The sequence below is a fragment of the Pteronotus mesoamericanus genome, unplaced genomic scaffold (assembly GCF_021234165.1).
Source record: "Pteronotus mesoamericanus isolate MK-2021 breed Mesoamerican mustached bat unplaced genomic scaffold, CSHL_Meso_final contig_263, whole genome shotgun sequence".
Taxonomy (NCBI): domain Eukaryota; kingdom Metazoa; phylum Chordata; class Mammalia; order Chiroptera; family Mormoopidae; genus Pteronotus; species Pteronotus mesoamericanus.
Window position 1 is genome coordinate 5,668,418 of NW_026555112.1, and position 576,716 is coordinate 6,245,133.

The window sequence follows — 576,716 nt, forward strand, 5'->3', positions numbered from 1 at the left end:
AAATTTCAGGGAAAAAAAATTTCTCATTTTAATTTTTTAATTCAATTACTTTTTATTTATATTTACAAACAAAACCAATTATTGTATTCCAGGGTATTATTTTGATACAGATATAGTTATTGCTTTCTAGAGTTACACTTTTAATGCTTAAGCATAAATAAAAGAATTAAAAACATTTATATAGATACGGAATTAGTACTACCCATGTATAATGTGAATCCTTATTTTTCCGTTAAAAACTTGGGCAAAAAAGTTCACATTATACATGGCAAAATATGGTACCTTGGGGGAATAAGGAAGTTAGGGAGAATAGAACAGGAACAAATACCCCCAGCAGGAGGCAGTATTGACTTAAACCCTTACAAAGGGAAGGAATTTGGTCCTGCAGAGTTGGTGACAAGTGACAGGTGACAAGCTTTTCTAGGGAGCGTTATCCAGGAAGGAACTGGCAAGTAATACGGTTACTGCAAAACAGCAGTGAGAAATAAGAGTAATTATAGATTGCAAATAGCCTTGCAAGCCGGGCTAAGGAATTTTGTTTGAGGTAAATGCTCAGCTAAAGCATGTCTGAGCGTTTCTTCTAGAAGGTGAAGGAAAAGCATACCTATCATCTACCTACCTACCTACCTACCTACCTGTGTTGGGAACCAGCTCTGTGCCAGGCCCTTGCCAAGTGCTTTATACACGGCTCTCCCATTAAATCCTCCAATCAGCCTATGAGACAGGTATCAGGATCCCTAGATAGTGAAGGTGCCCCCACCCCTTAAATTTCGTAGCTCCACGCACACTGACTGGCATGCCTGTTGCCTTCTCAGGCAGGTGTTATGGACTTGAGCTGTCAGATTGACCATTAAGGCAGATCCCAATATACCTCAGATTTGTAACTCGTAGAGGATCCCACAGGCAGACTACAGAGAACACGACTGGAACCGTGCTAGCCGCAGCGAGAATTAACCACCCCTGCACGCCCCCGCCCCGCCCCGCCCCGCCCCTACCAACACACACTTGCACCAGTGTAAACTGAAGTGACGCCCGGCAGCTCCAGGCTGCCGGCGCACGCCCCGCCCAATCGCACCGGATTGGCTGCCGAGGCTAGCCAGCTGGAGGGGGCGGGGCCGTGGGCTGGGTCCCGCGCCTCGCCCTGACTGTCCAAGTCAAGCGCGACCACCCGGAGCTCGGAAGCTGCAGGCCGCGCCCAGGCTGAGCCACTCGCCTGCCTCCCAAGCCTCCGCGCCGCCACGCCGCCACGCTGCCACGCCGCCGGCGCTAGTGCTCCTTTTGAGAATGTTGCGGTGGGGCAGCCAGGCGCTCCGGCGTTTCTCCACCGGCCGGGTGAGTCCCTCTCTGGCCAGCGCCCCGGCTCTCACTCCGGGCTACCAGACCCCGGGGCTGGAGCGCCGGGAGGTGAGGCTGAGGGGTGGGCAGCGACGGATGTTTAGACAGCTGAAAGCCAAGAAAATGTTTTTAAAACTGGGAAACTGCAGAAAAGGGTCTGGGGAGAGTCCTGGATCGGGCTTGGCAAGCGTGCCATTGTCTTCTATGGGGAAGGGGCCAAGGATGCGTCCTTTGAACATCTAAAATCTGGCTGGGATTGGCTGGTGGGAGCCGTCACTTGGCAAAGGGGCAGAGTGGGTTTCCTTTCTTTTTTCGTTTCAATCGTGAGACCCCTAGCTACAAACTGGAGCTAACGTATAGGACCGAGGCCATCTCCTGGAGGAGGGTACATCGAGTCAGCCGGGCCCGCGTCTGCTCCGGAGAGGTGTGAGCACTCCCCACTGGCTTGCAGGGCCTATTCAGATAGTGCCACTTAGAGCTGGCAGCTGCAAACTCACTATTCCTGAGCCGCTGGCGGCACGACTTCTAGGATTATTAGGCGCTGCCCGAAGCAGCCACCCTGGAATATTCTTAAACTGTAGCTCAAGACCCGAGACTTGGCCCAGCGTGGGACCTTGAAATTGCATCAGCTCCTCCAGAAATGGAACGAGAGCGGACACGTTGTATGTTGAGCTGCCTTCAGCATTTTGGGGGCCTCAGGAGAAATGCCTCTCTGTATTTAAGCAGAGTACAAGCAGTTTAGGAAAGAAAAAACCATCCACCCCATTTACAGTATCTCTTTATGGGAAGTGCATGTTGGCTATGTTAAGGAAGAATTTGCTTTATATTGGTCTTCTCTGCCAAAACCATAATTGCATATGTACACATTTAAGTGAAAAAAGAAAAAACAAAAACAAAAACTTGGAGGCTGGGGGACGTCTTTAGTTGCACCAAGAACTGATCCAAAGTGGCATAAATGGAAAAGCTTTCATCCTCCACACAACCCCAAATAATGAAAATTCACTTTACCCCATGTAGTCAGTCCGTTATTTGGCAAGCAATCATCTTGTTAAAAATAAGGAAAAAGAGATCTGCTCTGGCAGAGTTTGTGCTTGCTCTCCTAAGCAGTACACTGGACTCCTTCTTGGCTTTTGTCTGCCACACGGCACAGGGTGATCTGGGCTGGATGTACAGAGAACAAGGGACTCATGCCAGCCTGTTCTGTTGGCCTCTTCTGTCACCACCTTTCACTGAACTGTCTTTTTTAATACAGCAAATGAGAGTCTTGAGAAATGAAAAGATTACAATAGTGGGGTTTGCATAAGATTTGACTAGTAAAAGTGGACATCCCAAGGGGCAAATAGCATAAACAAAAACACATATGTAGGGAAGCACCAGGCAGGCGGAAGGGTCAGGGGCCTGAGTCTGACTATACCCAGGAACCCCCTTGGAAAAACGGTGACACATGGCTGGGAAGACATGGAATAAGTAAAAAATTTGGTGTTTTTTGCTCCATAGAAAATGAAAATCCATCCTTTGGGCTGTGTTCTATGAGAATTGCTCAAAATCAAACATGGTTGGTGGGAATGTTAAATGTTACAGCCATTTTGGAAAATTGGCAACTTTTAAATAACATTAAACATAAACCTATTTTATGACCCAGCAATTGCACTTCTAAGTATTCACCCATGAAACTTTTTTTCACACAAAAACCTGTTTATGAATGTTTAAGAGGCTTTGTTCGTAGTCACCCAAAACTGGAAACAACTTAAATGTCCTGTAGTTGGTGACAAGATAAATAAACTGTGGTATTTCCATCCATACAATGGAATCCTACCAGGAAAAAAAAGGATGGACTACTGATATATACAACATAGACGAAACTCAAATATGTATGCTAAGTGTAAGAAGACAGACTCAAAAGGCCGCAAGTTGTATATGATTCCATTTCTCTGACATTTTGGAATGAGTAAAACTTAGTGATAGGTGAAAGGGCAATGGTTATCAGGGCCTGGAGATGGGGGGAAGGATTTGATTACAAAGAGACATAAAGGGCTTTGGGGTAGGGGATGATGCACCAGTTTTTTATCCTGATTATGGTGACAGTTGCATGACAATGTGTGTGTCTAAACTGACAGAATTGGAACTAAAAAGGGCATATGCTATATGTAAATTATACTGTCATCTTGGAAAAAAAAAACACACAGTGCTTTTTTTTTGGTATCAAAGATGAATGAAACAAACAAATAAAAACCTCTCTGCAAAATCCAAGGGGAAAATTACTTTTTAACATTTCCTGATAGAATTGATTTTTCCATTCTCTGTTTCAAAGGAATGGACTTAGTAGTTAATGATTTCAGCTCAGCGATATGGCTGGATCTTTTTAACTAGTGCAACTAAAATGAAATAAAACCCTCTGTCAGTTGCTGTTGTTCACTGTCTTGCCTGCTCACTGCTTCTTAATTTCTCCCCGTGGTGGGGGGTTATTATAATGCTCATAGTTAATTGGCAGTCCATTATGTTGCTTCCTATGCCATAGTCTGGAACACCAAGTTTGGCTGGTGGCTATGGGTTCATAGCCTGGTTCCAGGGCTAGAAGTTACCCTATGAATCAGTTCAAGAGGTTGGACCCTTCTCTGCCTTTTAGACTGTAGTTCTAGGAACCACTTCCTTAATTTATTTCCTTATTGCCTGACCACTGCTTTGGTTTCTGTGTTTTCTTTGGAACATCTAAATTCAACCTTGAACCGTAGTAAATGATAAATTATGTACTGAGCACTTTGTCTAATATTGAGGAAATAATAATAATAGCATTGATATAGCACTTAATGTACACTAGGCATCAATTATAAATACTTTACATATATACTCATTTAATCTCTATTACATATCAGTGAGCTACGTACTATTATTATGCCCATCTTACAGTTAAAGAAACTGAGACACAGAGACATTAAATAACTTTTTCAAAGTCTCATAGCCAAAAAGTATAAAACAAGAAATAAATAGTCCCTGCTTTCGAGGAGTTCACAGATTAGTGGGACAAGTGGTGAAACTAGTGTTTAGGTAAAGAATGAGAGCACCATACACCAATAAGTCACTACAAGTCGTTAATAAAATATGAAAAGACGCTCAACCAAACTAGTAATCAGGGGAATGCGAATTAAAACAAGATATAATTTTTCACTCATCAGGTTGGCAGAAATCAGAGCCTACAGGAATAAGAAAACAGTTCCACAGATACGCTAGAAGCCAATTAAATGCTATCCGTTAAAATTTAAGTTTTAAAATGAGGTGCAATTTCACTTGTAGATATCTAACTGAGAGAACTCTCCCCCATGGGCACAGGAAACATGAAGTTTCCCAACACCTCCCCAAATCCCGCCCTTCTCTTGGCCAACTCCAAAATGAGTCATGTAAGATTCAGTTAAGGAGTTTTCTTTGGGCGTCTTCTCTGTTTTGGACCCGCACTGAGCTATGTCCCAGCTCTCTGATACCAATATGTCTTTACTTGTGTGTCTTCCCTACTAACTGGTGAACTCCTGGGGACAGGGATCACATCTTGTTTTGTACCTTTAGTGCAAGGGTCCCAAAGAAAAATGCCAACAGAGCACAAACAGGTAAGGCAAATGAAGGATTTGAGCTGGATAGAGTGAAAGGCCATGCCCTGAGTAAAGGGGACTGCCGCTGCTCGGCTCCAGCGGACTGTTCCCATGTAGAATGTAGCCCAGGGCTGACAAACCTCCTTTTAGAGAGAAATCAGATATTCAGTCTGCCAATGTGAATCCTCCTAAGTCTTTTACATATGCTGTGTGGGGCACAAACAAAAACAAAAGAACACACTCATATTGAATGCAACCTCTACCATGTACCATGCGCAGAACATGGTAATGCTCAAAACATGCTTGTTGAACAAATCTTATGCAGTGTCGGGAATGGCATGGGGTCCCACGTGCTGGGTGTTCTATTAAGTGTTAGGCATCTCTCGGTCTCAGAAAACCTTACTCTGTGTGTGTGTGTGTGTGTGTGTGTGTGTGTGTGTGTGTGTGAAGATCCTTCATGTAAAACTTTTGGTTTTCACAATTCCTGATGCAAATAGCTTTGGTCTTATTTTTTACACTCTGCTCAAATGGTTCTATTAAGGTAGCATCTACTTCACAAAAGGGCTTTGGATTGGGGCAGACTCTTAACATGGTGCCTTGAAGTTTTCTACAGAACACTGTGGTTTTTTTCTTTTTTAATTCTGGGAGCATAATCAGAGTCTATATTAACTTGTATCTCGAAGAATTCCACCAGGGTATGGATAACCTGGGTATATCTAATATTTGCTTATTTAAAAGCAAAAGCTCTGCTCCCTGAAAAAGTCTCTTCTAATGCAACATGTTATCCCCTGAGAACCCCAAGATACTAGCCCTTAACACCCAGGTTTAGAAATGCCCTGGGTCAGTTTATGCCCCGTCTTCTTTCTCACCAGCGCAGCAGGCAGCCATGGGGGGAGCCTCTAGGGAATGACGCTGTGGCCGTGTCAGGACCAGCATGGTCCCCTTAGGGAATCTGATCGGACTGCTGCACACAATTGACCTGCAAAGCTGTTGCCACATTCTTCTTTTTTTTAAGAAAATGGGAGAACCCTTCAGCATGAGAAAGCCGTAGAAGCACATTTGCAGAAGAGAGCTAGTCTGGATTTGAACCCTGCCTCTGCCCTTTACTAACCCTGTCCTTGGGCAGGTTACTTAACTTCCCCAAGCAACTATGCTTTCTTATTTGTAAAATCAGTCACTGTGAGGATTAAAGACATATGAGAAGCATTTGAGAATTTTTGTTTGAATGAATGAGTGCCAGGCTCATGGTGCATTCACAGCAGGAGGGATCCATTACCATTTTTATTCACCTAGGTATTACTTGTGGTATAATTATAGTTGTTAACATTTATTGAACATTTGCCCTTGACACACACTGCACTGATGCATTAAATACTTTATCCCACTAAATCATTGCAACTACCTGATGAGGAAGATACTACTATTCTTCAGGTTGTATTCTTCAGGTATTCTTCAGGATGAGGCCCAGCTCAAGATGGGGCAGCTGATGTTACGGAAAAATAGTGGGTACCGGGGTAATAACTTAGAGCTAGAATCTCAAGACTACCACTTAGTAGCTGTTTGACTCTGGGCTGTATATTAACTTCTCTGTGTTTTAATTTCTTTGATCTGTAAAAGAAATTTACAGAAATTTATTATGGCTTAATAATGCCTGTCTCTATGAATCATTGGACAATCAAAAGGAAGTGATACATATGAAATACCTGGCATAGCTTAGGGTCTCATTAAACTATTTGCTAATATTTCTACCCCTTCTTTCTAATCCAAACTGCCCAGGGAAGAATCTTTTTTTTTTTTTTTGTAGTCAGCGGACAGACACCCTCCATAAAGCAGAGATTCTCAGACTCTGTGCCTATGAGACAATAGCGAGCTTTTTCAAATGCAGCTTCCTGGGCCTGAACATCTGACTCAGTAGATCTGAGGTGGGGCCCAGGAATCCACATTTTTTAAAAATTACTTTTTTTATCCTAACCTGAGGATATGCTTATTGATTTTGGAGAGAGGGAGAGGGATGGAGAAAGAGAAAGAGAGAAATATTGATGTGAGAAAGAAATATTAATTGGTTGCCTTCTGTTAGTGCCCCGACTGGGGACCAAATCCACAACCTAGGCATGTGCTCTGTCCAGGAATCAAACCTGCAACCTTTTGGTTTGCAGGATGATGCCCAACCAATTGAGCCACACTGGCCAGGGCAGGAATCCACATTTTTAACATACCCTTCCAGAGGATTCTCCAACGTTGGCAATCTTTAGATAATACTTGGAAAAATAAGACTACGGTAAAATATCCCAGTCTAGGTTTTTTGGAATCATACTCAGCCATCATAAACATACTTAAAATCATAAAATCTGAACATTTCTCAGTGTTAGAAACTCACCTTTGTAACTTCAGCTTTAGCACTAAACACAGAATGTGTTTCAATGAATGTAGTATTTCCAAAGAAACTGACAGTTTCCTTGAACACTGACTCTCTGGAGGAGTATCGAATGTGAATTTGAACTCCAAATAATTGGATGACAGCTGACATTCGAGTCAGCTCAGTCCCCTGGCTCCTGTGTTTAACAGTAGTATTTTAGCTGTCTCAAAATATCTGGCATTGGTAATGGTATGAGGTAAAGCCAAATTTTGTAAGATAGCCCACATGTAAATTCTATTTCAAGCCATAGCATTAATTATAGGATTTGAAAATGGAATGTTTACAGAACATTTGGATTTTTTGACAAGACAAAATGAAATTGTCGCACGTTTCCTGTAGGCAAATTGTACTGTTGTTACAGAGTTAATTTATTTGCTTGTGAGTATCTGTTATACACGTTGAAGCTCTAGACTCTTTAGGGATAAAAACTTCCACTGGCCCTGGGAACGGATTTTTAAACTAAAATCTTAATTGTATAATTATCAGGCCAATTACAGGGAGGGTGTGAGCCACTTGTTTTTAAATTCATGCCTAAAAAGGGATGCTATCCATGCCCTCACTGAAGTGGCAAATACGAAAAAGTTGTTTCCTCATAATCAGATGTTTACAGTAAGGGTTTGCTAATTTAGAATCCCGTTATTGAGGAGGGAAAAATTCTGAATCTGAACCCTGTGGAATCACATTCAAACCCAGAGAAGTAAGAGGTGAAGAGAGCTCTGGGGAGCTGGCGTTGGTCTGTTGCCAAACGGGGAAGAGCCGGGAAGTCCTGACTCTCTGGTTAGTACCTTCTCTCCGCGCTCAATCCTGCTTCTCGCCCGCTCACCTGATGGTTTTGCACCGCCCTTAAGCTCTGTGATAAGGCCCCACTTGGGGAGAATTTACAGAAGGCACAATTGCTTAAAGGCAGTCCTTATAAACTTTAACCCCTTTAGTACTACTCTGATCTCTATGGTGTTTATATTTCTCGATAACCACTATAATTTTAGAAGGTTAACACTGCATCAGTGTTAATCTTCTAAAGAGGAGATGGAAGAAATGGGTGGTGAGAGCTCGTTTTCATTATTTTATATGTAAGTACATACGTGAGCTTTGGAGTCAGACAGACCTGGATTCAAATCCCAGCTGCCCTCCTTTCTGCCAGCATGACCTTGGGGATACACTTGACATTGCTAAGACTTGGTGTCTTCATTGATAAAATGGTACAAAATGGGGGGATAATAACAGGATCGTTGTGTGAATAACAGGAGAGTTGTGTGGATCAAGTTAAATGAAATGATGTACAGACCTCGATTCCTTATCTGAAACGTGTGGGGCCAAATGTGTTTTAGGGTTCAGAATTATTCACATTTAGTTAATATGGTACATAGGTAGTTCATTACATACACTTCACAGCAGGATCTGGGACAGTATCTGTAACCAAGTATGTTAAATTTTCTGCAGCAAAACATATGAATATTCATATAGCCTTATAACTATTATGAAGACTACACATAGCATTATGTCAGCCCAAGTCACATTTAAAGCCAAATTAGTTTGTGCAGACTTACAAGAAGCCTGTAAGAACAATGAAGAATGTTTCATTAGATCAATCCATGTTTTGAGGCCAAATGAGTTGGATCCACTTACAAAGGATTTTGGAACTCTGGGTTTTATGGGGAAAAAATATCAAATGGTGTCTAGTATATAGCAAAACCTTTAAAACATTACTAACGCTTTTACTTAGACAGTACTTGCTGTTAGACACTGCTCTAAGCCTATTGCATATTAAGTCATCTACTTCAAAACTGTGTGAGGTTGGTGACATTATCATTCCCATTTTGCAGATAAGAAGAAGAGGTAAACAGAAGTTAGTTACTTGCTTAAGGCCGCACATCTAATACGGGGTGGTTGGTGGCATTAGGTTTTGACCTCAGGTAGTCTAGCTCTAGGGTCTTATTTTGACCCCTATGTTATATTACATATTAGCTCTTGGCCTCTTTTGGAAGTAAGAGATGAGTACAGTCCTTATTTGTATATTGCAGGGCCATAAAAGCATTGTCATATTGAAGTGGATCTTGCTCAGAGTTGAACTGCTTTTAAGTATGAAACTCATTTGTTAATATCCTGCCTTATTGCACCAAGGAGTTGAAGTGCCTTGTAAAAATACATGCAATCTCTATGTTTATAATGCCTAATCAAAGGATTTAAAGCAAAGAAAAAAAATGAGGAATGTTTAAGAGTGAAACCATTTTCACTACTGTCTATATATAAGGTAGTCTGGGTTCAGCGTATGTCAGTAAAAAATTTATTTTAGATCTCTGAGCCTTTTGTCATCCTCAAGTCATCTTGAATGATTGAAAAAGGATGTTTATTATCTGTATGTCTTCTATCCATGCTAACAACTGTCATCATTAAATTGTCTCACAGGTTAATTTCAAGAACAAGCTGAAGTTGGCCCTTATTGGTCAGAGCCTCTTTGGTCAAGAAGTCTACAGCCACCTCTGCAAAGAGGGCCATCGAGTCGTGGGGGTGTTCACAGTTCCAGACAAAGATGGAAAAGCCGACCCCCTGGGTGAGTGTATCTTGGAACAACTGGATCAGAGACTCTGAACTGGCCTTTCAACGATTCAGCCTGGGGCCCAGCTCAGACAGACCCTTATTCCTCGTTAGCATTTCCATCCTTCCGCTTAATTGCCTCAGGCCCAGAAGACCCAGGTTGCACACCTCCCTTCTGGGTTCTGCTACATCCACCGGACCCGTCGAAGGCCTTGTCAGGCTACAGGTGGATGTACCATGCCAATAGTACCTGGTGGATGACATGGTATTGGCAGTCGAAAATCCTCCCGTCTCTGTGGGCGCCAAGAAGCAGGGGCAGATCCCTGTTGCGTTAAGAGTTCCTCCACTTCTCTCCATGGTAATCATCAGGTCCATCAGAGGAATTTCCAGGCAGGTGTTTTTCCTGAGTTACACTTTGGACTTTTCAAAGTAATATCTAATGCAGAGGTGCCAGTGGAAATAAAGGGAAGGCCAAACCCAATTATAGGTATTGGTGTGGGGTCGTAGCAGAATGCATTCATCTCAGAACAAATTGTAGCTGGGGCCGCTTAGTGATTGGGGTAGGAAAAGAAGGCAGCCAGCCTTAGAGCAAACCTGCAATGTGATTCTGATTTGCATGCTATACACTTATGTCAAGAAAGAGTGCAAGACAGAGAGAAAAACAGTCTACAAGTGATACAGGTCGGGAATAGGATTCGTGGCTAGAAATCTTGGCTTATGACTCAGATCTTCATGAATCACTGGTATGATGCAACACATTGGTTGGAAAACAATGTAGCAATAACCCTAAAATTGTACTTTTTTCCGGGGGAGGGGAGCAGCTCTGGAATTTATCCTAATTCTTGTTACTGCTTTTAAAAATATTATATTTTAATGTTATTTTTCAAGAGTCAAGCTAAGAAAAAGTTGGGCCAAGAGCCTATATGCACATGGAGTCAATGAATATTGGTGACTGGATGAAAAGAAGAAAAGGGAACCAAAAAATATAAGTATAAAGCCTAACATGCCTGCAGATGGAAAATAAATATAGTCAATATTTTAAGGCATGGAGTTAGTAAAAATGATATTTTATTATGGAAAAATGTGCTTGTGCTACCTGCACTTTGGAGGGCCATTCCACGTCACACAAAGGTAGGATGGAGTCATTCCGTTTCAAAGGGACGTTTTCCTCAGGAGGGAGCCTCCGATCTGCTCTCGCTTGGCCGAACCCTCACAGGGAGCACGTGTTCTTCAGTCTTGGTCTCTCTCCTCCCCTAGTTTGTCTGACTGGTGGACGTGGGAGAAGAAACTAGACGGGCTCAGCTCAGCTCCTTTCTCCCTCTGTCCTTTGGATGGATCTGCCTGTTTGTCCGGGAGTGTGCGTCCTGGTTTACAGTTTGCCCTGTGATTAAAGGAATGCCCCTCAAGAAATAGGAATGAGAAGAAACTTGAGATTTTCCAGCTGTGCCAGAGGCTGAGTAAGCCTAATTTGGGTGGTGCTGTATTGGCCTGGCTTCAAATCTAAAAAACAAGGAAATGTTCTTTAAATGGCTGAATCAGTAATAGAGTTACAAATTTTGATCAATTAAAAAAAGCTTTGGTTAAAATCTCAAAATGTTATCTAGCCACAAACATAAGAATTCAAATATTTTACCTTCAATATATAGACAAAAATCATATTAGAAAAATGAATGGTTCATGCTAAAATTGTAGCAGATCAAATCCTGGTCAGAATCTAAATCGTCCTTCACCATGTTTTATTTGTAAATGTTTCACAGAGCTATAAAATTACAATGTGTAAATCCATAGCAGTATAAAATTATGGCTAAAATTATTTTTTATTGAAAACAATCTTCTCTTTCATGATCAGCTTTGGCTGCAGAGAAAAATGGGACCCCTGTGTTCAAGTTCCCCAGATGGAGAGTCAAGGGTCAGACCATAAAGGAGGTGGCAGAGGCCTACCGGTCCGTGGATGCCGAGCTAAACGTGCTTCCTTTCTGCACACAATTCATCCCCATGGATGTAATTGACAGCCCAAAGCACGGCTCCATCATCTATCACCCATCCATCCTCCCCAGGCACAGAGGGGCCTCTGCTATCAACTGGTGAGTTTGTTGTTGTTGTTGTTTTTAATAACAGAGAAGATGGGTCTGATTCTCTTGCCCATAATCTTTCTGTTTTTTACCCACGTGATCAAGAAACTAGGAGTGCTTGAGCACTTGTGAGGTCCTGCATGGTTGCTACTATTGCTTGAACTCCCCTAAGAGTTAGAGGTGCTTAGTAAGAGAAGATAACATCTCCCAAGAATAGTCCATAACTAGGTTATAAGAATTGACTGTAACTAGGTATTGAGCAAACAAAGGTTCTTTGGTCAGACAACCCTGGTTTATGCTGGATTTCTTTAATACAGGACTTGTTAGAGCTTATAATATGTGCTTTAATGCTAGCATCACAATCTCGGGGCGGGGCGAGGGGGGAATCTGAGTACACAGTGTTCCCAAACTTGTTTTGACCATAGAACTTTTTTTTTTCTTTTGCATAGAACATCTCAAATACATTTCAGGAAATGCTGAATTACCAGAAATTATCTTCTTTGTTGTCTGTCATCCCTGATTCAACTGTAAGCTTCTGTATTTCTCTGTATCAAGAACAATGCCTGGTATACTTTAGGTACCCAAAATTATAGGTACACTATGTTGTGGGTTGAGGTCGACCTTTCTACCTTCTTTACCTTCTTTCCTTTACCTGCACATCTTCCAGATATTTCTCAGTGTCAGGCTATTGAATAGGCAGAAAATCTACACCTAGTTTAAGTGTGAGGGACATTTCATTGTATTTAAAATCTGATTACATACATTGATTTAATTTTCTCCTTAAATAGTACAGTAGTGCCTATCTTTGTACTTAAACTTGTATTTTTATCATTTTACATTGCTTCTACATGCAGAATCATTGGGTCAAAGTGTAATGGATATTTTCAAGGATCGTGATAAAATAATGCCAATTTCTGAAAAGCGTGATGATTGGTTCATTGATTTAGGTCTGATTGATTAATTGCTCGGAGAAGTAAAAATGATTTAGATCGTGAGCATGGCTGATCTACCACTTCATGCTCTGTCTATATTAACCTGATGTGCTTTTATATGTATTTGTCCATATATCCAGCTTATTGTTCATATTATAAACTCCCACAGGGCCAGCATTTTCTCTTAGGTTAAGCTTTATAGAGCCCAAAATACAAATAGTTGAATTAATCAACCATCTTTTACTACAATTTATGCAGTAAATTGCATAAAAAAAGTATTAGAGCTACTTCTAATTCTAAATGATGCTCATACCTGAATTACATACCTTAAATTAATAATCAGTTCTCCTCTTCACATTGCAGTGAGTATCCTCAGTTTTATCTTCCAATATCTTATTCTGCCTAATAGGGGGTAAAGTACAATGTAAGAATTGGACGAAGGTGGGTAAAATTACTTGAAAGCCGCCATCAGTGAGTGGTAGTAATGATGGACTCTAATGCCTTTTTGAATAGACTATAAGTCATTAGTATGTGTTAACAAGACTGTAGATACATGGATGCATAAAATAGCACCGTTAAGTACAGCTTTTACAAGTGCTGACATCTCCTAGCTCTGCTATTAATTTCTCACAGCAGCTTCATTCACCATCAACTCTCCATTGTAACTACCTTGTACTTTATCGCTAATTCATCATTTTTACGATATAGTTAACCAACATTTTAAGGTACAATTCCTTCTCTCTTTATAGGACTCTAATTATGGGAGATAAGAAAGCCGGATTTTCTGTGTTCTGGGCTGATGACGGCTTAGACACAGGACCCATCCTTCTTCAGAGGTCGTGTGATGTCAAACCCAATGACACAGTGGATACACTTTATAATCGATTTCTTTTCCCTGAAGGAATCAAGGCCATGGTCAGTATATTTATGCCATCAAGATGGGTTTAGTAAACCTTTAAAGTTTTGAAGATATTTTTCTTCTATTGAAAATTTGCTCATCTGAATTTTTACTAAAAACACAAATCTGACAAAATTAGATTTTATATTTACCAATAGGATGGTATACTTAGGGTAGAAATGTGAACTTTAAAATGTCTAGTCTATGAAGCCGATTTGATCTTCTGAGAGCAATGATCATATGGGTAAACTAGCAATCAAATGGCTTCAGTTCCTTTACCAAGCACTTGAATCTCCAAATAATGACTAATTGTAAAGAAGTGTAGAGAATCTTAAGGAACTTTGCTGTGTATCAATAACTTGGACTTCCTTCAAAAGTATTTGAAATCAGTCTGTGTAACAAGGTGAAATTTGGCATTGCTCTGTTTGTTCAGATGTGCTCTGGGTAGAAAGCCGAGAGCATGTACACCACAAAGTAAAACTCTATTAGCCTGCAAAAGTATCAAAAGATAATTATACTGTCATTTAATGTTTTCCAGAGTTTGATATGGTAGAAGTGGAAGCACAGAGATGGACAGTAGCAGCAGCAAAGCAGCAGCCTTTGTTTTCAGAGGGAGGAGAGCATGTTCTTTTTGTATCATTCAATGATTTAATGACACCAAAGTTCTCATTCTACCACTTCTTTATTGTGTGACAATAGGCAGGTCACTTAGCCTCTTTGGCCTTGGTTTCCTTATCTACAATATGTAGACAATACCACCTGTTTGACAGTTGTTGTGAAAAGTAAGTCGCATTTGGGTAAAGCACCTGGCACATAGGAAGTGCTCAAAAATGATAGTTGCAATCAAAATAGTATTAAGTGTGTTCAGGGGCATTTGCTCGAACCTGGTTCCTGCACCTAAGCCCGGATGATGTTATAGTGAGAAGTGTGGGTAGGATGGATGAGCTGTGAGCTTGTCCTTGCTCCCAGGAGGCCCCCTCCACCTGCTCGTGGGAAGGCTGGTCAGCAGCTGTGAGTGCTTAGGGAGGAATCTGAGAAGTGGAGCTCACCTGGGCCTCCCAGGGAAGGAGCGAGGCCCTCAACTCAAGGTGAACATAAATATGGCACCGAAGAGACTGCAGCACACATCCTAAAGGCAATCAAACTCACGGGTAGATACTAACTTTTTAAAATTTCAGGTGTCCTAAGCTAGAAAGCAAGTTGAATTACTTGCGTATAACAAGGTATCACTGACTAGACTCATCATGATGGGCAAAAGTAACCCATAATGACTTATTTTACAATTATAGCCTTGAAATTTCCATTGACTTACCAAGGGGAGGTTGAAATTTGTTTAAACAAGCAAGTACGTCCAGACTTGATATCGGCAACAGATAGCCTTGGTTGCAGATCTTTCTTCTGACCCTACAAGCCATCTCTGTGATCTTAAGCTAGTTGTTTAACTTTCCTAATCCTCAATTTCCTCATCTGTGAGACAGAAATAACGATGTCCACCTTGCAGGACTCATGTGATGTACCAAGGGGTATTTCGCATGAAGTAGCTACCGCAGTGCCTGGCACATAGATGGGTCCGAAGAAGTGGTGGTTATTATCGTAGCCTGACTCTCCAGAGAGATTTGTGTGTGGTAATTCCGTAGAGCAAAAAGTTCAGTGAAATGGATCATGCCATTGTTGCCCATTGGGCTGTAACACAGGTAGTAACATTTCTGGCTCTAGGTGGAAGCTGTTCAGCTCATAGCTGATGGAAAAGCTCCTCGGATTCCCCAGCCAAATGAAGGGGCAACATACGAAGGTATCCAGAAGAAGGAAAATGCTGAGGTATTTACACAAACTCAATAACACAGTTCAAAATCCATGGCCCTCAACCTTGAAGTGGTTCCCAATGTACCATATTTTGGCCCAAAGGCAGATCTCCAAGCCAGCCAGCCCCACCCTACCCACTCCCACTGATGGAGAGAAATGTTTCCGTTCCTTTCCACACTGTCAGCATTAGGAGGTTCAGCCTACGCTTTTTGCTTTCCTAGATTTCTTGGGATCAGTCTGCTGAAGTTTTACATAACTGGATCCGAGGTCATGATAAAGTCCCTGGAGCTTGGACAGAGATAGATGGACAGGTGTGTTCTAAGGATCTTTTTTTTTTCATGCTACCATCATATGAGGTATCACACTTACGTCTAAGGTTTCTCTGGTCTTCCCTTGGTCGTGAGGAGGGTCTGTGATGCTAGGTATGTGTGACCTGCTGAAGTAGGGGAAACACCCCCTTCTTCACTCAGCCTATCGAGAGCATTTGGTGGGGCTGGATGTTCATCCTCTCTGTTCCAACAATGCCCTGCCTACCTCTGACATCACATATTATATATTGTGTCTCTTTATGTATCTACCCCTCCTCCCGCACTAGACCACAAAGCTGTTGGGGTAAGGGCTTCAAGTTGTTGCCCTGATAATCTCAGCACTTGCGCAGAGTTCTCAGTGCATAGGAGAAGTCAGTAAGAATATGTGGGATCCATGAGGGCCAAGGGAGGAAGCTTAGTGCAGTGGTGAAGAGTGTGGGATCTGAAGCCAGAACATTTCAGTTAAAATTCTGGCTCTGCCTCTATTTGCTGCATAGCCTGGGCAGGTTGCTTAACCATTGGGTGCCTTATTATAAAATGGAACTAATAATAGTGCCTCCTGGAAAGGTTGTGGGTTATATGAACATTTAATGAGTGAATACGCATTAATCCATGTAAGTGCTTGGTCCCTGCCATAAGTATTCAGTAAATGTTAACTATTATAGATACCCAAGAAATGATAGCTGATAATTACAAAATTATAATAACAAATCAGTTAGTGTTTAGTTCTCTTGGTTACAGTCTAGATCCAGGCCTGTCTCCATGAACTGACCCACAAGGCACCCTAAACTTCCCATCAATACTCCCACGGCATCGGAATAGTCTGTTTCGTACTCTGCACCTGCCCTCCCTGACCATCCCCCGCCCCAACACCTCCATTCCCCTCAGAAACCCTCCCTTTAGCCTGCAACATCTGTGAGGGCTTCTTATTCACCTTTGTATCAATGCGAATAGATTGTAAATGTATACTCATGTTGTCTGGGCATGGGGCGTTTTTGGAACTCTTCAATCATATAGTTGCAGACTATCTCTTGCTTTGTGTCATTTCTACAGATGCTTGATACAGTCTCTCACATAGGGGTGTCCTGATTTTATCATAGATGATAATTCCAGCTTTTTTGCAGAGCGTGCAGCTTGCACACACCCCGTTCAGAGGCGTAACTTCCTCAGTTCACACTCTGGGTTTGATCTCTTTGTTAGATGGTCACATTCTTTGGCTCATCCCTACTGAATAGCTCCGTGCCTCCTGGCCAACCGCTGGAAATTAAAGGTGCCAAGAAGCCTGGTCTCGTTACCAAAAACGGACTTGTTCTTTTTGGTAACGATGGAAAAGCAGTGAGTATTCAATATGGTTGCCTATAAAATACGTTTTTCTGGTTTCCTTCATAATGCAAGCTATTAAGGGACTATCTTTCACAAGGTAATCTGGCTTTGTGGTGGGGTGCGGGAGGCTCAAGATACCTGTGCCACATTTTACTCTGGGGATGAACTGGCTGCAAGTGCGTGGATGAGAACAAGGCTCCCTGGGATGGGCCGCAAGGACCTGCACAGTCTGCTTTGCGATATGGTAGAAAGAGCTTGGGATTTAATCAGGAAACAGGATGTGAATCCCTGCTCTGCCACGTACTGGTCTTGGGCAGGATGCTTCTCCCCTCTGGGTCTCTGTTTCCTCATTTAAAAAGCAGAGAGAGAATAATCCCACCTATCTGCCTTCCCACTGCCAGAGTCTGGGAGGATCCAAAGAGATGGTGAGGTCCTTATTAAATGCTCCTTGCCTTTGCCTCACAGGCAGGAGCCCACCCATGCCTCCTGTGCTTGGGCTCTGGTGGGCTCTGGCCTCGGTGGAGGCTTGGGCAGCTTCCCTGTGGAGAAAGCAAAAGGGAATTTGCCACATTACAGATACTCTGCTAGCTTGCAGGATAGATCAGTTACTACGCTTGTCAACTCCAGAGTCCAGCTAACTGTGGGTCTGTAACCCCAGCTCTGTTACTTATTAGCTGTGTGGCATTGGGCCAATGACTTAACCTCATTAACCTCACTTCCCCATTAGTAAAACGGGGATAATAGTGGCACCTGCCTCCATCAGGATTTATGAGATTAAATTAGATGCTTCAGCACATACATACTTAGCGCTGTGCATGCTACAGTAAATGTTCACAGGATGGCAGCAGCGGTAGTTACAGTAGGTTTTAGTCCAAATACCTACATCAAATGTCAATTCTTCAGGGGCTTATTATCCATTTTGAGATGTATCTACACCTAGACTTAACTGTCTGCCTCCTTTCTGCTGCCATTATTAAATAGCTGTTTCAATCCTTTTTTACATAATAGTAACTGCGCTTCATCTGTACATTTGCACTTGCAATCATGTACTCCCTACATACCATACACATAATATGTAACTTCTCCTCTCACCAACCTCACTTTTGAATTGTTCGAATCCTCAGTTCTCCTTGCTTTTTTGGTATCTTGTAGCTGATAGTGAGAAATCTACAGTTTGAAGATGGAAAAATGATTCCTGCCTCTCAGTACTTTTCAGCAGGTGAGACATCAGTGGTAGAACTCACAGCCGAAGAGGTGAAGGTGGCAGAGACCATCAAGGTGAGCATGTGATGGCCTTACTGTTTCTCTTACCTTGAAAAGCTGAAGCATTTTTGTACCTGGCACCATCAGTGCTCAAAGTAGGGAAGATGGGATTTTATTTCCTTTATTTTTTTTGTATTAACTACAATAAGAAATCACCCCCTAAATTTATATGCAGATTCAGTTTTTTGCTCACATATATAATCCAAGGCAGTTTTAGGTTGGCATGGAGATTAGGAGTAAAGCTGGACCATGAGGATCGGGGATGGAGTCATTCAGGGACTCAGGCTCTGCTGTCTTCAAGGTCACCCTGGGGGTCATCTCCATTCCAGACGGCCAAAAAGGGCAAAAGAGCACAGAGAATTGTGTGCGGGAAGTTTTTCGAGAGCCAAGGCTGGACTGCAGGTCACTTCCACTCATATTCATTGGTTAGATGACAGTCTTTTTTTAAAAAAAAAATTTTTTTTAAAGATTTTACTTATTTATTTTTAGAGCGAGGTGAAGGGAAGGAAAAAGAAAGGGAAAGAAACAATAATATGAGAGAGAAACATCAATCAGTTGCCTCTCATATGCACCCTAACCCAGGACTGAACCCACAACCCTGGCATGTGCCCTGACTAGGAATTGAACTGGCAACCTTTCACTTTCCAGGACAATGACTAACCAACTGAGCCACACAGGTCAGGGCTAGATAACAGTCTATGGCTGCATCTAACTTGAAGTGACGCTAAGAAATATATCCAAAAAGAAGAAGAAATAGGTTTGGTGAGGAGCTAGCCAGTCTCTGCCAGTGTTCTGCATGGTACATTCCTCCTAAAAGTTCCCCTTTTTGTGCAGGTCATCTGGGCTGGAATTTTAAGCAATGTTCCTGTTATTGAAGACTCAACAGACTTCTTTAAATCTGGAGCAAGTTCAATGGATGTTGTCAGGTAAAACTACCACCTTATTCACTCACATTCCTCCACTAGGGTCTCTGATGGTGACTTTGAAAATTAAATCTAAATCCTTAAGTGAAATAAGCAAGGGGGTGAAAGACAAGTACCATATGATCTCACCTATAAGTGGAACCTAATCAACAAAACAAATAAGCAAGGAAAACATAACCAGCAACAATGAAAGAAAAAACAAAGCAAGAGTAATGAGAGGGAAGGAGGAAGGAGGGTAATGGGAAAAAGAAGGGGAAGTGTCAAATCAAGGAACATATATAAAGGACCCACGGACAAAGCCAAAGTGGGGAAGGATTGAGGGTGGGAGGTGGGTGTAGGTGGGGCAGGGGAAAGTTGTGGTGGGAAAATAGAGACAAATGTATTTGAACAATAAAAAAAAATATTTTTAAATAAATATAAATCCTTTATACTGGATGTTATTACTCTATCCTACCTGTCTACTGTATTTCTCTTCATCTTTTTTGGTTTGTTTGTTTCCATGGTCAAACACATATATTTGTTCCCTCCTCTTTGTTACTTACTAAGAGTTGTTTTCATATCTCCTATATAGTCAGAAAAACAACCCTTCTAATGGTTTCCCTTAACAATTTGTCTCCATATTTCTTAGCTGATTTTCCTCCATTGGAATGGGGATGTTCCAGGTGAAAATATCAATCAGAAATTTCCTACATAGTCTGATCCAGAAGGATATCTGACCTTGATTACACTTCCCACCAAAATCTTTTTTTTCCTCGTCCCCAAAGGGCCCAGGAAGATATATCTAGAGTGAGGATTGTCAGGCTACTTGTGAGAATGAGGATCGATCCTATAGTCAGAACTTCTCTACAGAGGTTTACAGCAAGCTGAAAGGGCTAGAATCCTAGAAAGTCCCTCTATGGCGTGAAGAGTAAACCAGGATCCTAATCATGGAGAGTGTTGCTCAGGTGATGTTTTCTTTGACACTTTGGTCATTCACTAAGTAAACAAGGTAAAGAATGTTACTCCTCTCTGTCGTGGCTGGTGTGGCTCAGTGGACTGAGTGCCGGCCTTTGAACCAAAGGGTCACTGGCTTGACTTTGTCCAAGGGCACATGCCTGGGTTGCAGGCCAGATTCCCAGTAGGGGGCGTGAGAGAGGCAACCACACATTGATGTTTCTTTCCCTCTCCTTCTCCCTCCCTTCCCCTCTCTCTAAAAATAAAGTATTTTTTAAATGTTTTAAAAAAAGAATGTTACTCCTCTTGACATAACCCTTCATGTTCACAAAGTGAGTGTTCTTGACAAATATTCTATCTATTCACTCATTTATTTAACAAAATCTACTGAACATTTATTACATATCAAAAACAGTATTTTGCACTGGGGATACAGTCATCAGCAACAAGGTCCCTTCACTCATGGAGCTTTTATTTCAGGAATCAAAAACGATCATCTCAGGAACAAATGTCATTATCAAAAGTCAAGTGTTTTGGTTCCTCTAGAAAAAGAAGTAAAATAGATTTTAAAATATTTAACAAGTTTTGGTTCCTCAAATTACAGATTTCTCAGCTATGACTCATGGCTGCCCAGAAACTTGTAACTTGCTCAACTAAAGATTTCAGTATTGTACTTTGAATACTATATTTTTTTGCTAGCAAGATACTCCTGCAGGCATTATGCATTTCCTGTTTGAGCCTCTGGCTTACCATACTCATCTGATATTATTTTCAACCAGCCAGGTACCTAATCTCCTTCAGAGACTAGATGACTGAACCTGTGTGGTGGTCTTGCTGCACTGCATCGAGTACACTGATGCTTAATTTGAAAAATTAGCAGTAAAAAAAAATATCAAAGGATTGGGAAAGACTTCAAAAATTATATGGACCCCTGGTTCTAATTAGAGTCTATACTGGCCATGTAATATAAACAAATGTTTGTTTGTCTTAGATATAATATAGAGAAAATAGTCTATGATATGATTTGTATTTCTCATCATCTTTACAGTTAGGAAACTCCCCCCCCCTTTTTTTTTAATTCCTTGATTATATTTGAACTGATTTTATTAGGCCGTATTATCTTGCTTCCATTGCAAATAATTAAAATGTTTTTGCCTTGATATATTTTCTTTTTAGGCACGTATAAAGTTAAAAACAAGAAAAAAACGCCACTGTCCTTCAAGACAGCTTTTTAATCTTTTCTTACAGTCTTAGCAATTTCTCTGGTTATCATAGAAGATCTCATAAGATGTAAATAAGCAGGTGACATAAGTCTTAATTCAAAGCAACTTGACAAATATAATAATACAGGCCCCCTAAACCCTTTAAAAAATGTAAGTAACATGGGCTGGTTCTCATTTTAAGGCTGGTTGAAGAGATCAGACAGAAATGTGGTGGGCTGCAGTTACAGAATGAAGACGTCTATATGGCCACCAAGTTTGAAGACTTCATCCAAAAAGTTGTAAGGAAACTGAGAGGAGAAGATCAGGAGGCAGAGCTAGTAGTGGATTATGTAAGTCTGTGGTGTTAAAAATCTAAATCTTTTAAATCAGAGGTTCCCACGCAGCAGGGGGTGAACGGCAGGTGAGTGAGAGAGCAGAGCTTCACCTGTTTACAGCCCCTCCCCATCCCTCGCACTAGGGCCTGAGCTCCACCGGCTGTCAGATCAGCGGTGGCTCTAGATTCTCATAGGAGTATGACCCCCACAGTGAACTGTGCATGTGAGGGATCTGGGTTGCGCGCTCCTTATGAGAATCTAGTGCCTGATGATCTGAGGTGGAGCTGAGGCGGTGATGTAATAATAATAGAAATAAAGTGCACAATAAATGTAATGCACTTGAATCATCCTGAAATCATCCCTGCCCTCTTTCCTTTCTTCTGGTCTGTGGGAAGATTGTTTTCCATAAAACCAGTCCCTGGTGCCAAAAATGTTGGGGTCCACTGATTTAAATCCCTATACTATAAATGAATATTATATCTTTTATCCACTTGTTTTTACATTTATAACTTTTTAAAAATAACAGTTATATTGAGGTGTAATTCAGATAGCATAAAATTCACCTTTTCACAACGTAGAATTCAGTGGGGTTTTTTTTGGTATATTCAGAGTTATGCAACCACCACCACTATCTGACTATGAAAATTTTTTATCACCCCCAAACGAAACCCTGTATCTACTGGCAATTATTCTCTGCTCTCTTCCTCTGGCCTCTGGCCCCTGGAAACCACTAATTTACTTCCTGTCCCTATGTTTGCCTATAATATTTCACATAAATGGAATTATATAATATGTGGCTTTTTGCCTCTAGCTTTCACTTCACGTAATGTGTTCAAGGTTCATCCATGTTGTGCAGTATACTAACACTTCATTCCTTTGACCAAATAATATCCCACTGCATGAATATATTATACTTTGCTTATCCATTCCCCAGTTCATGTACATTTGAGTTGTTTCCGCTTTGGGCTGTTATAAATAATATGCTTATGAAAATTCATGTATAAATTTTTGTGTGAATCTATTCCCCCAATTCTCTCAGATATATATTTAGAAGTGGAATTAATGAGTCATATGGTAACTCTATGTTTGACTTTTTGAGGAACTACCAAAATCTTTTCCAAGTAGCTACATCATTTTACAATCCCACTAGCAGTGCAGGAAGATTCAGTTCTCTATGTCCTAATCAATATTTGCTACTGTTTGTCTTTTCTATTATAGCTGTCATTATGGGAGTGAACTGGTATTTCATTGTGGTTTTGACTTCTATTTCCCTAGTGACTAGTGATAAGCATCATTTCATGTGCTTATTATAAGGCCATTTATATATCTTCTTTGAAGAAATGTCTATTCAAATCTTTTGCCCATTTTTAAATTGAGATATTTGTCTTTTTAACTTTTGAGTTGTAAGAGGCCTTTGTATATTTTGGATACTAGACCCTACCAGATATATGACTTGTAAATAATTTTTTCCTTTTTGTGGGCATTGTTTTTATTTTTTTGATAGTGTCCTTTGACACACACAAGTTTTAAAACTTAATTAAGGCCAATTTATCTGCTTCTATATGTCTTGTCATGCCTTTTTTGCCTCTCTAATATGCCTTTACTGATTTCTTTTGCATTAAGTGGATATTGTCTAGTATACCAGTTTAACCCCTTATTGTTACTTTTACTGTATTTTTTAGTTATTTTCTGAGTGGTTGCCTTGAGGATTACAATGAACATTTTTGCTTAAAACATTTTAACTTAGATTAATACTGACTTAATGCCAATAGTGTAGAAAAGCTTTGCTGTAATATAGCTCTGCTCCCTACCCCTTCATCTCTGGTATTATTGTCATACAAAGTACATCTTTATATATTATAAGCTCATCAACATGGTTTTATAATTATTGCTTTATGCAGTTGTCTTTTACAGTTATAGGCCTTTTGTATGTACCTTCATCAGTGTTCTTTATTTCTTCATGTAGATTTAAGTTACTGTCTGGTGTCCTATCATTTCAGCCTGAAGGACACCTTTTAGTACTTTTTGAAGGGCAAAGACTGTACTAACAATAAATTCTCTCACTTTTTGTTCATTTGGGAATGACTTAATTTCTTTGTTTTTGGAGGGTATTTTTGCTGTAAATTACAATTTTGGCTGACAGTCTTTTTCTTTTAGCTCTTTGAATGTGTCATTTGATCGCTTTCTGACCTGCACGGTTTCTGAGACTAAGTCATCTGTTAATTTTACTGAGGATTTCTTTTATATGATAAGTTGCTTTTCTCTTTCTGTTTTCAAGATTCTTTCTTGTCATTTGGCCACTTTATTATGATGCATCAAGGAGAGATCTTTGTTTATACTACTTGGAATTGTTGAGTTTCTTAGATTTGTTTTCCCTCAAATTTGGGACATTTTTAGCCATTATTTCTTCAAATATTCTTTCTGCCCCTTTTACCCTCTCCTCTCCTTCTGGGATTCCCATTATGTATGTGTTGGTACATTTTACGGTGTCCCACGGGCCTCTGAGGCTCTGTTCATTTTTTTTTTTTTTAATTCTTTTTCCTTTCTGTTGGTCAGACTGGAAATCTCTATTGACCTATTGCCTAGGTTTATTTTATTTTAAAAAATTTTTATTGATTTGAGAAAGAGAGAGAGAGACATCAATTTGTAGTTCCACTTATGTAGGCATTCATTGGTTGCTGCTTTATGTGCCCTGACCAGGGATTGAACCTGCAACCTTGGTGTACTGGGACAACATTCTAATCAGCTGGGCTGCCCAGCCAGGGCCTATTATCTAGTTTTCTAATTCTTTGTTCAGCTTGCTTGCCTCTACTGTTGAGCCCCTCTAGTGAATTTTCAAACGTCAGTTATTGCAATGTTCAACTCCAGAATTTCTATTTGGTTCTTTAAAAGAAATCTTAGCTCTTTATTTATAGTCTCTATTTGGTAAGACATTGTTCTCTAACCTTCCTTTAATACTTTTAAGCATAGTTTTCTTTAGTACTTTGAACATATTTATAAGAGCTTATTTAAAATTTTCCCTAATATATTCAATGTTTCATTTTTTTCAAGGATGGTTTTCATTGACTGCTTCTCCTCCCAGCCCCACCCCCATGTATGGGCCTTTCTTTCCTGTTTCTGCACATCTTACAATTTTTGTTGAAAACCAACCATTTTAAATAACAGAGTGGCAACTCTGGAAATCACTTCTCTCCTCCCCGAACCATGACATACATACCTTCACAGAGATCGTAATCATTGCCGGTGGTTGTTACTTTTTCATTGTTTAGTAACTTTCTTGGGCTAATTCTGTAAAGACTGTATTCTTTTGTTTGTCACCACCAAAGTCTCTCCTCAGTTAACTTCATAATCAGCTGATTGAACACAGATTTCCTTGTATTTCCTTAACCGATCAGTCTTCCAGTCTCAGCTGAGGGACTCTGTATATAGCAGCATAGCTTTAAAGCTCCAGCAGGCAGTTGGCAGCTCTGCGTCAGTCTGTACATACACCCTGCTTGCACAGAGCATCAGATCAGCGATATGTAAAAGATTAGGGCTTTCTCAGGTCTTTCCTGGGCACGTGCACGAGTCCTACACATATATTGGCCTTCTGGATTCCAGGAATGTGACAGAGCATCTTAACGCTTCCTATGGATCTCTCTTGCCTGTTTTTCCTTTTAAGTTCTTTAACCAGCCATTTGCTAGCTCCATTTGGTATTATGCCTCAGGCAGCTGCCATGTTAAACAATTGCCACTGATTATTTTGGACAAATGCCCTGGACACAGGGCTGTTTGGACACAGCAAGCTCTGAGTCAAGTCAAATAAAGACAGGCCCTGAGAATGAAGCTTTTTAGGGAGCTTCCAGGTTAAATAGTAATAACTCTCTAGGGATGAGGCTTTTGGAGAGCTGAGACCCGTTGCCCCCTCCAGTGGCTAAGAGGCTGCTGGTTTCCACAGCTACCATAGCTGCAAGGATATTGGTTTTCAAGTTACTGCAGAGCTGTCAAGAAAGGGATGGGACTAGGGAAACCTAATATGCCCCACAGATCGCTGTTTTTAGAAAAATTCAGCTGTTTTTCTTGAGCAAATTGAGTCTTACAAGTCTTTGATTTCTTTCCAGAGTTCTGAAAAAAAAAATTTGATCACATTTTCTTATGTTATTGCTTTTATGAAGGAGCGGATTTTCAGAGGTCTTTAATCTACTATTCCAAAAGTACTTCTCATCATTTTTTAAAAAATAAAAGTTAGGTAAATTTGGAAAACAGTTTAGCATCATCTAGTTAAGCACATGTATTTTGGACTCAGACTAACCTAGGCTTAAATTGAAGTAACATTGCTTACTAGCTGTGTGACTGTTGGCAAATTACTTCTCTAAACTTCAGTTTCCTCAGATGTGAAATGGGACAATAATAATATCCGCCTCATGGGATTGTTGAGAGAATAAAATTACATGATACGTGTAAAACACTTAGCATAGTCCCAGAATGATCAGTTTAGAAAATTGGACTATATGCAAGGACTAAACACATCAATTCAGATAAAGTTCCCTTCATTATATCCTACATAAACAAATGGAAATGTTTCATGGAACCTGAGTACTTGGTATGAAATGAGGCAAGATACCCTCTTGTTATTTTTTGTTTCTTCTTTCTCTATATGAAATGATTTTAAATCATTAAATTTCCTGTTTAATACCTTGCACTGATGTGGAATTTATACCAAAAATGCTCTTTTATATATAGTATTATTCCTCATAATAACTGTATAAAGCAGGTATCATTATCTCCATTTTACTATTGAAAAAACTAAGGTTCACAGAGGTTAATGGATTAGCCTAAATTCACTTGTTACCTAATAGTAAAGAGTATAATTTAGGCACACATATGTAAGAGAGAGAAAGTGAAAATGTGGAGGAACATAAGGAAAGAAAACTCAAAATGGCAGCCATGTGAAAGGAAACATTGAAAAAGGCAATTTCATGGCTTTAAATGAAAGCAATGGCTGAACTCTACAGATGTTGCCACTAGATGGTGGTGTTTCCATTATCTGGAGTTCTTGTTCCTTCAGCTGGGTCAGGAAGAAAAAGAGGTCTTGATAAAGCCATCAGCACAGATGCCAGCCTCCTGCCTCAGGAGTCAGTCTGTGCATCATGAGGCCCAGATCTTACATCTGCTTCTGGACAGTAGGAATTCAAATCCCTTTGACTTAACTTCTCTCTCTGCATTAGAGAATAAGCTGTACTGCTATTCAGTATCAAATGGATAAGCACATAAATCCATTGAATCTATTAACATAATTCTCTCTCTCAGGTTTCAAGGGAGGTCAATGAAATGACAGTAAAAATGCCGTATCAGTGCTTCATAAATGGACAGTTCACAGATGCTGATGATGGAAAGACTTACGACACTATCAACCCGACAGACGGCTCTGTGAGTAGTTACTCAGTGAGCGTAGTGGCCAGAGGTCATGGGTTTTGCTTTATAACACAGCAGTAAAACAGACAGCTTCAGGAACTACTTTATTCTATCACTCTTCCTCCAAGCACTTAATATAAATGTACTCCATGCATTCCTTTCAACCCCTCAATTCCGATACTGGCTGTCAACTATAGCAACCTATTTTAGAGAATGCATATTTATGATGAATTTAGACAGATACATATGCACATCAGAGGCACACCTTCACATAAAGCTATGTGTAGGGGGAAATTTCAGACTTTGCAAGATCATGGAAAGAAACTCAGCTTCCCTGAGACCCTAGAAGAAATAGTTCCAGTTTTCCTAAATGTGTCTTTCCATAATGTAGTGTGAGAGGAGAAGTACCAAATTTCAGGCTCATAATTTTCATGTTAAAATTACTTCTTTTTGTTTATTCTATTACTGGAGGTATCAGTTTTCCATCATAAAATTCTCTGGATTTTATAATACAACATTAATTCTAAGGAACATATTCATATATCTTGCTATAAAATAAGCTTTAACCTATTTCTACTCATCTTGAAACAGACAATATGCAAAGTAGCCTATGCTTCTTTGGTGGATGTTGATAAAGCAGTAGCAGCAGCCAAAGATGCCTTTGAAAATGGTGAATGGGGAAAAATGAATGCAAGAGAAAGAGGAAGATTGATGTACAGGTATGTTTTCTTAAAAACTCAAGTTTGCGACCTTTGATATTGACTAACATTGCCAAGATTTAAAATATTTCTCCAAAACATTCTAATATGTACCTATTATAGAACATGCCTTCTGTTACTTACATCATAGAAAATTTCATATATGTGAGTTCCTGACTTGTATTATTGTTTGTATCGGTCAAGGCCCCAGTAGGAAATGATGTTTAAAAAAATATTTATTTATTTTTTTATTTTTAGAGAGAGGCGAAGGGAGGGAGCGAAAAAGGGAGGGAAATATCAATGTGTGAGAGATACATCAATCAGTTGCCTCTTGCACACACACCCTACCCCACCCCTGCCTACTGGGGACCTGGCCTGCAACCCAGGCATGTGCCCTGACTGGGATTGAACCAGTGACCTTTCAGTTTACAGGCTGGCACTTAATCCACTGAGCCACACCAGCCAGAGCAGAAATGGAGTTTAATAAAGGACTATTTACCAAGATGTGGGCAAGGTCAAGGGATAATGAGGTACTCACAATTAGCAACAAGGGGCAGCTACCATTACTCAAAGATCCAAAGGGACAGAAGATGGGGCTGCTATAGAGTCTGGCGAGATCTAAAGCTATAAGAGAAGGCCACACTGTGGTGGTTTTTGGTTGGGGGACTCAGCAGCTGCTGAACCACAGCCCGTCTGTGAGGCAGCCAGGGGTTTCAAATCCCCAACTACCTTTGCTTCTAGTTCCTGAGTCTTCTGATGGGTGCACCAGTTGGACTGTCATTGGCCAAACCCAGTGAAAGGGCCAGGAAGCCAAGGGATGTAGTCTATGAAGGTCATTCTCCAAGGTGACAAAGCAGGGTAGAAAATGAAAAACAGCAACAAATGGAGACTATCCAGCACCCTGTTGTTTTCAAAGACAGATTTTAAATCCCTTTATATGGAGGAAGCAGAAGCAAGGAAGGAAAATACTAAGGCCTGGAAAAGGCATTATAAAATTGATAACTGAGTATGTCAAGAATAATTCAGTTCTACTATGAATTAAGTTTTCTGCTTACCTAAGCCAAATAGCTGACCTTGGTCAAAAGACCTCCTAGAGCAGGATCTGGAAGAAGCACTGGGGTAGGGGGATTTCATGCCTGACTTTGGAATGGTCCAAAGGGGGCAGCTCAGAGGACCACTAAAGGAAAATATATAGCAAAGGTGGGGGGAGAAAAGGTGAATTTTGACTATTTCATAGTGATTAGATAGTCCTATCCTTATCTTCCCACAGAAACTAAATAACCAAACAGAAATCTGTGTGGTGTCTATAATTTATTCCATCTATTTCTATCATGTCCTCTTCAGTTAGTTCTGAAATATTTCTGCACCAACCAGACATCCTCACGTGTTCGCAGCTTCTCCGGGGCTCTGGTTGCACTCTAACATCTTCCTGTATATTCGTGAACTATCCACATGCCCGCTGTTTTCTAACATTGATCTCCTTGGACTACCACAGCTCAATCACTCTTCTACTTCTTATCCATTTACGAGGTGAATTAATTGTACAGGCTTCCAACACCCTCTACTTCTCTTGTAACTCTTGAAACAAATTATTTACAATATTATTCGTTTAATATCCGTCTTCCCATATTCTCCATGAGGACAGAGACCCAGGCCATTTGTGTTCACCTCTGAATTCTCAGCCCTGAGGACGGTGCCTTAAACAACAGAGGGACTCAATTAATATTTGTTGAGTGGATTTTTTTCACTGACCATACAGACTTGCAGACCTACTGGAACAGAACCAAGAAGAGCTGGCAACCATTGAAGCCCTCGATTCAGGCGCTGTCTACACCTTGGCTCTGAAGACTCACATTGGAATGTCTGTGCAAACATTCAGATATTTTGCTGGCTGGTGCGACAAAATTCAGGTAGGTGCAAATGTTGTTTGACTCCACGTAGATCAGTCCAAAAAGAAAAGGGACGAACATTTATTAGTTTTTAAAGCCCCTGTATCAGAGCCACCCCTTGTGTAGTAGGGTTTCTCATTTAATCCTTGTAATAGTCATCTGAGGTGGGTACATACCTATTATCCCTTATTACAGGTAAGGAAATGGAGGCTTGAGGACAGCAAATGACTTGCAATGGTAACATAGTAAGTAAACCCCAGAGCTAGGATTTGAACTCACGATTTTTCTGAACTAAAGTCCAGTGATGTTCTTTGTACTTTACTGTAATTTCTCCCGAGAGCATCTAATCTGTTGGACATATAGTGAGAAGCCTGGTATCATGGAGGGATTGCAAACTCGAATGCCTGCAGAGGTCAGAGAGCAGACATAGATGGGCTAAGTAGGCTGGGTATAAGAAAAAAATTTTAAGACATGGGTACAATAAATATTTCATTTTCCTTTTATTATAAAAAATAAATAGCACATGTATGATGACAAATGGCAACCATTCTTGCTCTTGACTTTGAGGCTACAAAAGGGAAAGGTAGGGCTTACATCAAACAGCAGAATGCATGCCCCTCATAGACTCACAATAGCCACTGCAGCACTAGCCATCACGGTCACATTCCCAGCATGACTAAAAAGGAAATGGGGAAGGGGAGAAATGTAAAAGGAATTTGAAAAGCATTCCCACCCCACCCTTTCAGTGCCTCAGGAGGCTGCCCAGACCCTACTGGAGGTTACAGATAGTATCGTATAAGGTATATGCATTATATTATGTTTCTAATCCCAAGCACACCTTGCACTTGAAACTAGGGTTTCAGTTAAGAGATTGTACACTTGCTTGTTTGAGTAGCAACAACAATATTTTATGTGGCAAAACAAATATATAGCTTCACTAAGGATTATTATCTTGATTCTGTTGTGATTAAGTTCGGCTACAAATAATAGAGAAGCCAACTAAGAAGTTTGCTTTTATCTCACTTTCCAGGAGTCCAAAGGCAAGCAATCAGGTCTAGTATGTGAGATGAAGTTTCCCTCCCTTTCTCCGCCAGGCTATACTTAGCACCATGTGATCGCTACTCTTGAGGCTGTCTCATGGCCTCATGACAATTACTGCAGTGCCAGCCATTTCAGCAACATTCTGAGCAGGGAGAAGGAAGAAGTGGGAGTTGGGGGAAGGGTAAAAGAGCACTTATTTGAGCTGAGTCTGCCTATTTTAAAGAACATTCCCCTCCCAATGCTTTGTGCTTACATCTTCCATTGACCATCCCTATCTACTGTGAAAACTGTGAAACAGTTTTGTATCTGGGCATATTGCCATCCCCATCATTAAAGCAGAGCTTCTGTTACTAAGGACAGAGGAGAGAATGAATATTGGGCAGGCAATTAACATTTTCTGCCATGCTAAGAAATTGGAATGGAGGTAATAAATAAATTAAAATTATGTCTATTCTCCAGTGACTCAGTTCTTTCAATAAAGAAATAGTTCCTTTCTTGGTTAGGATATATTTCTTATACATTGAACACTACCTTTTTATATCAGGTAGAAAAAAACAAGAGTCAGACACAATTCTTTGAGATTAAAGAAAAAAACTTTTTTAAAACCACCTATAATATCCTCACATCTCTGACCTATTTTGAACAGATTAAATTTATTCATTTCAAAGATCAATCAGTTGCCTCTAGTATATACCCCCTTGTCTCTCGTTGGCACTCCAACTGAAACCCGACCCCACAGCCCAGATATGGGCCCTGACTGGGAATCAAACTGGCATCCTTTCGCTTTGTGGAATGATGCCCAGCCAACTGAGCCACATCGGTCAAGGCCAACCTTTGTGTTTTTTAGGGTTCTACAATCCCCATCAACCAGGCCCGTCCAAATCGCAATCTGACCTTCACCAAGAAGGAACCACTTGGGTAAGACGAGGAAAGCATCGCTGAGCGACTTGTGTTAGTTTGAGACAGCTAAGGACGTCATCTTTCTTCTTCACAGTGTCTGTGCCATTATCATCCCCTGGAATTACCCACTGATGATGCTGGCGTGGAAGAGCGCAGCCTGTTTGGCAGCAGGCAATACCTTAGTGCTCAAGCCAGCACAAGTAAGACGCAACGGGCTGGGTGCCAACTCTCCTCCTCTCCTATTTACTTAAAATCAGAGACATATATTCTTTGCACTATTTTGCAGCTTTGCTCTAAGTCTGAAATTGTGTAAAAAATAAAATTAACTCTAGTGCAGCCATAGAGGGAAAGCTGGATATTTGATCTAAAGGACAGAAGAGAGTCTGAAGAAGGTCATTGCTGTCTGCTTCTACTCAGGTCACGCCCTTGACTGCTTTGAAGTTTGCAGAGCTCTCTGTTAAAGCAGGGTTCCCCAAGGGGGTAATCAACATCATCCCAGGCTCAGGTATGGACCTGCCTCACTGTGGTTAATGAATGGTACAGGGGTCGCTGAGGGGCTGCTTTCCGACTCGATATAGTCCTGAATTATAACTGCACATTAAAACTAAATACAGTTTACCAAACAGTTAACTTAAGGATATACTCACCAGACGCTAAAATCTTAAAGTGGAAATGTAATGGCGCATGAGTTGGGCAGGAGGGACAGAAATTGTACAGCACTGTAAATCCACCCTAAGGTGGCCCATTTCAATTTTTAAGAACTGCTTTGGAAGATTTAAAAAAAACGAGGCTTACCCATCTTTTGGGGAGGATGACAATTGCGTAAAGGACATTATTTAGAATTTTGTCAGTTTGTAATTAATACAGAAAATGTGAGACTGAGATATAGATGAGAGCTTAGCAATCTCCTTCCATGAATTCAGAGCCACCCCAGCCATCAAAACTGGACTCATGTTTGAAATCATGTTTGATTCCCTAATTCTGCAGGTGGTGTGGCAGGACAACGCCTTTCTGAACATCCCGATATCCGCAAACTTGGCTTCACTGGTTCCACCCCTATTGGCAAACAGATTATGAAGAGGTACTCACTTGAATATGTCAATTTGCTGAAGATCCTGTTAAACCAGATTTTTGTTTTAGCTTTTGCTTCTTTGAATAGGGGCTTTTGGAGGGAGAAAAATCAGATCAGATTTGGAAGAGAAATCTGCTTATCACTGCAGGGTATTGGAATGTTTGAATATAATAAAACACTTTCCGAAGTGTAAAGCCCACAGCCAATAAAACTAGAGCCATATTGAAATTCTACACCCTGCTGGTTGTTTTAACAACCCAGCACAAAACATTTTCTATACTAGATCTGTGACCCAATTTGTTTTTGGAGCATAAGGAAGAACCCAAAAAGACATATAAATGACAAATATGAATTATTAATAAAATGAATTTCTAAAAAGCAGTAACATTAATTTTTTTTAATTGCAGATAATTTAAATGTCCACAAGAAGGCAGTGGTTAAAGTATACCAACATAATAGAATACTGTGCAGTCATGTCCATGGAGCAATTTAATAACATTGAAAAGTGTTGTTAAAATGGTAAATGGAAAAAAAAAATAGGGTATAAAATTGTATATATTGGGTGATTCCCAACTATGTTAAATAAGGCAAATGCTGTAGTTGGACACAGACCAGAAATAACTATATCAAAATATGTTATCATCCAAAAAATGATAAAAACAATGATCACTGAGCCATGGAATTATGATTTTTTTTCCTTTGTGCCTTTCTTTAAATTTTAAAAATGTTTTAAATAATACTGTTGCAAGAAAGGGGAATTAACAATATACTTACAAAAACCTGTATTTTTTCCCAATTTTCCAGTAATCTGGTTTGAGGCTAAATTCCTTGCCAGGCCTTCATGTAACCAAAATTCTTATACCTAAAAATCTGAATTTACCTATGAGGATCTCTAATCATTTGCCATAGAATTTAAAACAAAACTTTTTATTATGGAAAATTTCTAATATATACAAAGCACACAGAATAGCATAACAAATTCCCATGTGCTCACCATGCAGCTACAACAATTATCACCATTCTACCATTCGTGCTTTGTTTTTGTATAATTTTCTGAATATTTCTGAGGCTCAGTTAGGTTTTCCATACCAAGTGGTAATTTATGGTGGGGAGAGACAGACAGACAGACAGAGAGGGAGAGACTAAATGCTCATTTCCCATTTATTTCTTCCTAGTTGTGCTGTGAGCAACTTGAAGAAAGTTTCCCTTGAACTTGGTGGCAAATCCCCACTTATAATATTCAATGACTGTGAACTTGACAAAGCCGTGCGAATGGTAAGAGTGGGTCAAATCCAACTAAATCGGTGCCTACTTCTAAAGCACATTTCAATAAAACAAAACAAAACAAAACAAAACAAAACACATTTCACCTCCTTGCTCATTAGAAATCTTAAAGTGAGATTTGGTCTTATCTAGTCATACATAGAAATTAACCCTCTTTATGCTTAGGTTTGAGAATACTCAGGACACTTAATTTTTTAAAAATAATGTCTTTATAGTTTGTCTCATTAAAGTGTTTTTAAATCTTGGGAGTCAGGGAGTCTTTCAAAACATTCATGATGTATACAAACTGATGTAGGGATCTCAAAAGCAAAATCTAAATTCATAGAATAATCTAGGTTTTCTTCCAACACAAAATGTGTCTTTAATGGTATGCCCTTATTTTTACATACTTGTTTTCAAGTGCTCATGGGCCAAAATGGGGAAGGGAGAAACAAAACCCCTAAAAGCACGCTAGATCAAAACGGAGTAGTTCTGGCAGCTCTCATCACTGGCCAGGTCAGGGGATTGTGTTTTCCTGTGACCTCTCTGTGCTGTCTGCTGCCTTCCAATGGCATCGAGTTCTCAGTACGTGCACTTTTATGACAAACCCAACTTCCCAAGTAGTGTTAACAATCTTTTCTCCTCTGCTGCCCAAGGGCATGGGAGCCGTATTTTTCAACAAAGGAGAGAACTGTATTGCAGCAGGGCGGTTGTTTGTGGAAGAATCCATCCACGATGAATTTGTCACAAGAGTGGTAAGGTACCTTTAAATTGGCTCCATGAGTCGAGCAGAAATTGCTTCAACTGAAAAGTACTTCTGAGACTTAGTAAATTTTCAGGTGTGATAATAGTACTGTGGTTGTATTTTTTTTTTTTTTTAAACAACACAGTCCTTATCTTTTAGAGCTACTTTTTGACATATTTATAGGTTCAATTATATAATGTCTAGACTTTGCTTCCCTCCTGCTCCCCAGGAGGGGAGGAACTGAGTGGTGGAATAAATTGGCCATGAATTGGTAATTGTTGAAGTTGGGTGATGGGTACATGGAGTTTTATTATATTATTTGTCTACTTTTATATGTGTTTATAATTTTTCATAGTAAAAAGTTATAGGTCTGTGTAAAAAAAAAAACAAAACCTTAAGAGCTGTTATTACCTCTACCTTGCTCTGCATTTATAGTATGTTAGGCCCTGACACAGGAGGTTTTTATAAACCCCTAAATTGAAATTGGCTATAGACTGCTAGGTCTTTACAAATCCTCAGCTCATAGCTAACAGGACAGGTATCATTTCTTCCACTAAGAGAGGTGAGACAGACAGACAGACAGACACCTACTATAGATTGGTCAGGATTCTTTAAGTATGTGACTAAAAGCCATTTATGGAACTATTAAGATGAATTCTATGACTAAAATAAACTCTAAACTATGCTACATTATATCTTTACAATGGTAATAGTAATTATTGTTTATATTTGAAAAACCAGCACCCAGCATTTTTTTTTCCAGAGCCAATCCCGCCATCCCCAAGAGGCAAACGTTCTTCCTTTATGAGAGTAGAAAACACGAAAGTCAGATGGAGAGGCAGATGGTGGGCAGCGACTGCCTCCTACATATCCCTGTAATTCCATTTTGTGCTTCAGTAAAACAGTTACAGCACCACGTGTCGTGGGTTCTCACAACTATAACTTGTTGAAATTTCAAATGCCGAGACCAAAAATGTCAGGGATTTACTGTATCGGTTTTGTACTCATGCGATTTATATTCATTCTTTGTTCAATAGGTACTTTTCTGAGGGGTTATTGCCAGGCCTAAATTCAAATTCATCGGCCCGTGAGGTCACAGTTACTCCCATTCTTTCTTCTTGCTAGAATTGGACTTAACATTAGAAAATGCAGAAATAGATTAAAAGAACAGAGGTGCACAAGAAGTGATTACAAAGACATGTCTGTGACGAATGTTGTTCAATAAAGATGGTTTTTCATCAGAACATTTTAGCAATTTCTCTGGCATGGTTGCGCCATGAGACTTTCACAAGGGCAATCTGCCACATTTGGGGAGAGAAAAAAAAGACAGCAGTGCGGCCATTTTGGAAATTCTTTGGTCTTGAGGAGGAAAAGTATGCTGTATTAACAAAAATCGCAGAACATCAGATTTACTATTTTAATGGATTGCCATTCAGGGTAATTTTAAAAGAGCATATGCAGCTTCTGTTCTGTTAGGATCAGTGGTTAAGAGTGGAAGCTTTCAATTCAGGAAAACTACAGTCTTTGGTGGTTGTGTGTCCTTGGGCAAGTCGCCTCTCTAAGCCTCAGTTTCTTCACCTGTAAGATGGAAATAATAAAACCCCTCTCGAGTGCTGCTGTGAAGACTGAATGACCCCATGTCTTTTAACCGCTTAGTATATACACCCACCATGTGATAGAAGCCCAGCCAAGGGTGCCCGTTGTTCTTATTAACAGTCAATTGTGTTTTGTGAACGGGATGACACACAGGTGGAAGAAATTAAAAAGATGAAAATCGGTGATCCGCTTGAGAGATCTACTGATCACGGGCCCCAGAATCATAAGGCCCATTTGGAAAAGCTTCTGCAGTACTGTGAAGCCGGAGTGAAAGAGGGGGCCACCCTGGTGTACGGGGGAAGGCAAGTCCCAAGGCCAGGTACGATCACCGCCGGGGGTGCTGGCTTGGCCAAAAAGTCCTATGGTTTTTTCCATAAAATACAAGACACATTTATCATTTTCGCCAATAACTTTATTGATTTGTATATTTTGAGTATGTCGGCTACTCCTGCTATTGGCTTCCAGGGGTAGAGACCAGGATGCTGCTAAACATTGTCCAGTGCATAAGACAGCCCCACAGCACAAAACTATTTGGCCAAAAGGTCAACAGTACCAAGAAACTTTGCAAACCACTTTTGATATGTTCTATCAGTCACAAAACCTTCTCCATACACTGCACAAATCTTTTTTTTTTTTTTGCATTTCAGTTGCGTATTTACCTTTCTTGAAATAATAAAGCATAATACAGCAAAAATGTGTATTTTATTCTATCTTCAATGTTAAAATGGCTCCACAAAAATTCACCAGTTTTGATACATTTTTTAAAAATGTATGCTGGTATGACAGCTGTCACAATACAGTCTAATAAAGTCATTTCAAATGAAGTTAAAGACAACTAAGCACTACTAGAACCATTGTACAGAAAAAATATAATGGACTTTTTGACCAGCCTGGTATAAGGGGTACAAGGCTTCTTAAATTGGACTAGATGGTAACAAGTTTTATAGCAACACCAACTTGCCTCAAAAGTAGAATTGATTTCTAGATCCTACTTGGCCACTTGATTTCTAGATCCTACTTGGCCACTTATAAGCTGTGGCACCTTGGACAACACAATTTTTCTGAACCTCCCATATAAAAAGGGATGAAATGTGCATACCTTGCTTTACTAGGCTGTGAAAATCCAGTAACAGAATAGATATGACAGGCCCTTAGCTGTGCAGTAAACAAGTATAATGGATAACTGTGTTACTCAGGAGCTGCTGATCTTTCTTTCTGGCCCTGTGAGATTTAATCTTAGCCAGCATAGCAGGGAAGGATTCGTTCCTCTTATCTAAAGCAGTACCTGGTACTGAAATAGTGAACGGCTCATTGTAATGATACCAAAAAGGAGAAAAAGACAAGCAACTGCAACAACTCATTTTTGACTCATATGGGTAGATTGGGCACCAACATCCTACTTTGAAAATTGGTAATTAGGAGGGAAAAAAATCAGCATTTATTCTGTGTTTCTGTATGAACTGAATTTCTGGATAACTTAGTAGCTGATAAAGGAGACTTTTTGGGGGGCAGTGGTAGGGCAGAGGAATCCCTGCTAATGGACAGGATGGGAAAGGAAAGGAGGTTGTGGGTTCAGTCGACGGTCATGGCACATACAAGAAGCAGCTAATGAATACATAAATGAGGGGAACAACAAGTCGTTTCTCTCTCTCTAAAAATTAAATAAATAAATGAGTAAATAACACTTAAGAGATCTAACAACCAAATGTAATGTGTAGAACTGATTTAAATCCTGAATCAAACAGATGAACTGTAATAAGCTCTTTCTAGATAATCAGAAATTAAAGTATAGTTAAGAACAAGGAGCCCTGGCTGGTGTGGCGCAGTGGATTGAGCACTGGGCTGCAAGCCTAGGCGTTGCTAGTTCGATTCCCAGTCAGGGCTTGTGCCAGGGTTGCAGGTTGGGTCCCCATTTGGGGGTGTGCAAGAGGCAACCATACATTGATGTTTCTCTCCCTCATTTTTTCCCTCCTTTCCCCTCTGCCTAAAAATAAATAAATAAAACCTTTAAAAAAATAAGGAATTATTCATTTGTTAGGTATGGTAATGTATTGTGGCATGTATGAAAATGTCCTTATTTTTTTACAGATTTGTACTGAAATACTTTTGGAGGTCAAAGTGGTAATCTCTGGAATTTTCTTTAAAATATTTCAGCATGGAAAAATGAATCAAATATAGCAAAACATGAATAAATATTTTACTGTTCATGATACTATGGTCTCTACTTTTACATATATTTGAAACTTTTGTAATAAAGACATTTAAAAAATTAAGGACTTAGGAATGCTAATGCCAAATAGGAAAATGAAAGTCTTCTTGGTTTTACTGACCCAGAAAAAAGAAAGTAAAATGTAATTAAATGAGAACTGTATTGAAAATTACCCTATCATTGATGTTTTTTTCTTCTGTGTTCAAATAGGCTTTTTTATGGAACCAACTGTCTTCACAGATGTGGAGGACCACATGTATCTTGCCAAAGAAGAATCCTTTGGACCTATTATGGTTATTTCTAAATTCCCAAATGGGTATGTTCTTCAGGCACAATTTAACAAGTTTTGACTAGATAAGTTTTTTCCCTTCTGCCACTGAGCTGTATAAAGAATGTAAAGTCAATGAACATGTCATTCTCTACCATAAGAATAGTTGACTTAATCAGAAGGGAGGGTTAATTAATGTAGATTGAAACATATTTTTGCTTCTTAGCTTAAATTAATGCTAACGTGAGATTTTAGGTGAGTACATTTTAGTTTTTGTACAAAAATATCTAGAGTCAATATTTGAAATGTCTCTAGAACAAGGTAAATGAGAATAGCAGAACTAGTTTTCACATTTATATTTCACATTTATATAGGAAGGCAGCCTCTGCAAAATCTGATTTTCTATAAGAAGGAGTGCTTGCTGCCTTCCTAGCGGATTAAGCCCTCCAAAGCATAATGCTCAACTTTTTACAATCACCATATAATCAACTATAAATGATATCCCAGTTTGTTACAGCACAGGAAACTTTCCAAAGTGTTCAGCATATCAAAGATGACCATGTGGTAACCGAGCTCATATAAGAATATTTGCCCTGGCTGCTGTGGCTCAGTGGATTGAGCACCAGCCTGTGAACCAAAGGTTCATTGGTTCGAGTCCCAGTGCAGGGCACATGCCTGGGTTGCAGGCCAGGTCCCCGGTAGGGAGAGTGCAAGATGCAACCACACATTGATGTTTCTTTCCTTCTTTCTCCCTCCCTTCCCCTCTCTAAAAAATGAATAAATCAATAACATCTTTTTTTAAAAAAAAAAGAATATTTAATACAATAGACTCATGGTATACTAGACAAAATTCTTCTGAATTCTAGCTTTAGTTTCCCTCAACCAATGATAAGGTAGGGAAAAACAGAATACAGAGTTCAGAAGAACTCCTTGGCCTTTCATAGACCTATGCTAAGAGACTTTGGGGGACCTGAAGCTATAGTGAGTAAACGTTGAGAAACTGCTTTAAGGATGCCCTTAATCTAAATTCTATCATAGGACAGATAGGCTCTGCGTTAAACTTGCAGGTATCAGGAGCCGTGTTTTGGAAATATACACCTAGATAAGTCATTCCTGTCCTCAAGGCGCTTACTGTCTAATCGAGGAGACACACAAGGATATGGGCAATTCATCACAGGAGGTCAAAGGCAGGATCGTACAGTGGCTAGCCTCTGTACTCTGACCCCGCACCTGACTACGTCTGTGGGCTTGGGCCAGTTACTTAGTCACTCTGTCCCTCTGTTTCTTTATTTGTAAAATTGAGTTATTAATAGTATCTACTTCTTTTGGATCGTTCTAAGGATTAAATGTTTACTAGTGGTGTGTTGCCATTGTTATACTTATTATTCTAGAAGTGGGCAAGAGACCCTGTGAAACTGTGTCATCTCAATAGTCCTCACAAGCAATAGCATAACGCCTTGGTCCAGCCTATAAATATTTGGGTCCCTACCCATGCGCAATGCATGAAGAAGTGTGAGAATTTTAGCAGAGCCTCAGTTCACTCCAAATGAGGTTCCAAACCTCTGGTGCAAAGTTAAAATTGTGTGTAGTCAAAATTACTTTTGAAAATACCTTCGGAAGGCTCCATATTAAAGCATGTACTGTCTTTTAAAAAATTCTGCACACCTAATTTTTCTTCCAGGTTTAGGAATGATTCTGTTTCTTTGCCAGAGCACCAAATGAAATACTTGGGTTGCATCTATTGACCGTACTATAGACAATCCATGCATTCCTCAGCATTAGGATGACACTCAGAAAAGTGAGATACACTATGACAAACACAGAGGAACTGGACACACACTCAGTCACGAGGGATTATGTTACTCTCCTTTTACTGAATTAGCATATTGACTGAATTTCCTCTCATTTGCTGATGCAACACCAGGTGTAAAGAGGAACCAGATGTTATCTCCGCCCACAGGGAGCTTCCAGTCTAGTTAGAAGGTGAACCATAAGTACACGAAGAGTTAATCCAAATCCTAAATTGGAAGTACAGTGCTTCCTGATTATAACTAACTTTTATTGAGCAATTACTGTATACCAGACACTCTTAGCTCATTTAAACCTCACAACAGTGAGGCAGGTGCTATTATTATTATTTCCATTTTCATAGGAATAAATGAAAGCATAGGAAGATGAAGTCACTTGCCCAGGGCCATCCAGGCAGCCTGGCTGCAGAGCCTTCCCGCTGAGCTGCTCCCATCCACGCCACAGCTGCGGGGCTGGCAGGAGCTGAGAGGGCTTCGGGGCGAGGCACAAATGAGCCTTGAACTCTTGTGTGTAAAATATGAGCACATAGCTAGAAGCAGGACTCAGGGGAGTAGGGAGAGAATGAGAAAGTCATAAAGGAGAACCGATAAAGAAGATTGAAAAGATGACTTCGGATCAGATTTTAAATGGTGGTGTATAATATATATGAAAAATATGATGTGGACTTGTAATATTTCATGGGAAGTTTCTTTTGGTATAAGTCTGGACAATTTCATTTATAAAAATGTAAGCAGGTTGGCAGTAATGTTTTCCTGTTTCCAACACGGAGGGGAAAAATATTAGAACATAAAATGGGAGTGTTGTGCTTTACATTTAATGACGTTTTATATCTTCCTAAAAACATCTTGTAGGGACATCGATGGAGTGTTGCAGCGAGCAAATAATACAGAGTATGGTTTGGCCTCGGGGGTTTTTACAAGAGACATAAATAAAGCTATGTACGTAAGTGAAAAACTGGAAGCGGGAACCGTGTTTATTAACACATACAACAAGACGGACGTGGCAGCCCCTTTCGGGGGAGTTAAACAGTCTGGCTTTGGAAAGGACTTAGGTACGCTTTACCGATCTACCGTGTCCCCTTCGTTTCCCCGCCACGGAGAAGCCTGCCCTCTGTTTCATGCAACAACGCTCACACACTCTGCCGAAGGGCATGCATTTCCCACAGAGCTGTTGGATCTGGGCTTACAGGGCACTACGTTTTTTAAAATGTTAAACTTTTTTTGACTATACAGAAAAGTACACACAATGGGGGAGAAAGTGTTTCTATTTAAACGAAGAAGATAGATGTTGAAAGGTAAAAGAATTTCTGAAGATATCTTTTAGCTAAAATAGGTTTGGTTTTCTCACCTGACATTCAGCATGAACTTGGTTTAGCATTCGGGGGAGTACGTGGGACCAAGACAGGAAAAATGGGTACAGGGCAAGAGCCAGTTGGCTCCGAGAGTAAGTCTCGTCTCTGAGCTGCTTGGCAGTCTTTCAGAGTCAACACCGCAACCGACAGGGTTTTCTGGGGATCTGGGAACTCAGGTTTGAGTCTGTAGAAAGCTCCAAATGTAATGTGTTGTGGGCAGTGACGCCACCATATTCCAAGCAGCGGCTTACTTTGAACACTAAATTAGGCCCTGTTCTAACTACTCTACCTGTTTGAGCACAAGCAATCTCACAGTAGCCCAGGGGGACAGGTACCATTTATTATCCTTCTTTAATGGCTGAGGAAAAGGGGGGCTCAGAGAGGTTGGCTAACGCTCCAAGTCACACAACCAGCCACTGGCCCAGAGAATTCAGAGCCGAGCAATCTGGCTGTGGAGCCTATGTGCTCAACTCCTCACAGTCAAGTCTAGCACGTCATTTCAAAATCTGAAGTATTTGTGATTTACTGAAATTGTAGTCCACTAATATAAGTTTGGTTCATTTGGGGTGTTTTTACATTTTCTCTTCCCTGATGGCCTTGGGCAATGTATTTTTTGCAATCAGAGTAGCTCTCATTTTAAATTCCATTGAGTTGAAGGTAAAGTCATTATTTTTTTTCATGTCTTTAATCTGGCTCTCATTCCTGCCTCTGAAACGCAGTGGGAGATTTTCTTAGAGAAATTACTGTTATAAAGTGAGGCAGCTGTGTTCCACTTGTCTTTTGATAGAATATAATGGACCAGCTTCAGGTTTCTGTTTTATTGTAAAATAGAATTTGCCTAATAGTTTCTTCCTCTCACAGTATTAAACTCCCTTAGCCCAGTGGCTTCTGGTTGCACATTGGATTAGAATCACCTGGGAGCTTTAAAAAATAAAAATACAAAGATACTGACTTAATTGCTCTGGGGTGTGACCTGGATCAGGGTTTTAATAGCTCCCCAAGGTGATTCTAATTTAAGGTTACAACCCTTGGTGTAGCTCAACTGTCAGAATCAAGTACTCATTAGCTTTGCCTGTGGCATTCATGCCCTTTAACTGCTATAGAAATGGATGCTTGTACTAGCTCAGAACAGAAACAAAAAGCAGGACCTATTTTTCTTTTTTGCCTGGATATGGCTTTCTCTATTTCTAAGATACTGTGTACATCAGGAAAACTGCATTTTCCTTATCTTTAAAATATAATTAGTACTGAAGACTGTAGGCAATTGTAATACAATGGTAAGTATGTGTGCATCTGAACATATGTAGACATAGAGAAGGTCCAGGGAAAATGTGGTTATGGAAGATAAAAATGATTCCCCTGTATAGAGCACTTACCATGAATGGAGCTTGCAGGACTGGAAGCTGCTCTGGGTGAGTCAGGGAGTAAGTGGGGAGTGAAGGTGAAGCACCCCGAAGTAGCTGTATACTGCGCACACTTTGTAAACACTGTGCACTTAGGCCACGCTAAACTTATAAAGCAACACAAGGTTAAAGGAAGTACAAGAAAAATTAATTAAATCAAGAGACGCGGTATATGCTAAGTGAAATCGGTCGGCCATTGAAAAACAGATACCATGTGATTTCACTTATATGTGGAATCTAAAGAACGGTATAAACGACCAAACAAAACAGAAACAGGCTCACAGGTACAGAGAACAGACTGACGGTTACCGGGGACGGGGTTGAGAAGTACAGCGTGGTAGTTACAAACTAGTTCCAGGGATGTAAAGTGCAGCACCGGGAATATAGTCAATAATATTGAAAGAACTGTGTATGGTGCCAGGTAGGTACTGGAAATATCAGGGGAAACATTTGTAAAGTGAATGAATGTTTAACCACTATGCTGTACACCTGAAACTAATACAAAAAAATATTGAGTATAAACTGTAAGTGAAAAAAAATTTAACTTTAAAAAAACTTTCAAAAAAAGAGAAAGACACAGTAGACACAAGATGCATAATCGGGGTGCCTATGCCAGACATAATCGGATCTGAAGCTGCGGCTTCACAAGATCACCAGGTGAACCACATGGGCTTTAAAGTTGGAGAGGCACTGGTCTGAGCCACATTCTATTTGCTTAGTGACCTCAACATGCATTCCCGTGTCCCAAAGTTTAATGCCATCACACCCACCGATGAACATCGCCCATTAACAGTCTTTCTCTTCTCTAGGTGAGGAAGCGCTAAATGAATACCTCAAAACCAAGACAGTGACGCTGGAATATTAGAGCAATGCCATGCCCAGGAAACCCTTGGCAGACAGCGCGACGCCTCAACTCTCGACACACATAGGAAACCTGGGTGTGCTGAGGAAGGATGTCTCAGCCACGAGCCAAACATTACACACGAGGACCATGAAGACAGCCCACATGTCTAAGTGTTTACACATGCGCCTGAGCCGTACACCTTCTAAACCTTAAAATAACTCCCGCTTGATGGTTTTTGACTATGCTATAGATCACACATATTTCTACAACGCCAAACTGCTTTTTCCCCACCAAAACTAACATAGTCATGGCTGTTCATCTTGAAAACATCAATATATCATGCAGCTGTAATCACAAACTACATTTTTTAAAAACTTGTACCAGCTTTAACCTCTAAGCATACATTTCGGTTATTTAAAAGATTTTCTAGAATTTTGCCTTCAAGGAATGGTATATGCTGTAAGGAATGTGAAAGAAGTTCCTTTTTTTCATATTTGGAAAGAAAATATATCTTTGTGACTTTGATGTTCTATTTTTTAACCCACTGTGAGGGGTGACCAACCCACAAACAGTTCTTGAGCACCTACTAGGTACGAGATACTATATTATGTCCTGAGGAGTATGCAAAATGTAATGGCATGATCTCCAACCCCAAATAGTTTAAATTCTAGTCAGAGCAATTAACTTCTATTATTCCTCTTTTTAAAGTAAAATTTCTGCAATCTCATTGGCCTTGAAGAAGCTCAGGAATAGTTGTTACTTTGAAGACTCAGCAGCTTACAATCAGGGGACTGTAGGAAATCAATACTCAATAAGCAACAACAAAATCAGAGGTAGAAAACATTCAAAAGGAAGAACACCAGCTGATCATGGCACAGTCAGATAGAGTGAACTTTGTCTGAAAGCATTTTTTATTTTATCATTAGCTCATTTACCATCAGAACTTGGCATAGCTGCAGTTCTCAGTGGGAATGAACGTTCTCTGGGTTCATATTTGAATAAAATAACAAAGGCCTTTTTATAAAGGGACCACTTTTAAATGCGGTGTTTGAACAGATTTCATGTGATTTAAAATATCACTTTACCAAATATTTTAATGATAGATGAAATGGCAAATAAAGACATGTCCATTCTCCTAGACTAATTTTACTTTCTAATATTAATCTCAGTAGGGATGTTTTTAATCTTTGGCCATGAACCTCTTCGAGAATCTGATAAATATGGAACCCCCTCAGTTCTACTTCTACTCCCCAAATTCACTGCGCACACATAATTCTGTAAATAGCTTCATGGGATTCACAGACCTCCTAAAGCTCATATTTGGGCCTCAGATTAAAAACTCCTTTTCCCACAATAAGTTCTCAAGTTCTTACCAGCTGGAGTTAAGTCTGACTGTTGATCAGAATCAAAGGCTTCATGGAATTCATAAAATTACCAGTGAATTTGAGTTGGAACCTAATGATCCACGGCCTACTTGGTGACTTAATTAACACACTGAGTAATTCAATTATCTCTGTTCCTTCAGATCACAGATTGTTTTGCTCAAGGATAAAGCCAGAAGTGCTTGTCACTGAACTGGGGAGGTGTAGACACTTCAGGCAGGTTTGCATTCCTTCTAATTCCATCTCCCTTCACCTTTGCTAAAGCAGCCCCCTTTTGTTCAAACACCCTTCCTGACCTTTCTACCCCCAACTTGGTCCAAGTGTCTCTCCTCTGTCAGGAATCTAGTACTTACCACTTGGTAGTAAAATTATTTGCCTTCCTAACCAGACACAGGCACCCCATCCTCACTCCAGGATGGGCATTCTGTCAGTAGTAACAACAGCTATCATTTATTGATGGCCTCCTGTGTGCTAGGCCAATGGTTTTAAATATTATTTAATCTTCATGACATCTGAAAAAAATGAATAAATTGAGGTGCTCTTCTTACTACCTACACCACCACCAAGCCATCATTATATCTTATCTAACTTATTGCTGATCTCCCAACTAGACTTCCTGATTCCTCCATGTGGTTCTGCTCAAAGCTTAAAGTCAGATGGTGCCATGCTTTTGCTTTAAACCTTCCTATGGCCTCGATTCTACTTAGGATGAAGGCCAGTGTACTTACCATGATCAATGAAGTCCTATTGATCTTGCTCCTGGCTACCTCTGACCTCATCTCCTATCCACTTCCCTCTCATTTTCTCTAGCCACTCACGTTGCCTCGATGGTCCTCAAACACACCAGGCACACTCCTACCTCAGGGCCTTTGCACTTACTGCTCCCATTTCCCAGTGGTGTGCTGGTAAATATTTAACAAATGGCTCTCTGGGGGGGGGAGGGGAATTCATAGTATTTGCTGATTTCTGTGTACAAATGCTCTCTTCAGGGCTGATTTCAACCTATCAATTTGGCCTCACTGAACACAAAGTTGGGAAGAGGTGGGCGCAATCAGAACAAGTGCCAGCTGGCGCCAGCATGCCACCGCCTCTTCCTGAAACTCCCCACACGCCTCCTCCTGGCTGGCTGCCTTTGTCTGCGCAAATAGCATGTTAGTAGAGATACATTCTCTGACTACTCTTTCTAGCAGCTATGTACCCACATTCATGCCTCATCTGCCTGTCGTTCTTTATTCTCCTCATCCTGCATTGTTTTCATAGCACTACCACAGCCTGGCATAAATGTATTTATCATCGATCTCTCCCCATTAGAATGTGAGCTTCATGAACAGGTGCTTCTTTTGTTCAGTGCTCTACCCCCACTGCCTAACACGTAGGCAGAGCTCAGTAAATATTTGCTTTCAGATGAAAGAGGTTATTTTACCTGCCTGAATCACATAGCTATTAAGTGGCAGAAAAGGCATTGAAGCACTGAAGCTGGTGGTCTGAGCCAGGCTGACATAGCTTTCACTGCCAAATGACTACATCAGGGCCTGGGTAGTGAACGGTAGGCACACGCACTAAGTGTGTGTCGAACTGAAACACTAAGCAGAATGGACATTATCTGCAAATGCTTTTGTGAAGGTAGGTAGACAGGATGTGGAACCAAGTTTGATTCCCTCACACCACTCCTCCAAGAAAATAGTAACTGTTAAGGGAAAGCTGGACTGGAAGGTTATCAGGCATGCAACGTGGTGGGTAGGGTGGATTATTATTACTACTTTGCAAATAATACCCAAGTGAATTCTTAAATGATTAAACAATACCTAATAATGTAAAAGTACATAAAACAGGAAGGTAAGACTCAACCATAAATTCTCTGCATAGAATTTAGAACCATAAATGTTATTTGAGAATGTTCCAGGCTTTTTCTATGCCTATACTTTTTTACATAGTATATTAGGTGTACATGACTTTATGACCTGCTTTTTCAATTAACAATCTATAATATCTATCAATAAGCATTCCTCTGCACATGTTCAGTGGGTTTAATTCAACTTGCTCTCTCTTGTTGGGTATTTAGGTTTGCTTTTTTGCTACTTTAAACATTGCAATAAATCTTACATGGAAACTTATGAACAAAGCCATACTTATGTAATTGGGTAAATTCCTAGAAGTGGAATTCCTGAGCCAAAGGATGTAGGAATCTGTCATCTTGCAGATTTTCCTCCAAGTTTTGGCCATCCCTCTATATTAGTCTTTGCGTGTGCCTCTGCATTCTTCTTACAGCATCATAATACCTCACATTTACTGAACACCGTTCTTAGCACATGATATGCATTAACTCAATTTCTTATCAAGACCCCACAAAGGAGCCCTGGCTAGCGTGGCTCAGTGGGCTGAGCACTAGCCTAGGCTGCCCATTTGATTCCTGGTCAGGGCACATGCCTGGGTTGCCGGCCAGTCCCCAGTTGAGGATGTGCAACAGGCAACCAATCAATGTTTCTCTCCCTCTCTTTCCATCTCTTTAAAAATAAATAAAATCTTTAAAAAAATGAAGACTCCACAAGAGATACTGTCATTCCCATTAACAGATGGAGAAACTGAAAGAAGTGGCTGGGCTGGGATCTGATCCAGAGAGCTTCCGAGCCTGAGCTCATAGCACAGTGACTAGCAGGCCCATGACGGGAAGGTGTGTGACTGAACCCAGAACTTGGCTCCAACACTCACTCACTTATTGTGAAGCCTTAGGAATCTGCTTAGCATCTCCATGTCAATTTTCGCATCTGTGAAATGGGTATAAGTAGAGTATCTCATAAGGGGGTGGTTTTTTGTTAACAAGGAAATTTGTTGTAATGAAACAAGTTCAGCAACAGTTTGATCTAATTATGCAATGCAGTGATGCAATGATGTTCTTGCTTTGCTCTGGATCCTTGTGTGCTCACTGTACCTTCAAGAGCTGGCTCTAGGGGTGGCCACTAGATGGGAATCCCAGGAATCATATGCAGAAATAAGATATCCAGCCCTTTCTCCAGAAAGAAGGAACCATCTCTTCATGTGCCTTCTTTTCGGGAATGAGAAATACTTTCCCTTGCCAAAGTCTACTAAGACTTTGCTCGAGCCTTGTTGGGAAGGTTCATATCCCATGCCCATTCCCAAGCCAGTCATTGCCAAGGGCTTTTCCGTAAATGGATAGGGGGGAGTCAACCACAAAGATATGTTCAACTTTTGGGAAGAGTCTACCAATCATATTACCCTTTTTTTTAAGACTGTAAACCACTGATGTTTAAAATGAGTTATTTTATTGACATAAAGAGAAAAAATAGTTTAATGACCATTTATTGTACATTCCAACCAAATGAAAGGCACTACATATACCAGGCACTGAGGAAAATACAGAAGAAAGTTAAGACAACTCTTTTCTTATCTTTCCTACTGTAGTAGTGGATACAGGCACAAGAATACCAACTACAAACAACTTTGCAAGGCATTTTTGTGTGTGGACGTACATATTTGATGTAGAATTAAAGTGTGAAAACAGATTGTAGATTCATTCAGAATGAAATTTTTGCTTCAAAGACTACTACACCTAATTTTCTGATTTATAATGCTCCCAGAGCCACAGTTGCTATAATAACCCACAACTCTAAAGAGAACATTTCATCAGCCTTAGCAGGAACAGAACCATTCTCCAAATGGCTGCCATCCTCTCTCACCTAAGCGTCAGGCAGAGGAAGCACAGGGTCACTTGGGAATGGGCATGGGGCAACCAAAGCACAACAGCGATTTCCTTTCCGATAGACTGTAAGGCAAACTGCTTATAAACAAAACAGCTTTTAAATTAAGGTGTAAAATACATAAAGTGCACCAATGTCGTACATTGTACAACTCAATAAATTTTTATATACATATGAATGGTGGTAACTCAAATGTAAAACATTTAAAATAGTGCTGACACACAGAAAGGGCTCACTAGGTAGTTTCATCCGCCAATTTGATAGGTAAAAATATACTATATTTGGCCGTGTATAATGTGCTCCCACATTTTTGGACCAAATTTTCACGAAAGAAATCTTTTAATTTTTTAATTCAATTTTTAATTTATTTATATTTAGAAACAAAACTGATGAACGTATTCTAGGGTATTATTTTGCATACGGATATCATTATTGCTTTCTGGAGTTACACTTTTTAAAGCATTAGCAAAAATAAACGAATTAAAAACATTTATATAGATACAGGATTAATATTACCTATGTATAATGCGCATCCTTATTTTTCCCTCAAAAATTTAGGCAAAAAAGTGTGCATTATACATGGCAAGAATGGTACAATCTTGGTTTCATTCACTTGTCTTTGATAAATGGGGCTGAACAATTTTTTTGTTACTAGTTCGTGTTCTATGCTATTTTCACTATTGAGATATTGACTTTTCTTATGAATTTAAAGAGCCTTGTATATACTAATGGCACTCACTATTTGTCTTATACTGCAAATATTTTTCCCAGTTGGTCCTTTGCTCTTTAAATTTGTCACTCACTGGTTTCTAATATTTATGTGGATGAATTTTTTGCTGTTTCCTTTGTGATTTCAGGCTTTAATGATCTGCTTTTTTAAAAAGCTTATTAAATAATCACCATTTTAGTATGGAAACCTTATAATTTGACTTCTTTATATTTAAATCTTTAATCCATCTCTAATTTATCTTAGCCCATGGTATGAGGCTGGAATCTAACCTTGCTTAAAAATACCCAGTCCTGACTTTGTACATTAAATAACTATTCTATATTACACTTGCTTAAATGACATCCTTATCATATATTAAATGTTTTCCTTTTTTTCTCCAGTGTCATAAAAATGTCCAGAGGACCTGAACTTAACTGGCTTCCTCAACTGTGTAAGATGCCTCATTCTATCATATAACCAAAGCAGGAGAAAAATATTTAAATTCTACATACTAGTATGTATGTCTAGACTGACTAGCCTCTATCACTGATCAGTCTATTTCTACTTGGATATGCACTTCCTGTAAAGTTACACCTGCATAGCCTCCAGCTGGAGCAGCCTACCATGACTTAAAATGTCCCACACCTGTTAATTATTTATTCAGTGCCTACTGTGTACCATGCACCATGCTAAGTAGTGAATCAGACAAATGCAACTCTTCCCCTGATACAGCATAAATTACCTGGTAGAAAACAATCTTTAAATATTTACACCAATAATTCATCACAACTGTGTGTGGTGCTATGGAGTAAAGCACAATACCCTTTCCAGCTGAGAAGTCCTGTTTCCAGACCTGTTCATTTCTTCCTACGTCTAGTGAGGCATAGCCTGGGAGATCTGGTTCCAATTTCCAATGGGAAACACCAGAATGAACCTTGAGAATTATGTTAGAGTATTCAAGGCTAAGGTGAAGAATAGGAAAAATAGTTCAAGAGACCTAGAACATTAGGGGACAAAATCCCATCAGCACCCTGCTTGGAGACAGTCCCTTAAATTCTCAGACCCACGTCCTGAGTCAAGCCAGCCCTATGGCAGATGAGGTCTGAACCAGTTTAATAAGGTAGAGAATGAGGCAGAAAGTCGACTCCAGTGTAGGGCCATTTTTGCCTTTGAATAGGAAAACCTTCTTGTGTTCTGTGCCCTATTTTTCCTGTGGTGTCCCTATTTTCCACATTTGATAGCTTTCAAACTGTGGGCAACTATGTAAAATAGTTCTAATAGCTGAGAAAAAATTTTTGCATTATGTAAAAAATGAAAACAAAAACCATAAATTTCTCCAATCAGTAAATTCTATATCCATTGAGTGGCTGCAGAGTTACCAACAGTGATTAAACCCACAGAGAACCAGTTTCATAGCTCATACTAGAAGAGAATATATTTTTTAAATGAAAGGACATACGCCTGAAGGCAGCTGAATCTAAGTAATTCTTTTTATTGTAAGAGATCTATCTCAAAAATTTCGCTCTCACTAAACCCACTTTGATGCTAACAAACAAATCTGAACTTATAATAACAAAAAAAACCCCCGACCTCGGTTGTTTTACCTGAGATGATAATTTAAAACAAAAATGAACAGGTGATTTGCAGGTGAGCATCGTCCCATAAACCGAAAGGCTGAGGGTTCGATTCCTGGGCAGGGTGTATACACAGGTTGTGCGTTTGATCAGCAGTCGGGGCACATACAGGAGGCAACTGATTGATGTTTCTCTCACATTGCATTCCTCTCTCTCCCCGCCACCCTCTCTAAAAAGCAATGAAAAAACGTCCTCGGGTGAGGATGAAAAAAATAAACACACTGGTTATGTCTGAAGTCTATGCTGAAGGGAAAAAAAGCCAACAAATTCACTCATCACCAAAAATAAAGTTAAGCTTTCTAAACTAAATCTCTTTAGCCATGAGATCAGAGGTAATCTGCTCTTAGAAGATCCCCAAATGTACCTATTCCCACTCTTTAATAAAAGTCAGCTGCTGTTTTTCCGAGAACCAAAACACATCCAACGTGACACAAAAGCACCATACACCTGAAATGCAAAATAACCGGCAAGCTGCATTCTTTTTCACAGAATTAGAAGGCATAGATCACCTGTTTCTGAGATCATTTATTTCACTATTTCTTTCTTTTACTGGCAGGACTGTCCAAAACTTCTATCTTGCCTTTTCCGTCTTCTGAGTGGGGGAGCTTGATGTTATCTATGGTGACTTCAGAACCGGAGCTGTCATCCTCATCCTCAGATTCCGAGCTGTCCTCCGAACTGGCCTGTGAATTCTCTTTTGAACTGTCCTCTTCTTCTGAATCAGACTGATTCATCTCAAACAAAGCCACATCCTGCAAAAGACGCCATGTGGGAAATTTATTTCAGGGCAGTTCCCTAAGAAGTCACAATAAAACATTGGGCACAACCAACATTTAGCACAATATTGAAGCACGAAGAACGTGTTTTTGATACCAATATAGCACTTTTATGCTTCTAGTTGCCAGAGTCCACCACAATAATTTACTTTTACTCTAAGTCTAAAAAGACCCCCATAACCCAATTGTATATGTCCCGAATACACTCTTTCATTGAACAACTATTAACATGAGCCAGGCACCACACTATGAACTAGAGACTCAACAACAATAACAGAATCCTTGCCTTGGTGGAACTCGTGTTTTTAAGCTGGGGTTGGTGGCCAAACCCAGTGTGCTTACTTGTCTTGGTTTAGGTCATGAGCTAAGAATGGTGTTTACATTTTTAAGTGGGTAGGGGGAAAAAATCAAAACAACACTATTTCACGAAACATGAACACTACATGAAATTCAAATTTCAGTATCCAGAAGGCAAGTTAATAAAACTTGTCTATTCATTAAGTATCGCCTACGGCCACTTTCACGCTACAACGGCAGACGTGAGCAGTCAGGGTAAGACAGTACGGCCCACGAAGCGTGCAGTATTCACACCCGGCTCTGGACAGAAATGTCTGCTGACCTCTGCTCCAGGTGGGAAAGAAACACAATACCAAACAAGTACATACACAGCATGGCGTAGGGTAGAGAAAATAAAGAAAAATAAAGCAGGATAAGGTAATAATAAGGTCAACGGGGAAGGCCTCTTAAGGAGGTGACAACTGATAAGAGACAAAGTGAGTCAAGTTGCAGAAATCGGGGAAGAGTATCCTACAAAACGGGAAAAGGCCTGGCGTCAGGGGACAAAACTGGAGGGCAGACAATGAGGTCGGCTAGCGCTGGAGGCGGGTCACACAGGTCCTGGAGGGACTTGGACTTTATTAGAAATGGGACGGGAAGCCTCCTGGCTCCCCAACTGTGGCTCACACACAGTGTGAAGAACAGACTCTAGGGAAGAGAGGGAGAAAGTAAGGAGGCCTGTTAGGAATGACTGCAACAGTCCCACGAGGAGACTGGAAGTGTTAGGATGGGGTGGCAGGAATGGAGTGCATGCAAAGTGGCTGGATTTGGGAGATATCCTGGAGGCAGAGCTGACCAGATTTGCTGACGAATTAGATATTATTATGAACAATGCTGTCAGCTCTGTCCAAACACTGTTATAAAGAGAATTCCAGCGTATAAATAAGACATGAGCCTAAACTGAGACCCTTTCCACACGTGGCTTATGTAATGTATTCTGGCAGATAACGTATTCTGTTAAACATATCATTAATTTTTGTATTCTCAATGAACCAGGCTATATTACCTCTTTGGGCCTTGGATGGGGGACAGGGGGACCCAGCCAGGACATTTACTGAATTAATGCTTCAAGATAACAAATGTAATATTTGACCGGAAAGCCCCCCTATGATTCTGCACTTTTAATCCCTAAACGTCACCCAGGGAAGCTTACTGACCTATAAGATCCTTAATCATAAAATGACCAAGTACCTAAGCAGTACTGGAAACATGAGCTGACTCTCAAGAAAGGAAAATAACTGTGGAATTAAAATGAAAAGTTGTCTCTCTTTTTAGGTGATGAGGCACACTGGTCATTTTACTACATGAAATGAAAACAGTTACCATTTGTATAACTTTTCCAAGCGTCTCATCAATGTTTTCAATATTGAAATGACCAGGTGGTGCAGCTGCCATTTCCTTTTTTAGCTTGTCATTCGCCTGAGCCATCTGTGGGAGAAAGGTCTGTACCTGGTCCAATACTAAGGAGAGAAAATACAGTTTATCAATACTTACGTGTTTGGCCAAAGTTCAAATTTTATTTTTATTATATATTTTTTACCATTTTATTTATTGATTTGAGAGAGAGAAAGAAACATTTGTTGTTCCACTTATTTATACATTCACTGGCTGCTTCTCTAAGTGCTCTGACCCTAATCAGAGGTCAAACCCACAACCTTCTGGTGTTTGGGATGATGCTCCAGCCAACAGAGCTCCCCAGCCTGGGCCTCAGTTTCCTTTTATGCTCCATCACTCTTAGTCACTCCCGTCCCTCACCCCAGGTATGCCTACCTGCTCCGTAACCTTGGCCACCATGAGTTGGGTCAGTGGCACACAGAGTGACACCGTGATCTAGTCAGACCAGTAAGAGGTCACTCTGAGACATGGTCTGAACAGTTGAGAAGGAACATCTTTCCAAGTGACTAAGCGAGCGGCTGAATCCAGGCCTGGAACTACTGATAAGCTGGCCAACTTGCCCAAGGTGGGGAAGAGCCTGCTCTAGGTGACGCCAACACTTAGGAGACAAGGACTAAGAGACGCAGAGCAGCAGACCCCCAATGAAAACAAGCACAGGGGTGCAGATGCGTCTGAAATGACTGGAGGTTTCCCCCAACAAAATGACTCCTAACTAATACATTTAATTTAACCACTCGAAACCTGTCCACTCATCTGTAACACAAGGGCGATAACTAGCACGCATGGTGCTATGCACAGGCGGGTCAACAAATACGGGATAACAATTTCTTTCTCTTTCAAAAGAGATTCAGCACATAACTAGCTCTCAAAACATTAAGTCGCTAATACAACTACACAACAGCTGACTAAAATGTCCAGAGTATGGAAGAAGAGAAAATGATGATAAAGGTCAAGAAATGGCCTTTAACTGTAAAATAGGGCTGCTGGAAGAATTAAATGAGGTCACATACGTACCAAGAACCACACCATGTCTGGCACATACTAAATAGTGAATAAACATGCTCTTTCATGTCCCTTCAGATACACAGAGTAATAAAATAAAGATATTATGTGCCTGCAGATTTACATCTATTACCTCAGATCAGGTATGAGGCCATATTTTGTTCTGCTTTGGTTTTTAACTAATGGATCACGTGGAGCAAAACAAGGACCTACATGTGCGGTATAAACCATGATTCTGAGAGGCCAAATATTTATTTCTATGCTACTCTAGACCAGTACACGCTGAACCCGTGAAACTAATCCATCTGTAGTTCTTCAGAACAGAAAAAAACAAAATCCAACATACAACACATAAAATTCAAAATGTCCAACATCCAATAAAAATTACCAAGCATGCAAATACATAGGAACATACGTGTAAAGAGTAGAAAAAAATCAATAGAAAGAGATCTGGAAATGACACGTGACAGGCTAAGCAGTAAGAATGGTAAAACAGCTATTAGAGACACTCTACATAGTCAAGCAAGCATAGAAAAGCATGAACACAATACGGAAAGACGTGAAAGATATAAATAAAAGATTCAAATTGAACTTCTAGAGATTTGACCTATACTATTTGACAAACAAACTGGAAGGGATTCAACAGCAGATTAGAGAGGAGAGATTAGCGAACCCAGAGGCACCGGCAATAGAAACTACCCAAAATGAAACAAACAAAAATAAGACTAAAACCAAAATGAAAGAAAACCAAGTAGCAGTGAAATGTGGGACAATTTCAAAAAGCAAAATTATGTATAATTGGAGTCTCTGCAGAAATGTGAGAGGGGACAAAAAATGTCTGAAGGAAAAAAATAACCAAAAATTTCCCAAATTTGATAAAAACTATGAATCCACAGATCCAAGAAGTTCATGAAACCCCAAGCTCAAGAATCACAAAGAAAGCTACAAGACATACCACAATATTCTTTGGTGTATTATATGGTGAAAACCAGTGGTAGGAAATATTTTGTACATGACAAAAATAATAATAGCCTTCCCAACGAAAGTAATACAAGTCAGAAGACAGCAGAGCAACATCTTTAAAATACTGAAAAATTAAAAAATTTTAAAACCTGTGAACCTAGAATCCTATATGCATTGAAAATATCTTTCAAAACTGAAAACAAATTAAGTACTTTCTGACGTACAACAGCCAGTGAATTTATCCCCAGCAGGCTTGCACTGTAAGAAATGTTGTTTATCGGTAAGATAAACAGCTTGGTTGTCAAAATGAGCTAACATTGGAACAGACACTTCACCAAAAACATTTAAATGGGGGGAAAAAAAAAACACATGAAAGGTTCTTCAATATCACTAGTCATTAGGGAAAAATAATTAAAATCACAATGTGATACCACTGCATACACACTAGAATAGCTGAAGACGGACCACACAGTGTGTTGGCTGAGGATGAGGGACAACTAAGACAACCAAACTCTCACACGGGGCTGGATGGAATGCAAAACGGTATACCCAACTCTGGAAAACAAACCAACTTTGGAAGTTTGGCAACTTCCTCTGTATAAAAAAACGCTTTCCAAAATGACCTAACAATTCCAGTCTTAGGTATGGGCCCAGCCTCCATCTGCCACCAGCAAAATGAAAACCTAGGTCCACACAAAAGCTTGTATTTGAGTGGAGAGCCACTATGATTTTAGCTGTTCTAGATTTAGTATATACTGCAGTTAAGTTCCTCTGGCAGGATACTCATTATTCCTTAGTTTATAGACATGGTAACTTCATGCATTATTTGCAATGTTTTCATTGAATTAATGACCAGAATTTGCCCTGTTATTTCATGCTATGAGTAACATTTACCGTTTAAGTAATTGTGTCCAATTTAATGGAATGTGGTGGTGTTTTCTCTGATGGTTCTGAGTGATGGTTTTTCTACATTTTAGTTGTAATTTTGATGTAGTTGTGCAAAGAAGCGAGCCATGTCTACCTACGCAGCCATCTTGACCAGAAGTTGATAGACTTTTCTCATATATGTGTATTAAATTTGGGTTCATTGACCTCTAGAAAAATTTCCTACAATTTGGGGCCATACCCTCTAAAATAATTTCCCACAGAGATTAACAATAATTAATTTTGATTTCCAAAAACTCATCCCACAAGGAGTTTTTCTGGGGAAAGTTACTGCCTTTAAGCAGGAGAATATGTAAGGAACCCTATCCCTGTGCACAGACTTCACAATGTAAATCCCAAGTAAGACTCTCCGCTGGACTGTGGTTTAATATCTGACCATGAAGGCAGAGACAGTCCCATCAAATAAATGCTTAATTAGGCAGAATTTAACATTTAGAGAGGGTTCTTGAGAGAGAGGAAGAGAGAGAGGGAAGGGTACTCACAGGGACTCCTCTCTATCCGAACTGTTTGAAGAGTGGAATTCTTTCTGGAATTAGGCTTGGAGTTGATGAGCAATCTGTCCCATATACCTGGAAAAAAACACACACAACCCTTACTTTACTACGGCATAAAGAAATAGGAGCCCATCAGCAAGCTTTCTATGACCACTCTCAAGTCTTGACCATCCCACATTTCCCAATACACTTTTAAAAACAGGAGCACCCCAAGTTCCATTACAACATTTTAGTTCTTTACGTACATCTATCTCCCCTTTCTTAAACCTGTCTCATGCATCTCTGTGTCACCAATGCTGAGAAATAAGTGCACACTAAACTGCACCTTTCTGGGTCAGAAATCCATCGGTGACAAAAGCAGGTCTGCAATGACAGAATGCAGGAAGCAGTGCAGAGTACAACAATGATTAAATGAAGCGAGAAATGATTACCAGCTATTTTATACTGGGCAAATTACCTAACCTCTTTGAGCATTCGTCTTTTCATTTGTAAAACATGTCTGCCTGGTTAGTTCCCTTTCATTTAAAATGCCCAACCTAAACAAGACACCCCTTGGAGAAATTCTGTCCCCCAACTCCATCTATTCAGTCTCGTCACTCACTTACTTCTTAAATCAACCCAACTCAAGGTTTTGCATGGCGTTTCTAGTACCTGCAAAATCTCTTCATTCTGATACAAAAATACTGTTTGTCCACAAAGCAGAGCTCCACCAACACTGGTGGCTTTCGACTTTAGGCCTAGCTATTTAACTAGTGTAAAGAGTTGGACTTTGGAGGCAGGCTGGATTCAAACCCCCGTTTTGTTCCTTTCCAACCACATGATCTCTGGCAAATTACTTGTCTGTATGATACACCAGGACTCTGTTGCCTCGTCTACAAAATGGAGATAGCAGAACCTTCTGCACAGGGCTGTTGTGAGGATTAAATTCTCTCATAAAAATTCATGGATCCTACTACTTCCATTTTCCAAATGTGAAAACTGGAGCGTTTAAAACGTAAGCAACTCCCCTAAAGTCCCAGAGCTAATTACTCATAAGGGCTAGGATTTGAACTCTTGATTTTTCATTCCCTACGATGGTGTGAAGAAATCCCGTGTGGACTCCCTGGACCCACGTCTCCCTCTCCAAGAGGGCACTAGGGGCTGGTTCTTTGGGCATGGAGGGGTGGAAGTGGGGAAAGCGTGGTAATCCCCAACAATTACCTGGGAGGGGACCAGCCAACCGCCAGGATCCAGACGCCGACCACAAGGCCCTCCCCTTTGGGGAGGGGTTTTGCTGCAATGCTTGGCAGAGTGGGCGCTCAACACCACGCGGAAAGTAAAAACCTACGTCCTCCCCCTGCCATCTACGCGGCGGCGGGTACGCCGAAGCCCTGCGATCATCCGAGAGGCTCCCCTCGGGGTGTTGGGCCTGGGCAGAAGACCTACGGTCTACCCGGCTGCTCCAGCTGCGTGCCCACGCCGCACGTGCGCGCCCCACGCCGCTTCCACCCGCCCGTCACCTCCGCGGCCGCCGCTCCCTGCCGTCAGCAGCTCCTTGGACACCGAGACCTCGGAGCCATCCTTGGGGGACGAGGAAGAACTCGGGCTGGACGGGGTTTCGCCATGGACCTCCATGCCGCTAGCTAGGTTTCAGAGCCGGCCAACCAGTCCCGGATGCAGGAAAGAGGCTCGGGCAGGGGCGGGGCCAGAGCCGCGATTGGAGGAAACTGGGACGTGGGCGGGGAAAGGGGCGGGGCTAGGGCCCTAGCAGCAAGGGAGACACCTTGCTAAACCTTGAGGCCTTTGCTAATGTATGAAAAGCAAGGAAAAGCAAAGAAAAGTGAGCTCACTTTTTTTTTCTTTCTTTTTCTTTCTCTTTTTAGTTAAATAAATTCGGGTGTGAAGAGTGCACCACAGGGCTGCCCTCTTCTTCGTTCTTAAAAAATTATTTGTAATTGTGGTAAAAAAACAAATTTTACTATCTTAACCATGACATGTGCTGGTCACAAGTTCAGTATGTTCACAATGCTATGTAACAGACCTCTAGAATATTTTCATCTTGAAAAACTGAGAGGGGAGAAAGGTATAAGGGGGACAAATGATAATGGAAAAATACAATAAAAATAAATGTAAAAAAGAAAGAAAGAGGAAAACTGAAACTATTTATTGAGAGATGCCCTCATTGCCCTTTGCCTTCAGCCCTGGCAGCCATTAAACTTCTACTTCTATGAGTTTAACTACTTCAGATACTTCATATAAGCACAGTTGCTTTTTGTGACTGATGTGGTTCACTTAGTACAATGCCCTCAAAATTTATCCATGTTGCAGCACGTGACAGGATTTCCTTCATTTTAATGGAATAATATTCCATTCTATGTACATACCTTATCTTCTTTATCCACTCATCCCCTGATGTACATTTGGGTTGCTTCCTCCTCTGGGCTTTGTAAATAATGCTGCAATAACAGGAGTGTGCATATGTATCTTCGAGGTCCTGCTTTCACTTATTTTTGATTTATACCCATACTGTGAATATATATATTCACCGAATATATAGTAATATATAGTATATAGTAATCTATTTATATATAGTAATATGTAGTGATTATATATTTAGTATATATGGTAATTCTATTTTTAATTTTTAAGACCCTCTATACTGGTTTCCATCGCGGTTGCATTATCTTATATTCCCACCAGCAGTGCATAAGGGTTTCAATTTCTCCACACCCTCTCCAACGCTTGTTATTTTCTGGGGTTTTTATTATAGTGGTCATCCTAGTGGGTAGTAAGGTGATATCACATTGTAATGTTGATTTGCATTTTTCCAATGATTAGTGATGCTGAGTGTCTTTTCATGTGTTTATTGGTCATTTGTATATCTACTTTGGAGAAATGTGTATTTGAACTGGATGCCCATTTTTAAATCAAGTTGTTTTGTTGGTGTTGAGCTGTAGGAGTTAGTAATTTATACATTCCATATATTAACCCCTTATTAGGTACATGAGGGGGGACCCACCAAAAAACCAGAATCTATCAAAAATTGTGTACTTATTCTTACATGTTTAAACTTCAGTCACCTTCAAAGTATCCTCCATTTGATGCAATACACCTACTGAGACGTTTTTTCCACTGCTCGAAACAGTTTTTGAACTCGTTGATTTTGATGCATTTTAGTGCTTCTGCTGTTTTTAGTTCACCTGTTTTACATCTTCCACATCAGCAAAATGTTTCCCCTTGAGGAATTTCTTTCATTCAGAGAAACAGAAAAAGTTGCTCTGGGTAAAATCAGGTGCGTAGGGAGGGTGGGGCACAGGGGTCATGCCATTTTTTGGTCAAAAACTGCTGACCACTCAGTGCAGTGTGGGCAGGTGCAGTCATAAATCACCCATCATGAAATGGGCAAACCGTTGAAAGAGTCTTCCAAAAAAAATTCACTATAGCCGAATACAGCCTCTCACAACAACACTAGAGGGTACACTGCTACACATGGGTTCCTAGAACACTCACCCGCCCTCAGGAAGATAATTCTGGTTTTTGTTGGGTCCCTTTTTGTATGATAAGTGAACATCATTTCCCATTTCATAGGTTGCCTTTTTACTCTGTTAATTGTTTCTGTTCCTCTTCATCCTTTTATCCTTCTCTACCACTCCCAGTATGCTCAGGTTCCTCCGGTGTGGGATTCCAAGCAGAAACAGAAATCTTGGTCCAACATTTTACTGCTTGTTTCTGATAGAATGGGTGATCCGAAGTCAGCCAGACCTGGGTTAAATCCAGTCCCAGATCACTCACTTAGTAGCTGTGCCTTCGAGCAAATCACTCTCTGAGCCTCATTTTTCTCCTCTGTGAAATCAGAATAATCATACTTCACAGGATTGTCCTGAGGGTTTGAAGGCTATCTTGAGGAAATGATTAAAATATATATGAGGAAAATGGTAACTGCATTATTGTTATCTTAACATATTTGGTATTATTCCATATTATTACTAAGTTATCAAACTTTGAGTACAAAGAATTGTGGTAGAAATGACTGTAGGCACTGAGGAGGAAAACACTGATTAAAACATTTTAAAACCTACTTTTACTTTTTCTAGTTAAAACCTACTACATCTGGAGATCCTCCAGGGAAGAGACAAAACTTTTTTTTCTTTATATTGCCAGTAGCTTACTTGGAATTGGGCACATAGTAAATGATTAATTCGCGTTTAACTAATGAATGAACAGAGAGAAGTTGAGCAAATGAATAATTGTTAATTGTTTCAATAATCAATTGATCGCCTCAGTAAACCTGGATTCTAACCCCTAGAGATGTCCTCAATGTTTTTGTGTGTGAGTTGTCGACTAAGATCAGAAGCATCCCACAAGTACAAAGATGTACAAAATTAATGGAATGTTTCTGGTTTGTCACAATAACTTGGAAATTAAGACATTTATATCTGGCCAAAAAAGAGTGAAAGATTCACAGGCAGAGTTTAGTCTCCCTCCTAGCAAATGATGGATGTTGTTAGCCCAAAAAACAGCTCTATAAGATACAAAGATAAATGTAAAACATAGTTTTTCTCACTTTTAACATCTTTACACCATAATTGACTGTTTACATTGTATTATGGGGTTTATAACAAATGTACAAGTAAAATACATATTAAGAATAGCGCAGAAGATAGAGATGGTAAATGAAAATATCTGTTGTAAGGGTCTTATATTTTACATAAATTGCTTTAGTGGGGCTTGAGAGTATACAGAGATCATTTGAAGATTTATACCGTAAGTACTAGAGCAACTCCTAAAAAAATTTATAAGATGAATAAGTGCTCAGCCAATAGTGGAGATCAAATGGAGCCATAAAATATATTTAATTAATCCAAAAGAAAACAGAATAAAAGGTAAAGAGGAACAAAGAACAGGGAATACTTAGAAAACAAATAATAAGATAGTAGACTTAAGCTATACCCACATCACTAATTAGATTAGATATAAGTGGGTCTAAGATTTGAAAGGCCCAAAGCAAAGATTGGTAGAATGAATAAAACAAGCCTCACTGTGGTGCTTATTCCAGGATGGCTAGAGTGGATATTAGTATATGCATCAATATATTAGTATAATCATAAATGTAATTCATCAATTTAACAGAATTAAAAAGAAAAATCATATAATCATGCCCACAGATATCAAAGATATTTGACAAAATTCAACATTCAATAAGATAAAAATTGACACCTATAGTGCATAATAAAATGCATATACCTCTGCCTTAAAACAACATTTAATTTAAATTGGAAATTCTATAGGCTTTCCTCATAGAGACTCTAGAAGAAAGACAAGAATATTCATAGTCTTCACTATAACTACAATATTGACTTTGCAGTGTTGGCCAAAACAATTAGATAAGAGGAAAGAATTAGAAACATAAAAATTGGAAAGCATGAAGTAAAACTATTTCTATGTACAAATGTTATGATGGTATATCTAGGGAGGCAACAAGAAAATTGCTACAAACACCAAGAAAATTTGGTAAATTAGCAGGAAATAAAATAAATGCACAGAAAATAATAGACACAAATAGCACCCAGTTAAAAAATATAATGGAAGAGAAAACCTATTTATAAGGGGTAAAATACAAAGTAAAATAAGTAAGCAGAAGCACCCAGTTAAAAAATATAATGGAAGAGAAAACCTATCTATAAGGGGTATAATACAAAGTAAAATAAGTAAGCAGAAGCATTACGAGGAATGTGTAAAATATATGTGAAGAAAACCGTAACATTTTTTTTTTGTCCTCACTCAAGGACATGCTTTTGATTTTAGAGAGAGAAGAGGGGAAGGGAAAACATCAATGTGATAGAGAAACATCAATCAGTTGTCTCTCATATGCACCCCTGCTGGACTCAGCCTGTAACCTGGGCATGTGCCCTGACTGGGAATTGAACCCACAACCTCTCAGTTTGTGCATAATACTCCAATCAACTGAGCCACATGGGGCAGTGCCCATAATACATTCCTGAAAGATAAAAAGTAGATTTGAATGAATGGAAAAACATGTGTATCCATGGTCTTGGATAGAAAGACTAAATATGAAAAATATGTCACCCTGGCTGGTCCTGGGGCACACAGGAGGCAACCAGTCAATGTTCTCTCTTGCATCAATGTTTCTCCCTTTCTCTCTCTCTAAAAGCAATGAAAATAATGTCTTCAGTGAGGATTTTTTAAAAAATAATAAAAAAAAATATGTCAATCTCCCAAAGTTTCACAATCTTAATAAAAATATTGTCAGGTATTTTTTCCCTTTGAGTGACAATTGATTATACAGTTTATATAAAAAGACAAACAAGAGTACAAAGTATAAACAAAAACCTAGAGATACCTTTTTTTAAAATGTAAAGAGTTTATTCAGGTAAACTGGGAAACGTAGCCCTTGGTATGGTCAAAGAATATGTTCCAAAATGGAGAGGACAGGGCAGGGTTTCCAAAGGCAAAAGCTGCAAGGAGCTGATGATCAAAGAGATGGGATGCTAGGGGGAGAAAAGACCATAAACATACATCATTTATTTTCTGACTGGTGAGGGCAACTGGACTTTCAATGGTTGACTGGCTCAGTGATCAAGCAATTGGAGTTGTGAGTAGAAACAATGGGTAATATATGATTTATTATGTGTCCTAGCTTCAGCACCAGGCCTGCACCACAAGAAGCCTGTCTTTGATCACACAGTCATAGTACAGGGAGTATTATTTAACAACGATGCAAAAAGTACAATTTATCAAACAGCACAATCAGTACAGGGAGAGAGGGAGGGCTACGGGCTGTGCAGGCAGTTCTGGAGCTCAAAAGAGCAAAGCTATGTTCTGTAATCAGCTTCAGAGCTCAAGCTGCAAAAATCCAAATATTGGGTCAAAAATTATGATACTAAAGTTCTCATAAGTCCCTACGAGGAATACTTCGGGAAAAAAAGAGCAATAGTACCCTGACTGGGTGGCTTAGTTGGCTGGAGCATCATCCCATACACCAAATTGTTATGGGTTTGATGCCTGGTTGGAGTGCTTACAGGAGGCAACAAAATGATGTTTCTCTCTCTCTCCCCCTTCCTCTCTCTCACAAATCAAAAAATATTTTAAAAAAATATATCAACTGTTAAAAAGAAAAAAGAGCAATAGTCGGGAAAGGTGAGCAACCCCTTATAAACAAGGGAAGAAACAAACTCTTTCATGTCTCTTCTTATAAGGGCACTAATCCCTGCATAAGGGCACTACCATCATGACCTGATTACTTCTCAAAGGCCCCATCTGCACATACCATCACACTGGGAATTAAGGTTTCAATATATACATTTTGGGGGAACACAAACATGAAGTCCACAACAGGGTGTTCTGGGTCTTAGTTTTTAGACCTCATTGCTCCTCCCTTCATGCTGTGTGGGAAGAAAAAATAATTTTCCTTTTACCCTTCTAAATTCTTCTCGCTGGTTTAATAATCAAAATATCACAAACAGACTAAAAGGAGAAAAATGACCAAATGCATTACATATGTACAGATGAGGGTTCCATAAGAATGTGAGACCTAAGCACAAATCAGGCTGTATTCCGTCACACAATCATAGCAAACTGGAGTATTATTTAACAATAATTCCTAAAGCTTATATACCATCCTGAGCTAAGGAGGAGAGGGTGTCGTGGTTTGGAACTTCAAAGGACAGGAAGACAATTCACATGGAGATGGAAACACTAATGTTTATAAATAAATGTTTGCTGGGCCATCGTTAACAAGGGAACACAGAGAGGACTTGGATCAAGAGGGTCTTGCTAGGTTCCTGCCTATCGCGCACTAGTTCATATTAAACTACAGTTCTCAATGATAGTATCTTCTTTTCTGGGGCAGGTCTTCTATCTAAATTCTTTTAGTCAGTTGAGGGAGAGTCAAAGGTTCTTCCTGAGTCTTTTTTTTTCTTGGAAATAACCACTTAAAATAATCAGTATCCCAAAAAGGCATATTTTGGGGTAGCAAATTTGTACTTCCTTTTAATACTCACACTCTGGTAACTCATCTAGTGCAGATTTCAAATAGTATTTGCTTACTGATACAAAAGAAATTTGTATTTGTAACTTGGAAATGGGAAAAACTTTCTCAATTATCATTCAAAATCCAGAAGGGAAAATGTTGATGAGTTTGACTATATAAAAATTCAAAAATGACTTTTACAGTTATTTTTATCAACAAAAGCAACATTAAAAGGTAGTGACAATCTTGAAAACAAGGCGTCTGATTTACATTAGTGGAAAGAGTTGATACTCATAACAAAAAATTTCTAGAAACAGAGAAGAAATTGACCAATAAGTCCATGGAAAAATGGGTTAGAGACATGATCAGACAGTTCACAGAAACAGAAATAGAAATGATGCATAAACATATATAGAGGGGGTGGCAAAAGTAGGTTTACAGTTCTTTGTATGGAAAATAATGCAAGAATTTATGAATAATAATACAAGAATAAAATCTGTTTCTTGGACTCACAACTATAAACCTACTTTTGCCGACCCATGTATATAAAAGATACTCTGACTTGCTCACATTTTTAAAAACATGCAAAAGAAAATGACACTGAGAAACTATTTCTTATCTACCAGATTGTCAGTAATAAAAAATTACAACAAACCCATTGGCAAAGTTGCGGGGAGCAAGGCACTGTCATACATTAAAGGTGGGAATGGAAAACGGGACAGTTGCTTTGGAAAGGATTTGGCATTTTCTAGAAAAATTACATATGCATTTACCTTTTTTACTCAGGAATTCCTTACAACACTGGGAAAAAAATTATGAAATAACATACTCATTGTGGCACTATTTGTAGTGGTAAAAAATGGAAATAACCTAGATGTCCATCAATAAGGATCTGGTTGATTAAGCACACAAGGGATGAGGAAAAGGAATGAGGAAAACCTACGTATCCTGCTACGCAGTAATCTTCTGGACATATTGATAAGTAAATAAGCAAATTGCAAAACAGTGTTTATAGTCTGCTGCCATTTGTGTAACAGTGAGGGAAATAGCTATATATGTGTATAAACATATAATACACATGCATGCATACACATCTGCTTATGCTTTCAAAAAGAAAGAATGGAGGATAAGCCAAAAAGGAATAGTTACCTAGAAGGGAAAGAAAAGAACAAGGAAAGATATTAGACTTCTCTGAATATACTTCGTTTCAGAGTTTTGATTTTGGAATCAAGTAAATACCTTACATACTTAAAAACAAAATTAAATACAAAAGCTAAGATAATTTCTCCTGCCCCCCACCAAAAAAAAAAAACAAAACTGAAAAGGGACTGAAATGAGTGAATTGAACTATGTATCACGTTTATAGCATAACAACGCAGAGAAGAATGATTTTAGATGACTTTAAAACACAATATTTGGATGGTGCATCCTTAGCAAGATATAGCCTACGGACAGCAACCACAAGCACACAACCAAAGGAGAAATCTTAAAATATATTCAATCATCTTAATTTGTAGTAGGACTAGTGGTATGGTTATTTTGAAACTGCTACCTGAATATTCTTATATCAAGCAAATAAGTAATTATATCAATATCACTTGTAGTTCAGATTTTTTTTTTTTTTGTTCGAGAGAAAAGAAATACAAGTAAAACTCACCTGTCATCTTACATTTGAATTGGTAATATCTATATAAATTCATGATTTCCTTTTCTTTTTTGGAAAAACGACTTAGTCCCTCACTTGGCCCACTGGAAGATCTAGAAACAATAATATCCCACGGTGCCAAGCATTTCTAAACCCAGATCGTGCCCTCTAAATACCTTTCCCCAAGAAAAGGAACAAAACCTCTAATGCAAGTGGCTGATTTCTAGTCTGGGTCAGGAAATGTGAACCTGTGGTGCCAGAAAGTAGGGAAGCCCTCCAAGACTGTTGAGGTCCTGTCAGAAGGAATCAGGAACTAACTCCAAGAGATTCGGACGGGTCAAAGCTGACAAAGCCTGGCTCTGCCAATCATTCTGACATCACGAGAGGTGTGACCAACCAGATTTTCTGTGTCAGTACATAGACCGTGAACAGTGCTCTCTAGTGTTTTCTTGTTTAAAAAAGGGAAGAGAAGACACCATTTCCTCAATCAAGCTCCTAATTACCATTTACAGGAAACAGGAGGGATAAGTGAAACTATTCAAGGAAACAATCAGCAAAATCTAGACTGTAGGAAATCCTACAGGATAAATACCTGTTTTATTCAATAGGAAAAGAAGATGAACTGTTTTAAATTTTAAGATAGTTAAATACATATACATATAAGACACCTGGTGGGCTTGCATATATGTTATAGTTGTTATAATGGACAAGTTCCAATGAAAAGAGAACTAAAGTAGTAGCTGATTGTTGATGGGGTATGTCAAAAAGAAACAACAGAGAGAATATGTTCAATAATATTACAACAACTATACTGGGTTGATCACTTCATAAGTTATATAATGCCTAATCACTATGCTGTACACCTGAAACTAATATAATACTGTATGTCACATATAATTGAAAAATAGCAGAATATTTTTAAAAAGAAAAGAAACAACAGGCCAAAAATGGAGACACTGTTGCTAAGCCCCACAAAGACCTAATTAACCTAACTGCAATTAACCTAAGTGCAATTTCAGTCTCTTCCGGGAGTGGAATTTTAAACCCATCAGTGTGGAATTTCCTTAATCAATGCTCGTGAAGTAACTATTTAGCTTGTTAAGATACCCTGCCTTCTCTTAAGGGAAGGTGTCCTTGCCTGAAATAATCTACTCTTTTAACTTCTTAGTCCCACTCTCCTTCTGCCTATAAAAACTTCCCCTTCTGTACAGCTTCTTGGAGTATTCCCTCTAGTTGCTAGATGGGATGCTGCCTGATTCATGAATCATTTAATAAAGCCAATTAGACCTTCAAATTTACTGGGTTGAATTTTGTTCTTTCACAGTTACTGCAATGAAACTTTTCCAAGAATGTGGAAACGAGATTGCCATCTAAAAGGTAAAATGCTAAACTAACCCACTTGAGTCCCGGGCGGGTCTTTGGACTAGCTGAGACGAGGATAGTGAAACGCTGCGCATAGGTGGAAGCCAATGAGGGCCCACCCCTGCAGCTGGGCGGTGGGGGAGGTGGGAACGGTCAGCGCTGCAGCTGGGGATAGTGATGGGGGGCTCAAATGTCGAAAAGATTTTAGTTTCAGGTAATAGCTAATAAGCCTAGTAATCAGTGTATGTAAAAGCTTTGTTTCAGGAATTGAAAGTTTGACCCGCCCTGACTCCAAGGAGACCATAAGCGGTTCCACCCTTGTGCCTCAGGACATCTCAAACAACCAAGATGGTATCTGAGCCATTATACTCCAGGGCGAGGTGCCTACCTGCCCAGGGCACAGATAAAGACTGCTGGAGCTTTTTTCTGATGAACTTTTTGCCTGAATTCCAAACCCCTTCCCTACACTTTTCTTCTCCTTACAAAAAGCGTTGATTTAAAATGGAATTTAAGACAGTCTGTTAGGGTACAAACCCCCCATCTTCTCAGATTGCCCGCCATTGGAATAAAATGCCCATAGAGATTCAATCCCTGTCTCTGCTTATTGGGTCTGGTAGGTGATAGGCAGCATGAATATCGGTTTTTCTGGTTTCAGTAGGGGAAGTAGATGTGGGGGTGGGGAAGGCTGGTTAATACCATCAAGAAGCCAAGCTGCCATGGTTGCGAGAGGGTGCGAGGAAAATTAAAGAGGCACCCACGATGTCAGCTACGGTCAATGATATTTGGACTTTGTTATTTGGAGGTTTTTCTAAAATGTAATTTTTATTCTTTTAGGCTCATTTTTTCCCCCATCTTCTGCATGCAAACCAAACTGATTATGCTGGTAACTTCATATTGCTATTACCTGGCTCACGTGCCCTTAGGAACAATTATCTACTTAATTTAATTACCCAATTTTGCGAATCAAAACTATTTTATCTGTAGAGACACATGCTTAATGCTGAAAAGTATGGTATAATCACATTGCAAATAATATATTTTGCTTTGCCTCTTAATTAACCTTTTTAAATTCTATGGATAAAGTCAAATGTTTGTGTCCAAAAAAATGCTTTTCTTTTTCCTAGCAATGTAAAATTTTCACAGGAGGATTGGGGGAGTGGATTTTATTTCTATTAGACCTGTATGCTGAAGAGTAGCCATCTTAAACTGGGGTTACTTTGATTTTTCTGCCTCATCTGCTGGAATTTTAAAATTATTTTTTTAATTTTTATTTAAAAATTTTAGTTGACATTATTGTACATTAGTTTCAGTTTACAGCATGGTGATTATGTTACCAGACAGGGACCTGGCCCTGAGCAGGTCTGCCTAGGGCCAGCGGTAGCACGTGGGTTCTTGACTTCATGGAGGAAGGAGTTCACAGCGTGAGTCCAGGTGACTATGAGGACCCACTTATTAAAGCTGGGGACAGTGAAACAAGGGAGGGCTCAGCATAGAGGATGCAACAGGAGAGCCCAGGCTGGGCTGCCGTAGCTCACTGGGAAGTCGGAGAAAAGGGGGCTTTAGGGACAGGCTCAGGGGATTAGCCTGGGACAACCTGCCAGCTGCCCATTGCCTTACGTTTCGGAGATGGGTACATGTGAAGAGAGGAGCGGGGAGGTGGAGCAGGAGAAGGGACGAAAGGGAATGGCACACTTGTTTTTTGATGAGAGCCATTTTGCTCAGTGTGAGGTGATATCTCATTGTGGTTTTAATTTGCATTTCTTTGATGATTAATGATGTTGAGCGTCTTTTTATATGTTGTTTGGCCATCCATTTGTCCTCTTTGGAGAAATGTCTATTCAGGTCCTCTGCCCATTTTTTCAAATTAAATGTGTGTGTGTGTGTGTGTGTGTGTGTGTGTGTGTGTGTGTGTGTGTTGGGATGTATGACTCTGTTATAAATTTTGGAAATTAACCCCTTAATCAATGTATCTTTGGAGAAAATCTTTTTCCATTCAGTAAGCTGTCTTTTTGTTTTGTTAATGATTTCCTTTACTATGCAGAAAATTTTTAGTTTGATGTGGCCCCATTTATTTATTTATTTTTCTGTGGTTTCCCTTGCCAAAGGAGATATATCAGGAAAAAAAAAATATTTCTAAGAGCTATGCCAGAGAGATTACTGCCTGTGTTTTCTTCTGGAAGTTTTATGGCTTTAGATCTTTGTCTTTAATCCAGTTTGAGTTTATTCTTCCATGTGGTGTAAGAAGGTGATCTAGTTTCATTTTTTTGCATGTATCTGTCCCACTTCCCCAGAATCATTTATAGGAAATGCTGTCTTTACCCCATTGTATATTCCTGTCTCCTTTGTTATAGATTGATTGATCATTTAGGTGTGGGTTTATTTCTGCGCTTTCTAGCCTCTTCCATTGATCTATGTGTCTGTTTTTATGCCAGTACCATGCTGTTTTGATTGCTGTAGCCTTGTAGTATAGTTTAATATCAAGTAGTATGATATCTCCAACCTTGCTCTTCTTTCTCAAGAAATCCTGTAATTATTCAGAGTTTTTTTTCCTATGGTTCCATATACATTTTTGAGTTATTTGTTTTAGTTCTGTGAAAAAATGCCATTAGTATTTTGCTAAGGATTGCAATGAATCTATAGATTGCTTTGGTAGTATGAACATTTTAACGATGTCAATTCTTCCTTTCTGTGAGCACAATACATGCTCCCATTTATTTGTATCTCCTCCAATATCTTTTGTCAATGTCTTATAATTTCCAAGCACAGGTCTTTTACCTACTTGGTTAAACTTATTCCTAGGTATATTTTGATGCAATTGTAAAATGGGATTGTTTTCTTAATTTCTCTTTCTTATAGTTTGTTATTGGTGTATAAAATTTTACCCAACTTAAAAATATTAATTTTGTATGCTGCTACTTTACTGAATTCATTTATCAGTTTTAATTGTTGTGGGGTTTTTTTTGTGGAATCTATATTATGGGTCTCTGTATATAGTATCATGTCATCTGCAAATAATGATAGTTTTAGTTTTTCCTTTCTGACTTGGATGTGTTTTATTTCTTTCTCCTTTCTGAATGCTGTGGCTAAGACTTCCAATACTATGTTAAACAAAAGTGGTGAAAGTGGACATCCTTGTCTTGTTCCTGATCTTAAGGAAAATGCTTTTGCCTTTTCCCGTTGAGTATGATGTTAGCTATGGGTTTGTTATATATGACCTTTATTATGTTTAGGTGTGGTCTCTTTATTCCCACTTTGCTAAGAGTTTTTATCATAAACAGATGCTGGATTTTGTCAAGTGCTTTTTTCTGCATCAATTGATATGATCATATCTTTCATTTTGTTTACATGGTATGTCATGTTACTTGATTTATGAATATTGTACCAACTTTGCATTTTAGGAATAAATCCCACTTGAACATGGTGTATAATCTCTTTAATGTATTGATGAATTCGGCCTGCTAATATTTTGAATAGAATTTTTGCATCTATGTTTATCAAGGAAACTGATCTGTGATTTTCTTTTTCCTTTTTTTTTTTTTTTGTAATGTTTTTGGTCTGGTTTTGGAATCAGGGTAATTATGACTTCATAAAATGAGCTGGGAGCCTTACCTCCTTTTGAAACTTTTGGAATAGTTTGATAAGAACAGGTGTTAATTCTTCTTTGAGTGTTTGATAAAGTTCATGTGCGAAACCATCCAGTTTAGAAGTTTTGATGTTGGAAGTTTTTTTGATTACTGTTTTGATTTCCTTGGTAGTAATTGATATGTTCAGAATTTCTGTTTCTTTTTGATGTTGTCTTGGTAGATTGTATGATTCTAGGAATTTATCCATTTCTTTTAGACTTTCCAATTTGTTGGCATATACTTGTTCATAATATTTTTTGATAATCCTTTATTGTCCTGTGTCAGTTGTCACTTTTACTCTTCCACTTCTGATTTTGTGTATTTGGATCCTCTATTATTCTTGATGAGTCTGGTTAAAGGTTTACTAATTTTGTTTATCTTTTTAACGAATCAGCTCTTTGTTTCACTGGTCTTTTGTTATTTAGAATCTTTTGTTTATTTCTGCTCTAATTCTTTTTTTAAAAAGATTTTATTTATTTATTTATTTTTAGAGATGTAAGGGAGGGAGAAAAAGAAACATCAATGTGTGGTTGCCTCTCGAGTGCCCCCTATTGGGGCCGTGGCCCGCAACCCAGGCCCTGACTGGGAGTCAAACCGGCAACCCTTTGATTTGCAGGCCGGCGCTCAATCCGCGGACCCACACCAGCCAGGGTCATTTCTGCTCTAATTCTTATTATTTTCTTTCTTCTACTTACTTGGCTTTGTTTGTTGTTCTTTTCTAGTTCCTTTAGGTGGAAGTTTAGATTGTTTATTTGAGATTTTGCTTGTTTCTTGAGGTGTACCTAATAGTTGTGAATTTCCCTCTTAGGACTATTTTGCTGTGTCCCATAGATTTTAATTCAATGTGTTTTCATTTTCTTTTGTCTGAAGGAAGGTATCTTTTTGTTTTATCCTTGATCTCATTGTTAACCCATTAATTGTTTAGTATCATGTTATTTAGCCTCTACGTGTTTGTGTGTTTTTCAGGGGTTTTTTCTGTTAAATGATTTTTAGTTTCATATCATTGTGGTTAGAGAAGATGCTTGATATGATTTCAAAATCTTCAATTAATTGAGTCTTGTTTTGTAGCCTAACGTATGTTCTACCCTGGAAAATACTCCATATGCACTTGAAAAAAAATGTATATTCTGCTGCGTTAGGGTGAAATGCTCTGAAAATATCAATTAAATCCATCTGGTCTAATGTGTCATTTGAAGTTGCTGTTTCCTTTTTGGTTTTCTGTCTTGAAGACCTATTTACTGATTTGAATGAGGTGTTAAGTCCCCTACTATGACTGTATTACTCTCAGTCTCTCCCTTTATGTCCGTCAATACCTGTTTTAGATGTTAGGTACTCCTATGTTGGGTACATAGATGTTTACAAGGGTTATTTCCTCTTGTTGGGTTAATCCCTTTATCTTTATGAAATGTCTTGTGTCTCTTATGATAGCCTTTGTTTTTAAGGTATATATCATCTGATATTAAGTATTGCTACTTCAGCTTCACTTTATCCCTTTACTTTCAGTCTGTGTGTGTCTCAAGTGGGTCTCTTGTACGCAGCACATGTATAGGTCTCGTTTTCTTATCCATTTAGCTACCCTATGTTTTTTGATTGGAGGATTTAACCTGTTTACATTTAAAGTAATTATTGATAGGTACACAGTGTTGCCATTTTATTATTCATGTTTATGTTCCTTTGGGCTTGCTGCTGTTGGAGCTAATTGGGTGGTGCTCTGTTGCAGTTTGAAGCCAGCCACCACGTGTGTTGGCTCTAGGGCCTCTTGGATGGGCCTCCAGTGCTGGTCTAAGTCAGCAGCAGCCTGTGACCAGCCCAGGGCTAGCTGGTAGGTACTGCGAAGCATTCCGTGGTTGGTAGCTCACTGTGCTGGACCTGGAGTCACGTGAAGGAGGCCATGCTGTACACCAAGGCCAGCTTCCGCAAGCATCGGTCCTGGGTCAGGTCAGCAAAATGCACAGGGCCTCCCTAGGCTTGCTGCTGCCTGCCAACGGCCCTTATTGCCCAGTCACTGAAAAAGCTTCAGGCTGTATGCCAGCTGCATGAGACAGGTCTCAGGGAGTCACCAGGGCGGGCAAATGGCGTTCACCAAGTTACTGCAAATTCAGATTTGGCATGAGGGCTGACCTGGGTCTATTTAGCAAAATGTACAGGGCATGCTGAGGCCAGCTGCTGCCCGCCTGGGGCATGCAGATATTTGAGAGATTTTTATGAATGTCTGCAGCTTAGGCTAAACCCGACTACCTGCCACCAAAATAGCCTCTGGCAGTGCAGGATTTGGATATGGTGGAATCTCAGGGAGTCAAAATGTAGCAGCTGGGAATTGTAACCCACTCCACCATTCTTTTGATGTTATTTCTGTAAGTGCTGAGTCTGACTAATATGTAGCTTGTAGATAAACAGCACTTTTATATAAGAACCCTAGGAATTACCGTCAAAAGATACAGACTCTGACCTTCAGGCATCCCAGCTCTGAAAGATTTGCTAACCTTTAACCATAGAGTCCAGATGACTAAACCCAGATGACACACAACGGGCCATCGCTTGCCTTATCGGAATGGACTGTGCTCGTCTGCATGTAGAGAACTTTTCAACCCCCTCCCTTGACCTCTTTGTTCTGTTTCCCCTCTCCCTCCTTACAAACACCTCTGCCTGCACTGAGATGTGGAGTTTGGTTTTTAGACAGGAGCCCCCATCTTTCAGGTGGCTGACATCTAAATAAACCACTTCCCTTTGAAATCAGCACCTGTTTCTCAAGTATGGGCTTTTGAAGTGGTAGGCAGCTGGATCTGCCTTCCTTTTTCAATCAGGGTGGAGCAGGTGGAGTCCACCAGGCGAATGCAGATCCAGATTGGGCCGTGCAGGGGAAGGGCTCAACCCTGGGACAGTGGCGGCTATCCCTCCAGCCCTTGCCCTGAAGCCACACCACTCAGTCTCTCCCTGTGTGTCATGCAGCTCCACCCGAGCCACTGCCCCTCTGCCAGAGCCCAGGTTAAGTGCCTGCGAGTGAGTCTGTGTACTGGTCCTTTAAGAGGATGCCTGGGTTTCCAGCTGCCTTTCCTCTTACCTGAGTGGATGGAATCCCCACTGATTTTCATAGCCAGATGTTGTGGGGGTTCCTCTTCCTGGCAGTGAGGCTTTAGACTAGCGAGCTCTGTGTGGAGGTGGGACCCCTGGCTCCTCAGGGGGGATCTCTGCAGCTGAACTATCCCTCCCAATATTCAAGTGCCACCCAAGGGTGTGGGGCTGGCCTGATTCAAGTCTCCACCCCTCCTACCGGCCTCCTCATACCTTCTTCTTTATATCCTTAGTTGTAGGACTTCTGGTCAGCTAGTCTTCAGATGTTTCTTCAAGTTGATTGTTCTATAGGGTAGCGTAATTTTGAAGAGGTCATGGGAGGAGGTACCCACAGCATTTACCTGCTCTGCTATCTCAACCCAGATCCTGCAATGTTGCTGTAGCATATTCCTGGACACACTGCCTTCAAATTATTTGTTTAAGGGTTGAATTTCATATATGGTGCAAGGCACCATTTCTTCCTCAAAATTCTATCCCTAGCATGGCATAGATGAGATCCGTGTTAAATTCCGCTAAATATCAATGAATGTAAGTAACACCAGAGTATTTTAATAAAGAGTGAAAATGGACATGAAGATGGAGTGGAGAGCAATTTTTAATATAATTTATTGGTTCTTGATCAAAAATTTTTTTCATTTTAATCAATTTTAGTTATTTTTATACCTTACCATTTGTTCTCCTGGGTAATTTCTCCAGGATCTTGGAAACATATGGTAGATCTTGCTCTACTAAGAGCAGGGTCTTGCTCCAGAAAACAGTGTCCAGGGCTAGGTTGCCAGCATCTCCTTAAAAGATTTAGATTTATAAGTAATTAGGCCAATAACTAAGCATTCTAAAGATACAGTTTTCTTTTTTTTCTCTCCCAAGGACATGTTCATTGACTTCAGAGAGAAGGGAAGGGGCAGAAAGAGAGAATGAGAGAGAGAGAGAGAGAGAGAGAGAGAGAGAGAAGCACATTGATCAGCTGCCTCCCACATGCTCCCCTACCAGGGATCCAACCCGCAACCTTTTGGTGTATGGGATGATGCTCCAACCAAATGAGCCACCTGGCCAGGGCCTAAGGATACTGTTTTATACAACGATAGGTATACAATATGATAGAAACATTCAGAAGAAGGACTATATACAAGAGTTAAATCATGGGAGAGGATTGGAAGAAAACACTTTTTTCTTTTTACATTAGTAAATTGGGTACAGTTTCTACTGTCCCTCTTTCTCATCCTACCCATTTTATCCATTTCATATTAAGAACATCTTGCAAGTTTACACATTCTGATTACAACCTGCTCCAGGGCCCCCAAATTGCTATCCAGGACAGAGAGGTCTCTTATTTTTAAATTGAATGCTTTCATTTTCACAAAAGCTGCCTTCCTTTGAAGCTACCAAAATAGACCACCTACACACTGGCTATAAATTCCTGACTTATTTAGCCAAGAATACAGAAGGTATCGGCAGATCGGTGGCTCCATGGAATAGAAGCAGATCCAGCACATCCTTGTGTGGCTTTTCCCTCGCCAGGGATGAGAGGACTGCCGAAGTAGCTTCCCATGTCCCTGTTCTCCCAACTCAACTTTTTGTCACATTTTATTTTGACAAAATTTTGGATTTATAGACAAGTTGTAACAGTTGCATACTCCTGAATACCTTTTATCCATTTTCAAAAATGAATACATTTTGCTCCATTTTTTTTTTTTTGCTTTATCACAATTTTTTCTCTCTCTCCCCAAACACCACCACACATACAATCTTTTTTTAAAAAAAATTCAAGAGCAAATTGGGGACTTCATGTCTTTTTACCCCTAAATAGTTCAATAAATCATAAGTATGAGGCTATTTTCTTATGTAAAATGAACAGAATCAGAAAATATAACATGAATATAGTACTATTTATGTAATCCACTGTTTGTATTCAAATTTTGATTGTCTTAATAATGTCCTTTATAAATTTTATTCTTTTTACTAGTCCAGGATCCAACACAAGATCATGCACTCATTCAGCCTTCTCTAATTAATTTGCAAATACTACAAATCAAGGCTTTTTTTGTTTGTTTGTTTGTTTATTTGTTCATTTTTCTCCTCCAGAGAGTCAGTTTAGCTGTACACCACTGGAAATTTAACATCTGTTATTCTCGATATATTTTTCCAGCATACTTAGGTTACCTAGCAAGAGAACTAAGTTTTTAATCAGTTGACTTTAAAATTGGGAGAGCATCCTGGATTATCTGGGTGGGTCCACTGTAATCAGAAGCACCCTTATAAAGTGGAAGGGTGAAGCAGAAGAAGAGGGTCAAAGAGGTGGGAGGATGCATGGAAGGCCAGAGATGCTGCACAGCTGTCTTTGAAGTTAGTGGAAGGAGGCCATAAGCCAAGGTATGTGGTTGACCTCTACAAACTGGAAAAGGATTCTCCCCTAATGTTCCCAGGAAAAAAATGAACCTTATTGCCACCTTAATCTCAGTTCAGTGAGATTTGAATTGGACTTGTACAGAATTTTAAGATAACAAACATTTTGTTTTAAGCCACCAGGTTTGCAGAAACTGGAGGACAGTTTTCTTCCAGACAGAAAGGCAGTCAGAGGCCATTGTCTTTTTTCTGAGCCCTCCCCAAAAAGAGCTATAGAGCTAGTGCCGTATCTGAGACTCCATCAACTTGGCTAACAGTTTGCCCCATCCTAGAGATTCCCTGAGACTCTTATCCACACAACTTATGGGCCCACCCTAACTGTTTATTGTGACTTTTTTTATAAGAATAGCTGATCTTGGCTCATGCTTCACATCTTCCTAAATCTTATCAAACAAGCAACAGCTGGCCTCAGTGAGCCCTAGCCCCCAAACCTCTTGCTAAATGGCCCCAGATCTGGCACTAACAGCAGATAGCCTAGATTCACAGCTTGGCTTCCCCTGGAAATCTCCAAGCCCAGCACAACTAACAGCCATCCCAGATTGCTTTATAGCTCATGCAGGGTGACTCTGGGCAGAACACAGGTGGGGGTTGACCTTGGATTGCACCTCCTGGGAAACCCCAGTGCCTGCACACCTAGTGGACAGCCACAGAACATGTTGGAATACCACCACTCTGCTCCTGCACAGCTGATCCTATGCAGAGGGCAGAGGTTGGTGGTCAGGGGTCACAGCCAGTCCTTGCAGCTGACTGGCCTAGGTAAATCCCTCTCATTGACCTGCCAACACCAAGTCAAGGCTCAACTACAAGAGGAGGGTGTACTCAGCCCACATGGAGGGTGCACCTTGAGTACTCAGCGTGGGTGTTAAGGGAGGCTGTGCCACTGGGCCCTATAGGACACCTACTTCATTAGGCCACATTACCAACACAGGAAGTGATAGCAGCTCTACCTAATACATAGAAACAAAAACAGGGAGGCTGCCAAAATGAGGAGACAAAGAAACATGGCCCAAATGAAAGAACAGAACAAAATTCCAGAAAAAGAACTAAACAAAATGGAGATAAGCAATCTATCAGATGCAGAGTTTAAAACACTGGTTATAAGGATGTTCAAGGAACTTAGTAAGGACCTGAACAGCATAAAAAAGATCCAGTCAGGAACAAAGGATATACTAATTGAAATAAAGAACAATTTACAGGAAACAGCAGTAGAGTGGATGCAGCCGAGAATCAAATCAATGATTTGGAACATAAGGAAGCAAAAAACAACCAATCAGAACAACAATAAGAAAAAAGAATCTGAAAAAAACGAGGACAGTGTAAGCAGCCTCTTGGAAAACTTCAAGGTGTCCAACTTTTGCATCATAGGGGTGCTAGAAGAGAAGAGAAAGAAGAAGAAATTGGAAATCTACTTAAAAATATGATGAATGGAAACTCCCCTAATTTGGTGAAGGAAATAGACATACAAGTCCAGGAAGGACGGAGAGTCCAAAATAAGATGGATGCAGAGAGACTCACACCAAGACACGTCATAATTAAAACACCAAAGTTTCCAAATAAAGAGAGAATCTTAAAAGTACTAAGAGAAAAGCAGCTAGTTACCCACCTGGGAGTTCCCATAGGCTGTCAGCTGATTTCTCCAAAGAAACTTTGCAGGCTAGAAGGGACTGGTAAGAAACATTCAAAGCCATGAAAAGCTGGGACCTACAGCCAAGTTTTCTCTACACTGCAAAGATACCATATAGGGGGAAAGATCCAAAGTAAAGTGAAAGCTAAATCACGAGCAAAACAAGAGCAAGGAGAAAAACGAAAGTTAGCCAAAAATGCTGAAATGAAATCTAGAGAAGGAAAAATTGGATGTTTACTGAAATTTTGGGGGAACTTAGATGATTTGACTTGTAGAAAAGATTTGCATATCCTTTTCTCAAATCATGGTGAAATACAATGGATAGATTTTGTCAGAGCAGCAAGAGGAAATAATTCTATTTAAAGACACATCTAAGGAAGCATTGGATAAAGCCAAAAATGCAAAACAAACAAACAAAAAAAACTCCAAACAAAAATGTAAACTTACAGTTAAGGAATAAAGTGACGTGGGAAGTACTAGAGAGAGATGTGGAATGAGGAGCATTGGAAATAAATCATAGAAGAGCAGAAAGAGTCCCTAAACAGCTCTGGATGGTGTGGCTGAGTGGACTGAGTACTGGCCTGCAAACCAAAATGTCACTGGTTTGATTCCCAGTCAGGGCACATGCCTGAGTTGTGAGTCAGGTCCCCAAGGGGGACATGTGAGAGGCAACTACACATTAATGTTTCTCTCCCTTTCTTCCTTCCTTCTCCTCTCTCCAAAACAAATAGAAATCAATAGGTCACAGGATTGAAGTAAAAAGAAAGGGAAATAAAGCTATCCAGGCTGGGTTAGCTGAAGGAAAAATATAGTTTTAGGGCAAGAAAGCTAAATTTGGTAACGATGATGAATGTGATTTTTTTAAAAAAAGATATCATTTAGAATCAAAGGGCAGATAAAGAGCTTCCCAGACAAGAAAAAAACTAAAGGAGGTCATCTTTACCAAACCATTATTATAAGAGATGTTAAAGGGATTTATCTAAGAAAAAGAAGATAAAAAATATGAATAAAATGACAATAAATACATATCTATCAACAACTGAATCTAAAAAACAAACTAAGCAAACAAGAACAGAGATAGAATTATGGATACAGAGAGTACTTTGATGGTTGCCAAACGGGAGGGGGTTGTAGAGTAATGGGTGAAAAGGTGAGGGGATTAGGAAGTACCAATAGGTAGTTAGAGAATAGCTATGGGGATGTAGAGTACAGAATAGGGAATGGAGTAGCCAAAGAACTTATATGCATGACCCATGGACATGAACAATGGTGGGGGGATTGCCTGAGGGAGTTAGGGGTGCTAGGTAGAAGGGGGCAAAAAGGGAAAAATTGGAACACTGTAATAGCATAATCAATAAAATATAATTAAAAAAAAAATGCCAGCAGCAGCACCACTAAAAGTAAAGGAAGGTCAATTAAAATGTATCTGTTCAGCCCTGGATGGTGTGGCTCAGTGGATTGAGCACTGGCCTGTGAATGAAAGAGTTGCCAGTTCAATTCCCAGTCAGGGCACATGCCTGGGTTGCAGGCCAGGGACCCAGTAGAGTGTGCGTGAGAGGCAACCACACATTGATGTTTCTCTCTCTCTTTTTCTCCTTCCCTTCCCTTCTCTCTAAAAATAAATAAATCTTTAAAAAAATATATCTGTTCATTCATTTCAGTGGTAAAATTATCGATACCCCACACAGGGCTAATAACATTGTGCTGGACTGAGATATAAAGATCCTGCTGACAACCTCTTAGGGATATGGACTGATAAGCACATCTTTAAGGTACAGCATTTTTTACAAAATTATTAAAGTATAGTTTGTATACAACATAATAGTGTCATGCATGCAACCTAGTGATTCGACATTTATATGCTTTATGATGTGATCATCACACTAAGTCTAGTAACCATTTGTCACCGTGCAAAGTTATTACAATATTATTGACTATGCTCCCTGAGCTGTACACTACAGTTCTGTGCCTTATTTATTTTATAACTGGAAGTTTGTACCTCATGCACCTTTTTCACCCTCTCTTCCCTCTCTCAATGTGGTGTTTTTAAGCTCTGTGATCATGCCCTTTACTGGCTGTCGTGGGAGCAAAGAAGGAATACCTGGGAAGGTTTATGGGACAATGGAGTGTCCTTTGGAGCAAGTCCAAAGTCCAGAGGCAGGAACTCGTGGTCGTGGTTGAGAATCGACAAAGACCTGATGGGTAATCAAGGATGGCAGACCTCTGTTTCTCAAAGATACAGTCTAAAGACTCTAGGAACAGGGAACCCTTGAACTGCATCTGTGGAGGAAAACTCTCAATAGGGACCAATCAATGTACAAACATACTGAAATTCTTTCAATTCCTCAAAATCCTCCCCTCCTCCTTAGGACAAGTAGTTCCCTCTATCTGAAATGCTCTCTCATTCCTTTTCTACATCCTCTCCTAAAATTTCTCTTAGCTTGGCTACTGATTCTTCTTTAGATTTCAGCCTAGCATCACTTCCTCTTAGAAGTTGTCTCTGAGCCCGGCCTCTCTCCCCTCTCCCCAAACTTTAGGAGCTGCTTCTACTTTGGACAACTCCAGCCCTCAGACTGTGCCCACCATATCTCTAGATATTGTTGTAATTGTTTACTGAGTTGTCTGTCTTTCCTGATAGACAATGCAGTGGTAAACTCAGCAGGGTTACCATCTCCATGTTACAGCCGTGGGCTCTGAGGCATACTGTAGAGTAACGCCTCGACTCCTCACCTATCAAAGGGGAATAACAACATTCCTTAACCTAGCACGTTGTTGAGAGCACAGCCAGGTGCTTAGAATGGTGAACTCTCACTAAGTGACCTCCTGGCTTTCTTCTCTAGCGCTTCCCATTTCAGCGAATGGTAACGCCATTCTTCCAATTGCTTGAGCCAAAGCTGTGGAGGCATCCTTCACGCCTCTTGTTCTCTCACACCTTTCCTCCAATCCATTAGCACATCCCGCCCATCAGCTCTACTCTCAAACAAAAACACTCAGAGTCCAGCCACTGCCTCTGTGACCACTCTGGTCTGGGCCACTTTCCTTCTCACCTGGATTATTGTGAAAGCTTCCCCAGGGGTCTTCCAGCTTCTAGCCTTGCCCTTTGAAGCCTAAGTCAGAGTGGGCCGTTCCTCTGCTCGGTTCCTCTCGGTGGTTTCCATCTCACTCAGAGTGAAAGCCAGAGGCCTTCCAGCGGCCTACAAGCCTCACGACCTGCCTCCAGCTGCTTCTCTGACTGCTCTGCAGCCACTACCCTTTTGAGCATTTCACTCCAGCTGCACAGCAAATCTTTGCTGTCTCCTGAACACAACATACGCTCTTCTGCCTCAGGACCTTTGTGATTGCTGTGTCCCCCCCCCCCCCCCCATAACATAGCTGCTCCCTCACTCCTGTCAATGAAAGAAATTTTTATAAAATGTCTTATTTGAGCCAAACAGAGGATACACCTGGAAGCAGGATTGCAACAGACTGGGGTAAACATTTGAGGAAGTAACAGTTTGCAGTTTCTTTTGTGTTTTTGAGATGAAGGAGGGGATTTAAGGAAGAGTACTTAAAGGTAGGTGGAAGGTAGGACAGGATTACAGGATAGTTAAGATTATATGCTCTCTTGGGGGTGGTTATTTCAAAGGTATGTTAATTTAGATGCACAGAAACAATGGACAGAGCATGCTTAAGGAAAAGATAAACCATTTACTAGAAAGTTATATGCCTGGGGTGTGATTACTCACCAAGACCTGCCCCATTAGGAATTTATGATTAGATCATCCTGTGAGGTTACTTTTCACTGAATCCCTTTTTTCATCCACACTTTCTTCTTCTCAAACCAGTGAGATCTCCCTGGATCACTCTACATAAAACAATTTACGGACCCCTGCCCCACCATGCCCCCAAACTCTCCAACTCTCTTTTATTTTCATAAGTAGTTATCACCATATGGGATATACATCTATTTATATATTTATACTGTTAACCTAAAAACAAAAGGCTCAAGTGAGAGACAACAGCATTTATTTGAAATCCAAAGAATAACTACTCCAGAAACACCAATTCAGGCAGAAACTCAAATTGGGGTCCAGTTAGGAGGTAGAGGCAAGGGGTATTTATGAGAAAGGGAAGGGGAAAAATTAATTACCTGAATAGAAGGGAGGAATTTCTATAGGTTCAGAAAAACTAACATAGTGATGAGTATTTCAAAGAACGTCTTTAATTTTTCAGTTCTAGTTACAATAAACAGTTGTTTGGAATACAATGCTGCTTTAGACCAACTCCAAAGGTTTATTTGCTCAGTTTGAAAATTCCCAAGTTTTGAGGAGTAAGACCTGTAAAGGAGTTTCTCTGGGATGGCAGTGATGCCATTTTAAAGTGGCTGCATTTACATGCTAAATGTAAATTTATTTCGTGCTAAAAAACTGGGAGTCACTTTTCTCTCCCTCATATGTAGTCAAAGATCAAGTCCTCACAGTTTACCCTGATCCATTTCTTCAATCCACCTTCTTCTCCCAATCTCTATTGCCTACAAACTGGTCTTCTAACATCCTCTGTTGCTTCCTTCTTACTCATTCCCCACACTGCAGCCAGAAATGTCTTTTACAATACAAATACAACTCTGATCATGTCCAGATGGCCCCTGTCTAAATTTTGTCTTTTTATTTTTAAAGATTTTATTTATTTATTTTTAGAGAGAGGGGAATGGAGGTAGAAAGAGAAGGAGAGAAACATCAATGTGTGGTTGCCTCTCATGTACCCCCTCCTGGGGACCTGGGTCCGCAACCCAGGTGTGTGCCCTGACTGGGAACTGAACCCGCGACCCTTGGGTTCACAGGCCAGCACTCAATACACTGAGCCACACCAGCCAGGGCTGGCTTCTCTTTGTCTTTAGGATTAAGCCCAAATTCCTGAGCATGGCCCTCCAGGCTCCTGCCCACCTTCCTGCAGAACTCTTATCTCACTCCAGTCACTGGGCCCCTCCTCTCCCACACCCCACTGCCACAGGCCGAACAGGTGGAAAACCCCTTCCTACCAAAGGGCCTTCAAACCTGCAATTTCAGCCTCTCCGAGTATATTCCCCACCCCTCCTTTTTGTACGTGGCCTACTCCTTCTCAAGGCTCAGGTTTAACAGTCGCTTTTTTTCCCCAAGGCTCAGATTAAATGTCACTTCTTTCTTACCCTGTAGAACAGACAGTCCCTTTGTTACACACTCTCATAACTCCAAGGCTTTCATCCAGCCATCATCACAACAATGATTAATACACATCCTCAGTTCTGTCACTTGCTTCGCATTTTAAATTGCCAGTGGTCGGGCGGCAGATGAAGTAATGGTCAATGCCTGCACACGGAGTACCTGATTTTTCAGAAGGGTATATCTTTTTATCTGCTTGAGCTATTTTCAGGGTCGAAATCTAATTTCAATTTGGATTCCAATTTGAAGCTTAAAATACCTAAAAAATACATACTATATTGTCACATATGGAATGAAGAGCACTGCCTAAGTAGAAGGTTGCCCACCACGTGCCAGAGAATGAAACTTAAGGCAGTTGACACTATCAGCTCTCTCAGAAAAAATGGTAGAATGTTCAAAACGTGGAGGGGGCGGGGCTCTCCTATATATACTTAATGCAGAAATCTTGAAACATTGCAAGAACCAGTGAAGGAACACTTATCTGATTGGAACTTTTCTTCTGGCAAAATTTCAAGAGCAGCTAATTACTTTCGAGTGACATGTAATTAAAAACCATTAAGAACAGAATCACTGGAAATACCGGCAAAACATTGTTTTTCCATATTCCTTGCAATTACACTTTCATTCCTCACTGTGTTTCGGGGGTGAGAACCTCATGGACCATGTTAAAACGCATGATTGGAGGTGGCCAAGATGTACAGAAGCACTTTTTTTCCCTGATTCTGAACGTCAAAAAGCAGTTTGATTGAAAAGCAGAAGAAAAAAACTGGATAACCGGTATGCTCTGGTGTCCTTTTAGCCCCTAAAAAGCGGCTACTAAATCACTGGTGTGAGACTGAGTTGGTGGAAGCTTTCATCTGAGGAAAACAGTGTCTTCAGCTGTGTAATCTTTAAAATGACAGTCTCTCCCTTAGAGTAAGTACTCGAGGACTGACACCTTCGTTTTTCTCAGTGGAATATCCCGTGAGGGCAATGCCCATTATTTAAATCACAAACGAAGGTGCTCAATAAATAGCTGTTTAATAAAATGAGTGAGTTCTTGGTTTTGCATTGCAAACTTTGGCTCATTTTTACCTAGATTTAAAAACAAGTGTGATCCAACTTGAAAAGTCTGGCATCCGAGCCACCTTCACAGAGCCCAAGCACTTTGCTTGTACACCTCTCCCCCACTGGGAGGGTGTTAGGGGCTGCCCTGCATATTGTCCTCTTAGTGGTCCATCCCTTCTTTCCCCTGCCTGCTCTGCTCTGCGGAAAGGCATCCACAGAGTTACAAGTACCTTGGTTTTAATCCCAGTCTGAGAGAAAGAAAAAAAGAACCCAGCTAACCCTTGGACTGAGAACAAAAAACATGAGTTATAGATTTGGGGGTCCGGACTAAGGAGCACTCGGTGATGTTGCTATGCGTGGGTCGGTGGGGATGGAACGGACTGCCAAAGGGAAGCCACAGCCCTTCCTTACTGAAAAGTCCCCCTTCCTCGTCTCCATCCGGTCCCCAGTCGGCGTCTTTCAGGGAGGGACCTCGGGTGTCCGCGCTCCAGGTCGCCGCCCCTGCGGCCACATCACCGGGACCTGGTTTACCACCGCCCCCCGCCCCTGACTCCAACCCCAACCCCAACCCCAACCCCGCCCCAGCCCCAGCCCCGTGCGGTGGCGCGCCTGCGCCTGCGCTGGACCGCCGCGCGGGGGCGGGGCGGGCGGCCGGGAGCGAGCGGGTCGCGGGAGCCGGCTCCCGGGCTGTCAGCGCGGGACTGAGGGGGCGCGAGGAGACGCGCGACCAGGAAGGAGGCGGGGGCCCGGGACAGCCTCAGACAACACCGCGGGGGGACTAGGTGAATGCCTCATCCATTCCCCGACCCAGGTGCCTCGGTCGGGTTTCAGGAGGCGGGGTCCGCTCTCCGGCGCGGCCGCCGCCGGGTTCCGTGGCAGGTGGTAATGGAGGGGAAGTCTCGGCTTTGGCCGCGGCTCCGGGTTCGGGCGCATCCCAGGTACCGGCGGGAGGTGGAGCGGGACCCCAGCACGGGACCCTGGGGCCGGGGCGCGGGAGGGCCGGGGGAGCGGGAGAGGCCGCGCGGCGGGGTCCGCCGGAGCCGCAGAGTCCCCTCCCGGCCCGCGGGCAACGCCAGCGCCGGAGTCCGGCCCGCCGCGCCTGCCCAACCTCGGGCGGGGGGCGGGGGGGCAGACTGGCTGTGGGCACCGGCAGCGCACCCGGGCTACGGTGGTGGGTCGTCCCGGGCCAGGACAGTGGGGCAGACTGCGGGTGGTGGCTCAGTGATGGGTGGGAGGTGACCACGGGTGGAGGGGCTTCGAGGCAGGCTCGTGCATACCCCAAGTCCACTGCTTCAGGGTTTGGTATTTGCTCTGAGTCACCGTGTTCTTTTTATCTTTGTATATGTGGAGCATATCTCAGTAAAAAACCCCCCAAAACTCCGTATTACATACGGATTTGTAATCTGCTAATTACATATCCGTATACGGATACGGAGATTACATATCCGTATGTGTTAGCTATAGTACATGTATATTACACATATATGCAATCTCTTTCTGTAATCGAACAGTGCTGAGATATATTTCACATACTATAACATTCATCCTTTTAACGTGTAGCTTTTAGCATAGTCACAAAGTTCTGCCGTTATCACCACTATCGAGAATATTGTCATTACCCCAAAATGAAACCCTGTTTCCAGTAGCCGTCACTCCTAATTCCCCCCTGCCCCGCCCTTCGGCAACCACTAATTCTCTGTGTCTGTGTATTTCCCAATTCTGGAAATTTCATAGAAATGGAATCATATGTGGCTTTTGGGGATGGACTTCTTTAGCATAGCATAATGTTTTCAGGGTTCATCCATGTTGGATCATGAATCAGTACTTTAATCTTTTTTTATGGCTGGATAATACTTCATTTTATTAGTGTACCACTGTATCACATGTTTTAAATCCAGTCACCAGTAGATAGACATTAAGGATGTTTCCACACTTTGGCCATTGTGAACATTTGTGGATGTTTTTATGTGGGCATATACTTTCATTTCTCTTGTGTATACATATGTATTTAACTTTTGAGGAACTGCCCACTTTTTCAAAGTAGCAGTATTTTTTTACATTCCCACCAATCAGCGTATGAGGGTTCCAGTTTCTACACATCCTCACGGACTCTTGTTATTTATTGTCTATTGGCTAACTTTCATTATAGCCATTCTAGTGGGTGTGAGGTGGTATTGATTTGCATTTCCCTGATGACTAATCATTTTGAGCATATTTTCCTGTGTTTATTGGCCATTATGTATCTTCTTTGGAGAAATGTCTGTTCAGATCTTTTGCCCTTTTTTAAATTGAGTTATTTGTTTTTTTTATTCTTGAATTATAATGTTCGTTTATAGAAAAAAAGTTTGTTAGGGGGCAGGCACTGACTGATAAAGACAACATTAAGCAACATGATGCTTCTACTGAGGAAAGTTAAATAAGTGCCACTTAAGTCTTTCAGAATAAATACTCTGTCATCTTATTGCCCCTTTCTGTTTTCTGATGTTTTGAGAAAAGCTACAAATGTGTGTTCATGACCAGAGTCAAGAGAGACCACACATAGTTGGCATTTTCATATTGTCTATGCTTGGTTTGAAAAACATCCCAGTTACCATTTTAATTACAGATAGCATATTTTGGTGGCTAGCTAAACACACTAATACAAATTAACAATCACCAATTAATCAAAATTTCACATGCTTCTCGGGCAAAGTGGAAGATAGGTTTTCCTAAGTTTGTGTAGTCTTTATTATAATTATATTTATATGTGGTGGCAAATAAATATTTTTGATGGCACTGAAATTAAGAGCCACTTACAGTTGAATGAATGCTGCTATGCTTATTCTTGGTCAATTTCTGGGTGCACACAAATTCAGTAGCTTCAGGTCCATCATAGCAAAAACCAATGAAAAAGCATAAAAATTGGAATGGCCAGGAATTCAAGCCCATTTTTCTATTACTCTAATATGACTGTTCAAAAGTGAACTACCAAATTTCAGATATTTTATAGAAAATAAAAGATTTCCAAGTGGAAATAATGGATAAGTAACTTATTTAAAAGCATGTGTGAAGGAGCATTTGAGACCTTGCTCCTTACCATGGTCCTCTGTGCTCAAACAAACCCTTTTTTAAAAATTTAAATTATATTTTATTGTTTATGCTATCACAGTTGTCCCCATTTTCCCCCCTCTGCCCTCTTGCACCCTGTCTCCTCCAACTGCCTCAGGCAATCCCCACATTGTTTGTCCACGGGTCATGTACATATGTTCTTTGGCTCCTGTATTCTCTGTGCTGTACTCTACACCCCCAGGACTATTCTGTAAGAACCAATTTGTACTTCTTAATTGGTTTTTGCCGAACCCCCTGACCACCCTCCCATCTGGCAACCATCAAAAAATTTCCTGTATCTGTGATTCTGTCTGTGTTCTGCGTGTTTATTTTGTTTTTTAGATTTAATTGTTGGTAGATATGTATTTATTGCTATTTTACTCATATTTTTGATCTTCTTAAAGGAGACCCTTCGACATTTCATATAATGGTTTGGTGATGAACTCCTTTAGCTTTTTCTTGTGTGGGAAGCTCTTTATCTGCCCTTTGATTCTAAATGATACCTTTGCTGGGTAGAGCAATCTTGGCTCTAGGTCCCAGCTTTTCATGATTTTGAATTTTCTTGCCAGTCCCTTCTTGCCTGCAAAGTTTCGTTTGAGAAATCAGCTGACAGTGTTATGGGAACGCCGCTGTAGGTAACTAGCTGCTTTTCTCTTGCTGCGTTTAAGAGTCTCTTTATCTCCAAACTTTGGCATTTTAATTATCATGCATCTTGGCATGGGCCTCTTTGCATCCATCTTGTTTGGGACTCTCTACTGTTGATTCCCTGTAAATTGTACTTTATTTCCATTAGTGTGTCTTTTGTTTCTGACTGGATCTTTTTATGCTATTGAGGTCCTCACTAAATTCATTGAGCATCCTTATACGCAGTGTTTTGAACTTTGCATCCAAGAGATAGCTTATCTTCGTTTTGTGTAGTTCTTCCTCTGGAGTTTTTGTTTTGTTCTTTCATTAGGGCCATGTTTCCTTGTCTCCTCATTTTGGCAGCCTCCCTGTGTTTGTTTCTATGTGTTAAGTAGAGCTGCTATATCTTTCAGGCTTGCTAGAGTGGCCTAAGGTAGTAGGTGTCCTGTAAGGTTCAGTGGCATAGCCTCCCCTAACACCCAAGCTGGTTTTTAAGGCATCCCAACCATGTGGGCTATGTACCTCTTCCTGTTGAAGTCGAGCCTTCATTGTTGTTGGCATGTCAATGGGAGGGATTTACCCAGGCCGATCAGGTGCAAGGACTGGCTGTGATCAGTGACCACCACCTCCAGCGACTGTGGAGGGTCAGCTGTGCGGGATCGCACTCCACAGAGCAGGACTTACTTCAGCAGGGCCCTGGTGCCTGCGGAGTCCACCTCTTGAGTGTGTCGCTTGTGGAGGTGCTGGGGTGGTAGTGATCCAGTGTGGTCTGAAGCTCTCCACTGGGTGCAGAGGCTCTGGGGCCTTCCAGATGGTGCTGGGCCAGGTCAGCCACTGCCTGTGTTTTGTCCAGGGCCACCTGGCATGAGCTACAAAGCCATTTGCAAATAGCTGCTATTTGTGCTGGGCCTAGAGGTACCCATGCGAAGCCAAGCTATGAACCGAGGCCAGCTGGTGCTAGTGCTAAACCTGGGACAACTTAGCAAGAAGTATGGGGCTTGCTGAAGCCAGATTCTGCCTGTTTGAGAGAATTTAGGAAAATCTGAAGCATGGGCCAAGACAAGCCATTCCTATGGAAAAGTCACTGGAAACTGCTTGGGTGGGTCTGAAAGTTGGGTGGGGCAGAGCCCCAGGGAATCACCAGGGTGGGACAAACAGTGTGAGCCAGGTTGATGGAGTCTCAGATATAGTACCTACCTACCTGCCTGCCTGCTCTGTGGCTTTGTCGGGGAAGGGTTCAGAAAAGGAGCAATGGCCTTTGCTAACCCTTGTGTCTGGGAGATAGCTGTACCCCCGCTCTCACCCTGATGCCGGACAATTCGGTTCCTTCCTGTATGTCTCTGGTACCTTTCAAGCTGCTACCCCCACACTGGAGCTCAGAGGGAATGAATTCAAGGAAGTTTGTGCACTGGCTCTTTCACAGGAACTGAAACCAGAAAAATTGATGTTCATGCTGCCTGTCACTACCAGAACCAATACATAGAGACAAGGATTGAATCTTCATGGGCACTTTATTCAATATGCTGGCAATCTGAAGATGGCAGGTTCAGCACCCTTAAAAACCATTTTAACTTGTCATCTCAAGACAACCTTTTTATAAGGAGAAGAAAGAGTGTGTAAGGGGTTTGGATGAAAGGTTAATCAGATAAGAGTTGCAGTTCAGGGGCAGTTTTCCTAGTACTTCTTTATTTGTTGATCAACAGTTCTTTATCTGTGTCATGGACTTCCCTCCCTATGTCATGAAACATAATGGTTGAGTTGCTTGTTGACCTCATGGAATCATGTAGGTCATGCATTCCAGTTCCTGGAATAACAGATTTCCACATGCATTCATCACTTTTAGCCTATCAACTATGAGTGAAGCTAAAATCTTTAACTTTTGAGTTCCCCTGTCAGAACTGCCTGGGACTCCAGAAGTTTCTGTCTTACATAGCCTCAATCCCCACTGCTTTTTATGGCAGAATTTATGGGACTTCCTTTCCTGGCACTGGAACCCAGGTTGGGGGGACCTGGTGTGGGACTGGGACCCCTTGCTCCCAAGATATCCCTCTCAATTTTTTTAAATATATATTTTATTGATTATGCTATTACGGTTGTCCCATTTTTTTCTCCCCTTTATGCCCCTCCACCCTGCACCCAGCATTCCCCACCCCTGAGTTCATGTCCATGGGTCAAACATACAAGTTTTCTGGCTTCTCCATTTCCTATACTATTCTTAACCTCTCCCTGTCTATTTTGCACCTACTATTAACGCTGCTTATTCCCTGTACCTTTCCTCCTATTCTTTCCCCTCCCCCTCCCTTCTGATCTCCATTTCTGTGATTCTCTTCCTGTTCTAGTTGTTTGCTTAGTTTGTTTTCCTTTTTTTTTTTTTTTTAGGCTCAGTTGTTGACAATTGTGAGTTTGTTGCCATTTTACTGTGCATAGTTTTTGATCTTCTTATTCTTAGATAAGTCCCTTTAACATTTCATATAACAAGGGCTTGGTGATGATAAACTCTTTTAACTTGACCTTATCTGGGAAGCACTTTATCAGCTCTTCCATTCTAAGTGATAGATTTGCTGGATAGAGTAATCTTGAATGTAGGTCCTTGCCTTTCACGACTTTGAATACTTCTTGCCTGCCCATTCTTGCCTGCAAGGCTTCTTTTGATAAATCACCTGACAGTCTTATGGGAACTCCTCTGTAGGTAACTGTCTCCTTTTCTCTTGCTGCTTTTAAGGTTCTCTCCTTATCTTTAATCTTGGGTAATGTAATTATGATGTGCCTTGGTGTGTGCTTCCTTGGGTCCCACTTCTTTGGGACTTTCTGAACTTCCTGGATCTCCTGGAAGTCTATTTCCTTGGCCAGATTGGGGAAGTTCTCCTTCATTATTTTTTCAAATAAGTTTTCAATTTCTTGCTCTTCCTCTTCTCCTTCTGGCACCCCTGATTCAAATGTTGGAACGTTTAAAGTTGTCCCAGAGTTCCCTAAGCCTCTCCTCATTTTTTTGAATTCTTGTTTCTTCATTCTGTTCTGGTTGAATGTTTCTCTCTTCCTTCTGCTCCAAATCGTTGATTTGAGTCCCGGTTTCCTTCCCTTCACTGTTGGTTCCTGTATATTTTTTCTTTATTCCACTTTGCATAGCCTTCACTTTTTGCTCCATTTTGCAACCATACTCAACCAATTCGGTGAGCATCCAGATTTCCAGTATTTTGAACTGTGCATCTGACAGGTTGGCTATCTGTTTATCGCTTAGCTCTATATTTGGAGCTGTTATCTATTCTTTCATTTGGGCCATATTCTTTGTCTAGGTGCACCTGTTAAGTTGGAAGGGGTGGAGCCTTAGGTATTCACCAGGGCAGGGTGACCCAAGTCTCTGTATTGTGACCTCACTCCCAATTTTTATGTGCCACATGTGGGTGTGGGACCAGCCTATTCCATGTCTCTGTTCCTCCTACCAGTGTTGATGTGCTTTCTTCTTTAATTCTGTAGTTGTAGGACTTCCATTCAGCTTCATTTCTGGCCATTCTGAAGTATGGTTACTCTGTAGTTTAGCTGTAATTTTAATGTGGTTGTGTGAGGAGGCAGGCCATGTTTACCTGTGCTGCCATCTTGACTGGAAGTCCTCAATAATTCTCAGATAAACTCTTAATTATGAAAAAAAGTGTGTGCAGGGCAGTTCAGTCCTGTGCTTCAACCACCAAATTATAACACAGTGGAAACATTTAACCCAGTTATGCCTCATTGACTCCATCAGTAGAATGAGGCTAATAATTTAAATGTATAACTTGAGCGTGTGGTTTCTTTTGTTTTGTTTTAGTTAATGGAATGATTATCAAACATTGAAACTATAACCTAGCTAACCTAATATTTTTCCTGACTTACGCAAGGGATGTATAAATATCTTGTAGCTACAAGTGTTTTCTCCAGTTGGCCTTCCCTGCCTCCTGGAGGGGGCGGTGGGAATAGCTTTGGGGACATGATCCCCCTGGAAAATGCTGGGCAGAGTGGACCTACCTCCTTTATGGGAGACTTCTAGGCACTCTTTATCATTTCTCTGAAATTACTTTAGTTAGATTTCAATAAGTTTAAAATAAAATATCTATCATCTACTATCTATCTAGTAGGGTTCAAAGGCTAGAACTATCAGATAGTCTATTTAATGTAAATAGATAGAATCAGATTACTTTTTCCTTGATCCGGCTGCAGGGAGGAATTGAGAGTTTTGACTTGGGGGTGGCTAGGAGAGGTAAGTAGTATGGGGTCATGGAACATTTTGGTGGTTTGGGCAAAACTTGCTTTATTTTTAGAACTGTAGGTGTTGAGAATGGAGGTCTATGGAGAGCATAAAGAGTCTGGAAGGTGAGAAAAGAAAAGCATGAATGAGAAGGCGTTTGGAAGGGACGATTGCAGGGTATAAGACACATTCAACTTACTCAGACATCTTTGCCCAAGAAAAAAATTTTAAATAGGAAAAGTGGAAGAAACCTTCTTGTCCTTCCTTTTCTTTCTCTTCTCATTTCATTTGCTCCACCTAGCTCCTCCCCGCTTCCTGGTGAAGGTTTTCAGTGTGCTAATTACACCCTTTCTCTCTCCAGATTCTCGTCAAATTGAGACAAATTGCAGAAGCCAGATGAGAATTAAAATATTAAAATACAGTTTCATTGCCATTTCTGATAAAGCTGGATTGGAGAATTTAGCTTAATACTCTCTTCTTTCTTAATTTGCCTACCCACTCAAAACTGCAACACCTGAAAAACTGCAGGTCTGTCTTCCTGCTGGGAGGGAAAGTCCTCTCTCAGGGAGTTGATCTCGTAGGAGTTGGAATAGAAAGGAAAACTTTCTCAGCCTGAAGGCGTGCAAATCCAAGAAAGCCAGTGAAAGCTCTGGGGTGGGGCTTATCTGGAATTGACCTTTATCCCTATTTTAGCCACTACGTAAATCGTAAATCATTTTCCTGTAGAAGGAACCACTGCTGCAGTGGAGAGAAAGACAAAGTGTCACTTCGGTCCTGGGTGCTGTTGTCATTGCAAAGAGGAAAAGAAGCGGCTGTGATCTCATTGGTTGTGTCGTGGGTAGTAGTGTTTTGTAGGCTAGAATAAGAACTTAATCACCATTTATAAAAAGAAAACTAAGAACATGTTTTCCTTGGAAATAGCTAAACAGTTTTAAAGTGGATGATCATTTCATTGTGTGGTTAAAGATAGATTATTCAAGTCCATGTTCTTGCTTCACTCCTCCAATGTATGTTATATCTAATGTGTAATAGGCACTAGGCCAGGCCCTTGGAATTCATCAGTGGACAAACTTGCTCCCATGGAGTTTGCATTCTAGAAGGTCAAGCGCAAGTATAAGAAAGCATCGTAAATGTTAAAAAGCATGGAGTACTTTGGGACCACGGAGGAGGGGGAAGTAATTAATCTAAGAGGGTCAGAGCTGAGATCGTAAAGTAGAATATGAAGTAGCCAGGTAAAAGAGAAGAGTAAGGATGAGCCAGAGCGTTTCAGCAAATAAAAGAACAGGTGGAAAGGCTAAGAAGTGTGAGTGTCGTCTACTAAAGTAGCATTTTTCAAACTGCAGGCACTTGGACATCTACCAGTAGATTGTGAAATCAGTTTAGTGGGTCTCACACAGATACTTGTTAGAAGGTGCTATGTAGGTATAAAATCCTTACATCGGAGGAAACAGAAGTCTAGTGTGACCACAGCGGAAGATCTTGAGTAGGTGGGGATGATTCCATGATTATATAGGATTTAGTTAAATTTATTAAAGACTTTGGATTTATATTAGAAGAGATGAGAAGGCATTGAAAAGTTTTAATCAGGGCCTGATAGATCTATATTTTCTACATATTCCTTTGAATGCCTAGTCTTTCAAATATAAACTTCAAATTTCTTGGTCCAGTGTTAACACGTATTCCAAAATTGGTTTTAATCTCTTTTTCTAAAGAATCATTCCACTCTTTTTTATACTGGACCCTTCCATTTTGTAAAGATTCCTTGTTTGCCTGAGTGTCTTTGAACCAACAGAAAGATCTGTGAAATTTCCCCTCACAGACCTTTTCTCTGTGTTGTTCACCTTGAATCTCTGGCATTTAGCAAAGTCCTTGGTACCCAGTAGAGACTAAGCAAATCTTTGTTGATGGAGTGTAAATATCCTTAACAGGAGAATTGTTGCATAGCAGCGAAACGACCTTGATGTTGTTTTAGAAAAAAGAAAAAGGTTTTATTAGAAATTCTTTTCTTTTAGTTGAAATCATGTGATAGAACCACATTCAATTACTTAAAAGGTAATTTAACAAAAAGCACTCTTTTGTTAAGACAGTAGCAGAGATAAGAAAAAGAACATCAAACTTTGTGATTTTGGGATTTTGCCCCCTTAGGAGTACAGAGCACTAAGCGATCGGTCATGGCAGGAGGCAGTTCCGCTGTCTCTTCTATTTTGTTTGAACAGAAAGGCATTTTCTGAGCAATCACCACAATTAGTTTATAAAGATGGCCGGGGACAGAGGGAATAAATCAGATTAAAATGTATCACTTATGTGAGATTAATGGAGAGGCAACAGAAAATAGATTTTGATCTAAAAAGAAGTAAAAATAGAACATCTGTACACCCCAGAGAACTTACAAATAAGAATTTAATGATGTCAATTTGTTGCCAGAGGATAATTATTATACTGTCACAGTACTGTGACTTCACAGAATTAGATCGGGAAACCCATCTGTGAAGGAAAAATTTTTTCAGGGTATGGTTTTGATAAGTGGCAAGAGAAGTTATGAAAAATTCATGAAAGGTAGAGTGATTTCAATTTCTGAAACAAATTTCTTTTTAATGTATTTTTGAGATGTGGAAACTTTGCTAATTAGTTTTGTAAATTAGGTTTTATGTATCTTAAACATGAATGCTAGAATCAAAATTTGCTAATATAGGATGGCTTTTAAAACTCATTAAATTTTATATTTATATGTTCTACAGAGTCCTATTTTAAGCTGTGCTTCATAGAACTTAAACTGAAACTAACTTTTATAAATTCACCCTAAGGAAATAATTCTAGACATGGGAAAGTATTATGCACGAAGATTTTCATTTTCATTGCAATGTAATTTAGTCAAGAAAATGTCCTGCTATAGGGAAATGATTTATTAAAATGTGGCTGGCAATCCACTTGAAGAAATTTAACCATTAAAATACTTTTTTGGCCCTGGCTGGTGTGGCTCAGTGGACTGAGCACCGGACTGTGAATCATGGGGTTGTCGGTTCAATTCCCAGTTGGGGCACATGCCTGGTTTTTGGGCCAGGTCCCTGGTGGGGGTGCGTGAGAGGCAACCACACATTGATGTTTCTCTCCCTCTCTTCCTCCTTCCCTCTCTGTCTGAAAATAGTAAATTTAAACATTTTTTAAAAATGCTTTTTTACACCAGTGTTTTCTATAAAATAAAGTGCTCAGTATAAACAAAAGTTCAAATAATATAAAAATATGCAGGACTTAAACAGTGAAAATTGTATTTCAAGTCCTTTTTTACCCTACCAAGATAGGCCAGCCCAGTTCCCCAGAGGTCAGTGCTCTGAGCACTTTGGTAAAAGTCTTTCCAGACTTTTTTCTAACTCAGTGGTTTTCAAATTGTGCTCCAACAAGGGGTTTCCGGGTCTCCTCAAGGCAAGTAAGATGGGAGCTGAGTGGAAACAGGATGCCTCGGCCTGAACTGCTTTCACCTGTTTTATATATTGGGCTTCACATAAAATTCAATTTAAACAAATAATGTCTCTGCATTAAAAAGAAATGTTTGAAAACAATGAGCCTAATTTAGAAAATGAATCCCTAAGTCCCCTACTCAAGAATTCCAGATCTTTCCCAGATTTGGTGATTGGCCACAAGGATTCGCTCAGACTGTCTTCATTTTCCCAGCAGTTTTCTGCCTGGTTGCCATATACATTGTTAGAATATACTTCCCCTTCTTTTTTTCTCCCTCTCTCCAAATCTGACTCTCTCTTTAAGGCTGAGCTCGTTGTTTTGTTCATTCCTTCTTTTAACATGTACTTAGTGAACACCTACACTTTGAATAATATTAAGTGGGGAATATGTAGAATTTTATATAAAAAATTCATGGACTAATAAAGAGTGACCTTCAGTCCTGGCTGGTGTGGCTCAGTGGATTGAGTGCCGGCCTGCGAACCAAAGGGTCGCTGGTTCAATTCCCAGTCAATGTGCATGCGTGGGTTGCAGGCCAGGTCTCCAGTGTGGGGCATGTGAGAGGCAACCACACATTGATGTTTCTCTCCCTTATTTTCTCCCTCCTTTTCCCTCGCTCTAAAAATAAGTAAATAAAATATATATATATTTTTAAAAAGAGTGACCTTCATGTGTAAGTACAGTGATAAAAAGTTAAGAGCATTCGGGATATGGATACTAAAGATATAAGTAGTCTCTCCCTTCTATACTATCTTCAGTGGTGCTTCCTCATATAAAAAGGGCATTTATAATACAGTTACATTTCTGGGTCTTTGGTAGTTATTTGTTCATTTATTAATCAATAGAAGATAATGCAGAGAGTTTACCTGTGAATTGGGGATGAGACCCAGAAAGGAGTTGTTTTCATTCTTGAACAATCAACTATGTCAAAAACAAAACAAAACAAAACAAAACAACAACTTGAATCCAATTTACTGGATGCCAGTGTTGGGCATGAGCTGGGAGGGAGAACCGGAAGGACCTTGGCTCTGTATTCCCGGTTCCCCATGGTCACTTACACAAGTGTCACTACAGAGAATGTCTGTAGTGTCTTCCTTATCATTAGTTGTTCAGTCAGAAAGTCGTGAATTCAAGCTCTGTATCTTTATCTTACTAACTTTATGGCTTGGACATATTACTTAACCTCTCTGAGCCTCAGTTTCCTAAACTGTAATGTATGAACATGTCTATCTCCTAGGGTTTTAAAAAAAGATAATATGAGATAAGTCTGTATAGATGGAGTCTATTCTTTTCGCTTTAAGTGGTATCAGCGTTCTGTAGAATAGGTGGTGGTTCTCCTCTCCTTTGGGTTTAAATTTTTATATATTTTGGAGGATTTATCGATTAGACTCTAGTCCTTTGAGGAAGTAGTGTTTTGTTTTTGGGTTGTTTTTTTGGCTGAGAGTGGCTGTTTAGATAAGCTATTCAATGTTCCTGGTAAGGTAAGTATAAACAATATAGGAAAGTAATAGGGCGAAAGAAACATATAGTGGGGAAATAAATCTCATTCATCATCATCCAGGGTGTTATCCTGACACTCAAAGCACACCGTTGCACCTATGATAAGAAAGCAGTATTAGTAGGTAGCCCCTGAGTCCGAAGGCTGGCCTACTATTTTTCTTCATTATATCTGCCACTTTCTTGTATCTTTTAGATAACAAAAAATGAATAAAGAATTTTAATAGTAACTTCCTAGTTCTCTTTAAGTAGAAAAAACAAAACCCTTGAACTCTAACATTTCTAAATTGTAGGGTTCCAAAGTAACCCCAGGCAAATTCATGATGAATTCTACTTTTCTAATGCATAACTATCTCATTGGGTAGGCTTAGTTCTTCAGTTCACAGTAAACCTTACAGAATGGTTTAAGGTAGTCTGTTTTATTTGCTGATTGTAAAGATTTATTTACATATCTTTTTAAAATGAAAAGATGCATCAGATATGACATTTAAATTTAAAAACAGTATCAGAACAACTTCCTATTCCAGCTTTCATTTTTTTTTTCCCAAACATTGTGGTTTCCTCAAGACCTGTGTTGTTCAGTATGTATAGGCACCGTTCAGTGTGTGTATATATACTTTATTGCATGCTGGCAGTTTAATTATAAGTAGGATGGGTAAGTTGTATAAAATGTAAATATTAAACTTCAATTGATTTTTTTAAATGACAAAAGTGCTTTACTCATTAACAAGAAACATTTTAAAGATTAGTAAAGAATGCATTTTCTGATTTTCAGAAAGATACAAATATAGAAAACTTCACAAATTTGCATGTCATTCTTGCATAGGGGCCATGCTAATCTCTGTATTGTTACAATTTTAGTTTATGTGCTGCTAAAGTGAGCACTCAGTGGATTTTTTAGAGAAAATTGGAACAAAAGAGTTTATCTGAAAATTATAAGCCATGGATGGGTTCAATACGGGAATGTATAATTTTTTTTAATTAAAATATAAAATCCTTACTGGACCAACATGTTTTTGACAGAGAGAGAGAGAGAGAGAGAGAGAGAGAGAGAGAGAGATCAATGTGAGAGAGAAACATCGTTTGGTTGTCTAACCAGGGATCAAACCTGCAACCTGGCTATGTGCCCTGATGGGGGATTGAACCTGCGACCTTTTGGTGTTTGGGATGATGCTCCAACCAACTGAGCCACCTGGCCAGAGCACAATATGTAATACTTTTGTGATTATGTGGTATAGTATATTCCTTAGTAAGGGAAGAAGAAATGGGAAGATAGATTTTGAACCTTTTATGAGAATGTGTAATAATAATTATGATGATGATAATTAGCTAACATTTACTGAAGGTGCAGTCCACTGTTCTAAGCCCTTTGCATGTATTATGTCATTTAATCCACACAATAACTCTATGAAGGAGATATTTTTTTCTTGAGGAAACTGAGATATAGAGACATAGGTCCCACCTCTAGTGAAAATCAGAATTTAAGCCAAAGTAGTTTCACTTGAGAGCCCAGGCTCTTAACTGCTATCAATATCATTAGTGTGTTGACACTTCTTGACATTGAATTTTTTGGAAGCAAATCATCTCTCTTAACTGAAGTGTGAAGATTTGCTGGATGAGTCACTTGAAATTCCCCCATAAAATCACTCAATGCAAGTCATGTTATTTGTTCATCTAATGAAAGCATAGCAAGTATCTTGGTAAGCTATATAGAGTTTCAAACATAGCATAAAGCATTTTCCAGAGATTCCACATGAATAGTACAACTTTGAAAAGGTAGTTAATATTCTGTTTTTGAAAAGGTATTTCACTGAAATACGTATTTTCACTCAGGTATGGGATTTTAACTGTGCGTAGATTTTATAATATGAATTTAGACTCAGGCTACTCCTTACAATAGTCCTGTCTCAGTCCCCAGGGACATAGCTTACTAGGCAATCTAAGCATGTGCTCGAGCGTTAGAAAGGGAGCACCAAAAGAGAGAAAAACATCTAAATAACTTAATGTTTTGTAATTTTTAAGAACACAATGAAGTCATCTTTTTGGGAAAAATACCATTTGTGTCTCAAATTTTGTTTGGAGTTGTTATGGTTTTGAGTTCTGTGTGGTTGATTGTGGAGGAGAGAGACACCGTTGCTGAGATGGTGACCTGGCCCCGCCTCAGAGCCTGGTGGGGAAGAGACAGTTATTGATACACAATCAGCTAACAAATACGATATAAATAAGATCATGGCTCTGAAAAACAAATACAGCGATACATAGTTGTCTGAAAGTGTTTAGGATGTGCTGATTGAAGGAAGGCTGTTGCCTTTGAGTTCTATTGTTCTCACTGCGGAGTGCGTGGAGAGGGAAAAGTAGAAAAGAGAAGAAATTCTAGGGCTCCTGGGAGCTTTAGAAATAGTAAACTGTAAGTAGCCATTAAAAATTACTTTTTAGAATAATACTGATAAGGAAAAACATTTGCCATTGTTTTGAAATGCAAAAAGCAGGATGCAGAACAGGATATAATGTGGACCTATTTTTGTTTTAAATGTGTGTGTGTGTGTGTGTGTGTGTGTGTGTGTGTGTGTAAAATACAGTAATGCCATCAGATACACAAATACGTGATCAGTGATTATCTCTGGATAGTGGGTTTCCAGAATAATTTCATTTATCTTTGTTTTGTTTTTGTTTTTGCCTTGAACACACATTGCTTCTATGGAAAAAAGAACAAAAACAGTAAAAGGGAAACTCTGTGCCAGTTGACATTAGAAGCAGTTTCAAATGAGTTGTGAAAGAAGGGCAGTCAGGATACTTTTACAAGCAAAGACCATTATGTGGCAACTAAGTTGGTTTTGCGGTGACTTGGAAGGTAGTTTCAGCTTGAACTTCAAGCTGGACTTAGAGCCCTTCAGAAAATGGCTCCTTTTTATTTTTCTTTTTTTAAAAACTGGCATTTGAATAAAACAGTGTACAGCCCCGATCAAAGGGTAGAAGAGAGACTTGATTGCAGGGAGTAAAGGTGGTGAGTTAGGTCATTGTTTCGGTTTGATGCCAAGATACTTGGGTAATATTAACACTGTGTACTTGCGGTTTATCTAGCCTGCCTGGCAGTGTCTTGTAGCGCGTTTGTGCACTTGAGCTAACTGCGCAGTCCTGTGTTTTGGGGAACACTCTTGAGGGAAAGCGCCGTCTGGCTTCATCTCCCTGGGTGAAGATGTCCCGGCGATGACGCCAGTGTAGGAGCTGTCCTGTTTCATCACCTAATGGAAGGTACTGTCATCTAGTGTGGCCTGCTCCTCGGGGTAGCCTGGTGCTTTAGCTCTAGGTTGGGGGAAAGGAAAGGGCCCTGGAGAAACAGGAGTGTTCTGAGTGAATGTTTGAAATGGGATAGCTGAAAATGATGAGACACTTTTAATCTTAAAATGTAGAAAAATGATAGCCTTCCAGGTGGCAAGTTCTTTCTCACTTTTCTTAAAAAGTTTTGTTTTTCTGTTAAACTTTGATGCATCAGCTTCCTTTCTTCCTTTCCTTTTTCTTAAAAAGAAGACTTACAACTTTGGCTCATTGGCATCCTTTCTGTACTTAAAATTCTGGAAGCTTTTATTTTCAGTTTAATTATACAAAGAATCAATTGCATATTTTAAGCAGGTCCCAGAAGTGGATTTGCATTTTTAAAACTGAATTCTTTTTAGCAGTATAAGAATGTGTTAAGGGTGAAAGTATGCAAGTATACTTTTGGATAAATTCTGAATAATAATTTCTACTCATTTGAAATGCTGATGAACTGTACTTACCTGGTTTCTCAATTTAAGTATTTCAGATTTGTAAGTACCAGAGAAAAACAGTAAGGAGATGTTTTATTTATGGTTTATTCTTACGTACACTTTTACACAAGTGTGCTGCATCAGTTTATAAAAACACACTGACAAGAAATACTGGTTTCAAAAAAAAATTAGAAAACTGATACCAAAGAAAATAAAACTAGAAGTGTAATGTTAAGGTGAATAAATTGATCATAGATTTGAGTTTCAGGTGTAGCTCTAAATTTCCTTAATGCTAAAGTTGAAAAAAAAAAGGATGTCTCAATTTTTATTAAAGAAAAGTAAAAATACCAGTTTTCAGTAGCATGGCTTTCTGTAATTGTAATTTCTAAATAAAGATTCATGAGGAGGTGATGTATTCTCAGTGGTAGTTTGCAGGAAATTAATGATTGTCAATTACAGGAACAAGTTAATAAGTGTTGGGAAGTTTTTTTTGAATAAGATACAGTTAAGCAATGTTTAATATAGAGTAGGGGAAGTCTACTTTTTTGTTTAAAAAACAGCTTTTCAGCTTCAAAACAAAGTTCTCTGATTCAGCTTGTTTGCTATCCATTCACTGGGTTGTTTCAAACAGTAGCACTAACTGATTTTTCTGGCAATTGTTTGCATCCTGTATTATAAAAATAAAACAAAAACAGAAATAACAAATCTATGTATTGCTATAAATTTAATGGGAATACCTAGTTAAATGAATTTTTGTTCATGTGTTTCAGTTGATTGGTTTGATAGGGGCTAGATAGAATCTAACTGATGCACTTGGTAGAATAAACTGTACTTTGTTTATACAATGCATTTGGTTCCAGGACACACACCATATTTACTCTGTCAACATTTTCTCAGTAAGTAGAAATGGTTTAACTATGGATTGTAGTTTATTTGATTCAATGGCTTCTTTTTGATGTTATCTTTCTTCCAAATAGAGCATTCTTTAAAAAAGTCCTTATTAATTTTTTTTTTTTTTTTTTTTTTTAGTTAAGTTGAGGATTGTGATTCAGAAAACCAATCAGTTATCCTGGGTATGGTTTCTTTTTTCTTTTTTAATTTTTAGTTTGAGAATATGTATATTAAAGCTGGGGACAGTGAATCAAGAAAGGGCCTGGAGTAGAAGCAGCGACCGGAGACCGGAGACCGGAGACCGGAGACCGGAGACCGGACAGAGACCTAGGAGGTGGGGCTGCTTTGACTCTCTAGACGTTAAAGGGAAGGAGTGAGCCTTGGGAGGGGGCGCTGCCGTCAGCTCCCTGGGAAGTCAGAGAAAAGAGGGCCTTGGGGACAGGCTCAGGGGGTAAGCCTGAGACTCGCTGCCGCTGCCCAGGGCTCCCCTGGTCGCAAATCTTGTGGGGTCCCTTAGAGTTTAGGAGACGCAGGCCTGTTGGGGAAGGAGAGGGGGAAGGGAGAGGCACGGATGTGCTCTCGGGAGGGAGAGCATGCCTGGGTCTGTTTTTTTTGAAGAATTATTTGAGCTGTTTTGAGTATTCACTATACTGAAGGGTTTATTCAACCCACTGATTGATGTCTCTGGGCCCGAACAAATTTTTTACAAATGTTTAGCTGTTTTTCAGTCATAGAGAAACTTTAGGATTGCTGAATTTTATCACATTAGTCTTTGTGTCAGGGGGCAATCTTAGAAATGAATGATTGTCTTATGGAATCAGCTGGCTCTTGGATGTCAGTAGCTGAATCATGTCCATAACTTCTCAAGCTCTTATGTTTGGTAGAAAACATCAAGACCATCAGTTTTACAGCAACCACCAGTGACTGAAATGACAGCTAATTGCCCTTTCACTTTTCTACCATTTTTCTTAACTTGACCAGAAAATTTTACATCACTATCTATTAGCTAAGTGAAACCTATGTGAGTGCATAAATTCAGTGTAAGCACACAGTTTCCCGGATAAGACAAACAAGTCAAGTTGTTTTTGTTTTGTTTTGTTGTGTTTTGTTTTGTTTTTAGAGGCTAACTCTGTGTTTCAGCCAAAAAGAAAAAGGGGGTTGGCGGGGGAGGGACTTTCATCCACTTCAGAGGTGGGCCTTTGAATTAGGGAGGATAGTAATTGTGAGGTAGCGTTTGTTGTATTTCAGTTTCTAAGCACTTTTAAAGGAGCTGAGCAATGATAAAAATTATAGGATAAGGTATGTAAATGACTATAGCTCAGCTGTTTGGAGCCATATGAGACTTAGACCTTACAAAGTTTGTGGGACAGTTATTGAGGGGCTTACCTCTTACCTTCATTCTTTTGAATTGCTACCATGGGATAGTTCCTTTTCCTTGGATAGCTGGAGGAAATGGGCGGAAGAGAGCCATACACTTTCTTTTTTTCAATCATACATTCTTAACGATACCATGAATTGCATCTCTGCCCAACAGCAACAGTACATTTAGAATTCAGGAGATTTCTTTTACATCGCCATAGTGATTTTTAACTTTTGAGGGTCAAGTGATATATTAAATATCACAGAAAACAAAATGTCATCTGTGTTATGTGGGAATTGGCAGTGGGAGACCAAATGGATATCTTTCTATAAAAACAAATTCTCTCTTTTTAAAATTGTAGGTCATAGGAAAATTGCAACTATGCTTTGAGCATTTTATTTTGGCTTTTCTTTTCTCTCTGTGTGCTTAACCCTACGTGAATTTGGATAGATTTCTTTGAGATAGTGTACTTTTATTGTGACCTTTTGAATGAGGTGAAAGTTCTTGGCTATTGGGAACCATTTGGCAATGTGTAGAAGTAGGAAGGCTGAGGAAAGGACATTTGTAGCTGAGAGGATAATTTAGCTCGTTTAGGTAATCTAGTAGAATGCACTGGGACAGTGTGAAATAATTAGTAACCAAAAATGAGCAATGCAGGGAGCTCGGTGGATGAGAATGATGAAATCAAAGGGCTAACAATGAGAAATGATTTTAGTGATAGCTGTAGGGCTAGTTCCAAGGGAGAACTGAGTCCTTCAATACGATCCAGAAGTGGCACCAGGCGGTCCTCATGGGCTCTCATGACTTCCGGGAGGCGAAGGGTTGGGCGAGGAGGTCCTGACAGGACAGCAGAAAGCGGTGTCACGGTGAACAGGAGAAAACCAAAGGGGTGACTGTTTAACAGCTGTTGGGCATATGCACTGAGCAGTGATTTGGTAGTAAATTCTTCAGAAAAAGGGAACTTTGGATAAAAAATGGAAAAGCTGAGGAGTTCAGATGATGAAACTGGTATCTAAAAAACTTTAAAAAATAGTCTTTGCTTGAATGGAACTAGTGAATCATTGATAGAAATTGGAGAGAAATGTACGTTTACACAGGTTTGGAACTTTAAAATGAAACTTTGAAAAAGAGTGAGTAGCCATAAACTCAACCTGCTATTTGGGTGCTGCAAAAAGCAAATTAAATAGACACGATCCTTCTTTATGAACCCATTATACAATTAAACAGTTAAGTACTTACTGGGTATTACTTAAAAGAATGTACCAATTTTCTTTTATATAAAACAAGGAAATAATTTGCATAGTATCAGTTAAGGCCTAGTTTTGTTTGGCATGATCTCTCTGAAAGCTAATTTAACTGAGTACATAATACATCCTACTTGGGAACTATCTACATTTTAGTAACAAAAAAAATAGAAGACATGTTAAAAAAAAATGAAAGGAGTAGGATGCACACTTGCAGAATGACCAAAGAATACGTAAAAATCATAGTTAGACTTTTAGGTTATTTTGTGTGTGTATGTATGTGTGTGATAGTTCTGTGGTTTTACGTTTATTTACACAAATGTAAAATATCCATGTGATCAAAGTTTTGAGATTTTTTTCCCACTAAATATGATAATTACTGGTAATAGATTACATAAAGACCTTTTTATTGTTATGGGAAGATAACAAAGTATTAAACTCCTGTGTTTAGTCATCCAGCATGATTTAGGCCTGCTCACTCACAGCTCTGCCAGATTTTTCAAGTGCTGTTATTTAACCTCCAGCCTGGCGGGCAGATGTTCTCCAAGATAAGGTACTGCTTCAGTAAATCAGCACACATAACGTACCCTCTTTCTCTTAACTTTTAAAAATAAGGAATTTTAGTAGTAATGTTTTTTGTGTTTGTAACTAAGTTGAATTCATCAATGTAGTATTAGTTTATTTGCATTTAAATCAGTGGTTCCACAACACAATTCTGGAGACCAGTGCTGGCCCATGACAAAGCTTTCATAGGAACTTGGAGTTTTTCATAAATTTAAATGTGTTCAGTGGAAAACCTATCTTTTAGTCTGAGATTTTTTTGTCCTTTCTACATTTTGTGTGTGTGTGTGTGTGTGTGTGTGTGTGTGTGTTAAAACGTAAAGTGAAGTTTTAGTGATAGATTTTTAAAAGTCTTTTTAGACTATGTGTGTATACATTTAATTTTTTTCTGGTATATATATATTCAGACATAATTGACATATATCACTGTATGAGTTTTAGGTGGTCCATGATATGCACCTGTAGAAGAAAATATCTACTACCAAAGTGCAGTGTTTAAAAAATAAAATAACTTAGGACAGAAACATCACTCAGACTAGCTTAATCAATGAAGGAGCTTTTTTGGCCCACGTAATTGGGGCGATCAGGGGTGGAATGGGCTCTAAGTAAACGAAACAGAGGTTCTAATTACGTTGCCAGGACCCTCTCATCATGGCCCAGCTGTGCTCCTCTTTGTGCGGCTCCTCTAATGCGGATGGGCTTTCCTCCCAGTGGCAGCGAGGGTGGTGGTGGTAGAGGGAACCTTTTTGGCGACTGCTTCAGAATTATGCTATTCCAAAGGGAGAAGACGAAACTCCCAGAGGCCTTCCACTCTTCGCTCTGTGAGGGATTCATTCTTTGTCAAGGCTTTCTTTCACAGCCTTTATCTCAACTTACCTCATTTATTTGCTCACCTGATTGTATTTCTCTGCATAAGAAGCCGGAGCTGGTTTCGTTGACTGTGTTACCTGGTGAGCACTCAGCAGGTAGTAAGCCAACAAATACCTGAATTCCAGGGAAGGACTCAGGTCCTCCTCAAGCCACCTGTCCTTACGCGGTCCGGCGGGTAGGAAGCTGTGACTGACAGACCTACCAGCGCCTCATGGACAGGGGAGAGGTGGTTTCACACGGGAAATGGGAATACCTTTAGCTAAAAGAAATGGGGGAGGAGGCTGAGCAAACAACACAAATACATGTCCACCATTTGTGTTTTATGTTCTTTAAGCATGGTTTAATATTTCACCCAGCTGCCCAGTCTGCTGTGTAAGACTATGCATGTTCTGCAGCAGTGGAGGGCGTTTGGCTGAGGGGATGGAGTGGGGCCAAAATGCAGCCCAGGGCTCCACTCTCGCTCTTCCTTTTTCCTGGAGGAACTCTGTTGGTACGTTTACACAAAGGCTCTGTATGGTCCCTATGTGCAGTGGCCCTGGTAGAGTATCTGTCTCTCCACCTAGCCTTCTGAGTGGCTCAAACTGAAGTAAGGGTACCAGGAGCAAAAGGAAGACCTGGAAGTGTCTCTGCCTGGGTTCCACGCAGTGTAGACTCTGCCTTGCCACGTCCTGCGTATGTTCCAAGAGAGATGACTTGTCTTGGGAAATTCCTCTTTTTCTTTCCTTCCCTACCTCCCATTTTTCTGTCGATCACGTTTCCCGAGAACGCATTTTGAGCTTTCTGAATTTTAGGGTGACTGAATGGTGACCCAGACACTGTTATCCTTCTTTCCGTTTTATCTACATTTCTCTGCCTTTCCATTTTGCTCAACCTGATAATTTTGCTTCAAGAAGAAGAAACTACCTCTATCTCCATTACTTGCCCCTCAGTGGAATCGAATTGTCTGAAAGCTCAGTCTCTTTGAGGTTTGTTTTATATTTTGTTTGATTAACGATATCTTTGAGGCAGTGAAATACTCACTATTTAAAAAGGTGTGTGGGTTGAAGGACGGGAAATTCAGTCTGACTCAGTTCAGGCGGCTGGGAATCTCCCAAGTTCCAGACATGCAGCTGAGCGTCTCATTACATGGATGGTTTTCAGACAGCTCCTCCAGCCTTATTTATTTCTCTTTCTGGGACTGCTTAGTTTCTTCTCCGCTTCACCCTGGGCATTGTTTCCATTCATCTGATTTTCTTTGAACACCGACTTACTCTGCAGGTAGCCAAAATTGGCAACTGGAACTTACTCATTAGATTCTCGGTCCTAGTCCAGAGGAAGTCTCCAGGGACATCACTTGAGGGGCTTACAATAAAAGATTTATAGGCCTCACACACAGATATTCTGAGTCAGGAGGTATGGGGTCCTAGGATCTATACTTTAAGATTGCTCCCCAGCGGGAATATGCAGACCTCTCTCTCCATAATTACCAGAGAGAAAGAAGGAAAACGAGTGAATGACGGCATAGCTGAGCCACGCCTCAGCATTCACTTGCCCCCGGCACAGCCCTGTTTCTTTTTCTCTCTGCCATTCTTTGGTATCGATCTCCTTGTTTGAGGAGGAGAGATGGATGGTCTGAGGCACTGAAAACAAATATTGCAGAATATAATTTCACTAAAAGCAGCAGTACTGGCAGCAACAGTCCTTAGCCTCTCTTGGTGGGTGGGCAGCAGGCAGTGGGGCCACGTGCTCCTTATCAGCTCATTGCCAGTTTCCTGAGAAACACCTGAGGACTTTAGAGCTATTGTGATAGATGGCTTTGAAAGCATTTGCAGCTATGGCAGCAGCTGTTCAAACACGTTCTCTCGCTGGGCAGGTGGGGCATGACCTTGCAGCTTCGGTGCCCATCACTCTCACACTAACTACAGTATGTACGTGTCTGTGTCTCTTAGATTATAGTCTTTAGAGAGAATCTGGTCGCTGGCCAGCAGCCTACTCTGGAATTGTGGGCCAGAGCAAACTTTGAGAAAGGCGTTAAATAATAAGTGCATTGTTAGCTTTCTTTTGGTTGCTTGCAAAGTACAGGATTAAGTGAGTATTTGTATTCCCTTTTCCTAGATAACATAGGGATTATATTCCTAAATCAATTATAATGAATTTTATATATGTCAGAGCTACAAATATGACTCCAGTCTAATTTATGTGAAATAAGTGCACTGCACAGTATTCAAGATATTTAATAAGTGTTTTTATGGCAGACATTACCGTTGTCTCTTCATAATTTAATAACAAAATGTATATTAAGGTATAAGTAAAGTGATATGGTTTATTATTTAATGTGCTTAAAATATAATATCATTTGCTTTACCTTTTATTATGCACTGACATATGTAAAAGGTTGTAGCACTTTGATTCTGAGACCTCTCCATAGTAATGGAGGCTCTCCCGTTAATAAATTTGTCTACTGTTGAACTTCCAGGACCACTGCGGGCTTTCCATAGGTATTGATGACATAAAATATGCAAAGATAAGAAAAAGATAACCGAGACTGAGCACCAAAAAATCGCCCTGTGCTGTCTTTCTGCGCACAAAGCAGTTGCATGGTTAGCTCGTGAGGTGTAGTGTCAGTACCGTAGGGTTGGTTTAAGAACATGTGTTTTATGTCTTTAACTGTGAAAATTTTAAATATTGAGATAGTTTATCTGGTTTTTAAAATTATTTTTTCTTTTCCAGATCCGATCTCTGTGTGGAACTTCTAAACATCTTTTATTAGTGGAAACATTATTTTCTACAAAATGAACTCAGCATCTTAATTTAAGCCAGCGTTCATGTGATTCTGATTCACCTGCTGTGGTTCACGAAGCTTGAGATCTAAGGAGTACAGGGTCTTTTGCTATGACAATATGACTAATAGTAAAGGAAGATCTGTTACTAGTAAAACAAGTGGTGGTCCAAGTAGTGGAGGAGGTTTTGTAGACTGGACTTTAAGCTTAAATACAGTTCAATCCGATACGTTTTTAAACTTATTGTTGAGTATGGTTCCAGTAATTTACCAGAAAAACCAGGAAGACAGGCACAAAAAAGCAAACGGCATTTGGCAAGATGGATTGTCAACTGCGGCACAGACTTTCAGTACTAGACCTGAGCAACACATGGAGTATCACAGTTTCCCGGAGCAGCCCTTCCACAGCAATAGTGGGCACACACCCTCAAGCTGTAGCCAAAACTATGACGACTATGCCAACTACAATTACTGTGATGGACGGGAGACTTCAGAAACTACTGCCATGTTACAAGCTGAAGATATGTCTAGTGATGGGGATGAAGACGTCATTATGGAAGCAAACCAAAGATTGCCAAAGGAGTCCAGCGGTGTCATGGCACTGCAAATACTTGTGCCATTTTTGCTAGCGGGTTTTGGAACAGTTTCTGCTGGCATGGTTTTGGATATAGTCCAGGTAGGTTTTCATCTTTAACGTCCTTGTTTTTGTTGTTTAAAGTGCCTTATGTAGGTTACTCTTCTCAAAAGTGTACTTTAGATTTAAGTTGTCTCTTAGTAAAATGAACTGATGTTGACTCTGGTAAAGAATTTACTCTTTGTGGGTGCTTTTTTTGTTTGTTTTCCTTTAGTTCTAAGAGAATAGTCTCATTCTGACCATAAAGTAGGTCTTCATAAAGTATTGCAATAATAAAGTGAACCAAAAATGGGTTCAAACAACATAGAATGTTAAAAGATAAAAGATCTTCCCTATTCCTCATATCCAAGCCAAACTCTATCTTCAAAAGTTACCCTTGTTATGAGTCTGTTGTATATGCTTGCAGACTTTTTCTATGCATACGTATATATATTTGTGCAGAGCTTTTTTTTCCAAAAATAAAAATGAAATGCTATATATATTTTTCTGCAACTTAAGTTCATTGCTTAATAATATATTTTGGACATATTTTCAAATTAGTAACAAAGATATTCAGCATTTTAAAATTAGTGCTTGATATTTCATTGTATGTGTATACCAACATTTACTTATTCATCCCCCATGCTGCTGCTATAATACATATCCTTGTAAATATATCTTTATATTCTTATACTAATATTTTCATAAAATAGATTTTAAAAAAATTGCTGGACGTTAGGATAGGTATATGTGTTTAAAATTTTATAGGTACTATTCAGTTGCCTTTCAAAAAGTTTGTACCAATAAGTACTTTTATTTATTTATTTTTTGCCTTTACTAACATTGGATGTTCTTGATCTTTTTCATTTTTGCCAATTAATGGGAAAATGTTATCACATTTTAATTAACATTCTTAAATTATCATTTAGCATCTTTTCATTGGCTCTTCTTATTCTTTCTGTTTATGTATGAATTTTTTTGTGTCTTTTACTTATTTTTAAAATGCATGAGGCCTGTCCATAAGGTATCCAGCCATGTATTATGAAAAATAGAGACATTTACTGAAGAAGATACAAGAAACACTATACATAGGGCAATAATGCCTCAGTCTCGTCAAAGTAGGCACCTTGGGACCTCACACAGTTCTCCGAATCACCGTCAGCTGCCCCGTCATACTTTCCTGAATCTCATCAACAGTCTGAAATCTCCTTCCTTTCAAAGGTGATTTTAGTTTTGAGAAAAGCCAGAAGTCGCAGGGCACCAAGTCTGGGCTATAGAGGAACTCAGTAATCTCGGTGATTTGATGTTTCACCGAAAAACTCTGCCTGAGAGATGATGCATGAGCATGCACATGGTCATGATGAAGCTGCCAATCACCAGATGCCCACAGCTGCAGCTTCTGAATCATCCTAATAGCTTCCACAGAGGAATGTTCAAGCTTAATGCAAAATTCAATGCAGATTTGTTGTTCTGCTTGCTTAGTCATTTTGAGTACAACAGCCACATAGTACACGTGCTCACTCAACAGCGCCTACCACCTCTACTGACTAGTACAGTGAAGTCATCATTGTTCACTCATGTGCATTCCAGTCCACTCTCCTTGGCAACCAGGTTACATCAATGTTGCGCAAACCATTCTTGTTATTTAACAATGGCTGGACTTTTTCTGATTAGACCTCATATATGCTACTTATTGACTTGTAGTTCTTAATGTGGCATAGGTACAAAATTACCTATTTATAATTATTGCTCTAACGTTGTCAATTGTTAAAAAGTGACATTCTGTTACTATCAGTTTTTATTCATCAGTCAGAGAAAGATTGGCTCTGGGAAAGTGTTAGATACATTATCCTGTAATGCGCTCTTGTCTTTCATTATTTGCTCCCTAAAAAAAATGTCAGGTCATTTGTGACTCTAAGATGCTTTTCAACAGGTAACATTTTTATCTAAATGGAAAACATGCATAAGTAGAAACTTAATTTTTCCACCATCAGATGGAGAAGGAATATTAAAAGAACTATGCTAAGAAGTATATTGAACCCTAGCTGGTGTGGCACAGTAGATTGAATGCCAGCCTGCAAACGAGAGGTTGCTGGTTTGATCCCCAATCAGGGCACATACCTGGGTTGTGGGCCAGTTCCCCAGTTGGGGACGTATGAGAGGTAACTGATTGATGTTTCGCTTCCTCTCTTTCTCCCTCCCTTCTCCTCTGTCTAAAAATAAGTAAAAATAAAATCTTTAAAAAAAAGTATATTGAATTTTTTAATAAACTATATTAAAGGGGGCCCAAACCTACCTGTTCACTTGAAATATAATTTTTCAAGCTACTACAATAATATCACAGTTGCTGAAATCTATAAACAAATTGGTAGACTTTTTTTAACATATCAGTTATTCTGAAGAAGCACTAAACATTTTGCTATGGAATGGGAACATGTATAGGAATAATATGTTACAGCATAGCTTGTTAGGCAGAATATTTACATAGCTCATTGTATATATTCCCCTGGTGTAATGTTTATTTATTTCTTGATACTGTACTATTTGAGAGAACAGGACATGTGTAATTAGAAAAAGTCCCTTTTATGATTTTGTGGACTTTAATACATTCTTCTAACCCTAAGGACTTCATAGTGTGTGTTGACCTTGTCTCCATCAAGTTGCTAAAATCACTTATTAATTTACCTATAAATTCTTTTGGAATTCCTTAATCATAATCATATTATTTATTAATAAAGATGGCTTTATTTATTTCTAAATCTTATACATTTTAATTCTTTTTCTTGCCATTCTGTACTGGTTAGGACTTCCAAAGTATTATGCTACAAAATATAAGTGGAAAGAGCAGGCAACCTTGTCTTATTCCAGGTCTCAAAGGTTAAACTTTCAATAATTCGTCATAAAGCATGATGTTGGCTATTGATTTTTGTAATATTCTTTATCAGATTAAGGAAGTTTTTTTTGTAGTTTGCTAAGATTTCCTTGCTTAAAATCATGACTGGATGTTGAATTTTATCAAGTGTTCTTACTGTATTTATCAACAAGATTATATGATTTTTCTTATTTGTTGTTGTGTTGAATTATATTGATTAAACCATCCTTACATTTCTGGGATAAATATAACCTGGTCATGATTTATTGTTCTTTTTATAAAATTCTAATCATTACTATTTTGTTTAGAATTCTTGCATTTATATTCAATATAAGATTAGCCTATAATTGTCCTTCTCACAATGTCATTGGCAGATTTCATACTAAGGTAGTGCTTGTCTCATAGTGAATTTGAAAATGTTCTCTTTTTTCCTCCTATTCTTTTTTAAGTTTTATGTAACTGTCATTTCTTCCTTAAGTATCTGGAGTAATTTTCTGATGAAGGTGTCTGGGCCTGTAGTTCTCTTTGTGGGAGTATTTTAAATTACTGCTTGAGTTTCTTTAAAAGCCACAGGGCTCATCAAATTTTCTATTTCTTTTTGTAGTACTTTTGGTAAGTTTTTATGTTTGATTTTTTAAAAAATATTCTATTTATTTATTTTGAGAGAGGGAAAGAGAGAGAGAGAGAGAGAGGGAGGGAAACTTCAATATGTGGTAGTTTCTCATATGGCCCCAACTGGGGACCTGCCCTGCAACCCAGGTATGTGCCCTGAGTGGGAATCGAACCAGCGACACTTTGGTTCGCAGGCCTGCAACTCAGTCCACTGAGCCACAGCAGCCAAGGCATTGTGTTTGATTTTAACCATTACATCCCTAGAAGTGTCTCTAGCAGTGGGTGGTTTAAACAACAGACATTTATTCTTGTGGTTCTGGAGGCTGGGAAGTTCAAGATCTAGGTGAAAATTGAAAGTTCTTTTTTTTTTTGTTTTTCCTTACAGCACTGGGAGGTGTTCAAAAAAGTAACAGAAGTTTTCATTTTAGTTCCTGCACTACTGGGTCTCAAAGGGAACTTGGAAATGACATTGGCATCTAGATTATCCACTGCAGTAAGTTTTTCCCTACCTCAAAATGCATATGGTTAAAATCATATGGATAGTCAGGTTCACTTTGAAGAACTGTCTGCGCATTAAATGTCAGCCAAATATTAAGCCATTAGAGGTTATTACTAATTGGTGTCTTGGAAGCCAGTTACATTGCACCATTGTTACACTTTTAGATTCAAAATTTAAAAGACAAGTTCTTCTTAAGTGATGATGTGAAGCAGTAAGTACATGTAAAAATATTAAAATAAAAAATATAAGTAAGGGTAACAATCTTACACTCATCTGAAAATATTTGGAAAACATCATCATCAAGCAATGTGCAGTGTTAGTTTATGGAATAATTTCAATGAAACTGCATCATCACTATCAACCAAATTTTCAAACCTAGGAATTAGAGTGTTAAGTCTTTTATATTGTCAAATATTACCTGAGAGGAAAGAAAGCCTAATGATTTGGTAACACCATCATTTTCGGCAGTAAATTGGCAACACTAGCCACAGATAATCTTGATTCTCTACTGACTTTGTTTGAAAGTAGGCATCTATATAGTATCAGAAACATGAAGCCTGGGACCACAGGATCAGTCTAGCAGCTCACAGTGTTAAGAAACTATTTCTAGTACTTGCTTCGGCAGCATGTCCACTAGGATCGGAATGATACAGAGAAGATTAGCATGGTCCCTGCGCAAGGATGACATGCAAATTTGTGAAGCACTCCATATTTTTTAAAAACTATTTCTAGAAAAGTTAATAATAAAATGGTAATACAGTGTTTAAAATCTGGTTAAATTTCATCTTTTTCTAGTATCCCGGAAATTCATTATATAATGGTCACATTTGATGTCATTGAATATTGATTTGAACACTTGGCCATTTGGCAGCCAGCTGGAATGTGTGTCCAGTATACCTTTAGCTTTGTCTTAAAACAAAACTGTTCCGTAGTTTTACTAAGGTTTTCAGAGTTAATTATTATATATACAGATGTTCCATCTGTCATCTTTTCCCAGTGATCTATATGTGCATTATGTTTTAAAAACTAGTGGGTCACCTAGGTAGAACCCAGTCCAAAAGGATTTTTGGCAGGAGAGGAGAGTAAAGAAAGGCCTTGCAAGGTTTAGGCTTTTTTTTTGTTTGAGGGAATTCCCCAATCCCTGGATCTCATGTGGCAAAAACTATAGGCAAGTTGCTTACAGTCTTCCCAGCTCAAGGTAAGGGAGTCCAAAAAAAAAAAAAAAAAAGAGTAGGCAGAAATGTGAGAGAGGCCTATACTTTAAAGACCAATACATTAGCTAAAATGTGTGATTTTTTGCTTTTTTGACTAAGTGCCTTCTGTGACTTATGCATAACTATGGTGATATAAAGTTGAAGTTTTATCAGTTTGAATGATCATCAGGTAGATAGCATTTGGAGCTAACAGAGCAGGGGGAAATTTGGGGGGAAATTCCAGCAGCAAGAGAACCACAGAGAAGATGAGCCCCAGAATCTAAGTAGAATTTCTGTCCACGTTTTTGGCTGGCTGTTAAACTACACAGGTGTAAAATAGATCCCCAAAGGACGAGGCTGAAAAGAGTAGCTGGTAGCTGAAGGAGCCAAGCAGAGATGTGAGCTGGTGCACTGAGGGAGATACAGGAGGGAGATACATTATTACAGAATAAAGAGTCTATGAAAATTAACTGCCCATTACAAGGGAAAGCCAATCATCCTCAGAAGAATATAACATTTCCAGTCATTGTACATATTATTATACTGCCTGGTTTTCAACCAGAAAATCACTGTATGTGGAAAGAAACACAAAGGTATGATTTATATTCAGGAAAAGTGTGATTCCTACTTGCTCATTGGAAAGTGACTCGAATTGGGCCCAGATGTTGGATTTAACAAAGTCTTTCCAAGCAACTAATATAAATATGTTGAAAGAACTACAGGAAAAAATGTTCAAAGAATTAAACAGACATATGTCTTAATGAGTGAACAGATGGGAAATCTTAAGAATAATGGACTCTATAGAAAAGAATCAAATGTATTATATTGTTGATAGTGGAAGAGAGAATTTGTGAATTTGAAGATAGATAGAAATTATCCAATATGAAGAAATGAGAGAAAAAAATTGAAGAAATATAAATAGAGTGTCAGATGCCTGCAGACAATATAATGATTATAAACATGTATGTGATATATTGATATGCTAAATATGGTCAAATTTTAATATTTGACAAAACCAGGTGGTGGGAATATGATTGTTTGTTATTTTTAAAAGCAGTTACTGCTGAATGATTTTATCTTACTTTCAAAAAAATTAACTTTGTTGTAGTATTTTGATAGGGATTGCATTGAATCTGTAGATTGCTTTAGGGAATATGGACATTTTAACAATGTTAATTCTCCCAATCCAGGAACAAGGAATATCTTTCCATTCCTTTGTGTCTTCTTCAATTTCTTTCAACAATGTCTGGCAGATTCAGTGTCTCATACCTATTTCTTGAACACTAAACCTGGGATAGTTTCACTCTTTTAACATTGCCTGTGCATTATTACTCATTAGAGCAAAAATCCAAGTTGGTAGAGCTACAAACACAAAGTTCATCAATAATTCAAATTTCCAGGCTTAGGAAAGAAGTATACAAATTAAGACAGCAGGAATAATTATTCTAAAACACTGAAAAATCTTAATATTTGCATTTGCTGGATACTTTGAGACTACAGTCCAGGGTAAGGTTAGAAAACAGAATCTGTTTTATAGGTTGATACAGGAAACATTGATGTGGCACTGAACCTGACAGTCTGACGACAGCAAGCTGAACCCCAGTCAGACCATGCCTGGGACTACCCATGAATGACAACCCTGGTCTATTTTCCACTTCACCCATTCGCCTGTGTTCCATGACCAAGAGATGATGAATAATTGAAATCTGTCTCACTATAGTATTTTTAATAATGGTTGCTCATTGTTTTCCAAAGTACTGCATTAGAAAACTTGTCAGATTTGGATATACATGTTTTGAATCCTAAGTGGTTGATAAGTATGATTTGGCTTACAGCACAATTAAGTATGTGAATAATACATCTTTTTTGGACTGCATTCTTCCATTTAGTAGAAAGAAGTATAAATTCTAATAGTGAGATATGTGATCAAAATTCATATTGAATTGAATGAATGTTTTATTGTTAACAGTGTTAGTCATGACTCAAATATAAATTATGTATGAGTGAATGATTTATTTATATGTGAGTTTTTTGGTCAGTAATTCTTCAGATTACAGTAGTTTCACGATGTGGAATTAGATTCTAGCAGCTCAAAATTACTTATTTATATTGGGCCTAAATACATAAAATTTGACAAGTTAGGATGTACTTTATGGTGTTAGTTGTAAAATAATGTCAGCAGGTAGGTGGGTAGTACTAGCTAGTCTACTAGTTCTTGTGAGCTAGTAATTCAGAAAAGAAAAAAAAAAATCTTAAACGTCTCAGGCAACCTGCATGTAAGGTGCAAGACTGGTAGTGAGTTCAGAGTTATATTTAAAGTCCAATGTGAGTTCATCAGATTTACTAAAGAATTATATTTGCTTTAAGACTTCACATGCTGTGTAAATAGAATAGATTATTCAGTGATATATGAAAATTTCCACCTTAACAGGTAAATATTGGGAAGATGGATTCACCCATTGAAAAGTGGAATCTAATAATTGGCAACTTGGCTTTAAAACAAGTAAGTGATGCACATATTTGTTCATAGATCTTGGGTGCTATCTGTAAGAATGGAATAAATTTTAGTCATGTCTACCATTTAATTGTTTCAGGGGATCCAAAATGATCATTTAGTGCTGTGAGAAGGGATAGAATAAATGAATATCCATGATTTGAAAGTTTTTTTTCTCTAGAAACTGATCATGTTCTTCTAAATATGAAAAATATATAACATACAAAATATTGATAAATGTACAAAATACTTTCTCTCATAAGTGTGTAATAGAGCCAGAATTTGAGTTAAAATCTGTACAAATAAATATTTAGCACTTCATTGCTTAGGTACTATTTTTCTATTTTAATGTTTTATATAAACTGTCTTATTTAATTAAACTTAGCTCTTTTTAAATTTTTATTTATTAGATTTTTTGGATTTTATTTTTAATTTTTAAAAAAGATTTTATTTATTTATTTTTAGAGAGAGGGGAAGGGAGGGAGAAAGAGGAGAGAAACTTTGATGTGTTGTTGGTTGCCTCTTGCACGCCCCCAACTGGAGACCTAGCCTGCAAAGCAGGCATGTGCCCTCAGTGGGAATGGAACCAGCAACCCTTTCATTTGCAGGCCAGCACTCAGTCCACTGAGCTGTACCATCCAGGGCAATTTGTTTTTATTTTTCTAAGAGTTTATTTGGGCCAAAATGAGTATGCCTGAGAGCAATGTCTCCAGTGCTCCCAAGAATCCTTAACTCCTTTTTATATATTATGGTCAGGCATTTATTTAGGCTGAGTTTTCCTTAATTTGTCAATAATACTAATGTTAATGTAAATGAACACATTAAATTGTCCATTCTGTATACACTAAACCATGAATTTATATATAAATTATCTACAGTTCTTTCTAATTTCAGGTGACTATATCTTCTTTTCTCACTACCTTCTTGCATCTCCAAGGCACAAGAAGGCAGCCCCCTAGTAACTCTGGCAATTCTAACAAGTATGAGCTTAGGAGATGCTTACTTTTTTTTCCCCTTAAATCTTCACCTCAGGACATTTTTTCATTGCTCTTAGAGAGAAAGAAAGGGAGAGAGAGAAACATCGATGTGAGAGAGAAACACGGATTGGTTGCCTCTCGTATGCGCCCCAGCCAGGGATCAAACCCACAACCTGGGGATGGGCCCTGACCGGGAATCAAACCTGCAACCTTTCTATCTATGGGACGATGCTCCAACCAACTGAGCCATGTCGGCCAGGAATGCTTAATTATTTTAATGTTAGACCACCTAGGACATAATGTTGAGAACATGGTTACAGAAAAGTAATTTCATATATTGCATTTCAAAGTCAAAAAAATAAAGGAATTTTTGGAATATAGAGTTTAAAAAAAAATCCATGTAACTACTACGAAAATCAAAGGATTAGAGATAAGAAATGTGGTATCTAATCTTTAATCCCAGTTTTTACTTTAACCAGCTATGTAATCTTTGTTAACCTTTCTGGACTTAATTTTCCTCTTCTTTTAAGTGGCAGTATTGCGTTAGAGATGTCTGTGATCCTTCTCAGCTTGAAACTGTAGGAACCTGTGCCAGGCAATAATCAAAATATATACCAACCAGTAGATTACTATAATCTAATCTGTAAAATAAAACTGGAAATATATTTTAAATTTATTTTAATTTTTTTAATATCCTAAACTCTTACCAAGTAGTATGAGTTATATTCATCCAATCATTCTAATAATTCCCATCTCAGCTTTTAATTTTTGCTTCCACTCTTAGTCTGAGACTTTCCCTTGTCACCCTCTCTCCCTGCAACTGTTGGTCAGGATGGGAGCCAGAGATGGCTGAGAGGGCTCACTGATCCTAGATGCCATGTCCTGAAGTCTGTGTCTGTCTGCCTCACTCCACCAAGGATGTACGAGAATCAGAGAGCCCCGCCTAGGGCCATCAGGGCGCAGTTGGTGCCAGCCAGGGAGCAGCTACTGGTTGGAGCGCAGTTCCCTGGGGAAAGAGCAGAAGGGAGAAGTAAAGAAGGTTGGGGTTGGGGGGCGGTGTGTGCTTGTGCTCTCTCTGAGGCTTTATCCACTAAAGCCTGTGAAGCCAGAGATGAGCATGGTGACGGAGAAGGGGAAGGGATGGGCCAGAAAAGGCTTCTCTGACTGACTGGCTACAGAGGGTAGAGGCGGGGAAGGATGGGAAGGACAGAGCAGGCACACTGGGATGTGTGCTTTCGACTCTTCAGTGTGATCCCAAGCAAATTACCCCTTGCAGATTTCTTAACAGTGGTACAGGGTAGCTGCCTTGACCAGTGTGTAAATTGTCAGGTAAAGCAGAGTTCTCTCTCCCATCGAAGAGCCCTTACATCGGCAGGAGGGCTGTGCTCTGCGCTCAGTCTAGTTAAGCCTATGGCCTCCATTCACCTCCCCAGTCTTTGAACCTAGACCTAGCTCCTCTCTTGGGTACGATTAGGCATTCCTTTTTACACGTTTACAGAATAGGACTTCCTCATCTCAGCTGTGCTTCGACTTCTGTATATATATATATACATACATGTATATGCCAGCATGTCTGCCATAGGCTCCTTAGCTCCGTATTTTACTTCCAAGAAAAACCTTGGAATCACAGTGCTAGAATTGGCATTAGTAATTGATTTTACTGCTTTTACATACTGTATTATTTACTCACCAGTGTGAAAATGCCAACGTAGTTTGACAACTGGTACAGCCAGGGTGATGCTGACAGCTTGTCCCTGAGCTCCGAGCCTGTGGGTGCTGCCATCAGGAGCTGATGGAAGACCCTGGGGCTGGAGTCTAGGCTGTCTGGACTGGCCGGCCCTGGCTCTTCTGGCTCTGCTGCCAATTTACTGTGTGACAGGATTAGGAGTTTTCTTCCCCACCCAGAGCCCTGGATTCCAGTACATGGATTAGCTTTGGAGAGTCTGCAAGCAACTAGAAATCCTACTCAAAATACTCAATCTCTATAAAGTTTTTGTCAGATTGTCAGAGGAGTCCATGACGCAAAGACGGTTAAGAATCAGTAAACCAGATGATTCCTTAAGGGTTTCTTTTAGTTCTGACATTCTACTGATACAATTCTAAGAGTTCCCAGCCAGTGTTGCAGTTTTAGTTGCTGTTTTCTGGTTTTGTGTTTTTTTTTTTTTTGAGTGTTGCTTTATGCCACCACTGTGGAAAGCATTTTATATATTAATGTAATTTATTTACATCTCAAAATAACCCTTTAAGTTCAATGTTGTCATTGTCATTTTTCAGATAAGGAGCTGACGCTTTTTATTTATTTATTTATTTTTGACCAGGAATCAAGCCAGTGACCCTTGGGTTTGCAGGCCGGTGCTCAGTCCACTGAGGCCCACCAGCCATGGCAGGGGCTAAAGTTTTTGTAATGTTAATCATGATTGTGGTTATATGTAAGGTTTACTGCCTGGCTCTCCCATCAACCAACAGCTCTGTGAGAACAGGGACTACATGTGTTTTGACCACTGTTGTAGCCCAACATCAAACATAGTGGCTGATATGTAGTAGATGCTGAGTTAATAATTGTTGAATGAATTAATTTGAATAATTGCCACAAGCTTGGATGCTATAGCCAGGAGTCAAAGTCTTCTCATTGCATTATAAAATCCATTCTCTTGCCAACACTGCCTCTAGCGTCAGATTTCAATTTTGTGGGTTGTATACTTCTCTTAGATGACCTGTGGATTGCATCATCAAAATCAAGGTACTTGTTAAAAAAACAGATTCTTGGACCCTGTCCATACCTGTTGCCGCCAGATCAGTGCAGTTTGAGAACCCACTGCCTTTGGGAATATTAAAACTAAAAACGCAGGGTCCGGCACAAATAATGGCCCTTTTTTATTACAAACTCTTTTATTACAAAATCATAAGCATGAAATTCTGTCACATACTAATATCCCACTCAAGCACACCATCTAACATTTTGGGTGAAATGTTCAAATTAAAACTATAAATTATTACACCCATATTATTACCCTCCCAACCACACTCCAACAGGCTTTCCTTCTGCCAGGTCCTGTACAGTCACTTCTCTAAAAGGTAAGGCAGCTCAATTACCATATGCAATACTTTTTTCTGACTTTTTGTACGCATATTTAAAAAATGTATTTTTGAAATGAGTAATTCTGTTGGATTTTATGAAAATTTTTTTTAGGTTCAAGCAACAGTAGTTGGTTTTCTAGCAGCTGTGGCAGCAATTATATTGGGCTGGATCCCAGAGGGAAAATACTACCTTGATCATTCCATACTTTTGTGCTCCAGCAGTGTAGCAACTGCCTTCATTGCATCTCTTCTGCAGGGTGAGTGCATTTTACAAACATCTACTCTTACAATCGTTTACTTTTATTTCCCAAGATTATGCCTGTTTTTATTTAAATGATATGTGTCCATAATTAAAAAAATAAAAAAAGTTATCTACAGACTTTTAAAACATCTTATTTTGGATATATTTATACTTACTATATGTAAACCTTAGTGTAGAACAGGCTTTCTGTGTTGTCTTCTGGCCTGTGTACCCTGGTACAGTTCTCAAATAAGATCAGGAAAATAGCTCAGATATTCATTTGTTTTTGTTACCTGAGAACCTGCTTTCAGGAAATCATGCTGAGGGTTTACTGACTTGTCAGTTCAGTAACAAGGATTTTAAGAATTCTCAGTTCCAAAAGCAGTCTCTCTGTAGAAATTTTTAAATTTTTTTAAACTATTAAAACCAATATTTTATTTATTTATTTTTAGATTAGGGAGGGAGGGAGAAAGAGGGGGAGAGAAACTTCAGTGTCAGAGAGAAACATGAATTGGTTGCCCCTTGCAGGCGCCCCAGTTGGACACCGGCCTGCAACCCAGGCTCGCGCCCTGGCTAGGAATCGAACTAGCGGCCTTTCACTTTGTGGGCCAACGCCCAACCAACTGAGCCACACCGGTCAGGGTTTTGTAGATATTTTTTAAAGTTTCAGATCTCAAAGAAAATTCTTCAGTATCTCTGAGAAAACTCTTGAGTCTTGAGTATTTCTATTTCAATACAAATATAACCATAATAAACTTAACATAGCAGATTGTAGGCTCTCAATTTTGAAAGAGCCAGGTTTTAAAAAATTAACTACATTAGAAATTTTTCAGTTGGGGTGTCATTTAAAAATACTTATTAATATAATCTAGTTTGCTAGAAGAAAATCATCTAGAGTCATTTCCAATCTAAAATTCTATGATGTCCTATTATAGCTACATTTAGGCTTCTATATTGATTTTTTTGATTAGCATATAAGTAAACTAATCTTAATTGTCTCTCTGCTGTATACTTTTAATGAGTGTGTTGGCATGAGAAAATTTATACAGTTAAGTGTAGATGTGAATGTTATCATTTTTCTCTCACTTCTATGGTTGAGGAAAATACAGATTTAAAAGTATAAGTACATAGTCACATTTTGATCTATTCTTTAGCTCTAGGTTCCTAGACAAAAACTTTGGATTGAGGGAATATCTTTTACAAAGACAGCTTCTGGCCTCATGTTCAAAATTTAATTACTCCCCTCCTCTTAGTATTTTAATACTCTTAAATAATAAAATGAAACAAGCATTTTTGGTTACCACAGTGGAAACAAATCTGTTCATTGGTGTTCTTCCCAACTGTTATGCATATAAATATGACTTACCTTTATTTGATATTTTCATGCTTTATTTGAGGGTTAGAATAAAATCTTTGGGTTTGGTACACTTAAATATATTACATGTAAGACAGACATGTTACTAAATTTGAAACTTCAGGGTTAATGTTATTTTACAGTAGGTTATCAGACATCTAAATGCAACACTGAACTTCTCAAATCTTCTATGATTCCCCTCTTAGAATTTGTTGAAAGGCATTTTGCCAGATCGCTAGTGTCATATATTTTGTGTACTGTTGTCAGCTTACCTAAGCAGTCTAGTTGGAACTGATAATGCTGTTTGTCTAGCTTAATATTTCAGTATTTAGGGGGATTAGTTGTCTTTAAAATCATAGCATAAAAGTAAAAAGCTTTCTCTCTTCCAGGAATAATAATGGTTGGGGTTATTGTTGGTTCAAAGAAGACTGGTATAAATCCTGATAATGTTGCTACACCCATTGCTGCTAGTTTTGGTGACCTTATAACACTTGCCATATTAGCTTGGATAAGTCAGGGTTTGTACTCCTGTCTTGGTAAGTTGACTTAAAACTAAATATAATGTGTTGTTGATTCTCTTTAAATAAATATTATTATAACAATACCATGAATCCATGGTGGCCTTCGTCTGGTTTAGAACTGTGGTTGAGACTGATTAGGACAGTAACTGCCATTTGTTGTATACCTGCTATGTATTATGGTTCTCATATATTTTTTCTCATATATTCTTTTTCTTCTTATAGAGTTTAAACCTCTATAAGATTTATCATCTCTAATTTCAGAAGAGAAAACCAAGGATCATACAGGTTGTGTATGTTCCCCACCACTGATAGGAAGGTTAAACACGGTCTGTCATGCTCTGTGGCTTCTGCCCTTTCCTCCAGATATGTAGCCAGCGAGCTGTCCACCCAGTGTTCCGCGATGCGCATTGTACTACTGTCCCGGAACATAAGGTTATGACGATGTTCGAAACTTATTGATTTCTCCCCCAATTAGAAATCAGCATGGCAATAAACAAAAAAAGAGAAAAATCACTATGAACATTAGCCTGAATATTATGTGAAGTTGGAGCCATCTTATATATGTGATCCCTGATGATAGTGATAGAGTATTTATAGAATCTAATGAATTGTTTTACTGCACATTTATACTCTGAGACTACTCTCAATGTAAATGAATATGATTTGTGAGAATTGAGTTAGTGCTAAAAGTTGGTTGTGGTTCATTTTTTTTTTTTTTTTGGATGCCAAACTTTAAAAAATTAAAACAGAAACCCACAGTAATAGAAGGAAAGAAATATAGTTTATAAGACAAACCAGAAGCATTTATTCACTTATCATTATGTATTTTCATGGATTCTCTACAGATTTATAGTATACTTTAGAGTAAATCTAAAGTACATTTGGTTTGAACAAGAATCTCAGGTATATGTTTTCGAACTAAAGAAAGGGCTTTAACTTAACAAAGGCAGGAATTATCTATCACTTTTGGGGACATCAAGAGAGGCTTCATTTACTACATAAAATTACCTGAATCACTTAATGGGTGGCATAAAAACAGTATTCAGTACGATTTGATACATACGTTCAGGGAATATTTTTATTTTTCTCATTTAGAAGAATATGTGTTTCCACTTGAAGTAAGGACAATAAATGATCAATGGCCTAAATGTCAGATCTTGTTCCCACAGGCCTTGGGCTTTTTTGTTCTTGTGGAATGTACAAGGAATGATGTAAACTCAAGTACATTCAGGATAATCCTCAATTCCTCTCTTTCATGTTAATAACATAACAGAAAATGAGAGTTATGTTATTAAAGGGATAATCTACTCTAACTTATATTCTTGGGTGATAATTGGTCATACTTTTCTCCTCTGAGTTATTATACAATTTAGAAACTGATGCTGAAGTCAGGGATTGAAATGTGAGCTTATGACTGGTATTAGAGAATGTAACTAAATGGTGTTCTCCTACTGTGTGAATTCAACGGATTCACCCAATCCCCGGCAGAGAGCTGGACAGCTTGTAGTCCTCACCCCCACAGGGACAGGCTGTAAACTGGGTTGGGGAAGGGAGGCTGTCATTGCTAGGCTGCATCCCCAAAAAGAAAGGAATGAGTTAGCCATGCTTACTGCCCCTTTCTCTAGTCTTGCTAATTCGGTAAGTCTCTCTACTTTGAGGAGGGGGGAAGAAGGGGAGAGTAGGAGAGGGTGAAGGGCTTCTTCCTAAGAGGACAGAAATGCCGTGGGCGTGGCCAGGAGCACTGAGGATGGAGGTGGGTTGAAGGGAAGGTAGTGGTTTGGGGATGGCTTCCCTTTCATACATAAGTAAGAAAGGTATCGTCCTGCAGACGTGGGTACTTCAATTACTGCGAAGTCATTTAACACATTTCTCAGCTGCTTGCCAAATACCAGGGTGTCTCCTCTGTTAAATCCACAGTCATAAAAAAGTTAAGAAAAAGAAAATACCATTGAAAATGTTATCATAATAAATAGGACAGTGTTATAATGATACAGACATAAGAATGAGATTCCAGAAGGTAAACCAACTTTAGAGGAAAATAATGTGTGGTGACTTCTCAAATTTTATTTTTTTGAATTACACAAGTGATCAACTCTCCTTATAAAAGATTTAATCATAATGTGTTGCCATCTAAAGCTCTCAATTTTTGAGTGTTATGGATGATTCATTAGTAGTTTACCTGGATCAGGAAATAAAGTTGAAATGGAATGATGCCATCAGAGACCATAATTTTGAAAAGTAATTTTATTATTAAATATTGCTTAGGCCTTTTAGGCTTTGACTTCTGAAAGTTGGCTCAAAATAATTAAAGAGGAATTAATCAAGCCAGGATCTTTTACATTTCATCTGTATCATTTATTTCCCTAAAAAGATATTTTTATTGGGCTACTGTGGTAATGTGACTTTAAGAAATATATATTTGGTCATTCAGATGGTCAGAATGCATTTCTCATATACATTTGGTCTTTGTTCAGGGTTCTTGACTCACAGCCTCCCAAAGCCCTTGAAATTTTCTGAGCAGTAAGAGCAATGAATGGGAGCATCTTTTGTCATAATATCCTGTCCTCAGTGCCCGGTGTCACCTGTGGAATCTGATACTGTCTCTCCATATATAGTGTCAGAATCAAGTTGAATGATAGGACACTCAGCTGGTGTCTGAGAATTGCACTCCCAGAGTGGAATTGGTACTAGAATCATAGTTGCTGATTGATTCCATAGTTGATTCAATAGTTAAAAGGTTTTTCTGAAGTGTCAGTGTGTTTGAGTGTCTAAAGTCTGCATCGTGAGCACTAGGGGGCCTCATAAGATCAGCAGTGGTAAGCCTAGCATTGTATTAGCGGTATTTTGAATACAAAGATTAGGAGCAGGCGCATTTAAATTCCAAGACCCCATTCATCCTGCTGAGATGCCTAGTTCTTAGAACAAAGTTTAGCTCCTGAACTATGTTAAACACTTAGCAGTCTTTAGAGATAAAGAGAGGATTTCAGCTCTAGGCTTTGGTTATAAATAGAGGCCATGTGTTATATGGCTCTCAAAGAACTGGATGTTGAGAAAAGTCTCACCTAGAATTTCAGATATTCAGGAACGACTTGGAAAAGCTCCCCTCATGTCCTGTTAGCTTTGCTGCAGGTACTAAGCCTCATTCAGCATTCATTGAGCGCGCTGCCCTTCTTTCAGTCCTGATAAAATTTGCTAATTTCTGATATCGGAAGTAAATACAGATTTTCCCCTTTTTCTCCTTTCCAGTTCTTATTTAAAAAAAAAAAAAAAAAAAAAAAGACAAGCCCAAGAGCTTCGTTTACTTCTGTGGACTTTATTTTTTGGAGTTATCCTAAGTCATTTTTTTTATAAAGATATTATGCATTTATTTTTAGAGAGAGGGGAAGGAAGGAAGAAAGAGGGAGAGAATCATTGATTGGTTGCCTCTCACATCGCCCCAACTGGGGACCCGGCCTGCAACCCAGGCATGTGCCCTGACCGGGAATTGAACTGGCAACTCTTTTATCCGCAGGCTGGCACTCAGGCCGCTGAGCCACACCAGCCAGGGCCTGAGTAAGTCTTTATTGCTTAATGAACAGACCCACAGGGAAATATTGTACCTTCTCAAGGCCCGGCCTGCTCGCCCCTTTCTTGTACCCTTTTCTCTAGCCAAACGCAGCCATTTACTGATTCTCATAAAAGCCTGTGATTTTCCTCTTTTCTTTCTTACGTCATTGCCCCCACTCCATGAAAGCTACAGAGAACCAGCATTTTTCAATGCTAAATTGGTAGAGTTCCCCAATCTTAGGTGATCCTTTTCTCCTCTGGATTCCTGTAGCACTTTACTGATACTTCTCTGAAGACATTCTTTACCTTTGGGCAGTCACTACAGCTTTTTGTGAAAATGTAGCTCTTTTCCTTTGTGAGGGTATGAGTTTCTTGAGGATAAACCTGTTTTATTTATTTTTGTAGTACCTGATAGTGGATGTTAAGTAAATTGCAGTTTACCAAATGCTTTATTCATTTAGAAAGCTACCCAGCTAATGTGAGTAGAGGTTATTCAGGAAGTGGTAGATGCATGGGAAATAGAAGGTAGATATCCCTTTGAATGATTGTGTCATGATATCTATCCAGTAACATAAAAGATTATACCAAAAAACGATCCTTTTGATGAGAACTTAGTATTTGGGAATTATTGCTGGGGTACCTTGCCTTAGCAGAAACTTTTTAGAGAACAGTATAATTATAAGAAAACTAAAATGACAACATATGTCTAGAAAAGCTCTATTTCAAACAGAAGAGGAAATACAAAGTTTAGAGGGTAATCTAAGTTCTGGACTGTGATATGCTTAGGTATGACTTGCAGAAAAAATACAGAGGCATTTATTCCATCTCAAACAGAGGCAATATGGCAATCTTTAAACATGTAATAATCTTTAAAAGCTGTTAAGAAGATCTAGCCCTGGCTGGTGTGGCTCAGTGGATTGGGTGCCGGCTTGCGAATTAAAAGGTCGCCCATTCAATTCCCAGTCAGGGCATATACCAGGATTGCGGGCCAGGTCCTCCCTTAGGGGTGTGCTAGAGGCAACTGTTTCTCTCTCACACAGTGATGTTTCCCTCTCTTTCTCTCTCCCTTCCTCTCTCTTTAAAAATAAGTAAATAAAATCTTAAAAAAAAAAAATCTAACTTTGGTCCAGTAACTGAAAAATGTGTACACAGCTATTGTCTTTTTCTTCTTGCTTGCATAGTGTTAAGATTTTAAAAACTCTTTTTCAATTGTTTATAACTGCATGGCTCTATAGTCCATCTATATATGTAGTCTTTATTCATTTGAAAATTACCAGCTTTTCTCTTTTTGGGCAACTCCTGGGAAGCAAAATGTTGATTGACTTCTCATTCTTAAAGGATAATCTTAAAAAGATGGCAAGTTGAAGCTGTAAGAGCAATAACAGTCAGCCTCAGGTTGTTACTTCAGTCCTAGGGACACTAACAAGGATGCTACCTGGTTATTTATAGGACATTCTAGAATGTCACTGCCTTGATGTGGTGATGTGAGTAGAATCTAATTTACTATGCATGTCACTCTTCTTCAGCATTTTTTAGTACTGTGCCATCTTAGTTCAGAATGATTCCTAGTAGTCAATTTAGTGAGAAAATCCTGATAGTTATTATACAGGACACTTAAAAAATTGTTTACAACTTACAATTCCCATTGCTTTGTTGTTTTCACAGAAACAGCTAACATACAAAGATGTCACACGTAGCAGTTACATACTTCAAAAGAATTTAGGGTGGGAATAATAATTGTTGCTAATGAAATTTTATAACAGTAATCATAAAATGCCACCATCAGTCTGATAAAAGGTGAAAGCAGTGAATAAAAAAGATGGCAGGTACGTTAGGTAGTTAAGTGGAATCATAATAATTCGAACCATTTTACCTGTATTAATCCTGACTTGTCTGTAGTTGACCTATATCAGAATCAGTACTAAGGCACACAGGTATTAATTAGGCTTAAAATTCTGCTAAGTTTTACTTCTCAGCCTGTAGTTTCTCCTGTCGCTGCTGTAACAAATTATTACAAACCTTCTTTCTGGAGGCCACAGTCCAAAATGAGTTGTACAGGGCTAAAATCGAAGTCTCAGCAGGGCTGGTTCCTTCTGGAGGTTCCAGGGGAGAACCCATTCTTTACTTCTCCCGTCTTCCGGGGACTGCCAGCATTCCTTGGTTTGTAGCCACATTACTCAGTCCCGACTTCTGTGGTCTCATTGGTTTCTCTTCTCTAGTCAAATGCCTTTCTTTTGCTTACCTGTGATTACATTTAGGGTTCAGCCTAACAATTCAGGATAACCTCCCCGTTTCAGAATCCCTGATTTTGAAAGGATTCGCTCTATGAGGGAACATTCACAGATTTGGGGGCTTAGGATGTGCATGTCATTCAGGGCCATTATTCAGCTTACCCCGTACCCCTTTATATACCTGGAAATTGACACAAAATGTTACTTTGATTAGGATCATTTCACTATTTCATTTAGAAGGAGACATTCTTTTAGGTTTTGATGTTAATGCAGAAGTTTATGGTTGGCTTTTAAAAAAAGTTTTATGAGTTTATTGAAGCCAAATTTTTGAGAACATACCCAGAAGCAAAATCTCAAAGGACTGAGAAAATGCTCTGGAGGGTAGCAGTTTTGAGTTCCTTTTACGCATTAGAATCAAAGGAGAAAACAAAAGGAAGGTGCATTAAATCTGTCCGGGGCGGATTAAGGAGGAACGAGAAAGCAAAATGGGGAAATCTCTAGTATTAGGTAATGGTTGGCTGTTAATTGACCCTTTTTTCTTGCTGATTGTGTCATTAGTGGTTCTTTTTTAAAATCACATTTATTGGGGGTGACGTATATTAATAAAATCATATAGGTTTCAGGGGTACAAGTCTATAATACAACACCTGTATACTGTACTGTGTGTGCATCACCTAAGTCAAATCTCCTTCCATTACCATTTTCCCTGCTTTCCCTCTGGTAATCGCCATACTGTTGTCTGTATATACATTAGTGGTTTTCTAAAAGTAATTCTTCAGCTTTATTACATCTATCAAATAGCAGTATACCCTAAAAAGAGGACTGTTTTGCACTTTCCTTTTTTGGTATTTGTAATTCTTCCCCTCGTTATCAGAATTGGATTAGAAGTTACCCAGGGAAAAGGAAGGAGAGTTCTATACGGTTATACATATGGTCTAATTTGGTGGGAATGGGTATGTTGGATTTGTTAGGGAATTGAAATAGAACACATTTACAGTAAATCATTTTAGATACTTTTATTTTTATCATGGTTTTCCCACTTTTTTTTTTTTAGTGTTTAAAAAACTGTGTTTAAGTTTTTGAGGAACTGTACACTTATTATTTTTAGTTTCATTCCTGAGAAATTTTTTCTTCTTTTTGAAAATCCAGGGCAGTGATTCTGGGGTTGAGATGGTGGGTGGTTTTTTTCAACTTCAGATGATCTTCTAGAGATTTAATGTTGAGAATAACTTAAAAGCCTGGCATGGTGCTCCTCCCTTGACCTGAAAATGAAATACTAAGGTGATCTGACCTACCAGAATAGTTTTTTTCATTTGTGTTTAATGGATTTTAATGCTTTTAGTTTTCTGTTTAATCCTATACAGAGGTTGTTGGCAACCTTAGTTGTTTTAGGAGGTAAGGATGCTTCCTAATTAGGATGATATTTATCCTTGTCTGGTGGTTTAGAAAGGAGAACTAGAATCCATTCAATAAAGATCTTTTCATATTTTAAAAAAATCATAGAGAAATATGATACTATATGTAACATTAGTTAAAGCCCTAAACAGAAGAAAATAGTTAAATGAATTCTGTTAGTATAATTATTTTGAAGATGTGATAGCAAATCAGATAAAGCCATGAGAGTAAAGTTTGTTTGAATATTAATTTAATATCTACAGTAATTGTTCCTACCTAGTAGGAATAAATTTGACTTTTTATCTAGTTCAAACAGTTTTAGTTATAGGTGAGGAGATCTATAAATATGTTACGAAGATGAAGAAATACAAGGTCCAATGAAAGATGAGTAAGGATGGGGTTGAAGAGTTTTGTGAGATGTCAGAAATTTAGTAACATTGAACTAAAATCTAAGGCTGAAGGATACAATGACTATGAGATCAACCATCTTTAAGTTATGAAGTCTCTACTGTACGAAAATAAGTATTAGAGTCTTCGAGAAGAATCCAGAATGCCCTGACTGAAATCTTTGATAATAATAAAACCTCAATCAGTTAAAATTATATTACCAAAATGTCCTGGAATGATGTAATTGTTTCAGGAAGAGGAAGGCAAATTTTAATCCTAGGGAGATTTAGAATTAGGTATAAAAATATTTGAGAATTTGACTCATGGTATTAATGGTTTTATGCTAATGAGGCAGTATGTATTTTTTTTGTAATCTTTTTACCCAGCCCAGTGGAGTAACATGTCAGTCTCCTAATTCCATTTTTGAATTTATAATTAATTGACTTATTATGGTGATTTTTAAATAGAAATCTCACCAAATTTGTGTATATATATGAATATTTATGAAAACTTAAGACTCACTATATTTATACATTTAATTTATTAGCTTTATAAAGATTATTTTAAGTACTCGGATACTTTTGTGATACAGACGGAATGTCTAACATAAGTAGAATGTCTCAGGATGTTTTAACTAAGTTTGTAAATGCTACCAAATATTATCCCAAATTCTTAAATTTTTATCCCCAATTTTTTTTTTTTTTCTTTATGAAGTATTAGACTTCATCCTTGCAGGCTGTTATTTGTGGATTAGCTTGAGCCTCACAAGGTTTGGCCCTGAGTCTGATTGGGGCAGACCAACAGCAGACCTTCCATGAGAGCTGGCTTTACTCCTCAGACGTGACCCTTCTTGGGTCTGCTGAACGTGCTCAGTGTTCAAAGACTCCTCTTCTTTCCAGCGGGTTAGATCTTGAGTGACCTTTAGCCCTTTGTTAAACTCTAAGAATTTTTCAGTTTATAAATCCCCAGTTATTCTTGGCCTCGTCTTGTGGAGTTCACACTTTGGCTTGATATTCAGTTCTCAAGCTCTTTCTTTGACAGCTTCCTCTTTCCTGTTTTCTACTCTATAAACTCCTAAGCCCCAGGTTCTTCATTAAATAGAAATGTCAGTATCTATCTCATGCTTGTGAGGACAGTTAATGAATTGATGAATATAAAGCATTTAGCAAAGTACCTGGTAAGTAGTAGGAGTGAAATAAATGTTACCGGTTTTACTGTTGTCGTTCTTATTATTATTGCTATTTCCATCTGGTTTGCATAACTATTTCAATAAATGTTTGTTGAATTAATGTATTAGTTTACAGTTACATTAATATTTTTACCTTATCCATAGTTTAAATTTGTTTGAAATTTTTAGAAAATAAGTAGCCTATGAATATGTTTGATAACATATCTTCTGGTAAATTTTTAAGATTTACATTCGCTACATGGTTAGAACAGAAATTGAAATACCCTCTTTTTCCATTTCAGAGACCTATTACTACATTTCTCCATTAGTTGGTGTCTTTTTCTTGGCCTTAACTCCTATCTGGATTATAGTAGCAGCCAAACATCCAGCCACAAGGACAGTTCTCCACTCGGGCTGGGAGCCGGTCATAACAGCCATGGTTATCAGTAGGTTAGTATTAACGCATGTGTGTTTGCGGTCCATATGCATGTATCCAAGTGTGTATTAACACAGTTCAATGGACTATTGCTATTTCATGGATCAATTACATTATGTAACCAATTCTTTACTATCCCAGGCAATTATAGATATATGGGACAGGAATTACTGAAATCAGTAGATGTATAGAACCTCATTTGGCTACCAGTTTCAAACTTCTCTCCAACCAAATCCTTATCAGATTGTTGAGGGAAATTTTGCGGGTGTGTGTGTGTGTGTGTGTGTGTGTGTTTGTATGTGTATTTTAACCTGTCAAGGACAGTACTTGTTTTTCATAGTAAATTGCTCAGGCAGCTATCAGAAAGCCTTAGAAACACGCATACCATTTGACTACTTCCACTCTGACAGCACCGATAGGACTTAAGGATATAATTAAGGACATACACAACAGGTTTAGTTACAAGGATTCTAATCACAGTGGAATTTTTAATCAAAAAGAAAAGAGAACTCCTTAGAGGCCTAGCAACCAGGTATTGATGGAATGAAGTGGGGCATAGTCACAGAATGGAGCATCAGTCAACTGTTAAAAAATAAAACTGTCGTATTTCTATGCATGTGGAAGGGTGTTCATTACACATTTGGTGAAAACAGTAAGCTAGAAGTGAGTACGAATTTCCTGTTACACATGGTAGATTGACTTGTGTTCATCTTCCTTCCCGAAAGTATTAAAATGACAGTAAAAGCATAAAAGGCTATAAAGCCACATGGAGAAGGAGAGCAGAGAGGACAGCAGGTGAGAAATTCCTAAGATGCAATCAGGTGGATGGTCTTTAACAGAGTGAAAAAAGCCTGCAGGGCAGGGACCCCTCTGAGCCTCAGAAACTCGGAGGGCGCAGGGATGAGAGGTCGTAAGTACCTCTGAAAGCCGAAGTGAAGATTGGCTGAAAGTGTGTAGTAACAAGCAACTGGATCATAAGAGCCTTCTCTAGTTTGACCACCCAGGTAGCTGCCCCTCCCACCTCGGCAGAATTAACTCTGGAGAGACTAAACCAGGGAGGCTCTAAGTTCAAACACCTGTACAAGTTAGGTTTATACTGCTGGCAGTCGGACTTATACCCCCGGGCAAAAAAAATAGGTAATATCTTTCTGGGGCAAGTCTTGAGCACCGTAGAAAAACCTGCGTGTACTGACCCTAGCAGGTTGTTTAGGGGAAGAGCTGCGCTCCCATCTGACCATGGCTCACAGAGGCCCACCTGCAGACAGGCTGTGTGCAGGTGCACAGGGCTCCGAGTGCTTCACAGGTCTTTTTTGAGGGGCGGGGCGGGGCGGGGGGCTGTGGCAGATTGTTAGACATTCGATTAAGGCAGTTAACATGAAATGCAGAGACCAAAAAAAAGGCACTCGAAGTCCAGGGATAGTTGAAAAACCTCAAGAAACTATTTCCAGTGTCATCAGAGAAATAAGAGAAGTTATGGCATCTACAGTTCTGTAACAACAGAATGCTTTAATAAGGATTGAAAAAAACAGGAAGAGCTCTTGGAATTTAAAATGTACAAAGAGCAGAAACAAAAAATTCAGTAGAACAGTTAGAAGATAGGGTTGAGGAACAATCCTGAAAAGCAGAACAGAGAGCGAAGAGGTAGACAACTGGAGGCAAATAATAAGGGGAGGAAATTATCAAGGAAGTAACATAAGAAAATCCCCCGGAACCGGTGATCATGGGCTTCCAGCTTGAAAGGGCCTGCCAAGGACCCCGCATGATGAATTGGAGTAGGATGAACTTAAATCAAAGCACATTATTATAAATCCCCAGAACTTCCAGAATAGGAAGTATTGGGAATCAGAATGATGTCCAGCAGCAACACCAGAAGTGATTCCTTCAAAATTCTGAAGGAAAATTATTTTGAATGTAAAATATGGTGACGTATTAACCAAATGTAAGGACAGACTCAAGAAGTTTTCAGACATGCAGATTTCAAAATATTTGCTTCCCATATACCCTTTCTATAAAAGCCAATAGAAGACAGTTTTATCACAATGAGGAAATAAGATGACATAGGAATGAGGAAAGCATACGGTTCATTTTTCTGTAATGTAGGCTGTTTTTTCCCTGGAGGATGCAGGCAATAGGATCCTGTGAAGTGCTGGGACTTGGTCGCAGTCCACAGACTAAGACTTCTCGCGGTGGCGGGGGGGGGGGGGGAGTGGGGGGTGGTGGAAGGGAAGGCAGGGACAACAGCTGTGCCAGGCCTTGCACACAGCGGGCCAGGCAAGCAGGGGGCAGGGGGCTTAGCAAGGAATGTCACTAAGAAAGGAAAATGGAATTGATTGATTACCTGCCTGAGAAGTTTGACTGTGTTTACAGGCATTTCATGAACTCTGCTGCAGATTTGAGGCTGAATTAGTACTAAGGAGCTAAAAAAGAAAACTAAGAAAAACAGGAGACAAAGCAAAAAGGACAAGTGAGGAAATCTAATAATATGCTGCACTGTCAGTTGTGAATTATGATCCCATTGTCATAAAATAGTAAAACCTAAATGTTTTACCCGAGCTGATAACCAGGTTGTCAGGATAGGGAGAGAAAGAGAATTTGAAGGGACTGAAGTAAAGAGGGAAGGGTGAGACTAAATCCTCATCTGCCATAGTGGATGTTATTAATGTTTAAAATTAAAAATCAAGAAATAGTAGAGGCTTATACAAGATGGCATAGAATGGGAGAACACATTTGCCGATACATCTGATAAGGGCTTAATATCCAAAATGATAGAAAACGTACAAAACTCAACACCAAAAAAAACAAACAACCCAATTAAAAAATGGGCAAAGGACCTCAATATATACTCCCCCAAAGAGGACATACCGGTGGTCAATAGACATGTGAAAATATGCTCAATGTCACCAGTCATCGGAGAGATGCAAATTAAACCCACAATGAGGTACCATCTCACACCTGTCAGAATGGCCATCATCAACAAATCAACGAACAACAAGTGCTGGAGAAGATGTTAAAAATAAAATTTAATAAAAGTGAAGAAAGATACTTTTATAATTTAAGGTTTTATTTTTATGTTTTCATTCTGCCTTTTTTATTTTTTAGAACTAAGTTTTATTTCATGAATGTGGGAAATTTTATTTTTTAAAAATATACATGTTTAAAAATGTCTGGGAGGCTATTACTAACATGCGTACAGTATAACTCTGAATGATATACTACAGTTGATTTTTCTTTTTTTGTTTGTATTTTCTAACTTTTGTGTAGTAAGTTTTATTACCTGGGTAACAATATTTTAAAATATTTTTTAGCAAGTGTTCATTATATGTTTACACTATTATCTATGCATTTTAGCAGGGAGATTTATTTTTTGAAACATAACTGATTTTTTATGAATAATATATTTTTTAAAAATCATGCTTAAAATATTCAAGTATTTCTAAGGATGACTATTTTTGGATTTTATAGTGGACCTTTTAATCAGGACTCCTCAGTTTAGGTATATTAAGCTGTTCATTTATTATACTAAAGACTTAAAAAGATTTAATAATTTCCTAATGTAAACTATCAAGTAGTGGTAACAATCTTTGATCTGATATTTTGACCATTAACCCATTCTGTGATAGCATATAGTTCATTTTCTGTAATGTGAATTACATTTTCTTAGAAGATTTAGGCAATGAGGTTTCATGGAATATTGGGACTGGCAATGTTTTATTGTACGTAGATCAAAAGACTGAAGTTAACCAATTGATAATGGTCTTGGAAGCTTAAGTCTCTCCACTCCGTTGAGACATTGGGAGTGTATGGGTGGCACTACATATGTATCTGTATGTTATTTTTCCAGACCTCTGTTTTCAAGATCAGCTCTTTCTATGGCTGTAACTCACTTTTAATTTACCAGTGGTAAGACATACCCTAACTCTATCTAGTTTTAACACAATAAAAATCATCCCTTTACTGCCTCATTTCAAATATGAAGATACTCATTTAAAAATTATTTTTAAATTATAAGAGCAATAATGCACATGATTTAAAAAATTTAGTAAGTACAGAAATATATAAATGACCATTATTCTCCTCTCAGTCTCAGCCCTAGAGATAGACATTGTTAATAACTTCTTGTATGTCCTTACATACATTTTAATGCTCTTAAAATATATGTTTTTCTTTTTTACAGTAACATATCTTGGAGATCAGAAAGAACCCTGAAATGTGGGACTACGGCTTATGCCATGTTTTATTTTCAACATTTTGTTATCGACATTTTTTCCCAAGATTTTGTTTATTTGTTTTTAGAGAGAGGGGAAGGGAGGGAAATGGAGAGAAACATCAGTGTACAAGAGAAACATCGATTGGTTGCCTGTCTCATGCCCCCAGCTGGGGACCTGGCCCACAACTCAGGCATGTGCCCTGACTGGGAATCGAACCAGTGACCTTTCAATTCTCAGCCTCATGCTCAGTCCACTAAGCCACACCAGCCAGGGCTTGACACTGATTTTTACTTTGAATATTTTTTATTTTATTTTTTAATATCTAAATATTTTATATTTAAACATAGGGCTGTTTCTATAATATAAAGAATGGCTTCAAATTTGTACATTTCTTTTCCTCTTCTCTAAATTATATCATTTTTGTATCTTTCAGCATTGGAGGCCTTATTCTGGACACAACTGTATCTGATCCAAACTTGGTTGGGATTGTTGTTTACACACCAGTTATTAATGGTAAGAATTAGATGTACTGTTTCACAATGATACCAAATCTCTATATACTCTTAGATGCTAATAGGAGCCTTAGGGCTCAGATTTAACGAGGGCTATCCACACATCCCCATTCATTCTTTCCTAATCTCCAGGTTGCTTCTCTCAGTGGAAATGACATTTCCTTTTCTCAGTATGCTGAACACATTGCTGAAAAGAGCTGTTTCTTAACCTTATCATTATGTATTAGTTTGAGAGTCTGGCATACCTGATTTTTAAGGGTAGTGAGGCAAAATACAATGTTTCAGTTCAGGTACTTTGGGCTTATCTGCTGTCTTGTGCTGTTTTATTGCTGCTATCGATTTTTGTGGATAAATTGGAGTTAGCTCAGTTTACGCATTGCTTGAGTCACTTCAGTCCATTAAAATCCATCATTTTCCCCCAATAAATTTAATAAAAATTTTTTAAAAAAGACAAAAAAAGTCCATCATTCCTCTGCTGGTCTCTTTAAATCTACCTTATGTGTTTTCTTATCTATAAAATGGAAATTACAATACTTAAGTTCACAGGAATTTTTATGGGTTCTGTTTAATAAGATAATTTTAATCCAGCCCTACTGGATTTGGGGCTGGCTCTCATTAATTGGATTTTAGTGTAGCCAAAGCCAATATAACTTAAAGGTAATTCAACCTGGGGAGAAACATGTCACAGGATATACTATATATTTAATATAAATTACTTTTGTGTATTTATATATATAAGAAACTGTTATATGAAGGCAAGTTCTCCAAACCCTAATTTCATGTTTAAAATTCCTACTCTACAGTTACGTTTTCGTATAGCATCAGAATGACCGTGAACAAATTTCCCCTACCAACCCTCCCTCCCAGTTTTCCCGGTGACATCGTTCTCCTCACCACCCACCCTTCAAGTCAGGGAGGCATCTGATTCAACCATGCCCTTCATCTTCTCTCAGTGGACAATGACCCAGCGTTGTTGATTTGCCCTTTACCATAATTTACTCGTTCACTTATGGCAAAGAAGCATATGTCAGCGCTCTAGTCTGCTCACGCCTCACTCCAGACATCGTGCAAGTAGCAAAGTAGCCTTCCCACTCACTCCCTGTTCACCGCAAATGAAATGTCACTATCAACTGGTCTTAAACTTTTTTTACTACATGTCTTAAGATGCCTTAAACTTTTTTTTTTTATTACATGTTTTAAGATGATAAACAGCAGTGGTTTCCCCTGCGTATCAAATTCAGTTTGAAATCTTCTGCCCAGCTCCCAAGGCCCTCTACCTGCTGTCGCACACGTGCGCCTTTTCCCTGGATTATTCTACCCGATTCCCATGTCGTGGCTCTACAGAGTTCCAGCTTCCACTGTCTGGAATGACTGCTGCTTCCCCTCCACCTGTTCAGATCCTCTTCAGTGAATATTAGTTGATGAATCTGCTAGCAGAAAGATTACATATTCATGATTGCTAGAGCCGTATTGTCCAACACTTCACTGAGAAATTGAACTTCAATGACAACAATTCATGATTAGTAAGGGTTTAATAAATATTTCTCTTATTTCATCTGACATAAACAATTCTAGAGCTTTGCAGTATTCCTTTTACCCTGGATGGTGGGTACGTGGGTTTTGTTGTATGATTCTTTGTAGATTATATATGTTTTATAAATATTTTTGTATTTATTGAATATTCAGTACAAAACAATGAAAATCTTGGAAGTAGCACTTTTAGATTTCTTGTTAAATGGCTGACTGTGAAAAGAATGGAATAAGGGTAACACCTAGGAGTTGAAATGAGGAATTTTCTCCAAGATAGGAGAGATGTAGATATGTTTATTGGCCAGGGGGCAAAGCGTAATAGAGAAGGGAAGATCGAAGGCATGAGATTGAGAACAATGAGGCAGCAAGGCCCATGAAATGATGGACTACCAGTAGCCTAGGAAGGAAAGGATTAGTTTTTTGTAGTAAGAAAAGGAGTCCTCAAGAGAAATGGGGGAAATACAGGGGCAGGGCCTAGGGGATAGAGACTGAGACAAAGGGCCTTACTTACAATGACAGCCTTATATGTCCCCCAAAAATAGACAGGTTCATTTCTCTAGGGCAGTGTTTCCCAACCTTTTTCATGTCATGGCACACATAGAAAATTATAATTTTGGGGTGATGCACTATGGTGAAAAAGGAGGCCACTTGTAACCTCAGGCCTAGCCTGCCCCTGCAGAGCTTAGAAGGTCAGTATCTCAACACACCTGTAACCCGTTCAAGGCTTACTGGTTGGGAAGTTCTGACCAAAGGCAGTGTTTCTCAACCACTTTTTCATGATCACACCTTGAAAGAGCCATTTTAAGCTTTTTCACCCCCTAAATTGTGCTTACCCATGAAATTTTAATATCATAGATACCTTGTTTATCCATTTATGAATTGTATGTATACCTACTCTGTATACATAAAATGAATAAGATTATGTTCTGTTCCCCCAAACCGATTTCTGTCCCCATGATCTAACTGTAGCCAGTGTGGCTCAGCTGGTTGGAGCATCATCCTGTGAACCTGAAAGTCATGGGCACAGTTCCTGCTCAGGGCACACGCCTGGGTCGCAGGTTCGGTACCCAGTCAGGCCCCATGCAGGATGCACCAGTTGGTGTTTCTCTCTCACATCGACGCTTGTCTCCCTCTCACTCTCCATTCTTCCCCTTTTTCTACAATCAATAAGCATATCCTCAGGTGAGGATTAAAAAAAAAAAAAAAGAATTCATGATCTAGGATAATGGAGATGGACACTTTGGAGACTTTGTCAGTCATTCATTGGGTTGTCTGCAAGTCCACTGGAAGAAAGTGGCAAAGGGTAATGAAGCAGGGACTTGGGAAGGGAATGTGCTTAGATGAAAGGGTGTTCACTATGAGGGGTAATGTGTAGTAGTTCTGAGAAATATGAAAAAATGGAAGCCACATGCCCCCCACCCCTTTGCAGTTCATGAAACTAAAAGGGTAATTCCTGCATGTGAGTTCTAATAAGGAGCCATGAAAGGAGGACAGGTGACAGTGCGGAGGTGTGGTGAGGTGGTCAAAGTATGCAGGGGTGTATGGGAGACAGGAGAGTCGCTGTGCTGTTCATTAGAAGGGTTTCCTTTCTAACAGAGTGAACTTTCACTTCAGGTCCTTGGGGAGAGTCAATGAATTCTTGACATAATTTGAAATATATTCTATGACATGAGTGCTAAACATTTACTGGAACCCTGTATTTCTAAATTTAACAAAACATGAAGTTGGATTTTACAGCAGCTCTTAGATAAAGCTGCTGATGATTTATCTATCCCATCAAACTTTATGTTATTAACTGAGCTTATTCTAGCATAAGGCACTTAAAAATTGGGTCTTGTGGATACTGAATTAGTGGACACTCTCAACTAATTATTTATATATTGACAAAGCTGTTTTTACTTATGTTATTAATTTATGTGACACAATCTTCACATGCTCTCCATTAACTTTAGTAATGTGATTAGTCTAAAGAATTTAAGCAACTTCAAAGAAGTGCAGATAGAATAGCTCTTAGTAGAAATATATGTATATCATGATCACAAGAAAGGGTTTTTCACATTAAAGAAAGAGCTATTCCAAGGTAATAATTCTGCTATAGTTTAAAAATATAACTGATCATGATGAGATCATAATGGGGTTTCAACCCCATGAGAGGTTAAAACTAAAATAAGTTCCCATACTAATTACGTTTTTTACTTTAAAATTTTATTCACCTTATCTGGAAAAATTCTACCAGACTCTCCCTAAAGTCCTGATTCATTTTATTTTTAGTTTGATGTATTTTTAGTTTGGTGCAGTTTTAACACCCGTGTGTCTGTGTTTCCCGGACCAGTGAGTGAGGCAGGTCAGGGAATGGCAAGGAAGAGGAAAATGACAAGTGGATTATTTATAAGAGTTTATTTGTATTATCATCTCTGCTAATCTGGACATGGTAATGAAATGATAAAAGTACTTCTATAAAGTTCTTTGTGGTCCTTTAGAAGAGACTTATAGCTAATCATTAGTAGCCTTTTGTTTCAAATTCAATTATAGATAGAATAGATATTCTCAGGTTTAATGGCTCATGCTTTCTGCATTTGCATTGAAGCCTTCTGTATCTAATAAAATACTAAATCGAACATTACTCCCAGGAGAATGCCCAGAATACATGAAGTTGAAATGGAAACCACCCTTTATGTGTTCCTACGGCAAATATCTAACATTGAAAAATGTATCTGAGTGCTCTGCATTACATATAATTATGTATAATTCTTAATATTCAATTCTCCTTTGGGGGGCTCTAAAGAGAAACAATAGATGAGCCTTTACAATGTCCAGAAACTGTTGTGTCTTTCATGTATGACTTATTTTATCATCATCATCATCACCATTTACATTTGTTGAACCTTAACCATGTTCAGAAACTGTTGCATCTTTCATGTATGCATTATTTTATTCAATTCTACCTCATATGAGTTAGATATTAAATTATTATTTTACAGATTACAAAACCGAAGTTCCAAGAGGTTAAACATAATTGAAGTCACAATAAGTGACTGAGGCAGTTTTCAGACCCATATCATCTGAGCCAGCGTGAACTCTGCAGGGGACAGAGCTAAGCATTTATGTGCCTTAATTATTCAACCTAGTCAATGTGACTTTGTTTCCCTTTCAAACACATTTGAAAAGACATTTATTTTCCTTTAGAAAAATTTTCAGAACTTCCTGGGATGCATTTTTAAAACATTTTTATGAAACTGTATTTTATGTTATTTTAAGCATTTGCTTTTAATGAAATTTTTATTTACTGAATGAGATGTGGTGAGGTAATTGTGCATATCATAAATTTATCATGAGATGCCAACCTTGGATTGGGATGATGCTCTAACCAAATGAGATACCCAGCCAGGGCCTTATTCCCATATATGCACTTTGGACTATAAGTGTGCCTCTTAGGATTGCTTTAGCTGCATCCGATGTGTTTTTGTATGTGGTGTTTAATTTCCATTCAATTACAGATGTTTTCTAATTTTTAATATGATTTCGTCTTTACTCACGTTATTTAGATACATATTATCTCAGTTTTCAGATAGTGGGGGCATACATCAATTTTTAATACAGGGTTTCTCAGTGTTGACACCACTAACATTTGGGGTCAGATAATTTCTTGTGTGGGGAGTTTCCTGTTCACTGTGGGATGTTTAGCAACAGTTTATGCCTAGAAATAGGCAGGCTTTTTCTTCTGTGAGGTCAGCAGTAGGGAGGATTGAGCCAATCTAGTCAGTAGTTGAGTTAGGTTTTTTTTTGGGGGGGGGTGTTAATTATACGTACCTTTAGTGCACCACTGATTCCAAATTTCCTTATTGATGAGCTCCTCCTACCTTATGCTTACTGTGAAGCCTGGATTTACAATAAGCCTGCAGCATGGAATGCTTAATAAATCTGTGCTCTGCTCCTCTTCTCACAGTTGGCTGCTGATTCTTGTTACTTGGTGCAAGGCATGGGATGGCGTTTGGGATTCTCTTGCACTATTTTCAACCTTAGGCCTATATCACCCTATGCACTTGGTCCTCAGAGGTGAGGCTTTCTCGATGATTCTTCCTCTCCTGCTATTGGCGGTCAGACTCTGCCTGGATGGGCTTGAGCAAGATTTTTCTCCCACTCCTTTAGCAGCAGTCAGCTTTGCTTCTACTTTTCCTCCAGTGGCAACTGATCTTTCTCTGGGATCAGGTAGCAGTCCTGTTCCTTCCGCACCCCAGGCAGCTTTTGCTTCATATGACAGAGGGTTTCAGAAATACGTGTGATTCTTACGTGTGTGCCACCAATATTGGTTGCTTCACATCTTCTGCCCTGCATCGTCTGCCTCACAAGCTCTCTCCCGGGGGAGGCCTGGAGAAATGGCTGGCCAGTGAATTTGGACTCCTTTTGTGTCTGGGCCTCCCAAGTATGCTGGCCCACACTCAGCATTTAAGAATTTGAGATTCTCAGTTGTTTCATCCCTCTTGCTTTTATGACTAATGCCTCTTCCATGTTCTGTCAAAAGAGAAAGAGTTTGGGTGTCTTATCTCACCTTGGTGGGCGGGGCTGGGAGGTAGGGCTTGCCAGTCTTTGGGTTTAATTTTACCTCTTGACATCAATTCTTCTCAGAGTGTGTGAGAGCATAATTTAGACTAAAAGGTGAGTTTCTTGAGGTTTTTTTCTTCTTAGTGCTGTTTATGGATTTCTTTAGTAACCTGAGAAGAAAAGTATCAGGCATTGTCTATCTGAATAAATCTAGCTTATTTTCCCTCTCATTAAGATAATAGACATGATACATATTGTTACCTAGTTTTATATCTTGGTCTTGATAACTTTTAAAAATGACTTATTTCGATCTGCTTTCAGACCAGACAGTAACTCAGATTTGAAAAAATAATGAAAGTCTTCCATAACAATTTTTTTTTTATGCCTTTGGAATATCTACCTCAACTTAAATAAATCAGCATTTCAGAAGAACTTTTTGTTTTATTGGCCCCGGATGTGACATAGAGAGGCTTACAGTTATTTGAATTTGTGCAGGTTGTTTAAAACATGAAGCTACCTACGATGTTTTCCCGTGTTTCAGGTATCGGTGGTAATTTGGTGGCCATTCAGGCTAGCAGGGTTTCTACCTACCTCCATTTACATAGCGTTCCAGGAGAACTGCCTGATGAACCCAAAGGTTGCTACTATCCATTTAGAACATTTTTTGGTCCAGGTATGTGCTTGTGAATTTTTATATATTTTATTTCAAGAATTATTCCACTCTGTGAGTGTAGGCGGACGTTTGTTGAATACGTAATTTGTTTGCAAGTATTGCACAACTTTTTTATTTCTGAGCGCTGAAGAGATTTTAGATAGAATAGATTTTGTTCATTAAATCTCAGTGAGCAAAAAAATCATTTGTATAAATTCAGCAACTGCTGAAGAACTTTCTATAATTTTTCTCTTTTGTCCATTTCCCTGAGTCATCTTGTTTATCAGTCAGGAAAGAAACCTCATGGACACAAGCAAAGCAAACATTGTTAGACAGATGTACTGTCTTTCCTATATTTATCTTTTTGGCATTTCTAAATGTAGGCATTTAATCCCAGACAAACAGGATGCGGGAGGATAACCTCAGTTACAAGGAATAATGCATTATTTATGCCAGCCAGACATGTGATTACCAAAACACTAAAACAACAATTTTACTTTATTTCATTATATTTTATATTTTATTTATTTATTTTTAGAGAGAGGGGAAGGGAGGGAGAAAGAGAGGGTGAGAAACATCGATCAGTTGCCTCACACGCTGTCAACCTGGGACCTGGCCTGCAACCCAGGCATGTGCCCTGACTGGGAATTGAACCAGCAACCTTTTGGTTTGCAGGCCAGCACTCAATCCACTGAGCCAAGGCAAAGCAACAATTTTAAACCTCATAATTCTTGTCATTGTTTTTCTAATGAAAATCAATTGTTGACTTTTGAATGAGGATCAGAAATGCCCTGGCTTGTGATATCCATGAAAGAACTCTAAAGGAAAAGTAGAATGAAAACATTTCACTACTTTAAGAATTTTTTAGTTTTTCTGTTGTCTTTCCTTAGTTTTTAGGATAGATATTAAAGCCTGACCAATGTTCTTAATTGCAAATGTTTATCAACCATCTTTTATTTAATTAACATGTAACATATAGTGAGAAAATTTCAAAGAATTAAGTGAATTGTAAATAGTTGAAATTTATTTTTAACAATTGAATTTTATGTGATGCTGTGTGGTGTAGTAACTAAAAAGTAATCCTCAAATTTTAATAACTGTGACCTATTATTAATCAAAATATGATTTTGTTTTAACAACTTTTATATTTTATATTATAGGAGTAAATAATAAGTCTGCTCAAGTTCTACTGCTTTTAGTGATTCCCGGACATTTAATTTTCCTCTACACGATTCATTTGATGAAAAGTGGTCACACTTCTCTAACTGTAATCTTCGTAGTAGTATACTTGTTTGCTGCTTTGTTACAGGTAAGAGTTAAAACTGCTTATAATCTTTTTTTATGCTCAGATTCATGTAATAGTATAATTATGTAAATGTAAAGGCACATGAAATATTTTAACATTTTAAAAATTAACTTACCGCCTTCCTATTGATTTGATCTTCTTTAAACCAATTCCTTAGGGCCTGTTTTAATATGATCTGATCAATAGAACCTTTGGATTTCCTGTTTCCTGGATTCCATGTCTTCCTGTTTTTCATTCTCTTGTTTTATATGAATACATCTTCTAATAAATTCCTGAGAAAGAGTGCATTGGAGGAAATATTTTGAGCCTCTGCATGTTGTAAAATGCATTTATTTTTACATGGGTATGTTGACTGGATGTAGAATCCTGTTTCTTCTAGGATTTTGAAGATGTTGCTTCCTTGCCTTGTGATTTTTCCCATTACCTTTGAGAAGAATAGCAGAGGCCATTCTCACTGCTGATTTCATTGTACAAAACTTTTCTCTCCCTGGAAGCTCACAAGATCTCCTCTTTTCACCCATTGTTCTTAAATGTCATTTTGATGTGCCCTGGCTTGGGGTGGGGGTGGGGGGCGGTCAGTGTATGTATTTTTTTAAATTTAATTAATTAATTTTTTTTACAAAGGCATTTAGTTTATTCTCCTCCTCAGCGTCACCGATGTTCTCATGTTCACATTTCCCAGCGCGCTGCTCTCCTTACAGTAGTTAATGTGCGGTCTCACAGGCCGGGTAAGGGACGTTGGGTATATTTTTATTGTTTTGGGGGCATTGTTTGGGAATCTAAAAATTCATGTTCTTCAGCTGTAGGAAAGTTTTTTGAATTACTTCTTTGGTCACTGTCTCTCTCTTTCTGGAATCTTACTAGGTTCCTAGAACTCTCACATTAAACTTCTTATTTTTTATTCTCTATATCTTTATCTTTTTTTTCTTCTCTTTTTGGGAGATTTTTGTGCCTTTCTGAATCTTTTCTCTGTTGTGTTACTGAAGTTTCTGGGGAGAGTAGAGTCGAATGCATATGCTCAACTTGTCTTTACATGAAGGTTGTTACTTTTGAAATGTAAGGAAATTGCCTTTATTTTCAAAATATGTGCTCAAAATAATACATTTACAAAATTTTAAAATTAAATAGTACACAAGGGTTCTTACCTTTCAAGCAGACAGTCACTTTGAAATATTTTAGCAATTTCTTCTGGTATTATCTGTAAGTTTTAAAGTGATATGCCTAAATTTTTAGTTTTTTATTAATTTCCTTTATTTAGATTTTTGCTAATAAAAGTTGAGAATTCAGAGACCCTATTTTTGTGTTACTTACTTGTGTTTCCCCAGCACCTAGCCCTAGCCCTCGTGTTCAGTTAGTGTTTGTTAAACTGAATGACTGTATCTTGCCAGCTCTGTTTACATCTGTATTTAGGTCCCAGATAGCCTAGGGAAAAAAACCCAGAAAAATCTAAATTTTCTTCTCCTTGCTTTCAATAAACACCAATTTTCTCACTGTCACTGATACAGGTATTTAAAATAAAAAGCAATGAAAATAAAATACAGAACTTCACAAATTCTATCAAAGTTAAGTCGAAAGTGTTAAGGATTTACTGAACTGTTTAGAGATGAAATGACTCGGTATCTAGGGAAAGCACAAGGTAGGGGTATTCTTGTAGATAAAGCAAAATTGGTCATGAGTTGATCATTGTTGAAACTGAGTGATGGCACATGAGAGTGGTATGGAGTTGGCTTGTACTCTTCTGTGTACTTTTGTGTATATTTGAATTTTGCTATAAAAGAAACTTTAAGAGTTTTTCAGTGCATATGAGCTTTCTAATTTTGGTCCTGCGTTTATTTCTCATGTCAAGTGAAAGATAGAAAGTCAGCTTGTGTTTGAAATTGTTTGGGACTTGGAATGGTCGAGTTCGTGTCCAATTTGCACCCTGAAATCATTATGTCTCAAATTATGTTGTTCAGGTATTTATTATGGGTTTTGCACTTAGAAGGAACCTAACCAATGTGTTTTTGTTATGTGATGTTAAGGGAACTGAACCACAGACAGTAGATGTGAGGGATTGTTCTGTTTTACGCACGTTCTTGCCCAAGGCCCAAGAGCAGTCAGAGAAGTTGGAATTGGCTCAGGCCTGGTACTCAGTTGGTTAGAGCATAGTCCTGATGCACCAAAGCTGACGGTTCAATCCCTGGTCAGGGCCCATACGAGAATCAACCAGTGAATGCATAAGTAAATGGGACAGCAAATCCATGTTTCTCTCTCTATGTCTAAAATTAATTTTAAAAAACAGAGTAGTTGGAATATGTCAAGGCCAGAGTAATGTGCAAAAGGCATTCATATTTAGTACCTGATCAATCATATTACATTTTGTTATTTTTTTTAGTAGTGGAGATGAGTTGGTACCAAGCTGACCACCCTGTATTGCCCATTATACCTCCTGAGCCATCAGTCAGGATTTATGAGATTGCTGGCTATGGTTAAGGGTATAATTGTTGACATTAGAACACAACTTTTCATCTGTATCAAATTAGCCCATTGAACCTACAACTTTGATTTGCTGGAACCAGAGTGCACTCTCTTCTACAAACTTAGAGACAGCTGGGTTCCTTCTCTCGAAGCACTGATTTCTTCTGCCTTCAATATTACTTACTCAGATGTTCCATTGACTGCCTAAATAAAATCTGCTAATTTGTAAAATCAAAAGCATAATATGGAATTCTAGGCTGTGATGGACCTTGTTGGGATTCCATCTAAGATGTACAGACGGGAGTCTGTTCTTCAGGGTTTTCTGTCTCTAATTCATGCCTGCCTTGTCCCCTACTGTCTTTTTCAAGGATGTAGTACCTTGACTGCATAATAAACCTGAGAAGGTTCAAAGATAACTATCAATCACATACACAGGCTGGCAATCTCTTGAGCCAAGAAGGAACAGCAGTACATTGTGATTCGTTTTCCTATTTTATTTAAAGCCTCTACTAGTTCCCCTTTGTGTTAGAAATACTTTCTTTGTGAAAAGACAAAAGCATAGAGTTTGGATGACATACCCTACAAGAGGCAAAAAGATGGAGTATGTTGACATTTTTTTTCTGAAGTGTCTAAATGGGAAAAGAAAAATGAGACTTTTCTAGCCCTAGGTGCCTATTGGATTCCAACAAAGTGTTTCATATAATTGGTAGATGGTGCAAACCCATTCTAAATGAAATTTTTAGTTCCCTATTTTGAGATGTGTTCCTTCAGAAAATTAGCTACTCAAAAAACTACAGAATTCTAGCAGCACCAAGTCCTACAAGAAACTGTGAAAGTTTGGTTGTAGAAAAACATTGCTCCTGGCTATATCTGTTTATTTCACATGGGAGAGAGAAAATGTTTCCTCTAAATGGTGGAATGACAACAAATTCTCAGTATGTAAAATTAAGAATTGTAAATATCAAGGTTTTATCAAATATATAGTACATATAGTATTCCAAGTGCTGTGCTTGCCACTGTACAAAAGAAATAGGAGACATTGTCCCTGCCCTTTAGGATCTTCCCTTAGCTGTAGGAGATTAGAGTTAAATGCATGGAATCCTTAGCTAGGAAGGAACCTAAGACAATCTCCTTACAACAATAGAGTCTTCTCCCTCCCTCACTTCAGAATCAAACTTGGTGCCTGTGCCTGGCTTTCATTCTTTAAAAGTACTTTAAAAGATTTTTTTGGGGGGGCATGGTGTGTGTGTGGGGGGTAATCAGAGTATAGAGTATAGCTGATGAGAAACTTAAAGTAATGTCAATAAATATGAAACTACTCTATAAAAAATTATCATTGAATTTATTGCTACTATAGTAAAGAAAATTTCATATATTATCATTGTAATAAAACATACATCCCAGTATTTTTATACACATAACGCAAAGTAATGGGTATCCTAATCAATGTTCTTTGAGACTCAAGTCACTGAAACCTACTGGCACTTGCTTACACAAAAATGGGAACTTCCCAAGAAATAGAAAGCTAGATATGGAATTGGAGGGGGAAGGAAGACATTCCCATCTTCAGAGGGAGAGAGATAGAGACCTACAAAGCATTCTGCCTCCACCACCATGACTCCCAGGCTCCTTTACGATGCGTAATCTTCCATCTTTACTTGATTTGTTCTTTCTTTTCTTTGTTTAAGAAACACTTGATTTTTTAAATTTTATTTTATTTAAAAAAAATTTTATTGTATTTTTTTCCATTACCATTTAATCCCCCTGTACCCCCCTCCCCCCAGCAATCACCACACTGTTGTCCACGTCCATGAGTGCTCTTTCCTTTTTGCTCAGCGCTTCCACCCTCTAATCTCCCGCTCACTTAGCTGTCATCTTGCTCTCTATCTACAAGTCTGTCTATATTTTCCTTTTTAGTTCAGTTCATTTTCCACATGAGTGAAATCGTATGGTGTTTGTCTTTCTCTGACTGGCTTATTTCACTTAGCACAATGTTCTCCAGGTCTGTCCATTCTGTCGTGAAGAGTAGACTTTTCTTCTTTTTTATGGCCAAGTAGTATTCCATTGTGTCAATGTCCCATAGTTGTTTTATGCACTCATCCACTGATGGACACTTGGGCTGCTTTCCATATCTTGGCGATTGTAAATAACCCTGCAATGAACATAGGGGTGCTTATGTTCTTTCAAATAGTATTTTAGGTTCCTTCAGATATATTCCCAGAAGTGGGGTAGCTGGGTCAAAAGGCAGATCCATTTTTAATTTTTTGAGGTATCTCCATATTGCTTTCCACAGTGGATGCACCAGTCTACATTCCCATCAACAGTGCAAAAGGGCTCCCCGTTCTCCACATCCTCACCAGCACTTGTTTGTTGATTTATTGATGATGGCCATTCTGACAGGTGTGAGATGATATCTCATTGTGGTTTTAATTTGCATCTCTCTGATGCTTTCTGCATTGCACTTCCATGGCAAAACTCTGCCCCACAGGCAAACAGCATGAGTTCCATTCATGGGGACAATGGAGCAGTGTTTGCTTCTCCATGTCCAATTCCAGCTCTGAAAGAGCTAACGTGAGTGGTCCAATCCGGGCCAGGCGTCCAGTCCTAGTCCAGTGCAGTGTTGCCGGGAACAGGGTCATGTAGTCACAATGTGGTTGCTGGAAACGAGTCTTAACAAAATAGTAATACTTATACCTTTTATTAAATATAATTTAAAAAACAGATGACTCCTCGATTACTAGGCAATATTTGTTGTTAAATTTTATACTTATGTGTAAATTGCACCATCTCGTATTTCCCAACAGGTTTTTATTCTCCAGAAAAATTGTTTTCAGCAAATCCCAAGCCCACCCTAAGTGAGCAAGTGAATGCCCTGCATAATAAAATGGGGTATTGGTTAGTATTGATTAATGAATTTCTAAGAAGTGTTTGTGTTTTAAAAATAATAGTTCATGGTTGTTTTAAGACATATGGTTTGTAACATGAACACGGCCACAATACAAATAGTGCAAATGAAGAGCAAATATCTTCCATTTCTCATCGCGTAGAACATGCACGGGATGGAAGTATGGTTCACATGCTTACTAAAAGAAGCATTGACAAAAGTGTCATTGAACACTAAAGTTTAAAAAAAGTATGGACAACATCGTAGTTCTGAAGTCACAGTCACGTGATACAGTGTAATTATTTTAACTATGGAAACATAAAAATTAATGTTTCTGCAGAAGAAAAGTATTTATGAGACAGACTGTCATCACATACAAAGGACAAGGAAAGAAAAGGTAAAAATAAGATCCCAATGCGCAGAAAAACATTGGAAAAAGATCAGAGCTCTTTAGAATAAGCCCGAGCCTGCGTTTCTGCTGTTTTTTTTTTGTGTCCTTAGTTAAGTTTTGTGACCTCTCTGGCCTTGTTGTTTCCCTCCCCGAGAGGGCTAAGGCAGCGATTTTCAACCGGTGCGCCACAAGAATTTTTAAAACATGCGGCACCTGACTGTTTAGTCAGGGGCACTGACCTCTTTTCCCCTAGACTGTCAAATTAAAAAAATGACAACAGCCAACGCAGAAGTAGTAGTCATCCAGTGTGAATGAATCAAAATTTTACCCTTTTTTTTGTTGTTGTTGGTCAGATCAGCACAAAATATATTTTTTGGTATGCCACAGAATTTTAGTAATTAGTTTATGTGTGCCATGAGATGAAAAAGGTGAAAATCGCTGGACGAAGCTAATGTGTATAAAGTACTTGGTAGAGTTCCTGGAACATAATAAGTTTCCAATAATGGCAGGAGCTGCAGTTTGTCCTCATTATTGTCATCGGCATTATTATTTTCTTCCTCATTATTGGAGCAGGTTATTCAATGCCCTGAGGCTTTTTTCCCTCTCCTCACTGTTCACCCTCCCTTCAGCCCTGGTTCTGGACCGAACTCTTTTCTTGCTCCTCTGATGAGTGACCTAAGCTTCAGACACCACCCTTTCATTGCTGACTCCCAAACTGGTATCTCCAGATAAATGTTGAAAGGACATCCCCCCGTAAACATGTCCAAACCAAAATTCCTCATTTGCCCCATACTGTGTCCCCTATCAGTAGGCGTGGTCGACAAGAAGCCATCAGTGGGTACAGTGAAAACTGAAGTAGTGTCCACAAGCAAGGGTCCCCAACACTCTCAGCTTTCGGCTCCTGACCCCGGGAAGTCCCAGCGGGAGGGGGAGAGGCTTCCTCCCCGAGACTTGGTATTTCAGGGGTCTGGCTGGCTGCCCCCAGCAGCCCTGTCACCGGTGCCTTGCTCCTGGCGAGTCCCTGCAGTGTCACAGGGAGACTCGGGACTAGGGACAAGTATTCCTGGGACCTAATTCTGGTCACTTCATTACTCTGTGACTTCAGCCACGTCACAGCACTGTTCTGTGGCTTAGCTTCCCCTCTTGTATTATAAGGGTGAAGGTACTTTGGCTAAGGTAACCATATAATTTTCATCCAAACCAGCACACTTTTTGAGAATGAAAGGGAGCTGCTAATAGTCAGAGTGACAAGCGGAAACCATTGCTACCCTAGGCAACCCAGGAAGTACGGTGACTCTAGCTGCCATGCAAACCCCCTCCTGCCTTCATGAAGTACGATTTTTGTGGATTCCTACTCACGCAATAAATATGATTTGTTACAAAGCATTGTTGTACATAATTAGTCATATATGTTAATATTAAAAGAGTCTGGTAACTAAAACAGTATGTTAATGTTAAAGTCTATAATTACTACTAAAGTAATATTAATTTGGCTTTTATGGTTAGCCAGAGAACCCAGGCAATATGTAAAACATTGTTTTCCCGAAAAGTTATATTCCAAGTCTAAATAGATAATTTTGAATTGGTCTGTTTTTTAAGTTTAGAAACCATCTATTCTTAAGGGATTTTTTTGCCTGAAACAGACTCCTTCAGGTCCTGGGGTATACTCTGTGACTCCAATATCCCTGTATTTTACCCAAAAGTCTGTAATCAACTTGTTTTGTCATGATTTGACCAGTTACTTTATCGTGTTCAGTTGTGTCTCCTCTTGATCTGTGACTTTTGAGAAGAGTACTGGTTTTCTTATACATGAGCCAGTTTACCTCCTATCACCGAAGTCATTTCTTCTGAGAAATTTTCATCTCTTTTTTTTTTTCTTAAGGTTTAGTGATCTGAACAACTTTTCATATACAGACACATACATATTTCAAAAATTACAAGAGCAACTATTTGTAGAGCACATATTGTGAACCACATCTCATTCTAGGCACTTTGCAGAGTCCTCACAACAACCCAGTGAGACACTTACACGACTAGCGCCCTTAGTGAGGGCCATAGCTTTTAGGATGGCAACTTCCGTAGGCACGAAGCTGTCTCTTCTCTCTGGTTTCGCTGTCTCTTCTCACAGGGTTTGCACAGGACCTATGCCTCCTGAAGTCAAGTAGAAATCCAGTCAAGGACATAAATAAGTGCTGAGTGTCCTGAGAGGAGGGCAAAGTGCTATGGAAGTTCAACAATGGGAGAGCATTTTTCTGTGTGGAGAGGGAAGTTTTACAGTGGATAAAATTTCCTGTTGTGGTATCCATAGAAACATGTCATTTCAGCAAAAGGGAGTAGCAGTAAGTAAATGAGAAAGCTCAAGGTATTTATAGAAAATAGTTAGAATTTCTGGAGCACAGGGCTTATGAAAGAAAGTGATAGATAATAAGATTGAAAGCCACAGGCAAGATCGTGAAGGATCTTGAAGACCAGAATAAAGAGTTGAGCTTATTCTGCAGAATGAGCGTTTTCAACCCTTTCCCCCACTCCCACCACACGTGAGAGATGTGATACATTCCTCAGATGCACGGGGGCAGTATGTGAGGGCTTGGGCCCTGGTTTCTACCCCTTGCTTCCTGGGCAGCGTGGGCAAGGTGACCTCTTGGGGACTGTGCTTCCTCATCTGTATAAAGAGGCTCAGAATAGACCTACCTCATGGGTTGTTATGAGGATGAAAGAGATAATGCATTGGACATGCTATTATCATTTCATTATTTTAATATCATCATCATAGTTGCTGTGGATTATGGGAGCAGTGAGTCTCTCACAGTGTCAGCGAGAGGGTCAGACCTGATGGAATCGTGCTTTAAGAACCCCAGCCATGCTTCTCGTACCCCATTCCGTGAAGCTGTTCTTCTAAATAAGGAAGAATGTAGTTATATGGGATCCTGGAATAACCATGCAATAGCTAGCAAGTCAGTTGGCTTAGCCTTGGGTGAGTGACTTAATTCCTTCAGGTCATCTTGTTCTTGCCTGTAAAATGAGAGTAGTGATTCATCCTTGCATAGTAGTTGTATGTGTAAATACCTGGCACATAGTAGGTCCTTATTAAATGGTGTGGTTATGTCTCTTATATTTTGATACTGACTCAAATCCTATTCCCAGATGCCATCTCAAAGGAAAGAGCTAACCAACTAGGGGATTTTAGCAGTTGGCCTGACCTCACACATATTCTCTTTTCACTCTTCAGGATTTAAATCAACTGGATTCCAGGGTCTCTTCATTCTTTCTGTGTGACTAACCCTGCCCCGTCTTGTCATTGTTTCTGTTAGCTTGGGTTGAGAGAAAAGTGTGAAGAGAATGATAACGGAAAAATGAAGGGAGGATCTACAGTTCCCATAATTTTTTTTTTCTATTTGTAAAACTGTCTACTTTAACTTTAGGAGTTGATTCAGTGATTACCTTAAAGTAGGAAATTGAAACAGGTGAATTTTTGAGATTCCTTTTTAGCTATGCGATTGTGTTTTTGTGATACAATAGTGTGACTATGCTAGTATAGCTTAGGTGATGGGGTCTTAGAATTGAGTTTCCAAAATCCATATTTATGATTAATTCTCTAGATAGGTAGGCTTAGGCTCCAAGCCAGTTCTGTACAAAGATGAAAGGGCTGCCTGCCTCATTAGAGGCACAGCATCCTGGATCCCTGGGCAGCAAGTCATTGAGAAATGGAGCTCTTTGCAGTCTTGTCAAGTCTGAATAAGGTGAAGATAGGACCAGAGGAGCCGAGCCATCTTTTTCTAGCACTCTGGCTAGGGCGTTACTGCCTGCACTCTGAACCCTGCTGAGATTGCAGACATGACTTAGAGGAATTTTCCCATCATCTACAAAAAATCTTACAGCATAGCTATGTGAAAGCACTAATTGAAAAGCAGAAAAGCCATTACTCTTTTTTTCCAGAATAAAATCTCAGTTGATTGTTATATTCACCCCTAAAATACTGACCTGAATGATTCTATAATTTAAAATTTTTAGTTATTTTAAAAACATAAATAGTCAGCACCATGCCACTTTTTTATTTTAAAGCTAAATATTCGCGTTAGTTCTGAATAACATTAAAGCTAATCTAAATTATTTTTGTGCCCTCTAGAGATGTGTATGAAAGCAAGACTTTATCGCGTACGTTAAAAGGGACATTTAAATATGTCAAAGGATGATGAGACCATCATTCAGTAGCAGAAATAAAAGACAAAGTTGAATTTATTGCTGTTATAAGGGAGTTATGCTGGAATCAGGCAAAATCTCTCCAAGCAGAGCAAAGTACTGATCTTATATAGGGTTTTAGGCAAGTGCAGAGTTCAGGGATTGGCAGACGTTCAAACGGATAAGTTGTTGTCACCTAGAGCAGTATGGTTCCTTGGGTGAGACTACTGTTATTTGATTGGTCCTTAGAGATATACACATTTCTTGGACTGGATTTGTTCCTAATTGGCTACTTCAGAAGCAAAAGCTGGCATTGATTGGCTGGTTTTCTAAAATGTGTTTAATAAGGCAAGTCATTATTGATTGAATGGATTTAAAACCAGTTCTGGTGGCTTCTTGTTACCATGACTATGAATAGGCTTTTCCCAGCTAGGAGTGTGAGGACTTTTTACGTTCTCAGTTTCAGCTTTTGTTCTTTGCTCAAAGCTGCAGAAAAGAGATCATTGAGGATTGTCCAGACCTTCACGTCTGCGTTGATTCTTCTTGAAAATGGGTTTCATTTGTGAAAATCTGATTTTCAGTTTTGAGACAGTCGGCATAATTTCATGTATTTTGCCTTTGAATCATTTAGTGAAACATCTGCTGGGACAGTGGCTATGTTGAAGCATTGAGACACTACACAATAAACATTAAATGACTGTGAGACAGACAAAAGTAGAAGTTACTGTAAGAAGGGACTAGAATAAAAGGGGGTACCCCCAAAAACCTGGAATTTATTTATTTAAAAAATTGTGTATTTATTCTTGCATCTTTAAACTTCACTCGCCTTCAAAGTACTCTACATTTGATGCAGTACACCTATTGAGACTTTTTTTCCACTGCTCAAAACAGTTTTTGAACTCGTTGATTTTGATGCCTTTTAGTGCTTCTGCTATTTTTTTGTTCCACCTCTTCCACAACAGCAAAACTTTTCCCTTTGAAGCCTTTTTTTCATCCAGGGAAACAAACAAAGTCGCTTGGGGTGAGAGCAGGAGAACAGGGAGGGTGGGGTACAGGGGCCATACTGCTCTTGGTCAAAAACTGCTGACCACGCAGCACGGAGTGAGCAGGTACGCTCGTAAATCACCCACCATGAAACGGGCAAATGTGTTGAAAGTCTTCGAAAAATTCGCTGAACCCAATCTCAGCCTCTCACAGCAACGCCAGCTGGTGCAGCGATACAGGTGGGCTCCTCGAGCGCTCGCCTCGTGGGGGAAGCCTGTGCTACAAGGGGCCCGCCCTTCGGAAGAGAATTCTGGCCTTTTTGGGTTCCCTCTCTTATATTTCACCACCATAACCATAACCTAAGATTTTTCAGGTGTGACCAAGAAAACAAGTCCCAGTGATTTCCCAAGTAGTCAAGCTGCCTTTTCTTTTAGCTTAGATATAGATTGTTTGTTTCACCTGTAATGTTAATTCAGTTGTCACATGAAGTGTTAGCAATGGTTTGGGTTGGCCAAAAGAAAGTCTAAAACCATTCTATTTTCTATAACTAGAACTATTATTTTGATGGTCTTGGGTGGAAGCTGTCTATTTTGTGTGGTCATCTCTTTGTTCTGAGAATCTTGGATTAATAGTCAGCTTCCCTGAACCATCTGTTTTGGAGGTGCTCTGGAGAACCTTGATTTAGGTTCTCTAATGGTGTTACTTTCCAGTTCTGCCAGGGTCCCTTCCGTTTTTCTCTAGAGGACAGCAGAGGGTATCGCTAATTCAGGTTCATTCAAGGATTATGTTTTTTCATCATGATAGACTCAACATCCATCCCTTGCCTGGTACAGTAAATATTTGTGAAATGAATATTTAGCTTTATATCATTCTTGGATCATTTTAGGTATTTCTCTTGTTTCTTGGTTTAGATTCTGATCTCATTGAAAGCAATAACTACGTCTTACTCTTTTCTGAATGCTCCAGAAAGCTTCTCATAGTGTTTTCTATGTTAGGTATAAATAAATACTTGTTAAATTGGATTCAAGATGTATTGAGAGTAGTTTGGGTAGTAGGGCAAATACTTAAAAAGGTTTAACTTTTCATATATATTTCAAAGACATAATCGACATGCTGGAGAGATGCAACATGCACATAAAACAATTTGAAGATGATGCTTTTTTAAAAAAAGTATTATATGTCCTGACCAGTGCGGCTCTGTTTGTTGGGTGTTGTCCTACAAAGTGAAAGGTTGCTGGTTCCACTACAGGTCAGGGCACGTGCCTGAGTGGCGGGTTTGGTCGCTGGGGTTGGGGCACATACGAGAGGCAACTGATGGACGTTTCTCGCTCACATTGATGTTTCTTTCCTTCTCTTTCTCCCTTCCTTTTCCTTTCTCTAAAAATGAATAAATAAAATCTTTATTAAAAAAGTATTATATGCTTAACAAGTATAAATAATATATTCTGTAAATAACTACTTACATGTTACAATAAGGTAGATATTTAACATCTTAGCCACTTAGAATGCTAAATTTAAAAGTTATTTTTGAAAATAAATAAAGCGTCACAAAGAAATTCTATACAGCAAAGATAATGAATGATTTACAGCTTTATGCAACAATATATTCCCAATATTGTGAATCTCACAACCATAAGGTTGAGCAAAAGAGGCAAGACACAGGAAGAGCACATGCTATACATGATTACATTTATATTAAGTACAGGAAGAGGTATTAACAGTTTAAATGAATGAATGAACAAAATTTGATAACTGACTTCTGCCAGAATAGAAGTGAGGCAAAGTAGGAAACAATACCTTGTGCCTTTTCATTCAAAAACTGTTTGGTGGGGGATACATTCTTCTCCCACCCCTGCCTTTGACAAGCCACTGACTGTCCTTGAGTACCTCATTTAGAGGGAGAATATCAACTAATATTCTTTTGTGTCTTTTAAGTGTTCATCAATATGTATTTTATTTATATTATTTAACCCTTTTAGCAGTCCTCTGAGATCTGTATAGCCTTCTCTACTTTCCAAGTGACAAATATGAGAAACTGAAAGATGAAAAAAAATTCCTAAAGTAATAGTAGTTAAATGGTAGATAAAATTTGAACTTAGATTTTTATTACTCCAAAGCCTCTGTTCCGTTCTATCACAGGAGAAGTAAAAGGAGTGAGACCTTAACCTGGTGATTTATTTGTTGGTGGAGGCCAATGGGAAGAGGCCCTGTCCTCTGGGGCAGGGATCAGCCTTTTCTGCTAAGGCCAGACACTCAACACTCTAGCCTTTGCAGGCCATGTGGCCCCTGTTTCGAGTACTCAGCTCCGCCACGCCCGTGCAAAAGCAGCCATAAACTGTGTATAAATAAATAAGCGTGGCTGTGTCCCAACAGAACTTTACCTACGGACTCTGAAGATTGAATTTCATATGACATTCATGCTGATTCCTGCACCGCCTTCCCCCCCAACTATTTAAAAATGTGAAAACCATGCTTTAGCTGCTGGGCCACACAGGCAGTCAGCCTGTATAGGCCGCAGGCTATAGTTCGTTGACTCCTGCTGTAGCTCTTGCTGGGAAGGGAACTCTGGATCAGGGTCACTACAGGTGTCTAGGAGTGCTCTTTCTAAAAAGGGAATATAAATGTAAATTTACACCTAGAAATGTGAAGCATTCAGTTTGACGAGCTTTGACATGTGTACACCTATATCACAGCCACCTCAGTCAACATGCAGAATGTCACCTTTACCCCCGGAAAGTCCCCTCCTGCCTCTCTCCATCAGTTCCACTGAGCTGCTCTCTTTCCCTATAAACCGTTTCCCTTTTCTACAGTTTCATGTAAGTGAATCTAAATATGTATTCTTTGTTGTCTCCTTGTTTTACTCAGCATATTTCGAAATTCATCCATATTGTTACATGTATTTTGTTCCGTTTTTGCTGCTCAGCATTCCATTGTATGCGTACACTACAGTTGGTGCGTCCATGCACCTGCTGATCAACATTTGGTCTGTGTCCCCTGGGGGCCGTGATGAACGAGGCTGCTGTTAACGTGCCTGGGCGAGTCTGTGTGTAGACAGGTTTTCATTTCTCTTTGGTGGCGACTCAGAGTCGAACTGCTGGGTCTTATGAAAAATACAGGTTTAAATTTACAAGAAACTGCCAAGCTGTTTTCCAAAGTGATGATACCTCTCTGCGTTTCCGTTAGTCTGAGAGTTTCAGTTGCTCTACATCCTCCCCTCACGGAGGATTGTCTGACTTCTTACCTTTAGCCACGGTGGTGGTGTCTTCGTGGCGATCACAGTTTACACTTACCTGGTGACCGATGGTACTGAGTAGCTTTTTATGGGCTTATGGGCCATTCATGTTCTCTTTTGTGAAGTTCCAATTTTAAGTCCATTTTAAAAAAATTCAGTTGACTCAGTGAGTTGTAAGTGTTCTTTACAAATTCTGGATTTAAGTCTTTTGTCAGATATAAGTATTGGAAATCTCTTCTTCCAGTCTGTACATTGCCTTTCATTTTCTTGACCACATATTTTAACAGCAGGAGTTTCAATTTTAATGAACTGCAGTTCATCAATTTTTTAATTATGGTTAGTGCTTTTTGTGTCCTAAGAAACCTTTGCCTGTACCTAGGTTGTGAGGTATATATTTTTTTTCTATATTTTCTTTTCTTTTCTTTAGATTAAGCTTTTATTTGCATCTCTATCCATTTTCAGTTAATTTTTGTATATGGCACAAGATAGGGATTGAGGTTTATATTTTCCATACAACTACCAATTGTTCCAGCACCATTTATTGGGAAAGCTGTTCTTTCCCTTGTCGAATGATGTTAGTATCTTTTGAGCTTAATATTTTTTTATTTTAGTCTTAAGGCGAAATCATCTACTATTCCTTTAAACTGTAAAGTCTCTTCTTTATGTAGGTCTGAGTTTATATGAGTATTTGTATTTTTATAGGTGTAGATATGCTGAATATCTAAATCTAATATATTTTTTAAATTACTTATTTTTAGACAGAGGGGAAGGGAGAGAGAAAGAAAGGGAGAGAAGCATCAATGTGTGATTGCCTCTTGCACGCCCCTACTGGGGACCTGGCTCACAACCCAGGCATGTGCCCTGACTGGGAATTGAACTGGTGACCCTTTGGTTCACAGGCCGGCACTCAATCCCCTGAGCCACACCAGCCAGGGCTGAATATCTAAATCAAATGTAGATGAATTTCTGTCCATGATTCCTGCCAAATTAACATCTTTTTATTCTCTACCCTTAACAGAGTTCTTCGTGTACTGTGCATTTCAACAGCAGCAGTAATTATGTTTATGGGTTCTTATGTGACACTATCTCCAACCTTGTGGAAGTCCACGTTGATTATGTCTGGGCTTTCACACTTGTCACTTTTTATGGCCGCTCTTTTCTAAGATGTTAATTAGATTAATTAAACACCTTCCTTTTTGTACATCCAAATCTATTATTCTCTGCTTTTCTCCATATTATGTCTCTAACCAAGGACTTTAGACCCTTCAATATTAAGGATCTATTTTCTAGGTTTCAAATCTCTCAGTTATTTTTTTGCTCCTGCCCTTCCCCTTCATCACCACTCTCATTAAAATGAATTGTCTTCTTTTCAGAGCTTGTTTACATCCTTCCTTCCTCCCTCCCTCCCTCCCTTCTTTCTTTCTTTCCTTTTTTTCTTTCCATTTCTTATGTCAAAGAAATTCACAGCTGTACTTGTGACTTTTCACTTGACAAACACTTAACAGTTTTTTAGGTAGTCAGTTCCATTTTCTATCAATGTTTACAACAATGACATATACAAGATATAAAGAATAATGGTACAGTGAATACCAGTACACTCATCAGTCATCTTAAGAAATACAGTCCTGCCAGGACCTGTAGCTTTGAAAGCCACCTCTGTGCCCCCTTATCCTACCAAAGCAAAGAAGGACACATAACTGGCTTTTTTATTGACCTTGAATTGTTCAGCTAACAGATTTGCTTTTCCTTATGATTTTACTGCCTATATTTCGATACCCAACTTATGTTTTTTAGTTTTGCATTAACTTGAAACTTATAAAAATGGAAATCACAGTAAATGTGAGTTCAGGTGACTTTCTTATTTGGTTTCATTTGAGATTAGTTCTTTTTCTAAATATGTTTTAATTTTTCCAGCTACAATTTACATTCAGTATTCTGTATTAGTTTCAAATGTAAGCAAAGTGGTTAGAAAATCATTTAATTTACAGATTCATTCTTATGTGTAACTGTTCATCTATTTTTGCAATATAATATTTTATTGTAGGAATATTCCATAATTGATTTATCCATCTTTCTTTTAATGGATTTTTAGGTTGTTTGTAGTGTTTTGCTACTAAAAATCAAGGTTATGAATATTGTCTCCTATGTCTCCTCGAACATACTCTGTTTCTTTTGTACAGAAGGTCTTAACTATTTTTGTGCCATGGACTCCTTGGGAAGTTCGGTGAATATTATGGGCTTCTTCTCAAAACAAGGTTCCTTAATGCCTCCCCTTCCACCACCTGCCACCTCACAAATATAGTTCAGACCAAAGAAAAGATACTTTTGTCTGAATATCAGGAGTAGATTGGCTTCTTGTTGACTAACAATCCTAAATTCTTCTTAGCAGACATTTAAATATTAGACTTTAATGCGTAAAGTTTCCAGTCTGGAAACGGGATTAAGGAAGCCTATTTTTATAGGGGAAATGAATTCAGCCTTTGTGAGTGAGGAGTTAGGAAGAACTGTACTAATTAGCTTTTCCTGGTGTTTATTTGTGTCCTATTTCTAAGCATTCCTCTCCCGAAGAAGCCGTCTTCCTCACACAACACACGGGGCTCAGCAGGGATGCTGGCGCACTGGAGCGCTGCTTCCAGCTCCCAGAAGGGGCTGGCCAAGGGAGTCGCGATCGTCCAGAGCAAACACGTATTCTTGTACCTTATATATTTATTTAAATTTCAAGTAATACATCTAGAACATGCAAAATTAGCTGGGGCTGCAAAGTTGCCTTTCCAGAAGATATTTGTCTTTAAAAAGTTATGCATATTTCATAAAAAACAAACAGATGATGTGAAAACACAGTTTACCCATAGTTTGATTTTTTGATGTGTTCTCACAGTGAAAAGCATGCATTTCTGAAATTACCATTTAGTCTTAAAATAAAACATGTTGCATTTAGAGTATCTTAATGCAAACTTAATGATACTTAATGCAAATTTAATAATTCATTATACACAGTGTTCCAAGGAAACACTACTGTCCTTGGTTAACTTGCAAAAAAAATTAACTTAAACCAGCTTGAACTTTAAGTCATCACAACACCTTCAAAAAGAAATTGCATAATATGTGGACTTAAATCCCATCACTGGAATAAGAATGTGGAAGGAGTTGGGGAAGAAGCACAAAGGTAATTCAGCGACTACTAGGCCGTTTTTGACAGCAAATTTCTAATCTTTGTACCTTAGAACTAGAACAAACTGTGAAATATAAATACACCCGTTTTACAGAACACAAAGTAAGGCTCAGAATGGTGAGAAGTCATGTGTCTATTCCAATAACCTTTTAAGTAAAGGTTGTAAACTCTTCGCTTAATACTCAATGAACAATGGTGATGGCACTAATTTATGGAGCACTTACTCTAGAGCCAACCTTTGCTTAACCCTTTCCATATGTTGTCTCATTTAATATCTGCAGCCAGCCCGTGAAGTGGGAGGTGGTAAGCTCATTACAGAGATGATGAAACCAAGATTCAGAGGGTTTTTTTCACTTGCTGACAGTAACACAGTTATTTAGAGATAGAGATTAAATGTTTGTTGTCTGTTATCCCTTCAAGAACAAACATTTGTTTCAGTCTTATCACATATAAGTGTTTTGTTAGAAACCAAGAAATCAAATACAAAGAAGGCATGGTCTTCTCTTCCCTGTGATTAACATAATAGATCCCGAGAACCTAACATGTAAGATGTACATGTTAGATCAGTAGCTTTCAAATGTTTTTGACTACAACCCTCAGTAAGAAATATGTTTATAATGAAAAAGAAGCACCCATATTTACATATTTTCTTTATACATAAACATGTGGCCTGTCCAGAAAAAGTCCAGACATTATTAATATTGCACAACATTGATGTAACCTGGCAGCCAAGGAGAGTGGACTGGGATGCTCGTGCATGAACAATGAAAACTTCACTGTACTAGTCAGTGGGGGCAGTAGATGCTGCTGAGTGAGCGTGTGTACTGTGTGGCCCTCACATTCCAAATGACTAAGCAAGTAGAGCAACAAATCTGCATCAGATTTTGCATTAAGCTTGAACATTCCCTCATGGAAACTATTCAGATGATTCAGAAGGCCGCAGGTATGGGCAGCTGGTGACTGGCAGCTTCATCACAACTACGCACCCACTCATGAATCACCTCTCAGGCAGAGTTTTTGTGGTAAAACATCAAATCCCCCGGGTGACTCAGCTCCCCTAAAGTCCAGATCTGGTGCCCTGAGACTTCTGGCTTTTCCCCAAACTAAAATCACCTTTGAAAGGAAAGAAGTTTCAGACCATCAGTGAGATTCAGGAAAATACGACAGGGCAGCTGATGGTGACTGGGAGAACTGTGTGAGGTCCCAAGGTGACTATTTTGAAGGGATCTGAGGCATCATTGTCCTATGTACAGTGTCTCTTGTACCTCGTATCTTTTTCAATAAATGTCTCTTTTTCATATTATGTGGCTGAATGCCTTCTGCACAGACCTTGTATATGGAATTCATAGCCAAACATTTTATGAAATATTCTTATTGTGTGCTATATGGGCTGATACTTTCTGTTCTCTTCTGTTCTACTTTATTTCATTTTTTAAAAAGACCAGCTGCATTAAGTCAAGGGTCCCTACCCCCTGGGACCAGTCTGTGGCCTGTTAGGAACTGGGCCGGACAGCAGCGGGCTAGCAAGCAAAGCTTCATCTGTATTTACAGCAGCTCCCCAACGCTGGCATTACTGCCTGAGCTCCGCCTCCTGTCAGATCAGCGGTGGCATTAGATTCTCGTAGGAGCATGAACCCCCCAGTGAACTGTGCATGTGAGGGATCTGGGTTGCACACTCCTTCTGAGCATCTAATGCTGATGATCTGAGGTGGAGCTGAGGCGGTGATGCTAGAGCTGGGGAGCGGCTGCCCATACAGATGGTCATTAGCAGAGAGGTTTGGCTGCACGGAGACCATAATAAATCAACTGCTTGCAGACTCATATCGAAACCCTCTCAGTGAGTGACAAGGGACAATTAGGCTGCACCTGGTGGCAGGCTTTATAGTGGCAAGCGAGTTGATGTTCTTCAGTTGTACAGCTGCATCTGGTGATAGGCTTTAAGTTAGAGTCCGACACTTTTCATCGCAGAGCCCACCCATTGTTTATTTACCACTTCCGTCCTCGCCTCTTTCCCACACTGTGCCCTTGTCTCAGTCACAGTTTTGGTAAGCTCACGTGTCTGGTAAGCTCACGGGTCTGGTAAGCTCATGTGTCTGGTAAGCTCACGTGTTAACCCTGGCTGAAATGAGTAAAAAAACAAATGTCACTGTAGAGCTTCTTTGAAAGGGAGAAAGACCCAATGATGAGACAGCAGAAGACTCTACAACTGCCAACAAAAAGAAAGCTGCATTTAAAAGAAAATACTAAGAGAATATCCTGAGATTGACACAAAAGCACTGAAAAGCCTGCTTCCATTTCCAACATCCTATCTTTGTGAAGCAGGGTTTTCTGCAGTGACAGCAACCAAAACAAGATTACAGAGTAGACTGGACATAAGCAACACACTTCAGGTGTCACCGTCTCCCATCTCCCCGCGATGGGAGTGTCTAGTTGCAGGAAAACAAGCTCAGGGCTCCCATTGATACTGCATTATGGTGAGTTGTATAATTATTTCATTATATGTTACAGTGTAATAATAATAGAAATAAAGTACACAATATGTAATGTGCTTCATCCCAAAACCATCCTCCCTCCCTGGTGTATGGAAAAATTGTCTTCCATGAAACTGGTCTCTGGTGCCAAAAAGGTTGGGGCCCACTGCATTAAATGATTTCAAAATCCATATATGGTCACATATTGAAAAAGATATGTATGTTTTTTATGTTTTTAAAATTTTTTAAAAAGATTTATTATTTTTAGAGAGAAGGGCGGGAGAAAGAGAGGGAAACATCAAATGTGTGGTTGCATTTTGTGCGCCCCCTGCTGGGGACCTGGCCTCCAACCCAGGCGTGTGCCCTAACACTGGGAATCAAACCAGCAACCATTTGCTTCACAGGCCAGAGCTCATTTGACTGAGCCACACCAGTTGGGCTATATGTATGTTTTTTAAAAAGATACTTTACCTGTGTATGTATAAAACGCTAGATACTAAGAGTTCTCCAGAGCTCCCAGAGCTGTTTCTTCTGTTATCTGTCTCTGTATTTTACTTGGGTTGCTCATTTTGCTTTATCAACTCAAAAGTTATTGATGGGCTTTTAGTTATGGTAGATGAGAATTTAGCTATCTTACCCCATGCCTTATTCCCCGACTTTCTTCCTTCCAATATAGTAATGCTCAGTTTTTTATTTAATACATAAATATTGTTTATAAATTGAGGTTGTAAATATCATTCATCACAGAGCCAAGGAGTGTATTACAATTTCTTAACTTTTATCTGTTTTTTTTTTTTTCTGGAGATAACCACCCTCTATTTTTTTTCACTTGCACAGTTTTCTCTATGTCTGTGCTTAATTTTTTTTTCCAAGTGCTCCATCACAGCTATCACATACCCAATAGTTAGTTTTTGCTCATAATTATAACTATAATGACTCTATTTCATCAGATAATTTGCCAAGCTGCCCGTACCCCGGAGGCTTCATTTCCAGAGCATTCCGTCCGCCTGCTCAGTCTGCCTCTGGCCCCAGCCCACTGCACGGGCCTGGGCTTCCCTCCCAGCTGGCAGGTGGGCTCTTCGCTTTCCTGGATCACAGTCCTTCTCTTCCTTGGTTCTTTTCCTCATTTTGCATCAACACACGTTCGAGAAAGTTCCACATGGAGAAAACTTTCTGAGTGCATGCATGTCTTAAAACACTCTTGGTTTAACTTCACCACTTGGTCGATAAACTGGATACAGAATTATAGATTGGAAACACTTTTCTTTCAGGATTTTGGGTCATTGCTTCCTTAGATTCTTGTCTCTTCATATATGACCTGTTCTATTTTTTTTTTTTTTTTTTGGAATCATGGCAAGTATTTATATTCTTTCTATGCATCAAGCACTGTTCTAAGCGTTCTGCACTACTTAACCCTCATGTCATCAGCTCTGTGGCACAGGGGTTGTTTTCTCTCCTTTACAGGGAGGAGACTGGGGCACGGAGAGGCTAAGCAGCTTGCAAGGGGGTGCAGGCCCTTGAGGGGGCACGGTGCCGCTGGCGGGTGTGGGCTGGCTGCTTCGCTGGGACTCCTCCAAGTGCAGGCATCTCATCTCCTCCGCAACTAGGCAGACTTCCAAGTAACCCTCGCTCTCAGCTAGTACGTCATAACTCCTGGTGTCCCTGAGTCCTGAGTCCCATTTGGTTTCTCCAGAAAACACTACTTTTTTTTCCTTACCTGGGGGGAGAGTTGCAAGAGTGATGAGAGAATGTAGACATTTGCTCACCACATACAGACATTTAAATAATTCTTAAATAAGCCTCAGCACCGCTTGGTACTTAGAAGCCTGAACCCTTCATGGATTCTGCAGGGCCTGCTGACTTCCTTTCTCAGGTGTCCTGGGTAGGTAATGCATCGTATTCCGGTTGGTGCTCCCTGTGTTTCCTCTTCCTGGTTTCCTCTAACTCTCTTCCTAGCAGTGATCAGCCTTCTAAATTGGTTTGTATCATCATGCTATACTATTGCTACAGATGTATATATTTGTGAATAACATTTATTGTTTTTCATATCTACAAACCTTATTAGAATCATATACTTTACATAGTCTTATACTGCTTTTTTCACTCAACCTTGTGCTTTTGAGACATATCCAAATTGATTCAGTTAGCCCTTTTTAATTCCTTTTTGCTTCTATATCGTGTGCAGTTGTATGACTGAAGAGTGAAGTTAGCCATTTTTCTGTCAGTAGACATTTTAGGTTGTTTTCCATTTTGACCTTTACAACAGTGGTACAATGAATACTCTTGCACATTTTCCTTGGTATTCATGTGTGCACGGCTTCCACAATTACCCCAAGACACTGGTCTTTTCAGTTCTCAGGCGGCCAGGGGGGACAACAGAGCTCCCAGGCCAGCCTCCGTCAGCAGGGGTCAGTTTTACTCTTTTACCCATGTTGCAGAAGGAAAAAGGAAAATACTCTGTCTATGTGGGATTGCTGAATTAAGGAGATGCTCATCTTCAGATTTAACAGATGTTGCCAAATTGCTCTCCAAAGTTGTAACTACTCCAGTTACCCAGGTAGAGTTTTTTGGGTTTTTGTTTTTGTTTTTTACCAAAATGATGCCCCATACTGATGGGTAGGAACATGGGCTTTAGTTTTTGAGTTACGCAAGTTTGACCTGACTCCTCCTATGAGCTGTGCAGTCTTCGGCAGGCTTCTTGCACTGTACACGTGCCCTAGTTTCCTTATATCCCGGAAGGGATAGTAATACTCTATAGCAATAATCTATAGCATGTTATAGACATGTTTTGAGAACTAGATCATTTCATACACGTGAACCTCTTTGAACACTGCTTGGCCTCATAAAAGGCCATTTCAAAAATAATATTCGCTGTTATTATTGGTTAAAAGTTAATTTTTTTTCCCAGTCAGATGGGTAGGGAATGGAGTTTAATGTAGTTTTAATTTGCATCCCAATATTATTAGTGAGGTTGAGCGTCTTTTCATGTTTATTGGTGCTTTAAATTTTCTTTTTATTGTGTTGGATTATTTCTTTTTCTTATGAACTGTAGTTCTCTGTATATTCTCTAACTAATTTTGAATACTAATTTTTTATCAGTTATATGCAAGGCAGAAAATCTTTTTCCAAGCCTGGGGCATTATTTTTAACTTAATTTATGGCATTTGTTGAATCACAGAAATCATTAATGTAGTTTATGCACCATTCATTTAAGATATTATGCATTTTATTTATGAAATCATTCCCTACATCAGCATCCTAAAGTTTTATAAGTTTTCTTATAAAACTTTTCAAGTATTGCTTTTTATACTTGTCTTTACCTAGAGTTGATTTTGGAGAATTGATTTTGGAGTAATAGATAAGGGTGCCATTTTATTTCTCTCCATTGAGAAAGAATTTTCTCCTGCGTTAAAGGGCAGCACCCCCCATTTTTGTAAAAGGCCAGATAGTAAATATCTCAGGTTCTGTGGACCAGTTGGTTTCTGTCACAACTACGTGGTTCTGTCATTGCAATGCCAAAAAAGGTTACCTAACCTCTCTGCATCAATGCATCCCAATGAACACTGGGGATAACAATAGCACCTATTTCACGAGAATCTTGTGAGGATTAAATAATAGACTAAATCAACAGCAAGTAAGCAAATGGGTAGAGCTGTGTTCCAATAAAAGTTTATTTATAAAAAGTGGCAGCTGGTTGAATTTGGCCCATAGGCTCTCGTGTGCCAGCCCCTGCTCTAGATGGATCTCCCGTTCAGTGCAGATATATGCCTCACACGTGTATGATACATAGTGTATAAATTTATATACTATATAAAATTACAATAAAAACTATTTATATTTTTGCCAATCTTATAGAAGCGAGCCTCGTTCTCTTTGAACCCCTTTTCCTCCTGCACACACGACTCACTCAGCCAGCAAACTTCTTTACTGAACCTCCATATACTCCATTAATACAGAGTTGACCATGTAACTCGTCCTGTTTATAGATAGCTCAGACTGTGTTTGTTTTTAAAGTTTTATCTTTTGGTGAATTTTATCCTTGAGCCTAAAACTTTACCCTTTGAAACCATGTGTTAGTACAAACTAGAGTCTCCTGAACAATAACCTTCTTATGTTTATATCTCCCACCCTTCCTGCTCAGAACAAGCAGTTCTTGTTTACAGGGGAGTCTCTGACATTGTCTCCAGCTGATTCTCGTGCATTCAATCAGATGTTGAGTGTCTGCTTTGTGAACTAGTCCCTTTGCTAGACGCCGAAGACACAGGGGCGAACAGTTCCTAACGCCGCGCCCCGAAGCGGGCTGACCGGCGCAGGGCCCCCTGGGCGGCTCGCGGCGTTCGTGGTCTGTGCCTGGCTGTTCCGGCTGCGCCCCGCCGCGTGCTGCCTTATTACCTTCCTCTCTGTCCCCCTGCGCTGCAGCTCGTGTTACTTATCTCAAAGTCAGCATGACAGCTTTAGAGGCCCTTCTGGGTTTGTTTTCTTCTAATGAGGAAATTGAGGCTCAGAAGAGTAAGAAGCTTGCCCAACATCATATAGCTGATAAATAGCAGAACTGGTAATCAAAATCAGATGTTGTAACTCCAAGTCCAGGAGTATTTCTGATATTCCATGCTTCCTCCACACACAGTAGAGATTGTCCTGATGAAACTTTGTAAGTCCAAAACAGTCTTTGCCCGTGAAACACTAAGGAAGCATCGACCTCATGTGGAGGAAAAAAATAGGATTGAAGTACAACTTCTTTTCTCTGACAGGTGTCCAAAGACATCTGATGTTCACTCCTTTGGACTAGGCATATGTCTCTCTGTTTGGACAAGCCACTTACCTTCCTGGGAAAGATGTCAGAGCTAAGCTACGGCACGTGAGGGTTAGAAGCCAAGGCAGACACCTCACTTCCATGGCCGGCTTGTACAGAATAGAACAGTAGACGCTTGGTGTAGACTCTGGGCCTAGAATAGGCTTTCTCCTGCACATACCAAGTGTCCCCAGTATCTGAGAGGCCATAAATAGTAATAGCAATGAGACTGTTAAAATCTGCTTATGGACACTATTGATAGTTTGCGTACCTGGCACTAAATTGTTGAGCCTATTTAATCCTTACAACATTTTCTTGAGGTAGGTGCTATTATTATCTCTAATGTTCATTCGGAGAAACAGGGAAATTAAGTAACTTGTCTATAGTCAGCTAGCAAGTGACAGAAAAGTGCTCTTAATCACTATACTGTACTTGCCAGCTCATCCAAAACCATTGAACGTTAACCTGTCTAATCCCATATCCCTTTCAGAACTTCAAGAGTTTGGAAATTAGAGGATTCTCCTACTATAAATGCATCAAAGAAAAAAATTTTATTTGATTTCTAAACTCAAAGCATCACAAAGGTCTTTATAATATTCCTGATATCCTAGAAAATACTCACACATATTACCATAGTATTTGAATAGTACTTTAAAATATTTTGACTCTTCCTCTGTCTATAGCTATATCTATATAGACGTCATTTCTCAGTGCACTTACCTTCTGTTCATTGTTCTTACCATCGCACTGAAATTTTCCGTGGCAGACCACTAATAGCCTTATAATTAGTAAATGAATGGTCAGTTCTCTATCTTTATTTCGATTGATGTACTTGCATCTCAAGTGATAAATTATCACTAATTTTAATTTTTATATCCTGCCTCATATGTCTTCTTCCTTCTCGTGGGATTATCATGGACAGAAGTGGAGACGTAGTAGTGGTTTGGCAGCTGTACGATCTTATTAGATACGAGGATGATTGTTATTAGCGGGAAGCTAGAAGAAAATGAGACGATGTATGTGAAATGTTGAAGGAAAAGTTTACTGCAGAGATACCTGAAACTTTTTTCTTGTGCAAAGAAAATCTTTCTGTCAATTAAATATTTCTTACTTTCAAACATGATTCTTAGACACGTGCTGTTAACTTTCAGAAAGCAGCCGTTTAGCCCTTTGGCCATGGTTAACAGGCCAGGAATATCTAGGCGACAGGAGTAACCCTGCTGTCCTCTCGCAGGTGTTCACCTTGCTGTGGATTGCTGACTGGATGGTCCATCGCTTCTGGCGGAAAGGAAAGGACCCGGACAGCTTCTCCATCCCCTATCTGACGGCGCTGGGTGACCTGCTCGGGACAGCACTGCTAGCCTTAAGTTTTCATTTTCTGTGGCTTATTGGTGATCGCGATGGAGATGTTGGAGACTAATAAATCCTACAAACTGCTCTCAAGTTACCAAGAAGGGAAACACAAGATAACCACCCGTGGCTCTTTTTTCAAAAATCTTAAATTAGTAGCTTGACTTCTGTCAGGGTACACTTTAGTTGGCCCTGATTCAATTAAATGGCCTTAATGTTTTTAAAAGGACTTTGTGTTGAAACCAGAATGAACAGTATTTATGCTGCTTTTCATAGAGTAAATGATAATTTCACATAGACGTAGATACAAGCTCAAGCTCTGAAATTAATTAAATAGGAAAGAATATAGGATGTTTACAATGAATAATTTTAAAACCACAGACATAGCAGAAATGTACTTGCTTGTTTAACCTACAATGCCACTGTAGAGGAGAGTTCCAGTTTAGCCTTTCTTGTCTCACAGGTGTGCGGTGCTGCCCCACATACCATGAAATGAAAGGGGCGGCCCAACCAAGCTTTTAATAGTTTTAACTACCCCCACCTCTCTTCTAGCTGGGGAAAAATTTGCCAATTACTTGCTCCTAACATGACCTAAATATGTTCTGCTGAGCGTAAGATAAATTCACTTTTACCTGCTTCTGTGAATTTCCCTGTGCCAATGCTAATTTAATTTCACCTCTGTGAGCTCTTAGCAGGCTGCCCTTGAAACACAGAATGACCTTGAATGATCTTTGATGAAAGCAGTGGGTCATTTCTGATCATTGATTTGTTGGAATAATGTCGATCTTTTTCAGAAGGCTTAACGGTCAAAAACAGAAGATAACCCAAGATGCATTTGTTGAGAAAAAAATGTGTGAAAAATTGTGTATGCATGTGTGCGTGTGTGACAGAGACAGATGCTTTTGACGGAGAGCTGAACTTGGCCTGTTGATAGCAAAGATAATCATAGTGCTATTAGAATATTAGCATTACATAGTTATTCTTAAACATATTTTTGATATACTTTTGTCATTTGGTCCAAAAATTTTGTTACTGCCCAGAATTTAGTATTTCTTACCTACATTATAGTTGTTTCTTTTCATCAAAAACAACTGTACCATTTAATTAACATAAATTTTAGAATGGGCAAGTGATTCATTTGCTCTTCTAAAGAAGTCTGTTGAGACCGTTAGGCTTACGTTTGGTGAGAGAAGCCGGTGGGTTCCCTCAGTGCTTGTCCACGCCTGTATGTACCGTCTGTCTGCACGGGCTTCTCTCTACAGTCATGTGCTATGCTATGTCTCAGATATTTTTCTAAAATTCTGATCTATATTCCAAATACTTGACCAACATCTTATTCAATAAGTAAGTGTTTTTATATAGTTCAGTTTTTAAAAATTCACTGGAATCTCTTAACACCATTAGATACTTAATAATTTAATTGATAAAGGAAGAAAAATGCACATTAACTTCGATCATCATGGCTTAAGTTGTGAGTTTGTGTTGATGTTATATAAATAGTAGGTCATTTATACACATATTGGGGGAAGTGTTCCTATTAAACTCTTTAAGGGGACTGTGGTTTAGAGTTATATATTTTTGCTTATTTTAAAACTTTAATTATTCTATTCTCCTGCCTTATAATGAAGCTTCTAAGGCAGAGAGCTGAACGAATTGTAGAATTTCTCCTTTGGAGAGTTATAATGTCACATAGTGAACATTCTTGTAAAAGAGAGAATGATTAAGTTACACTGATGAATATTTATCTGCAAAGATTTTTTTATTTAAAAATCCATAAATAATTTATTTTATTGTAAAGCATTTGTAAATTACTTGTTTACATTTGGGCTGTATGATTCATAAGCATTTATATTTCCTGGTGATTTCTGTTTTGATTTTTAACATAAAATAGTGCACAGCAGACCACTTTTTTTTTGTTTTTGCAAATCACATTTTCAAAGCATTTATCAACAACTTTAGTCCAGTGCATTACATAATCTGAAACACATATAAATACACTGCATTACTTAGTACTCAGAACAGGATGTGTGAAATAGGTCAGGTAGATATTTTTTTCTCTGTATTACAGCAAAGGAAACAAACTCAGAGAAGTTACATTTTACAGATTGCACAGCTGCAAAGTAACTGAGTTGTGGCTGAAGACCAGGTCTCCGATCTCCTAAGCCGATCTCTTTCTATGACCCTTCAAATGCACCAGGAGCACCTAATACCTGAGAGGGCCACTGGAGAAACAGGATTGTCTAAAGTAGAACAGTGTTGCTGCTGCTTATAGATTTCAGACAGGGAAAACTCCATTTAATATATCTTGATGGTAAGTATAGCCAACTGTGAATTATTCATGTTCATGAGACCCAGGTATCCACAGATAAATGAAAACGTTAGAACAACGAACAATGCCTTATTTCATAGAACATGTCATTGAAATGCCGCCACCCTTTCCAGATCTAGCCATTTTCCCCAGAAGCTGATAAAAACTAGAATGACTGATTGGAGTTCTAGCTCTTTCCACTTCGCTACCCCGTCTTGGTTACAGCAACAAAATGTCTAAAATGCATGTAATAGGAAAAAAAAATGAAGACATGGAAAAATCAGTCATCGATTACCTGAATTAATTTATAAGAGGGATACAGATTCCTCTAAAAAATGTTTACTGGTTTTTTTGAAAACTTTTCCATAAGTGTGCAACTGATAGATGACTTCTTTTATTTACCCTCAAAAACCATTTATTATCAGTCTTAAATAATGTAAATTCACAGCATTTATTTTTATACAACATCAAAAACTGCTTTCCAAACTTCTCCCCTTCACTAAGCTACCAGACACTTTACTCACAGATAATTTTTCAAAAACATATTTTTCATTCTTGGCCATCAACCATTTTTTTCTTTGAAAAATAAAGTTCCTTAGGTCATGATAAAATGGGAACTTAGAGGAATGTAGCTGGTCAAAGACATCAAAAATTTCACATCATAGACTATCAGTGATGTAGCCAAAGGAAGTACATTCTTAAAAGTCAGTATTGGGGCTTCCTTGTTGTATAATATGTCTACGGTGTAGTCTACCCATTTATAATGGGCATCTTTCATCCTTAAATTGTTGTAAACTCAAATGAGAATAAAATCGAAGAAATGTTTACCCAGCCTTCTTGTATGTGCTTTTTGATAAGCTACGTGGACATCGAGCCTGTGTGGAACCCAGAAGAGACCGGGGTGATCTCTGTGTATCTGTTGTGTTTATGAGTATAATAAATTGGCTTTGACCATACCTAGACCCCAATCCATCGCTTTGCCACTTGTGTGCTGTTTTAAGCACTCTCCTCATTTTTCAGCTTAGATTCCTGGGTCCCTCAGTCCATGCGCCCTCCACCACCACTGCCCTGCTTCCCGGACAGCTCAGCTGGACAATACGGCTGGTGAAAAACACGCAGCTGCTCAGACAGATTTTACATTCATAGCCTCAGACATCCAGTTAACCCTCAACTGTCCTGCAGCCTACCTTTCGCTAATCACTTCGCTCTCTGGGAGACCATGCTTTTGTCCCTACCACTGGACTGAAAGTATCCCTGTCAAGGTCACCAGCAGTCTCCATGTAGCTGAATCCTGTGATCAGTTCTCAGTAAGGATTCTCATCTTACTTGGTCTCCAAAAGCGTTCAACAGTCCTGCCTCTTTGAAATGCTTTCTCCATGTGGCTTCTAAAAATGTCTGGCTTTTGCTTTATTTTCTGCACTCCTGAAAGCCTCTTCCCTGCCTGCTGGTTGTTCCTCCCCGGTTGTTAAATGTTGGAATGTCCTACAGCTCCGCTTTTATTACCTCTTCTCTGCTTTTTCTCCCTCGGTGATATAACCCATGTCCTTGTTTTAAATGCCATCTATGTGGTTATCCCCGAATTTATCTCTCCACTTTAGGCCTCTCACCTGAGTTCCAGATTCACATTTCCAAACACTATCAACCACTCCAACCTAACTGACACATATAGACTGCTCTATCCAGCTCCTCCACAACACACACTAAGGGCTAATCTCCTTAATATGTAAAGAACACAATGTAAACCAGGAAGAAAAACACCCACAACAAAATAATAAAATAGCCAAAGACAGTTGGCTCATTAAAAAAAAAAAAAAAAAAAATAGATGCTCAGTATTACTCAAATAGAAAGAAATGCTAATGAAGATCACACTGAGATAAAACATTTCTCACTATCAAATTGGCAAATTATCAAAATCAGATCAAACGTTGTCTTGGCAAAGGCTGTAGGGAAACAGACGCAATTGCTGGCGGTAAATGATAAATTAACCATAATAAAAGCTCTGCAGAGGGGAATCTGGCCTTATCTACCAAGGTCATAGATGCATTTGTCATTCGATCCTGTAATCCCACTACGGCCACCATTTAACCCAGGCAAGTGAAGCTTCTCCCAGGGCCCTCAGCCTCATGTAGTGGTTGGGGTTCAGCCAGGGGTCAAATACAGTTCACTGCCAGTTTCTGTAAATAAAGCTTTATTAGAGTGCAGCTATGCCTGTTTGGTAGAACTGCGTAGCTGTGAAAGAGGCCATATAGCCTACAAAGCCTCAAGTACAGTATCTACTATCTGGCCCATTGCACACACAAACAGTTCACACATCCCTGCTTTAGAATGAATTCTTCAGACTTTATTCCTATCTTCCTTGGGTACCTGGGACCAGCCAGGATCAGCAGTGCCATCCAGGCTGCCCCATCCTGAAACTGTCCCTGTATTGGCTCCATTGGCAAAAAGTAACTACCTCAGAGCTTTGTAAATCACCATTCAATGTCTGGGACGGCCATGCTGATGGTGAGCCCAGTTCCTTGTGTGTTGGGGTCAACCAGATGCCCCACGGAAGTCAGACTCCCGCCCATGGGGTGGTCCTTGGGTGCTCAGGGTCAGCTCCAGTTCCAAGAAGGCAACATGGTAAGCCAACCTTTCTCACTGGAGATCGATAGGTATCCCTGTTTCTCAAGGATAACAGGTTTCCAGATGTTATTGACACGTTGATCTGGAGTGACTCACGCCAGACACAGGACAGATTCAGAGCTCTGGGCCACTGAGTCCATGGCCAACCCTTGGACTCCAGCCTCGGGTCTCTACGGTCAGCATTCTGACTGCGGCATTGCCTCTTGCCTGGAGCTTTGAGAGTGGCAGGCATCTTGTCCCCTGTGCACCCCCTCCCCATCAGGTACACCCAGGAAGGTCTCCCCACTCTTGCACGCTCTGTGGCACGTGCAGGGCAGCCCTCTGGGGGTGGCCACTTCTCCCTCCTCTGAAGGCTGAAAGACCCCGGCTCTGCGGGTGGCCTTTCCAGTTGGCGTCCTCTCTTCCCTCCAGTTCATATGGCGATGCTGTGCTCTCCCAGGTAAGCCTTAAACTGCACTGGACAAGGAGCGGCAAGTCATGATGTGGATGGGACCGTTATTTCCCTTTTTCTCTCAGGCCCTCACCTAGCCTCCCCGCCGGTGACAGTGTGTGGTAGGCAGGGGTTGTTAAAGGAAAAAAATTTCAAGGACACTCGTTAAAGATGATAAGGTGGGCTTTATTCAGGACCATCACAGTAGGTACAGGGACCGCTGCAGTGGGATTTTGCTGTGGGGGAGAGACAGGGGCTCAACTCCAAACACAGAGTAGGCAAGCGGGAAGTATGGCCAGGTATCAGGATAGGGGTGAGTGGATGCAGAGTTACTGTGAGGAAACATCAGAGATAAAGGCAGTTCTGGCTAAATGGGCCTAACAGTGTTTTTTGGCTAGACAGGCCAGGATAATTAGACATGGCCTGGGGGTGGACGATGAGGAAGATGACCAGCTCTCAAGGGTGATCAGATTTGGCAAGGGAGGGGCTCTCGTTAAATGGACTTAGAAGGGTTTGTGCTATCAGTGGATTTTATAAGCGCAGGCACAGATGGACCTGGGATGAGTTTCAGGAGCCTAATATTTGAATCGTTGTCAGGGTGCGGTCAACACGGAAAGAAATCACGCCTAGAAATGCAGTAGTCACAGCCCAGAAGTTCAAGAGAAGACATGGTTGGAAGATGTGTGATTCTATATTTACAGTATAAAATTCCAAACAGTAAAGTCAACACGATCAGAAAAATTGTCCTCACATTTTCCTGCATACTTTTGGGTAAGATTAGCATTTTTGGCTCCCATAACAAAGCACAGTAACAACCTTTGAGAAAGTGATTGGAAGCCAGGCTTCACCGTGTGGGGCAGGGCAAGAGGGAAGAGGCAGCCAGAAGAGCAAGGATATAAACAGTATTGACTAAATGGTGCTAGGGAACTGCAGAGACCAGGAAATCTATACTGTTTCAATACGGATAGGTTCTGAAGAGCCAGAGCGTTGCACGTAATCACAGTTTTGCTACCTTTATCCTAACAGAGGAAGATATTAGCTGGGAATGGCACATTTGACAATAACACAAAAAGATTGTGCCTGGACACTACGAAGAATCTTTGCATTTATTCGGCAATCCACAAACATGTGAGTTCCTCTTTTCTACTGATTATATTAAATTTTCATTGATGACTCCCTATAACTCATATGAGTCCAAGATTTTTGTAAAATATTTTAAAATCAAATTGCTTACGAGGCCAAGTGCCTGCAACAAATATTTGTCTGGAGCCCTGCAACTTTTTGGAATCTATACATAGTCTCCAACATTGATGTAATGATATATGTCAATGTAATTCATTATGCTTTGTCTGTAATAGCAGAAGATAAGAGAACAACTCCACGGCCTGGTGGAATAAACTCTTGTTCATTTCACACCTAGGAACGTGATGCAAATGGGAAGAGAGGGTGAAGTATCCTCCTTTTTGGTAATAATGAGGGAAATAAAGATAAACTTTTTAGAAAGAAACACTGGAGGGAAAAGCAAGAACCCAAAAAAGAAAAAGGTTACGCAGAGGCGTCAAGGAGCAGTAAGGCGCAGGGGAGCGGGGGTGGGGACAAGACGGGTCAGTGTGGGCTTCTGAGGTCATCCTCTTTTTGAACCATGTGCATATTACTTATTCTAAAAGTAATGGAAAACTTGTACTTGAAAAATATATTCTTTGACCTACTGGTACCACTTCTAGAAATCTGCTTTGAGGTAATCATCATAATAGACATTGTAGCAATTTTCAATCTGAAATTTTTCATATGAAAACAGGCTGAAAGTGTAAGCGCAAGATTAAATATAGTATGTGTATATAATATTACATTACACAGTCAGTGAATTCATATTTTAAAAGTCCTTTGTTGAGTTAGAAAACATTCATGACAGTGTGAAAAGCTCTGTGTACAAAATGATATATGAAATAATTCCACTTCTTAAAATCCTAAAAATAGGTTAAATATTTTTTCCCTCTGGATGATGTGACTATAGATCGCTCTTTCTTTCTTTTTTTTTTTTTTTTTGTTGTTTTAATTCTGTATTGTCCAAATTTTCAACAACAACCATGTTACTTTTATACTTATTTAAAAATTGCTTTATAGTTATTACCTTTCTAGATAATAGATTCGCAGCTGTAGTTAGCATTTTACCATCATTCAGGCTCTCAAAAAGTTGATTTTTTTCCTGCTTAGTAATGATCAGTTAATATACGTTAAAAATGTGAGCCTCCTTTTTATTTTTGCAGGTATGGAAAGATATCCTGTGGTTAGGGATAAGATATGTACATTATAAAAGCTGAATGAATAGTAATTATTATGAGAACACACTTTCCACAGTATTTTTAATGAAGTGCACCCACTTCTCAGCGGGACAGTTCTAAAGACATGGGTGTTGCCCTTGGATGTGAATCCTGCCCCCGCCCCTCACTGAGCAGCCCAGCCTTGGGCAGGCCCTTTAACTAACCCCAAGCCTCCGATTTCCCATCTGGAAGATGGGGGCAGTAATTCTAACTGCACAAGGTGGCGGGGAAAATTCAACGAGATAAATTGTGTAGAATGAAATAACAGGTAAGTGGGGTTTATGTACTCAACAAATACTCGTTTTTCTGCTTTCACCCCCCTGCCAAAAGAAAATCTGTTTCTACAAGATTAAAATAACAACTGTAGAATCAGAAAGAATGGAGTTTGACCTATCTGTGAGAAAAGCAATCGAGGTTTCTTTCCTGCCGGGCTCAGAGAACAACTGGGCAATCAGAGATGCCCACTCAAGGGCAGGAGAGCCCCAAGGGCATAGCTCTAACCCCAGGGGATATGCACAGACTGTTCATCCTCCTGAGCTCAGGTACTCATGATTGATATTATGTAGACTGTTAACATTTAGAGAAGAGGTGTGGTCATTTGGTAGATTCTCTTTAAATTTTAAGATCAAAGAATTTTCAAGAAACCAGAGGCAGAAAAAGAAATTACTTCTGTATTTGGAAAACCTGCCTGGATGTAACAGAGCTTTGGGAAACTAAATTGCCAGTTCATACACTGTTCTTGCGAGGGGCATTAGGCTGGGAATAGGAAGGAAAAATTGCTATTAAAGAGAAAAACAAATAAAGAAATGGCTCCCTTGTTTCCACTTTGGAGAGAGTAGACCCGTTTCAAGGTGGCAGAATGGCAAACGCTAACATCTCATCCTCTCTCCTCAAATCCAGAGAAATGATAGATAAACATAGAAATGTCTTTTTTTAAAGTGCTACCAAAAGCAGACAAGAGTGGATGCTCAAGTCCTTTGTACAAAATGGCACAACGTGCATGCAATTGGCCCTCTGCACTCGTGCATCTCCTTATAGCTACACCATAATGAACACATGGCCTCTAACGTCGCCGCAGAAGAGAAGACTCAGGTGTGCGTTTTTAAGGACCAGGAGTGGAAGTGGCTTACATCACATCACATCTACTCGTGGCTACTAATTGCAAGGCAGGCTGGGAAATGCGGTCTTCCTGTGCAGCCAAGAAGAGAAAAATGAAAGGGAATTTGGTTGAATGCATGTATTTGTCTCGATCACAGCACTTAACGATGTTATATTTGGATATTAAAGGAAGATATTACCCAGAAGGCAGACATCCTGGAAGCTATTTGGGAACACAAGAAAGAAAGACCGTATAGCTAGTCAAGTCCTCTGGGCAGAAAATCTAATAGACTTCTGTGAGGTCTGACATCCAATCAACCGAGGCCAGGTAAGGGCAGGGACACACGGTAATTGGATCATCTCTTCCTCTCACAAAGGGAAGTCGACAGAAGGAATGATTGTCACCTCTGAGGTGCACACCAAGCCACTCTGCACGTCAGAGGGAAGGTGGCCTGAAAGGTCATTTTATCAACTGCTAAGAATAGAGCAGAAAAGAACCTTTGCCTTACACTTTATACAAAACCACAACTAGGCACTTTCAGAAGTAAAAATTGCCAAGTTATATAACCTAAAGAGTTAATAAAAGCAAGAACCCCACCCTGCCAACATACCGAATATGTATAAAAAATTACTTGGATGATTTTTTAAAATGGGAACTCTCCAGCTGCCTCTAGATTGTTTAAGAAGTCAGATAACCTTAGACTGAATGTGGTCAAATCTCTCTTCCCCTCTCATGAAAGTGAGAATTTCTATTGATAAAACAGAGACCAGGAACAGCTCCAGAACTCCCCTTGGGAACAAGAAGGAAAGAGATTCCATCTAATTTGGGTAAGTTGTATTCCAGAAGCAGCTCAGGGCCCAGGGCTGGACGGATAGTAAAGTCCCATGTGGGTAAAACATGGCTTTAAAGGCTTTTCCTCCCCAAGGTCATTCGTGAGTTATCTTTGGGATCTAGGTTTCCACTGTCTGGCAGTCTGCTTCTCTCGATGACTCAACAGTTGGCTTTCATACCCGTTACTGAGGTGCTACCATTGTACGTGAAGTGTGCACGCAGTTTGTAGCTGGCCGGCGAATCTGTGCTGGATGCTGTGATTTTCATTTGATGGCGTACATCAGCACCAGGAGCACCAGGGAGGGAGTTTACACCTGGCACTGCCTACAATTTATTAAATACTTCCTCTTGGAAGGACATCATTGGAATAGGGGAATTTGTTGCTCTAGCTATAATAAATATGTGTGATACATTCATTGCAAAGTGTTTTTTTTTTTAAATTATTACTTGTGTTTTGATTCTCTAGCACCTTAATGGTTTCTGTTGATAGCATTTCAGAAATTGAATATAATAAAATATCAGGTGCCTCTTTAAAGAGCGAATAGCTCATGACAGATGCTAATTGGACTTGGTTTGATCTAGTGAATTCATATATATCAAAGAGACAGGTTTTATGGGGCCCAGTGACCTAGACCATGAGTGAAGTACTCGCGTTTATATTAAGTGCCATATGTGAACCTACTTCTCTCAACCCTGAGGACAGTTCAAAGGATGAAACAAGGTACTTGCAGTTTGTAGTGAATAATTGTGTGAGAGGATCAGAGATTTACATATGAGAAAATTCATAGCAGTTATTGATAAGAGTAAAAATTGTAAGGCAACTAAATGTCAAACAAATGGCAGATTTAAAAAATTACAATATATAATTTTCAAAATATATATATAATACATATTATCATCTATAGTCATATTTCCAAAACTATTTAATGGTATGGTGGACATTCTCACAACACAGTGGAAAAATCAGGGTATATACAGTTTAATCTTATTGTGGATTGCCTTCCACCTCCCCCACCCAGAGATTAGGGAGAAAAAAAGAAGCCACTTGAATTTACATTTTCCTGGTAAGTTCATGCAAAGAAATTAATACAACCCAGGTAAGGAGGAGTGCATGCTTCAGGAAGGAAAAGAATCCTCATTAAGATCAAGTCTGTAATTTCAGATCTTATTTCAGGAAAACAGCAGCAGAGCTCACCCCATCCATACCCCCATGGTCTCCATCTCAACCCCCGTGAACCAAGCTGGACGGAGTCAGTGGTCACTCAGTGTCATGCTCACTGCTGCCCCTGATGGAGCCAACAGAAACTGCACCCAACCTGTGGGTAGTTCACAAGCTGTGAAATTTGCAGCATAGGAGCAGGGCTTAGTGAGCTTGTTATTTCTGCAGGGATGAGTGGCAGTGTGCTCAAGGGAAAAGGAACAGGCTGGGGAGAGCAAGGGCAGAAGGGAGAAGGTGGGAGGAATTCAGGTGTAAGTGAGGTCCATGTGGCACAGGTCTGAAGGCCTAGCAGCTGTTTCTCACTGCTCCACATTAAAGTCACCTGAGCGCCTTAAAAAAAACAAAAAACAAACCACGGATGCTGAGACCCTACTAACTGAGTCATCTGTGGGGTGGGCCACCTCATGGCCCTACTGCAGAAGGCCGGGGTGCAGCTAATCAGCACCCATCCCCCGCCCCAGTTCAGTATGACTTTGTAGCAACCACTGAATCATTCGTTAAAGGACTTCTGATCTCCCTCGGAAGGAGCGTATCTCAGGTTCAGAGAAAGGGTCACTGGAGACGCTGGCCTCCTGTCCTCTCTTGGGTGGGTGATGGCAGCCCCTCACCATGGACTGGGAATGCTGGTAGGGAGGGGGCGACGCAAAGGCCCCAGCTTTCCTCCTCCCTAAGGGATGCTCAGACATGCCCTGGGGACAGAAATGAGAAGGGGCCTACCATAGGACCCCCAGTGACTCTGCGCTGGAGGGAAGATGAGAAATCTTATCGTCTATACGTCAGGGTGTGACGTATAACCGTGCATTTCCAAAAGATTGGAAGGAAACACACCATAGTAATACCATGGTTTTTCTAATGGTGAGATTTTAGATGATTTTCTTTTCTCTTCATGCTTCTCTTTAGTTCTCAAATTGTCTGCAGCAAACATGTATTATTATGATTGTATTTTTCTTAGTTATATGTCCTACAAAAAACCAGAACCCTAGCCTTCCAAAAGTATTTGTTCTAAGTGGGTTTTCAAGTGAAATTTGCTGTTGAAGTACTACTCGTTGTGCTCTAGCGGTTATACAGAGAGGCCTGCTCATCGCCCAGGCTACTGTCCGTCCCTCTCCTTAGTGCTAACATGAAGTTGATTGACATCATCACAGGATGGTGATTTAAGGATTATCTGCATCTTTGTAAGTGGAGCAAGTGATATGTTCGGTGTGGAATGTCCAGGAGCACGCAGGACAAGAGCTCTTCACTGTATTTGCAGGCCTCAGAAACCTCTGTTAGACATCTATTGGGCAAAAACATACCCTTGTTTGTTCTATTGAGTCTTACACACCACAGAATCTACTTAAGCCCTGGTGTGCAACAAAATATATTAGATACAACTTCAGTTACTAATGTGAGTCCTACTTCTGGTCAAATTATGGGAGAAGGTCAGCCTTTGGATTCAACCGTATCAAGCACATCCATTGAAATGCACCATCAGAAGTAAGATGGTGTCCTCACATCTATCAGCAATAGTTGCCCACAAAAGTAAAGGGTTGCATATAGGAACATGTTGGGCCCAGTTGGTGTGGTAAATGGAGGTGACTTCCTTAGCTAGAGGTGATCTTGGTTCAAATGACAAATGTCCTATAAGGGGATCTGAAGGATGGAAGCCTATTCCTTTTACTTTTTTTAAAAATTGATTTTAGAAAGAGAGAGGGAGGAGGAGAGGGAGAAAAGCATCAATTTGTTGTTCTACTCATTTATGCATGCATTCAATGCAACCAAGCGCATTGGTTGATTCCTATATGTGCCCTGACCTGGGATTGAACCCACAACCTTGGTGTATGGGGAAGATAATCTAAGCAACTGAGCTACCTGGTCAGGGCCCCTATTCCCTTTTCTTGAGCACATATCTATCAGTCACCCTTGTGATGCGGGAACACTGGTATGGTTGATTTTGAGGTTTAATTCAAAGATCTTATAAAGCATTTCACATGAGGAAGAAATTTAGACTTCTTTGTTATTTACCCAGAAGGCTGAGTAATTTCAGGGCAAAGGAAAATGTGGTTAGTGGCCTCAGAGGAATCAGCACATTAACCATCCTGCAGGATTTTAAAACTATTCTGTGTGGGTTAATGGATACAATTAACACCAAAGTGAGACACCATATGTAAGTAATTGAGGCTGTTTAACACAGTTATTGACTATACAAATCTCTGGGCTGTGAATTAGGCAGTCTCACAATTCATTAGAGAATGTAATTAGCAAGCCTTTACCGGATTTTATTATTGGCTCCAGAGCAGATCTGTGTGGGAAGCAAGCACCTTGGTAGGTAGTTTTCTGAGAAGGCCGCCCTGTGTCATCCTTTCCACGTTTGGTTTTAAGTGGTTAAATAGGTGTTTTCAGGTAGACTCGGTTTACCAAACAGCCTAACTCCATCACATCTCATCATACCCCTCCCTGCCTCTCTCCAGTCTTCAACGGCTCTCTTTCCCCATCGCCTTACGTGGACTCTTCCTCCCAACTGCCAAGTCCTTCATAATCCTCCCTGTCCCTCATTTCGCTTCAACACACATTCAGCTGGGGTCCGGGCTGGCCTCCTCATCGCCCACTTTATCGGCTGAGCTCACTTCTTGTTCTCCTCCATGGTGGACTCCTGTCAATCACTGGACAAAGATCCACATACTGAGAAAAAGGGAGCCAGAAGTAGGCAGGCCCGCGGAGCAGGGATGGAGGTTTGAATCGGCCAGGAAGGCAGTCCTGGGAAAAGCTTTCCTGAAATCGAATCCGGCTGACCCTTTCCCGCAAAGGTTTCCGACGCTAGCTGACTGTTAGAAGCACCTGGAAGCTTTCATAAAAGGCTGCTGCCTGGTTCTCCACCCAGAGATTCCGACTTAACTGCTTTGAGGTGGGGCCTGGGCATGCAGATGTTTTGACAGCTCCCCAGGCCTGATATTAAAGTGCAGCCAGGTTAGGAACGGTGCCTGAGGAGCCAGGCGGACATTGACGTGCAGTGCGTGTCAATTGCGGGGGTGGCGTGTTCAGCAGGCTTGGGGTGAGGCTTGCCATTCTGCATTCCTGAAAAGTTCCCAGGTGATGCATCAGATTCCACCTGCCGTCTCCCTCCCGGCCCAGTCCGCAGGCTGGCAAAGACGCGCAAGTGCTATCTGTCTCGGTACAGGAGACAGAATGTGAGTTGCTTCCAAACTGAAAAATCTGCCTCCTGAAATTGAGTTTCCTACCGGAAGAAGCTGGAAGGCCAGGGCTGATGATGTTGCGGGGGGGCAGTGGTTCCCAATTTCCCGAGTGTTCTGAGTGAGAGTGTCACTCCTTTTCGGGGGGTTTTTTCAAGATGCATCTGGAAATTAAAATTCAAACACTACGGAGATAAAGCCTTGCTCCCCATTGCTCGTAGGTAAGCCATTTTGACTGATTTCCATCTCTAAGGCTTTTCATGGCCACCTCCAAAGCTTTAAACCGCAGTCACACCGCGGAGATGTGCGGGTGCACTCCCAGACCGCCACAATACAGCAAGTAATAATCTTTTTTCTGGTGGAGAGCTTTGCCTTCAAGTTGTAAACAACACCTATGAAGCTCAAGAGAAACGCAATGGAACGAGGTATGTCCGCATTATGCTTATCCCTCTGTCTCGTGATTTCTTAGTCTTAAGCGACATTTACTAATGACCAATGTGGAAAATGCAAAACAATTTATGCCATCTTTTCCAAAGCCTTTCTCCTCATTTTGTTGGTTATATTTTTTTTAATAATTGGCTCTTACTTTGGATACTTTTATAACTATAAGTAACAAGCTTCAACTTCTGTTTCTTGATCCCTGTTAGATAGCGTGCAAAATGGAACCAATATTCCTTACCACTATAAAAGATAAGGAAATTTGCACCTCTGCATATTCTCCCCCTTCTCCCTCTCGAGTTCTGTTCGCTGTATTGTTATTTGTCAAGTTTATCAAAGTGGGAAATAGATTTGAGAAAGCTATGTTTATAGAACACTGTTAATGAAGAACCAGGGCAGGTTGACTGGATGCACGAACAGGAACTACCCTGTGGCCTTGCCGCTCAAACTCACGCCACCAAAGGGGAGAGTCAAAGTCAAAGGGATTCCCTTGCCTTCAACTCCATCAACTACTCTGAATTGTGCTATGGTTAGTTTGTTTTGCCTTTGGAATTAATATTCTTACACAGTTTCCCCCCCGGGTGTTTTAAAACTGTCTTCTTTCTTGATAAAAATTTCTCCCTATCACTAATATCTTCCAGCTGTTTGGTGCATTTTGAGGTACGCTAATATACTCTGACTTTCTAGACTCATTTGCATAGAAGTTATTCTGGGATTACCTTTTGTTACTTTCTTCAATTAGTTTCACTGTTCCTGGAGCTCATGTTATTGTCTGTCTCAGATTTGCTTTTCCTTTTGACATAAGAGGTCCTTAAGTTACTTTTTTAGAGAAAGTATACAGGCGTTTGCATGTCTGAACATGGGTTTTTACGTAACAGGTCTTGCATGTCTGAAATGTGTTACACTCCCCCAGTGCTGGATTAGTGCTTTGGGTAATTCTACATGTAAAATCGTTTTCCTTCAGGACCTTGAAGGCATTTCTCTACTGCCTCCTGGAATTTAGTGTCACTAAAAACCAAAGTAGTGGTCAAGAGGACAGAGCCAGACTGCGGACTTGAATCGCAGTTCTGCTACCTGCTAGCTGCGTGTCCTCGGTGTTTGCATCAGAAAAATGGGAGTAATGGTAACTGCAACTAAGTTGTAGACTATTGTGAAGACTGAGTTAATACATATGAAGTGCTTAAAACATCTATTTGCAAAGAGTAAGCCCCATTGAATGCTGGTATTTAAAATAATTAATTTCATCATTATTATCATCTTTATATTTATCCTGGGTGTTCTAAAGTTTCATATGTAGGCCTTTTTGCATTCAATGCACTTGGTACTTAGGAGATCCTTGCCAGTATTTTCCTTCAGTCTTGGGAATTTAAAAAATTTAAAAAAAATGTCATGCCCTGACCTGTGTGGCTCTGTTGGTGGGCGTTGTCCCTCAGGGAGAAGGGGCTCAGGTTCAATCTGTGGTCAGGGCACTTGTCTGGGTTGCAGGTTTGGTCCCTGGTTGTGAAGTGTACAAGAGACAACCAACTGATGTGTCTCTCTCACATCAATGTTTTTCTTCCTCTATTTCTGCCTCCCTTCCCCCTCTCTGAAAATAAATAGAATAAAATCTTAAAAAGAAATAATTTCATGCCTTTCATTTTCTCTTTTCTTTTTCTTGGATGTCTCAGTTGAATGTGGGCCCTTTTGGATTGAGGTTATGTATTTCTTTCTTTTTCCATTTTTTCATTTCTTTGTCTTTTTTCCTTCTATATTCTGGGAGATTTTCTCATTTATATCTTCCACCTAATTTATTGCATTCTTAATTTCTGCATTCATATCTTTATCAAAAACTGTTTCTTGTTCTTTTGGTTAACACCTTGGAGTTTTTTAATGCTTATAATACATTTCCATATCTCTTTGTGACTTTTAGTTAATTTGTTTTATGATCTCCAATTTCTGCTAAATTATCTCGGTTCCTTCTAGAACATGATGAAAAAATGGTGCTTTATAGATGCCGCACATCTTTCAAACATTCTTTATATTTTTCCATGATATTAATTCTACCCTCTCATAAAAGACATTTTAAAAGGTCACATTTTCCAACTCGATGTAACTAGGACATGGAATACACTCCTTTGAGAACTTTGGTTCTAAAGATATTACTCGAGGAAGCCGCTGGCACAGCCGGCCTCTCTTTTGCACCAGAGGAGGCAGAGGCAGAACTTCTCTGGGATCTGTGGCCACAGGGCCCATAGCAGGTCCCTTAGCAGACCAGCTCCGCCGGATGGTTCTGGGTCACGCTCCTGGAGACCTAGCCCAATGCAGATTCCTCCAGTCCTTTCAAAGATTGTCTAAGGTGCCTAACATCCAATAATAAGTATATTTTCCTGATGATGACTTTCTAGCTGGATTTATCCCCCAAATTCCGCATTTTGTTCAAACCGCTCACATGACCTTGCCACAGGGACATCCAATGAACGCCATCTGTTGGTGTTTGTGTCCTTGTGTAATCTTCCTTCCTTGGCTGTGGGCAGGCTGGGCATGTTGCCTCGCCTCTAATGAATAGGATATGGCAGACATGATGGGATGTCACTCACTAAAGGTGCTCACTCCCTAGCTCCCTCTGTGATTGTTCACCCTGAGGAAAGCCAACCGCTATGATGTCATAAGGCAGCCCTGTCGAGAGGCCTATATGGTGAGAAACTGAGGTCTGCCAAAAACCATGGGAGCAGATGGAGAGAGCAGATCCCCTCAGTCTCAGTTGAGCTTTCAAATGAGGCCATAGCCCCAGGTGTCAGATCGACAGCAGCCTCAGGAGAGACCTCGAGCCAGAGCTAAACCGCCCCCGATTTCTGACTCACAGAATCTGTGAGCTAATAAAGGCCTGGGGTTTTTCTTTTTTTTTCAACCACTACATTTTGGGATAATTTGTTATGCAGCAACAGCTAACTAATACAGGTGTCACAAATTTAACTTCTCCAAATTACGTCCCTCCTCTCATAGTGTTCCCCATCTCAATAAATGACTACCCCATCCTTCCACTTGCTGAGATCAAAAACTGGGCACCGTCCTTGATTTCTCGTTTTCTCTTATAACAGGAACCAGACGGGGTAAATACAATTGCTCGGTATGTCATCTTCAACCTTTATATTGTAATTATCTTTTCTTGCCGTCCTTACTATATGGTAATTTTATTTTTCCACTTGCCATTAATTTCTTTCACTAGAAGCTTTTGTTTACTAAAAATTTTATAATGATATGTCCCTTGGTATGGGTTTTTTGTTTTTTTTTTTTAAATTAATTGTGCTCAAGACATGGAATCCCTCCTTTACTTCTGGGAGAATGTCCACTATTATTTGATAATTTCCTTCTCCCTCTTTTATCTCCCTGGAATTTCTATTAGGTGGAAATTGTACCTTCTGGGTAGGCTAACCACCTGTCTCATCTTACTTGTTTTCTATCTCTGTATTTTTTTTTTTTTTTACTTCTTCCTGTGAGGGTTCTTTATCTCCCTGTCCTTCATTTATTTTGGCTATCCTGTTTTTAATTTCCAAGAGCTCTTTTTATTTATTATTTGTCCCTTGTTCTTGGCATTTCTTCTTTTATGAACACAATGTCTTCTCTTACCTCTTGGAAGATACCAGCTTCACCTGGTATTTTTATTTATTCGTTTTAATCTTCCCTGTTTCCTCGGAATTTATTTTTTCCTCTTTGCTTTGTGTGCTTTCTTTTGCTTGGGATGGGTTTCCCAAATATTTGGAGATTCCTGGCTATATACTTTGTTAAAAGATAAACCGAGGCGTGTTAAAACTTTTAAGAGTTTATTCAAGTAAGAATCAATTAGAATTCAGCAGCACCAAACCAGAAGTGGTTAGCGGTGTTCTGCCCTTAGGCATCAGGGGAAGACTTAACATAGAGAAGTGTGGAAGCAAAGAAAGGAAATTAGTTGACTGGCTACAACTTAAAGCCTAGTTGGCTGTTTGCGATTGGTTGACCTTGGCATTTTGATTTTGTAACTGTGAGGCGTTTACAGGCTCATATTTGGGTTTGCTTATGTAGGCTGCCAAGGTATTAAAGCCACTTTAGTCTAATGGCCTTCTTGTTTAATTAATTTAACAGCTTATATTCAAGAACAAGACCGTGTCTGGGTTTCATTTGCTGACTAATGGATTTCAGTTTAGAATAATTAGGACAATTGGGCATTTCTCTGGAGGTCATTTCTCTGGGATCCTAAATGATATGTCTATTGCAGAAGGCTTAGTCCCACACTGGGAGGCAAAGAATTCGTCAACCATACCATGGAAAACGTCAGCAATGACGTATTATTGTCTAAACATGATTTCTGCCCGAGATACTGAGCTATGCCTTTATTATTACTATCCTATAATCCGGGACCAATTTGAGGACACTACTGTTATTCCTTCACCTTGATATTTCTCAGTGTCTCAATAAATGCACATAGAATGAATGGATAAGCCAAGCCTGGTGGGGATTTACTTAACAACTTTGGCCAGCCGACTGCCGACGGTGTGAGAGGTGCCGGCCCAGGCCCTGAGTGATCCGCTCCAGGCCACACAGCTCAGGCCTCACGTGACCCAGAAGAGGGTCTGCATGTGCCTAGGGCCCAGCAGGAGGAGAATCGCCTCCAGGGTGCTGTGCCATTTCTCATTCTTACCAGTGAGGCCAAGTTCATTGTTGGATCCAATTTGCCAGAAATAAACGTGAAGATAATGGCTTCTAACTACATCGCGATCCCAAGCCACCCTTGTCCAGTATGGTTTGGATATTTTTCCCTTCTGCATTTTCCCTTCTGCGAATTTCCCTTCTGGAATGTTTCCCTTCTGGAACATTCGCGTTCCATCGGTGTCATGTCAGCCGTGTCATTTTGCTGTTTCACTAACCCGAAGAGCCACGACCATCTGTCCCCTGAAAATGTGCCTGCCCTCCTTGAGACCAATGCTGAATAGTATATGTTTTTTCATCCAGAAAAAGAAACGTTATCCCTACTTAGTTTCCCCTCTTTAAGTCAGGTTGTGTCATATTTCCCCCAATGCCAGATAATTAACATTTTTATAGGCTTTCTTAAAACTTGTTGGAAGTATAAATAGATGATGTTTTTCCCAGTTAAGCACATGTTATTCATTTGCATCAACTAAGTATAATAATGGGTAAAGACAAAAAAACGTTCCCTTCAGAGGTGTATAGTCAGGTGGGGGGAGGGGGGAACCTACAAACATAAATAACGTAAGCCTGGCAGGTATTATATGAGTTCTAACACCTCAGAACAGTATTTCGGGGATGGAGACTGAGCCAGGGGGTCTCTCTGTGACCCAAGCTGGGTAGACACAGAGCTTCTAAATGACTCTCAGGTATGTGAATCAAATTTAAAATCAGTGACATTACCTTGTACTTTGCTTTCATAACTCCCAATTCAGATTTGTAAACTAACAAATGGAAATCTGAAGTGACAGGCAGGTGTGAAAGAGAGCCCGAAGAAACAGCTGCTTCAAGGAATAATATTGAAAATGTATAAAAGCTGTTAATAAATAAAAAGAAACCCATATGTGTATTTTAAAAAACCCAAAACACTTCTTTCCTAACTTATTCACAATCTCTAAGTGTAAATAGCTTTTCGAAAAATTAACCAAACTGGCTCAAATTTCCAAAGACCCTCAAAGAAGAATAAAGAGCAAGATATGAGCTAATGTAAAAGGTTAAGGAATGGTGACCGTGAGAAAGGAAAGGGGAGCAAGCGTGGGAGACAGCTGTGGCGCACAGTGTGGCGGGCGGGGTGGAGGGGGGAGGGCAGGGGCGACACTGAGCGGGGAGGTGGGTCTGCCACCTGAGTGCGGCTTGAGTAAGGCTCCCTGGCGAAGCCTTGGATTCTGAGCTCCCTGGGAGGATGGAGATGCAGAGAAGGTTCCAGAAGTCCTCGATCCCCTCCCACCACCACCAAACACTCTGGGTGTGTCTCTTTTAGACCAGACTTTGGGGCAAGATTTCATTTGACCCCAATGTTTGGCAGTTCATGCAAAGTGTAGATGAAGGTTATTGATTCAGCATAAAGCGCCCCTTAAAGGCAGGAGAGACACCTGTATGCAATCTAAGTCAAGACCCAATCATACAAGCAGGCAGGATAATGTAAGCCAGACAGGCAGACCTCAGGAGTCCTGGCAGGTACTTGGTGAACTAGAACGAGCAGATCCCAGTGTTTTGGGCTCCAGAGGAAAGGCCAGGGCGGAATGGGAATCACTGAAGATCAACGGTCTATGCTGAGTGGCACTCTCAATTCAGTCATTAGGAGGAAATGATGTAGAAATCTACTCAGGAGTAATGCTCAAAGCAAGACGGCTTCTAGTCAAGGTTTCAAACCTCAGAATTAAAGACAGGCTCTTTTAAGGAGTTAAGAAGAAATGAAACATGAGACAAGTGATTACAAAACAAGTTATTTACCCCTTAAACTGTAGAGAATAGGAAAAGAGGGCTTTGGGGAAAATTTGTGCAAAGCTAACAGAAGTGGCGTTGTCTGTAGTCCTATAGGCTTGGCCGGCTTAATCTTTCAAGGTAAAATGGACTTTTTACCTGAACTTTAACCTAGACTAGTTTGACCATTCTCTTAATAAGCCAAACGGTTTGTAGGAATTCTAAGAATTAAACTGAAAAGATGTGCCAGCCCCTATCCCACAGCTGCAGGACCTTTCATGAGGGACGTTGCAGGTTGGAATTGGATGGAGGCTTTTCTGAAAGAGAAATTGCCTAGAGTGCTCCCAGAGGGCGTGGATAATAAAGGAACATTAATATCTATAAACCAGGCCGCAAAAAACAGGAGACGCACAAGGTACAAACTTGACTCTTAAAAAGATTTCGAATTACTAGGTTAATCCAGGCACCAGGTCTGATAGCATTCATAGGAGGATGCCAATAAATATTTTTTAGATGAATAAATCAATGTACCAGGCGCTGCGCTGGACACAAGAGACATTGTGGTAACAGTACAGACATGGCTTGTGGAATTTAAAGTCTGGTAGATTGAGTGCAGAATGAAGAGAAGTCAAAACATTAAAATTTATTGCAGCAGCTATGCAATAAAAAGAGAAAGCAAGCCACTGTTACAATTAAAAATGTACTCAGAAGATGGTGAAAAATGTAACTGTATCTCTCACATTTAAGTTAGAAAGATGGAATTCTCTGGACAAAGAAGAGGCACTGATAATTAAGAATAAAATCTAACCATCTGTTATTTAAAGAGACATACCATACTTAAAAATGAAAATCATATGTAAACTAAAAGAAGGAGTTAAGCTATGTGAAAAACACAACAGATGATAGCTTCCTATTCTACAAAATGTAATGAGGTCCTGCAATATAAATACCGTAATTCCTATTGCTACATCGTCCAGGTTGATGAACAGATAGTTTGCACACAAGCAATCCAGACATTTAATCATGTGATGGGAAAATGCACAAGTTTCCTAGCAGTATAAGAAAATAATAATACAGTAAGCTGTCTTCTAGCTACCGGTACTCATGGCTTCAACTCATGAAGAATAAATTAAAAAGGAAAAGTCCAGTGCTGGTAATCAAGAGAAATACATATTCATATTAAAGTGCCTAGTGACACTGTAAGTGGGTTTTATTTTTCTAGAAACAGTAAGAAAACATTGCAACAAGAACTATAAAATTTTTCATATGCTTTGTTCTAGTAACTCTACTAAGTCTCGAGAAAATATCTTCTAAGGGGAAAAAAAGAGATACTTTTATAACAACAATGTTCATGGTGACACTGCTTATGATTATTTTAAAATTCAAGTCATTAGTGTTAAGGGATTAACTAAATTCTCAGGGTTAAGGGATTAACTAAATCTGGCACAGGATGCTCAGCAATAGCTATGGAAACAACAAGGAAACTTCTGCGTAGGACTGTGAGGGATAAATACAATCTAGAATTACCTCTCCCCCCCACCCCACCACCAAAGAAAAAAACCCTAGAAAAACTATTTTCACACCCTGGGCACCAGGCCAAAACAGGGAACCATTGAGGTGCAATCTGCCATTGCCCAGGCTTTCTGTCTGGGGGTGGTTCCCAGAATGTGGTCTGCAGTGGGGAATCCCAGACTCAGTCCACCATTATTTCTGAGTTGATGAGACAGCCTGAAGTTCTGAGAGACCAAGGTGTCTAGGACTGGCTGAGTAGAGTACCTGGGTGTGGAGAGCTACACTATGAAAAAGCTTCAGAAATTTGGATAGAGGTCCTCTGGAGTGTTTGACTGAACACCAATGAGTGCATGAAAAGGGTAAAATCCCACCAGATGAGACAAGAGCAACTTCCAAGGGAAGGACAGTTGCTGGGGAGCTCTATAAAAATTAATTCCCAGAGGCTACGGGGTGCCAAGAATTACTCTCTGAATGGCCTCCAGCCAGAGTGAAAAATTTCATTGAATATTTGAGGCACTGAGTAAGATCCTCAGAAGGGCCACAGCTTACACATGGAGCTTAATTAGCTCTAGAATAAAGTCTACTCTAAACCCCCAAATGATTTTTTTAAAACAAACTGCAAACGGATTGATCTAATCCACAAGTAACATGACTGCTTGCCATAAAGTTCAAAAATCTCTTAAAGAAATACAAGAAAAACCAGCATTCAACAACATTAAGTTTTAAAAAATACCAGCATCAAATCAAGTTGATAAAAATATGAAAAGGCAAGAAAATGTAAAAAAAAAAATCAATCAATAGAAACAGACCCCCAACTGGCATATGAGGAATTAGCAGATGAGAACACTAAAGAAATGTAAATATAATTCTATTTGTAAAGACATAAAGGAAAATGTGGTCATTATAAGGAAAAAAAAACTGGAAGATTAAAAAAAAAATCCCAAATAGAATTTACAGGTATGAAAAATACTATATCTAAAAGGAAAATTCCACTGGGATTAACAGCAGGAAAGACACCGCAGACCAAGAATCAGTGAACTTGAAGACATAGCAATAACACTATCCAAATTGAAGAACCTGGAGAAAATAAAAACTGAAAAAATAAACAACACAGAGTGATAAATGGGACATCATTGAGTGGCCTACTATACAAGTGGAGTCCTAGAAAGAGGGTAGAGGCAGAAAAGAATATTTAAACAAGTAATGGCCACATGAATTCACATTTGATCAAGAGGTGTTAGAAAAAAGAAGAGAGAATTATTGCCAGCAGGCCCACAGTACAAGAAACGTTAAGGAAATTTTTCAGGTGGAAGGAAAATGAGACCAGATATTTGGAGTTATGCAAAGAAACAATGAGTGCCAGAAATGAGTTGAATATTAAATTCTTTTCTCATTTTTTGTTTCTTTAAAGGATAATTGATAAAGCGAAAATAATAGCAATACGTCATATAGTTTATGACAGGCAGGACAGATGTATGACAACAATAGCAAAAAGGAAAAGAAGTAATATGTCGTGGAGTTCCTACATGAAATGTGCATGCACTGTAATATTTTTTGAAGCATAGACTGTAACACTTTTAAAGGTGCATATTATAAATCCTAAAGCAATCACTAAAAACAAATAAGCAAAGGAACAGCTAATAAGCCAGGAGTTGAAAAATGGAATCATTTAAAAAAATTAAATCCAGGAAAAGGAAGGGAAAGAGAAGTAAAAATGAAAGATGCAATAATAGAAAACAAATGACAGGATGTTGGGTTCTTCTAGAAATAGAAGGAACACTTCCTAAGTCATGTTATGAAGCCAGCATTAATTACCCTGACACCAGATGGAGGCATTGCAAGAAAAGAAAACTACAGGACAGTATTTCCCATGAACATAGATACAAAATTCATAATAAAATAGTGAATTGGTCCCTTCAATTCGCTGAGCGAGGGCACCTACCAAAAACCTACAGCTGCATCCATACTCTACAGTGCAAGCCAAATGCTCTTCTCTTTACCACTTCCGTTGAACCTGGTGTTGGGGGCCACGGGCAGCGCAATGTAAGACAGAAAAAGTATACTGGAGGAAGGGACACATGATTTCCAGGCTTGCTGTGAAATTACAATAATTAAGACAGTGTGAAAACAGCATGAGAACAGACATATAGTTCAATGAAACAGAATAGGGTCCAGAACAACACCCACACGTATGTGGCTGCTTGATGTTGTGTGTGTGGTCACTGAGTGTTGATGAAGGCACCGATGTGAGCAAAGTACAGTTTTTTCAACAAATGGCACTGGAAAAACTGGACATCTGTATGTTCTTAACTATGACCCTTACTTCATACTATATATAAAATTAACTCTAAGTTGATGTAGAGTTAAATGTAAGGGCTAAACTATGGCAGCTGTATGAGAAAACACCGGGGAAATTCTTGGGGGCCTTCACTGGGGAAAGATTTCTTAAGTGGGACACAACCAACCGTAAGATAAAAATTGATAAACTGGACTTCATCAGAATTAAAAATGCTTGCTCTTTGAAAGCTACTGTTAAGAAAACGAAAAGGCAAGCCACAGACTGGGAGAAAAGATTTGTCAAACACTTTTGATAAAGGACTTCTATGCAAAATCTATAAAGAATTCTTACAACTCAATAGGAAAAAAAAAAGCCAATTTTTAAATGGGTAAAAGATTTAAAAAAACACTCCTCCAGAGAAGATATGTAAATATGTATATAAAATAATATAAAGTGCCCTGGCCAGCGTGGTTCAGTTGGTTGGAACATTGTCCCATAACCAAAAGGTTGCAGGTTCAATTCCAAGTCAGGGCACATTCCTGGGTTGTGTGTGTGATCCCCAGTCCCTGATCCGGGCTGGTGCACCTATGATCAGTATGGGTGCATATGGGAGGGGAAGGCAACCAATTTATGCTTCTCTCTCACATTGATGTTTCTCTTTCTCTTCCTCTTTACCTCCCTCTCTCTCTAAAAGCAATGAAAAAAATGTCCTTGGGTCAGGATTAAAAAATATATATGTAAAGAGATAAATACATATAAATGTGTAATTCATGTGTACACAATGGGGAGAATCAGAAAAGAATCAAGATAATTTTGAGTTCAATATTCACTGAATTATTTTTAAAGTTTTTTTAAAAACAGAATTTTTAAAAATGAAAGCTTAAGTCCGTATAAATAGGTAACGGATAGTCATTGCTTTTGGAGACAAGATGCCATACTTCCACATTCACCTCCGGGCAACACCACAACATGTAAACTTGCAAGTAAAGAATATGAACGTGAGTGCATCCCATGGATCTAATTTTAGAGTTTGCAGCTTTCAGAGATGGCACACTGACTCTTATCTGGCTGATCACTTCTAGCTTCTGGTTTATTTCTGTCAGAATCAAATCTGTTTTTTGTGGAAGGCGCAGAGGAGTCGGCAGCAGCCCTGGATTCTGAAGAGATGGCAGGCACTGCGTTCTCCAAGCCCACGGGCATCTTTTCAGGAAGGAGTGGGCACTGAATTCCTCGGCTGCTGCCGCAGACGGCTCCTGCGGACCGGGAAGAGCACAGCAGAAGACCGCCGCTGCTGCTCTGCTCTCGTTTGTTTCCTCTCAATCACAGGTCCAAGGAGAACCCGCTGCTTCAATTTTTTTGCGATACAGCTGGGATTCAGTGTCTGCCAAGGGGCTGAAGTGGATGGATGCTTCCATCGCAGGGGGCCTGCCTTCGGGCTCAGCGCTGGCCGAACACTCAGACGCATATTTAGAAATGAGACATTCAAGTAGAGGGGCTGGCATTGCGTTACAGGAGATGCACACAAAAGGCGGATTCTTGTGCCTCCCACCCAGGTTTCTGTCTGGAAATATATGTTGCCCGTGAGGAAAAGGCGCAGGCTGTGCACCGTTCGATGTGTTTCTCAGGAAGCTTTTTGTAACTCGTGTGGTGCAGAAAGAGCACGAGGTTTGAACCTTGGCTGCCTTGTGTCCTTAACCTCCCTGAGCTTCAGTTTCCCCACCTGTGAAACTGCGGTAGTACAGGTTCACAGCTCTTATCTGAAAGCCTTGGATCAGATGTATTTTAGAATTCAGAAATTTTCAAGTTTTAGAGAAATAATGCTGTGTAAATAGCATGTATTACTTAATACTCCAGTAGGGTCCCCCTTAAGAAAACACATTCCTATTTTCTGCCGGAAAATGTTTGAATTTTCACAGTACGTGGGATAAATAAAAACTATAATTAGACTCATGTTAGCGAAGGTCAGTTTTGCTGCCAAGTGAGCTTGCTGAAAATCTATGAAAAAGCTTTTGGTTTTCAGGGTTTTATAGATTTCAAAACTGCAAATAAGGGGACATGGAACTGGGTGGTATCCAGGGCCACTGCTAGGCCATCAGACTATTGTGCAAATTAGAACAATACACTTTCTGGGTGGTCACAGCCCCTGTGTCCATTACTTGACAAGCAGGGTATGAAAAATGCATCCCTTCCTTCAGGGCAAATGTCAGATGGCACCATCAGCCGGGCACCCTCGGGCCGCGTGCAACCTCTACAACCAGACACAGAGGCTCGGCTCACCCTCGTGCCTCAGGGTTGCTGGAAGAACAAGCAATGATGTAAAACGACCCCCCACCCCTACCGTCTCTTGTGCCTCAGACTAACGCTTCTCAAACGTGAATGTGCATATAAATCACCCGTCTTCTTAAAATGAAAGATGATCATGTAGGGCCTGAAACACCGCATTTCTAGAAGCCCTTAAGTAATAGCCATGCTCCTGGTCCACGAGCCACACTTTGAGAAGTGAGATTCTAGACCCACGTATCCATCTTTCCTCGGGTGTCCCACGTGAACTTTATTCAGCGGGTCCCGTGCGGAAGTCGTGGCCTTCCCAGAAACCTGCTCCTGGTGGCCTGACCGCCAGTGATGGTCCCAGGCTCCAGCCTCCCATCCCCGAGATGGACCCAACAAGCCGCCTCGCTTCCTCCTTTTCCTCTTCATCACCCCCGCATCTGTTGGTTACGAAAAGCCACAGACTCTACCCTCTTAATGTTTCTTCCATTCACAGTTTTCCAACGGAGCCAGACAATTCTTTGTTGTAGAGGCCTGTCCACCGGGGGTGGGGGCGGGGCAAAATCACCCTGCGTTGAGAACAACCGCCCTAATCCAGCGATTTTTCAATCCATGTGTTGCAAGAAGTTTTAAAACATGAAATATCTGACTATTTAGTTAGAAGCACTGATCTCTTTTCTTTTAGATTGTCAAATTAAAAAAAAAAAAAAAGACAACAGCCAATACAACAAAAGCTGCCTGGTATGAATGAATCAAAATTATACCTCATTTTTGGTCCGACCAGCCAAAATACCCCATATGTTTGGCATGCCGCGGAATTTGAGTAATTAGTTTACGTGTGCCCTGGGATGAGAACGGTCGGGAACTGCCCTGCTCCCTCACCTGCGACTTCTCCAGCTACTGACTTGGAGCGCTTCTTTCCCAGGGATAATTGGGTGTTTCATTCTCATGTGTATTTTGACTATCCTAGAACTAACTACCTGCTAGCATTTCTATGTTCTCCGCTTGATTGTGAGTCCTAAGAACCCTCATGTTCTTGGCATCCTGCATAGCGTCTGAAATAGGCAGATGCTTAACACATGTTGGAGTGAATGCGTGAATAAAGGTATCCCTGATGGCTGCAGGTTCCTGGAAGGGGTGGGGAAGCTCAGGATGCGGCTTCCCTGGAGGCCTGCCCCAGGCCAGAGCACTTCTGTGTTTGCCGGGGCTCTTCTGCGGAGAGCCTGATGCTGCAGAGGGCGCTGTAAAGCCCAGAGCCTGAAGGACATCCAAAGCTGTATCTGCCCCAAGACACTCCCATCGGCCCTGCAGCCTTTCTCTCTTAACCTGTTTCCGTCTGGCCTCTCTTCACTGCTTGAGAGGTCACCCAGGGTGCACTGCACGGCCATGCTCTGTGAGCAGCTGCTCAAATACAATGTCTTTATCCCGAACAGGCAGCTGCCTTTGAAACTTCATTTGGGGCCTACGTGTGAAACTCGGGTTGGACTGTTCTATCCAGACCTTCAGAATACTCATGGCTTATGCATGCCATTCAGTAGGCTCACAGCCCCGTCTGAGACCCCTTATTTAAATTTTACTTTTGTTACCTGGTTTTTATATGAAGTACCACCTTTCTAAAAACTTTGTCCAGCCCTGGCTGGCATGGCTCAGTGGATTGACCACTGGCCTCCAGACCAAAGGGTCACTGGTTTAATTCCCAGTCAGAGCACATGTCTGGGTTGCGGGCCAGGCCCCCACCTGGGGGTACGTGAGAGGCAACCGACCAATGTTTCTCTCGCACAACTACGTTTCTCTCCCTCCCTTCACCCTCTCTGAAAATAAATAAAATCTAAAAAAATAAAAATAAAACTTTGTCCAAATATCCAGCTGTTTTGACAATATACTGTAATAGACAACTATGAGATAATGGAATATACATATACACATACATACAGGATCCGGCAGAAGTAAGGCCTGCTTGAGTGTGGTTGGTAGGGCAATAATGTGGGTGTAATAATTTGTAGTTTTAATTGAAACACTTCACCTGAAATGTCACATGGTGTGCTTGAGTGTGATACTGTGATGTTACAGAATTACATGCTTATGATTATATAAAAGATTTTGTAATATAAAAGGGATGCTGTCTCTCTCTCTTGCTCTCTCCCTCTCTGCTGGTTCATGGCACAGAGATTCCAAACGCCGATAATTTCCTAAGTGATCCGTGTACTAGGAGCGCCTGTTATTCTGATATTTGGGCTCTGCTCCTGTCCCAGAACTCCTAAACCCCTTGGGACTTCCTGGGTGCCAGCAGTGTCTTTTGTTCTAAGGAGGCGATCCTTGGTGGGCTCTGGGGCAGGGGCTGAACACGAGAAAGACCAAGCCATGATGAGAAGTTTGGATTTCAGCTCTACCTCCATCGTTCAGAGTGGGGAGAGGGGCCAGAAATGGAGTTCATGATGGATCATGCTGCAGTCATGAAATCTCCATAAAAAGTCCCCAAAGTGTGGGTTTGGGAGAGCTCCCAGGTGGGGTTGGGGAGCATGCAAAGGTCTGGGAGAGCGGAGGCCTTGGACAGGGCAAGGACGCCCCGCCCCCTTCTCCCGTTCTGCGCCCTGTGCAGCTCTTCCATCTGATGCTCATCTGTATCCTTTATCATATCTTTTTATAATAAACCGGTAAACAGTAAGGAAACTCTTTTCCTGAGTTCCATGAGCTGCTCTATGGATTAATCAAACCTGAGGAGGGGGTGGTTGGAAGCTCTGATGTATAGCTGATTGATGAGAAGCACAGGCGACTTGTGATTGGCATCTGAAGAGGAGGAGGAGGAGGAGGAGGAGGGAGTCTCCTGGGACTGAGACCTCCACCTGTGGGGTTGAATGCTATCTCCCGGTAGATGGTGTCAGAATTAAGTTAAATGGACAGATACCCAGCTGGTGTCACAGAAATGTGTTGAGTGACAGCGGGAAAGGAGAAGCACAGGAAGGGAGCTGAGTTTTCCCTGTCTCAACAGCATAGGCAGAAACTGAATTTATTTGGACAGGTCTTCTAGGTTTCTGTGACTCTATTTTAGTCTGAACTCTACCATTTTAGTCTTCCAGCTTTTTAAAAAAAGATTTTATTTATTTTTAGAGAGAGAAAAGGAAGGGACAAAGAAAGGGAGAGAAACATCCATGTGAGAGACATACATTGATCAGTGGCCTCACACCCGAATTGGGGACCAAACCTGCAACCCAGGCATGTGCCCTGACTGGGAATCGAACCGGTGACGTTTTACTTTGTGGGACGATGCCTGACCAACTGAGCATACTGGTCAAGGCTTCCAGCTTTTTGTTTTATACTCACAGTATTTTTCAATCATATTTACTCAGTTTTGGCCACTCTGGCTAAAGTTTTAATATTTCTCCATGTCTCTTTGTAGCACCATCGCCCCCAGATACAGACTTCTGGCCTTGGGCTTGGCCTACCAGTGACGCTAGTTCCAGTAAGGCTAGAAAGTCAGCCGGACCTCGTGTGAATACTGGCTCTGTCATTTAATAGACGAGACATTTGGGGCAAGTTATGTAACTGCTCAAATCTTCTGCCCCCTTGACCTATGAAAAGGGTACAAATCTCTACCTTGGATGTTTTGAGGATTAACTGGAAAGCACTTCACACATTACAGGGCACATTTTAAACTATTTAGTTAATAAAAGTCAGCCACTTTTATGGTCAACCTTCTTTATGGAACTATATATTTTTGGAAAATCTCACATTAAAAGCAGACATTCCCCACGCCACCTGCAGCGGAGTTCGCATGTGCTTGTCATGCGATGATGCTCGGTGAGCAGGTCTCACCCTGTAGTCAGTCAGAGGCCCTTCTCCTTTCATTTCTTTTGTGGGCATTTTTTCTTTATCCTTTTGCCAGTTTGGTTCCAGGCACACAGTTGTTTCTGGCCTGATCTGTCAGGTGAAGGTCCAAGGCCAGACGCAGCCACAAACAATCTCCCCTCTAGCGGCTGGCTTGTCCAAACCAGCGCGAAATCCAAAGTCCAAGGCCCTTGCTATTCTGACATAACGAGATGCTCTATTATTTTTAAAAACAAACATTGAAAAATAAAGAGCAGATGAAAACAGAGTCTGTTTTTCACTCCAGTCTCTTGTATGTGAAATTAATGAGGTTTTGTAGGAATTTGGAGCCTGCGTTTCCCTGGTAGACCGTTTGGAAAGAGGAGTGTAAACTTTGGTTCCTGTCTTGGATCTGGGTGTGAGCTACTTGTTTCCTGCCTCTGCTTCTACCTTCTAATTTTCTCTTGTTCCTCATTTCTTTCCTTCCAGTTTGATCTCATTCCAATGCCATTCCTCTCTTTTCTTAGAGCAGTTTCGACCTCTACAGTACTAACTGCTAAGAGACCCTTTTGGCGTAAAGCCACAGAATGAACCGTGAAGGATTTGGGTAGATCATTAGAGTGTCGCAAAGCTGCCAGGGCTCTGAGGTGCTCTAACTCAACACTTCTTGGACAATGTTCCTTAGAACCCTGAGGGTCCAGGGAAGTCCACGGGACTTTTACAGGGAAAAGAGGCTCAGCCTCAAATTATTCGATCCCAACATTTCTGCTTCACCTGTTTTAGATACGAATGTTCAGCACACAAAATATTTTTTGCAGGGCTCATTACAAAAATGAAAACCACTGATACAGCTCAATTTTTTCATTTTGCAAATGAGGACACCAAGGCCCAAATGCTTACCTGTAGCTTGTGAACAGCTGCTTGGTGGATGAGCTGGAGCAGGTGACCTCAAGAGTTCTTTATGTCAACTCTGGTGTAATTCACACATGACTGCTTTCCTGTGTCAGAGGAAGAGACGGGGCAGTTTGTTTGCGAACGGTTCTCAGTCCGCTACGTGTTTGGAAGCAGCAGGCTGCTTCCATCTGACTGTTCCATCTACAGCTTATGATGTGGGGACAAGGCTGGTGCTTGGAGAGGATTAGGGAGTAGGGAAAACGTTGTTTCCTTCTCATGTCATTTTTGCTAGAATGTCACTTTTTTGTTTTATACTGGAAATGTCCATCACCCTAGACCCAAGGTGCCTGTAAACTCTCTATAGTGAATGTGCATAGGCCAGTCTTCAATTTCTTGTAAGTCACCCAGGACCGCAGGGATCCCAATGCGAGGGCAGGCATGTGGGTACCAGCTGGGCGAAGCTCAGGACTGCACCCCGGGAGGGACTTCCCTGGAGTTCTGTCTCCACAAGCCCCTGAGGCTCCGCCCCTCACTTCAAGTCCCAGATGCATTCCTGCTCTTTTCGGATATCATGACTGAGAAAATGTTTGAAATGACTTTGGGGGCTGACATGGGGTTGTCAATATTTTATTTTCTAGTATCAGTGAACATATAGCATCCTAAAAATTATTTGAAGACCAAAAATGTAGGCAAGGTGTAACAAGAAAGGAAAGCTCTTCCCAAGAGAGGACACTCTGGCACCGTATACGAATCATTCTGTCTGCTGCTCTTTTTCACTGGGTGGTGGATCAGTAACGACCCCACCCTGGCCTCGCCCTGGCAGCGTTCTAGGCCACGGGCTCCTTGGTTTCTACAGCTTCTGCCGCGGCAGACAGTGGGCACCTGTGGCACCATTGAAATACTGACGGATTTGCTGGCCGATGACAAGAGAGCATTTCAGTCTCACTCCATGGGGAGTAAACTGAAGCTGGGGATGTGCTCGCCCGGTTGCTGCCCCCTCACAACTACAGTGTCCCACACGAGACAGAGGGAGGCCATGACAGTTGTATCCACTCACTGCACTGAAAAAGAAGTACCTTTCCCGTTAACAAGACCGTGAAGCTCCAGTTCGGACATTTCCCAACCAAATGGGCCCAGGGCGAGGACAGCGATGACATGACACCAGTCGTGGCGGGAGCCAGGCCACTGGTGATGACAACCAGTTGGTGAGGGAACACATTACAAACCATGTCTCTTGTGGTTGAAATGTGGCATATACTTTCTAATCCAATATTCTCATGTCAAAAATGTTTAGATAATACATGTAAAGAAATTAGAATGCAATGAAATAGAGGAACAACTTTGAGTGATTTCTTTAGCAAAATATCAATCATTTTTTATCAATGAAGCTAACAAATGTCCATTGATGGAGCTGAAGGACGCTACATGGGGGGCGGGGCCTCAGAAAAGGAATGGATTGAGCATTGGGAAACGGGCTTGAAAGACAGGTCTACACCTTCGGGACTGGGGGACAGCCACTTGGAGAGGCATGCTGTTTGGTTGATTCTGAAGGCGCATCGACCAGGCTTGTATCCTGTCTGCCGCTCAACTCTTCGAAGGCTCCGTTCCCTTATTTTTCACGTGGCTGGTGGGACTACATGGCCCTGGTAGGTCTGCTATCATATACCCTATAGAACTTATAGACAAACGGAATGAAGATAGATCGATTCATCCACTAAACAGAGAGGGTCTGGCGCTCTGGTGGTCTTTGCAGTGGCCCAGGCTGCTGGCGGGGTCTGCGTGCCCACTTTTCTCCATTCTCTGCTGCACAGCGGCAGGACCCCCCACGTGCTAAGGAACACCGCCCACCCCACCCCTGTAGCCTTTTGTCAGTGAGCCATGAACAAACCATACAGAGAGAAGCTTCTTTTTTTTCTTCAATTTAATTGAAGTTACTTAGAAAAATAATCAGGCTTGAATGGCTTTTCCTGGAGGAAGGTTCATGAACATGTCACGCTTTTGTTGGCAATGTGGAATTCAGCTTTCTTGAACAGTACAGTAAGATACAGGGAGAGTTTTCTACAACAAGCCCTCTACTGCATACAAATATGTAAAAAAAGAATATCACACTCCACAAAGATGTTAAATTATGCATCCATATGCCATACTGAGCATGCTCATAAGAAGAGTACGGGCAGCTCCATCTGTACCTGACAAAGAGCAGCAGACTGAAACGCGCCTGTTAATGGCCACCAGTCAAGCTGGTTGTAGAAGGTCCTGTTGCCTGTTCATAGGGTCCAGTTGGTTGTGATGGGAAAGAGCTGGAGGAAATGGCTGGTGGTAGGAACTTGGGAGGGTGATGAGGTCAGTCCTGCTGACGTGGGAGTGGGCAAGGGAGGGAGTCTGTTCTCCAGGATTGCACAGAATAGGGCAGCTTCGATTGTGTTTGCGTGTGTGCACGTGTGTGTTTGTGTGTGTGTAGGGAAGGACTAGACTCAGGCATGTGCTCTGAGCATCACCGGCCAGGGACGGAGTCCCCTCGGCTTCTTGCCAGGTTAGAACAGGGGCTTTTGCAACCACCGCCTCAGCAGTGGCGCGGACCCCACCAGCTAAGCGTGCTAGGGACTCACTTTTGTTAAGGGAACTTTCTACTAGCAGGATTCAGACCCTTCAGGCCCTGGTGTTTCCAGGGCTTTGCCGCCAGGACAACTGGTCTAACTGGTTTCCACTGCCTGCTGCTCTCCTGCGGCATCAGATCCTGAGCAAGCAGGGCGGTGGAGCTCACCTGGAGGACATGTAAGAAGGAAGGTCCCCTCTGAGACACTACAGGTCAGGAGGCTGCCCTTCTTCCCAGACCGGCTGGGGAGGCAGAGAGGAGGGTCCAGAGAAGCTGCAGGGATTCCATCGCTGTGGCTAATATTCTAGAGTTTTCCAACCAAAGGGATAAGGTAAGCAGGAATGTCCTTGTAAATACTACCCTGACTGTACCTGGTTTTGAAAACACAGCAGCGCCCTTAGAAGTGGCTCGGAGATGGGACACCTGCCTGTACTTTTCTCCAGCTAAGCATGCGATAGAAAGCGTTTTCAAACAGTTTTCTTAAAAAAAACCAAAAACACAAACTCTTGTTTTCCCAGGCACATCTTCACCCATGAATTCTCTTTAACCAAGGACACAGAATACTTTCTACATTCTGCAAAAGCAGTTGAATCAATTAAAAATTTTTTTTATACCATTAGAAAATAAAATATGAATACAAAACAAAACACGAGGAGAAAGAGCCCCTCACTGCAGAACCGTGCGGATGTATCGTCTCCTGAGGGGCAATCTCTCTCACTTGAGAGAGAGAAAACATACGAAAGAAGGCAAGTGATCTGCAGGCTGCACTGAATTTGCTCGAAGAGCTGATCAAAGATGGACACGAAAATGCGAAACTCAGGAAATCGAAGTGAATTTCACTGAAAAACCAGAAAAGCACACAGTGAACAATTCCAACCTCTGGAATTGAAGAAGCACTCGTCAAGGGTTGCGCTCACTCTGCTTGCACTGAGCAACCTAAGGCTGGAGACGGCGGGGGAGCACTGCGGCCCGATGCCCCACTCCCGCCCTTCTGTCCACACCACCCAAAACTTTTCTCCACTCCGCTTGGGAGGGATGGAACCATTGCTTGTGGTAGAGTCCAGGATTAGAACCATTGCCGTTGAATTCATTTGCTAAAGTACTCCTGTGGCTTGGACACTGTGGTGCTGTTTTATTTTTATTTTTTGTTCTGTTTTGGTTTTGTTTTTTGGAGAGAGAAGGTAAGAGGCAGCTTTTATCCTTGAAGACCTCAGATGGGCTAAATCAATCTAACCAAACTACACTCTGTGGAATGCTAGCTCCGTGAGATGATCTGCAAAACAGGGCATCCTGGTCATGTAAGTTCGGAAATGCTACTGACTCAATGACACTCTCGGGAATTCACAATACACAGCACAACTTCAAGGCTCTGAAAAGTCCTGCAGAAAGGAAGCTGACAACTTCGTTGCCAAGAACACATGACCACAAAACTCTTATTGAGCATCACAGGAACTTGACATTCCCTAGAACCTGTGTTCTATAGAGCACATATTTTAAAATGCTGGACAACCTGTTTTATCAGCAGAAGCCCTATTCCTGAGGACAGTTTCCTCTGCCTGGAAATAGGGTCCAGGCTCCCAGTTCCAGGGACAGCCGAAAACTGTCACTCTGCTTGGTAAAACAGGTTGCATAAATCTCTATCCATCAAGGGTAGAGTTGCTGTGCCCTTCACAAGGGGAGAGAGCTTGGAAGAAGGTACACAGCATTTATAAATAGCTCCAGCCACCTTCTTCAGTGCGCACCTCACTCACATTCAATAAAATCATTTTCTCGGTGAGATGCGGCAGCTGCTGCTCACTGAGCGGGCTCTGAGCTTTACCATACAATTTTAATAGTTTCTGTGAATAAATTATTCTTTTTTTTGTTTGTTTGTTTTAGAATACTCTCCTCACCCCTTGGCTACATACTGCATCAAAAAACAAAAAGCAAAACTTATCCACACCCCATCCCCCCCACCCCCTATTATTAGAACTATTATTATTATTATATACAGTATCTGCTACCAACTCATTCACTAGCTGTAAGAGGGACGTGGCTCAAACTTCAACCAAGGCATGGGGCGTGGTTGGAAAGGAGGAGTGTGCGCAGATGGTAATTAGCAAAGAACAGGAAGTGAACGTTTGTTTTCAGCCTTCCGGAGGGAAGAGGGCATGACTTACCATCACGGCAGGCTGTCCTTGCGGCTCATGCATGACGGTCACAAAGGTGCTGATGTCCTCTTGGCCTCGGGAGGACTTGAGAGCGGGTATATATGTGCATGTGTGTAATCAAGAGTCCGCCCCTGACCTTCACAAGGGGTAGAAATGCCAGACCATTGCAGATCCCCGAGTGTAGGAATCCCGCCACGGTATTATGTGGCAAGAGGAGAAAACAACACTTCTACACGGAGGCTACTGGGCTGGAGATGACAGGAGGCGGCACTGGGGCAGCGCAAGTTCCCCTTCCCTCACCCAAGCAGACATCACTAATCACTCACAGCACGCTTCCATGCTCTGCCTGGTAGATCTGTTCTGGGGCTTAAGGGCAGCCACTACCAATAAATTAGAGCAGGCACATGATAGGAAACATTTTTTATCATCTTTTAGGCTGGGCATTGAGCTTGGATTACTCACCAACTTCAGTGGCCTGCTGCCAGCACGTGGTTTTCAAATTTGGGTCATAGAAAAATGCAGATTTGTAGGCGTCATGGTCCTGCTTATGAACAGTCCAAACCACCTGTCAGGTCTAAAATTTCAGGGGTTTGCTAAGTGTGAAGCTGGAGACTCTGTGACCATGTAAAGCTTCCCGAGGGCTGAGGCTGCTGGCTTTGTTCAAGGCTCTCCCTGCAGGGCCTAGGATGAGGCCCAGCGCAAAGCAGTTGCTCGATAAATTCTTGTTGACTGTAAAGCAAGAGCCACTTCACTTTCGTCACAACCGGCACTGCCAGTTAAAAATTTATTTAGACAGTCCTGTTCTAGCAGACTACTACTAATTCTGGTGAAAAGGGGCGGGGAGGGGGGGAAAGCTACAATCAGCTCTCTTCTTGGGTTAAACAAAAATCACATTTCTTTAGTTAAGCAAGGGACTTTTGGGTTGACTGACAATTGGTTTGGAATTCGTCCCTCGCCAAGGTGCCTATTTCCATTTATTTCTAGAAGAATTTCAAGCATGGTGGTATCAATACACATCACAACGGCTGTTATCACACAGAGAGTCTCTGGGTGGCGAATGAGAACATTCACACCCCCAAATGAGCTATAGCAAGCACAGAATGAAACATAGATTTCTTATGCAGAGACATTAGAATCTTGCTGCCACAAAAGGAAATCTATACAGAGGCTATGTTTAAATAACTATAAATAATATTAATTAGAATTTATGGAATGCACAATTCATGGAACTCACTGGAACACAAGGAAACCTTTGAGACAGTGTTGCAGTATTCATGTCTAAAGACAGGGACACCCACCCTATTCCCCTGCACAGACAGCTGTCCTTCCCTACTAAGGATTTTAAATAATTCTCACTATGCTGCTCGCAGCATCATCCCCAAAGAAATATTAATTTACAAAATAACCCAATATTCATATAATTCTTTTGACAAATAAAAATCTTAAATTAAAAAGCACGATTCTCTCCCGCACCCCCCACCCCCTTTATTCCAATTTCAGGTAGCTTGGCACTGAGTAATTGAACATTAAAAAATCGAGTTTGTAGACTTCGTACAGCTGCGTTTGGTGCTCTGAGCTGATGTTCTGGAAGAACTCTGTGGTCATTTCGTCAGTAGTTCTTGTGGACTTGGCATAGGTGGGGAACTTCAGGTAGCTGCCCACTCCCGCCAGCTGCAGGACGTAATTAGAATCCTCCTCCAGCGTCTCGTACTTGCCCACGAGGTCATAGTGGATGTGGCATGGGTGGCAGAGGGAGTAGACAGTCTGCCAGTGTTCGTTGAAGGGCTCCTCACGCTGGGTGTGCGGGTCAATGAGATAGGCCACGAACTCCTCGAACTTGACGTCGTCGCCTTTGCGCAGGGCCTCCTGGGTGGCGTTCTTCCGCTGGCGCTTGATGATCTTGGTGCCGTAGCGCTTGTGGAAGGACGTGTTGTACTTCTGGGTGAACTTGTTGCGGTAGGCCGACACCAGCCTCTCGAAGGGCTCCCGGACGAACAGGAACTTCATGTAGCTTTTCAAGCGGTGGTTGATTTCTGGGATGCTGTACTGGTTCAGGGTCTTCAGGTTGGCGGAGACGTGCGCCTCGTTGGCCGGGATCTCCATGGGGTCGCTGTACTTCCCCCGCCCCGTCAGGACCATCATGAGCCGCTTCCAGTTGGTGCAGGCCACCTTGGGCACGTAGCAGTAGATGAGCTCGTGGTCCTCATCCACCACCAGGTGTTTCAGGTCGTTGGGCGTCAGCACGCGCCGCTTGCGGCTCATGGCGCTGTTGGCCCGGCAGGTGTCTGTGACCTGGTCCCGCCTCATCTGGTGCAGGACCGCGGTGTTGGAGAGCTCCAGCTGTGGAGGGGACACAAGAGGAGTAAGAATTCAATACTTAGGGATATTTCCACTTGGTCACATTCATAACCAGGATGGCCAATGCAGGCCACCAAGGCAGCAACGGGCCACTAAGTGGCCTAAATCTCCGTTTCTGATTCTCCCTTAGCCAGTTCTGCTCTCTGTTCCCCTGTCCGCCCTTTGTAGAATAATATAATGATCAACGCAACCACTTATCTGCCACCTTCCGCATGACTGGACTGGTGTTTCACTAGAGCTACAAATATACAGTTTTCCTTTTCTCTGTACAACAAATTTGAACCATTGTTGATTTATTTAACAATACCAGTACCTGCCATTATGTCAGGCAACATGCTGCCAAGGCACTGGGGATGTAGTAATAAAACATACAATGAGGTTCCTACCCTTATGGAGCTTCCAGTCTTTTTGGGAAGAAACTGGAAAGTGAGGCTCAGAGAGGTTAAGCTACCAGCTTGAGATCACACAGTGAGCAATAGACTGAGTCAGTATTCAACCCAGGTCTGCCTGGCAAACAAAGCTACCCACTTTCCACTCTTCCCCGACGCCTAGCACCTCATCGTCTTGAGTGAAGTAGAAAGAAAGGCTGGAGGTCCGGCATTTGGTTGCTCTATTTTAATGCAAGGGGAACCGTTTTCTCTGCAAGCCTGTCATTGTGGACATCTGTTGCTTTTTGCTCCCTCTGGTACTAGTGTCTCAATTTTCCCCTGGGAATCTGTCCTCCATTCTCAGTTCCCTTTTCTCTCAGGGTGCTGAGCGGTGAGAACGGCGCCTGGAGCCTGGGGACAGGGAGGAGGGCTGCCATGCGGGGAGAGCTGGACTGGGAGCGAAGGGTACAGAGCAGAAGGACAGAGGGATGTATTCCTGGTGACATCATCTGAATACCTAGGTCCATATGTTGTTGAAACCAGACCCCCCGCCACCCTCCACCTCCTGGGCTTTGGTTACATTAGTTACTACATTTGCTTTGGTGCATAAGGCAGTTTGAGCCTGGATTATATCATTTGCAACCAAAATGTGTGGGTGTTTGCACGCACTGGCTTTGAGCTTTTCGTCTCTGCTGTGTTCATCTATCCATTCAAATGTGTGCGGATCTCACAGTGCACAAGGCACTCTGTTCGGCTCTGTGGGAGATACAACCTTTTCCTAAAGGGCTCATGGTCTAGGAGGTGCGCTGGCAACCTCCACTGGGAAGATGTGTGTGCACCTCTTAATTCCAGGAGCAAACGTTTCTCCCCAAAGGCCGTTCACTTCCAGCGTGAACCAGTTCTCACAAACCACCGAGAACAGGAAACAGGAGACCACGCCAGCTTGGTGTGCCTGCATCTTGGTCTCCAACACCCACACGTTCACGGGGTAGAGACATCCAATTGTCTCAGGCCAGCCCTAGGTCATGGAATTCAATTAATGTTTGTTTTGAATAGGAAAACTGACTTTTGAATTTCCTGTCTTCTTAGCAGAGTACTCATCGCCTTTAGAGGAATATTCATGCCATTTAAAACAATAACAGCAACACACCGTCCTAAAGAAAGTAGAAGGACCAGGAAGGAAAACGGGCCCATCAATTTTGCCCATGTGAATCGCTATGGACGGTTCTGAAGGCAATAAATTACTAAATGAGCAGAGAAACAAGGGGATCCCGCCACCCCCCACCCCCCAGCCCCTGCTTTCTTTTCCAGCTCTTTTCAGTTGGAGACAATTCTCTGGCCTTCCCAATCCCCAGAGAGGTAGCATGTCACTTAATACTGCATTCAGGACCACAAAGGCATGACAAATGGGAACGATACCACAGTATCACTTTACGTCCAATTGCAGAGGCAGAACATAACTCAGCGGGGCTTTGAAATGTGGTATTTGAGGTTTCGTTCCCTTCCGTTTCCTCCTTTCCCGTGGCACCTGAGGTGGCAGATGGCACACCTGTGGCAATGAGGTGCACGCGATCTCCCCCCTGCCCCCGACAGGACCCTGGGCCATGGCTCAAGAGAATCAGCATGTTCTCAGTCGTGAGGCACAGCCGGGCCCCTTGTCGGTGGGAGATGCTCATCTGGGCCTCTAAGTGTTGAATGTTTTTTAACAAACCATTTTAATTTTTTTTTAAATTTTAACTTTTTATTTTAAAATCGTTTCAGACCAGTGTTGATTTAACTTATTATAAAAGTAGGCATACGTGTTCCCAAACGAATGTCAACACTGGAATGAACGACAGGAACCTGAGGGACGCTGCTGTGTTACTGGGACTGAAGCCCCGCATGCAACATGTCGGCTGCTCGCTGTCGGGTCTGGGTAGATTCCTTGCCACGTGCTGTTCCTCTGCGACGCGTGAGGACTCCATTTCCCCATCCCTTTCTCGTTTCTAGCTTCTGTTCCATTATAGGACCTTTACTTGGTACAAACTCATCATTTATCTGTTTTTGTCTCTGCCCATTATTAATGAGCCCAAGACAATAGAAATGGCTGTGCACTAGTGCCACCAAGACCATCAGTGATCACAGGCACCGTGGTTTCACCTAGAAGGACTAGAAAGGTTACCAGAGGTGGCCGTGACAATAGAGAAATGCTTTATTTTCAGAAGATTATCATCAAAATAAATATACAAAATGTATACAGTTCTCATAGAGAACTCCAGATCGCTGAGAGTTACTCCTGGAGATCCCTGAGCCTTGGTTTAAGAAACCTGGTTAAGGGGAGCCCTGAACAGGTGAGAGGGAAAGAGTCATTCCTTGCCATCCTGCCAGAATGGGGTGGGACAGATTTCTGGAAGCAGCCCAAGCTGTTCCAGAAATCTTCATGTTTGTTATTAGGACCAAAAGTATGTAAGAAATCACAGGGAAACAGCGATTTCTAATCTTAAAAAAAAAAAAGCAAATCTGGTTGTGTCACTTCCACACCGGTCCCCAAGCAGGGCTCACAGGAGCTTTTGTGACAGTAACAACTCTTTAGCAATGAACGAGTTCCCTAAATATTTATTAGGGGACTATCCAAGGGACCCACAGCAATGGGACAACAGGAAGACAAGAGCGTGAAGAGAACCCGCTCAGGAAGAGCAGTGTCCTCCCTTGCCACTGGAAGAGAGCCCGTCTTTTCCAGCCATGTTTTATCAATGTCACAAAGCAGAGGTTTGTTGATCTGATAACTATCCAAGAGCTGTGAGATCAATCTCTTTCTCCTTTCACTCCTTTTCTCTTTTTCTTTCTCAAAGTTATTTGAAGCGACTGGAACAGAGGACATATGTGCAGTATACAATTGAAATAGGAAAAAAGCAAATATACTAATTCCAAAGGATGTGATTAAGGATCTCCCTCAGTTGTGAGCTTCCTAGTAGCAGGGGCAAAAAGGGACATGTGATTAAATTTTGGTTTTGTGCTCGGAAAGGAGAAACATTCCAAATGCTTGGGGGAAAGAATGAACAAGATTTTAAGCAACTCAGAAATTTTGGTCAGGGAGGGAGATCCTTGGATTCCATTTGCTTATGATGGAATATTCAGAGGGTTGCTTGCCCCAGCTGACTGAGCACCAATGTTATGATTTACTACCACCGAAAGTCCACAGAACATTCCAGCATTTATAGAATACTTTCATATATACCATCTCATAAAGAACATACTGGAACTTCTCCGGAACCTACTAAAAGGTGGCTTACATTTTTAATAGACCAGTCCATACTTCCAAACACATATCATTTTGGGAGGACTCACTACTGCCAAGCATTAATACCTCATGTTGGTGTTTCTCAAACGTCAGACAATGTGGACGTCACCTGGAGGGTTTGCTAAGACACAGTTTGCTGGGTGTCACCCTGAGTTTCTGATTCAGTAGGTCAGGGATAGGGCCTGTCAATTTGCATTTCTAGCAAGTTCCCAAGTGTGCCAGTTTGCTCGGGCTACCAGGACAAAATGTCACACACAATGGGTGGCTTGAATAGCGGAAACGGATTCTCCCGTAGTTCTGAAGGTGCGGGCAGGGTTGGCCCGTGCCCGTGCCCACGTTCGTGCTGCCTCTTCCTGTGGCTGTCCCTCTGCACACATTTGTGCCTGGTGTCTCTTCCTCTTCTTATAAGGACACTGGTCCTACTGGATTAGGGCCTACCCAATCGGACTTAATCACCTCTTTAAAAATTCTTTTTTTCTTTTATTGATGAGAGAGAGAGGGAAAGGGAAGGAGAGAGAGAGGGAGAGAAACATCGATCAGCCACCTCCTGCAGGCACCCTGATGGGAGACTGAACCCTCAACCTAGCCACGTGCCCTGGCTGGAAACTGCACCAGCGACTCTTTGGTTTGCAGGACAACGCCCAACCAACTGAGCCACACCAGCGATGGCTAATCACCCCTTTAAAGACCATGACTCCAAGTCCAGTTACATTCAAGGATACTGGGGGATGGGACTTCAACATATGAATGTAGGGTTGCGAGGAGCCCATCCCACCAGGTAAGGCTGATGCTGCTGGTCCGGGGACCACGTTTGGAAAACCACAGCATTACGCTATGAGGAAATGACTGTAATGTAACCTCCCTCACCTATTCATAGCTATTCTTGATTACAGAACATGGAACCCAGGTTTGTCGTCTGCTGCCAAGAGCCTCTTAGATCTGCCTCCTCTTCCAGCCTCGACTCCTTCCACCTCCCTTTCATCTCCCAAAAGTATAAATTAGGTCAGAGCAAGGGCTGATTCTAGGAAACTGTGAACACGCTGCAGGCTCTGGGCTGTGTCCTGCCTTCTCGTTTAGATGTCTATTTTTAATTTGGACACTTTAAAAAGGCATCTATAATTAGTTTAAGTACAAAAGTTAGGGAACTGTTTAGAAATGTCTTTCAAACTTCACTGTGTTTCATCTTAAAAGGGCAGAAAGCTGGTTTCCCTTAAATTAAAACATCTTCTGTGGTGTTTACAATTTCTCTGACACAAGAACCCAAATGGGAGGAGGAGCAGCCTCCTCAGAAAAAAGTGGAAACCCAGAGAAAAAGGTAAATTTGGAGGCATCAAGTGAGGGAGGAGTGGCGAAAGCTGCCATTAACATTCCATAGTGAACCCAGCCTCAGTTTCTCCACTTGAAAACCCTTATGCAAAAGCCCTCCCTCAGTTGCATGGTTGACATCCTGTCAATTTTAGGATTGGGCAGGGGGAGCAGAACCCGATGGCCTGATTTGCTGTAATTCTGTTACATTTCTTTCTGGTGCAGATACTCCTAAAGTGTCACCAAAATGGCAAGTCACGAGGAATCGCTGGTGAAACCACACCCACGGCAGTAAGAGGCCCACAGCAGCCGTAAGTGCACCAGCTACCATTTACTGACTGCGTTCTGGCCACTGTTCCTCCCACTGTAGAACATCATTAGCACTCTAAATAGCACTAGGTCCCCCAATTCATGGATGGGAACACTGAGGGGCAGGGAGAAGAAGTAACTCGCTCGAGATCAGGGAGCTAGAGACTGGGGCTGGGTCCAAATCCAGACAGCCCGTGCTCTGAGACTAAGCCCTGTACATGGCCTGCAGCCCCCCGGGGCCCGCAGGCCCACCTGGGAGTCACCGGCTCCAGGGCAGCCACTGGAATCATGGGTCTCAACCCCGGCGGCTCACTGGGATCACAGGGAGCTTTCCCACAGTGAGGCCTGGGCCTGCCTCAGAGACCTGACCGGCTTGCTCTGAGTTGCTCAGCTCGCACGGGATTCCAAAGCTGCCCAGGTGGGGACCACGGCCTTAGCGGCTCCAATGCCAGAAGCTAAAAACTAAAGCACAGACTGGCCTTGAGCAATGACCTGCATGTGATCTTAGGCAAGTTTCACTTCCTTGGTCCTCAGATTTAAAGGAAGGGGCTTTCTACTCAGTAGGGCCAAAAGTCAAAGGTCTAGAGGGCCACGTTCTCAGATGTCTTTGGGTGTGTCCACAGGCAACCCCTGGGAATTACAGCGGTTCCTTGTGCTTAAAAGAATGCTTACAAGAACTTTAAGAATGCTTAAAATAAACTTTCATGTTTAGAAAAGAAAGGAGAAAAATACTGAGCCTTTAAAGAAGTAGCCTGGTCTGAACCTGCTGCAAAACTTAAAGGGTCCAGGAAAGAAGTGATTCCATGTTCACTGTCATGAGCATGGCCAGGGAAACTGGCTTCTTAGGATCTGAACTTGTCACCAGGGAAACCGCCTGTTCGATTGCAAGGATGGAATCTCTGCGGGAGCTTTTCCTACCTTCCCAAAGCAAACAGAATGAAAAGATGCAAGGGATGGGAAGTATTCTGAGCTGTGGAAGGGAGGCTGGGGTGCAGGAGAGGCTGGGGGATCTGGAGCTGGGCACTGACGAGGCTCCGCAGACAAGGCGAGCTAGGGCTCTGAGCCGCGTTTTCGCCGTGGGAGCTCTATGGGCAGAAACAAGCGGGTGGAGGGTTCCTTTAGGCTTGTGGTCAAGGGACTTCTTTTGTAGGCAGGGTTTACATTTGGTGATCTTGGTTAGGGACACAAACTCAAGTACCCTCTGGAGGCAGCCAGGAGTCCCTGGGCCACGTGAAGGTGGGGAGATACCACTTAAATCTCACCCATGCAATCATGAGGGAATGGGGTCCTGGCACGGCAAGGTCTTTTAATTTCTGGAGAGAGGCCAGCAAACCAGATTGTACGTGTAATCTCTGCATTCTTAAGTGTTAGCTACAATTAAAAAACATTTTTAAAAAATGGTGTGGGCCAAACCACACTTGTTGGGGCTGGGTCTGCCGGCGGGCCACCAGCGGGCCCCCTCCCCAGGCCTGGGAAGGCAGGGCAGAGGGAGGGGCCCCTGGGAGCCTGCAGCCCAGCGCCTCGCTCAGTTGCAGGGAGGGACCCTGGGTGGAATTGGGCGGATGACTGGAGTTCCAGGATGCCACCAGGAGAGCTAACAGTCAGCAGTAGTTCCTGGGAGACCCCAGTGGAACCTCGCTCTTTCCATCCCCTTCCCCGCTTCAGCCTCCTTTGTAATACTTGCCTCCTTCCAACATTTTACATGCTTACTCTCTGTGTCTCTGCCTTCTAGAACGTAAACTCTGATAGGGCGGGCAGTGTCCCTTTTTTGTTCACTCCTGTATCCCCATTGCCAGGCACATCCTAGACATTTCGGGCTTTGTTGAATGCATGAAGGCGTGCGGGAATGAATGACTTGGGGTGGCAGCTGGCAGGGATTTTGAAGGCCACCCAATGGCTGATGGGGCTGTGTGGGCTTCCGGGGGCCTACCCCTGCGGCCCCACCCTGTCTTCTCACAGAGGGTTTCTGGCACCATCCTGCAGCTGTGCAAGGGAGCTCAGCCTCAGCCCGGCGGCCAGCGGCCGAGAGAGAGGCAGCCGGGCTCTGGATGCTGGTGGCAAGGGGCTCGGGGTGGCTGCGGCAGCCTTCGATGAGGGGAGAAGCTGGTAACAGGAGTAGGGGAATCGTGAGAGAAGGTGCTGGCGCCAAGGGCTGGCCCGGGAGGGTTTGGCGTGGGGGTGCGCGCTGCCAGGGCTCCCTCTCAGCCCAGCCAGGTGCAGCGAGAAGGCCTCTTTTCACCTCAGATCAGCTGTTTGGGCTTCCGGAGGCCTCAGCAGGGTGCGGAAGGGGCACAGGAATAGCAATGGGGTGGCTGCCAAGTTGGACTGGCTTCCGATCAATGGTGGCCCAGAACAGCGACAATGGTGGGGAAGGGCCGCCGCTCCAGCACTGCTCGAGAGGTGGGACTTCCTGGGAAGTCGGAGGGCGGGCAGAATGTGCACCTGCTGACTGATGCTGACCGCTGGCTGGCGGGAGGGCAGGGAGGAGGGTTCCACTGCGCAGCCTCACGGCAGGTGGAGAGCGCCCCACCCCGATGAGCTGCCCACAGGGCAATGCTTTTCGGGGCAGGGTGTTAGGACTTCCCCCAGCTTCTCCATCAGCTCTCTCCCTCCTCGGACCAACTGGCTCTGGGGACTCTCTTCCTGATTCTCTTCCCAGACTCACCAGAATGTTCTACCAATCAGGTTTTGTCCAGAAAACCAGTCAGTCTTAGTTTCAGTCTTAGTTTCCCCATCTGTAAAGTGGGGACACTAATAGTGTCTACTCCTCTGGGTGGTTTTGAGGATTCAATGAGAGCCCATAAGGAAGGCACCAGTGTGGCACTTGGCACAGTAATTTATCGCTGCAAATGTTAGAGGGTTGCTTCATAAGTGGCCGGCAGTACAGGGAGCACATTGCTCCGCCTCATAGCAATTCTCAATCTTTCGTGTATGTAAGACTCACAGTGGGTGTTTGGTAAAATGTCAATTCCTAACTATGTGGATTCCTGAGAAATTCTGATTCGGTGGGTCTGGTTGTCCCAGGCACCTGCTCTGGACCACTGCCCCAGAGTGACTCTGCAAGGCTGGTGGTCCTGCATCACCTTTTGAGAACTGCTGATGGAGTGCTGTTTTTACACGTGTGGGTTCGCAGTTAACATCAAGCATATTTGTCACCTGTGCAAAACCCGTGGCTTTGGTGAGTCAACATCTCACTGACATAGGAGACGGATAGAACCAAGTGGAGGCAACTTGGATCGGCAGCCGTTTAAGTAAATTCGTGGTCTAAAGAGCAACTTCCAGGACGTGGAGAGATTAGCTCTTAATATGTATCAGCAGACTGTCCAGTATGTGTGGAATTTCAAAGTGAGCTATGGATTGAGAAACACCCCAAAAGGTCAACTGACTTCTTAATAGCGTCGCATGTTTTAACACTATCTCATTTCCCTACTGTTCAAATGGTACATGTGAGCCACTCTCTTGGGTTTTCGTTCTGCATGTTGTGTGTTTCCTCCTGTCACAAACAGGGGACGCTGCGCCAGCTCTGCAGATGAGGCCCCCCCCCCGCCCCCCGCCCAGGAGGCGGCTGCTCTTCCCCCAGCACAACCACCAACACGCCCGGGGCCCCAGCGGAGCCATTTCCACCGCCGTGACCGCTCTGTCTCCAGCTGCTCCACCCTCGTCATAGTTGTATCACCGCGAACGATGTGAGTTTATCTCGTTTCCCTCCTCCAGGATATCGGGACAGGTCCTGGGCATCTCTGTATCCCGACTGCCAGGCACTCAGTGCCCAGTACTTGCAGGACTTAGAAAAGGATGAATAGCTTTGTGCCTGCACATTAACCCCTTTCAGGTACTAAGGCTTCTTTTGGTCTGTCTCAGTCACTTCGTTGTCTTTTCCCACTCCCACAGACGGCCCACTTCCACGTACAATCATCGAGGGCTAAGGGGCCGACGCAGCTAAATTCACCTGCTGTTTACGGAGAAACTACGGACCCGGGCTGCTTCGCAAGTCACGCCTGGGGACACACAGATACACCTGACAGACCACACATGATGTCGTGGACTGTGACCTGGGGCCCAGAGATGAGTGAGACAACCTCAAGTAGTTAATGACATCAGAGGTGCCCATACCCTCAGTCCACAGAGCTTTCCAGGGTTTCACACCCTGGGGTCCTTGGAACACTGAGCTTACGGTTGGTAAACACCGTCGCGATCATCGGATACCGTGTTCTGATGTCTAGAGGGCAACACTGAGGCCCAGAGATGGGAGCTCTCCTGCCCCGTCCAGGGGCTGCCGACCCAGGCCCGGGACCCCGCTGTCCGTGCTCTCGTTGGGACAGCTGCAGCGCATCGTGAAAGGGGCAGTTTTCTCATTCCGTCCACCCAGCAGCCCCCGTCGATGGCACAGACGCGGGGCAGGGACGGGGGAGGGGTGGGCTAGCCCCTCGCTGTGGGGTGCGCAAACATCGCTGTGAGGTGTAGAAAACATCTTTGCTATCTTCTACCAGCCTAAGGGGAGCATTTTGGTGACACATGTGTGGAGGAGCCATGATCAGTGGAAATCCTGAAACAGCCACTTTTGGTGACTTCTTTCATACCGAGACGGGGACTGGGACACGGAGCACCTCGGCCCTGCCGCCATGCTGGCTTGATTGGGAAACTCATTAAAAGCGAAGCAAGAACTGGGGAGAGTCTTGGCAATTTTATTTTTTAAAAAGAATAGTGACCCTGTTTGGGGCACGTAGAAGGAAGTAAATGGATCGATTTCAGGACCTAGTTTTTATAGAAAAATCAGTGTCTTGCCCATCCCATTAAATAGATACGGAACATATATTGAGAGCATTTGATTTCTTACCCTGCCTAGGAAGTCCAGGATTCTGCTGAGCTGACACAAGGGTCGGAGGTCAGATGCTGGAGTCACGCAGACACATCTGGACATGAATCCTGACAAGACCCTGGACTAGCCACGAGGCCCGGTGACCGTCATTTCCACCCTCCTACCCTCAGTTTCCTCGTCGGTAAGGTGGGGGTTGATAGCAGCACATAGGTCACAGGCTGGCATGAGGCTTTTTAGGGATAAAGGCTGCAAAGAACTAAGCAGATCCTTGCCCTGACCGGTGTAGCGCAGGGGATTGAGTGTCATCCCACAAACCGCAGGGTCACCGGTTCAATTCTCAGTCAGGACACTGCATGGGTTCCAGGACTGACCAGCCTCCGTAAAGCCCCACCTTGGCCAGCTCAGGGCAGAGCCAAGCGCTCAGTGGCGCTCACGCTGCACGTGGGTGCCCAGCCATCCATCCATGTGGGTGTCCCGGGACGCCCCTGATGAGGGCCCCACCTGCTTCTCTGGGCTCTGCCACAGCTCAGTCAGCCCAGGTGCTCTTCAAACAGGCCAGAATCCAGAAGGGCGGGGCATTCTCTCTGAGTTTTACAGAACCTTCTAACCAGAAACATCTGGAAATACAGGGGACTAAGTTGGATGCCGCGGGGCGAAGCTCCAGCTCAGCTCAGCCCAGCTGGGTGGCATTTGCCATATGAGCTTGTGAGTCACTGGCCTCTGCCCAGCAGCCTCCTCTGCAAAATGGCTCTGCCTCCCTGCTGCCTTCCCTCCCTGCTGCCTTCCCTCCCTCCCTCCTTGTCTCCCTCTCTTCCAGAGAACATAGCACTTTCAGCTCCTCAGCAGGTGTGCACGTCCTGCCCTTCCACGTGGGGTGCTCTTTCCCTAGACCTTCCAGGGACACAGGACAACTGTTTCGTAGGGAGGACCTTGGGGAAGGTGGAAATCACGGTCTCACCTTCCTGCTGGTCATCACCCCGTAGTGTCCCACAGGAACCTCAAACTCCAAATATCTGAAAGTGGTTGTCACCCGCCTCTTCCCATGCCCTTGCCTCTGGGCATGGCACTGCCGTCTGCCCAGGTGCCTGGACCTCAGCTCCTGGGCACACCCCACAACACCTCTGGCCTAGGACCCCTCCAGACAGGACGATCCCTAAACCCGGCTTTGATTTCATCACTCCTGCACTTTATTAAGCCACCATGAGTCTCTACCACCTTCCACGGGGAGCTCAGACTCCTGAGCTTGGCACGCAGGCCTTGTGTGCACCCCAGTCCCATCCTTCAACGGTTCTGTGCAGCGCTGCCTGGTCGCCGTGCCCGGCTGTGGGGGTGTCTCCAGAGGTGTGGCATTTCCTTGCATCTAAGGGACATGTGCAGGCCTACGCCTTCTGTCTCAAAGGCTCCTCCTCACTCTCTCTCGACTTGCCACTCTCTTCCTGCCCGTGCCCGTGGGCTTTCTGGCCTCCTTTTACACCCTGCTTCCTCCAAAACGATGATCCCTGTTCTGCTCGGATCAGTCAGGCGCCCCCTTTCTGGCGCCCCCCCGCCCCCGGGGCCTGGGCTTACTTCGCCTGCAGCCCACGGTGTTACCGTTACCATTGCTGTTGCTATGGCTAAACCCCAAATGGGCTTGAACTGCACGGGTCCATAACACGCATATTTTTTCAATACACACTCTAAATGTATTTTTTCTTCCTTACAATTTTCTTAGTAACATTTTCTTTTCTCTAGCTTATTTTATTGTACACATAAGTATATAACATACACAACACACGTTAACCAACTGTGCTATTGGTATGGCTTCCAGTCAGCAGCAGGCAAAAGTTATACATGGATTTTCACTATGTTGGGAGACGGCACCCCTAACCCCCATGTTGTGCAAGGGTCAACCGCACTATTAACAGCCCAGCCACCAGCACCACCAGGAGACCCAACTTTTTTTTGAGCGCTATGGGCCAAGCATTGTTCTAAGTTCTTATTGTGTAATCACACATCCAATCCGTGGGGTGAATCAGGGTGGAATGAGAGGGGGCCCTCACCCTGTCCCCGGCAGAATAAGAAATGTGGGACCAGAGTACTGCCGTCCACCGTATCTCCTCCACCCACGTCCATACTCGGACCAGGAGGAACAGGCGGGTGCTTAGGTTCCAATCCTGGGTTCCAATCCTGCCCCTTGTTTGCTGATGACCTCGGACAAGTCAACCTCTCTGGGCCTCAGTTTCCAAATCTGTGAAATGGGCCTGGCGTAGGAGGGAAATGAACGTCATCCGTCATGTGCCCACAGAGGACCTGGACCTGGAGGCCTCAAGGAAGAACCTTGTTCCTGGTGTGGCCAGAAGGCACTCAGATCCTGAGACTAACCAGCCTCTTCCTTATGGATTTTGGGGCTGATGTTCCTCAAGCAGTCAGGCATCTCCAGCTGCCTTCACATAAAACTTTAAAAACAGTAATGAAAACATCCACTTCCAGAGAGAAGTGTGAGGTCATCCACCCCTTCGCCCACTCCTTCCGGAGGCAGCACTCACCAGGTGCCTCTGGGCGAACTGCTCTGCGGGAAGGAGCTGTCCCTCCCTGAGGTCACCGGGCGCGGGCACAGGGAGAGCCCTGCCGAGCTCCCGGAGGAGCTGGGCCTGGCCACGGTTGCAGAGGGCCGACAGCGAAGGGCGTGGGCACAGACCACGTTCCCGGGAGGCCCCACCTGCACCAAGGTGGGCTACCAGCGCAGCCACTGGGCAGCCCATCAGAAAGCTCAATCACCCCGGCTGGCTTTCCAAAGAAACCCCTTCCTCATCCCGCCCCAAAGCCACCTCCTCCTAACGTCAAGTGTCAAATGCAGAGGTCCCTTCCTCAAGCCAGTGCAGAGAAGAGCCAATCTCCCTCTGCTGAATCCCGGCCCTCCTGCCTCATTAGCTGTGTGACCTTGGGCAAGTTTCTTTACCTCTCTCTGCCCCAGCTTCCTCTCCTGTAAGGTGGGAATAGCAGAGAGCAGACCTCACGGACTATGGAGAGCACGTGGAAGAATGCCCAACACACTGCATGTGCTAAAGAGTTAGCTGTCACTACTGCAAAGGGACCCTGGCTCAGGGGTTCAGTCCTGCTCGGCGGGCAGGTGCAGGGGTGCAGGGCGGGGCACTGACGAACTCGCTGGGCTTGAGGGGGGCCCCAGAATCAGCCAAGGTCCTTTCGACGTCCCCTCGTTCTTCCACCCCACTGAGGAATCTTGGATCTACCTGGAGATCTTCTCCCTGTGGGATCTGGACACCTTACATCAAACAGAATTCCAAGTCTGGCTTCATGCCCTCTCCCCCTACATGCGAGATACTTCTCACCAACACCATCTTCTAAAGAGCCCAATGGCAGCACAGCCTTGTGGGAAGGGCGGACACCCTGGAGGCACGAGAGGGAAGGGAACTAACATTTCAGAAATCTTTCCTTGGTGCTAGAAATCTGACGTGTTATTTCCTGAGTCCCCTTGGCGCTGAGAGGGGTAGATTCACAGGTGAGAATACTGGGGCTCAGGGAGGGCTTGTGCTTGGTCCTGAGCCCCAGAGCTGCCAGGGACAAGTGCAGGGCTCACCTGCATCAGTTTGCTTGTTCTTGTATTTTATGTGGCCTCAGAGCCACAGCTTCCAAGTCCATTCACAGGATGGCAGATACCCGAGCCTCTCTCTCCTCTGCTCCCCATCCCCCCAAGGTAAAATGAAGAGAAAACTTCTTTTAGGTATGCCTGCTTTATCTCTCCAAACCAAACAGGGCTCAAGGCGCCACGTCTCAGTGCAGCATACAGCCACCCATGCGCACACGCTGGAGGATGTTAACTCTCTCTGGCGCACTCATTTGGGCTTTGCTTTGCTTACGGATTGGACTTCCTGCCTGTTTACTGGCGGCAGAGTAACTGTCTGGACTCCACCTGTGCTCAGGGCCGGGGTCTGCGTGATGGGTACGCCCACCCGCCACCCCTCCACAGCCCCTATGAGCAGCGAACCAGCTCTCCGAGGAAGGTTCTGGTCAGTCTGCACTCTTTGGCTGGGAATGCTGGGGGGACAGAGCCAATGTCAAGGCACAAGTATAAACAGGATGAAAGGGAGCAGCCAGGAAAGAGCAGCCTTGGGAAGATGGCACGTAAGCAGACAGCCCATGTGGCCACGTTCGAAGGATGCAGGGGAGCTGCTGCTGTTCCGTGGGGGAGAGGCCCATCCTTGCGCCAGCAGTGGCCTTGGGAAGCTGCAGAGATGCTTCCGAGAGGCCCACTACCTCCGCGGGGCAGGGCCCCTTCCAGGCAGCTGCAGCCCAGGAGCCAGCGGCGCCCTTCCCTCTGCTCCAGGAGGCCTCCCAGGCAGACAGGGTCAAGGGGCCTCCTGTCCCCCTTTCTTTGCAAAGCACAGCATACAAGTGAGATGTCACACCCTGGGTGGGACATTTCACAGCTCTTATTTTGTTCCCTCTTGTTTCAAGGCCCAAACCAAGTGTCTCTTCTGGGCCAATCGATGAGGCAGCTGCTGGGCGGTTTGTGTGGCCTGCGTCCTGGCCACACCGCTACAATCATGCCGTGTTACAGGAAGCCGTTTCACACCCAGACCAGGGGCTCCTTGCGCATCTAGCCCCTCCTTCATACCTAGTACGGTAGGTGCTCAATAAATGTTCCTGGGGAACAACTGACGATTGTTATGAGTAACTAACAATTGCTGAGCCCTTGCCACGTGCCAAGGCCTGCAACAAGGCTTTTGTGTGGATTAACTCAGTGAAAATCCTTAGGACAACCCTCTGTGGCAGGAGGTCATGTGAGCAGAGAAGCTAAGTACCTGGTCTTAGGTCACACAGCAGGAGGGTGGCAGAGACAGGATTTCAACCGCAGGTGGTTCCCAAAGTGCTGGCCCCTGTGCCACACTCCCCGCTCAGTGGAGGCGTGAAAGGAACTGCAGGGGAAGCAGAGGCGCCTGCAGAGTCTCCTGGGAGCAAGCCAGTGAGCACAAGGCCCAAGGGGTAGGCTCTGGTGCTGCTTATGTTTTCGGAGTGGCTCTGCTCTCCTCTGACGCCAGCCAGCCCGGCAGGGTAGCGAACCCGGGCATCGGTCTGCATCGCCAGTCCAGTGCTGCTCAGAGCCCCGGTCATGGGGGCGTGGTGGTCAGGGGGCAAAATCCCCCGACCCACACGGCCAGGGAGGGAGGCCAGGAGAAGGGGGGCTTTCCCTCCTGCCTCTGCCCCTGCTCACCAGGCACTCCCCAGCCAGATGCCCCTACCTGTCCCAGACCCCCTCCCCCAGTGCCACGGGGCTCCCGTTAGCACGCACATTAAGCATCTAACCATGCACATGGTATGACACTGAGTGTCCATTTCTCATGTTCCTGCCATGATGCTTTTGCTTTAAGTGCCTGGATCTCAAATTCCAAAGAACACAAGAATCTGCAGGGCAGGCGAAGGGTCATATATGTTCTTGTTAAAATGCAGATTCCAGGGCCCACTCCCCAAAGCCTCTCTGGGCTGCAGGCCCAGGAATCTGCATTCATAAGAAATCATTCAGGTGACTCCCCTGGGAAGAAAAACAGCGTAAGTCTTCAGTACCCAGTTGCTGGATGAAAACGATCCTCTACATGTACACAATCTCTCATCAAGTGCCAGGTGCCCCTACGTCATCGCTACAACTGATCAGATGGTCCAGACGGGAGGCACAGCACCACTGCACGGACCAGGCAGCTGAAGTTCAAAGAGCCGTGAGCTCAAGGAGACCGAGCGAGCCGGACAGGAGGCAAGTTCAGGCTGCCATGTGTCTGTTTCTCGGCCAGCTTATCTTGGCCTGTTTCTCTTTTTTCCTTTTTTGCAATAATTCGTACAACAATTTTAGAAACTAAAGGTAATAATTAGAGGACTAGGTAACGATAAAAGGAAAATTAAAACCCTCCAAACTTCCATTCACTAGAGGTAACTATTAATGCTTTGGTATATTTTCCCGGCCTTGTTCTTATGTTTTAATTGCTATTACACTTGTGTAAGCCACATTTCCCCTTTCAACAGTTAACCAGGGGCGAGGGTGGTACTGCTTTCACTGGCCCTTCAAGGAGGAGAAAGACACTGGCTGTCCACCTCGCCCCTTTCTGCCCACTGCCCTCCTCAGTGGCCACGGCCCCTTCATCCTCTCCCCCGCCCCTCGAGCAACGGTAAGAGCAGAGGGCACCTGGGGAGGCAGGGCGAGGAGCAGCCTGCCTGGGCTGGGCTGGGACCGCTGAACCTCCAAGGCACTCAGGGCAGGATCTCAGGGGTCCCCACTGTTTTCTTGAGTTGAACCAGGGGGACCAGAGAGCACCCCACCGCCTCCACTTTCCACGGGGACATTGCCAAATCAGAGCGCTGAAGCACTGGTTTGAAAACATAGGTCTGGGGACTCTGAAAGCCATCACAGCCACAGATGGACGGTGGCTGTGTCTGAGACGGCGGCTCCAACTCCTTGCTTCTGAGTGAGAAGAAACTCACAGCGGATGCAAACTGACCTCAGGACTCTTCTGCTTCTGTTTTATTTATTTTTTAATAAAGAGAAGTTTGGAGTTGAAGACAGTTTGATTATTTCGGATGCTTCTGAACTGAGAACAAGAAACCGTGTGTGCTGACTGCAGACACATCTGACTTCCCTTTTTCTTTTAGTCTGAAATCCAACAGGTTCCTCGCGGCTCTAATTTACCCACAGTCAAGGGTTGGGGGAAGTTTTAAGGCCAAGCCTGAAGAGAGTTGCAAATTAGTTTCTTGGAAGACTTCTAAATAGTGACTGATTACAATCTCTATTTCTGAAAGGAACCACTTACTCACTCAGAGCTGTAGCCCATGAAAAGGGGGTGAAAATTCTCCTGATGGAGAGCAATGAGCAATCACTGTTATTATTTTTACTATTATTATTGTTTTCTACAATCATGCTATGTCTAGAGGCCACCTATTCTTTCAGTGCTGAACTGTACCCCAACACATTCTCAAAGGCACAGTTGGTTGACCAGTGCCACCTCTCCGTCCCCTTTGCCTGCTGATTCCTAGCTCACCTGCCAGGCCTCAGCTAAACTGTGGCTTCCTGGGGGACTTCTCTGAGCAGGTGAGGGGGCCTGTCCTCGCGCCAGTCCATACACTCAGCAGTCAAGGGTTTGTTTGCTGTGTTCACTGCTGTGTCCCCAGAACCTAGAATATTGCCTGGCACATAGTAGATGCCCAATAAATACCTATTGAATGAGACTAAATGAAAGACACTGGAGAATGAAATACGTCTTCCTTGGGTCCTGAGTGTAGATTTCTGTCTACACTTGATTATAAAAACACAATAACTCATTCATTCATTCAGCAGTTAGGCACATTGGCAGCGTGTAGGACGGTGGGCTGGTTGGTCCAATCTCATCACCTCCATTTTAGCAGCATCCAAGAAGCCACTCCAGGGTGTGATGAACCTGCTTCCCTAGAGCCCTGCACACCTGAGGCTGCCCACACCTATTGACCCTTCCGTTGGTTCCATAGCCCTGCGATGAATTTCTGTTTGGATTGGCATAACTTTAGTCACCTGGGTTGATGCACCACATCCTGACCTTGATATCGTCTCTTAGATAGGTTAAGACATCTACTGCTCTTCAGAGGGTTGAATGGGATGAGCTAGGAGCAAGTATTGACTTTAAAGGGTCCAGAATGTAAGAGCTTGAAGAATACATCACAAAACTTGACCAATCAAGATCTTAGATCTAATGACTGGCAGAGGGTAGGCATCATTCCTTCTAGAAGGTTCTAATAATGCAATTTGCCATTGCCATTGCCATGACTATACCATCAGCTGGGGGGAGGTGTAGCTAAACAAATGTTTACTTTTAAAGCCCTAGAGGTTCGTCTGCTCATAATTATGCTGGTGACCTAACGCAGCTTGGTGGGCCACATAAAACTGCCAAGTGGCCAAATTTGTCCTTCCTAATTATGTTTATTATGTAACCATCTGCCGTGCCCTCGACTTGTCCCTAATATCTTCCCTATACCACCCACCAAAAGTTACCTGCCCCACACCCTCCTCTGTCAGGATCCGGAGTTCTGTGAGACAGAGAGTGAGACTGTTCAGATAGAGTAAACCTTGTCACGGGTTCCTTGGGCAGTGTATTCTAACCACACATGGCTAAGCCCAGTTATACAACTCATGTGTCTAAGGAACTCTTGATGAATTACACTGTAGTGTCTCAGCCCTCCAGCGGCCTTTGCTGCCCCTCAAATCTGAGTACACCCCATCCTAGTCCATCATACCAATATACCAGGATCGCCCTTTCTAGAAAATTCCACCCTGGAGCAGGGTTGCTGACGTTCTTCATCTGGGGGTGGGGACGGGAAGGCAGATGCCTGCCGCCTCTCTTGTCGTCCAGCTCCTGGTGGCCCACTGTCACTTGGGTTCTCCTGTTTGCTTTGTGGAAAGAGTCCATTTTTAGTTTGCTGTAGCAGGTACCAATCCCAGGCCTCTGGTTTATACCACAGCCTTCTAATTACAAGCCCCTTAGGTTTCCGTTTGAACGCAGATGTCTTGGCCTCTTAGAACACACCGAGGGGCGGGCCCAGTGTCCACTGCAAGCTCTGCACTGGGGACACACAACATGGTCTTCACGGGTCAGCGAAGACCACCCAAAACCCAACCCTAAATGGTCTGTCAGATAATGAAAAGGACAAAAACTCCTTTGAACTTTGAGGCTGGACCTAAAGCAAAAGACTAAATGGTCTTTGGTTACGTATCCTGCTAAGGATTCTAGATGAGACACTAAGAACCCCTTATGAAATATGCAATTATTTCTCTCTGCCACGCGGCAGCGGGCATATTTGGTCTCTGTCGTGTCCTCTGGTTGACAGAGGCCCAGCTGGGAAGGCCTTCCTCACAGCACGGTTCCTGCCAACCTGACTTCATTCACTGGTTCAAGAGACAGACAAAGATGGGTCGGTGACCTGAAGACTGAAGAGACCTCTGTTGCCCGGCTACATCTTGATTATTCTAGGTAGCAGCAGCAAAGCTGTAGGGACGATAACCCAACGCCATTTCCTTCGGCCTTCGGGAACCACACAGACTGCGTCTGGTGGGTGGTGGGCCCGCCCAGGGACAATCCACCCAGGGAGACTTGACCACGAAACCCATTCCCTGGTCTGCAGAGCATGGTAAGAACGGGAGAACAGGACGACCACAGTTGCAAGCCAGCCTCTGCCACGCAATGCCTGTGTGACCCTGAGCAAGTGACTTAGCCCTTCTAGCTCCTGAGACTCGTTAGCCAAGTGGGGAGAAGAACATCTACTCCTCATTGTGTGGAGCATTAGAAGAGGAAATCTGCAGGCGTGCCTTGTGTGGTGCTGGGAGACACAGGGAGGTGTGCTTCAGAATTTTAAAAAATATTATTAACGGCATTATTGAGGTATAATTTATGCTTCAAATTTTGAAAGCCGCCTTAGGGATGCCTAATCCAATTTTGAGTTGAGGAACCGGAGACCCAGAGAGGCGCACCGATTTGCCCAAGGCCACGCAGCCTACTTCAGCGAGGCTGGCTTCACACTGCTGTTTTCCTCCTCGGGCCAATGGCTATCTTGAATTCATAAAGGAAAGAAAACAGCAAGAATAGACGAAGAGTTACCACCGACTGAACCCTCACTGGGTTAAGGGCTTCACGGGTACTACCATTCAACCCTTTACCATTTCATGAAGAAGGTGCTATTAAGATACAGAGTTGAGGCTCAGGGAGCTGAGTAACTTGCCCAAGGTCACGCAGGTATCAGATGAGTCTGACACAGGAACCTGTGCTCCTAAGCCGATGCCCTTAGCACCTACCTCCAGTCCTGAAGCGCTGACACAGGGGTGGGGTGGGGCGGGTGGGGCGGGGAGAGAAAGAGACCCTGGGTTGCCTCTGACGTAGGCTCTCCAGATTCAGCAAAGAAAACAGAAAATGCTAGTGACACTGGAATTTCAGATTACTCTAGTAGGAAGTATACCCCAAATACTGCATGGGATATATGTATACTAAAAAATATTGTCTATTGTTTATCTGGAATTCAGCGTTAGCTGGACGTCCTCTGTTTTTTCCGTCAGCCCTGTCTAATGGGCTGTTTGTTTCAGACAAGCCGCATGGCATCTTCGGGTCCCCATTTCTCTCCTGCACGATGACAGCTGACCTCAGAGGCTCTCTAAGTCAATGGCGCCGGGTGAGGGGAGGACAGGGCAGTTCTCCAGCGGCTGTTCTGGGCAGAGACCAGCCCAAGCCACTTACAGTGAAGGTGTCGGAGGGAGGCCCGAGGGCAGTGGCGCCTGCCCCGTAGAACCAGTGCCTCCACGTGGCGTGGCCTCCGTGGGCAGAAAACCACCCAGGGTTTTCCTACGTTGTGGTACAACATACACAACACAAAACTGACCATTTAAGTTACAGTTCTGTGGGATTAAGCAGAGTCACATGATCACGCAACCATCGCCACCATCCGTCTCTAGAACCTCTTCATCATCCCAGACTGAAACTCCGGCCCCGTGAAATACGAACCCTCCTCTCACCCCACCCCCAGCCCCTGGCAACCTCCCTTCTGCACGGTCTCTGTGAATTTGACTATTCTAGGGACGTCTGTGGTGGAGTTATAAAATATCTGTCCTTATGTGTGCGGGCTATTTCACTTAGCACAATGTTTTTAAGGTCCAACCAGCTTTGCAGCATGTCTCGGAACCTCCTTCTTTTTAAGGCTGAAGAGAGTGCCAGTTGTATAACTTTCCTCTCGGGGAAGAGGTACCGAAAACACCCCCGCAGCTTCACTCAGTTTTCTGGGCTCTAATGGGACCGGACGGAGCGCCTTTCAAGAAAGGGCTGCCCACAATCACAGCCGTCACAGGCACTGAAGGCAGGGTGACCGCGGCAGCCCCCTCCGAAAAGTCTAATTTGGACCCCGCACCGGCTTACAGGACCCACCGCCTCCTGGGGGCGCGTCTCTCCACGCCAAAGGCCGAGCAGTAAGCCAGAGGCAGACTTACTTACACGGGGCACTGTAAGGAGGTTTCATTTTTGCTCTAATAATACAAGTTAAAAAAGGAGTAATTCATGGAAGGTCAGCGACAGGGGAGGGAGAAGAGTACCCTCGGACATGGCTGCAGGCCACGGACTGAGTAAGCCAACAGGCCTGCGGGCTCCCCGATGCCCCTCTGCTCACGGCCACCAGTCTGCGCGCACGGGCCAGGCTCTCTGTGCCTGAGCTGCACCTTTCGTCACGGGGCTAACCGGGCGGTGCCCATAGGGTGGGGGTAAGGTTTTGTCAATGTGCAGCTCAGTCCCCAGGATCACAGGTGCTCAGGAGAGGCGGCTGTGTTCTGGAAGGTGGGGTCACGTGGCGGTGCCCGCTGGGTGGGTGTGTGGAGAAGTCTGTCAGTGGGATTTGGGGGCGAGGATGCTTCTAGATTAAAAAGATGACTGATTTTGCAAAAAAAAAAAAAAAAAATTTAAAGGAAGAATCAGACAAACCCCCCCTCCGCCTCAGGTTGTATTCTCTGGTAAGATGCCCACTGGCCATGTTCTGGGACAGCGGGGTGTCTCTATCCCTCCCACGGGGGCCCTGGGGCCCTGGAAATGTTCAGGTTCTCTAAAGAGAAAACAGCCTGCAAGGTTCAAAGGGTCTGAATCTCACAATGTCTGGCTGGAGACTTTGGGTTTTTTAAACAAAGAGCTTGTGCCTCAAACTGTCACCTGGATCCCTGAGCCAACAAAGCGCCCGGTGTGCTGTCCCCGGGGAGGAACCAGCACCCTTCTGGCCTCACAGCCAGTCCCTCCGCAGGTGGCAATGCAGAGTCTGGGTTTTTACAGAAGAGGAAAAACGGGCAGAGGGTAGAAGGGGGTCAGAGAAAGGGGAACAGGGAGGCACTGCTGGTCTCACCTGGACGCTGCCCAAGCACCCACTGCACGCTGAGGTCTGAGCAAGTGCCTCCCCTTCACCTGTGGGTCCTGCCTCTGCTCAGTACTGGCTGTGTGACCCTGGGCAAACGGTTAACATCTCTGTTTTTTCCACCAGCCACTATGAGACATGAATGAATTGAAACACACAATGTGCTCACCCCACAGCATTTGGGACCTCATAAGCGCTCCAGACGTGTTATCAGGTCTTATTACCACACCCTAAAAAGTCCTCCAACATGCGACGCAGGTCAGCTGCCCTTGTTAACATTGTTACAATACGGCTTGGCTGCTACCACAACTCCTGCAGGAGGGCGCTCCTACCCTCCCATCACGGGTAAGGGGACCGAGGCCCCGGGAGGCTGCACAGGGCCGGAGTCAGGGCTCCAGCCGGGTGTGTCTGGCTCCTGGTGGGGGAAGGAAAACTCTGGAAGGAATTGGAATCTCCATGTCAGATGTCTGCACTAGTTGGGGGCTGACCGGGCACCCCAGTGCCACCCTCCTAAGCACTGAGGGACAAAGGCAAAGAAAGTCCTTAGTCTCCGCCCACACACACATCAGCCCTTCCTGTTACAAACCCTGGTTTGTCAGTGCCAAGTTTAAAGTCCGTAGGGGGCTGATACTGAGCAGAGTTCTGGAAAGACGCTTTCTCCATCTCAGCCTCAAAAAGGTCCTGGCTGACTTCAGAGGCTTGAGGCAAGCCCCAGCTGTCAGAGAGAAGCAGAGAAAGGGTCTGCAGAGGAGGGGGACCCACTTTTTTTTTTTTTTTTGGTACAAACCCAAACGCCCTTCCTGCCCAATAAATTCCCCTTTTGTTTTAGCAGGACCAGTAGGTTTCTATCTTTGCAAGCAAACATTTCCTAAGAAAGACACGACTAGATGAGGGCGAAACCAGAGAACCCGGGGTCGTGGGGCAGAGCGAAGGGTGTACGCGGTGTCCCCTCTCCCCATCCCTTGCGCACAGCCCCTCAGCGCTGCTCCTTTGGCCCCAGGAAGGCTAAGTCCACAGACCCAGGCTCATTAAGGGAGGCAGAGGAGATGCAAACCGGTGCAGAATGCTCTAGAATACATGCCATCATTTTAAAAAACCTCAGAGCAACAGCCGGCCAGCTAACACCCCGCACTTCCTGTTTGTGTCATTTGTTCTGTTTTCTTTTTTCCAAATTAGATTTATAGTCACTGATCCTCTCCAATTATTTCCTTTTTTAATTAAAGAGCAAATCCAAAGGAAAGTGAAGGAAAGCTCGCGGTGTTCTCCCCCAAAGGCCAAGCATCTGTCAGCTTTGTTCAGCCTAGGCTGCCACCCCAGAATGCCACACTGTTGCAGATTAGTCTCTGTGACGATTCGCCCTCAGGGGCAAAGTTAGATGGCCGTGGTCCTGCGGAGACCATGGGGGACCCACCCGGCCAATGGGGCGGGAGCGGCTGCAAGGGAGGCTGAGTGGTTGCCCTCAGAGGGCACGTGGAACACAGGACCGAAGGCAAACATACTTTCCCCCAAAAGGCAGTGACAACTGCCCAAGTCCCCTGAAACCTGGGTCAAGCGTTTGTCCTGGTTTGACATCAATATCGTGAGACTGTGGACAAGCTTTAGGAACTTTCTCCGGGTCCATCTTCCTCATCCGTGAAAAGGGGTAAGTCATGTACCTGCTACCTGAGACTGTTGGGAGGATAAAACCAGATGGTGTGGGAGAAATGCTTAGCACACAGTAGGGTCTCAGGAAATGGGGGTTGGTAAATATTCCGATGCCATCCTGCCTGCTCCGCGGGCATGCTTCGGGAGGAAGCGTTTCCTGGGCCCCGGCGGCTTCCAGTCCTGTCCACGGAACCCGAGAAGTCTGCTCACTCAGTTCACAAAAAGCGACGTGTTTGCAAGACCACAGCAGCCTCAGACCCCAAAGTGTGGAAGAGCGTGGAAGGCAGCAGAGGTCCTGAGAGAGGGTTGGATTCCCACGTTCACTTTCACTGCAGGAAGTGGGTGCAAGGCGAAGAAAGCTGTGACTGGGGCTGCTGGGGAGGAAGCGGAGCCTCGGCCTCCCCCCCCACAACACCTCCAGGTGCCGGCCACTCCTCCGGCCGGCTCACCCTCTCTGTCACACCCCGGGCCTGCGGGCCACCTGCTGCCCTTCGTTCTGAAGAAGACTTAAAGTAAACGAGGAGGTCTAGCTAAAAGGGGGTGTTTATAACTCGAAAAGTGCTGATATGACAACCAGCCATTTGCCCTGAAGTGAGTATTAGCTAGGACAGCATTTCTTAGAATTAGACGAGAACTACGAATAGACAGAGATGCTGTATCTGCAGGCGGGAGCCTCCAATTAATGGCAGGAAGCCTCTATTCCTGTCAAACTGCAGCCGGCATTGTGCGTGCGTGCGTGCGTGTGTGTGTGTGTGTGTGTGTGTACGCGTATGTGTGAGTGAGAGTGTGTGAGAGAGAGAGAGCAAGAGAGATGAATGAATGCATAATGAGGGACAAGGGGGCAGGACAGCATTTCGCACTATTATAAGCAAACGTAGCATTTCATCACCCAACCCTTTCGTCCAGAAGGAAATGCTGACATCACTGCAAAGGGACATGGGAACCTCAGATCTCAACCCTGGCCCCCCCGCCCCAAGCTTGTATTCAAGTGGGGGAGGCAAGAGTCACAGGCCCAGGAGACAGCGCACTGGGGCGATCTGGCGCCGTGCTCCCCATTCCGGAACCACCGCAGCCCAGCCGGGGTCCGGCGGTGGGGCTCAGAGCCTGGCCCCTGCGGAGAAAGAGGCCAGGGAGAAGGGGAGGCTGGGGTCACGGCTGCACCCGCCCACTCTGCACCCGCAGCCTTGGTGGATGTCGATCCCCCAAAAGGAGAGGTGTGTTGGGGTTCCAGGCACCTCAGAAGGTCAGAGAACCTTTCCTGGCGGGGCCTCCTCCTGCAGCTCGCTCTTCAAGCCTTCAGTACCTCTGGTCTTTTTTCTCAGGAGCCTCCCTTTCTTGTTTAATTTAGAGGTGGGCTGTGTCTACTCCTCCCTCGTCCACAGGACTGCAGTTGTCCATTAGGAAGACCAGCCACACTTACTCTCACGTGTTGCATCTGTTTGCTCACTGCAATCTTCAGGCCACCAGCTAAAGGAAAGTCCTGAGGGACAGGCAGCGGACACCATGCAATTCTCCTACAGAGCAGCGATTACTTATTTACTTATAAGGAGGAAGGGCAGGGGAAGGATTAAAAACAGCCAGTACCCCTGAAAGGGGCAGAGGGGCAGGGGGAGTTGCGACAATATTCATTTTGGAAAATTAATTCTTCATCAGTAACACATGGTGAGGCAGCCTGACGCAGAAAAAGCCTAAGCAGGGTATTTAGAAGTGGGGTCATGCTGGGCTGGCCAGGCGATCGTTCTCAGCCTCAGTTTCCTAATCTAGGCAATGGGGGTTATAGGTCATAGGCAGTACAGAGCCCCCTTTAGTTCAGCACCTTGAATTTTATTTAAAAACTAAATCTGATATTTGATGCTATTTTTATTAACATTGGACATTTTTGTCTTGAACTTTATTCACTCATCAAAGAATAAAGATGTAGTGGAACCTCAAAAAAGAGAAGAAGAGGAAGGAGGAGGAGGAGGAGGAGGAGGAGGAGGAGGAGGAGGAAGAGGAGGAAGAGGAGGAGGAGAAGGAGTAGGAGGAGTAGGAGAAGGAGAGGAGGAGGAGGAAAGAAAAGAAATCCTGCATTTTGCCCTTACTGAGAGGCTGTGCAACTGACGTGAGATAATTAGTGTAAACAGCAGAGAGGCAGGAGAGCAAGCCAGGGGAAAGCAGGAGTTCTGGAGTCTTGACTCCCTAGGTTCAAATCCCAGTTGTGCCACTGATGTGCTGTGTGACCTTGGGCAAGTCACTAAACCTCTCTGTGCCTGTTTCCTCATGTGTCAATGGGGATGGCAACTGAACCTACTTCAAGGGGCTGTCATGAGAACTCAATGAGGAGATGGCATTCCATGCCAGGTAGAGTACCTTTCAGATAGTAGGGGCTCGATTAAGATTGGCTCTGAGTAGGAGGAATGCTACTGAATGCAACTAATGGAGGCGCTGCCTCCATTACATTGCATTACATCATGAACATTTCCTGATTTGGCTTCTGGGCTATTATATTGCTTTCCTAAGGATGGTTTCACCGGTACCTATTGCTCCAGAGAATGGCCACAGCACAGATGCCTGGAGTTGTGCATTTCAGGAAGAACAGCCGTGAAGGAGGCACTGGTTCTAAGTCCTTCCCCCTCCAACACTGGTTTGGGGCAATTGAACAGAGAGGTTCTGCATTTGCTTTCCCATCTTCCTGCATACCTGGAAGTACCCGTGGTATGCTGGCTAATGATCTCCAAAGATGTCCACCTCCTAATCCCCAGAACCTGTGAATATGTTTTGTTACTTGGCAACAAAGACAGAAGGAATCAAGGTAGCAGATGGAATTCAAATTGCCGATCGCATGACTTCACAATAAGTTTAGTTCGGTAATGCAGGTGGGCTTAATGTATTCACAAGGGTCCTTTCAACGGGAAAGAGGTAAGAGTCAATATGGGAGTGATATGGTGTGAGACCAGGCAGGCCATTGCTGACTCGGAAGATGGCAGGGCCCACGAGCCAACGAATGCAGTGGCTCCAAGACGCCAAAATGCCCTGATGCTAGTCAAGTCACACTTCAACCTCCAGAATTGTAAGATATACATGCGTGTTGCTTTAAGTCATTAACTAGTGGAAATCTGTTATAGCAGCAAGAGGAAACTAATACATTCCCAGATGTTTCCTTCTAAGGTAACTCAGGGGCCTATGAACCCCTAAAGGACTCAGTGGCATTTAGAGACCCCCTCACCCCCACCCCCATCATGATTGGAGCAGTGATGTTTACATTTACTCACTCTTTCAGCAAACACTTTTTGAGAACTTGCCCTATGTCAGACCCAGCGCTAGGTAGTGGGGACACAGCAGTGAACAGGACAGACAGGTCCCTGACCTCGTGGAGCAGAGCAGACACCGACCTCTAAAAGGTATTTATGGAGGAAACAGTTTTATGATGCTTACTATGTACCCTTTACGTGGTAACTCGTCTGGTCCTCACCAGCACCCCTGAGGGAGGTGCTGGGGCACTGGTGACCATTCCCATTTTACAGATGAGGGAACTGAGGCACAAGGCATTTGGGTGATGTCCCCAGGATCACAGAGCTGGGTGGTGGTGGGCCAGATCTGGGACCCAGGCAAGTCTTTCAGACACTCTCTTATGCTGCATCTAAAATGATAGGGAACAGGGACAGTCCCAAAGAAGATATAGGGGTGACTGTGGCCCCCAAGGTGTCCCTCAGCCTAGAGGATGGCAAGTCCCCATTTAAACAGGTGTCTGTGATGCTGGTCCTGGGGCTGAGAGGGTGTGTGCGAAAGTAAATGCTAAATAGGGTTACGGAGCCCTTGGTACTCCCTGTGCAAAACTAGCACCCCCAGAGCCCAGGGCTGGGGCTGCACCTTTCTCAGGGCTTGGCAGGGACCCCATGCCTGTGTCTGAGCGAGGCCGAGTCTGCCCAGAGTCAACAGGCCTTTCTTGACTGTTCATTCTCAGCGAGCACAAGGCCGTCCATTTAAAACACTGATCCAACGTTGCTATACATCGGGAAAGCTCATCGAGATTCATAGGGTGATGCTCGCTCGATGAGAGCCAGGCACGACGCACATGAGCTCATTTATTCCAGCAACGCCTGCAATCCCAGACCCATTCATCCCTGAGCAATATTCCCCGAGGGGAGGGAGGGGGCAGGGAGATGGCAAGGCTTCCTGTAGGGGGAGGGCAGGGGCCGCAGGAGCCTAGGTGAGAGCAGGGAGGGGGCTGGCATGCCTGGAGCTGCCGTGGGAGCCGGAGCGGAACGGGGGTGGCATCTCTGGCCTGGCTGGCTTCAGTCCCTCCATCCACACCTTCGACAGGCTCCTCAACCCCCTGGCCCCGGCTTTCCACACCTATAAAGTGGGGAACAGCGCTAGTCCTGCTGGATGGGGTCAGGGAGGGTTTACTGACACAATATGGGTTTCGCTTGGCGGCTGGCATCTAATGACCACGGATGCAGCGTGAGCTGTGATTATGTCACACACAGTCTTGTTTATTCCTTCACAATGGCTCAGAGAGAGGTGACCCTTACGGTCTCCATCTCACAAATGAAGATCTAAGACTGCCAGGCGGGCCAGAACTTGCCCACAAACTCCTGACAAGTCAAGGGCCTGCGCAGGGTTCGCACCGAGGACTCTAGACTGGGCTCTGCCTCCGGGGCAAGATTTGAACATTAGGTCTTGAGTTCCAGGCAGCCACGGGCACCTGTCACATGCCCTTTACCTGCCACTGGACACTCTCGTAGAATAAACTGTTCAGAGTACGGATGCTACATACAGCTGGAACAGGGAGTTCCTCCTGGGGTTTGGTAGGTATACCCATAATGCTCAAAGTGCACAAAGCCAGGCAAGCAGCCCAGGGCACAGGATCCTTCTTCAGTCGGCTGATTTCTGTCCGAAGGCCTATATCTCAGACACGCATGTGCCCACTGTCTCGTCTTGGCTAAAGATCGTTACAGACAGTCGGGCTGTGTCAGATCCCCAAGCAGAATGGAAGCAGCCTCGCCGTGTCCCTGCTTCCATTCTGCTTGGGGACCTGACACAGCTGGAGTTCCGAAGAGGGCCCAGGGGGAACGAACCACAGCCGGGCCCGTGTTTGAAGAGGCTGAGCTCCCAGGCTGCTTGACAAGGCACGATTGTCCTCCGCAGCGACCAGGAGAACCTCAAGAGCCCTGTGTCCTCACAGCTCAGCCGCGGGAGTCAGGGGCTGGAGCCCGTTATTGAGTGCATTTTCTTATTTATCTTGGGAGTCCTGTAGGGGGAGAGAGAAAGGGGGTCTGGACATACTTGCACAGAACAACAGAAGACTGTCCCCTAAAATAACAATGTCCCAGCTCCCAGCCAGATGAGGGAAGGCTTTAAGAGGCGAGGGTCAGAGCTGATGAGAACCACCCAGCTATGCTGCTTAGAGCTCAGATTGGCATCACCCCAGAAATGGGGAGAAATGGCCCTCATCCATTCAGCCCAGGAAAAAGGGCATTTATGCTGGTGGGGGGGGGGCGGGTTTAAAGAGCGTGGCCTCGCTTTAAGAATTGACATGCGGTGCTGAGGGACTGTGGAGGGAGAGAGGCTCTGGCTCCACAGGAATCCTCCGGCTGGTGGCTGTGAGGGTTAACCGCCAATCCGTGTAGACGTGCCTGGCTGCCTTCACACCGAACGCTTTCTGCAGGCCTCCGAAGTTCCGTGGCTCCGGGAGAAGGTGGCTGCTTGGGCTTTGGAACCAGGCACACCTGAATTTTTATCTCAGCACCACAGCCTTCTTGCTCTGTGACCTTGGACATGTTACCTAACCTCTCTGGCCCTAATTTCCTTCTCTGTCAAGAGAGGGGAGAGTTAAGAGATGAGGTGGCTGAGAGGAGCTTTCAATCAGGCTCACAGTAAGTACAAAATCAGAATGAATCCTCTGTTCCTTCGACTTCTAACCTCACCAGGGGAAGTGAAGACAGAAAGAGGGGTTCGGAGGTCCAAATCCTGGTTTTCCCCTCCGCTCACTGCGCCTCAGCTCCCTCGGGTGTACACTGAGAGTAATAACAACAGTACCCACCTCAGAGATACCAAAGGGCACAATTTATAAAATGCTCACATGGTGCCTTGCGCACAGTGAGTGCTTGGGAAGTGGTGGCCGGGTGTGCCGTTTCCATCCTCAAACACTCATTCCTGACCCCACCCAGCCCAACCTTACTTAGTTCTCACTCCATCAATGCGTTTCCAAGAAGACTCAGCTTTTCCTGTGACTATTCCTCTCCTACTTATGCCTGGGGCCCACCATTGTGCCCCTCACATAAAGTTAATTTTTGAGGGGTGGAGGGCGCAGAAAAAGCACCCGGTGAGCCAAGCAGAAGCCTCCTGGGAGATTTTTTTCCATCTGTGGTGGATTCTCATTTTCCCTTGTTGGAGTGAGACAGGGCGAACGGGTAAGATACTGAGCCTAAGGTGAACTCAGAGCCAAGCAATGCACGTTCATCAAGGTCCTGTGTTTTAGTTATGGCCTCTCAAAGTTGTTTTATTTTTCCAAAGTTTCCAAAAGCGTCCCTCATCCTCAAAGAGTCTGGCTGCCAACTTGACATTGTCCTCTGAAGTCCCATTTAATCACCCTTGGAGGCACTGCTTAAAAAGAACACTACATAAGGCTGAGAGGAGAATTAACCTCTCATTCCCCACCCGCCACCTCCCAAATTTGGATTCAATTAGAAATTGGCTGATGTTGTCCTTGGGTTCTTCCCAAGATTAATGGAAAATCAACATTGAGGGCATTAAAAAAAAAAAAAAAAAAACAACAAAAACACGAGCCCAGCTTTTTATTCACAGAAGAAGGAAAGGAAAGATTATTGCTCAATGCTCCTTTCTACCATCTTCTTGTGACATCCCCAGCCAGAGGCTTCGGGATAAATGCGCCTGCAAACAGACCAAACCTCCCCACCCCCGGGTGGAACTCTGCCACATCAGTTTTCTTTGCTATTTTTTAAAGAACTTGTTATTTAGTTGGATATATGAGCTATGCAAATGGTATCAGGGTTGGGGGTGGCCAGAAAATACCAGGACCTCCAACGAAAGGAAGCTCATCTGTAAGCCAGTGGGAAAATCAAATCCATCTGGTCACTTCAGGCACCATTTGCAAAGGGACATCTTTAAAACGCATTCACGGGGCAGCTCAAGAAATGCCCTCAGTGGACAAGCCCATCCTGGCATGAATGAGGTTGCACTGAATGCGACACGTGGCCCCAGGGGAGATGTGAGAATCTGACCTCCCCACAAATATTAATATTTTATCATTGTATCAGGGTATTCAAGTGGAAGCTTCGGCTGAAGCACCAAGCTACATTATACATTAGGTGCCGGGGTATAGGAGACTTTGGGGTAAGGGAGGCACTGACTTACCAAACTTTCATCCCTGACACACAATCCCACTGACCCTTGACCACAGCGACACCGAAGGTTGGGGTTTTAGGTTTTATAGAGGCTCACAGGAGAGAGCTGTTGAAAAGCCACAGATCCCACCTGTCCACACACCCAAGGCGGGGAGGTCACCTTTCCTCTTAAATTGAGAGAGCGGGGCTTTGAACTCACCCAAGAATTTAATGTATGTACCCTCTACATTTTGAGGGGCCACATTTACCCACTGTCTGAGGCTCAAACCTGCAACGTGAGACACACGGCAGCTTTGACAATATGTGAGAACGCCTGCTGAGCTGGAGGGCAGCCGACCTGTCAGACCTCGTCAGGGAAGGGACAGAGGTGGCTTCCGCGGGGCCAGATGGGAGCCTCACTCCAAGGAGGGCCGGCAAGGGTCATCCTTGGGCATGTCCACAAGGGGCCGCCTGCAGGGTGGCTGTGGGAGCTGGAAGAGTGTCTCATTAAGGAAACCGAAGCCAGAGATTCCCAAGGCCCATGAAGGACCCCAAGTGCCATGAGGGAAAGAACCCGTCGGAGGTGTCTGCCTGGTTCAGAGAGGGCCAACAGCAACTCAAGACTGCGTCAGCTGTGCCAGAATTTTCCTGCATCTTTTCCTCTCCTCCCACCCTCCTCACTTAAAAGTTCAAGGCAAAGAGAGAGAGAAAGAAAAAGCTATTGACTCAGCTGCTTCCCAGCTTCGGAGCCAGGCCAGCTGACAGAAGGGTAAGAGGGCTTGACTTTAGAGGAAAAATTTGTAGAAGAGCCTTCTTGAGATACAATTCCTATGCCACGCAATTCACCCCTTTAAAGTGTACTATTCCGTGATTTCCAGTCTCTCCACAGCGTGAGAGACTGCATCTATCATCACAATTAATGAGAACACTTTCATTACAGAAAGAAACTCTATATCTATCACTGTCCCCTTCCCCTCCCCCCAGCCCTAGGCAACCACTAATCTACTTTCTGTTTCTATGAATTTGCCTCTTCTGGGTATTTCCTAGAGATGGAATCACACAGTTACATGGTTCTCTGTGACCGAAAGTCCTGGCTCTGCCACTTCCTGGTCCTGGGTCCGTTGCAGGCCACAGTAGTCCCTTCCTCAAAGGAAAGTGGTAAGGATTCAACGAGGTGTCCCCAGTCCACAGCTTCATTTGATCAGATCCACTCACCCGCCCCGGCTCTGAGCTGGCAGTGAGGCCCGTCTCCCAGCATGCCCGTGTTTGTCACAGCACGCCTGGCCGTGGTGGGTGTCATGATTTGGACAATGTCTGTCCTCCCACCAGATGCAAACCTCTGTGAGGGTTATGTCTGCACCCTTTGCTTTCCTGTCCCCAAAGGGACCCGGCGTGTACCAGGGCCTCGCTAAGCATTTTTGTGCTAGCAGAGAGGACAGAGGGAAGCAGATGGGAGAGAGAAGGTCCTGGAGCCCACGGGGTGGGGTGAGTCTGTGGGCAGAGCAGCTCATGGGTCTCTCACATGTGGACACACTCTCGGGAGGGCCAGGAGGTAGTGCCAGATGGCAGACAAACTGCTGCTTTCTGGTTAAGTTGTATGTGTTTGTTTTTCAGTTTCTTTGTCACTGACATCTGCTGCTTTGTATTGTTCTAGAGGCAAATGTAAAGCAGAAAATGTGTCTGGGATGCTTTACTCCTCCCCATCCTGGGCGTCCTATTCAGACAGGACTTGCCCTTGGACCCAGGGTGGCTGACCCCGCTCCCCACCCTGGTAACCTCTCTCTTTCCCCGCATTCCCCACCCTTGTCAACTCCTCATCTGCAAGCCAGATGACAGGAACTTAAGAAGGTGAAAATGGCACAATTTTCCAACTGATGTGCCCCAGCGCCTTATACCAGAGCCCTCTGAACACGGGAGCTGATTGTTCTAATGCCGGCATGAGAAATTACAGACATCATTCCAAAGGGACATCTCTAAATGGCCGAGACTGTGCTTTCCCCAGGAGAGCCCAGCCCGGCCTCTGTGTGAGGACAGCATGGGCGGTGAGGGCTGGAGGGGCCCCGGGGCAGATGCAGTCTTGGGGGACAGGGCATCTGGTGGCGCCGCCTTGACAGACTTCTGTTCTTCCTCGCTACATCCCTGTTTTACACACAGCCGGCCCACGTCACACAGACAGGGAGAGGAGACACAGTGGGCCCGAGGCTCCTGCCGGGACATGCACGCCCACAGCTCACGCCCACAGCCACCAACCCTGGGAGGCAGGCGTGACCTCGACCCGCCCCAGTTCCCATGAGAGGAATCGCGCTCCGTGAAATGCAGTAGCCTGACTGAGGTCGCTCAGCCAGGCAGTAGAAACTCGCACCCGAGTCCGCCTAACTGCAAAGCTTGTGGGTGTAGCCAACCTGGCCACGCCGCAGATGCTGGTGAGGAGAGGGCTATGCTGATGGCTCCCTGGCCCGTGTGCAGATCTGAAAAGGGCCCGGGGTCTTCCCAGGGCATGGGGGGTGACAGCACATGAAATGGAAGAAATAAGGATGTTCCTGTGTGGACATGTGTGTTTTTGTGCACACGTGTGTCTACAACTGTCTATGTTGTTTCTGTGCCTGTATACATGAATGTTTGTGAGTGGGTCTATGTGTGATTGGGTCTGTATGCGTACATGTGTTTGTACATATATGTGCATATTTGTATTACTGTGTGTATGTTGAGTGTGCATGTGTCCATGTGCTTGTGTGTTGGTTGGTGTATGAGTATGTATGTGCAAATCTGTGTGTGCTTGTGTCTATTTGTATGTGAATGTGCAAATGACTTCATGCAACTCCATGGAGACTTAGGAGGCTGGGTCCCCTCTACAGTAGAAAGTTATTCATTTTCTTTTTTCAGTTAATAGGAAACAAAGGAATCTTTTCTTAAAGTTCTGCTTTGGGGCCCCAGAATGTAAACTTTATGCGACTAGGTTTACAGTCTCCGAGGGAAGAATGTTCCTTTTGAAGATTGAACTTGAGAAAACTTAGAATTCACTGTTCAGTTTCAAACTTTTCTGACTACTCCAGAGTGGGAAATAAAGTGTGTCCTCCCATACATACATACATACATACACACACACACACATACATGTGTACATCTATTTCTAGAAACAATCTTACCCTTCCCATGTGAAATGTGCTCTGATATTTTGAATTCTTTTCTATTTTATTTTTTCAAGTTCTAGCCACGGGCCTCAAAACTGATGCCACACCCCACTTGTAGGATGTAACTTGCAATTTGAAAAATACTGGTCTAGGATGACCCCTCACTGGAGCTCTGTCGGAAGAGATTTAATCCACCCATTTCAGAAATAAACACTGAGCAGTTACCATGTGCCATCTGCTTCTCTAGGTTCCTGGGAAACAAGTTTCCTGCCCTCCTGGCACTTTCATCCTAAAGGACAAAATGAACCACAAACCCCCCAAAATTTAAGTAACAGAATTTCAGGTGGAGACTGAATCTATGAAGGTAATTCCGTGGGCTGGTCAGGGAGGACTCCCCTGAGGAGGTGACTTTTGCACTGAGCCCCGACTGCTGAGAAGGAGCTGGCCACGTAAGCGGTGGGGGAGGACTGTCCAGTGTTTGGTTTCCTGCCCCCCCCCGTCAAAGGTTACAAACTGACCTTGATTTGGACTCTGGCAGGGACGGGGTCCCTGCCTCTGCAGCCCGCCCCTCCCCGGGCTCCGCGCGCCTTGCCCCGAGTATTCCACATTAAAATTTGGCAGCCCCACAGTGGCACATATTCATTCTTTCCCTGGAACATTTTAAAATAACATGTGGTCCGATTAATTCCATTATTCAGACAAAACTGCTTGAAGACACAGCCGATCTTGTGGAGGGTGATTCGTTTGGTGAGTAAGGCTTAGAAATGAAGAGGCAGAGGCCAGGCAATGGGGTTCAGGGAGCTGCGTGTTGAAAAGCCCACATCAAAAGGTGCAAAGCAGAAGGTGACAAAGGTGAGACCCCGCCACATACCCCCCCCACCCCAGGCAGCTCCACAGCTGGGCACCGCTTCTCCAGAGGCATGGGGCACGTCACCCAGTCTCCGCACAGCTCCCTGGCCACTTTGAGAGTCTTGCTCCAACGCCAGCTACTCAGCGAGCCCGCCCTGCCCGCACTGTTGGAGCTGCAGCCTGCCCTCCTGACTTGCCTATCTTACTTGTTTATCTGGTTTTCACCCAGCTCTCCGTCTAGAACATTCACTCCACAAGGGCAGCGGTTTTTGCCTGTGTTACCTCCCATCTAGCACACAGTTGGTGCTCACTAAATAGCTGTTGCCTGGGTCATTGAGTAACAGCTCCCTTGGGGGACTGGATGAAGAAGGGGAAGGGACTGAGAAGTACAGAGTGGCAGTCACCAAACAGTCCTGGGGATGCAAAGCACAGCACACGGAACACAGTCAACAATATTGTACTAACTATGTGTGGTGCCAGGTGGGGACTGGAAACATCGGGGGAGCACTTTGTAAAGTATACGGTTGTCTGAACACTACGCTGTACATCTGAAACAAACATAAAATGATATTAAATGTAAAGTCTAATTAAAAAATAAAATTAAAGAAAGAAAACTTAGGACATTGGTGAAAGAAATGGAAAAAGACACACATAAATGGGAAGCTACCCCAGCTCCCATTTACTGAGCAGCCGCACAGGCTGGGCTCTTGACGTGCAGCGGTCCCTACACAGAGATCCTACAGTGTGGCTATTCTCATTCCGGTGTTACAGGCGATAAAATGAAGGCTCCCAGAGGTAAACGGAATGCAACGAGGAAGCAGTGAACTTGGAGCTGAAACCTGGATCTCCCTGACTCCAAACCCCTGAGGCCATGATGTTTCCACTCACAAAATAACGCTGCCTAAACCAGACGCCCTGAACCAAGATCCTTCACAAGCAAGCTCCTCAGTGCGGGTTGTTAATCAGCGCGGAGGCTTGTCTGCCAGGTGGCTGGGTCATCCCCTCTGAGTGGAAGAAAAGCTTCACATATTTTTATTCATAAGAAGTTTCCACGCTTTTTGTTTTTCAACACACTGAGGCCCATAGAACATAAATAGGCAGAAACTCTCGCCACCAAATCCCCTCCATGGGGTTCCCTGAGGCTGCAACTGGGTGGGCACCTCTGAGCGCCACCGGGACCTTCTTGGGGCCATGGTGGCCCAGGGGGGCGGGACCCCACAGCTTTCCACTGCCTCCGCACATCAGGGACCAGCAGCCGAGGTGGAATGAACCGGAGGAGACCTCGGAGGGCAGGGCTTCTGGGACACCAAAAGGCTGGTTTAGCTTGGGGACAGCAGCTGCTTCAAATTAGGAACTACTCTAAACAGAGAACGGACTAAAAAGGGTTTTCTGCCTTGGAAAGAGACCAAGAGACTCGGGCCACAGCCTCCAGACTCCTCTGGGCAAAAGCTCCCACCTGAGAGGCCAAGAAAGAAAAGGCCAGAAACAGTGACAAGAGCACATCCCAGGTTCCTGGGCGAAACCCAAGCGCCATAGGTGAGGTGGCAGACCCCGCCACTGAGGTCCGTCTCTGAGGGGAAGCTGCCCCATGCCATGGCACCCAGCCACCCCCTTAAACCCGGCCGGGAGCTCAGTGCCTGCCAGGAGACCAGATCCCTGGTTTTCCCAATGTCCCTGAACTTGGAGCCAGGAAGCAAGGGCTAAGCCCTAGTGGGGTGACCCAGGCGGGGGTACTTGCCCAAGGAGCAGTCGGGAGAGGCAGGACAAAGTTTCCCCCGAGGATGCAGAAATGACGGGTTCTCATCTCTCTCTCTCTTTTTTTTTTTTCAGACTATAAAGCTCATGACCTGTACCAAGCAGGGCATGAGCCCTGCCTCATACGGTTCATCTCTGCATCTTCGGTTCAACAAACATTTGGGTCCTCACTTGATGGCGGGCATGGGGCCAGGCACTGGACATGCAGTCCGTTCGCCAGCCTCAGTGTCTGCTATGAATTAGCCCCAAGGATCCATTATGAGAACACAGCAATAACTAACAGCCATTGAGCTGGGCAATGTTCTAAATGCTTTTCACATGTTAACTCATTAATCCTCAGAGCATCCGAAGTGATTGCTGGGCAGAGGAAGGAAGTGAGGAAGCGATTCTAACCATGAGTCTATCTGCGGAAGCAAGACAAAGGCACCGTGGGCCTGTGCCTGGCGTGTGCTGGGCGTGTGAGGAACCACACCGAGCCTACGCGGGGGTGGCACGTGCCAGGCCTCCCTGCGGGGGGGAGGGGTCCCAGGCCTGCATTCTGACGTGCAGGTGTGAGCGCAGGAGGGGCGTGATCCCACTTACGTTCTACAACAGCTCTGGCTGCAGCATTAGAATGTTCTCGGTGGGAAAAGGGGTGGAAGCGCAGATAATCCAGGCGGTGGGAGGAAAGAGCAGTGGCGCCTGCAGTTTCAAAAACCTTTATTCTATACCCACGCTATGCCAGGCATCACTGGGATAGCGCTCATTGGGAGGGGCAGCTGCCTTTCTGATCTCTGCTGAAGGTAGAGCCGGGAGGTTCTGTGTAGGGGCTGAACACGTGGCATGGAAAAGAAGGTGCTGAAATGAGCCCTGAGGATTTTGCCATGGCAGCTGGAAACGGGAGTGGGTGTCATTTGCTGAGCAGGAGGTGTGAGAGCAACAGCTTTCTTCAGTTTCAGGCGTGTTAAATTTGTAATGTCCAAAGAAGACATCCAGCAGGCAGATGGGGAGAAGGGCCTGGAGTCCAGGGCGCCCATGTGTTAGCGGAATACTGCCATGAAGAGGGATCGCGAGCGCGTCATTCAACGAACGCTCTACTGTGCGCCTCCTAGCGGCCGGCACCGCTGGAGGCGCACCGGGCCCTGCAGGGAAGAAAAAGGCATTCCCTGCGCTCAGGGGTTTACACGAACCGGCAGGCACGGATGGAGGTCATGATGACAACTAAAGATGTCAGGAGAGCCTGAGGGGCCGGCATTTTTTGTCATTAGTCTCAGAGGGGTGAGTGTCTGTGTATGTGTGAGGGGAGGGCGCTGGTGAGGGGCCAGGAGGTCAGCCGTGACCACAGCCTGCTGAGCCCGCCAGGCCGTCTCTGGGCCAAAGTCCCTGGGCGGGGGGTGGGGGGTGAACGGCACCCCGCAGCTGCTAATACACGCGGAGGATGTGGATGCCAGGCTTGCATTAGATCTGAACGGTGTCCAATCTGCTGGAATCCATTATCGACTCCGGCTGGCCTGCTGTCCGCCCTTGGAGAAACGTCTCAACTGTACGCCCTGAGCCAACACCAGCTAAGATGAATAGCAGGGGACAAGTTAATGTTTCCAACGTGCTCTAAGACGCTGCTGGGGGCAGGGCGGAATCAGGGAAGGAGCTGAGGGAGCAGGAGAGGGAGAGAGGACCCGCCCCAGTGGGCTGGGGGTCGTTCAGCCCCCTGGGACAAAGGACCATCTGCTCCCTTCCTGAAGCTCCCTAAGGGGCCCTGAGGAATCACGGAGGGGGGGACCCCACGGCTGGGGGAAGGGAACAGAAGACAGTGTTTGGCTAGGCTCACACTGTCCCTGGCATGTCCCAGCACCCAAGTGGGCATCAGGCTTCATCTTCTCTGCGCACTCCCACTGGACCTGGACACATTGGTCAGCCTTGGGGTGGCCCAGGTCCCAGCTTCCTAATTCCCTGCCTCCAGCCTTGACTCCCCGCCTGGAGGGGCCTCGGTGGGCTGCTCCATGCTGGATGTTCCCGAACGCTGTGCCTTGACCTTGACTGCAGCGGGGACGGGGAGCTTCGAACACCCGGCAGCCCACCCCACCACCCCAGCTTCCATCATCCCCGGACACCTCTTCTGCCTCAAGGACGGCCCACCCAGGCAGCGCGCCCGACAGGTGCTCTTCATGGAAAGCAGGGCCCCTGGTTCTAACCTCAGTGACTTGGTTTTGCCTGGCCTTCAATAACATTGGGATGAAAATGTCTTATTATAGGAAGAAAAGATTTTCAGACACATCAAAAGGCTGGATCCTACCATTTTAACAGAGAGAACTACGAGGCCTTTGTGCGCAGAGAGACTTGGGTTTGGATTTAGCTCGACCCCGGAGCAGCAGGTTAACCTTGGACTCAGCCTCTCTGAGACTCGGCTTCCCCATCTGGGTCAAATGGACATGGGCCAGCAATGGGCCTGGACCACAGCAGGCGTTTAGCATTATTGTTATTATATTTTTGTTGAGTTGCTATGACTTTTCCTTTCTGGATATTATGGCTGCTTGCACCCTTAATCCTTTCACTAGGCCATTTTTTCATAAAAGCTGCTGTAATGGGGGAAAACTCCCCCTCCCTGGGATATTGGGCAATATCCCAATGATGCCTGGCATAGCATGGGTATAGAATAAAGGTTTTTGAAACTGCGATCGATACAGTAATTAATAACAATACCGATATATCACCAGGTGCCAGATATCATGCTGACTGCCTTATGTACCTTATTCTTGTGTAACCCTGGCCACATGAGTTTATTACCCCCATTTTACAGATGAGGAAACTCAGGCACTGGGTTATTTTCCTCGGAATTACATAACTAGTAACATGTGGGGATGCATGTGAACCCAGATGATCTGACTTTAGAAACTGCCCTCTGACCACCATAATGCCTCACAAAGACACAATTTTCAGAGCAGACGTAGAAGGGGGAAGCGTGCGCGTGCACACACACACAGAGTGGTGTTTCATTTGCATTTCTGAAGTTGAGTCAGTAACTGGTAATGGGATAAAAATGAATAAACCATTCCAGAAGTTCTGTGGGGACAGCTGTAAGAAAGAAGGGCACGGCAGCTTACAAGAGGTGGTAGAGCTATTTCTTTCTCAGTGAAGCCATGAGGTGATCTGGGGAAGGGCTGCGGCAGAAGATACAATTATAGGGGACTCCCAGGGAGGCTTCTGAGCTCACCACTCAGCAAGCTGGGGCATCATTTCCTGCCACCACTCAGCAATGCTTTGCAGTCACTGTAAGAAGAGGACTAAGATCTCTTAATTCATTGATGAGATCTAACTGCAAGCTGAGAACAGGGCACCAGGGACTCTGCCTATCTTACAGATAAGAAAGCTGAGGTCCAGAGAAGTCAAACAGCTTGTCTGAGGTCGCAGAGTAGGCAAGAGGAGGCCGTGTGTTACTGACCCACGGCAGCCATCCATCCATCCAACACTTAATGAACACCAACTATTGGAAATCCACCAGGAGACGAGCACCATGTTCTTCGTGACCCAACAATCCAGACCAGCGCTGTCCCACAGAGATGAAATGCAAGTCACACTTGTAATTTAAAATGCTCTAGCAGCCACATTAGAAAAGTTAAATGAAATAGGTGAACTTAATGATTTAACTCAATCTATCCGAAATCTTACTGTTTTAACAAGTCATCAATATTTAACAGATATTAACAAGGTGCTTTGCCTTTGGGGGCACTAAGTCTTTGAAATCCAGTCTGTCTTATCCACTTACTGCACAGCTCAATCTGGGCTGACTGCACTTCCAGTGCCCAGAAGCCACGTGTGACTAGTGGCTGCCATACCAGACACATGGTTCCATGGTCTAGGCCCATGGTTCCCCATCCCACTGTGACATGGAGTCAGATAGAGAGCTTGCTCAAAATGCAGATGTCTGGGCCCCCACCAGAGGTTTGACTCATTGGAGCAGGTGAGGCCTAGGAATCTGCATTTTAATTAGTATTCCAGCGGGATTCAATGCAACCGGTCATTTTGGAGCCGGTGAGCTGATAAAATGCAGCCTAGTCATTTATGTACATAAGAGATTGGCCAGGCAGCCAGTGAGGACTCCTTCCTAATTCATGTTGATCTGGAAAAACTTAACCTTAATTAGCGAAATCTGAATTAAAGATGTTTGACTACATTCAGTTGAATTACTTTTATAAATACAGCATAAAATCAAAAGAGTTTTCAAGTAGAGGGTGTTTGCTTTAGATAAGACTTTCTGATTAAAAATAAAGAATATTCATTCAAAACTATGTTAAACTCTTTAAAAAACCAATTAATTTTCTTAAGATTAAACAAACCTTCAATCGTTTTCCTAGCACTAATTTGCTCGACAGAAAAACTCCCTTAGTAAGACCGTGGACAGTTGGGGGTCGCAGTGCCTCCCCTGAACTGGTAAACGCAACACAGGAGGGGTTGGCGACAGTCGTTCAAAGCTTTAATTAAGCACCTTCTGTATGGCAGTCACAGCCCTCAGCCCCAAGGCTACAAAGGTGCCTGGCAAGACTGAAAACAGGCACCTAGCTCTGTGGGAGCAGAGAAAGGAAAAAATCAGTTCTGCCTAGGAGCATAGGTAGCTCCTCTGAAAGAACCAAGCTGAGCCTCAAGTGACCACAAAGTGTTTAGCAAGTACAGACCGGGAACAGGGTCAACACGAGTTCGCAGAATTGTGGGCAAGGACACTGGATGCCGGGGCGGAGGAGATGCTGGGGAACCGGAGGAGGTAAAGGCCTTGACCGCCAGGCTAAGGCATGGGATTTGATCCAGCAGGTAAGGAAGGGCCATGCCTGTAGTTACAGAGATGCTCATAGCAGGGCTTCCGTTGGTGATGGTGAATAAGTGGATTGATAAATGACTGTGTGAAATGAAAGAAAGTGTTAAAATGGGGGAAATTGAAGCCAGGAGGCCAGTGAGGATGAGGGGCAGCTGTCCAGGTGAGAGGTGGGGAATGAGATTTGGACCAAGTGCTGACAGCAGATGGGAGATGAGACACAGATGTTTTCAGATGACCCAGAGCAGGAAAGTCACAACTTGGTGAAACTGCTGTAGGGTGTCGCCTTCCCTGGGCTGAGGCTGAAAAGTCCCAGGAGAGGAAGAAAGGAGGGTCTCTCCTCCAAGACAGGCAGACTCCTCACGAGCCTGGAAGCCAGAAGAGGCCAAACCCTGGGATTCACAAAGCATCCCTCCTCATCGGCAGGCTTAGGACACTTCCGCGCACGCTCCTCATTTTATTTTTTCTTAGTTTAAAATTCTCTCGATAGAGAGAGGCCATTCACTTGGCAAAAAATGCAAAACATCTGCCCAAATCGAGCGGCCAGGAGAACAGCGGGAAACGGGAGCCCGGGCCCACTGCTGGTGGGTGTCCTGGCGAACGTGCCGCAGGAAAATCCCTGCATGTGTGCATCTGGCCGTGGGCATGCGCCAGCCGTTCACATCAGTGTCGTGTGTAGTGACAAAATCTTGGAACCAACCTTTGTGTCTATCTGCAGGGAGATGGGTAAGTAAAACGTGGTGTAGTCACAGGATGGAAAACAATAGAGCAGATAAAACAAGCCGAGGGATAGGACTGGGCCTCGAAACATGAAGTGGAACAGAACAGGCAATATGAGGAATACTATATCCAGGAGGACAGCACCTACGTGAATTATGAAAACAGAAATTGCACTGCATATTGTCTATGGTTGCATAAGCGGAAGTGAGTGTAAATACATAGATAGGGCGTAGGTGGCAGATGTGCAGTAACAGGCTGAGAGGAGAGGGTGGTGGGAGGAGTCAACAAAGACCTCCGCCTTGGCGATGGTTTATTGCTATTGTATGTGCAGACCCCTAGAAGAATCGAAGCAAACACACCAAAATGTTTTATTAATTTGGGATGGTGAGTAAAAGATTGCTTATTGTATCATTTGCTACACTTTCCTTCATCTTCAAAAATTTCCTAAATTGAAAAAAAGAAAAAAAAAAGTAGAGTGGGTGGGAGCCAAGCAGAAGGCTTGAAAACTGTTCACTAAGCCTCTTTGCACAGCGAAGCAGCATGCAGAGGGTTCTTTAACGAACCCACGGGCCTCCCCTAGGATCTGACGTTGCCCTGTGTACGCTCAGAATGACTGCTCGGGCAAAGGCAAAATAAACACATTTCCCGTGCTTCCCTTTCTCAACCCTGCACCCCTGCCAATGCCGGGGCGGGGCGGGGCGGGGCGGGGAGGCTGCACATCCCTTATTTACACAAGGTCCACCTCTGATAGTGTTCATCTCGCCGGCTGCCCCCTGGGCTGTCCCACTGTTCCCACAGACCAGGAACGTGGAGTCACTGCAGAGTGTCATGTCCACATGACCTCTGTATGTGGCAACACCAGATATGCATGAGGAGAACGGATGGGGCGAGCTAGGGCTGCTTCTGCACAATGGATTTCTACCCCCCGCCCCCGGCTCTTCCTGACCACAGGCAAGAGCTCTGTGGTCATGGAATTTTAAAAAAAAAACCAAAAACAAAACTATTTAATAATAAGTTAAAGCGCACGATGGATAGACTGGAGAGCAAGGAAGCATTCTTATCACTAGGTCTAGAACAAGATAAAAATACCTGTCTGGAAGCTGCCTCCCTGCAGCCAGGAACAGTGACTGAGTCATCTCTCTGTCTCTAGAGTTTTGCACAGAGTGGGTGTTCAGGAAATGCTTGTTCAATCAGCGGAACCACAAGGCCACACATGCACACTCACACACGTGCACATGCGCACACCCCTCCTACCACGCACCCAGGTTTTAGAGAACTGTGTTTTCGCTTTTATGAGTTTTACCTCTCTTAATGGGACAGTGTCATCTAATGGTTAAGGATGTTGGTAATTCTGGACCCAATCTCGCGAAGTCCTTAGAACGAACATGGAACCTTTCCTTGCTCAGTCCCTTCACCTCACAGCACCGTGAAGAGGGCAAGATGAGGCCCTGAGCACAATAGCTGGCACACAAGGGGCACTCACTAAATGCTAAAATTTTTAAGTAGTTACTCCTCAAGGCAATCCAGGTGCCCGGGCAATGCCATGCCCATTTTACAGATGGGTAAGCTGAGGTTCAGAGAATTCCTGTTACTTGTTTAAGATTAGACAGGTTTCTTAAGTGGTAATGCCGGGACGTGAAGTCAGCGCATGCAGCTCCAAAGAACCCTCCACCCCCACTGCCCCTCACTGTTGCAATTTCCCACTAGCTGACTCAAGGATCGCCTTCCAGAGTCTCCTCTGGCTGCGCTGTTTTCCACCCAGCGAAGGGTCTGGTGGGAGCTTCCTCGGCCAACTGGAAGCTCCCAACTCCTGCAGCGCCTGGTCTGGAATCTGACTCAGGCCTGGGGACTCTTAACTCCACATCAGAGCCGGGAGCTCCACGTCGCTCTGGCTCAGTACACAGAGAAGGCCTCGGTTCTAATGCAAAAAAGAAGATGGTGCAGATTTCAAAGGGCTTAATCACTCCCCACACCCCCCAGGGACGAGGCCCAGAGAGGAACAGCCCCACTGGCAGCTGGGCGTTTCATCCCAGGAGTCCCAAGAATTTGGATCACACGTGCCCATAAAAGCGCGTACCCCTCCCGCCACGCTCATGCTTCATTTTTGGGGGGTAAACTTGATTCCGGGTGGAAGGCCTGGCAGGGCACCAGGTGACGACACACTCTACAGCACGCTCATTCCTTTCACACGAGCAGTGCTGGAACAGGGGCCTGTGTTCCTGACCACAGGCCTGGACTTTGCACAGAAATGACCACCAACCACACATGCGAACAATTGTCTGTGACCGGTGTCCTCGCCGCTGGGGGTACCTGTGAACTCCTAGGGGCTGGGGCTGTGCCTGGCACAGAAGTGCTTGGCGAGTGCTGAGTAAGAGGAGTGAGAAGGCACACTCATCAGCGTATTTTTACCAGGTCTGTACAGCAGCCCTGAGGAGGCGGCGGTGGTCCCGTCCACTTATTACAGGTTGTGGAAACGGTGCTTCGGAGGGGGCTCATGGCTTGTCTGGTGCCCCGCTGCTGCTGAGTGGCAGAGGTGCATCTGGACGCCGGTCTCCTCGGCTTTCGGACTTTTGAGCTGTGTGTATCCCTGGTACTAAGCTGCCTCCCCACTCTCTACTGATAGCCAGCAAAGCTTTCTGATGAATACATATGCCACCTAAAGCTGGGAGACATGGAAACCTCTGCTATGAACTTGACGGCCAGGTCCAATCAGCTCCCTGTTTTTCCATGGTCCCAGAGCTAGGAATGATTTCCATCTTTTTATACAGCTACATTTTTAACGGTTATATTTGTTCCTATGGGATGTCCTTGATTTCGCCTCTTGGCCCACCAAGTCTGAGACATTGACTATCTGATCCCTTAAGAAAGCATTTGCAGACCACTGATAAAAACTACATCTCATTTCATTTGAGCTCCCAGAGAGTGGGGTTGTGTCTAAGGCCAGAGCCGGAGACCTCCTGTTTGTTTATTTTTAAAGATTTTGTTTATTTCGTTTTAGAGAGAAGGGAGGGGAGGGAGAAAGGGAGGGAGAGAAACATCGGTGTAAGAAAGGGACATTATCCATTGCCACTTGTACATGCCACCCTGACCAGGGACTGAACCTGCAACCCAGCATGTGCCCTGACCAGGAATTGAACTGGTGACCCTTCATTTTGTGGGACAGCGACCAACCAACTGAGCCACACTGGTTAGGGCCAGGGACCCCTTTGGACTCAGGCCTTGGCGTCTCTCTGGCCTCAGCTCTCACCACTACACACTCTGCTTTGCCTGGCTAACTCCTACTGAGCCATCAGTCTCAGTTTAGTTGTTCCTTCCTCCAGGAAGCCCTCTCTGATGTCCAGGACCAAATCAGGGGCCCTCTCTGTGCTCCCATTTTCTCATAGTCCCCAAAACCCCTCACTTCCTGGCCCCTGGCAGTTTGTCTCACAACCAACAGACTGAAGACACTGAGAGGGCAGAAAGACAGGCCCCCTTCTGCTGAGGACAAGAAGCAGTATGATTTAGGTGACCAAACATCCCAGTTTGCCTGAGACAGCACTGGCTTATGCCTGCTGACCCACAAGAAGTGTTAATGTTCTCCCCCTTCACTTTCCATAGTGTCTTAGTTCGGCAGATAAAGCAAATTGCCATCTATATATTGAATAGTAGCTTAACAGCATGGGCTCTAGGTTCAAATCTCGGTTCCTCCATTTTCTGGTGGTGTGACAATGGGTTAAGTTACTCCACCTCTCTGTGCTTCAATTATCCTCCTCTGTCAAATGGGATAATAATAGTGTTTGCATCACTGGTCTGTCTCAAGGATTCAGTGAGTTAATGTACATGAAACACTTAAGTCACTACCTGGCCAACTGCAATGCTATGGAAGGGGGAGCTATTATTGTTGGTGACCCTGAATCCCTGGCTCCTGATGTGATGTCCCATAGATGGCAGGCAGGCATACGCACTGACTTCAGAAGCGGGACAGGGCAGCCCCAAGGCCTGGCCTGCCAGAGCTGGTCAGCAGCGGCCTCCCAGCACCTTCGTGAGTGGGCTGCCCGCTTCGAGGCCCGAGGGCCTCTCCACGGGTGTCGCTGCTCACGGCTCCCCTCCTGGGCCCCATCTCCCTCCCCAGCCCCAGCCCCTGATTTCAGTCTTAGTCCCCCTAGACTATGTTTCCACATGTTCGTATACCTCTCTCGTAAGTACATGTAGTTTCATAGAAACTACACTGCAAGTTTTAATGAACAGTACTATACTGAAAGCATCTTTTAGCTACTTGTCATTTTCCCTCAACAGTAGGAGATGAATTGAATTTATTTTACTAGACTTAGGTCTACTTTGTTCTTCCTAATTGTTGCATAGTGTTTCAGCATCTGCAATAAGACAGTTTGTTTGGCTATCCAAGCAATTTCCTATTATAAACGGTGCCATAAGGAGCATCTCCGTGGGGCCTCTTTATGCTCCAGAGAAATTCTCCAAAATGCTCCTCTCTCTTTTACAGCAGGCTCTTTCTCACTGTTCTCTCTCCGGCCAGAGGAAGGGCTTCAGATGTTGGTTTTCAGTGCTTTTACTCTTCATGGGAACTGGAGTCAGAAATCAACTTTTTACTCCTACCCAGCGAGGAAGCGAACAAAGACAACTCAAACGATTAAGTAACAACCGCTTCGGCTAATTGAAAAGAGAAATACAAATGAAGCGATTCAACCCTCAGAAAACACAGACGCCAGGACAGGAATGTCTAAATCCTCAAGGGCTCCCTGTGCAAAGTCTCTTGAATGCATGTCTTCCCATCAACTCCCCTTGAATAGAAAGCTATTAAGCAGATTCTCACCTTATTTATAAGCGCCATGTTATTGGAATGAAAACGAAATCTTGCTTGCTCTTTCTTTTCAATCCTTTCTCTCTGCCCAATTGATTTCCTGAGGCTACATGGGAATAATTTATATTTAAATCTTCACCTCAGGCACACAAGTGGGGAGACAATTGCTATTAGACAAATTAAAAAAACTCTCCACATTAAGTCCGCCCAGTTGTGACCTAAATTATTATTTTTGCAGAGGTTTTAGGTTAAAAAATATACACACTAGCATTTTGTGATGGAGGGGGGCGTGTGCTTAGGAGGGGCGGGGGGGCGGGGGAGAGAAGAAACGGGACAGAGAAACCAAGGGAGGGAGGGTGGGAGGGCTGGGGAGAGGGCGTGCAGGGGCTGGGTGAGGGTGCGGCTGGGTTCTTCTCCCCAGTTAAGCAGCCAGTGCCTGTGTTGGGGGGGCTTTGCCTCTCCCAGGGCAGCCCTAGCCTCTCGCCTACCCAGTCTCCAACCTCAGGCAGGTACCCAGGACATCTTGGGCGCTACTGTAAGATGGCACCTCACACAGTGCCTGGCACAGGGAAGCGTCCAATAAACATAGTTACTGTTACTCGTCCTATAAGTAATTACAGTGAGCTCTCAATAAAAGGCTGTTGAATGAATGCGTGAAAGAGAACCCTGAATGGGCGATGCTCCCCGTCCCTCAGCATCAGAGCTGATGGGGGCATCTTGCTCCAGCCTTCACGATGCACATCACACAGACTGGCGTCTGAGGCACCAGCTGGACATTGGAGCGCACCCTCGGCAACGGAAAAGGCCTCCAGTGCAGTTCTAGCAGAGGGAACCAAGGTCCCATGGGGCGAAATTGAGGACCAGGGTGACTGCTCCAGGCATTTTTCTAAACCCATCTTTTCTGACAGCAAACTTTTCATCCAGAGTTAAAACCTAGTGGACTTACAGTCACCTGAATGCTCGCATCTCCTTTGCAGAATGGCAAGACAGGCCAGCAGGTCTCTAAGGCTCTCCACACAGCTTAAAGCATAAAAGGGTCCCCAGTGTCCATCTTTAAGAAACTGCCACACTGTGGTCTAACCTAGTTTTACCCACCCGCGTCCCCCAGCAGTATGCGAAAGCTCCTGTTCCTCCACGTTCTGCTGACGCTTGGTGCTGTCAGTCTTCCTAATGTCAGCTGTTCTGATAGGGACACAATGGCCTCTCACTGTGGCTCTAATTACAGTTCTCTGGTGTTTCTTGATATGGAACATTCTCCCCATGTTTGTTTGCCACTTAAATGTCTCCGTTAATAAAATGACTGTTAATACCATTTACTCCTTTTTAAATGGATGTTGGCTGATATTTCCCTTTTGATGAATAAAGGCATGTGTTGGAACCTCAAAAAACCCCCAAACCCACACCTTTACACTTTTGTGTTTTCTGAGAATTATAAGGCCCATGTGACACCCCGCTGGGAAGTGACGCAGAGGAAACACGACCACACGGTTGCCGAATTCAAGTGTGAACATTAACTCCTCCACACGTTGGTTAAGAGCAGGAAACAGGGGATGACAAAGCCTGCCTCCCAGACGGAGCGACGCGCAGGTGCGGCAAGGCCACGCGGCCCGTGCGCGCCCCCGGAGGCTGCGTCTGAGCTATTTCGCAAGAAAAATAGTTACTACAATCTAAAGTTGTGAAAAAAAATTTTTTCTCTGGAGTTATTGGGAATATGATAATTCTGGGCAGAAAAGGCCATTTCTTTAAAAGGAAACTCGAACTCAGTTGACTTTAGCATCTTTCTTTCCATCTCAACTTGTAGCTCCTGTTCACTTCCCAGAAGTTGCCTAGAGACCACCCTGGGATCAAATCCTTGCCTTTGCTCCCTAGCTGTGACTGTGGGCAAGGCCTTAAGCTCTTTGGCTGCAAAATGGGGATTGTCACGGCTTCTACTTAATGGGGTGGTCTGAGGGTAAAATGAGATCATCTGAGTGAAGCATTCAGCATGGTATAAGGTACGTAGTTAGTGCTCAGAAAATGTGAGCCACTCTTATTAATCATTATTACTGCTGTGCTATCTAGGATTTAATACATTTACTGAGTGCTTCTATTGCGCAAGGTGCATTTGAGAACTCAGTCAACAACCCCTGGCTTGAAAACCCAGTGTGAAGAAGACAATGCGTACAGCACCCGGATGCTAAAATGATGGTCGCAGAAGTGCTGGCGACCAGCACGGGCCCTGTTGCAACCCCCCTTAGTATCTGGCAACATCCAGAGAGGTTGCTTCATCACCTGTAGGTCTGTGGCATCTACACAAGGGAAGGACAACATGCCTGGGAACCAAAGCAAGCTGGGATCAATGCAAGTCTCAAACCAACCCCTATAGAGAGACAGGAAAACTGATTCATAATATGCAACCTTAAAAACAAACAAACAAAGATCAACAATAACAAAAACAACCAAAGGCTCCTTTCGTTTGATAGAGGAGTACCACAGTTGCAAGCCTGCTCAGAAGACCTAAACTTCTGGAAAAAGGGCCCATGGACAGGGACGCACAGGAACCGCTTGTGCAGGTCCAGCACCAGAATCAAGTTTCTTTCACTTTGCGACAGCTGCCATCAACCAAATGCCCGGTCTTTAGTGTCTCCGGTACCTGGGTGAGCAGGGACATGCAGAGGATTATTTCTTAGGGCATGTCTGTCCCCACAGTGTGGCATCTGGGGATGGTCAGCCAAGCCCTGTGCCGTGGCAAAAGAAGGTGAGCGGCAGTCCACTTGACTTGTAGGAAAAGTCGGGTCAGCCCTATGAATCACTATGCAGAAATGTTTTGAACAAATTTCTGGAACCATCTGAAAACACCAGGCTGTCTGCCTGAGAATCCCACGAATAGCCCAAGAGTAATGGTGTAAGGCGACTCCTGTCTGTGTGCCTGCACAGGCCGACCGCGGGGGCTGGGCACCGAGCACGGGGGCTGGGCGCCAGCCGTGCCAGGAGCTGCTCGCGTCCTCTGACTCGCTCCAAACAGGAGCTCAGGCCCCACCGCTCACACAAAATTCTTCATCGGCTCAGCCACAATGACAGTGCTACTGAACAGCACTTACTAAGTCCTCTTCCATGCCAGGCACTGCTCGTACATTATCACATTTTATTGTCCCAGCAGTCCTGCAAGCAGGGGTCACGGAGGTGATGAAAACGGAGCTCAAGTAAGCCCGGCAACGTGCCTGAGGTCACGCCGCTGAGGGGTATCTGAATCCCTGGTCACCGGCTCAGACAATATGCTGTAATGGTCAACGTTAAAATGGGAAAAAAGTTGTCCACAATTTATCATTGGGTAATAAATCACAGCCTAATTTTTCACAACACAAAGCAAGTCTAAGTAACTTGAAACAGGCATGTGTATGAAGAGTGATAAAGTAAGTTTAGGTTGTTTATACCAAACAAACTAGTTTGCTTACACATAAATATCAAGGGACAGAAAAGCAGGCTTATGAGCCAAACTGAATAAAAAGCATGCAGTTACACCCCACCTCGGGCCTTTCCGGAGGTGATATATTAAGATATTTTAAAAGTCTTACACCTAATACTTCCAGAGCAATAAGACAGATGAGGTTTTGCAGATTCATTTTAGCATAAAATAATGCTAACCATCTGGATGGATAAGATAACCAAATAGCCATAAAATCTTGGCAACCTCCAACGTAAGAAAAATTGCCTGGGAGCTGAGAGAGAGAAAAAAGAAATCCATGCAGTTTACTGGAGGAATTCCAAAGTGATCGCAGAATTTACTAAGGTTTTGACGTTTTCTTGCACTTTAATCATAATATATTTGCAGCAGCGGGGGGACTACAGGCCATCTTTGGAAGGAAGAGGTTACACAGATACTAAGTCCTTACAGCTGCAAAGCACCTTGACTGAACCAGGGTGTCTGGCTTTTATTTTGAGCTTTCCGATAGCCCTCGGCACTAGGGAGAGGCAGGATTTATCATTCTCTTTTTACAGATTCTAGAACTGCGCAATTAGTGCTAACCATTACGGGAACATCTTTCCCTTCTCCGCCCTTCTGCTCTTCCACCAGAGTGGTAGGACTCCGGGCCCCTCCAGGCTGCCTCTCCAGCTTGGCTTCCATGGGAACAAACACCATGGAACTGTATCCAACGGTAGCAAACTTTCCCACAGAGGTAAATGCACGCATGCATTCACTCTCACATTCATTCATTCACCCCCTTGCTCCTTCATCCACTCAACAAATAGCTATGAAGCATCTGCTAACTGCCCAGCAACGTGCCCCACGGATAGAGCGATGAACAAGATGGAAATACCAAATAAGAACGTTTGAATAGTTTTTAAAAATTTGATAGCCTGGTGCTGGTCAATCAAGTATGGACCCCACTGAGGCCTGGGGTGAGTGGTAGGGGAACCTCACACCAGCTGACCACTTCCTGAGCAATCTCAGACCGTGCCACGGGTTCCGAACAACTTACTTCCACTCCACCGAGTCGCCCCCAGCACTTACATGCAAACGGCTCAGAGTCGCCACAGGCGGACTTGGACCTTCAGAGGCCCTACGCCCTGACGAAACCATAGCACCCGTCCAAAATGGGACGCAAAATAAAAACAAGGTTAAACTGGAAAGGACGTATAAGTGTCCCTCATTTCAGATTTTCCCCATGATGACTACATTGGTGATTTTTATAAATATCAAAAAAATCTCTTTTCTTGTGGGGGGCAGGCGGGGAGCAAGTTCTCAGCTTTGCTGAAGCCACAGTGTTGGTTTTGACCGTCCGCTGAGTCATCCCTCGCTGGGCAGGGCTCTGGGGTGCGAGCCGGAAGACGCCAGCCCCTGCTCCTGGGGGCCTTCTCCAACTCCCCCATCAACCTCCATGCCTGCTTCTGCTCATGACCCTCCTCTCTCCACTCCTCCTCTCTTCTTTCCTGCCAAAGGTCAGTTGCCCTTTTGAGAGACACAGCATATCTTTTAAAGTGGATTCGCCCCTGTCCAAGGCAGGTGCGGCTGATCCCCACAAGACAAAGCTGGAGGTGGAGGCGCAGCGCGTGGCAGGCCTCTGCCCAGCGGCGCTGGCGCGGCGTTGGTGCTCAGTGCGTGAGCGCTGTGGCTACAGCGGCCGGCTAGTTAGGGCCAGGGGCAGCTGGCCACCTTATGCGGCTGCCATTGGGATAAAGTATCTAGTCCCACGGGGCAGCTTTCATCCCCTCATGAGGTGGCTACATGTGAGACAGCAGAGAGCAAAAGAGTTAGCTCTCTACAGGGGCCACCGTTCCTAACCCTAAGCTGGCTCCCTTGTGCTCTCTCTCTGCCTACCCCGTCCCTCCCTCAACTTTAATTTGATGAGAGCAAGACGGCAAACTCGAGAGAGATGGGAACCTTCAGTACCAAGACCCAGGCGAAGACATTACACGTGTTACCACAACTGGGGTTAGGCAGGAATGAACTGGAGCCAACGGCCCACCGGGGCTGGTGGTCAGCGAGGGTCTCTTGTCACTAAGGACAGGGCTAAAATACAACTGTAGCATGTGCTGCTGCTGCTCCTGTAGGCAGAGAAAGGCCAATAGAATCTTCTAGATCTTCTCATGTGGCTGCTTCTACTTAGATCATCTTAGGTAGAGAGAGCCTGTTTGTTCCTCAACACCATGCGCAGGCAAAAGCCCCTTTAGGAAGCCTGCCTGATACTCTTGCTCCCTCACCTGGTCCCACCAGATGGAATTTGCCATACAATCTAGTTACTTCCATGGTCAAATCCCACCCTATATTATTTCGGCCTATGTCAAAATAATCTGTGATTCACCTGTTTCTTTGAAATCAAAACAAAAAGGTATTTAAAAAGAAAAAAGAAAAAATTTAAAAAAGAAAAAAGGGTGTTTCTAGAATGCTCAGATTGAGAAACATGGGTTAAACCTGTTTCCTTTCATTGCAGGACTTACCAGAGCCTTTTCCCGCACATGCGCTGTGTGAATTCCCAAGGACCACAGGAGGCAGTACTTTCTAACTTGTCTAGAACTGTTTGGAGGACAGCAGAACACCTTGTTGGGTGGGTATGACAATTAATTTTATGTGTCAACTTGACTGGGCCATGGGGTGCTGAGACAGCCAGTCAAATGTGATCCTAGGTATGTCTATGAGGGTGTCTCTGGAGGAGATCAACAGAGTAAAGCAGATTACCCTCCCCAGTAGGGGGTGGGCCTCATCCAATCAGTTGAAGGCCCCTCAAAAGAACAAAAAGGCTGAGCTTCCCCATGAATAAGAGAAAACTAACTCCTTCTGCCCAGCTGCCTTTGAGCTGGGTCATCAGTTTTTTTCTGCCTTCAGGCTCAAATGGAAACATTGGCTCTCCTGAGTCCCTTAGCTGCAGGCCTTGGAACTTGTCAGCCTCCATAATCGTGTAGCCAATTCCTTGTAGTAGACTCTTTCTGTGTATACACACGCACCTCCCAGTGGTTCTGTCTCTCCAGAGAATCCTGACCATTACAGCCGGTGTCCTGAGTGCCCGCTTTGGGCAGCGTGCCTGCATTTGCAGGGCCACGCTAGAAGTCATGGAGGACAGCCCCCGTGCCTAGTCCGGCTTCAGCATTTAGGACAATGGCAGATACGCAATAGTTTCTCAACATGTGTGTTGCAACTGATGCTAATAACCCTCAGGGTAGAATTAGGAATCATTTCTATTTCTGTGACTGTTTTGGGCCTCCTTCTGAAAAGACCACACATCCAACCCTCACGAAATCAAGGATTTCTTCACTGACTTCTCTTTTTAAAAAAAATAAGTCTTACTGTGAGCTGCTGCTTCTTCTTTTTTATTGTTGTTCTATTACAGTTTTCCCAATTCCGCCCCCACCCCCCCACCCCCCGTTGCTCTCCCCTGCTGACTTCCATTTTTGATCTTTTATTTTAATGCCCTTGAGGAAAGGAGAGGCAAACAAACAGTAAATAGCAATCTTCTCGGATAAGTGATGGATTCTGGTATTACCACCTAGTATGTCTTATTTTTAAACTGTGCATTATTCCTGAAAGTAATGAAAACTACATCTTCTTTAGCAGCTTACTGAGAAGTAAGTTTTATACCATAAAATTCATCCATTTAAAGTAAATAATTCAATGGTTTTTAGTCTGTTTAGAGTTCACAAGCATCACCATAATCTAATTCTAGAATATATTTGTTGCTCCAAAAAGAAACCCTGCATCCATCAGCAGTTACCCCCATCCTCCACCCCAACCCCCAAGCCCCATACAACCCCTAATTTACATGCTCTCTATATCAATTTACCTATTCTGCAGATTTCATGCATGAAATGAAATCATACAATATGTGGTCTTTTGTGACTGGCTTCTTTCACTGAGCACAATCTGTTTGTTTTGGTTTTTTTTAATGTTTATTGATTTTAGAGAGATGTGACGGCAGGGAGAATAAGAGGGAGGGAAACATCGCTGTGAAAAACACTGATCAGTTGCCTCCCATACACACCCGACTGGGGACCAAACCCACAACCCAGGCTTGTACCCCGACCAGCGACTGAACCCCCAACCTCTTGGTGTATGGGACGGCGCTGAGCACAATGTTTTTGAGGACCATCTACATACTGTAACATGAATGGGTATCTCAGTCCTTTCTATTGATGACCTCCTTTTACGTGTGCTGTCATTTACACACACGGAATGTGCTCAGGCGCAGGGCCCGGGCCTGCTCCCTGGGCTCAGGGTGTGTGAGCGAAGCCCTGTCCCTTTGCTGCTGAGGACTACACAACAGCCCGGTGAACCACTGGGAGAGGAGGAAACCTGAGGAGCGGTCAAGCACTTGGCTCTGTGCTAGATGTTTTCACTTATTATCTCAATTAATCCTCACAGCAACCTTTCAAGGTAGATATTACCCCTCCCCAGTGTCACGGACGTTTAGAAACTTTAAGGGTCTTGTCCAAGATCACCAGCCATTAAGTAGCAGGACGGAGATTTGAACAGGGGCTTGTCTGACCCTAACATCTACGCGCCTTCCACCCAGACCCTCGCCTTCAACAGGGACCCGGGGCTATAGCTCGGAACTGCGAGCCCAGCAGCCGCAGCCTCCCTCCCCTCGGAGAACATAGGGAGTGCAGTGCACATTCAAGGTCCGAGGGCCCTAAAGATTTAAAAATTAGTTTGGGTGAGCATGAACCAGAGGAGAAGGGAGTAAGGGCCTTGAGTGCACCCGCAGGAAACCAGGCAGGGTCTCCGTTTCCACCCCACTGGGTACAAGAGCTGAATGACCGCCTCAGTGGGCAGAAACCACCCACTAATGAGAGGACTCCAGCGGGAGGCTCCGCACTTCTGCGCAGAGATCAACAGTGATGCTGTTTCCTGGTAAAATAGCCTCATTCCCGTGGCCTAACCAGACTCCTTGGGCTGGTCTCTCTGCCCTCCTGCCTGTCCCCATTCCCCAGCCTCTCTCAATGGTCACGTAAGATCAAGCCACATTCTTTGTTTTGGGTCCTTCAAACCATCGAGCTTGCTCCCACTGCGGGGCCTTTGCATGTGTTCCTACTTTGTATTTTCCCCAAACGTTCCCCTCGCCGGTTCCTTCCTCTCATTCACATCTCGCAACTTAAACGCTCCGGCCTCAGTGAAGCCTTCCCTGACCACCTGCCCCTCTGTCCCAGCACCTTCCTTTGCTTTCTTTATTGCATTCTATCACTACCTGGTATTTTCCTATTACTATGTTTGGCGTTGCCTGCCTCCCCCAACGGGGACGTATTCTGCTTGAGAACAAGGTCTGCAGTGGCACCGTGTACTGCGGCACCCGGGGTCTAGCACAAGCCGGCCTCTAGCAGGAGCCCGGCAGGGTTGGTGAATGAATGAACGCTGACGGAGGCTCAGGCCATTCAAACAAATGCAGGCGGGTCGTGGGGCTTTACCAGCTGCATGGTGGTGGGCCTGCAGTTGACTCTGATTGGGAGAGGGGGCATATATACACATACTACAACTACAACAACATCACAACAGAGGGGTTGTGGGCGAGCCTGGTGTCCTGCAGACAGAGCTGCCTTGTGGAAGGAGCTGGTCATCGGTGCGATGAGCCAACAATGATTCTGGCAATTCTGGCAGCTCTTCTGCAAGCGAATGAAGATTTTCTAAGATTTTCCGCAGGGCGGGGCCCTGTTTCACCTTTTTCCGTGCTTGGTTGTGAATAACACATGCGTAGTTTCCAGATGAGAAAGAAAGGTGCCACTGGGTCCACGGGCAGGTGTCCCCCGGGCTTGCGCTCGGGCTGCCACACTCTGGTCAAGCCCTGAGTGCCAAGCGTGCCTGGCCTCGCTGTCCCTGGAGGGACCACGGGCACACGGTTTTGTCTGGAGGGCTCTTTCCATTCTCAGGCCCACCCTCCTCCCTCCGAGCCACGCCCAGGGCAGAGGCCAGAGCACAGCACAGATTCCAGAGCCTTCTTCAAAGGACACTGTGGCTAGGGAGGGACATCCAGGGTCTGCGTCAGTTCTGGCCTTGAGTCGGGAGGCATTCTCATCCTCGGGAGGCTTAGAAACAACTATATGCCCTATACTCCCCTTGCCTCCCTCCTCGTGGGGGTCGAAACTGTGGAGGAGATGTCTGGGTCTTGAATTCCACTTCGTACAGATAGCCGGGGCCTGAGGAGCTGGAATTGTCTGGGTTGGAATCTTGACTCGTTCGCGAGCTGAGTGACCTTGAACTTAACCTCTCTAAATTTCAATGTCCTCATCTGGAAGCTGAAGAAAGCAATGTTCACCCTCACAGCTTGGTGGGTGTCCTTCCTCCTTCATTCATTCAACCAACATTTAGGGAGAATATCCTAGGTCCCAGGCACTCTGCTGGAGGGTAGAGGCTTTTATCAGGAGAATGGCAGGAGAAATAACAATAAAACTGTGGCTGTGTGAGCCCAAGTGAGCACCCTCACCTCCCTCCATCTCTGCTTCCCACACTGAATGAAATGGGGCCAACGTGATACTTCTCAGGACTGCTTTGAGTATTTAAAAATGAAATGTATCCAACTCTGGAGACTGAATCCCACCAAAAAAAACAAAACAAAAAACAACACCTCCCCCCCTAAAAAAACCCCTAATAAATAAAAATAAAATGGCAGAGTACCTGGCACAGGGTAGATGCTCAATGAAGCTTATTTACAACTCTCTGAATATATAAAATGCAGTCTCTACCTCCCACCCAGGAGAAAATTTAAAAAAAAAAAAAAACAACAAAACCCAACTTGATTTTTCTGTTCCTTAGCACTCTTGACAACTTGCATGAAGAAATGGGGTGCTTTGTTGCACAGAATGATAGATAGCAATAGATAACTGATACAGTAGCTAAATTAATTCAGTAATACCTCACACATGTCTATGCCTTTGATTTTTCCTCCCATTTGTCTATGCCTCAGTTTCCTCATCTGTAGAATGGATTCGTGGAGAGGAACGGAATGAAAGGATGCATGCAAGGCACCTAGAATGGGATGTTGCACAAAATAAACGCTCTGTGTTAGTGACCGTTCTGTGCTAGGCAGGCGAAGTCCCAGTGCTGGGCGAAGGCAGCAAATGGGAGTGAAGGTCCCTGTTCCCTCAGCGGTCACCTTCCAGAAGCAGTGAGAGAGATACCAGTCAATGAGCAAGATCGTTTCTGACAGCAGTAACTGCTGTGCAGACAGAAAAACAAAGCCGATGCGACAAGCAGTGACTGGGAGGGTGGGCAAGATTTCTTGGGGGAGGCGATGTCATGTGAGACTTGACGAGAAGGAGCCAACTGCAGAAAGATCTATGGAGAAGCATGCTCCCGGAACAAGAAGAGCGGATGCCCATGTCCCGTGGTGGGAACTAGTTCGGCAGGTTTGATGAACACAGGCCAGTGGGCAAGGTGATATGAGATGAGGTCGGAAGGGAAAGCGGGGGCCCCTCAGGAGACGACAAATAGCCCTTCCTTTGCCACCCAGTCTCCAGCTGCCCATCTTGGCGGCATGGTGCCTAAGGCGGTCACACACCATATCTGTGATGCTGTGACCGCTCCAAGGAGCTGGACTTCCCTTCCTCTCCCGCTTTCTCTGCTCCGCTGCCCTCCATCCCCACTGGCTTCTCCCACTTTCAAACGGGCAGTTTGAAAGATTTATACGCAATTCCTCCTGGAAACATCACATAACCTGAGGAAGGCTGATCCAACAGGGTTGCTATTTAGGCTCTGGGCCTGAACAGAGCCCATAAAATATCTTGTGCCTCTTTTAATATAAACGCTGCTACGAACGGCCGCCTTGATCTGCAGCTTTCACAATAAAATACTGTGTGACAAGCTAATCTGCGCTCCCCTTGCCTCCTAGTCCACACCTATCATCTGGGTCCGCTGAATGGCGCTTTTGTTCCCAACCGAGCCCAGTTCTGGCGAGCTGGAACCAGGTTTGGTTTTCCCCTTTTTGCAGGCCATTATTAGAAACCCCCCGACCTGCCTGCTAAGACCCTTGTTCATTTTCACCAAGACACTGGGCTCTGTTTGTTGTTACAGGAGCATTAAAAATAATTTAAAAGTAATCATCGTTGAGAATAATGGTTCCCATTTTTGAGGGCCAATTAGGACCAGGCGCTCTGCACACATTACCTCATTTTGTGCTCTCAACAGCCCTGCAAAACTGGTGGTATTGAAGTATCTGTTTTTTGGATGAGGGAAGGAGAAAATGGTGCGAAGAAGTGAAATGCCCGGAGGGGCGGAGGAGGGGCTGGAACTGGGACTAGACCTGCCTGGCCCCAAAGCCAACACCACAGGGCACCTCAAGAAATGAGCACATCGTGGTCAGGGTCACAATGAGAATGTCTATTTGCGCTGGGCAGAATGATGGCCTCCAAAGGCCAGTCCTTACCCCCAGAACCTGCAGATGTGTGAACTTAACATAGCAAAGGGGGACTTTGCAGATGGGATTAAGTGCCAGTTTTTGAGATGGGGAGATTATCCTGGGTTATTCAGGTGATAGTCACAAGGGTCCTTGTAAGAGAAAGGCAGGAGGGTCAGGAGAGATGTGACCACCGAGGCAGAGGTGAAATGACGCAGCCACGCCCCACGGAATGCCAGTGGCCTGAGGAATCTGGAAAAGTAAAAAAGTGGGTTCTCCCGTAGAGCCTCCAAAAGGAGCGCTACACCTTGAGTTTAGCCCTGTAAAACCCACTGCACACTTCTGACTTTCAGAATGTAATATAATACTCTTGTGTGGTTTTAATCCCCTAATTTGTGGTAATTTGTTACAGCAGCAACAGTAAACTAATACACCATTCATATACGGAAGGCTGGTACAATGCCTCTGGGGTCAGGGCTGGGCGTGAGCCCACACCTCCCATCCAATGCATACGTGACCCTGGGCAAGCCCCCTGCCTCTCTGAGCCCGAGTTCCTCATCCACAAAACTAGGTGCATCTCCACCAGAAAGTTCTTGAAGGAATCGACAGTGATTAACGTGACCGAGTGCTTGCAGCTTGCCAGACAGCTGCTGTGCACTTAACACATATCATATCATTTAAAGCTTAAAACTACCCTACAATAAGGGGAATGTTATTAATCCCACTCCATAGGAGAGGAACCCAAGGTGCAGAGAGGCGACTTGCTCAAGTACAGAGCCGGTGGTTCTCCAACCACTGCAGTGAGGAAAGTGCTTTTTATGGCATCTGGCGCCGAGTCAGCACTCAGCTCCTCACAGCGGCTGTTATTGTTAGTGTTGGTATTATTATTTGTTATCATTACTGCTATTATTATTCTCGGTCCCAGTCAACATCTTGGACCTTGAAGATAGTAATACCTCCTACTGACATTGTGCAGCTAAGAGAAAAACAGAGAAGAAAAACAAAGATCAGAAGGCTAGGACTCTTTATCCTCCAGGTGGAAGAGGGTGTGGCTCCCCATGAGGCAATTCTAGAACATTCTTCATTGTTGCAGAGGGGGCTTGTGAATGTTCATTTCTCCCACCAAGAAGTGAGCACAACAGAAGCTGAAATAATTGGTGTCTATTACAGTTTCTTAATTAAGATCCATTTCAATGGTAATTTATTCTGTTTTCATAAATAATGATGCTCAGACTCATCCACTTCTGATTCACCTATAAAAGTATTTCTTTATAAAGTTTTCACTTGGCCAGAATATTAGCATGTTCTCCACTAAATACACGTGTTATACTAGAGATAGCTAACCTAGATTTATATGAGCAAACAAAATGTAGTAAAAAATATATCTTGAGAGTTATGCAATGCTGTCCTTCAGAAAAACACAAGGTATCTTACATTTTACCCTTCAGGTTACCACGTTTTGAGATGTGCTATTGTGCCTGGCACTTTATATACATTAGCATACTTAATGTGTTAGATGATATTAACCCCAGAAAAGTGAGGCTCAGAGACATTATGTGGCTTGCCCAGGTCACACAGCATCTGGGTTTGAAAGACCATATTTTGACATCATGTGCAGGTTTAGAAGATGAGGGAATTATATCCTAGATGGGAAAACCAATGAGAAAAATTTGTACTAGTCTCAAGCTGAGCAGCAAGGAAAACATCCGAACTTGCTTGCAAAGATGGACTGAGGTTCCTCAGTTACAGGAAAAGCCATTTCACATTCAATTAACTCCATAAAACATTAATGGAATTCTGTGCTTCCTAGAAATTGTTGCAGACATTTACTGAGGGGCAGTGCTGCGCAGTGGCTCAGCGCACGGGTTCAAATCCCAGTTCCACCAACCCTCAGCTGCGTCATAAGGGGCAAAAAGTTCCTGGAACTCTCTGGGCCTCGTTTCTTTCCTTGTTTGCAAAATGGAGAGTGCAGCAGGCCCTCCTTCACTGGAGGATGGCACGCAAAGTGCTGAGAACAGCGCCTGGCACAGAGTAAGCGTTATGTAAGGGCAGCTATTGTTATAAAAATATTAGCTACTGCAGGACTCAGGATCCAGTTACTGCCCCCCACGGCAGACTGCTGAGGGAAATGATGCAGCATTTTAAGGAAAGAGAAGGTGTCTTAAGCACATCAAGTTGGAATTTACCTGGAAACCTTTTAACTAACTGAACAGCTATGGTCTGACTAGATAGCTAACAAACTTCCTCTCCAGATATGCCAGCCAAAAAAAAAAAAAAAAAAGGCTCTGGGGCCGCAATCTGGAAGGAACAGCTTTATCAGTTCTGGAAACAGAAGAAAAATTGGGCTCAGAGGAGGAAACTGACTAAAACTAACAGCAAGTCATTCACTACCGGCTGGGGAAGCCCGAGCAGCTGCAAAGACACAGGCGGGGATGAAAGACGCCACCAGGGTGTACGGAGTAGCAGCAGACTGTGTACATGCTGCCAACCATGTGTCGCATGACTGACCCCTTTAAATCTTTTAGCAGCCCTTTGAGGCTCAGAGAGGTTAAGCGACTTGCCCAAGATCACACAGCAACAAACTCCAAGGAATTTTAATTAAGCCACAAAGTTGAGACATAAAAGGCCAGCACTGAATCCTACAGTGTGTCCACAGAAGGACACACTGAATCCTAAATGAGTGGTCCAGGCTCAGAGAGGCAGAGGGAGCCGACGGATGGTTGCCAGAAGGAAGGGGTTGGCGGGGGGGTGGGGGGTCTGGGTGAAAAAGATGAAGGGATTACAAAGAACAAATGGGTAGTTACAGAACAGTCACGGGATGTAAGCACAGCATAGGGAATATAGTCAACAATGTTGTAATCACTATGCATGGTGCCAGGTACCAGAAATATCGGGGGAACACTTAGTAAAGTATATGATTTTCTAACCACTATGCTGCACACCTGAAATGAATACAAAATAACACTGAAGGTAAACTGTAATTGAAGAATACAATTTTAAATTGCAAAAATAAATAAAAACATACATTCGGGGTCTAGGAAAGTCTTGTGGTCTGGGGGTAGGTTCCACGGGTGATTACAATTCCATGATAGCCACCGCAAGTGGCTAATATTTCAAGAATGCTTGCTATATGCCAGACAGTACTCAAAGCATTATCCTTACGTAAAATTACTTAATCCTTACACCAAGCCTATGTGTGGGTATTGTTCCTATTATTCCCGCTTCACAGGTGAAAAAAACTGAGTCTCCAAGAGGTTAAGGGACTTTTACAAGTCCCTCAGCTGGAAACCTATTACCACATGCTTCTTCTTGAGGAAACGCCTAGGTTCCCCATAAAATGCCTCCCTCCCATGAGTGTTTAATCCGTAAGACCACCCTTTCCAATACAAGGTGCTGCAGGTTGAATGTGGCCCCCAAAAGATAAACCCACATCCAAATTCCTAGAATCCGTGAATGATATTTGGAAAAGGGTCTCTGCAGAAGTGATTAAGGACCTTGAGCAGATCATTCTGGATTGAGACCTACCAGGTGGGTCTCAACCTAATGACAAGTATCTTTATAAGAGGCAGAAGAGAAGACACAGAAGATGGAGCAGACAACTGGGGCCCCGAGTCAAACGCGCCAGCCTCCGCCAGGCGCTGGAAGAGGAAAGACTGCATCTCCCCATGAGCCTCCAGAGGGAGCGTGAGCCTGCCGACACCCTGATTCCAGACTCTGGCTTCTAGAACTGCGAGAGAGCAATTTCTGTTCTTTTGAGCCACCTGGTTTGTGGTCATTTGTTATGGTGGCCTCAGAAAAGCAATGGGCAAGGTATGGCCCAGTATCAGGCGTTCAGGCTAATCTTCAGGCCTGGGTGCCTGGGGAAGCAGTGGGTGGGACAGGGTACCATGCCAGTGACATGGGAAACGTGGGGGAGGTTCGCTATCCGGAAGCTGTAGAAGAAAGACTCGCTGTCAATATAACGAACCAGTTTTCCAGCCAGGAGAGCTGCCAAGCAGTGTGCACACTCCTCATCATGTGCTGAGCTGCCGGTCATGGGGAGTCATCTCATCCAGTTGGGAGGCCATTCTTCCCGAGGTCTCCCCGGAGGTAGGACTGGCATTTGAGGCCGGCCACACTCACATGGTCTAGCACCGGAGGGGGCCAGGGCTGGGCTGGTGGCCAGCCCTCAGAAACACTTGCTCATGGGATCAATGGACACAAGTCACAGGATATCTCATCAGGCGGATTTCCTTCAGAGTTTTTCATTTAACTGTAGTATTTCAGAGGAATCTGCCAGAAAGCTGAAAGCAGCATCCTCTTTACTCTCCATTTCTGGAGCTATCTGCTCCTTCCGCCCCTCTCTGCAGAGACCCCGTGACAGACAGCTGGGACCCCGAGTAGAGTCACCCATGCCGCTCACATGAGCTACGATTCCATGTGCCAGAGCCGACCTTGGAGCAGGTTCCAAAGTCCCCTTCCTCCTGCACTTCCCACCCCACTACGCAGATGGGCAGACACGGTGCACGTCCCTCGCTTATTGCGCTTCTAGAAACAGCCACCCTGGCAATGCCCCAGCATTTCACAGTCAAGGATCAAACAGCTGGGCTACCTACATCGTATCCAAACCTCAAGTCAGAGCAGGAGTCTCAGCACGCTTCCCTTCAGGGCTGATCAGTAAAATGTGTTCTAACCGGCATGACGTGGTCAGGAGCAGTCAGGAGGGATGCTGGCAGGGGCCCGGCTGAAGAGGGAGCCATGGTCGCGGCCGAGCACTCGCCTCGCTCTTGCCATTGCCACACGCCTATGAGGGGGCTTCCCTGGGCTGTGGGAGGGCTCTCCTCGCTTTAAGCGATATGGGGTTAAAAAAGAGAGCGCAAGACGGAAATTAAGTTAGCGTGAAATGCCTAAAAAATATAACTCAAAGGGATCCTTTATGTTACTAAAGGAATCTTTTGTAAACAAAGTATCACCTCACTTATAGCAGAGGCTTTTTCATCATTACAATTGTTCTCTGGAGTTGAATAAAGGCGCTGTTATGACTCTTCATTTGCTGCTAGACCTTGGGGGAAGTAGACAGGTAAACCTCTGATCACAGTCCAGTCTACCACGTGCTTTGGTGACAAAAATAATTATACCAGTAATAGCAATGATATGTGGCCAGACATTCTAAGCACTTGATATGGATCATCTCACTGAATATTTGTAACAACCCCAGGAAATAGGGTCTAATACAGACCCCCTTCTGCAGGGGAGGAAATTAAGGCACAGCAACGCCAATTCACTTGCAGAGACATCCATCGAGCAGCCTGGCTCTGACCTGCTCCCCCGCATCCTGTGGGAGTGCAAAACCAGTGTCCAATCAGACTGGGGATCATGAGAGGCTTCCTGGAGGAGGGGGTGCAGGTCAGCAGACTAGATGTAATCTAACCAGAAAGAGCACATGCCCCACCCCCTCACATTCAGGAGAAATGATAAAACTGGCCCTGTTTTCACTGAAGCCTTCCAATCTCGTGATATTTTTCATCTCCATACATAGTTTTAGTGCTTTCTGGTTTGCCCATCGCCGAGAGAGAGAGAGAGAGAGACAGAGAGAGAGAGAGAGAGAGATCCATGAAGGAGGCTGCGTGGGGGGCATGGGGAACAGGAAAGCAGTTAATGGAAAGACTTGAAAGAAAAAGGGAGGAAGGACCACTCTGCCCCAGGGACAGCTGCTGCTTAGATTCTGAGGGTGGGGAAGCTGCTCGGTTTTGAGGACCTTCTCTGCTTGCAGGCCTGCTAGGGAGGGTCTCCCTTAGCCCAGCAAGGATAGAGGGAAGTCAGCAGGCCACTGGGCCTTCTGGAGGGTGTTCCAGCCAGAGAATGCCAGAGGACCCTTCTCCTGCGCTCCCTGTTAGGTCTGTATGACCTTCAGCAAGCTGAGTGGAGAGCGCAGATTCTTCCAGCCTCTTGGCAAGCTTCTACAGCTGTCCAGCTATGGGCTTGTGCAGCCTTTGGCAAAGGAAGGAGAGGGAGAGTAATTTAGATTTATCAAGTGCCTCTTGCCAAGGAAGGAAGGGGGTGTGTGTGTTCGTTCTCTCAGCTAACATTGGTGGCACCGAGCACTTTCTATGTGCTGGGCACTAGCACTTCCAATGCATGAACTCGGCCAGTCCTCTCACTTCCTTTTGAGAACTCCGTCATTCTGAACGTAAAACTAAATTAACTCAGAAATGAAAGGAGCTAAGATCACAGAATGAGGAACTGGCAGCGCTGGGATTGGAACCCAGGCAGTCCGACTTCCAGAATAATAAGGTAGGAGCTGCGATCATACCCATCTTACAGATGAAAAAGGTTCTGGAGAAGCTGAGAACTGGGCCCACCCAGCACACTGGCTGAGCGTGGCTTGACCTCGGGGTGGGCCTGGATCCAAAGGCAGGCTCTCGGACCTCCAAGTCCACTGCTCCCAGGGTTGCAAACACTCAGCCTCATGCAGGAAGGGGAGCTGGCTGTAAACAGGAGTCTGGCCTGAAGCGGGGAGGCGCCTAATGAATGTTTATGGATAGCTTGAATGAAGAATGAACAAAACCTCCGCTAATGCACCCAGGTCTGGAGGCTGCATTCAGAATCCAGCCTCGGGGGACAGCGGAAGGACCCAGAAGCATCCTTTTCAGAGAAAAAAAAAATAATCCCGCGCACCATTTCTGAAAGCTGGAGGGGGAATGGATTCAAAACAAGCAACGATCTCCAAATAGCGATAAATACCTTAAATTACCCAGCAAGTTTAAAAGCCTTCATGCTGCTCCTTTTCCCAGCAAAGAAACAGGCTCCTGATTGTGGCTGCTCAGAATGGAACATTCAGGAGGGTGTGGAGCCAGCAGGGCAGGAGGGGTGGGGGCAAGGAAAAAGCTCCGGTGCCCAGGAACACTCAGCCCAGCTGGCTGGCGGGAGACAGAGCGGGCAATTGTGCAGGCCTGGGCTCGCCGAGGGGTGCACGTGTCTAAGGCTTGCTGGAGCTGGGGACTTCCTTAGTTCCCGGGGGCCGTTTTCCCTGCCCATAGAAACGGGGGGAGACGCATGTCAGGGCCATGATGGCTGCCTGAGGACACCTTCATCTCTGGAGCCCAGCGTTGCCTGCGGCTTCTCTGGAGTCTCACAGGAAAACTACTGTATTGATTCGGAAAGAGATCAAATTCCCAGAGGGCTGTAAATCCCCAGAACCGATTCCCTCTGAAAAGCACAAGTTTGGGGTGAGCTTCTCCCACCTCCTCCATGACCCCCTACACCTCTCTGGGGACTGCTGCCGCCAGATTGGCATGAATTAGTGCCCTGTACCCGAGAGGAGCAACCAATGGTTACAGACAACACAGAGAGTGAGGATCTGGAATGCCTCTTTCCTTCCGCGCCACACAGCGGATCTCCAGCCCCAGGTACACCAGCATCACGTACGGGGAGTGTGTTGCGTGCCCACCTGTGTGGCCAGCTGCAGCCCGTGGGCCAGGCGGTCTCAGGGGGAGCGGGGCAGCTCCCCTGACTTGACACTCAGCTCCGTGTACCGTGTTCTGTGCTCAGGTGGGGTGAGGAGCACGTGCCTCGGGGAGCAGGTTCAAACACCTGCGACCCTAGAGAAGCTACCTAAATGCCCGTGTCTTTGTCTCTCATAGTTACAATGTGGATAATGACAGCACCCATAACATTATTCAGGCTGCTATGAAGACTACGGGAGTTCATGTGTATACGGTGCTTATCACTTACTTGGAGGCTTACTCTGCGCCAGGCACTTATAAGATGTGATGGGTATTATCTCGTGTAATCCTTATATGACTCTATGAGAGGTGCCAATGCTGTCCTCATTTTCTTGTTGAGGAGGCTGACTTCCAGGGAAGTTAGATCATTGGCTCCAGGTCAATGGTAAATGGCCGTGGGGGTGAGAGTGCAGGGCCTGGACCCCACGCATTCTGGCGCCCGCTGGTAGGAGTTGGTTATGCTGGCTGCGCTGCCTCCCAAAGTGAAGACGCCATGAAACCAGTTCCTCTAGAATTAGTTTCGACCCTGGCTGAGCTTCCAAATCACCTCTGAGGATTTTAAAAATATGGACTCCTGGGCCCCTATCTCCAGAGGTTGGTCCAGGCGTCTCAGGCATCTGAAAAGCCCTCCAGGTAATTTAGAGTGAGGCCACAATAGCCAACCTCACCTGCCCTCAGGCGGTAAGAAGCTGACAGGCTTCCGCCAATCCTCACAGCCTTTAGGGGAGGATCATCATTGTCCCTTTTACAGATGCCCCAGGTCAAAAGTGAACAGGAATGCTGGTGTCTCTTCCAGTTCAAACTGCCCCCCCCATCCCCCCTTTGGATGAAACACAGGTGAAGGGGTCAGGACCACTCACTCCACTGCCCAGCACGGCCCCCGTCCCCACTGGGCCCCTTCCCAACAAGGGCGGAACACTGTCCCTCACTGAGATGCCAGGTAAAGGCTGATGTGCAGCCCAAGGGCCGGAGTGTTCAGCAGTATGTGTGCCACTGCTGCACGGCATTTACCTGAAGCCAGGCCCATGTTCTAGCAAACCCCATGGGAGGCACGGCCTTGGCACAGACTGTGAGTTAGCAGACCTGGGAGAGAGAGAGCATTGCGTCCCTGGGGGCTGAGGCTGCAAGACTATAACATTTTATTGTAAAAATAGTGGTCAGGGAGAGGCTGCCTGTAGGTCTCCACGGTACCAAGATGCGGTCAACCTCTTAGGAGAGGCTAGAAGAACCTTAACATTTGCAGTCTACGGTGGTCAAGCTGCCCTTGGCACGATTTTGGAGAACAGGAGGGGGCAGTAATTTGTCATTCCGGCTCTGTCCAGACCCCACCACATATAGTGAAGCAGAACCATGGACATGGGGTTATCAGACTCCTCCCCACCTCCCTGAGGAGCCTCTGTCCCCAACATGCTGCAACACACTGGACTCCTCATTCTTCCCTTCCTCGCCCGCCCTTTCTTTTCTTTCCTTCTTTGTTTAATCAAGGAACATTTGTTGGCCAACCATTGTGTTTCGGAGCAAAATCTGTATTTCATGCATGTTGAGCCTTGAATACTAAATCTGAATACCAATGAAGCCGGATGCCCATATTATTCCATCCCCTTTTATTTGTCCATAACCACACCCTCTAGAATTGAACGTGCGGACAGATGCAAATAAATTACAAAAGTGCCGAGTCCCAAGAACAACAAAAGGAAATTGAATAGTCTTATCTTAATAAAATCTTGCTTTGGCAAGGCAGAATTCAAGGCAGAGGGGCTGAAAAAGGCTGCTCGTGTTCCATAACAACCCCTGATCTCACGCATTGCATTTTGGGGGAAAAACACACCCAGACTTCCTTTATTAAATTTCTCTATTCCTGCCTCCATCCACAATTGAATTGCTTTGGGAAGTCTGAGGGAAATAGATCAGGTGTTTTTTATAGGAAAAATAATCTATAGTTGCCACAATTTCAAAATATTAGCTATATCTTTTAGCCCCAGCTGGGTTGCTCAGTTGGTTATAGCGTTGTCCCGTACACCAAAAGTTTGTGGGTTTGAGCCCCAGACTGGGCACATGACTAGGCTGCAGGTTCAATCCCCATTTGTATGGGAAAGGCATGTATGGGAGGCAGCTGATCAATATTCCTCTCTTACATCGATGTCTCTCTCTCTCTCTCTCTCCCTTCCTCTCTAAAATTAATAAACATATCCTTGGGTGAAAAGAGATACACACACACACACACACATCTTTTAACTCCTCCTCAAACTGAACTTGCAACTGATAGCTATTTAAATAAAGTACCCCAATACAAACTCTATATATGTTGGTTCAAATATGCTAGGAAAGAAGGATGGGAGGAAGGAAGGGAGAGAGGAAAAAAAAGATTAAAATGAGTCTTTACTTTCTATCCAGAGAAAATTACAAATGTTTGTTTCAAATTTACATGCAAAGTTTTCAATAGACATAAAAAGTAAAAAATTAAAAATACAACTTAAAATTATTGAACATATATGTGCCTGACACTGTTCACAGCACCTTAGATTGATCACCTAAGTCAGCGATTTTCAACCCGTGCGCTGCAAGAATTTTTAAATTGTGTAATACCCGACTATTTAGTCAGGGGCACTGACCTCTTTTCCCTTAGACTGTCAAATAAAAAAATGACAACAGTCAACACAATGGCCATCTGGTGTGAATGAATCTAAATTACACTTAATTTTTTTTGTCAGATCAGCAAAAAGTACAACATATTTTTTGGTGTGTTGCAGAATTTTAGTCATTAGTTTATGTGTGCCATGAGATAAAAAAAAGATTGAAAGTCGCTGACCTAAGTTAACCACCACAACCCCCTGAGTAGTTTCTGTTATTATCCCAAGTTTACAGCGAGAAAACGGAGGCGCACACACTAACCCACTTGCCTAATACCCAGGGCGTGTGACTGCAGATTCTGCACTTGCACTTTCCACTCTCAACTCCGTCTACAGAGACGGCAGTTTGAAGCAAGACCTTCCAGACTATGATACATTTTTAAGTGAGAGCAAGGTGGTATTCTTCTTTCTTTTCTTCCTATGCTTCCTTTTGCTCTCCTTCCAAAGCTCTATTTTCCCCCTAATCCTCAGAGGCATGTAATTATTATATCTGCCTTTGACAGATGTAGGAAGAAGCCCAGGGTAGGACAGTAACTTAACCAAAGCCACACAGCTAACAGTAAACTGGGTAAATAGAGCCAGACCTCAAAGCTTTTTGTTCTGAAATCTCAAGGTTGTCTCCATACATCTGCTATCCACCCAACAGTGGCCAGAATGGCCAGAATACCCAGAAGAGGACGGCAGGGAGGAGGGACAAAGATGAGAGGTGGCCCTGGGATGCACTCAATGGAAGGGGTGTCTGCAGCACTCGGGCAGCGCCAGAAGCCACTGTGTGTTCCTTTCTGAACAGCATGGGCGTTGGCCACATTCACCATTATAATTAACCTCTGAGGTTTGCCTCGGGGTTGGGGTTATTAAAAATATTTTGATATCTTTAAAAAAATTTGCATATGGTATAGTTCCATAAATGTAATAAATGGACCTAAGTCAGTGACATGGAAATGTTTGCATGGAATGGCTCTCGCACCTTCAAAAGTGGCACATGTAAAACTTTAGGATGTCACTAAGGCCCAATGGAGAAATCATTTCCTTATAAATCTATGGCAGTCTTAGGAAGTCGAAATGGTACCATAAAAAGAAACAACCCCACTTTCCTGGAAAAACTGCAGCCCACTCTGTCTGAGAGGGGAGAGGGGGCCGTTCACACTTATAACATTTTATAGTAACTGCCGCCAGCATCCAATGAGGTACTTCCTCCTGCTCTGCGCTGTTGTTGGGCCATGCTCTGAGTTATATTTCACCGGCAAAAATAAATCTTACTTTTTTACACAAAGCCATGCTTCTCTCGAACAAACTACGTGGGAGGGGGAAATGCTGTTTAAACCTGAAGAGAATATAGCCTTGCTGTCTCTCAAAAACCTGAGAAAACACACTTTAAAAAAAAAAAAAGAAACCTAAAATAATCAGGAAGTTTTTCTGTCAGCGTCCCCATTCTTTTTTGATGTGTGAGATACATAATAGTTGTGTTGAGGAACAGCTTTTTAAAAATGGTGCTGCCACTTCACCTCTAATATTCAGTTCACCGTGTGGTCTCGCGGAGGGGCTGGGCTGGAGTGGAGTTGGCATTTAGGGATTTGTGAAAGAGAAGCGACACCGTTTCTGCCCTTGAGACGCCTCTATTGGAAAGGAGGAATTACCTGCCATACCCCTGGTTATCTGCCAGGCAGCTGGCTGCAAGTGATCGCTCCATGGTGGACAGAACAGATGGGGGCCACCACCTCATGTCCAGCGCAGATGACAGTTCTGGATGGAGACCCATAATTCCTTGTGGGCAGGACCTGCATCATGTACCCCTGCATCCTTACCACCAAAACAGGGCCTGACACAATCTAGTTGCTGGATGGATGGATGGATGGATGGATGGATGGATGGGTGGGTGGATGGGTGGATGGGTGGATGGATGCACAGGTGTTTGGATGGAAGGAAGAACCACAGTACATTGCAAGGGTGAATGGGTGGACAGATGAACGTTTGGGTAGAAGGAAGGACAGGTAGTATGTTAGATGAGTAAGTGAATGGACTCTTACATGCATGCATGAATGAATGAACAGAGGGAAGAAAGGAAGAGAACAAGAATAACAAAGTTATCCTTGGGAACTTGTTAAGAATGGTATCTTAAATGGACTAAGGAAAGGGAGAAGGCATCTATATTATGTCAGTGCCTTAGAAATGACATCGAAGTAACTCAAACAAAAACGCACGGCTGTAGCCAATGTCACTGCTCTGCAAGGACTTGCTGTGCTTGGACAAATCATTCCCAGTGCGTAATCTGTTTTTAGGGTCAGTCTGCCCAGGTCCCACTGAACATGAGCCTTTGAGTATTACGGAGAAAAACTGCTCAAGAAAGATAAATGGGTAAAAAAGGTAATAAAAAATATAGGCTGTGTCAATTTTTTTTTTTTAAATACAAAGATGTATATCGGAAAAAAAAGTCTGGAAGGATAGTTATCAAAATTGTTATCAATCATTATCTCTAGATGGTGGATTTGCTAGTGATTTCTAGTTTATTCATTTGACTTGTATGTATTTTACCTATTTCCTATAATAAACAAATATCTCTTTCATATCTGAAAAAAAGGGGATTTCAGAAATTGTGAGAAAGCCCGAATTGCACTGGAGAAGAAAAAGTAGTAATAGCCAAACAAACGAACTGAAATCAGCCAGGGCTAAATCATAGATTAGAAAGAGAATTGCAAGATCAAAAGTAATGCTAGAGGGTTTCGGCCTCAGCTGACATATGAGGGTAAATGTGTTTGTAGAAGGTCCACAGCTGCTTGGAAATGATGTCAGGATACTGTGTCCATCTTGTCTCCCATCCAGGCAGGAAGCCTCAGCGGACTTGCACGGAGGTGAGGGCAGGGTGAAATAAGCATTGGCCCAAAGGTCCGAAGGAAGCCCTGTCTTGAGTACCCACCTAACCCAGACCAGCAGACCAGCCCTACCTGACGCTCCCTAGGGGCCGGGGGGCACCTCCTGCTCTGCTGGGGAACAGTTAATGTTTGTTTTTCCTTTGACTGTGGTGAGAAACAGCTGCAGAATGCAAATCACGTTAAATTAGTGGCTCCAGAGTGGGCTCCGTGGCACAATTTCTAATTCATACAATGCCTCCAGTTTTGCTGTTTCCACTAAATCATTTATCAATCCCTCCATGGATGTCAGTAAATCTCAGCATCTGGGGACCTGTAAACATTAAAATAAGACGCTATAAAAAGTATTAGTAAACCAATTAAAAGCTCAAGTAGCAATAAACTCTACTTGCATTACACCTAAAAAACAAAAACAGACCCTCCTCCCCTGAAATTAAATAAACATTCTCTATCAGCAGTTTTTCAAAGGGCTTTTTCTTTCTTCTCAAAAGAGCTCCTGATCTCCCATCTGGTACCCTGGTGAGCTGAGGATCCCTTACTGATCAGGCAAAAAAGGAATAAAGGCTGGAAGAAACCTAAGCTTCTGCCCCCAGGAAGCACACGCGATCAATATTTGGTTGCCAGAGTTGGGAAATGGCCTGGAAACTCTATCATTTGAAAAAAATCTAGTTTGAGTCACGGCTGGGAATTGGCTAATATTTACTCAAATCAAATAAAAAAGAGGCACAAAATTATTATCATTAACCATGGTAATTAAGGATGGGGAGCTAATACTCTGTGTGTTTTGCCATTGACAAAGCCCTGTCATTTTGTTATTCAATCGTCATACCCAATCTTTAAGATGACAATCCCCTGGGACTCAGAGATGGAGAGTGACTTGCTCGAGGGGTCACAGCTAATGAGCAACACCACCACCTCTCAAACCCAGATCTAGGGCTCCAAGTCCTTTTCCTTTCTTCCGTGCCCTGCTTCGGGCCCGATGCCAAGGACAACGGACCATCACACACCGAGATCCTATTACGTGCCAGGTGCTGTGTTAGCAGCGCGGATCTCTGACTTCCGTTAATGATCCCTGTGCCCATCTGAGTTTACATTTCTATTACAGATGACTTCCTGCTCCCCTTCCCCTCCACCCATATGAAGCTCAATGAATCGTGCCCAAATGAGAAATGAGGCTCAGGATGTTTAATGAAAAGCAGCATCTTCTCTTTGCCAAGATTCCTTGTGCTGCTCCTGACACAAACCCAAAGAACAGGTGGCTTCTGGAAAGCTGCGAGGTAGAAGTACTGGGCATCTGCAGCTTCCCCCTTTCCTATCTGCCGCAGAAGAGAACTCTTCATCGAATGTCATTAAATGGGGGTGAAAACCCTGTACGCGCTGGAGACTAGCCACCGACCCCCAGAGGACCTGTTCTCACTTGTGCTGGTCAGAGGATGGAAGCACTTCCTCAGTTTCCCACACATCTACCGCATTCTGGGCTCTGCCTGCCGCTGTTTACGTGTTACCTCATTTCAGCTGCGTCTCAGAGAAGTTGTCACTTGCTCAAAGACACACTACTCAAGCACAACTATGTCAGGAGTTGGGTGAAGGTGAATCAAAGTTTGTATGAATCCAGCAACATCCCTCTCAGAAGAGCGAATGGGAGAGCCCACGTTCTTGCAGATCTGAAATGCAGGCAAGGAGCCGAGGAGCCGGTGGGGCAGGCTAGGTCGTGGGTGTGGTCACCTGGGGCCACGCCCCCTGCGTGCTGAGCCCTCCCCAGCAGCACAGCTGTATCTCAAGGGTGAGGACCACAGGAAGCCAAGAGACAAGAGGCTGGACCAGTCTCTACGCTGGCTTCCAGTCCCGGCGTTCCTTGACTGAAACTCCTCCCCTGAGATGCCTCAACTCTTGGGGCTCGTGAGGATCCGAGGTGAGGCTGGTCTGTTGCCATAAATCTGAGGTCAAAGAGGAATGTCAGATACCCCCCATCAAGGGCTGGGTTTGGGGATCTCTTATTGGAAGGAGGGAATGTGGGAGAGGAGCAGAGGTAGAAGGATTAAATTTTGTATCTCCACAAGGTTCCACTTGAGAAGCCAAGTCCAGAAGAGGGCCTCAAACTCGGTGGAAATTTCCTTTGGGCCCTTCTCTCCTGCTCGCTGTGCACAGTGGTCCCTTTCATGGGCCTCCTTTGGCCCGCGAAGTGAGCACTCATGTCCTCTGTGCAAAACTAGTTTCTCTAACGTGCTGAAAATAGAAGAGACTTCCACAGTGGTGTTCTCCCTTGGGCTGAATAGTGAGGCTTCCACAGGAGAGTAGGGGTGGGCATCACACCCAGCCATTCATGGGAGGCCAGCCTGGGCCAAGGCCAAGGGTACTGACACCGCCCGAGACCGGGGAGCTGAAGACTCGTCTGCCAGGCTTTCCCCTGTTCCTGGATTGGTACCCTCATACCTTTCTGGGGCTAAGCACGGAGCTTTGGTATAATCAAAAGTACGCCAACTATTATTTTCTTCAGTGTCTCCTGCAGGCCTGGGATCTGAGCGAGCTGCTGGGATAACACAGTGAGCACAACAGGCGTGGTCCCGGGGGCTTTCCAGCCTACAGGGTAGCCCAGAGCCGGCCCGTGTGAGCTGTGCATGCCATTTTAAAGTTTCTAGGAGCCACATTTTAAAAAGTAAAATGAAACAAATGGGTTGTAGTGATACATTTAGGTTAACCCAATATATCTAAAACATTATCACTTCAGTGTGTGACCCAAGTAACAATTATTAATGGGATAATTTACACTTTTGGGTGCTGTCAAGTGACGGCATGTGTTTACCCTTATGGCTCGGCTCAGCTCAGCTCACTCGGGCCGTACTTCAAGGGCTCAGGGCTGCCATGCCAGACAGTGCCACCCTGGACTGTACTGATGGACAGTGAGGCGAGGAAGGGATGGGTGATCGCCCTTTGAGGGAAATGGTGACATGAGGTTGCCACCAAGAATAATATTCACTGAGCAGTTACTGTGTGAACAGTCTCTCATGTGCTCTTCCCGAAACAACCCTAAGAGAATGTCATCCTCGCTTTACAGGTGAGAAAAGTGAGGCACAGAGAGGTTGTGCACTTGCCTGAAGTCACACAGCTGATAAACAATGGCACACACACACGGTCCCCAGGGCCTGTGCTCTTACCCACTGCATCATCCCAATTCTTGAGCCTGGAAGCTATGAAGAGCTTCATGCCAAATAGTGAGTCTATTACATAAAGCAGAAGTAGTTTTTAATGTACCTGCAACCAGATGCCCTGGGTTCAAATCCTGGCTCCACCACTTAATTAGTTGTATGACCTTGGGCACGTTATTTAGCCTTCCTGTGCCTCAGTTCCATTGTCTGTACAATGGGAATAATAACAGAGCCTATGTCAAGGGCCAGAGTGAGGATTACATGAGTTAACACAAAGTGCCTAGTACCTTGCTTGGTACCTAAGGAGCAACCAGTAAGGGGTGGCTCTAATTGCTGTGGCATAATCAGGACCAGATGCTACAGGGTTTTCTCCCCGTGTGTCTGGAAAAAGGACCATGGAACCAGAAGGCAGAGAGAAGAGCGAATCAGCAACCCATTATGAAGTGGCAGAGTTATGGCCCCAGGGCTGCTTCCCCATCTCCAGATAAACAAATAGAATAAAAGGTACACACTCTTGTGGACTGAAATGTGTTTCCTCCCTCCCCAAAATTCAAATATCGGAGTCCGAAATCCCAGGACCTCAGAATATGACCATATTTGCAGATAGGGTCTTTACAGACATAATCAAGCTAGGATGAGGTCATTCGGCTGGGCCCTAATCCAGTATGGCTGGTGTCCACATAAGGGGAAATCCGGACAGAGACCGCTGTGTAGGGAGAATACCACGTGAACATGAAGGTGACCATCCACAAGCCAAGGAGAGAGGCCTGGAACAGCTCCTGCCCTCACAGCCCTCAGAAGGACCCGCCCCTGCCCACACCTTTTGGACTTCTGGCCTCCAGAACTGAGACAATAAATTCTTGTTGTTCAAGCCACCCAGGGTGCGGTACTTTGCTACAGCAGCTGGAGGAAACGAACACACACAGGGACACACATCTTCCTCACCCCCGGACTCAGAGACGGGGTTGCAGACGGGGCTCTGCAGAAGGGCCTGCAGGTGAGCCCAGCCTCAGTCTGCACAGCAGGCTTGGAAAAACCTCAGCCTCCCGGACCAGCTTGCCTGGGCAGGTCTGTCGCAGTGGAAAACTACCCAGGAAGGTGGGCTGCGTCCCTGAACACTGCTCACTCTGTTTCCCCTGCTACCTTCAAAACCCCCCTCTGTCAACTGAAAGGGAAAGAAAGCGTGTCTTTATTTGGGCCCAGGCTCCCTGGGACACCACACTCCAGCAGCCTGAGCCAAGACAGACACAGTGGCTCATTGAGCAGAGTTCTCCCTCTGCGTGTTCCCCACACACTACACCGGAGCCCTAGGACCCTCAAAAACACATGGACGGCCATCCGAGTCCTGAGTGGCCGCAGCCTGGGGTGCAGGCAGAAGCCGCCGCTCAGGTAGCCAGGGGCACGATGACCTGTTTATTCAAGCACACGAGGCATGTGAAATTTTACTTTTTTTTCTTTTCTTCTTTCCCAAATCCCAGCAATGTGAGACAATGGTTGCTAAATTTCCAAGCTGTGAAATGCGAGGGGCATTACTTCTCACATGCCGCTCACCGACAGACCCTGGGAGGGGGGCTGCACCTGCAAACGATGCCGAGCGGTTCTTGTCACCTGCCACGGAAGGAAGAAGCGGCTGTGACCCCCAGACCAGTGCTCCGTTCCTGAAAACTGCTGTGTGGGAGGGGCATTCCTGAAAGTCCTCACGCTCCTCTCCCTGAGCAGCTTCTTAGTGGCTCATCAATCAGGCCATTCACCCAGGAGAACTAGCTAAACGTTGCACGTCTTCTATTATAAAATGCAGAACACTGATGATAACTTAACATGTGTGCAAATGGTCATTTCGGGTGAAAGGCAGGAAACCTTTAAAGTCTATCCTCTTTGTTTCTCACCCAAAGATGAGAGAGATCTACCGGTTGTGAATTTTAGATGCTTCCTACAACAGGCAACCCAATTCCACTGGATTGTTCTGTAACTGGAAAAACATAGCGGTGAGGTTGCGTGTGCTGACAGACAGCCCAGAGACCCGGAGCTGAGGCTGGGCTCCACGGACTTTACAAGCATCATGGCCTTAAGTAACTCGATTACCCTGAGCCACAATTACTTCCTTTTCTTCATCAATTAAAATAAAAAGACGAAATTTGATTAGGCAAGGCCTGAAGGTCTTTCCTAGAATGTCATCCTTTTGCAAAGAAGTCCATGAAATATTGAAACTTCCTGAGCGTGAACCAGAGGCAGGGACCTAGGCTGGGCGCCCCTGTAGGCGTCAGTAAAGGTGAATTACGACTGGTCCAGCTGACACACGAGTGGCCCTGCCAGCTTCGCTCTTGGGGCATCGGAACGTTGCCCCACCAGGGACATGGAGAGTGAAACCATCTAAATGCACCCTCCAAACCATCTTCACAACCAGAGGGGATTTGTTGGGATGGAGTGGGAGACAGGGGAGGAAAAAGGAAGGTCAAGTCCTTATTTACTGTTTTTCTGTTCAACAAGCCCGTGCTTCCCACCTACCCATCGTTGATGAGTCACAAACAAGAAGACAGTTGTCCCTCCTCTCCCGCCTCAGGCTCAGCCCTTTACCACCGCCCCCTCCCCGTTCTGCCTGGGGTTTCTGGGCAAAGGCCTGACAGATCTTAAGGGAAGTGAGAAGAGAGAAGGGACCCATCCTCACGGTCCTGCTGAGGCTGGAGGGCCAGAGCTGCCTCCCCACTAGCATCTCTTAAATCAATCAGGAGAGAGTGGAAAGGGATGCCATGACGCGAAAAACACCTGCCCACCCTCCACCTCCAAGGTCAGGGGCATTTGTACTGCGCGGCTGGAGGCCTGCTCTGAGCTCCGCAAAGTCGCTCACCCGTCCACCACCGAAAGCAGGGCCTGAAGAAACCTTTCCGTCCACTCCACAAGCCTCTGCTACAGTTATTGCACATGAATGCGGCCCCCGCCCCCAATTTCTGAGCACTGCCCAGTATTTTGTGAAGGGCTAAGACAGAGACAGGCCCAAAACACACATGCCAGCGGCCAAAGGATGAGAAAAGTCAGAGCTCATGGCATGTTCCTTATTTGCCAGGCACTGTGCCAAGCGCTTCCGCCTGTATCCCCTTCAGTCCACCCAGGGCAGATGCTCCCATCTCCGTGTTGAAGGCGGAGAGACTAGTGACCTGACGGTGAGGTCCATGCTTCGGGGGAAGTTGGCAGTGGAGACACCTAGAAAGTAAGAGCAGCGGGGCGGCAGGGTTCTCCCGGTCCCCTAGCATCCCTCGGAGGTGACCCTGCATCAATCACCCAGCCTCAGCAACGGGCAGGGGCTGTCTGGCGTTAACCCCTTGCTCCTCTGAGTGAACTGGCCCAAGTCTCCAGAGCCGCGGGCTGGTGGCAGGCGGTGCGCAGGAGGTTTAAACCCCCAGAGCAATAGGAAGGCAGCTTTCCCATCAGGTGGACCCCTCCTCCGTGCTCTCACGCTGTGCAGGGTGCCACCTGCCCCCGCCCGGGGACGCAGGGGCCCGGAACGCTGCACCCCCAGCCTGGAGCGCACCGTGCTGTCCTCCACTGTACAACCCTCTCTGTACATTTCCGCGTCCTTGGCTGTTTCCCATGGAGTCTGTGGGCGTCTTCTCTCGATCGCATCACCATGCTGGTATGACAACCAAGCAGCTTCTCTCACAGGCCGGCTCTCGGGCCCTTTTAGAAAATTCTACAGGGAGGAGCCGATGGAAAAGGCTTTGGGTTCCACCAAGGGCTAGGATAAGCCCAGAGGGTTCTGAATGCTGGGGGTTATTTGTCCCAGTGACCATGGGCCTTACATCCCTGGCCACTGTCTTCAGAAAGCTCCCCTTGTGAAGTCAAGGCCTTGCGTTCTAGATCACCATTGCATCCCCAGCACCTAACACAGGTAAATATGTGTGAAATGAATTGTGTCAACCTGGTACCCCTCACCTTACCATATGAAGACAGCAAGAGGCCACACAGGGAACCCAGAACACTGGGCGCTCCCTGGCCTCACACAGCACCCCACTCCATTGTGCCAGCCGGGCCTACCTGCGCGTCTAAGACTTGCCCCACCCTGGGGCGAAGGGCTGGGGTCAGGATGTTCGACTGCCCTGGGAGCAGGATCTTGGCCCCCTGCGGATGGAGGGGACACTGAGATGTAAACAGAGCACCCTCCTGAGGTTTCTCAGCTGGCCCCTGCAGCTCGTCTTGGGGAACAGGGGTGGGACAAAGGTCTAGGTGTCATTCATCAAGGCTACACAGGGGAATTGCATGGGAAGCTTTTTCAGGATACCGCTCAATGCATGGACCTGCCTTTACAGTCTGCCTCTGCATCTACTGCTTAGCAATTACAAGCCGAGAGCCAGACTGCTCGGTCCTAATCCTGCGTCTGCCCCCGCCTGCTTTGTGATCTTGGGCACGTTGCTTCCCCTTTCTGAGTCTCCTCACTGAGACAATGGTAGCACCTACTTTATGGGGTTGCTGATCTGATTCAATGAAATCACGTAAAACAGTGACGTGAATACAGACTTCAGACCAGGGCCTTGCACATGGCACAAACTTGATAAATACTCATGTACATTGTGGCACAAGGAGAAGGGGGTGCCAGGGGAACAGCTGACGAGGTACCTCCCCTGCAGTAGGTGCTCAGTAAATATTTGTTTAAAAAGGGTAAATGCAAAGAAAAAAGAGAAAAAGGGGTAAATTGCAGGTGGAAGCAACCCAAATGCCCATCAGTGGACGAATGGATAACAAAAATGTAGCATATACATACAACGGAATATTATTCCGTCTTACAAAGGAAGGAAATCATGTCACATACTACGACATCGATGAACCTTGACGACATAAGGCTACATGAAATAAGCCAGTCACCAAAGGATAACCTCTGCATGATCTCCCTTACAGGAGGGACTAGGGTAAGTCACACGCACGGACACAGGAAGTGGCACGGAGGTTGCCAGGGTGAAGGGGAAGGGGAAATGGGGAGTGTTGTTTGGGTACAGTATTTCCATTGTGCAAGCAGAAACGTTCCGGAGATCTGTTGCACAACAAACATGAATATACTTAATGCTACTGAATATACTGAAGTGTATATTTAGAAATGGTTAAGGTGATAAATTTTATTATGTGTTTTTTACCACAATTTTTTTTTAAAGATGGCTCTTTAAAGAAGATCTTAATATTTATTTTTTAGAGAGAGGGGAAGGGAGGGATAAAGAGAGGGAGAGAAACATTGATGTGTGAAAGATAAATCGACCGGTTGCCCCTCACCACTCCCGCCCCCCGGGGAGGACCTGGCCCGCCACCCAGGCGTTCGCCTGGTCGGGAATCAAACCAGTGACCCTTCAGTTCACAGGCCAGTGCTCAGTCCACTGAGCCACACCAGGCAGGGCCTGCAACAACTTTAAAAAAGTGTAAACACCTCCCTAGACAGAAAGGGGTACCTTTAGGCCCAGGGCAAAATGGCGGCCTGTGTCGTGGGCAGGGAGCATGGCTGGAGTAGGGCAGTAGCCCCCAATGCCTTGGACCCGTTTCCAGTGTGGGGACACACAGATCAGGGTCAAAACCAAGGCTCATCAATCCTTGGCCTCATTTCAACCTGGGAACCGCACGGGGGCTTCCAGTATGGAGAGGGCAGCTCTCCTGGACTGGGATGGGAAGTGCTATCGTCTGTTTTGGGCCTTGGGAATTTAAGGCACCCCACCAGAACTGGGCGCGTTAACAATAAACACAGCAGATGTAGAATACTTTCTAAATGAACCCAAATGCACTGTCTGTTCTCCAGAGTCAACCCGGCAAGACACACACCAGTGATCATTTGCTGGCCAGGTGGAACCATTTCCCACTATGGACACGCTGAGCCCCTTCCTGTCCCCTCACCTCGTCTTGTACCCTCCAGTCCTTTGTAGCCACCGGGACACGGGAGCCCACAGTCAGCTGCTGCCCCTGGGGCGGACAAGCAGGGCTCCCAGTGGGCTGCTTTCCTCCGTGTAATTAGATCAATTATCCTGCTGCTGACAAAGACTGTCATTGCCTTTTTTGGTTTATTTGCTGGTTCTTCTTCTCTTAATCAAACTGCAAATTTGAGTGTACCAAAAATGTAAATGGCTGTTCAGAAACACTGAGGTATGTCTGCATTTTTCGTGACTCCGTAAGGGCTGGGCTGGATGGGAAAGGTGAGACGTGCCATGGACTGGGGACTGCGTTGGGCACAGCCACTCCTCCCTGACACCTCACAGCCTGGCTAAGTGGGTCTACCTATACCTACTCTACAGATACAGAAACTGAGGCTCAGGAACATTGCCTTCCTTGTCTAACGTTACCTAGTCAGTAAATCTAGGATTCAGTGGTTTTGCTCATGAGGGGAGGGAGGGGAAGGGAGGAGTGTGGAGGGGGAAATGTAAACTTTGCATTAGATAAAGGGAGAGTGGAAATACCCCAAGAAAACACCAATGGCGAGCTTCTGGGAGCAAGATCCAGGCTTAAGGAAACAGGTCACATTACCAAGAGGTGGGACTGGGAAGAATCAAGAGGGTAGCGGAAAGAGCAAGCTATTTTTTAAATTCAGAGCAAAGAACAATAAGAGACTCAGGAAAAGATATAAGGGCTTGGAGTCAAGGGCTCTGTTGTTTCATCAAAACTTCCCAGAATGGCCTTGAGTTGGTCACGTCTGGTCAGTCCTCCTACCAGCACAAAGCAGCAGCGAGCAGGGAGGGCCCAAGGCTGGGGAGCCCACACAGGGCGGGTCAGGGGTGAAAGGCTGGGGTCGGGAGGGGGACTCTGGGCTTCTTCTCCCACCCGGACCCCAAACTGGAACCACTCTCTTTCATCTGGGGTTCCAAGTCAGTATTTCGTTGAGAGTGTTTTTCTTCTCAAAAACACTGGTGGGGGCAGGGGGGAGGGTCTAAGATGACGAACAGCTCAGTGCCCTGAACAGAGTAGGTGTTCTGTCAACATTGATTAAATTATATGCATCCGGACATCCTCCATTTCAAAATGAGCAAACCCGGGTGTCACATTCTTGGCTCACATTAAACCTTTTCAGTGCAAATCCACTGATTGTTTTCACATGAATGGGAGCCAAACTAAATCAGGGCTCTTACATCCGGTATTAATGTTTTTTTAATGCAAATAAGCAATGAGCACAAAGCTTTAGGTTAATTTGGAAGTTAATCCCATGGCATTATGCTGGCTGGCTTTGAACCTGGAGAGGAACTGGCAACTGGGCCATTAGATGAGGGGACCTGAAAAAAACCACCAGGTATAAAAGGCCACCTTAACTATTTGGAAATGGGGCTAAAAATTAGGAATAATAATAATAATTAATAATAATAATAATGGTTAATAGACACTATGTGTAAGCTCTTCACAAGGCCTAAATCATTTAACCTTTGTACCTGCCCCAGGAGGTAGGGCTATTATTAGTATTGTGACCTACCCAGGAAGACAGAGGATGCGATGCACAACCCGAGCCATTGCGGCTCCTGAGGCCCCCACACTGGCTAGGCTCTCACCATACTGCCCGAGAAGGCGCCTACTGTGTGCGGGACCCTGGGTCTAAGTTCACCAAGCACCAGCGAATAACTGGAGCGTTCGGGTGACCCTTCTAGAGATCCGCTGGCTTCCGGCTAGCGAGGTTAACTTGGTCTGAGGACCCCAGGGTTGATGAGGTATTTCAATCATGGCACCCAGAATTTGGTGTATAGCTAGAACACTCTCCACCCAGAAGAGAAACACAAATCACCCAAACCCACACTAGCTGCAGCTCCAGGAAGCCTTGACCAAAGTCCTCTCGACAGCTCCAGCCCCCCCTCCACGAGGTGACCTCCCTAGCGCTCTGTCATCCAGGCCACTCCCGCCTTGCAGGAAGAATCTGAAGGATGTAAATGAAAACAAACAGGGAAGTTCCTAAATTTTTTTTGGCATGTGCCCAGCACTGAAGACAGAGTGGGTCATTGTCATTATTGCAAAATGCTGAGTGCAGAGTAATGCCATTACGTAGCGTGTCTCTCTCCCTCCCCGCCCCACTTTCCTCCAATCCTCCTCACATCCATCTGTCTGCAGTGGGAGCAACTCCTTCTAGAACTCAGTAACTGACAGAGTGCCTCCTGGGTGCCCGGGGCTGCCAGGACACTGTTTTCAGGAGACGCCGGCACGCCTCTCCCATCAGCAGCAGCCTCTGAAGGACAATTTACTAAGATCTCGAAGGTGGCCTCTGTTACATCAGCTCACCACTCAAAGCGCCGAGTTCCTCATTCCACTATTCTGAGGGGGATCTTTTATTTTTCCTTCTTGTCTGCTTTGTATGCACTGACACAAAACCCATCATCTGACAAACAGATGATACTCTAACTCCTGGGCAACTGTCCAGATGAGTAGATGTGTTAAAGATCATATTCTTTTTTTTTTTTTTTAATTGCTCCCTCATATAAGAAGCTATTGAAGGTTCTTGCGGAAATCCTATCAGTCCACCCCCTAAGGTTGGCCTAGGCGGCGTAGAGAGGAAAGCACTCGGAGTTCCAAATAAAGCAGAGCTGGGTTCCATTCTAGCTCTGCTACTCATTTTGTACCCTCAGGCAGGATCTTGAGCCTTTCCAAACCATTTTTCCTTGCCTGAAAGAGGCTCATAATAACATGTGCCTAACAGATTGGCTATAAAGATTGGAAAGAGTATGTGTAAAGTGCCCTATAATGTAATACATTGCCCTGTACATGGAAAATACTTAACACATTATAGCCAAAGTACTGTTAGGATTATTATTAATAATAAAATGACCCCACATCTACAACACGGAAGGGGTTAGTTACCTCTGTTTTAATGCATTGTTCTGTGCCCTAATGATAGTCCATGAATATTGACTGATAATAAGTTGGTTAGTCTCCATTGCCCCTTCTTTCCGTCCTCATATCCACTTTCCATGATTCTCTCTTCCTCAGTAGGCACATCCCATAGGCCATACCAAACGGGCTTCATGCTGGCTACTGCCTGACCTCTATTTCAGCCGGGCAAGAGGAGGAACCGGCAGAGAGGGAGAGAGAGGGAGAGAGAAACAGAGAGCAGAGTAAACAGAGGGAGAGAGAGGGAAACAGAGCAGGGTGCACAGAGGGGGAGAGAGGGAAACAGAGAGAGCAGCGTGCACAGAGGAAATCACAGGCACAGTCCCTGCTTCCACCGAAGTTCCAGAAGCCCCGTGGCCCCACCTGTTCTGGCCTCAGGGCGGCAATGGGTTATCTCTTCCCAGTCTCAGGTGCCTCCAACCTTGTTGGTTTCCTCATCCCTGCTGAAATCTGTGTATGTGGTTCCTCCTTTAGAGTCTGAATTGCATTCTGTTTCCTGCCAGACCCTGCTAACCCACTGAATTACTAAGGGTTCCCCTCAGGTGTTCATTATAACAGTGCTTAAAGGCAGTAGTCTAAATGGGGGCGGCCCAGCATTGCGTATGGACCCAAATGACTTTGCCCCTAGGTTGTAACTTTGAACCCCTGGCTGGACTAAGTGAAACCAGCTACAGACCAGGCATCTGTAGATGCCTGAGCCCTTCAGGAATGTACGTTCCACGTAACGGCCAACAGTGGAAACAATATAGATGCTCAACAGTAGGGCACTGGTTAAGTGGGGGTTACAAATACAGGATTGCACGGTTGTCAGCCACCATGGGGGCTCCAAACGATCCTCCCTCCTGGTATTCATGTCCTTTCACACTAAGGCTAACCCAAGGGACACACAGAATACTGCCCGAGTGGCAGGTGTGGCCTTGGAGGCTAGATCACGGGGAAGGCACAGCCTCTGCCTGGCTCTCTCTCGCCTTCTCTAGGGCCATTCACTCCAAGGGAACCCAGACACCACGCTGTGTGGACACTCAGGAGTCCGGTGGAAAGGCCACATGGACAAGCGCTACTTGCCAGCCACGCACACTAATGACCGGGGGAGCAGGCCCCCCAGCTCCAGTCTAGCCTTCGGATGATGCAGCCCAAACCCGAGGCCCCGAAGCAGAACTGCCCAAGCAAGCCACTCTCAAATTCCTCACCCACAGAAACTGTGAGAAATAACAGTTTTAAACCACCAAGTCTTAGGGCAATTTGATTTATCAATAGATAACACGTAAATGGAAACATCATACAGTAGGTAAAAAAATCTCATTTTGGAATAATATTTAATGAAGTAAGAAATGCTCACAAAGTGAAAAGAATAAGATATAAGATATGATCCCATTAAAAAAAAAGTATTCCTATATATTCAACAAAAAAGACTGGAAGAATACAAATTTAAATGTTTATAATGATTGCCTCGGGGTAGAGGAATTAAAATCTTTCTAATTTATTTAAGTCTTCCTGTGTTTTCCAAAATGATTGCTTTGCATAATCTGGCAAGAGTGTACTTTAAAAAGCAGCTGTTCTGTTATAGTTTTAAAAATGAACATTTATTTTACATAAAGTGAACATGTTCGGCTCCAACTTTCAAGAGGAGCCTGTTGAGATGCTGTATTATAGAACTGTACACCTGGAAGCTATATAATGTTATTAACCAATGTCACCCCAATAAATTCAACTAAAAAATTTTTTTAAAAAAAGAGGAGCCTGTTGACTTCAGGGGGCGGCGCATGAAGACAGTGTCTATCTGTGGGCTGCCCTGGCCTCCTCTTGCTTCTTCCCCATAGGTCTGGCCTGGCTGTGGCTTGACAGTCACCCAACAGCAGCCGCCACGGTATCCTTCAGAGTCAACGAAGTCTGGAGGTAAAAGGGACCTTCAGGGGGCTCCACTTGCAGCACCACGACAAGGGGTCACCCAGGCTCTTCTTGAGTACTTTCCGTGACGGGGAGCTCACCTCCACGTGAGGCAGCCCGTGCACCGGCAGGCAGCTCTTGTTGTTAGAAACGTCTCAGGGAGAATGAATGAGCATTCCCTTATTGGCGGTCATTTATTTGGCAAACATGGAATGAGCGGCTCGTCGGCCAGATCGCTGACAGCAGGCATTTTGCTTGGTTCATTGCGCAATCCTTTGCACCTAGCGCAGTATCTAGCACATAGCAGGCACTCCAAAAAACATTTGTTGAGTGACCGAATAAGTGAAAGAGCGAATGGAGAAACAGTGTCTGCCGGGCGCTCAGGGCCCTGGGGATTCATCATTGAGTTGGATACTCAACTGGGGTGTCCCCAGGAAATCCAGTCCTGGCCTTCACCGAGCACAGAGTCTGGCAGAAGAGAAGGGCATTAAAGAAAGAACTAGTTACCACTAGGATGAGTGGAACAAGGAAAAACTTCAAAGGACCAAGAGAAACCTGGTTGAAAGAGGTTAGAAAGAGATTCCCTGAAAAAGCGATGTTTAAGACAAGACCTAAAGAAAAAGTGGGAGGTGGCCAAGAAAAGAGGGAGTGAGGGGCAAGGCACTGCGGCAGGGAAGAGCCCAGGCAACAGCCGTCAGAAGCTGGGGACACAGGAGAAACGGAGTGCCGTTGGGCAGGCGCACAGAGGTGAGGCTAAAGAGATGGGTGGAGTGGGCCACCTGGGCCCTTGAGAAGCCTAAGACAGAGCCATACCACGACATAGAGCTTCTCCACGCTGTTGGGGGAAGATGCTGTGCCAACCATCCCCTGGGTCTATTCCCTAGGGAGCCGCTGGCTGAGCTGGCAGCGTTCTGCACATGAGACTCAGAAAACGGCCAAAGAAGGGACTGACACGAGCAACGTGCTGAAGAGTATGGCCCCACCACCGAGGCCCCTCGACAGCCATGTCTGCTGACACCCTCGCGAGAACCACCTTGGCCCGGGCTGGCCGGCAGGGCTGACGAGGATGAGGGAGACTGGAGGTTGAGCGCAGCCTGCTGGAAGCCACGCCAGTTTGTGGGTAGGTGTTCACCCCTTTAGGATGAAGAACTTGCTCTGTAAACTTATCTGCTTGCTGCTGTTTTTTTCTCATTTGGGATTTGTTTATCCTTTCATTTCCTAGTTTAATTTCCTTTTAATGAAACTCTAATCTTGTGTTGGCTCACCTAATGGGAGAAAGGATTAGCACGCCGCGAAGCCGGGAGGAGGACGGCGAGGAGGGCGGCGAGGAGGGCTGGGGGCCCCTGAAAGCGAGGACTCATGGGGGTGGGGGAAGCAGGGGCTGCGGATGCACCCACCTCCCCAGCTCAGGCAGACAGACAGCAAACTCAGGAAAGGCCAAAATAAAGACAACAGCGGTGCCCACGGCCACCTGTGGGCCACACCTTCCCAGCTCCTCCTCAGTACTGGTATTGCCAGTGTTTTGGATTTGGGCCATTCTAATAGGTGCAGGTGGAATAAACTGTTTTAATTTGCAGCCCTCTGATGACATGATGTTGAGCATCTCTTCGTATATTTCGTTGCACAATACATATCTTCTTTGGTGAGGTGTCTGTTAAGGTCCTTAGCTCACTTTAAGTTGGACTGTATCCTTAATGTTCCATTTTAAGAGTTCTCTGTAAATTTTGCATAGCAGTTCCTTATCAGATGTGTTTTAGAAATATTTTCTTCCAATCTGGGGCTTGTGTCTTCATGCTCTTAACAGTGTCTTTTGAACAGCAGAAGATGTTAATTTTTTTCTTTCATGAATCATGCTTTTGATGTTGTATCTAAAAAGTCATCACCAAAACCAAGGTCACCTAGAATTTCTCCAATGTCATCTTTTAGGAGTTACCTTCTATAGTTTTGCATTTAGCCTTTAGGTCCATGTTCCATTTTTCAGTTAATTTTCATGAAAGGCATAAGGTAGGTCTGTGTCTAGATTCACTGTATAACTTCCCCTTTAAAAAACTGTTAGTGAAAAACAGTGAGATAGAGTATCTTCATCTTTCAATTGACATTTGCATTCTCTCCTGGATTAGCTTGGTGTGTCCTTTGCCCATTTTTTTTGTCATTTAAAATTCATTTTACCAATTTATTGAGGTATAATTTACACACAATAAATTTTACCCATTTTAAGTGTGTAGTTTAATTAGTTTCAGTAAATGTAAATTACATTAATAACGGCAAGATATGAGATAGCGAATAAACACACAAAGAGATGCTCAACATCATGTCATTAGAGAATTGCAAATTAAAACAATTTATTACACATACTGGTACGTGCAATAATGTGAATCTCAACATTATGCTAAGTGAAGGACTCCAATGTATAGACATACCACCTCCTACGTATCCACTCACAAGTCTGTGGACATTTGGGTTGTGTCCAATTTACAGCTTTTATGAATAAAGCTATGAACAGTCATATTCCGTGCTGTGATCAGCTGTTTTAGACTACTTTGTCATATTAATCTCATATCTGTAATAGCCAAGTATGCCCTAGTATAGGCCAAACCATTATCACCAAACCAGTATCATGCCAAACCATTATCCCGAGACAAGTATGCCCTAGTATATTCCAAAAACAGCAATATAAAACATGTGACTCCAGACCGGCATTTCAAGGCCCACGCATCGGAAGTTCCTGCCACATGTCCTGTCAGCTCCAGGACGACATCGAATGCTAACGAAGGTCATGGGAAGCCAGAGGTAACTCTGAGAAGCCCAAGCCAAGGTGCATCCAGAGTAAGGAGACCAGGAAATGCACTTTACATTGACATTTTCGAGCTCCCACTCCCAGACTGATATTTCTAGAAAAGGCGTTCTCAGATGGAGTGCCAGGAGAAAGGCGTGTACACGGCTCTGGATCTGCGCCTGCCACTGCTGTTTGGGACTTGTTAAACTCTTTCTGGTTTTAGGAAGGCGGGGAGAGTGGAGCTGAAAACTAAAGAAAAGAAAGTTAGAGCCACTGAAAGGAACTGCAGGACCTGGACCCATCCAGATAGAGACACTCTTCCCGCCCGTGTTCACTAGAGATTTCCACCGAAGGGACACAGGAAAGAGGGACTGGAGACAAATGTCCCAGTGCTCTTCCTGTTCAAGTGAGGACACAATGGAAGGGGATTCCTAGCAGATAATGTAAGCTTGTTTTCTGCACTACCCGAATCCCAATTGTGCATTTTGCTCTACCGCATCTCAACCCCGAACCCCCCAAATTCCCTTTATCACGACAGTGGTGGGTGCTGGCAGTTCAAGCAAGAGGTGGGTGCTCACCACCCTTTCCCACCCACCTCCGACAGGAAGAATAGTTCACGTGAGGACATATGGTGGACCCTCCCTCCACAGCCACTGCTAGTATTTTACAGATGAAGACCTGAGGCACAGAGAGGTTAAGTAACCTACCCAAGGTCACACAGCTGCTAAGTGGCAGAGCCAAGATTCACATCCAAGCTCTTAAATACCATACAATGTCACTAAACAAATAAATGGCACAAAACCCAAGTGTCAGACGAGGAAAGAAGGTGGCCATGAAAGGTGTCACAGAGATGGAGGGTAGGGGAGCATACCTAAAGGCCCATGGCATTTAGAGGAGCATTCCAGGCCAGCAACACGGTGAGCAGCTGCACAGAACTTGGCACAGGCTTAAGACCCAGGTTATTTCCCTGGTTCAGCCTTCTCTCTCCAGGCCCCCACTGTTCTCCTCGGTAAAGTGAGGGGTGGCCTGTGATGTTTCCTCCAGTCAGAGAGTAACTCAGTCTGGCCAAGTAGAAGATGGTAGCATTGGGTGGAAAAGTGGGGCAGAATCCCTGAGAACACTGCACATGAGGACATGGGGTGGCCAATGACCTGGACTGGGATCCCAACTCCACCACTGCCCTACTGTCTTACAACCAAGCTCCCAAGACCTCAGTGATCACACCTGTAAAGTGGGGATGATCATTGTTACAATCCACAGTAGAACTGCACATAAAGCTCTGAGCACGCAATACATGTAAGCATTAGCTATATTACATTATCATCATCATTATTATTAAATTATAATTGGTCCAGCCCGTCCTGCCTAGAATGAAAACCACACGGTGCTGAATGAGAATAACGTTCATTCCGGCTGTGTCACGTGCCGGCCTGGGAGCTGTTGAACAAAAGAGGAGAATCACTAGCAGCTGCTTCTCTGTTGAGGGATCACCAAGCCACCCCTCCCCCAACATCTGCAACCAGCAGCCTCCTTCATTCACTTCTTCAGACAAAACGAGCGCTGATGAACTCCTCCCCTGTCAGAAGTGAGAAATGGGCATTTATAAGGCTCGGCTGAGAGCTGTGGCAGCAGATGCAGCCGGAGACACGTCGTCCTAGGGCTCTGTCAATCCACCAAATGCCTGGAAACTGCGGAGCCATCAGCACAGTCATTTTTCGTCTCGTTCAAAGACATTAACCAGCTGAATCGGATCTAGCAGGTGTTCATGCTGATGTTTGCCTCCTGAAGTCCCTTCCCGAGCCCCCTGTGATAAGATGATTGCTTGTAAGACAACTGGCAATTACGGCCCTTTTAAGAGTCTGGGCATATATTAAAAGATTAGAAGCCTTGGACACATGCCACCCGATGACCAGGTAGCATTTGTGATGGAAACGGCCTTTAAATGATGATTTAAGGGTAAAAATGTTCTCTTTATTCCTGCAAATGTGGAGAGTCTGGTCCTCTCTCCTTCTCCAATGGTCTTCCACAGGCTTTGATATATACAAAGCACAGATGCTGGGGAGGGCGGAGTTGAGGTCCCTCCATGTGTTCACACCTGGGCTCACATCTGGAAATCAGTTATCACCAAGTGAGAGGCTTTTGTGATCAATGAAATTAAAAATGGGAGTGGAGTTGGCTTTAGAGGCAGAGAGTTCTCACTTCCATTTTTGCTGCAGAGAGAAAGGCCTTCATACCCCTTCTTCTCTGCCTCCCTCCCAGGGGCAGGACCTGCACTGGACCAGCCCTGGCAGGGAGGGGACGCTGCCTTACATTTTGCAACCCGAGAGCCTTGCCTGCCTTCCTCCAGTCCTGGCCCGCTCTGTGCTCCCGTCCTTCCTTCCCTCACTTTATGAATGAATAAGTGAATGAACAGACAAAGGAACAACCCCATAAGATAAATTGAGCAAATGCGTCTCTCATTGAGGAGGGCGATGATCTGTATTTCAGCTGAGGGTGTGGGGTTCATAGGAGGTTAATGCCTCATCTAGACAAATCAGCAGGAGAGCCAGGCATGGACTCAAAACAAAGGGGGTGAATGGACATTGACCAGCCAATCCCAAAACACAGGGGAGACCCTTTTTGATGCTGGAATGAAGTGGCCTCAGGGCAAGCAAAGGGTCCTGTTATAATCACCTAGCAAATACATATTTGACAAAAAGTAAAATGACCCCAAGAAATCATAAGAATAAAAATACACGGAAACTGAAGTGAAGGGAGATCCACAAGGTGGATTTGGAAATAGGTCGTGCAAGGTTTGTGGGGCACCTCACAGAGGACGGACAGCAAACGTCCTCCGGTTCCGAGAGGCGACCCCCGGGGTTCTGGGGGACCTGTGGCCGAGCAACTCCTCTTCCCTCACACTCCCCCTCATAGGCTGTGGCCAGTTCTGAGAAGTTAATTCTACATAATAGCAACTGGACTCCAAAGGAAGATGCTGTCACCTCAGAGAGCCTACACCTTCAAGCAGCCATCAGATCACAGGCTGCCTTTTACACCCTGACAACCTACTATGCGCCAGAAATTCACGGCACTTGGCAGTACCTTGGAGACTGGCCAAGAAGACCGATAGGGCTCTGTCTCATGAAGCTTCCAGGCTGGAGGGAAAAACATGTCAATAAACTAATTACCAAATAGTTATTTATCATCACACTGTCAATAAATTTAGAAGACGAGCTCCACGAGGACAGGGATTTGTGCCTGTTTTGTTCACTGAAGTCAGAAGTGCCTAGAACAGAGCTGGCCGCAGAGTAGGTCTCAGTAAATATTTGTGGACTGAATGGACTGCTATAAAAGGAAAGCAAAGGGCACGGTGAGAGCATATGATGAAGGAACCTAAGCTTTCCCGAGGAAGCCTCGTTATGTGGCGCTGAGACCATGGAGGATGCAACAGGCAGAGGGAACAACCAGGTAGGAGGAGTACCAGAAGGACCGGAAGAAGCCTTCCTGGGAAACAGGCCTCTGAGATGTGGCCCAAAGCAAAGAGAGGCCCAACCGTGCAGACCATATTTAGGGATACTTCTGAAGCCTGACCTCTCCCCGACAACCACCCCAAAATAAATCTAAATTAACACACTAGCAAGGAAAATGTGAAACCCATTCACTGTTCTCTTCCCTCTTTCGACACCACTAAGTAATTAAAAATCGTTTCATTATATATATTCATAGAATAATGTGTGTCTTCTTTCAATTGCTTAATAAAAGACAGTGAAGAAATCATGATGCATTGCCTCAAATGAGATATCTGTCAAGGAAGAATTATGAGCCATGATCGGTTGGTGCTCACATTGAACTTCATGAGCAGCTACACATTTCAAGCATTAGAAAGACCGCACAACATAAAAGAAAGGCAGCCCCCTCTTCCCGCTGCCTGGTCGAGCCCAGTGCTTCGATGGCATTTAAGCACTTACTCCTGATGGAAGAGTGATCATCGTCTCCCCACACCCCCGCCCCAGAACCCTGCCGCCGGAGGCATGCTGTGAACCTTGAGGGAAAGTCTCAGCCTGACAGAGTTGATGATAAAGAAAAGGGTGTCCCAGGGCCCTGCAGAACCATAGCCAGCGCCTATATTTCCTGCTTTGGGGGCTGGGGAGGTTTTGGGGACCACTGCCTCAGTGTCCTGGGAAGCTGGTGCTTGTTAGTGGGCTCCCTGGGGAGAAGTGAGAAAAAGTAAGTACCTTCTGCAGAGCACCATCACCAGCCCAGGTCGGGATGCAGCTGAAGGGCGACTGAGGGACCGGAGGCCATCTCAAGTAAGAGTCCCACGGACTTAGAAGAGGATTTAACAATGTCACCTGCATAAACCGAAGGGATAGGACTAGGGAACCATTTACATGGGTGGTTCCCTAGGTTTCCCCCAACCTAATCAACCCCAATAGCTGGTCAATTTCTGAAATTCCACAATTAAAGAAACCTTTTCTTTGATGTGAATTTCTAAGATTCCCTCTCTCATATCTAATCCTCCCTCTCACCCGCTTCAGCTCAGCTTCCCTTGCACAGAACTTGACTAGAGCTGGTTGTAAGCATCTCTTACGAGCCACTTGCAGGGAAGGGACTTGGGCGTTTTAAATTCAAATCTTCTGCACTGAAGACACAATAGGGCCTGTTAATAAACAGGAGTCCCGCCTCCACACCTTTGCTCATGCTGTGCCCTGCTCCTGACGTCATCTCCCATCCCCTCTTCCACTCCATCAACTCCAATCCTCTCTGTCCATCAGCTGGAATGCACACGAAGTTTCCAGGGCGGGAGAAAGAACTGCGGCCTGGAACCCAGGAGCCCTCGCAGGTTCCAAGGCAGCGTTTGCCTCCCACACGGCTTGCGGCGGGTACCTCCAGATCAGGCTTTGCTTCATGATCTGACGTGTAACATAATGATCGGTGCCTTCATCTGTCTTCCCTTGGCTCCCCAAGGGAAAGCTTGGTGCCATATTCATTTTAGAATCCATCCATCCAGAACAGAGCTCAAGACAAGAATTCATGTGCAAATGACTTAATAAGGGGGTAACCCCTGGAAAGTGGGGGAAGCAGGCAGGGCTGGCTTCGTGGGTGTGCGCGACCTGTGACGTCACACAGGGCCCACCAATCAGAAGGCTCTCATGCTTGGTGTCACCAATACTCCGCTGTTACCATGTTGAGATTCTTAATAACATTTTAACCGGGGGGCTCTGCAAATTAAATAGCTGGCCCTAAGAGTAGGATGGACACATGAAGGAGCCCAACAAGGATGTAATTTCAGGCTTTAATGCCAGTCTTAAACCTGATCCCTTGGGGAGCTTGGGAGCACGACTTGATGCCTCTGAGGTTGTCTCTACTCGAGGTGACTGAGCCGGGCTAAGGGCTGCCCAGGAAGCGGTAAATGCCTAGATTCTTGCCTCCTCTGTGCAGGCAAGGAAGCAACTCCAGGAGCCCAAATGCAACCTCCGAAGCTAGTCGCACGTTTGACCATTAGAAACAAAGCACAGAGAGGCTGGCGGACGAGCGCCCAGAAAACCCAGCGGACCCACAAGGGCGTCAACGGTGTCCACTACCTCTGTCAATAAAATTACTTGAGCTGAACGATCAGGGGCGAAATATGAGATTTAAAGAAGAGTGAGTGACTTGCCCGAGGTGACCCCACGGCAACGGATTTCAGTAAAGCGACTTTTTCCAAAAATAGAAGATGCGTCATCTTTCTTTCCCTGTCAGCCGGTGCTCATAAATATGCCACTGTGAACTTGTTCCATTCACTCACCTCGCTGCGTCTTCCCACATTTGGTTAACAGCATCCCAGACTGAGGAGCAAATCAACTCTTAACGCTCTCCAGCCAAACACGTGCATCACGGAGCAAATTTCTAGGCGGGCCTCCTTCCAGCCACATAGCACCTGTACGCAGTTCTCACCTGGGTAACAGGGGCCTTTATAATTTTAAATTGAACCAACTGGGACCTTGTTTCAGGAGAAAGCCTTCCTTTAGGTCAGGCCTAAATTCTGGGGTGCAGATGCTTACGAAAGTTGCCCAAATAGCCAGTTACGTGGATTTCTTCATAACAGAATGTCAATCTTGATTCAAATTCCTGGTGCAGGGCACTTCTAAGCTTTACAAAGGGACGAGGACATTACTCTTTGCCTTGAGATGTAAGGAAAGGAACTCAAACGTGGGCACATGTGCCCACTTACATCCAATTTGCTCTAGTAAGTTGATGCAGCTTTCCATCTGCCTCGCCCGCTTCCCCACTGTGGGGTGGAAGCTGTCGGTTTCCCTTTTAGAATGGCCAATTTACCAAGCTCATTGATATTCCCCTGCCTCTCCTTTCCCCTTCAGCCGGCTTCTCAGATTTCATTTTCCAGCCGGTTGGTAGATTGTGTTTCTGAGCTTGGATCCCACTGGTCTGGGCTGGAATTATCATCTTTGCAGTGGTAACAGCTAACATTTATCGAGTACTTACCACCTGCCAGGAATTGTTTTAAGCATTTACCATAAATAAGTCATTTAATCTTCACTATGAACTCTATGAAGTGGGTACTACTATTAGTCCTATATTACAGAGGAGCTAACAGTGGCACAGAGAGGTTAAGCAACTTACCCAAAGCCACACAGTTAGAATTCTAAGATGGTCCCCCGTGATTCCTGCACCTGGAGTACATGCCTCTCCTCTTGAGTGTGGGCAGGGCTTGGGAATATGATGGGATATCACTGCCATGATACTGTTACATTATAAGGCAATGGCAAACAAATTTTGCAGAAGTAATTAAGGTCCTTAATCTGTTGACTGTATATTAACTAAAAGGGAAGTTTCTTGGATGCGCCTAACCTAATCAGGCAAGTATCTTAAAGAGACTGACCTGCTGGCCTGGAAGAACCAAGCTGCTTTGATTTCAACAGCTAAAAGGAGAGGAATTCAGCCAATCGCTATGAGAGCTTGGAAAGGGACCCAAGCCTGACCTGGGACTGTAACTCTGGCCAACACCTGGATGGCAGCCCAGTGACACCGGAGACCAGGGCCCAGCTAAGGCTGTCCAGACTCTTGAGCCGTGGAAACTGGGATCATAAATGTCTGTTATGGTACACTACTAAGGTTGTGGTAATGTGGAGAAGTGGATACAGCTAGTAAGAGGCCAGCGTAGAATCCAAACCAGACAGCCTGTCTCCAAGATTCTCACTCTTATCCACCTTTCTATTTGCCTCTCTAGATCTGGGATCTGGGGTGGATGGAAAAGAAGGTGTTGGTAGGTTGTTTAGAAGACTCAGCTCTTACAAAGCTTGAGGTGCCCCATTCTCAATCCATCTAAGCAGCACCCACCCTGTTTCAGGACCTGCATCTGGCACAAAGCCGGCACGGAGACAGCCATCATGGACCTTAGCAGCTAGTGGGGAAGACGGCACTAAACAACTAACAAAGCCCTGGCTGGAGTGGCTCAGTGGATTGAGCACCAGCTTGCGAACCAAAGTGTCACTGGTTCGATTCCCAGTCAGGCCACATGCCTGGATTGAAGGACAGGTCCCCAGTAGGGGGTGCGCAAGAGGCAACCACACATTGATGTTTCTTTCCCTCTCTTTCTCCCTCCCTTCCTCTCTTCCTAAAAATAAAGTCTTTTTTAAAAAGTAACAAAAAATAACGAAATAATTATAATGGGCAAAGGGCCACATAGGAGAGAGGTAAAGGTGCCACGGGGACATGTAAGAGGTCCTAGGAAACCCTTGGCTTGTGACTGAGCAGGAGTCAATCAAATGCAGGTAAGGAGGGAGGAGAGCTTCCCAGGAAGTGGAAATAGCAGGTGCAAAGGCCCAGTGACAGGAAAGCAAGTAGAGCAAAGGAACTAACCCAGGTCCTGCATGACTGGAAGAGAAAGAGGGACCTGAGACAAGACTAAGGAATGAGGGAAAGGCAGCTCGATTGCTATGATGCTGCTCATTATAGCTGATGCTGACCCTCTTCCACTAATAGAACTCAGTACCACCATTCTCTGGCCAGTGGAAAATACCTTTCACTGTGCATCAGCAGCCCCAAGTCAAAATCACTGCTTTCTGAGAAGGAAACTAGAAATGCTTCTAAACTCGACAAGCCTTTCTAGGCTTGTGACCCCGGCCACCAAAAATAGAAATCTTCTGCCCTTTGTCTTTTCTTGAACGTAAAAAAACTGAACCATAAAGAGACAGTCTGGACATGTGTAGTCAGTGGGCTCTGTGAGGTGAGGGGCCACCTGTCAGCAGTTGTCAAGCTGGAGAGAGTCCCCTAAAGGAAACAGAGGAAGAATGGGACCTTTGGGGATTCAAGAAAAGAACTAGAGTGTCCTGTCTCCTGACCTTAGGCTTAATGGCGAATGTCAGGACCCTGACACACACCCCTCTGAGCCCTTGGAGTCACCATAACGGGAGTAGCATGTGTCCAGGGACTCCAGAGGACATTCAGAGATGGGGACTTAGAGCACTGTGACTGGCAGCAGCGAAGGGATAAGGACATGGGATGGCCGGCGGCTAGCTCCGGCTACCATCACCTGCCAGCTGTGTGACCTGAGGCAAGCTATCAACCTCTCTGAGCCTTGACCTCATCATCGGTCAAACAGAGTTTCTACCTTCTAGGGTTGCGATGATTGAAACAATGTGTGCAAGGCACCAGAACAGTGCCTGGTACAGAGGACGTGTTTAAGGAATGTCAACAACAACTATGGCGACGCCTAATCCAGCCATCACTGCTATATCATCAATATCATCATCGTCCTACCAAGTACAGAATTGGTTTTATGTAGAGAAGACACTTTGACAAGAAGCCTAAATTCTCCATAATCCTGAGTTGGAGTTGAAGATACATTAAACACCCAGGAAGGACAGACTCAGAAGCCCCGGCCCCCAATACGTGCAGTGTTCCATTCTCGCTGGCCATGGCTGTGGCAGAGAGTTCCTCAGGTCCCAAGGCTAAGGAACACTTTGTCATTTTGTCCACCTCGCTGGTACTCTGAACCCAAGCTCATGAAACAATCTAAGGACTGACATTTGATGCTCTAACAGGTCTGACTCCAGAAAGTGCTGATGTGCTGATGAGAACATTCCAGTTCTTGTGGCAGTTAGTTTGATTTAATAAATAGACATCTCATTTTTTTTAAATCACATGGAAAAATAGCCCATTTCCCGGGGAGTGTCCTAGGAAATACTGTATTGGCATCCACAAATATGCTTTGACCACTCCTAGGGGGCTGCCCAGGCCAGAGATGGCAATTAAGAAAAATGTAAAGCATTTGTATATGCTTCCCAAAGGTACAGAACTCTTTCACGTGCATTATTTCACTGACTCTGACCCAGTCCTATAAACTATTACACTTCTTGTTTCTCAGGGTTTCGGTGAATGCTGCTTTCAAGGTTAACATGAATACACAAAAGTTCTGGTCTTTTAAAAAGAAGTTGTTGGTGACATCATTGTATGAGTGTTGGTTAGCATGAATTGTACAGAAGGTTTTATGAAGTTTTTATTATTAAATAACTATAAAACCTCACCAAAATAGCTCAAACTAACTTGGGAGAAGGCCAGTCATAATTAGTGGAAAACCTGAAATGCAGAATATTTTTTTAAATGCACATTTAATACTTGAAGTCCACATAGTAAAAGGAACCCACAGCTAATAAAGCGCCTGTGTCTTTCACAAACAAACAAGACTCCATGAATTAGGCTGGTGTCCTTATGAAGGATAAACAGTCCCACTGTGTGAGCTTGGAGGAGCCACATATGCTCGCTGGGTCTCAGTTTTTTCATTTCACAAGAAACAAGCCACCAAGAGAAAGGACAGGATCATCTCCCGGTACCTGCCGGCTCTACGGGACTCATCTCTTCTAATTATGTTCACACTATTAATTTGCTTAGCAAATTCCTGCTTCATGGTAAACCTGGAGGAAATGTTCCATGTTTTAAATTAGCAGAGTTCACACTAATGAGCTATAACTGTCTTCCAGGCAGATTTGGAATTGAAAAGGCAGGAAAAGAAATGATATCTAGAAGCGCTCACGTAGGTTCATGTGGTTGACTTTCACTCTCAAGGAATCTGTTTTATGGAGGCTGGTAGACAGTCAGTTCAGGGAATTTTTTTTTTTTTTAAGAAAAAAAGAAAGCATTCATGAGTTGCCTGTATCTCTGAGAGAGGAGAATAGAAGGATGATGGCCTCTGGATTCTTCGAGGAAAATGGGACCAGGCAAACTCCACCCCCCACCCCCCACCTCCCGACACCTGCCATGAAGGGCTTCTGTCCTTGGAGGACTGTCCAATTTTTCAGGACGCTCCAATTTCTTGTCTCAGGAAAAGATCACTTCAGTGGTCTCAAAGGTTTTGTATAGCAGCTTAGTGACAAGGTTGGGCCTAATAACTACAAAGTTATTCTTTCATTATTAGGTTTTTTTGAGAGTTTGATTCTTTATCAGTATTACAGATGGACTTGTACCCTCCCCAAACTCATATGTTGAGGTCCCAACACCACACAGGACTGTATTTGGAGACAGAACCTTTAAGGAGGTAATTAAGTTTAAGTGAGGTCATGTGGGTCCTGGCTGGGTATCTCAGTTGGTTAGAGCCATGGTTGCGGGTTCAATCCCTGGTTGGGGCACATGCAAGAATCAACCAATGAATGCATCAATAGGTGGAATAACAAATCAATGTCATTTTTTCTCTCTCTCGAAAATCGATACAATTTTTTTTAAAAAAATGAGATCATATGAGTGGGGCCCTAATCTAATAGGACTGGGTGCCCTTACAAGAGACACCAGACCCCTCCTTTTCTCTCTGTCCCCCTCCTCTCCCTCCTTCCCTCCCCCCTTCTTACAAAGAGAAGAGGTGCCATGTGAGGGCCCAGTTAAGAAGGTAGCTGTCTGTAAGCCACAAAGTGAGACCTCACCAGATAGCAACTCTGCTCACACATTGACCTTGGACTTCCAACCCCCAGAGCTTAGAAAATGAATGCCTATTATTTAAGCCACCCAGTCTGCCTGTGGTATCTTGTTATGGCAGCCTGAGCTGATCAATGCACCTGAGAAAAATGTAGTAACACTACTAGCTACACGTATGTCTCTGCTAGTGTCAGGCACTGTACTAAGGGTTTTAGTGCATTATTCTATTTAATTCTCACACCAGCCATACAAGGCAGGTACTATGATGATCTTCATTTTATATGCACTATTGGCTTATAAAATGTGTTCATTCATTCCCTCTCCTTTTCATTCCCTTACTGGACAAACATGTGGCAAACGCCAATCATTTATTCATTAGACAAACAAGTCCCAAGCACTACATGTTTAACTTCCTTACAGAGCAAACTGTTTTGATTCTAAGAAGGCCTATCAAGGGCACCACATGCACTGTCCACGTGGCATGTATGTGACTCTGAGACCACACACACTCTTAGCCTTGAGTGATCGGGGTGTCTGCCTCTTGACATCCCTGTCTTCCTTGCTGCAAAAACCATTTAATACATATTGTTTCCAGCCATGTCCCTTCTTTTTCTCCACCTGTCAATTATGCACTGACCCCTTTTCAAATCTCAAAATTGAGGTTTGCACATAATTGCTCTGACAATTCCCCTAGTACCGAAGCCAAAACTGAGTGCATCTTAATGAGATGCATAATTGCTCAGCACAATGCTTTTATTCACCACCATTCTGCGATTCAGCTGGGCAATTCATTTACCACCCATCTTCCCTCCATAGAGGCTCCAGGTTCCACTTCTCCAGCCTGAGACGCGGGGAGGAAGCATTGTGTTTCTCTGGAGCCCCCATTCATCACAGTCATTTCGCTCAATGGTGTTTTTCAGAATGGAGATCAATTTGGGCTAACGCACAGGCATTGTTGCTTGCTCAACCTCTCATGGCAGTCAAGGGAAGCTTTGAGAGGCTGGTTGCTTTTCTCATACCCAAAATAAGACAAACATAATTGAAATTAAATAACCTTTTCCTGATTTCAGACTGCAGACAATCCAGCTGGTGGGCCAGCACCCAATATTTTACACCAAGTGCACCCGCATCGTTTTATCTACAACAGGCAGCACAGACCACGCCTGTACATCAGTAACAAAATACTGATAACCAAATTAGGCAGAGTACTCCACAGTTTATAAATGGGTCTCGTCATCTCTCCAGGGGGGCATTGTTATCCCAATTTTTAGAGGTGAAGGACCGGAGTGCCAGGAGCCTTCAGGACCTACTCAAGAACCCCCTTCAAGTACGGTGAAGCTGCAACTTGAACTTGGGGCTTCTGGCTCTTAGCATTGTCTACAGCAGAGGTCACCTGTGAACCAAATCCAGCTATGTCCCTTTACTTACATATTGTCTCTGGTGCTTTCACATGACTACAACAGAGCTGAGTACTTACAACAAGGCCTAGAAAACACTTGCGGACCTCAGGTCTGGGGCACCAACTGAGTTTAGCACTTTACAGAATATTCCAGCAGGACATGAAGGCTTTGGGGTGCTTTGGTCCTTAGTGTGTGGGCAATTCCAAGGGAGCACAGCACCAGGAGCCCTCGGACCCTGGCTATGGTTATTGTGGCTGCTGCTGACATATAACTCTGCAGCCTCCTCTGTGCCCGGTACTGTTCCAAGCATTTTATGTCTTTATCTTCATTTAGTTTTCACACAAAACTATAAGGTAGGTACCACGATTATTCCTACATATAGTTGAGAGATGAGAAAACGGATGTACAGATAAGTTAAGTAACTTGCTTAAGGTCACTCAGCTAGGCAGGCTGTATAGAGTAGAGGAAGCTCTTTTCCTCCACTCTATTAAGGCTTTCAGGATTAGCCTGGTCTCAGTCACTTCTGAAGAGTTTGTCTTTGGAGGACGACTTGATATCTTGAGCTTCCTTCTCTGCATTTACAACATAGGAGATAATACCTACCCTGTGGACCCCCATAGAATTCTGAGTTTCAATGAAGCTAGACCACATAAAGGTACTTTGAGAACACTGTAAGCATTATGTGACCGTGAAGGAAAATTTTGACAAATATAACACTATTAACTCCAAATATGTATTCAATCTTCTTTTTTTTAAAGAATGGACTGACTAAATGCAGTTGGAGTTTCTCCTACCTTCAGGAACCTGTCAACAAAACCGGTATAAACTTCAGGTGCTGTGTACAGTTGCCAACGAGATGCTCTATTGTCTCAGCCTAGTCCCTGGAGGGGGGTGAGCTATAAGGAGGCCACGCCTCGGTCACCTGGGTTGCTGCCTCACAAGTTGGATTTGTTAGGCGTTTTCACAGCACCTCACTTTATGTTCAAAATGATCTCTGTCAAAGGCAGTATCACCACCATCATCACCAGTCTTCCCACTCCTCACACTTGTCATACTACTGTTAGGTTCTGCTCTCCTGACATCACACACCCAGCACGCCCCAGCCCCCCTCAGACCCTGCACATGGGGGCATGTATATTAGTTTCCTATTGCTGCTGTAACAAGTTACCATGAAACCAGTGGCTTAAGACAAAAACTTATTCTCTTACAGCTCTTGAGGTCAGAGGTGCTAGAGCCAAGGTGTTGGCAATGCCCTCTGGAGGCTCTATGGGAGAAACCCACCTGTGTCTTTCCCAGCTCTGGAGACCACTTGCACTCCTTAGCTTATGGCCCCATCCTCAGATTACCCTGCGCTCTGCTTCCGTCCATCATCCCATCTCATCATCGACACTGATTCGGACCCCTTGTGAGTACACTGGACATGCCCAGATAATCTTGGATAATCTTCCCATATTAAAATCCTTAACTTAATTACATCTGCAAAGTCCCTTCTGCCACATAAGATGACATATTCACAGGTTCCATGGATTAGGATGTGGACATCTTTTGCAGGGGGCCCTTCGGCCTATCACAGTTTAGGAGGCAAGTAACTGCAGGCCTTGGGTTTTGAATGACCCTGGGTCAAGGGCAACACCAGAGAGGAAGAACAGATGTCTGCTCTGGTTCCCTTATCTGGGTTTAGCAGCTTTGAGGCTGGCTTGGCTTTTATTCCCTAAACAGATCCTTTTCCTCAGCCTTGATTAAGGTGCCCCTCACACTGATGGCCGTGGTCTGTGGGATTTCCCAGGATCCTGCTGTGTAAAGCTGGTGATCAGAGACTCTACTACCTTCCCATGTTGGCGCTGGATTTGGACACTGCTGTTTAGCAAGTGAAATTTGAACAACTGAACTGATAAAGACAAGCACGGTTCCTTAGGCTCAAGAAAGACTGAACCTTGTGCACTAATCGGATAACGAATGGCAGCAATTTGCCAGGGGCTGTTTTTGGCAAGGCCTTATCTTAACAAGATACTTATCACTTTTCCCCCCCTCTGACTGAGTTATACCATATTACCCTGGGGGAAGGAGACTCAATTATCACTTGCTACTGACTCTCATTCTTTTAGCTACTGGTTCTTATTTCAAGATTATCTAGGCCTGAATCCCAATAATCATTTTCTTCTGAGCAAAAAGAAAAATCACAATGTTATATGTTATCCATTGGTAAGAAATGAGCAAATCAACCAACAAAATGAATTCATTTTGTCACCTGCTCAAGAAAAATCACACTTCACTCTGAGAATTAATCTTAAAAACTTTTTTTGAAAGAATTACAGTTCCTCTAGATGCTTCTCATTAAAACAGAGGTTGGCAAATTAGTCTTTCTGTACTAATCTTTCAGGAACCTCAGTTTTGAAGAGAGGGATGAGTTGGCCTTATTTCTTGGCACTGGTTAAAGGAATGTTGGAAGAGAAGGCTATTGATTAACAAGAGGTGTGAAAATTATCTGTGGATTTCTGTTTCTTATTCAATTCCTTTGACCATGAATAATTGGACATCAGCTGCTTGTGAACTCCCCTAGTATCTGCCAATTCCTTGTAAAAGTCACATTTCTTTTTAGACACAAGTTGATTTATCCTGTAAAATGAAGGAAAGCCTACTGAGAGCGAGGGTGAGATTCTAAACTGAGATTAACCCTCCGACGGACGAGACCCAACGCAGCAAGCCGGGGGGACGCGGGGGTTCCGTTTGTGAGCCGTTCTACAATGGCGACAAAGCAACTTTGAGGGACATGTTCCAAAACAGCCGCCTAATTTCCAAATGTCACTCTTAACATGCAATTTCCCTACCAAATGCGATGACATTTTCAAGTGGCTCCATCAGTCCTGGAATAAAGGTTCCTTCGGGAATGACAATTGCAGAGTGAAAGCATCTGGGCCAAGTGGGTGGCTGGGCTCCCTTGTTAGCTGAGGGACTGCGTCCCCTGATTCAAATCTGCCCCTCTGCGAAGATTACCAGCTGTTCCTTGTTAATGGACTTCCACATTGCTCTTGCAAAGTGGGACCCAGAATGTTCCACCTGCAAAAACCAAGGGCTCCGTGTGAAGTTTATTTAATTCCTTACTCTTAGTGGTAAGTAGGTGCAGGGGGGGCGAGGGCGAGTTAACCCTTTCATATAATTAATTCCTCCCACCAGCTACTGCTGGCAGTCTGGGTAAGGCTGTGGAAGCAATGCCGACCCACCAGACACCTAATGGATCTACCTATCAGCAGGTTGTGGCCAACCCTCCCCAACATGGGCAGCCCCTGCCCTGGCTTTTCCCGGCTGCCTGTGTGAGGCTTGTTTTCACTGGCTCTGTGCTTCCTTCCTGCTACTAGCAAAGAGACCAAAATCATCCTGACTCCCATTTGAACACCAGTTCTTGGTTGGAGCTCTGGCCAGTGGATGAAAGATGACCATGAACTGTGGCTTCCATGGAGCTCCTCCTAACAAGGCTATGGGTGGGGTGGGGGGACGAGGAGAAAATTACAGGTGGTCACTGTGCCTACCTGGGCAGGGAGGAGCTCAGAAAAAGGTCTGAAAACAGCCTCCCAACTCCTAAAGCCCGAGAAGTACCTCCTGCCACTTCCCCATTTTGGGCTTGGTCTCTGGCCTGAGCAAGGTCGTTCCTGACCTGAGGGAGTCTCTAGGACGGGTGCAGAGGGCAGGAAGCAGAGAGAAGTTGCTGGTGCACAGCAGGGGTAGACACGCATCCCCACACTCATATCCCCTTCCCTGCATCCCGCCCACTGGCTTCCCTATCTCCCAAACCTGCCACCTGCCCTGTTACCTAATGCACCGAGCAGCTGCTTCTCCTGGGAGCCCCCCGAGAGTGGGCTGTTCCCCCAGGAGCCCTCTCCAGTTAAGGCTGGCGCAGACCACCTGTGACCCTGTTAACGGCAGGTTTCCATGCAGCAGGCTGGTGGGGGTGCCCAGGATCTGCATTCCTAACAAGTTCCCAGGTAGTGCCAAGGCTGCTGGGCCCCAGACCTATCTGAGTAATCAATCCTAGAGCGGTGGTTCTCAAACTTGGCTGCACACTGGAACCCACTGGAAGCTTGTAAAAAAAAGCACTAATACCACAGAAATTCTGATTTAGGAGGTTGAAAGTGTGGCCTGAGCCCTAGGATATTTTTTAATTTCCTTTTTTAAAAAAAAATTCTAAAGCGCAGCCAAAGCAGAGATCCCTTGCTCTAAAAGATGAAGTTCCCTTTTAACAGGTGGAAGATGGTCCAGCTATAGGGAGACCTGTCTTCTAAGTGATCTGAACTTCAACTTGCTCATCTGTCCTCAGGGATCATTGGCTCCTTTCTGGCCTTTGCGCCTGAAGAGTAATAACCGCAGAAACACTTGGCGTTGGCCTCGTTCAGTGCTGGACATCTAAGCACCTCACGTGTCTGGATTCGTTTAATCCTCACAAGAACCCTACGAGGTAAGTGCTAGTATTATCCTCATTTTACAGCTGAGGAAACTGGGGTATGGACAAAGTAGTAAGTTTTCCCAAGCTCCACAGCTGGCAGGTGATGGCTCTGGGATTCCAGCCCGTGAGGGCTGGTCCCAGGCCACGTGCTCTGACCACTTCTCGGCGGTGTAGCCTCAGACACTCCCCTCTGTCTCAGAACTTTCCCCCAAACACTGGGACGGGATGTGAGGCCTGGGTCCAAGCAAGCCCTGGGCTTGCCCAGCCGTCCTAAGCCAAGCTCTGCTCTGGCAGAACGTCGTTATATCTGTGGATATCCTGCAGGGAACATGCTGGAGACAAAACAGATGGCCAGAGAGGTCTCTCCAGTATTCAAAATGACTGCCGGAATTGTACATTGGCCATTTGTGGCTTTAAACCCCTGATTTAAGACAAAGAGAAGGAAACATTGCAGCAGGCCATTTTAGGCAGCACCAGAGTCTGTCTGGGCGTCACGCTCCTGTGGCATGTTCCAGAACGGCCAGCTTCCTTCCAGGGCTGCCCAACAGCTGCCAAGGCTGGGGCCGAGCCAACCTGGCAGTGTCTCCCAGCGCGGTCATATAGACACAACAGATCAGCTGGGACTCTGGAGCTGCCGACCTTTCCAGAATTCAGGAGCTGTAGCGGAACTCAGTTTTCACGCATCCTTGACCTGCCTGTCCTAACCAGAGGGGCATGGATGAGAGGTCCCCAGGGACAATACTTCAGCCCCTTGACAGACAGCCGTCCTCTCCCCTTTGCCCGTGTCTGACTGTGTACAGGAGTGTGGAGCCCGCTGTTTTGCTGTGTACCATCTCTCTTGTGCCTTTGCTCAGTTGGGGCAATGAAGGCTACACACGTACGAGCACACACTCCCCCACACACATGCCAAGTCTAGGTAAACGGTCCATCTCTGCACCTGTCCAGCATCACGCACTGAACTCACACAGCCGTCATTTTGTAATGCTCTGTTCAGTGGCCCTACGCTGCTATCAGAGTACAAACTGACAGAGGGTAAGGACTTCTTTGTCTCAAGGGCCCCAGCAGCTAGTACAGCGCTATGCACACGGCAGGCGTTCTGCGCTACATTCTGTCCTCCACCTCCAACTCGTATGTTGAAGGCCTGGCCCCAGTTCCCCAAAATGGGACCTTATTTGAGAACAGGGCCGTTGTGGGCGTCATTAGTTGAGATGAGGTTCTCCTGGAGTAGGGTGGGCCTCTCTAATCCAATATGACTGGTGTCCTCGTAAGAAAGGGGAGATCTGGACACAGGCACGTGCAGGGAGAATGCCGTGTGAACACAAAGACACTGAGACGCGGCATCCACAAGTCAAGGAATGTGAACGACTGCCAGGAAAGCTCCAGAAGCTGGGAGAGAGGATGGATGCAACAGTTCTTCCTCACGGCCGTCAGAAGCAAACACTCCCGCCCACACCTTGATCTCGGACTTCCAGCCTCCAGATGGAGAAAATAGACGTCTGTTGTTTAAGCTCCCAGCCTTTGTTACAGCAGCCCTGGAAATAGTACAGTAGGTTTGCAATAAGCGTGGGAGGGAAAAGAGGGTGTAAAGGAATTTTCAGTTCCATTTCATTCAACACATATTTAGTGAGTTCCTACTTGTGCCACATGCCGTTATGGAAAGAGGAAGAAGAAGGGAGAGAAGAGGGAAGAAATGAAGATACGTGGCCAAACTGGGGCTAAGTGTTGGGGGCGGGAGTCTGCCTTACGCAGCCGCACCCTCACCCCTGCATTCCTTTCCCAGCGCTGTGACTCTTTCCCCACTTCCTTCACGTATCCACCCCCCTGCCCTACTCGCTCCCACCTCTCCTCCCCACACCTGTCCTGTGCTAGTCTCCAGAAGGACTCTTAGAAAGTCTAACGACAACATCATTCTGAGTGGCAGCCCTTCTGTGGTATTTGCACTTACACTTCAGGAAAAATGATTTTGGGGGGCCCCAATATGACTAAGACTCAGACCCACCCTCAGAGGCGCAAAGCTTAGTAAAATCATGTCTAAGTCATGAAATAAGTGCCACAAGGTGGAGATAAGGGGGCATTTGATAGACCCGCATGGTCCAACAGGGCAGTCACCAGCCACGTGACACATGCGCTGCTGAGCACGTGACACATGGCCGGTCTGAATTGGGATGTGCTGTGTCAAATACACATCAGAATTCAAAGACTTAGTATGAAAACAAGTAAAATATCTTAATAATTCTGGTTGATTACATGTAGAAATGATCATATTTTAGATATACCAGGTTAAATAAAATATTGTTAAATGAATTTTACCTGTTTTCTTTTTACTTTTTAAAATGTGGCTGCTAAAAAATTTCAAATTACATGTGTGAGTCACATTATATTGTGAATAGGCAGCACCATTCTAGAAGGACATTTAACCTGAGCTTGGGGAAAGCGAGAAGCAGGGAGAGCTTCCTAAGGGAGGTTTCATCTGAATGAATTAAAAAAAAAAATCAGAATTTACTGAACAGCTCACCGTGTGCCTGGAACTTTCTATGTATTTACTAAGTTAATCCTTAATAACTCAACTGTTGTATTTTATTTCTACTTCACAAACAAGGTTTCCAGTTCTAGGAAAGTTTCAGCTCTCTGTCCCAGATTTCACAGTAATTAGTGGTAAAGGCAGAGGAAAAACCCTTCTCCCCACTAGACCTGCAGGCCAGCTTCGCCATGGCGAAGGGACAGGGGATAGGAGGCAGGAAGAGATGGCTTGTGCTGACGCCCACCCTCCGCCAGGGCTCTCCCACAGAGAACTTGAGAACAAGCCAGGACTTTGTCTCAGCTCTACCCATGCTGACGAGGTTAAATCCAATTGGCTGAGAAGCTCCTTGAGTTGTGTAATTTACCAAAAAAAAAAAAAAAAAAAAAAAAAAAATCAAATTATGTAGCGGCCTCTTATAATTGAGGGTAATTTAGGAAATAACTTCCGAAAATGGCAGCTTTTACAGCTGTATTACCATTTGGAAATGACACAGGTCATTTTGTCACTCGAATGCCCTTCTCTAGATTATATTCACACAGACTAACACAGAAAAACCTCTTCAGGGCATTGAGCTTACCGCCCTCCAGATTTGAATACACAGGGTCAAATTAGACTTCCTGAAAGAGAACTGCTGCCTGGAACGACAACCTAAAATAACGTGGATCCGTCTGTGAGATCAATGGCCTCCCATTACCACGGCCCAGAACCGGGTCTTACTTAACCATTACACGGGCACTGAGCTAGGTGCTTAGGGATATGACAAACACAACCGCAGGGCGCCTTTAAAACTTAACAGCTGTATCTACCCATTTTCTAGGATGTGGGCCGAGTGTACGCATGCGCACACACCACACAGAGGTACTCCTGGCCTTATAAATCAGCGCATCCAGCTTCCTAACAACAGAGTCTACCAGGCAGAAAACATAAATCAACATTTTTAGGAAGTGCTCACGATGACTAGCTAGTAGCTTCCAGGCAAGAGGAAATCATCTATGTTATTATTATTCAACAAAATTCCAAGTGTGCATCTGCCAAGTGTCTGGGCCCGCAGCACAGGGGCACAGCCTGGCCCAAACCCCTTAAGACGCGTCCCAGGTTCCCGAACTCAACTCAGCTCGTTAATAGCTACTGATCGACACCAACTCTGCGCTCAGCACGCTCCTAGGTGCTCCTTACACACAATGTAGAATCTCACGACCCTGCAAGACTAGTATCTCACTCCTATTTTACAGATAAGGAAACCAAGGCTTGGGAGGTTAAGGAATTGCCCCAGGTCATACACCGGGGCTGTATACACCAGAGATGGGACCCCCCGTTTCCTTCAAGCATCCAACCCTTTCCTCTGACCCAAATCATGTCTGATTGTAGAGCCCCCATCTGTCCTGGCTTGATTGGAAATCCGACCAGGGCACCTTCCCTGGTTCAAGAACAATGGAGCCACTGGCCACAGCAAAAGAGGCTGCTCGCTGTTGCTGGTTTTTGCAATGGGCTTCGCTCATCTATTGTAATTTGCAATTAATAATGAAGTGTTTTCCCAAGCGCTGTGTGTGAGATCAAGTTAATGTAATATTTCATCTTTGCCAGCCAGCTGCCGTTCTGCTAAGCTGACAGTAAGCAATATCTTTGCATAAGGAGCCAGTCCACAACTAAATCAATTAATCCCTCTTCGGCTGGTAGACAGCTGTTGGGTCAAAGCAAGATAATTAGACGGACTCGTCATTTACCAGGTGGTTGGTAATGAAGGGATTAATTGACCAGAGTAGGGGCTGAACAGTGTCTGCTCTTTCCTGCCTTCCCCAGTAGATACAACCATTCAGCATCATTCTTCCCAAACAACAATTCAGAAGGCAGAGAAGCCTTTCCTCCCTTCTTGCAGATCCTTCAGAAGTGCCCACCAGACACCTGGCACGAAATAAGTCTGGGTGTGCTTTCTTACAGGACCACGAGCGAAAGTGGTTCATGGGTCCTTATGCAGGCTCCTCCCCGGGCTCTGCCTGGGGCTCTCTCCTTGGGTTTGCCCACAAAACACTGACCGAGTCTTCAGTGCTCAGGGCCCTGACCCATACACCTTCCCAGGAAGCAGGCGAGGGAATGTGCTCTCCATCCTGATGGATGAAGGTGCGTGCACAAAGCTGCCACAGGGCTTCAGAGCAGGACAGCAGAAATGATCGTGAGCAACCTCAGTGCATATGCTTTGAGTTGTTTTTCATGTAATGGGTTATGTGAGAAGCAAAGAATCAAAGATTTTCTAGAATAGGAGGGGCCCTGTCCTACCCCGCAATCCAGCGCTCCACTGGAATCACCTAGGGAACTTTGAAAACTACTGACATCCTGGCTCTATCCCAGACCAACCAATAAAATCAGGATCTCTGCGGGGAGGGCTGAGCATGGACGTTTGTTCAAGGCTCCCTGCGTGGCCCTAATGTGCAGCTAGGGTTGAGAGCCCTAGTCCAAACTCTTCGCTTTATTGATGAGGACACTGGAGGGTCAAGGGACATGACCTGCCTTAGAAAAGTCCCACAGTTAAAAAGAGGAAGAGTCCGAAGCACAAGCTGGCTCATAAACTGCACGCCACCTCCTGTGGGCTCCTTTGGGACCTCGAAACGGGACAGTGGATAAAAAGCCTAAGCCTTCTGAACAGTCGACAAGCCTCATCCACCTTCTACCAACCTCCTTTCCTGCCTCGTCTCCCACTAGCTCCCAACTCCAGCCACAAACTCCTCGCCCTTCTCTAAATGCGCCATGGACTGTCTGTCCCCCGCTCCCCCTCCCTGTGGGCCTTGCCCCTGCTGTCTCTTCCCTCTGTGACGCAGTTCCCTCTTCTCTGTCAGATGAAGTCTGGTGTGTCTTCAAAGGCCTGGCTCAAAAGCCACCTCCTCTAGAGAGCCCCCACACTGTGCCCTGCACCTCATATGGTTAATTACTCCTGATTCTCCCATAACTTTGCTGAAAGCATCTCACACAGCCCTTACCACATCCTATCACTGACATGCCTCTCTTCCCCACAGCTTTTTCCCCTGTTTATTCATTCTATAAATGCCTGTAGGAGAAACACATTTTGGCAAGCGTTGCTCAGAAAACTCTTTAGGTTGGGACTAGGAGAGTTCCCTGCCCCTCCTTAGACATTCCCGCTTTTATCAATTTAAAACATTCATTTGAGTCAAGGTCCCCAACATCCACATTTCACTAACTCAGGCTGTCCCATAGCAGAGCTCTTGCAGGTGACTCCTGCTTAGCGTGGCTCCAGCCAGGAGACAATGGCCTCTCCAAATACCAGGTTCAATATGCAAAAAAACCAATCTCCAATTGTTTGTTGGGCAACTACTGTGCATTCCTTACCATTCATGAGCCCTGGTCCTGGCTTTGGGAATTTTGCAACCATCCTGAGCACATACCACCTCTCAGCTTAGTTACTGGGAAAGAGCCTCAAGGAAGCATTTTTCCCACGCTTGGAAAGATAAAGTGGTCAGCTCTCACCTTTCTACAGCCCCGCTGGCTCAGACAGAACCAGCCTTACCACTCAGGAGCTGTGTGATCCTAGCCAATAACCCAGCCTTCTGAGCCTCAGTTAACGTATCTGAAAAATAGGGTTATTGGATGCCTTCCTTTTAGGGTTGCTGTGAAACTTCAATGAGACATGTGTGAAAAACACCCAAAATAGTCACTAATATGTATTCCATGTTCAATGAACAGTACCTTCCTCCCCCCCACTCTTTCTTTCGTCCTTACCTTCCTTCCCTCTCTCTCTGTCTCCCCCAACCCCCAACCCCCTCCCCTCCTTCTCTCCATCCTTCCTCCTGCAGCCTACCTTATGGAGACATAAATTTACTTTAACACATTGAAGAACGGACCAATAAGGGTCCTATTTTATTGTTTTATAATAAAATATTGACTGGCCCTCAGAGACCGCCTAGGAACGCCTGCAGACCCGTGGACCTAGTGCAAGCCTCCTGGCTCAGTGCTTACGAATTCCTGGTCAGCCCTCGGGCTGTGCATCTGTCTTCTCAGAACGTGGTAATCACAGAGCAAGTATAAATGCTAAAGAAAGAACTAGGCAGGGCAGGGCTGAACCACATGAGTGATGCTGTGAAGATTTCAGGGAACCCACGAGAGGACCAGGAGGTGGGCGAGGCAGAAGGACAAGCTGTCTCGCCCTTGCTGGCATTTAGGGGCAATTATGCCCTATTAATGGCTGACATCGGAGCTCCGCCCCGAGAGTCTGAGCTGAGCCAGGGCGGCCCACAGATGTGCTTGGCCCGCAAATATGCAGTTGGAAACTCCTGAACTTTCAGTGACTTGACGCCAGCTGATCTGATCGGCAATTACGTTTTATTTTGGGGCCAGGGAGACAGCATAGAACCAGGAAAATTATAAGACATCAGAGTGCAGTTTTTCTAAGAATATCAACTACAAACTTTTTTTAACAGATTGTTGTTTTAATGGTTAGACGTTTTCAAGGGACTAAAATAAGAAACCTTGGACAGTAAAATCAGATTACAGCCAATTTTCCCAAGGGAGGTTTTGAACCTTTGTCCAACAGAAATCTGGTGTGATTTTTTTTTTATTCCTTTTTGGAGGGCAGAAGGGGTAATTCCTGCCAAGAGAACTTTGCTGGTGACAGCGAGTACAGCATAGACACAAACAGGTCTGCCGTCTCTTTTGGCTCTGAATGTTTCCTTCTTACTAGCTGTGTGACCTTGGGCAAGTTGTAGGACCTTCTCAGCCTCAGTTCTCCCACACATAAAATGAGGGTGCAATGCCCAGCTTGAGGGTTATTATCCACATTTGATGAGATGTTCGTAAGGATCTAGACAAGCATTTGGCCTACAGCATCAGAACATTGTAACAAGGCGGTGCTGATTTCTCACCATCTGAAATGAACTGTTCCTGTTTTCACCATCATATATCAACCCAATAGCCAGTCAGCATCAAAAGGGGATGTGCCATCTCCAGGGGCAGTTTGGTTTCTAGCCCTCACAGGGGTCATCATCTACCTCTGGGATGACATCAGTCCAGGCTTAGCGGCTTCCACAGCTTGGTCAGCAGGGACACGTGAACCGCAACCAGGCCTGATCAGGAGCAAAGTTTCAAGTACCTTGTGGACTCAAAACCTAAGTAAACTCAGCAGGAATGTCCACTTCCTTCTTTTTTCCCTTAACGAGTCACCCAGCCCCTGGCAGCCCAAAGGGTCACCAAGACAGCTCCTCCCAGAAGCGCCACGGACTGGACTTGCGTGGGAATGGAACATAACTGCAGCTTGTTAAGGAAACGGGCCTAAGAAAAAACATCCTGGGGCAACACCCCCAGGAAACAGGGAGATCTTCCTGCAGGGACGTTATCCGGGTTGCCATCAAAAGGGGCCAGACAGCTTGCCCACGACATTCTTGATAGAGGGCAGTGACTCACCCACCTACGCCCTCACCAATGGCTCCCAGAGCCGCCTCTCGGCCCCCCTCTTCCCTCCCAGGTCCTAGGCCACTGCCGCTCAAGGAGCACCTCACTCACACGACACTCATAACACCCCCGAAGTAAGAGACGACCTCTACCCAGGAAGTTTCTCTCTCCTTTAATTGGTTTACTCGCCGGACAGGGCACTCATGTCAGTTCTGGGACAGCAGGAGGAACCAGACGTGGAAGGCTAACCACACGCGCGCTGCTCACCCTTTTGCACCCAGCGCCTGCCACTGAGCAGCTCATAGCGGATACTGGTAACAGCAGAGGAAGGAGTGAATGAGCGAATGAATCTGGGAATGAACGAACTCCACAAGCAGCACCGAGGAGGCACATCTTCTCACCAACCCTGCAAGGCAGGTATTTTGAGCACCGTGTTATAAGTGAAAGGAAGCAGCCTCAGAGGGGTTAAGTATCTTGCCCACATTCACATAGCTAATAAATGAAGAAACCATTCCTTGAATGTGGTCTGACTCTACAGTCAAGACTTCCAACATTGAGTCCATTCTCATAACCATGATAATGACGAATCATATTTACACAGCCTCTGACACACCGGTTATATCATCCTCCCAACATTCTGGAGCGATGGGAAAACTGGCCTTTAAAGACGACTCATCCCACAAGCCAAGGCTGCGCCGCCAGTTGGAGGTGGAAAAAGAGTTTGAATCTGGACTTACGTTTTTCAATCACAGATATTTGGGGGCACCTGCTGTAAGCCAGGCCCTGCGTTAGGGTTGGGGATACAACAGACACCGGCACAGACACGGCCCATGGACTTTCTCTCCAGAGGGGCGTCTACTTCAGAAACAGTCTCTTCCCGTGACACCACAGGCTGCCCATAAAAGTTCCTCAGGAAAGCCGTAGTGCCCTAGCTGTTCTTTTTTGAAGGGGAAAATGATCTGAGGACAGAGGATGTTAACAAAAAGATGGGAATGGTTTGCATCTCAGTGGCATGGGTTTGTTTCCTACGTGGCTGCCCAGAAATCCTGTCCTTAGTCAAAGCTGGTTCTGCTCTTCCTAAGGACAGTGTGTGAAGGGCTGGGGAGACTTGCCTGTCACCATGAAATGAGTTGGGCAACCAAACAAAACCCAAATATCAAATTCCCTGCTGAGTCAACAGAGAACCCAGTAAAGGAAGCCTCGGAGTTCGCAGCTAGCTAGCTACTCTGGCCCAGTCACGCCAGAACTCCCAAGTGGAGTTAGGGACCAACAGAGCAGTGAATGAACCTGATTAGGCCACCTGTGATGGCCAAACGCAGGAGTCTCTTTTTCCAGAAGGGAGTGCAGGCGAGAGACAGAGAAGAGATGCGGGATCTCAGGCCCGCCCCTTGGCAAGACTTCTGGAAATTCAGCACCTTGAAGGACAAAGCAACATTTTCCTCCACCAAGCAACTTGGTCAACAAGAACACTAAATTAACAATTAGATATAAAATAAAGCTCAGAGACTATGGTCAAAGCAGTAAAAATTTTTTTTTAACAGAGATCAAAGGTCAGCAGACGGGCTACTAATTGTTCACTCACCAGTTCTCGGTGTCAAGTGCTCATTAACATTCCCACAAAAGGACCAGCCTTGGGGTCTCCATGTCAAGACCCACACATATCAAGGCGCCCAGGGCTCCCTCTGCTCCTGGATTTCCACGGAGGACACTTTTCCTTGGATGGAGCTTATTTTTGCTCCAAGGAACTCTTTTCATAATCAAGTCCACTGTATATACCGCGACAGTCGCTTAGCAAAACGTCCCTCCATACAAGGACATCTTGCAAAAATGGTGCAGTGAGGTGCCACTCTTGGAGCATTATTGGGCTTTAATAATCCTGTTCATCCCCAAGGGCCTTCTGTGGGTGTGCCAGCGGCGAGACTGCACAGCCTGCCAGCTCCGCGATTTCAGACTCACATTAATGGCCCCTGTGTGGCTCTCAGGGGCTCAAATCCTGGGCAGGACAGAAAGCCCACTGCAGCACTACCCCTCGCCAGAATGTCAGAGCCGTTATACAGAGAAGGGTGACCCAGAAAGCAACCACTGAGAGGAAAATGCCAGGCAGTGCAGGAAAGATTCAAATCCCCCAAAAACAGAATTTCGGCGTTGCTCAGACCCTCCCCCAGCCCTTCCCAAGTCAACACATGGACACAACGAGGAAGTTTCCAGGGCTTACCTGGGTCGGGCTGTAGAGCTCTTGCAGGGGGCTTCGGGACCCCTTCCGGCAACAGATGTCCACGCCGAAGGGGTTCCTCCGCATGACTGAGGAGAGAAAGCGAAGGCCCATCAGAAATGAGCAACAAACGTTTGTTGTGTGACAAAGAAAAAGGCACAGAGGAGGGAAGAAGAAACAGGTGGGGAAGAAAGGCAGGTAACAGGCTTCTCGCAAAGCTATACCTTATCTAAGGGCATTGGGGCCATTCTGCTTTCCCCAGCATTCAGGCATCTCCACACCCAGAAGGACAGAAATAAGGCTAAAAATTCTTCCCAGCAAACTTTAAGGAAACAAGACAGGCATCCGAAACATTGAAATGAAACTGCTCACCAAAGTCACTGTAAAGGCTGTTCAAGATGGAGAGCTGTACCTACACCAAACTTGGTGATATTTCTAAAATTCCACAGGCTTCTCCCTCAACCATCAGTTACAACCCCTCATTCCTGGTCCCCAAGGCATCTGGTCCCGAGAACGGTGCCGGCCCCCTACCCAGGTGGGCTCTTCCCACTAAATAAGTCAGGGGCCCGGCTCCCCAAGGCCTCTTGTAAATGAGGTTATTTTTAATGAGACTATCAGCTCCAGGCATAAAGGATAAGGGTTGATGGTTCTAGACAGACAGAGGTGGCATCTACAATTAATATAAGAGGGGAAATGAAGTGAGCTTCTAAAAAACCCAACAGTGCTAAGGACAGGACACTAAGCACTATTTTTTTTCTAAGCACTAAGAACTATTTTTAAATGGACACACATCCTTTCTTTTTTTCATTTTTCTTGTGCTCAAACGCCCTCCCTTTGTGCATACCGTCACCCGCTTGATAATTACTTGTTGGAGGGAGGGAACAGGAAGGGATAAATGAATGAACGAACAAGCACTTGCTTCCTATATAGGAAGCAATTTTCTTGTGCACTGACACAATAGGGACAAGAGTGAACAAGAAAAGCAGATCGCTTCACAAGCCTAGGCATTTCGCGCCTGTGGAGTGGCAGCAGAGGGGACGGCAGGAGTTCTTGGGGGCAGACAGCCTGGGTTTGGACTCTGGCTCTACCGCTTACCAGTTGTGGGACCTTAGGCAAGATACCTAACCGTTCTGTGTCTCTGTTTCTTCATCCGTAAAACAGGGATGAGAAAGGGACCTGGCTCCCTGGGTTGGTTGTAAAGATTAAATGAGTTACTATTATATGCAGACCGCTTAAACCGGTTGCCAGCAAAAAAAAAAAAAAAAAAGTGTTATAAATTTCCGAAGCCACCAAAGATCATAAACTAGATTTGCACATAATTTATAACAAAAACCATTCCCCTGGCCCTCAGGGGAAAAGGTAGGAACTTCTCTATCCTTGAGTCACCAAGAGAGCTCATGAAAAGGTACCTGACCTCAAGCCGGGCTCGGGATTCTCTGACTACAAAGCCACGCAGAACAACCTAAGGCCCCAAAAGTGTGAAAAGCCATCTCCACAAGGAGCCAACTACTTCTGGAAGGTCTCCAGGTGAACCGACTCCTTCTCATGCAATTCTCCTTAGACCTGTCACTTGGAGCCTCATGGAAACCCTGACAGTATGTCATCAATTCCAGGATACTTGAAGCTGCGCTTTCTCTCTCCTCCTTTACCACACCTAGAGCAGGCCTGGCAAACATTTTCTATAAAGTATCAGAGGATGTTTGGCTTTACGCCATATGGTTTCTGTCGTCACTTCTGAACTTGGCGACACAGACAATACAGAAATGAATGGGCGTGGCTGTGTGCCAACATTTCACTGATGGACACTGAAATCTGAATTCTGTATAATTTTCACATGTCAGGAAATAATATTTTTCATTGATTTTTTATTTTTTCCCCCAACCATTTCACAGAAACAAGTGCTGGGCCGGATACCGCCCCAGGCTGCAGTTTGCTGGCCCGTGCCCTGGAGAACAGCCCCACGTATTCTGGGGTCAGCGGTATGAGCCCCACACACTGCCGTGGCCTGCAGCCTTCTCTGGGCAACTGTCCACATAAAAGCCATTCGAATTTGATTAGGCTGATCGCTGATCGGGGAAACACTGGTCCTTTGTTCCTCCACGGTTGCCTCGGGAAGGGGCGGGGGGCGGGGGATCCACGTTGTGTTTTTCTTTAATTTATTACTTCATTTTTCATTTCCACCAAAAACGAGGTAAACTGTTAAATGCACGCAAGTTGCCCATGGTGCACAATGACATAGCAACACTTTGGAGGAGAAAAAACAGCCATAAAACTTGTAAAATTATGCCCACGCCATGCAAGATTAACCTCTCCCCATGGCGGCGGACAGGCTCCCCGAGACCCGTGGCTGCAGGACCGCCATGGAGAGAACCCCACCGTGCAGCCCATTAAAAATCAGCTTTTATGGGGGGCAGTATTATTTAATTGGTTTATTTTTCTAATACAAGGCCTTTAAAATGCTTTGACCGTGTGGGGCCTGCAACATGGGTCCTTTCCCAAGGCCGTCTGCCCTCGTGGCTCCCGCAGCCCTGCCTGTGACTTCATTGGGCGCCGTGTGAACCAACTTTGACACCCCAGGCCACAAAAGCCAAAGGGGCCTTGTGTGCTTTTTATGGGAATGATAACAATCCTACCATTTATGGAGCGCTCACCGTGTGCCAGGCACTTGGCGAGGCGTAACCCTTCACGCAGTGAAGGAAGTGCCTGCATTTTAGAGATCACCTCTCTGAGCTCCCCCTTCACTTCAGAAACTTGACAAAGTCAAGGCCACAGGGGTGGAAAGAAGCCAAGCTGAGTTTCGAACCTGACGACTGGGCTCTTCCTATCCAATACTGTAATGAGGACCTACTGCAGGCCTGGGAGACGGAGGAAGGGCTGCCCAATTACACCCTGAAGTGTGAGTATATTGACACTGTGCGTGTCTTAGGAAAAGCCACATCAGAGGATGTTGCGCAACCAATATACACAGATGGTAGCATTTAATGTTTAAAGAGCGCTCAGGGGGCACGAAATTAAATCGGCACAACATCAGCTTTAATTCAACACAACAGTTTTGGGGGTGGGCCCCGCTGCTGTCCCCACGTCCCTCATAGGAATGCTGAGACACTTAAGGAACATGCCTAGGTCTCGAGACGAGTAGGAAGCGAGGGCAGGATGCTAAAACAGGCGGCCCACGCCCTCGGGTGCCGCGCTGGGCCAGCGTCAAGTCCCCAGTCCCCCACACATCTCGGTAGTTTCCTCCGGGCCCAGGACCTGGTTGGCCAGCTGCTGCAAGGACAGGTGAGTTAAAATGTAATTCAGTGTTACAGGATTCATCGGAATGATGCGCTATGACGGTCAAACTATTAGCTAACAGTTAGTACACTCATTCACTTACTTCTTTGACAAATTCTTATCAAGCACCTACTATACGCCAGGCATGAGGTATGGGGGATGCAGGTCCTTTCCATCTTATGTATCAGATTAGAACACAGCTTGGCACACAGTAGGTACTCAGGGGTTTAGGAATGACCTAGGATTTACGGCTTCTGTTACATGCATCAAACAGCTTGTTTCTTGGTACATATGGAGGATAGAAGCATCAGACTGCTGGGTTTTTTTCCCTTTGAAAATGAAAGGTCTGACGATCAAAAGCCCAAGAAAGGAATCACTGAGGACATTTCGCAGTGGCCTTCTGCTGTCCACTCACCACGAGGTTTCATTAGCAACAACACTTGTTTTCTTCTTTCTAAACTCAAATCAATGAAATTCAAGGCCAGTTGTGGAAGAATCTAATTGGCTCCATTTACAGGATGATTTCTTGGAACCAGGAATAGTTCTGTATATTGCAAACACATAAATGAAGCTAAAATTAAAACTTGGCCCCTCATGTTTGTTTCACTATGGTGATGAGCACGTTGGTTTTAAGCGGAAGCTTCACTGCCAGTGAGCTGGGAGCAGGTGACGGAAAGTCAGCTCACGGCACGGAGCGGGGCCTCCTCACCCGCTGCGTGGGCCCGTGCAGAGCTGCTGGGGCGGACGGGAGCCGCTGCTGGGTTGTCCATTCAGGTTGCAAGACATAAAACTGAAATGTTGTGGGACCCTGCGTGAGAACTTGCCTTTGACGCATTTCATAAAACCAAAGACTTTTGGGATCCTGAGGGCTGGAACTCGGGTCTTATAAAATATGGCGGTTGTTAAACGTCATCATCATTTTAGAATCTACCATGTGCCTGAGATGCCCGACACAATGCAAAGCCCTTTTTTCACAGTTTGCATTGAATTCTCATAAAAACCCCTGTTATAATCAACAGTAATATCCTTTATTCCATTTTATTTATTTACTTTTGATGTTTCATTTTTTTTATTTCCCCTCTGCCCTCCCTCCCCACCCTTGGTGATGGCTGTGCCCATCTGAGCACAGTTGAGGAAACTGAAGCCCAGAGAGGTTAAGTAATTTGCCCCAGATCACACAGCCAGCAAATAGCAGAGCAAGCAGCAAATTCAAACCTAGGCCTCTCTGTTTCTAGAACGAATGGTCTTAGAAGATGCTTTCACACGGAGCACTCCCCCCACAAACACCAGTGTTCTCACGTCCCTCAACAATCCACGCTAAGCACTCGGGTACTGAATGCCCCAGGCCCAAACGGGTCTCCGCCCCCTTCACTGGTAAAACAGCTTTAAAGCCCAGAGGACTTTAAACACTTTCCAAATCTCCTGATCTGCTAACAGCCTGGGGGACCCTTGCTCTGAGAGCCGGAGCAGCCCTGTGATTAGGGAGATGTTTTCTCCCAATGCAAAGATAGGCTCGTGCTGTCTGGCCTAGTCTGGCCCATCTGTCAAGAGGACGTTGGGATAGGACGTTGGGGTGGGACCGTGTCTGAGTCAACCTCATCAAGTTAGAAAAAGGGCAAGTGACACTCAGCTGCCTCCAAAGGGGCCCTCCTGTGAGGGCAGGCCATTCTGGTGACTGTGGCCCCACAGCCTGCCCTGAAAGACACTATGTCACAGCTCTCCCCCATCCCCTTCGGAGGGCACCCTACTGTAACCTGAGTGACCCACCGTCCTAGTTTGCCTGGGACTGAGACATTGCGAGGACTGGGGACTTTTCAGTGCTGAAGCCAGGATAGTCCCAGGCAAACCGGGACAGGCTGGTCACCTGGCAGCACTCTTTGCAATGAGAAAGTTCAGGAGCTGAAGTCAACCAGAATTGGACTCAAATCCTGGTTTCACTGTTAACTCATCTTGGGACACTGGGTCAATGCCCTAATAATCGCTGAAACTCAACTATCAAATACAGTACTTATGCCTATAACCTAGGGCGGTTATGGGAATTAAACGACAATGTAAAAAAGCTTGATACACGGCTTTTTGATACCCAAAACCATCCATGTGAAATGTCACAGGCCTGGATCCTTCCCCCAGCTCTGCTCTTCACCTCGAACAAGGTCTCCCCGGGCCTCAGCTTTCTCCTGGGTTGGCAGAGGAGGTAAAACCAGGTGATCTCTAAGCCCCTTCCAGCCTGAAATCCCTCATTTGTAAGCACACAGCAGGGCGTGTCTCCCTGGAGGGCAGGGTAGACAGTTCTGGAGAGGAAGAGGAGGCGGGGCAGCCCAGGGCGGGGCAGCCCAGGGCGGGGCAGGGGCGGGGCTTGGCGCGGGCAGGGGACCGGGTGGCATTTTAGCAGTGATGAGGGAAGGAGAGCAAGGAGCCTGTAGGGCCAGCAGAGGGTGTGAACCGAGAGGCAAAGCTTGGCTGTGAAACAGATATCCCATCCATTTTTTCTCAGTTTACAATCCACAGCCGAAGGCCACAGGCTTGCATCCCGGTTGAAATGAGAAGGTTTTTTATATGGAAAAATGCCATCATCTAATACTAACAATAAATATGGGACTCCTCTCTCCCACAAAAAGCCTTATAGAAAGCAGAGCTGGGGGTCTCTAGCTCTGGGGGAACATGGTGACGGGGACCATTCCCTGAACAAAAACCTCCTGTCTCAGTCTCCATCCAGGATTCCGGCCTGACGTTCCACTGGAGGGGATCGGCATTGGAAGGTCTCAGCGCAGTGTGAACCCCACCTTCTCCCTGGTGCACCCGCGACCCCCTCCTTCAGGAATTACCCTCAGTTTTTGAGGCCAGCATGCCCTTGGACCACCACTCTCCTTTTCAAGTGCAAAGGAAGGAGCTCCCTTTGAGTCACTATGGCTAGACCCTGAATTCCTTGTTTTGGCTCAGCCTCTGGAAGCCGTGCTCAGATCTGGTGGAAAGAGGAAGAAGAAAGACGAGAATGAGGGGGAAGGGAGAGGGGCCGGAGGGAGGCTTCAAGGGTTCCTCCCGTTCCTGAGGGGCGCGGAACTGACTCAGCCCTAAGCAGCTCTCCTAAAGCTGAGAGGTGAATACAGGTAAATAAGTTCTCATAAACACTACAGCATGTTAAAAAAAAATGTTTAAGTACTCAGGAATCTGCACCTCTAGGAGATGTAATTTTATCTTAAGAGAATCTGAGGCCCTTTGAGCCCAGCGTGTGTGTGACATATTCTGGTATCTGGATAGGTCCAGGTTTTAGCTTGCCTTGTTTGCTCCTGCCCCGCAAAGAAGGAAGACTCAAAGTTCACGTTTGAAGACGGAAGTGTTCTTATCCAGCATCTGACCACTCGCGCTCATTTTCAGAGGAGAAAACGCATCCGAAAACCAACAGACAGCACATTTACAAACGGTCAGTCACCCCAGACAAAAACCATTTCTTGCCAAAGGGATGCAGCATGATTAAACCACAAACAACAGCAAAATATTAAACTTTCATTTTTACTACCCTGGGAGAGGATTTTCTAAAAGCTTTCCTAGTAAACCATTTGCTTTTCTGGGGGATAAAACTGAGCTCAGCTATGTGCTCTCATGACTAGACATTGGAGGTGTCTTTTTTTCTGGAGTAGATGTGAGAAATGTCAGATGTGAATTAGCAATGAACACAAATACAAGCCCTTCTGCACACTGGGTGGGGGGCGGGGGGACTGGGTCCAGTGAGAAGGGAGAATGGCCCAAGGTCCCACAGCAGGCCTGGGAGGGCAGGACCAGCAGCTCCTAGGCTGGCTCATCCCCCCAGCTCTCAGCCCTGGCAGCCAGGCCCCACGCCTGTCTGTCCCCTCTCTCCCTTCCCTCTGCCTAAGTGCTTAGTGCATGGCAGGTGCTCAGCACATTTGTGTCCAGTGAATGAAAATAAAACAAAAAACTAAAGATATTTCTTTTCTAAAGGTATCAGGTCAAACCACTTATTAACAAGGGAACAAAAGAAGTTGGCATTTTCCTTCCTAACAGACTTCCTCAAAATTATTTCACAGGCCTTCTCAGTCAAAGGAGTTAAAACCAAAACATAAAGCAAACTAAGCATGATGCATTCTGGGGGAACTGCAAGGTGCCTTTAACGAGTTCTGCAAGCACTCGATAAATGTTCGTCTTCGTTAGAGCCTCCTCTGTTCCTCACAGCCACCCTGGAAGTAGGTGGCATCATGTCCGTTTCAAAAACAAGACAAGGGAGGCTCAGAGAGGTTGAAGAATTTGCCCCATGACTCAGCTTGTGAGCGGTAGAGCGGGAGGTGGGGGGGATCCAAACCCTGCATGCTTCCCCCCACTACTCTAAAAAGAGCCATGTCACAGCTTAGAGATGTGCAGATCCAGAAGAGGCCAAGCAAAACAGCAGTTCTGAATGGCGACCTGGTGTTCCCCAACTACGCAGAGTCTCTGGGTGCTTTGCAGCCTTTCAGCACACCTGTGGTCCAGGCAACATTTCAGGAGCCCCAAGACACTGAGGCAGGAGCCAGGTCCGCCTAGGCTTTCATTAACGCTATTATCAAACTTCAACTTTCTGACTTCCTATTCCTTCCTGCTCAGAGTCCCCTGCACAGGGACAGCCCAGAGCCATTCAAAACCATTTCCGCATCCATTGCTCCTTATTAGGGCCCCTATAATCAACCACTGATGAATACTGAAGGCCTTGGGGATTTGATTTCATTGGGGAATGACCGGAACCTTTATTACAGGTAGGTCCCACGTCAGTCTCTCCTCCTGCCGTGAGCTCCTCAGAGCTCCCGATGCCCAGCCTGGGAGGTGGCTGCAGAACTGAAGTGAATTAAACTTTTGGCAGATGAAGGTCAAGGGTATAAATCTGAGAATTAGATGAATGCATTTTGTATAACTCGGGAAGAGAAATGATACGGCTTCATCGAAAAGCCAGGAGATTTATTGTCATAGAAACCTGCCACTGAGGGACTCTGATACTCAGCTTTGAAGAATATACTGTCTACACTACAACATTTACCTGCCCAGAGCAGACCGGGCCATCTAATTCACTCACCAAAACCAGGGGCCTCTGCAGGCAACTCACTTCCTCTTTTGGATGATTCTGGCCCATCTGCAAAAACATGCCCAGGACAGAGGATAATGACTACTTGAAAAAGCTCAGGGTCCCCGCCAAAGCGGAAACCAGCTGTCAATCAGACAGTGAGTGCAGAATCTGGCGCACCTCAGTCAAGAAGGGTTTTTGGAGACAATCCGGACCAATGACTTTCACACAAGCAAAGAAAATAACATGCGTTGTTCTATGCCACTTTATATAAGGCACTTGAGCATCCATGGGTTTTGGTGTCTAGGGGGGTCCTAGAGCCAATTTCCCCCATGGATACCAAGAGACAACTGTACATGATCAAAGAAAAGTACCCTCAGAAATGGTTCTGATTAAGCAAGAGAAATGGCAGGATGCAAAACTGAAAAATGACCTTTCTGGCCAGCAGGCTTTGCAGTCCACGCACTGAGAGCACACAGACAGGCAAAGGGAGAGAAACGGAGGGGACCGGGGAGAGGTGCTAGGTCTTCAAAATTAAGGAACCCCAACCCAGTGCAACTCAGTTCGTCCCCAGCCCCAGATTACAGGCGGAGAAATGGACATCTAGGTGCTTAAGTCATTCACTCAAGGTCATACAGCTATTTCGAAGCACAGCTGAGGCTAGAAAGAGGGTCCCCTAACTCCTGTCCTTGTCCCTTTCTCCTTTGCACCCCGTTTACACATAAATATACACATCAAAATCCGAAACAAAGGCTTTGTGAAACAGTTCTTATCCTTACTACATGTGATGGACTGATATTGATATTTTCTGTCCTCTTCTATTTTTTTAATATTAATCACCATTCACTAAATTGATTTTACAACCCACTGATGAGTCACGACACATAGTCTAAAAACCCCCGAGTTAGATCCCTTGAAAGAGTCAAGGATAAAAGTGTTCGTTCAAGTTGAGGTTGTTTATGAGCTGAATATGTTAAATACTGATAAAGAGAACTCGTGACTTCCACCCCTAAGGTGTCTCTCCTCAATGTTCCCCACTGTAGCGAAAGCCACCCGCTACTACTGCACCTAGCGGTGCAACCCCAGCACCCAGAGGTCATTCCGATTCCCTCCCCTTCATCATGCACTGCCCATCAGCACATCTCCGGCCTTACCACCCTGGTCCAGGCCACGATCACCTCCCCCTGGGGCCAGGACAAAACCCTCTTAACCCTCCCGGGGGCCACCTTGGCCTCCCTACTCTATTTTCTATCAGCCGCCAGGATAATCTAAAAATGTGAATTGCATCACAACATCCTCCCTCTCCAAAGGCCTCCCACCATCTTAAAACAAAATCCAAAGTCCTTTCCATGGCCTAGGAGGCCCCCCATGACCTGGCCCCCACCTGCCTCTAAGCCCCTTCCTCCAGCTACACCGGTCATCTTGCTGTTCCTCAAAAGTACTAAGCGTGAGCCTTGGGGCCTTTGCACTGGCAGCTCCGTCAACATGGAATGCTCTTCCCTGACACCCACATGCCTGCTCTAGCCCCTTGGAGAGGCCCCCCGACCACCTAGCCTGTCTTCTCTATCTGCCCCTCCCCTGCTTGTTTGTATTCTTCTTCAAGGCACTTCTGCCTCCAGACTTTTTATTTTGAGTGTTTTATCAACCACGGCCCATTGCTACTACAAGACTGTTAAGCCCATGAGAGGAGGGACTTGGACCGCCTTGTCTACCATGATATATTCTCAGTACCTAAAAGAGTGACTAAATTCAGGGCATCAGTGAGTGAATGATTGAATGAATGAATGAAAGAAGGCTCTTTTCCCAAAAGGTAGGAAACCAGACCATTTTTGAAACACAGTTATCCCAGTCCAAAGTCTTCTAAACTTTTCTTTGTTCAGAGTCACCTGAGGTACCTGTAGAAACCAGAACATGCCAGTCCCCTCCTGGCCCCCAATTCTCCCAGAGGGCAGCCTGGACAGCCGAGAGCTGGGCACACAGCTTAGGGGATTCGGATCTCAGAGAGGTCTGGGCACACTGGACCCGCCAGACAGGAGAAAGGGGGTCGGGGGCAGAGAGGATGCACCTGCAGGGCAATCTGAAGGAGGGGAGAGCGAGAAACTCAGTCCCACTGGGGCCAGCGACTGGGTGGAAAGTGTCATAGAAAATGTCCTTACAAGGGTCGTGTGGAGCCCAGCTGCAAAGGGCGTGTGGCTAGGCCAAGGCAGCTTCATTTCTTTATTTCCACCTTAATTCAGACTGGGAAAGCATTCATCCGATTCTGAATAAGAGCTTCAAGGCAGAGAATAATACAAAGAGTTTTGCTTTTTAAAGAAATTGTGGTAAACTAGGTATATTTACGGTAACATAAAATTAACCATTTTAACCACTTTTAAGTGTATAGTTCAGTGGCATTAAGTACATTCACATTGCTGTGCAACCAACATCACCATCCATCTCCAGAGCTTTTTTTTAAGTCATCCAAACTGAAAGTCTGTGCCCATTAAACAATAACTCCCCGTCCCCCCGCCCCAGCCCCTGGCACCTGCCACGCTACTGTCTTTCTCTACGGATTTGACTGCTCTAATATCTCAGGTAGGTGTAATTATATATTGTAGTACTTACTCTCTTGTGTCTGGCTTATTTCACTTAGAAACTTCAAGTTTCACCCATATTATAGCAGGTGTCAGAATTTCATTCTTTTTAAGACCACCTCATATTCCATTGTATGTATAGACTGCGTTTTGTTTAGTCACCCACGGACGGACGTTAGGGTCATTTCCACCTTTTGGCCACTGTGCATAGTGCTGCTGTGAACCCAGACCTATAAATCCCTGCTGGGAGGTTGCTTCCTGAGCTGTCCTTCTGGGGAACGTGGGGCGCAAAGCTGAGGCGGAGCCAGGAGCGTGCTGCTGGGTGAGCACGTGGCCAGTGGCCACTGAGCGAGCACGTGAGGACGATTGGTTTGAGGCAGCTGTTTGAGCATGACCTCAGATCCGTGGCCTCGAAGCCAGTGGCCTCCATGAGAGTGTTCAGTCAGCTCTCGCTTTAACTAGGTCTTAGAGCAGTGAGCCCAGCAGACAGGCAAGGGATCGGAATGGAATGAAGCCTCTGATGCGGCTGGGTCTGCTGTGGGGAGCCATTTGTGTTAGGAAGCGAGTGCCTCAAGCCTGGATCACAGTCGGCAAGAGGCTCAGCTCAGCTCCCCAGCTCAGGGTTGAACATAAAGACACCTCAGGCCACTTAGGCAGTAACCCCTGAATTGCCGGTGACCCCGACATCGTTTGAAATGCCAAAATTGTTTTCCTAAAACCCCAACCCAGCATGATTTCAAATTAAGTAAGGAAAATGTCCAAAACAGGCACAGAAAGTAGACGAGCGGTTGCCCAAGGCCGGGGGGTTGGGATGGCGAGTCACGGTAAATAGACAAAGTTTCCTTAAAAAGTGATGGAAATGTTCTAAAATTAGGACGTGGTGATGGCTGCATAACTGTAAACATACTAAAATCCATTCAATTCCACACTTAAAATAGGCAAATTCTCTATGTAAATTATATTTCAATAAGGTTATTATAAAAAGTAAGTATAGAAATGTTTAAGAAAACCCTAAAGATTAATTATTTTGACCTATTTGAGTAGATCTACTTTGTAATACCGTTATGAAAGGTTTAATTAAACAATTTATTTGCCTTCAGATTTTAAGTTGAAATATGCTCAATTTACACTGAATATTGGAGCATTTCAGAAACTTAACATCATCATATTTCTAAGTTTGTGGTTTTAATTTGATATTATTTACATATTTCTTTGTCGATCAGACAACTGAAGTACTCAAAAAGGATATTAATATACATTTTAAATGCAATTTAAAATGTTCAAAGTTAAGTTTATTAAAGGATCAAATATGAATCAAATGCTACTCTACAGAGAATATAGCCAAAAATATTTAACTATGTATAGTTGTCAGGTGGGTACTAGACTTATCAGGTGATCACTTCGTAAGTTATATAAATGTCTAATCACTATGTTATACACCTGAAACTAATATTGTACATCAACTGTAATTGAATAAAAGATTAATTTTTAAAAAGGCTACCCTAAATATAACTGTTACCATTTACTATATTTATGGATAGAAGAGTAAGATTCTTAACTTAAAGGATAGCTTCCTAGATTTGCCACTTTAGTGTTTTCAGAAGCTTTTTTTGTACACAACTGTCACCTCAATGACCAAAAAAAAAAACCTGCTCATATTAACAGAGAATTAACAGGAATTGGCACCTTCAGGATGGTCTAAGGGTGGAGGAGGAGGAGGAGAACCAACCTCGACCCCAAACTTGGTGCAAATTCTGTTCCTGAAAACCCTAACAGTGCAGACAGATTCTACTGCTGAGAACGCAAGACCCTATAGAAAAAACACAATTCAAGGAACTGAAATTGGCAGTTAACCTAGGAAAGCCCTTATAAAGTACATTTTATGTTCACTTAAATAAAACAAGAGAGACAGCCTGGGCTGTCCAGGTCATATTAATTCCACTCTGCACACCTTGAATGAGTAATTATGGGCACTGTACCCTTACTTTCCACTTCCCCTCCCTTCCTTCTAGAGTTTTACACACTCCACACAACACACTTTCCCTGGAATGCTTATAAATTTATTTTGCAGTGATGCAGATAATATGCCAGAATACTTTGTTTTCTGTGGCTGGTGCTCCAAGTCCGAGTTTACAGCTTGGAGATATTTAGATCTGCCTCTGGGGTCCCCCCGCAGCTTCAGAGGCACTAAGTAACGCCGGTAATGCGGCTGCTCAAGAAGGAAAATATTCTAGGCAACCTTTAGTTAAGCTCCTCAAGCATGGCACAGCATCAGCCCCAAATCCACCCTCTTCCCTCCAGTGCAGAAGGCTGTTCAGCTCCATGCACGATCAATTCACAATAATACAGTCAGACTGTGCCCAGCAACCCCGCCTCTCCCCCAGGGCTCCGCTCCCTCCCTCCCACACAGGCTCTTCGAAGGCCCACGGGCATTGTCACCCATCCCTTGTCTCACTCCAGGCCGCCTGGGCAAAAGCTGCTCCTGCCCAAGCTTCTGCTTTCTCCCCCTTCTCTACACCCTGTCCTGGAAGGCAGTCAGTCTTCTGGTGAAGACTACGGTGTAGTGGCTTAAACAGTGTCCCCCTAAATTCAGGTCCACTCGGAACCCCAGAATGGGCCCTGATTTGGAACAGGGTCTTCTTAGATGAGGTCATATGGGACTAGGGTGGCCCCCCATGCAATGACTGGTCCTTATAAGAAGAGGAGAGGACATACAGAGACACACGCACACAGAGGAAGGCTCTGTGAAGAGGGGGGCAGACACTGGAGCGAGGCAGCTACGAGCCAAGGAATGCCGAGGACTGCCGGGGCCTCCAGACGCTAACAAGAGGCAAATAGGGATTCTCCCTCCAACCTTGAGGAGGAGCAGAGCCCTGCCCACAGCTGGATTTCAGACTTGTAGCCTCCTCAACTGGGAGAGAATAAATGCCATTATTTTAAGTCACCCAGTTTGTGTGCTCTGCTGGCGCAGCCCAAGGACACTAATACACAGGGTTTACATCCTAAGTGACCTTGACAACACGCTCCATCTCCTGACCCTCAGTGACCTTGTCTGTAAAATGGGGACAACAAGATGCCCACTTAGTAAGGGTATCGTAGGATTAAATAAATTAGTTCACATCAAGTGTTTGGAGCAGCCCCCAAGCTCAATAAGTTAAATTAGCTACCATTCTCGATGCTCAGTGCCTTCTTTTCCTCATTAGCCTCCAAATCCTCTTTTATTCCAACCCAAAACCACAGTTATGGATATGACATATACACATTACTTCACAAATCAGTTAGTGGACAGAAGGGGCGGGTGGTGCACGATCGAGGTCTGACCATGTTGGCTTTGCTCAAGGTGAGTGTGAGGCAGCTCCAGCAGGTGGCCGTGGGCTGCTGAGCAGACAGTGGCTTTTCTCAGATGCAAGAGGCAGCTTGGAAGGGATGCGCTCCCACCACGGAAGACGGGCTCACAGCAATGAAGAGCTGGAGGCTCCCAAGGCAGCCAGCCACCCATCTACCCAAACCCCTATTTCCGTTTCCATATGTCTAGATGAGTTAAAGATGGGAATTATCTTTCTAATTGTCCATTTGTATTACTGTCTCCTGACGTTTTGCTGGCACAAGATGGTAGGAGAGAGCGCTGAGTTTTAAAATAGCCCCATATGCACGGCGTTGTTGGAGCTGTGAAGATGTTTACAGCCTTCGACTCCAGCAATTTTCCTCTTGGGAAATTACACCGAGGGAATAATTGAACAGAAGCTAAACAACGTATGCACAAAGATGTTTACTCTAATATTTCCCTTCCAATGTTCAAAAAATTGTAAACATTCTAAGGTATCCAAGACTAGAGGAAGAATGTCATAAATCACAGTTCACTTGGGTACATTGTTAATAAATCACAGGATATTAACTACTCCGAACATGACAGTGTTGCTAAAGGTAATGACAGCCAGACGTGGAAAGGGGGTTGAAGTTAAAGCAGTAGAATTCAAAATGCGTGAGAATCAGGATTTCAGCTATGTAGATATGCATACACGTATAAAAAGAAAAACAATTATTAGAGGAGTTTTTATGCTTCTTCCGTGGTGTATATTATCTTTCCCACTTAAAAATGCTGACTTCAATATAATGCCAGATCTAAACCAACTCTCAAGTGATAAAGATGCTACTGAAAACCAGGGGAGTTCTAAATGGGGAGTTGCGATTTTCTCAAAGAAAATCCAAACATTATCTGTAGCTGCTAATGTAGCTATTTTCCCCTGATCGGCCTTTGAAAATCGAGAGCACATTAGGTGTGACGAATTTTTGCCCATCCCAGAGCTGTAAGCTGCTTAAGGATAAGTTAGGTTGCTGCCATCAGGGATGAGGGCGATAGCAGGTGCTGGAGAGGATCGGGAAGTGGGGGGGCGGGGGGGGGGGAGCGGGCTGGGGCCAGAGAAGGCGCCTGGGGCTGTGCGCGAGCTGAGCTGTGCCTCCGAGGTCATTCTTCTGGAAGTGCGGTCAGATTGAGAGACCACTGCAGCTGCAGCCGATTACACGTGCCCACGCTCCCCAGCTCTCCCCTCCCTTCTTCCCTCCCAGTGAATCCAAGATGCAACACTGAACCTCCCTCCACCGTCCTGCTGAAGATAAGCAGAGGGATGTGAAGGAGCCCAAGGAAGGGAAAGAAAGAACCAAACTACTGGGGTGATTTTCCCCAGGGAAATGTTGAGCATGTTCAGACTTCTTAAACACAAAACTTTGTGACAATATGGAGAGCGTGTCCCCCACTTTCTCCCAAAAGTAAGAAAGTCGTGCACAAGGCCCTTGTTGTCACAATACGCAGGGAGGCATGGCCTCTCCGGGGGGCAACACACATACTGAGGCTGATTTTAGATACAAAAACTCCTCCAAAGCCAGCCAGGCTGGGTCTATCTGTGCAGGTAAATTAAAAAGCTACAAAACAATAAGGTATTTGCAAACAGTTAGAGCTACAAGAGGACACAAGGGCCACCTGCCTCTTTATGAGAAGTGACCAGGTGGGTCCGAATGGGCTGCGCATGTGGCCACCTACTATCTGGGTGACCCAGAGAGGACAGGAGAGGAGAATAAGCCGAACATATTTTGAGCTCCTTTTATGTGTCATGTTGAATGCCAGGCACTGTAGTAAATGTTATTTTATCTTCCCTTCCTTAAGAGCATCCTGAACATGTGTTATTCCCATTTTACGGATGAGAGAAACAGGTTCAGAGTGGCATTTGCCAAAGTTGCACAGACAGACAAAGCAGGTAAAGGGTTGTCATCTCTGACTGTCACCAACAGAGATCTATCTGATGTAGGAGAGGAGGAGGGGTGAGCGGACACACAGCAGGCAGCTTTTCACCACTCTGGGGCCACCCGGGGTAAGAGTAGGAATGTGAAAATATGGAAACGGGGCTTAAGTTACTTGGTAAAAGGGATGGAGCAGAGTCAACATATCTGTCTGACACGGCGGGGTTAAGATGTTGACCTCAAAGTGTGTAACCACACAGAGGGGACAACAGCGCACAGTTCATTGCCAGGGAGAAGGGAGAAGGGCGAGGTGGCTGAGGGCGAGCCCCGAGGTGTGAGAATTCCTGCTTCGATCCTGGCTACCCACAAGCCGGCTGCGTCCTGACCCGTGTCCCCGTGTGCTCACCGATAGGATGGCAATGACGAGAGAACATGGCTTATAAGGTCATTAAGAGGATCCCATGAGATGAAAGCAACTGAAAACATGGCCAGCCACGATTCCTGGGTATGCATGTTATTTTCATATGTCTCTGATGTTAGATGAGGTTTTTAATGTCTCTGAGATAGGGATGCATCTTGCCATTGTAGTCTTCTTAGATTGGATTAAATAAGAAATGATGATGATGATGATGATGGAGAACATTCAGGACTCCCTTGACACATTTATGGACCTCCCGCACCCCCACCCCACCCCTCATCTTAAAGCCCAAAACCCCAGGAGTGTGTTCTCTCTCCTTCTCTTTCTTCTTTCCCTTTGTCTCTCTCCCCCCTCTCCCCAATCTACTACACATTTAATGCTTTATTTTTCCCAGCCAAGACAAACATCCTCAAGTCCAAATGGCAAAGTGCCACACCATCAAAATGTCCTGTGCCCTCAGAGGGTGACACTGGAGATAGGGCTCATTCAGGTGCAGGCAGGCAGCTCCAGGATAACCGACCCCCATGACAGCCTCAAGCCATTCGTCACAACACCAAGGCCCCGCCCCAGTGTCCTGAGCGGCAGTGGAAGCCACCGCATCCCGTGAGAGTCGGGGCAGACTGGGATGGCGGGTCTTGAGCAGCACCAAGAAAGGCCCAGGATCATGAGACCTAACCCCCCTCCCAATAACAGGCCTATCTCTTGCTGAGTCCAGAAATCCTGGACGGTGCTCCTTTAAATCGTCGCCTCTAGTAAACCTCCAGTGCTGGGACGCTAAATCGAATAATAACCAACTTTCTCCAAATCTGAAAAGGCACCAAAAATAAACAAAGAGTTAGGGATAGCATTTTTCTCTGCTATCAAGGTTATTCCTCCAGCAGAAGCTAAAGGAGGTCAACATTCCTGGGAGCAGGACCCAGCGTCCGTAAGAGTGAGGACGCAGGAAGCATCTGTTTGCAAGGGGTCATGCTCGGAAAAGGCTGACGAGAGAAGTAGCCTCCTAGATGTCCAAGGTCAAGGGTGAGTGACTTCGCAGAAAGGGAAACTGGGACTGAACAGGAAGGGTCACAGACTCAGCAGGGAGGGCACTTTTGTCTTACTTCCTTCTGATCTCCATAAATGTCAACATTCAGGGCTTCGCTTGCTTTTCACAATGAGCACTTTGAAACCTAAAATTCTGAGCCGTTTGCTCTAGCAAGTCACTGCAAGAAGTATGAAAATCCCACTTCCTTCCAACTGAAGGAGGAAGCCTCAAAGGACTGAGCACCCATTGCTTGACAAATATCATCTAGACCCAGGTACATCAGAGAAGCAGAATATAACAAGTATAGGGAAAGAAAAACGGGGCTTCTTACCCATCCAGGAAGCTTTTACTGGGACACAATTCTGTCCCTGGTGTAGAGGTCAATGGCTCAGTTACAGGTTTGTCTGCCTTTCTCTGACTGTATCTGACACTGGGCATTCATTCATTCATACTTCTCTTAATTATCCACAACCTACATATCCATGGTGCAGAAGGGCTTAAACTCCAACCTGACTGGCATGGCTCAGTGAATTCAGTGCTGGCCTGTGAACCGAAAGGTCACTGGTTCGATTCCCGGTCAGGGCACATACCTGGTGTGTGGTCCAAGTCCCTAGTTTGGGGCACATGAGAGGCAACGGATCAATGTTTCTCTCACACATCGATGTTTCTCTCCCTTCCTTTCTCCCTCCATTCCCCTCTCTCTAAAAACAAATAAATGCAATCTTAAAAAAGAAAATGAATCTCATGATATTTAGAAATAGGCAACCTAACCTCTAACCTAATTAACCTATTTAATACCCTGAACTTTATTATACCAGGCTGTACATGCAGTCAGAGCTTTTGGCTCTCCAGTGACTGAACAACACTGGAAACTTCAGTTAAACCCAGAAAGCAATCTTTACTTTCAATTTTCTTTTGTCCTCTGGCTTAAGCCTGGAATCTTCCTTTTTGTTAACAGAAACTGTAAAAAGTGTTTTATCCCCCAAGCCTGTAATGTATGGGGGAAACGTCACAGATGATTTCTGGCTTCAATCCCCGACCGATACAACTGAAGGGCAGTGAGAGCAAAAAGCAAATGGTGTTATTCAAAGTGCAGGCCTTTCTCTTCAAATGTCTATCAGAAATAAAAGAGACCAGCTCCTTCGGGCTGATCTTACGTGATCACGGCCTGCGGTCTTCACTGACAAACAACGGTTCCATGTGCCTTTTGATTATCCACGCTGGTGGAGAACGTGGTGAGAGCCAAGCCATGCAGAAGCAGCAGGTGACCCTAAACATGGCTTCTGGTCAGCCGGGTGCTGTTGAACAGAGGCCTTAAACAGTTAGCTTTTATCTCCAATTATGTTTGGCCTTAAGAGTTACTCAAGTGATCTGGCTGGCTGGGGAGAGTCGGACAACAGAATCAGGGCTGGGGCCTAAGGGCACATCCCAGGGGACGCATCTACACACTGGCAACCAGAAGTTACCCACGTTGACCTTCTAGACTTAGCGGGTGATCACTTTGTAAGTTACATAAATGTCTAATCACTGTGTTGTACACCTGAAAATAATGTAACACTCTGTCAACTACAATAAAAATCTAAAAAAAATTTTTTTAACCTTTAAGAAAAGGAAGGTTATCCATGTTGGAATATAGTTACTGTTTTTAAAACGTCATTCAAGATAAAACAGTAAATAGCCCATTCCTGACGCGGGACTGATTATAATGAATATCTGTTCAGATATCTGCCTGTTCCAATGGGCCTTCCACATTCATCCTAACAGCCTCTCATTTCAAGGTAAGAAACGTGAGGTTAGAGAGGTTAAGTGACACTCCCACGGTCCCAAGATGAATCACCTGTTGCATCTCCACTCCGTGATGACAAGATAGAGGCTTGGGGACATAAAATGTCACGTCCAGGGGCAGAGAGTCAAGTGGTGGAGCAGAGACTCACACCCAGGTAAATCGGACCTAAGTTCAGCCTCACTCTCTAGGCCACGGATGCCTCCCATACGACAGTGTAAAAAAGTGAGAGAGTTTGTGCATTGAAAAAATACCCACTGAGCATCCACAATGCACTGGGAACGCTGAGGTGAAGTAGAACAGATGCAGCCCTCAGTGAGGTTCAGGGGCCAGCAGTGCCTCAATTCTCCTAGCAGCTCCCTCTCATTCTTCTATTATCCGTGTCTTGATTTTTAGATTCCACATAAAAGTGAAGCCATACAGTATTCACCTTTCCCTGTCTGACGTATGTCACTTAGCACAATACCCTCCCAGTCCATCCATGCTGTTGCAAATGGCAAGAGTTCATTCTTTCTTTTTTTTATTGCTGAGTAATATTCCATCGTATATGTGTACCACATCTTTATCCATCCATCTATCAATGGACACCTAGGTGGCTTCCATACCTTGGCTATTGTACATAATACTGAAATGAATGCAGCAGTGTGTACATCTTTTTGATCAGTAGTTTTATTTTCTTTGGGTAATACCCAAATGGAATTCCTGGGTCATATGGCAGCTCTATTTTTTTAATTTTTTGAGGAATCTCCATACTGTTTTCCATAGCACCTCTCATTCTTTAAGGGCAACAAGGAAACAGAAACATGTAATTAAGCCCTTAATAGGTATCTGGGCACCTATTAATGCCTCTTCCTTATGTCAGAGACCATGTTAAATTTATTTTTATATCCTGTATTTTGAGTGGAGCCAGCACAAAACGAGTTCTCGATATACATTTAGGATTGAGTCAGTTAATGAATTCAGCTTTGCAACTGAGATGTTTGTGTGCCACAAGAGCCCAGGATACTCCCAGTTTTTGCTCAGGAATGTGAGGGGTCCAACTCTCACCTGGTGGTCTTTATCCAAGTGCTACAGCCAGTTGCCAAGGCCTCCCCAGGAATCCTATCACAGAGAACTCTGTTAAGTTTTTTCTGTAGCTCACATCCGAATCACCTCCCAGACTAAATACAATAGTATCAGATGGGACTTCGGGCTTCTGAGAAAGGATGAGCCACGCCAGGGAGCTGACGATTAATTTCCCACTTTTCAGCCAGCTGTGCTGCCACCCGGGAGAGAGCCAACACACCCAGGGGTCTCCTCAGAGCAGAGGGGCTCGGGCGGGGTCCAAAATGTAAGCAAGAAGATAAAGGTCTTGGGAAAGAAACTCAAATAGAAGCAAAGATGGATTTGACCCAAACACAGGAAAAGAAAAACAGAGAGGTCACAACATACATAAAGGAACTTGGAAAGACTTTTTCTTCAGGAAAACTTATATTTAGGTTTATTATAGTGCGAGCCATCTACTCAGCTGAAGCCAGAGTTCAAGGTCTAGGAAGGTCTGATGCACTGGAAAGTCAGTGAGTGGGCCGGAGGCCAGGAAGCCAGTGTTGGGCTGAGTTCTTAACTATTATTTAGCCCCGTGAACTTGGGAGAGGACCCACCCACCCTTTCTGGGTCTCAATGTCATCTTTAAATGGAGGGGGAGGGGGACTGCTCCTTGCAAGATCCCTCCCAGCTGCCAAATTCAACACTTCTGTGACTCTGAGTCCACTGGCTGGCGCTGCCCTGCCCCCACTGCGGGGAGGCTCACCCAGATTCCACTGGCAACTGGCTCCACCACTGAACAGGCCGGCTTTTGTAGGCCTCCTCGGAGCATGGTAACCACAGCAATAAACCCAAATGCACCAAAAAACCTAAATGGGTCATGAGTGCGCTTACACTTATGAACTCAGCAGTGTGAAATGTATAACAAAACTGTCTACAGATCTTTTGTTGATACACAGTAAAAAAAAAAAAAAATTTTTTTTCCTTAAATATAAAAAAGCCCATTTGTTTGGTTTTCAACCAGATCGGTCTTGAGTCAGCAGCACCGCAACCCCAGTCCCAGCCACGACCGTGGGTTGCCTCTTACCGACACATGCAGTGGAGGGAGACTTGGATTTCTTTACAGAGATATCCTCTATTCTGCTGGGAATTGGGGGAGACAGGGGAAGTTGCCCTTGGCATTGACCAGGCAATGAACTCACCATCCTGCCTGGCCCAGAAATAGAAAGAGTGTTAAACAGCCTCTCCTTCACCATCTCAGACTTAAGTTAAGCTGCTCATAAAGTCAAAAGCGGGGATGCTTACTTAATGCTCAATAATTTACCCTGTCACCCCAGTGATATTAAGCACCTACTGGGTGCAAAACCCTTCTTCCTATAGTGTTCCAAAAGGAGCCCTCTAGCTTGGGCTGCCTGCACAACAATGAGAATGTACTCAATGCCACGAAACTGTACACCTAAGAATAGTTCAGATGGTAAATTCTACGTTATACATATATATATATATATTTAACCACAATTTTTAAAAAAGATACCAAAAAAAAAAAAGGTTAGGCTTCAGCTCCCCCTCCCCCCCACACCTAATCACACTGATGCAAAATAGAAACACTCAGTCACTGAGCTATTTCCAGCACTTCCCCAAATGCCTGGGGCTGATGATTTAACAGCCTCTCCCCTGGCCAAAGGAACCATGGGCCTGTGTTTAAGCATCAGGCCTGGAACCTGAATCCACAGCCACTTCCACCCGTCTTGGGGTCTCATACTGAGGTCTAGACCCCTGTGCTCCAACCTGAACCTCTCAGGACCACCTGGGGTGAGGTCAATGCAGAGTCCAGGGCCCCGCAATCCAGGCCCTCATCCAACAGCCATCTCAATGCCCAGGAAACAACCCTTTTAAAAGAGTCCCCAGTGATTTGGGGGGTCTGGGGGCGCATTAGAGGGACTGAGGACAGTGGGCTGAACAGAACAGGGTAGAGGAACCAGAGGTAGCTCTTGAATGGGCTTTAGAAGTGTCCAAAGGGGTGTGGCCACTGGGACTGGCAGCTCCTGCTCTCCAGGTAAAGGTGGCCTGGGGCTGTGTCCCACTTCAAGGAGGCCCTTGACTTTGAGTCCATGAACGAGTCAGGGCAAGGCACACAGCATACAATTCTGCCACCTTTCCTGCTGCTAGTGGACCACCAGCCAGAACCAGAATACCCAGATTCCAGTCCCAGCTCTCTTCCACACCCTTTTCATCACCGCACCTCAGTCTTCTCCTTCTGTAAAATGGGTGTGATGACACCTGCCCTGTGTGTCCCAACTGTGTGTCCTGGGCTCTTTATAGTTCACTTCTCTAGACCTCAGCTTCCATATCTTGAAAGAACAAAAACAGTACTCAGCACACAGAGTTGTCTAAAAGGGCTAATGCAACAGAAGCACTCAACCCAACGAGACACTCACCCAACGAGACATACTCAACCTGAGACACACTCAACCCCGGCAGGACACACTCAACCTAAGGAGACATACTCAACCCAAGACACACTCAAACCCAATGAGACACACTCAACCTGATGAGACGCACACAATGAGCGTGTTAGGAGTGAGACTATATTCATGTTTATTGACCTGTTGCATGTGGATGGACTTGGGAGGGGACAATCTAAGAGACGACAGTTACCGCAATTTTATTATTTAAAAAAAGACCAAACCCTGTGCATCGATGCCATCCACCCTGTGATCGCGCATCATGGCCCTTTGGCTTAGAGGTGACAAGAATGAGTTTGGAGAAGCCAACCCTTTTCTTTCAAATGTGAGCTTCTCCACCCTCCAGGCAAGAGACTGAGGGATGCCTTACTAAATAGTGATTGAGCACTTCTAAAGGAGGGAAGGACGGGGCGGGGGCCCTCCCAATAAAGGAGGGGCCCCAACCCTGCGACCTGCAGAGCAGCCGCCCTCAGACGGAGCCACCCAGTGTCTCAGGCTGGGAAATCTGTGGACTGCACTCAGCCTCACCCCACTGGATGCCACCTTTCAGCCACAGAGAACGACAGATCTCAGAACATGTCCAGGAATTTCTGTTCCTTCCAACGGTCACTATCTCTGCTTCTAGAACTTTCTTTACCTTCAGTTTCCTCAGCCAACCCCTCCTTCACCCAGACTATCACATGGACTGCATCTCAAGTGTCCCTGCCTGCGGGAGGTCTTCTTGGGCACCTTGCTATCCATTCCATTATCCTGTGTGTCTCCTCAGAGCACTCACCTCAACCTGAAGGGATCTCATCAGAGCCCCTGTGCCCTGAACATCAAGCTCTAGGGATCTGTCTCTCCTGCTCCCTGGGACCACAGGGTCTGGCACAAAGCGGGCGCTCAGAAAATGCTGGCTGGCTGATTCACACATCCCACTTGGGGTAGACACAGAACGCAGGCACCCCGGGATAATGCCCCTCTGTGCCTGTGGTCCTGGAGTCCTATATAACATTTCTTCCTTCCACTCTAACGAGTGGCTAGATTTGATGATAAATCTCATCCTGCTGCAACCAGATGTGATGCAGGCCAGGTGTGCAGAACCTGGAAGTTCTAGACTCAAACTGTGGTGTCAGCCCCAGGCTGTTACTTCCTACCATGTGATCCTTTGGCAAATCATGACCTTCTGATCAAACCATCTTTGTAGCATTTCACGGAGACTGAAAGATAGTAGGTGCAAGCACTTGACGCATGACACATAGTAGGCATTCAGTAACTCAATAATAATAAGAATCAATATTGTCTGTCCTCTGAACACAGACTGCCAGGCCCACCACCTATTAGCTATGGGACCAGGGCCCATTTATCCAATCTTGCCATTTTCTCATCTCCAACATGAAAAGAAAATTCTTGAACTCACAGGGCTATTGTGAGGATTAGATGAAATCATGCAGGAAAACCACAGCGCCTTGCACATCCTGAGCGCTCAACAAACAGTAGCAATTAGTAACATCCATACAGCTGCCTTTCCTGCTAAACCCATGAGCACCTTGAAGGCAAGAACCGTGTGTACTCGCTTCTCTATCCCCAGCACTAAATGCCTGGCGCATTTTTCTGGAAGGAAGGAAAGCAGTGCTTTCTGAAGTCACCCCATGCCCATTACCATCCATCCAGTTTGACTCCTGATGTGAGAAAGAGAGAGCGTAGATTGGACACAGCAAAGGCCCGAGGCATAAGTTGGATGCACAGCACCACGAATACGGTAGAAAGAGAATCTACTGGGAGGATGGAGGGTTCACAGATGGTAAAATCCTCCACTGCTCACACACCTCCTGGTGGGAGGGGAGGCTTGTTAAATGTTAAAAATGAGTCAACTTTCTCTTAGACAACCAGAACCACCACCACAGAGGTGATGGGGAGGAGAATAAATGGAATGTGGGTGGAGGAGAGAGATAGGCACCTGAGCCCAGCTCTTGTGAAACTTAACCCTTTAGGAATAAGCGGTGGGGGGCTGATTTAATTTAGGTCTGCCCGAAATGCATGCTCATTTCATACTCCACGGACACCACCGCGGAGATCAAACACAGGGCATGTCGGTTTTACAGGCTGTCAGATATGTCAAGACCGTTAACTATTTCTGAGTTTAGCAACTTGGTAGACTGTGGAGTGAGGCTGCTCAGACAGCCAAGTGCTTTGACTGCAAAGCGAGTTTCTTTCGCAATCTCGTCCTCTTCCACCAACTGTAAAGTAAGATTATGAAGCTGAATCAAGAGGGCGGCCCTGAGCACAGGTCCTTGGAAGGGAAAGTCAGGTGCTGGGGGCTCATGACACAGTGTAGCCAATGCTCCCACCCCAACACTACCTGTACCACCATCGTCTTCAGTGCCAAGACCGATCTCCCAGTGGCCCATGAGCTGGGACAGGTGGATGGCTAAGGTGCAGCCTGGGCCCGGAGGCACCCCACGGGATATGTACCCCAAATTTTTAGCCTGAAACCTCCCCCACTTCACTGTGATCTTCTCTTGGCATGACACTTCAATTTCCCATCAATCCAGCGTGTTTGCTGTGATGTGCTCAGCTACGGAGCTACATATTAAGGAGGTTACAAAATGGAATCAGACATCCTCAGCTCTTCACTGAGTTTTAAAGATAACTGCTCAGAACAGAAAACACAACGTAAGGGAGACTTGTCTGTAAGTAAACTGTCCACAAATCCTGACAATTGTTCTTTTAAATGAATCCAACAGGTTGTATTTGTCATGGGACTTTTTTTTTTTCTTTTCATTCTGAATAGAACACGTTCTAAAAAATTGAGAGGTCTCATAAACTGAGCTCTGGTCACTGACGTGGCTCCTCTAAGAGGGGTCTCTATCCCTAGAATTTCTTCCACCAGAATGACTGAGGAAAGGAGTTCTACTTGCTTTGATTTATAAGCTGGTAGTTTTACTTGTGTGTGGCACCTGGAGCCTAACTACTGGATTCCAATGCTGGCTCTGTCCCATCTTAGCTCTGGGACCTGGGATCAGTTACTGAACTTCCCCATGCCTCAGTTCATCATCTGTAAAATGGGAATAACAATAATACTTCCTCTCAGGGCTCTGGTGGGATTAATGAGCTATTATGAGGTCACGTAAAGAGAGCTTGGCACACTTCCAACTACTTCTTTAAGTAAATACTTCTTAAATGTAGCTATCTACATAAGGCAACACTGCCTTAAGAGTTAATAACCTACTTTTTAAAGGTCTCCACGGGTGGGTTTCTACTTTTATTTTAGAAGGAGAGAAGCAACATAGAATACTGGTTGAGAGCACAGGCTATTCAGCCACATTGCCTGGGATCGAATCCCAGCTCTGCCTCTCACTTGCTGTGTGACTTTGGCTGAGTGACTTAACATCTCTGAGATTTAGTTTCCCCATATATAAAATGGAGAAGATATTGCCTTCAGGCTTATACAAGTTAATAAGTGTGAAACATTTAGCAAGTAATAGCAAAGTATGACAGTGATGGCATCGCTCGGTCCCATCAGCAATTCCCACGGTCACATTTGCAAAATGTCAGGATGTCCTTCAAAGTCTCGAGAAGCCACTCTAGGCAGCCAGCTATGAGCCACTCTCACCCCATTTTAGCTCTGCTCAAAAGCTACTGACTTACAGTCCATCAGTAAAGGGGTAGCCAGCACCATTCAATTAAAACTGGCCCCATTCACTGCTCCAGGCCCCTCTGTCCCCACTGCGGGCAGGGCTGAGGGCGCAGGTGGGAGAGAGGGCAAACAGAGGGGCCGATGCACAAACGGCGGGAGAGAGGCCCGCTGGCGCAGAACCTCTGGCTGTTCCATGGCAACAGCAGCTGCCAGACAGCAGTGTAGCAAGAGCCTTTGGTGAGGGAGAGTCCGCCTCCTCCCTCCAGTCAAAGCACCTAACCATCCACAAGGCCAGAGGGAAGGAGACCCCAGCTCTAACCAGCAGCCCAGTCTTGGGGCCAGTCCAGCCCAGTCCCTGAATCCAGGTCTGGAAAGGCAACAGACACACTGATCTTTCCCTGTGGTTGCCTGTCCTGGGAAGCCACGGATGCACGGACAAGCGTAGCCTCTTTCTAACCAGGGGTGTCCAACCTGCAGCCTGCAGACTGCACGCGACTCAGGACGGCTGTGAATGCGGCCCAACACAAAATTGTAAATTTACTTAAGACATTATAAGTTTATTTTGTGAGTACATGTTGCAATATATGTAATGTGTGGCCCAAGACAACACTTTTTCTTCCAGTGTGGCCCAGAGACACCAAAAGGTTGCACACCCCTGATGCTAAACCTTCTGCACAACTCATGGGAGCATCTCCTTGGGGACAGAACAACAGGAGGAGACAGTGTGTTTCAACAGAAGTGAAGCCAGAGACGCTGCGGGCACTCTGCAGAGGGGAGGCTTCCTGGGAGAGGGGGCTGGATCTTAAAGGACACAAGAAAATGGAAGAGGCGGCAGGGAACGAACGGCAATGGCACAGTCTAGTGTCCCCGGGGATCACCCTTCTGTCCACAGAGAAACAAATCACTTAAAGCGCAGCCTTTTCTGCCTTCTAAGAAAGGATTGAATTTCCTGCCAGGTGTGATTGAATCTCAAAGGTATTTTGTAACTGCACTTCCCTGCCTCCATGAAAATGTCCCGACGGGTCTGTGATCCTCAGTCCCGGGTGCATTTCGCCTGTTCCTGGTGGTGTGGCCCATCGGAAACACATGGCTCGATTTCCCCAAGTATCTTGCAACTTCACCCTGGTCAGCTTAAGTGGCTAGGATAGCTTCAGTGTGACAGTGCCTTTTATTCTTTACAGAGATCAGCACATTTTGCCTCTGGTGGATTCGTCCTGACGGGGAACCTCAGATTTACAGGTATGGAGAAACACACACACACACACACACAAACTTAGTATGTGTGCATATGAACATGTCTGGCGATGCATGTATATATCAGCTGTATATGCGTTTGTGTGTGCCTATGTTTTAACCCATCTAACAAGGAGACCTGCCTTGAGCTGGATACTCCGGGCTCTGGGTCTCAATTCCTATCACTGTAAAGGCACAGCATTTTCAGGCTCGGGCCTTGCGGGCAAGGACTCTAAGGCTCCACTCTGGTTCAGAGTGAAGAAGGGAGCCGGGACCTACGGTGACGTCTGCTGTGGGCACATGGAAGAAAGATGGAGGTGTATTTGCTGGTACCTGGATCGGCTCACAGGACCCTCCTGGTGGGCCTGAGATGCTGAATAATCATCTACATCCCCAACAGAGGGTATTTAAAAATCTCTCAAGGCCTGTGAGTTCAAATGCTCTGAGCATTGAGTTATGAAGGCCACGCTTCTGGGTTCAGAGCAGTCCCTCTGCTGCTAATAGAGGGGAAAATGCTGTTTGTGTGGAGAAGGTCCGTCCGTAGCCCACTCCCCCAGGCCCCCTGCAAGCACCTGCCAGAGGCCCCACGGTGGTGGCCATGACGTTTCTCCTCCACCAAGACCCAGGCAGATGGGGGAACAGTTTCCCAGGTTTCCCAGAACTTTTATGCAGCTGTTGAGTCACAATAACAATTTCTGTGAGAGTCTAAAATTAGTTCTGTTTTGAGTGCCTTTCGCTTCACAGACAGACCCACCCGCTCCCCATGCAACTTCAAAAAGGGAATGAGAACAGGGAATGTCACGCACATGACAGTAATGACTTCTGTGGGGTTTGAGACAGCACTTAGGAAACAAGGAGAGAAGTAATTTATGAGGACCGTGATAAAGCCTCCAGATCTGTCTGAGGAACATTCTAGAATCCCACTATAGTGGTGACACCGAGGCTCAGTGTGCCATGATGTTAACGTCACATTAAGGTCACACAGTCAGCATATGACTGTGCTTCCAAGGCTTGTTTTTTCCACTATACAGACCACAGTTGGCTGGGGTGGGGCAGGGCCTAGGCAGTGGAATCAAAAGATGGTGCTCAAAGGAACACAATGTGGTTCCCACACCGCCTGGCCTGCTCCTCAGAGAAGTTCAGCAACTGTGGGTCTCGGTGTTTCTGTCCCAGCTTCTCAGCAACCATCTCCATTTCCCCCCAGCGTGCAGGGGCACAGGGACACGCTAAGGCTGCTCAAGAAAATGGTTGACTGGGCTCTTTTCTAGAGATGATCTGGGGACCTGCCAGATCTCAAGGGACCGCTGAGGAGAACAAATGACCAACTGCTGAGTGCCATAATTAGCCAGGCTTCTAACTGCTCTGCGGGCAACTCCCCTGGGCCCTGGCGTCCTCAGGCATTCACGCTGCCTCCCCACCCCTGTCCCCGCTGCCTGCAGACTCCTACCTAGAATACCAGTGACAGAATGTGACTGCTACTGGTGGCACTCTGAGCCAGAGACGAATACATAGCAGGCAACTTACTGAAGTCCTTAAAAAAATGGGGACTATGTGAGGTGGTCTCTAGGTTCCCTTCCAGGATAGAAGCACAAGAGACATGTGCAGGGGTTCTGACTACTGTCACCACTTGCCACCAGGAAGCCTCGTGTCCCCAACCTCGGAGGCCCCCCCGGGAGGGAAAGGCAAATACCTTATTGGGGCAATACATCGCCCCACAACACAACACATTGGCAAACGATCACTGTGTCTCATCTTGGCCACTGCCATCCCTCGGCAGACTTGGGGGGCAAGTGGGTAAGATGTGATGGCGTTTAATGTGGAGAGGGACCTGGGATCTGAAAGCCTTGAGCTGTCAGCAGGGACGGGAACACAGAAACAGCAGTCCCAGCTTTTGCACACCTTCTACACACGGGGCACTGAGATTCAGGCTTCACGAGTACTTTATCACTTGATCCTGTTCACCACACTAAGAGGTAAGTACTATTATCCCTACTTTATGGATAAGAAACTGAGGCCCAGAGAGATACAGTGACTTGCCCAAGGCCATACGCTGTTCATTCATCCTTCATGACAAATTTGTTTCACATGCGGCTCCAGCCACTGCATCAGGTTGGGAGCCACAGCGTGGCCAGGCCGAGATCTGAACCCAAGCATTTGGATTCTAGACCTCATGCCCCAGGTGGCCAGTCCCTGGTGGGAAACAAGTGTTTTCTGAACCATGAAGACACATGGACGAGGTCCCTGGGGGAAGTGAGGCCTCAGCCCGTTTTGAGCTACAGGAAGACGGGATGCTGGGGGGAGACCGGTGGACAGTGTTCCTGGAAACAGGAACCCCTTCCTCCGAGTCGGCCTCATTCCCTGAAGCCTCCTCAACGTCTCCTCATGGCGGAATCAAGTTACTGTTCTGAGAACATATTCCATTCACAGGTTAGAAGTGCCCGGCCCCTAAAATGCCTCACACAGAGGCTAACCAAGCACTAGCTGATCGTGGAGACAACTGAGACAAATGTTCGCTGGCCACACACACATTCCAGAGCCTGACCGAGCCCACACTGTGTCCCTGTCAACCACAATCCAACAAAACCCCCTTTACCTGCACTGAGAACCACCAAGAGCGAACGTCCACAGTTCTTGCCCCAAACCCAGGATTGAGCCACACTGCACTGAAGACAGGTGGGTTTATTTGTTGCCGATTAATCGTGGAGAAGTCAATTTCTGGGTGGCTGGAACAAGCTGAGATTAAACTTGTGGAAGAAAAGGCTATTATGATTTTTGAAGAATCCAAGCATAAAACAATGAAGACAGTCGAGGTGAAAGGCTTTGAGCTGCTGGGCCTTATCATGGGACAGACTTTCTAAGACTGATATGAGGATTAACTGGAAATACTGTGTGTGTGAGGCAGAGTGGCTGACACCCAGCAAGCATTCCCTAACAATACCAACAAAGAAATGCGGGGTGTTGTTTCCATCAGACCCGAGCAGAGTAAAATCCTTTTCAATTCAGGCTGCCAGTGACCCCTGAATCACTTCATTTCAAGGTTCTGAAATATCTCTTATTTTGCTGTGGCTCAGACTTGACTTGTCCCTCCCAAATCTGATCTTGCCTTCCTCCACAGGATTAGAAACTGAGTCAGCCACTTGGGCAACTAGAATAAAGACTAGATTTCTCAGCTTCCCTTGCAGCAAGAAATAGGCCATGTGACCCAGTTCTAGCCAATGGGATGCAAGCAAAAGTGCTAGGTCTACTTCCAGATGTAGTGAAGAGTTACCTTGGACCATGCAAATAAAGTCAACGCTCAAGCAATGGCAGAGCAACAAGATGGAAGGAATCTGGGCTTTTGCCACCATGGAGCTGCCAAGTCAGGCCACGTCAGCACTGTTCTGTGAAAGATGATCTTCCACCTTCTGTAAGACGTTGTCCTTTGAAAATGTGTAAAAGCAGTCATAATATGTACGTTGTGTTTCCCATCCAATCCTTACAAGTGCCAGATGAGGTTAATACAATTATCTTACTCATCTCACAGGTAGGGAAAAGGACCACAGGGAGGTTAATTGATCTATCCAAAGCCACAGAGCCCCAAAATGGCTGAGCTCCAATTCTAGGGGTCTTATTCCAGGTTATGGGACACTTCTGTTCCAGACTTTATCCCCAGGGAACACTGCTGACCACAGCAGAGTTTAATTCACAAAAATAAAATAAATTAAATTAAATAATATCCAAAGACCTTCCACTATCCTTGGCATTCTGCTACGTCCAAGAGACAAAGGATGAATAAAGTGCAGCCCCCAACTTCAATATATTGTGGACTAATAGAGGAGTTAAAATGTAGAACCAGTTCTTTCTTGAGAATAGTAGTTACAGTTGACAACAGGCTTCCCTATCCATTATGAATAAACAGAACAAGGACATCAGCTACAGACAGTACGTGACTAATCACTCAAGATAACTAAGTAGAGGCACTGAAACTAGATTCTTATCTTCTTCCAAGTTCAAATCACGTGTCTTTCTGCTACCCAACTATAAAGCATCATAAATTACTGATGCTGCCTGATGGGCCACGACCACCCTGGCCACATATCTCAAGATGCTTTCTCAGTGCTGATCCATGTTGCGTTCTGAAGTACCCCACCCCACAAGATAGTGTTCCTAGAAGGCACCATGAACCCCAGTATGGTTCAAACAAACCCTATTGTTCCCCCATTTTGAATTCCTAGGTTAACCCTAAGGCTAGGTCTCTACAAATGAACAGAGGGTAAATGGCGAGCAGAATTGAGAAGAACTGTATTAATACAATCACCTTATCTTTTTCCAATATTAATTGTTTCCTATAGGTCCTTGATGTGTATCCCGATCACTGCCAACTAGGATTATAAACAATTAAACACCCAGCCTTGACCTTGAAGATCCTGCAGGATCTAACCTTTGTGGACCCCTCCCAGTCACCCGAGCCACACCCTTCCTCTTCACAAACGAAGCTCATTCCCAGCTCTGGGCCTTTATCCTGGTGTTCCCTCTGCCACACTCTTCCTTTAGAACATCACGTGGCTCGCCCCTTAACAGCTCTTAAATGTCTGCTAAAAAGTCACCTCTTCAGAGGGCCCTTTCCTCACCCACCCCTTCCAAAATAACTTTCCCACTTTCTATTACCTAACCCTACTTTAATAGCACCCTTCACTACCCCCAAAATATGTTACTGACCACACATGTGTTTGTTTATTGATGATCCATCTTCCCCACCGGAATGGCAGCTCCATGACAGCGGGGACCGGTCTGCTCAGTTCGCTGCTCCACCTCTAGCACTTAGAGCGGAGCCTGGCCCGTAGCAGGTGCTGAATAAGTATTTGCAAAATGAGTGGATAAATTAAGTTGTCAAACATTCACTACATGCCAGTACTGTGCTAGGCTCTGAGGATACATTGATTTAAAAACAAGCAAACAAAGCAAAGTTCCTACCCCTGCATATACACCTGAGAAATGAAGGTACCTACAGAGGTGTCTCAGCCTAGCTCATGTCTCCTTCATGAGCTAGAAGGAAGAGGACCCACGGTGTTCTGGGAGCACAGCAGAGGAAGCACCGCCATACCCACACCCCACTGCTTGGTACTGAGGACCGCCAGCTTCCCCTCCCAAGGAGGAACCCAAAGTTGCAAGACAAGCCCTGCACAGAGACTCACGACCCACTTGTGGGAGTCAAAGGGTCCACACTGATGCCAGATGGAGACGCTAACCACACCATTTCTTTATGCTGGGTATGTGCCTCACCTGCTTATTAGGAAGTAGCCACTGCCCAGAAGCTGAAAACCATTAACATTTTCTTTCCTATTTTTAAATTGAGATACAATTGACATACAACATTCTATTACTTTCAGGTCTACAACATAATGATTTGATATTGGTAGAAACTGTGAAATGATCACAGTAAGTCTAGTTTAACATCACCACGTACAGTGACAAATTTTTTTCCTTGTGATGAGAATTTTTAAGACCTACTCTTAGCAACTTCCAAATATACAATACAATATGATTGACTACGGTCACCATGCTATACACCACATTCCCAGGATTGATTTATTTTAAGCTGGAAGCCTGCTCGTTCCGACCCCCTTCACCCAGATTGCCCCCTCCTCCAGCAACCACTTGAAGCCATTTTTGAAAAGTTTCTCTTAGGGAGGCTGCTGGCGCCTGCAGACATGGAATGATGAGTATCTGTCTACAGGGAGAGAGGGATGGCAGCACAATGGAATTAATGTTACACACTTTGGGAGGCGAGTGGGGGAGAGACGGGACAGACATGACAGCTTCCAATTTGCAGATGAAGGAACTGGGGTCTTGGTTTCCAGAAGTCTCTGGCATGCCCACCAGCTGTGTGGCATCGGTTCTTCCTTTAATTACCGAGGCTGCTGAGGAAGGCCAAAAGGCAGGGAGAGACATCGTCTGAAGGCGGAGACTGAAATATTGATGAGAGACAGTAATTGCAGTGGAGGACGGAAGCTGCCGCTGCCAGGAAAGGTTCTCCACGCAGCAAAGCCGGTCCTTTCGGGGCCCCTGATTGACTGCCCTGTGTGCGGTCCGTCCCCACCCCTGAAACATCCCTCCTACTTTCTTGTCCCTCCACAGCCTCCCCCCAAGTCAAGACCACCTTCGCCATGAAGCTCTCTCTGATGGCCACAGCCTGCACTGATTGAGAATCACAGATACGTTGGACTGTTAGAGTCAGAAGGACGCTCTGACATGAACCGGTTCCGGTACCACATTTTGCAGAAGGTGAATTCAGTGTCCGTGAGGTGGAGCCGCCTGGCTTTCATGTGGTTCTCACACGGTTTCAGTCTGCTATACCCTCTGGTCCTTTTAAGGCAAGTCCACCCTCCTCATTTATTGGCTCCTTCAACTCATTCACTATCCCCTCCTCTCCTGCCCTCTCCCTTCAGCATCAAGCCCTACCCACTTGACCACCTGAATTCCTGTCCAGATGTCGCCTCCCCTCTCACTCCTTCAGCAGTACCTTGGCTCAGGCCCTGCTCATGTCTCCCCAGGCTGTTATATGAGACTCACAGAGTCCCTGCTTGTCCCTGCCCCTTCCTCCCAAAACTCATCTTGCCTGCCTGACCACCCACCCCCAATTCAGATCCTTCGGTGCCCGACCCCCATAGTGTAGTCCAAAGTTCTAAGCACGGCCTATGAGCCCTTCATGAGTTGGCCTCTCCAGCCTCAGGGGTCCTAGCTGTAAGTGAGCCCTACCCACCCCCCCACACCGCCCATTCCTGCCTTACAGCCATCCCCAGTGCTGTGGGTTGAATTGCGTCCCCCAAAAGATCTGTCCAAGTCCGAACTACAGGGACCTTAGGAATGTGACCTTCTTTGGAACTATGTACGGTCTTTGCAAATGTCATCATGGTAAGGTAAAGTCATACGGGGGTGGGGGGGCCTTAATCCCATGACTGGTGTCCTTAAAGAGGGAACTTTGGTCACAGACACATTCAGAGGAGGAGATGATGTGAAGAGAGAACACACAGGGAGTGTGTCATGTGAAGACGGAGGCAGAGATTGGAAGGTGCGTCTACGAGCCAAGAGCACCAAGGCTTGCCAGCAACTGGCAGAAGCTAGGAGAGAAGCATGGAACAGATTCTCCCTCGGAGCCTCCAGAAATAACCAGCCCTTGGTATCAGAACGCTAGCCTCCAGAACTGTGACAGAATTAACTTCTGTTGTGTCAAGCCGTCTAGTTTGTGGTGATCTGTTACGGCAGGCCGAGGAAACTAACGCATCCACCACGCTCCAGGACCACGGAGAGTCCCTCCCTCGATCCCTGTTACAGGCTCCTAGCTGGTGCGATGGAAGAGGGGGGCTTTGGAGTCAAACATGACTTCCAACGCTAGCTCCACAATTTCCCAGCCAAGTCACCTGGACCAAGTCCCTTGAGGTCTCTGGGCTTCAGTTTCCCCTCTGTAAAATGGAGGGACTGTATTATCTCAGGTATTATTGCATATACATAAGTAATTTGCATAGAATAGAAGGAGCTAACTAAGCATCAGCTGCTGGCACTACAACTTCTCTTTCTGGGAGGTCTTTCTTGTCCTTCCAGAGCTCACCCCAGGAATGTCCTCCACACACTGCACCCCTGAGATCCCAGGGAGTGAAGCCACCTCTGCCAAGCATCCCGTGTCTGTCTCCGGGGGCATCTCCCCTCCCACCCCTGTCTCAGTAATCCCTCTCTCCCTTGGGACCGGGCTCCTGCCCGTCCACAGGCTGTGTGACGGCCCTGGACCCCTGGCCCAGAGAGCAGCAGGGAAGCGACCTCCCTGGAGACTTCCTTTGTGAGCCTGCCAGCACCCAACCTGCTGCCTTTAAGGACAGGCCCCTTGCCAGTTCCATCTGCCTCAGGGACAAGCTGTTTAATGGAGCAAGAGCTGACTCCAGGGAAGACAATGCATTTTAATGCTTCCGGACACAGCAGTCAGATAGAACCCAGGCATCCAGGCAGGGCCACAAGGGGCCTTGAAATCGCCCGGACCAAGCCCCTCCTCAGCACCTGAGCTCAGGGTGGCTGGGTGACTTGTCCAAGTCCCACAGCTGGTTTGCGGCAGTTAGTTCCAAAAGTAGGATCAGCTGTCTCTGAGTGCTACAAAGAACAGCATCTCCTATAAAAATTAAAAATATGCAGAGAGGAAGACAGCAAGTTTGGCTGCGGGGGGGGGGGGGGGCGCGGGTGTGGAACAAGAGGTATATACCTCCAATCTCAAATATAAGCAAGAGATTTTTCTCCTGGGTCACTCCAAATTAGTGGAGTTTAACCCACAAGTCTAGAAAGTGAAAACTCTATTACAAAAATATAGTTCCCTCTCCTATGCACCAAGTCCTCCTTACCCTGCTAATCTTCACTCCCTATTTTTCCCACAGACGCCCCTTTCCTCCCATAAAAGGGAGGGACAATGACTCTGACGTAGCGATATCAAAGACACAGAGACCCGGCCCTCCTCCAGACAGCAAGTCACAAGTGAGCAGAACCTTGTTTGTTACCTGCCTCCCTCACGAGGCTGGGACCAGTTTCCTCTCTCATGTGCTCAGCATTAACAAAACACCTGGGAGGTGAACCCGAGAGGGCCCCATGATGACACTGAACACCATGTGCCTACACAGCCTTGAATGAGTGAACAAATGAATGACTGAGTGAGTGCACAAATGAAGGAAATCAACAGTTCTTCTCATCATGAATCACAAACTTAGAGGCAGGGTTTTCCGGTAACTTAGTAACCCATCTCCCCGCCAACCCCACTGCAGCTTCAAGTCCCTCTTTCTCCTAATTCTTCAGGAGAAAACAAAGCCAGTATAATTGGTGGAGTCAGGATCTACTGTTCTGGTCTTGATTGAAGGTCATATGAACCCCAACAGAGCCACGTGGGGCCAGCATAGGAGGTCCCTCCGAGAGCAGTTGGTGCAGGCGGTCCCAACCTGTTAAGTCATGGAAGTCTCTGTTCAAAGAAAACCTGGGGCAGAAAAGCCAGTATTGGACCCAGAATAAAGCAGAAGTGCTCTGATGGGGAGGAGGGGGATGCTTACCTCCCCCATCCTCCATTCTCCCCAGCAGCCCTAAGAGTCCTCTGCAGAACCCTGGATCTCCCAGTACCCAGGTGAAAGGCCTGATCTCATTTTATGCAGCACAGGAAATGGAAGGCCAACACAAGAGGCATACTCTCAGTCATTGCCAGGAGCAGGGGTATCCACGCCAGGGCCCACACATCCTTTGTTCGTGGTCCATCCTCAACTCCAATCAAACACTGGTCAGCTACGCCCTCCAAGACAGGCATTTCCTCAACAGGGCAGTTCCTCGTGCCTCTGCGCCCTTGCACATGCTGTTCCCTCTGCCCAGCTTGCCCCTCCTTGTCCACCCTGGGTCTCTGTTGCTGCCTGTGGTAGACAGACTCTAAGGTGACGCCCAATAATCCCCAAATCAAAATATTCACAGCCTTGTGTAATCTCTCTTCCCCCTTGTCCTAGCCTAACAACTTCCTTCTAATGAGTGGAACAGAGTAAATGTGAGGAGAGGTCACTTCTGTGATTACATAAGACTGTAACTTCTGTTTTGCTATTACTCTCTCCCGCAGTGGCTTTGATAAAGCAAGTTACCATGTCATGAGCTGCCCAAAAGAGATGCCCACATGGCAAGGAACTGAGGGCAGCTTCTGGCCAATAGACAGAAAAGAACTGAGGCCCTCAGTCCAGCAGCCTGCATGGAAAAGAACTGTGCCTGAAACCACATGAGCTTTTGAGTCTTTCCCCAGTCAAACCTTCTGATGAGACACTAGCCCTTGCTGACATCTTTGCTGTGGCCTGTGAGAGAGCCTACTACAGAAGACCCATGTAAGCTGTGCCTGTCCCTCCTGACCCCTAGGAGCTATGAGATAATACATGTGGGTTGTTTTAAGCTGCTCAAGTTGTGACAATTTGTCCCAAAGCCTTGGTAACTAATACATTACCCTAAGGAATTACTACTTGCCTTTTGAACTTCAGTTCAAAGAGCACGTCCATGTGAAGCTTTCCCTGAAAAGTTAGGCATTTCCTCCATAACCTCCACCACCACCATCACCATTTCATCACAACTAATATTTCTTGAGGGCCTACTGTAGGCCAGATATTGTGCTAATTGATTCATGTCTATTAGCTCATTTAATTCTCACATCAAATATATGAGGGAGGTACTGTAACTTAACCTCATTTTACTAATGAGAAAACTGAGACCAAAAGAGATTTTAAAGTCACATGGACTGCACTCCACATAGTCCATACCAATAACACTTTCCCTACAGCCTTTCTCAAGACCACAGTTAAACTAGGTACTGATTTTCCTGACTCTCCTTCTGGTCAGTGGGATCCTTGGGGATAAAAATGTTGACCTAAATGTTACTGAGCATCAACTAGGTGCCAGGCATTTTGCAGGCACTGCCAAGGGCGGTGGTGGAGGAGGAGATGGTAGTGAACAAGACAGGCAAGTGCACGTTCTTGGCTGTCCTGAAAGTCATGCTCTAACGGAGAGAAACAGAAAAGAAATATGAAACAAGATAATCTCAGAGAAATGTGAGACCTAAAGCAGTGACTAGGGGAGCTACTTTAGATTTGGGCCATCAGGACAAACAAACTCAGACCTACTAAATCAGGATCTGCATTTTAACAGGATTGCCTGGTGAAATGTATGCACATGAAAGTTTGAGAAAGTCTGGTCTATGGCACTCGAAAAAGGATTGTTGAATGAATGAATGAATGCCTTGCATATCAAGCTTCCAATTCCAACACAATTTCAATTCCAGATAGCATCCCCAAACCAGACAGCAAGGAGGGTATCAATTTCACACTCTAGAAAGCAGGATGACAGACAACTGTCATCAGACTACGAAAGAAATGATGGTCCACTTCAGGATCAAATCACCTGACAGCTGTCCCACGCCCAAGTCTTCCAGAGCCTTAGCTCTCTCCACCCCGCACTACATCCCCACCGTCTCACATGAAGCTCTAGATTCCATTACTAGTCCCTTAATGGCTATCGAACCCACACAGCATGGTTAAAAATACTCTCCACACTTTGAGGTCTCCCCACCATTAAATCACCTTGAGAAATCTGACTGCTATAATTAACCAAATATGTAAATCTAGACTTTCCATAGAGAGGACACCCTTCTAAGTTATATTGGCACAGAGCAAACCAGAGAAGAGGGGGTGAGGTTAAGTCCCTTCTTCTTGCAGTACCTACAACTGATTGAAACTGGGAGATTCCAGCAACAAGAGCCAGGCTTTCGTCACTTGAAGTCAACTAACAATCTGTAACTAACACATGCTTATAACAGCAAGCAGACACAAGATGCAAACTGAAGACCGGGAGACTTCCCTGCACCCCACCCAGGGAATCAGTGCTGTCAGCATTAGGAGATTCTAACACCAACTTGTAGGTCAGCAAGATGTCAGCCTGACCCCAAACCTTCTCTGGCCTTAATGCGAAAATAGATTTGTGCAGTTTGTGATGTCACATTAATTTTTTCTGCTGGGGAAATCACATTTGTAAAATTGGAAACTGCTCCCCTTTCTTAAAAGAGCCCTCCCCAGTCTAGGAGGAAATGCTAGTGAATTCCAATCCACACTTCAAGATGGTAGAGTAGGTCACCTTTGAAATAAGGCCAGAGCCTGAAAACTGAGAAATGGGATCGCCACACTCACTTTATTGTCCTCTTTATCCAGACTATTAGAGGGATGAAGGAAATAGGAGGAAGAAGGTATTAGCAAAGTCCTTGGGAGCAAGTTACACAGTGGTCACTGCACCAGCCAACACAACACATGCCAACCCCACCTTGCTGGACATCCCAAGGGCTGCCCCATCCAGATGAGAGCAGCGACACCACGAAAGTCGCCCAAAGACATTCTCTGCCTCCTACCATTCGGCTAGCCACATCCCTACCAACAGGAAAAGAAGGGGTTCACTCACCCCGTTTTGCTCCCCACTCTGATTTCGGGTGCAGAACGGTCTTGTAGCATAATAACACATTCACTTTTACAATGTATTATGACCCAAGACAGAGGTTTCCATTCCATCTAAGACCCCTTACAGCACCAGTTAGCCATTGTGGGTCCAAATTCTCTTGGCTGCCCGTTTTTTTGTTTGTATTTTGACATTAAAAAAAAAAAAGACTCTTATTTTAAGAAATTATAGATTCACATGCAGTTTTAAGACACAAGAGAGAGATCATAGATCCTTTTCCAATTTTTCCCCAACGGTGATATCTTGCATAAATATTGAACGATATCACAGTCGGGCAGTTGGCACTAATACAATAAGATCCACCAACCTTATTTAGACTTCACCAGTTTTACATGCACTCATGTATGCATGTGTGCATGTGTTTAGTTCTACTCAATTTTGTCACATGTGTAGACTTGTGTGGCCACCACCACAGTCAAGATCCATCACCACAAGAATCCCTGTACACAGCAGGTGGCTACTTTGGGGCCAGATCCTCATAGCTGCCTATTTTTGTACATACTTTGATCGGAAGACAGCCATGCCATCCGTTCACCTATCACCTTCAGATGCCTTCACTCCCTAGCTGCACAGTTGAGAAGCTGTGACAGACTTCACAGGGCCCACAAAGTGTAACATGTTTACTGCCTGGCCCTTGAAGAAAAAGTATGCTTTCAAAGAGGCAACAGTCACAGCAAAGTCAAAGGGCAAGGCATTTTGTACTCTGCTTAAAGAAAGATCAAAATACTTGGCTGATGACCGATTCCCCAAGATCTCTAAAACAGTAGTTTTGCCTTTATAACATAACAGGGTGGACTGACTATGTGGGGAGATGCCAGGTGACCCAAGACAGACATTGTAAATAATAAAGAACCCATACTACTTCTCCGCCATGGGTTGTAGGCTGTACACTGGAAAGGCCCACAGGAACTGTTCCTCCAACCCATGGTTGTTACCGCCAACCAATGTCCCCTGGATGGCAACTCAACGTGGCAGAGAGGGGTGCCTCTAATTCAATGTCCAAAGGGTGGTCAGGTAGGGATGGCCCTCACTCCCAGTGTACAGTGTGCAGCCTGCTGAGAAATAATGGCCTCTTGGAAGCCCTGCTCTTCACTATTCTGGGCATTTCCTCCAGGCGAAGTAGGTCCTCAGTTCAAAACCCAGTCTGGGTCTTCCAGCATCTCATCCTTCTCCCCTTCAGTGGATAGGCTTGACCATCATGCAGAGTCCTCTAAGCAAAATCATTAATCTCCTCACATCTCTTCCTTCCCTGCCTTTGCTTCCCTTCTATGGGCCTCTGATGAGGTGGAACCAATAAATAACTTACAACATTTTTTTTTTTTAAAGAAACTGACACCTGGATATAAAGTCTGCAAAAAAAATCCCGAAGACGATACAGAAATATCCCTTAGAATAGTTGTTGTTTTTTTCCTCCAACAAGGGTCCCAAACTTGGCATTTTCCTTTACTATGTATTTTCCACCTGCCAGAGGGTGGTGATGACTCTGGGCTCTGAGGTGAGTAATTTGCTGAGAGAATGTGTTAAGGAGAAAGCTGATCTCGAGAGGAAGGAATTTTGCAGTAGACACCACCCCCTCGCCACCTCCTCCCCTCCTCATTCCAGTCACAGCCAGTCCCCACACTGAACTCAGGCAGGACTTCACGGCCCAACTGAAACGCAGTGAATCCGCAACGGAAGGTCTTGTTTGCCTGTCTGGATGCTTTAACACAATCATGTTTTGACGATCTGCACGACCTGCATATATTTTCCTTTATTTCCACCTGATTTATCACTGTAGTTGGTATCTGAGAAAACCAACTGTTCTACTGTGAAGGACAGGGTCAGTGTATGATGTCTGGAATGGTGTTCACAGAGATGGAGGAAGGCAGGGAAGTAGTTTACAATTTTGTTGATAACAGTGCTAGTTAACTTTGCTGAGAAGGCAGTTTGGGAGTTTGAAAATTAACCCATTCTACTTGGAAAGTCTTGCCCTTTGGGGCACTCTTGGTTGTACCCCAACAGCTATCCTCCTTGCCAACAGACGCCTGCCTGTGTTCAGAGAGCCGACGGCCCAGCTGTAAGGCATGGCTCCTCGGGAAGGGTCTATGCAAGCTACAGCTCACTCCCTTTTCCCTTCTTTGTTCCCTTTTCCTGGCCTCTTTTGCAGCTAGGAACAGCCATGTGACCCAGTTCTGGACAAGGAGGTGTAAGACCACAGGAGAGACTTGAAGCAGAACCTGACACAAAGTAAGCCCTCTATAGACTTTAGTTATTGTTATTATCATTATTACTATTATTAATGTTAATGGAACCTTTTCCCTCCACCTTTTTTCCCTCCATCCCCCACCCAGTGGGGAGCCAGGGCTGGTTTGGACCAACTCACAAGAATATCATCTGGTTAGGAGCCTGAATCAGCCATGATGGGAATATTTACACCCTGGAAATGGGCAAATGCCACAAACCAGGACTTTTTTCCCCCCCCAGTGATCTAACAGTTACACATTTACCAGCACACCTCCCTCTACCTGCCTCCCGCCCTCCTTCCTTCCTCTGTCACCAACCATCCCTCTGAGTCATAAACCATTGAGTACCTACTGCGTGCAGGGCATTAGGTTAGGTTCTCCTTGAGAGCTCAAAGGTGAATAAATCATGGCCCTATCTTCCAATAGTTTATAGTCTAGCAACAAATTCATATCAATAATGGTACACTTGGCTGCAAATAGCAGAAACCTTAGCCAGCAGCGGTTCACTGACGTCTGGAGGTAGGCATCGGTCCGGCTGCCCGGCAGTTACCAAGGGGCCCAGCAGTCCCGCCCTTCTCAGCAGCCACCCTCGGCACATGGACTTGTCCCCCTCCTGATCATTGTCTCATGTGCCCAAAAAGGCTGCTACGGCTCCAGGTGTCAAGACTGAATTCAAAAGCAGGGAGCAGGGGTAAAAGCCTTTTTCTTATTATCCAGGATGAAAATCATTTAATCCTCATAATAAATGCATGAGGCAGCTACTGTAACTATTCTCCTTTTTTAGAAAGAAAACTTGAAGCCCAAAAGGATTAAATAATTTGCTCCAGGCCACACACCTTGAGCAGCCAGAATATAAACCCAAACATTCTGACTCCACAGCCTGTGAGTTCTGTCAGATATACCACGCACTAGAGATGCTCGCACTCAGAAGCAAGACCACACAATCCACTGCTTAATCATGGTGCCTGCTACTGGTCTCTACTGTTGCATGCATTCGTCTTCAGCCGAAGACTTTCTGTTGCTCGGGGATGAGAATTTCGTTTGCTCATTCTTCTAAGATCCCTGCCCCCAGTCACAGGCACAACATCAGGTGTTTTTATTTGTTAACTGACATGCACCCATCTCAGCTCTAAGACTATCCAACCTGAACGGAAAATCTGGCCATTCCTGGCGCCGGCAGGCCTGCGTTTGGCTCCTTCCTGTTCTAATTACCCACTTGAAAACCTGAAGACTTGGGCTCCAGTCCATTTGGCAATCAAAGCATCTCCTTGGCCCATCTGTCTGTAACTGCACACCCCCCTTTCGGGGCTGAATTCCTTTTTACTGTACCCACTGCTGGAGAAGAGCTTAACAATTTGGACCATCCCAATTACTCCCCATCACAAAACATTTCAACCCCAGCCGGCACTCTACCACAAGCCAGTCTTCCTCCCTAGAACCAGCAACAGCAGCACATCAGTATTTGTGAGAGTGGCCAAAAGCCTCGAGTACTTTATTATTAATAATTTTTCTAAGTAGAAAAAAATAAGTTCTCTGCTTCATTTCTCTGGTGTCTCTACGCCATATGCCAGAATCAGAAACGCTGCTCTGCAGAGAAAGTCGTCTGGTTTGGAAATCTTAGTGCCACTCAACGAGTGCTTGGAGGATGCCGTTCCAAAGGCACGGCCTGCGTCTGTATTTGTCATCGCAAGTCTGGGCTTACTCCCTGGGCAAGCGCCAGCTACCCAAGGGAACATGCTGGTCCTACCACCGCTTCTCTTTGGACTATTGCTTTTGGACTTTTTGTTTGGCTTTGTTTTGATTTTGCCCAGGAGAGAAAAGCGCTGGTTGGACAGAGGTGGCTGTAGAAACCTGCAGGAGCCTGACGTGATGGAATTTTTCCCCACCCTGGGAAAAAAGATCACCAGGTGCTATGCTGGCCTCTTTCTGGGGCTGAATTTCTTTTTTTTTCTTTTTTTTTTTCAGTATGTGTTGAAGCAAAACCCAGAGCTTTCTAAATGGGCCCCTGGGCTGCTCAGAGTACCTGTGTGATGCTTCCTAAGGAGAGCTTGGGAGGGAAAGCTAAAAAAAAAAAAAACCCTTACTATTCCTGATCAATCAGAATTATTGAGGGAAAAAATCGATCACTCATCGTCCATGACCTTGGGCAAGTCACACGGGGGCTCTCGTCTCTCGGGTAGTGAGAAAATCCATGCTTAGGCTCTGGAGCTAGACTATCTGGGTTCAAATCCTGACTCTGTCACTTACTAAGTGTAATCGTGGGCGAGTTATTGAACATTTCTTTATCTCAATGTCTTGAGTTCTTGTATCTACCTTCAGAGCACTGTTGAGAGGAGTAAATCTGTCCATTTTACACAGAAAATACTTAGAAGAAAGCCTGACATATTGCTTTGTTTACTTATTATTATTATTATAATTCTTATTATAATAATACTTATTATAATTCATGTTAATTATTGTTATCATCTTGAGAGAACTATGAAAAATAACATATTTGGAACATGGAGTTTCCATTCAATAAATATTAGTCTCTCTCTCAAAAAAAAAAAGACAAAAATAGATTAAGTATCTTAATATCCAGTTGTTCTATATTTAAGCACAGGTTTCTAAACAGTCAATCAACTAAGCATGTACCCAGTGGGGGGGAGACAAGGGCTGTTATTCTCAGAGACCTGACTCAGAGCGGTGTTTTCCCCTCCATCCTCCACTGGAACACAGTCCACATTCATTCTCCGAAGGAAACCAGGACAGGCTCCGCAAGGAATGCTGAAATAGCTGATCAGTCCCCCGGCGCCCAGCACCCGAGTTCAGCAAAGCCAGGGGGCCTCCCGGCCCTGGAGGGGCCACTCAGTCCAATGGGACAGAGAAGTTGAGAAGGCAATGGGTTGAATCCCCTCCCCCCGCCCCAATTTTTTACAAAACTCGCCTGGGGTCCTTTTCTCCCTTTCATTCTGCAGGTAACAGCAAGGATGCTCAGCCAGGATCTGTGCCTGTTTTCTGGGGATTTCTCACTTTCCCCAAACAAAACCTAAAGCGAAAGGACGGTGCAGCACCCCTCCAGCCGCCTCCCACTTTTCAGAACAAGGACACTGCAGGGCTGGATCTAGTCAGCAGCACCTCCCCATTTCTCAGCCGCAGGGCACGAAGGCAACACACGGCTCAACCACGCAGCTGCTGGGCCAACATCCACCCAACAAGTTCACTGCAGCGATTCAGATGGGGCTGAAAATGACTCTCTCATAATTTTGGGAAACCAAAAAGAAAGTACCTCATTGGTTACCTCTGGGGAAGGCTTGGGACCACCACAGCTCATTAGTTCAGCTCAGACTTCTGATTTCCACAACAGCAAAACAAATTTTCTCCCTTCTTTCCCCTCTCCCCACCCATCTGGTCATTGTTCTGTGTTGACATGGGCACAGTCCCTCGAGTGTACGCGTTTCTTGAACAGTCTTAACTACGCTTGTTATTTTCTGAGAAGCTAGTCCAGAGGGGCTGGCCGGCCAACACCATCTTCCCACCCAGGAAGGTTCTCTTCAGAAGTCTTACGTACAGACAGTATTTGGTGCTTCTCGTACTTCTTAACTGGTGCCCAGAGCAGGCGAGGGGCGGGGTATCAATAATCAGCCCAGTCAGAGGGATTGGTTGGTTACTGGGGTGAGGGAAGGGGAGGCAGAGAAAGAGGCAGAAGGAAGTGAGAAAAGGTATGACTTTAGCGACTGTCATCATGTGCTTTGTGATGCTGCTGATAAAAATACATCAGGCAGGATTTAAGCGACGGCATTCATTTCCCTGAACTTACACTTCTGGGCTCTTTTAAGACGGAGCCAAATCCAGGGCAGGGGGGTGGGAAAAACTCAAAAGGAATTTAAGGCCAGGGGAGACCACCACACCCCTCCTCCCACGTGAGGAGCAAACAGGCGAGCACAGATCTGTCCCGGTCGGGTGAAAGCTGGAGACCCACCTGTGTTACCCTCCCTTGTCTGACCAACAACCCTCCTTGTCCGTGAGGAACCCTCCCCCAGAGACCAAGTTTAATCATTTTAAAAACTTACCATTTTAATCATTTTTAAGGACACAGATCAGGGCATTAAGTCCATTTGCATTGCTGTGCAACCATCACCATCATCCACCTGCGGAAGTTTTTCATCTTTTCAAACTAAAACTCTAAACCCATTATATAACACCCCCATCCCCTCTGCCCCTGGGCCCTGGCAACCACCATTCTACTTTCGTTCTCTACTTTGACTATTCTAGGTACTTCATATAAGGAGAATCAGCCAGCATTCGTCCTCTTGCGACTGCTAATTCATTTACCAAAATGCCTCTGACGTTGATCCATGCTATAGCACACGTCAGCATTTCCTTCCTTTTAAAGGGTGAATAGTATTTCATTGTATGGCTATACCACCCCGTATTTACCCGGTCATTTCTCAGTAGACATTTGGGTTGTTTCTACTATTTGGCTAGTGTGTCTAACGGGCTGTCAATGTTGGTGTACAAATATCTGCTCACGTCCCTGCTTCCTGTTCTCTTGGGTATATACGCAGAAGGGAATTCCACTGGTAATTCTGTTCAGGTTGGGCGGAACCGCCATACTCTTTTCCATAGCGGTTGAACGTGGGTTATTTTTCCAACAAGTGTCAGTACACTCTCCACAATGTTATACTCTACCGTTTGAAGCACTCCTCACTTTCCTCAGTGAAGGAGAGATGACAGTACTCATTAATCCCCACTTGATCCTTCAGATCCAGGACACTGCAGATGGGATGACGGACAGGAGAGTTGCTACAGGGTAAAACGCACGGGGTCTTATTGCTCTCCAAGCGTGCGTTGTGGTATACCAGAAGGCTGTCTGGCGGTCTTTCTGCCTAAGACATTTCCTTCCTTCCCCTGCAGATCAGGGGTCCTGAAATAACTGTCACTGCCCTCTCCTCCACCATTTCCCACTTCCTGCATGAAATGAAACAAAGAAAAATGGGTGTCTCTAAAATGTCAGACAAATGAGTTCTGAGTAGCTATGCCTCCTTAACCATGGGATTTGAACTTTAACTTTTTTTATTGATTGATTTGAAAGAGAGAGAGAAAAGGGAAAGACAGACAGATAGACATATCTATTTGTTGTTCCACTTATTTATGCATTTGTTCATTGCTTCTTGTATGTGCCCTGACCGGGGATCGAACCAGCCACCTTGGTGTGTCAGGACAATGATCTAACCAACTGATCTACCCCGCTGGAGCCTTAACCGTGGAATTTGAAAGGAAGAGCTGATAGCCAAAATTCTCTTTTTGAACACTCACTGGGCCACCATGGAAATTTAACAAATGTTAGAGAACCACTTCATAAATATCACTATCATTATTTTTGTTTTAGTGGTGGGGGCAGGGGGAAGAACTGCACAGAGATTACAAATTACATGCAAGCTGAACACAGACAACATTTCACGAAAAGGTTCTTGCAGGCACTGAGGAGAAACCCCCAAAAGGGATGTTAAGGTAGATTGTCATTTAAGATATTAACTTCTCAGACAGGTGATGAATCACTCTGCAGGTTGACACCATTCCATGTAGGTCACCTTCAAGGATTTTGCATCTCTGGAACAAAGCCAGACTGCCAGTTAATCATCAAAGGAGGACAGCGTGACCAGGGCAGGCAGATAAAAACTTTTTAAGTGTGTGTGTGTGTGTGTGTGTGTGTGCGCGCGCGTTAGAAAAAAAGGTTGCTGGATACCATCCCAGAGATATTTCTTACTCTGAAAATATTTTGTGAGGTAAAAATTTAAGTTGCATTTAGCTCCTTCTGCTCAGAAGCTGGCATGTGGGATATTTCAGAGACACTGGGCCTTCTTCTAAAAGTCATTCAAATGGTCTGCCCCCTGGCTTTCTGCTTTTGCTCTCAGGATGTAGTAGATGAAAAAGTATTTTTCTGACCTGACTTCAACCTTAACTCAAGAAGCAAAATCTTAGAGGAAAAGCTCAATTTCCACTCCACTTCTTCAATTTGACACACACGCGTGATTAGATAAGACCATGCTTCCAGGATGAAAACCTGGACCACTTTAGGGCATCAAAATTCTGCCTGGCTCACCGCGAGCCATCTGGAACCTTCGTCTCCAGTTCTCATTAGCTTTGTAATTAGAGAGGAAGGAGGCTTGGCATTCCCAGACCGCACACCGTGGTTCTCCCCGTTTGCAGATTTCCCCAAAGGTCCTTGACATGTCATCAATCGTTTCTGATTTTGCTGTGGGCAAGACTCTGAGCCAAGAGCACCCAGGTGAGGGTGGAGGCGGGCAGGAGAGGGGCCTCCAGACACCAGAGACCGGCCCTTTTGACCCAATGGCTTGCTTGGGGTTCCTATCAACTGCATGCTCACACACACTCTTACATTCATTTTTTTTTCCTTTGCAAAAATACGGCTTTCCTCAGAAAGCTGTCTGCCAGAGCTATTGACAGAAGCAAAGCTAACATTAAAAAGTCTAGGAATCGATGCTTACAGGCCTTAGCTAAAAAGGGTGACTTCCCCTAAATCCAAGATGTTACCTATATTCTTCTTAGGATCCTAAATTACAAAAATTTTAAAACATCGATTGATTTAATGGCAAACTGCATTTACTGATGTTACTTATAACTTTTATCGTTCTATTTACGTGACTGTTATGTCTGAAAAGATAACTGAAGTTTTTCAGTTTACGCTTTACTACGTTACTATGCTATTGTGGGTGACGACTTTGGGGATATGAGACGGTCTTCAGACACATCCCTCCTGGATGGCAAGGGTCCTGACTTTCTGTGACTACTAGTTCCTTCCTCTGTCTTCTTTCTAAGCGTCTTACAATTCCACTGTGAGAAGGGGATTCCTATTTTAAATATTCCATCTTGTGGTCCCCATATTGACACTTTTCATCCCATGTCTTCCTCCTTTTAAATTCAGAAATACTAGGTTTGGCACTTTACATGCATTATCTTATCAGAGCCTCTCCAGAAGATACCAGCATTATTATCTGCATTTGACAGATGCAGACACAAGGAAGGAAAGTCACTTGCCTCCGGGTCGCACAGCGGGCAGGTGCTGGGTGACCACAGGGTTTTCGAGCTGTAGAGTCCGGACTCCGCGGCCACAGGAGGGCAAGAGAGTGGAGTTATCAGATAGTGTGGGTTGCAGGGAAGAATAGTTAGCAGACACACAGACAACGTTTTGCTTTCAAAATTCTGTTGCCCGGCTCTGCAAAGTGCTACCTGCACAACCCGGAGCAACACTTCACGGTGAACTACACTTCTCCGTGTCTCCCTCTCTTTAATCTGTACAATGAGGATAACAGTAGTACCTGCCTTGTGGCATTGCTGTGTGAATTAAAGGAGCTGGCATATGTTAAGCGTTGAATACTGTGTCTGGCACATGAGAACTGTGAGTAGCTGTGAGCTTTCATTGTTACTTGAAAGTCTGAGGCCTCAATTAATTGAAAGTCAGCACTTCTCAAAATATGGAGAGGCAATGCTCCCCAATGATGGATGCAGCAACACTGAATTACAGCATGAATTGGAAACTGGGGAGCTGATCCCAAATGTCAAGTTATTTGGCCAATGGACCTGTAATGTTTTACACAAATAAGCCATGATTTCTCCCCATGAAGGAAATTTACAATCTAGTGACACGAAGAAATACAGTGGATTCTAAAAGATGCAGGATGTGCAAAGTGCTGAATAAAGGTATGGGCAATTTTTAAGTCTTTTGAACACACCCCTAAGTGTAGGCTGCAGATAACAACTTCCTCCCAGGGGATACAGTAGGGAAAGGGGTGTCAGGTGGGACAACTTTACAATGGAGGACCTTGACGCGCACAGCCTCGGCCAGGTGCTCTAGGTCAACATCAACAGTGGTAAATCATGTTGAGAGGATGCGCCCTCATACGATGTGACGATGATGGCAATTGACCTCTGTCGTCTTCCTTCCCGAGTCTCGAAACTCCAGTCAATTCATGAGATAAAGACAAATCCCAATTAAGAATATTCTACCAAATATCTGACTGCTGTTCCTCAAAATGGTCAAGATCATCAAAAACAAGGAGTGTCTGAGAAACTGTCACAGCCATATGGCTAAGGAGACCTGACAACTAAATGCAACGTGGTGCCCTGGATGGGATCCTGGAGCAGGGAAAGGACATGAGGTAAAAGCTATGGACTTTAGTTAGTAATAATATTGGTTCGCGGGTTATAAAAAATGGACCACACTAATGTAAGATGTTAACAGTAACTGGACACGGGAGTATATGACAATTCGGCACTATCTTCCCTATCTACAATAATTTTTCTCAATCTAAAGCTATTTTTTATTGAATTTACTGGGGTGACATTGGGTAATAAAATTACACAGGTTTCAGGTGTACGATTTTATAACACATCATCTGTCCACTGTACTGTGTGTTCACCCCCAAAGTCAAGCCTCCTTCCATCACCATTTATCCCCCCTTTATCTTCTCCTACCTCCTCCCAACTCTTTTTCCCTCTGTTCTTCACCATACTGTTGTCTATGAGCTTTTATTTATTCATTTATTTTACCTAATTTCTTTGCTTTTTTTTAAACCAGCCCCCCAATCCTTCCTCTCTGACAGCTGTCAGTCTGTTCTCTATCTATAAGTCTGTTTCGACTTTATTTTTCTCATTAGATTCCACATGTAAGTGAAATCATATGGTATTTGTTGTATTCTGACTGGCTTATTTCACTTCGCATAACACTCTTCAGGTCCACCCATGCTGTCACAAAAGATAAGACTTCCTTCTTTTTTATGGCCAAGTACTATTCCGTTGTGTGAATGTACCACTGCTCTTTTTTATCTGCTCATCTACGGATGGGCACGTGGCTGTTTCCAGACCTTAGCTTAGGAGCATAAATGTTTACAAGAGTTACAACCCTTTGTTGGATTGTTCTCTTTATCTTCATGTAGTGTCTTTCCTTGTCTCTTACTCTGCCTGTTTTAAAGCCTATTTTGTCAGATATTAAGTAGCGCTCCCCCAGCTTTTTTATTTCCATTTTCAAGAAATATCTTTTTCCATCCCGTAACTTTTAATCTGTGTCTTTAATTCTGAGGTGACAGCATATATATGGGTCTTGTTTTCTTATCCATTCAGCTACTCTGTGGTTTTGATTGAAGCATTTAAGTCATTTACATTCAATGTGATTATTGATAAGATGGCAATAAATACGTACCTATTTTTTAACTATGTTCTTCTGTTGTTTCTCCCCCTCTTCTTTCTCCTCCTCCATCTGTTTCCCCTCCTTCTCCTTCTCCTCCTTCTCCTTCAAGAATTCCCTTTAACATTTCTTGTAATATTGGTTTGGTGGTAACTATCTCCATTAGCTTTTTCTTGTCTGGGAAGCTCTTTATGTCTCCTTCAAATAAAGATAGTCTTGGCTATAGGTCTTTGCTTTTCATCACTTCGAATATTTCATGCCAATCCCAATCCCTTGGCCTGAAATATTTCTGTTGAGAAATCAGCTTACAGTTTTATGGGAGCTCCCTTGTAGGTAACAGTCTTTCTCTTACTGCTTTTAGGATTCTCTGTCTTTAGACTTTGCCTTTTTAATTATGATGTGTGGGCCTATTAGGGTTCATCTTGTTTGGGACTCTCTGCACTTCCTGGACTTGTGTGTTTTCCTTCACCAAGTTAAGAAAGTTTTCAATCACATTTCTTCAAATAGGTTCTTGAACCCTTGCTTGCTCTCTTCCCCTATAACATGGATGTTGGTATGCTTCATGTTGTACCAAAGGTCCCTTAAACTATTCTTTTTAAATTTTTTTTTCTTTTTGCTGCTCTGATTGGATGTGTTCTGCTACCTTGTCTTCCAAATCACTGATTCAGTCCTCTGCTTCATCCAACTTACTGCTTATTCCTTCTAGTCTATTCTTCGTTTCAGGTATAGTATTCTTCATTTCTGACTGGTTCTTTTTTTTAGGGTCTCTTGTCCTTTTCCATGCTCTTTAAATTCTCTTGGATTTCATCCATTCTTCCCCCAACTTCCTTGAGCATCCTTATAACCATTGTTTTGAACCCTAAATCTGGTAGATTGCTTGCCTTCATATCATTTAGCTCTTTTTTTCATATCTAAATGATATGAAGAGCTAAATGATATGAAAGAATCTGGAGATTTCTCCTGTTCTTTCACTTGGGGCATGTTTCTTTGTCTCCCCATTTTGGTTGCCTCCTCTTGTTTGTTTCTGTGTGTCAGGTTGATGTGCTATGTCACCCAGTCTTAGTAGGGTGGCCTTATGTAGTAGGTATCCTGTGGGACCCAGAGGCACAATCTCCTTGATCACCTGAGCTGGGTGCTCCAGGAATGTCCCTGTGTGATTATGTGTGTCTTCCTGTTGTAACTGAGTCTTGAATGTTATTGGCCCATTCGTGCATGGGCTCGACCCTCAGGCTGGCTGACTGTGAAGATCAACCCCAACCACAGAGCAGTAGCTGCTGTGCAGGTGCCGACCACGCAAAGAATTCACCTCAGCAGAGTCTGAAGCCTGCTGAGATCTCCCTTTGGATGTGCCACTTTTGAAACTAATTGGATCCCGCTCTGATGTTTTCTGAAGCTCACCACTGGGTGTGATGGTTTTGGGGCTTCTTGGGAGAGACTCTGGTGCAGGACAATGTCAGATGCTGCCTGTGACCGGCCTTGGTTAAGCTGGAACTACAAAGCAATACAGTTTGTGGCTGCCTCTGCTGGGCCTGGGTGTGTGTGGGAAGGAACAAGAGCATACCAAAACTGGCTTCAACCAGCGCACAGCCCTGGGCACGGTCAGCAAAATGCCCAAGGCTCCCCAACATCTGCCTCCGCCTGCCTCCACCTGCCTGGGCCAGCCAGCTGCCTGTGAGGCTCAGTCACTGAAAGAGTCTCTGGTGGCACTCAAGTTGCATGAGGTAGTTTCACAGTGAGTTTCCAGGTAGGGGCAAGTGGTGTTCACCAGACTGATACTGGTTCAAATACTGTCAGTGCTGGGTCTGAGGACACTCAGTAAAAGTTCCACAGTAAAATGGGTCTAGCTGCCACCTGCTGGGTGCTCACACCCTTTGTGGTAGGGTAGCGTCTCAGGGAGTCATCAGGGTAAGGCCAACAGAGTTTATCAGGCCCAAACAGCCCAAGATTTGGCTGTGTGAAGGGAGGGCTCTGCAACAGTCTTGTGTGCAGGGGGAAAAGTACCTCAATCATAAGAGCCACATCACTCAGTCTGTTCCAGATTCTGCCAGTAACTCCTGGAGAACCCAGTTTGGCAGGGTGGCGCCTCCAGGAGTCAGGAGGGTGGTGCTGGTGGATCTCCCTTGAGGGGAAGGCATCGGTCAGGCTTGGGGTGAGATGAGGGGAATGGCCTCTGCCCCCAGAGCCATACAACTCAGCCGCTAGCACCCCCTGAGTTTTCTCAAACCTCTACATCCCAGGTCCAGACAGCTGACTCTTTTGCAGGGTGTGAGCTTTGCAGGGTGGGACAACAGGAAGTACAGGGGGTGGGGCTAATGCATTCCTCCAGGTTGATGCCTTAGGGAAGGACGCACTCCACCCAAGAAAGATGGTGTCTGCGATGTGGGAGAAAGACTCGGCACTGGGGTCCCAGTGGCTGTCTCCTTAGCTCTCTCCCCAGTTCCACAAGCTCCAGTCTCTCCCCAAATGACTGTAGTCCACTCTGCCCTCTCGCCACTGGAGCCCTAAGTGAGTAGCTGCAAATGAGATTGTGTATTGGCCCTTTACAGCGCGTCTGTGTCTCTAGCAGAATTCCCTCTCTCCCTGGCAGACATAATCCCAACTAATTTTCACAGCCAGATGTTGGGTACCTCTACCCAACGCTACTGCTCTGGACTGGGAAGGCTAGTGTGGGGCTGAAACCCCACACTCTTCCGGGGGTGCTTTTGCATCTGAGATATCCCTCTGGAATCTCAGCCACCACCCACGGGAGGAGGACCAGCTTTTCTCACGCCTCTGCACTTCCTAGCAGTCTCACTGTGGCTTCTTCTGTAAAGCCTCGGTCATCTCTAAAGTTGTTATTATATTAAAAATACATTAAAAAGATTTTTGAAATTTCTATTGAACAGCCAACTCAAAACCTCAAGGACCAGATAGGGCACAAACTCACCTACAGTGTTCTTGGGAGAGTTGCGGTACAGGAAGCCCCATAACCTGCCTGTGATCTGTCTGCTGGAAGAAGACTGAGCAGACATTTCAACCCCAGTCACGGAACTTCAGAGCCCACACAGTTAAAACCTGGCCTCACTGCCCCCTACTATGATGGAAAGCCCATGTGGCTAGCCCAAGACCACCGCTAATTCAACACAGGGCACCCACAAGGCCTGTGGTTAAAAGTCCCACCTGATGGGCTCTGTGTCCAAAAACGCAGTCCACCTTCCTAAAATCCACTGTTGTAGATCTGCTGTGTCTCACAACCACACTGCATTCCAAGATGATATCTCCCTAAGTTGATGGACAATTTAAGTCAGTTTCAAATGTATTTGAGCTCATCATTCTCTAGCTCATTCCTAAGTGACATGATGATAAAAACTGTGAGCTGGTGTTTTCTCAGCAACTACGCCTTTTCACGCACCTGTGTACAATGTGGTCTGTTACCCAAAGAGCAGTCGTGGACTTGCCCGAACCTGACGATGAAGAAACAGTCTCATTATAGGCTTCTAGAATGCTGTCCACGAGCTTAGGCTCTTAAGGCTGCTGTCTCTGACTCACACTGAATCTTCCAAAGATCAAGGATTTTCAGCTACAGAAGCCAGTACCAGACAACAGCTGCATCACCGTCAACCATGTTCTAGGCACAGAGAAGGGGCACGGAGCACAACAAAGATGAAGCAGACAGGGAGCCTCTCACAAAGGTGTGTGTCATCAGCAGCGAAAAATGACATAAACCTCACCGTCAACCTCTGTGTACCATCTGACTGGTTCTTGGACCAGTGTTTTACAAATCTCTCTCACTTAATGTTTGAAAACCCCCTCTGAGGCGGTTGCTCTTATCGCCACTTTATAGATGAGGATAGCAAGGCAGAGCGCTATGAGGTAATTTTCAAGCAACAGAGCTAAGGTGAGTTCAGTCATGTCCACAACCTGGACTCCTCATTATACCTACAGGAAAGGGTAAGACATGGTGCCACGGGCCGCTGTGGGTGATCGGGAGGAACAGTGAAGAGGAGTGCAGGAAGTTTATACAAGGATATTACCTGGGCAGGTGAGGCCCAAGGTTCTGCATTTCTAACCTCTAACAACAGGGACATGGATGATGCTGGTCCTCAGACCACGCATCAAGTAGGAGCCCTGACCTTGCCACAAAGGCCATAAACTCATGGCCAGTTCTATGTATAGAAGAAGCCGGTCTCATTAGACTTACGTCCTGCGTGTATGGACTCCAACACCAGACAATGAAAATTAAACGGTCTTACTCTGCCTAGAAAGGATGTGAGAAAGTACTACATTTCTTATGAATTTCAAGGCCATCGTTTTGCAGCCTTTCTGAACCCATGTCCCTAAGATGCTTCATAGTCCATCTTGTCCCTGTTAGGCTAGAAGACCTGTCCAGTTCCATACCCTCTGCATTTTATATTTTAAAAACCCAACAAATTAAATTGATATACTTTATCAAATTACAGTCCCTCCTCTGTTTCTAATGCACATCCCTTCTATATGTTGCTGACCCATCGCTGAAAAGAGCTGAGCTAACAGATGTCACAGAGGAAAGTTAACATAATATACAAACAAGGACTGTCCTTCAGAATCTAACTGTATACAGGACTCTGGAATGAATCTGCTTATTATTAACACTGAATCTAAAGCAAGGACCTCTTTCATATGCCTATATATAAATAAATATATTATAAATTAAAATCCCTATAGCATCATAAATGAATGCACGATCTTGTTGAGGAAACAATGCCCTGGTTTGTTACTCTGAGGTTACCTCTGGGTAAATAAATGTCATCACAGACACACAGGGCAGTGTATTCTCTGAGCCCCACCGGCTTCCCCCCTTCTATTCGGCGTGCCCATATGGATTTAATTTTAGTAGACACTGAACCACCTTGGCAATAAGAGAGGAGAAGATATTTTCAAACGCCCCTGCTCCACAATGTCGGTTTATGTTCCCTGGGGCAGCCAACGTCCCACATGGCTTCTGGAATGTAGCGCCGTCAAAGAGTCAGTGTGAGAGCTGTCCCCGAGGTTTAAGGACATGAAGACCTCCTGCGGATGAGCAGGTGAGAACACCCAGACGTTCTCCTCAGGGCTCTGCAATTGACACCCAGTGCATGGTGACCCACAGAGCCCCACGGACAGACACTCAAGCTGCCACCCGCACAGGAGACAGCCTCAGATGTGATGCCCTTTCATTCCAGCCTGAAGCCCAGAAGGGCGAGAGATCTCCTTGGTGATGTCGAGGACAGAGCTCCTGAGTGTAACTCAGCCCGCAAACCCCCAAAGCAGTGAGGCCTCTGGAAAGAGGATCAGAAGGTACATGTTGCATTTCCACGTTTTCTAACAATAAGAAGTAGCTCCCACCAGCCATGTTTTTACAACCCAGTATGAGCTAGTCTTTGGGCCAGAATCTTTGCCTCAGCAGTTTTACAAAAATACAAATGTCTCAGGTTTTACCATAATTAGCTACTTTTTAAAAAATGTATAATTCACATTTTAAATTACCCAGTGAAGATGAGGTGGTACAGCTCATCCGAAACTTGGCTTCTGCAAACAGAATAATTGCGCTCCTCAGTAAAATTAAATTTAAAAATTTGCCTTTATGTTCTGGTAATTCATAAACCAGTATGCAAATGAAAATAATCTACACAAAAGCTTCCCCCACCCAATCACTCCCCACACCCATTACGTTCTTCAATCTGACAGACTGGAGATTCGCTGAACCGCTAGGTTTTGCATCTTTTATGGAAAGAACCACGCATACCCAATATGGGATTACACACTGAATCCTTCCTTTCTGGGAAAAAAACCAATCAGGTGATAGCAGCTTCTCTCTCCTCGTCGGTGGGTTCAGCTGAAAGTCATCCACCTTGCCACCTTCGGCTATGTGTTTCTAATATGATAAGAATGAATTTAAAAGTCACTCAACGCTAAGCACAAAGTTCAGGGAAACGGAAATCACGAAAAAGGAATCCTGAGAGGCAAGTAACTAATTGCACTCGGAAAAATATTGTCGGAAATGTGTTCTTGCTCTATTTCCCTGGCTCTGAGGGAAGCAGAGTTGGGAAGATAAATCTTGAGAAGCATTAGGCAAGCTGCAGGCAGTCGCAGAGCCCATGTCTCTACACGCATGGGGTCTCTTAGGCCAACAAAGAGAACTGAAATGAGAGGCACGATCTTTGCTATTCATTCTGCCACTCTCCTTCCTGAGCAAAATATTCTGAAACAAGAAACCGAACTTGTCACAGAAATATTTAACCAGCTGACTTGCTAAGCAAATGCATCATCCTGAAAACTTTATATCACTATTACATTAATAATTTTGAAGGAAAACAGAGCTCAGTTACTTCAAAATGAACCCTGCCAAAAGCCAAGAAAACCACATTTTATAGTTTTATTTTCTAGTAAGTAAAAAAAAAATAACTTCACTAACCCCATGCCTAACTTTATTATGGGGTAACTTTAATCCCATTTAAAATATTGGGGGGGGGAACGGAATTTAAGTTTCCCTCTATTGCCATCCTTATGTTAATTCAATGAAGATGTATCAACAGGATGTGAGCTATACCCCCCCAAAAAGACATTCTGGAAAGGTTGCATGTGACTCATTCTGAACACCCGTTGACTCACTTTGGAGAACTTTCCCTTCATTGCTTATTGATCCTCATTTGCTACTGGCTTCTGCATTGCCATTCTCCCCAACAAACCTTATTGATCCACAAACCACCACTTAAGTGTCTTAGGAGCACAATTTGGAAGGAAATGTGTTGAGAATAATCCTTTTGTAATGCCAATGACCCTCCCCTTCCATTTATGTATATTTATTCAGTTTTCTTTGGCAAGTCCAGATGAAAGGGGAAGAGAGACATACAACCATCCACGCAAGACTTGGTGGAAAGAGCTCTAGATTTTAGTAACCCTCCCTACCCCTAATATATTTCCCATGGCCTTTTTTTTTTTTTTTTTTTTTTTTTTTTCAGAATCTGAGAAAATTAAACTCATGGGCCCTACCCCTGCTACTCCACAAAATACCAATCCTTTTATACTTGATGGCAAGACAAAGCGCGATCAAGCGCGAAACAGCGAACGGGTCTGTGATGCTGGGAGAGCTCAATCCCGTTCACAGATTTAACGTCTCTCCGTTCTGCCAGGCTTGTGCACCCACAGCTTCCTTGATTCTTGTCTGTAATCCAGGGCGATGACAATGAAGTCCACAGCCAACTACGACACGACCGATGAGGACAGTAAATAAAGGTGGGTTCCAAATATGATAGAGCTTCATAAGAGAACAGCATTGGATCTGTTGGGCATGGAGGGGTTCGAGTGATCTGAGGGTTGATCAATGGAAAAACATGACCAGGAGAGGCAGTAACACACAAGCTTTCCTGGGGGGTCTGGGAGGACACTTGGACAGAGCTGTCAGGGGAGGTGGGCAGAGGCCCGGCTCAGGGTCCTCGATTGAGAAGGGGAGGAAGATGAGGGAACTCATGGGGGAGGGAGAAAATGGAGAGGAGGCCCATGTATCTAAGGGACATCAACTCAGCAGTAGGGACAGAAACCTTTTAGTCACAGCTCCAAAGGGCAGTAACAGCTTGGGATCTTACAAACCTAAGACTCCATCTATGGCTGTAATACCACTAGTATCTTATCTTATAACAAGGCTCGCTCTTATCAATGGCCAACAAATGCGTGTAATTTCTCAGGGCATGCAAAGCAGGCAGGTCCTAAATAGCTAAAAATCTGCTTGTTTGGGCTTTTTAAAAAACAATTGGATGTGTAACAATTTGAGTTTGGTGCTAGCGGGTTTTTGAGCTCGTGGGTCTCAGCCTGCTGCAAAAGAATAAAAACCTAGGGGGCCAATAAGCAGTGACCACTTTTGGCTCATATACATAACAGGAGGGGAAGAGGTCAATCTTCATAGAGGAGACTGTGAACTAGACCTTGAAGTCAACCACTGCCCGCCAAAAAGGCAGGGGAAGGAAGGGGCCAGCCAGAAAGAACTGCAAAGGCAACGGCACAGTGACATGGACAATTTCCAGTTCTAGTTGTTCAAGGTGACAAGACAGGCATGAAAGCTGACGAGTGGGGCTGGAAGCCAGGACATGAGACAAGGAGGTGGCCGGAGAAGAGAACAGAAAGAAACGAGACCAACACATGACGTGGTGCTTGACCACACCAGTTCTGGAGTCCAGCTGCCCGGAGCCCATTTTGATTTTACTGCTTTTTACCAGGTGCCATTAGATAGATGACTTAATCTCTCTAGTCCCCATTTCTTCAGCTATAAAAGAAGGTCATAAATAACACCTACCACCATGCCAGCTATTCTGCCTGTTATTAATTGTTAGCAGACAACCACAGTAATGGCCTGGCCTTGGACCCAATGCCAAGGCTGACTTCATACCACTGATTGCAATGGAAACAACTGATTATCTATAACCAAGACTGTGACCAGCCACATCTGTGCTAGGAGAACATGCATGGGGTGAGGCTGAGGCAATAGTGAGGGAAACCAGGAGACTACTGCAGCCGTCCTAGCACAGGACGCTGAAGGCCTGGATTAGAACAGTAACAGAAGGAATGAAATGAAGAAGAGGAATTCCCAGGAGATTTCTGAGGGTGCGTCCACAGAGGCTAGGAGGAGGAAAAGAAGAAAAATGACGACAACTTTCAGGCTTCTTTCTGGGGATTTCTCAGTCCCTTGTTTCCATGGCCCCTGATCTTTAAAGATAAGTGCCTTAGTAGAAAGAAGTAAGACCATAATCGTGGAGCAATTTTTCCTAGGAGGAAATGTCACTTTCTGACACCGCATTTTTAAAAGGCTAAGGGAGAAGACAAATGATGAAGGTAAAACTTGGTTCTGGAAAGCATGAAGGCGAGCTAGAGGTCCATTAAATTAGCCTCACTGGGATTTATAGCAGGAAAGTAGCATCCGTCTCCCTCAACATTTTAACGAGTCCTAAGTCCACGTAATTTCTCAATAAACCATCGTCACCATGAAAGACTCCTGCAGAGCATTTAAATCATGAATAAGGGTCTGCGGAACAAACCCCTTCATTTATTCAACATGCTTCTCAAGTAGAAATAACTCCGCTTCCACACCCTTCCAGGCCCAAGGACTTTGAACCTGTGCTTTGGAAACCTCTAAGGTGAGCCAGGAGGCTGGGTATCTGGACTCGGACTTTGAAAAGAACTCCATGGAGATTCAAGGCATCTTCAGGGGAAGTTCACAACCATGTGAGTGGAGGCAGGAAAAGAAAACAAAACAAATTAACCGACACTCAAAGGCAGTTAAACTTTTCTCTTCCCACACCAAATTTTTCCTGCAATATTTTAATTAAGATGTTAAGGTCTAGTCTCCCCGATTTCTAAATTGCCAGTGTCCTTCCTCACCAGCCTTAATCTTCATTTCTGTCACACAGAATATTACAGGCTGTGGTCACTGCCCAACCTCTAGGTACACGAAGGTGCCAGAAGTACGTGGATACGGAGCCAACCGTGCAAGGGAAGAAAGCACAGCTAAAATGGAAAGTAAGGGGGCAAATAGAAAGTGAGGAAATGGAGGAATGTATAAACTAAGATCAGAAATGAGGATGACCATGACTGTGAGGATAACGGTGATGGTGATGGTGGTGATAACTAGCATTTATTGAACACTTACTTCTTGAAGAGACATTGCCAGTTGTCCCCTAATATCCAATTTCTCCTTTTTACATAGTAATAGAGTTTTCAGTGGGGCACCCACCGAAAGCCTAAAACTTGCTTTTGAATACTGTGGTCATATGATTAAGCTCTGGCCAGTGGGATGAGACAGAGATATGGGCAATTTTCAGACCATGCCCTCTATTTCCCCTGTCCCTTTCCTGGCTGGACTGTAGGAATGATGGCAGGAACTGAAGCAGCCATGTTGGATCATGAGGCAGAAGGCACATATTAAGGACGGGAAAGCAAGATAGGGGAGGTAAAGGAAGCTGGGTCCTGCTCATTGTGCAACTTCTATAACATGCTCTAAGTTGCCTCCCCTGGCTATACGTAAGAGAAAAATAAAAATAAATCTTCACCTTTTTGAAGCCACTATTATTCTGAGCCTCTCTGTTAAAACAGGTCCTAAGCTATATATACATTATCTCATTGAATCCACATGCAGACCTATAAAATAGATACTATGGTTATCTTTATTTTGCCACAGAGGATACTGGGGCAGGAAGAGCAAGTCATGTGTCTAAGCTCTCACAGCTAAGCAAATGGCAGGGCCTGACTGAACAAGGGAGCCAGATTCCAGGGGTTAATCCATACGCCACTTTCCTGACATACAACTGACCTGAACCAATGAAGAAATCTGACCAACTTCCAAAAATTTAGGCCAGGCCTAGCAATCTCTCCAGCCAAAGCTGGGCAAGGCACAACTCCTTGGCTGTCCTTGGCCATTCTGGTTTCCAGGTGACCTGCCCACCCTTCTCCTTCCCCGGATTCTGGGAAGCTCAGATAGACAGTCCTCTCCAGCTGCCCATTAAACCCCATTTCCTCGGCAGAGTTGGGGCATTAAAGGAGGATTCAGGCTGAAGTGCTGCAGGCACAGCTACTTCAGATCGCAGCCAGGCCTCCCAGCCCCAGTCTGAGATCCTATCAGGCTGGGGACATGCTTATTGCATTTCCTGACTTCTTTCATCTTCCTGCTTCCCTTGCAAAAGGCACGGTTCCCCTCAGTGGATCCTGTGGCATGGCACGATTCAGAAAGAATCGCACAGTCAGTCCTGGGGACACAGCGACACGAGGAAATGCTGTCACGTGAATCAAATCAAAAACAACCGAGTCTTCACTCTTCTTTCACAAGTTTTCAAAGTCAAGAATAACAAAACAGCTCGACAGTAGAGTGAGGAGTGAATTGAAAATTCTCTCTAGACACCACAGGGAAAGTAGCATAGAGTCTGGTCCACTCACAAACTTCTCCTGTGACCTGACAAAGTCTCAGAAATCATCTCCAGGTCCCAGTTTCCATCTCCGGAGTGGCAGGCGGAAGGACAGCCCCCGGCTCCCCAGCTCAGGAGCAGCCCAGGGAATTCACGACAGTGCTAGTGAACAGAGTGTTTGCTAAATGCACTTTCTTTCTATTGGGTTGGCCAAAAAGTCTATATGTTTTTTTCTGTAAAATAAAAGGCACATTTTTCATTTTCACCAATAACTCTATTGACCTGGATATTTTGAGTATGTTGGCTATCTCCCATTATTGGCTTCTATAGGGGGTAGAGGCCAGGGGTGCTGCTAAACATCTTCCAGTGCATAAGACAGCCCCACAGCAAAGAATTATTTGGCCAAAATGTCTATAGTACAAGAAACTTCGCAAACCACTTTTGACACATTTGATCAGTCACAGCACCTTCTCCATACAATGCACATACCTTTGCACTTCAGTGGCGTTTTTACCTTCCTTGAAATAATAAAGCATAATATGCCGAAAATGTTACGTATTTTCTTCATCTTCAATATTAAAATGCCTGCACAAAAATTCACCAATTTTGATAAGTTTTTTTTAAGCTGTCCCAATACAATCTAACAAAATTGCTTCAAATGTAGTTAAAGACACCTAAGCACTACTAGAGCCATTGTTCGGAAAAAACTAAATGAACTTTTTGGCCAATCTAATATGTCTTCAAATGAAGAGTGAGTTAAAGGAGGTTACATTCTCTTGCCAGTCTCACTGAAATTTTACTATGCGATTTGGCATCTTAAGAAAAATCTTGTTTGGGTGGTTGGCCAGGGAGAACAGATCTGGGGATAAAGACGCCTTTCACTTCCGGTTCTTCTTGCTCACAGCTCAGGCAACGCCATCTTGCAGGGAAACCTGGCTCAAGTTTATTTGAAGATATGCTTACCTGAAAGAGTCCTGTGGTTAAATAAGCTACATGTTCATTTGGCATCTAGAACATGCTCAGTAAATACTAACTACAATTACTGGTGCTCCCATTGTCACCTGAGGCCACACCTATGCAGAGCTATTCACTCCCCGTGGAGAATCAAAGTTTGTCATCTTTGCTAATAGAGCACAGAACTAGGGGTGGGTTCTTAAGGAAACAGAACAGCAAAGGGTAAGTCTTAACTGATTCCATACACATTCACTAACTCCCAGGCTCAGAGTGACGTGCTAGGGAGCAAAAATGAACAACATCCCTACCCTCAACGTTTCAAGGCCTAATACAGCTAAGAGATGTAGGAACAATTACAGGGTGATTCATAACGCTGTGGCTTACATAAGCTTCAGGAGTATCCGGAGAAACATCCAAGTTCTGGGGGGATGGGGGGCGGGGGAGACGGAACAGAGAAGGGTGGTCTAGGAGGGCCTCACAGAGCAAGTGGCCCTTGAACTTAGCCTTGAGGGATTTGTACTTCATCAGGCAATGGAGGAGATACCTGCCCGTGGCTGGAAAGACAGACAGACAGAAGCCAGAAAAAAAGGGACCTCCCCATAGGTCCACAGCAGCCATGGGCATGAGTTTGCTAGAGCCGCCGTAACAAAATAGCAGAGGCTGAGGGGCTGCAACAGCAGAAAGGGATCTTCTCACAGCTGGGGAGGCTGAAGCCCGCGATCTAGGTGTTGGCAGGGCTGGTGTCTTCTGAGCCTCCGTCCTTGGCTTGCAGACGACTGCCGCCTCCCTGTCTTCACACGGTCTTTCCTTTGTGCACAAGCATGTCTGTGCCCTCATCATCTCTTCCTATAAAGTCAGCCAGACTGGCTGAGGGCCCGCCCCTATGGCCCCCCTGTATCTTAATCCCCTCTTTAAAGACTCCATCTCCAAATGCAGTCACTGTCGGAGGTCCCGGGAATGAGGACTTCAGCAGAGGCATTTTGGGAGGTCACAGTTCAGCCTGGGACACCATTTTTCATGTTATTCAAAGGAGGAGAGTGACACGAACAGGCTTTCATTTTAGAAAGAGCACGCTGGTGGCTGTGAGGAGTATGGCATTTGGGACGAGACAGCCCAGAGGCAGGGAGGCCAGTGGTGAGAAAAGGCACTGTCCAAGCCTGGGCACATTTGGGAGCTTGATGGTTTTGCTCAAGACACAAGCTCGTTACCCACTCACTGCAAATGCCTGCCGTCTCCTGCTGGGGTCTACCTGTCAGTGTGGATTCTCGGAACTACTGGCTCAGCATGCTCCCCAGGCTGGGCTCGATCACCCACCACCAAAGCCTGCCAGGGCCTGGGAACCCCCAGAAGATAAACAAGCAGTGGCCCGGGGAGCAAGAATCAAACCAATGCTGCAGTGAATACCTAACACAAGTTGGGGGCCCGGGGACCCGAGGTCTAAGAGTCAACCCCCCAACTGGAAGAACAACAGCTCCGGTGTCCCGGCTGGCCCATCAAGGCCCCTCTCACAAGCGCCCCGCACAAATAAAGCCCCAGCGGGAAGCCCATTAACACCTCACAGGGGCAAACCTCAGGTCCCGGCAGGAGAAACTTCAAAAGACAGCCCAGCAGCACAGAATACCGGGAAAATCATCAATCAAATACACATCCCAGGAAGTATCCGGCTGAATTGGGGGAAGGAGTCAAAGACATAAATTCAATGTCCCTGAGCCCCCATATGGCTCTCGATTTATTACCATGGAGGCCAAGTGGGCTCCCTTAAGTTTAAAAAGGATCAAGGCCTCTATAAACAGTATATATTATAGAACTACCTTCCATGGGGGGAAAAAAAAAAGAGAGAAACTCTTTAAAAAAATTTTTTTGTGTGTGCAAAGAATGCCCCCTACACTGAACTCTGCCTCAAGTGTTATAAAATCCAACTTGCTTGTCGGCTCTTTAAAAAAATATATAACATCAGCCACAATGACCAAGTGCCTTTTTGATTTGTTGGAATTAATTTTGGATGAGATTTTCTCCTGAGTGGCTGGCCCGCCCGAATGATACGCGAACACTCAGGAGTGTTAGGTGAGAATCTCTGACACGGCTTATACGGTTAAAACTCTTTCTCCTCCTACCTCTCCACAGACACAAAGGCTCACCGCCACCCACCCACTCCCCTCCACCCCCAGCTGCAAAAGCAGCCTGTTCCCCGTTCAGCCCTGTCAGAGCAAAGGTGAAAAAGAACACCACAGAGAAGCACTCGTACGTCTCAGGAGAGTACCAGTTGTGTAATGAATCCCAAAAGGCATCGTCACACAGCTCATTTCCACCCCTGAAACTTCAAGTTGCCAAGCGTTTTCTTTTCTTTTTGGAACCATCCAACCCCTTTGCTCCTAATAAAAATCAAAATAGCTCGATTTCACACTAACTACACACCAGGCGGCGTGAAGCACTTCACAAATCTGTAATCTCATTTCGTCCTTATAATCAACCTCCCCAGTGAGTGCCGTCACTATCTCCATTTTACAAAGAGGGAAACTGAGGCTCCGAGGGGTTGAGCAACTTGCCCAAAGTCATACGAGGTAGAGAGTGGCAAAGTGAAGCGCCAAGCCTAGGTCTGCCTGACGCAAGCGTACGCTCTCCCCCACTCCCATTAACCGCGTCCCTGTGCTGATCTGAAAGACACAGCGGCTCGCTGCCTCGCCAGGCCTTCAAGCAAAACATATTTAGAAGGCGTTTTGCACTTTAATTGACCCAAGGCTCAAAATGGAAATTTGAATATTAGATACTATGAGGCTTTAAAAAGAAGCTTGTCCGAATTCCAATGGATCCCTTAACACATTTTTGCAGTCATAAGATCTCATCTTTTTTTCCAGGATCTTGATTTCTTCTCTCTTTTCCTGTTTAGTTATAAAAGCACTTGCCCTGTGTTTAGAGTTATGCAAAACCTGAAATCCAACGCTAGAACTTGGGTTTATAAAAACAATGAAAATGTCGCAAGGGTCACATCCCATGCTAAAGAGAGGAGAGCCAAAACAAAATAAGAATAGGTAGGTGTTGAGTAAGAAGTTAACTCACTATTTAGGAAAACATCCTGTATCTTAGACTGCTGGTATCTTTAGGGCAAGGATCCTGCCTTATTTGACTTTTTTGTCCCTAGTGTCTCACACAGAACTGTCACCTAATGGGTGCTTAATAACCATTTGGCAAAGGAGAGGATGGATGGATGGATGGGTAGATGTTTGTACCAATGGTTAAAATATTGAAATTATCTGTAAGGAACTTAGCCTCTATATGTTTCCGTGTCTAAAATGGTTTTCTGGCCAGATACATATTTTTCAACAGTCCGTCCTATAGTCAGACAAATGTACAACCCAGTGGCAGAGCCCGCTAGCTCAGTGACGACAGGGCCACACGTGGGCTGCTACCGAAACGCAACCTTCCCCAAGGACAGGCAGGCTGATGCCAGCAACTACACACTCAGTAACTGCCTACTTTACAAACACATGCTGGATGCAAATAATTTTTCTGGAAGGCAGCTCCATGTGTTGGCAGAAAAACATATTTGTGATCTTCTCCATGTGTCCTCACCATTCTTGAGTCGCTACAGTGGGAAGCAACATGGAGTCACAAGAAGGACACACTGGGTTAGTAACTGCTCCATAAACAAGTCCTTCTGTAGAGCTGTTCGATTCCGACTGAGGAGCAAAGAAAGAGAGAAATTCCCTGGCTTTTGTGAGCGCTGCGGCACGGAGGTCAGGGAAGCCTCATGCAGGCAGCTATTCCCCTCTCCAGCACATGAGATGGAGTTTTAAAGATGGGTCTGGAGGTGGGGTACCATGTGAGATTCCAGAAAATACTTCTACAAAGGGTGTGGTTGCTACAGGGTTCCCAGGGTACTAAAGAGGAGGGAGGGAGGGAGGATGGGTGGAGTAGAGCGGAGGGGAGTGGAGGGAAGGAGGGAAGGAAGGAAGGAAGGAAGGAAGGAAGGAAGAAAGGAACTTACATATAATTTGCCATGTTAGACACAGAGAGAAATAACAGGTAAATAACCAACAAAAATACTGAGTTATACAACAAACTATTCCTTATTCAATAAGGTGACAGCTCTGTGGCTTTACAAAGCATTTTCACACCAAATAATACTTCATCTGGGAAAACTGAAGAAAGGCATGTGCACACCTTGTTTAACCAGTAAGGGAACAGAGGCTCACTCAGCGAGGTTCAATGACTTGCTTCAGGTCACAGCCCCAGGAAGTGGAAAGGGACACATTGCGCATCCGAGTCTGATGTACTTCTCATTGCTCAACAGGAACGTGTCAGGCCTCACAGGGAGTACCAGGCTGTACCCAGGTAAGTTCCTAGCCGGGAACGTTATCATCTTATAAAACTCCCAGCCATGGGAGGGCTGGAGCCAGAATTTAAGCTGGCTTCCCTGACTCCACGAACGCCACGGTTCGCCAGGAAGCGATCACACAGAGTTCTCCCAGTACCATGGGGCCAGAGGAGGGAAGAATTTGGAGGGCAGGGGAGAGAGAGAAGAAAGCCCACCCATCCATCTGAAAATTTCTGTGTCTAGAAAATAAACCCAGGGACACCTGAACGGAATAACCCAGCTGTCTTTAGGAATAAGAAGGTGTCCTTTTTAGGGATCGAAGTATCCATTTCTAATCAGTGAAGCATCACAGCTCCTCTTACTAGACAATTTTTTTAATGGTCCCATTTCCCACCCCTACTGTCCCACCACATAGGAATAACTGGCTGTGAAAACAGAGCCCAAATCAAGCATGAAAAAATAGCCAGAATATTTAAATCCTCAACCCATTTATACACCACCGTTTTACTTTTATCAAAGATGATTAGAAAATAGCCCCAGCCGGGTAGAACAGTTGGCTGGAGCGTCATCCCAATGTGTCAGGGATGTGGGTCTGATCCCTGGTCAGGCACACGCAAGGGTCAACCAGTGGATGCATGAGGGGGTGAACAACAGACCTCTCTCCCTTTCTCCCTCTCCCTCCCACCCCACCACCTTCCTCTCTCTCAAACCAATTATTTTTAAAAAACATTTTTTAGCCCTGGCTGGTGTGGCTCAGTGGATTGTGTGCCGGCCTGTGAACCAAAGGGTCGCCAGTTTGATTCCCAATCAGGGCACATGCCTGGGTTACGAGCCAGGTCCCCAGTGCGGGGGGCGTATGAGAGGCAACCCCACATTGATGTTTCTCCCCCTCTCTTTCTCCCTTCCCCTCTCTCTAAAAATATATAAATAAAATCTTTTAAACAAAAGAAAAAAATTAAAAAAAAAATTTTTTTTAATGATTAGAAAAACACAAAACCCATCCTGTAGAGGTTCCCAAGCATACGGGGCGGGGGGGCCAGAAGAAGCATTAGGGGGCCTTTTAAAATGATGGGCCCACCTCGGGAGATCTGAATGAGAGTGTGGCCAGGGATCTGGTGCTGTTGCTTTAAGAGCACCCTCTGTGATTCTGAGGACCAGCCTGCTGGACGGCCCGTGCAGTGCACCTACCCAGACCGTCCTGGAGGAAAGGCTGTCTGGACGGCGCCCACCTCGATCGGCTGGCCCACCAAGTACCAAGCACTGAGGGAGGCCTCTGCCATACACAACACACTCTCACATCATCCGGACCACATCTTCAGCCTTGGCACATTATGCCCGTTTACAGATAAGAAAACCAGGGCTCGGTGAGATGTGCCGATCTGCCCAGGAGGTTTGAAACCACAGGCTTTCCCAAGAAAGTCAGCTCTGCGCTCCAACAGCGCATAGAAAATCCCCCCAGCCCCAGGAAAAGAGCCAGAGCAAGTGCTAGAACATTGAGACCAGAAACGTACTGGAGAAGCTGGCGCTGGCTCAAGGAATGTCTTGATTGAGTTTCTTATTATTGATAAATATAACTGGGAAAGGAAAGCTAGTGGAGGCAGACATCCCAATTTTACAGGGTCCAGAAACGTCACATTTCCCGTGCGTAAAAAGAGGGCTAAGATCCTGTCTGGGATTTCACCACCAAGCAGGAATTAGGCCAAACAAGTTCATCCAGCAGCTCCACCGGTCAGAGCGTGGATGTCCCGTTCACCAGCCATGAGGGGAGATAAATGCAGAAAATGCCCCCTGAGTAGGGAGACAGGACGCAGTCCACCAGGCTGGGAGGGGGAGAGACCCATTTCAACCAGACAGTAGAAAGGACCCAGATCCATTTTCCCCCAGCGTCCGTAGAACCAAAGACTCACCCCGGGACCCCCACAGAGGCAGATGCCCTTAGGCCCAGCCTCTCCATCCAGGATATCATATCCGCCGGGGACACTCTCAGGACAGAAGTCACAGCCTGTTTTCCAGGAGTTAGGCCTGTGCTAGCAGTCAGGAGAGGTGGGGTTCTATCTAGTGGTCCCGCTCACTCAGTGTGTTCCTGGGCAAGTCACTTCACGTTAGGCCTGAGTTTCTAAAATGCAGGGGGGGTGGGCAGGACCATCTTTGAATTCCCTGCCACCACTGACAGTCCTTAAAGCCTAGACCCTCCGCAGTCACCAGGCAGTCAGGCGACGCCCGCAGGGAGATTTCCCAAGACGCTCACCACAGAGGAGCTGCAGGAGGAAGGAAAGCCCACTGCTCATAGTCGCATTGGCCCGTGCTCATCTGCGGCAGTTATGCGCGGCAGAAATGCGGTCAGATAAGAGGAAAGTGGTCACATGGGACAACGAAAGGCTGGAACCCAGAGAAAAAGGCTGCTGGCCTTAAAGGTCCCCCGGACTAGAATCGAATGGTAAATCTCCAACTCTTCCTCTGTAGATCTCCAAGTCGTTCATTCACTGAATAAATGTGTACAAGCAACAGCACAGGAAGCTGGGGTCAGTGAGGTCAACTATGATCATCATCATCATTATTACTACTATTATTTAATTACAGCAGCTGGAGGAAAAAGACATGTCTAATTAAGTAATGCTGGGATTGCCTTAACAGATGAAAGAAGTCCACCGGCAAGATTCACAATGTGTCCAGTTCTTCCCCTCCCCTCCCCGCTGGTTCACATATTGCAAAGCAATATGAGGCAGTCAACCTCAAAGCAAAAGGTCTACAGCCTCTAACGCCAGAAAACAGAGGGGGTAGACAAGCAGAGGTCAAGGGCTCGCACGGAACTCAAACCTTCCCCTCCGAAGCTCAGAGCACCGACGCACGCAGTCACACCCACACTTCGCCAAACCGGCTGCCAGCACAGGCCTGATGTTACCCCCTGCCACGCTCCCTCTTCTGAAAAAGATCCTGTAACTGCACAAAATCAGTACATCCTAAGAATCTTCTACAAGCGCTTCGGAATTTCAAGCAATGGAACCATCTGTCCTATTGTAAACCCAGAGCAAAAAAAGAAATGCTAAGTAGTAGCAGCAGTGTAACTATTTGCCATGTACTAACTAGTCTTTCTTATACTAGCAACTACAACTACTACACCTACCCTGCCAACTAATAACTAACTGTTAAACTATACTGCCTCTCACTGAACGGACCCACACCTATTCCTTTACTGCTTGTCAGTTATCTTGGGGGATGTGCAAGGCCCTGTGAAATAAGCCGAGTGGGTGCTATCAGACCTGTTTGACAGATGAGGAAACCGATGCTTAACAGCAGTTCAGAGGCTCCCCAGAGGGCTGACAGCTGATAAGCCGTAACATTTGTTTTGCTACCTCATCCCTGCCTGCCGGCTGCGTGGCGGAGCAGGAGGACGAGTGACCCAAATGGCAGCCCCGCAGCCTTACTCAGTTCTGATGCCCACGGTGGGGAAGGACAGCTAAGGCCGGAAGGGCTCCTGAACCCCCATGGAGCCCCCTTCTCTTTTACAGCTGGGCCTCCTAAGCTAAACACACACTGCAAAGGGTTTCCTAGGAAAACCCAGCTGCTCCTTTAAGAACCTACCCTGCACCTGCAGGAGAAACTTCAATGCAACCAAGAGCCACGGTTTTGCCGACGCGGTTCTCAGAACAGCTGTCTTGGTCCTGCTGCAGGAAACCTTCACGTTCAGGCAAACCCCACTACAACCATGTTTCCGCACCACAGCCTCAGGTGAATAGAAATATCCGTCTGAGCCGAGCAAATCCAACAGACGCTCATGCATAATGCTGGTGTCAAGTCAAACCTCGTAACCAGTAATTATCCATCAGGCTAGAGCCCTAATAACGGGCTCCTTGGGGGTCACTTCACTGAACGGCAATGAGGTGGTTATTACAGAGGGAGTCGGAATTGGACGAGTATGATGAAAGCCTTAGGAGGAAAGTGGTCCCCTCGCTGTTCCACAGATGTCCCTACCACTGCCTCCGAAAAACAGACCTCTTCTCCAAGGTCAGCTGGCCGTGTAGTTGTCCCTGGGCCCGGTGACTTTCAGTTCACTAGGGCAGGTTTCCATCTAGCACGCTGTGCCCCCCTCTAATTTTAAAGGAAGTCGGCTTTAGATAATGGTCTGAAAGGTGCTTCCTTTCAAAACTGCTGTAATTAAACTAGAAAAACATTAATTTGTACCCTCGTGGTAAGAGGGCTTCCTGGAAATTCCTTAAAGGAAGTCTGTAATTGATAGTGTCTATACGTCATATAAACACAGAGGGAGGGAGGGAGGCAGGGAGGGAGGTGGAGAGAGAGAACTCAAGATTTGCAGCATTAGGGCCCCAAATCTCCTTATATTAGCTCCAACTCTATAATTCGACTGAAGAGAAAAGAAAGCATTAAAAGTTTTTTTTTCTTAGGAAAACAATAGTTTCCATTAAAATGCATAACATCATCTTTCAAAAGATGAAAGGACTTAGTAGAAACACCATAAACCTCAGAATTACACAGTAAATTGCTTCTTTTGTTCAAGGCAAATTAATATCAGATCGCAGAGAGAAAATAAACCCTCCCAACATGCCCTCTTGGATGCTACGTTCACTGTGCAGCTTGGGAGACCTCAGGTTGACTCTTCCGTGGAGAAGGAATGAAAGGATTGGCTACGAGCACCTTCCCAGTCACCCTCGGATCCTGTCCCAGTGCCAGAAGGGCTTTTATTACAAGTGACACACCAGTGATGTTCTGGTCTCCATTTTCCTCACATGAGCCACCACAGAGTGAGGGACAAGCTCAGGGAGTATTACTAACTGCAACAGTGTGTCTGCCCAGGGCCCCCCCCGAGTGCTCCTGGAACACAATGGACAGGCCTTGCGGGTCTGGGAGTGGCGTCTTCTGCAGGTCTGCATGAGCATCCAATTAAATCTGGCACAAAGGCAATCGACAAACCTCCTAACATCCTTTACTGGGCCTCCAAGAAGCCGACTCCCTCAGCACCCACGCAGCTAATGAAGGAAACGGAGCGTGAAAATGCGTGTCAGTCTGAATCTTCTCTCCTACCCACGGGCCCCGAGCATTCAAGTGAATGGCAGCTTGTTGGCTCAAGGACGGTTCTTGACTTGTACTTCTTGTCACCAAAGTGACTTTAGATCCAAAGCGATCTAGTGGGAAAAAAGTGAATGCACATAGTAGGTATTCTGGAAAAGCTAGCCACTCCGTTAAGAGACAGGGCCCAGTATAAACTGCTTTAATTTTACCAAGCTTTTCGGCAGTCAACGTAAGGATTACATTGATTCCTTGCGCCCCTAAAAGGTGGAATTCTTGCTGGGGCCTGGAGCCTGAGTCTTGTCTGGGGCAAGACTCCTCTTCTAAAAATTCAGCTCAGCCTCTGAAACAGGGGTGAGAGTGAGGTCATCTGTCACCAGCCACGCCATGTGATCAATGGGGCTCAGCTTCACCTGGGAGCTTATTAGAAACGCAGCCTCAGGCCCCAGGCCAGGCCTACAAAGGAATCACAACGGGTTTTTTAACCGGATCCTGGGGGATCCCCCCACATCCAAGTGCGCTTCTGTAAAGGGCGGGTGCAGGGAGCTGGGTCAGGAAGCCTCTTCAGGCACCCTGGTTGTCCAGGCCTGAAGAGGACACGGATGGACGGAAGGAAGAGGACAGAAGGCTACTGAAAATAACTCCCAAGAGGTAAAATCACTTCGCAAGGTATATTCAGGTCCACTGCTATGCTGTACACCTGAAACTCATGTATTAGTGTATATCCACGCTAATTGAAAAAGGAATTCAAAATATTTAAGTTTTAAACCCACACAATAAGAAAATAACTCCCAAGGATATACCCGTTGTTGGGCCATCGTTCAGAGAGGCTGGGACTGATCGGACTCGTCCACATTGATGCTGAAACGTGGGTTCAGTGATGGGCGCCGGGTCCGGCCGGCGGAACCCCGGACTCCCACCAGCCTTTGCGCTTTGGGATGTCATTCTAACTTCTTGGAGAGTCCTTGGCCTCCTCTTATGTTGTGTCCATGTGTTTGTAAAAGAAACAGAATGGGGGCAGGGGGTCAAATTCCAGCTTCCCCAAATGACTCAACTGCTTGGCCGGGGGAAGTCACTTACCCCCTCGGGAACCCTCTTCCCCGTCTTTTACGTGGAGATGACGGCCCTGATGTAGAGGATTAAGGGGGTGAAACAGATGCGTAGAGAGTGCTTCTGGCACATCGTAAGTGCCCAAGAAACATTAGTTATTGCTCCTCTACCATCCATAATTCTAGGGGGAAGAGCCAACAGGAACATTTTTGTCCTGTGACAAGCTTGGCACAGCTTAGGGGGTGGAGGAGAGGAAATAAACCCAAATGAATACAACATGTGCCACAGGGTCACAGAGTGGTTTCCTCCCAACGTGCCCCTTCTCTGTGCCCTGAGCAGAGGTAAACACGCCAGGCTGCCTAGTGTCTGCCGAATCCTTCCAGTGGCCATTCCACGGCAGGTGTCCCATTCACCCAGGCTGGCCAGTGGTGGCATTAGGTGTCCGTGCATCCTGGGGGCTCCCCTGGGCAAAGAAGCCGTTTTAAATGGCTGGTGTGTAACAGCAAAGCTGCAGAGGAACCGTGTGAGCGCTTTTCCCCTTTATCGCTGTGCGGCCGCCTCCCCACACACGGCAGCTGGGCTGCGAGACCCACCGCTGGCTCGGAGCTCCCAGCCCTGGGGTTCGGAATGGCGATGGACTCGGGGGGCCTCCGTTCCTGACCAGCTCCAAAAGTTGGAAGGATGCTATCCACCTCAGTGCTTCGCAGATCAATTTGGAAATGGTCAAATGGGAACCACATATAAGAGGTGATGATTACGAAAGGAAGAAAAAAATAAGCAAAAGATGACCATTTGGGGAACTAATACAGGGTGCAGCACAAATAACGCCCCTTTTTACTAACTCATAAGCATGAAATTCTGTAACATAACAATATCCCACTCAAGCACACCATATGACATTTTAGGTGAATGTTCAAATTAAAACTATAAATTATTACATCCATATGATTACCCTACTAACCACACTCAAGGCAGGCCTTGCTTCTGCCGGACCCTGTATTTTAACCCAAGGATCTGAGTCAATCACAGCACTCGTATAAATACACTTCTCACTGAGACGTGTGTAGCTAGAGAACAAGGCAAATGATAGCAAAGGAGAGGGAGGGCCTCTGCTCTCCCAGCTAATAACATCTGGGGAAGGCCTGGGCCGTACCAAGCGCCCTGCTGAGGCTGGCTGCATTCCCCCGTTAATGCCCTCGATAGCCCTAGGATGGCAGGCTGACGTCTTACCTTCACTTTCCAGGTCGTAAAGCTGAGGCCCAGAGAGCTTAAAAAACTAACCTAACGTCACACAGCTCTTATCAGGCTAACCGCAGAGCACGGACTCCCAATAGGGGTGATTTTGTCCCCAGGGGACATGTGACATTGCTCGTGGTCATAACTGAGGGGTTTCTAATGAGCGGAGTGCAGGAATATGGCTAAACACCCTGCACTGTACAGGACGGCTCCGCACAACGACCGCTGGCCCTAACAGTGCCGGGGCTGAGAAACCCTGCCCTAGGATTCCTCCGCCGAAGCACTGCACTCTGTGTCTCCTTTCTGATTTCCTAACGTGCCTGAAGAGGACAATAACAATTTTTCTTAACACAACCATAAACCAGATTACTGCGAACCTGCTCTGTAGCCAGAGCTAAACATTTAAACGCACTTCACTATGCACACCCTGCTTTCCGGGGCCTTCTCCAAGGCTGGCGCCCCAAGGCGCCCGAGCTCGCTTTCCCTCTGCCGGAGCAGCTCCCACACCTCGCCGTCCTCCCATCAACTCCGCATTCTTAACAAGGCCTTTCCTGACACCGCTCCTCCTCCACCGTGCTCCTCCCGGCCCCCTGACACGGCAGGCATTTCTCTGTGTGCATTACTGAGTTCCTCTCATTAGACTGTAACCCCTGTAAGGGCAGAGGTCTTTTTCTATGTTACTTATTGCTTTTCCTTATCACCCAAAACAGTGCCTGGCACATAAGCATGAGCTCAATAGATATCTGGTGAACAATGAATGAATGAACGAACGAACAAGCGTAGATTCCCCACTCAGGAAGTGGAGAGCTTTAGCTTTCCCAAAGCGTTATCATCATCAGAGAAAAAGATGTGTGCGGAACCTGGTTCATCTTGCTTCAGTCACCATTGTTCTAGATCAGGGTTGGCACACTTTTTCCTGTGAAGAGCCAGATAAATATTTTTGGCCTCGCAGGCCATTCGTCGCTGGAGTGGCTGCTCAACTCTGTCACGATGGTGCAAACGCAGCCACAGAAGGCACGTGAGCAAATGAGTGCGGCTGGGTTCTGGGGCCGCTTTACTTAAGAGCAATGAAAACTTGAACATCACAGAATTTTCGTGTGTCAGGGAATAATATTCTTTTTTTAAAAACTATTTTAAAATGCAACATTATTCTTGGTTCCCAGGCCATAGCAAATAAGGAGATGGATGAGATCTGGCGCCACGGGCCATAGTTTGCCCACCCTTGGTCCAGGCCAGGGGCGTCCAGCCTGCGGCCCGTGGGCCACATGCAGCCCAGGATGGCTGTGAATGCGGCCCAACACAAAATTGTAAATCTACTTAAAACATTGTGAGGCTTTTTGGTGATTACTTGTCTCAATGTATTTAATGTGCAGCCCAAAACAACTCTTCTTCTTCCAGTGTGGCACAGAGACACCAAAAGGTTGGACATCCCTGTTGTAGACCTTCATGGATTTGGGCAATTTACTCAATAATAACATTATACCACATTAGGACGGCCCAGATTCCTTTCATAATCACCATCTCATTCATTCTCAGAACAGCCCAGGGAGGTGGGTTCCTCACACCTTGTCTACATCAGATCTTTCTCCTTTACCTTGGAGAAAACCGAGGTCTGACCTGACTTCCCCAAGGTCACAGCCTTGGCCTTCTGATTCCACCCCTAGAATTCCGTCTGCACGTAACAGGCTGCCACAAAACCTTGTCAAAATGGAGAGGAAGTCCTCAATTAATCCCTTATTGATTTCAGAGAATTAAAAAAACATTCCAGGGAAGTGAGCCTCAGAATCAGCATTTCCTGTACGAAAGCACAAATACCAAGGCAAGAGGAGGGCAGTCACGCATCATCCATCTCACAGCGCACATGGCTGTTCAGCTCGCCCTGGGGAAAGAGAATGTGGATGCCAGCAGCCTGCTGCCCTTTGGTGTAACAGGGAAAAGTTAACGACACAGAAAATTGCTTGTGCTGCCCTGGAGTACAAACAGGAATTCCAAAGGGGAAAGGCTTCAGAACAGACACACAGTGTGATGTTTTAATACCTAAGCCAGGCGTGACTCTTTGCCCACCTTAATTTCACAAAATGGTCCCCAAATGGTAACTAAGACACTCCGCGGGTGGTAGGGGGGTGAATTCACATCCAAAATCCAGGAAGTCCGAACTACATTCCTCAAGATTACTGTCTTCGACATAGGCTCTGAACATATATTCTTATCAACTTATAACACTCCCCAAATCTATTACGACCAATGTTCTCTCAGTGTGTGGGGGACACAGAATAGAAAAGCAAACAAAGCCCTCCAATTTCAATTACTATGACCACCCTGCTCCACCTCCCCTGGAATCAGATCATTTTGAAGCACCAGTAGAAACACAAAAAGTCATCCTGTGAGCTTCCCGCTCAGGACCGGGGCACCTAGAATCAGAAAGGAAATGGCCATAAAAACCAGGGTAATGACCTAGCTCATCATCTTAATCCCCAAGTCCCTTTGCTAGGGAATTCTTAAGGCAAAGGTTAAAGTCTAATCATTAGAATCTCAATGACAACATCTGGGATGGGCTGATGGGTGAAACCTAAAATAGCCTGTGTGCCGGAGGCTGGCTCTTCACTCTCTGGAATTCAAGATGGCATCTCCAATGGGGTTTCCATCAATCACATTGGGGGTGTTTAGCTTATTCCATCTCCACAATGCCTTCCCCTCAGCCTCCTCCTCTCTGGTCCAACAGCTGACCGTCTAGCCTGGAGTCAACTCACTGAGGAATAATAGCTTTTTTGTGTGCTCCTTCCTGTTCAGAGAACTACAACAGTCCTTTTCTCAATAAACCCGCTGTGTCTCAATAATAGACTATATTGGTGATTGACACATAATTGATTCCCCAAAGCAAGCCCCTTCTGCCTTCTGAAATGAAAAAGCCACTGTTAATAATTACTCCAGGACAGCAGCCATTAACCAGGACTATCCAGGGCAAAAGAGGGCATAGGGTCACCCCTAAGATAAGGCCTTGGACGGGACAGCACCCTGTCTTACCTTGTTCACTCTCTCCCATCTTTTTAACTAAACAGTTCCAGCGTAGTACCTGGAACAGCAGAAGCACCTGATAATAAGTATTTGTGGAACTGAATCTGTAAATAACAGGAGCCCTAAACGGTACTATGGGTACCAGCTACGGGTCCAACACAAATAACAGCCCTTTTTTATTACAAACTCGTAAGCACAGAATTCTGTAACATAACAATGTCACACTCAAGCACACCATATGACATTTTAGGTGAAATGTTCACATGAAAACTATAAATTATTACACCCATATTATTACCCTACCAACCGCACTCAAGCAAACCTTACTTCTGCCGGACCCCTGTACAATGGATTTGCCTCCACAAAGAATGCTGTAGATTATTCCAAAATAAAATCATACCAGAAAAAAAAAAAATCACTGCTTCTGATATTCTACTCCGTTTTATTTCCACCACAGATATTTTTAAATCTCTCTCACTGAGAGTGATTTTGAATACAACACTAATAACAATAGTAGTCCGCAGTCACTGAGGTCTGTGTGTGTTGGTTCCAGTCGAGAAGCCTCATGCACGTTCTCCCGACAACCTTACCAAGGGACGCATTAGTGTCCCTCGTCTCTAAACGAAGAAACCAAGGCTCAGCAAGGAGCAATAATTCTCCGAAGGTCACACACTCCAGCCAAGCTGATTCCCTTCCACTGACTAGAAAACTTACCAACCAGAACATCTCTGTTACAAAGGATTACTTTTCAAACCATGTCATGAGTAAGATGGGGTGACATAACACTGAGCAAACTCTACAAAGCTGTGAAATTGGCCGTGCATGGTCCACCTACACCACCGACTGCCGACTGTACTTACTATAGAATGTAAGCCAGCAAGACACTGATAACACACAACGCAGCCCCTCTTTGGGAGCAAGCAGGAGTGCAGAAACTGGCTCACGGATTTCCAAGCTCCAAGTACGTTTTGCCGGCCAGCCCCACAAATGGGACCCACAAACAGCATTTCTTAAGCGATCAAAAGAAGTGAGCCACTGCTTTCCTGGTGGAGGCAGGTGGGGAGGGTGCTAGGGGGCGGTGTTCTGCAAGGAGGGGGAAGAGATTCTATTATTAAACACAACCGACAACAGGTGCCTTGAGAGAGAGAAGGGAGTTTCAGCTGTAAGCTCCTGAGGGCGGAGACTGAGTGCAGGGTCAGCCCCAGACTTCTCCGGCATCTTGTCTAACTTCTTCTCAGTGAAATTCCACACAACAAAGTCTAGAAAACTCACCTCCCATGATGCTTTGATTATGGCAGTTTCACATGGAACATGAGTGGTTGTTTTGTTGTTTTCTTTTTAAGCAAGATGTACATTTTAAAGTCCCCCTTCGCTCCACTCATTTTAAAGTATGTACCGATTTCCCAAATCTATAAAACTAGGGGCTCTCACGGCTACAGTCCTCAAATTACAAGCTACCAACACACATACTTTATGGTAACACAATGAATTGTTGACTCCTCTGAAAAGAACTTGGAGAACCTCACATATACACTTACAAGCATCACAAAACGACTTCTCATAAATACACTCCCGGGAACCTAACGGAGCACTTCAATACTGACAAGGGGAAAGCTCTGTCTGCCACACAGAGGCTCTCGCCATTAATGCCCCCCTCATATTGATCATGGAAGGCAGTTGTATAGCGTTTCCGTGACAAGGAGAAAGGAGCAACAGTTCCCGATGCCGTGCAGATTAAATTCAGCTCCCGAATAGCACATTCAGCCATCATTGATCTCCAAGGCTTTACACCAAGCAAGACGGGCACTGAGTTCCCATAGCCGGCAGCCAGCAGGACCTTATAAACATTTAGCCTAAAAATTAACTGCGTTCTAAGAGCAGCGGAGAGTAACAGTCTTGTCTTCGCCACACATAAATTGTAAACAGCAGTTCACATTCTCCAACGCCCCCCTCCCCAGTCCAAAGATCCCCATTTATCACAGGGCTACAGACTAGGACCCAGTGCTATGAAGCAGAGTTTGGTTAAGACTGGCTTAAAAGTAGAAAATCAAATAGAAGTGTAAAAAAAAAGAAAAGAAAAGAATGCCGCATATCTCTTGACAAACACTATTATGTGAGGTCTTGCTAAACGGAAAATGAATATGTAACTAAGTACAGTCCTCTGCCCCACAGAGACCACGCTCTGGTCAGGGCAATGGGAGCAGAAGTGATGGGCGCCAATTCCAGGCCCGGCTCAGTAAACTCAACGTCTTCATCCCTCGGGCTAGCCGCCTAAAAAGCAGCAGCTGACCTTCAGAGTGCGCTTAGGAGCCTTGTGTTGAAACGGGCAGATCGACAAGATGGAAAGAACCTGGGCTCCTGAAACACCCATTGGAGGTGAGCCACGTAACCAGGAACTCCTCTCAACCACCACGTAAGTGAGGAAAAAAAACTTTTCTTGTGTTCGTTTACTGAGATTTGGGGATTTATAATATGAAAGACAGTGTCACCTTAAATAACATGGGCCATCATGACAAGGATTTATAAGTTTCTAAGTTAGAGCCCCTGCTGGATCTGGGGCTTCTATCCCTGGAACCCAGTGTCCCATGTCACTTGTGACTGTGACTCTAATTATGTGCCTCTGAGGCCACAGCAGCCCGGGGGGGCTTCTCCCACAGTCTTTGGTCTTAGGGCAAGTACCCTTGCGTACAAGAGGTGAGACTCCTCTGCCAACAGTCCACAACAGGTATTAACTGAGCACCTACTATATGGCAGGCTCTGCCCTAGATCCTTAGGTACAGGGACAGGTTTTACCCCTTTAGAGAGGGGCAAATAGGAGACCCACCAACAAACACTGTACCTCAAACACAGTGTGAGTTAACAGAAACAGGTAAATAGATATAAAGGAGTGGAGTACAACCACTTCTTTGGGGGAAGCTGGTTAGGAAAGTCACCAGAGAAGACACTTCAGCATGGGTTTGAAGGATGGTACCAATCATTCTGGCTGTGCCAGAGGTGACAGTAGTGGTGGTAGCAATGGTGGACCAGCTAATAGAAGGACTGTCCCACCAAATGAATGATCACTAGTGCTATTTCCCACCACCCCCATCATGCTTTCTCATATGATTATTAAATCCACAAAACACACACCATCCTAAGTCATCAGAATGATAATGGGGAAGGGGAGGGTTCGCTGGCCGTACAAGAAACCGAGGTTGGCAATTGTGGTAAGTTACAAAAAGGCCCATCTCGTCCCCGCTCCCAGGCACACTCCTTCGGCCACGTAGCTCTGCGTGCCAGTCTGGCAGGGTGCTTGGCCTCATGCTCCAACTCTGCGCTCAGCCGAGGGACTTGCTTTGGTCAATGGGATGTTAGATGACATCCCACGGTGGATTCACAAGCACTTGCGTGAGGGGCTTTGCTGGCTCTTGCACCTTGTCATTCCCACAAGGACGTGCCTGGGCTTCCCTGCCAGGGGAAGAGAGACCTGAGAGCAGAGTCAACCACCTCAGTCATCGCCGCCAAAGCCACTCTGGATGAGTGACCTTCAGACACGTGAGCAAGGCCAGCCAAGATCACAGAGCCCTCTGACTACCCAGATGTGTGATTATGCAACAGCTGTAGGTATGTGCTACTCTGGTTTCATGGTTGTTTGCTAGGCAGCATTGGTGTGGCAATAACTGATAGAGAACTATGTCATCATTCCCATTTTTATGGGTAGGGAATCCGAGGCATAGACAGGTGAGGAACTTCCAGCTGGTACACAGCAAAGCTGGAACTTGAAGGCAGGCAATGGCTCGATAGTCTTTGCTCTGATCCATTTCATTCACTTTAACATGTCTCAATAAAGCAGTAAGAGCTGAATCTTTATCAACAGGAGGCAAAGTGTTCTCTGCCTGGGCTCCCAGATGGGACTCCCCCACCCAGGCTGGGAGAAGGGCTCCTGGGGATCCTGCTAATTGGCAGCATTCACCCTCCACAAGTCATTGATTCAGCGCTGGCAGGGACAGAGGCCATCTGCCCTGCCCGGGAGCCCTGCGGCACACACGCTGAGGGAGCCGCACCCCTGAGCGCTCCCCACCTTCCCCCCCACCCCCACACCGCCCCCCCTCCCACCATCACGCAGACCCTCTCCCTCCCACGCTGCCTCCTGGGGGCTCCGCACCTGGAGCCGGCAGGGCTCCCTCTCCTCGCCCCCCCCCGCACCAAGCTTTCCTGCTCCATGTGGTCTCTTCCCATTTACCAGGAAATCTGCAGAAACACTCATAGCACCTGCTTCTGCTCTCGCCTCCCTCACTCCCACTTCTGGCTTCCAGACGGTTGAAGCCTGGCTCTAGGGTGATCCCATCCGGAGGTCAACCGTTGTGACAGCCAGGTGCAATGTCTCCCCTCTCCTGTCCCCATGCCCCCTCCTCTTTCCCAGTAATGAATGATGGTTTGGCAAAGAAAAAAAAAGAAAGTCTCTGGCAAAATAAAAGGCCGATCAGAACGACTCCCGGGTGTTAGTGTGTCCTCAGACCCCTCCGCCCAGCCAGGTTTCCATCTCTACCAGACAACCCGACAGCGAAGGGGACCTCTCCAACTTCAGCACCAGCCCTTTCTCAGAGCGGCACGCCAGTCCCAGAACCCCCTTTCCTGAGCCTCTCCGGGACCTAGTGAATTAGGCCTGCGGGAAGCCTCAGAAGCCCCATGCATAACTTCCCAGCGTGATTCTAACGCACTAACACTTGGAAACGGGCTTCCCAGGGACAACCTTAAACTGCAGGACTATAGTGGTCTGGTCAACAGTCAGCAAGGAATGTAAATGCTTCATCTCAGGCCAGCCTCACTTCAATTCCAGACGTGAGACTATTTTTCTCCTGTTTTAGAGGTGAGGAAACTGAGGTTTTGAGATGCGAAATAATCCCCCAGTCCCAGGGCTACTACCTGGCAATGCTGGGCTTTGAAGAAAGATCGACCCCATGTTCTAACCCCGCTCTGAACCCCTCCTATGCTACAGAGCAAATATTTCTCACTGCTGATGACACCGGATGCCTATTGCCACGCTTCTCTGTTACCCATACAACCATTTTAGAATGAAAACCCAGAAAACTAGCACCTTGTTTTTAGGAAATTCTTCCCATATTTACTTTTGTTGAGTGAGGGCAGTACAACTGCTGTGTTTCAGGGACATGATGAACCAGGTAGTTGATTTTACCGTGTCCTGTTCCAGCCTCGATTCCCACCCAGTGCCGGGGGCAGGGTGGCTTATAAGTGAAAATGACACTAGTTATCTTTCCAATGGAACATCAAAGGGATTATTTCTATCTCCTCCCAACTGCTTCTATTTTAGCAAAACATTAGGCACAAAGAAGATTAAAAAAATGAAACACTGGACAAATAGAGTCAAACTCCTAAGCCAATAATAATGGTAATGGAATAACAGCCCCATTTGTTGACTGCTCGCCCAGGGCAAGAACCACACCAAGCTCTTTATGGAGTGTTATCTCATTTAACCCGCGCAATATTACTCCCATTTTCCAGGTGAAGAAACAGTAAGGGTATAAGAGGTTAAGTAACTGGCCCAAGGTCACACAGCTATTAAGTGGTGGAGCCGCGATTCCCGCCCACGCCAGGGTCGCTCTGCTACCGACTGCCAGAGAAAACACTCCCTATGCTAAGTGTGGTCCCCAAAGGGCAGCGTCGCCACCAACCAGGAGCCCGTGAGAAATGCACAATCTCTGGCCGCAACCCCGACCTACTAAACGAGGGCCAAGTGCACAGTCAAGCCAGAGGAGCACTGGTCTAGCCCAGGGTTTCTCACCTCGGCACCAAGACCTCTTGGGCTGGATAATTCTCCGCTGTGGACCTGCCCTCTGCAGGGCAGGATGTTGAGCAGTGTCCCTGGTTTCTACCCACAAGAGGCCTGTAGCAACGCCCCTTCCTCCCCAAGTCACGTGGACCAAAAATGTCTCCAGCATTTTCTCCAGCAAAATAGCGCCCAGCTGAGGATCCCTGGTTAGAGGAGACTGCTTTCTGCTGGGCTGCATGTCTGGCAGGAATCGGAGGTTACTATGCGAAAGTCGCAGGGACCTGTCTCATAGGCTCGGAGTTCCAAGGACTGGGTGTGGCTCTGGGTCTGTGACTGTCTGGTCCGAGAATCTGGACCCGGCACAGATTTCCACTTCACCTCCAGCCTGGTCGCAAAAAAGACTGAAAGCGTGTTGCACACGAGAATCACCTTGGGGAAGGCTTTAAAATTACAGACGAAGGCGTGTCCTTCGTACCCACCAAGAGCTGCTAAGAACCCCCAAGGAAGGCCCAGAATCTGCCTTTTTAACCAGCTCCTCAAGATATCCCAATGTGCCTCATCCACGATCTGACTTTTAGGAAGCGCTACACCAGAACATTCCAAAGGGACATAAATCCTGGGACATCACCGTCTTTATAAGTGACTCGGGCCCCCTCCCCAATCAGCAGTGTTACCGACAGCTGCCTGGGAGAAACCAAGTCACACTGAGAGTCATCGTGCTGCCGGACACCCGCCCCCGGCAGGCAGTGCCCGCACCATGGAAGGCAGCACTGAGGTGTCTGATTTTCTCAAGTGCACGTGCAGCGGCAGCCTAACTCTGCCTCTAGCTACATCAGCACAGCATGATCGGGGCAGGTGAGGCGTGCTGCTCCAGCCAAGTGCAGTCGTGGGAGGCGAGGCCCGCACAACTTCGCCACAGCTGCAAAACTGCAGAGGAACTAGAGCTGCCCGAGGGAGCCGCCGCTGCACAGCCACCAGCTCTCCGCGCGGCCAGACAATGATTAGAAGACGCTGTCCACCCTGGGTGTCCCGGATACCCCAAGGAAGCCAGCCAGAGAGCGGAACCATTTTCCTGACAGGAGGAGCAGAGCCACCAAGAAAAGCTGCCGTGCCTTGGGTGCATCCCACATGCGAGGCACTTTTGAGGCACCCTCTCCTCCGTCTCTATCCGGCAAGGCTGCAGGGAGGCCTCGTGGCCTCCAACTTACAGACAAGGAAACTGAGGCTCAGAGGCCGAAAGGAATTTGCTCCAGGGCACCAGCATTCATGCTGGGAAAAAGACTGGGCTCATTTTTTAAGAAACCCAGAGCCCCCCCACCCCTGCCCCCACTGTTTTTTTGGTTTCCTGTATCCAAAGAGAACTTTCAGGAACCAACTGTCACATTCAGCCAATAACGAGGGAGTGTGAGTAGAACCCCCAACAGCCGTGCCGCCTGGCCCAGGATCAGACCTGCAATCCCTAAAGGTAAGGCCAAGTAATGGGGGCCAAGACTCTGTCCCACAGAAAAACGACTGGGGCTTTCTGAGCTCGAAAACACTGTTGAGTCCAAAAGCATCTTACCATTTTTAACTCCAGAATCTGCCCAATGATTTTTTTTTTTTCCCTCTCACAGGAATTTTCTTTTTCTCCCTCTGAATCTTCATCCATTCAATTACAGCCTTTCTTTAGTTTTTCCGTCAATTCCTGAAACAACCCCTGGCCACAGAGAAGGGCAGCGGGTCTTAATGGGTCCCCTGTGCTGATGAGGGCGGCCAAAATTCCCAGTCCTGGGTGCCTGCGGGGAACACAGAGCCGTGCCTGAGAGTCTCACTGTCAAGTCCAATCAAAAACAGGTGAGAGAATGGAAAAACCCTGGTTGTCAACTGCTTTGTATGGGCCAGCAGCTGTTCTGAGAATTTACATGGATTTGCTCTTTTATTACTAAACAGACACATACTTTTAAGGAGGTCAGTGATTTCCAGCCTTAAGTTGCAGGTGGGCAATGAGGCTGGAAGAATTAATGATTTGCCCGAACTTTATGGCCTGAATGTTGGCGTCCCTCCAAAATTCATGCTGAAATCCGAATCCCCAAAATGACTGTACTAGGAGGTAGGGTCTTTGGGATGTACTTACATAACGAGGGTGGAGCCCTCACGAATGAGATTAGTGCCCTTTTCAAAGAGGCTCCAGAGAGCTCCCCAGACCCTTCCACCAAGTGAGGGCACAATGGGAAGGTGCCAGCTACGAACCAGGAAGAGCGCCTGAACCAGATCATGCTGGCACTTCCAGCTCCAGAGAAATCAATTTCTGCTGTTTACAGCTACTCTGTCCATATTTTGCTACAGCAGCCCCAACAGACTAAGACACCAAAGTCACACATATCTTAGGAAGTGACATAGGTGAGAAATGAACTCAGGCCATGCAATGCCACTAACCACCCTGAGAATGTTTAGAAAGGTATATTGGTCCCACGTGCCAACAAACAGTTCCTTCGCCCTGTAACTAACACCTTTAATTACATTATCTAGATCTACAGATGAATGCCTAATCTGAATGTTATCTAAGACGTCGCTATACCAAGGGTAGTCCTCAGACCAGCCACATCAGCATCAGTCAGGAGCTTGTCAGAAAGGCAGGATCCTCAACCCTGCCCAGACCTGCGGAAGTGCTGACCAGGTACTTATCTTGCTGCCTTGCCATGTGGAGCTGCCTCGGACTCCTCCTCTCTTGGATTCTGGGCCTCAGGAGTTTCCAGATTCTAGGAGAACATGCATTCATTTCACAAACTCTTCCCTGATGACTCCCAAGTTGGTCCCTTCCTTCTCTAACTTATTATGCACTTGATAGCCTGAATTACACCACGTCTACCAGCCGCCCAATTTAGCACCAGCGCACTCTCCCAGCTGGATCATATGTTAATTGTTTCACACGTGCAGGGGCGGGGCCGAAAAGTTAAAAGACTGATTGCAGAGGGAATGGGAATAAATTATCACTCACAAATCATATCATCTCCATCCAATTAAAATTTCTAGCAGTCTGGGGGGAAGACCTGAGCTCTGTGTGGGGTAGGGGTATTTTTTTGCCCTCCAGCAACCAACAGCTACTCCAGCAAGTGCACATCTTCGTTAACGGAATTATCTGGCCAACCTGGTCAGTTCTAAAAGCCAAGCACTTAGAAGGACTAAGCGAAGAGCTGCTGAGGTCATGGCTGTGCCGGGCCGGAGCCTCTGTCCTGCTCATTTGCTGTCCGGGGAAGGGAGGAAGAGGTCAGGTGTTTGCCCGAAGCTGTGCCTTACCCTAAAATGGGCAGGGGCCATGTGTCTGCTTAACCATATCGACAGTGGCTGACCCCAGGGTTTGTTGGAAGGCACTTGCGATCTCACCAACGGCCTTCTGCAAACGTCCCTGGCAGGAGGCGGGCTCCTTCACCCAGCATCTGGGGTCACCTGAAGGAACTCAGAGCAGGCAGACCGTAACTCACAAGCTCCTGTTCTCCAGGCTGGCCTTACGGGCCAGGCCCTGGGCAGGGCGCTTTACCTGCAGCAGCTGATTTAAGCTTCAGAAGTGCCCACGGGGGTGCCTACTATGCCAACTTGAGCCCATTTTGCAGATCAACTGAGTACCTTTGAGCTTAAGTGACTTGCTCAGGGTCAAAAATCTAGTTCAGTGGTTGGGTGAGGATTTATCCGACCACCAAATGCTAGTCCAAGAGGGAAAAACAGGACTTCCAGACCATCACTTTCCATTTGGTGTCACCTCAAGATTGTCCAGTAAAACTGGGGCTTCTGCCTTCAGGGACTCAGAAGTACCCTCTTGGTACTTCTTGGATCCCAGAACCCCACCGACTATCCACCCAGGACACCCTCTGAGACCTGTCCCTCCCAAGTAACTCCCAACCAGCAGGCTTTATAGTCCAGGGTATGAAACCTGCGAAGGACAGAAATGGGCTCATGGCCCACCTGTGAATGCAAGAAGGGGTCACCATCGGGAGCATCCTTCTCCACCCCCAGAGCCCGGTCTTATCTCACTCCAGGACGCTCTGCAAAGCAGCTCCACTTGTACGCCTCTCTGGCTCTAGGACTGAGAAATTCCAGAGTCGCTCCAATCCTCAAGGACTCTGAGGGTAATGAAGTGTCCTTAACCGTAGGCCCTGTTTGCACAATGCCAGCCCTGTGCTAGGGACTGAATCGAAGGGGTGACTTCAACCCCCTCCGTCAAACCTGCCTTCCTGCCTAGGTCCCTACAGGGATCAGAAGTGGAGGCGCCTCCTCCCAGTTTACTCCCCGAAGGCGCCAGACAAATCCGCCAGCCTGCTGAACCCACTCGCTCCAGTTCTTCCTTATTTCTTTCCGAGAAACAGGCGCACTGACACTAAACCCCTGTGGTGAGCCAAGGGCAAAAATGACTGACACCTCTGTTGTCCAACAGAAACCCCCCAATGCAAGGGCTTGGCAATCCCTCCACTGAAATGGGTGATGGAGGGGGAAGTAAAAGTGTAACTGCTGTAGATCCAGCGTCACAATCACTGCAGCATTTTGTTCTTACATCCCTTTGCTGCTGAAGGTCTAAGTAATCCTTTCTACCCATTTCACAGAGAAACACCAAGCTGAACACAAACTGGTCTTGTATTTGTAAGATCTCAAATGGCAGAAGACATCAGAAGTTCACCTGCCTTCTTTCTTCCTTGTTTTTTTTAAATTGAATTATTGGGGTGACATTGGTCCACAAAACCTCACAGGTTTCAAGTGCACCATTCGATAAAGCATCGCTTGCACACTGACTGCATCGTGAGCCCATCACCCCGAGCAAAGTCTCTTTCTGTCCCCATTTTCTCCACCTTTGCCCAGCACCTGCCTTCTCCGCTGGATGCCACACTCTGTGGCATTTGTCTTTGTGTGTGTGTGTGTGTGTGTGTGTGTGTGTGTGTTTGCTTAATCCCCTCCCCTAACACCTCTCAGTCTGTTCCATGTTATCTATTTCTATTTTGTTCATCAGTTGTTGTTTTTTTTCCATTAAGTTCCACATATGAGATCATATGATATTTGTCTTTCTCTGACTGGCTTATTTCACTAGCATAATAATCTCCAGGCCCATTTGCTGTCACAAATGGTAATATTTCCTTTTTTCTTTTTTCCCCCACAGTCGAGTAGTAGCCCATTACGTAAATGTGCCACAGCTTTTTTGTCCACTCATCATGGGCACTTGGTTGTTTCCAGATCTTGGCTATTGTAACTAAAACTGCAATGAACATAGGGGTGCATATATTGTTTCAAATTAGTGTTTTGGGTCTTTTTGGATATATTCCCAGAAGTGGAATCACTGAGTCAAAAGGCAGTTCAGTTTTTTGAGGAAACTCCATACTGCTTTCCACAATGGCTGCACCGGTCTGCATTCCCACCAATAGTGCACGAGGGTTCCCTTTTCTCCGCATCCTCACCAGCATTTGTTGCTTGTTGATTTACTGATGAGAGGCATTCTGACAAGTGTGAGATCTCGCTGTGGTTTTAATTTGCATCTCTCTAAAGGTTAGTGACATTGAGCATTTTTTCATATGTCTGTTGACCATCTACATGTCCTCTTTAGAGAAGCGTCTATTCAGGTCCTTTGCCCATTTTTTAAATTTGGTTGTTTATCTTCCTAACTACTTAATTAGGTGTTGAGTTGTGTAAGTTCTTTCTATAATTTGGAAATTCACCCCTTATCAGATGTACATTAACGAATATGTTCTCTGATGCAGTTGGTTACCTTTTCATTTTACTGATGGTTGCCTCTGCTGTGCAAAAGCTTTTTAATTTGATGTAGTTGCCTTCTTCCTTTCTTGTTCATTTCTAGTATCCTTGGTTTATTTGGTTCCTGATTAGCTACAAGGCTTAAAACAAACCATTTAAAATTTTCTGTGCCACTTATCACTAGGCTGAGACTCACAAGTACAAACTCTTACCTCCCAACATGAAAAATGAGAGGCCATCAAACCCTTAGCAAGCCCTGGGCCCTCCAAAGGAGAGGCAATATGTACATTAAGGAAATAAAAGGAAAGCTCAGATATAAGCTACCAGGTATTAATGCAAAGTAATAAACCAGGAAAAGGCCCAACAGCAACGTTTTATGGAGACAAGCTAGAACTTCCCCCAAGGAGGGAGAAGGCAAGAAGGCCAAGAACTGAGATTCTAATCCAATAATTCAAAGCAGAAAAAACAAACCATTAACAAGGCCTGGCAAATATATCTTAAAAGACAGCTAAAATAGAAAGCGCTTAAGGGTGCTGGATTAAAAGTTCACAATCAAATCCTGCAAAGCTGTATGAATCTTATTCAGAGGCACAGAAAAATATGAAGCATTTCCCCACCTGGTCCTGGGCTGGCTGTGCTGGATGCACGGGGCTCAGAGAAAGCCACAGACCCTAGAGTGGCAGCCCTGTGGCCACAGGGGGACAACAGAGGACAGCAAGGGAGCGGGAGGCTGGGGAGGCACAGAACGAGAGGCGGCGGCACTGAGGACTCAGGCAGTGCAGGGGGCAGTCTGAAGCCAGGAGAACCTGCCCTCACTTTGGTAATTCCCCTTCCTGCCTTTTTTTTTTTTTTTTTTTTTTTTGGTCTGATTCTCCAATGTTGCACTACCTGCTGTCCAAAATTAAGAACCTATTAGATTTACATAATAATGACTTCTTTATAATCAAAGCTCTCATGATGCACCAGGATGGGCCTGTACCCATTTGTCAGGGCATATTTTCTCCATGTCGCCTCGTGATTATTTTTGCAGAAGTCAAGGTTAATGAATGCAGATGGTGGCCCAGAGCTGTGTAAAGCAAATGGCCCAACAATCAATTGCTTTTTCTTGACCCCAAAGAACAGCGGAGAACCTGGCCTTGGGGGGCCCTAAGTTCATCCCTTCCTTAGCACATCCAGGCAGGAGACAAGAAGGAGGCAACAAGCATCTCTCTCTCCACTGTCGGGGGCCCCAATGGCTGGTCACAGGCCTCACCCCAACTTTGATCCAGGCCCAAAGATCCCCACTCCACCCCTACCCCCATTGCCCTCCGGGGAAAGCCCAGGGACAGAGGAGTAAATCAAAACTAACCTGCTTCTCAACAGCCTAGGAGAAAAGAAGGAAAACTGGGCACCCCTTCTTTCCCCCACAAAAAGACCAACCAATAAGTATTTGCTAAGTTTCTGCTCTATTTTTTGGGATCCATTGAACTGAAAGGTAAGAACTGTGGTCCAGACAGGAAGAGCTTGATTAAATTAGTCCTGGGAGAAAAAGGTCAAGGACTGGCAACAGCCACTGAAGGTTGTGGAGCAGGAGAGTGGTGGCTACGTTCACAAGGCTTTAAAAAGATCAAGAAAAGATGAGAAGAAATTCAAAACTGAATCATCTCTCTCTTCTCTCTCGCTCTCTCTCTCTTCCCTCCCTCCCTCTCTCTCTCCCCCCTTTCTTTCCTTACTGCTAGAAAAGAATACGAACAAAAGTAACTCTTCCCTCCAACCACCTACAGACTATTATATTAAAAGTTTCCTAAAAGAAACCCTTAACAATGTTATCAGCTGCAAAAGACTATTAAAATCAATGGTGAACTCAAGTATCCCAGCTCTTTGAACTGAATCCTCTTCCAATGGGCTCTCTCAGAAATCACTGAGAGCTACACAAATAACCCCAATGAGTCAGATAAACCAGAAGTGAAAGTTGCAGAAATTGTCCCTGAAAAGGGTCTCTTAGGGAAGTTTCCAGTAAAAGCACCTTTGAAGGCTTGGTGAACCCCAGAGACCTGTCATGAGGCATTAACACTGCCCTGCCCTTCATCTGCTCATCCCTTTGATCTTCTGGCTTTTTACGGGGTTGAAGTGAAGCCCACCCTGGCAGTTTACGATTCCCCTCAAGTCTAATCACTTCCCATTCTATCTGCCTGTGTCCCAGTAACGCTGGCAATAAAGCCTTGAAAATAAAAGGGACCCATATGCTTAGGGAACTGAAGAGGCTGACTTCTGACCCACGCCCAGACCAGAAGGGGGAACAGACGCCCCTTTCCAAAAAAAAGTGACTGTTATTAAGATGAAAGGTGAGGCCCGGCATCCCTGGACCCAGAGGATCTTAGTAAAGTAAGGGACAGGGAGACAGCCCTGCAAGATGCCCAACAGCGGCGTAACAGTCCAGGGGTCCTCAGAGAGGGTGGGGGAAAGAAGACAGAAACAGACAGAAAGGGTAGGAAAAGTGAGTGAAGGCCAAGACACGTTGGCCCCTCACAGAAAAACTCAAAAAACCATGGAAGAAGAAAACCCCAAGGAAACTAGCTGTAGAGAAAATGGGATGTGAACTTTTTGTTCTTACACAAGGTACTCAAGATGTTGTAAAAGCACCAAAGGGATTAAAGGGTGTATGAGTTTGTTAGAGTTGCCATAACAAAACACTACGGGGGCAGGGGAGCGGCAGCCCGGGGCAGGGTGGGGGGAGGCGCGGAGGGGTGCGGGGGGGGGGGGGGGGGGGGGAGTGCTTAGAAACAACAGAAATTGGTTGTCTCACAGTTCTGGAGGGTGGGAGTCTGAGATCAAGGTGCAGTAGGGCTGGTTTCTTCTGAGGCCTCTCTCCCTGGCTTGCAGATGGCCACCTCCTCCCTGTGTCCTCACGTGGGTTGTCCTCTGTGAGCACTGCCCCTGCTGGGTCTTTGCGAGTCCAAATTTCCTCTTACAAAGACACCAGTCAGGCTAGAGTAGGGCCTGCCCTTGTGACCTCATTCTAATGAAATCACTTCATTAAAGACCCTATCTCCAAACTGAGTCCCGTTCTGAGGTCATGGAGAGTAGGGCTTCAACATAAATATTTGGAAGGGACACAGTTCATCCCCTGATAAATGCTCAGGACAGGAACTGTCCCCTAAGGCATTCAATCTTTTCAACAACAATCATATTTCGCCAGGCACTTGAGGTACCTTGGCTTGTTAAATCTTTGCGCAGGTCCCCTGAGACAGGCATTTTCATTCACAAGTCATAGATAAGGGCTCCAAGTGTCACAGGGTTGGAAGGTGGCTAAGCCATCCACAAGCCGAACCTCAGAGGGAGGTCTGCGCCCGGGGCGGGGCCGGGCCGGCTGCTCTCTACTCCCATCTGGGGAAAGGCTGTTTCTGGGTGGCGAATTCTATGATCCCCCAAACATGCCATCACACACATCCTTTAAACTCGGTCTAGGATTTCGTGACAGGAAATGACACGTTCGTTTTTGCAAATTTGTCTTTAAAAAAAAAAAAATGAGGGCATTAGTGTGTGAGTTGAGTTTTTCATGGAGACTTGACTTTATGGTGCCAAAATAAGAAAAATGCAAACAAAGCCTATCAAAGAGTGAGGAGTGGCCCTGCAGATTTAATTGGCCCTGTTGGATGGCCCTGTGCCACTATTTACGAATAGGATTAGCAGATGTGAGTGTGAAAAATCGCTCCCCTGACTTGAAGTATCGGAATGTATTTTTCCTAATGTAATTTGAAGCATTTGTTAAGACGACAATCCAACACAAACATTAGAACTGATATGGGGAATTGTGGCCAGCAGTCACTTCAACAGCACCTAAGGGGAACTGGTCTAATATTAGGCCTAACGAAGAAACAAAATGAAATAATATAAAGATTAACAAATATTAAACCAAATATCTGACATTGAACTTGACAGACATTCCAGAGTTTCCATGGCTTCCCAGAAAATCTGGGGGGAATCTACGACCAAACCCTCTAGTGCAATAACTCACTAATTCACCACCTCCTCTCCTCACACACACAGAATGCAAACCAAATTCAGGAACTGAATTGTGTCAAGAAAAATGTTTAAAATTAAGTGTCTCCTTCCTCATTGTCTCTATTATTTACTCAAGAGTTACGGGAATTCAAACCAAAAAAGTAGTGGCCTTTATGGGTTTAAAGAGACTTGGCCACTGTCTGTGGAGTCCTGGTCTTGAGCTGCTCCATGAGGCTCTGGTGATGGTTGAGACATGAACCTTACTCCAGAATCTTCTTATGCCTGAGCCCACCAAGAAACCCCACTCTAGTGGAAGGATCTCGTACTACACCATTCCTGATAGGGGTCAGCTCAGGATTTTACATAGCTTAGTTACTTAGAAAGAGGGGACTATAAGCCAAACAGCCGGGGTCAAACCTCCAGGTGCTGGCCTTTACTAGGCGTGTCCTTGAGTAAGCTACTTAAATTTTCCAAGCTTCACTTTCCCCAGCTGTAAAATGGGGTAAAAACGGAACCTTTCTCTAGAGTTGTGTGAGAAGTGAGTCACGAGAGGTGCTTAGAAGACTTAATAAACAATAACCAGTAGCTATTAGTTCCTATTAGTGTAACTGATTATGCTATGTTTTGATCCCATTTTGTTATGATTACAATTTATGGATTGATTACAACATGAAGTAAAAAGGAATAAAACTGCATTGTTTAAGCATAATGAGATACCACCTCACACCCATCAGGATGGCTACTATCGAGAAACAGAAAATAAGTGTTGGCAAGGATGTGGAGCAATTGGAACACTTATGCACAGTTGGTAGGAATATAAAATGGTGCAGCTGCTATGGCAAACAGTATGGCAGTTCCTCAAAATATTAAAAATAGAATTACCATATGATTTAGTAATCCCGCTTCTGGGTCTATAGCCAAGAGAACTGAAAGCAAGATCTCAAAGAGATATTTGCATAGACATGTTCATAATACCACTATTCACAATAGCTAAGCTCTGGAAGCAACCCATGTGTTGTCTCGTCCATCAATGAATGAATGGCTACAGAAAGTTTGTTACCTACGTTACAATGGAATACTATTCAGTTTTAAAAAGGAAAAATATCTGATACATACCATAGAATGAGCAAACCTTGAGGACACTATGCTAAGTGAAATAAGCCAGTCCAAAAATTAAAAAAAAAAAAGACAAATACTGTATGAATCTACTTTATGAGGTATTAAGTAGTCAAATTCATAGAATCAGAAGGTAGAATGGTGGTTTTCAGGGGCTGGGAGTACCGGAACATGGGGAATTGTTTAACAAACAGTTTTGCAAGATGAGAAAAGTTCTGGAGAATTATCGCACAACAATGTGAATATACATAACACTATTGAACTGGACACCTAAATTGGTTAAAATGGTCCATTTCGTTATGTGGTTCTTATAACATCAAAATTCTTAATTCTTTTTAAAAAATCTCATTAAAAAAAACAGCCATGTTTAAATGTTTTCAAAACTGAACTCTAAATGCCTCCATTCTAATCAGCTAGTCCCCTACCCTCAACCCCAGAGTCACTATTCTGAATTCAAGGTGACTCACAGCAGTCATACACACACCTACAGAATTGCTGAAATGGGGAACTCGTGGCGGATTGGCGAGGTTTTGAGAAGTTAAGTTGAAAAGCAGTGTTGACTTAGCACGAATTCTATTTTAATGCTTTGAGACAAAATCCTTCCCCTGGAAAATTGCCTCCAACTCACCACATCCTCAGAAGTGGAGATGGTATTTGTCATTTCTGATATGCTATCACGGAGCCACTCAAATGAGAGCAGTGATGGGGAACATGAACGCGGGACGCGATGGCTCCGAGGCAGTGACAGCGTGCGGGGCGGGCTCTGTCCTTCACCTGGCATCCCCTGAGAGGGGACCCTGTTTGAGATTCAGGGAAGTCTGCCCAGTTCTGTCCACCCCACTGTAGCCCCCAAGTCCCAGTACAGCGAAGGGATCACAAGTAGCCAACAGCTCAGGCCAAGCCTAGGCCGTGTCCCACCAAGAGACTAAATGCTTCAGGAGGGACTGCCCTCCACAGACCTTCGACATGTCCCCTCCACACAAGACACTCTTGTCCTTCCCTTTCAACCCCAGTCAGTCACTTGCCAGCATTAGCCTGAGCCAGAGTTTAGGGGTCATGAAATCGCCCCTCCACGGCCCCCCTGAAGCCTCCTTTCCCAGTGCAGCTCCCAACTACGGCCTTTACCATTTACGAAGCATTTGGCACGTGTGCACATTCGGGGCGTGCAAAAGTAGGTTCACAGTTGTGAATTCGAGTTTATTCTTGTATTATTACTTATTATTTATTGTATTATTTTCCATATGAACAACTGTGCACTAACTTGTGCCCACCCCTGTATTATTTCCGCTTCTCTCACATCGGACATGTCCAAAGCCGCTCTATTTCAAGCCAGCATGTCTGTTTCACGCGCCGGGGACCTCGCACCCAGTAGGTATTCAGCAAACACCTGTTCAGGGAACGACTGGTGCACTCAACAACCACCTCTCTCTATTTAAGAACCAATGAAATAGCCCAAGACCCACCTGGTTCCAGGCAAAAACATTCTCTTCCACACCTTTCCTTGGGTGAGAAAGCAATAAAGATCTTGTCACATCGCTAGATAGCAGCTGTAAAGTCAGCCCGCAGATCAGAGCCCACCCCGCGAGCCACCCCATGAAGGGGCACGGTGGAAACTAATATATTGCTAGCAAACCCCCGAGCCCTAACACACCATTTCGATTACTGTTTTGTTTCACTTTCTGATCTTTCTTGGGTCAAGAAAAATCAAACTTGGCTGAAAGCCAGGGAGAGAGTTACAGGTAAGTGTAGATATAAATTCAACTTGAAACTTTTCTCAGTTACGTCCTGGGCTCTTTCTTGTTAATGAAACTTTAGCCAGTTCAATCAACGTCATGCCCCATGGTGGTACCTCCAAGCTGAGTCTTGTTCCAGGAGCACACTTCAACAGCCGCGAGTACAATTTGAAAAAGGAATTCCCTGCTTGACTCCCAGCTTCCAAAAAGCATTAAAAGATATTTCCTCATTCTGTGAACCAACAATAATATTGAGTTCTTACTCTGGCGCAGGCACTGGGGCAGTGTCAGGGATAAACAGGGAAGCTGGGCAGACAAAGGCTCTGCCCTCAGGCAGCCTCTGTTCTGAAGGCAGGGAGTGGGGAATGGGTAATACCCTAGAAAGAGAAAAAGAGAAAGAAGAAAGAAAAAGAAGCTAACTTCAGGGAGTCAAACATGATTTGAAGAAAATAAAGGACAGTGACGTAGCCCTGGCTGGTGTGGCTCAGTGGACTGAGTGCTGGCCTGTGAACCTAAGGGTCACAGGTTCAATTCCCAGTCAGGACACATGCCTGGATTGCGGGCCAGGTCCCCTGCTGCGGGCGTGCAGGAGGCAGCCAACTGGTGTTTCTCACACTGATGTTTCTCTCCCTCTCTTTCTCCCTCCCTTCTCCTCTCTCTGAAAATAAATAAATACAATCTTTAGAAAACAAAGAGAGAGTGATGTAATAAGGGGGAAATTTTGAGAACAGAGGGTGAGATTGATGGAAATCAGGCAGCCCTCAAGGACAGCATTCCCAGTGGAGGAGCCAACAAGTGCAAAGGCTCTGAGGCAGCTTTTGAGACAGAAAGAAGATCCACAATTGGAGCACAGCAAGTGAGACCATGAGGAGTAGGAGACAATCATAAGCTGGATAAGGCCTGGGCCTTGAGGAGCCCTGGAGAACCTGGAAGTAGAGAAAATTTCCACCCAAGCGCAGTGGGACGTTCTGGAGGGTTTTAAGAGGGCTAAGGTAAACAGAGTTTTGTTTTGAAAAATCTCTTTAAGACTGCTATGGAAAGAATAGATCATGGGGGTTGGGGGCCACTCCCCATTATATGGATTTTATTTGCAAGCTCTTGTTAAATTCTCATATCTATCCTACCCCAGGTCATTCTCAGAAAAGTCTGGGTCAAATGAAGTGGGAGTGGTAGACTGGGCTGACAGTTCTCTCTGATGGTCATGAAGGGAGATAGATGGGGAAAACCTATCAGAATTTTCATTTAATAGGTACCCAATGAGAGGCCATCGTAGTGAGCTCAGAACCATGCCTGAACAAGATAGGCTCTCAGAAATGCGTGCTGGATAAATGAATAAATGATCAGATATACTGTGTCCACTGGGCTTGATGTTAAGAGATCAAAAAAGGCAGACCGCCCGCCCCTGACATCCAGCACAGTCCGGGGCTCACAGGAGGGGGCTCTCAACGCATTAGAGAGAAGAGTGAAATGGGAGCAAAATGAAAGGCTTTGCCAAGAGCACCCTGTAGTTTTCTCTTTGAACTATGGTCAATACTTTATTATTTCTCAAGCCTTACTCTAGAATTTTGGAAACAGTTCAAAACTATGCACTCCTGAGATCTGAATGTTGTCTCTTCAGACCCATCACACATATTAAACCTTTTTTCTTTGAAATGCCAGTTCTTGAGATGAATCCATCTTCTCTTTTCAAAGGGTGAAAAGAGGAACTCAGTTTCAACTTCTCATATTCCCCTGACCAATGTTCAGCAAAGAACAGTTTCAAGACTTAACTTCTAATAAAAATGCAGCATCAAACCCAATCTCTGTCTTGATTTTGTTGAACTTTGCAAGACACAAAACCACTGAACTCATACCTGGGAACAGGGCAGGCTTAGGGCTAAATGCTGATGTGGTGACATTTTCTGACAAAATCTTGTATTATCGGCAGTTTACTTTAAAGCACGGAAGCACCAACTACATGGCATAGCACACGTCCCTTTTAACCTAGTGCACCCAGGTGATGTGTAAGGCCCCTGAATAGGAAACACACGCTGATGGGGGTGGTTAGTAACTGAGAGATGACAACAGAAGCCCCCTCCCTCCTGGCGATCTCGCAGCCCGTCTTGACCTATCGTACGTATGTGCCGGAAGGTGGGAAAGTTCACATCGTGAATATTAGAAATAACTTCACAACGGTGAAGTGAGGGGCACGGTGTGGCTAGACTAGTCTGCTTCTTCTCGGCACCCTCTAGGCCGAGACTGACACCTGGGTGAGCACCCTCTGGCCCAGGTCACCACCAGGCGCTTTCAGAGGATTCGGTGGCTTAATTCAACTAGAAAGCTGAAAGCTGCTGTTCTCTCACCTGCTGTGAGCAAAACTTCCAGGCCAGGTGCTGTCAGAAAACCTAAGAGGTCAGAAAGCTGGGACTGCCTCAGGTTCCAAATTCAAGCTATAATTAAGGATTAAGTGGCTGCTGACTCAGAAATGGACACAAGACAGGGCTTGGTCTAGGGCTCGCTGTCATCGTAACATCCACCCCCCAACTGATGGATTATACAGGGAGCCCGATGGCCCTCGGCGCGCTCGCGTTGCTGGAGGCACAGATCTCTGCCAAATATGCCAGGAACGGTTGTTGTGGGCTAAACTGTATCTCCCCAAAATCCACAGGTGGAAGCCCTAACAGCCAGTACTGCAGAACACGACTATATTTGGAGATGGGCCCTTTAAAAAGGGGATTAATTTAAAATAAGGCTGTTAGGGTGGGTGTTGATCCAAAGTGACTGGTGTCCTTGTGAGAAGAAATTTGGACGCAGAAAGAGACATCAGGGACTCGTGCACGTGAAGGAAAGACCATGTGATGCCACAGCAATGGGGCAGCCATCTGCCAGCCAAGGAGAGAGGCCTCAGAAGAAACCGACCTGCCGACACACTGATCTCGGACTTCCAGCCTCCAAAACTGTAAGAAAGTAAATTTCCGTTGTTGAAGCCACTCAGTGTGTGGGATGTTGTTATGGCAGCCTGAGCTAACACAATGGTGAACAGCAAACGGGCTTGGGTGCGCATAGCTACGAAGCCAATCCACATTCTCCACGGTGCCCTGCCCTGGACCTGTCTCCTTGGACAGAACAAGCCTCTTTCTCCTCCTCCTTCCCTGAGACACTAACCCACTGTGGGAAGTCCCCTTCCCAGGAATCTTGGGCCCCTGACACACTAGCTTAATTAAAAAAAAAGAAAAATCCACATAAAAAATTAAGTTGTCGGAAAACATGTCTGTTTGAAAATTTTACCAGTATTTTGAACACACAAAGGATACACAGAAGAAAACACAAATAATAAAATGATCTGTAACCCTACCGCCCACCCAGAAAGATTAACCTCTTACTTTTTTTTTTTTTTTTTAATGAGTATATACTGTTCCAGTGCATTGTAATAGGATTCTTAACCTAAAAGAGCCAGCAATCTAGTGGTGATCACACACCAAGACTGGTGTGATCTTGGAAGAAATTTTTCTACCCCTCCAAGTCCAGCTTCCTCAGCTGTAAAATAAGCACAATGAGAACCTCTCTACAGCTGCTGTATCAAACAAGATGTTGTTTCCACAGTGGCCGGCACAGCATGTAATAGCCACTCAAGAAGAGGCGCCACTGTTATTATTCTAGTAATTGTTTGGAACAATGGGGTCATTTTAAGCAAGAATTTCTGACAGAGTCATGGGTGGGGAGAAGACTGCTTGTGGGCAGACAGACCTAAAATCTCCCACGGCTGTGTTCTTCACTTAGACAGGGTCCACGGCACCGATGGAGCCCCCAAAAGCAAGATGAGACTAAAAACATCTCACGCCAAAATGTGGCTTGCTTTATAGTTTATAAAGTTTCTTCCTCACTCTATCCAGATATGCCTCTTTATAAAAACTTAGTTCTATCAGATTGCTAAACTGAACTATTATTTATGTGTATCATCAAAGTAGAAAGCTAGCAAGCCTCCCTCGTCCCTGCCCCATCAGAAATCAGCTTCAGCTGTAACAGGAGTAGCGCTGGAGCCCCGAGTTGGGGGTCTCTCGACTCCTAGGGAAGGTCTCGTCCCTCTAATTTGCTCAGAGGCTCATTCCAGCTCTGAGACCTCACGGTCCTGTGATTCAGTTTCTCCTACAGAGCGGCCCTGGCCATTAGGCCTTTCAGGTGTGCTCATTAAACACGCTCCGCGGTGCAGCCTGACTGAAAAGTTCCAGGAACACACCCTCAAGACAATCTCACCCTCCGAGAGCAGGCCCCAGACACGCAGCTCAGGAACTCGGCCTGGCTGTCAAACTCACACGCACGCACGGGCTGTGAGGCCCAGGATTAGGCTCGGCCTAGTGAACGCCACAGTCCAGCCACACTGTGTCACTAACAGGCAAATAGCCAGCCCTCCCCCCGAACGCTGAAGTCATCATTTTCAAAAGCGAGGCGGCACCACGGTCCATCCCCAGACTCCCCCCTGAAGAGCCGTGAGGCATAGAGTGGTCCTCAATCTAATATTCATTTCCATATTGTTAACATAAAATTCACACTGACTTTAAAACACTTTTCTCCCAGGGATGGGAGGTGAGGCGAGAAGAAGACTGTGACACATCTGCTCAGGAACACAGACTAATGATCATATTTTCCCCAAAGAGAACAATCTAAAGGTCAGGCAAGAATGACTAGCAGCATCATGTGTTGGATGAAACCTAGCAAAGGGAAGCTCACAGAGCAGGAAGCACTGAAGCCCAAGCAGAGAGGGCTGCGAGGGCAAGAGGAGGGCTCTCTCTCTCTCTCTCTCTCTCTCTCACAGCTGTGTGATATTTATGCTCCAGCTTCAAACCAAGACCCGATTCACCTCAGCCTGCCCTGCCGCCTAAAAATGGTGTGTCAGTAACCACAACCCAAGGTGCCCCCAATGGAGGAGGAAAGTGGGCCAGCGTGCAGTCTGTGGACAGAGACCTTTTCATTTTTCCGCTGTTTCCATTTTCAGCTCACGCTTTCCCCATAAGCCCCACTGATTACAAAAGCGCTGTGGTTACCACACATGAAAGATGCTTTGGACTGGCATTCCAGATTCCCCACCACCCACCTCCCGAGCCTGACGATGGATGGGAACAGGAAGAGGGGCCCAAGCCAGTCTTCTTTTTGCAAAAAAAAAAAGTCAAAACAGAGTCATTTTCTTGCTGTCACAACTGAACGGAATCCTGAAGTCAGGGTTGGGTGTTAGATGTACGGTGTTCACCTTTGGGGTGAAACGAAGGCCAGGAATGGCGAAGGTGCCAATGACCGTGGATCCTTCTTGCGACCTGCCATTCCGCGCCTCCCGGTTTCTGTCCTGCTGCGGCAGCTGCTTCGCCAAGTCCGGGTCACGTGCTACCTTTCGGGCCCAGCGCACCCATGACTCTCTAAGGTCAAACACAAACATTCCTCTAGATACCCTCTTTTATTCTCACAGCATCCTTTGTTGTTGTGGAGGTCAAGTTCGGATTTTCCAGAGCCACCCAACCTTCCAGAGACGTGTTCCTCAACATGAGGTCATGGAACGCCCTGAATGAGAGTCACCTGGGGCATCTGTTCATTAAATCGATTCCCAAGTTCCACCTCAAACCTACTGAATCCCACCCAAAATCTGCATGGGGGGCAAGCTCTCCAGTGGCTCATCAGCACATGAATGTTTGAGACCCACTGCCCCAGTGTAGCAATCACCAAAAAGAATGTTTCAAGGGCAGGTTTAAAAGAAACCCACGTTTTTGGACCCCACAGCTTACAAGAGCACCCTCCCTGAATGCTGGGAGAGGAGGTCTGGGGTGGGGCCCGGGGTTTTAACCCCGGGAGAGCAGCCGTGGTTTGTGAGCTCCTGACCTGTTTTCTAAAGAATGTGGCCCCCATCCCCTTCCCATCCTTCTCCTGAATCCCAGTCATCCACATCTTAGCTCCAATGTGGCTTCCTTAGCAGAGAGAGACTTCTGTGACCCTACCACTACGCACCCCCACACCCGCCAACACTGGGTTCAGTTTCCTTGCTATGGCCTTTCTTGACCTGCTGTCCCACTCTTTTGTATAACTTAACCACAACTGTTATTATGTATCTGTTTAATTATTGCCTTAATGTCTGACCCTCCAATAAACTGATAATAATCCTAAGTACATATATCATTAACCACCTGGACTGGACATCCACTGAGCCACACCTACCTGGGCACAGGGTAAAGCTGAGGAGCCAGATCCTCTGATTCCAGCTGAAAATAATTCCCACTGGGTCAAAGCAAAAAAGGAAAGAAAAAAGAAAAGAAAAGAAAAGAAAAGAGAAAAGAAAAGGAAAAGAAAAGAGGAAAGGAAAGGAAAGGAAAGGAAAGGAAAGAAGGTGTTCTTCCTGACAGCATTAGTTTCCCAGGGCTGTTATAACAAAATGCCACAAACTTGGTGGCTAAAACAACAGAAATTTAATCCCTCCCAATTCTGGAGGCTGGAAGTCCAAAACCAAGGCGTCAGCAGGGCTATGCTCCCTCCACGGCTTCTGGGGGAGGAACCTTCCTGGCTTCTTCCAGCTTCTGGTGGCTCCTGGCATTCCTTGGCTTGTGGCAGCATCACTCCAATCTTCACCTCCATCATCACATGGCCTTCGTCCTGTGTGTGTCTCTGTGTCTCTTCTCTTCTAAGGACACCAGTCATATTGGATTAAGAACCCACCTTACTCTAGTGTGACCCCATCTTAACTACTTCCATTTGTACTGATAAGGTCCCAATCTGAAGATCCGGGAAGGACATGAATTTTAGAGGGACACTATCCAACCCCATCCACTAACCAAGCAGAGGTTTATGAAATACACTTGCATTCAATGAGGGCTTGGAGCACATACAGACTGAAGTGTAGGACCTTAATGTAGCAAAACTATTGATTTATCCCCAATATCCTCTCTCTCTCTCTCTCTCAAAAGGGCAAAGTTTTAGCTGAGCACCTGCCAACCAAAAGAAAGATGACTTGCCCAGCCTCCCATGCCAGTAGAAATGCCTATGACTCAGTGAGATACAAGCAAAAGGAATGAGTGCCAGCGGGTGCCCTCCGCCGCACCTCTCTCCCCTTCCCACTGGCGGGATGCAGACGTGGGCATGAGCCAAAGATCTTCCACAAGGCAGGCAAGGCGGTGCAGCACGGTAAAAGGCGTGGGGGCCTCCAGCACCGTGCAATGGCTACACCAGCCCTGACCTGCCTACCTGAGAAAATATGTACTTTCTACAGCCTCTCTTTCAGCCACAGTGATTCATTGGTCTTCCATCAACAGGAGGTAAATGGAATCAAAAGTTCACATCACCACTTTCAGTCCAAAAAGGTTTTTCAAGAGGCAAAAAGACTCCAAATCTAACTATTAATGTGAGTCCAAGCTGTCTTTTTAATCCAATTGTAGTTCACCTCTTGCCTCTCCTTCTTCTGTTATTCATCAGAAAAAAAGGAGAATATCCTTCCGCAGCCCCGGGTGCCCCTGGGCCAAAAGCGGCCGTGTTGCCACAGGTGTCTGGGCACCCATGTCCCTAAGCTAAGTGCTGGGGTGAGCATGCCCAGATGTTGTCTTAGTTTTCCAGAAGATTTCAACAGCCCATTTTAAGGCTCTTATTTCAGTCACAAGGTCAGTCTTGGAGGATCTCACCTGAACTCTTCAATCAAGGCATTCGGAACGTGTAGGATTCCACACGCTGGCTAGAATTCCTGCTGGCCCAGTTATTAGGCTGATTGGTACTCAGTTGCTATTTTGATTTTGCTAGAAGGCTCCTCTAGTGCTTTCAGCATGGGTCCACTACCACTGGTACAGCTCCACTCAAATGCTGGGTGATTTCTGTCCAGCATCCTGTACCCCATAGTGGGTAACAGCACCCCCAGTTAGCTTTGGGAACCATTCTCCCAACTCTTGGACTGAACACGTGACCCTGGCCACACCCATGAGATTCATTCATTCACATTCATTCACTCACACATTTACTGAACACTCACTATAAGCCAGGTACTGTTTAGGAGCTAGGGATATGGCAGTAATCAAAATATAAAAACTCCTACCCTCATGGAGTTTACACACCAAAGCTCTTGCAGAAACCACTGGGGAAAAAAGTGTTCTTTCTTTGTATTGATTTCTGAGAGGGTGGGATGGAGGCTGAAACTGTTGGCAGCCACCTTGCCACCATGAGGAGACAGAGAAGGCAGGAGAGACCAGATCCTAGAGTCCCTGGACTTTTCCAGTTCCCAGCACCAAAAAAAAACTAGTTCCTTTTCTGCTTAAACCAATGTGAATGGGATCATAGAGAGGAATAATTTGCACCTAAAAGATCCCGATCGTAAAACTTCCTCAGAAAGGAATTTGGGGCAAGTTTGGAAATGCCAAGTAAAGACAGGTAACCTCACTGAAAATGGCCCATCCTTGAACATTCCTCACCCCCAGGCACTGTTTTATTGGTTCGTTCCAAATTGTCATTTCCAGCTGTAAAAAACAAAACAAAACAAACAAACAAACAAACAAAAAACGCCCTCCAATAACCTAGAATGGAGGAACCGGTTCACGGTTCATGGCCTCCCCCACTGTGCATTAAGAACCAAACACATCAACAGCCCCCCAGTGACCATGAACAAGATATTCCCAGCTCCCTCCCGGAGCTCTGAAAATTTCCTGCTACTGCTAGGGCTGCAGGTCACATCACCTTTATTTCCCAGAGGGCAAAGTGACAGGGGCCCCAGTTTCTGATGACAGCTTTCAGTCGTCGCAGGCAGGCCCCACCTCGTGTTTACTGTTAGGAGTGACTGAGCGAGACACACAGGTAACTGAAGTTAATTGACCACATCCTATTTTAGCAGGAAACTTAATAGCCAGCTATTTTCGACCCATTCTCACTTCCCCTCCTCCACTGCCACCACAGTGCGAGGCTGAGGGGAGTCAGGGTGTGCATAGAATAGAATACGAGGGGAGGGACAGTGACCGTCCCCAAATTCTGACATAAAACAGGCTTAGAGGAGCCCGCCTAGCGGGAGAGACACTGCATTCTTCCTCAGCATGTGTTTTGGGGTGATTTAGTGTGGGTCCGTGGAAACTGCGGGGAGCTAAAGCTTCCCACAAGCCACCGCTTGGTGCTGCCGCTAGAGTGGCTCACAGGCACTCTCATGGCGATATCAAGAATAAGTGATTTTCCATTAACTGTTTCAAAGAGATGACATAAAACTCAAAGACTGCTGTGTAAGAACGTTCATTGCGGCATTTTTTAAAAGAAAATCTTGTCATACGATGTTCAAGAAAGAATGATGAAATGCATCCAGGCCTCCCCTCTGGGGACGCAGGCAATAGAGAGATGTCACACAAGAAGCCGCCGCTGGCTGCGTGCGCACACATGTGCGTGTGCATGTGCGTGACTATCTTTCACTGTTGCCAGAGGAAAAACACAGTCTGGGTTGGATTTGGTTTCCTTTCTCACCCCACTTCCTGTTTAGGGGAGCCCTTCCGTCCCCCAAGCCTGAGGGCTTCATGAAGAAACAGTCTCTCCTTCTGGGAGAGGTACCAGGCATACAAAGAGTTGGTGCCACAACATCTTGGTCCTTTGTCATTAAATGAACTCCCTTGCATCGGAATCCCTTCATCCCACAGGCTGAGGACCACTGGGGGCACCGTGCCTCCTAGAGCTATTGCCACGTCCTACCAGCCAGAAAGTTGTCCCTCTGCCTTCCCGCTCGGGGACCATCAGAAGGAGGTTTTCACAGACACCAGCCCCGTGATCCGCACACAGAGGTGAGTTCTCTGTAGAGCCTTCAAAGTCTGGCAGACCCAGGAATAACGCCGGCTCCTCCACTTACCAGCTGTGTGTCTTAGTCCATTCTGGCTGCTCTAACAAAATGCCACAGACTGGGTGGCTTAAAAACAGCAAAAATTGTTCTGTCACAGTTCTGGAGCCTGGAAGTCCAAGACCTGGGTGCCAGCACAGTCAGGTGAGGACCCTCTTCCCGGTTCGTGGACGGCTCTGTCTTCCCATCCCATTCAGGAGGGTCTATCTACTCTCATGACCTAAGCACCTCCCAAGGTCCTACCTCCTAATACCATCATGTGGAGGGTCAGCAATTCCAACACAGCAATTTGGGGGAGGGCACAAACATTTAAGACCATAGCTCTGTGTTATCTTAAATTAATTACAAAACCTCTGAGTCCCACCTAAAAACAAGGATGAAGAGAGTGCATTCCTAGTCCGGCTAAGACTCAATGGCACCCAGAAAGTAAGCGGTCCAGACACAGTGTTTAACTGAACATCGACCCTGATCTGAGAATGCTGTATCTCTAGACCTCTCAGACATGCATTGAGCTTGCGGAGGTGGCTTTCAGACAAGCCCTTGTCAATAGGTAAGTTTCTCTTTTCCTGAAAGTCCCTTGATAAGGTACTTCGGGACAATGACAGAAATTCTGTTCTCCTCTCACTGAAACAGCCTCCTACCTTTCTTAGCTTCTTCATTCGGACATGCAAGTATGTATCTACCAAACATCTATTCTACTGCAAGCCTGTGATCGGGCAGGCAGGCACTGGAAACACTGTCTGCGCTCTCCAGACGCCTGAACCCAGCGTGGACCCAGAACTAAACAAGAAGAGCCATGCTGAGACTCAGGCAGGCTCTGCTGGGAATCTAGGCCACAGTTCCATCCACCTGGCTCAGAAACCAAACACTTTGATACCCTGCTGGTCAGAGCCTAAATGGATACAACCTTCCAGAAAACAAGTTGGCCACATCTATCAAAAGCCCCAACCGTTTGCAGCCTGTGCATTCTCCTTTTGAAAATTTATTTCAAAGAAATGTTAAGAAACTCAGACAAAGATTTATGTAAAAAGGTCCGTCGTAATTTTTTTTAAAGGGAAAACCTTTTTCAGAATTGTTCAACGGAAGAGAGGGACTAACTTACATCAGGGGATAACATACCCATGTGATCCCAGGATGGGACCCTATAGATATTATGGCATCTACACGATGGAAGGTTGCAGGGTTCTCAAAGAAAATCGGATGACGTGAGAAAATGCTCATGATTCAGCGTAAGCGGCAAAAGCAAGATACACTGTAATCCATGCGTGGTGACTTCATCTGTGTACATATAGTGTATATGCACAGATAAGCAGGCTAGAGGGTGACAGAGACCCTTCCTGGGTGGCAGGGATCAGGGGTGACTTTTGTAGAAGTAGGTCCCTTTTTTTCAAAATTCTCTATAATACACCTGGATTAGTCTGTAATCAGAAATACAAATAAATACACACACGAACACTGCTTTTCTTTAACACTGCATGGGGCGGGGGGGGGGTGATGGTGGAAAGGGAGCCAGCCGGCAGGTAGCTTGGCGAGCCTTGCCGCTTGATAACCTGGAAGCCAAGAATGTCCACCCCACCGAGACAGGGATCCCTGTCTGCGTGGTTCCCCGCCGTCGCCCTAGCCTTTGGATGGCGCCTGGCACATGCCATAGGCTGGCTGAATAGCTGAGTGGAGGCCTGGGGTCCAGCTCAAAGGCTCTTCCTCTGTGAGGCGCCCGGACCTCCCGGAAACCAAGAATGCCTTCTTTTTCCTAGCTGCCCAGAGCCGTTATTACAAAGCACAGCAGCTCACAATTATGGGTCTGTCGCCACTTGCTAAATTGCAAGTTATCTGAAAGCAGGAACTAAGTCTTATTTAGATTTGTCTCTAGTCAGAAAAGTATTTGGTCAATAAAAGCCTCCGTGATGGATGGAGGGGTGGACAGATATCAGTCGTTCATTCTGTCTGAACATTCTCTCTGCACTTTAACTATGATTTACCCTTAACTGTAAATGTGGATCGGTTTTGAGAACAAGAGCTGAGTTTGGAGAAATGATCTTAGAAACGGTAAGAAGTAAACTGCTAAGCTGTTGATGGCTTCAGCCTTGAAACGCTTCCTTCTAACAAAATCTTACTCAGAACCCCAAAATATAAAAGAGACAGGCTAGGGGGCAACTCTGACAAGGGTGGGGTCACTGAAACCCTCCTTGACCTGAAATTACCTGCTCTGGGCCCCTTGGGCTTGAAGGGGCGATGTCGACGTTCGTCAGTAACCCATGAGAAGGTCCCCAGAACGGAGCAGAAGAACCAGGACGAGAACCCAGGTTTCCTGAGCCCCACCAAGGCCTTTTCTACTTCACAGCACCTCCTCTTCCCGGAAGAAAGGGTCACCGTGTTTTATAAAGACAGTGCCCTGAATCCATTGCCCGCTTAGTTCCGAGGAACATAAAGGAGGAATGTCACCGTGACTTTCCAAGGACAGCATCTTTCACGTTGCTTGGAATTCCATGTTCAGGAAGGCACTTACTGTCAGACCTGTATGTACTTTGAAAATCTCAATGTGCTTTTACAGACACAGGAAACAAAGTCTGTAGGCCTCAAAAGAATTCTCTCCCAAATCCTGTGGGAAGGGCCCTGAGCCACCCCCCCCCCACTTTCCCTCCCCCGCTGAATTAAAGGGATTATTCTAAAATGAGAAAATGAGCAGGGCCTCTGTTACCAGGGAATATTTTTAAGCACATAATTGTCTTCCCTGTGATGGCTCACACTCTCCCAACAAAAGCTGTTCCGTTACAACTGACTAAAAGATGGCCCGTTCCGCTTCCCATTTCAAACCTGCACTTCCATTTTTGAACAGCAAAATGTGGCAGAAAGCCCAACATACGATAAACCCTTGGCTGTTAAAGGAGTCATACCTAATTCTTCCATTTTCCAAATAATCTCCATTCCAATACTTTTGCATGGACGTCCAACGGTAAGCGCTGCCTTAATTAGACCTTCCAACCCCTAATCCCTAAATCCTTACAAGTTTGCAAGTGTGAAGCCAGAACCCCCTGTAGTTTGCATGGCCACGCGCCCCCTTAAAAAATGCCGCCCATCTATAATGACATTATATTACTTTTTTGTTTTTAATTAAGCCTTTGGGGGAATTCTCCCGTGTGGTGGTGTTTTATGGGGAAAAAAGGGAGGGGGGATCAAAGCTGGTGCCGTACCCCTACAAGGAAAGCGGCTCTGGGGTATTTATCAATGGCTGTCGGGGGCTACAAGCTGGCAGAGAAAATGAAGGGGACCCTCAGTTTTGCACATAAACGATGCCCCCCCAAAATGACATGAAAGCTGGAGATGCCTTGTTATGTTGTGTATGAACTCCACAACCCACCCACCCACCCTCCCCCGCCCGGGCACGGGGACCTCGAAGCGGGGGGGCCATTCGATACGCGGGTTACACAGGGCCCCATGTTTCAGTGGGGCAATGAGATCAGATCCCACACACGCCACACAGGGTGAGTCTCCTCGGGGGGTCCTCAGCCTGACCCTTGGGTCTCGGCTGCAGGAGGAAGTGGCTGACTTCGGCCTGGCATACACTGCTCCCCCCCAGGGCAGCCCCCAGCGGCAGCCCGACCCCGGGCAGGGGCATGACTCACACCGAAGCAAGGAATTCTCCTCCCTGTGACTATTTACACATTTCCCCTCCTCCTGCCCCGGCTTCTAGGGCCCTCAGAAGGTGAACCGAGGGCACCATTAGCAACGGAGAGACTGAAACTTCACCTCCATGGCCTATCCTGTTGGCCAGGCCATGCACACAGCAGAATTTTAAATCCCGTCGCAGACTGTTTTTCAGCCAGCTCTTACTCTGCATGTTAGACATTCATGAATAATCCTACCTCCCGTCAAATGACAAGAATAGAAACTCTGTCAAAATGGCCCCGAGCTCATTTTGAGAAAGTGAGTCGAAAATTTCTGCCCTTTTAATGAAACAAGAAAGTTTAATTAGATTGAGCTTAAAGTTTATCATCTGTAAAACAGCAGACCCTAAACCTAGGGCTCTCTAGTCCCAAGAATAAAATTCAAACTTCACAGCATCCAGAGGCCTTCAGGTTCATTGCCAGCCCACGTGTCCACCCGGGAGCCCACTGCGCTCCCAGACCTCACTCTCCGTCCCGCCTCACCCGCGCTCCGGCAGGCGCGCTCCCCCGGAGTGCCTGGCCTCCGCCTCTCCCCTGTGCCCCTGGCGAATCTCTATTCATCCTCCAGTGCAACATCCCCTCTCCACAAAGTCTTCCTCGGCAGCCCACTCAAAATCAATCACTCCCACCTCTTCCCGCAGCAATCTCTCTCCCTTTGTCACCCCAATGTGGCTCACAAGATAGTTAATCGTGTGTGCTTCAGCCCCCCCAGCAGCGTGATTGTTCTCTGGGCCAGTTTTTACATTCCGACGTTTGTGTTAGAACCACTTTTTTTTTTCTTTTTTTTTTTTTAATTAAAGAAAGAGGAAGGGAGAGAAATATGGATTTGTTGTTCCACTTACTTATGCATTCACTGGTTGATTCTTGTATGTGCACCAACCAGGGATTGAACCCACAACCTTGGTGTATCAGGATGACGCTCTAACCAACTGAGTTATGAGCAATTTCCTGAACCCCTCTGAGTTTCAATTGCCTTGTGGCGACTGATCAACCAGAAGCCTCTGAAGATCCCTTAGAGGCCTGAAATACCTCAGCAGTACATATACCACTCCACAACCAATCTCTCTTATTTAACACTTAGAGTCTTAAGAGAGCCAACAGTCTTCCCAAGAGCATAGCTTATGCCCAGGAATGAAAACGTGCCCTTAAATAAAGAGGGAAGCAGTGAAAAAAAAAAAAAAGCAAACATAAAACTACAGTCAAATGCATAAAAAGTTTTCTAATACTTCAGAGCGGCACAACGCACTATGGCAGCCACCGGCCCCGTGTGGCTAGTCTACCTTGAGGCGTGTTGTAAACACACAATATACACTGGATCTCTGAAGACTTAGTTCAAAAAAATGTTAAACACCTCGATAACTTTTAGTATTGCTTGTCTATTAAAATAACATTTTAGGCATTAATTTCACCGGTTTCTTTTGCACGTTTTTCAGTGTGGCTACTAGGAAACATCCAGTTACACAGGCGGCTGACAGGACGTGTCGGCTGGACAGGGCTGTCCTGGGAGAGGCTCGTTTCAGAGCCTCCCATTCCGCGCTGAGTGGGCCGGTCGCTTCCCCAGACACACTGTCACTCTGTGGTCACAGCCCGTAAGAACAACATCTGTGCTAGCTGTTCATTTTCGGGCTGTGTCTATATCTAGCCACGGTGTTACATGACTTGTTCTTTGCTCTCTTTCACGGCAGCTCCCTCGCTGTAGAATCAAACTGAAAATCAAATGAGCAAGGGAAGCGGCTCAAAACTTCAAAGCTGCCTTCCCAGGACGGGGGCTTTTCCGCTGCGCTGCCAATCACCATCGTGGGGATCGCTCTTTCCCTAAAGAGCCACCGAATGGCTGCTGCCGTGGTCCACGTGTGTGTGTGTCCCCGGAATTCACACGTGGGGAATACAGTCAATGATATAACACTGTGATAACTGTGCGTGGTGTCAGATGGGTACGAGACTTATTGGGGTGATCACTTTGTAAGTTATACGTGTCCAATCACTCACGAAGCTGTACACCTGAAACTAATATAATACTGTTCATCAACTGTAACTGAAGAAAGTGATATATTTTTTTAAATAAATTAAGAACATAAGAGTTAAAATTTCCCAGCAGTCCTACTAGAAAATACAAGTTAGCATTCGTAACTATGAAAAAAAATTAGAAAACCTGATGTCCCAAGTAATAGTGTTAAGAGGTGGGGCCTGTGGGGGCGATCAGGTAAGTCATGAGGTGGGGCCCTCGGGAATGGGGTTCGTGACTTTATAAAAGAGACTCCAGAACTACAACAAAACTCCGTGTCCCAGGAGAGAAATCTCACCAACTGCGCTGGCACCCTGATCTCGGGCTCCCAGCCTCCAGAAGTGTGAGGAATACATTTCTATTGTTCATAAGCCACCAGCCTGTGATTCTGTGGCAGCAGCTCTGAAAACGCAACTGCCGTGGAGCAGGCTGTACTCTAGATGGTGGGCGCCTGCAGTAAACAAGGCATGGCCTGCCCTTAGCAAGCCAGGAGGCCAGAGCGAGTAACCTGAGAGGTGTGCACGCACCCAGTGCCCTGGGATGCTGCGGAAGGACACCCGTCCCCTCAGACTGACGAAGAGCGGATGACGGTTTCACGCAGAACTGAACGTAGGGACAGGACTTTGACCTTAAGACACATCCAAGCTGAAAGGAGAGACGAGCGTCATCTGAACACAGACGGCAGCCCTGGCTCTGACAGGGGACGAGCCCTCCCCAGGGAGAGCGCGCAGGGTAAGAGGAGAAGGGGCTATCGCTGAATGTCCCACTTAGGGTCTACAGCGAGGCTAAGGCCTTGCGAAATAATTACCTCTTGACCTCATTAGCTAAAACCAAACACAAGTACACGGGGTAGACTGGTGAGCTGAAGAGTCAAGTCTTTGTGTCTGTCGGACCGGGCCAGGACCCTGTTCCCGCCTCCCAGCTCTGCGACCCTAGGCTCCCTAACCTCTCTAGCCTCGGTTTCCTCGCCTGTACAACGGGATCGGTAACTGCTCACCTGACAAGGCTGTGGCGGGGATTAAGTGTTATTATTCAAGGATAGCCGTTGGTATTCTACCTGATACATAGTACGTTCTCAGGAAGTGATCATTGCTGTTAGTGCCATTTTTAGTAACGCATCACAAAAACGTGGAACCTAAAGAAGGGTTCCTTAATGATATTCTGGGCTGGGTTACTCCTTACGGAGGGGCGGGAGGCCGGTCCTGTGCATTGTAGGATGTGTAGCACCATCCCCGACCTCCACCCACTAGATGCCAGGAGGATGCCTCCTCCCCAAGTGTGACAACCAAATTCTCCCCAGACCTTGCCAAACATCCCCTGCAGGTAGGGAGAGAAGGGAGCAAAATGGCCCCCAGTTGAGAACCACTGTTTTAAATCGATAATGAGGTAAGGCAGAAAGTTCATCTGGAGGGTCGAGTGCTAAAAAAGAAAGAGATTTTTCACATTGTAAAGACCCTGAGCGTTGAGAGATTCCCCTACCTCGGTGACGTATCAAGTTCAACAGGGACTGGCTCTAAAGGGCAAGGGGCCGAGCAGGGGAGAGCATCAACTACGCCCTTGGCCTCACACTGAAAAAGCCAGGCCTGGGCCTCCCCCAAATCGGCATTACAGCCTTTTAACTCCCTTTCAGTACCTGCTTTGGTGGCAACGGGCAGGGATGGGCCTGCGCCATTACCAGGGGGCGGTTTTCCACCGGTGCGCCGCAAGGATCTGTAAAACATGCAACACCTGACTATTTCGTCAGGGGCACTGACTTTTTTCCCCGTCGATTGTCAAATTAAGAAAAAAGGTAACAGCCAACACAACAGCCATCCGGTATGAATGAATCAAAACTATACCTATTTTTTTTTTTTTGGCCAGACTGGCAAAAAAAATATTTTTTGCAGTTTATGCGTGTGCCTCAAGATGAAAAGAGCTGCAAATCTCTGCACGAGAGGCCGCTCCACCAGGCTTGCAGTTAAGAGTCAGGGTGAATGGCCCCTGGGCACGAAGAACCCATAAAGTCCTCCTCCACGCAGGACAGGCCAGATGTGGAGGCACAGGCCAACCGCTGCTGTCCTGCACAACGGGCCACCCGAAGCCACCAAACCCCTGCTCATGCAAGGGCTGCCATTACACAGCTATTTTTTCGAACTGACTTTTCCTCCTCCTCGGCGTTCAGTTTCAGAAATGGCTCTGATGGGTGCCCATGTTGTTTTATTTTTCAAGTGTCATTTTTTTTCAAGCTAATGGGAAACTGAGGGGTAATTATGGGTATAATTGAGGGCGGGGGAGCTATGGCCTTTGCATTCAGCGTGAAACCACAAGGCTGACTTTTCACCAAATAAACTCTGCTTTCTGCTACACTGAGGCCGAGCTACGTTTCGGCCTTGGCAGGGGAGTACGCAACGCAGAGGGTGGCGCATTCAGAAAGGAGATATTCATAGGCGTCTAGAAGCCAGACCCTTTCAGTAAACTTCACAGCAAGGGGCACACGTAGGAAGCGGATAAACATTTGCTCAGGTTTCAAATAGGATACAATACAACAGCATTTTGTAAACACAAAGATTAAAATCTGAGACTGAGGAACCACAGTGCATTTATTATAACAACAGTATGTGTATACTGTTTCTGCATCTCTTTCGATGCATTTTCACACCTACTTTCTCACTTCGTCCTCACCACCATGTCAGAGAAGTAGTACTACTACCGTCACTTGGCAAATGAAGGGGCCCAATCTCTGAGTCTGTGACCTTCACGCAGCCAATCAATTATTAAGCTCCTACAATGCACCGGGCACTTGCCCAAGTCATGGGGTGTAACCAGGTCCTATGCCAGCTGGTGCTCAAGCAAAGAATTGCGAGCTATTTCTCAAGGAGGAGCTTACTGGCATGTGGGCAGGATGACTCTTGGATGGGCAGAAAGGTCTCACCCTTTGCAGGATGTCTAGCATCCTTGGTCCCACCCACTGCATTGATGCCCTCAATCCTTGGGAAAATCCAGAGCATCCCTACACACTTCCAAGTGGGGGGGTGGGGTGCCCCTCAGGCAGAGCCCCCATCAGACGTCCAGAGCAACAGGCCTTAAGTCAGATAGCCACGGTTTCCTTCCAGTCCACCAATTCCCCTCCCGTGTGATTTTGGACAAGGGGCACAGTCTACGCCTCAGTTTCTTCCTTATAAAATGGTGATGATAACTGTGTGCACTTTATAAGGTGCCTGTGAGGAACAATGTGTACTGAACACCTGACCCACGTCAACCTTCAGTAAATAATACCCAATAAGTACCTGTATTATTCCATCAGCTCATCCCCTGTATACCCTCATCTCCTGGATCTTTAAAGCCACCTTCTCGGGGAGCCTTCCCTAACCGCCCGATTCAAAATGGCCTCCCCCTCGTCCCGGCCAGTGTGGCTCAGTCAGTTGGAGCATCATCCTGTGAACCGAAAACTTGCGGGTTCAGTTCCCAGTTGGGGCACGTGCCTGGGTCACGGGTTCAGGCCCCGTCTGGGCGTGTACGAGAGGCAACCGATCGATGTTTCTCTCTCACATCGATGCTTCTCTCCCTCGCTCTCCTTCCCTTCCCCTCTCTCTAAAATCAATAAGCACATCCTGGGGTGAGGATAAAAATAAAATAAAATAAATAAAAGCACACCCTCACTGCTTGCATCTCACACCTTCCTTTTTGCTTTATTTTTTTCTCCGTCACCCTTGTCCCCATCAAACATGCTCTGTATGTTAAACATGCATTGTTTATTGTGTCTCCCCCAGTCACATGTGCCACGAGGACACAGATTTTTGTCTCTTTTGGTCCCTGCTGTGTCTTTAGCACCTCGCACAGGGCCTAAGTGTTAGGAAGCATTCAACAAAGATGTCTTGGATGATGCCGAATGGGTATGGTGGGCAGAAAACTCGTCCCTGCATTGCAAATTCTGTGTTCTTTTCATGATAACAAATGGCATGTCCAATGATATTAAAGGTAAAATATGTCAACCATTAAGAAGTGTAGGGTGTTACATTACAACACTACCTTAGAGGGGCCTTTGTGTCGTCCCTCTTCTGGGATTCTTTGAAGTTAACAGCTTCTAACAGAAAGCCAATCACCAACCCATTCCCCTTGAGCCGCCTTTGGGGTTTATTTCCCCCAAAGCTTTTAAGATAATCAGTCAAGCCAGAGATTGATAAGGACTCAAACACTTATATTACTGGGTTTCCTTATCTCAACCCACATCTGCCCGAGTTAGAACTGAACTCGGTCCTCCCCATACCACGTATCTAAAGCCAACTCAGACTTGCCAGGGCAAGAACTAGCTCCCTGCCCCCACCCTGTTAATACTGGACTTTTACTCAAAGTTCACTGTGGCAGGTCTAATGGTTACCAATTACGTTCATGACAAGCCTAGACCTGGGGTTCCTAAGTCTAGTAAACACACTATCCCCGCAAAGGGGTCTAGGAAGAGAACATCAAGCCTTCCATTTTACTTTCTCAAAAAAAAATTAACTAATATTAAAATAGGAATTAATGTTAAATACAAATGCATACAAACACCCCTGTCTAACCCACCATATCAAGTTGCATGTCATTCACGAAACTCACGAAGGAGGAGATGGGAAGCCACACTTAACAAGACTCCGGCGGCCGCCTCAAGATGCCACTGCTCTGAGCCCGTGCCAATGGATCATCATTTACAGCCGAATCACAAACAGATTTTCAGGTCGTCTTACCTACTTTCACCTAAAGTAATCCTCACAAAATGGAATGGGGGTTTAAAGAGACCTCACCCAGAAAACCACAGTTTGCAGAGGATATTCACATGCACCCAAGAAACTGACATTCCTCTCTCCAAAGTCTCATGTGCCACGTTACAAGGTAAGAAGGAAGGTAGAATCGGAGTTGACAAGGAGTCAGCCAACAGGATTATCCAGACAGCAATGAACATGTGGATTTATAATCACTTATTGTTAGAAAGTTAGAAATACCCTTATCCTTAGTTAATGGGAGTAGAGGGTATAAGTTAGCTACAAAAAAAAATAGGTCGAGGACGGCAGCTCAAATACGTTTCACCCACAGGCTGTGGTGAGTACTGTGGATGTTGGCTCACCCAACATTCCACTCCCTTCTAGAAGGCCTTTCCAGACTGCAGAGGTGGCCATTTAAAAGCTGTATTTCCCAGGCTTCTGTGAAGCCAGGTTTTTGGATGAGAATATGGTTTCCCCCAAATAGAACCAGCCCCTCAAGATTTAGAAAGCAGGCGCGAGCAAGAGGCCATCTTCCGGCGTCTGCTGACCGACGTGGTGACGGGGACATGAGGTCTTCAGCAACAGCATCACAGGGTCCACTTTCCAGTTTTCTAGGTGTTGACAGGCAGATGCAGTGGGTAAACATCCCAACTCTGATGTGTCATCAGTTTGTCCTGGGGCTCAGGAGTTCCAGGGACAGTCTCAGGACAGCAGAACCCTCCGTGGGTCCGTTTTGAGCAGCATGCCCCTATATGTATGTTTCTGAATTATTACTATACATATACTCCTATTAGCTGTGCCTCCAACCCGCCCAGCAATTTTATAAGCACGAGATTCCCCGCATTCAGTACCTTTCTGCTTTAAAGACCTAGGCTGCTTCCTAGTTCCTGCCCTGAACCCTGACTGATTCCTAGCAGCCCAGGGGGAAAGAGGTTTGGGAGGCAAGTGGAATAAACCACATGGCAAGCTCTCTGGACCTGAGAAGCCAACCTGGCTCTTCCCTCTGGGCTCTGTGTCTATTGGCAAGGTGGGGAAAGGAGCGGAAGAGGTGTCTCTGAGAATCACTTACAGTCATGCAGCGTGCTGGGGCATTTTAGTCCATAAGATTATAGCGGAGCTGAAAAATTCTAGGGCCCATTGACACGGCAGGCATTGTAACATCGCAGCGCAATGCCTTCCAAACCGTGTTTGTATATAAAAGTGTAGCACATGCAATTATGTACAATACATAATACTTGATAATAAACGACAATGTTACTGGCTTATGTATTTATGACACTATACTTTTTATTATCATTATTTTAGAGCGTACTCTTTCTACTTATTAAAAAAGTTCGCTGTGAAACGCTAGGTTGTGGTACACCAGCAGCAGCCTCTTTATCTCGCCTTTACTGTGTCTCTTGTGTCCTCACTGCATCATTCTCTCTTGTGCTTGTTTTAATCTTGTGTTGTTTTATAAATGTAGCATGGCCAGATATTGGTACAGTATAAAGCCTACAGTAGTGGGCAGCAGTGCCCTAGGTCTTCTTTGCACAAGGTTCGCAGCCCACGGCCAACAGGCTGGACCACCTCCCACCCGGATTTGGATTTGCGTAAGCGCACTCTGGGACTGGGACATGCTCCCAAGAAGGAACTCGCCTAAAGACACACTTCTCAGGACAATTCCTCTTCAAAGGCTCGTCAAAGGCCTTTCATGCCTAGCCTTTTCAACACAAGTGCCTTTGAGGAGCCAAACAACTCTGGGCCAGGCTCAGAGGCAGAACATACCTCCCCGCTGAATCGAAAGAGGAAGAAGTACAAGTACAAACAATCACAAAACATTTATTTCTAATAGGGCTAATGATGAGAAAAGGCCGTGAGAGCTCAGGAGCCGTAAAAGAAATGAAAATCCACACGGGGGGGGGGGGGTGCCTTCCCCAAGAAATGTCCCTATTTCCATCTGAACTCCCAGGGTCAAGCCCCAAGTTAAAGCACTTGCTTCCCCACCCTTCCCATTCTGACTCCGGAAATAAGTGCAAACTTCCCAGGCAGAGCAGAAAAGGCTTAACGGCAGGCCTGCGGGCTGACAGGGCGGCTCGGGAGCAGGCCCTCTTACGGGTACTCCCAGGCCCTCGGCTGGAGCCTGCCGCCTTGCAGGCACGCCTTTGTCACACCCTCCCACACTTACGGAGTGTGTCCTGGTTTACAAAAAGTGCTTTCACCATTCACACAGGTGCTACTTCTCCATCCGCTAAGAAAGCAAGCAAGCCTGCCCTTCCAAGGACAGCAGCGCTCAGAGGCCATCAGTTGCAACACTGTCAGATTTCATAAGCACGGACATGTGAACGAATGAGTGTCGGAGCATCGATAAAATGCAGTGATTCGTGGGATCAGAAAGTGGGGGAATCCCAGGCTAGGACCCAGGCCTTCCACTCCCAAATCATCAATCTACTCAATCTCTGTATTTTTAGTGAATGCCTACAAAAGTCAGGGGCTATTTACTTACGGTTGTTTTTGTTCATGAATGCCAATTTCCAACACAAGCGCAGGTACACATTTTCTCAAATCATTTCCCGACCTGTCCCTTGCGGCTTTACAGATGGAGCTTAGGGGCAGTCCAATTTGGGGAGGAGCTGGCAGAGGGGGGAGGGAATTTACACGGCGCCCACTTTATCAAGCGCACGAAACACAGAAGTGCAAGTAAGAGGCTTCCAGCCGTCCCTGCCCCCTCCTGCCAGTGTCCCCTCCTCAAACCCCACTGGGGTTTCCCATCCCAACCTCAGTCAAGGCCAAGGCCAAGGTTCGAGACCACACAATCTCTTTCCAGCTCCTACTCTTTGGCCGCTCCCTTCTGCTGCTCTGGACACTCAGAGCAGCTGGCCACACATGTTCCCACCTCAGGGACCCGACTTGCGCTACTCTCTGCCTGGAACATTCTTCCTGGGACAGACGTAGGGCCACCCCTTCACTTCTTTCGGGTCTCCGCTCTCCAATGTCATCTTATCAGTGATTCCCCAATCGCCTCCATGAAATTGCAACCTCTGCCTCTCACACCCTCATCCATCTTCCCCGCTTGGCTTTTCTCTCTTCACACAATCTGACTTGCCCTATATTTTACTTCTGTGTTTGCTTAAAGTCTGGCTACCCTAAGAGACTATCCATTCCTTGAGGACAGAAATCAGTTTGCATTGTTTCTCCAGGGCCTAGGACAATATCTGGCACAGAGCAGGGGGGAAACAGACAGACAGACAGACAGACAGACAAACAGAAAAACCAACTCTGCTCTGAAGCTGTGATCAATCCCATTTGCTCTAGGATGCATCAAATTACAAATTCCAGATATTTCGGTGGACAGATCAGATTATTCAATAATCTCATAGAAGAACTGCCTTGCCCTTCACTTGTGCTTAAGACGGGGTCTCAAAATTCCAGGGAGGAAAAACTATGAAGAGAAAATGAGTCAGCAAAACAACTTTCAGTCGTTCTCGGAGTCTGAACTTGGAAGCCGCCCGCCATCTGTGACTCTCAAGAGGGCCTTTCTCACTTACTCTTCCCAGATTAAGAAGAGCCTTGTCCTTTCGGTGGATTTAAGAAGGGAAAGGGTGGAGCCTCTGATTTCCTGTTTTTAGTGGCTGTGCTGATAGAACTGGTCCTTAGCAAAATGACTCCTCAACCAGATAAATACAAACAGAAGCTGCCTCTGCTGGAGGCCGGTCTCCCTGCCCCGCGCCCCAAAGAAACCCCCAACCACCTTCTCTCTGGTGCCTTATCTCCTCTTCTATTACCAAACGCAATGAAACAAGGTCTCCTCAACAGTCCCTAGAGCTTGTCACAGGAAATTGCCTAAATGTATCTGTCTCATCTGAATGCAGCTAAGAGAACCCTCCGCGGAGGCGCACACACTTCAACGGCCCAGGGGCCCCCCCTAACTGGAGGAAATGGCTCACCCTTCCCTTACTCAGTGTCATTTCAGGACTGGGTCTCAGCTTTGAGACCCTCCTGACAGCTTTGCAAAGGAGGGAGCAGACAGATAACATAACAGCCCCTACAACTCCAAAGCTCATTTCATGAATAAGCAAAGAGATTCTTTAATTTAAAATTAAATGTGCGTAGCAAAAGGGGAAATAAAGCACCCTGGGACGGGTAGCCTGCAAAGGGGCGGGGGCAGGTCAGGGGACAAAGGCATGTGCAAGTCTGTAAACTGAAAAGGCTGTGGTTAGATGTTCTGTCTTTAAACTTAATAGTCACCGTCATGACAAGCTTGTCTAAAATACATATTATCGAATGGGGTACAAAATGCATGGTGTGATATCAACTATTTTACAGATAAATTCTGTAACAGATAGAAAAATGTACCAGTTGCCTCTGGGCGGTGATATAAGGCAGGATTGTTTCTCTTCTGCACTTATTAAATTTACTAAAATGAGCACATATTGTTCATAATTAGATTAAAATTGTAATGCAAAAGTGTTTTTACATTCAATCTAATCAAGTGAAACTACAAAGGGGTAACCCAGGAAGTCTTTAAATAAAGGGTATAACCTTTCAATACATTCAACCAAAGCAAAGAAATCCCAAGCGACAGTGAAAGTAAACATACTGCAAAAGGAAAAATAAATTGCAATGAGAGGAAGGGAGCAAGACAACCAGCTTTCCCCTCCGCAGGCTTCTGTGATCTGGAGCTTTCAAACAAAAGCACAATCCCCCAGAGTGACACCAAAGGAAGGTGCGGGGCAGCTGTCTATCCTGGGCACGCAAGCAGCGAGGGGGCCTCCCAGCTCTGCCCGGCACGACACAGCTCCATCAAAGCCCCGCTGTCCGGGGCAAGTGTACAGGCTCTTTAAGGTATGGATGCACCTTCATGGGGTGCATTCGCCGAGGACTCAAGCGTGTGCAGAAACCATAAGCATGTAGTTCCATTCTCACTGACTTTGGGAGCAGTTCCATCCGCAGAGGGTGTCTGTCCTGCGGACGTGTTTCTTCAGGTCACTGAGCTAAACAAGGCCAGGCTTCCCCAGTACCTAGGACACTGAGCAGTGCCTCAGCTCCTCCCACCGCTGAGCAGCAAATAAAGCAGATAGGGAGCCCTTAGCCAGGTGGCTCAACTGGTTGGAGCATTATCCCCGTACACCAGAAGGCTGAGAGTTCAATTCCCAGTCCAGGCACACAACTTAGGTCAAAGACTGGATCAGGGGTCAGGGCACATACCAGTGGCAACCAATCGTTGTTTCTCATATCCATGTTTCTCTCTCCCCCCCTTCCTCCTTCTCTAAAATCAGTAACATATCCTGGGGTGAGGATTTAAAAAAAAAAACAAACAGAAAATCGAGGCCATGTGGAATAGTCCTGTCTTGGTGCATCAAGAACTTAAACTGAATTCATGTCTCAGGAGACCAGAGGCCAGGAAGAATCCCCAGTGGACAGAGCCCGACTCACTGAGCAGGAGAACTTGGCGAGGCCCGGCCCAGCCTGCCCGGGCACCGGAGGAGCCAGGCTCCTACACTTCAGCCTCTTCATGCCTTCGGCCAGCAAAGATTTTACTGAGAACCTACTCTGTGGTGGGCACAACATCAGGACTTGAATGGAGCCTAAAACCGAGTCCCTGCTCTAACAGATACTCTTAACAAACACCAGTAAAGTCTGCATGTCAAAGAGCTAAAGCAAGGCGCCTCCGTCAATGACAAGACCCGCTTCTGCGGAACCTTCCAACCACACTGAAAATCAAACACACAAGTGTACCAATTATTCAAGTTTATGAATGAGAACAGCACAAGGGGCCCCGGGTTAGACTCAGGGGAAGAGAAGCTCCCCCACTCACCCCTAGCTCTCTCCTTTTATTCTTCCTGCCCCGCCTCACACACTCCAGGTAACCTCTAGCCACCAGTGGACCAGGTCATTTGGCAGACATTCTCCCACCTCAGGCACAGCACCTTGGAACTCCGGCCAGAGGGCTCCATATGTTTTGCGACACAATCTGGGCCATGCTTGCCTTCTGCCTCTCCCAGGGTGATCGGGAGAGACTGGAACTAAAGAGCCAGAGGAAAGGATCAGCAATGATTACTCTAAATCCTTCAGAAAAGCAAAGATCAGCTAACTTTCAAAGAAACGCAAAGCCGTAGGAAAAAGACTTAGCATCAGCCTTCATCCACAGTGTAGTTTCAAAAAATGGGGGGTGGGGGGCCCAGAAAATGTTCGCTATGGATTTCAAAGCATATTTTATGTCCCATAGAATGATAAACCGTTGACATGGAGTTTGTGTCAAACTATACGTAATTCAAAATAAGACCTTTCAAAAGAGCTGCCTGTAGCTCTACAGTCCATAAAATGTACTGAAAGTAGTATTTGCTATGGGCTGGGAAAACATATCAGGGAGGCACACTCACAGAGATGTGAATAATAAACAAATGCCAGTTCTTGGGAGCAAAGGGAACCAGGAAGGGAAGCCAAGGCTGAGAGTAGAGGGTCACGGACAGAGGATCCTATCAGTGGAGCCCTAGAAAAGGTCCTCCCCCTGCTCCCAAAAGACCACACTGAAAAGGGCCAGTGCCACTTTCCAGTCGACTGAATATTCTAACTAGAGCTGGAAATGTTAGCGAAGTGCCAGTTACAAGTTGGAAGTTTCTCCCTAGTATCTCTGTCTAGGAAGTCACTTCCTAATTTTCACACAGGAACAGAAAAGCCCAGGGTGCGTGGAAACCATGGGAAATCGTGTATTATTAGTACGGTCGCTGGACAACGAACAGGTACAAAGAAGTTAAAAAGTGCATTCTTGCAAGAAGATCCCATTTCTCCCTGTTCCGGGCATTCCTGCAGAGAACTACCTGGCCCGTTCGGTCCAGGCAAAACTTTAAGCAGCCTAAACACATCTCCAGAGTCTAGACCAAAGCCCTCAGCCCTCTGTTTAAATTGTTTGAGCCTCAGTGTATTCCCACACCACTCAGCCCCCAGCTCTCCAGGGTGGAGTCTGGCCTGGTCTCCAGGATCCCGCTGTCCGTCTGGCCCTGCCCGCGGCAGCCACCGCCCGCTGCCCAAATGCAAGCGAGGTCCATTTTTAAATTCCCTTAGAAGTTTCACAACCACGGGTTTGGATGAGGTGACAAACCCCGCTGTACTCTGCGGACAGGAAACTAAAAATACCCGACGGCAAAACAAAAGCCATCTTTTACAAGGCTGGCTGCGATGTCCTGAGGTTACAAGTGGTGGTGTCCATATCCTTGGCAGCGGTGGCCGCCTTAACAACTGCTCCTCGAGTGGGGCAGAGGGGCCATTCTGTCCCCGCGCTGTCAAGGCATCTCGCAGCCGGCAGCCGGCCTCTTTGATGGAAAAAACGGCTTTATTCCTCTGCCATGGACCCAAACGCAGGCTAGATGAATTTGGGTCTGCTGGAAGTATTACACCCTAAAAGGATGAGACGCGGCAAAATGAACGGCAATCCTGTTCCCCTGGAAGGAAACGTGTTTCCAGCTCCCTCCTCCTTGAAATTCTAAAAGCAAATGATTTCTGCGACTTTGCTGAGAAAGACAGCTCCCAGGCGTAAAAAATTTTAAAAAAAAATTGATTTCAGAGTCAATGTGGCCCGGCCAGGCTTGCTGGGGGGCGCCCAAGGCTGGGCGAGCAGACCGCATTACCCCGGAAGCCTCCTCCGAAGGTTCTTTCTACCTGTTGGGCTTCAGAGGCGGGCTGCAAATCCCCGGCCGCCGCGCTCCAGGGTGCCCGTCTTTCCCAGGTCCCAAACTTTCCTTTGCGCCCCTCGGAAGCGGCGAGCCTCAGCTCTCCCCCTGTCCAGATTTCAGATGTGAAAGCGTCTAAGCCACCGGGGTCTGGGAGGAGGGGACTTAATCCCACAGGGCCCAGGGGACTCCGGATGCTCTGGGCCAGGGTGCAGGGGGGAATGCAACCTGACGGTCAGCCCAGGTCCCGGCCGAAGTTTCCTCCAAAACTGCGGAGGCCAAGGCGAGATTCAGGAGCTCCGGGTCCCCAGCGCACAATCGGGGTTGGAGCGGCGGGGGAGGGCTGGAGCAGGCCCAACAGCACTAGCCGCAAGGTCATTGCGAATCCGGCCCCCGGGGGCAAACTGCCAGTGTCAGATCCCTTCCCCAACCTGGTGGAGGAGCAGCGCCCGGCACCCAACCTCTCCCCACACCTGCTCAGCGCAGCGCCGAGCCCCGGACACGTGGAAGCCTAGCCTGGGCTCCGGAGCTCGCGGCAGGCACTCTCTACCTTGCCAGAGCGCGCACCCTTCGCCCCTGGCACCCCCACCGGGAAGGGGCAGAGCGCCTGGGCGCTTGGCGGTCGGCTCCGGCGCCTCTTTCATCCTCCGACTTCGGCCAGAGCCGGGAGGGAGTTTCGTACTCTTCCAACCTAACCCCCGCCCCCAGCAGCTTCCCACAACCTCTACCTTTCCCAGCTACCTCGCAGATGGACAGACAAGAGACACAAAGAGAGAGAGGGAAAAAAAAGAAAAGCTACCGTCTCTCTTGGTCCCATCCTCCAGCCCGGAGCCGGAGGAAGCAGAGAGGGAGCAAGCACATCCTCCCATCCTCCCCAACCCCCATCCCGACTGTCTGACCCGGGAGGACCCGGGCGGCAAGGAGCCCCGAGGTGGCCGAGGGAGAAGAGGTAAAGGGTGGAAGAGGCAGAAACCAGGCGGAGCGACCGAGCGAGAGCGCGAGAGAGAAGAAAATATCCAACAAAACCACGCTAACGCGCCCCCTACCTGGGTGCAACATACTTTGGAAATAGAAGATGACCAGGATAAAGGATCCCAAGCAAGTGGCCAGCACCATCCGGCAAATTCTGTTCATCCTCATCACTTCCAGCAGCGCCGGCTTCATGGCTTTGTCCTGCCTACGGGGACCGGGGTGTCCGGGAGGCGCGCCCGGGGCGCAGGAGCGGGGAACTCCGCCGTACGGAGCGAAGCCTGGGAGGCGCAGGGCAGGGCTGGGGAGGTTCAGGAGGAGGGTCGGGCTGGCTTTGCGGCCGCTCTCAGAGCCCCAAGCCCTGGGCGGGGGTGTGGAAGACGCCGGAGTTGCTCTGGAAGTGCCAAGATGCGTGGACCCGCCGGCTGCACGGTCCGGATCCTCCGGCTGGTCCTCCGGCTGGTCCTCCTAGCCTCTCCGTCGCCGCCTCCGCGCCCGCCGGCGGCCGCCGCTGCCTCCTCGCTGGCCGGGCGGCTGGGGTGCGAGCGGTGATGGTGGTGCTGCCGCTGCGCTGGCCGCTGTGGCTGTCGAACCGGCCCCCTCCCTCCTCTCCGAAGGCTACTTCATTGCGCTCCAATGATCTATATATTCCGGGGCTGGGTTTTACCAAATGCAACTCGCAGTCCCCGGCGAGAGGAGGGCGCCTGCGGAGAACCGGGGGGGAGGGAGGGACCCGAGCGTCTGGGCGGAGCGTCGCGCTCCCCCCGCCCCTACCCGGGACTTGGTCGCGTCCAGCTGTTTCCCGGGGAGTGCGGAGTGCGCTCCGCGCTCCCGCAGGGTCCCAAAAGCCCTCAGTCCCCGGCCGGCTGGGCCGCCGTCTGGAGGTTGTGTCAGCGTTTCCATGACAAAACCCGGAGGAAAAAAATACGAATAAAATCGCCTCGGTGCTGCCACCCACTCGTGCGGGCGTTTGTATAAGGAAGTGGCGGGGAGCCGGTAGGGCACCCGGAGCGTGAAAGGGTCTGGTGGTACGTGATGATTTAAGATCCCGAGGCAAACGTGGTAGCCGGGAAGTTGCCCCTGGCCCCCAGGGAGCAAGTACCCTTACCCGGCACTCAGAACAGGGTGGCTTTCGTTTTCTTTCAAACGACAGCCCAGCTTGAGAGCTGTTTTGGAAAGGAGTTAAAGAGGCTGACTTCAGGTCAATGTGAGGGAAACTGCACTACCCACAGGGGTCAGGGGACAGCTGAGCTTTCCCGGAGATTTATGCAGAGTCTCTGACACCCCCTCAACAGGGCAAAAGGGGATTGTGGGTGTTAAAACTCTGGCCTCCCAAGGCTAGAGCTCCCTCCAGATTTTCCCAAGTGCACCCGAGGCAGAGCAGGATGGAGGTGAGCGTGAGAGGATGCCCCCGCGAAACCACTCTCATCCAAATCCGAGAACTGCTGGAAAAACCAAGCCTGCCTTAGCTTCAGAAGGTGAATGGAAAGCTGCTGCTTTCTTCTATTGTGTGAAGTGATTTAAAATGTCCGATTCCATGCATTCAGGTTGTTTAGCAGGCAGTAAGTGGATGCAGGCAAATGGTGTGGAGACCACAGGCTCACCAACCCGGTACTAACTGCAGAAACTCAGTTTCACTCCAGCCCATTTACTTAATTCCACCCGGAATCCAAGATCTTGTCCTCAGGCCCTTGGGGGTTTCTGTAAACAGAGGTAGGCACTGCCATATCCTTTTATTTTCCTTAAACATGTACCCAGTGTTATTAAAAATTAATGGAGTATTTAAATTCTAACAACAACGAATACCAGGAAAAATATTATTGTAAAGACTATCTAGCTTTTGTGTCATATTATCAAATCGTTAGTACTATACCTTAGTGATGAAATAAGATAATGCGTCTTTCCATGCCTCTCACATAATAGGCATTTGACGAATAGTTATTGAATCTGAATGTAATGGGCCTTATCCTGTCAATACATCAGAGACACAGCTTGCCAGCGGAAAGATGCAGCAAAAACCACCTCTATGACCCCAGTTCCCTTCTCCCAAAGTCTTCCTCCAGCGGTCGCAATGTAGGGAAAAGGAACAAAGTCAGCAGCCTTGTCTTTGATTACAGAAGACAATCAATTACAGCACAATATTTATGTAGCTGGTTGGTACTGTATTAATTTGTACCCACTTGTGAATGAGTTGCTTGATAAAGGCAGCCAGGCTGAACAAGCTCCAGTACAAAGTCATTCTCCTGCAAGGCCTCCACCCCCACCCCCTCCCCAACACCCAGGAGAGTAGGGATGGGAGCTGAACACACCCAACCCCACACCCTAATCAAGGCAGGGGTTCCTCCCAGAAGTGGCTAGGTGAGCACTTGCAGCACTTTGCCTAGAATGCTGGGCTCTCATTTAACTCCTGGTTTTACCCAGGCGCGGGGGGGAGGGGGGGGGTAGAAAAGGTGGGGATATGCTCCTTGTTCATCCAGCTGGTCCTTTACCTTCCAGGGCAGAGACCACACTGGACCTAGACAAAGTCCTGGGCATGTGCGAGGCCATCCTGGAAGTTACAGAGCCAAGGGAGAGGTCAGGTGCCAGGTCCTGGCGGGTCACGGAGGGGAGGCATTGGCCCACATGGTGGAGAAAAATGGTGAGTCGTGCTCATCATCCATGCTTACATTCCCACAATCAGGAGTTGGCCCTAATATACAGTGAGGGGTACGGTTCTGACAGGTAAACTACCACCTCTTCCGAGAAGCCCGCCCTGATTTCTCACCTGAAGCAGCCTCTTTCCTCCTCTGTCCTCTGAGCACTAGGTCCAAACCCCTCTGGACCTACTTGGGTACCCACTAGGCCAAGTTTTATTCATCTCTGTCTCTCTCTAATGCTCAGCATAGTGACTGGCACCCAGTAGATACAAATAAGTCAGAGATGGAGAGGTGATGCTTCCTGGGCTAGGAAGTTAAACTAGATCACATCTAAAGTCTATGGTCATGGTCAGGAGTAATGATCTGTGATTCTGTTGTTCTATATACACGTTACAGGGAAGAAAAAAATAGAGTCAGTGCTTTCTTTCCATTGCTATCCTAACAAATCTTGCTTTATCTTTTATGTGTGCCACAGGATAAATGTTGATCAGATAAAAGACAGTGTTGATTGATAAAACTGCAGAGAAAAGAGACTTGGATTTTGAACTTTGGAGAGAGGAAGGTGGAAGTTTGCCTCTTAAATCAAGCCTTTTGTTTTCCTGATGTGCCAGTCAGGACAGGCTGGTTACACTGCAGTAACAAACAAGCCCCCACTTCAGTGGCTTAAAGCAACCAGGGCTCATGTCTCACTCCACCATGCCCGCTGTGGGTCAGCAGATGGCCTGTACATGTGGTACAATTCAGCGATCCAGCCCAGAGGAAGCATGCGTGACTCTGTTCATCATGTGCCAACCAGAGCTATTTACATACTGCTCCACACCACACCCAGGCCGGGACATCCGAGAGCCAAAAGTGTGGGGGGTAGGGGGTTCCTGTCTGCAACTCTCTAGTCCCTTTTCAGATCTTACTTTCCCCTCATTTGTCTAAATTCCATTTCACCCCAAGAGGTCCCGCAAATCAGCACCATGCTCATCGTGGGGCTTGGCTAAACCTTGGTTGATCGTTAGGCGTGAACCTTACTCTCCAAATTAAACAACATGCAGATAAAATTGGGGCCTGTTTATTTCAAAGTGTGGTGTGTGGCCCTGAAAAACATGTTGAGGAAAAAGACCTATTTATGTTGATCTCGGATCATTCATAAGAGAGGAAGAAATGGATGCAAAATCCAGGTTCCGGCTCGTGTGCCATCAGCAGTGAACAGAAGGGTATTCAAGCGCCCCCAGTGCTTCCAGGCTGAGAGCTCCCTCGCTCCTGCAGAGGAGCCCTGCGGTGCACTGTCTTGTTGAGATCTTGCAGGACTGGCAGCCATGGCCCTTTCCGCACGTTGTGGGGGACAGGAGTGGGACCAGGGCGCTGGGAGACAGAGAGCTCCTTAGCATCCTTGGGGGAGGGGAGCTTGTGTCCTGCCAGCCCCCGCCAGGGGCCCCGGGCTGGCTCCTCCAAGGACTGGCTTTGCCCATTTGCATCTCTCTGTCACCTCCACACAAAGTATGCTCAGTTAACCAGAGCACAGTAAATATTTGTGGAGCTGAATTAAAAACCATTTGTCCACAGCATGGGGAGATCTTAGGGTACAAATTTTCTACAGGTAGGTAAACCACAGGTACACAAGTGGCTTACTCATGACAGCGCTGAGAGCAGCCTTCTCTTTACAGACTTTTCAGAACAAGGAGGGGAAGAGAGAAATGGATGGAAGAAGGGACAGAGAAAGGGGGAAGACAGAAGAGAGAGAGGATGGGCCCTGACTGGGTAGCTCGGTTGGTTACAGCGTCATCCTACAACACCAAGGCTGCAGGTTCAATTCCCGGTCAGGGCACATACAAGAATCAACATAACTTTGTTTAATGAAGTTTCTCTCTTTCTCTCTCTCTCTCTCAAATAAATAAATAAAATTAAAAGAGAGGATGAGAAGAAAAGGGAGAGAGGAAAGGGAGGAGGAAAGGAATACACACTGTTGCTCTGTTTCACTCTCTGACGCTGCCTTTGCTCCCCTGCCCAGTTTAGACCCAGAGACTCTGCCCCTCCCTCCCTGTTGGGCCTGGACCCTACCCAATGCCCACTCTGCCTGCTCCCTAGGTGGCCTCGATTGCCCTTCCAGGGATCCACTCCCCAGGCCGTGCATCCCTCTTAAGTATTTCTTAATTGGTGGCCCCTGGTCAACTCCCCAACTGCCATCCGCAGTGCACGCAAGCTCTCCAGCTGCAAACGAAGGACCGCCCTCCCCCTGCCCACCTGAGCCCCGCGGCGGAGACACGGTCCCAGTGGGAGCCGCCACTTGCACAGCTCTCCCCCAGCCAGCACGTGGTCTTTATTCATTTCCTCTGGCCAGCACCCTCCAAGTGGGAGCCAGTGTTATCCTCTCACGGAGGAGGAAACTGAGGCCAAAAGGGTGGTATAACACTCGGCCACACAGTGGTGTTGGCAGGTTGAAGGTCACAGAGGCTGAAGCCAGGCGGCCAGTGGCGGTGGCTCCAGGGTCCCTTCTCTTCTCCTTCCCAGACTGTTAGTCAGGCTGAGGTCTCAGGCCAGCAGGACCTGAGTCAGCGGAGGCAGGTTGCTTCACCTGTCTGAGCCCCACTTGCGGCACCTACAAAGTGAAGGCAGCGCAGCTGCCGCCACGGGCAAGGCAGTCAAAACACTGGAGAGGAGGACATGGCACGCAGTGACTCCTTGGGCCCTGCCAGCCGCTCTGGGAGCCTCTGTGGCCCCGTCATCTTCCAGGCCACCTGCCTCTTGCTGCGCCTCAGTTCCGACATTAGCATTTCTTAAGCACACTTTGACATTCGAGGAGCACTAATTTGTTGCAAGATTAGTGTTTATTCTCCTGGATTTTTCCCTTCTCCACTCCCCCTCCATTTCAGGCAAGCTTTGTGCTACTTCGTCTGAGAAATTGGATAAAGACTTTCCCGCATGGCATGGAAGTCCCAGAGCAGCTGACCTGAGGGAGCTCGGAGGACAAGGCCAGCAGATGCCCTGGAAGTGACCAGTAGGACCAATGCATGACCCAAGGGGCCGCTGATGCTTTGGGGCCAGGTCTAGACTAAGGTGCTGAGACTCTCTAACTGAAAACCTCACGGCATACCACTCGGACGCGTAATTCAACCTAGAAATCACACAAAGCAGAAATACACAGGGAGAGGCCAAGGAAGTTCGAATTTGTTTCTGATTCTTTTCTCCCAGCTTTATTTAAGTGTAATATTGTAAACCCAAAATACAGTCTAGTCATTCTAAGTATAGCTGGCTGAGTTTTCACCATCGTATACAGGTGTATAACCACAAGGGAGAAGAATAAGTTTCTCAAATTGTCAAAACCCAATTCAAGTCCCTACTTCCTCCATGAAGCTTTCCCTAATGTGTTCCTGCTTGTAAGAATTAGGCCCTTCCCCTGTAAGTCAGCACTTCTACGCAGCCATACGCAGTCGCAGAGCCATTTGGGGAGCTGTGCCCATCTCTTAGGCCACGCTGAGTGGAAGCTCATGAAGGTCAACCTTTGGGCCCTGTTGCCACAGGCCTGATGCAAAAGCACGCAGCAGGCAACCCCCAAGTACCTGCCAGTTAATTTTCTGATACTTCAGAATGGGTCCCAGCTGCATACCTACTGTGTGTCAGACTCGGCTAGCTTGTTTCATACCCCACTGATAATCCTCATACCAATCATATAGGGACAGCCTGAGTCTCTCTTTTCACAGATAACAAAACTGAGCCTCAGAGAGATTAAGGGACTCACTCACATTTGCTCAGCGGTTACGTGCGGGTGGGAGGTGGGATATGAATTGAGGTTTTGTAGCACCAAGACCCAGGCTTCAGAGTATGGACCATGTTGATCTGTTTTACAGAGACCTAACAGCATCTCTTCTAGACTTCTCATCAAGATCACATCCTACCAAGATCAAGCTTATAGGAGCTTGGGGCAAAGGTTATCTAAGCACAGGGATGTTGGCAGGCAGGCAGGCAATGAGGGGTTAAAGGAGAGCTTTTCCACCCCTCGCCTGGGTCCCTACAGCTTTGTGTGCTTTCAGAGCCTTTCCTGCCAGACAGTGGCTTTTAAGCCAGGGTCTTAGCATTCTCTCTGATCTCTCTCCTCTCCCTACAAATAGTTGTTTAGATGGGAGGGAGGATAAGATGAGTCTATGTAAATGATTGGCACAATGTTCACCCTTGTCTTCTTTTTTTTTTTTTTTTTTTTGTCCTAGGACGGATGTAGCGGAAAACCCACGCCTCTGAGTTGTTTATGGCCCTCTCTCTCCAGATGAAAGGACTCACTATAAACCTATTGACCCGAAAGTATTATGCCCTAGAAGGGCATGAAAAGAGGGGAATTATCTAAGCATTCTGCGCTACAGATGTTTTGCCCTAAAATAATCCCTTGTGTTATGGGGACTGCCTGAGAAATATTTGTTAAATATTTGTTCCTAAAATGTGAAACTCCTTTGTGTCAAAAGAAAATGAACAAAATTAAACAGAAATTAAAAGTGTGGTGAAAATATTCACGGGAAAAAAAAAGAAAGATGAAAGGTTAGCTTCTTTGCTCTATATAAAGAGCTCAGATGAACAACTAAGATAATGCCATCCAGCCCCCCATAGACACGTGAGCAAAAAACGGGGTTGGGCTTTTTCACACATGCAAAAAGGAAGCATGACTTGATAACAGAATATGGGGAAATGTACAACTTCATAGTTAAAGAGAAGGAAACCAGAACAAGAGGACACCATGTTAGTCTGTCACATTAGCAGAGGTTTGTGTTAAATGATACATATCCCTTGATGCTGGGAAAGGCGCAGTGAGAAGGGGACAGACAGCCTTACATCGTTGGCAGAAGCAACTGGAACAGCCTGTGTTCTTTATCCGAGCGACGGGGCTGAGGAACCGAAAGTGGTTAATGGCAGAATGGGCCGTTGAGTCAGGCCAACCTAACTTTGCCTTTGGTGGGTCACATATCATCTTTAAGCCACCGTTTTCTGTAAAGTGGGAATGATAATATGTATTTTTAGAATTGTTACGAGGCTACGCGAACCTGAGTTTGACCAATCAGATGCCTCCACTGCAGTAAATTGAATTAGGAGCTGCTGATGCAAAGAAGCAGAGATAGCAGAGAACCTGATTTCGTGGTGGCAGCTGCAGAAATCTAGTGTCCCTGGCAGTGGTGGTCTCTGTGGGCAGGGTGTGTGCTGTGATTTTGACTACAGTCAGCCTCCTTTATTTTTTAACTATTTATTAGCCCTCCTAAGTTTTCTCTGAGTTACCTGTTATCCTTTCAATAAATTCCTTTCCTGCCTGAATCATGGTTAGTCTCCGCTGCTTGCCCCTAAGAACTCTGAATATACAGATTACAAGGTACAGATGGAGAAGCAGAACCTATACCTGGGCCAGCGATATAGCTGAATGAGTTTGGCCAGTTTCCTTCCCTTCTAGGTCCTCTTCCTGCCAGGCAGTAAGCTAACGTGGGCCTTTCTTTGCTACATGGTGACCCGGCCTGCCCAAATTTAATCGGAGATGAGCTAGGAGCTGGACTGGGAGCCAGGATGCCTGTACTCAAACCTCAACACACCTCTAAACAACTGTGTAGCTATTATGAACTAAATTGTGTTTCCCCAAATTTCATATATTGAAGCCCAACCCCCAATGTGACTGACTATATTTGGAGAGAGAGACATTAAGGAGTTTATTAAGTTTAAATGAGGTCATAAGGGTCGGGCCCTAATCTAATAGGACTGGTGTTTTTATAAGAAGAGCAACCAATACCAGAGCTTGCTCTCTCTACAGACACACAGAGGAAAGGCCATGTGAGCACACAACAAGATGGAAGACATCTATAACCTGAGGAGAGAGATTTCCCAGAAATCATCTTTGCCAGCACCTCAATCTGGGACTTTCTGTCTCTAGAACTATGAGAAAAATAAATGTCTATTGTTTAAGCTACTCAGTCTGTGCTTTGTTATAGCAGCCTGAGCACACTAAAAATGTAGAGACTTTGGATAAATCACTTTTTCGGGGTAACTTATCATGTTTAAAGCTACCCAGCATCTTTTAGCGTGCCTGATTACAGGTTCCTCCCCCTCAAAGTAAAAGCCAGAACATGCTTTCCCAGCATCCCTTGCAGCTAGGGTGCAACCTGTGACCTAGGCTCTACCCATCAGACATGTGTGCTGTGTGGCCAGGGTGGCGGCAGAGGAGTCTGGCTCTTTGGAGCAACTGCCCAGAGTTTACAGGATCCAGTCCCAAGTTTATCCATGTACCAAGTGGCAGTGTATTCATTTCCTGTGTCTGTGCTGACAAAGTACTACAAACTTTTTGGCCTAAAACAACAGAAATTAATTCTCTCACAGTTCTGCCAATGAGTAGTCCAAAATCAAGATGCTGCAGTGCAGCACTCCTTCTGAACAATCTAGAGAAGATTCTAGAGGAGAATCTTTTCCTCCTCTCTCTTCTGTTGGTGCCAGGTGTCCCTTGGCTTGTCGCTACATCACTCTAATTTCTAGTGAAGGAGGCCTCGTGAAGAAGACCTCCATCTTCACGAGGCCTTCTCTGTGTCTGGGTTTTCTTTTTTTCTGTCTCTTATAAAGACACCTATTCTTAAAATTCACCCAGAGAATCCATCTCATCTTGAGATCCTTAACTTAATTACATCTGCAAAGACCCTTTTTGCAAACAAGGTCGCATTCATAGTTTCCCTGGATTAGGATGTGGATATATCTCTTTGGCAGCTGCCAGCCAACCTACTGCAGATGGTTTAACAGTGATGTCTGTACTGGAGCAGCCCCTGAGGGTCTTGTTTCCTGCTGAGTAGGAACACACCTGCTCCTCTGACCCTCTGGAATTTCTGTGAGCTACCTAACATCCTTTAAAATATTAACATTCTTCATAAGCAAGCAGAATAGTAGCCTTTAACCAAGAACTCTGACATTCCAAGTCGTTGAACATCTTGACATTCCAAATATCTGAACATATTTTTAAAAATATTTTATTTATTTATTTTAGAGAGATGCGAAGGGAGGCAGTGAGGGAGAGAAACACTGATGTACAAGAGATACATTGACTGGTTGCCTCTCCCAGGCATGTGCCCTGACTGGGAACTGAACCAGCAACCTTGTGGTTCACAGGTTGGTGCTCAATCCACTGAGCCACACCAGCCAGGGCTATATCTCTGAACACCTTGACATTTCAATTTTCAATTTTCCTACTGGAAAATACAAGGATCGGTGCATATTTCTAAGTGAAAGAAGCCAATCTGAAAATGTTACACACTGTATGATTCCAACTATGTGACATTCAGGAAAAGGCAAAACTATGGAGACAGTAAAAAGATCAGTGGTTGCCAAGGGTTGAAGCAGGGGAGGCATGGAAATGGATGCATCAGCAGCGCACAGAGGATTTTTAAGGAAGTGAAAATACTCTGTATGATACCCATAATGGTGGATACGTGCCATTGTGCATTTGTACAAACCCATAGGGTGAACCCTAATTCCAACTGTGGACTTCAGATGATGATGAAGTGTCGATGCAGTTTCACCGCCTGATAACAGAGGTACCACTCTGGTGGGGGATGTTGGTAATGGGAGGCATGTGCGTGTCTGTGGGAGCGGGGACATAGGGAAATCTCTGCCTTCCCCTCAATTTTGCTGTGAAGCTTAAATTGCTCTAAAAAAAAATAAAGTCTTAATTTAAAAAGGACGTCTTTCAATTACACTTAAAAATTGTAATTAAAAAAAAGCAAAGATCAGACTAAGTAACTTTTAAGACCCCTTCCTGTTTGACACTGGGGTGAATCTAGAATTGTCAGCTGAGCTTGGTTCATGTAGCTGTGTCAGATCAATGCCATCAATATCAGGAACGGAAATGAGAGCCTTTCAAATATAGGGTCTGGCAGGGGGTGTCTTGTGCCTCCAACGATGTTTCTCAAAAAAAAAAAAAAAAAGGCAGGTTGAATGATGGGTACTGGGAAACAACAATAACCTTGGAACACAAACCTTATTGTGTAGAGTCAAATTTTTAATAATCAAGATGTTAAGTAATCTCATTATGATAATGATCGTCCTAGGGCTTCAAAAATAAAATTACGAATGCTGATTAGCAGGGGAGAGAAGCAAAGACTAATTGCACACTGCAGGGCGTGGATTTCAGAGCCACGGGCTGGGAGGATAGCGCTCACTCCAGCGCACCAGGCAGCTTGTTTTGGGGAGCACGGTGCTAGGAGTCAGCGGTGGGAGTTCTGATCCCTGCTTGGCCACCGGCTGATCATGTGGCTTAAAACAAATTATTCACCTTTCCTGGGTTTCAATAGCCACATGAGATGAAGCCTGAGGAGAGCAATGTACCGATACACAAGTGTTAGGATCTCTTATGTAATAGGACTCGAGCAGTAACTCTCAGCTGTAACATTTTATGGTGGGAAAGGACCCCTATTTTTCCCCTGGCTTTAATTGTAAGGTCAGTACCATTTGGACGAGAACATGCCTGCTCTTAAGTAGTACTAGATTCTGCTCAATAGTGTTAAACTTCAACAAAATCAATCATCACGTAATACCATGTCGTTGACTCCTAACCAAGCAACTACATTAACTCAAGAACAATTGGATTCAGAAATCCAACTCCAACAAGCATCAACAAAATGGGACTTTGATTGGCTCCTATAATTAGGATCTTTAAGGGACAAAGCCAGCATTAGGCATGTCTAGACTCAAGGTGTCAGGCTGTGTCTTAAGGGCAATGCCTCTTTCCAGCCCTCTGCTCTGCTGTCCTTTGTGTTGGCTTCGTTCTCAGGCAGCTGCCACCTGCTGCGGGTTCTTCAGCTCCTCGCCCGCTGTGGGAAGCGCATGGCCCTCCCAGACAGCTCCCGCACCAGTCTAGTGCTCCCTTTTGATGAGCCCAGCTGGGGTCGCCTGCTCAGACCTCACCAGGCACTGGGACAGAGGATGCAGTATTCTCATTGGCCAGGCCTGGACAGTGTGTTCTACCCTGGAGCCAGAAGTGAGGTCAGCCCTACCCCCATCACAAGGACCAAGAACAGGGGCAGACTGGTTCCCCAAGAGGCAACCACCCCTAGAGAACAAGTTGGACTCTGGTATAAGAAGGAATGCTGGATGTATTAGTGTCTTATTGCCTCTGTTTCAAATTCCTACAAACTCAGTGGCTTAAAACAACATAAATTTATCAGCTTACAGTTCTGGACGTCAGAAGTCCAAAACCAGTCTCGGTGAGCTAAAATCAAGGTGTCGGCAGGGTGGTGTCACTTCCAGAGGCTCTAGGAAGAATCTGTTCCTTCGCCTTTCCCAGCTTCTGGAGGCCGCCTGCATTCCTTAGCCTGCGGTCCTGTCCTCCATCCTCAAAGCCACAGGACAGCAGCTTCCAATCTCTCCTTCTGACTCTGACCCTGACCATCCCGCCTGCCTCTTATAAGGACCTTGTGATTAGATCAGATCCACCTACATTTAACAATCTCCCCATCTCAAAATCCTTAAAGTTCTTCTGCCATGTAAGGAAACATATGTACAGGTTCCATAGATTAGGATGTGGTCACCTTTGGGGGGCCATTATTCAGCTCCTACCCTGGGTGGGAACAGATGAACAGATGATTTTTACCACATCTGCACCTGTCCACAGGGTACAAAAGTCAGTAAGGATTTATTGCCCGTGATTAATGTCATCTAGTAAGAGGTTTACCAGACATCAAGTCTGAAGACGTAAGTTCAAGTCTAAACTCTGCCATTAACTAACTCTCTTTTAGTCTCTGTTTCTTTATCCATAAAATGGACATGCCTAACTCAGTCACTGAGCTGTTGTGGCATAATGCAGGGTGGGGCAAAAGTAGGTGTCCAGTCGTGAGTATGCAAAGCACAGAGTTTATTCTTGTATTATTATATATTAATTATTATATTATTTTCCATATGAACTGTAAACCCACTTTTGCTCCACCCTGTATTCATAAAAGCACAAGTACATTGCAAAGCATCATACACCTGGAAATCACCACCTTGGGAATGAAATGTGGAACTATTAAAATGCATCCACTTTGCAGCCAGCCACGCCAAGCACAGGCCACGAGGGTCTCCTCATGAAAGGAAAGGTCCCAACTAGAGCAAAAAGGTCCCTCGTCAGCTTTGAGTCCTGAGTAGCACTGGAAGTCTGGATTTGCCAGAAGAGAAAAGAACTTACATATTTCTTTAGCTCCCATGAGTACATTAACAACAGCCAGACCTGGCTACCTAGACGCTAGTTTACTTGGACTATGACAATGTGGCTTCGAGGATGCGGTTTGCCGCCTATTCCCACCTCGGTGGACTGCGGGAGGGAGAAGTGAAAACAAGGCAGAGGGAGCAGCTCAAGTGCCAGGGTCTTATACCGCCTTCCCACCGCCCCGGAAAGAAGTCCCCGTAGGGCCACACGCAGCGCAGGGCGGTAGCGTTGGTTGGAGGATGTGTCTGGCTGGCTGGGTGGCCTGCCACCCAGTCCTCACTTCCTGTGGCTGGCGATATACATGGCTTTGGAAAGTGAATGGTCTCCAGCAGAACCTAGAACCTATTGTGACTCGGTGGCCACCGATCCAGGGATGGAGAAGACACAGGTAGATCTGAAGCTCCATGCAAAAAAAGAGTCAATACACCCAACGTGAGACTATTTGCAAGGGTAGCCCTTCACTGGCTTCTGGGAACTTGGGCTTGAGGAGGAGTCTCACCATTCCCAGAACCGACAAGAGCGGCTCACTGCCCAAACTCTCTGTCCAAACGATACCGTGTGCGCCAGACCCCTGCCTCCCTTCTGGAAGCCTGGGATTTTGGTCCATGCTAGGCAAAGGGTGCCTACAGGACTGACCCCCAAGAAAATCCCTGGACTTGAAGCTCAGAGGAGCTTCCCTGATAGAAACCATTTCACATGGGTTGTCACAACTCACTAGTAAATGAGTTAAGCGCATCGCGTGACTCTACTGGGAGAAGCTTGCTCTGGTCTTCGTCCCCAGTGACCTTCCCTTTTGCTGCCTGGGATTTGTACCCACTCACTGTCATAAATCACAGCCATGAGGATACTTATGTGCTGAGCCTCATGAATCCTCCTAGCAACTCCTCAAAGTTGGGGGCTATACCGGGGACCCGTTACCCAGGCCCTTTCCCCTGCCTCCAAGGCATCCCTCGAGCCCTCCCTCCTCCAGACCCAGCCAATGTCTACAGAGCAGCCAGTAGTAGGTGAAATCTGAAGGCCCGAGCATTTACCTTTGAGGGATCTATCAGTTTAACAGCTTGTATGAGTTATTTATTGGACCAAAATTTGATTTTGCCCCTTCTTACCTTCATTGCATTTCCTTTGTACACTTAGATGTTCTCAAGCTCCACGGTATCATTATTGGAAACAGGCCCTTTACCGCCATTCCCATTTGTCGCCTCTCTCCCACCCACTCAGAGAACGACCCAGCCATCCGCTGGCAGCCTGGCTGCCCCCACCCTCATCAGCGTGGTTCCTGCGACTCCCCTGCACCAGCTCCACGCTCTGATCCAACTCCCTCAACGCTGGCCTTATCTCTCCCTCCCCCCAAAAATATACATACATACATATGTGTGTGTGTGTGTGTGTATGTTTGTTTAACATATGTATGTTTGGTGGCTTCAGTTTCCTTATCTGTCAAATAAGTATTGGAATGATAATACCTCAACTCTTGACCATGGCTCATTAAGTTTTCATTCTTCCCTATGAAGGAGTGTGTGCGCCTCCGCACAGACAAGTGCGTGCCAAGCGTATTATCTTATTTCAGGCTGCCGAGACTGCAGGGCGTCAGCAGCGCACATTCCCTTCTCACAGTTCTGGAGGCTGGCTGCAGGGGCACGAGCGGCCCCTTCTGTCTGTAGACAGCCGCCTTCTCACTGTACCCTCACGGAACGGGGGTGGCGGGTGGAGGAGTGGGGAGGTAGGGGAAGCAAGCTCTCTCCTGTTTCTTCTGATAAGGGCACTAATCCTTTCGTGACAGCTCCACCCTCATGGCCTAATTACCTCCCAAAGGCCCCACCTTCAAATACCATCACATTGGGGATTAAGGTTTCAGCTAATGAATTCTGGACGGACACAGACATTCAGTTCATAGTGCACACACTACATTCCTCAGTAGATTTAGAAATTTTTTAATTAAGCTTTCCTTTGTTATTCATTATCCTTAATAAAACCCCAGAATCCTCACAGAGAAATTATTTTTATACACAGATTCATTAAAAATTCACGGTGCTGGCTTGACCATGGAAAGTAAAGTTTCTGCTTGTCCATTTGTATCTAGGTGAGTTAAAAGCAAATACCTTCAGCATTCAAAGTTTTGTAAGTAGGAAAAAATCCCCTGAAACTCAGGGCCATGCCATAAATTGGCGCCTGGGAAACATGAGCCTTGGAGGCCTCAGAAGTCCCTGCCAGCTCTGATGGGCTGTGATCTTTCCTATGCCATTCACTCAAGGCAGGTGTCTGGATCACAAAGTTCCTTTCCAATGCTATAATTCCATGTTTCTTAGATTGTGTGAATCCCTCTTTAACACTCTCATTTTTCTTTTCTTTTTAAAAAGGTTGTACATTCTTATTTTATATTTTAGCGAAGAAAATGCAAGAGTGCAATGCTTGAAGAAAACCCAAAATTTGAACAAACAGGTAAAAAGAATAAAATGTGACAGAAAGAAATTTGATCTTTCTGAAATAATTCATAAAAGGATTTTTAAAAAGATTTTATTTATTTATTTATGTTTAGACAGAGGGAAAGAGTGGGAGAGAAACCTCAAAGTGTGGTTGCCTCTCCCACACCTCCCACTGGGGACCTGGCCCACAACCCAGGAGTGTGCCCTGACTGGGAATTGAACCAGTGACCCTTTGGCTTGCAGGCCGATACTCGATCCACTGAGCCACACCAGCCAGGGCGCAAAAGGATTTTTTTTAAGTAACACATTTGTCTACTATATGTACAATGGAATTTGACTGACCAAAATTCAATTTTTGTCTAAAAATGTATGGTATAAAGTGAAACTTACCTATAAAAGTAACAGCAAGATCACTTACTACCCGCTTAGAAGACTGAGCACTGCTGGGGACTCTCAATGTGGCTCTGGAGAAGTCACAACCCCACTATGACAGCTTCCAAATTTATCAGCTCTGCTCCCACCCAAACCCCAAACTCCAAACTCAAATATCCAGCCTCCTGCTTGTCTGTAGTGCTTCTTGGATATATAATAGGCATCTCAGTTTGGATATAACTAAAACACCCATTTTTGTTTTGCTTTTTCCCTAGTCTTTATCATCTCCTTAAGTGGCAACATCTATCTAATTACTCAAGCCAAAAAAGTTGGAAGTATCCACAGTCTGTATCACGGAAATCAATAGCAAAGGAAGCATTTGTCCAGTTGAGGGGTAACAAAGACCCAAAATAGCTGTGGCTTAAACAACAACAACAACAATAACAACAAATTTGTTCGTTTCTTCCTCTTGTAGAGAAGAGAGGAAGGCAGTCAAAGACCTGCTGCCATGATCCTACTCATGAAGTCCTCGGGGACGCAGCTTCCTCTGCATCAGTGCACTACCCTCCCTGGGGGCGCTCTCCCTCTTTGTGATGAGGCACGGCAGCTGGAGTCCTAGCCACTGCGTCAGAGGTCCAAGCAGCAGGGTGGTGAGAGGGATGGAAAAGACGAGGCAAAGAGCACACACTGGCTATCTTCTAAAGAAGATAACTTGGCGAACGCCTCATTGGCAGACATTACTCACATGACTTCCTAACTGCAAGAGAGGCTGGAAGACGCAGTGTAACTATGTGCCCAGTTAAAAGCGGGGTTTTGTTACTACAGAAGGAGGGTAGACCAGGTATTGGGGGTGAGGGGTGGCCAGCAGCTCCTGCCACATATGGCTTGTAAAGCCCTGTGTACATGCTGGGCCCCTCCCTGCTATTTGACCTCATCTCCTTGACCTTGCTTAGCACAATCCCACCACATGGGCTTTTTCTGATGCTCTTTGAATTCACCACGCTTGTCCCTGCCTTAGAGACTTGGCGCCCGTTGCTCGCTCTCCCTGGGATGCCGGCCCCCAGGCACGCGCATGGCCAACCTCCCATTATTAGCCCAGTCTCAGCTCAAAAGTGAGTTCCTCATAGGGGCCTCCCCAGCCACCCTTTCTAAAGCAGCATCTCCCCACCAGCCAGCCTCAATCGCAAACTCCATTTTATTCCTTCAAAGCACTTGTCATTCTCGGAAAATATCTTCCACTTGTTTGTGTTGTGCCCCACAACTCCAGAACATAAGCTGGAGCAGGGAAAGGCGTCGACTGGCTCGTTTACAGTTATTCTCCACGTTAGCGCAGAGGACCTGCTCCACACATATTTGTTAAATAAATGAACACATTTATCAATTCCTTTCATCATCAATACATTTGAAATTGAATTTATCAATTCACTATTCCTTGAGCTTCCCCCACAGACAAGCTGCTACTGTCTTGAGCAGTTTTCTCTTTGCTGTCAAGACAAAGAGGCAAGAATCCACTTTCCCTGGGGCCCCATCGGCAGAGCCAGGGGAAGAGTTTAAACTTCAAAGGTGCTGAGTTTGGCTCTGACTTTACTGCCTGAAGCCAGGAATTGGCCCTAAGTGAGCAGGTGGCACGGAAGATCAGCCAGGTGTTTGTAACGTGTGCTAACCTGCTCTGTGGAAGCTTCTGAACGGCCGCAACAGCTCCTGGGCAGTGTGGCCTGCGGAGGTCAAGGTCACGGTGCACGTCCCACTTCTGCTGCTTACGGTTTTGAGATGATTAAGTTAAAATATGTAAAGCACTTTTTATGCTGGCTATATGGTAAACATTCAATCAATGCGCCTACTATAAGAGATGCCTGGCACTTCACATACATTTTCTTTGAGGTTCCCTAATAACTGTTAAGGCAGCTGTCAGCCTTCCCATTTAAAAGATGAGGAAACAGAGGCTTGGAGACAGCGAGTTTTTGACCAGATAACTCCATGGCTCCTTCCACATCACCACCTCGGTAATGTGGCTGGACCCTTGCAAACTACCTGGAATAAGTTCTGGTTTCTGAAGGCAGGACTGACGTGCTTGGAGTGCTGATGACCCAGCAGATATGCATTAAGTGGTCATCAGAGTGGCCTATTTGGCCACCTGGTATGAACAGATAATATTCCCTTAAGCCAAACAATAAAAAGTGGAGCTACCTAAGCATTACTTGTAAAAATCCAAACCTCCCCCCAAAATAATCTACCAGCAAGAGGACAAATAAATAAAACATGGTGCAGTCCCACAATGCAATACTCTACAGCAAGGAAAATGAAGAAAACACTGCCCCATGCCACCACATGGATGAATTTCATGGGTATGTGTCAAGGGGCAGAGCCAGACACACATACTGTGTGGTTCAACTCGCAGAGAGTGTATGAACATGCAAAGCTAACCCCTGGGAGAGACAACAGCGCGGCCGTTCCGTTGGGAGGCAGGCGCTGTGGCAAGCAGGCCCACCTTGCGGGTCTGGGGAGCTGGCAAAGCTCAGTTCCTCCCCCTGGCAGCTGGTGACACAGGTGTGCTCGCCTATGCTAACTAACCGCGGTGCACACTTCTGGTTTTGCATTTTCCTATGTGTTATGTTTCTATTTAAAACTTTTCTTTTAAGCAGGGATAGCTACACTTTGTTTTAAATGTTAATTTCAGGATCGGTATTCCAGAAGATGTCTGTGATCATCCAAGTTGAAATTAAATGAGCTAATGCCCCCGGGAGAACCTAGCGTGGTGTCTGGACCAGGAAACCACACCCAGCAAAGGCTCGCAAGGGTTATTATTACTATTATTGCGGCTTTCACTTGCCAAACGGCAGTGGAGAACTTTTGAAAACCATAGCAATTCCCAGCTCAGGTGCCAGGAGTCCGCCTAAAGGCGGGCAGGGGCGGCGCCACACGCGGTGAGATCCCCCGCCCACGGCCAGGCTCCAGCGCAGCCCCGACCCCTTCGCAGGGCCGTGTGGTTTTCTTTGCCCTTTTTCCATTACCCGCACTGAACACCTGTTTATAACGTGTGGCTTCGGGACTCAGCCAGAGCACAGGCGCGTGTGTCTGTAAGAAAAGTATAGCAGCTGCTGGGCGCCGCGGGTCACCAGCCCGTCTCCAGTACCCACAGCCGCTACCACCAAGCTCAGCGTGTCCCACGCCAGCGCCCTTCTCCTCCCCCCGGGCACCCACACCTCTTCCCTGGCTGGCACCTTCCTCCCACTGCCGCCTGACCCCACGTCTGACCCAGGGCCTTGGACCCTCCCCACGTGCTCACAGTCATGTATGTCGACACGCACGTTCACATGCACATGCTCACTCTCCAACACTCACAGCCATGTGTTCACATGTATGTTCACACATACTAATTCATACACACTCGTGTACTGACAGCCACACCCTTGTGCACATGCTCACACACTCACACGCACATACACATGCTCACACACATTCTCATCACACTCACTCTTACCGGTCAAGAACAACTCATGACAGAGACATGCGCCTTGACCACCAGGACAGTCTTGTGAACTCAGGGCGCAGTTTCTCAAATCATGGTCCCATGAAATCTGACGTCACAACCATCTGCTCTGTAACCACGGCCCTCCTCCCGAGTCAAACCCCAGATCGACTGAAGCAGAATCTGCCTTATCACGGCCTCGGAACCTGCATTTTCACAAGTCACATTCACAATAAACCTGAGTTGGGGGGGGGTCTTTCTAGTGAAAAGGCTGCCAGGGGTGATGGGTATGAGCCAAAACGATTCCAAAGCAGGAGCAGGGAGGGAAACGGAGTCGCCCCCCCGCCCCCCCCACGGAGCCCTGCTCGGGCGCCACGCGGGGCGCGTCTGGCTGACCTTGGCGGGGGCGGAGGCTGAGCTCCTCCTGTTCTCCAGTGGGGAGAGCACAGTTACAGAGACTGCAAGAGAGCAGATGTCACGCTTCGCAAGACGGTGATTTTTCAACCCTGGGAGCTGCGGAGGTACCTTTATACTGGGGTGCTCATTTATCTGTTGTTGGGTGTTAAACCATCCCAAAATTTTATGGCTAACACAGCGACCATTGTATAATCTCTTATAATTCTGGGGATTGACAGGTGTGTTGTTTCTTCTGGTCTCATCTGAAGTCTCGCGTGTGGCTTTGGTGGGATGGCAGCTGGGCCTGGAACGCGCAGGCTGTCTTCACTCCGGGGTCCGGCAGCGGCAGGACAAGGCTGGGCCGCCGTGTCCGCGTGGCCTCTCCGGGAGGCTGCTGGGGCTTCTCCACCTGGCAGCTGCACGTCAGGAACGAGCATTCCGAGAAAAAAATAATTCTTCCTCATCCCGGGTTTTCATGCAATTTAAACAATCTTGAATGAATTTTATTTAATAAAGTTAACTGTTTTTGTAGCATCGACCAGAATTTCTTTGGTTTATCATCAAGGGTTTTTTATATCATCGGATCTCAATGAAAAAAAAAAAAAGCGTATCTTGTGACAACATCCAGATTTTCTGTTTTATAGGAGAGGCCAGGCCTTTCCTGGAGTCAACCGTGGGTAGGGCCCCTCCGCACAAATATGAAATAACCCCTCTAAGACATGCATTTGTTTTCAGATATGAGAATAACACATTCGGTATTTTAAATTTCTAGACAAAAACATTAGAAAACATTTTAGTGACCTTGGGTCTAGCAAAGGTTTCTTAAATAGAACATTAAAAATATGAATGATAAAAGAAAAAAAATCATCAAATTGGACTTCATGAAAATTTAAAACTTTTGCTTTTCAAAAGATTGCTAGGAAAATCAAAATACAAGCCCAGCTGGACAGAAAGTATTTGCAAAACATATAGCTGACAAAGGGCTTCTATCTAGAATATAAAGAGTGCTTACAACTCAGTAAGAAGATAATCTAATACAAAATGAACAAAAGATTTGAACAAGTACTTTACCAAAGAAATGATACAGATGGTAAATTGGCACATGAAAAGATACTCAATCTCATTGGTCATTAAGGAAATAAAAATAAAAACCACAATGAGATAACACTGCAAACTACTAGAATGGCTAAAATTAAAGAGGCTGATCATATCGAGTATCAGTAAAAAGGCAAAGTAACTGGAACTCTCACAGTCTGCAGATGGTGCATATACTAAGGTAAACTCACTTTATTAAAAAAAAAAAAGCTGTTCCTTATAAAACTAAACATGTACCTACAATATGACCCAGCCATTCCACATCTAAGCATTTACCTCAAACAAATGAAAGCATATGTTCACACAGTTACTTGTACATGAATCTTCACAGCAGCTTTGTCAGCCAAGAACTAGAAACAAATCAAACGTCTATGACCAGGTGAAGGATGAACTATGGTGTATCCATACGATGCAATGAATACAACCCAGCAATAAAAAGGAACAAATTATAGACACACACAGCAGGATGATTCTGTTGCATCTCAGAATAATTATGCTTAGTGAAAGAAACCAGACACAAAAGGATACATACTGTATAACTGCATTATATTAAATTCTGGAAAATGCAAACTAATCTGTAATAAGAGAAAGGCCAACGTTTTCACCTGGGCCTGGGGCCGCAGAACAGAGGAGATGGATTTCACAGCACACGAGGGACTTTGGGGGTGATGGGTGTGCTCATTATCCTGACTGTGGTGATGGTTTCACAGGTGTACAGATACGTCCAAACTCATCAGATTATGCTGTTTATTGCTGGGTGAAGCTGTAATGAAAAATAAAATAAAATAATGCAAAAAATCTCAGAAATACACATGGACTTTTACCTGTTTCAGGCAACTCTTTGCAAAAGAAAAAGATTCTTGAGTTTCATCATTTACAAATCTTGCAGATGCTACACCATGACATGTATCAGGAAAGTCTGCCTGACATATGAAGCTGGGCAGAGGAGCCATTGTTTTTCGGTTTATCACGTAAACCTCTTTAGCATCAGGTGATGTGTTATCAATACGTTGACTCGCTGTGTTCTTTGAGAGTAGAACCACTCCGATTTTTCACACTGCCCCTTGTCCTGGCATTTTACCCACGGAAACTTTACTGGCCTTACCACGTTCTCACCCCGGCTGTGGCCTTCCTTTTCCTGAGCAGTAAGTTCTGCTGTTAGATAATTTGCTTCCTGAGACTGATGTGACTTTCTTTCCACAGGTTTACGCTGTTTGCTTGAGATTCCATAGCCATTTCAAATGACCCGCTCTCTCCTTACTCCGTGGCCCCGGCCTGTCGTCCAGGGCCTTTTCAGTGCCCTGGGACATGGCGGGATTTGGGAGCTGTTTGGCAAGATTGCCTTGAATAAGCATCACCCTCCTCCCCAGGTCGACTGGACTCAGGGGCCCTCCTGCCCCACTGCCAAGAACCTACCCACGGACCCCAGTGGAAAATAGTGATCTCCTCCACTCAAGTAGAAAATGAAAGTAATGACACTTTCCCTACCCACTTCACAGCACTGTCACAAGGATCAAATGTGATAAAGGATTACTTTGAAAACTTAAAGTCATAAAGATGAAAGGATCATCATCATCTTTGTAATTATCTTAATTATTATTATCACTCGACTCAACCCGCCAATTATTCTCTTCCTGCCCACACCCCTTTCTAAGAGAATGTGCCTCCATCCACAAACCAAGGTGCTGTTTCTCCACTCCGTTTGTACCAGGTGGCGTGGAGAAGCTAGACGGCTGAAAAGTTTGGATTCCTTCAGGGATTGGCTCAAGCTCTGCATTCGGTATCCTTGAAGAAATGACTTTATATCAGTTACGGTTCTTAGATTGTAAATTTCAGAAAACCCGAGCACACTGACTTAAGAGAAATAACTTATTGACCTATTAACTGGAAGTTCACAATCGACTAACACCACTAATGTCTGCAAAGTACTGCAAGTCGTAGCCAAAGCTACAAAGAAGAAAACAGAGTAAAAATTGGAAGGGAAGAGATAGAACTCTCATCATTTACCTAGAAATACCAACAAGGGCAACAAATAAATTATTAAAATTTATAAGCGATGTTGCCAGATACAAGATTAGCCTATAAAAATCAAAAGCATTTCTCTGTGCCAGCAATAAATCAGTAGAAAAAAATAACTTTCAGACACATATTTTTTCACATTTTAATGTGTCTGAAATTGGGACGTATCTTACACTGATGGCATCTTAGATTTGAATAAATACAGCATCAACAATAAGACACAATTCACAATTTCACAGATATTTTAAAGTATCTTGGAAATAACAAATAATACACAAAGATCTTTGCGGAGAAAGCTTTAAAACTCTAACAAAAGAAGATGATCTGAATAAGTGAAGTGACTTTCTACACTCTTAATGGGATGATTTAATATTATTAAGTTGTCAATTCTCCCAAATTAACCTATAAATTCAATGCAATCCAGTAACAATTTCACATGGGTATTTTTAGAGGAACTCAGTAAAATTTTACATAGATTCAGGAGCGATGCCTCTGCTGTTAAGGACTCAAGGGATCAGATTGGGCCCAACCAGGTAACCTAGGACAATCTCCCTAAACTGAGATTGATGCTATGGTCTCAATGTTTATGTCCCCTGAAAATTCATTTGTTGATAATTGCCCACGCCCCAGATGATGGTATTAGGAGGTGGGGCCACTGGGAGGTGATTAGATTCTGCAAGCAGATCCCTCCTGGGTGGGATTAGCACCCTTACAAAAGAGGCTCCACGGGGCACTGTTATGTTTCTGTCTTGTGAGGTTACAGCTAGAAGGTGACATGGATAAACCAGAAAGTGGGTCTCGCCAGACACCTTCATCTTTAACTTCCCAGCCTCCAGCACTGTGAGGAATGAAGTTCTGTTTTCTTATAAACAGAAATGTGTAAGCCACCTCATCTCTGGCATTTTGATACAGCGACCAGAATGGACACACACAGTCCTTAACATTAATTACATCTGGAGAGTCCCTTCACTGCGAAACTTTGGTTAGATAATTATGGGACAGGGATCCTGGAGGGACACCTTGAGAGCTCTGCCCCCCACAATGAATTAAAATTAAGGATTTCTGATCCACAAAGGACACCATGGACAAAGTAAATGGACAGATGAAACGAAGGAGGAGATATTTTCAATTTCTAGAAACAAGAGGCTAATATTTATAATATACAAGGAACCCTTACAAATAAATGAACAAGAAGAAATGGGTGAGGAGAATGAGGAGGCAGGTTATAAAAGTGGTAACTCAACTTACTTATAGGTATTGAGAGAGATGCTCGAAGTCATTAGTAATCAGAGAAATGCCAATTCTAAAAACATGAGATATTATATTATTTTTATTTGATTGGCAAAAATTAGAAAACTGAAAGATGCTAAGTGCTGCAGATGGGGGGAGAAATAGAGATACAGGAACCATCAGACACCGCTGCTGGGAGAGGAGCCGGAGATATCCACTGCCCAGAGGAATCAGGCATTACCTCGGGGAGGGGCAGTCAAATTAAGCGCCCCTCCCCAGACCCAGTGATCCCACTGCTACTGCTAGGACCCCAGGAAATTCTTATATGGACCCATCAGGGCACACACATAGTACGTTCATTGCAGTGTGTTTTGTGGCAGGGGAACAGATATATAATATATAGTAAATATGTACCGGGGAATATGTACTGTAGGCAGTAATAAAAACCAATGAATAATACGGTACTCATAGCGTTCTGTGTGGACCTTAAAAACATGGTACTCAATGAAAAAAAGTAAAAGAAAATAATGAGACATGACAAAGCCGTTTGTGTCCATTAGAACTACAACAAAGCATACAAACACGGAGCTACCTCTTAAACACGTGAGAACGGCTGCCCACAGGAAGAGGTGGGGGAAGGCCGTAAGTGGCAGGAGTTACTGGAAATAAAGAAGCAAGTAGGCTATTTTGCACAAAGTGCTAGGATCTGAGGCTTATGATTGACGTGGCCTTCTCCACCAAGAGCCAATTTGTTTTGTAAAGGTGGGAGGTAGAGATGATGGCTTCAGGCACAGCTCCATCTGGGCCTCAGGCAACATCACCGGGGTCCACTTCTCTGCTCTGTGTCGTCTTGGTTTGGCTCTACACTCAGATGGAAGTGAAATTTGGTTAAGTACAGTTTTTCTGGCAAATATGTGCTCTGCTTGATTGAATGTTCTTATTTACCAAGCCGTGCCCAGACTTTGGTTGAAAATGTAAATTTGTTAGTGGCCTTCCCCGCCATAGCTTATGAGCCTGTCTGAATGGGGTGCACTCAAGTCTCTCACGTGCCATCTTGAACAGCTGAGGTCACTGTTCTTGAGACCCACTGTGTACATGCTATTCAGCAGATAAAAACATCTGTTCATGGCTATGATCCCATTTGGACATGGTTGTGTTTTGATTAAGTACTTGAGATAAACTTTCTGACAAGTAGAGAGAGAGGAGAAAGAATAAAAGTTCATTGCATAAGGGCTCCGGCTCGGCCAGAAAGCAAGCTTTAATTAAGGCTTTTTCTCCAAAGGTGTGGTTTTGATTAGCAGCGGTGTTGGGGAAGACACTTCTCAGTTTGCTTCAAGTCTCCACGTGCATGAGCTCTATTAGGGCTACACCCCTGGCTGCCCGCTGGACCCCATCCTGGTGCGCTGGGACAGGGCCAGGGCATCTTTCACTCGACAGCCTGCCTAGAACATCACTGTCCTAGCCAGTTGTTAGTTTCCCATGGCCACGGTGCCAAATTATCACTAACTGGGGGTTTACAATCACGGAGATTCCTTCTCTCTCAGGTGAGGAGGCCAGCAGCCTGAAATCCGGCTGTGGGCAGGGCTCTGCTTCCTCCGGAGGTTTATGGGGAAACCGCTCTTTGCCCCGGCAGTCCTCGGCATTCCTTGGCTCGTAGCTACCTCGCGCCAGTGTCTGCCCCCATCTTCACAGAGCCGCCTTCTCTACGTGTGTCTCTATGAGTCCTCTCTGCTTCTTATAAGAACCAGTCTTTGCATTAGGGGCCATCCTAATCCAGTAAGGCCTCATCTTAACCAGTTACCTCTGCAAGACCCTATTTCTAAATAAGGTCACACTCTGAAGTCCCAGGCAGACGTGAAGGTTGGGTCGGGGGGACACTATTCAACCCAGCACAGTAGTCTAGCCTGCATTCACCCAGTTCCAGGCAGGTGAATTGGCCTAATGTGGAGTAAGGGGCACATATGGCTCAGTAAGCCTTTTGGTTGGACCTACACCATGCATCCCATATCACCTCATCAATAAGCAAAGTCAGAAGGGAGTTCCGACAAACCCTGACTTCTTCAGGCAACAAACACCTGTGCTTTGGTGGAAACGTGTGGCCAAGAGCAGCGGTTTGCATTGAGGCCCCTTTAAGACCCTGAGGTCCTTCGGGTTCCTCCCCAGCCATGCATCTGAGAGTAGTCATCTTTCTCCAGCTTCCTTGGGTGACTCTTTTCCATATAATTATGCAGCTACCGAGCCGGCATGTGAGCGGAATGCCTAACCGAAATCCGCACCCTGCAATCGAGAGGCGTATCCAAGGAGACTGACAGGTAAATGTGAATGTGATAAATCAGGATCTTGATGGTGCATTCTTAATGCCTTTTTCCTCTGAAAGGGCCTCTGTGCTCTCCCCTCAGCACACCTGTTAGGGATGTAATCCAACCTTTGGGCTGCTCCTGAATGAGAATGTCACCCTGTGTGATTCAGAAAGAGGAAACCCAATGCCAGCAGCACCCCCTGCCCTCCACAGGATTTAGCCTGGGGGTGGGGGTGGGAATAGAGTCTTTGGCAGAGTGATCTCTGGAATCTGCCTTTCCACGTAGCTTCATCTCACAAAGGCCGCTTCGGCCAGTCAAGGTGAAGTGGCCATTCTTGAGTTTTTGTGCTGTTCCATTGGTTGTTACCAGGTGCAGGTGCAGCTGGGGCCTGGCCCTCAGTAAAGATGTCATCCCTCGTGGCCTGTGTGAAGAAGCTTCATAAGCTTTAAAATGGCCTGTGGGTGAAAGGCACAAGGATCCTTAAAACGGCAAATTCTTTCCTCTCTGAAAACCTCATGAGGTACTGACTTAGCCATTCCCTGAATAAGTCATTGAGCCCTATTTTGTTATGTGTTGTTCCATAACCAATCACCCCAACTTAAGGGTTCACATGACAATAATCATTTCATTTGTCCACATGTCTGCCACATGAGCAGGGCTCCTCTGGCCAGCGTGTCACTGCTTTGCTCACTGTCAGCTGGGACAGCTCACCTGGGCTGGAGGGCCACCTCCAGGGTGGCTCACTCCTACATCTGCCAGACAGGTGCTGGCTGTCAGTCCACCCCATGATGGCCTCGCCATGGGGCAGTTGGGCTTCCTCACAGCATGGCGGCTGGGCTTCGACCGCCAGTATCCCAAGACTTAGGAAGCAGAAGCTGCCAGTTTCTCAAGGCCCAGGCTCCCCACGTGGCACAGAATATGATCACTTCCATCATATTCTGTCAGCTGAGCAATCTCATCACCAACATTCAAGAGAGGAGACATAGATTCCACTCTTTAATGGGAGGATCAGCTATGGAAGTACCAACTATGTGCCAGGCACTGGGGAAACAGAAATATTAATAACAGCCACCATTTACTGAGCACTTGCTATGTAGCACCAAACATGTACTATCTCATTTAGACCTTGAAAAAATTGATGACCTGGTATGTACTAATGGGCTCCCAAAGATGCCCCCACCCTAATTTACAGAACCTGTGAATATGTTGCATTACTTGTGACTATGTTGTTACATAGCGCAGGGAATGAAAGCTGCGGATGGAAAGAAGGTTGTTAGTTGGCTGACTGAAATAGGGAGCTCATCCAGTTGGCCCCAATGTAATCACAGGAGTCAGGGTCAGAAGAGGACATGTGACAATGGAAGCAAGGCCAGAGCGCTGCAGTGTCAGAAGGACCCTCCCTGCCGTTGCTGGCTCTGAAGGTGGAAGAAGGGAGACATGAACCAGGGAATGTGGCCGCCTCTGGAAGCTGGGAAGAGCAAGCATTCTCATTCTCCCTTGGAGCCTCCCGAAGGAACACAGCCCTGCCTGCAACTTGATTCTGCACAATGAGACCTGTGTCAGACTGCTGACCCACAGGTTAAAAAAAAATGGTACTATTGTGTTAAGCCTCTACCTCTGGCGTAACTCGTTATAGCAGCCACAGGAAACTAATACACGCAGTGCTGTCGTTATCCCCATTTCACGGATGAGAAAGCCGAGGATTGCAGAGGCTGAACAACTTGGCCACGGCAGTCACCCTGGGAAACGGCAGAGTCAGGGTTCCAGCATCCATGCCCTTGGCTGCTGTGATCCCTGCCACCAGAACTTCACAGTCTGGTGGGAGAGACAGGTGCGCACATAAAGCAGCAGATAATGCAAGGCAGAGAGAAGGTATAATGATAGAGACTCTCTGAGGTCAGAGGGGGCAAAGGTGAAAGAGGAACTGTCAGGAGGTCAGGAAAACTTCACGTGGCAGGTAACTTAAGCTCTTTCTGGGACAACAGGCAAAAACCCCACAGACTAGTATAAGCCAAAGAAGAACTGTAATGGTTCGTGTGTGTAAAGTCCGGGAGATGAGCCTCAGTTGGAATCAGGCACTCAGACAATGTTGGCAGCACCCTGTCTTTCTTCATTTCTTGACCTGCTTTCCTCTTGGGCATGCAAACCCTCTACCTGAGGTGGACAACACCCACATTCTCCCAGCACCCCCTGGAGAGACCTACTCTTTTCAAACAGGCACCAAAAATCTCCTAGGATTGAGGCACATCAAATCAGGTTGAGTCATGGGCCCATCCCTGGAACAATCTCTGTGAACAGGATGCAGAAGGAGCCAATCAGCCAGGGCCATCCACTCCCTGGGTGTCTCCCTCCAGTGCATCTGTTCCAGGGGTTCGGGAGAGGCGATTCTCCAACGGGAAAGGAAGGTGCGGTTATGAGAAGAAAGAGGGCGAACGTCAGGCCGGCAGAATCAGGTGTCCCCTGCTCTCTCTGACCTGCCTCACAAGGTCAATTTAACATATGAGAATCATACAGGTGACAATTATTCATTATGTGACAGATATTGCCCTACCCCTCCACACACCATTCCTAGCTAACAGAACCTTACTTGACCTTTGCTCTGGCATAAGGTGCAGAGCCCTTGTGTTCCGGAACTGAGGACTTCCCCCGCTCCAGAGAGATATATCATGACCGGTCCAAACCTTGCAGCTGGAGGTAGCCATGTGCCTATGCTCTGGCCAATGAGATACAAGAAGAGGTCTGTTTGGGGCCTTCTGGGAAATGTTTTGCTTCCTGATAAAAGTCAGCAGAGTTACCTATCATTATTGCTTCCTCAGTTCTTGCCTTGAACAGGATTGTGTAAGGAGAAGATGCTTGGAGCTGCAGCAGCCATCTTGCAGCCATGAAGCAATAAGCCAAAGACCAAAAGGAACGTGATGAAGGTGACAGAGGGGAGAGATAGAAAGTCATCAATGAGCCACTGCACCGACCTGGAACTGCCTATCGCTAGACATCTTGTTGTGAGAGATAATTAAATGTCTTTATTGCTCCAGCCACTGCTAGGTATTCTTTACCATGCAGCCAGACACATCCTGACACTTTATTATAAAAATGAAAGATTATAACACCCCTAGACATTTTAGAAGCTCTCACCAAAACCATTAACTCTGATGTTCCCTCTGCCAGAATTTCAGCAGCTGGCCATTAATAAAACTTCCAAAGGCAGGTAGGGCATTCACAGGTAGTGTTGCTAATCGATAAAGCTGTTTTGACAGCGAAGTGCACTATATTATTAGCTGCATTAAGCAGGCAAGTCAATTTCCGTTCCCTCTGAAATACACAAAGGAACAGGGTATAATTCAGTTCTTTCTGGGTATTAAAGTGAAAATCATAAGGCACATTTTTCAAGCTTTCAAGAAGGTTTTTCTTTTCTTTTTTTTTTTGAATCATGAAAAGCAAAAAGATTTCTTTTTAGATGACAAAGTCGTGAAAGAGCAACAATGTATTAGCAGGACACTCTTGAAGCAACTGTAGAAATATTTTTTGCTGAATGAAAGTGAACAAAATCGCATTCAAAAAAGACTTATGTACAGCAAAATGACTATACATGATCTACCTATCTGTCAATCTGTGGAAAACCACAAACTTAATAGGAGATCAAGGGAGGTCTTTTGTTTGTTTGGGGCCTCATTCATAAAGTAATAATCAGGTACTCGTAAACTGTAACAGTGAACATAACCATTATTCATTGAGTGCATGCAGGCTCTCTGACTAGTGCTTTCAATGCATCAGCTTATTTACTATTCACACCCACCCTGGGAAGTAGGCTCTGTTAATATCCCCATTTTGCAGACAAGGAAACAAGCCCAAATATATTGAATAAATTGACAAAGGTCACACAGCTTCAGTGAGGTGCTCTTTGTTAAATATTTAGGAATTTTGTGAGCCAGTTGATAAACATCGATAGCTTGAAATTAGTATGGTGGGAATATTAATTCACACCAGAGAAATCGGCAAATGCTACAACTCAGGGCTCCCCTCCCAATTAACCAGCCCACCATTGAAGAGCTAACAGCTGGTATAATTAAAATATTAACATTTGACCGAAACAAATGCATGAATCTACTGAAGAGAAATGGTAGACCAGATATGTTGTTGATGGATAGAAAAATGGGTGGGATTAGTGAATATTCCAGACATAATGAGCTCCCAGAGAGATCCAGGCCATGTAGTATATGTATGTAACAAGAGGATTTTAAGGATACAAGAATCATCTCTGTGCTTCAGTAAGTCTCCAAACAGAAAAGTATAAATTCCTCAAAGCTTAATCGGTGACATGCGCCCACCCCAGGCTCCGAATCTGAGTTACATAAATACCACAGACTCAAGGGCGGGGTAGTGGGAAATACATTTGCACGAATATAACTATTCTAAAGACATTTGCAGAAGCCTTCACTTTTGGGTCATTGAAAAGATTCCACCTGACCAAGAATGAGAATTTAATCCACTTGTGGGCCCAGAAAAGAAAGACGATGGCAATATTTGTACAGTGTTTAAAGTGAGAAAATTGAAGCTGAGTATGTCCATAAGGCAGATAAAATTCATCTATGAACTAATATTAAAATAAAAAAAATAAATATCCTTGGCCCTCAGCTCATGGTGCAGGTCTTCTGTCACTTGTTGACATCTCCTGGAGCACGCTCTGTGTGCCAGCCACTCTACCTACCTGGCCTTTGCATATGCTCTTCCCTCTGCCTTTCTTTTGCTTAACAAGCACCTATGCAGCCATTGAGACCCAGATTAAATATCACCTCCTCTTGGCAGCCTTCCCTGACTCCTCCAGGCAGTGTTAGCCCTCTGTTCTCTGAAGTCTTACAGCCTCCTAGAAGGTACTTCTGTCTTGCTATGACTCACCCAGTCACACAGACTGATGTCTCCCACTTGATGGCAAGCCCCAGGGACAGCTGTGTCTAATCTGCTCTTGTATTCTCATCACAGCCCCTGCCTGTTCTCCTACCACCCTGCCTTTATGCTGCACCCAGTCACGCTGCCTTCTTTCTGCTTCTTGAACTTGGCTGGGCCACTTCACACCGTAAGGCCGTTGCATGAGCTCTGCATAGAGTGCTCTCCACACACCCCCACACACAAAAACCCTTCACATTCTAGGTGCCATTCCTAGTGCTGATTCAACCTTATGCCTCAGGTTAAATGTCACCTCCTCATGGAGGCCTTCCCTGATCTCCCAGTCTATGTTAAATGCCACCCCTTCATAGTCTCATGCTATTCTCTATTTTCTTCCTTAACATTTATTACAATTAGAATTACATACTAATTTGTGTAATTATGTGTTTGAAGTCTGTCTCTCCCACAAGTCTAAGATCGACAAGACCTTAATTCTAGTTCTTACTAGGCTCCAAAACCTTGCAGTGATTGTGCAAAGTAGGTAGTCAATTCATATGTGGAATGAAGGAGTGAGCAGTTGTGTGGACGGATGAGTCATTGGTCTCCAGTTTACGTGTTCGGATGGATGAAGTGTTTATTGGGGGTGACGTGGCCTGGGTTCCTCCTCATCTCTCTCCTCTTCCCCCCACCCATCACTTAGTGGATATGTCAGCATATTATTGAAATATGATTTTCTTTCATCCCTGTCTTACGATGGCTACTTGATTTTATATAAAGGGATTACTGGTAAAAAAAGAAAGGATTAGTTTGCACTATGATCCATTCCTGATAATACCCTGTATTTTCTCCAGTTTAAGAGACTCAGAAATTTTTCTTTCTCCTCAATGAAGCCCAGTTCAGCAAGGAGGGTGGACAGAAGTACTCCCACGTTAGCCCCTCGGGTTCATTTCTCTCCAGCCGAGCATTTTGGGGAGCCCTGCTGGCTTTTGGTAAGGCTGGAGCCATCCCATTTGTAAAGTACCGGTAGTGGTATAAATGATTTTAGGTTGACAATTTAACTATCCTGGTTGCAAACTGACCTATGCCAATATGGCCATGCACAACCTCTTGGGCTCTTTTTGACAGATGTAAGAATTTTCTAGAACATTCGAGGTGGGCTACTTTTCTGCAGCCTCACTACTGGTCATTGAAATTGACCCTCAGACACAATTCACCACATCTCATATATTTTTACTTATTAACAAGAATGCAGTTAACAAATGGTTTTTCCCACATAATTATAAACTTGGAGACATTCCAGCTTTCTGACTTTTTAGCCAGTTTGCTCACATATCACAGGTAACCTTTCCTTGAGGACCGGACAGCCCAAGGCAGGACCCCACTAGCCCCGTGTTGGCTGGTAGGTGGTGAGGTAGCCTCCGCCCCTTGGCCGCAGGCAGGCACCCCTGAGGATGCAGGGCAGTCTTGCTGCTTTCTTGCTTGCACTCCATTCACGCGAGCATGGCGGCGCGGGCGGGAGAGGGGGGTCTCAAAACATTCCAGCCAATCCCCTAACCTCCAACACCACTAACGTGACGGGGAGAGCCCACTTCTACCAACCGTTAGGCTGTTGGCCACAAACTTCACCACTAAAAACCCACTTTTTCTATTCTCTGTGCTAATTAGTAAGACACCTGGTGCTGACCAGCGATAAGGAAAACAAAAGATCGCGAGGTGCACGCTTCTGACCTCCGGCTTTCCTATCAACCCTGGAGTGTGGAGTCCTAACTGGCTCCAAGGGTCACTAACACACATTTACATCCCGCCACCTAGAACTGTCTTAAAGTATCAGCCAACATTGTAACTCTAGGGTGGGTTTTTTTTTTTTTTTTTTAATACCAAAGGTTCACAGACCCCCAGGGACTCCATGAATAGAATTCAGGGGGGCCCATGATTTACATCTTTATTTTCATTAACCTCAGTATTTGTAAACCCTGTAACTTTGCCATCAACAAAGGCACATATTTTCCTATCACATGACAGCTGCTATGCACATCTTGAAATATTATATCATTAATGCTCATTGCTTCTTCTAAGTTATTGGACTCCCCTGGTCTTTCATAAACTATACCACTGTATCACAATAATTTCTATACTGCTGACATGTCTGAGAAGCCTTTTGACCCAGAGGCCAGGCCTTCAGAACATCATTTTCCTTCTCAGCTTCTGTACTCAGAATTTGCAATATCATGTCTAAGATTCTGGCCCAAAAGCAACACCTGATATTCTAGTGGCTTTACAATCACTCTGCCAAGATCTTACCATCTGTCGCAAGTTGGGCTCCAGGAAGCAGACTGAGAGATGGAGATTTGCACACAGGAAGTTTATTGGGGTGAACATTTGTGAACAAAGCCTGTCTTGCAGGGCAAGGGAAGGAAGCAGGATTGGACAGAGGGAACAGTCACATCTTAAGCCCACCCCACGGGGAGCTCCGCAGCAAGGCCGGGACTTCGGACTTGTCCCAACTTGTACCCACGCACCCAACAGTCCCTGAATGCAGCTGGCCGCAGGGAAGGGGGCAGGGAAGGAGGGTGAGTCGGGGCTCAGCAGGGACTCAGCAGGCAGCCATCACCTACCAACGCACCCGGCAAGAGGGGGAACAAATGCTCTCATCTTGGAGGGTTCCAGCCGACCCTACCGCACCTGTACTACCGCACAGCTTCTGAGTCGCTCACCTTCGTAGGCTGTCTGGAAACCTGACAGCACTTGTACAGGTGTGCTCTGCGCCCCCGTTCCAGGGCTGAGAAAGGAGGTGATGCCCCCTCCCTCAGCTATTGTCATAGGTGTCACAGGCTGAGCCCTTCCTTAAGCTGGAGACTTCAGGTTATGTAACTCTATCCGTTTCCCAAGATGGGATTAGGGAGCCAAAGAGTTCCCCAAATTCCCCTCGGGTTTCCCCTCAGAACCTGCCCCGCCCTTTAACCCGTTTCTGATCAGCGCACCACCCTCGCTGGGCCCACACCCCCGGCCCCTCACCCTCCCTCAGTCACCCAGCCTCTGCGCTCCCAGCCCTCCCCGGGCTTCACACCTGTTCGTGCCCCCCCACACACCCACTCTCCCACGAGCTGCCTTCGCCCTCTCCCCGTCCCCATCAGCCCAACAGACACCCCTCAAGCTGACCTGTGATCACATCCCACCATAGTGCCCATCAGCTGCCGGATTAAGTACCAATTCCTCATCAGGAGCCCCCCACAGAATGGTCCCGACCTTCCTCACCACCCCTTGCCTCCTATACATACCCGACACAGGCTCCAGCTGAACTGGGTGACTCATTTTATTCCCCACTTCGGCTCACAGTCTCCCCTTTGCTAGAAATGTTTTTCCTGCTTCCTGTCTCAGTCCATCTCCCACCCACACATCCATTCAGTTCAGTGGAGGACATTTGCTGAGCACTGTCCTGTGCTCGACACCACGGAGGAGAGAGCGATGAGCAAGGTGAACCCTTGGGGTCCCGCCTTTCAGGGCTCTCCCTTCTTCTGGAAAAGGCAGACAGGGAGCCAATCAGTCACCGTGATCACTGCAGATTCTAGTAAAACAGGTTAATGCTGTTCGGCTGAGCTCCCTGGCCACGCGCCCGGACTGGATTACCGATGCGCAAGACAGGGAGCTCCTCAAGGGTTTGTGCATCCGTGGAGTCCAGCACTGTCCTCTGCCTCCGCTATGATGGGAACGAAGCCTGGGAGTGATGAGTGCTGGGGAAGCCTGTCTGATGGGAGGACATCTGAGCGGAGACTGGGGAGAGACCTGACGCACAGGACGGGGGGAAAGAGCAAGCCAGGCGCAGGAGCCAGTGGGCTGCCGGCCCTGGGGCAGGCCCGAGGCTCCAAGGACACAAGGGAACTTTGGGGGCTGGGCAGAGAGGTCAGTCTGGTGGAGGCCTGGCAGGAGATGAGGGTGGAGGGAGTGGCCAAGGCCCAGGCGCCCCCTGGCACCCCACCCCCCACTGGCACTCAGAGTTCCTGAAAGTTCGACCTGCGGACCAGCAGTGCCCACCTCACCTGGGAACACATTAGAAATGCAGGATCTTGGCCCTGCCCCAGGTCTACTGAATCAGAATTTGCATTTTAACAAGCTCCCCAGGCGATTCATACATGCATTCATTAACCTGGTGGTTCTGGACCAAGTCACAGAGGTCCTTTTAGACCCTGAAAAGGAATTTGAAATCCTCCCCTTCCCCCTACTGCTGCCCAGCACCCCCATCCTTCAAGGTCAATGTTGAGTGTTTATTCTTCTGGGAAGCTTGCCCTGACCCCAGACACTGATAGGAACCCCCACAGGGGTGTTAGAATTTACATCCTTCTAGATGACTAACGTGCATTTGGCCCCAATTACTGAATCACAGGCTCGCTGAAATCAAGGTTTATTTTTGTCATCTCCAAATCCGCTTGCAACATCTTACCTATAGTGGGTGAATTATCAGGAAAAATCAAAACAAAACAACAAAAAACAGTATAGTCATGTCAAGTGGAATGATGCTATGTCAGATAGGACTCTGAACTCTTTTAGTGAAAAGTGACAACATTCAACTCTACTGACTTAGGCAAAAAATGATGGATTTATCATTTTCCACAGATGAAAAATATAGCAGAGTAACTTCAGGTATGGCTGGATTCAGGTGTTCAAACCATGTGATCCGGAGCCTATTTTTGTCTTTTTCTTTGCTTTCTTATATACTGGCTTCATCTTTAGGATCAAGTTAGAATATTGACAAAAATAACCTCTAGCAGTCCTAGACCAAGAGCGTACCAGCCTAGCAACCTAGAGTAAAGAAAACCCTTCTTGATATTTACACCTTTGGCCCTAGGCCCATCCTTTCGGTCAAGATGTGAGACTTAGCACCATCTGAGTCAAATAGACTGGGAGTGGGAGACGGGAAGGGCCCTAAAAGAAAGTCAAGGTGCTATTGTCAGGGGGAAAAAAAAAGAGAAAGGATGTTGAAGAGAAGGGGAACCCATTCACTACAAGACTAGAAAGACCTGACATGCTCTCACTAAATATCAGGATATACAAGAATATTTATTAACCTAGTGAAAAATCCTTGCAAAATGAAAAAAGTAAGCTGCAAAACATTAATGTGAAATGACACCATTCAAGGGTATGAAAATAAATTCTTTATATAGTGTCCAAAGGCCTAGAATTAAGCTACTAAGGAATATCCATTCCAGTGAACAGTAGAATTGGAAGTTTTTTCTTTTTTACGTTTTTTGCAATTTTCAAATTTCTGTATTGAATATGTACTACATTTGCTATCGTTAAGAAACTCATTTTTAAATAAGTGTACGTATGATGGTTAATTTAATGTGTCCACTTGGCTCGCCCACAGTGCCCAGATATTTGGTCAAACATTATTCTGGATCCTTCTGTGAAGGTGTTTTTTGAATGCAGTTAACATTAAATCAGTGGACTCTGAATAAAGCAGATTACACTTCATATGGGGGCGAGCCTCTTCCAACCAGTTGAAGGCCTTACTAGAACACAGACCAATCTCCCCTAAGCAAGAGGGAATTCTGCCGGTAGACAGCCTTTAGATTCTGTGATTCTTCCCTGAATCTCCAGCCTGCTGGCCTACCCTGCAGATTTTCAACTTCTCAAGCCTCCACAACCATAAGAGCCAATTCCTTAGAATAAAATCTCTCTCTAGATATGAGGTCTGCCCAGAAAAAGTCCAGCCGCTATTAATATAATAAGATTGGTTTGCATAACATTGACGTAACCTGGCAGCCAAGGAGAGTAGACTGGAATGCTCATGCATGAACAACGATGGCTTCACTGTACTAGTCAGCTGGGTCAGTAGACACTGTTGAGTGAGCATGTGTACTGTGTGGCCATCACATTCAAAATAACTGAGGAGTAGAGCAATGAATCTGCATCAGATTTTGAGTTAAGCTTGAACATTCCTTAGTGGAAAGTACTTGGATGATTCAGAAGGCCGCAGCTATGGGCAACTGGTGATTGGTAGCTTCATCATGACAACATGCCTGCTCATGCATCACATCTCATGCAGTCTTTTTGCAAAACACAAATCACCCAGATGACTCAGCTCCCCTACAGCCCAGATTTGGCACCCTGTGACTTCTGGCTTTTCCCGAAACTAAAATTGCCTCTGCACAGGAAGAGATTTCAGATCGTCGATAAGATTCAGGAAACTACAAGGCAGCTGATGTTGATTCCAACAAAGGATTTTGCTGAGTGTTTTGAACAGTGGAAGAGATGCTAGGAGAACTGTGTAGGGTCCAAAGGTGCCTACTTTGAAGGGGACTCAAGTATCATTGTCCTATGCACAATGTTTCTTGTATCATGTATCTTTGTCAATAAATGTCTCTATTTTTCATATTGCATGGATGGATACTATCTGGACAAACCTCGTATATACATGTACAATTCCTCTTTGTTCTGTTTCTCTGGAGAGACCTGACTTGTACAGTATGGTTCCTGCCTTTTTTTTATTAACTTCCCATCAAAGGAAACACAGCATTGGGATCAGAAAGCCTGTCTTTGAGCCCCAGCCTCCCTCTGACCGGAAGGCTGGTCTCAGGTAAACCCATTCACCTCCCTGAGCCTGTTGTCCTTGTCTCTAACACAGAGATGACCATTCCAGCTTCAATCTCAGAGTGTGGGGGACAGAACCAGTGATACAACAGCTATGACAGCCCTTTGTATCATTTTCTTACCACTGAGATGCCACTTTCCTCTTTCTGAAGATTAGATCCTGCCATAAATTTCTTTCCCTTAGAAGTCAGTGTGAAAATATAAAATAAAACAAAGTCTCTTGATTGGGGAGACTTGCCTAGTCACTAACAAACAGATTAAAAAGAAGCTTTATCCGTTTTATCTTCACATTTAAAACACGAGCGATGTCCATACATTTTCCAGTCTCACAACGGGTATAGAGCAGACTGATCTGTACTTAAACCCAACAAGACCTTGCTCCTACAGGAAGGGAACCCTCACATCCTGGCTTGCTTCTCGGACTGGTACTTCTCTGTCCGCTGAACATCAGCATCAAATGTGACATGAAGTGAGAAACACCCTTCAAACCCGACTCTCTGAATCGCTGATTAGGTTCGAAGAGCATGGAGATGAAACGGCCCCCCGATTCCGGCGAGTGCTCATGGGAGATGCCTAGAAGGAAGGCCTGCCTTTGTCCCAGACGCGTGTCTCGTCGAAGACACCAGCGGAGTTTCCCAAGGTCCCCCGAGCACCCTTGGCCTGCCCGAGTTCCTGCAGCTTTAGAGATGCTCAGGGTGTCCCCCAGGTCCTGTTAGAACTGGAAAGCAACTGATAATCGTTCTGCCTAACCCAGAAGTTCTCACACCTGCCAGACCCAGCCACCCCTTGGTAAAGACCTGAATGCTTCCTTCACTGTGTTGCAATGAAATTCATAGACTGTTTTCCTTCCCTGCACACACAATTTTTCAAACATCAATAGAATGCCCTGTCCATAATATGGAGGAATAAAAGTAATCTAGAATAAAAATTAAAGGCATTTAGGAAAAAATAATAGCCATGCTTTCAGTCATTAAATAAATGTTTGCGAGCGCCTCTTCCCAGGCAGCTCTGCAGGTGCTGAGCGTGGACAAAAGGGGCAGGAAGAGGGGTAGGAAACGCTGAGGGTGTGGGTTAGTAGCTCAGGCTGGAAGTCCTAATGACTTAATCAGATGCTTGCAGCTTGTATTAATTAATTCAATATTTACTGAGTGTTGACGGTAGGGCAGGCACTGCTCTGGGAGATGGGAAATCAGCCGTGAACAATCCTGCCCCGTGGAGACACCAGGAGCCAATCTGTACAAGGAAAATGAAGAAGCTGGAGGTCTGGTAGACACAAGAACAGAAGCCACATGCATGCTTCCCCCAGAAAGCCTCTGTGTTTGGATGGGAGGCAGAGAGAGTCGTGGGTCGCCCTAGTCTCTACCCTTGCCCGAAGTTAGAGCGAGAATTCTTCCCTGAGACAGCCAGAAATACATCTGTGTCCTACAAGACAGCCCCGGGATTCCAAGATCTCTGGCCTTCAGAAACACAGACTAAACACCACCCCCACACATCCTCCCGCCTCCTGCGTCATCGACTTTGCCTTTCTCTAGAGTGTTCTTTTCCCAGCTTCTGGGCTCAGGGACTCAGTCCTTCACTTTATTAAATGTATGCTCATGATATCCCTCTGAGAGGCCACTCCTGTCCACTGCACCCCCAACATGTCACAACCTTTTCCCTCTGCTTTTTCACTCATCACTCCTTGAGATGATGTTACATGTTTAGTGTTTAGTAGTTAGCTTGTTTGTTTATTGTCTGTCTCTTCTACTCAATTTGTGCTCCATTAGGGCAGGGGCTTAGTCCATTTTGTTCACTGCTACGACTTCAGCAGCCAGGACAGTGTCTGGCACATAGTAGGTCCTCAATCAAGGTGTTTAACATAAAATGTATAGCCAGTGATGTGCTGAGCCAGCTCACACCAGCTTTGGAATTTAATGGCCCGCATCCCATCCCCAATGTAAATTCCATGATATAGCATTGCTGTCTGCCATGATGGGAGTATTTACACCACAGAAATTGGCCAATGTTATTTTTTAAGACTTTTTCTGCCGGGAAAGCTGGTTGCTAAACATTAACGAGTATTTCACTAAACATAAATGAGCACATAGTTTTGGAATGTCTCCTTTGTTAAGAGAGGTGGTTCCAATATAACTCTGAGGATGACTAACTCATGTCAGGAATCCAGAAACGAACTGTTTCAGCCCCAGGTTGTTTTTCTATCACAGCCCTAACAGCTGGGCAATGGTGCAAAGCCCAAATACTTCATATTTATTTCCTGCGCACTAAGTTACTGATATTAATATGCAAATGCATTCTTAATGACACTAGAGCCATCTCATCTAGGGGGTAACATTTTCTTTTTTCCCTAGTAATTAAAAAAATGGCAATTGCTAGTCATTCAGATAGGAAAGTGGGTAAATAGTTGTGATAATTACAGGCTTCTTCTCTTTAGAGAAAACAGCAATACTGTATGTAGTCATTTCCGATAAATATAGAAAATAAGTAATTATTGCTGGAGCTGTTCATGATGGATCTCCAGACCCAGTTTCACTTCTGTAAACACCATTCATTGTTTAAAATAATCGTTCTGAAAGGGCAAGCCCAGCTTCTGCTTACCAGCTATCGGGCACCCTCTCAGTCGGAGAAGCCGCAAGCACATGGGTCAGCCTGGATAGTTGTTTGGTTGTCTCAGTGCTGACTGTGAAAAACAAGTTTGAAAGATTATCTTTTCCAACATGGAAAAAGCCCAAAGGAGCAAGGAAAAGCTAGCGTGTCCCTGTGTACCAGCCAGGGGCGGCTGCAGGTTCGGAGATCTAATTAAGAAATGTGCAGAGGGTGAATGTCTTGGGGGGTTGACTTTGGGTCCACTGAGCCCACAAGCGCTTCTTTCATGTCTAACCTTGATTGAACCAGGCTTCTCAGAAAGCACAGCCCTGATGGAAAATAAATTCCGCGAATTCGAATGGAGCCATTAACGTCTCCCTTCCCAGGCCCTGAAACATTTATTTGCTTTAAAATACACACTCTCATCTCAGTTTTATTAGGAGGCAGAGCCAGCTTTCACCTCGGAGTGAGATTTGTCTCTGCCACCCTCTCCCGTCTCCTGCACACTGCTCTCCTCCCCCAGGCAGGGCTGAGCTGCTGGGAGAAGGGACAAGGGACAAACTGCGGGGAGTCCCATGGGCGCCACTCCTCGTCAGCTTCTTGGAGGAACTGGCCACCACCTTGGAGTGCTAATGCCTAACCAGTCCTACATTTGGACAGCTTAGGAGTCCATGAGAATGATTAAAATAGGTTCATTCACAGCAAATATTTTGTGAGCACCCACTATGTGCCAGGTAGTGTGGTGGGTGCGGGGACCCGACACTGAGTCAGACATAGGTCTTGTTGGCATGGGACTCAACATCCAGTGGAATCAAACCTGTAACCCTGGAATGGACGACATGCCGCCCAGATCATCAATGCCCAGCCCCCGTTCACTGGTTTCCCATTAGGTGCCAGGCGCGGAGCCACGCTGGGGACACCGAGAGGAATAAGGCAGCGGCCCATCCTCAAGGAGCTCACAGTTAGCGGGGGCGATGAGCAAGCCAACAGGGGTCCAGTCCTGCAGCGCCGTGGGAAGCCACCCTGTGATGCAGGTCTGCGCACCGCAAGGTAGGAGCTACCATTTATCCCACTTTCTATGTGCCAGGCCTGGAGAGGGACTTCCCATACATTATGCCATTTTAGCCTCACAAAAACCCCATGAAGTAAGCCAGCATGTGTGTGCGCCGTTATAATTCCTGCCGTGTCCACCTAACACCTGCTCTCTTATGTACTTGATACTTTTCTTAAACCAACTCATATGATTAAACCAACCCTTGTTTTAATAGCTCCCAAATCATAAGGCTGATGAGCTACTTTTATGTATATATGTATTTTTTCTGATACCTATAAAACAAACGTGTAACAAATCAAAATGTGAAACTGTTTGGATACCACCTAAACCGTCTTGTGGGTCAGCCGCTGGGAAATGCTGCGGGTGGGGGTGGGGGTGAGGAATGCTGGCTGCTATGGAAACGGCACGGTCAGGGCCGATTTTCTGCTCATGTCGCAGTCCAAAGTAGGTGGTTGGGGGGTCCAGGGTTCTCCACAGAGTCTCTCAGGGACCCAGGCTCCTTCCATCTAAAGATTCCTTCATCCCCTCGAGTCTCACAGCCTCCCTTGGATTCTCTGCACCCAGCTGGCTGGGGAGAGAAAAGAGAGTATCACATCCCACTGGTCAGAACTCAGCCGTGCGCCCCCTATCTAACAGCAGGGGGTTCTGGGATCTGCAGTTTGCCCACAGGCCCTGGAGAAATGGAAAACATGTTTAAAGGAGATCTAACATCATCTCTGCCACACCGAGGTGAGAATTCCTACTTTGGAAACACTAATGCAAGTAGTTCGGTTGCACAGATGATGAAATGAAGGCTTAAAAATGTTAAGGGCCTGGCTCTAGATCACACAGGTATGACACGGTAAAGCTTGGACTCAGCCCCAAGCCAAAGGCTGTGTGGCAACCACCGTCTCTCTGCTCCATGAGGCCTCCTGCACCTCACCTCCACTCAGTGCTCGCTCCGCGGGGCCAGGCCTGCACCCAGCCCTGCCACAGACATGCTCTCGGGGGCCCGCAGGCCCCTGTCACTAACCATGCCCTGAGCCCGGCCCGCCTTTCTCTCCACACCTCAAGCCCGTCCCCTTCTCCTCCTGAATTCTGTTTCAGCAAATGAGTTCACGGACCAAACCAGAAAACTAGGTCTTATTCCAGAATTTTCCTGCCTCAGAATGCTTTTAGCTGCAAGTACCAGAAAACCCACCTTACAATGCCTTACACCATCCGGAAATGTTGCATCTCGTAGAAAAACGAGTCCCCAGATGTGGCAGTCCCAGGCGTGGTTAATGTTCACCCTCCTGGGTGAGTGGTCAGTTCACCCTCATCAAGGACCTGAGTTCCTCTGTCTTCCCACTTAGCCGCCCTCAGCCTCCTGGTGGGGCCTCCTTTATCACAGGAAGACAACAGCGTCCAGGAGCAGAATAAGGACGTTTCCCCTCAATGTTCTCTGTTAAAGAGCAAAGAAACCTTTCTCAGATGTGCCCAGTAAAGACCTCTGTCACGTCTCACTGGCCCGGACAGTGCCACATGCCCACCGAAACCAGGCAGGGCCAAGGCACCATCCCAATGGCTGAGGTGAACAACTCCTTCGCCTTCCGGGGTCACGTGAAGACATGGCCTCTCCTGTCGCACGGGCCACCTGACACCAGCACCAAAGTGGGTTCTCTCGCAAGAAGATGAGAAAGCGGATAAGCACCACACAGCGTCTCCCCACTACCTACCTCTCCCTTACCCCAAGGTCCAGCCGGTCAGCACAGCCTGCCAGCCCTGCCGCCTTCGTCTCTCCCGGTTCGCTGCTCGGTCTCCATCTAGGCTGTCGTCATCCAATGCCTCAGTAAGTTGCGCAAACTTCTGCTAACAGCAAATGAGTTTGTTAACATAAATACGTCCTTCTCAAATACTATGAATTAAACATTCTTTCTCTTCGGCGGTTTGTCCTGTCAATGTGCTGCAGCACATCTTTTCCTCACAGCTACACATAAGGAATTTTATTCCAGCTTTGTGCAGACTTTGTAAAAGAATAAATAAATTCTACAAGTGAGACATCAGAATTAATGGCTTGGTACTGTATTTGATGTTCTCGGTTTCTAGAAATAATTGTGACTGAAATTATCATAGAATCTTATTTCTGAAGATGCATTTATTAACATTTTTTAAAATGGTCCACAGGAGAACATATAGATCATATATATTGGCAGCTCACTGCCACTTGAAAAATTCACAAGAAACATTATCATAGATACAGAAATATATCTGTATTGTACATATACAAAACCAAACTTGCTATTTTCCCACCAAAAACCATTCTATTTACACTCCTCTTATATGAAAAATGGTAATTTTATTCTTCCAGTTGCCCTGACCAAATCCCTTCTATATTAGTTCCATATTTCTATATAACCAATTACCCCCAAACTTCACAGCTTAACATACTCATGTGTCACCTCCCAGTTTCTGTGGGTGAGGAATCTGGATGTGACCGGCCAGGCCTTTAGCTTTGGGGTCCTCAGGGGTGGCTAGCACAGTGTCAGCAGAGGCTGAATCTCATCTCTCTCTCTCTCTCTCTCTCTCTCTCTCTCTCTGTAAGATTTTATTCCTTTATTTTTAGAGAGAGGGGAAGGGAGGGAGAAAGAGAAGGAGAGAAATATTAATGTGTGAGAGAAATATCGATCAGTTGCCTCTCACACACACACCTACCAGGATCAAACCCCACAAACCAGACATGTGCTCTGACCTGGAATTGAACCAGCGATCTCCCTCTTTGTGGTATGACACCCAGCCAACTGAGCCACACTGATCAGGGCTGCAATCTCATCTCAAAGCTCAACTGGGGAAGGCCTCTCTCTGAGCTCATGCGGTTGTTGGCAGGACTCAGTTCTTTGCAGGTTGTTGGACTGAGGGCCTCAGTTCCTTGCTGGAGGCTGGCCGGGGGCCGCCCGCAGCTCCTTGCCATGCTGACATCTCCAACAAAGCAGATTGCATCAATGAAGTATGCAAGCTGACCAGGCAACAGAGAGGATCCACTAACAAGAAAATCACAATCTTTTGGAACCTACATCAGCTTTGTCATATTTTATTTAATAGAAAAAAGTCACTAGGTCCAGCCCAGACTCCACAAGAAGGGAATTACACAAAGACATGACTAGCAGGAGGCAGGGGTCATTAGGAGCCACGTCATTTGCTCCTATCGTACTTTGAAATCATCCCCAATTTCTTCCCTTTCACACCCTATACCCAATCCATCAGACAATTCAACAGGCTGTCCCTTCAAAACAACAGACCCAGAATCACTCAAATGTCACCTGTCCAGTGATATCTGATCATCCTATTGAACATCACAACCAGCCCATTAACACACGTATATTCTCATCCCTTCTTCCTTATTTATCTCTATAGATCACCACCAGATATTCTAAGTAATTGTAACATTTAAAAAAATTCTCTCTTTCCCCATCTTAGCAGGTAGGCTCCATGAGGGCAGAGATTTTGACCTTTTTAGGGTTTGCTGCTGCGTTCTCCATGCCCAGAGCAGCTCAAAAATATTATTGAATGAGTAAATATTAAAACACATGGAAATGTGTTCTCCTCTTTCAAAAATCCTAATACAATGGGAAAAACTTTAGTCAAAAATTTGCAAAGTTTCCTACCCCTATATACACATATAGCTGCGGACTCTTGATGATTTCGCAAAGCGCTCTTGTTTCACTGGACTTCCAAACTGAGCCCATCTCAGCTTGGACTCCCTGCTGCACCAAAACCAGATGGGACTGAACCAAGGAAAAGACTATTTCAGACTCAAGACTCTAGGGTGGTCTCTAATTTTGCCTTGCAAACCACGCTGCATGGGCCTCCTGAAATAAAACAGCAGGAACATTCTGCCCAGGGAGCCCTCACCTCCGAAGACCCTGCCCACCCATGGGCAGCCCATGGTCATGGGTGGACAGCAATGGAAGGCAGCCCAGGACAGAAGGAACCAGGTGTGTTTTCCTGCTTAGTGACCAATGTCCATGAGGCTCAAGGGACTCTTTGTAAAGCGGAGCTTCTCGAACTTTTCCACATCAGTGTCCCTTGGGTCAGATGAAGATGAACATTCGTCCCAGGGGCTTGAGGGTCTAGTGAGAAGCTGACCAAGTCAGCTTCATTTTCCTACACTTCTGTTGCTGAGAGAGCAAGAAGCTTGCGTCAGACAGTGGGCACTAAGGGTCTCTGATACCAGTCTCCCTTTTGTTGTTGTTTTTGCCTTGGAGAAACAGTCTCAAAGGAAATTTTCCATGAACAAAGATGATGGATTCTTTGATTCCTGTTTTATCACCAAAGCTGTACATTTTGTCACCTGCCAATGAACTAAACCTGTAAAGATTTAGTCTTTGTGGTCAATTCCTCTCACTCTTGTCTCAAATTTCACTGTTATCATATCAATCTTATCATGTGTGATAAAAGCAATAATATTTGTACTAATGCAGACTTTTTTAAAAGCTGTTAAATGAAGTAAACTTGGGAGGTAGGCTTTACTATTATATCAGACACTGAATTTATATTTGTACCCTTTGTCCTTATGTCTGCTCAGTCCTTTGCAAAGAATATTAATTTAATCCTTGAAAACTGGGACTGCCTCTTCCTCTAACAAAGGCAGCAAACATCTCTGTATAAGTCACCATTAAAGTCACTCCCAATTTCAATTTACAGCGATGGGAAAAGATGAGTAGCCACACAGCTTTTGTTTCTACTTTTTTAAAAATATCCATTAAATGCAGGAGTTCCATCCAAGACGGAGGTATAGATAGATATGCTTTGCCTCCTCACATAACCAAAAAGAAGAAGATCAAAACTATGAACAGTGAAATGACAACAAACTCACAACTATCAACAACTGAACCTAAAAAAAATAAATAAAACAAAAGCAAACCAAGCAAACAACTAGAACAGGAACAGAATCACAGAAATGGAGATCACATGGAGGATTATAGCTGGGAAGGGGTGGCGGGAGAATAGGGGAAAGGTACAGGGAATAAGAAGCATAATTGGTAGGTACAAAATCGACAGGGGGAGGTTAAGAATAGCATAAGAAATGGAGAAGCCAAAGAACCCATATGTGCATCCCATGGACATGAGCTAAGGGCGAGAAATGCTAGGGGGATGGGGATAACAGGTACGAGGGCATAAAGGGGAGAGAAAGGAATGGGACGGCTGTAATAGCATAATCAATAAAATATACTTAAAAATAAAAATACACAAATAAATAACTTTTAAAAGTACCTATTAAATGCAAGCAGAAGCCACAGGGAACTTTCTGATGTGGGGTACTCCTGGTAAAATGAGGGAGTACCTGCTGGGGAGTTTGGGACAAGAAATAACCTTAATGTAGGCTTCCTCTGCAGCCTTTTGCCTGCACACAATTGACCTTGTCTTTGCAATATGTTTGCATATTTTCTTCCTAATCCATATTATGCTTGTTAAAATACAAATTTGGTTAGAAATTCTTCACCAGTTATTATCTGACACACTGTAAACTTGCACGCTTCTAAGTAAGATCCCTAGTACAGCATTGGAGCCTGGAGCCTGGAGCCTGGAGCTGACTGCTGCGTTGGAGTCCCACCCAGCTCTACCGATCTCTGATTTGGCTGCCTCATCTCCTAAGTGCCTCAATTTCCTTCCCTGTAAAATGCAGCTAATAGTAAGGAGGATTTAAAGGAGTTAATGTGCACGATGCGTTAATACCTGGTGTAGGAAGTGCCATGTGTGTGAGCTGTTACTTCATTTCATTGTGTGTAAGATGCCATACATTGTAAGAGGCATCATTGCATACAAGATGCCTTCATTTCATTGTATGTAAGATGCCATTCATTGTTTATGTGCCACCAGGAAAGAAAAAAATCCTCCCAATTAAACTGTTCAATGCTTTCTTATCTCTTACAATTTTTCTTGTAGACTTATCAAAAGTATTTACTTAGTGACTTATTGGGCATATCACTTATTTCTCTTGGGCGCATCTAAAAAAGTGAAAAAAATTGGTTGTTGTCCTCAGAACTTCTTCACAGAGCTCAAATTTTCTTAATGCTTTTCAACTGAATCCTGAATGTTGTCCACATTCACCTTTTTCAACACAAGGTCACCTCTAGGCAATTAAGGACACTGACGAGGAAGCCTTTCTTTCAAGGTGCTGCTCTCTGGATCTGATGGAAGGTGTCAGGCAATGACAGCCACCTCATGACCTTGTGTCCATGACAATAAGACTTTGATCATAAGACACATCCCAATTACACGGCTGCTAAAAGTACGTTTATGTGTGTTGGGGGTGCATCTCAGAATCAATGAAATATGTTGATATCATTACATTCTCATTATTGACAGAACAGACAAAGCTTACTGAGGTGGTTGAATCATCCAAGCCCATCTTGCATGGTTTCATCGAACCATAAAGAAGTATTAACCTTGGTCAGGATGTTTGAATGAATCTTTTGAGCACATTCAAGTTGTCATTCCACAAGGACAAGGGTTTTAGCTTCACTGCGTATTTTTAACGCAGGTCAGGTGCCTCTAAGTCTTTACCAAAGTTTCTCCTGGGGTATGAAGGTCACCACCCAAGGAGTTCTGAAAGGAAAGGTCAGGTCGGTCTTTATTCCTGGGTTTGATTATGCATTTGAAGGAGAAAGAAGCAAGCACCATGGTGATTGTTTTCAGTAGGTTCCTTCCCTTTGTCTCCTCGGGGTTTTGCCCAGGATTCCAGGGGCACACACCCAAGTGTTGAGGACCAGGGTTCCTCACCCAAGCCTGGCTGCAGGACAACCGCCTGGAGAGCTTGGTAAAAATGCAGCTATAGGACGAAGGATGACGGCAGACTCTGGAAGTACGACCCAAGAGTCTACGCCTTAAAGAACAAGCCCCTCCTCATGTTCCAGACACGCCCAAGTCTGAGGGTCACAGCTCCAGAGAAAGAGAAGGTGTGAAAAATGAGCAAAAGATGGGAATGAGGAACATGGGTCTAGGGGAGCACAAAGAAAGGTCGTTTCCACAGAACACATTTTCCAAAGTGGCTCCTTGTCAACAGCTTCCTGAAGTAGTATGTTGACTTTTCAGTGCTGTTGAAATGGGATGAAAGATGTGGAGAAAGCCATGGAAAGGGTTGGGTTTATGATGCTTTCTCCTCCATCAAAGCACAATCCCCACTGTGTGAAACAATTGGGAAATGTGTTGGCCCACCCAGGAGGAAGTCAGAAGTGTCAGCCAGCAGCTCTCTGAGACCATGACAGACCTCGTCCCTTTCTGTCCCTCTACTCCGCCACACACAGCATCCTGCCAGGAAAACCAGGGTAATGTGCTCAGCAGGCAGACCCTGGACGTGGCAACCAATTGGTTCACCTCTTCAGAAACTAGTGCAGGAGAGCACTACGTCAATGCTGAGGAAATATGAGCTGTAAAGGCTCCACCTTTTATGTCGTCGTAGGTCTTGGATTTTGTTATATTTAGTACTGGAAAACAAATAACCCACATATCTAGAAGTCTGTCCTGAAGAGGAGTGAAAATGAATACGAAGACGTTACTGTTGAGACAGCTGTGAAAAATTTTAAACATCTTCAAGATAGCAACATAGATCGATAACTAAGTTACAAATCCATACTATGAAATATTATGCAGCTCTTCAAAAAGGCATTTTCTAAAAAAGATCATTAATATTGTAACGTGGAAAAAGCAGGGTGTAAAACTGGATACAAGACACCAAATGTGTAAACCAAATTTAGGTAAACCCTCAGATAATAAAATCAGATTATACACACACACACCCTCAAACAAAAAACAAACAAAAAAGAAATCACTGCAGGAAATCTTTAGAAGAAATAAAATATAATGTCCATTACAGGAGAGTTTAAAGGGCATTTTTTTTAGCTACTCATAACCCCAGCAGTCTTACAAAGAATTATTTCCATTCATTAATAATGGCCTTCTGATTTTAATTCTTATAAACCCACACAATGTTTACATCGTTATCATCACAGCATACATGTATATACACAATTTCGTGCCTGACTTTTTCTCTTAATACTATTCCGTAGACTTTTCTTCAGGTTTTATAGCCGCCACAGTACAGGATTGCTTTTTATGTCTATACCGCCGCCTACTTAAGCAAACTCGCAAGTTCTTCCCGTCGTTCATGGTCACAGGCGATGCTGTGAGGAAAACCGTCTGCATGTGGCATCCACTCTCACCTACTGCTGAAACTGATTTTCACTTTCATCCCACTCCCACGGAGGAGAGAACTGTCCCTGGAGCTCCCACAAGCTGCTCCTCGGCTCACTGGGTCAGATTATTAAGGTAAGGAGCTTGAGGTGGGGAGATCATCCTGGGTTATCTGAATGGGCCCAAAGTAAAAAGGATCCTTAAAAGAGGGAGGCAAGAGGGTCAGAGTTAGTAGGAGGAGATGTGAGGGTGGAAGCGGGAGGGTCGCATGATGCGAGACGTGGGTCACAAGTCAAGAAATGTGGGTGGCCTTGGGAAGCCAGGTAGGTCAGGAAATGGATCCTCTCCTGAGGTCTCCAGAAAGAATGCAACTTGATTATAGACTTCTGGCCTCTAGAACTGGAAGGGAATACATTTACACTGTTGTAAGCCACTAAGTTTGTGGCATTTACTCAAGCAGCAGTAGAAAGCCAATACATCTGGTTCTAGGGTAGGGAGCGGGGAGGCACAACAATTAATAATTGGAGGGCTGATAAAAGTAACTGCTCATAGCCATCGACTGCTTACGCTGTGCTGCATATCTCCCTAGACTCAAGCTTCACAACACTGTGAATGAGTGTCATTATTATCCCCTTATGCCAGAGGTGAACCTGAGGCTCGCAAAGCTTAAGTAACTACCCCAAGGGGCACAGCTCGGGAGTGGTTGAGTCAGGATTTGGACTCCGTTCAGAATCCAGCAACAATGCCGCACAAGACTTGCCCAAGGCACACAGGGCGAGTGGCAGAGGCAGCGCTCCTCCCTCATATCACCTGGAGCTTCTGCAGGAGGCTAGATCTGGCTGGGGAGCGAGGCCTGCGAGGGGACCGGGGTAGATGTTTTCAGGATTCTGCTCTGGACCAGCTGGGGGCGTCACTGCTTCCTAAACAGACAGAGGCTCTGGGTGGGCATTCTTGCCTCAATGTGGACGCCCTTGTCTCGGCAGCTGCCCTTTGGTGCTCTGACATCTCCCAGGAGCCTCTGAGCCAGCGCCAGCCTCTCAAGCATTAGCACTGTTGTCGGCAGGGAGGTTGCGAAAGTGTTGCAAACTCCACGGGCCCAAAGCTCCTGCGGTCCTTGCAGGCTCTAGACCCTAGAGTTCATCTCCCTGAAAGAACAAAATGCCCCCACAGACCTGTCCTGCTGAGCTGGGTTCCTTGGATCCACGTGGGCCACTGCAGGCAACTGTGCGTTCCGAGCGCCACCCAGTGGTGCCCGGGGCCTCTTGAGTTTCTTCTCAAACCTGGTCTGGAGGAAGGGGCTCTTACCTCTCTTCTCTGAGGTCTCTCCAGGGAGGCTGAGGCGACTCAGAGGGTCACCAGCCCTCTTGGGCCCGAGGACACTTTAGAGAAGCCCAAGGACAGCTAATTCCCTGAAACCCTGGGCTCTCCCTGGGAGTCCAAGAGGCTGGCTCCGGGTCAAGACATAGAATAATGCTTTTTGTCATTTGTCCTCTCTGTGACCTGAATGAGGGTGAGCAAGGCATGTAGGGGAATTGGAATCTCATTTCAATGTGAGAAGAACTAATAGAGGAAAGTGAATTTTAAAAATACTCTTGAGAACACACATTTGACAACTTAGATAAAAAGGACCAGTTACTCGGAAAACACAACCTCATCTCACTTAATATGCACTAGAATGATATAAATATGCATACAGCTGTTGATGACATTGAATTTGTAATTTTAAAACTCCTCCCCAAAAAGAAGTCTTCAGACCCAGGTGGTTTCACTGGTGATTTCTACCAAATGTTTTGAGAGAAATTAACACTGTCTCCCTATATATTCTTATCAGACAATATGAGAGGAGGGAAAAATTGCCACTTCACTCTGTGGAATTAGTATTACCCTGATATTAAAGCCAGACAAAGATAGTGCAAAAAAAAACCCCCAAAAAACAAACAAACAAAAAAGCCAAAATGAGTATCTTCATGAATATGGACACAAAAATCCTTAACAAAATATTAGCAAGTAGGAGTCAGCAATATATAAAAAGAATTGTACAGCATGACCAAGGGTACTAGGCTAATTCAATATTTGAAAATCAATCAATGGAATCCACCAGATTAACAGGTCAAAGTAGAAAACAACCACATGATCATATAAACTAATGGAAAAAGTATTTGACAAAACTCAATGGCCATTCATGATAAAAAAAAAATCTCAGAAAAATGGGAATAAATATCCTCTTAATAAAGAATATCTACCCAAGAAAATCCTACAGCTAACACTTAATGGTGAAAGACTGAATACTTTCCTATTAAGGTTGGGAGCAAGGCAAAGTTATCTACTGTCACCACTCATATTCAACATAGTGCTGTATGTTCTAGCCAGTGAAATAAGGCAAGAAAAGGAAATAAAAGGCATACAGACCAGGAAGATGACATGACTGTCCATGTAAAAAATTGTCAAGGAATCTACAAAAATACCCTCAAACTATGTAAGTGGGTTTAGCAAAGATAAAAGATATGAAATAGACATACAAAAATCAGTTGTATTTCTGTATACTAGCTATGAATATATGGACATCAAAATTTTTAAAACAATATTACTTTCAGTTGTTCACAAAAAGACAAAATACTTAGATGTAAATCTAACAAAACATGTACAGGACTCAAGAAATCAAAGAAGATTAAAATGCATGAAGAAATGGAGCATGTTCATGGATTGGCTGACTCAGTGCAGTAAAGATGTTGCTTCTCCTCAAATTGATATCCAGGTTTAACCCAATCCCCATCAACCTCCCAGCAAGATTTTTGTAGGTACAGACAAGATTGTTCTAAACTTTATACGGGAAGGCAAAGGAACTAGAATAGCTAAAACAATTTTGAAAGAGAAGAATAAAGTGGGAAGCGAGGGATCAGACAAGGGAATATTATTCAGCACTAAAAAGAAATGAGCGATCAAGTCATGAAAAGATGCAGAGAGGCCTTCAGTGCTTATTACAAAGGGAAAGAAGCACATATGAAACGACTACACACAGTATGATTCCAATTACATGGCATTTGGAAAAGGCAAAACTATGGGGACAGTAAAAAAGATCAGTGGTTGTCACGGGTTGGGGGGAGGGGTGAGCAGAGCACAGGGCATTTTTAGGGCAGTGAAACTGAAATTCTGAAAAATACAAGGGCTCCACCTGTGAACTCCTCTGGACTCTCCTCTCCCCACAGCCCCCTTGACCTGAGAGATTGCAAAGGAAAGGAGAGCACGCGGGATTAAAGAGGCAGCAGCCTAAATCATCTTCTGCGTCCCATACTTTATAGGAACCTAACTCGGGAGCCCCTTTGCCCCGGCTCTTCAATGGCACTGGCATTGACATGCAGCCTCTGCTCAGAGACACTGAGCTTGTTGTCTTTCCAGTGGAGTTAAACACACAGCTGGGCACAACGAGATCATCCATCTGGATGAGAGGGCTTGTGAACCAAGGAAAGCTGAATTAGTGCCGCTCTTCCTCCTCATCCTGCCCCTCCTGCATCGTCCCTCCTGTGTGTCCCCACTGGACATGCCACCAACGACACTTGATCAAGCTTATTTCTTTATCTGTTTCCATTTCCAATACTATGACAAGGACTCCGTTCATTTGCCATTTGTTGAGGGAGCCTCCATCCGTGAGGTGGCAGGTCCTGTGTGAAACATGGAAGGCAGAGATGAGCAAGGCGTAGCCGCAGCCACTGGGGAGAGGACAACTTAGGAGCCGCATGTCTTACAAACCCTTATGTCCTTGGCATTTAGCACAGTGCCTGTTGAAGGAATGGATGAAAATCCCTAAATGATCCACCTCAGGTTGCAGAAAGTACAGCCACTGAAACCCATCCTAGTGCTTTGGCCATCAAGGCCCGCCCCCCACACTCGGAGAGGGGCAGTGATGAGGACGAGAAGGGTCCCAGTCACATCAGCACAGAGGTGTCCTTTGTCACCGCGGACTGGTGACCCATGTTGGTAGCCCAGGGCTGCCCTTTGTGTGAGAAAGCTGCCAGCAAGATCTGTTCTTCTGGGAGCAGAAATGATCTTGCCATTCTTCTCCTTTTAACAAAAATAGGACTATATAGTATGTATTACGTTGTAATTTTGGAGTCCTCCGCCACACTCAACAGCACTGAATATTTTTCCATAGGACCAGGCTTACAAGTCAAACACCGAGTTTAATGGCTGCCTAGTGTTCCATTGCATGGACAGATCAGCTTTTATTTAAGCTATTCCCCAAGTTTGGGGTGTTCAGGCTGTTTCCAGGTTTTCGTGGGATGAATCCCTAGAAGAGGAATCGCTGAGTCAAAGAGCATGTGCCGGTCACCTTTTGGCCTTCAGTAGGCAGTTGCCTGCAGAGGCCCTGCAGGGGATGGCGGAGCAGGGGGCCCTGTGAGCACGGGGGGGCTGGGCTCTGCAGGTCCTCGGCGCCCAGCTGAATCCCTGGCACCAGGTGTGTTTCAGAATTCAGGACTGTCCAGGTTCTACGGCCGGGTACCTTCTCCGTCCATGTGACACCCCAGCACGAGCCAACTCATTATTATTTCCTCAGTAACTATAAGAATGGTCACAATAAATTTGATAAATTTGATAAATTTGATAGGGAGATAGAAGTATGTTTTTAAAAACAAAACAAAACAAAACAATTTTCAGTGTTCCAAGTTTTTGCATTTTGGGTCTATGGTGAAGGGAATGTGGTAGGTAGTACACTCTGCTGCCTTGTGAGCGAACTTGGCCTAGCGGGACAGAAGGAGGTAGTACAGGATACGGAGCAAGGCATCAGCTTGGGGGGCAAATCCACCTGCGTTTGGATCCTGGCTTCACCAACTACAGGCCAGCACCTCCAGGCCAGGAGCTTGCCCTTTCTGGGCCTCATCGCTGAAGCGTACACATATCCCAGAGCCGTGGAGAAGGTTGTGGAGGACGAAGCCTGTAAAACGCTTAGCCTATACCCAACTAGATGAAGAGATGAGACGTGTTGCAGAGCTTCCCATAGTAGATGGCAGAGCTCGGCAGTGAATGTGAAGGGAAGCCCTTGCTTTCTCTGTGACGCCAGGTGGGGCCAGAAAAACACCGGGACCCTTCCAGTCTGTCAACCCCCAAAGTCAACCCTCAGAACTCTGCTCTCACTCCCCCACGCGGCAGCCCACAAATGCGAGGAGAAGGAAGGGCCCCCAGGAGATGCAGTGGACTTCCTCTCAGTGGCCCTGAATGGCTTCCGCCCGCCACAGTGGCGCCGGGGTCCCCTGTCTCGCTGGCACCCCGGCTGTGGGGCTGAGCCCAGGCCAGCTCCGCCGGGACCTCCACAGAGACCTATTTTGCTTTCCCAGAGTGTGGTTGTTGCAAATAAAGGCCTGGATAGTTCGAAGCTGTCATTCCAGTAACAAGTCAACCCAACACCTGGGCAGGACACCAGCAGGTCCCACAAAGAGTCAAACTGTCTCGTTAGGACATGGGCTGTCCAGTGGGAAGAGGTGTGAGAGTGGGCACAGGTTTGCCTGCCGAGAGTGCTGGCGCCCTCTGCCAGACCTCAGGAGGGCGCTGGGGTGGGAGGGGGTGCGGGCAGCTGGGTGCGGGGGGGCAGAGGTCTGGGCTCCTCTGCAGGGACAGAGCAGAGGGGAGGGGCCAGTGCTGGGCTTCCTTCCACACGCGCCAACCACATCGCGCTGGCTGTTTACTGAAATTGAGAAAGAAAAAAAGAAGAAGAAGAGAAGGAGCAGACTTGGAAATAAAAGCCTGAAAAGTCCTCTGTGGACCAAGTCTGACCAGCGCGAATGATGGACCTCGGGCTCTGGAGGCTCTTTGCACTGAGGACTCTGAGGCCACTTGTGTTTGCCGGGAATGACTTGCCAGGCCCTTGCTGCTCGCCCGGGGAGGTGAGCGGGTGGAAATTTTCAGAAGCCCCTATGGAAAGAGGCTTTCAGGGCTCACCAAACAGACCCCGGTAAACAGTAAACTGGCTCATCGTTGCGGAGAACAAGCATCCTTAAGAGTTTAAAAATATTCTTGAATCCAGCGTAAAACATTTTCAGAAGTGTTTAATTGTTCATAAGCCTAGTAATTTCATACAATAATAATTTCATTTCGAAATGTGCCTTCCAACCTTAATCTATATAGATATAAACATTTATATTGTTTTAATCATGGTATTATTAAATTTCATCTGTACCCCTGTTCCTGTATATTCCATAAACAATTTTTCATGTTTTTATACTGCTCATGTTAATTCTAATACTAGCATCCATTTCACTGTATTCAATACCACAGATTCCTTAACCAGACTATAAAGAAATAGTTTTTCACCACTATAAATAATGTTGCAACAATCATCTTTGTGCATATGGTACCTTCATATAGCAATGACTTAAATTCATTTTCAGTTATTTAATCAACCTACCTTCATTGGATATGAGGTTCCAGGGATAAGTGAACAAAACACACAGTCTCTGCCCCAAAGGCTACACATTCTATATTTTAATAAGACTCCATCTTCCTGAGTGGGTCTCAAATACAGAATAATCCTCTGACTTAGGTACTGGAGCATTTGTAGCCAACAAAGCATAGACTGGGGCCTGGCAGCTTCGGCTGCGTGACAGGGATTGCGGGGGGTGGTAATCAGCGGCACCCCTCCCCTTCCCACCAGGAGCTCACAGGAGCCACAGGTGGGGAGCGAACGGCCGCTCATTTCCACAGAGCTGGGTCGAGGACAGAGGCGGGGGCACCACGCAGGGGGCTTAGACTCCACGCAGCATGAGCCTGCCCTACCCCCTCACAGGGTAAGGGGCAGGGCTGGGATCTGCAGGCCTCCCCCCACGCCCACTTACACCCTGGGGCCTGCCCTGCAAACTGCTGGGATTTGGGGTGCGGAGAAGGCAAGAGCATAGGCTTCCTGTGGACAGACTGGCTCCTGATGGGGAAAGGCTGTGCGGAGCGTGCTCACTCCTTCCCATGACAGAGACCAGGATGCTGTTTCATCTGGAGCCCCCTCTCCCAGCCCCCACGCAGCGTGGGGGTTATGCGGTCTCTTAAACCCACAGCTCCCTGCCCCACCCAGCGCCAGCTCCTGACACCCACCTCCCCTCAAAGCCCGGACTGTGGGACCGGCCAGCCAGGGTTCCAGGACTTTGTCAGCAGTCATGGTCCCTGGTCCGGCAGCGCCCACACACGGGGAGGGCGCCTGAAGCGGTCGGAGTGGGAAGACGGCAGCATCCCTCCCGAAGCCTGGACCACTTCCCCGCTGCTGTCCGGCGGGGTCTGCCATTTGGTGGGATGATGGACTGTGGGGCAGATGATCAGGAGGCAAATCCCTCTCCCGCAGTCTGAGTCACCGTTGCTGCATTAACTGATTAAATGCTTACCATGCGCCAGCCTTTTTCTGTTGGTGCCTGACTGACTCTTCTGAGCGGCCCTCACTCCAGGAGCATTGGCCATCTCTCCTTCACCCAGGAGGGCAGGTAACTTCCCCAGCACCACACTCATAAGGAGCAGCAGGGGGTTCGAACCCAAACGTGTCCGATGGCACAGTCCGAGTTCCTAGCCTTTGCGCTTTGCCGTTTCCACAGCACCTGGCCACCCCTGTCTCGGTGCCTTTCCTTGCATTGTTTTCAAAATCACTGCTCAGGTTACCAAAAAGGAAAAAAAGAGAAAGCGTGTCTTTGCACAAACTACACAGGACATTCACAGGTATAGCTGGGAAAAGGCCAGCTCTCCCGATGGCCAGATCAGCTGCCTGGCGGTGGTTCACGTACAATAATCGCTAACGTGGACCGGGAGCTGTCTCCATGCCAGCTCCGTTGTCGGTACCTCACTGACCTAAGTCAACTTATTCAGTCCTCATAACAATCACAGGAGGGAGGTATCGGTACTATTAGCCCCACTTCATACCTGAGGAAGCTGAGGCACGGAGAGGTTCAACAACACACCCAAAGTCACCAAGTGGCTAAGCTAGGATTTGAACTACCCTTCTCTCATTCCTTTTTGATGGAAGAACAAAGCAGACATTCATTCAGAGTACAGGATGCTGCCGTGATTGGTAGCAGGGGTTTCCCCCTCAGTCCTTTTAGCACAAGCACCTTTAGATTTTTCTACAAAACAGTCCCTGAGAAATGTCCATTATTTCTTAAAATGGGGGTGTGGGGAGGTGAGGGGGTGGGGTAGGTTATGAAAGCCTCGTTTTGTTTCTTAGCTGTGTAGTCATCTGTGCCTTATTCTTATGTACATGTACTTAACCCTTCTCAGTCTCTTTATTGACCCTCTCTGATTCTAAAAATGTCTTTCTGCATAAAACACTCCATTTCCATAATGTGGCCTTTCTCACAGGTAGAGACGTCTCCTCCCCACAAATATTGACAGAGCTTTTCTCCCTGTTGGTGAATTAACACATGCCCAGCCCAGCCGGCATTCACTGCGCCCATGTATGCCTTGAAATGTACCTGGAGGTTTTTCACTGATTTTATTTACAGAGAGAACTGACGGCCCCTGTTGCACTGAGAACAAAGAATGACCAGGCAAGGAGAGGGTCACAAGAGGTGAGGTTTGCAAGCTAGTCCTTAGACTGCTTACTGATGACTTAACTCAAATCCAAACCTTCTAACAAATAAACAGGGAAAAAAGCTGACTGCTTTAGGATGGCTCGTTTTGCTCTCCCTTTTGGCAGCTCTGATATTCTGAATGAGGACCATAACTTGTGCAGCACATTCCTGAGCTCTTTGAAGTACACAATCTTCTTGAGCCCTGCAGCTGTGGGGGAGGGGCGGAGCCTGCAGAAGGAGGGCAGACATGAAAGAAAGATTAGTTTTTCCTCTGCTTCCCTTCACTGTCTAGTTTGTCTCTATTTTAGATGCTGAGATAGACACTGAACATTGACTAATCCACTGGATAGACTGGAAAAGAAAAAGAAACTCACTTTCCCAGGCTCTCTTGCAGCTAGGGTTGGCCAGGGGACACAGCTCTGGCCAAGGAGGTCAAACCAAAAGTGTGCTGGGAAATGTTGAGACACCTGCATAAAAGGCAAAGAGATAGTTCTACCTGTTTCACACCCCCTTCTTACTGCCTTGAATGTGGACTTGGTGCCTGGAGCTGCAAGAGCCATCTTGTGACCACAAGGAAAGGACAAGAGAATTGCAAAGAAGCAGACTCAGAACCCTGAGTTCTTAGAGCCTCTTCTGTTCTTGGAGCAATGCTGGCCTGGGAGGGGAAACCGTAAGTCAGTGCTAGGATGCAGGGGCCTGGGAGAGAGGGTAACTAAGGGTGGAAGGGAAGGCAGCATGAAGAACAGAGTGAGAAAGATAGTCTCTTACTATGTTTCAATTCTTTTATTCAGCTGGATGCTATAGTTTCCTTACCATCGCCCTCTGCTTACTAATTCTCTTTATCAGAAAGAGGCCTGGGGCTTGACATCTTTAGGAGGTAACAGTATCTAGCTAGAATTTAATGCCAATGTTGTATTTTTCATTACATTTTTTTCATCTTATTTGTTTTTATTTAATTCCTAAAGCAGAAAGTGGAAGTATACAAGAATGGAAATATACAAGAATAGTCACCAACAGCTGTCCCCTAACCCGTCCCTAGCCACCAGCTCCTCTCTTCATAGTCAATCACCATGCACTTCTTATGCACTCTTCTAGAAATATTTTATGCATATGCAACTATATGCAAATATATTTATTGATTTAAAAATTACTCTCTATAGCAGATGAGAGATTTCCATCTATGAATTTGATCTATGGTGTGCTTACATTGAAGAGAAAGGGGATCACGTTAAAGTATAGTGTTAAGTAAACACAGAGATGATGAAAATTGTGACTGAGGCTTGCAACAGCCCACACAGGGAAAACTGGGGCGTCCGAGGGGCTCTGCTCCCAGCTTTGCTCTCTGCAAGCACAGTCTTCCCTCCCCGCTCCCTCCCTCTTCCAACAAGGGGGGCTGGAAGGTGCTTTGCTGAGATTCAGGCCTCAGGTTCAGGAGCAGCCCTTCCACGGAACTCCTTTTCCCCGGGAAGGAAGGGGAGCCAGTAAGGGGGAGGGTACAGACCCTTACTGGGAAGGCTCCAAGCCATGGAGGGAATCTGTAGGTGGGGCCTGGGCCCCGAGTCCCATAGAATGTCAGAAGCTTTGGGGGCCCCTCTGTTTCTGCTGTTGCATCCACATAATGGATGTTCTGCTAGATCACACCTGGCATGTATTTGCTTCCAAAAAGAACTTGTCATCTGAACATTGTTCTCCTTCCTTCCACATGGGGGGCCTGGGCACAGGTGTGTGCACATGTGCCTGCATGAGTGCCTGTGCGTCCCCGTGTGTGTCTGAGTAAAGGAATAGAAAAGCTGCCGAATGGAGCAATGACTCAAAACTCATACTCAGCACGGCTTTGGTTTGCCTACCAGCACTTCATAGTTATGAATAAAATTTCAATGCATCTTATTTATGTGCTAATGAATTTCATTATAAATACAATTAATGCACTCATTCTCCTGAGATACAACACTTCATGAATCTAATGAACGAAGGTGAGAGAGAGTCGCATACTGTCATTATCTATAACTAAATTCACATTTCAGAAGACGTATGCAGACTCTCAAAATTGGCCCTTCTAACTCAAAGCTGCATAATTTTTATAGCTTCAGTAGCTGCGTTGAAGTCAAAAGAGGTGGGACATGTATACCACTGCACAGAACACTTCTAAGATTAATTTCAAAAGGATCAAATGAAAACATGCTGAGAAATGCCTGCAATTGTCACAGTCCCTCTGTGCTGACTCATGATAGTCACTTCCATAGTAACAGGCTTCATCCTCTTGTGACTAGATTCTTGCTCATTCATTGGTTGGAGGGATCCTCAGAACCCCAGGCGCAGGTGAGCCGTGGGGAACCGGAGCATCTTATGTAAAGAGTTATTCACGAAAAACTCCAAGCCCCAAGTGCTACATCAAATAAACATGGGCCTCTGAGCTACCCACGGAGACCAAGGCCTTTTTATATGGTGTACATCCATATGGCTGTATTTTGTTTTTTTTTAGTAAGACTATTTTTAATAGCAGTGTTAGGTCCACAGCAATGTTAATCATGAGGTAGAGGTAGCCTCTACACACACACACACACACACACACACACACACAGCCTCCCCCATCATCAACATCCCCCACCAGAGTGGTCATTTGTGAATTCATGAATGTACAAGGACACATCATTATCACCCTAAGTCCAGAGTGTACAATGGGGATCACTGTTGGTGTTGTGCATTCTATGGGCTTGGACAAATGCATAGTAACAGGTATCCACCACTATAGTGTCATATGGAGTAGTTTCACTGCCCTAAAAATCTTGTTTTTATGTACTGATTTCATTGAAATATAAACTATAAGCTTTTTGTCATATCATTAAATATTTTGGGGGAAAAAAAGGATTTAAATGACTATATTAGTTGGAGGACAAACGAGGCTGCTCTAGCAAAGCCTCCAAAGTGCTGTACCTGCGAAGAGTGGACCGGGTAAGACGCGTTTCTTTCTCACCCAGCAGATGGGGGTGGGTAGGTGCCTGGGGCTGCTCATCCAGGGGCCTGGGTTCCTTCCACCTTGTTCCTCCTTTAGACTTTATTTGCCGAAGATACCAGATTGTCCACAATCTATGTATGAGCCGCGACCTGGAGGTTTTTCTGGAAAGCTGGGGGATAGCCCTGGCCAGTTAGCTAAGGCGGTTAGAGCGTCATCCTGGTACACCAAGGTTGTGGGTTCCATTCCCAGGCACGGTACATACAAGAAGCAACCAGTGAGCACATAAATAAGTGGAACAACAAATCAATGCCTCTCTCTCTCTCCAATTTTAAAAATTAAAAAGAAAATTAAAAAAAAAAAAGAAAACAGCGCAATAGGCCCAGCTCTCTGGTCCATTGGGGAGCTGAATGAGATCGTGCATGGAAGAGCCTTGGATGGTGGGCGGCAGGGTGGGCGCTTCCATTAGAGCATCCTTATTTCGGAAGTCAGGGGAGAGCAGAATTTATCACGGTGATGACAAACTAAGCCCTTAAAAAGCACAGCTCTTGCAATTCCACACATGGCGGTGGGGAGCCCCCAACCATGTCCCAGAGCTGCTGGGCCCCGCGCCCACTGGGAGGAGCCCAGCCCTCATCAGCTGCTGGTTTTCTTCCCTTCCTTTGCTTAATGGTCCCAAATGTGGACCTCAGCCGAACGCCACAAGAATCAGAAAATGCAATTTATAACAAGATAGTCTTTAAGCTATGTGAGCCACACAGGAGGCAAGGCAATTGCATTTCTAATCATTTTCCCGTCTCATTTCACCATGAGAAATTCATTTTGCCAACTATTAGGCTCAAATTTACTCCAGTAGGAAGGTGGCCAGGGAAGGGAGGTGCCCATGATGAAACCAATCACCACCCTACTCCCTGGAAGGGAAGCTCATCCCACAAAATCCCTTTCCCATGGTGCAGAGGAGGGAGGTATTAGCTCCTGATAACAACTGTCACAATGTCACCTTACAGGGTTCCTAAGTGGGAAGACACATCACAGGGCCATTTTTAAATTTTGTGATTACTCTCTTAGAGGCCTATGAGGGGTTCCAGGTGGGCACGGAGGGGCTTTTCTACCCTGGCCTCTGTACTTGTCCCACAGTAGAGACAAGCCTTCCCTGCTGGGTCTCCCTCCTGCTGGCCCCACAGTCTCTCTAAGGTCACCTTCCCATCGTTGGGCATCAAATGGGGCTCTGAGCCACATTCCAAGTCAGCCGGGCTGACTCCCTTGGTCCTGCCCAGGCCACTGCCTGCGCAGGAGGGAGCAGGGCTGCAGCAGGAAGAGACGGAGATCACCCGCCTGGGCTTGAACCCCAGCACCGCTGACCCCCTATGCTGAGAGCTGAGTTACCCCTTCCTCTCCTCCTCCTCCTCGTAAGGTGCCTACTCACCTGGCACCTTCGTGGCGCCAGCCGCTCTTCTAAGTAACTTCACACATGTACTGACTAACGTGGTCCTCACAGCAACTGTAGGAGGGGAGCACTCTGTTGTTGTTATTGCTCTTTGCTCCTCTTGTCCCTCCCAGTCTTTTTTTGAAGACGAGACTTTCCCTTGCTTTCCAGTTAACCCAGCTCAGGACAACAGCAAGTATATCATAGAGACTTTACACGTGGCTGTGGAACAAGCGCGCACACCATCAAGTCCCACGGATCTTACTGCTCTTCTCTCGATATTCATCACCTCATCTCTCCCGCAACAACTGCCTTTTTTCAGGCCTCTTTTATTTCTTGCTCTGACTTGCAACTGCCTTTGAATTCGTCGCCTTTCCACTCTTCATTCTGACCAAGCTGTGTAATAAGTCAGATTTTACCATATGCTTACTCTCTGCATAGCAAGACACTCATGTTCTAAGTGTGCCACATATTTCAACTCATGTAACCTGAGGAGGGGCCAATGAATATTCCTGTTTTACAGGTGAGGAAGTTGAGGCAGAGCAAGGTTAAGTGTGGATACCTTGGCAAAGACGCGGCAAAGCTGTGATTCAAACCCGTGCTGGCTCAGTCTGGAACAGGGCAGGACACTCACGCACGCCCACCCCGCTGTCCATCAGTTACGCAGGGCGGGACTAGGGGGCGAGGAGTGTGGCTGCAGAACTGTACTCGGGAGCTGTGTGAGGCCTGGCCCTGTGCGTGCATGCTTTTCTCTCCCCACCTGAGTCCCAGCCCGCCGTCACGCATCTTCCCAGCTCCCCGTGGACCTGAAGTCACATCCAAGGGCACTGGCCTGCTGTTTGGGGCCTTCCACGTGCTGTTTACAACCCACCTCTCCACCTTTCTCTTACTTTTTGTTTCCATGTCTTTTCTGGTTGTCTGGCATGTCTTTCCCCACCCGTTAATGGGTGTAAAGCCTTTCATAAAAAAAAAAAAAAAAAGAACTCTATTGGAAGCCCTCCTTGGGGACAACTACGGTTCCTGGCACTGATTGCCTCATGTCCACCTGCACTCACGCCCTGGGGGCTTCATCACTCTGGGGACTTGACACATCCCTCTCTGGGCTTACATGACATTTGCCTCTCCATCCTAAACTTGTGCAACTCGACTTGTATGTCCACCCGCCTACTCACCATCTCTACTCTACTCTACTCTACTCGGCACCTCAAATGCGGGACTCAACCCTCAAGCTTAAAAGTCCCTTCCAACCCGCCCCGCCCCCCTCGGTCTCCCATCTCTGTGAAGGAACACCTTCCGCCTCAATCCTGCCAGTCGTCAAAGCCCAAAAGGCTGCAGTCCTTGACTTCTCCCTCCCACCCCACATGCAATTCAATGCTAAGTGCTACCGGTTCTACCTTCAACTTACATCAGAATGGGACTTACCTATCACATCTACCGCTACCAACTTGACCCAGGACCCCATGTTCTCTCCCCTGGAGTGCTGCAGTCGCCTCTATTCTGCCTCCGTGGACGGATGATGCCCGCCCACACTGGGGAGGGCAAACTGCCTTCGGGGGCGCACTGATTCAAGGGCTCATTCCACTCAGGCACGCCCTCACAGACACACTGCAAGTAACCTTCAGCCAAACAGCTGGGCGTCCCATGATGCCGTCAAGGTGACACATGAATGATCCGCCAGTGTTTATTCATATTGTATCCATTGTGCCTTGGATGTAAGCATTCCATCATTTCCTTTCTTGCCTCTTCACTCGGTAAGAGATAGGCAGCCGTGGACTTACAAAGTGCTAGGCCTCAGAGTGACCTGGAGTGGGGTGGGGCAGTTCTGCCACCGTGAAGACCACGACTGACAGGTCAAAGAGGACGAGCTGAAAATTGGAACGTGAAAGGCCAGCACCACTAAAACGTGAACGTCAGCTTGCCAGCCAGGCCCGGGAGCCCGGCATCACCACCGCTCACTCAGCAGCCGGTTCTCATGACTGTCGACATGAAAGCTCGTGCGGAGGACCCAAAGACCCCATTCAGTAAGGAGGCACACAGGATGGGTATCAATACCTTTTAATGGTTCACATTGTTTTTTTTTAAAAGAATAACAACAACAAAAAAAAAGCATGGAACTTCATGTTTCAATACATTGGGCAATTACAGAATCTGAGCCAGGCAAGTCCATTAAGTATGATCCTTCTTGTGGGGGCAGAACCTTCCATTCTGCTAAGTAGAGAGAGAACCACATGATTCAGCACAACAGCCTCACACTGCCTCTGTTCTAATTTCAGGGACTGGCAGACTTGGAGACAAAACAAATTTTAAAAAATAAATAAAACTCCACACAGCCAACTGCCTTGATTCCCCTCGCCCTTTCTCCTTTTCTCATATTTGTCGTATACGCAGGTGGGACAAGGGCGTGAGGCAGAGTCCTGTGGGACAGGGTTAGGTGCTCTGCCAACGGAACGCGCAGCAGGAGCATGAGTTCCCTGAGGTGACCAAGAAATGTACTTTGAATCGACTACTTGGCGTTGTAGCTGAGAAACATGAGAAGGGGAGGTAATGGAAAAGGAGCTCTAGTGACCGCTGGTGGGAGGCCTGATGTCCACAACATGTGTTTGGAATCCAACTTACAGTGAGAAGATGGCCTGAATATGATCCTTAGCGCATTCACACAAGAATCTAGAACTGTGGAGTCAATGCCTCTCCATACTAATACAAGGTGGAATGCAAGCGAAGCATAATAAACACTTCTGCCAAAATCCCACCAGGTATAGTCATTCATTCAACAGAAGATATCAAAACCATTTGGTTTTAAACAAAAATCCTTCACATCCACCTGTGTTAAAAAATATAACTTATAACATTAACAACTTCCTTAAAAGAGTAATTACCACAAAACAGTTAAATTGTTAAGTGTAGAAAGAATTATTTTCCTATAAATGTAGTTCTTAGGAAGGGACAGATACATAATATACATGAAAAATAAAGCTGTGATATTTTGTATTTTTAGCTTAAAGCTGAAGTTACCCAAAAAAAGCTTTAAACAAGTGTTAAAGTGTTTCAGCTCACTAAACCAGCACGCAATAAACCAAATGAAGACTTCTGCTGTTTTTCACATTTAAGGTGTATGTCTGCCTCCGTCATGAATAACGATGGAAGTCATACCAGACTACTAAGTTCCATGCAGGGGAATGTCGCCCCCAGTAGGCTGGTCAAGCAGCCTTTTCCTTTTTCTTAACTAGAACTGATAGTGATGCAGCACACGGGGGCTAATCTCACCAATCATATGTTTACTTGCTAGAACACATGACTTATTAGGGGAGACAAGGCTAAACAGGTCAGTTGAGTAGAACAGAACATTTGAGTCCCATGGTAGTTCTCGTTCATGGGACAAGCCTATCATTAGCCGCTCAGGGAGTAAATCAGGCCTCCCAAGCAACAAGGCACCTTACGTGCATACTCGGGCTATGACTTGCTTTGGACAAAAATCGAGTGCTAACATTTTTCATCTCTAGTATCATTAACACCTTGGAGAAAACAGAAAACAATAATCAACATTAGAAGCCTGACAAAGAGGACCAGAAAACCTACAAAGGAAGAGTTGTGCTGAAACTGCTTCGCCAGTTGTTCCATCACGGCCCACCGCGCAGGCTTGAGGCCAGTGACTTCATGGACGCACCCTCCGATGCACTGCCGAAGGTCAGTTTCGAGTCCGCCATGGTGACCCCAGTGTGATGCTGCTTGCCTTCCATTCACCGCCTCCTACCCAGGGGATCCAAGGGGGCCTTGGATGATGTAAGCACAGGACACACAGGTGTCGAAGCCCAAGAACCTTCTTGAAAACTTCACCTTGGATTTGGGCGAGGAAACACCAGTGTTATGGAGTCTTGGCAGCAGCATCCACACTGGGGCTTAACCTCAGCAGCCAGCCTGCAGGATATTGCCCCCAGAGCGCTTGGTCACCGACAGAGTTGTGAACACCTGTGGGAGGAGACAGCACAAGATTCTCAGACACCGAGCAAATGAGTGAACAGGGAGTAGTTCAGATCACACCATACATTCCAAGGAGTGAGGTGATTACTTAAAATGAAAGAAACAGAGAAGTGATATCACCAATGATGTCCTCAACTTCTCCAGAGGATAAACGGGGGGAAACATTTTAAAACCAAAGCAAGAAAAAATATTTAGGTTACATCTAATGACAAACTTTCTCTGCACGAGGGTGATTAAAACAAGCTACCCAAGTTGCTTGTCTATTCTCTAAAAAAAGTGCATCATGAAATATTCTGGACCTGTAGAAAGGTATAAAGTGCATTACTACAAACACCCATGTGCCCACCCAGCACAGGGAGCTGTGAATATGGTTAGAGTCCCACGCGTGCCGCTCCCTGCTCACTTCCCCCGCCTTCCCCCTCAATCAGTGCTGACCACGCTCCTACAAATTTCTTCCTGCTTTCCTTGTAGGTTTTTTACAGCTTTACATGAACATGGCAAGATGGTTTATGTCCTCTTCTGCTACCTGCTTTCTTGGCTCAACACTGCATTTCTGTAATTCATCCATATGGACACATAGAGTTATTACTCTTCCATCTTTCATTGAATAGTATTCAGTTACTACAGTATGTTATATGTGCTGTATACTGCAGTATCCAGTCATTCAAGCAGTGAATGTATCACAATTACATATCCAGGCTCCTTTGGCTGGCCGTCCAAGCTATTGCCAATATGCCATTTGTAACATGCTCTGTGACATACATCCAGGAGTCTCCTTGCATCCAGAGCTAGAGGTACAATTGCTGGTTTGGGGGTGTAGGTGCCACTTTGACTTGACTGGATTTCCAAGGTGACTGACCAACGGGCACTCTCATTTGCAGTGACCAACAAGTTCTCCTCATTTCACGTCCTTGCAAACATTTGGTGCTTGTGGGTTTAGAGCCTTAATTAACATCGTTAGGCAGCTTTAACTCGCTACTGCACGAGATGGCCGATACATAAAACAATGGTTCTCAAACTTTAGTGAACAAAGCCTATTCATACTGATTAAAACACAGAAATTATACGACTTTTAATTTGGCAGAATGAGGGCAGGGCCCAGGAATCTTTTCTAGCAAGAGTCCCAAGTGACTGGTTGTTACACAGGTTGTCTATGAGCCACATGTGAGAATTTCTTGTGGCACACCCGCGTCGCCATCCCAACCATCAGCTGCTTACCTTTGTAGTTCTGCCAAATAACAAACATACCAAAAAAAAAAACAAAAAAAACAAAAAAAACAACAAACATATTTCTACCTCTAGAAACAGATGTTTATTCTTGGCCTAATGGAGTAATTGATACCAAACTAGCTGTCTCCACTTAACCAAAAACTAGATAAAATATGTCAAATAATCATTTGAGATACCAAACAACAGGCAGTGGGTTGTGGTCCCCATATGAGGAGAAACAAATAAAGTGAACCTTCGACAGGCCTGGCTGTCTACCTGGAGGCATCTACAAGGCCCTGGTATAGTAGCTCAAGGAGAACACAGATCTCTTGGTGACTTGAAGAGACAAGGGCGGATACTGGGGAGGCTGAGGCAGCTAGAATTTGGGGGGCTGAATTCCCCAGAGAAGGGAGCTAGCCAGAGACAGAGCTCCAGCAATCTGCATGCAGGTCCATCATCTCTGGTTGAATACCAAGCTGCATGGGTCCAGGGGACAGGACCCCACGAAGCCAGGGAAGAAACCACAGCCACAGAGCAGGACGCTGAACAGCCGGCAGTGCCAGCTGGGGCCAGGCGAGGTCCCAGTTCTCATGAGCTGGAGCCCAGAGGCCTCCCTGAGCCCCTGGGGCGACCCCTGGAGATGCCACAAAGCCACAGCCAGGCAGTGGGTTAAGCATTACTAGCCCTGGAGTAACAGCTGCTCTAGTCCACCCTAACAAGCTTAAACAAGCCTCCCGAGGATCAAATGAGCCGCAAGGATGTTCACGGTCCACCCCAAGAAAACTCGGTACTCTTCAAAGGAGGACAACAAAACCCACGTATCTAGCACAGATTCAAAAGGCTGAAAGGAACAACAAAAGAACTGTGAACCCAGAATTCCACAGTCAACAAAAAAATACCTCCATGAAAAAAGCACAATAAACACATTTTCGGACAAGCAAAAGTTGAGCAATTTTGTCACTTTCAGACAAACACTGCCCAAAAATGTTCAAGGAAGTTCTTCCAGCCAAGAGAAATGGTATCAAGGGATGACATCTTTCCCTACAAAGGGGAAACAAAGTCACCGTCACCTGCCTGGTGCTCAGCACCCACTGCTCTTATGAACCCCCCCTTCCTGGATGATTCAGGGTAAGAATGCCCCCCTCCTGCCAGGCTGGGCTTTGGATCCTATCCCCTCACGTTCTGATTTCACACATCACCTGCCCCCCTTTCCTTTTTATTCTTAACCTTGCTTTTTCCATTGGTCTTTCTCAGACTGCATTTATCGCCACACAATCTTCCCTCAGCCTTAGGATCACCTCTATTACCAATGTCTCTTGTCGTCTTTCAGCCAAAATGTTAAGCTGTTTCGTATTTACAGTCTACTTTTATTTCCCGTTTCACTGAACTCTGGCTCCCACCCCCCATTCCGTGGGAACACCACTCCTGCAGTCCGTCAGTAACTCTCACTGCCAAATCCAGAGGACACCTTGCAGTCTTCATTTTACACAGCTTCTCTGCAGCATTTCTTGTCGATCTCACCTACCTCTTAACAATTCTTTCCTCTCCTTGTCGCCTTGACAGGGATCTTTCCTGTTTCCTCCTCCTGTGACTGTTCCTCAGCCATGGCATGAAGGTGTCCTGAAACGCTGGCGCCCCGAGCCCCGGCAGTGGCCAGAACCCCTGGGAGGCGCTGGCTGTAGACCTCAGGCACCCAAACGTGCTGCACAAATCCTGCCGCTGTCCACACGTGCCGGACCCTGCAAGGCCAGAACGCACTGTCCCGGGGCTCTGGCCTCAGCTCGCTCCCCTTCGGATACCCTCCTAACTGGTCTCATTCAGTCAACGACTCCCTTTTAGGCAGATGAGTATGCCATCTGTCCAGCCATGTGTCTCTTCTGAGCTACACACCGGGGAGACCTAACAAGCATCTCTCCTTGGATGACACTTCAAACTTAAAATGCCCGGCACTGAGAAATGCCGTCCCTGCACCCGTCCCTCTCAGTGAACGCCATCACCACTACCTGGATGCCCAGGCCATGCACCTGGAATTGATTATTAATTTTCCCATCTTCATCACTATGATAGGTAACCAATAACTGAGTCATATGTTTCACTTATCTGTTAAATTTGAGCTCTCTTTGTGTTAACACTGGCAGTTCGGGTCTTTATAATTCTGACAACCACTGTGAGATTTTCAGCATTTTCACCTCCTTGTGACAACCTTTCGTGTGGACCACAATTACACATTCCCGCCCTGTTGGGACACTGACCTGGGGGCTGGGCTTGCTCTGGCCAAAGACACGTGTGTGGAAGTGACGCGCATTTCTTCTTAGCGCCAAGTGCGCTTTCCGACCTGCCTTTCCCTCTGCCCTGCAGCCAGCAATGCCCCAGGGGCAGGCTGCTCCATCGGCCGGTCTGGGAGTGCAGGTGCATAGGAGCTGAGCTGCGCCTCACCCAGGATGACCGGAGAGCACCAGCAAGGAATAAACCTTTGCTCTTAGAGGCAAAATAAACTGAAACCAAACGCCACCCAAATGGGCCACGTATACTGCGCAGACAAGAAAACATAAGTTTGTGTCCCAACAAATTAAATTTGGAAACGTGTCTGGTCTCTGAGTACAACTGAAACTTTCATCTAGACTATTCTGGTTGCACTAAGCAAGCTGGGAGGCAACACTGGGAGGATTCCGCGAGCCCGTCAGGCCTCCCCTCTGCAGACCAACCTTCTGAGGCCACGGAGGTCTCACTGAGCCTGGGTGCCATGGCTTATCAGGGAGAGTCTTGCACGGACCCGTGGAGTGTCTGCACCCCCGTGGCACACCTGAGTGCCCGCGTGATTTCTCAGTCAGCTGTCCCTTTGGTTCCTGAGAAACAACCATTTTCCTGGTTTTTATTGTAAAAAGGAAAGTGCACACACACAAAATCAAGGCCACTTTACCTTAAACAGGTCAAAACAAGAGCTATCAGCATGAAAACTACTTCTGAATAAAAGGGGAAAACACTGTTGTGTAAAGGAGGAACAGTACTGAGGAAAACCCTTGGTCTGTTTTAGCCTTAAACCAGTGACAACGCCTTCTCCCTTCCTTATATACCAATGCATCATCAGCACCTCAAAAAATTCAGACCCAGGTAAAAATGGCCAGTATCGAAAAAAACATTTAAAATATGAAGCTGGAAGAAATGATAAACAATTCACATCCAAACAAATAATTATGAGAAAGAGTTCATCCTTGTTAGCAAAGATGTGAGAAAAATTCTTCAAATGTTATCCCTTTTATTCTTAGTGTACAAAATTTTACACTGAATTTTGCAACATTTTCATTAGCACTCTTAAATTCAATGCCGATGACACCATAAGCTAGTACAACCTTTGGAAAAGCAATAAAGTTCCTTTGCTTAAAAAAAAGTGTGACTGCGGAAGAGGGCAGAAAGACAATAATCAATAATGAGAAGAGCCGCATTAGAACGATGATATCATGGGCCACTGAAAATAGCATCAACACGCTCACTTTTGAATTTTTATAATGGAAGAAAAATAAAGAGCCAGAGAATGCAGTCAAACAAATTTCAGGCGTGTGAATTTGCCAGCCTAAGTTTTCTTTCTCAGGAATTAATTTAGAAATAGAACTTGTAGCAGATTTGCATAGAAAAGAAACATATCAAACATGCAAGTAGATTAAAAAAAAAAAGAGCTCATGGATTTTTCTTATACTGATTTATGTTTAAAAGATGGGGGAAGCCAATATCCTGCCAGTGTTGATTAGTGTACATGGAAAAACTGGGTCAATTTTTACAAAGATTTTATTTGCACACAGCTGCTTTAGAATTTTCATACAAACACACCTTTAAAACGAGCATAGAGGCTGCCCCTCATGCTTCTCTATCCAACACAAAGAACCTCAACAAAGGGTCAAATGCTGCTGCAGGCTCCACCTGGCCTTCACATCGGGCCCAATACCTCCCTGCCTTGCAAGAACCCCTCACTCTAGACTGTGATTATGTTGACTATTAAAACAAAACATTTGCCCTGGCGGGTGTGGCTCAGTAGACTGAGTGCTGGCCTGCAAACCAAAGGCTTGCCAGTTTGATTCCTAGTCAGGGCACATGCCTGGGTTGCGGGCTAGGTCCCCAGTAAGGGGCATCTGAGAGGCAACCACACACTGATGTTTCTCTCTCTTTCTTCCCCTCTGTTTAGAAATAAATAAATAAAATCTTAAAAAAGAGAAGTCTAATGGTGGGCACTGAAATTCATTTTAAGACATTTCACTGGGTCTTTTCTAATATTCTTTCCTTTTGAGCTATTGTATTTCCCCTACAAACCTGATTAGTTGAAGTTACTACCACAGATGATGTACAATCAGTGTCCCATTCAATTATTGCTGCTCAGATGTCCACAAGCAATTATCACCACACTATCTTCACACTGAATAATGTTAATGCATTACTGATGCTCCCACCCTTACACACTGACACCAGGAGGCTTTCAGTCAAAAACGAGAACAGTCCCCCTCCTCTTAGAGCAATTCCAGAAGGAAACCCTTTAGAAAAGATTTTGCTCCAAAGAGTAAAGCCTCAACTGAGGAATTTGTTGACTTTTTAAAGTAATTATTCTTCAAAACTAAAGACTGCTCAACTGCCCTGGTTATTTTATCAAAACAGTATGGGAAATGTCATTCAATGACTCATTCTGTGAACCACTCACAGCTGGCCTGGGAGCTGTGACTAGCTCTGAATGCTTTAAAGCTGTGCTCACAATCAGTTTTTAAATTATTATTAATGGACTGACATTTGTGAAATTCAATAAAAATGGAAAATACCCTGGGGATTTAAAAGCCATATAAAATTAAGACACAATTTTTAATTATTAGATCAGAGACTGTCAAATTCTAAACCCTTCTTTATTTCCATCCTTAACTTAGTAAGGACTAGTAACATTCTATGGCCAGCATTTTGTACAACAACCCTCTACAGTATATGGCTTGACATGAAAAACCGTGGGTCCAGTAGCAAGCCCATGTCCGAACCCAGCATTTAGCACAGAAAAAAAGAGTTCCTAAAATCCCCTACGTATCAAATTTCACTTGCCCTTGATCAAGCAGCTTGAGAAAAGATTTCCATCAGCAGGGCTCAGAAGCCTTTGGTTTTTCAAAATCTAGTTTCTAAGCAAGTAGTTCATAACAAGAGGCTTAAAAAAAAAAAAAAAAAAAAATCCAGAGGAGCTTTTTCAAAATACACATCCCTCCCAACCCTCTTCAAAATACTGTAATGAAGACGTCCAGTGGAGCCACATTTATAAGGAAATACCCTGGGGAAACCCAGCTGAGAGAGGTAGATAGTCACATGCCAGGAACTCTCCGAGACACCTCCACTTTCCACACAACCCTTTTGTTGTTGTGTGGAAAAGGGTTGCTCACCAGCCCTTTGAGTTAGCTCTTATCTCTGTTTCATTTAACGCGAGAACCACGCTCTTGGAAAGCTGGGTGATACAGCCAGGTTCACGGGAAAGAAACTGCCGAGGGAGATTACAACCCAGGTCTCTGTCTCCAGTGCATTCATGGTACCACCAATAAGTCATTTCCCTTTTTTTAAATTCTATGTCAAATATTGTAGAAAGGTCTGTGGAAATGGGAGTACCATCTGTACAGCAAGGGGCCTCGGGAGCCGGACGGCTGGGTTTGAATTCCGGTTCTGCCATTTCCAAGCTGGTTACTGTGGACAAGTTACTCAACCCCTCTGTCCTCATCTGTTAAATGGAGATACTACTGCCACCCATCTCATGAGCATCTTCTAAGGACTAAATACGTCAATACACACATTGCAGAGTGCCAGACACACACAGCAACCCTCATACACATCAGTGCTACTTTCAGCGTTTCCCCTTCAGACCTGCTCTTTCTACTTACTGCTTCCCACTTCAGGCCACAAATATGAATCATTCTCAGTTCTTCCCTGTTCACATCTCCAAACAGCTGTCCAGTACTATCGACTCTGTTTCCTATTTTAACGTATCAGTGCCTCTCAATTTCCACTGCCACCAGCCCAGTGCAGGCTGCCACTCTTGCCTCTAGACATGCTTCCTTCAGTCCCTTTTTTAATGAGCAAGAGCAATTTTTCTCAATATCTTACCTGATCACGTTATTCCTCTGCGGTAAGCTTCTCTCCACAGAATCCCCATGCCTCAGGATAAAGTCAAAAGACCCTGCACCCTGGTTTCCAAGGCCATGCATGACCTTCCACTTACTTCTCCACTGTGTGCATGTGTATACATATATGTTTTGTTTTGTTCCTAACTCCTCTCTAAGCTTTTCAAGCTACAGCAGTATTGAGGGTCTTTCAGTTCCCTGAATGAGCCATGCTTGCTCCTATGAAGGCTTTTATTTGGTGTTCCTTCTGACTGGCTAACACCAACACATTCTTTCAGTCTTAGGCAAGCACTCCCTCAATGACCCTGCTCCGATATCCCTACTCCAAACACCACTTGATACTAGTACTGCCCTAGGGCTTGACACACTGAACTGTGATTGGTACTTCCCTCACCTGCCTCCCTGCTCTTAATGGTCTCAAATCCCTGCTACGTTCCCAAGTGCCCGGCACAGCGCTATGCACGTCACTGCACAACAAACGTGTCCACAGTGAGAGAGCACCCAACTTTTTACCTCATTCATCAGCTACCAGCTAGGAAAAATGGGGCGGGGGTGTGGAAAGCCCTATCAAAGCAGTGGAAATTAGCTTCTGAGCTTCAAAGTCATAAGACAGAACAGATGGAGATGCACAGAGGCACATGTTTTAAAGAAAAAAGGTTCCCAAATGTGCCAGGTATACCACGGAGAACAGGCAGGGGCTTCAGTAAGACGTCCCGCCTCCTCACTGCTCCTCTGCCCGGCTGGCAGCCACCCTGCCAGGTGCAGCCGGCTCCCCACTGCCGGAATCGCAGCACAACACACACCATGAAGGGGGGCAGAAGGAGTCAAGCCCTTGGCAGGCTTCTAACCAGCCCAGCAAGAGCTGAATTCAGATAAAAAAAATTAGACACACATGTAAATTGGAAAGTTAGCTTTCCATTCATATTGGAGATGATTGTGGTAGCATTTACGTATCTTAGGACTGCATCAAGGTTTTTAAATACACTCACTGTTGTGGGTTGAACTAAGCCCCCCAGAAGAATATGTTCAAGTCCGAAGCCCTGGTACCCATCAGTGTGACCTGATTTGGAAATAGGGTCTTTGCGGATGTAACCAAGTTAAGATGAGGCTGTAATGGATTACAGCAGGCTCTAATCCAATGACTGATGCCTTTATAAAAAGAGGGAAATCTGACACAGACACGTGGGAGATAAGGCCATATGAAGACAGAGACAGAAAGTGGAGTGATGCATCTGTAAGCAAAGGAACACCAAAGGTTGCCAGCAACCACGAAAAGCTCGGAGGGGCAAATAGGGTTCTTCTCTAGAGCGTCCGGAGGGAGCGTGGCCCTGCTGACACCTTGCTTTCAGACTTCTAGCCTCCAGAGCTGTGAGAGAACAAGCTTGTTGGTTTAAGCCACCCAGTTGGTGGTACTTTGTTACTGTAGCCCTAAAAAATTAACATGCTCATTAAAAGTGTTTTTGAAAAAACGAAGTTAATTGGCTCCTTCCCCAGGCAGATAGTAACAGTCTCAGTCATTACACTGAACAAAAGATATTATCACAGCACATTCTTTGAAAACATTCATCTAGACTCTTCAATTTTTATATTTTTTGAAGCTTAGTTTTAGTTCACAAGACAGCAGTTTTCTATGAATAATGCCCTAGTCACTGAACATGTTGTTTTATGCTGCCATCTCAGCAAGATGCATAAAAATTTAGGGGAGGACACTATCTCTAATACAGCAAAGCAAAAGAACGAAAACATTTTCCCACGTCCTGACGCTGACATTTCATACTCAGCAAAGAGCTCAGCTGCATAGGGGCAATCACGGATGGGGAACAGTGAGGTAGCAGGCACCGAATGAAGCCTGGCAGGAGTGTGTGTATGTGCGCAAGCACAAGGTTCACTGTGGAAACCACTGACTATGGGGGCCAGAAGACAGGTATAATTTCAGTTCCATACTTAAGCTAGTCTGAGATAGCTCTTCCCAATCTTCACCAAGTTCTCCAGCAGAGACATAATCCGTAGCTAACAGTAGGCATCACAACATTGAAGTCTTGAATAATCACTGACAATGTGAAGAAACACTGACACCCAGAGGCCCAGTGTGGTCATTTTCCAATTCTATTGTCATATGCCTAATCTTTTAAAGATTTATTTATTTATTTTTAGAGAGGGGAAGGGAGGGAGAAGGGAGAGACGCATCAATGTGTGGTTGCCTCTCACGCGCCCCTTACTGGGGACTTGGCCTGCAACCCAGGCATGTGCCATAGACTGGGAATTGAACCAGCGACCCTTTGGTTCACAGGCCTCACTTAATCGACTGAGCCACACCAGCCAGGGCATCATTTGCCTGATCTTTTAAAAGCGTCATTTTCAAAGCTCATTCTCTGCCAGCAAAAGCTAAAGAAGCGCACGTATCATTTGGCCTCAATGTGGCCCCAAGAGAACTAGCATTGAAGCTCTTTCTGGGAGTGAATGGCATTGTTAACCAACAGCCAATGAAAATAATTCAGAAGATATGATAAGTAAAAGATTTAAGGCACATCTCTAGAAATCAATCCCACGGCTTTTACCAAATAGTAGCACGACAGTACTATCTACTTGAAAGAGGATAATATGGGTTCTAGAGACAAGGCCTTCTTTTGAGGTATTCTCAGTCATTAATAAGCTGTAAGGAGGTACAGGAGTAGCTGGAGCACAACGGAAAGAACGCTAGCTTCAGAGTCCCAGCTCTGCCACTTGGAAGCCTGGTGATGCTGTGCGGAGCTTTGCAAGTGTAGGTGACCCACCTCTGCACAGACGGGGTGGATTCCGATGGTGCTGTCCAGCTGCTGTTTGGTCAGTCCACACTTGATCGCAGCTGCAAAGCCTTGTGTAACTTCTCCAGCATTGGGACCCAGTACGTGGAAGCCCACAACACGTTCCTAAGGTATAAAATCAAGTATTACAATTACACTGACTTTTCTCCCACTTAAGGGCCCAGAGTTTTTTCCCAGTCCATTCTAGAAACCCCATTCAGAAATGGCCAAAGACTTATACTCGTATTAATGCCTGCTGCTAAAAGCTGTTTAGGCTGAAGATAACTTCCACATGGGCCCATATAGAGCGTGGGGTCACATCAAGCAAGAAGAAAAGGACAAGAGCTGGCCACGAGTGATGATGAAGGGAAACATTAAAAGCAACGCTGTCTGCAACTCCAGAAGCATGAAAATGTTCTGAGAAATGATTTCAAAGGGCAGCTGTGTCCTCATTTCCTCTATCTGGCTGTCTCAAACCTCCAGATAAACCATCTGTGATAGCTAAAACATTTAAGAACACATAATCAAATTAAAATTCATTTAACTCAGGTTTGGGGGACAGATAGCACAATTAAACTTAAGTCCCTTCCAATCTGAAAACATTTTTGAAAGCAATAGAAAAAATATTTGGCAACTCTAAAATACCTGTGCAGGAACTGTTTCCCATAAATTCTAAATCCCAAATTCAGGAAAAACTCTGCCAAGAGCACAGAAATCTGATTCATTCCATTGTTTAGACTTTCAGAGCCAACTCCAACTGAGCTAGACTGTCTAGCCCAATCTCCTCATACCAGACGTGGTGACTCAGGCTGTGGGGTGAAGGGCCTTATCTAAGGTTTGACCTCTCTATGGAAAGCAATCAAAGCCATTCTGTTGCCAAAGTACTGAGATATACCCCATGCTGGGCTGACAGCTCTCGGCCTGACAATCAGGGGCTGAGCATGGGTAAACAAAGCATATACTAGGTCTTAAAACGTACTAGATGTAAATGTAATAATATGAATAGAGCTCAAAAAATAAGATTAAAAACAAGTTGCAGGCCTCTATTTAGCTGAGGATACCGCTCAATTAAACCACAATGTATAAAGTTTAGGGATATATCACACTTGGCAAACAAAATATGAACAGACGAGACACTCCAAGAGAACTGTCGCTTCTGGGGTAGGGAATAAATGAGGGGTACAGGATCAAGGAGGACTACAAAAGACTAAACAGACATGGGATACTGGTTAGTAACATGGAATCCACCTTGTCTGAGGCTGAATTCCAGCTCTGCCATTAACTAGTACATGCCCTGGCACAATTACTTAACTTCCTTTCTAATACATACCCACACAAATAAACTTCTAATAAAATTTGTCTAAAAGAAAAAAAACTCTATCTAAAAATTGTTTTTTATGTCAATTGTATATAGCTCATTACAGGTTGTCCTAGTATATTGATTTATTAAGTGCATATATAATGACCTTTTTTCCAGAGGATCGAGGTTTTCCTAGAACCCTGGGTTCTGAAAAAAGCAACATGCTTCTATGCTACTGTCTAGAGCAATTACTTCTAAGCAGGATATATAGGTTAGTTATATTCAAATCCAAGATAAAAAATTATTGGTTTATTCGGCTCTTAACACATGGATTCTTTAGCATCATTTATATTTTTACTGGGGACATTTTTTCTTAAGTAAAATCCCAGCCAAGCTAAAAATACCAGTTCTCATAAGATTTAATCCACAACACTTACAGAGTATGTGTATGGACATACACGTGCCTGGGGTTACAATATAAAATGAGGGGGCAGCAGTCAGAATAGTTTGAAAACCAATGATTTATTCCACTGCTTTGTCAGGAGAGAAACAAACCACGAGGTCAGGCAGTTTGCTCATAGGCCTTCATGATCAACTGCTACATGCAGCAGCAAGCAATAAACTCTTAAATCAGAACCCAATTAAGCCCTGGCAAGGTAGCTCAGTTGGTTAGAACATCATTCTGATACACCAAGGTTGCGAGTTTGATTTCACAACCTTGGAACATACAAGAAGCAACTAACGAATGCATAAGTAAGTACAAAACAACTTAGAGTCTCTTTCTCTCGTCAATTAAAAAAAAAAGAATCCAATTAAGAGTTCTTCCCATTACTGCTTCCTCATTTGTGCCAGCTGCTTTAGGATGTAAACCTGCACTACCCCTGTCCTTTTTTGTTTTGTCATTATTTTTAGATAATCGACGACTAAATTAATTCCCTTTCACACACACACACAGAGTTCTCAAGTTGTCCCTCTGGCCCCTTCGCTCAGCAAGTTTAACTGCCTGTCTACTATGCGCTGGGCTCCGTGCCAGTGAAGCTGAGGGGCGATCAAGCATGTCGCCATGGTCCTCGCCCCGGGATGACTGCCCTGGGGAGACTGACAGGTCAAATGGTAAAGGAATGCAATGTGCATCATGTGATCAAAACAGAGCCACATATTAAAAACAAAAGGAAGTTGGCTGAAAGGATTAAATGAGAATTGCACTTACCCTGTCTTTCATATTGCAGACTATTTTTGCATAGCATTTGTTGCTATCTCTTGATGGAACCGTCCATTCCAATGGCCAAAAGTAACTATGGTAAACCTAAGAAGATAAAAGCACAATTAGACCCACCATCTTAAGAAGCATGTTTCTCAAACACTAGCTGTGGTACAAAGACAAGGGAGGCTCTACAGACTTTCAATAAACAATAAAATTCATACAGAAACAGACTCATAGATGCAGAGAACCAACCAATGGTGGCCAGAGCAGAGGGGGGTTAGGGGGCTGGGTGATAAAGATGAAGGGATTAAGAAGTACAGACTGGTGGTACAAAATATTCACAGGGAAGTAAAGTTCAGCACAGAAAATGTCAATAATACTGTAATAACTACGTTAGGTGCCAGGTGCATACTAGACTTATTGGGGGGATCACTTTGTAAATTATATAATTGTCTAACCACTCTGCTGTATGCCAGAAACTAATATAAAATAATAATGAATGCCAACGTAACTGAAAACTAAAATTAAAAAAAAAAAACACAAAAACACCAACAAAATTCATGGAATAAATAGGAATCCAGTCAGAAAGCGAATTACTTTATAAATTCCTATTGTCAGGTCCTTTTGCTATATGCTCATCTTTTAACTACATGTCAGGCTCAAAAGAGTAAACCTTAAGCAATGACAACAAAGACCAAGCAAATGAGAGAAAGAAGCCATGTCATTATTGCTGTCTTGAATTAACATATGGATTAAAAAAACAAAACCAACACTATCTTGTTACCTGAGAGGAATGACAACTTTGGGCAAGAAATAAGTGCCAGCAACAATGACAGCAATTACCTAGTTTTCTTGCTCAATACTTCCAAAGACATTTCCTCCTTCGGCACTGTTCACCAAAAGTATTGAAGGGAAGCAGAGAAGGAGGGAGGGAAGATGGGCAAATGGAAGGACACAGACATCCTTGTAGATGTTTCATAAACTTAAGCCCTGGATGACTAAACGGATTTATTTTCTCCTCCAACTGCTAGCCTCAATTCAAAACATATTGTATATGGTTGGCTGCCTTTTAAAAACATACTGATTATGTAGACAGTACAGTACGTGTTCTTTTATATTATAAAGTGATATGAATTTTTCTTAAAATATGGGTTATCAAATTGAATATATAGTATCACAACAATTGTACAGGAAAAAGACGATTAAAGAAGTTACACCTAATTGCTAACAATTAATGTTACAAACATAACTCTATGAGTAATTGTTTCCCATTTCCCTTACATTTTTCAAAATTTCAACTCAAATGTATTATTCTTATAATAAAAATGCAAATTTTAATAAAACAAAATCCATACATTGTCAAGAAGTGGAATATATAGCAAGAACCTTAAAATTTAAATATTTCTTAATAGGAATCTATTCTCAGAAAATAATCGGAGAAAAAGACAATGAATCATGAAGAAGTTCCTCATTCTACCAGTGGTGAAAAACTGTAAACAGCCTAATAAATAAAAGCAAAAAAAAATTATTATACAGCATCCCTAAAAAGGATGTATAATACAAGTCCTTTTTAAAAAAGGGTATTTTAAAAATGTTGTTTCTAGGGGGAAATATTTTTGACCTAAGATTAATTGTAAAATAGAGGGAAAAATGCACATAACTTAATCGCACTTTTAAAAACATTTAAGGTGTATGCACTTACATAAAATTATACATTATACAATATACAAAAATACACAAAAGTACTTAGAGACTAGAATATGCCAAAATATTCATTAGCAGTTATCACTTCATGAATTAAAATTTCCTTTTTTGTATTTTCCTAATTTTCAAACTTCCTATGAAGATTATTTTTAGAGTCAGAAAAAAGTTAATAATGTGTTAGTAACAGACTGAGATATTACATGCTACTACTAATGTATATAATAAAGACAAAGATTAGTAAGGGATTTAAAATAAAATCACATCCTAAAACTTGCTGATTCACAAATCTGATCTTTTAGAAGGTTTTACTAAAAACCTTTCCCAAATGATTTAAAAAGCAGCAGTCAGGTTGTAGCATTATTTATGTATATGAAACTAGTGTACTTTGTGTGCACTTTCCTTAACTGTATGAAAAAAGGTGAGTGGTAAAGTTAGTATAAATGAGATGATACTGGTAAAGTTGGGAAAAACTTAACAGAACAGTGGAAATGTAATTAACTTTTAATTTTCTTCTTTGTACTTTCCCCTATTTTTCTTATTTCCAACAATATTGTTTTAATTTTAAAAAAAGAAACCAGTAAAAGTGGTTCTAAAATGTAGTAAGTATAACTGGATCAACTGACAAAATAGAAAAACAGAAGGTAGGTCAGATAAAAGTACTGTATCAGTATTAAGTTTCCCAAACAAGACAACTATCCTGTGATTTCATAAGAAAATGTCCCTGTTCATAGGAAATACTGAAATATTTACGAGGAAATGGGCATTCAACTTATTCACAATTGGTCCAGGGAAAAAAATACACACAGATACACAGAAATAGAGAGAGACTATGAAATGTAAAAAACAAATGAGCAAATGTTAATAATACATAAATCTGAATAATGAGTATACAAAAGTTCTTTGTACTATTTCTCTGTTTTTCTGTATGCTTGAAATGATTTTTAACTTTGAAAAGCTAGTGATAGTAACTTACCATAGGAGTAAAGAGAACTTACCTCAATATTTTCTTCCCCAAATTTCTCCACAGCTTTCTCTTCAGAAAGACCACAAGCACCATATTCCAGAGGAGTAAATACAGTTGTAGGAACATTTTCATAGTCACACTGTTTCAAAATGGACAAGAGTTAAGACAAGATATTGTAACTCAAAAAAGGTTCACAATTAGGGGAAGAAAGCAGACTAATACATTTCTATCAAAAATATGGGAAGTCACAATCCCAGATACAAATCTACTGTGCAAAAACCATGAACTAATGTGATGAAGTTTTAGCAGATATTTAAAGTCATGAATGATTCACGTGATGTTAACAATAAAAACATACCTTTATCACTTTAATAAAGCAGCCTAAAATAATACGAATGTAACCAAAGCTGATGGTTTCTTTACTGGTAACAGAAACTAATAGATGTCTGAAAAATTAATTAGGTAATCCATATTAAGATTCATAAAAAATATTTTATACCTTTGGGCCCATAACCCTACTCTTAGACATCTATAATAACTTAATATATAGGAAAAGCTGCGTGCATTAACTGAGCAATGCTGTGCTTCTCTTCAATAGTGGGAATAGCTTTAAAATGCAAATAAGGCAGTGGTTCTATAGTATACACACTCAGTGTAATATTATGCAGCCATTAAAATGAAATGAAAACCATAAAAAAAAAAAAGTTAATGATTCTAACTATTTCCAAAGCGTATTTTATGTTAATAGGCACAGATGATAAAAGGATTCTGAAGTCAAAGAAGTTGTAAAATGCTGTATTAAGCAAATAAATAGGTTTCTCAAATACCACATTTCTCAGAGCCTTTAATATGCTGATGTGCACTGTGAAAACTGTTATTATGTAAATGCAAAATATGTTTGTAAATCCTATTTGATAAAAACCTACCCAGTCACATTTGCCCATAGAGGGGGGCCATTCTGCATTTAAAATATGAGAAATTGAATTCTTACTCTCTAAAACAGTAGGGTGAAATCTTCAAATGTGCCTCCCTCTAGAGAGAATAAGTATAATCCTTTTCTTCTAAGATTAACCTTTGGAATTCTCATTCAAAAGTAAAGGCAGACATCTGCTTACAGTATTAATGGTGTATGAGGGACCAGATTTACCTCCCTGCTTTAAACAACTAGGAAACCAGACAAACATGAAGTGACACCTTTTAAACACTGGACAACAGCTACAGGGCAGAACCCCACAGAGGGCAAAGCTGCACAAGGAGAACTCTTGAGGTCTGTGGTGGGGTCCTCCTGAGGTTCGGGCTGAGTACTGTAAACATGTCACAGGAAAGTACTCAAGGGTTAGGAAAGAACCACTGGAAAGCACTGGGCCCCAAAATGACGAGAGCTCTAATTGGACTGGAAGTACTTCTTGTTTGCAAGGCCAGGGTAGAAAGAATGCATCATGTAAGAGCAACAGAGTAGACCTCCAAAGCGCATCAATTTAGCAGTGAAACTAAATCATCCCTAGATGACAGGTTGCTGTTGCCAGACCCTAAAAAAGCTTAAAAGCCTGTTAAAAAGGGGTAAAACAATCCTATGTAACTTAAAGGGCTATCAGAACAAAGTCCGACACTGTATAAAGCAACTCAACAAAACCCAACACTGAACAATGTACAATGTACAAATCAACCAATAGAAACAGACACTGAAAAAATGATGGTGGAATTAGCAGAGGACATTAAAAGAGTTATTATAACTATGTCCTGTCTATTCAGCAAGGTAAAGGAAAACAACCTGCTGAGGGGAAAAAAAAGGAAAATTTATTTTAAATAAATGAAAAAAACTATTTGAAGCACCAACAACACAGATTGGGATTAACAGCCCAGGACAAAGCAGAAGAAAAAAAAAAAGAATCAGTGAATTTGAAGCCATCACAATAGGTTCTCTAAGAAAATGAAGCACTGAGATGAGGCAGGATGGGGGGGGGGGGGGGGGGGCGTGGAACAGGGACGCAGCAGCAAAGCATGAGAGACCCACGGGATAATATCGAGTGAACCCACGTTCACTCATCAGAGGCTAAGGGAAAATATAAAAGGGGAAAGACAGAAAAAAAGTAATTAAATGGCTGAAAATTTCCCAAATTTGATGAAAACTGTAAATAGATAAATCTGAGAGTCTTGGACAAACCATGAGCAGTATAATTATAAAGAAAAGCATACCAAGGCATGCAATAATCAAATTTCTAAAAAAAAATAATAATAATTAAAAAATATTAAGAGAAACAAAGATAAAAATGTTAGTTCGCTTCTTTTTGGAATGCATGCAACCACAAGACTAAAGTAACACTGTAAATCTAAAACTTTATATTTAGTAAAAATATCTTTCAAAAATGAGGGCAAAATAAACTTTTTTTTTGCCTTGGGGAGCCCTCTTCCCACATCATTCCAAGTTTGTTTGTTCTTCCTTGGATATTCTCTCTTAGTCCTAGTTTCCTTCCTCCCTTCTTAAAATTTTAGATATAATTCACATACCATAAAATTGACCTTTTCAAAGTTCCCAACTCAATGGTTTTTCTGTATAGTTACAAAGTCATGCATCTATTACCACAATATAATACAGAAAAATTAATCACCCAACAAAGAAACTCTGCATTCATCAGCAGTTGCTCCCCATTCCCCACCCTCACCTCCCACCCCAGCTAAAATAAACTTTTTTAAAAAGAAAAACAAAAACCAAATCACCATGAGCAGACATGCATTCAATAACTGGTCTCATAGAACATACCTAAGAGTTTTAAATTCCTACAATGACTTTTAAAAACCATATTAAAATATTAATATAACACATTCAACATTCCAAGAGCAGAAGATGTATTTTTAGAAACAACAGGGAAATAAAGCCTGAATACTGGTTTAAGCAGCTCTGGATATTGACATTACTACCTAGATCCCCAAATCCTTTTACATAGACTAGGTATGTGCCATAAAAAGATTTCTTAATTTGGTAATAATTGACAGAAAATGCTATTATGACTATATGAAACATAATAGTGCTGAAATGTGATTAATCAAGCTCATTTTATTCTTGGTGTGCTTCCAAGAGTGACAATTTTCTTAATAAAGTCACAAAGGCACAGCATCCTTAACAATGTCGTTTGGAATTCAGCTAATGAAGCACATATAGGATGCCATCATCAAAATAACTAAATTGTTATTAGACCTGGAAAACTTCCCAACTATCCCTAGACAGGGAACTGGGAGTGTTATTAAAAACAGTATTGCAGTGGGTGAGACCGTGGCACTCACCTTGACAGTGGAGCCTGCATAGAGCCTCTGAGCCAGCAATCTTCCTGCCTGGATTGCTACTGGGGTGAGCTCCGGCTTCCCCTCCAGCACATCGCCAATGGCATAAATGTAAGGCACGTTGGTCTGCTCTTCATCTGTGACAGGTATTTTCCCAGTCCTGAAAATCCATTTGGTTAAAAATCATCATCAATTACCACTATTAATTAAGTAGAACAAAACTCCAGTCTATCCCAAAGAGGCCCCAAATTGTGACTCTGGCTCAGGCAACATTTTAATGTATTACCAAAGCAAAACAACTCAGGGGAAATGAGTGCTCAGAGGTGATTCTCGCTGCTACTTTGAAAATTAAAGGAATAAGAAAACTATTAAGAAACCCTGGAATGAGAAAGCTAGAATACACTTATGATTAAGAATAAGAATTCTAAATTGTAATAACCAGGTGTGTTTGTTATTACCTCTGTGATCTTGGGAGAGCTATTTACCATCTGTAAGCCTCACTTCCCCATCTATGAATGGGAATAATGATCATGGGAATAATAGTGAGAAGAAAAAGAACACCATCACCTATCTACCATAAGGGGTTGTGAGGACTGAATGAGAAAGCATATAAAACATTCAGCACAATAGTCCACGGCTCACAGCAAGTACAGAATAAATGTTAGCTATTAACATATGAAATCTGAACCTTAGAACCAACTGGAAACAGGCCAGCAAGTTATAAAAAAATGAAGATAAAATAATCTTCATGCTAAGATTAGAATTCTCTTCTCCTGAATAAATGTGATTCCTCCAAGGAGTACCAGCTTGCCATTATTTCAAGGGAGCTTGCCATTCACACCACATGCTTTTATTTGGATGTAAGAAAGGTGATATTGGGAAATACCCCTTGCTGCTCCCAAAAGCAAATACCAGAGTCTCAGTTATCCAGTGCAGGGGTACAGTCCAAAGGATTTTAACTTTTATAATCCTTGAAGAAATAAAAGTTTTCATACTTGGAACTATCAGGAGAACTGTAGTAACCATTCTAGTGATCCTAAAACTCCGTAGCTTGAAACATGATTCAAATTTACATATTTAATGAAGGTAAAGCACATACCCACAATTAACTGAGGGCTGGATCTTTTTCTGTACACATTAAAGAAACAAAAAGCAAGCCATTACAACTCTCATTTAGATTTTGAAAAATAAAAATAAAGCAAACAGAAAATACTGTGAGTGGCACTGTAAGATTTTTTCTGAGCTTAAAAAGGGAATTCTCTATGATAAAAATAACTTTAAAAATCTAAAACTCCAATATTAATCAGTATTAGAAGTATCTGGAATAGTATTCAATAAGATATAAGAAAGATTTTTTCTTACTTTTCATTTATCTTTACCCCCACAGCTTCTAAGCCAATTTTTCTTGTGCAAGAATCTCTTCCTATTGCCAGTAAGACCTGAAAAATTAATATACAGTGACTATTAACAAAAAGGCTTTGCATGTCATTTAGTCATTATTTTTTCTGCTTATTAAGCCAGCCTAATTCACCCAGGCCTGGAAAGTAATATTTCATTAAGAAAATAATGCAAGAATTTAGTGTATGGCCATACCACCCTGAACACGCCCGATCTTGTCTGATCTCAGAAGCTAAGCAGGGTTGGGCCTGGTTAGTACTTGGATGGGAGAAAATAATGCAAGAGTTTAAACAAAATACAATATTAGAAAAAATCCTGTGAACGTGATATAGCAGAAATCCTTATCCATTTCTTACTCAGAAACAGGGAGTTAACAATTCCTTAATAAACCTAGACAAGATTAAAGACAAAGACAGTATAGCTTATGACTAAATTCAGTTATTTTACATATTAAAAGTGGTGGGCTGGGGAACTGAAAGGGAAGCACATGGGACAGAGAAATTCTAGCTCATTTAAAAATTCTGACACTTTAATACAGCCATTTGAGAAACAGTATTTTAAGCTTACAGTGGAGAACTCTGAGGCTATCCCTGTACCAAAACCAATTATAATGTCACAAATTAGAATGGGAACAGAACCAATGATCTTGGAAAGAGTAAACAGCCATTTTAAGCACCCAGCAAATTTCCAGGAAGCACACTGTGTGCTTTCTAATGAAGCACTGATGTGAGTCCATTCCTTACCGTATTGTACTCTCCTTCAATGATTTCGTCACTGTTGGTGGACCGAGCTACCACCCTGAGCCGGCCTGGTGTTCCTGCTTCAATTTGTTCAACCTATAAAAGTGATACAAAGTTTTACTCCACAATAAAGACCTGTATCAAAGTGGGTAATTAGTCCTCCCTTTCTATCTGGTCAACCCAAAGTTAAAACACAAAATCTGGTCTGAAAGGTCTCTTGTGTCCCATTTCCCTCACCTTAACATCATTACGACGCTGTGATTCTCTTATTATCCACCCCCCCTTTTTTTGTTGCTTACTGTTCTTAAGCAGAATTCAGAGGGAAAAAAGTGAAAGGGAAAGCCAAAGAGAGCAGACCATACATAATCCCTAAAATCAAACCAACGACTCACTGTCTTGCAAGTCACCCAGAACCACTAATCCCTGGTAGAGCCACTGCTGCTCAAATTTAGATTTTCTGTTGGCTACAGATGATCAGCACTGTCTACAAAGGATAGACAGGGGGAAAGGTCAATCATGATACCAGTAACATCTAAAAGGGCTAAAAATCATAGTGGGCAAGGAGGTGTGCGTGTTTACCATAACTTGTTTAGAATGTAGGGAGGAAATAAGCAGCCCTGGTACTTGTGCTATGCCAAATGAGACTGAACACACTAACCCTCTACACATAGGTGTCAGTGTAACTTACAGACTGGGTAACAATGACTGAGACCCTATTACCTGGCGGCTTCTGCAAGGATGCAGTGAACCTTTGATGTCTCTGAATGACAGCCAAATCATGGGTTCCTGTGAAATATTCACTGGGAGAAATCCATGAAAGTAACCTGCAATTTCTACCCTACCTTTAAAATACAACCACTCTGAATGGAAAAACTGTGAAGGTTGATTTTATTTTCAGCATCAATTAGACAGTAAAGATTTATTTCTTGAACTCTCTTCCTTTCTTACACAGTTAAATCCCTTTGAACACACTGGAAATGTCTTTCCTATTTAATTTAAGGTATAATGTTCTAATCTTTGGAGAAAAGCTGAATTGGTCCAGGGCTCAGATTTGCTAAAAAATGATAAGGGCTTCATCCCACGTCTACTTCAGTCCTGCCTTACCCACTTATCAGATCTGGGCAGGCCTTTTCTATATCCAGAACAATTTCTTCATTTAGAACAATTTTATTCTCCACTGAATATTTGCTCATACTTTGTTCTTTGTTCAAAATGCTCTCAACCCCTCCTCTCTGTAGAAAACTTCTTCCACTCTGTCACACTATGATATAGCAAGTGTTCATTACCAGCCCCTGGGGGGCCAGACACCCTAGTAACCCCAATAACATGTTATGTGCGCAGACATGGGCTTATTTCACCAGGGATAGTCCACCAGTTCTCAAAGGGGCACACAACTCCCTAAATGTTAAGATGCTTATAAAGGAAGATGTTACTTTTCTATCGGTACAGTATGTACATACAGTGCTATTTTCTAATCACAGTCCTAATGCAAACATTACCTCCACTCCCTAAAAAAACTGCCACAGCAACCAAGCAGTGAAAACTTTCAGGAAATTTGTTACTTCGCCCTCACAACAATATTACAAGACAGAGTCAATTAGACTTACTCTGAGCCAGGTATTGTGTTTCTAACTGTAAGCTAATGTGATCTTCACAAAAACTGAGATAGGTGCTATTGTCATCCCAATTTTACAGAAGAAACTGAAGCTTGGAGAGGTTAAGTAATTCCCCCAAAATCATATAGCAAGAAACTGGCAGAACTGTATTAAATCCAGGTCATTCTGACCCCAAGCTCCACGTTCTATCCACATTAAGAGATTCACGGTCAACCTTAACCCACAGAGCAATTTTTTAAATGATAGCTAAAATCTCTTACCTTTAACAAAACAGTCACATCCTTACCTGCACTAAAGGAAACTATTAATCTGAGATACACGCAATGTTTGATTCTGTCACTCTTACGTTTCAGACATTTGTGGTAATGTTAACAAGTCCCAATACATTTGGCACATTACTTGGCCTTTTCAAAAGAACAATGAATGGGCAAAAAAGGCCAGCCCACATAACAAAATTAGGTAACTTTTCAGAAAGGTATACAGTATATCTACTAACTATACTGTATTCAGAAGAGAAATGTCTTATGGGAAAAAATTTTAAATCGGCCTCATCCTGAATTCTTATTTAAATCACTGGTATATATGAAAAAATAAAGTATAACAGATCAAAGATAATAAAGGAATGCATAAGGGGAAGCATTAAACAAAAGAGAGCCAAAAGTAAGAAAGTAGAGGAAGAAATTAAGTTATTGTTCTGTAAATAAGAACAAAGCTATTTAGGTGGTAGGCAGGCACAAGTTTACACACCAGTATCACACAATTCAGAAATCACAGCATTCCTAATGGTTTATTAGGCTGAAAGAATGCTTCTCTCACCCACCAACTCTCTTTCCTAACTTTTAACCTTAGCATAGAATCAACAAATTTACGGGCAACTCCACTTACTTTTATTGGTACGAACTGTTTTATAAACTTGATACCATGTTCTTCCATATGTTCACCAATTTTGTTGGCCATGTCCTGGTCAAATCCTCTAAGGAGAATGGACCGTACCATAACAGTGACATCTAAACCAATGCCAGCAAGGAATCCAGCACATTCCAAAGCAACATAGGATGCTCCGACTACCAGGGTCTTACCCGGGCAGTAAGGTAAGGAGAAAAGATCATCACTGAAAAAAAGATTTTGTAAAAAAAAGAAAACAAAAACAAAAAAACAAACAGAAAAACGTTCATATGTGAATAATGACCAAGTCAAAGTAAATATTTCCACTTTCTTATGAACAAGACACTTTTAAGATTTAAAACACTTAATCAACTATACATACAATATGTAAGCTGTTTTTATGTCTTAGACTACCTTTCTGGCCACCCAGCTGTTTGGGGAGTAGCTTAAGCTACTCTGGCCAAGCACAGCAAACTGTCTAACTTCTGACAGTAACTCAGCTCACAGCCAAAATAATTCTGAACTGTCTGGAAAAGTTCTCCACTAATGTGTTTAATATCATACACTTGAAAACCTAAACCCTCATCCCACCCCTCAGTTCTCTCCGAGGTGGAAAATCTGTTACTTCTCATCTGGAATACCAATTACCAAGAGTGGGGAGAAGAATGGGGACAAACTTGAATTATTGTTTTTGTAATATAAAAGCCAATGATGAAAAGTAAAATCTGACAAAATCTTCTATTTGAGTGAAGAATATGGAAGACATGAATGATATCACAAAAGCACTGTTAGAAAATGAGCTTTTTTTAAATATGAGAAGGGAGCCTACTCAAGACCACAAAGACAACAGTTACCATTTGAGCTGCCCTCCTCCCCCACAGGAAAAAAGACACAAAGGAAAAAAATCTTTTCCCTCCTCCCCGAAAAAAGGTCTAAAAAAGGGTAATTTATAACACAATCAAAAAATCCTGGGAAAAAAGCATCCAAGATCTATTTATCAACAATCTGTCTTAATGTCTTCATAATTTAAAACATCTGAAAAACAATTTTGCTAGTATTATCACTTCATGTACAAAAATAAATCTCTTAGCAAGACTTTCTTGCTTGACTCATTTATTTTAGGAGGTCCGTCTACACTGACATTATGACCATTTGAACAACAATGAAGAGGGACTAGGCTTTGATAAATCTAAATGATCTGCCATCCTCTAATTCTTTCAGTATCCACACTTCAAGTGTTAAAGGGGAAGGTAATAGACAATCCTAGTTTTGCAAAAACTATGTATGTACATGTGTATCATTTACAAAATTCTGTCACTCTTTGTGACTATTCATCTGGTTTTTTTGGTTTGTTTTAATCCTCACCCAAGGATATGTTTATTGATTCTAGAGAGAGGGGAAGGGAAAAAGGGAGAAAGATTGATGCGAGAGAGAAACATCTGTTGGCTGCCACCCGAATGCAACCTGAACCAGGGATCAAACACATAACCGAGGTGTGTATCCTGATCAGGAATCAAGCCCTCAACTTGAGCATATCAGGGTGACACTCCAGCCAACTGAGCACCCTGCCAGGGCTCCCTCTCACTTCACATTATACATTTATAAAATATACTCACACATATATCAATTTCAACATAAGCATTATCCGTATGTTAGTAATGATGTAAACTTGGGGGGCGGGGGTAAGATAACCAATGTTTATAGTTATCAGTTTTTTAAATGTTCTCTTAACTAAAATATTTTTTCCTTCTTTTCCCCAATCTCCTATGCCTTTGGGCAAAAATATGGCAAAAAAAAGAAAAATTGGCTAAGTTCCAGGAAACAGACACATGGGTTTGAAGAAAAAAACAAAACCATAAATCCACAGTGGGTTTTTCCTTTCCAAAATTTTGTCCTTACCTACTGATGCAGTATTCTTTGTCACCAGGGATGCCCAAGTAACGTGGCCTTTCACCAGTAGCAATGAGAAATCTCTCTGCTGAATAGATTTTTTCTTTGCCTTTGTTATTTGTTGCCTACAAAGAAACCAGTATGTCAGTTTTTAATAATGGTTATCTCATAGAATTTATAGTTAACAAGGGCTATTCACCTCACTGTCCAATTTGATCCTCATAAACATTTGGTAACACATAAGAGATATTAAGGCTCAGAGTAATTAAGGGACTTTCTCAAGGTCACAGTGCTAGGAAGTGGCAGAGCCAAGACTCAAATCCAGGTAGTCTGGCCCTGATTCTAGTACTCTGACCCTCTACCACACCACAGAAGAAAGCCCCATAGGAAGATGTGATGGCAAAATCACCACATTAGCCACCCTGGCTCACAGTGGCTATTACTTTCATTAGGATAATCACCTTCTCTTTTCCTCCCCACCTCCAACCAAAGCTCAACACAAACACACCAAAAGCTACTCAGGCTGTCACACAGTTACCTTAATCCTATGAGGACCAACAAACCGCCCATATGCATTCTCATAGGTGACTTTCTTCTCCCGCAAAGCCACCCGGTAGCCCCAGTTCAGAGAGCCAATGTGATTCTGTACAGCTTCTGTCATTTTTCCCCAGTCATGTTTAACTGCATGAGAAGATAAGACAAAACAGTTGTAATCCAACGCTGCCTCTGGAATGTAGACTCGAGCTGGCCAGGCAGGACGTGTGTCTCACCCGGGTGTGCTCTTGTGCCTACCACAGCAACTGGGTCATAGGCCAAGTCTGTTGCTCCTCATCTCTGCTGCCCCCCATCTCCCCCCCGCCACACACACACAGAGGGCCAGGCCATATCCTTAGATTCAACAACAGTAGTCAGACCAGCAGAACTACATAGAATCTTTAACGTCTTCCATGCCCCTTCCATGTGAACTTCAAAGCACCTGAAGGGGCTCGAATTACTTCCCTGATATACACAGGGATATGACGGGCAGATGCTTTGCCCAAGGCCACACACTAATCCAGTGGCAGACACAGACACGCTGTATGTGAAACACCAGGTGTGTGGTAGGGGACTATATCCCCACACTGCAAGCCCCCAACTGCAAACCAAAGAGCTGGCTTTCTTCTCCGTTTTTTCTTTTTAAGATTTCATTTATTTAACTTTTAGAGAGAGGAGTAGGGAGGGAGAGAGAGAAACATCAATGTGTGAGAGATACATCAGTCATTTGCCTCACCCCCAACAGGGGACCTGGCCCAAATCCCGGGCATATGCCCTGACAGGAAACCAAACCTGTGACCTTTTCGTTCACACGCTGGAGCTCAATCCACTGAGCCACACCAGCCAAGGCGAGCTGGCTTTCTTTGTATTGACAATGGGATTCTAAAACTTCTAATACTTAATATTTTAAAGGTATATTTAATTCTTGAGCATAGGAGAAGTCAAAGAAAGAAATCTGAAAAAATATAAAGCCCATACATCTTCCAGAAAGGACCATCCAGCCACCCAATTTACACGACTAAGCTCAAGTAAATTTTTTTTTTTAAGGCCTCAGACTTTCTCTGTACACTCTCCATTTGGAGCTTTGGGGAAAGGGCAGATCACAGGCTGAGTCCCACTCCTGTCACTGCCCTGCCATCAGGCAGATGCAGCTGTGCTCCTAGCCCAGGTCCCTTTGCTCCCTCACCAGCTGGGAGCTATCTGCGTGAGAGTGTGAGAGAAGACAGTCTTCCCAGAAAATTGGAGCACTGTTCTTTGCTCAAGGGCAGGAGATTAGATGTGCTTCTATTTGAAAAATGTAAAATAAGCCTTCATGGGAACATCAGTCAGCAGCTTCCAGGGATTTCTCATTTGAAAAATAAGCCTCCAAGTTTCCTTCTTCCTTTAAGATCTAAAGACATCAACATTTGCCTAAATCCACTGACTCTTCCTCACAGTCCTGTTAAGAACAAAAAGGAGGGAGGTAATACAGCTCCCTGGGTGGCGGATCCTGGCAGGCCTGGCCGGCCACTCCCACCAAGCCCAGCTAGGCCGGGCCTCCTCCAGAAAGCCCACAGTGTAATGGGAAAAGCTGTATACAACAATACACAAACCACCAGGCTTGATTTGGGAAGAGGGAGGGATTTAACCAGAGGGCACAGCTCTTTGGCTCTCATCAAAGACTACAGGATTGCTTCTGCTGCTGACAAACAGAAGAGGTGAAAGCTGTAAAAATAAAAAACTATATGTCTCTACCTTAAAATCTGGAAAGTGCAAAGAAACACAAAAGAGGTAAAACTGTTAAACTGGCTGGACAAATAATTTTTTTAAGGACAAATAAGATAGATAAATAACTTTAAGTTTTAAAACCCTGTGAAATTCGGGGAGTTTTTGGTTTTAATGTACAGATATGGACCATGGCTGTAGTGGCTTATTACTGTTACATTATGGCGACAGAGATAGTCTTTTGCTGGAAAGACGACTTACCAAATTTACCAAGTTATTTCACCAACCACCTGATTACCGAGCCTATTAGAATTCAACTCAGTCGGCCCTATTAATAAAATTCACCTTCAGCAGAAGCCTGTACTTATCTCTTAACTTTTAAAGATTCTAAAGGCCCAGAAAGCAGCCTTCTAAGAGTCTGAGGGAAGAGATATAACCCCAGGAAAACTTTTAAAGTAAGTGATTTTCTAAGATTCCAGACTTGAAAAAAATTCTGTTGATTTTTAAATGAGAAAGAAAGGATATCAATAAACGAAGCATGACTAGTTTGAGTAGAAGCAAAATTTTTCAAACCATGTATTTATGCCTGTTTTTTAAAAAACAATAAACTATTATTTTTTTTTAAAAACCCACCAAATAATTTACCCTAGCTACTGGTTGGAAGACTTTCCCTCAATTGTCCCATAACCCATAGATTTCAAAACTAAAATCAGATAGGGGCTGGAGTTTCACACTTTGAGAAAATAGTGACCTAGTCATTAATTAGCCATGAAGCGGTATAAGTTGTCACGTTATTCTCCTACCAGATAATGCAATCTACGTTCTAAAGTCAACAAATTCCTCCTCAAGTTTTCTAGGGTACTCTTAGTTTTAATTCGACAAAGACTAATCATCCTTTTCTCCTTTCAACACTCTACCCTCAAACTATCAGCTCAGCTCATGAAACAGGCTTCTTCTGATCAAGGAAAATGCAAAGCTTCAAAGGAAAGTAAATGTTACTTGTACTCTTCTGTGAAACTCTCTATAATTATGAGAATTTATTTGAAAGAATTCTGGTTTCCTATTAAAGATAGATGCTCCAAGTGCAATATCTGTTCTTACCATAATAGCTATACAGCCACTAGCTATGTAGCCACCAGACACAGGATATCTGCAGTGATTTTATCCATTAAAAATGTGAACAATAAAAACAACTTCCAGGTTATTGCTAGTCTCAAAAGAAATGGATGATACACTGAAAGATCAGAGCTCAAACTCTCCCAAAGCACAAACAGAACAATCGCTTCCCCCATACCCATCTCATCGACATTCCATCCGTAGTTTCGAGAGTCTCTCAGGGCTTGTCCTAACAGCGCTGCTTGGTGCATTAGTTTCTTCGGTATGCAACCCACATTCACACATGTTCCTCCGAGACCTGCAACAGCATTGAGATATCGGTTTATAGGCTACTTACAATACTTCAAAGAAAAAGGTTCACGATAATTACCATTCTAAGAACTCTTAATATAGTCAATACTGTTATATATAAGTTTATTCCTACGTCTTGTGACATTTCTAACTTCAGACAGCCTTATGTACCAAACAGAGCCATCCGAAAACAATACAAACATGAACAGATTTCCACAATTTCCACATACTTCAAAGATTCAAAATTAACTGGCTGCCAGTCAAGATGTCAGAAATTGAAATTTTACTTTGTGCACAAGCCTATACTTGCCACTGAATCTATGAGCAGAACTACCTGATAGAGAGGTTGTGAAGCTGAGCATAATTGGCCTGTAGTGGATCCGGAAGTACACATAAAACTTGGTGTATATGAGCATTTTATAAACTGTCTTTTTATTAGTATTTTATTATCAAGGAATAAATCTCCAGCACTGTCATGAAGCCCAGGCGGAGCATTTCATAAACTGTATTTTTATTAGTATTTTATTATGGAGGAATCAACATCCATGACTGTCCTGAAGTGGCATGCGTTCTGGAGGTAACTACATGCCACTCGGGACTTTGTTACAACCACTGTCTTCTCTCTAAAATGAAAACCCAAACTCATGGGGCCTCGATCCTTGCTCTCCTATTCCTGAAAGATGTTAAGACCAACTATGTAGGAGGCTTTTTCAGAGGAGAAGACCACTTGGTCTTCCCAAAAGACAAACCTTCTACTTTGCTTTCTGAGGCTGATAGCAACTCCAAACCACGGACAGGTTGGGACCTGCGCAGGCCTCAATATATGAGTTTTTTTTTAAATCCTCACCCAAGAACGTTTTTATTGATTTTAGAGAGAAAGAGGAAAAGGGAGAGAGGGAGGGAGAGGGAGAGAAGGAGAGGAAAACGGGGAAGGAGGGGAAAGGAGAGGAGAAAGGGGAAGGAGGGGGAGGGAGAGAGAGAAATGAAAAAGAAACATCAATCAGTTGCTACCTTGACCAGGGATTGAACCTACAACCTAGCTATGTGCCCTGGCTGGAAATTGAACCCACAAACTTTTGGTGTATGAGGATGACACTCTAACCAACTGAGCCACCTGGCCAGGGCAGAACCTAAATTTTTAACATTTAACTGGAGTCCACTTTAACTTAGCATAAAAGAGGTACATGTTTTTGTTTTGTTTTATAATTGGGTTTTAGGAGCCATTTAAACCAATAGCAAGGAAAAACCTGCTCCTACAAATTCACTTCTAAAATATTTTAAAAACTTACCCCATCTAGTTCCTAGAGGGGTTGGAGTGACAAAATCCAAGACCATTACCTTCTTGTTATATCTGGCTGCCTCCTAGAAAATAAAATTATGAAAATGAGTTGGAAAGGTTAACCTGATAGACTTGAAATTGGATGTTAAAAATCCATGCTATTTTTATTAGGTTAGAGCACCCAAAGCATAACCAGTGATTAATACGTGAGAATTTCATCTAATTAGTGCTACTCAGGAAAAAATTAAGCAATATTTAATCATAAGAGTAGCTTTAATATGCAGATTACAGTTATGAAACTGTCCATCAACTGGAAACCCTATCATCCTCTGACATAATCCCACTCGACCAATAACAAAAAAAGCAATCATCTGAAAAACATATGCCTATTTCTAAGCAAGTGTTAAGTAGCCAGTAAAACACACTTACTGAGAGTCTACAACACTTGATTCAGCTTGTATCCTACATTTTTAAGTACTTTTAAGTTTTGTTTCTATGCAGAATATTAGAGAAGTTTTTCTTTTGAAACTGTCAGATTAACTAAAATTTTCATGTGAGGAACAAATTAAAAAGTTGATATCTATAAGGTTTCCAAATCTATCTTACAGGAGTGATGACAGTCAAAAGTTCATTTTAAAGAGTATCAACTACTTGAAAGTGCTGAGTCTATGTGCCCTTCAAAATCACCATCACTACAGTCTAATACATATACCCAGTATTACTCCTGAGTCATTTATAGCAAAGCTCTGCTTCATACCAGATATTGGCCTGCTCCTAATTTGGGCAGCTTCATTTGAATCTACCTTTACTGATTCACCACAAGCTATACCTCAGAGGAGTATAAGCACCTCATCTTTTAAAAGAAACTCCTCAGCAAGAGTGACAGCTCCAAGGGCCCCTTCACACATGAAAAATCTCAACTCATGGCCAGGAGCCTCCCTCCTGCCTCCCTCCATCACCCCAGGCCACAGTTAGTGGTTATTCTCTTAGCTCACTTTATAAACACAAGAAGCAAATCATTTTTACTGAGTTTAAGAAATCCAACTGCTCCCCATCTTTCTATTGGGGAGGAAGAGTTGTGAACAGGGAAATCAAAGTAGAAAAAAATTAACATTTATTAAGAATAGAAATATATTTCATTTCAACCTATTTCCATACAACTTTATTATCTTTGAAAAATCAACCGAACTTAAAATGAATGAAAATGAATCCCAAAATACTGGGCCCAGTATTTCATGTAAAGAACATATATTTCAACTTGGAAAAATGATTTATAAAGTGGTCCTCTTAATATGTTCTACCCAACTTAATGTGCAAAATGCAACGAGAGCGGCTCAGACAGATCCCACAGAGAATCTGGAGACCTGACGTAACCCAGATAACACACAAGGAGCCTCGCCTTAGCAGCTGCCAGTCCTCCTGAGCCCCCTCCAATGATGATGAGGTCATAGTCATAGGACTCGGGATGATCCTCAGAGCCATTCATGTTTAGTAGCTTTTGAAGTCTGCCCTCCTGATAAGCCTAAAGAAGAAAAACAACAAAAGGGAAAATACTTTAACTTAAAAGCAACAATGTCTGAAAAGTTTTGTGAGAAAACCTTTCTTTAAAGAAAAGCAAAAAGAATTTTCAAAGGAAAACATGTTTTTTGATTTACATTAGAGCATACAAATGGAAATGTTTAACCTTTTCACATCACAGATCCCTACTTTGTAGTGTCACATAAGCAAGGTCCTGAAGGCCCAATGAAATCAATTTAGGCCTAAGTTAAGTCTGATCAGCCCTTTTATCCTAGCATTTTTAAACTAGGTTTTTAAATCATTCGTATTTTATGTTTTTAATAGAATCACTGATACAATTATCTTTACTTTTTAGTCAAAGAATAATGAGTGGGCTAACATGGCAGACAACGATGGGGCCTGGCAAATAGCAATTAAAACAGATTAGCCAAATACTTAAGGGTTTTCTGCATTTCTTAGGTAGGCATAAAGTCTAGAAATTCAGAACTAAATCATGAATTGACATACATCTACATAAAAAGTTAAATGTAAAAGTCTCCGCTTTTGCATAAAAAACAAAAGTCAGGGAAATAAATACACATGACTCTATAAAGCTCATTTCTTTACTTATATGCAAAGCCTCCTATATTTATTATTTAGTTTCCATGTACCTGGCATATAACAGGCTTTATAACTGTTAACTAATTTTATTTTTATGATGAATATTTCTATTTTTTATTGTATTTTTTCCATTACCTTTTGGTCCCCTTACACCCCCCCCCACCCCATATAGACTTTTAATTTTAAAAAATCACTTCATTCCCCTAGTTTTTATACACATTAGTTATCATTTCATATTAGTCTGGAATACTGTTTTGGTGATATATTTAATATTACCTTTTATTGAAACAAAAATCTGCCCTAACATGAGATAATAACTGGTAAATTTAACAAACATTTTTCAAAAAATGTCTTTTAAAAATCAAGTTTTAACCATCATACAAAAAAGCCCCCAAACTTACCAGCCCAGACTGTACATTTTTCTCCTGCCTACCATCAGGTGTGGGGGGTGAAAGGCAGAGCTTGGGGTCAGTAGAACAGGATGCTTGGGGTGTGGAAGGGGGTGCAGTGGAGGAAGGTGGTGGAGGAGGAGGAAGAGGAGGAGGAGGCAGCACTGCAGGTACGCAGGATGGCCCAGGGACGGAAAGCTGAACACCTGGAAACCAGCAACAGTAGGGGCAAGCCTGCGTCACCCTGACCGTCTGCACAAAAGGTCTAACATGACAGGCTGGTACACACAGCCAGTATTCATCAACTGGCATAATGGCAGAGGGTCCTCCTTCAACATAAGGCACTGTGGGGGGAAAAAACAACTTGGTAATAATAGCCATTCAGATCAAAGGATCAATGTAATCTTTAGATAACAAGCTTTTTCTCTAGCTATTCTCGAAGAGCATAAAGCTGACGTGCTGGTTTGAAAGAATTAATAAATGCAGCTAGGAATTCTTCCGGAAAATAACTGTATTTCATCGCAGACTCATTTTATCTGCATGTACTTAGCACAGATGGTGCCAGAACACATCACTGGCTGCCTAAAAGAAAACCACCTATTCTTATAACCACCTCCCCCAACATATCTACTAGAGCAACAAAAAAATGCACTGTCATGCTGAAAAGCCACATACTCCCTCCAACGATGTGTATAATCTGCTCTTTACTGAAATTCTGTATCAGATGGTCCAAGGTTAAAGTCAAATTATATCAACCAGGGCACAGACTTTACAAAGAAAGCTCTGAGTGAGCTTGAACATTTTTAACTGTGTAAAATCAGTAAGACACGGGCAACTGAAGCATTCAGCTGCTCCCAGAACTAAACATGATGTCTTTAAATTTTAATTTAACTTAAAAGTGAAACTGCTGTCATTCAGCTCCAGGTAAGTGGTTTCCCACCTGAAATATAAATAGGATAGACAGTAGCGTTAGCCCCAAGCAATGTAAGGAAGGGGCACGCAGATGGGGTAAGGACACAAGAAAAACATGCTCCCCCCTATCTTCTCCAATTACAACTGCTAGAAATAGTGGCTGCTGATCATAGTAGCTGATATAGAAGAGAAGTTTTCAAACTTTTTAGTCTCAGGATCCCTTTACAACCTTAAATCATTTAGGACCACAAAGAGCTTTGGTTAATGGGATTTGTTTATAACATTTAATATATTAAAAATTAAAACTAAGAAAAAATTTTAAATATTTTTAATTATTATAGTATTAGGTATCTTAAATTTATTTAAAAATGTTTATTTTTAACTAAAAAATTTAAAAAATTTTAATTAGAGTGGCACTGCTTTATACAATATCTTTGTAATTCTCTTTAATGTCTGTCTGAATAAAAGGCAACCCGTATCTTTTGTGTTCACTGCTGCAACATCACTTGTCATGTACGTGGCTTCTGGAAAACCCGATGGGAGACTTGCAAGAGAATTAAGAGTGAAAAGGGCAAACAAACAGGATCTTAATGTTATAATTATAGACATTTTTGACCTCAAGGAATTCCTGGAAGGGCCTCAGAGGGATCCAGACCACACTGAGAATCACTGCTATAGGACATAAGTGTAAATACACACCACCTCACCTGCAGGTTTTGCGGAGCTTATATATTGGCTATTCTTCCCTCTCTTCTCTTCCATCTGCCTCTCAGCAATGCCTTTCCCCCACCCCAGTAAAACTCTGCTCCAGATTCCCCCAAAGAAGGGGAATCTGCATTGCCCAAGAATGGAATTCCCCAAAAGCAATTCAAGTGCAATGGATTTTTTAAAAATTAGAATAAGTAATCTCTATTTTCCCCCAAACATGATTTATATCCTTAGACACAGATTTGTACTGGGTTTTCTTAACATTAGACTTGAGTTCTGGTGTTGAACTGACCTGGGTTAAAACACTTGCTCTACTGCTCTCCAAGCTAGTAGGTAACTAGGGCTAATTGCTTAGTTCTTAGGAGTCTCTGTGTTTTCATTTCTAAAGTTAACATACCCCTGTAACTCATCAAACTACAGAGTTTAACTGAGGTAATACATATTAGCACAGTGGCTGGGAGGGAAAATCCCTGGAAGTTACTAACTCTGTCCAACCTAAAGAAGGGAAGGAACCTACCTAGAAATAAACTCAAAAGCTCTGGAGTGTTTCACAGATGTCCCTGGCACTTCCCTGCACCACCCCCACCTGAAATACCCTCTTCTAAACAAATTGTGATCCAGCAAATAGGCAGACTGAAGAGTTCAAAAGGTTCTTTTTACTAACATTCTAAGATCCCTAGGTAAGTCCCCATTTCCTCCACTGTCTCCCTCAAGTTCCCAAACAACATTCTCCTTTTCTTTCCTGCAGTTCTATTCACACATCGTCAGGGCACTTAGCACAGGCTCTTTCCACCCCATTTAATCCTCACAATAGTCTTCCAAGCAGATGTCTTCTTTCTCATTTCAGAAATGACAATATAGAGATTAAGAACTTTGCCCATGAGTCAAGAATGGAATCCAGGTCTGTATGACTACAGATCTCTTTTCTCCCCATACCATACCCAGTTATTCATATTTCAAAGTACTTGTCACATATATTTTCCAATTTTATCCTTATTGCAAACTTGAGATTGGTATTATTCCCACTTAGTAAATCAGAAACCTAAGATTTACAAGTTCAATAATTTGTCCAAAGTCTCTACTAGAATGTTAGAGGGTCAGAATCTGATCCCAGGTACTTTGATCAGAAAGTGGTTGTTATCTAACAAAGTTCTGGTTTAAAAAAAAAAAAAAATCCCATAATATTCTCCTTAAATTCAGTTGATTTTATTGATCCCATAAATTTAAGCCACTCTATTTAGTGGGAAACCAGCAGAAGTGCAGCTTGGTTAATACCAAATCTCTATAATTAAATTATCTATTGGTCAATTCTCCTTTTTCTTCAAGGTAAGCAAGCAGTCATTTCCATTTCAAAGTGATGAGACAACCCAGGTATCATGACAAGTAAAAACAAAAACAAGTGGTCTTGATTTATATCTTAACAGCTATAACGGCAGAGAAGATCCGAAACCTTCACATTCCCTATTACTGCTTTTATTCATCACTAAGTCTCAAATACTCCTAGCAAAGACACTAGGCATTTAACAGAGCAATCTGGTGGCAAGTAAAAAATTGAAACAAGATCTTTTTGCTATCATTTGAAGAGCATCTTTTCCTCAAGCAGCAAATCTCAGGAAACCAAGGAACTCATTTAGTGAAGACATGCTGAAGTGGGGATCAGCAAGACTGGAAAATGCTTTCCCAACTGCTAAATAAAAGGATGATAGACACTGGGAATAGTCATTCCTTCAAATTTTTGAGAACTAATCTATTTAGATCACAAACTGTAGGGAGGGTCAAGGATCATGACATGCAGAACCTCCACTACAAACTGACCATGAACTCTAAGGGTTCATCTGCTAGGAAAATAATTGACCAAGTTTTATAAGAAATTTCTTTTTTTGCTAAAAACCTTCACAATTACTAAAGAAACTTCCCCCCCACCTGCCGCCCTACCCACATATAAGATCTCTCCTTTCAATCTCATGTCATTCATTTAGCTTTTGGATTTCCCCTCCTCCTACCACACTAGACTTAGTAGGAAAATTGATCATTACTGCTATGCAAAACACTTATTCACTTGCCAAATAACATTTAATGGCAAAATCACTACAGGGATCAAGAAAAAAGGTTTATATGCATGCTCCCTGCACCTTCAAAAACCTTCTTCTTAAAGACCTAAATTTTTGGCAATAACCTCAAACAAAGCTGTAATTTGTATTTTTAAAACAACTGAAAGTAATAAAAAGAAATTATGGCTTTAAGAATAAATTAATCAATTGTTTCAGGTTACACAGGAACAGTTGCCAGGCATTTAAAGCCCTATTAAGAAGTGCAAAGTTGGCCCTGCTGGTGCGGCTCAGTGGACTGAGTGCTGGCCTGTGAATCAAAAGGTAACCGGTTCAATTCCCAGTCAGGGCACATGCCTAGGATGCAGGCCAGGTCCCCAGGATAGGGGTGTGTGAAAGGCAACCACACATTAATGTTTCTCTCCCTCTCTTCCTCCCTTCCCCTCTCTATAAATAAATAAAATCTTTTTTTAAAAAAAGGCAAAACTGGGAACAAATATTCAAGGTTGTTACATAATGAAACATCAGATTTCTGAAGGACATTCTGTGTACTAGCAGAAATTACAAAGAGAAACTAGGGACCAGGAAAGAAATTAACCAAGTAGATAAAGATTAGAACTGGATGTTAAAAAAGGTGTTGTTTGAAATACTCTGACAAAAATATCCTGTACCTTTGAGGACTAATTGACAAGGTAATTCAATTTTTGCCAGTTTAACATTCAAATGTAATACTTAACAACATCAACAACAAAAAGTTATGGTCCTCTGGTTTTGTACCTTCTTATGATTCCATATATTTGGCTTCCGTGTCCCCTGCCCAGTATATTGTTCCCATCTGTGACCAATTCCTACTCACCTTTCAGCACTTAGTTGATGTCTTACCTAACAAGTAGACACTCTATTCCTTTTGAATCTAATCACAGAAATTATTTAGCATATGGATACCCACTAATTAATCTGACTGAGTCCTCCCAGCAATGAAGCAAGGCACCTGATTTTTTTTTTCAGTATTAATAATACTGCATATTCACTGGCTTATCGATAGTCTTTCTTTAGCATTTTCTACCCACTCTTTCCCCAACCTGATTAGGAGTCCCATATGGGATTCCCTTGATTCCCTGTAAGAGAGGAACGCAGTATTACAGATCATAACTAATTCTTTCTAGTAAATACCAAATACTTTGTAATTTATGAAATTTTGAACTGATTTTTATTAATAAAGTCTTAAAGGACATTCAAAAAAATTTTCCACGAACATGCCAGTAATTTTTTTAATAACAGAAGACCATGACAACCTTATAAACTACCAAGGAAAAAAACACACTGCACAGTACAATTTATGATGTTCCTGAAAACACTTTTTTCATTTTACAAGAGATACAGTATGTGCTTCTTAGATTTTACACTCTATTTTGAGATACTTCAGAAAAGCCACAAAATGCACCTTATACTAAGAACAAAAATATTTAGTAGGAGTTTGTGATCATAGCCTCTGAAATTTCAAAAGTGGCCACAATATTTTTCCAGTCCTGTAAACTCAAAGATATAACTCCTTGTTTCCTGCCATGGGAACTGGGATCATTTCCCTCACCCACTTGGTTAATATTAATTGGCTCTAATATTGGCAGCCTGTCTTCATCAAGCCTTATTCTTGCAAAACCATCCCTTATAATGAAAGAAACATAAAAAATATTCTCCACAGTACGAGAAAAAGATTTTGGATCAATCACAAACTCAAAATAGGACACGGGAGTATCAGGATACTTTCGGAAGTACGTTTGCAACAGTCCCAGGATTCTTTCTACTTCTTTTTCTGTCGCTTCTTGGTTATTACTCAGGTCCAGCTTTCTCAGCTTTGTAGGCATATCCCCATTTTCTTCCATTCTGTGAGTTTTTTTATGGTGTTCAGATCGGTGCTTTGGTGCAGAAGACTGTGACTTGAATGAACCAAAAATAAAGTGGAATGTTTCAGCTTGCAATGTCCAGGATGTTGCTTCTTTGTGCACTGTCTCCCAGAAGGAAAGAGCTATATTATCGTCACAGCCACTCAACTCATGTTCATCATCTTCCATCCAGTTCAGACCCACAAATATAAACAGAAAATCACAAAAAGCTACTTGATTAAAATAGTTCATATCAGAGTTTAGTTGCTTTGCTTTTTCTTTACCCAAATCAGAAGCCAAAACGAGAAACTGGGCATCGAGAGCTGCTTCTCTGGTTCGGCTCACTCCATCAAAAAGGACGTTGGCTTCCTCCAGAGCCTCGGTTAAGGAGTCGCTCGCCGTGTTCACTATGTCTTCACGGTTCTGCTGGACGTTATGGATGAGCTGCCGGTACTGCTTGCGGATATTCCGGCATTTCTCCTCGTCAGCCGCAAGCCCTAGGAGATTTGGATCTATGTGGGCCTCCCCACAGCTGAGGTCGTCAGAGCAGCCATCAGAGCAGCTGTCAGAGAAGCCATCAGCCCCCACCGGCTCTTCCACCTTCATGGGCTCTTCCTCCGCCGCCGGCTTCACGGAGTACGCACTACTGGTGACGGTACGCACCACCGGCTCTTCTGCTTTCTCTTCGCCTCCCCTCAGGGAATCTTTTTCATCAGTCATGCTGGCGACCGAGGGAGCTCAAGTAGCGCTCTGCTCACAGCCTTCGCAATCTTTCCGACAACGGCGGAAATTGAAGGGGTCTGTCAGCTCCGAGGATGCCGTCCGCCCATGCGCTCCGGTGGCGTAGCCAGGAAGCCCCACCCCCAACTCGCTCCGCCTCCCGACAGCCCCTTGCGCCGGCAAAGCAGCCCCGGGCTCAGAGGCGCACGGAACAGACGCAACAATAGGGCCCAGCCCTACATTGAAATAACACCCGCTTAAACGTTTACTGACGGCGTCCCGTAGCTTTCAAAGAAACACCTGGATGATATACGACAAAACTGTGGGGAAACTAAAGGTCCTGCCCTTCAAAACATTTGCTGTCACATACTGCGGTTAAGTCGACCTTCATTTTTCCTCCTTACTATGATTCAAAAGGTCTTTTTGATTTTTTCTTTTTTGAGAACTAAATCTGGCTAGGTTATAAACTGTCTCTAAGGTCAAGGAGCTGGATGTGTAGAACCTCTATACAAACAGGCCGAATTCTAAGGGTCCATTTGCAAGGTGGTTGTTTGTATCTCAATTCATTATACAAATGTAAATTGCGTCAATTACTTTTGCGGGGCCTCAAAAGCCCTCAAAGGCCCAACACCCTCCAATCTACCCCATGGGAGGTCGGGGGTATTCATCAAGTGTGCAGGATTTCAGTGCTAAAGCAAGCTAAAAAGTGGAGAGGGGTGGGTACTGATCAAGCGATCTCTGGTTCCACCATCATAGGGTGGCGGAAAAATAAAGTGACTACATTCTCTGCAAAAAACTGTTTATTTGAAAGCTTGCCAAAGGCTAAAGGCCACGTACTGAAGGTATAGTAAATCTGAACTCTAAAAGGTGAGCAAAGCTATGAAGATTTTAAACACAATTTGTTACAAGGATATGACAGTGAATGCTGTATATCAGGTGACTAATCTAAATTGGAAAATTCATCCTAGTTCACAGGGAATTCCAGTACAGTTGGAGAAAGGGTTCAGCTCAGTAGTCACACTAGCAGCAAGTATATAAAACATTAAAAAGGAATATTTTTTTTTAAGTAGGGGTAATAGAGGAGAAGCATACATTTTTCAAAAATGCCATGCATTATGGTTACTTGTGCATATATATTATTCAACACTATTAGACTGCTTGGCTTCTCTAAAGCAAGAATCTGATACATAAATCTTCCAAGCAAAGCTGTTTTCACATGGATGCATTTGAGTATGCACATGTGAATGCAGATGAAAATCTTTGTTCCAGGACCTATTGCAAGTTAATTGGCCACAAAAGGTTTAATTTCAAAGAACAGTTTAAGAGAGAGATTCTACTCATTAAAAATAAAAGTTGACTGCTTTTCAGAAAGTCAGCCTTACCCCTCTCTGAAAAAAGCAAGAGAAAAACAAAGTTGGGACCCAGGATCAACAAGGCACCACATTTTGCCCCCAAGTCTGGCCAATTTCAAACTAATCTTTAAACCTGTTTTAAATCTTAGACGAAAACACATAGCTAATTCCAGCTCTCAAATACAAAAATGTTTGCTTTTATAGTTAACTATATTCTTGGGAACTTCTGATAGCCACTTCAAATTCAATAAAAGTAACTTATAAAAGAACTCCAAAAGGTAAACCAACCTTCCCACCCTAAGGTGCCTATTTTCTCCTGGCTCAGAGAATGGAAAACAGGCTAATACCAATTTGCTCCATACAGAGCCTTTCATCTAAGAATTTCAAAATGCTTTGCAAAAGTAAATTAATTCTCTTAACCTACTTATAAAGTATTACTAATACTATTTACAGGGATTTCTCAGGAGATAACAGCCCACACAATTTGCTTGAAGCAACAGAACACACCAAGACAGCATCATATTATTATGATTTCCATTGCTGAATTCATGCCATGCTAGATCCCTGTCCCTAAGGAACCTTAGTAACATGTAACTTAAATAATACTCATTAAGCCACATTCACATATTTTTGCCTTCTTAAATCTGCCTTTAGAACACAAAGTTCAGATGTAGCCTCAAAGTAAAAATTTCACATCTGATGACTTTCCCTAATCATTTATAGAATGGGAACTTCTACACCTGTGAATCTTTAAATCACTAAACAGTGACTTTCTAACCTAAGGTCAAATTACTGGTAATAATTATATAAATACCACTTTAAAAAAGAGGAAATAGCAATACACAATTTCAGTATACTGGTAAACTTCTCTATGACTTGTAACAGAAAGCAAAAACTCACTAGTCCTTCAAAATCACTGGTCTACCGTCTTCATGCAGTATGGCTAGTTCAGACAACCAAGGACACACAGCTTGGCCTCCAAGGTAATTTAGCTCCTCTCTTCCCCTTTTTCCTCCTTCAGGAGCTGCTGCCAAGGGCTCAGTATAGCCCTCCATTTCCTTTCTTTCTTTCTTCAGTTTTCCCTCCTGCATTATTTTTCAGTCCCTTTGCTGGGAGTTCAGATCCATTCATTCCAAGCATTCTTAAGCTCTTTCCCACAACCCCCAGTGCTCAACACAAATATGATGGGATAGATGTCATAAATGTACAGGTCTCTCTCTGGCCAAATAAAAAGAAGAACACAGGGTTCACTATCTTTTCCAGTAGGATTTTTATTTCAGGATTACTCTATAACAGTTGTTTAAGAGTTTAAGTCCTGCACTCTAACAGATAAGAATTATCTTGCCATCTAGCTACCCTCTAAATATTTTTGTTCCTTCTTTCACAGCAGTTTTCTCCCCTCATCTTGCCAGGGTATCTATTTAATATTGAGCTGTAAAGAGACATGGTAAAAGTCCTAGTTTGACTTGTCAGAATAGCAGAATGCTAGGTGTATTTTCTTTTTCTTCTTAATTTCCTTTAAGGTTATCTTTCTGAGTATATATTTTGCTTTCTTTGATCTTCTAGTATTAAAGGACAACTTTGCTACGATCAAGGCAAATGAGTTTCTGAAGAGACCATGAATAGTGAGGAAAGAGGTAAACCTGGGTTCCAATCTTGCCCCATTAACTGTTAGTGTTATCTTCGCCAGGCTGCTTACTTAACCTCTTGGCCTCTAGCTTCCTCATTTGTAAGATGGAAGTACCACTATTTACATCATAAAGTTACTGTATGTATTGAATGAGAATTACACGACAGATTTGACAATGTTTTCAACTACTGAGTACATACTTAATAAATCTTAAATTATCCCAAAGAAAGCAAATGTTTAATAAACATTAGAAAAATATATACACAAACCAGTAGCTTCACTCTTCGATGTTGTTTTAGAAACAGAAAAGTACTTTAAAGGTTAAATTCATAAGGAAGAATAAAGGAATATATCCCACTATAACAAATATCAGTGAAAAGAAATCTGCCACATAATAAAATTTTAAAACCTAAGGCTTCAACTAAGGGAAGCAGACATTGTACTTTCAAATGTAAACCTATCTACTACTAGACATTCTGAAGCAGGTCCACAAAGAGTCTAAAACAATATGAAAAATTATTTATGTATCTTTTTCTCCTGAATGGCTCCTTGGATTTCAGCAGTATCCAAGAGGCTCTGAATAACTATTGAATTCAAATAATATTGCTGTATTGTTAGTGGAATAAATTGACAGTCAAGCCCCACAAAATAATTTGGAGCCACTCACTGAAATATTGCAGAGTCTATGAAACCTCCCCCCTACCTAGTCTGTGGTAAAGGTCACACACTTACCTGACACTTCAGAAAACCCAGTGGGTCTGACTTGCCAAGCCTCAAGAACTAATGTAAACAAGGGTGTGTCATGAGGAGAACAGAACCTTTCAGGTTGTAAGAGCGATTACCAACGCTGTGGGACACCTCAGTAGTCAGCAATGACCAGGAACATTGTTTTGATGGACTGTGTGTGGGAAAGCACAGGGTACGTGGCTTTCAAGGGAGGCCGCCTGGAAAGAACTCTACTCTGGAGGCCTGAGTTCAAATCAAAACTGTATTAGCTTCCGCTTACTTTCTTCAGTTTGAACTTCCTCATTTGTAAAACGAGTCTAGTGAATGTCTTCTCTGCCACAGAGTGGTTGTGACTCTCAATTAAAAAACACAGGGAAACACTGTTGACAAATATATTTTAAAGTACATACGTGGCCCAACAGACTTGTGGTAGAGGTAACACTGTGCCTAGCTCAATGTCAAGAACACAGGCACTCCATCAACAGTAGCTAAACAGATATAACCCGACTCGCTTCTCAGCCGGCTGGACACAGGCACAGGCTGCTGAAGGTGGGCAGCACTGCTGTCACACAGCTCCTCAAAATCCCCAACTGCTGCATGTGCTCCCTACACTCTCTCCTGGACAGCTGACGGCTTGGTCTCTGATACGGACTGTCCACCTTCACAGAGTCAGACATCTTGTAGCTAAACACCTCACTTAGTGAGTCTCCGATAGTCCTACCATCACCCATTCATTCAACAAATATTAACTGAATGCATACTAGGTGTTAAAACAGAGAAGATATAAAAAATAAATCATTTTTGTCCTAAAGGAAGCTACAACTTAGTAGGCATAGAGGAATGCAGTTCCACTCAGCAAGCATCTAATGAATGAATTCCAACTGCCAGAGCTATGCTAGGAATACCAAGATTTGCATGGGGTCAGCCCTGAATCATGAGCACCCATCACACCAGGGAGATCGGGCATGGATGCCAATAGCTCCAACACAAAGCCAAGTGCCAGAAGTGTGAGTACACCTGACTGAACTTTATAGGCAGGCCTGGGTTCCATTCCTGGCTCTGCCACCTAATTACTGTGTACTGGGCATGCCCCTTAAATTCTCAGGGCCTCCATTTTCTCATATGTAAAATTGGATGATAATTCACCTCCTTCATAGGACTACTTTAAGGCTTTAATCAAATATTACAGCATTGAGAGTCTAGTGCATAGTAAGACATTCAATAAGTGGTAGCTACTATCATTAGTAGGCATGTCTTAAATACTTGCTGAGCTCTATCTAATATAGACCTGGGATCAGAGGCACAAAGAATACGACTAACTCTCTACTTTTGATATGAAAAAAAAACAACCATCGGTGGGCTTCCTCCTTTTCCATAGAAGAGTGTTTCTGGGAGTGCTGTGGGAGGGCGGAGGAGGGGAAGAGTGGGCAAACCTGGCCCTGTGCTCTGAAACAGGCAGTTGGAAAAGTGAGTTTGAGCAGGAAGTCAGGAAATGAAACAAAGAACAGAATGAAAAAAGGAAATTTGGGGGACTCTATAGCTCTAATAGTATTCCCAGGAGCTTCCCAGAGTATTCTAGGCGAGGGAGCAGAGCAGAAGATAACCAGAAAAGTAGGTGGGGCCCCGATCCTTGAGGAACAGAATACAAAGCAGGAATGTGCATGTTATCACGGATACAGATCTGGGGGCAGCAGAGAAGCAATCAGAAAGGTAATTCTGACAGCTGATGGACTGGAAGGGGAAATAGCTCAGAAGTGGAAAGCAGGTTAGAGACTGATGAAATGGTTGGGCAAGAGAAAATCAGGCTCTGAAACAGCCAGGGCAAAGCTAATAGAGGTGGTAGGCACATACATAGGATACAGGCCCTGGTAAGTGAACAGGCAGGAAAGGTGTGAGGAAATCTGAAGCCCCAACCACCAGAACAGGGACATGTACTGTAGAACAGCTACACAGCAAAAAAAGGTTTGTGCTGTCACTGGGTTAAAGTGGGAGGAGGCGGCACTGGGTCTCAACATGGACTCACAACGAGTAAACATTTTACTGTATATCATGAGCACCAGGTAAATTTATTTGCAAACCTAACAATCTATGCCCCTTTTAAATTATGTTAGCCCTGACCTCCTTCCTTTTTCTTAAGTAAATCAGAGCCCGCTCACATCCTCACCTTCGAAACAGTCTTTCAGTTCTCCTCAGTTCTCAACCTTAACTAGGCCAAAAGCAGGTACATTGTTCATCGCCACTGTTCAGGGGACGGTCCTACAGTAGGAGTGGCCACCACACTTGCCACCAGCCAAAGGACACCTTTCTCCCTTTTCCTCCACCCAACTGTTAACACTGGACTAGAAAAGAGACACCTGAAGAGACATAAACTCATTCAAGGAACTTCCTGGTGGCTCTCCCCTGTACCTGGGGTTTCAGGGTTTCTGGGTTTCCCTCCCAGAGAATTAAAAAGGAAGATAGAGACCAAAAAAAGGTAAACATATCCTGATCCCTTTTTCTCAGTACTTCCTCAAACAAACAAGTTTACAGTTCTTCTAAAAGTTTTTAAGTTATTTAGATTTCCTGGGAGGGAAAGAAGGGACAAATCCCAGATGGAAATGTCTCAAAGGAAAAAAATCCAAAGAAATAAAGTTTCTGCCAGTTTTGGTAGGATACTGAGAGAAAGGAATGGCCGGAGAGTTACTAAATTCCCACTCATCTCCTGGTGTCTGTTCAGTTAAGGATCTAGTTTCTGGAAACTGTACAAGTTAGGCTCGAAAGAAATTGCCTTTGTTTCAATGTCCACCCCACTTCAAGGCTGGGACACGGGGCTACCTGACTACTACACAATCACATCTGAGCTCCTCCCACAACTGTCTCCATAATTTACCTGGGTTGTTAACTGTGCATTGATTTGTGTCTGTCATCTCTCCTATTATTGCTCTGAAGAAATTAAGTCCCATGTTGCTAGTTTTAGTCTTCTCTCTCAAAACTACTACCTGAAACTACTGAAGTCTAAGTCAGTCTAGCACTTAGTATTCCAATAAGCACTTTTTCATTCACTTTGCTTTTCTCTATACCGCCAGAGTGGTTTCAACAATCTGGAATCCTGGAGACACTGATTTACATACAAGGTTCCCTATAACAAATACTTGCAATCTTGTCCTTAAAAACTAAAATGTGCACAAAAGCCAGGTGTCTTGGAGCAATAGGGACTCTATTTATAGTTCTCTGAATTTAGTAGCTCTCTAGCCACTTTTACACATGGACATCCAAGTCCTAGCCACAGACAGCATATTTCCCTATTTTTCTAGTCAGGTATAAATTGTTACTCACCTATTGAGTTACCATTTGCAATCTTTTAACTATTACATTTTGGGTATTAAAGAGTAGTCCTTGCCTTTCCCCACTTCTAATTATTTACCAACTGATCCTGACCAAACTACCTTTACATTAAAGTAAGTCCCAAACTTGGTATTCATCATAAGAGTGACCCAGGGGGGAGAAAGAAGGAAAAAAAGAAGAAGAAAGACAGGCAGATTCTAGCCCCTTCCAGAGGGTTTACTTAGCAAGACCTCAGGTAAAGCCCAGGCATGCATGTTTAATAAACACACCAGAGGATTCTGTGCAGGTGCTCCATAAACTACAGTTTCTTGAAACACTTTTAAAAACCGTTTTCCTTAGTCATCGAAGCTTATCGGTTCCTTCCAACAGGATTCTCACTCCCTGTTTCCTACAGTAAGTACATTGAAAGCAAGGTGAGTTCTGTTGTTACTGCTGTTATTTATTGAGGTGGGGAGGGAGACAAAGAAGGAAACAATTGCAAAAGAGAAGCAGACATTTTAAAAAGTTCCCTTTCCATTATCTAAGTTACAATCAGAGTATGAAGTCTTAAACCTATTTTTTTTTTAAAGGTGTGGAACGCCTTCCTCCACTCAAACACAATATTCCCTAAAGAATTTCAGAACCCACTATTTAGCCCCAAATATGGGCAACAATTGGCTGGAAATTCACAAACATTTCAAACCAGAGCTTCTTACCAGTTGTCTCTTCCTCCATTCCTTAGTACTCATTAAAAACCAAAAATAAACCAAATGATACAAAGTTGAGTGGTAAGTATACTCAAAAGAGATGTGCCAAAGGGCTTAATTATGAGTTGATGGTGTGCTTTTCATTCATGGCATTGCACTTCCTCAAATGGTCGAAATTACGTGATCATATGGACTTGAAAACATCAGATCATATCAATAAAATGGGTCCAAAGCTTATAAAAAGTAATTCTTTTTATTCCACTGATGTTAAAACCAGGATCACCTATAGTTTATATAAAGATCAAATAACTTTTTAAGTGTAGTTTTATGACACAAGTGGAACACAGAAATCAATCAGACAGAAAGGAATATTAATAGACCTTTGTCTATTTTCCCTGCAAACTAAAGGCCTGAGTAACACCATAATTTTAAATCAAGCCAAAAGCCTTTTTTCTCTTTATTTTCCATTAAAATATTTGTCTATGAATTCTATCTCCATTTCCTGTACCCATTTTTCAAAAACATAAATAAAATTCTTTTAGAAGAAAAGGTAATAAATAAAAATGCAAATTAATTTCTAGTATCCTTCCTAAAGACACACACATCTAAGTAGACTTTACATTTAACTGAGGCCTCACATTTACTTTCTCAGAAGGAAATGTTCAATATGAGTTTCATTTCTTAAAAATTACATAAGCTACGGACAAGGACAAAAAAGATGATTAGCAAAAATTAAGGATGTATCAAGGTGATGGGATTATGAGGCTTTCCAACCTGGTAACCAACCAGACCTGACCATGTCCATCATCCATGTTACTACATCCATGTAAACGTGCAGCCAGCCCCCAGCATTCTGCCAGTGCCCCAGGTCATGACCCATCCATCCCTCAGGGGACAGTCCTACAATAGGAGTGGCCACCACGCTTGCCACCAGCCAAAGGAAACCCTTCTCCCTTTTCCACCACCCAATTGTTAATGCTGGACTAGAAAAGAGACATAAACCCACTCAAGGAACTTCCTGGTGGCTCTCCCCTGTACCTGGGGTTTCTGGGTTTCCCTCCCAGAGAATTAAAAAGGAAGATAGAGACCAAAAAAAGGTAAACATTTTCTGATCCCCTTTTCTCAGTACTTCCTCAAACAAGTTTACACTTCTTAAAGTTTTAAGTTATTTATACGTCCTAGGAGGGAAAGAGGAATAGACAATAGGAGGAAAAGGACACTTTAAAAGACTCATTTTAAAAGATGAAAATAGTTACATATACCCTTCCAGAGTTCAGAGATTTACCCAACGTTTCATCAACTTGGATTAACACGCGGGCTAGCCCCAGTGTTTCTCGGTCATTCCCTAAGGACAGGCTCCGTCTGGAGGTTCGTCCACATCCACGCTGGCTTCGAAAGTTGGTCTGCGACCGCGGGAGGCTCATTCCCAGCTCAGGCGGGCGAAAGAAACGTTCGTGACTCCTACCTACCTTCAGGGTTGGACCATGGCCGCCTAGCTTCCTCCGTTTCACAAACACCACCGGTAAGTTGGTCTCCGCAGTCAACTCGGCCAGCGCTCGCTCGAGGCCCAGCCCGTCCTCTGTAGCATAGAAGCAGAGAAGGGAGCGGGTCAAGCTCTCCGCCCAGAGCCGCGGCGGGAAGTGCGCGGTGGGGGCGGGGCTTCCGCATCCTTAAGGGCGCGCCCCCAGGCCACCCGAACATGCTGCCTCTCCGCAGAATAGCGCCACCTGCCCCCAGCCCCGACAGAGACCTAGGTCCTTGACCAGGTTTGGACCCTGGACCCGGTCCACCAGCACAGAAGCTGGAAACACGAGGCCAAAACGCCAGCGATCCGTCCAGACGCAAATCATGGCAAGTCTCGCTAAACTTACACTCCTACTTTCCCAGTAAATTCGGAATTCAGGAAAGCCTCAAAAAGGAAGCTTAAGGCACAATTATCTGAGCTTTTATAGAACACCTCCTAACTTAATCTTCCTTTGAATGCTGCATGTATATGTACAGAATGCCAAAATCCAACTTCCAATGTTTCTTTGACATTTGAACCCATGATTCAAATGACGAACACTCTGTCCACTTACGGTTATTTATTTAAGAACCTTGGATCAATACAGCAACACCCTACATGGCATAGGGGACCTAATGGTCCAATTTTACCGGTGAACTCAGGGAATGAGTCAGTGACAGAATTAAAAATAAAGTCCAGCTACACTGACATCAGGCCCATTCATGAGACAAAAACCACACCATCACTCAAAAGTACAGTTGTTTGATAATAACAATAGTGATAATAGCAGCTAACACTTTTGTAGTGTTTTGCATATATGAACACAATCTTCATAACTACCTTTGTGAAGTGGGGCCTATCAGGTCCCTTTCATAGATAGAAAATTGAGGCACAAAAGCTAATTTGTCCAAGGTCATGCAGCTGGTCAACAGCAGATCCACTATTCGGACCCAGGCCATGTGGTGTACGCTTTTATCCGCTACCCTGTAATACCTGATACAGTCAGATAAAAGCACTGGTTCCACTCTTAGCTGTCCTGTTTAATTGCCTGGGGCAAGTCATATGATTCTAAGCCTTAAACATGGAAATGGATATAATTTGCCAATCTCTCAGGATTTCCGAGGATTTAATGGTGTGAAAATTCCTTGAAAGGCTTCCTTACATTGTTACACCCTCTTAATGTTGTCGAGGATCTGTCGATCCATTTTATCACCTGATTATCTACATTTCAAGACTTGTTCACTAAGAAACGATACAAAAACCCATTTTCTAAGATAATTCTGCAAGGAAACTGTCTCTACAAAGAACTAAAGAAAAAACACCACGGAGCCGGTCACCTACCACATGCTAAGCTTTCACTAACCGAGGCAAAACAATGAAAACTGCAAAGAAGCTCACTTCCCCAGAAAAGCCTCACCCCAACCCAAACACGCCTTAAAACGTCTCCCCTTCCCCTGCATTCATCACGCACCAGGCAGGCGAAAGTTCACGTCCCTCCGTGCTCACAGCCTGAACGCTCAGAGCTCGGTCAGTTGTGACTTAGCCCAAGGCAGGGCTACAGGCTCTTCTTCAGGTGCCCCACACCTTCTGCTCCGATGCAATGCGGGACTAAGGCAAACGGGAACAGACTGCTGGGTCCTAGTGGCTACAAGAAGCCACGCCTTTCTCTGGGCTGAGCGGGTGGGCCGAGAGCCAGAGTCAGAATGACAAAGCAAAAATCCATTCCTCGTGCAGCGCTGGCAGCCTACGCCAATGGCTTAGCTAACTAGGATTCCCCAACTGGGTGACGCCACATCCTCTTCCTGCTCATAGCGCCCCCCAACCCAAGAAAAGAGCAAAAACAACTTAAGGAATATCTGGAACTAGAACCCAAAATAAGAGTGGGTTTTAAGGAACAAAACTGGACTATGCCCTGAAGCAGTGACTCCAGAACTTGGCTGCCCACTGTAATCATGGGAGGATCTTTGAAATTGCTGGCGTCCTGCTTCCCACCCCCAGATATTCTGTTGTAATAGGTATGGGGTGCGACCTGGGCATCTGGTTTTGTTGTTGTTTTTTAACTCCTTGGGCGATTCTAGTGACCAGCAAAGTTGGGGACCCATTGCCCTCAGGTAATGTATTAGTCAGTCTGGAGGAAGTTAGTTATCAGGCTTTTAAAAGAAAAAACCTAGTTCACCTTGACTAATCCTGAAAAGAAGTAAACCATACTTCCCTGCTCTTAGTCATATTCTTACTCAGCATCTTGCACAAGTAGCTAGCTATGAATATTTTCTGAATAAGTAAATAAATGAATGTTTTCCCCACTTCTTTGGATACTGCTGGACTGAAGCACAGTCAGGTGAGCGGGTTGCTGGTTTCTCATGGCTTCAAGAAACCACACATGTAACCTGGCAGAAAAACAATCTGTTTTTTTAAGTCCCTTCCAATCCTCTCAGCTTTTGAATGTATACACATGCACGCACCCACTAAACCGACACCCCTGCATGACAGCCACCATGCATTTCTGTGAGAGCACGCCTCACCCAGTTCTGGGGTCCTTAGAACAGAGGATGGGGCTAGAACACAGGTGTTCCGGAAACAAGGTGAGTTAAGGAGCAGAGGATGAAGACTGTTTGTGCCAGAAAGAAAGCTAGGAGAAAACAATTTCTGCATTAACCATTTTATAGGCCTTAGCTCATTTAACCTATGCAATAAACAGCCCATGAACCTGGTCATAATCTCCTCCTTCTTAAATATACATAGAAACTATAGCTTATTTCGAAAGTATGCCTTAGGAGAGGACTTTAAAATCATTTAACTTGAAATAAAAGTACTAAAAGCAAGTGATAAGGATTGATTTCTAAGGACCCGGTATGACAGGTCAGAGTTACCATAGTTAATATTTTCTAACAGTATACCAGAAAAGGACAAGGTCAGGCATTTTAATCTCACACTATTCTTAAAGGAGCAAATTATAGTACAAATCCCTCAAGTAGATCCAGGTAGTTATTTTCTAAGTAAAAAAAAAAAAAAAAAAAATCACCATTTTTTTTAAGACCTTCACATTGACTTTAAGTCCTTCTTGCTGCTGTTAAGGGCCCAGATGCCTTACCCTTGTCACAAAATAGAGAGAACTCCTTAGTTCTATTTAGTTGCTGGTTAACGGAAGAAGTGCCTCATCTCCCACATTTTCCATCATGCAGCACTGGTTCTAGTCATACATCTTATTCTCTTCACTGAGTTTATATTATACCCCCTGCCTGAATTCTCTTCCCTCCCTAAGCGCCTACCCTTTCTCATCTGAAATGTCACTTGCTCTGGGAGGGCTTCCCTAATTCCAGCCCAGTATTTACCGATCCTCCTCTCTTCTGTGTCCCCAAATACCTGCAAATAATTACAAATCATCTAAATCCAAGACAGTTTTGGGAAGGCAAACTGTTGTCTCATTTATCTTGTCATCCCAGAACCTGCTACATACAGTAAGTACACAGAAGATGCTTGAAAAGGCCCCTATGTTCTAACATCTAAGCACTCTATTAACAGATCTATCTATACAGGTGTTTGGTCAAGGGTCGTATTGAATCAAACTACTGTTCCTCCTACAAGCCTCTCTCACCACACGGTGCTCGATCACTTTTCTGACACTCAAATCTTCCCTGCTCAAGCCTTCAGTAGCTTTCTAGGACCCTTAATTGCCCAAATGCCTCAATTGCACTGGCTTAGCCCACTCTTGTTAAACCTAGTTGTCCACATATTCTTCCCCCTACTTAAGCAGCATAACATTGCTAGAGAAAACACAGAAACTAAAAGTGATTTCACTTTTAAGGCAAGACCATAAACTTCCACATGTCCCCACAGCTGCCCAGCAGTATGTCTGTTTTCCCTGTTTCCAAAGTGACTATTGCACACTTATTCCTCTTTTCTCAAACTTCTAATACACGTACAGCTTGTCATTGGCTTACAACCTGCTTCCTACTTGAAGAAAATAGACTCAACTAGACTACAACCTGCCATGTTCCTTCTCACCCAACCAACCTGCCATATTCCCCACTTTCACTCCTATTTTAATGAAAGCCAACTTCTCCACTTACGGGTGGATTCTCATCTTTTCTTGCCTTCTCAATCTTCAATAACTTCACTCCTGAAATTAGCTTCCCTCCCTGGCATCATCAATTTCTTATTCACTACCTGACCATGCCCACCACCAAACAAACTCACTGTAGTTTTCCCGTTTTAAAAACAGTCTCCCATGTTCCCATGTGCTCCAACACTCATTGTCACAACCCCATTTCTTTGCTTCCATTCACAGAAAAAAAGTGAAGGGAAGAATTATTTGTACCCTGAAGAAGAATAAAGTAGGGTAAGGAGGTATGGGGAGCAGGAGTTTGCCACTCCAACATATATTTCTTTAGCATGAGGTTTATTTTAGGCTGATTAATTTTAAGGAACAAAAGGCTCAGGGAGAGCTTTTTACCTTCCCCTACCTGCCTAAAAGTATTTAGAGAGCCTGTTCCAGGAAGAAAAGCTATCACCAGATATAACTGCAAAGAACATGGGGTATGGTGGGCTGGCGGGAAGTTAGCAAAGCCTTCATGTTCAAAGTACTCTCTGTGTCCCACTGTCTTTGCATGTCATAACAAACATCCATTTTTCCATTTCCATGTGAAGTCCCAGATGCCTATCCCTCTTCTTTAACTCTGGATGGCATATAAACCTCAATTGCCTGATGTCTTTGGGCCTCATTTTTTATGGGGCTACTGTAAATGTGGAATTAAACTTGATTTTCTCCCATTAACTTGTCTCATCTCAATTTAATTCTTAAACCAGCTAGAAGAATCTACAAGAGTAGAAGAGAAATTTTTCCTCCCTGACAGAGGCCAAGAAAGATCTAAGAATACGGTGCTTGAACAGAGACCAGAGTAAAATGAGGGAGGAAGCCCTAAGAGTATTGAGGGGACCTTTAGAAGCGGAAGAAATGGAGAGTGCTCAAGCCCTAACCTGGGAACCTTCTTGACTTGCCCAAGGATCTACAAGGAAACCAATGTGTCTAAAGCTCAGTGAGTGAGGAATAAAGTAGCAGACAGTAAGATCAGAGGAATAAGCCAGGGATCAGACCCCAAAGGCCATAGTTAGGACTTTGGATTTCATTCTAAATGTGATAAGAAGCCAAAGTGCCATGAGAGAGGACTTATCTATTTTGTATCTTAAAAGCACTGCTTTGCTGTGTGAAGAACTGACTAAAAGAGCTTGAGATTTAGAGTAGAAGAATGTAACCAGTTAGGAAGTTACAGTGCAGTCCAAGCTAGAGATTGTGAAGGACTGGATTAGTGAGGCAAGAAGATATATTATTTGAAGGTAAAGCAAATATGTTTTGCAGATGGATGGAATGAGGGATATAAAAAAAAAAGGGTAGAATTAATGATGACTCCAGAGTTCTGGCCTTGGCAACTGAATAAATGGGGGCTCTCTTTAATAAAAAGAGGAAACATTCAGGGAGGAGGAGAAAAGATGGGAATGGAAGAGATGGAAAGCAACAGTTTGGGACAAATCCGTAGTGTGGTTTTAGAGACCTATTGTTATCCAAATGGAGATGTTGAATAGGCAGTTGATATCTGGAGTTCAGGGGAGAAGTCAGGGCTAGAAATAAAAATTTGGGAGTCAAATGCAAAAACATTTACTGCCATTTATGTGAGTCAGGGTTATCTGTTAAAACAAAAACAATAGGATAATCTATAGATATAGATAAAGATTTTTTTTATTTAGCCCACAGTACTGTGGGGCTGGCAAGCACAAAACTACAGGACGGGCCAGCAGGCTGGAAAGTGCAGCAGTCTTAACGCTGCACCCCTGAGTCTGCATGCAGTCTGGAGGCCTCAGTCTTTTCTTTTAAGGCTGTCAGCAAAAGAACATCCAGCCTAAGAAGTCTTATAGGAATTTATCTGAGCCAAACTGACAGCAATTGTCCAGGAGCAAACTCTCAACAGATTGAGAAAATGCTCTGGAGGATGGCTGCTTTACAGCTTATTTTATATATGAGAACTACAGGAGGAACACTGAGGGGAGTTACATTAAATCCACTGATGGGGGGTTAGGGAGGCAGGAGAAAGCCGCGATGGGAAATCCCTGAGACTGGGTAAAAAGTAAAACAGAGAGACACATCTTTCTTTTACATTAGTGGGTACAGGATAGTTAACATTTATAGCACATAGAGATGGTATCTGATCAACAACACAACAGTGACGTGTTCTGCAGTCTCATGCTCTGGTGGCAGATTGTGCCGAGTAGTCCGGAAAGAGGAGATTACTCTGACATTTCAAAGGCATGTTATCTTAGATGCAAAAAGACAACAGACAGGCTCGCTTTCTTTAAAGACTGACTTTTGTCAAGGAAGCTGCTGGCTTAGGACATGACTACCCACCATGACTCACCTTTGGTTAGGAATTTTATGTTCAGACCATCCTGTGAGGATACTCACAGTCTCTGAGTTTGTAGTCTCCCATGAAGGCCTCTCCTGAGCTTGTCTCGTCGAGCATGTGGCCTCTTTGTCATCAACAAAGTCTAAACTGATTGAGTGAAGCCCACTCACATTACAGAGGGAATCTTCCTTACTCAAAGTCTACTGATTTCAATGTTAATCACATCAGAAAATACCTTCATAGCAACATCTAAACTAGTATTTGACCAAAAAACTTGGCATCAACTTGACACATAAAATTAACCATCACATCATGGGAATAGATTAAATTACCAAAGGAATTAATATATTGTACTTAGAAAAACAAAGATAGTCCAGGACTGAGTCCTGGCAGTGTGCAAAGGAGAAATGTCCAGCAAAGGAGTCTGAGAAGGAGCTGAAGGGAGGTAAGGGGGGAAAAAAAACGCCACCAAAAGAATGTGGTGTCTGAAAAGCCAGGGAAGAAGTGATCCAAAAAAGGAAGAAGATTAACCCTAGCCAGTGCTGCCAAGAAATCCTCCAGCATAAGAATGGAGCCATGGTAGTCATTGCTGATTTTTATGAAAATGATAGGGGGAAAGAAAGCCTAATTAAAGGAGATTCAACAAGAAACAGAAAACAAGGAAGTGGAGGTAGTACATATAGCAAACTCTTTCAAGAAGTTTTGCTATAAAAACAGGTAAATGGAGAAATAGCTGAAGAGGGATATAAGACCAAGGCAGATTTGTTGTTGTTTTTGTTCTAAGAGGGAAGTTATTATAGTATGTTTTTATGCTAAGGGAATAATCTGATAGAAGGAAATTTGGCAATTTCAGAAGAGGAAAGGAAGAAGAGGAGATCATTACAGAAGCAGAGTCCTTTGAATATACATCTATCATGCACTGTAGACTTTTAAGTCAAATCTACATTCTATCCCTGATTAGAGAATGGAGTTACCAAGACGGGTGGAGGGGCAGAGATGTGGACACGACTGGAGAGGCACAGACACACAGTGTGACACAGGGAGGCAGCAAAATAGGTAGTTGCACATTCACGTGAGATAGACAAAAATTAGGAGGGATAGCTTAGGAGTGAGCGACCCCAGCCCCAGGCCAGATCACATAGCCCAGGATTCCAGCACCAGGAAGATAAATCTCTATAACTTCTGGCTGTAAAAAACAGTGGAGGTTGCGGTGGCGGAAGAAACTGCCAGATTTTCAGCAGACGCCACTTAAAGGACCCACATGAACTTAAAATGTACATAGATCCCCCCTTCTCTGGGGTTCAGCATCAGGACAATAGCTGCTAGCCATGCTAGCCACACAGGGTAGCCACACAGGGTGACGCTGGGCAAACCTCCAGAAGCCAGCAGCAACACTGTCTCTTCTCCAAGCCCTCCCCACACACAGAGCCACAAAGTGGTGAAGCAGACTGCCCTGCCCTGATGATTACCTAAGTCTCTGCTCCACACAATTTTTAGGTGCCTCTTCTACAATAGCCCATGCTATTAAGACAGGGAATTAAAGCAGCTCTACTTAATACACAGAAACAGAGACAAGTTAATTTTGCCAAATTGAGGAGACAAAGACATATGGCCCAAATGAAAGACCAGGACAAAACCCCAGAAAAAGAACTAAAAGAAACAGAAATAACCAACCTATCAGATGCAGAGTTCAAAACAGAGGTGATCAGGATGCTCAAAGAATTCACTGAGTACAACAACATTAAAAATGTCCCATGAAGAAATTAAGGTCACACTAAGTGAAACAAAGAAAAATCTACAGGGAACCAACAGTGGAGAGGATGGAGCCAAGAATCAAATCAATGATTTGGAACATAAGGAAGAAATAATCATTAAACCAGAACAGCAGGAAGAAAAAAGAATCCCCCAAAATAAGGCTAGTATAAGATGACTCTGGGACATCTCCAAATGTACCAAAATCCATATCATAGGGATGCCAGGAAGAGAAGAGGGAGAGCAAGAAATTGAAAATTTATTTGAAAAAAATAATAAAAGAAAACTTCCCTAATTTGGTGAAGGAAATACACATACAAGTCCAGGAAGCTCAGAGAATCCCAAGCAAGTTGGACCTAAAGAGGATCAGAGCAAAACACATCATAATTAAAATGCCAAAGGTTAAAGGTGAAGAGGGAATCTTAAAAGCAGCAAGAGAAAAGCAAAGTTATCTATGAAGGAGTTCCCATGAGACTGTCAGCTGATTTCTCAAAATAAACTTTGCAGGCAAGAAGGGATGGCAAAAAATATTCGAAGTGATGAAAAGCAAGGACCTACAACCTAGATTACTCTATCCAGCAATGCTATCATTGAGAAAGGAAGGGCAGATAAAGTGCTCCCCAGACAAGGTATACCTAAAGGAATTCATCATCACCAAGCCATTATTACATGAAATGTTACAGGGACTTATTTAAGGAAAAGAAGACAATCAAAACTATGAATATTAAAATGGCAACAAATTCACAACTATCAACAACTGAACCTGAAAAAACAAACTAGGCAAACAACCAGGACAGGTATAGAATCATAGATATGGAGATCATTTGGAGGGTTATGAGCTGGAGGCAGAAGAGACCAAATGGGGAGAAAGGTGCAGGGATTAAGAAGCATAATTCATAGGTACAAAGTAGACAGGGGGACATTAAGGATACCATAGAAAATGGAGAAGCCAAAGAACTTACATGCACGGTCCATGGACATGCACTAAGGGGAGGGACTGCTAGAGGGAATGGAGGTACTGTGCTGGGATGGGGGGCAAAGGAGGATAAATTGGGACAACCCTAATACCGCAACCAATACATTTTTTAAAAAGATGCTGCTTGTTGTTGCATGGGATACAGAAGCATAAGGGAAGATGAAACTATAAATATACCATTAGATCCAGTTTGGGATTCACAAGGCAGCTAGGGATCTGGCTCTTTTCCCTACATTGTCAGTTAATCCTCAAAATCATCCAAGTATTACACTCATACTACAAAATTACAAACTGAAATTCCAGGAAGTGAAGAATCTTATCAAAGGTCACAAAGCAATTGTGTTATATTTGAGATATAAACCCAGGTGTATGTATGTACCTCTAAATCCATTGTTTTAAAATTCAAAAGTGTATGTAGTGAGGTACAGACTATAAAAAAGTAAAAGCTCTATGCTTTAAGGACCAAAAAAAGCATTAACTTTCTGACAAAGACCAGGGCAGACTTCATCCATGAAACATCCACCCTGAAGACTTTAAAATTCTGCTTTGGGGACAATGATTTCTGTGAAGCCTCTGAGCAAACAGAGTCACTCTTTTATTTCTTACATCAAGCTGCATTAATGCTGTCTGTTGACACATTTGCCAACCTTAGAACTGCCGCTTATTGAGCACCTGTGTGCCAGGAGCTTTACATGTTCTCATTAATCATCTGAATAAGCCTTTGGGATATGTATTACCATCTGCATTTGCAGATGAGTAAACTCAAGGTCTGACAGCTAGTCCAGGGTTTACACCCACATACTCTTCTTTCTCTACCACACTATTTTTCACTTGAGGAGCTCGTCTTTGTACCCCAAATACCTGGCACAGTGCCTTTCCCATTGTAGGCACTCACTCAAGATTTCAATTCAACTAGCATTTCAGCAGGCTTTCAAATGTTAGTGAAGTGGAGAAGAGGATCTAAGGCGTTCTGGTAAAGCAGCTTTAGGTGGTGGTGGAGAAAAGCCCTAATCTGTAGCATTTGCCAATTTTTAAAAAAAATAAATACTCCCATGTTTGCTGGTTTCAAGCCATCAACTTGCCTGCAAAATTCCTGAATGTTTAACAATGGTTTTTTTGAGCTGGTAGGAGCCAGCTCCAGCATACTATCCAAAAGCTTAGACTCATCCATTAGTTATGAGCTACTTTCCCTCCTACTTCCATTCTTCAGGGCAGCTCTCTAGACTTAGACTCCACTGCAACCTCAGATGACAAGGCCAAGGATTATTCTCCCTCTGTTAAAGCTTACCTTTACCAGAGTCCCACAACCTATTCCAAATCCAATTCCAAGCAGTCTCAGGGACCCCTATATCCCTTAAACATCCTCTCACTATCTTGTCCCCTGCCTTCAAATGTGTTCATATCTCTCTCCTCTTTTGGAAATATAAGCTAATCCCACAGCCTCATCTAGCTTTCTACAAACAAGCAGGATGGCTCAATAGTTATGGGGGCCTCCTCTGAAGTCATATAACCTTTCTGCTGACATGTCCCTAGGAAAGTTCTATTACCTCTCTGTGCCTCAATTTACTCATCTGTAAAAATGGCTGTAAATATAGTAACTGCACCTCACGTGGTGGTTGGGGAAATTAGATGAGTAAGTACAATAGATGTAAAGGGCTCAGAATATGGTAGGTGTCCAGTTTCTGAGTTGTCATCATTATGTCTTTACGCAAGTGTAACTCTATGTGTTAAGAGTTTGGATTTTCCCTTTTTACAAGTCAGTTACTCATAGTATCTGTCAACAATGTGTTACACTAGACACTATTCAAGACTTACTTCAAGAGAGTAACTCATTCATCTTTCTTTTAATTAGCAGTCCATAGCTAAGAATGTCATTTTCCACAGTCATCCATTCTCACTACTCAGAGTTTGTTCTCTCCCTGGCAGAAGAAAAACATGATTTTTTAAAAGTAATTTTCTTAAACTTGCTAAAAAGAAGTAGAAAGGACATGAGGGACTTCTTTAAAAATCAGTACACAGATTCTGTATTACATGTACATACACACATAATGTACATATGCTAGAACATGCAGAAATATCCCCCTCCGGCACTCCATTTGTTTTAGGTCTCTCGGTGTCCCATTTCAATTCTAGCACAAAGAAAATGTTTTTAATGTAGAAAACCTCTGGCCAGCAGAGCTTCAGGAGGTACAGGTTCTACTGCACTAAGCTCTCGGATGTCTTGTAAAACGAGTTCAGCCACCCTTACCACTAACCAAGAGGATGTGCTATTGGATGTGTATTAACAGCAGTAAAAAGATGAAAGAAGTGACATATAGCTAATTATTATTATTAACCTCTAAATTCTTAAACCCTGTTTGAGGGTAGTAGATATTGAGAGGAACATTCTCCTCTAATTTACCTAAGAGCCAAACTCCAGAATCCCAAGACAAGCCATTGTGGAGGGCCATGGTCATCTCATGGAGCTAAG

General features: G+C 44.4%; 6 protein-coding genes and 2 non-coding genes across 12 annotated transcripts; 3 read left to right on the forward strand and 5 right to left on the reverse strand.

Annotated features, from left to right (window-relative positions):
* Positions 1-1,232: 1,232 nt before the first annotated feature.
* Positions 1,233-44,985, forward strand: ALDH1L2 (aldehyde dehydrogenase 1 family member L2). Its single transcript, XM_054574438.1, has 23 exons — positions 1,233-1,332; positions 9,739-9,883; positions 11,717-11,951; positions 13,621-13,786; positions 15,486-15,587; positions 15,794-15,883; positions 17,081-17,215; positions 18,356-18,481; positions 19,301-19,392; positions 21,727-21,874; positions 27,149-27,268; positions 27,845-27,972; positions 29,711-29,861; positions 31,729-31,799; positions 31,876-31,981; positions 32,199-32,286; positions 32,769-32,862; positions 34,029-34,128; positions 34,773-34,871; positions 36,611-36,776; positions 38,877-38,982; positions 41,595-41,794; positions 44,307-44,985. The coding sequence occupies exons 1-23, from the start codon at positions 1,285-1,287 to the stop codon at positions 44,360-44,362; spliced, it is 2,772 nt and encodes a 923-aa protein (XP_054430413.1). The 5' UTR covers positions 1,233-1,284; the 3' UTR covers positions 44,363-44,985.
* A 4,054-nt stretch (positions 44,986-49,039) lies between these two features.
* On the reverse strand, positions 49,040-59,361 carry NOPCHAP1 (NOP protein chaperone 1). Of its 2 annotated transcripts, XM_054574595.1 has the most exons (5): positions 59,193-59,361; positions 57,682-57,768; positions 54,218-54,354; positions 52,292-52,534; positions 49,040-51,951 (listed from the first exon to the last, which is right to left on the reverse strand). In XM_054574595.1, exons 1-4 carry the CDS (start codon positions 59,305-59,307, stop codon positions 52,316-52,318), a joined length of 558 nt encoding a protein of 185 aa, XP_054430570.1. In that variant the 5' UTR covers positions 59,308-59,361; the 3' UTR covers positions 49,040-51,951; positions 52,292-52,315. The 2 variants fall into 2 exon arrangements, with proteins under 2 accessions (XP_054430570.1, XP_054430569.1); XM_054574594.1 differs by having other exon boundaries at positions 49,040-52,534.
* A 26,912-nt stretch (positions 59,362-86,273) lies between these two features.
* Positions 86,274-174,272, forward strand: SLC41A2 (solute carrier family 41 member 2). Of its 3 annotated transcripts, none has more exons than XM_054574597.1 (11): positions 86,274-86,397; positions 109,877-110,601; positions 114,408-114,515; positions 118,146-118,217; positions 122,376-122,520; positions 124,248-124,394; positions 133,409-133,556; positions 138,184-138,263; positions 144,876-145,007; positions 146,147-146,295; positions 172,089-174,272. In XM_054574597.1, the coding sequence occupies exons 2-11, from the start codon at positions 110,047-110,049 to the stop codon at positions 172,272-172,274; spliced, it is 1,722 nt and encodes a 573-aa protein (XP_054430572.1). In that variant the 5' UTR covers positions 86,274-86,397; positions 109,877-110,046; the 3' UTR covers positions 172,275-174,272. The 3 variants fall into 3 exon arrangements, with proteins under 3 accessions (XP_054430572.1, XP_054430571.1, XP_054430573.1); XM_054574596.1 differs by lacking the exon at positions 86,274-86,397 and adding an exon at positions 101,598-101,747; XM_054574598.1 differs by lacking the exons at positions 86,274-86,397; positions 172,089-174,272 and adding exons at positions 101,598-101,747; positions 146,672-146,782.
* Positions 99,277-99,380, reverse strand: LOC129071457 (U6 spliceosomal RNA). The gene has a single exon (XR_008529242.1). It is a non-coding gene; the product is annotated as a U6 spliceosomal RNA (small nuclear RNA).
* Positions 115,135-115,237, forward strand: LOC129071455 (U6 spliceosomal RNA). Its single transcript, XR_008529240.1, has one exon. It is a non-coding gene; the product is annotated as a U6 spliceosomal RNA (small nuclear RNA).
* A 35,760-nt stretch (positions 174,273-210,032) lies between the features above and the next one.
* Positions 210,033-451,098, reverse strand: CHST11 (carbohydrate sulfotransferase 11). 2 transcript variants are annotated; one of them, XM_054574600.1, is made up of 3 exons: positions 450,936-451,098; positions 326,132-326,217; positions 210,033-210,887 (listed from the first exon to the last, which is right to left on the reverse strand). In XM_054574600.1, exons 1-3 carry the CDS (start codon positions 451,036-451,038, stop codon positions 210,033-210,035), a joined length of 1,044 nt encoding a protein of 347 aa, XP_054430575.1. In that variant the 5' UTR covers positions 451,039-451,098. The 2 variants fall into 2 exon arrangements, with proteins under 2 accessions (XP_054430575.1, XP_054430574.1); XM_054574599.1 differs by having other exon boundaries at positions 450,921-451,098.
* A 64,071-nt stretch (positions 451,099-515,169) lies between these two features.
* On the reverse strand, positions 515,170-566,775 carry TXNRD1 (thioredoxin reductase 1). Its single transcript, XM_054574601.1, has 15 exons — positions 566,595-566,775; positions 565,089-565,198; positions 548,523-548,645; positions 547,134-547,206; positions 545,732-545,851; positions 542,738-542,880; positions 542,209-542,324; positions 540,310-540,535; positions 537,812-537,904; positions 537,033-537,109; positions 535,674-535,830; positions 532,423-532,530; positions 529,730-529,825; positions 527,211-527,345; positions 515,170-517,090 (listed from the first exon to the last, which is right to left on the reverse strand). Exons 3-15 carry the CDS (start codon positions 548,607-548,609, stop codon positions 517,028-517,030), a joined length of 1,494 nt encoding a protein of 497 aa, XP_054430576.1. The 5' UTR covers positions 548,610-548,645; positions 565,089-565,198; positions 566,595-566,775; the 3' UTR covers positions 515,170-517,027.
* On the reverse strand, positions 554,467-556,064 carry EID3 (EP300 interacting inhibitor of differentiation 3). Its single transcript, XM_054574602.1, has one exon. It carries the CDS (start codon positions 555,899-555,901, stop codon positions 554,765-554,767), a length of 1,137 nt encoding a protein of 378 aa, XP_054430577.1. The 5' UTR covers positions 555,902-556,064; the 3' UTR covers positions 554,467-554,764.
* Positions 566,776-576,716: the final 9,941 nt, after the last annotated feature.

Bases quoted from the DNA above. Each gene is read 5' to 3' on its own strand.
- EID3 (XM_054574602.1), bottom strand. From the start codon at position 555,901: ATGACTGATGAAAAAGATTCCCTGAGGGGAGGCGAAGAGAAAGCAGAA.
- NOPCHAP1 (XM_054574595.1), bottom strand. From the start codon at position 59,307: ATGGAGGTCCATGGCGAAACCCCGTCCAGCCCGAGTTCTTCCTCGTCC. The intron at 57,769-59,192 runs GTGACGGGCGGG...GTTTTTTTCCAG, and splicing joins AGGGAGCGGCGGCCGCGGAG to GTATATGGGACAGATTGCTC. The intron at 52,535-54,217 runs GTAACTGTTTTC...CGTCTTTTGCAG, and splicing joins TTGGAAAAGTTATACAAATG to GATGTGGCTTTGTTTGAGAT.
- TXNRD1 (XM_054574601.1), bottom strand. From the start codon at position 548,609: ATGAATGGCTCTGAGGATCATCCCGAGTCCTATGACTATGACCTCATC. The intron at 535,831-537,032 runs GTAAGAAAAAAT...ATGGATTTTCAG, and splicing joins GGGGTAAAGATAAATGAAAA to GACTGGGAAAATACCTGTCA. The intron at 517,091-527,210 runs GTGGGTCACCTA...CTCCTCCCACAG, and splicing joins TCCACCCCGTCTGTGCAGAG to GTGTTCACAACTCTGTCGGT.
- ALDH1L2 (XM_054574438.1), top strand. From the start codon at position 1,285: ATGTTGCGGTGGGGCAGCCAGGCGCTCCGGCGTTTCTCCACCGGCCGG. The intron at 19,393-21,726 runs GTAAAACTACCA...TCTCATTTTAAG, and splicing joins AGTTCAATGGATGTTGTCAG to GCTGGTTGAAGAGATCAGAC. The intron at 31,800-31,875 runs GTAAGACGAGGA...TCTTCTTCACAG, and splicing joins ACCAAGAAGGAACCACTTGG to TGTCTGTGCCATTATCATCC.
- CHST11 (XM_054574599.1), bottom strand. From the start codon at position 451,038: ATGAAGCCGGCGCTGCTGGAAGTGATGAGGATGAACAGAATTTGCCGG. The intron at 326,218-450,920 runs GTAGGGGGCGCG...TTCTCTCCTCAG, and splicing joins CCAAAGTATGTTGCACCCAG to TCATGCGGAGGAACCCCTTC. The intron at 210,888-326,131 runs GTAAGCCCTGGA...TCCCCTCCACAG, and splicing joins AGCTCTACAGCCCGACCCAG to CTGGAGCTCTCCAACACCGC.
- SLC41A2 (XM_054574597.1), top strand. From the start codon at position 110,047: ATGACTAATAGTAAAGGAAGATCTGTTACTAGTAAAACAAGTGGTGGT. The intron at 110,602-114,407 runs GTAGGTTTTCAT...TTTTCCTTACAG, and splicing joins TGGTTTTGGATATAGTCCAG to CACTGGGAGGTGTTCAAAAA. The intron at 133,557-138,183 runs GTTAGTATTAAC...TGTATCTTTCAG, and splicing joins ACAGCCATGGTTATCAGTAG to CATTGGAGGCCTTATTCTGG.